Source organism: Bos indicus, chromosome 6, assembly GCF_029378745.1.
Source record: "Bos indicus isolate NIAB-ARS_2022 breed Sahiwal x Tharparkar chromosome 6, NIAB-ARS_B.indTharparkar_mat_pri_1.0, whole genome shotgun sequence".
NCBI classification, from domain to species: Eukaryota; Metazoa; Chordata; class Mammalia; order Artiodactyla; family Bovidae; genus Bos; species Bos indicus.
In genome coordinates this window covers 19,944,521-20,485,254 of record NC_091765.1, presented here as the reverse complement: position 1 = coordinate 20,485,254, position 540,734 = coordinate 19,944,521, and the positions used below count along the sequence as shown (strand labels likewise).

Below are 540,734 nucleotides of genomic sequence, written 5' to 3'. Positions count from 1 at the left end.
TTATTAATGTATACATGCATTCACTCGTTACTCACTCATCCAGACAGCATTTACTATCGTATTTATCATGCGTGTGTGCTAAGTCACTTCAGTCGTGTCCAACTCTTTGCGACCCCATGGACTGTAGCCTGCCAGGCTACACTGTCCATGGGATTTTCCAGGCAAGGATATTGGAGTGGGTTCCCGTTTCCTTCTCCAGGGGATCTTCCCGACAAGGATCGAACCTGTGTCTCTTATATCTCCTCCATTGGCAGGCAGGTTCTTTACCACTAGTGGCCACCCAGCCATAGTGACTAAATATTGACTGATTGCTCTGTCCCAAGCACCCTCTATATCCTGTCCAATGTAGGAGACAAGCATGCACACACATGAAAACATCACTGTGAGACATAATCAGGCCTCCTTATGAAGACTTGACATAACTTACAGACCCCCAAACGGTAACTTCCTCAAATGCCTTCTCCATGAAGCCCTTCCTACTTAATCCAAGTAGAGGTGATTCATCGTTCCTTTTTCTTACATTTTCTTTCCTACAGTGGCACCTGGTACTGTGCCTCCAATGTTTGTAAACTTACCATCTTCCCCATTTCATCGTGATATGCGCACTGAATTGTCTACATGCCAAGCACTTAAGATTTGAGATTTAGTACTTTTGAAGAATGGAGCATCCAACATGCCTTGCATAGATAATGGCTCCTTTGTTGTTGAGTTAAATTGTTCTTGGAACTCCTTCTCTACCAAACCTCTGCCATGAGCATATGAAATTCTAAGCTTAAGAGCATATGAAATTATCAGCTTTCCAGAAAAATTTATGGAAATATCATCTACAGGTACCATCTCTTTTTCATATTCTTCCCTCATCTCAGTCCAGATGGGTTCCTTCCTCCACCTTCACCAGGTTATCAGTGACTCATTGAATATAAAGGTCAATTCCCATAATAAATCAGAATGAGAGAATCCAGAAGAGAACATTAAATAAGGTACTTTTCCATTAGAAATTAAAACTTTAAAAGAAAATTAAATACTTCAGTTATTTAGTCTATAAAAGTGTAACAAGAAGACTAGTAATTTTATGTTCAACATAAACATAATATTGAAACAATATTGTATATCAGCTATACCTCAATACATTTTTAGTTAAAAATAAAAAGAGAAGAGTAACAATTTTACAAGAGGCAAAAAAGTTCACTTACAATCTTTGCAAAAACTAAGTGAAATAGTTTTAATTAAAAGAGAAGCCATTTTAAAATAATAGTCTCTTAAACTACTATAATAAAAATTAGCTAATAAATGGAATGTTAAGTACAATGAATACATAAATTTATGAAAAATATAATTCTAACTTAAAATCCTGGCTCTCGCAAGATAAGACAAACATTTTTATGTATATTATGTTAATTACTAGTAATTAACTCAAAAGTACAGATCTGATTCAATTCAAACTAGTTAACCACTCTCTGTTCCATGGCTACAAACTACATCTTCTGGCTCTTAATGTTAGCAAGATAAAATAAGATGTTTAAAAACTGGTGCGAACAAGCTTTTACTCACAAAAATCTGAATGCAGAAATCCTACTAAGGTGACTCTATAGTCAGCATGTAGCTTAAATAGAGGGGATAATACTTACATGTCTAGCCAGTAGCCAGGATTTTGATCAACATCAGTATCTGGAGGTAAGTGATACAGGGCTCTCCTATATGAGGGAGCCACATTACTTCTATCCTGTTACACTGATGTGTTCCATCTCCAGTCCTAAGTTAACCCTTGTAGTTCAAAATGACTGCCACAGCTCCAAGCATCCCATCTTCATTCTACCTAGCAAGAAAGAAGAAAAAAAAAAGTAGGATGTGCTCTTTCCTTAACAACACATCCCAGATATTGCATATACCACATATATTTGCATCCCATTGAGCAGCACCTAGTTGACTGCCCATCAGTTCAGTTCAGTTCAGTTCAGTCGCTCAGTCGTGTCCGACTCTTTGCCACCCCATGAATCACAGCACGCCAGGCCTCCTTGTCCATCACCATCTCCCGGAGTTCACTCAAACTCACGTCCATTGAGTCGGTGATGCACTGACTATAAACTAGAAGTCCTTTTTCTGGATGATCAAAAGCCCAGCTAAAAATTAGGAACCATACTACTATGGAAAAAAAGGAAATTGGAGAACAACCAGCAGCCTGCCATAAATGTCATTTTCTTTTCCTATAGTTCAATTTTCCTTAGGTCTATGAGAAGTTTTACATATTTCTACTCCAGCTGTGAACAAGGTTCACATTCTTGGGTACCTGAGTTCTTTTAGCATCTCCAATTACTATTTCATGACAGTTAAAATTAGGAGACTGATCTACCCAAGTTCCCAAAAAGATCTCTAGGAGATACTGTCAGTAGACAGACTCCCTACTTAGGTAGTAGATCCTAAAGTGTTTCTGTCAACAGTAGTTGCTTTGTAATGTGTCATCTTGATCAGGTGAAAAACTGTATGGTGGACTCTCCCCTTAAAAAAGAGGGAAATTTCTTTTATATCAGAGTGGTAGTATGATTTGATTGTTTCCTCATATAGAAAAAAAAAGTGTAATTGTTCCATCAATCTTTGAAGTTCAGATGTTTCAACGAGACAAAATCCTATTGAGATAAAGTTGTGAGCTATTTTCCAATGATCCAGATACTCTTAGAAGAAGATCAGACATTCCAGATGTGTGATTCTTAGACATTATTGTTCTGTGGCATTCAAAACAGTGACCTTTTTTTTTTAAATTGAGGTATAGTTGCCATACAGTGTTATATAACTTTCCGGTACAGCATAACGAGTCACAATGTTTAAAGGTTATGTTCCATTTGTAGTCATTATAAATTATTGGCTAGATACGCTGTGTTGTGCAATATATCCTTGAACCTTATTTTACAGTAGTAGTTTGTACCTCTAAACTCCCTGCCCCTTTGCTGCCATTCCTTCCTTCCCCCTCCCCATTGGTAACCACGTATTTGTTCTCTGTATCTGTGGGTCTGTTTCTTTTATGCTACATTCACTAGTTCGTTGTATTCTTTTAGGTTCTAAATATCATACAGTATTTGTCTTTGTCTGATTCATTTCACTTAGCATAATACCCTCAAGTCTACTCATGATGTTACAAATGACAAAATTTCATTCTTTTTTTACGACTGAATAGAATCAAACAATGGCTTTCTTTTGAAAATGGCAAAAAGAATTTTCCCCAGAGAATTCTTCCTTAAATTAACACCATAAAGTTTCCTAATACCAAAAACACCAAAAAGTCTCCTAGAAGCCCTACCCAAGAAAGTATTATCCTACCTCCTTCATTGCTCTCAAATTTCCCTTCAGATATTCATTTAGCTACAGAATCTGTTTTTTCCCCCAAATTATCTCAGTTTAAAAACTAATGTCATTTTGTATATGACACAAAGTATTTTTGCATTTTTAATATGCTCATGATATTTGAGTCTCTAATACTGTATCAGTCTGTGCCTACAACTCAATTCATTGTGATTCTCTGCAGGGGTCTCTACATACAGCTACCTCACAGATCACAAGCACTGGTGCCTGAGTATTTGAATATTGAAATATGTGTGATTTTATTACAAACTATTTTCCTTTACATCTTTTTTATATGAAAGTTGGGCATTACATTGACTTTTTAAAAAATTATCAGCATAGTAGGTTTTATTATCTATCAATTCCATTTCAAGAAAGTAAAGATGTTGCTACAAAAAGATTTCTTATTTAAAAGGAAGTTTAGTTTATCCATTCACCCATTAATAGTCATTTGGATTATTTCCATCTTTTGGCTGTTATATTACTGCTATAAATATTCATATGTAAGTTTCTGTGAAGACATGTTTTCATTTCTCCTGGGTCACAAGACAATTCTATTTTTAACTTTGAGAAACCACCAAACTGTTTTCCAAAGCAACTCTATCATTTTACATTCCCACAGCAATGTACAATTTTTCTACATCCTTGTCATAATTATTTCCTTCTTTAAAAATTATTATAGCCATCTTATTGGGCGTGTAGTGGTATCTCATTCTGGTTTTTATTTGTATTTCTTTAATGACCAATGAACATCTTTTCCTGTGTGGTTCTTTTTTGGGCTATTTGTATATCTTCTTTGGAAAAATGTCTGTTCAAGTTCATTACCCATTGTTTAATTAGATCATTTGTCTTTTTGTTGTTGAGTTGGATAAACAAGTTGAGGTATACCCATACAATGGATATTATTCAGCCATAAAAAGGAATGAAGTTCTGAATCATTCTACAACTTGGATAGGCATCAAAATCATCAAGGTTAAGTGAAAGACATCAGGTACAAAAGGTCATGTGTTGTATGATTCCTTCCATATGATATACCCAGAATAGGCAAATCCTTAGAGATATTTTGAAAAAAAGATTAGTAGTTTTCAGGAGATGGGGAGAGGGAAGAACAAGGAGTGAATACTTAAAGGGTAAGTGGTGTTCTTCTGGGGTATTAAAAACATTTGAAGCTAGAGAGATGGTTGGTTGCACAATATTTTGAGTGCAGGAGATGCCACTGAATTGTATGCTTTAAAAAGGTTTACTATATAGTATGTGAATTTCACCTAATTTTTTAAAAAGGGAAAAAGTTAGGTCTAGGAAGTTTGAAATAAATGTTTTATAGATGCCTAATCATTATTGTTTTATATACCCCATTAGCTGCCTGTAAGGCCTGTAAAACTCCTCAAAACAGTGTTTCTAAATGTATAAAATAAAACACATAGCTAAAAAGTAGACCAGTTACACTGAAATGTATTTACAAAAATACTGAAAAAACATTGTGAACTAACAATAGACATGCTTCTTCACTGAAGCATTAAGTGAAATGGAATTAATAACTATCATAATTTTGAAGTAATGATGGGTATAAATGATCTTCAGAGATGTCTGCAATATCAGGAAAATAATTTAATAATTATGTACCATTTCTATTGGGAAAAAAAATCATAGATAGTACTAACACTACTATAGGGCTTGTTGCCTACATTAATAAAGGCTAAATTTTAATCAAAGTAAGAGAAAATGAAAGCATAATCCTTATTTTTAATCCAAGCTCACTGACCCCCAAAATTCTACCTCAGAATCCCCAAAGGCAAACATCTAGTTAGGGGAAGGGACATCTATTATTTCCCCTTTGATCTTAGGAGTAATTTGGTAGAAGTGATTAAGAAGAGCTGAATAGAAGAATACAGGACAAAGGAAAAAAGTATGTTGGTGAATTGGATTCCTCTTTAAGATCGCTAAAACTGAAGAGCAGATAAGACATCTGTGTGTCCTCTATTTTTTTTCTATCCTATTTTATAAAAGATGTTGATCCAAGATTTGATGAAACAAATGGACCAAGAAGCAAACTCACCCAGCAAGTAGAGACGTAATTGGTTGAAAGATAAGAAATTAGTTTTATTCCCCTTTGTCTGGAAAAAAAAAAAAAATGTTGTTAGCATGTGGAAATCCTTTTCTGAATGATTGTATATATGTGAAAATAAGTCCGTGTCCTGAGGCCATTATACCTCTTAAAAATAGAAGATAATCAAGTTGTTTTTAACTAAGTCCCAGTGATATGCAGAATATATTTGGTATTAAGCTTTTGGTTTTTCTGGCTATCTACTAAATTGGATGTAATAAAATTTATCCATCATACAAGAATCATATGTGATTTAACTACACATTGTTAAATGGCATGAAAAAAATAGAAAGTTTTGCTTGATTAAGTATTGTTATTGCTTCTAGGCTAAAATAATCATGAGAAATTTCAGCCTCAAATGACACATTATAAGTCCCTCATAATATTATAAATCTAGTAATCATAGTAATACTCTAATCCAATTCAGGAGTGAGCTGCTATATTGGTAATAATAGGTCCTGAACAAAATCTAATGAGACAACCCATTTTCTCTGTCCCTTTTCTAGCTTTTCCCTTTAGGCCTTGAGCTGTGGGAATTAATTCTGTTTTTAAATGGCTTAACCATAGAACTTGCTTTTTTCCCTCTTTTATACTGTTCTAATTACATGGAATAAAGATTTTCCAATTGAATTCAGAAGAACCCTGGGTTCTAAAGGCAGTTCTTTGAAATAAATTTAAAATAACCCATTGCAAAAAAATATGGACAGGATTAGTTTATATCAAACCTAATGCTCATACCACAAAAGAATCTCAGGGTCCAATAAAAGAATGCAGAATGGTTTCACAATTTCAGCTGGTGAAGCTTATATTAGAAACTCAGTACCTGGAAAGTTTTCCATATTTGAGAAAGTTTTTAGAAAGAGAACTCATCCTTTCCCTCCCTCCTTTTTTCATCCCTTCTTTCATTGAACTAATATTTAACTAAAGATGTTTCATGTGTCAGGAACTATGATAGTAACTGGATATAGAATGATGAAAAATAGACTTATTATCCATATGGTGTTTAGAATCTGATGAAGAATTTGGGCATAAACAAATAATCACATAAACTTCTTGATAGGATTAAAAGCTGAGGTAAGTGCTATGAAAGAAAAGATAGGAAGCTGTGACAGAAAATAAGAGGGAAACTTGAATGAGGTTGAAGAACAGAGAAGACCTCAGTAAGGATATGACATTGTAGTTGATACCTAAAGGAGAGGTAGGAGATAGTCAGGGTAAAATGATATAGGAAGAGAACGTGCAAAGGTCCTGAGGCAATATGTGCCTGAGAAATATTTTCTGAGAAAGCATTTGCCACGACATATGAAATATATATATTTTTGGCAGGCCAGATTCTCCAGGAAGCAGAACCTGAAGACAGAATATTTGTTAGGAAGTACTTTTGGATTAATCCCTGTGAATGCAGGGGAAGGATTTAGGATTTGGCCAAGGGATAAGTTCACTGCATCACAGAGCCAAAGAACAACTCTGGTTGACCACACAGGGAGTTCTAGAGGTAAAATGGCCTGTCAGGATCATATCCTATTGGGCCAGAATGGCTGGACCTTTAAACCTTTCTTTCATCATGTCAGTCTTTGGCTATCAGTCACTGTGGTGAGGATGTGACTTTGGGCTATGTGGCTTTTCACTTCTGACACCATCCCAGAAGAAGCTGATAGCTGAAGGCTCTCTGCTAATAGTACTCCCTGCAGCTGAGACAACAAGCTCCTCCTTGAAAGGGGGATCTGGGCGACACATGTCCGTATCCATCCCAATATTCAATATTATGACGAGCTTTTACAAATCAATACAAGACAAATAACCCAATAACCAACAGAAGACAAAAGTAGGCAATTCACAGAAAAATCACATTATCAACAAATGTATAAAACAAGCTCAACCCCATTGTTAGCAACAAGAAAAATGCAAAATAGGATAAGAAGCCTTTGTGTTTTGTTGTGCGTTGCATTGGAAAGAGTTTAATGATGATGAAACCAATAATAGATGAAGGTGTAGTTAGTTCCACTGCTGCTCATCCTGGGATTTCTAAACAAAGGTCTCTCTCAATGTGATACAGTTTCCTCCATGAAGGAGCAAGCAACTCTGTTAGATAGTATACCGGAGTTTTCAGGGACCAAGCTGAATTTCCACACTGGGTTAGGGGGTGGGCAGAAATTAAACTGTTAAATGGACTGATACATGTAACTGTCCCCACAGTCCACAGGAAAAGCAAGCAGAAAATTTTATAGGAGTTCATCGTAAAAGCATCTCTATTTCTAGCCTTATATTCTGAGGTTCAGCTATTTTGGGGTGAGATATTCTAATTTGTGCTTGCCTAAAAAAGAACTTACCTGTGTTTTTGTTGTTCAGTCGCTCAGTTGTGTCCAATTCTTTGAGACCTCATCGACTGCAGCATACCTAGCTTCCCTGTCTTTCACCATCTGCCTGTATTTCAGTTCAGTTCAGTTCAGTTGCTCAGTCGTGTCCGACTCTTTGCAACCCCATGAATCGCAGCACACCAGGCCTCCCTGTCCATCACCAACTCCCAGAGTTCACCCAAACTCATGTCCATCGAGTCAATGATGCCATCCAGCCATCTCATCCTCTGTCGTTCCCTTCTCCTCCTTCCCCCAATCTTTCCCAGCATCAGGATGTTTTCCAATGAGTCAACTCTTCGCATGAGGTGGCCGAAGTATTGGAGTTTCAGCTTCAACATCAGTCCTTCCAATGAACACCCAGGACTGATTTAGGACGGACTGGTTGGATCTCCTTGCAGTCCAAAGGACTCTCAAGAGTCTTCTCCAACAGCACAGTTCAAAAGCATCAATTCTTCGACACTCAGCTTTCTTTACAGTCCAACTCTAACATCCAAGGGGTCTGATTAAGAGGCTACTGAAAGACTCCAAGAAAGATCCAATGGGAGCAGCGGGAGTGGCAACAAAAATGGCAGGACATGGGGGGCTTTCCTGTGGTCATGGAGTTAATAGGAAAGGTAGAAAAGCTGATATAGGAAAAAAATTCCAGGGTGGAGGAGAGAGAATAAATTCAGCACACAGAAAGAACAGTCTGAGAGAAAGGAGGACAAAGATGACCGGAAGTGGAGGGGGAAAAAGGAACTAAGAACCATGGCACTGAGGAAGAATGAGTTAAGGGTAAAATGGAAAAAAAAAGTTAGGAAAGTGAGTGGAGCTATAATTTGGAGGGCAAAAAATAGGAGTAGTGGTGGTTTAGTCTCTAAGTCGTGTCCGACTCTTGTGACCCCTTGTAGCCTGCCAGGCTCCTCTGTCCGTGGGATTCTCCATGCAAGAATACTGGAATGGGTTGCCATTTCCTTCTACAGGGAATCTTCCCAACCCAGGAATCTAACCCAGGTCTCCTGCATTGCAGGCGGATTCTTTACCGACTGAGCTACAAGTAGTGACCTGTATCTTTGAGCATCAGTTAAGAAAAGATAAAATGACTGTGCACTTTTTAAAAAACTAAATGTTATATCTTAAAAAATTTTTTTTGGATTTTTTAAAATAATTTTATTTTATTTTTAAACTTTACATCATTGTATTAGTTTTGCCAAATATCAAAATGAATCCGCCAAAGGTATACATGTGTTCCCCATCCTGAACCCTCCTCCCTCCTCCCTCCCCATACCATCCCTCTGGGTCGTCCCAGTGCACTAGCCCCAAGCATCCAGTATCGTGCATCGAACCTGGACTGGCAACTCGTTTCATACATGATATTTTACATGTTTCAATGCCATTCTCCCAGATCTTCCCACCCTCTCCCTCTCCCACAGAGTCCATAAGACTGTTCTATACATCAGTGTCTCTTTTGCTGTCTCGTACACAGGGTTATTGTTACCATCTTTCTAAATTCCATATATATGTGTTAGTATACTGTATTGGTGTTTTTCCTTCTGGCTTACTTCACTCTGTATAATAGGCTCCAGTTTCATCCACCTCATTAGGAAAACCAATATCTTCTATTATGTCTAAGCAGGTTTCAGTTTTTTCCTATTACTGAAAAATATCTCTTCTGTTACAAAATATATATCTGCTCAGTGGTACCTGGTGTAATACAGCACATTTGAACAGACATTTAGTTGAGGAAGATACTTCTGAAGCTAGTTTTTGTATATTTCTTACCTTCTAAGCTAGGTTCTAAAATATATTTTCTTCTCATAAAGACACTTAATATTGTATTCTTTAAGATAAAGAACTTTCCCACTGCAATCAAGATAAATAGTAATACCTCTAACACAAAGTAGAATTACTTAATTAACACAATTTTAATCAATAGGAGCTATAAATTTTGTGTTATAAGTTACCCTCAGCCCCATCTGGGTCTCAGGTTAGAAGCCCCTCAAGGAGAGATGGTCCTTGAGTTTAGGATCTGAACTCTCTAAGGATGTGGAGCAAGGCAGCAGCAATTATACATCCTATTCATGCTATGGAAATGAGCATCATTTATCAGAGCCATTCATGAATTCTACATTCCCCGGCCCTTTTCATATAAGACCAATCAGGGCTCATAACTTCCTCTCAGGCTAATGTAAAAATTATCCTCTTTCTCGGCTAGACCAGCCAGTGGTTCAATCAGCAATGGCCCGTGGGCTGTCTGAACTGTCTAGGACTGAGTTTGACCTTATCGAAGGAGAGGAAAGGGAAGTGGGGAAGTGAAGTTAAGTGGAGGCCTTTTCCATAAAGTCAAGCAGACCATAAGCCACCAAAAAAATCTCTGACTGCTGCTCACTACTTTCATGTTTGAGAAGAAATGAGTATGCAATGGTTTTTGGAGAACTTTTTAGGAGAGTATGCTATTAGCTAGACTGTTAGTCTGGTGCATGATTCTAGCATATTTACCTTTTAAAAGCTCTTACCCAATTTTACTATGTATACTTATAAAATATATCCATCCTATTATAACATATGTATAAATTATGTGGAATAAAATTTAATTATACAAAATTTTATTTTAAAATCCTTTTCTTAAAAAAACTTTGTATGTGCAAATAATATCAAAATTACCTAAGTAGTCTCATGGGACTCTTCTTGGCTGAATTTGGTATCTTGGCTGAATTTGGTATCAGAGTGCTGTCCACTTTATCACAGATACATGAGGTTTCCCTAGAGAAAACTATTACCATATGTCTTTAAGAAAGAAAATACCAGTAACTGATTAGCCCCATTTGCTGAAATCATTTTCCTTTTTATTCATTTTTACTTCAGTGACTAAGAAATAATTTATTTTTTGTAAGTAGAAAAGAAAAACCCATATAAGTAGTACTTAAAAATAAATTCCCATTCACCATCTTTAAGACCACAAAAAGGAAATAAACATATATAAATAAAAAATGACAAGGTAATTTAACCTTAAAGTGATGAATATGACTAAACTAAGATGCCTTTTGAATAACTTTTGGAAATCTATAGCTGGTTCTTACCTGTAAATTCAGTTATTTTACTTAATTCCTATTAGCTTTCATTTTCAACTCATCTTCAATAAAAGAGAAATTTCTCCATCTTAAAAATGATGCTTGAGTCTTTCTCCAGATACTAGACAAGAGAGATGATGAGGAAGCATTTAATCCTACTTTTAAGCAAATATTCAAATTAACATTTTCCCTTATTTGCAGCCATCATACAGTTATTTCAATTTCCCTGCCTTTGCTTGAAATATTCTCTGTAATCTTTTCTTAGAAATATCATCCAGAACAGGTTACCAGCCAATTTAAAAATATTAGTCTCATCATATCATAATGGTATCTCATTTTAGACCCCAAAATGTTATTACTCAGTGAAATCATAAGTCCTTTCCCTGCTTCAAATAACTCTCAGCTCTTACAAAAGTCAAATTATTTAGGACAAAATAATTGTCTTTGTTGAGAATATTCCCAAGACAATGTTTTAGGCACTGACGAAAAAGGACAAGAATATCCATAGATAATTGTCCTTTCAAATTTTCAAAACATCTTCAAGTCTTTCATCTCATTAATTCTTTATGACTTTCTTTAGGCATTATTAATCCCATGTAGAGGAAGAAACTGAATTCTGAAGAAGCCACTCAGTCACTCATTTGATAAATATTACGTGATGTCTATTACGGACCAACACTGGTAGATGAGAGAATATGTCTAAAGTTACAGATTCATTGTTGTGGTTGTCGTTCAGTTGCCCAGTCATATCCATTGTAACCCCATGGACTGCAGCATGCCAGACCTCCCTGTCCCTCACCATCTCCCAGAGTTTTCCCAAGTTCATGTCCATTGCATCGATGATGCCTTCCAGCCGTCTCCTCTGACGTTCTCTTCTTCTGCCGTCCTCTTCTTCTGCCCTCAATCTTTCCCAGCGTCAGGGACTTTTCCAGTGAGTCAGCTGTTTGCATCAGATGACCAAAATACTGGAGCTTCAGCTTCAGCATCAGTCCTTCCAGTGAATATTCAGGGTTGATTTCCCTTAAGATTGACAGGTTTGATCTCCTTGCTGTTCAAGGGACTTTCAGGAGTCTTCTCCAGCATCACAGTTTGAAGGCATCAATTCTTTGGTATTCTGCCTTCTTTATGGTGCAGCTCTCACAACCATATGTGACCACTGGGAAGACCATAGCCTTGACTACACAGACCTTTGTTGGCAGAGTAATGTCTCTGCTTTTCAACACTCTGTCTAGGTTTGTCATTGCTTTCCTGCCAGAAAGCCATTGTCTTCTGATTTCATGGCTGCAGTCACCATCCACAGTGATTTTGGAGCCCAGGAAGAGGAAATCTGTTTCTACTTACACCCTTTCCCCTTCTATTTGCCATGCAGTAATAGGGCCACATGCCATGATCTTAGTTTTTTTAAGTTAGTCTTCAGGTGGCTCTTTCACTCTCCCCCTTCACCCTTATCAAGAGGCTTTTTAGTTCCTCTTCGCTTTCTGCCCTTAGAGTGGTGGTATCTGCATATCTGAGGCTGTTGTTTCTCCCGCCTGTCTTGATTCCAGCTTGTGACTCATCCAGCCCAGACTTTCTCATGATATGCTCAGCCTACAGGTTAAACAAACATGGTGACAACAGACAGGCCTGTCGTGCTCCTTTCTCAATTTTGAACCAATCATTTGTTCCATACAGGGTTCTAACTGTTGCTTCTTGACCCAAAAACAGGTAAAACGGTCAGGCAGTCCCATCTCTCTAAGAGCTTTCCACAGTTTGTCATGATCCACACAGTCAAAGGCTTTAGAGTGAAACAGAGATAGATGCTTTTCTGAAATTCCCTTGCTTTCTCTATAATCCAGCAAATGTTGGCAATTTGATCTCTAGTTTCTCTTTCTTTGGGCTTTCCTTGTGGCTCAGCTGGTAAAGAATCCACTTGCAATGCAGGAGACCTGGGTTCGATCTCTGGGTTGGAAAGATCCCCTGGAGAAGGGAAACGCTACCCACTCCAGTATTTTGGCCTAGAGAATTCCATGGACTGTATAGTCCATGGGGTTGCAAAGAGTCGGACACGAATGAGCGACTTTCACTTCACTTCACTTCCTCTTCCTTTTCTAAACCCAGCTTGGACATCTGGAAGTTCTTAGTTCCCATAATGCTGAAGCCTAGAATGCAAGATTTTAAGCATGACCTCACTAGCATGGGAGATGAGTGCAGTTGTCCAATGGTTAGCACATTCTTTGGTACTACCCTTCTTGGGAATTGGGATGAGGATTGACCTTTTCCAGTTTTGTGGCCACTGCTGGGTCTTCCAGATTTGCTGACATAATGATGCAAAACCTTGATGGCATCTTCCTTTAGGGATTCAAATAGTTCTGCTGGATTTCATTGTATTCACTACCTTTATTAACAGCAGTGCTTCTTAAGGTCCACTTGACTTCCCACTCCAGAATGTCTGGCTCTAGGTGACTAACCACACCATTGTAGTAATCCAGTTCATTAAGATCTTTTTTTATACAGTTCTTCCATGTTTTCTTTCCATCTCATCTTGATCCCTTCAGCGTCTGCTAAGTCTCTACGATTTTATTCCTCTATTGTGCCCATCTTTGGGTGGAATGCTCCTTTGATGTTTGCTAAGAGCAAATATTCTAGCTCATGAAGTTAGACTTGGAAGGCAGTGTAACTTCCCTTTTGCCACTGTATTTTATTAGTTACAATTACACCACGGCTGGTCCATATTCAAAAGAAGGATAATGCTCTATTTCAACTTCATTTCTTGACAGGGAAGTAGGAAGCTTCTAGAGCATGTGGGGTAAGAGATGTTGGTGATTTTTATATTTTGGAATATGTTATCTGCCACAGGCATTATGATAAAGCAGAAAATTGGACTTCTGTTGTAGTTCTTGCTTGTCACTTGCTATGAATGTGTATCCACTTCTGCAATGGATACACATTCATAGTAATGTGTATCGTAGCTTGGTACCCGCCTGTCAAGAAGTGAAGTTGAAATAGAGGATTATCTTTCCTTTGAATGTGGACCAGCCGTGATGTAGTTGTAACTACTAGAAAACAGTGGCAAAACTGAAATTATTTTGCCTTTCAGTGGTAACTTCATGAGCTAGAATATTTGTTCTTCAAGGCTTTTATTTAAAGTAAGCAGTCCACGATGCCTGAGACTATGCTATAAGGAACCCAAACTAACTCTTGTAAAAAGACTCCATGGTCAGGCCATGAGGGCAAGATATCCAGCTAGCTGCCATCAGCTTCATCACTCCCTCTGTCCAACCCTAGTCATCATATGACTGCAACTGCACAGGACTCCTTGAGCCGGAATCATTCAGGTGAGCCTTTTCTGAGTTCCTGATCCAGAGTAATAGTTAACCAGAATACTATCACTTGAAAATCCAAAATAGTTGTGTTAACTGTCTGCATGGTAGATTGCATGAAATCTTCCAAACTCTTTACCCTCCTCTGTGTCCATGCCATCTCCCATGTGTCTTTGCAGTTTTCTCGAGGCAGACTATATTTGACCACTCCTTGATGGTGGGTTCAGCTACATCAGCATCTCCAACCTTTTTGGCACCGAGGACCAGTTTCATGGAAGACAATTTTTCCATGAACTGGTTGGGGACGGGGTGGTTTCAGGATTATTGAAGCACATCACATTTATTGTGCATTTTATTTCTATTTTTATTACTTCAGCTCCACCTCAGATCATCAGGCATTAGATCTTGAAGGTCAGAAATCCCTGAGTCACATGACTTCTTTTGGTTGAAAGGATATTAACAGATGTAACACAAATAGAGGCATACAATGAGATTTTGTGTCTTGTTTGCTTATTGTGTCTCTTTCGTGTCCATGAGAAGACTATCCTTTGGTTACAACCAGTCCACTGGTCCAAGGAAAATGAGTGAATGTGGACTGAAGCTAACCCAACTGAGCTGAGCCTAGATCAGCTGGCCCTCTGCCTACCTGCAAAAGCATGAAAAATAAGGTACTGTTGTTTTAAGTCATGGAGTTTTGGGGTGATTTGTTTTGCAGTGATGGTTAACTGATACACCAACCTTCTTTGGAAAATGTATATCCTTTTAAGACAAGCAAAAAAGAAAGATGCATATTAATATGTGCCTATTTTAATTTGTTCTTTAAAAAAACCAACCTTCTGAGACCCACTTCTAAAACAGTCTTGTGTTTTAGGAGACGATAAACATGGGCTCATGACTCAAGCAGGCCAGTCAGAGTCCTTCCCTGAGATTGTTAAAACGGGAGCAGTAAATTGAGTTAGACAAGATAGGAGAAGACAGTGGCACCCCACTCCAGTACTCTTGCCTGGCAAATCCCATGGACGGAGGAGCCTGGTAGGCTGCAATCCATGGGGTCGCTAGGAGTCGGACACAACTGAGCGACTTTACTTTCACTTTTCACTTTCATACATTGGAGAAGGAAATGGCAACTCACTCCAGTGTTCTTGCCTAGAGAATCCCAGGGATGGGGGAGCCTGGTGGGCTTCCATCTCTGGGGTCGCACAGAGTCAGACACGACTGAAGTGACTCAGCAGCAGCAGCAGCAACAGACAAGGCTGTGGTCCGTGTGATCAGATTGGCTAGTTTTCTGTGATTATGGTTTCAGTGTGTCTGCCCTCTGATGCCCTCTTGCAACACCTACTGTCTTACTTAGGTTTCTCTTACCTTGAACGTGGGGTATCTCTTCATGTCTGCTCCAGCAAAGCGCAGCTGCTGCTTCTTACCTTGGACGAAGGGTATCTCCTCATGGCCGCCCCTTCTGACCTTGAAGATGGAGTAGCTCCTCTCGGCCCTCCTGTGCCCGTGTAGCCACCACTCCTTGGACGTGGGTTGCTCCTCTTGGCCGCTGCCCCTGACCTCAGGCATGGGGTAGCTCCTCTCGGCTGCTGCCCCTGACCTTGGATGTGGGGTAGCTCCTCTCCACCACCCCTGTGTGGAGGCAGCCTGGCACTCTCAGTCGCTGCCCCTGACCTTGGATGAGGAGTAGCTCCTCTTGGCCACACTTCTGCGTGGTCCATCGCAGCTGGTGCGTAATGCTCAAAATTCTCCAAGCCAGGCTTCAGCAGTACGTGAACCGTGAACTTCCAGATGTTCAAGCTTTGGTTTTAGAAAAGGCAGAGGAACCAGAGATCAAATTGCCAACATCCGCTGGATCATGGAAAAAGCAAGAGAGTTCCAGAAAAACATCTACTTCTGCTTTATTGACTATGCAAAAGCCTTTGACTGTGTGGATCACAATCAACTGTGGAAAATTCTTCAAGAGATGGGAATACCAGACCACCTGGCCTGCCTCTTGAGAAACCTATATGCAGGTCAGGAAGCAACAGTTAGAACTGGACATGGAACAACAAACTGGTTACAAATAGAAAAAGGAGTTCGTCAAGGCTGTATATTGTCACTCTGCTTATTTAACTTATACGCAGAGTACATCATGAGAAATGCTGGGCTGGAAGAAGCACAAGCTGGAATCAAGATTGCCGGGAGAAATATCATTAACCTCAAATATGCAGATGACACCACCCTTATGGCAGAAAGTGAAGAGGAACTAAAAAGCCTCTTGATGCAAGTGAAAGAGGAGAGTAAAAAAGTTGGCTTAAAGCTCAACATTCAGAAAACGAAGATCATGGCATCCGGTCCCATCACTTCATGGGAAATAGATGGGGAAACAGTGGAAACAGTGTCAGACTTTATTTTTCTGGGCTCCAAGATCACTGCAGATGGTGATTGCAGCCATGAAATTAAAAGATGCTTACTCCTTGGAAGGAAAGTTATGACCAACCTAGATAGCACATTGAAAAGCAGAGATATACTTTGCCAACAAAGGTCTGTCTAGTCAAGGCTATGGCTTTCCCAGTGGTAATGTATGGATGTGAGAGTTGGACTGTGAAGAAAGCTGAGTGCCGAAGAATTGATGCTTTTGAACTGTGGTGTTGGAGAAGACTCTTGAGAGTCCCTTGGACTGCAACGAGATCCAACCAGTCCATCCTAAAGGAGATCAGTCCTGATGTTCACTGGAAGGACTGATGCTGAAGCTGAAACTCCCGTACTTTGGCCATCTCATGCAAAGAGTTGACATTGGAAAATACTCTGATGCTGGGAGGGATTGGGGGCAGGAGGAGAAGGATGGGATGCCTGGATGGCATCACCGACTCGATGGACGTGAGTTTGAGTGAACTGTGGGAGTTGGTGATGGACAGGGAGGCCTGGTGTGCTGTGATTCATGGGGTCGCAAAGAGTTGGATACAACTGAGCAACTGAACTGAACTGAACTGAAGTAATAAATATATGAGTACACAGCCATATCCCTTCATATGGCACAATATGAAGAAACATGTCTGCAACAGTGAATAAAAGAAACATCAAGAGGCAGAAATCAGTCTTTATGGCATTTGAATCCTTCATTCTAGTTATTGAAATTCCTAGAGTTGGTCTAATCCCTGCCTTTCTAAAAGGTTCAATCTTGTATTGGGCCTGGGAGTTTCATTGGTACCTTGCCATCACATCCTCTTTATTACTCTAGTTTTAGTTACATTTCTGTCGCTTGCAATAAGTAGCTGTCATTGATTCAAACAAGCAGTATGAGGGTTCAGAGTGTTCACAAGCCCAAACTCTGTCCCCTGTCACACTTCTATTAGCCTCAGTGAAATCAGGAATCATGCCCACATATCTAACCACCTGCACTGTCTAATCTAACATGAATCCTAAGGCCTCTTGTCTATAATCAGCTCCTTATCTCAGAAATGGGAATGATTTGCCTTCTGAGTTGCTTTTCCCTGGATAGTGCTGAACTCATTCTTCATTTCAACCCTTTCACCACTTCGTTGTTTCGGGACTTTAATTATTTCAAAGAGTTCTCAAGATGATGTGTAGTTTTCCAAAAGCTTATGTTCACTGTGGTCCAAATTTTTGTGTCTCCGCTAAATTCATATGTTGAAAACCTAATGCCTGGTATCATCATATTAGGAAATGGGGCCTTTGGGAGGTGATTAGGTCATGAGTGTGAAGCCCTCATAAATGGGGCTAATAAAATGACTCTGGAGAGCTCCCTGTCCCCTCCCACCACGTGAAGACACAGTAAGAAGCCGCTGGCTATGAACCAGGAAGAGGACCCTCACTTGCTGTGCCTTGATCTTGGACTTCCCCACCTCCAGAACTATGAGAGACAAATGTCTGTTGTTTATCAGCCACCCAGGCTGCGGTATTTTGCTACACAACCCAAGCAGACTAAGACACCAATCATCACCAAAAACACAACTAATAGATAAGCATTTATCTCCTCAAAAATCTGAGCAATTGTTTGATTTTTGTTTCTCAGCCAGGAGTGCCTTGGGAAGAAAATAAATGTTTATATTTTCTTTCCAGAGCCCCAAGCCTGTCTGAGGAACCCACTGACCAAGGATAAAGGAAATCATTTGTCCTCAGTCTCTGCAACTCTACTTGTAGGGTATTTGACTTATTTTGTAGAAAGGGGTGGAGGATGAAGGAGGTAGAGACAGAGAATTACATCTGTATCAGATTTAATTCCCCAAATAGGAACTGGTTGGTGCCTTCCAACAACTCTTTTTTTTTTTTTTTCCAATCTGAAAGATGGGGATGTTATCTTCCTTATTGATTTCTACTAATCAGGAAAATTCTGGAGGCAGGGAGAGGAAGTTACCAATATTTATTAACATTAGGTCTTTTCATTCTGGCTACTTATGGCTGAGTAAGTAGCCATAATTCATGAGTGATTAATAACATTGCTCCAAAGGAGACTGATTTTTCAAACTATGTTCCATAAAGCCTTGTTTTATATTTCCCTGCAGGAGTCTCTCAACTTTTTGCACATTTATAATGATCTTTTCTCCTTTCTGTTGATGTGCGATCAAGAACCTGATGTGCATCTTTCAGCATCACATTACTGAAAATCAGCCTCTTTGTTGTAGGGCTTACTATCCCCAGAGGAGACATTTAGGGACCAGATTCTTGGTGCTTCAAACAGTGTCTGACACATGGTAGACTAAAAAAAAAAAAAAGCAATGATTGAATTTAATGTTTTAAAACCATATATGGTTCTTAATATCAAAAGAAGCCCAAAGGAGAGAAAGCAGGGGTGTCTATGGCTTGTTTCGGAGTCAATAGTAAGAGCTTACAGTGAACGGTGTCGGATTTGTGATCTCCAAAGAAGAAGATTTAATTTCGGGACCAGGGATCAGGATTGATCACTCAAGAGCTTTTGTAGAGCAGAGTTTTATTAAAGTATAAAAAGGACAGAGAAAGGTTCTGACATATACATCAGAAGCAGGATGGAGAGTGTCCCCCTGCTTGTCTTTTGCAAGCTGTTTAATGTCTGTTAGAAAGTATTAATCAGATAAGAGAGACACCTCAAGGCTGATGGAGTTTCACCAGGCCCCTCTCCCACAACATTCATTTTTGAGAGAGGATGGCACGAGGTGTGTCTTCCCCCATCCATAAAACAATTGATATGAATACTGGTTTATTGACCTATTATCAGCCCAAGGTTTGAGAAAAGAAAAAAAGTTAGTCTTAGGTGGAACCATTTTGAAGAAAGGCAAATTCCAAAGCAAATAAATAGTTTCATTAACATAGCTTAAGAAAAACATTTCCATAGAAAAACCTCCTTTTAATTTTGTACAGAAAAGAAGAAAAAAAAACCTGACACTTGTAGTTTGTTTCCTCCTGCTGCTTAAGGGAGAGGTAAAACATGTCTGGCAGAAAGTGAAGAACTAAAGAGCCTCTTGATGAAAGTGAAAGAGGAGAGTGAAAAAGTTGGCTTAAAACTCAACATTCAGAAAACTAAGATCATGGCATCTGGTCCCATCACTTCATGGCAAATAGATGGGGAAACAGTGGAAACAGTGACAGGCTTTATTTTCTTGGGCTCCAAAAACACTGCAGATGGTGACTGCAGCCGTGAAATTGAAAGATGCTTGCTCCTTGGAAGAAAAGGTATGACCAACCTAGTGAAGTGAAGTGAAGTTGCTCAGTCCTGTCCGACTCTTTGCGACCCCATGGACCATAGCCTACCAGGCTGCTCAGTCCATGGAATTTTCCAGGCAAGAGTACTGGAGTGCGTTGTCATTTAACAGAGACATTACTTTGCCAACAAATGTCCGTCTAGTCAAGGCTATGGTTTTTCCAGTGGTCATGTATGGATGTGAGAGTTGGACTCTAAAGAAAGCTGAGCGCCGAAGAATTGATGCTTTTGAACTGTGGTGTTGGAGAAGACTCTTGAGAGTCCCTTGGACTGCAAGGAGATCCAACCAGTCCATCCTAAAGGAAATCAGTCCTGAATATTCACTGGAAGGACTGATGCTGAAGCTGAAACTCCGATAATTTGGCCACCTGATGCGAAAAACTGACTCACTTGAAAATCTTTCCCGGATGCTGGGAAAGATTGAGGGCAGGAGGAGAAGGGGACAACAGAGGATGAGATGGCTGGATGGCATCACCAACTCAATGGACATGAGTTTGAGCAAACTCCGGGAGTTGGTGATGGACAGGGAGGCCTGGCGTGCTGCAGTCCATGGTGTCACAGAGAGTCAGACATGACTGAGTGACTGACCTGAACTGCACTGAAAAAATGTCTGACACTTGCAGCCTATATTCTCCATTTGGAGACTGCTGGCCTTCCTGCCTGTTACTCTCTCAATAGGATTCAGTTTCTTGAGTCACAGACCCATTTCAGAATCTGGTGAAAGCTATAGGCCCTTTCCCCCACCAAGCACATCATATAAAGTTTGCTTAAAATTTTGGGTTGTCCACTGACCTAAGTGTGTGTGGCCTTTGTGTTAAGACTTTCTGTTAAAGCAGAATACTACATATTATGGGAAAATATTCATAATCATTGGGGAATGACTTTGTGGCTAATTTGTGCTCAGATAACATCATCAAGGAGAATGCAATGGCACCCCACTCCAGTACTCTTGCCTGGGAAATCCCATGGGCGGAGGAGCCTGGTAGGCTACAGTCCATGGGGTCGCTAAGAGTTGGACACGACTGAGCAACTTCACTTTCACTTTTCACTTTCATGCATTGGAGAAGGAAATGGCAACCCACTCCAGTGTTCTTGCCTGGAGAATCCCAGGGATGGGGGAGCCTGGTGGGCTGCTGTCTATGGGGTTGCACAGAGTTGGACATGAGTGAAGCGACGTAGCAGCAGCAGCAGCAGCAGCAGCAACATCATCAATTCTTCAGAGCTTATTGTTATGATTTAATTGAACTAAGTACTCTTTGCACAGTCATTTAAAAAAGAAAAAGAGTCTTCTGTATTGGGCATTGAGCAAAAAAGAGGATTATAGAAAGGTTATAATACCTCCTCCCTATGTATTTTCATTCTCTGTTCCAATTTAGACGATTTTTAGCATATCCACATCCTCAGGGCAGATATGGTCATCAACATATATGATGTTAATGACCTTCCAGTAACACAACTTTACCATCTGAATCTGAACATTTATATGGACTGTGCCCCTTATTATTTTAAGGGTAGGATGAGATGAAGAGAACAAGATATTTCATAGAGGAAAATCCCTAATATACCCACTGACATCTGCTTTGTCCTTCTTTATTTAAAGTTCAATAAGCCTAATCAATACATACACACTTTTAGGGCTTCCCTGGTGGCTCAGTGGTAAATAATCTGCCTGCCATTGCAGGAGACACAGGTTCAATCCCTGATTCAGGAAGATCCCACATACCACAGAGCAACTAAACCAGTGCATCACAACTATTGACCCTCTGCTCTAGAGCCTGCAAAATGCAACTCCTGAGCCCACACCACATCTCCTGAAGCCTGTGCATCCTAGAGCTGTGCTCCGCAAAAAGAGAAGCCACCACGATGAGAAGCCCGTGCTCATCAACTTCAGAGTAGCCCCTGCTCTCTGCAAATAGAGAAAGCCTGCACAGCAAGGAAGACCCAACACAGCCAAAAATAACAAATAAAATTATATTTAAAAAATAGTCTTTAGTTTCATGCTTTGGAATGTCTCTGTCTCCTGAGAACCAGGAAGGAAATAAGATGATCTAGAATTACATTCACAGAAGTTTAAAACTCAAGAGTATAAGTCATCTAACCTGATATTTTGGCTTCACAAGTGAAAAAATGTAAGACACAGAGAGGTTAAAGTAACCTTTCCAAGATCTCTACAACTTTTCCAAGTTCTCCATAACAGATTCTTCACTCTCCCCTTGTTAGAAAATTATTCATTCACATAACATTATCAGGTGTCATTGTAACTCCTCCCAATAGAGTGGGTGAGAGTATATTTTTTCCACCTCATTGATGTTGGCCTTGGCTGCGTGACTTGCCAATAAAATATTAGTATTAGCTTAAACTTTAAATATGTTTGTCTAATTTGGTTTGTCTTCTTGCACTCTTGGCATTTCATCATTAGAAGTTGATAGGCAGCTGCTGAACCCAGATGATGACAACATGTGGTACACAGATGGAGTGCAGAGTCCAATCAAGCTGAACCAAAAGCATCATCATGTCTAAGATCAGATGAACGGCAGCCAGCCAGAGAGTGTGAGTGTGTGCATGCTCAGTCATGTCCAACTCTTTACAGCCCCCAAGAACTGTAGCTCACCAGGCTCCGCTGTCTAAGGCATCTTCCAGGCAAGACTGTTGCAGTGGGTTGCCATTTCCTACTCCATGGGACCTTCCCGGCACAGGGATCGAACCTGCATTTCTCACATTGGTAAGCAGATTCTTTACCACTGCGCCACCTGGGAAGCCAGACCCCAACATGCAGATTCATAAACAAGAACTGTCTTTGTTATTTTAAGCCCCTGAGAAGTGGAGGACTATATGTTATACAGTACTATCATAGTGAAAAAGCAGGTTGCTGCTGCTGCTGCTAAGTCGCTTCAGTCATGTCGGACTCTGTGCGACCCCAGAGACGGCAGCCCACCAGACTCCCCCGTCCCTGGGATTCTCCAGGCAAGAACACTGGAGTGGGTGAAAAAGCAAGTTAATAGTCTCCTAAAAGATTAGCCAAGGTACAATATTCAAATTTTTTTTTTCAAATTGTTAATTGTAATTCAATTTGCATGCATATAATAGAAAAACTCATATAACAATGGCTTAATCAAAATTGAATTTTACTTCTCTCAGTTAATGCAGTCTAGAGTCAGGCAATTCACACTAATAACTTAGTGATTCTCTGAGGTCATTAGGCTTTTCCTGTGCATGGCTCTGCCATCCTTAGGATATGGCCCTTGTCTTAATGCCCCAAATTGCTAGGACAGCTTCTGTATCAAAGACTCAGGAAGAAGAATGGGAATAAAAGGGACAATACATGTTTACTCTTTCAAGGAGAATTCCTACAATTTCCACAAAAATCTCTGCTAAGATTTTATTGGCCAGAACTAAATCAAATGACCATACCTGGATGCAAAGGAGATTGAAATATAGACTTTCCCTAAACAACAATGTACCAAGCAAAAATTACAGGATTCTATTACCAAAAGGGAAGGGAGAATAGATACTTTGAGGCAACGAACAGTATCTGTCATAGTGGACAAATATTTATTGCCCTATAAGAAGTGTCCAATAAATGTTTGGTGAATGACTGACTAAAATGTTAATTAATTTTCATGACCTAAATCACCAAAAGGGGAAAAAAATAATTCAGATTTGATTATATACTTCATTTAAAATTTGTTTTCTTGTAAACATGATGTTTTTCTATGCATTATAAAAGTTTGCAATTCCATTCAGCCAATAGTACTGGGGATTACAATGTGAAAAATCATTGTGCTTGGACTGTTAGAATCCAGACAAGAAGAAGACACAATCCCAAGCTGCATGAAAGTCTGACTTTAGAGGAAGGTATTGTGGGAGAGCCATTGAGTTTACAAGCAGTATGGGACCCTTTCCTACCATAAAACTGTTTTCTATCTCAGGGGTCTCCTTTTGGTCTCACTTTCTGAGGATTTTCTCTAGTGTCACTGAAGCCTATTCAGCTCATTAGTGGGATAACCCAGAATGTCCTGGAATTTAATTCTTTGTGTTTGTAAAGGGGTTGTTTTATTGCAATTGCATTGCAGGATTATTCTGTTTATCACTATGTTTAACCAAAGAGATTGAGTTATTCAAAAGCCTTCATTTTATAATAGATATTCTAAAGTTAAAAATTAAAAATTAATGGAAGTACAGGCACATGAAAAGATGCTCAACATTGCTAACTATTAGAGAAATGAAAATCAAAACCACAATGAAATATCACCTCACACCCATCAGAATGGCTACCACCAAAAAGTCTACACATAACAAATGTTGATGAAGATATGCAGAAAAGTGAACACTTGTATAGTATTGGTGGGAATGCAAACTGGTACAACCGCTATGGGAAACAGTATAGCGGTTCCTTGAAAAACTAAAAACAGAACTATCATACGATCCAGCAATTTCACTCCTGGATATATATCCGAAAAAAAAACATGAATGCAAAAAGATACATGCACCCCCAATGTTCATAGCAGCATAATTTACATAGCTAAGATATGGAAACAACCCAAGTATCCATCAACAGATAAATGGATAAAGAAGATGTGCTGAGTAATGGACTATTACTCAGCCATTTAAAAAGATGAAATTCAGCCATCTACAACAGCATGGATGGATCTAGAGAGTATTATATCAATACTTAGTAAAATAAGTCAGAGAACGATAAACACTGTATGTTATCACTTGTACATGGAATCTAAAAAATAAAACAAATGAATGTATACAACAAAATAGAAGCAGACTCACAGGTTTAGAAAACAAACTAGTGGATACCCGTGGGGAGAAAGGAAAGGGGAAGGGCAAGAGAGGAGTAGGGGACTAAGAGATACAAACTACTATGTTTAAAATTGAAGAAGGAAGTGGCTAACCACTCCAGTATTCTTGCCTGGAGAATCCCATGGACAGAGGAGCCTGGCAGACTACAGTCCATGGATCACAAAGAGTCGGACACGACTGAAGTGACTTACGACTGAAGCAACTTAGGATGCATGCATGCTAAGTCGCTTCAGTGTAGTCCGACTCTGCGTGACCCCATAGATGGCAGCCCACCAGGCTCCTCTGTCCATAGGATTCTCCAGGCAAGAATACTGGAGTGGGTTGCCATTTCCTTATCCAGATTCCTAATAACCAGTGCATAAAAGGAAATAAGATGGATAACCTAAGTCACCATAGGCCAGACCAAAAAATTAAAGGAAAAAGTTTTAATCTTATATCTGATTAAAGATCAGTTCAGTTCAGTCACTCAGTCATGTCCGACTCTTTGCAACTCCATGAACCGCAGCACACCAGGCCTCCCTGTCCATCACCAGCTCCCGGAGTTCATGTATGCTTGCATATTGTATAAAATGGATAAGCACCAAGGATATACTTATACTATACAGCACAGGGAAATATAGCCATTATTTTATATCTTTAAATGCATATAACCTTTAAAACTATTGACTCACTATGCTCTACACTCAAAACTAATATATTATAAATCAACTATACTTCAAGAAACTATTTAAACATAAAAAAAAATTAACTGAAGTATATGATAAAAGTTATAAAAATCTTGAATATACAGAGCTATTTTTAATTTTGTTGATTTATTTAGAGGATGTTAATATATGGATGTTTATCTCCCCTGAATGTAGGGCCATAACATAGTAACTTGGACCAGATTTACCAGCCACAACAAATATTAATAACTAGAAAAGTGTAAAAAATATAAGAAAAAGTGTTTTCAGGCTTGGGATAACAGGAAATGTAGAACTACTATCTCTGATATAGATGAGAAACAAATGAGATGAGGGCTACATAACCCTGGCTTTTTGCCTAAAGACATTCTACTTTTTGGTACTGATAGGGGGACCCCAAGCAAAGCACAGTGATCTCACTGAGCTAAGAAAACTTTCTCAACCTGATAAAGGGCATCCATGAAGATTCATCACTTTCTCTTGAAGATCAAGAACATGGCAAGAACGTCCCTGCTTTCTCTACTCCTTTTCAATATTTACTGGAGATGCTAGTCAGTCCACAAAGCAAGAAAAGAAAGAAAAACCACAGAGATTGCAAAGAGAGAAATTTGCAAGCAAACTGATCATATATATACAAAATCTTAAAGAACCTAAAAAAAAATTACTTGCTAATGAGTGACTTTAGCAAGGTCCCCAAATCTGAGCTAACATGCAAAAATCAACTGCATTGCTATATACTGACAACAAATAGTTGGAAAATATATTATAAAACATTTCTATTACAATAGTATCAAAACCATGACATTTTAAGGGGTAAATATAATAAAATATGTGCTTGCATATATGTTTATTGAAAACCCCATAACACTGCAGAAACAAATTTTAAAAGACCTGAATCAGTGGAGGAATATATGATTTCATGGATTAAAATGGCAATTCTCCCAGTATCTAGATTCATTTACAAAGTAATCCAAATCAAATCCCAACATATTTTTGGCAGCAACTGACATGCTGGTTATATAATATATAAGGAAATGTGAAGGACCTAGAATAATCAAGTAATTTTAGGAAGGAAGAACAAAGTAAGAAGATATATACCACTGGACTCTAAGATCTATTACAAAAAAATTAACTAAGAATGAGCTATTGGTGAAAGAATAGACATACAGATCAATGGAACAGAATGTAGAGTTCAGAAAAAGATCCACATATAAATGGCCATTTGGTTTTTAACAAAGATATTAAGGGTAATACCTTTAATTAATTCAATACCTTTAATTACAAAGGTAATTCAATGGGGGAAAGGACAGTCTTTAAAAAATGATGCTCAAACAATTAGATACACATATGAAAAGAAACAAGCCTGGATCCTTACTTCATACCAAGTAACAAAATCAGAATTAAATGTAGACTTATACTTAAGAAATAAAACTTAAAATTTCAGTAGAAAACATAGGAACAAATGTTTTATACTCTGGGATGGCACGAGTCACAAAAAATTGATTAAGGTGTTCACTAAAGAAAGATGTGGGCTCTTTAATAAACATTGTCAGGAAGATGAAAAGGTAAGCCGCACAGTGAAGAATATATTCATATTACATGTATTTGACAAAAGAAGTGAATTTGAAATAAAGAACTTTTGCAATTTGTTAATAATAATATGAACAGCAGCCCATAAACATGGGTGAATATTTTATAAAAGAAAACATACAAATAACTAATGAGCACATGAAAAGACACTTAATATCTTTAGTCATCAGGAAAATGCAAATGAAACTGCAATTAAATACCATTACAATGATCAGTAAATGGTCTGACAACCTTAAGTATTGAAGAACATTGAGTAAAAATTCTCATACATGGCTGCAGGAAACGTAAAATGCTACAATCAGTTTAGCAAATAATTTGTTAATTTTTACATTGTCCATAAAAAGTACTGTATCCATAACAAGGAGAACTAATTAGCCCTCATAGCCACATGTAGTATCAAGTAGAAAATGGTTCTAATAGTATTGAGTACATTTTAAAGTATTTGAATTAGCAAAATGTCTTAAAGAGAAATGTGTAGTCTTGTTTTTACATCTATTGGGAGATGACATTGTTAGGTGGCTTTACAAATGTTAGTGAAAGTCACTCAGTTGTGTCCAGCTCTTTGCGATCCCATGGACTATACAGTCCATGGATATCTCCAGGACAGAATACTGGAGTGGGTAGCCTTTCCCTTCTCCAGGGGATCTTCCCAACCCAGGGATTGAACCCAGGTCTCCTGCTTTGCAGGCAGATTCTTTACCAGGTGAGCCACAAGGGAAGCCGTAAGATACTAGTTAAGGAATAAAAAATGTTGTAATAATGCTAACAGACCAGGTCAATATACTATGATGACAAGACATAGAAGAAACTATTAATTTTCAAAATACATCACTTTAAGGGAGACAAGTGGTTGCAAAATTTAACCATAAAAAGAAATAGCCTAATAATAATTATCATGATTTTTAATCTACAGCTAAATTCTATACCCACTTCTTCATCCAATAATCAACTGTTTGATAACAGAGGTCCTGTGACCTTGTCTAGTTTGAAAAAGTCTGTTTTCTTTTTTTAAATCTCCCCTGGAAATACTATTAAAACAGTATTACCAAAACCTTAGGAACATATCAAATTAAGTATAGTAAAAATATTATACAGCAATACAAGGAATATTGATGATATTAACCTAATTTACTACATTAATATTTTAGAATACATGTAAAGTGAGTCCCTTGGGCTGCAAGGAGATCCAACCAGTCCATTCTAAAGGAGATCAGTCCTGGGGTTCTTTGGAAGGAATGATGCTAAAGCTGAAACTCCAGTACTTTGGCCACCTCATGCGAAGAGTTGACTCAGTGGAAAAGACTCTGATGCTGGGAGGGGTTGGGGGTGGGAGGAGAAGGGGACGACAGAGGATGAGATGGCTGGATGGCATCACCGACTTGATGCACATGAGTTTGGATGAACTCTGGGAGTTGGTAATGGACAGGGAGGCCTGGTGTGCTGCGACCCCATGGACTGTAGCCCACCAGGCTCCTCCATCCATGGAATTTTCTAGGCAAGTGTACCAGAGTGGTTTGCCATTTCCTTCTCCAAGAGATCTTCCCAGCCCAGGGAACCCGGGACTCCCGCATTGTGGGCAGATGCTTTACATCTGAGCCACCAGGGAATCCCTACATGTAAAGATATATGTGATTTAAAAGTTGTATAGTTCTTGTATTTGTTTTATCTACTGTTTCAGGTGTTCAGTCATGCTAAATGTGGAATTGCTGCTTATCTTTTTAAAGTAAATTTAGTTAAGCAACCCATCAATGTAAATATATGACTTTAGTAAGTAAAATTATGAATTCAGTAAACTTTCCAGGTGTCTCAGTGGTAAGGAATCCTTCTGCCAATGCAGGAGCCACAGGAGATGCGGGTTTGATCCCTGGATCGAGAAGATCACCTGGAGAAGGAAATGGCAACCCACTCCAGTACTTTCGCCTGGGAAATCCCATGGACAGAGGAGCCTGGCAGGCTATAGTCCATGGGGTCACAAAGAGTGGGACACGACTGAGTGACTAAACAACAACAACAAAGCTGAAAATCAAACGAAGTGCAAACACTTTTAGTTGTTCCTCTCCGTACACAAAATTCAAGGGCATCACAAGACATATAATCAACTAGAAATATATGGGGAGCTTACCAATACATAAAGCTCAAGGTTAAATACTGTGCTCCTAGCACACAGCCTGACACAGGAAGAATCTGGTAAATATTTGTTAAATAAATTAACACAAGGTAAACTGTGAAGAGGGAATTGAATTACAAACAGACTTCTAGGTTTACAAGCCGTGACATGTTTCATAAATGTATATTTTCTAATGGCTCCACAGAGCATGATGGATTGCAAAGGGAAGCCATGCTAGAATGTTAACTTTTTTTTAATAAATGAAGCACAATGTGACTAGCTCATATTTAGCAAATTACAAATTAATTGTGATAAAAATTGAGAGACAGTGAGTTTCCTTGAAGAACAGATGTAAGATTCCCAGTTCCAAATCTAACCCTTGCTGGACTAAATTAGAATATATATTTATCACTTCTTTCAAAAAGATAGTCACCATGATGGTATTAACATATATATTTCAATGAACAATTCGATTTACACTTTTCACATGGTTCCAAATTTGTTTCTTAGTTTGGAAATCAAGAACAACTGCATAAATTACAATGCATTTAAAGGTGGGAGTTTTTTTTCTTATACAATGACTTTCAGAGCAATGTTCTGTTAGTAACTAACTCAGCCAGGAAGGTTTTGGAAAGAAAAATATGTTGCAAATATGTATAAGTATATTGTCCATAAAATGCACACAGCTTTCAGAAATATAGTTTTATATCTTAAGGAATATAAAACCTCATAGAGAGAAGAATTTCTGTACTTTCTATAAACGAATAAAAAACATAAGATCCTGGAAAATGTTTTGTGTCAAAGTTGGAGAGACAAAATTGTTACTTTTCCTAAGATTTGGCTTATCAAGGAAGCTTATATCCCACAGGTTTAGACCTTTGAAACATCAACAGTTTTAATGTTTATCAGTAACACTGAACTTTGCCTCCCATTGAATGGCATGCTTTGCTAAAAAGGGTGTGTGTGGTGATCATAATTCAACAGTTCTAAGTATTGTTGTCGTTCAGTTGCTCAGTTGTGTCCGACTCTTTGCAACTCCATGGACTGCAGCACGCCAGGATTCCCTGTCCTTCACCATCTCTGAGTTGGCTCAAATTCATGTCCACTGAGTTGGTGATGCCATCCAACCATCTCATCCTCTGTCACCCTCTTCTCCTCTTGCCCTCAATCATTCTTAGCATCAGGGTCTTTTCCAGTGAGTTGGCTCTTTACATCTGGTGGCCAAAGTATTGAAGCTTTAGCTTAAGCAACAGTTCTTCCAATGAATATTCAGGGTTGATTTCCTTTAGGATTGACTGGTTTGATCTCCTTGCTGTCCAAGGGATTCTCAAGAGTCTTCTCCAGTTTGAAAACATCAGTTCTTCGGTGCTCAGCCTTCTTTATGGTCCAACTCTAAAATCCATGTGTGGTTATTGGAAAAACCATAGCTTGGACTATATGGACCTTTTTCAGGAAAATAATGTCTAAGTATGTGAAAGTGAAAGTGAAGTTGCTTAGTCATGTCCGACTCTGCGCGACCCTGTGGACTGTAGCCTACCAGGCTTCTCTGTCCGTGGGATTCTCCAGGCAAGAATACTGGAGTGCGTTACCATTTCCTTCTCAAGGGTATCTTTACGACCCAGGAACCGAACCCGGGTCTCCCGCATTGCGGGCAGATGCTTTAACTTCTGAGCCATCAGGGAAGCCTAAGTATGCTGCTGCTGCTAAGTCACTTCAGTCGTGTCCGACTCTGTGCGACCCCAGAGAGGGCAGCCCACCAGGCTCCCCCGTCACTGGGATTCTCCAGGCAAGAACACTGGAGTGGGTTGCCATTTCGTTCTCCAATGCATGAAAGTGAAAAGTGAAAATGAAGTCGTTCAGTCGTGTCCAACCCTCAGCGACCCCATGGACTGCAGCTTTCCAGGCTCCTCCACCCATGGGATTTTCCAAGCAAGAGTACTGGAGTGGGGTGCCATTGCCTTCTCCAGCCTAAGTATAGTGACCACTTTATTTTCAGGAAGCTATTTAGATCAGTGGAAACTCTGCAGCTATGTCATTTAATCTGGCCCCAGAATCATTCAACATTACCAAAGTTGCAGAAGTGGAAATTGCCAATATTCTTTTGTTTTCTAGCTTCTTTTCAGACTTAAGTACATTTCCTTTTTTGCTTATATTCTATAAAAGCCCTCAAAAAGTAGCTGTTAGAGAGTTGTGTACTCAGATAAATAATATTTTATTAGATCAAAGGAGCATAAATATAATATTGTCAAATAAAGAGAATTTTAAGGAGGGACTTCCCTGGCTACCCAAGGTTAAGACTCCAAGCTTCCACTTAGCGGGCACAAGTTTGGTTCCTGGTAGGAGAACTGAGATCCCATATGCCTTGTGGAGCAATGGGGGCGTAGGGGAGAGGGTGTTAAGGAGGCTCATCCCATCGTTAGCATCTCATCTCATTCATTTCTCACAGTATGCATTGCCACTTCCCTCTTCCCTCAATCCCTTCTCAGGTCCTTATTCCCTGTTAACTATTCTACTTTTCTGGATTATTTTACCAGAGCATAGGCTTGTAGATGCTTGTACTTACCTATACAATACTATTTTCTATTTCTTCTTTAGGACAAAACCCTCAGAGCTACAATACACCCAGCTAGGAAAATCATTTCCCAGCCTTGCTTGTAGCTAGGCAGAGCCACATGATGAAGTTTGGCCAAAGAGATGGAAACAAAAGTGGTGGAGGAGACTGCCTAGAAGGCTTCTTGAAGATGCTGAGAAGTGGACCCTTTTTGCCCTCCTTCCTGCTGGCTTCCCTAGTGGCTCAGATGGTAAAGAATCTGCCTGCAGTGTGGGAGACATGGGTTCAATCTGGGTCGGGAAGATCCCCTGGAGGAGGGAATGGCAACTCATTCCCGTATTCTTGCCTGGAGAAGCCCACGGACAGAGGAGCCTGGGGGGCTACAGTGCATGGGGTCACAGAGAATCAGACATGACCGAGTGATTAACACTTTCCTCTGCACTGCTGACTGTAGGGTAGAAGTAACAGGCAGTGTTTCCACAGGCATATGGGAGCAGCGCTAGTGTGTGAAGGATTATGGAGCCAAGACAAGATGACCACAAAACCACCACACTAGCCCTGGAATGCCCACTTCTGTGACTTCTTTTGGAAGAAAAGTGAAATACCAAATTTTAAACACCACGATTGGACTGTTTTTTGCGGCACACAGTTGCACTTTTTGTGGCAAATGGATAGCAGGCTTGAATATGGTAACTGTGCACAGTTTGGGCTTACCCAGCGGCTCAGAGGTGAAGAATCCACCAGCAGTATAGGACATGTGGGTTCAATCCTTGGGTCAAGAAGATCCCCTGGAGGAGGTAATGGTAACGCATTCCAGTATTCCTGTCTGAAGAATCCCATGTACAGAGCAGCCTGGTGGGCTACAGTCCACAGGGTTGAAAAATGCTGGACACGACTGAAAGAGCCGAGCACACACACAGGGGACAGTTCAGTGAGGGGACTGTTTACAAGCGTGTGAGCAGGACTAAAAAAAATGAACACATTTACCAACTTCAGGGAAGCCTGTTTGGCCTCTAGGCCTAAGGAATCAAGGAAGCAGACACGCCCAGCAGGCAGTGAGTGACTCAGGATAACAGTCACCCTGGTCTCACCTTCCACCTGCTCTTTTCTTCTGCTGTGTCTCCTATTGGCCGAATTAACCGTAAATGAGAGGGCAAAGGTAGTCTGTTGAAATAGTCTATACAAGTCCGCCTCCAAAGGCCCAAGGCAGGTCGGAGAAGGACAGAGAATGAACCTGGAGGAGCAAATAGGAACCGTTCAGCACAATGGCTTCATTACTTTGCTGCTTTCAACTCCATTCCCTCACTTGCCCCCAGTTCATCCCACATTCCATTGTGGGGCTAATATTATCAGTAATATTATCTCTTTGCTTAAAATTCTGCAGAGTATCCTAGTTTCCTAGCAAGTCAAGTCCAAACTCCACTGTGCACACAAGGCCATCACCCTCTGGCTCCACCCCGCTTTCCCAAACCTATTTTTCTGCAAGTTCCTGCATGTGTTGCAACCAAACCACAATGATCACCATTCCAAGTAATAGCCCATGCTTTCATATTTCGTGTGCCTTTTCTCTCTGTGCTAAAGACACAGAGTCTGCTTCTTTCTACTCTATGAAAGCCTTACTCATATATTAAGGCATAGCTTGAGAGTATGTACCCTATGGCCCCTTCCTGAACCTTTGGGCAGAGTCTCTACCTCCTTGTAAATATTAGCACTTTGTTTCTCTCCCCTGTATGGACTGCCAACTACTGACTCCCTCCTTTACTCCCTGTGTGTTCTTTCTCAGTGAATGGCCTGCTGGTTGCCTAAGACAATACTTTGGAATCACCTTTGACACCTCTTTTCCCTCTCATTTCTCATATTCAATCCTCCAGCAAATCTTAGTGCTTGTATCTCCAACACATATACGTAATTCAACCCCTTGTCACTACCTACCCGGGTCCACCACCCAGTTCCTGCTGTATTGGTATAATAGTCTCCTTTACATCAGTCCTTATCTACCACTGCTCCCTTAACAGCAGAGCAGCGAGAGTCATCCTTCTAAAATCTAAACGAGATAAATCACTCTTCTGTTCAACATTGTCCACTGGCTTCTCATCTCACGCAGAGGAAAAGCCAAAGGTCTTGCAATGAACTACAAAGTCCTAAGTGATATAATCCCCACTCCCTGACACATACACACACGCACACCACCTCTTACTTCATTAGCTCTTTTTCTTCATAATTCCTGTCTCACTTACTTCATTCCAGTGATGTTTGTGTCTTGCTGTTACTAGAGTCATCAAGCCTGTGTCCTCAACCTTTTGCACCACTCTGACTTAAATGTTATCATCCTCCCTACTCCCCATCCCACATGGTTTATTGTGAATTCTTGAAGTTTTCTGTCCAATTATCTTCTTTCCAGTGAGGCCATTCCTAACAACACTATGGAAAATAGAAACGCCTCTGCTCCCCTCACCGCTGGCATGTCTTCTTCTCTTTACCACAGCTCTTATCTACATCCCACTGAGTGGCTAGAAAAACAAGAATGGGGGGATGAATTCAGGAAGAAGTGCAGAGAGGCCTGTCTCTGCAGTGGTGACATCAGGTCAGAGAGATGAGAAGCACTATAGGGTTTCTTGGAGAAGGAAGTGGCACCCCACTCCAGTATTCTAGAATCCTGTGGACAGAGGAGCCTGGTGGACTGCTGTCCATAGGGTCGCACAGAGTCGGACACGACTGAAGCAACTTAGCATGCATGCATGCATTGGAGAAGGAAATGGCAACCCACTGCAGTATTCTTGCCTGGAGAATCCCAGGGATGGGGAAGCCTGCTGGGCTGCCATCTATGGGACTGCACAGAGTCAGACACGACTGAAGCGACTTAGCAGCAGCAGCAGCAGTAGGGTTTCCTGGTCTAAAGTTCCCAGTGGAACACCAGTGAAGTGTTTTCTTCTCTTCTGGTATCAGTAGAGGCTAATGGTACTCATCAGTGGCCTGATGAGCAGACACAGAGCTTTGTGCAAAATTGCAAGTTAATTTGTGGTCTCCTCAAAGCAAATTCAGTTTGTCACTCAATTGAATTAGAATGACAACACAATGGGAGAAAGCAGACTGGTCAAATTTATCTCTAATATCAAGCTTTTAGTATTTCATAGACAGCTTTTTACTCACTGTTTAACCAAGAAGAGTGTCATGGCCATAGCAGAGGAGATGCAGGATAGTTTTCCCTGTAATTATTTCAGAAGACTTGGCAAAGAAATCAATGTTGGCAAAATAAATGATATCCCAATAATAATACTATTTGAAATAATAAAATTTTAAGGGATAAGAAAATTTTACCATTTCTCCTATTCACTATGCTACCCATGGATTTTCTAAATATGGTATGGTGGGAGGGAAAAGGAACAAAGACAGGCACACTGTTACTTAGCTAGTATAGTTTTTGCCACTTGGTCCATCAAAAAGTTGATGATTTCTCTCACTGGGGCTTCTGTTGGGGTCAACTCACCTTCCCAGGAAGTCATCTTTGGGTTCCCTTTCAAGATAGCCCAAGGGATCCACACTTGGTCCACGTGACATCTGCAAGCATCCTGTCCTACCAAATTGTCCCATCAGAGCCATGCCTTTTTCTTCAGCCATCAAAGCTACCTTCAACCTGCCTCTCCTTTAGACATTTGTGGGAATTGGATAGCATGTCAGCCCCTGAGCCTTTGACTATAGGTAAGAAGGAAGCACCCCATCGTGTTCCCTAGGTAGAGAGGAGGAGACATGTCATAGCACTCTGAAAATAAATAAAGACCACCTTGATGAAAATAGATTCTATTTGTTCACAGCCTATTATAGTAAGGAAGTCAGCAGCATCACTTGAGTTTGGCAGAGAATCAAAGGCAGGAAGAGGAACAGGAAAGCTCCAGAGTATGGGAAGATGAGTGGCTTTAGGTATGCTCTGATTGGAGATGGTTGGTGTGGGGAAGAGCCAGAGGAGACCTAACTAGAAGCAGGGTATCTTTTTTTAAAAAATTAATTTATTTTTAATTGAAGGATAACTGCTTTACAGTATTATATTGGTTTCTGCCAAACATAAACATGAATCAGCCATAGGTATACCTATCTCCCGTCTCCTGAACATCCCTCCCACCTCCCTCCCCACAGAGCTGAAGCAGAGCATCTTTATGTGATGGGTTTGAGGCGCATATTTGGATTTTTCGGACTAGTTCTGAATTGAAAGTGAGGTTAAAAAAATAGGAAGCTGGCAGTCATGGACCAAGTCCTAACCATTCTGGCTGATTGTTACAGACGTTGGGCTTTGGCTTTCCCAGCTGGTTGCTGGAGAGGATGTGGGTGAGTGTTCACTTTATATATACGATCTAGTCGTTGTTCTGGAGAAGGCAATGGCATCCCACTCCAGTGTTCTTGCCTGGAGAATCCCATGGACAGAGGAGCCTGGTGGGCTAGAGTCCATGGGGTCGCTAAGAGTCGGACACGACTGAGCAACTTCACTTTCACTTTTCACTTTCATGCATTGCAGAAGGAAATGGCAACCCACTCCAGTGTTCTTGCCTGGAGAATCCCAGGGATGGCGGAGCCTGGTGGGCTGCCGCCTATGGGGTTGCACAGAGTCAGACACGACTGATGTGACTTAGCAGTAGCAGTCATTGTTCATTTGTATATTTAGTCTCTTATAATTCTCCCCCTAGGGAAGTAACTTACTCATTTCCAAGCTTCTCCTTAAAGTGTCTTTAACGTAGTCTAAGAATGCATCACCTCATTAATTTTCAAACTGTCTCTTTTTCAGTGATTTTGTCACTAAGCATGTCCAACTCTTGAGATCCCCTGGTGTAGCCCGCCAGGCTCCTCTGCCCATGGGATTTCCTAGGCAAGAATACTGGAGTGGATTGCCATTTCCTTCTCTAGGAAGGAAGGGCTGCCATTTCCTTCTCCAGGAAGGACTCTTTTTTAGTTATCTCTTTTTATAATTTGTCAGTAATTCAACATTCTGTTCTCAAGTTTAGAGCCTCACCTAAAGCTGAAAAAATAGTAACCACCTTACTTTCATATCCTGTTACAGAGGCCTCAGTACAGAGGACTCATCTGAGAAGTTTGGCAGCAAAAAAAGGAAGAGAAATTAAGTGGAACTTAGAATGCACAATCAGGCAAATGAGTCCTTTTTCCTTCTCTTCTTCTCCTTTTCTTTTCTAAACTGTAAGCCCTCACAATAAAGTTCAAACTCCTCAGCATGGCTAGATCCTTTGGCCTCAAGACTGGGTCCAGGCTTGCTCCTCTGGTCTCATTTCCTACCACTTCCAAACACCACCTTGTGTGGCCACTGCCAGAAGTGAAGCTGAGCAGGACCCTGAGGGGCCTTCCCAGGGACAGACCCCTCCCCGCTGTCCCCTGCCTCTTGTTTGCAAAAAATCTGCAGGCTCCTAGGCCTTCCCTGAGTTATAAAGAGAAAATTTAATCAGAAAAGTGAGAAAATGGAGAAATAAAGGAAAATAGTCAACTGAGACAAGATAATACTAGTTTAGGCATAAAACAAAGTGAAGGATTTTTAGTTCCCCATCAAGGGCTATAGAGAATATTCTGAGCCCTATCCTTGAGTTGTTTTGCAGAGATTAAAACCCTCACCAGGTGGAAGAAGTTAACTGGATGCTAAACACCCTCACATAGACCCCAGGCCAGTTGGAACACATAAGACTGATGATGTTGACCCCTGAACTACTGGCTGGGTTACCTCCCATCAACCAAGAATGTGAATGAACTGATCACTCACCCTGCAACTATTTCTTTTACCTTGGGGCCTTTAAAATTGCTTCTCTGAAAGCCATTTGGGAGTTCATGTTTTCTGAGTGTAAGCTACCATTCTCCTTCCTTCACCCCACAATGGGTGCCTTACAATAAATGCTGTACTTTCATTCACCACAGTCTGGTATCAGTATATTGCTTTGCTGTGCATTGGGTAGGCAGATTCAAGTTTGCAGAGTTCCAAAGAATATCAAGGAGAGATAAGAAAGTCCTCCTCAGTGATGAATGCAAAGAAATAGAGGAAAACAATAGAATGGGAAGGACTAGAGATCTCTTCAAGAAAATTAGAGATACCAAGGGAACATTTCATGCAAAGATGGGCACAATAAAGGACAGAAATGGTATGGACCTAACAGAAACAGAAGATATCAAGAAGAGGTGTCAAGAATACACAGAAGAACTACACAAGAAAGATCTTCATGACCCAGATAATCAGGATGGTGTGATCACTCACCTAGAGCCAGACATCCTGGAATGCAAAGTCAAATGGGCCATAGGGAGCATCACTATGAACAAAGCTAGTGGAGGTGATGGAATTCCAGTTGAGCTATTTCAAATCCTGGAAGATGATGCTGTGAAAGTGATGCACTCAATATGTCAGCGAATTTGGAAAACTCAGCAGTGGCCACAGGACTGGAAAAGGTCAGTTTTCATTCCAAACCCAAAGAAGAGCAATGCCAAAAAATGTTCAAATTACCACACAATTGCACTCATCTCACACATGTCCAAAGTAATGCTCAAAATTCTCCAAGCCAGGCTTCAATAGTATGTGAACTGAGAAAGTACAGATGTTCAAGCTGGATTTAGAAAAGGCAGAAGAACCAGAGATCAAATTGCCAACATACGTTGGATCATGGAAAAAGCAAGAGAGTTCCAGAAAAACATCTATTTCTGCTTTATTGATTATGCCAAAGCCTTTGACTGTGTGGGTCACAACAAACTGTGGAAAATTCTTAAAGAGATGAGAATATGAGACCACTTTACCTGCCTCCTGAGAAAGCTGTATGCAGGTCAAGAAGCAACAGTTAGAGCTGGACACAGAACAAAAGACTGGTTCCAAATAGGAAAAGGAGTATGTCAGGGCTGTATATTGTCACCCTGTTTATTTAACTTATATGCAGAGTACATCATCATGCGAAATGCCAGGCTGGATAAAGGACAAGTGATTGCTGGGAGAAATATCAATAACCTCAGATATGCAGATGACACCACCCTTGTGGCAGAAAACAAAGAAGAACTAAAGAGCCTCTTGATGAAAGTGAAAGAGGAGAGTGAAAAAGCTGGCTTAAAACTCAACATTCAAAAAAAGAAGATCATGGCATCCTGTCCCATCACTCCATGGCAAATAGATGGGGAAACAATGGAAACAGTGACAGACTTTATTTTCCTGGGCTCCAAAATCACTGCAGATGATGACTTCAGCCATGAAATTAAAAGATGCTTGCTCCTTGGAAGAAAAATTATGACTAACCTAGACAGCATATTAAAAACCAGAGACATTACTTTGCCAACAAAGGTCCATATAGTCAAGGCTATGGTTTTTCCAGTAGCCATGTATGGATGTGAGAGTTGGACTATAAAGAAAGCTGAGCACCATAGAATTGATGCTTTTGAACTGGTGTTGGAGTTGGTGCTGGCAGTGAGGTGGTGTTAGAGAGGATTCTTGAGAGTCCCTTGGACTACAAGGAGATCCAATCAGTCAATCCTAAAGGAAATCAGTCTTGAATATTCATTGGAAGGACTGATGCTGAAGCTGAAACTCCAATACTTTGGCCACCTGATGTGCAGAACTGACTCATTGGAAAAGATTCTGATGTTGGGAAAGATTGAAGGCAGGAGGAGAAGGGGACAACAGAGGATGAGATGGCTGGATGACATCACTGACTCGATGGACATAAGTTTGAGCAAGCTCCGGAAGTTGATGATGGACAGGGAGGCCTGGTGTGCTGCAGTCCATGGGGTTGTAAAGAGTAGGACACAGAACACTACATAAACTTACTCGATAAAGTGGCATCAAGGATTCCCAAGGACTGACTCCAGTTTTGAAAGAAATTCTACTGTAGACAAAGTGTTATCAAACAGCATTGCACACTACAGAGAAATCATTCATGAAAAGAAGTCCATCAGTGTGGCAACCTTCATCACTGCTTTATTTTGAGAAATTTCCACAGCCACCCAACCTTTAGCAACAGTACTCTGATAAGCCAGCAGCCATCAACAATGAAAAAAGACTCTCCTCTGGCAAAAAATTATGACTTACTGAAGTTTCAAATGATGGTTAGCATATTTTAGCCATAAAGTAGTTTTAAATTAAGATATGCACATTGTTTATTTAGACATAATGCTATTTCTCATTTAATAGGCTACAATATATTGTAACCATAACTTTTATGTGCACTAGGAAACCAAAAGATTCATGTGACTCCCTTTATTATGATATTTGGTTTATAGCAGCGGTCTGGAACCAAACTTGCAATATGTCCTCATGCCTGTGTTTAGAAAAAGAATGTTCTATAGTTTCCCTAATTTGTAGATCTTTTCTGAAAGGCTACCTTAAGATGCAAATAGTCCATTAATTCAGTCAACCAACCAACAACCAAAATACCAAATATACACAGGACCATTCTAGGTTTGAAATACTAAAGTGTGTAAAACATAGTCTGTCTTCAGTGAGGTTTTAATTACTTGGCATTTCAAGGTGTGATAGCACTAAGAAGATAAAATGTGGGAAAGCCATTCACACTGAGTGAGGGGGTTGCTTTAACTAAGGTAGTCACTTCTTTGCGGTTACATTTTGATTGATACTTGAATGATGAGTAGGAGGCAGACACGTGGTTAAAGAAAAACAGATGTCAAAATCCTGAGATGGAAAGGAGCCGACTGTTTAAGAGGCAGAAAAAGCAACGTGGCTGGGGAGTAGGGAACAAAGGGGAGGCAAGGCAGCAGGGGAATGAGCACGCAGGCATCGCAAGGATGGTGGATTCTTTTTTCTGGTTATAAAGAGAAGACACTGGGTGATTTTAAACCAAAGTATGGCAGGGTTTGCATCACCCTGTAGAAAGCTCACTTTGGCTTCTGTGTGCAGGATTAAGGAGGCAAGAGTTCTCAGAAACACATGATTTCCCTACTTAAGATTTGTTCTGCTAGAAGACCAATTTAGAGGCTGTTGCCATAGTCTGAACAATAACAACAACAAAAAAATGGTAATTTTGCATTATTAATGGCAGAATATATTTGAGGGATAGAATTTGTAGATTCTACAAGTTCTGCATGTGTGTGTGTGTTAGTCACTCAGTCATGTCTGATTCTTTGCAACCCCAGGGACTGTAGCCCACCAGTCTCCTATGTCCATGGGATTCTCCAGGCAAGAATACTGGAGTGGGTAGCCATTCCCTTCTCCAGGGGATCTTCCCAACCCAGAGATCAAACCTGGATCTCCTGCACTGCAGGTGGACTCTGCAATCTGAGCCACCAGGGAAGCCCAGATCTTACTGATGAATTAGAAGAAATCAAATATTTGATTTCTTGGTTCTCCTAATTGTTGTACTAAGTGTAGTAGTATCTTTCTGAGCCCCCTATAAAAAAAAAAAAAAAACCCAAACTCCAGTTTTCCTGAATATTCATCCTAATTTGATAACCAAAGGAGAATCATATTAGGTGTTTTGTCACTGAATATTTATCTAAAAGTGACATGTAATCTCCACCCTTAAATACAGGGAGGCCAGTTTTATTTTTAAGAACTCCCAACCCACAGAATCGTATTTACAGTTTTAACCAACACTTATTTCAATATACTAGGACATTTTTCCCATTTCTTTTTCATTTGTTTGGCTTCTCATTTGGAGTTCAAGTTCCTATGAGAGCACATACACATATTATTTATCCCTGGATTCTCAGACCCAGTTCAGTTCAGTCGCTCAGTCATGCCCAATTCTTTGTGACCTCATGGACCCCAGGATGCCAGGCTTCCCTGTCCACTACCAACTCCCAGAGTTTACTCAAACTCAAGTCCATAGAGTTGGTGATGCCATCCAACCATCTCATCTGTTGTCTACTTCTCCTCCCACCTTCAATCTTTACCAGCATCAGGAACTTTCCAAAGGAGTCAGCTTTTTGCATCAGGTGGCCGAAGTATTGGAGTGTCAGCTTCAGCATCACTCCTTTCAATGAATATTCAAGATTGGTTTCCTTTAGGATGGACTGGTTGGATCTCCTTGCAGTCCAAGGGACTGTCAAGAGTCTTCACCAACACCACACTTCAAAAGCATAAATTCTTTGGTGCTCAGCTTTATTTATAGTCCAACTTTGACATCCATACATGACTACTGGAAAAAACCATAGCCTTGACTAGATAGACCTTTGTCGGCAAAGTAAAGTCTCTGCAGTTTAATATGCTGTCTAGGTTGGTCATAATTTTTCTTCCAAGGAGTAAGCATCTTTTAGTTTCATGGCTGAAGTCACCATCTGCAGTGATTTTGGAGCCCCCAAAAATAAAGTCTGTCACTGTTTCTACTGTTTCCCCCATCTATTTGCCATGAAGTGATGGAATGGATGCCATGATCTTCATTTTCTGAATGTTGAGCTTTAAGCCAACTTTTTCACTCTCTTCTTTCACTTTCACCAAGAGGCTCTTTAATTCTTCAGTTTCTGCCATAAGGGTGGTGTCATCTGCATCTCTAAGGTTATTGATATTTCTCCTGGCAATCTTGATTCCAGCTTGTGCTTCTTCCAGCCCAGCGTTTCTCATGATGTACTCTGCATATAAGTTAAATAATCAGAGTGACAATATACAGTCTTGACGTACTCCTTTTTCTATTTGGAACCAGTCTGTTGTTCCATGTCCAGTTCTAACTGTTGCTTCCTGACCTGCATACAGATTTCTCAAGAGGCAAGTCAGGTGCTCTGGTATTCCCATCTCTTTCAGAATTTTCCAGTTTTTTTCTGATCTACACAGTCAAAGGCTTTGGCATAGTCAATAAAGCAGAAATAGATGCTTTTCTGGAACTCTCTTTCTTTTTTGATGATCCAGAAGATGTTGGCAATTTGATTTCTGGTTCCTCTGTCTTTTCTAAAACCAGCTTGAACATCTGGAAGTTCGTGGTTCACATATTGTTGAAGCCTGGCTTGGAGAATTTTGAGCATTACTTTACTAGCGTGTGAGATGAGTGCAATTGTGTGGTAGTTTGAGCATTCTTTGGCATTGCCTTTCTTTGGGATTGGAATGAAAACTGACCTTTTCCGTCCTGTGGCCACTGCTTTCCAAATTCGCTGACATATTGAGTGCAGCACTTTCACAGCATCATCTTTCAGGATTTGGAATAGCTCAACTGGAATTCCATCACCTCCAGTAGCTTTGTTCATAGTGATGCTTTCTAAGGCCCACTTGACTTCACATTCCAGGATGTCTGGCTCTAGATGGGTGATTACACATGATTATCTGGGTCGTGAAGATCATTTTTGTAGTTCTGTGTATTCTTGCCACCTCTTCTTAATATCTTCTGCTTCTGTTAGGTCCCTACCATTTCTGTCCTTTATTGAGCCCTTCTTTGCATGAAATGTTCCTTTTGTATCTCTAATTTTCTTGAAGAGATCTCTAGTCTTTCCCATTCTATTATTTTCCTCGATTTCTTTGCACTGATCACTGAGGAAGGCTTTCTTATCTCTCCTTGCTATTCTTTGGAACTCTGCATTCAGATGCTTATATCTTTCCTCTTCTCTGTTGCTTTTTCTCCTCTTTTCACAGCTATTTGTAAGGCCTCCTCACACAGCCATTTTGCTTTTTTGCATTTCTTTTTCTTGGGGATGGTCTTTATCCCTGTCTCCTGTATAATGTCATGAACCTCTGTCCATAGTTCTTCAGTGCTCTGTCTATCAGATCCTAGTCCCTTAGTTCTATTTCTCACTTCCACTGTATAATTGTAAGGGATTTGGTTTAGGTCATATCTGAATGGTCTCGTGGTTTTCCCTACTTTCTTCAACTTAAGTCTGAATTTGGCAATAAGGAGTTTATCATCTGAGCCACAGTCAGCTCCTGGTCTTGTTTTTGCTGACTATATAGAGCTTCATCTTGGCTGCAAGGAATATAATCAATCTGATTTCAGTGTTGACCATCCAGTGATGTCTATGTGTAGAGTCTTCTCTTGTGTTTTTGGAAGAAGGTGTTTGCTATGACCAGTGCATTCTCTTGGCAAAACTCTATTAGCCTTTGCCCTGCTTCATTCTGTACTCCAAGGCCAAATTTGCCTGTTACTCCAGGTGTTTCTTGACTTCCTACTTTTGCATTCCAGTCCCCTATAATGAAAAGGACTTCTTTTTGGGGTGTTAGTACTAGAAGGTCTTGTAGGTCTTCATAGAACCGTTCAACTTCAGCTTCTTCAGCATTACTGGTCAGGGCATAGACTTGGATTACCATGATATTGAATGGTTTGCCTTGGAAACGAACAGAGATCATTCTGTCGTTTTTGAGATTGCATCCAAGTACTGCATTTCGAACTCTTTTGTTGACTATGATGGCTACTCCATTTCTTCTAAGTGATTCTTGCCCACGGTAGTAGACATAATGGTCATCTGAGTTAAATTCACCCATTCCAGTCCATTTTAGTTCCCTGATTCCTAGTTCCTATGCAATATTGCTCTTTACAGCATTGGACTTTGCTTCTATCACCAGTCACATCCACATCTGGGTGTTATTTTTGCTTTGTCTGCACTGAGTTTTCAGTGGAGAAATAACTCAGCCCCAGACAGAATATCAAAAATTGGTAAAAGAGAGAAGAAGAATGGTGCTTTTTGAGGGGAATTACCTAGCTAGTTTTGATTTATGGCTATATCCATTACTAAATGGAACATCTTTTCTTATTTGAGACAAGAAATATAGGTCACTTGATCAGAGAGAAACATAGAACTCAATTGGTGCTAATTTTTAAAATACATTTTTGGGGAATCATCAGTAAACAAAACTGGGTCTACTGAGTACTGATGTTACAAAGTATCTTGAATGTCACATTCTCCACGTTCTCTAGCCATTCAACTCTCCCAAATAATCACCGTCTTCAATATTCTATTTTTATTGCCTTCATTCCCCCCATTTAGAAGTTTCTACTCTTGTCTACTAATATTTCCTGTATTGTCTACTAATATCTTGAAATGAATATTTAAAAAACTTTGAGTTACTCTGCTAGCTGTCACTGAAGTGTCAGGTAAATACAGTAATAAAAGTATTAACTATTAATTTCTTTCTTAAAAATTTTGTGTTATATATATTTTAAACAAATAAAATGATAACTTTTAAATATGTAAAATTATATATATAATATTTAGGTACAAAAGTGTTACATGCCCACTGTAAAATATCTAAGCAATATTGAATGTATAAGGTTAAGAATTTACTTTTCCACAATTCCACCCTCAAGAGACAATCACAAGTTTTCCTTTGAGACACATTCTTCTGGATTTCTTAAATACATCTTTAAACCACTGTATCATGGATTTCATAAAAATGTGATCAAATTATACATAATCTGTCAGTTTATAAAATCATCTATGTAGTTGTCTTTATCTTTTCTCGTCACTAAGTATAGATACAACATTATTTTAGGAATTGTGTTATATTCCATAGATGACTAGTATATGTTTTTTAACTTGATCTCAACTGATAGCCAATTAAGTGGTTTCTATTTTTTTGTTTTTTTTTTTTGAAAACAAAGTTGCAATGAATACCTTTGTACATACATCTTTCTACATTTGTACAATTATTTCTTCAGGAAGAATTCTTGCAATTTCTGAATCTAAAATTATCAATATCTAAATTTTGAATTTGATTTTACTTTAAATGCTGCTAAGTTGCTTCAGTCGTATCCGACTCTGTGCGACCCCATAGACGGCAGCCCACCAGGCTCCCCCGTCCCTGAGATTCTCCAGGCAAGAACACTGGAGTGGGTTGCCATTTCCTTCTCCAGTGCAGGAAAGTGAAAAGTGAAAGTGAAGCCACTCAGTCGTATCTGACTCTTAGCGACCCCATGGACTGCAGCCTACCAGGCTCCTGCATCCGTGGGATTTTCCAGGCAAGAGTACTGGAGTGGGGTGCCATTGCCTTCTCCGGAATTTTTTTTTTTTTTTTTGTACTTTAAGTAGATTGTTCCAAATTGCTTTTTATAAAGTTGATTAAGTACTAATTTACATTCCCATCTCCTAAAATGGTCTGTTTTCACCACTAAGATATCATTTATTTTGAATCTTTTCCAAGAAAAATTATCTTATTGTTTGAATTCACTTTTCTTTCATTAGTAGTCAGATGGAGCATCTTTCATATGTTGAGTGGTTATTTGCACTCTTTCTTTGTATTGTTTTTTTCTGAATTTTGCCTTTTCCTTATTTTATTTGGTTATTTGATATTGATTTGTAGTAGTTCTTGTAATTTATGGTGATTAGCCTGTCAATCATATATGTTAAAATATTAATTCTGAGTTCATTGTATCTACCTCCTTCGTTAGGTATTTTTATATGCTGTTATTTTAATTTTAGGTAGTCAATTTATCTCTTTTATATGTTATATTGATTTGTATGTTACATCTAGGTAGAATTTTGTCAACTAAGTTATAAAATTATTTAATTGTATTTCTCCCTAGCATCTTATTCTTTCATTTTTCATTTAATTATGAGTTTACACTTAAAAATAATCTTGTTTATATACTTATTTGCTAGTAAATCACTATAAATTTCCAAGTAACATAATAGCAGAATATATAATTTGTGATTATAACTTTCAAAATAAATACTTAAAAAGCATCATTTGAGAACTAATGAAAATACTTCTAGTAAAAAAGTTTCAAATTTAGAAAACAAGTGAATAAATTATTTGTTAAAATTTATAAAACTAAAAGTATTTTGCTCCTACCATTATAAAACTAAAAGTATTTTGCTCCTACCAAATATTGAGCTTCTGATACCCTGCTGAGTGTTTTGTGAATTTATTATTTGTAGAGATTCAGGTCAGTTGAACAGTTTTAACTGAGGTCCTCCACTTTACCTGGTGCTGGGGATACAGCAGTACAAAGGCCCTGTGATAAAGAGATTTCTGGAGGCTAATGAAGAAAGAAGATTTCTCATTTCTTACAGAAGGGCTTTTGTGTCTCTCCCTGGTCATGAACCAGAGAAACACTGAGCTTGGAGATTTGGTAGCCATGTGGCACCACAAGGGGGCGCCAACAGTGGGGTGAAGCTGAACTGACCGGGGAAGACTGCAGAAGTGAGCGAGAGAACCTTGAGGTTTAATGCTTTTTAGTTGCTGAATCAAACCTATCCTGATCCATCTTTAAACTTGCCAGCTATTTAAACGAATACATCCCTGTAATTGTGTAAGCTATTTTCTGTTCCTTTCATCTAAGACATCGTAACTAACACAAAGGTCGGCCCTCTCATAGCTTCATTAGTACTGTGTACTTCTCTATGTCCGCACATTTCTCATGGTGTTATATCAATTTACTTGTCTGAATATTGTATACTAATCCATACACATGGAATCTAGAAAAATGGTACTGACGAACCTATTTGTAGGGCAAGAATGGAGTCACAGGTGTAGAGAATGGGCTTCTGGACATAGTGTGGGGAGGAGTAGAGGGACGAATCTAGAGAGCAGCGCTGACATATATACACTGCCACGTGTGAAACACCTAGTGGGAAGCAGCTGTACAGCACAAGGAGCTCAGCCTGGTGCTCTGTGACAACCTAGAGGGGTAGGATAGGGGTGTGGGGAGGAGGCTCTAGAGGGAGGGGATATGTGTATACTTTTATAGCTGATTCACATTGTTGTACAGCAGAAGCCAACACATTGTAAAGCAATTATCCTCCAATTAAAATTTTTTTTTAATTTTATTTTATTTTTAAACTTTACAATATTGTATTAGTTTTGCCCAACATCGAAATGAATCCGCCACAGGTATACCCGTGCTCCCCATCCTGAACCCTCCTCCCTCCTCCCTCCCCATACCCTCCCTCTGGGCCGTCCCAGTGCACCAGCCCCAAGCATCCAGCATCGTGCATCGAACCTGGACTGGCGACTCGTCTCATACATGATATTACATTTGTCTGTATCCTTTTAACATTTTAAGCAGCAGTTGTATCTATCCTGTATACTGATTTCTACTCACTCAGTAAAGAGCTCACCAGGTCTAGACATCTCAGGTATTTATCAAATGTGTAAGAAGAAATTGTACTATCAAGGGATCTTATATTATTTGATTTCTTAACTTCCACTTATTATGCACTGTTTTTCTTTATTTTTTTTTTAGTCAAAAATACAGAAAATCACACAAATCCATGTATATTTGTGCTGCATGTATTGCATAATCCCTAATTTTCTTTTTATCCAGAAAAAAAAAATTATCATTATCTGCCAGTTTAGGTAGGTCAAGCTTTTAGGATAGTATTCTTTTGCATATCTTAAAAATGCATACAAAAAGAATTATACTATGTATAATATTAGGCAACCTATTTTCGGTAGCTTATTCATTTTAACTGCTGCATTAGTTTCTTCAGCACGGGAAGATATCATGTCTTATTTATGCTGCCATCTATTAGTGGAGATTTGCATTGGTTTCAGTTTTCACTATTAAATGATACTTCAATGAATGACTCTGTTTATGTCTTCTGTGAGAGCTTTTCCATAATAGGCCTAAACAAGAAACTGATGGTCAAAGGGTACCACATTTGAAAGTGTACTGGATACTGGATATTGCCAAACTTCTTTCTTTCCAAAATGGCTGAAAACTTTCAGATTTTTATGTGTGTTAAAATTGCTTTCCAAAGTAGTTGTACCGATGTATACTTTAATCAATAACCTGAAAGGGTAATCATTTATCCACATCACTGCTAAAACTTGGAATTGTTAGAAGTTTTACATTTTTGCTAATCTGATGGATGTGAAATCACTATTATTGTTTTAATATTTTTGCCCAAATTACTAGTAACAATGCAATCTTTTTATGTATTTAATCATCAGTATGCTTTCTACTATTTCAAGGACTAACCTGCTCAAATTCATTGCCTATTGCCAACTCTGGATTGGAAGGGGCTGGATTTTTTACTCTTTTTTCTACTTTATATGTAATAATTTATTAAATATGTTTGATACGAGTCCTTTATTTTTTTAATGTTGTGAACATATTCTCCTTGTCTGATAATTATCTTTTCAGTCAGTCAGTCAGTTCAGTTGCTCAGTCGTGTCCAACTCTTTGCGACCCCATGGACTGCAGCACGCCAGGCCTCCCTGTCCATCACCAGCTCCCGGGGTTTACTCAGACTCATGTCAATTGAGTCAGTGATGCCATCCAACCATCTCAACCAAAGTTGTTCAACATGTGGCTTATAAATACAAAACTTACTAACAGAAACAACTGCCACCATGCATACGCCTGGGAAATGATTAGATGAAAACCAGCATATAGGATAAGAACAGCCAAAGTGTTGTTCATGAAATATTTGGTAACATGGGAAACTGGATATGCTTTAACACTAATTATTTTACATATATATACATATATAGAACAAGCTCCGGGAGTTGGTGATGGACAGGGAAGCTGGCGTGCTGCAGTCCATGGAATCACAAAGAGTTGGGCATGACTGAGCAACTAAAATGACTGACTTGATACATATACAGAAAATATGTAGGAAATAGCATATCAATGAAAATGTATATAATGATAGTAGATGTACAATGATAACCATGATTTTTAAAATGATGCAAAAATTAAGAAATAGCTTCTGGGCAAATATCAAATCCAACCACTCTTAGTAAAACATGTTCTAAAGATAAAATTGAAAGTGTGACTTTGAAGTCTTTTGGTAAAACCTCAGAAAACTCTAAGGGGAATATTTTTGTTGAACATAGGCTTTTAAGAAGCACATAGTATTATTCTTAGGCCATCTTAGCAGAAGTCTAAGGTAGAGAAGGATTTATCTTAAAAAGATTTGTGTGTGTGACTTTTGTTTAATGAGCTAAATTTCAATGAGATTCATGAAAGACTAAAAAAAAATTTTAAGAGACTTACATTGCAGAAATACCACCTGTTTGGATGACAAAGGTTAGAAACAGCACAAAATTAAAACAGGCCTTACATTATCTCAGATTTATAGAGAAATGTAATATCTCATGCGTTGTTGTTCACTAACAAAGTTATGTCTGACTCTTCGCGACTCCATGGGCTACAGCCCACCAGGCTTCCCTGTCCCTCACAATATCTCATACATATTAAAATGTAAAGGGATTCTATAAAAGGTGTTGAAATGAATTCTCTAAAATATCACTACTATTTCTGGATGGTGGGACCTTGGGATGATGTCTTCTATCTCCTTCTGTACTAATCTGTACTTCTCAAATCTTCCATGAGTGCGAGTTACATTGCTTATCCTTCTAAAAACGCATAGAAACAAATTAACAGGAATTTAGGAAGCCAGAACAAGATCAATACTCAGTGTCTGCTAGACACATGGGGAGGTTAATAACCATTTCCCCTCCTAGTTATTGGGCTTCCCTAGTGATTTAGACTGATGGCATCACTGACTCGATGGACATGAGTGAACGAGTCTGAGTGAACTCCGGGAGTTGGTGACGGACAGGGAGGCCTGGTGTGCTGCGATTCATGGGGTTGCAAAGAGTCGGACACAACTGAGCAACTGAACTGAAGTGAGTGACTTAGATGGTGAAGAATCTACCTGCAGTGAGGGAGACCCAGGTTCTATCCCTGGGTCAGGAAGATCTCCTGGAGTTGGAAATGGCAACCCACTCTAGTATGCTTGTCTGGAGAATTCTGTGGACAGAGGATCCTGGCAGGCTATATCTATGGGGTCACAAAGAGTTGAACAACAGAGCGACTAGCACACAGTCTTAGCCATTGTTGTGTTCTACTCCCTTTCTTTGACAAGCTTCTCATATGTGTGGATTATATTTATCCTGAAGTTGTTTCTCACAATTATTTCTTTAAACCTATGAAATCTAGCTCGTGTCACTATACTTTTCTGAAAATGATCTTCAATCGTCAGCAATCACAGACTGCTGTCTAATGAACACAGATTCTGTCAATCTGTGATACTGTAACTCCCTTCTTACAAAAGTTGAAAAGCACTTAGAATATGGAGAAAAAACTGCATCAGGGGAGTAAATATGATCTTGTTTTAGAAAAATAACTCTGTTGTCCTTTGTAAGGTAGAAAAGAGAGCGCAGTTGTAAAAGAATTACCATTTGCACTTCCTTTTTTGGGAGATGTCTATTCATGATTTTGCCCACATTTTATTATTGAGGGGTTGTCGTTAAATCACTAAGTCATGTGGGACTCTTCGGTGATGTTCTTTTTATCAATTCGCTTGAATTCTTGCCATTAAGATATTATTAATGATCTTAACTGTTTTTCATATTTGTGATTTTCTCATTTGCCTTATGATTTTATTTTTGCGTTTTTGAGTCTTTGTTTTTGTTATAAATATATGTTCCATATAACAAACTCAAACAACACAGACATGCATAAAACACAAAGCAGACGACAGGATAACATGGCATGAAAAAATCATCCTAAACTAATCCTTCCCCCTTTTCATGCCTCCTCAGTTTGTTTACAGCATTGTTTAAGATCGTGTGTGTATCTACGTGCTTTCAGTAGAGATTTTCATTTCTCCAGCATGGCCTGGTGTTTTGGATTTGAAGGAGAACAGAAGGGAAAGCTTGGTGCCTCTACTGAACCCCTTGTGTCCTTTCTGCCTGAAATCTGAGTGGAAATAGTACTGATCTAGAACTTCCATAGAAAGTATGGCAAAATATTTTGGTGACTGAAGGAACAATATGAAATGACCCTTTGTTTCAGACTGGATTTGTCAAGTCATCTATAAAAACAAATTGCAAAACCATTAAAAAGCATTAGGGAAAGCTATATTAACATAGCTTTATTAATACGAGTTCCTCTGCAAACACAAACCCACCAGACAGCTGTTTCCACAAGAAAGCACTAATGGGTCTTCTAGCACTGGTCTCTAAGTTCTGTATAACGCATTGTTAGCTACAATCAAGGGAATACTCTAAAGCTTAGCAGGCACACCAAGACAGATATAGGGAAGCTTTTGGCTGCCAGTATTTGCTGATCTTTGTTTCCTTTGAGAGAGGGAAGAAAGGGAAACAAATTTGTCCAAAGGACCCAGATATACAATTTTTATTTTACCTAGGTTTAAAACCTCCATGAATTTGCTACTATGATGAATTGTGTTTGTATTGCTGAGGTTTGTATTTTATCTACTTAACTGAGCAGATTGTTTATCAGGTCCCTGAACACAGACAAGGAGAGTCATTGCAGTCTGCTTTTAAGACTGCAGGTATAGAACTCTCTCCCTCCCTTTCTTTCTTCCCCTTCAGGGAAAAAAAAATCCAGGAGCCCAGGCAATAAATTCTCCTAACCTTCTCCCCTTATCCCAGAACAGTAAATATAGCTTCTTTGTGGAGATGGTAGACTTTGCCATTCACTTATTCATTTATTCTTTAAACATTTATAAAACAACATTTATATAAGCTCTCCTTTAGTCACCAGAGATGCAGAGATGAATAGAATACAGGCCTTTCCTTGAGTCCCTGCCAGACGACAAGTCAGAGCTACAAAATATTATTGCCAGTGATGTCAAATTACAATACACAAAGAAAAGAGCCAGGATTTGTAGAAAGTGGCTAAGAGAACTCACACATAGCATCACCACACAGACATGGGAGATGATGGTACAGCTGCATGTAGATTTAGGAGGCTGAAAAGGGTTGCTCAGGTAGACAAGGCAGGGACAAGTACTCTAGAAAAGAATGAATGAAGCACCAAAGATTATTTCCCCTTTTTCGCTTTCTCTATCCTCTCACTCAGTAAACTCTTTCTTGCCACTTTCTTTCATTCCCTTCATTTAAAACAAGCTGACCCATCAGACAACAGGAATTAAGTTTAATGTATATGAAACTTCTCAAAATGCTCAAAGGAAGGATGCCCTGGAACTATAAATATATTCAAATAATTTACAAAATATCATTATGTTAATGAATTAGTGTTTCTGGAATCATATTTTAATTTTATGCAAAATATTTCTAGTCTATGGAAAGGAAAAAGAAGAGTGTGTACACAAAGATTTATGTGCAGGGATGTTCAATGTCACATCACTTATAATAAAAATTGGAATACCCAAGTTCTAACTTGAGAAACTAGTTATATAAATTATACATATTAATATGACACAGAGAGATGCTCATTACATTTTCTTAATTGAAATAATTACAAAAATCTGCAAAGTATGGTCTCATATTTGTATCAGTTCAGTTCAGTTCAGTTGCTTAGTCATGTCCAACCCTTTACAAACCCGTGGACTCCAGCATGCCAGGCTTCCCTGTCCATCACCAGCTCCCGCAGCTTACTCAAACTCATGTCCATCGAGTCAGTGATGCCATCCAACCATCTCATCCTCTGTCTTCCCCTTCTCCTGCCTTCAATCTTTCCCAGCATCAGGGGCTTTTCCAATGAGTCAGTTCTTCACATCAGGTGGCCAAAGTATTGGAGTTTCAACTTCAGCATCAGTCCTTCCAAAGAATATTCAGGACTGATTTCCTTTAGGATGGTTTGATCTTCTTGTAGTCTAAGGGACTTTCAAGAGTCATATTTGTACAGAAATGCATAAAAGAGAAATTGCACAAAGGATATACTGTCTGTGAAAGAAATACTATTACTTCCAGGTCCTGGAGTTGCAGTTAATTTTTATTATCTCTAACTGCAACTCCAGGACCTGGAAAAAAATAGTATTTCTGTTTTTTCAACTTCCCTGGTGACTCAGACGGTAAAGCGTCTGTCTACAATGCTGGAGACCCGGGTTCAATCCCTGGGTCAGGAAGATCCCGTGGAGAAGGAAATGGCAATCCACTCCAGTACTATTGCCTGGAAAATCCCATGGACAGAGGACCCTGGTAGGTTACAGTCCATGGGGTCACAAAGAGTTGGACACGACTGAGCAACTTCACTCACTCTGTGTTTTCAGTACTGTCTATAATAAACATGTCTCATGTTATAATCATAAGAAAAATCATAATAAATTTCAGCAGCAGGGGTTGGGTCAAATAATAGTTTAATGGACTTATAGAATTTCAACTTTAATCTTTGCTTTCTAAATGAAAGATCAAAGGGAAATAAATACAAGGAATGTCTGCTTGTCTCGTAAAGGAGAACTGTGACGTTGGGTTTTAATCGATTGGATAAACATTTGAAAAAACTAAGTGGAAACTACTATTCAGATTCAAACACTTCTTCTTGCAATCAAAATTTCAAATATTTTTCTGTCTTCAAATTTAAGTAAAAACCTTTTAAAAGCATAGCACATATTGTGAATTAAGCATGTTCACCTTCAGATGAACTTCAAGACATAATTTTAAAACATATCTTTTAAAAGATAATTGAGATTGAATTATTACTGGCTTAAAGAGTATTCTTTTTGTATACCACAGTTTAGCAGCCAGATGCAGATTAGTATTTATCAATCCAAGGTGACCTTTGCTCTGTCAATAACGTTGCTTAGAAATGAACTCTCAAAATTTGTCTTTCTTAGCACCTGTTCTGATTTTAAAAGTTAAGTTCTAGCATTGTAAAAGCTATTCTCTTCTGATGACAAATATGTCATCAGTGAGGTTGTGATGTATTGATTTGTTGAAAATCATAGTAATAACTATATTTCCTTGTCATTAACTATATGCCAGTGTCACAGAGGTGGTGAGGGAGGTATAATTATGAGAATGTAACTAGGCCAAAACAATTAGAATGTAATTTCTTTAAAAGAAATATTTTTTCAATAATGTTACAGGTATATGGCATAATAGTTAGAAATTTATACTTGAGTTTGGATTCTGACTCCATAACTTACCATTTATAATGTTGGGAAATTACTTAAACTCTCTAACCTTAATTTTACTCTTTGTACATCAAGAGTCGTTGTACCTATCTCATGAGGTTCTTGTGAGAATTAAGTGCCATGATCTATGAGAAGTACCTTGCTTATAGCTTGCACATACTGAGCACTCAATAAATCCTAGCTAGTGATATGTTTCCCTAGCATCCTTGACATATAACACAGAAAGAAGCATAAAGCACCTCTGTTTATGTTTTGAATCTCTTTTATTCAATGACATGCTTACAGGATACCTTTTCTCATTCTTTGGTATGCAATGTACTAAACAGAACATTAACTTTCTCTGGCAAGTGTTGAAAGCTCTTGTGATTTTCCTCAAGCAGTTGTTCTTCGATCTAGGCTAAAAGATTTTACATCGTCAAACTGTCCAAACTGACCTAACTCAATATGGGACAGTTCTGAATATGATATACAGGGTTCTGAGAATGTGCTCGTGGATTCTGCAACAATGGAATGTTTTCCACTTATTAAAAAACAAAACTGTTGTCTGCCTTACAGATTCATTCTATTCTTCTATTTGTTTAACATGTTGGGTGCACAGGAATTTTTATTTGGGGGAAAAAATCTTGCCCTAACCACCACCCCACCACACCATAAATAAATCCATTCTATACTCTGGTCTAAGAAACAGTAATTTAGGTGCCAACTTGAAGCCATTGTTTTCTAGGGGGTCCTGAAGCCACAGTGAAGACACTTTTCCTTTCTTTTATCTGGAATGCTTACACTGACAAAAAAAAAAAAAAAAGGAGAGCATTGAAAGTCATTCTTTACTGATAGGAGTTTTTTGTTTTTTGGTTTTTTTCAATCACAGTGCTTTGATGTAGTAAGGTAACTGAGATACCAACCTTCAGGAATGAGAAACTTTCATTTCTATCTCTCCATCTCAAGTTTTCATAATTGTCCTAACACTTATGGCTTTTGTCCAAGACTCAAATCAGATGGTATTTGAGAAAATATTTATTTTTCCTTTGAGTTTATATGCAAGTTTATTTATTGTCACTTTTGTGGATAAATACGTAGAGTATCTCTCTTCAAATCACAAGATGAAGAGATAGAGAAGCTACCATTCTGATCACTCTTTTCTTCTCTGTTCTGTTTACAGTTAAACCAGTATCACCTTCTTCATTATTAAAGGGAGGAAATAAGACCTCGGTGATTTACTCTGAGAAATAAATCATCCCAAAGACAGAAATTCCCAAAATTAAAGTCTGTATTTTAATATGAAATGAAACTTGGTAACTCAGCATTTATATTTAATAGTAGCTTTTCATTGACTAAAAGAAAGGTACTGATTTGGATTTAATATAACAATATACTTCTAGAAATGTTTTCTATGAGCGTTATACACATATTCACTGGTAAAGTTAGAGGTATCCCATTTTGTCTGTTTTGTTTAACATTTTAAGTAACTTTAAAGATACACCTTAAAGGAAATTTAATCATCTTAAATTATTAGGTTCTTTCTAAGCTTCTATAGTTACCAGTAACTAAAAGTAGAAAGGTCCATAACAAAAATAAATCTTATACCAAATTCCCATTCTCTCTCTCTCTCTCTCATACACACACACATACACTCACATTTACTAAACAATATTTGCTAGCAAACAGGTAAAAATCAGTTAATACAATGTGTATTAAATTGGGTGATGCAGCCTATCACCACTGTGGGTGGAGACAAATAGGAGACAGTTTTCAATGACTGACTCTGTGACTTCACCTCTCACCCTAATTTCCCTTCAGAACAAACTATACAGTGACATAAATAATTTCTTGAAACTAAAATCAAAATGAGTCTTAGTTAAAGCGATAAGATAAAGTACACAGATACATGTTGGTCAATTGACCTTGTTGCTAGTTTATAATTACTATCTACTTCTGACTTTCTTGTGACTTTTTCTAAATATTTACATGAATTGTCACACTCATCTTTCTATCTACCCTTGAGCATTCTCACTTTCCCCTTCTACCTCCTGATACATATACAGCCCTGCACCTTGCCATAGTTATATACTCAAGGTTTCTCTTATAACCTGTCAGAGAAGTCAAGCTTCCTTCCATTTCCTCGGTAATAGGTTAAAGCAGTTATCCCAGTCTGCCCAAGTTGGATTAAATATCACCCTGTTGAATAGTCTGCTTACTGAATTTCCCTGTACAAACTTCTCTCTTGAGGTGTACACAGTCCTAGTTCAGAATCTCTGCGCTGTTTCTTCCTCTTGCTTTTGATGGTCTCACTAAATCTCTGATTATTGCCTTCTAAAAGATCCTTCTATTTTCTCAACTTACTTGCATTCTAAAAACTTTTGGCTTTCTTAATGATTCTTATTTCCAGCCTTTATTGCTGCTGCTGCTACTGCTAAGTCGCTTCAGTCGTGTCTGACTCTGTGCGACCCCAGAGACAGCAGCCCACCAGGCTCCCGCATCACTGGGATTCTCCAGGCAAGATCACTGGAGTGGGTTGCCATTTCCTTCTCCAATGCATGAAAGTGAAAAAGTGAAAGTGAAGTCGCTCAGTCGTGTCTGACTCTTAGCGACCCCATGGACTGCAGCCTACCAGGCTCGTCCACCCATGGGATTTTCCAGGCAAGAGTACTGGAGTGGGTTGCCATTGCCTTCTCCTTCCAGCCTTTATAATCCCACCCAAAATGGTCTGCACACTTCGTTTATACATTATTCATACTAATATTAGGACAACATTTAGCAAATTTAAAATCAAGTAGCGTATTTGTTTTTAAGTTTGTCTCTGGTTGCTCTGGATTACTCGTAATCTACATATATATTGTCACAAGGAAAGGAGGAGGGAGACATCTATGCAAAGAATGCCTACAAAATGAAATTTTTGTCTTTGAGAATCTGGGCCAGTTATATCACAGTTTGCAACCATGGGGGCTTCCCTGATAGCTCAGCTGGTAAAGAATACGCCTACAATGTTGTAGACCTGAGTTCAATCCCTGGGTTTGGGAGGATCCCCTGGAGAAGGGAAAGGCTACCCACTCCACTATTCTGGCCTGGAGAATTCCATGGACTGTATAGTCCATGGGGTCGCAAAGAGTTGGATGCAACTTTCACTTTCATTTTGCAAACATGAAATAGAGGAGAAATTGTGTCTGGATTACTAACATGTTGTTGAAAGAGGGGGAAAACAGCTTTGGCATCAGAGACTCCATTTAGTTCTGGGTTTGCAACTAGTCAATTGGATGAACTTTCACAATCACTCAAGTTTTTTGGACGCCTGTTTCCTAAGATGTGAGATAGTGAAATATGTAGCTTAAGGTTGAAAATCTAATTCAATATTCATTCACTCTGACAATCAGGCATTGCTTTCTTTTGAAAACACCTGATCAGAGACTACAGAAAAGGCAGGGACTTCTCTTTTTATGAGGAAAAATGCTGTTCAATGGGAAAAGCACAGGTTTGAGAGCCTGACGCACTTGGGCTAGAATCTCATGACTGCTTCAACCAGATGTTCTAGAGAGGGGTCTGGAACTTCCTTCAGTCTCAGTTCTGCATCCGAGCAACAAGAATGGCAGTATTTGCCTCCTAGAATTGTTTTGAGGATTGCCTGAGTTATAGTTTGCAAATAGCATGAACATGGTCGGTGCTCTATAAATTGTCGCTGGTCTTGACACTCTTGTTGGCTTTTTGATTTGAAAAGGAGACTATTTTGACTGGGTTAGTGACCCAAAGAATTCAGTGCTACAGAGAACTTGGTAACTTGTAGGGTGTTTAAGAACGTCTAATACAACCCTGAAAACAAATGAAATAATGCCATTTGTAGCAACATGGAAGGACCAAGAGATTATCATACAAAGTAAAGTCAAGTCAGAAAGAGAAAGACAGATACCACATGGTATCACACGTGTGGAATCTAAAATACTGCACAAATAAACCTGTCTACAAAACAGAAACGGACTCATGGATGTAGAGAATAGGCTTGTGGTTGCCAAGGGGGACGAGCAGTGGGGAAGGGAAAGGTTGGGGGTTTGGTATTCGCAGATGCAACCTATTATAAATAAGATGGATAAACAAGGTCCTACTGTATAGCACAGGGAACGATATTCAATATCTTGTGATGAACCATAATGGAAAGAATATGAGAAAGAATGTATAAATATGTGTGTGTGTGTGTGCATAACTGAATCACTTTGCTGTCCGGCAGAAACAAACAACGTTGTAAATCAACTATACTTCAAAAACATTTTAAAAATGTCAAGCACAGAGATATGTAAATGTTTTAATAAAAAAGAGAAAATTCCCGTCTTCTCCCCTCCAGGTCCTCTGTTCATAAATGTATCTGTCCAAACTTTTCCCAAATGTGCAATTTTATGTACATAAATGTAATTGCTTCTTTTCCTTAGAAATATATCACATTATGTATCCTGTTAAATAAAAATACTTAAATGATGAGTGGAAAGGTACAATGATTATTTCTTGGTTTAGTAGGAAAATAGTATCTTTGGGATAAAATATTAGCTGTGACCAAAGTGGAAAGAAGAGATCCCCATGTCACAGAATTCTTTTACAAGAATTCTGCAGGTGTTATTTTCATTAGACATTAGTCACAATATTTTAAAAGAAATATAACTTCACAATAAAAATCTCATTTTTCAAATAATCATGGTGGTTGGGGGATTTATATATAAAATTATATACACATTGTCTAATTTGCATGAAGTTTTCTGAGCATGTGGATCACAAATAAGAAAATAACTCTCCCAGATGCTACTAGGCCCTTTTCCTGTAAAGCCACTTACTTTCAGCAGCCTAACAGAGTTTTGAAAACAGAGGCTGGTTGGGAAAGGATATAGATGTTCTGCTGTTATTTGTTACTTCAAGTGCAGACTGACCTAGTTATGGTTGCCATGGATACTGTAATTTTGAATTTAATAATATCCTCTGAAGGAATAGTAATACAGATCCTGAAAATGCAGAGCCTGTCCTGAATCTCAGCCTTGAAAGGTCAAGAAACTGAGTCAGAGAGGCTGAATGATTTATTCCATGGCAAGACAGAAAGTGAAAGAGTCACAGAAAAATCTCAGAAATAGTGAGACTAATGCTTCTGGTTAGTTCAGTAGCCAATGTGCTTTTAAAAGTCATTCAATCCATAAAAAATTCTTCTTAGCTTAACTGATATATAAGACCTTGCTGTACTTATTAAAAATACACTCCTTCTTCTAGTCATCTACAAATACTGGTTTTCAACTCCAAACTAAGAAAGCACAAGCATCTGCTTGGAGTCAATATACTGAGCTCTTACAACAAACAGGTTTCTGCACAAGTGAAAACCAAGTGAAATAAAAAAGAAAATGCCTTGGAGGTGGGAGAACAAAAGGTCTTTCCTTTTGATTTGCATCTCCAAGATCCTTTAATGGTCATATATTATGAGTCTGCAGCGTATAGTCCTGCCTATAAAACATGGTACTATGTCATATAAAACTAAATATTCAACCAAAATATTAAGACTTTATTTTTCAATAAATTGCTTCTGAATTATTCACATTTACAATAAAAGAAACAAAGTTGACTGCTTACAACTAAAATTCTTTACAGTTCTATCTCCTACTATAAAGCTGCTGCTGCTGCTGCTAAGTCGCTTCAGTCGTGTCCGACTCTGTGCGACCCCAGAGACAGCAGCCCACCAGGCTCCCCCTTCCCTGGGATTCTCCAGGCAAGAACACTGGAGTGGGTTGCCATTTCCTTCTCCAATGCATGAAAGTGAAAAGTGAAAGTTAAGTCACTCAGTCGTGTCCGACTCCTAGCAACTCTATGGACGGCTGCCTACTGGGCTCCTCTGTCCGTGGGATTTTCCAGGCAAGGGTACTGGAGTGGGGTGCCATTGCCTTCTCCAACTTAAAAGCTAGTTAACATCAATTAAGCCTAGATTTTAGGGAATAAAGATGGGAGAAATCAGAGAGGGAGTCAAAAAAAAAAAAAAAAATCTTCTGGATTCTCCCTGGGAAATGATAATACCTCATTGGAGAAGGAAATGGCAACCCACTCCAGTATTCTTGCCTGGAGAATCTCAGGGACGGGGGAGCCTGGTGGGCTGCCGTCTATGGGGTTGCACAGAGTCGGACACGACTGAAGTGACTTAGCAGCAGCAGCAGCATCTCCTGTATTGATCATACTGACCAAAGTTGCTGGTCTGCTGGAATAACTGTTAGATAAAGTCTGAAGAGCATTGGAAATTGAACCAATGCTCCTAGATACTGGTATCATTAAATAGAGGGTTTCAAAGATTCCATGGACACTCTTTCTTGCTTACACAGCTGGTTTTGATCATGGACAGGCTATCCCAGGCACTTGCAAAGATTCTTCCCCTTCCCAAGATAGATTTCCCCCTGGACAACCTTGAAAATCTTGTAATGGATGATTCATGACAGCTGAGACAAAGCCCCAGCTGTGATCATATGTCATTGCTAAAATTTCTTCCGTCAAGAGGATCAAAACATCAGAAGGTTTCCCTCCCTCCAGACCTCAGCTCCCATTCATTGTTTGCTGACAAGATCATTATGTGGCTGCGTGGTCAGTGCATTAACAGAAATTGTTGCTTTCAGAAAGCACAACAGTGAGTATAAAAACCCAGCTACAAGATAATAGGGTCACTGTGAACAATTTACAGTTGAATAGGGAGCTCTCAGAACTGGCTTTATGGTCATATCACAGATGCACTAATGACCTCATCTCTGAGGAAGTAATGTTCCCTGATTTTCTCCTTTGTTTTCAGACCCATATCTTTCTTTTCTGGGAAAGAAAATACTAATCAGAGAGAGAGAGAAAAATTACAGCAGTTTATATTGATCTCATATTGCTCGTCATAAGATTTCAAAGGCAAATAGCTCGAAGGGTGCATAACCTAACAAGTCACAGAATATACAAAGCTCCCTCTGCTATGATGATAGAGATATGCCGCTACGTAGTTCCAGAGGAGGGTGTGAGTGATTGTTCTTTAGGGGACAGGAAATCTATGTCACAGAAGAGGAGACATTTAAGATGGGCCTTGAAGAATGAGTAGGACTTCACAGGATGGGGAGAGTGATTCCAAGTAAAAGAAGCAGCTTGAACAAAATCAAACCTAAAAGAGAATAGAAATTGGTGTATGTGATGGGTATATATGAGTCCAGCTGCGTTTTCTAAAGATAGCTACAGCAATTTCTCCCCTTTGGTAAGCTCTTCTCATAACGGGACTTTGATATTCCTCCCATTGAGAAGGTGGGGGTCTGTGTTCCTTCCCCCTGAATCTCGTCAGGCTCTCAGACTCTGGTGGAAGTGATGCTAGGTGACTTCACAGGATAGGTCATCAGAGTGCATATAATTTCTGCTTGGATTTCTTGAAGCCCTGAACCACAGTATAAGCATTCTGATTTCCCAAAGACTGCCATGCTGTGAAGGAAGCTCAAACCAGCCACATGGAGAGATCAAAGAGGCCCTGAAACCACGTGAGGAGAGAAGGCTGCTGGTCCACCCATGGCTATTCTGACTGCCTGCTATTTCACCTCCTGCCAACATCTGTCTACTAGGACATGAGAGAGCTGAGTCAGTACTGCTTGGCTGAGCCTTCCCTGAATTCCTGACCCACAGAAACTGTGAGCACGAATGCAATAATAGGCATTGTTTTAAGCAACTGTTTTGAGGTGATTTGTTACTCAGCAATCGATATCTGGAACAGTAAGTAATGGACACAAATCTGGACAGTCTGATTGAAGCCTAGAGAATGTTTGCATTTCCTTCTATGTGCAGTGGTGAACCATCCATCAAGCTTTTTAATCTGAAGAATGACATGACCTGATTTATGGTTTAGGAATGAAATTCAAGAGGCACTGGACATGATGAATTGGAGTAGAGACCAGGAGACAAAGAGAATGCTTGCAGGAATTGTCCAAGTTTAACTGCATGGAGAGGAAGTGAGATGTTGATAAGATTTCAGATCCCTCAGATTCATCCCAAGGAATAAAGGATAGGTAAGGGAGAATTGTTCCTAGATTCTCTGAATGCTGAAAAGTGCATTTGTGAGTACTTGTTCTATATCAGACAATTTGCTGGCACTTTATATCAAGCAGAGTGGCTAAGATATCAGGCTCTGCCATAAAAGAGAGGTCTGAATTTGAGTATTCCATTATTTATGAGTTGTGTCATTCTGGGAAAATTACTCAACTTCTCTGAATCTGTTTCCAATTTTGAAAATACAGATACGATCCTTCCTCTCTCACTATTCTACCTGGATATAATCCTTATGTATACTAGCTGTCTAATAATAAATTATTGAAAACTTCTTCAGAAGTGTTATTCTCTTGGGTTTCAACTTCCTTATCTCCTTTCATGGAATTCCATCCATTCTGGCTTATACTTCTACCCCATTACTGAAGCTACTTTTGAAAAGCTTGTCAAACAACTGTGCCAAATTAAAACAATCATTTCTTGTGTGTGTGTGAAATGGCTTAGCTTTATCTGGAAAATATAAATGTTCAGACCGTAAAACTCTAAAAATAGATACATTATAATTTTCTCATGTGCCTTAAACCTAAAATTAAACAAAACTAAAATGATAAAATTGTATAAGAACTACCTATGATAAAAGTAATATATGTACTTGGTTAAAAAATTCAAAAGGTATAGAATGGTATTTGGTGGAAATATTAGAAAAAAATAAAAGTTTCCTGCTTCATTCCTTAAACCGCTCCCCAAGCTCCATGTCTCACCACCCAAAAGTAACCACCTTTAAGAAAGTTTTTAATTTTTTTGATGGTTAGCACTATAAATATAAATATATATATATAAGCACTATGCTTATGTCACTGTTTCTTAATTTACATATTTTATCCAAGGTCTGTTAACCCCAAGCTATGAATGATAGTAAATCTAGTTCATTGAAAGTATCTCTCTATTAAAGAATCATTTTCTATTTTCATTTTGTTTAGCCTCTCAGCAGACTGACTACTGCTTCATTTTGGAAAAACATGCTTCCAACTTCTATGATGCAATATTCTTCTGCTTTTTTCCCACCTCAATGGCAGTTCTGCCTCTTTTGCTGGGTTTCCTTCTTCAAGGTCTGATTTTGATCCTTCTCCTCTGGGTACATTTTCTTCCTAAATGGTCTCATCAATGCATGGTTTTAAATATTCTTTATATTATGATGACTTCCAAATTTTAATCTGAAATCTAAATCAGTCGTGTTCGACTCTTTGCAACCCCATGAATCGCAGCACACCAGGCCTCCTTGTCCATCACCAACTCCCGGAGTCCACCAAAACTCATGTCCATCGAGTCGGTGATGCCATCCAGCCATCTCATCCTCCGTTGTCCCCTTCTCCTCCTGCCCACAATCCCTCCCAGCATCAGAGTCTTTTCCAATGAGTCTACTCTTCACATGAGGTGGCCAAAGTATTGGAGTTTCAGCTTTAGCATCATTCCTTCCAAAGAACACCCAGGACTGATCTCCTTTAGAATGGACTGGTTGGATCTCCTTGCAGTCCAAGGGACTCTAAAGAGTCTTCTCCAACACTAGAGTTCAAAAGCATCAATTCTTCGGTGCTTAGCTTTCTTCACAGTCCAAGTTTCATATCCATACATGACCACTGGAAAAACCATAGCCTTGACTACATGGACCTTTGTTGGCAAAGTAATGTCTCTGCTTTTTAATATGCTATCTAGGTTGGTCATAACTTTCCTTCCAAGGAGTAAGCGTCTTTTAATTTCATGGCTGCAATCACCATCTACAGTGATCTTGGAGCCCAGAAAAATAAAGTCTGACACTGTTTCCACTGTTTTCCCATCTATTTCCCATGAAGTGATGGGACCGGATGCCATGATCTTCATTTTCTGAATGTTGAGCTTTAAGCCAACTTTTTCACTCTCCTCTTTCACTTTCATCAAGAGGCTTTTTAGTTCCTCTTCACTTTCTGCCATAAGGGTGGTGTCATCTGCATACCTGAGGTTATTGATATTTCTCCCGGCAATCTTGATTCCAGCTTGTGCTTCTTCCAGCCCAGCGTTTCTCATGATGTACTCTGCATGTAAGTTAAATAAGCAGGGTGACAATATACAGCCTTGACGTATTCCTTTTCCTATTTGGAACCAGTCTGTTGTTCCATGTCCAGTTCTAACTGTTGCATCCTGACCTGCATATAGGTTTCTCAAGAGGCAGATCAGGTGGTCTGGTATTCCCATCTCTTGAAGAATTTTCCACAGTTTATTGTGATCCACACAGCCAAAGGCTTTGGCATAATCAATAAAGCAGAAATAGATGTTTTTCTGGAACTCTCTTGCTTTTTCCATGATCCAGCGGACATTGGCAATTTGGTCTTTGGTTCCTCTGCCTTTTCTAAAACCAGCTTGAACATCTGGAAGTTCACGGTTTATGTATTGCTGAAGCCTGGCTTGGAGAATTTTGAGCATTACTTTACTAGCGTGTGAGATGAGTGCAACTGTGCGGTAGTTTGAGCATTCTTTGGCATTGCCTTTCTTTGGGATTGGAATGAAAACTGACCTTTTCCAGTCCTGTGGCCACTGCTGAGTTTTCCAAATTTTCTGGCATATTGAGTGCAGCACTTTCACAGCATCATCTTTCAGGATTTGAAATAGCTGAACTGGAATTCCATCACCTTCACTAATTTTGTTTGTAGTGATGCTTTCTAAGGCCCACTTGACTTCACATTCCAGGATGTCTGGCTCTAGGTCAGTGATCACACCATCGTGATTATCTTGGTTGTGAAGATTTTTTTTGTTCAGTTCTTCTGTGTATTCTTGCCACCTCTTCTTAATATCTTCTGCTTCTGTTAGGTCCATACTATTTCTGTCCTTTATTGAGCCCATCTTCCAAATTTATAAATCCAATGTCTACCTGACAGTTCCCCTGAATATCTTACAACCATCTTAACCTTAGTCTATTCCTAAATGGAATTCTTGACAACCCCATCAAAATTCCTCTTCCTCTTGTCCTTCTGTTTGAGCATATAGCATCAATTTCCTCCCAATTAGTCACTCAAAACCTGGAATTCACCCCTCATTTGTCTTCTTACTTATTCACTGCAATCACACCACATACAAGTTCTGTCAGTTCAACTTTTAAAACATATTTGAGTCCATCTCTACCATGACTACCGTAGTCCACGCATTTCTTGCCTGAACTCTTGTAATACATTTCTAACTTACACTGATAAGTTCTTTTCCTTTGTCCAATCCAAGGTATTTATGATTTTATTCAGAGATGTGATTTTTGTTTTGGAATTAGGAGTTTTACAAACTAAAAGCACTGGGTCTTATAAAGATTTATATATCATTTAATCTATCAGTTCAGTTCAGTTCAGTTGCTCAGTCATGTCCAACTCTGTGTGGCCCCATGGACTGCAGCATGCCATGCTTCCCTGTCCATCACCAACTCCTGGACCTTACTGAAACTCATGTCCTTTGAGTCGGTGATGCCATCCAACCATCTCATCCTCTGTAGTCCCTTTCTCCTCCCTCCTTCAATCTTTCCCATCATCTTTTCTAGTGAGTCAGTTTTTTGCATTAGGTGGCCAAAGTACTGGAGCTTCAGCTTCAGCATCAGTCCTTCCAGTGAATATTCAGGACTGTCACTGGTAATGTCACACAGAAGAAATGGAGTAGCCTTTATGATCAACAAAAGAGCCCAAAATGTAGTACTTGATCTCAGTTCGTTTCAAAGGTAAGCCATTCAACATCACAGTCATCCAAGTTTATGCTCCTACCAGAGATGCTGAAGAATCTGAAGTTGATCAGATCTATGAAGAGCTAGAAGACCTCATAAGACTAACACCAAAAAAAGATGGTCTATTCATCATTGGGGATTGGAATGCAAAAGTAGGAAGTCAAGAGATACCTGGAGTAACAGATAAGTGTGGCCTTGGAGAACACAATGAAGGAGGGCAAAGGCTAACTGAATTCTGCCAAGAAAATGCACCAGTCATAGCAAATACCTTTATTCAACAACACAAGAGATGACTTTACACATGGACATCACCAAATTGTCAATACCAAAATCAGATTGATATTCTTTGTAGTCAAAGATGGAGAAGCTGTATATAGTCAGCAAAAACAAGACCTGGAGCTGACTGTGGCTCAGATCATCAACTTCTCATAGTAAAAATTTAGGTTTGTACTAAAGAAAGTGGGGAAAACCACTAGGCCAGCCAGGTATGACTTAAATTAAATCACCTATGAATATGCAGTGGAGGCAATTAATAGATTCAAGGGACTGGAACTTGTAAACAATATGCCTGAAGAACTATGGATGAAAGTCTGTAATACTGTAAAGGAGGCAGTGAACAAAGCCATCCCAAAGAAAAAGAAAAGCAAGAAGGCAAGGGTTATCTGAGGAGGTCTTACAAATAGCTGAAGAAAGAAGAGAAGCTAAAAGCAAGGGAGAAAGGGAAAGGAATATACAAATACATGCAGATTTTCAAAGAACAGTACAGGGAGACAAGGACTTCTTCAATGAACAGTGTATAAAACTAGAAGGAAACAACAGAAGGAGAAAGACTACAGATCTCATCAGGAAAATTGGAGATATCAAGGAGACATTTCACCCAAAGATGGGCTAAATAAAGATTAGAATTGGTAAAGGTCTAGTAGATGTTGAAGAGATCAAGAAGAGTAAGAAAGAATACACAGAAGAATCATACAAGAAAGATCTAAATGAACCAGATTACTATGAGATGGTGTGGTCAGCCACCCAGAGCAAGGCATTCCAGAGAGCGAAGTCAAGTGGGTCTTAGGAAGCACTTCTGTTAATAAAGCTAGTGGATGCAATGGAATTCTAGTAGAACTATTCAAAACCCTCAAAGATGATGCCATCAAAGTGTTGCATTCAAAATGTCCGCAAATCTGGAAGACCGAGCAATGGCCACAGGACTGGAAAAGGTCAGTTCTCATCCTAATTCCCCAGAAGGGTAGTACTAAAGAATATGCTAACCATCGGACAATTGCACACATCTCTCATGCCAGTAAGGTCATGCTTAAAATCTTGCATGCCAGGCTTCCCAGGTGGTGCTAATGATAAAAAACCTCCCTGCCAATGCAGGAGATGTAAGAGACATGGAATAATTTCCTGGGTTGGTAAGATCCCCTGGAGTAGGAAATGGCAACCCACTCCAGTATTCTTGTCTGGAGAATCCCATGGACAGAGAAACCTGTTGGGCTATAGTTCATAGGGTCACAAAGCGTCAGACACTACTGAAGCGACCTTGCAAACATGCAGGCTTCAGCATTATGTGAACAAAGAACTTTCAGATGTCCAAGCTGGGTTTAGAAAAGGAAGAGGAACCAGAGATCAAATTGCCAACATTCGCTGGATCATAGAGAAAGCTAGGGAACTCCAGAAAAACATCTACCTCTGTTTCAGCTACTATGCCAAAGCTTTCAACTGTGAGGATCATAATAAAAACTGTGGAAAGTTCTTAAAGAGATGGGAATACCATCTGCAGATGGTGACTGCCACCATGAAATCAAATGTTTACTTCTTGGCAGGAAAACTGTGACAAACATAGACAGTGCATTGAAAAGCGGAGACATTACTCTGCTGACAAAGGTCCATGTAGTCAAGGCTATGGTCTTCCCAGTGATCATATATGGTAGTGAGAAATGGACCATAAAGAAGGCAAAATGCCAAAGAATTGATGCTTTTGAACTGTGGTGCTGGAGATGATTCCTGAGAGTCCCTTGGACAGAAAGGAGATCAAACCAGTCAATCTTAACGGAAGTCAACCCTGAATACTCATTGGAAGGACTGACACTGAAGCTGAAGCTCCAGTATTTTGGTTATCTGATGCAAACAGCTGACTCATTGGAAGAGTCCCTGATGCTGGGAAAGATTGAGGGTAGAAGGAGTAGAGGGAGTCAGAGGAAATGGCTGGAGGGCATCACTGATGCAATGAACATGAACTTGGGCAAACTTAGGGAGACGGTGAGGGACAGGGAGGTCTGGTATGCTGCAGTTAATGGGGTTTCAGAGAGTCAGACACAGCTGGGCAACTGAACAACAACAATGTCACAAAGTTGATCTATGTCATGAAGCTGTTTTAGCTGAAACTAGAACTGGGTCCTGGATTCACTGTAGAGTGCTTTTTTAAAATAATGAGCCATGAACTGCATGTTCTTTACTCCTAATAAAATTAAGAGAATTAATATCAATATCTGATTAAGTAGTATAAAAACCTTGTATGGAAACATTTTGTACCTCTTTCGTAAAATATAAAGCAGACAAATTAGAAGCCTTGTTCCTTCAGTCTCATTCATTTTCTAGTAAAACATTCCAGTGGCAAAACACTCAAAATCTCTTTAATCTAGCCATTCTTACAGGTAGAAAAACTAAACCATGTTTTTTACATTGGTGATTCTAAACACACTGGCTTAAACCATGTCAAAAAGATAAGCAAGAGAACAGTGATTCATTTTATTTCAAGGACTCTCTGTTGAATCCCTTAGAAATGTATTGAAAAGAACTCCAACTAACAATATCTTTAGGATGGAGGTTCCTTTTTATTCTCATAACAAGAAGTGTAAAGGTGGATGGCCACTCATATTCATTCAGTAGCTCAATGTAACCAGAGCTCATGGTTCTCTGGTCTTTCCTTATGGACACAGGGTGGCTGTAACCTCATGCATTGCACCCGAAATCAAGTTTGGATGAAGGGGGAAGGTTGAAGCCAGCTGTAGAGAAGAAATGCTTTCCCAGAATCAACTCCTTGTCCCCACATCCTACCAGAGGTCTCATTTGCCAGGACTAAGATTACACAGCCACCTGTAAAGGACTAGGATTACATGGCCACCTGTACATGGCCAAGGAGTACATCAAGGCTGTATATTGTCACCCTGTTTATTTAACTTCTATGCAGAGTACATCATGCAAAATGCCAGGCTGGAAGAAGCACAAGCTGGAATCAAGATTGCCAGGAGAAATATCAGTAACCTCAGATATGCAGATGACACCACCCTTACGGCAGAAAGTGAAGAGGAGCTAAAAAGCCTCTTGATGAAAGTGAAAGAGGAGACTGAAAAAGTTGGCTTAAAGCTCAACATTCAAAAAACTAAGATCATGGCATCCAGTCCCATTACTTCATGGCATATAGATGGGGAAACAATAGAAACAATGACAGACTTTATTTTCTTGGGCTCCAAAATCACTGCAGATGGTGACTGCAGCCATAAAATTAAAAGACACTTGCTTCTTGGAAGAAAAGGTATGACCAACCTAGACAGCAACTAGAAAATGGACACAACATTATCATTATAATTGGCCAAGCCTAATGTCACCTGGAACAAAGTAAGGGTCTGTTGACAAGGAATAGCATGCAGTGGGAGGTGGTAGGAATGAACATCAAGAAAGCTATTAACAAGGTCTGCCCCATTCGTTGATTGATTAAAAGATGGTTTTGAAAGAATTTATCTATTATTTTTAAAGTTGACATAGAAACTGTTGTGAATAAATTGCAAAATATATTTACTACTGAATTCATAGTGTATGTGTTAGTCACTCAGTTGTGTGTGACTCTTTGTGACTCCATGGACTGTAGCCCGCCAGGCTCCTCTGTCCATAGAATCCTCCAGGCAAGAATACTAGAGTGGGTTGCCATTTCCTCCTCCAGGGGATCTTTCTGACCCAGGGATCAAATCCAGGTCTCCTGAATTGCAGGAAGATTTTTTTTACTGTCTGAGTCACCAGGCAATTCATGGTAACTATTCAATTCGTTCAGTTCAGTCCCTCAGTCGTGTCCGACTCTTCTCAACCCCATGAATTCCAGCACGCCAGGCCTCCCTGTCCATCACCAACTCCCGGAGTTCACCCAAACTCATGTGCATCGAGTCAGTGATGCCATCCAACCATCTCATCCTCTGTCATCCCCTTCTCCTCTTGCCCTCAATCCCTCCCAGGATCAGGATCTTTTCCAATGAGTCAACTCTTTGCATGAGGTGACCAAAGTATTGGAGTTTCAGCTTCAGCATCAGTCCTTCCAATGAACACCCAGGACTGGTTTCCTTTAGGATGGACTGGTTGGATCTCCTTGCAATCCAAGGGACTCTCAAGAGTCTTCTCCAACACCACAGTTCAAAAGCATCAATTCTTCGGCGCTCAGCTTTCTTCACAGTCCAACTCTCACATCCATACATGACCACTAGAAAAACCATAGCCTTGACTTGACGGACCTTTGTTGGCTAAGTAATGTCTTTGCTTTTCAATATGCTATCTAGGTTGGTCATAACTTTCCTTTCAAGGAGTAAGCGTCTTTTAACTTCATGGCTGCAATCACCATCTGCTGTGATTTTGGAGCCCCCCAAAAATATATTATGTATCTTCTCAACTGGTGAAATTTTAAAATATAATAAAGTTACCACAGCCAGTTCTGCTGTTCTTGCTTTGAAAACATAAATTTGTTCCAACAAAAGTGATATATTAGGGAACTCTTTGAGTGTAACACAATTTCACATTTGCTTATGCGTGATTTTATCTACTTGAAACATTAGGTGAGTGCAGAAAACCATATCCAGATGCCCTGAGCCATGGGGATGTACACAAAACTCATGCATGAACACCCCTCAAGATTACCAGGCCCTTCAGTTCAGGGCCTGCGGTACTAGCCACACCCATCCACATGTGGTGATGTACATTTCCATCTGACTTTAAATACCACCGCTTTCATCATTTCCTCATGACTTACAGCTGTAACCCTTCTACTACTCACTTCCACAAGCAATGTTTAGTGCTGTTTCAATACAAAGAGCCACGTTTATTGTAGTATTTATCTATTTCTTAGCCATTTATCACAAGTAAAACCATGCTACCATTTTTTTTTTCAGGTTTTTTTTTATCTTTTTTTAGTTGGTCTCTGACAAAGTTTCTGAGTGTTTTAACCCTAACCACGTATTTCCCGTAAGTCCTGCGGTTCCAATTGCACAATTTTGCACTAGCACTATATCTAACAGCATATGTCTGTCAGTAACCAGGTAAATAAACACAACATACATTACACATATATGTATATATAATAGTAGAATACAACTGAGGCATTTTTAATGTGAATTAAAAAAAAAAAAAAAAGCTTATTTCACCTCTTAGCAGTGAATGTGCCTTGAGAAGCATTTATTAAATGTATTTGGGACGGCTTGTTAAAAAGACTATCAATTATATTAAATACAAGCCATTCAATATGCCAAGCTATATATAGATGTCTCTATAGTGGGTGAAGATTTGTCATTTATCTTTTAAGGTAATTATGCAAATTGTATTCAGCCCACACACTCGGAGTTGGAAATATTTTTTTTTTCTCTTTTTCTTCATTTTAAAATCTTGTCTAACAAGAGTTAACCACGATTCAAAATGGGCAGCACAAAGCTAGATTTTGGCCGTCCCTTTACAGCAAAAAAGGAACCTATTTTTCTCCTTCGGGTCTCTTTTCTTTAATGAGGGCATACAAAACACTCTGCACATTCCCGAGCTTCTGAGAACTTCCCCCTTGAGAAATCTCAGAAAATACAAGGAAAAACAACTTCAAAAAAATTAATGAAAGGCCCATCACTATTTGCCTCTCTACCCTCCCTCTTCCCCAGGCCTTTCCAATTTCTAAGTAACTTTTCTCACTTTCAAACCCTTCCCCTCCTCTCATTTCCCCAAGGTCAGCTGCTTTTCTCCAGCACTCCATCTGCGAAAGAGAGGGAAAAGATCCTTCGGACATCACACATAGGCACAGTGCTGATTTTCCCCAGGACCAGGGCGTAGAAGGATGGGCCTGGGCTGTGAAAGGACTTATTTCAACCTAGGGCAGCAAGTGGAGAGCAAGATATTGAAAAGGCTCCAGGTCTTTCCCACAATGCTAAGTGCCTGACCCCTGGCCAGTGTAAACACTTGTTTTCTCAGGATTGTGGATCAGGGTTTGGCATGTATGTTTTTAGCAAACAATCTGTGAGTGCTCAGTGTTCAAAGGCAGAAGCATGACTTTGAGTGAGCACAGTAATCCTTTCAAAAAAGAAAAAAATCTGTCTCCAATGTTGTGATGTAAACGCAAATTCTCACGGCCCCACACAAGCTCCGCAGTCACATGTGGGTGACTCTAGCTGAAAGTCACATAGGAGCTCAATCTGCCTCCAGGCGGCAGAAACAGCTCCGTGTCCCAGGGCACCTGTCCACACCCAGAGGCGCACACTAAACCCATAAGCCGCAGGTTACACAGGCGTGCTTCCCCTCCTCCCGCCTCACCTTGTTGCCTTTCCCCACCCCCCGCACCCCCAGCCCTCGCCCCACACAATGGGATTTTTGTTTGCTTCAGCAGCATGTGACGGCGGAGTCCCTGCTTTGCCTAGCTTGGTGTGGCAGGTCTCTCAGGTAACAGGTGGCAGCTTCCCCTGTTGGATTCTAGGTATAAAAAAGAATGACCTCATAGGGGTGGAGCCCCGGGACTCCGTGGAGGTGGCAGTCACAGACAGGTCACCCTGGAGAGAAGCCGGTTGGTTGGAAGGAGGCAGTTAAACTCCTCAGGCTGGGGTTGTAACCTTCACCCGGGAGGCCCTTTAGCAGCCAGCGATTGCCCGCCGGCCTCTCAAAGTGGTCTCAGCCTCCGATGGAGCCCAAAGAAGCTCCCGGGAAAGAAAACATGGGCACCAAGAAAAAGAATCTGCCCTTCCTGAGGCCCAGGCTCTATATGCTGGAGAGAAGGAAGACTGACACTGTGGTTGAGAGCAGTGTTCCTGGGGACCACTCTGGTACCTTGAGGAGGAGCCAGTCTGACAGGAGCGAGTACAACCAGAAATTACAAGGTAACCTACAAGAAACCAGTGGGCCGGGGGTTACCGCACTCCCAACTCTTTCCTTCCTACTCTTCCATTTACAAAGAAAACATTCAAGGTAGAGGAGAAGAGCAAACATCACCTTCCTCTGTAAGAAGGAAAGTAAGAAAATAAGAAAAATGAAGGAAGTGTAATTCATAAATTATAGTACAAATTTATTATGTCCTTCCAGAGTTAAAGAGCCAATTCTAAATTATTCTTAATAGTACCATGTCTTTTTTTGTCTGCCACCTTCCCTTACCTTGCTTCTCCCTCCTCCACCCGATTTAAGAATCGGGAAGCACTAAAAAGCAAATGATTTAGAACCCTACACAAGATAGTTTATCTCAACAGATAGGTGTGAGATGTCACACCAGGAGATCTATCCAGGTAATTGTAGTGAACTGTGATTGTGGTTATCTTAAATAGGGGCATGAAAGTACAACCACATCTGTGAAAAATAAGGAATGTTATAGTCACTGGATAGTATAATAGGATTTCTTGAAAAATCACATAGATGTTCATTCCTTTAGAGTGAATCAAGTAACATCCAAATATGGTAAGAGATGCTTAGCATGCTTAGACTGAATTGAGGAAATAACTTCAGTGTATTTTGTGATGGTCATAAGATAATCTGGCACAGTTATTATAACACGTCCTGTTTTAGGTCCTGAATTGCTCTTCCTTCCCATGCACCCTCTCTTTTTCTTCTTCTTTTCTCTTGAAGGTCATTTGTTCTAGTCAACTTCATTTTGATGTGGATATCATGCAACATTTTAATCAGATACCTGTTATGTGATCCCTGGAACTGGTCTCTCCCTCTTTGAGGCACACTGTGGTTGAGGGCTCATTATCCCACCATGAGCTGTCATTCTGGACTGAAAAACTACCATGAAACTAGAAAGACCAATGGGACAAGCTTGTATTTAGAAGGTCCCTTTCATAAAAAAAAAATGTGCTTGGATTTAGTGATGCAAATTAAATTAAATAAGTTAAATGTATGTAAATTAAATATTTAAGATTCCTGCTATGAGTTCATACTTTAAAAAAAATATAGCTCAGGATTAAAATGCAAAGTTGAGTCTTATAATTAAAGAATTTTTTTTAATAGGGAAGGGGTATTGTTTGAACTTTGAAATAATTTATTCTCAAGGATATGGATAAATTGGAAAGCATGCAAAATTTTTTTTTCATAAACAAAATTTTATTTATTTATTTTTGGGGGGGACATTTTTGCACTCACATAATTTTGAAGCTAATCCAAGATATGATAATATCAAATATATCAATATCTGTATCGGCAATATCTTTAGATATTTCTGCATGTACTTGTAAGTATAAGAAGGTTAAGACAAAAACCATAACCACAATGATAATCGTACCCTAAACTCTCCAATAATTCCTTAGTATCATCAAAGATGCAGTCAGATTAAAAAACAAAGACATCTCATAAACGTAATAAAATTTTAAAATTGTATTTGTTTAAATTAGGATCGCAGTAAGTTCTGCACAGTGAGATGGGTTACTTTTAACTCTCTTTTATCATATAGGGTTCCTTTTCTTCTCTCTCCTTGCAATTCGTTTGTTGAAGAAATCTGGTGGTTTACCTCAAACTGCTTTACAGTCAGGACTTTGCTAGTTGCATCCATTCCCCCAGGGCTGCAGACAAGCTCCACCGTGGTCTGCTCTTCTGTCAGTTGGTGGTCAGATCTAGTGTTGATCAGATTCAGGTTTGATTTTCCTGGCAAGACTACTTCATGGGAGCACCATGCTTTTTCACCTGGAGGCTTATGATATCTAGTTCTCTTCTCCTCCTCTGATCTTAGCAACTGATATCTAGATCTGTTCAGGCGTGGCTGATTCTAGCCAGGAACCAGGAAACATAGCATCTTGAGGAGGCTCCCAAGAACCAGACTGCCATTTCTCCAAGGAGACTGTTTCCTTTCAATGAAAGTCACTCAGTCGTGTCCAACTCTTTGCGACCCCATGAACTGTACAGTCCATGGAATTCTCCAGGCCAGAATACTGGAGTAGGTAACCTTTCCCTTCTCCAGGGGATCTTCCCAACTCAGGGATCGAACCCAGGTCTCCCACATTGCAGGTGGATTCTTTACCAACTGAGCTATCAGGGAAGCCCAAAATATCCATTGATTTCAATGGGGAATGGTATTTGGAGAACATGATCTGGGTGCTAGGAGTGTTCCTTACACAAGACGTTGTTTTTGCCAAAGGTGAACAACAAGTTAAAACCTATGCTTTAGGTACACACTCAGCCTTTGGAGCCCAAGAAATCACTGGCCACGAGCACTTACTTCTGCTTGAACAGATCTGGATGTGACAGGAGCTGTTTGCCTGAGGGAAAAGAAAGTTACCCTCCCCAGTGGAGCAGGGCAAAACTGTGGGCAGTTGCCTCAGGGGTCTTGGTTCTCCACAAGGGAACATCAAAAGGCCCTGGGAAGGGGGTGATCCCACACTCCCATTCCAGCCTGGGAAAGGCTTGTTGTACATGGCCACAGGGAGGAGCCTGGGAAGCACAGAAATGAAGCCCAAGGAGGGAATCTGGGGATGGATTCTCTCCCCTTCTTTGCTGGAGCAGTGTGCGTGCATGCATGCTCAGTCATGTTCGACTGTTTGTGACCCCATGAACTGTAGCCCACATCTGTCTGTGGGATTCTTCAGGCAATAATAGTGGAGTGGGTTGTCATTTCCTTCTCCAGGGGACCTTCCCATCCCAGGGATCAAACCCGCATCTCTTGTGTCTCCTGTATGAACTTTCATAAGCTACCTGAGCCACACTGAGCCACTGGGGAAGTCTTACTGGGGCAGACAGGGCTGCTTTTCTTCCCCAGTAAAGAATGAGAGTGCTAAAGTCATACACATTCTGTTTCCAATCCTGGCACTTCAGTTTACTACCTATAAGACTGAGTAAATCACTGAAAATTTCTGAGCTTCAATTTCTTTGTCTATGAAAGTAAGAAAATTACACCTACCACATAGTGTTATTGGCAGAATGAAATTAGATAATTACATGAAACATCTAGAATATTGGTTGACACACCGTGCTTCATAAACAGCAGTTATTTTCAATTTTAGAAATGATGGGTACCACAATGATAGAACAAGACTTGCCCTTTATTAACCCACATTTTTTAATCTACTAGTCTATTTCAGGCTTCCTTTGTGGCTCAGCTGGTAAAGAATCCGCCTGCAATGTGGGAGACCTGGGTTCGATCCCTGGGTTGTGAAGATCCCCTGGAGAAGGGAACAACTATCCACTCCAGTACTCTAGCCTAGAGAATTCCATGGACTGTATAGTCCATGGGGTCACAAAGAGTCGGACACGACTGAGTGACTTTCACTTTCAATCTGTTTCAACTCTTTTCTGTCTTTTGAGAAAGAGACAAATAAGAAATTCAGGAAAAACCCACTGCTTTGTCTCTAATAATGTTTCTTCTTTGTGAGATTCACTAATTCAGTATTTTTTTGATCCATTAGCAGAATAAAAACAGAAAATATTTTTTGCTTTCACTTCCTAAACTTAGCTAAAAGAAAGAAAAGTCTGTGGCCACAAAGTACAGTAGATGTTTATTGGTTATTCTGCAGAAGACTTCAGGCTTCTCATGTTTGCCACTGGAGTTGTGGTTTTTCTATGCTCTGTTGGATCCTGTCTTGGAAGGAAAGACTCAGGAGTTAATCCATGGTCCTAGACCTGTCAGAGTACAGAGGAGCACATTAGAGCTGGTAAAGATGGGCTGGCCTCCTGATAAGTAAGATTTTAAAGATGCAATTCAATAAAATCCATGGCTGATCTCTAAAACCCAATAGCACTTTTAGTATGATTCTTCTATAGTTGCTTTGGCAACAATAGAGGGCATCTCTCATTGTTGTCGGAAGCAGTCAGTTCTGTGGTTTGCACTCTGGTCTGTCCTCTTCCCACTGTCACACAGATGAGTCCTAAGTCACCTTTGTTTGCATGCCCAGTTGTGTCTGACTCTTGCAACCCCAGGGACTGTAGCCCTCCAGGCTCCTCTGTCCATGGGCTTTCCCAGGCAAGAATACTGGAGTGAGTTGCCATTTCCTGTTCCAGGGGATCTTCCCAACCCAGGGATCGAACCAGCATCTTGTGCCCCCTGCCTTGGTGGGCAGACTGTTTTCCACTAGCGCTACCTGTGAAGCCCTAAGTCACCCTAAGAAACTCTTATTGCAATGCCAAGAGTTTTTCTTCTGCCTACCTTGGAACATCATTGAACAAAGACCTGAGCTGGTTAGAGCCCACAGACAGATGGCCAGAGCCATCATGAGGTCACAGTGGTTTTCCAGTAGTGGAAAGCAGCCTCAAATTATTGGTTGAGCACTGCTTGTCCTTCAGGACTGTGTCACTATCTGAGTAATACAATTCATTGCTCTGTCCCTGTAAGCAAGTTCTCTAGGGTTCTGGAAGATGTTAGATCTGTCTTCAGCATCTCTGGGCTCACCTCTCAACTATACAGTTTATCTGTTCTATTCAATTTCTGACCAACATCACTTTAGTAGTGTGAATCTTAAGTTGTAATATTTTAAAAATGGTAAGGGAGGGATGAGAGCTACTAAGTTAAACGATAGACCATGATTCCTATGAGAACATCATAAAATCTTTGTAAGAGATTATAATCACATCATTCTTACTAAGCCTTAAGTTGTACAATAATAGTTCGATGCTAAGCCTACTGTTAGTGGCTTATTTTTTCAACAGATTCATTTCAGTTAATTAGCATTTATTGAATATGTTATATGGTAAGCAAAAAACAATATGTGCCAGGAATTACAACTACAAAATCAATAAGAAAAAGCATCTGACCTTTACTCCAAAGGCGCCTGGATCAGGGTTGGGCAGAGAGGTTGTTAGAAAACACTGCACTCAGAGATGATAAGGTAGGAATGGGGTGAAGGTGCGGAATTGGGAGAGAAAGGCATTTTAAAGTCTTTGTTGAGCTTATCTCTGTCTGAAATAATGGTGTTTGTTTCCTTGTTTATTGCTTATTATTGACCCATTTCCTCTCCCATCTCTTGCCACTCCCACCCCTGCCAGTTGGTACAAGAGGCCATATCTGTCTCATTAACTTTCTGTCTTTGTACTTAGAATCATGCCCAACACATGGGAAGCCCTCAGTAATGTTCAAATAGAATGAATGCCTTGAACCATCCAGTCTAGGCAGGGAATCAGTAGGAGGAAAGATATGAAGGCCTGAATTAAGAGCCCTGTGTCTTCATATGTGAGGATATATGTCTCTGTTCATAAACAAGATTCTTCAATAAAAATAAACAAATATATTCGAGGTAACAGTGCTCAGAATTGCCTTTTTGACAAATAATTCTGCCTTTCAGAGCACACCAGGCCATACCTCAGCTCACTGCTCTTCTTCCAATCATAACAACAAAAGTTACATCATTTTAGTGTCCCAGCTTGCTCAGCCCCTCACTGGGAGCTGAGAGTTTTTTACTGGGAGCCATGGAGAATGATGGAAGCAAGGGAAATTTACTGGCTAGTTGTTAAAAGTTTTTTCTTTGGGAAATGATTTTGTATATGACTGTATGTGTGAACTCTATATTTGAAACGCACCTCATTTAAACAGTTATGCACAAGTGTCTGTGAATATACAGATCATTCATCTGTCTGATGTGTCTACTGTATGTAGCTACAGATTAAGTTGTATGTGTGTGTGTGTGTACTTGAGACATACTTCTTTAATGATTGAAACTTTTAATAAAAAGTTTATTGATTAACATTCAACAGCCTTTTCTACAAACCCTATATGATTGATATAGCTGACATTATTGGTTTCCTTTCAGTGTGCATGCTATGGGATGAATGTTTATGTTTCCCCAAAATGCATTTATTGAAGCTTAACCCCCAACGTGATGGTATTTGGAGAGGGACTTTTGGGAGGTAATTAGCTCAGGAGGGTGGGGCTTTCATAAATAGGTTTAGTGCTATTATAAGATATGAGAGATTTGCTCCCTCTCTCTCTGCCCTTTGCCATGTGAGGATGTGAAATGACAGACATCTGTCCACGAGGAAGGGGGCCTTACCAGCACCTTGAACCTTGACCTTGGACTTCCCAACTGTGATAAACAAATGTTCGTGGTTTAAACCACCCTATTTATGGTATATTTGTTACAACAGCCCAAAATGACCAAGGTAGTTGCGCAGTTACTTTCATCCTCTATGGCCTCAGTAAGCCTCTGGTTAATTTTTTGGCCAATGCGTATTTTTGCTTATCAAGTGTCAGGTGAAAGAGAGAATGGTGGGTTAAATGTCCTCACACTGGCAGATAACAACACAAAAGGCACATCTCCAGTTCATGTTAGTTCTGTGATGCTTTCTTTTTTGCAAAGTCTATCATATCATTTTCATCATAAAAGGATTGATGGCTTGTTTTTATGAAAGCCTGAGATGTTCTTACTATGGATGTTAATGAACAAACCACTCTTCTGCATGGACTTTATACAGAATAATATATTTTGCAGTATGAGGTAAAAGACTAGATTAGACTTGGTCAGATTATGGGAACATTTAATTTGTAATGACTTTTGAGAATACAAGCAAGAGGAGTCGTCAATACTGGCAGATTTGCTGATTTTTGTTCAGGGAGTAATGAAGGGTGGAATAAAAGTAGTTGTCCAGCTGTTTGTCCCAGTTTCTATCCTGGGGCCATGGGTCTTTTTTTGTTGCTGCCTTTGTTCTTTGAGTGTAAAGTAACTCATTCCCCTTTACTTGCTTTTAGTGAAATGGGAAGTACTTGGATCAGTAATGTGACACCAACAAAAATAAGGTGTGTTTCACAGTTTGAATGGCAAATATTTATAAAAGGCAGCCGCTGTATAGCACAGGGAGCTCAGCTTGGTGCTCTGTGATGACTTAGAGGGATGGAATGGGGGAGTGGGAGGGAGGCTCAAGAGGAAGGGGACATAGGGCTGATTCATGTTGTGCAGCAGACGCTAACACAACCTTATATTCCAATAAAAATAAGATAAAATAAATAAGCTACAGGAAAAAAAAAAAAAAGGCAAGGTACTTTTGAAACTAAGTGATTTCTCTTTCATCATGTGCGAAGACATTTTAAAAAGCTTATTTTACTCTCTTTTCCAGTAAAGGCGTTTTGCAGTTTTTAGAGGACACATATGCATCAAATAAACAGAGTCCTAGAAATCAAGGAAGTTTGAGCTATTCCATTGAGATGGGAAAATTTATTTCTTCCACGTTTAACTGATGTACCTCTAGATATTTCTCCAGGCAAGAATACTTCCCAACTCAGAGATCCAACCTGGGTCTCCCACATTGCAGGCAGATTTCTTTACCACCTGAGCCATCAGGGAAGCCTTATAACTTTCTTAAAACTAGCAAATTCAGCCTCTCATTGTTTTTTTTGTCCATCAACATGATGGGTTTATCAAAACACAAAATGAGAAATCAAGAGGGCAGAAGGAGTGAATGGAAGGAAGGAAGAAGAGAGGGAGGGTGGGAGGGAATTCCCATAGATAAGCATGAGTAGAAATAGAAGTCACTTTAAAATAGTGATAGAGCTGGGAAAAGACGAGTGAGCACTCAAGCTATATTCATCTTTGTTTCTGTTGATACAGGAAAAGTAGAAAATCGTTTTTTGTAGAATTACTTTTTCTTGATACCATAATCATATTAAGTTCAGTATTTTTGTGGGCATTGGTTTCCTGGTGATGATGGAATTATGGCAGGAATTTCTAAACTTTTCAACAGTGTCACCCTGAGAACGAGGCAAGACTTGGCTTCAGGCGAGGCTTTAGAGTGCCCCCCATCACCCCCTTTCTACCAAGCAGATGAGGAGTCCTTGGGGCCCAAGGTTCCTGCCTGCCTGGGATCCTTATTCTCATTTCTAGACTGAGTTCAGGGTATCTAGAACCATGGGATTTTCTGTTCAACAGGCCCAAATACTGGCTCCAAGACCTGCTGGAACCTCTTCCATTCAGTTTCTCCTTAGGACAGACTGTAGTTGCAGGGGTGCACACCCTTTGACTCCAGGGTCCATTGCTTATGCAGATGTGTCTGGAGCTTGATCATGCTGGGGTGTTCACACCAGGCCTAGCAGACCCCTTGTGGGTGGGGAAGTGGGTAGAAGGAAGGGTAGGGATACAAGCCTCATGACTGGGGAGAAGGATTGTACCCCCAGGGCCTCCTGCCAGATTTTGGCATGAAACTCTGAGGGACCTGAGAAATCTAAACTTGAACTTGGCCTTCTGGATTGTTATGAAAGTGTATTTATCAAGATAGAAGGATATAACATATTTAACAATTTGCCAGCTTGATTTACAACTTTTTATTTTGTAGATAAGGGATGTTGGCCTCCGTTTGTACACTTGCTCCAGGCCCCAAAGGAGGCTGCTTAGTACTGTTGTCTATGTTCAGCACATAGCCTTTCTTCTATACTAAGCTGTGGAAAGAGAAAAGGAAGGGAAGGAAGACAGCATGACTGCCATCCTCCAACAGCCATGTCGTGCATGCTGTCACTGCTGCTGCTGCTGCTGCTGCCAAGTCACTTCAGTCATGTCCAACTCTGTGCGACCCCATGGACTGCAGCCTACCAGGCTTCTCCATCCATGGGATTCTCCAGGCAAGAACACTGGAGTGGGTTGCCATTTCCTTCTCCAATGCACTGCAGTTGTGTCCAACTCTTTGCGACCCCATGGACTGTAGCACACCAGGCTCCTCTGTCCATGGAATTCTCCAGGCAAGAGTACTGGAGTGGGTTGTCATGCCCTTGTCCAGAGGATCTTCCAGATCCAGGGATCAAAGCTACAACTCTTGCGTCTCCTATATCGGCAGGCAGGTTCTTTACCACTGGTGCCACGTGGGAAGCCCTCGGCCAGGGCATTCACACATTGTCATTTGATCCCAACACTTTCTCAGTTCTGGCTTTATAGTTGGAAAATAGATATATAAAGGAGAAATGACTTTCTCTCTACCCTCCTACATTCAAAAGCTGGATCTATGAAATAACAGGCAGATTAACAGGAGAAAAAGTACACAAGTATATTCATTTTAAATATTATGTACTGGGGCGGGGGAGGGGGGTGGCTTCACATGAAAAAAGAAGTAAATACCTCAAAAAAGGTTAGAATCAGAGAGCTTATAAACTATCTTGCTAGAGGAAGGGGAGGAGAGTAAATAAGTAAATAGGGGAGAGTAAATAAGGAAAGATGGACTTAGAATTGCAGAGAGAGGTTGGTGACAAAGTCTGTCCACCTGTGGTATTACTTCTAGTTTCCTGTCCTGTGAGAGGAGTCAACCTCCCCTGGTTGACAGCTGAGCTCCTTTTGGAGGATCTATCTCCAGGCAGATAAGGGGGTACACAGAAAGCCTCTCCCTGCATTTGCTGCTTTTCAAGTGCTCTCAACTCAAATGACCAAGGTAGCAAATTTGGGAGTGGCATGTCTTGAACTCCTTCAGGTGGTAGATTAGATTTGATTACAAGTGCTATAAATATATGCAAAAATCGAATGTATCACATTCATTGTCTTACTAGATATTTTGTCTGTGTGGCTTATTAGTAATAAGAAGTCAAAGCACTTTGAGGATTGTGATACATGCTGTGTGACGTGCTGACAACCCTCTACTACTATGATAAAACTAGATCTGCTAACATTTTCACTTTGGAATTCACATTCTTTCTCTGGCATTATTGTGACATTCCTCTGCTGGAGTATTGTTGCTATTTAATAAGTGCTATCTCTTGGTTTAATTATTAGGAAACAAAATTACAAAGGTAGGTTAAGCAAATCTGCCCTATTGTAATAGCTTAATCATCTCCTCTCCATTTCCCACTTCCTTGGGTATCTTGACACCATTTCCTTAATTTTATGCCTGTTATCATTTTATTTGCATCTCATTAAAATTTAAACACATCTAAAAAATTAAAACCCCTATTTTATAGCAATGGGTGGTGGTGGTGCGTGCATTTGCAAATGAAAAAAATGGAATTATATGCTGAAAACAAGTAGTTCTTTATCTGGGTAGGTGATATTTCCGTAGAATTCTATGTAGCTAGTCTAAATTGCCAGTCTTAAATGCAGCAGGAAATAGAATGTTATGATTAAAAGCCTTTGTCCCAGGTTGTTCCAAACAATTTTTTCCTTGATTAATGAGTCAGAGAAGAAATGGAGACTTAGTAATACCTGCACTGAGGCCCTTGAGAGTAGATACGATCTTGACGGTCTGACACCTAGCTCTTAAAGAAGAAAACCTAAAGGTCATGTCGTCTAGCTGTTGCTTTAAGTACGCTGAGACACTGTGCCCCTCACAGAAATTGTCTTTTCTGAATGCTTCTTAATGTTAGGTCTCCAATGTCACTGCAAAGGCTGTTGCAGATTTCTGCTTTGGTCTTTGTTGTGGAATAGTTGATGAAGACATTGTTCATCTCTTTCAGTGCCATCCAGGTTTATTCAAGGAAAAACTTTGGCTCCTCCTAAAAATTAGAATATGTTGTTCTTGCTAAGTCATTTCAGTCGTGTCCGACTCTGTGCAACCCCATAGACGACAGCCTACCAGGCTCCCCCGTCCCTGGGATTCTCCAGGCAAGAGTACTGGAGTGGGCTGCCATTGCCTTCTCCTAGAATATGTTACCTTTCCAGATAAAAACAAGCGATTTATCATGTTTAGCCACCTGAAACTCAGACTCGCTTTTGTACCCAATTCCTGGCCTTTGTATCAGCTGCATCTCCCTGCCCCTACTAAAATTTCCTTCCTCCAAATATCTGAAAGAATGGATTCTCCTCACTGAGATCTTTGCTCACCTTCTGGGAGAGTCATTCCAGACCATACTACCTGCAGTGAAAGAGGGGAGGATAGCCTTTCCCTTTATTCTCTGAGGTTCTGTGGCTGGGGGCCACAAGAGACAGAATAAAAGGATAAAGTGCGTGTATATTTTATTTGATGTTAATATTTTTACTTGGCACAGAAGACTTCATAGAAAGAAGTGAGAATCCCAAAGCAGTTAGACCCAGGGGCTTATATATCATTTTAACAAAGAGTGATAAATTCTGGAAATGTGCCAAGACAAAGGAAAAGGGGTTTTGAGCTGGGGGTATTAAATTGTGAAGAAGTAAAAAGGAAACATATGAGGGAAACTAACAGAATATAAAGGTTATTTTAGTAATGTTTGTTTGTACAGACTCATCATGATGTCAACTCCTCATCTCTGGTGATAAGAATTCTCTCCTCTTCCTGATACAGGAAGGGCAGAGAGCCCTGCCTGAATCTGGTGCTTCCCAACTGCCTTCAGCTCAAAGTAATGAACACGCCAGTAAGACATATTTGGGGGATGGTATTTACTGATCCCCTGCAGTGTCCTTCACACCAGCTCTCTAGAATTATGCTGTTTTATTCTATTGTTGCCTTTCTCTTTCACTTGAACATAATTTTCCTTGGGGGAAGAGAGTTAGTCTCATTTTAACACTTAAGCAGTGCTTGGTATATGGTAGATGCTCAGCTCAAAGACTACTTACTCAATGATTCAAAACTATTCAATGACTCACTACAACTATGTTAATCCTTAGCATTGGTATATTGGCTTTCACAATTCTGGCATTCAATTTCCCTACTACTTAATTGGAATCAGTTTTTGAGTTAACTCCTCTCATTTCCCTTTTTGCAAAAAGAGAGGCTATAAATAAATTTAATTAAACAAGAAAATAGAAAAAATTTCTTGGCCAGAGATTATGAAATCTCAGTTTTATTGAATTTATCCAACAAGCTGATACCTAGTTCACACCAACCAGATACTAGATCCTGAGAATATAAAGATAAACCAAATTAAACCCAGACTATACAGTGAGACAGGCCATGAACCAGTAATTGTAGCAATAAGTGCATGAAGTAAGGCTGCAGTTTGGGTTCCTGGGTTGCAGATTCTGAGATAGAAATTTGAGTGCAGGGGGTTTATTAGGGAATGTCCTTATGACAACCTGGAGAAGAGAAAAGACAGGCAGAGGACTGGGAGAGAAAGAGAAAAGTTTAGCTGTGACTTGGTCTCAGTGGAAGCCTTAGCCTACTCTAAGGCAAGTTCTGAAGATGAGATGATCTTTTGGAGTTGTCTCAGTGATCTGGAGGTCCTAGACCATTATATCACTCTTCAATTTTTGGATGGGGACACCCTGGGGAGAGAGATGACCTGAGAGGTACTCTCATCTGAGATGATTCCTAAAAAGGAGCTGTTGGCTGGTGACACTCCCAGAATAGGGGTAAAAAGTCCTTTTTTTCCTGAAGGGGAATTGGTCAGCTCATCACAGCACTGACCCCAAATTAGTGGTTGTTATTATATTAGAGACATAAGTAAATCAGTATAGGAATTGTGATGAGAAACAGCTTAATTGGACCTTTAAAAATGTCAAAATAAGAGACACTGAAATCTGAATCTTGAAATCCAGTTTGGATTTTTTTCTGGGGAGAGGGGATAGAAGAGGGCATTCCAGAAAAAGGGATTAAATATGTCCTAGTACATGGAACAAGGTAATAAAACTGGTTTTTCTGTTTGGGCTTCAAAGATGGAAAAGACAATACTAATACCAACTAGCATCTGTAGAAGGCACACAGGAACATTACATCATTTCATACTCTTAACAACTTTGCTAAGAAGTTATTGTCAAATATTTATAGATAATAAAATGAAGGTTAACAAAAGTATAGGCACCTGCCAAGTGTTTCACAGCTAGTAAGTGGTGATGTCAGAGTTATACTGAGGTCTACTTGGCTCCAAGATCCATACTTTTTCAACCAATATGAACTCTATTGTTCTAACCGGTTTTTAGTAGGCTTCCCTGGTGGCTCAGACAGTAAAGCACCTGCCTGCAATATGGGAGACCAGGGTTCGATCCCTGGGTCAGGAAGATCCCTGGAGGAGGAAATGGCAACCCACTGCAATATTCTTGCCTGGAAAATTCGTGGATTGAGGAGCCTGGTGGGCTACAGTCCACGGGGTCGCAAAGAGTCGGACACGACAGCGGCTTCGGTTTTGTAGTTTTTAGTAGTACCTCTTTTGCAGTTTTTTTTTTTTTAAGGAATAGACTGATTTTGATACAATTTTGAACAATACTCAAAAATATTAAGAGACCCTTAAGTTCTACCAGCATATTCACCTGCAATCTTAAAATCAACAGTGACCAGTCGGTACTTTCCAGGAGCTGTATTTTATGCTTTCAATAAAATGTTTTATGTGGACTGAAGTTGGAAAGATATGCAATTGCAATGAATGAGGGATACACTTGATAAATTCATTAGAACCTTCTATTCTAAAAATATAAACCAAATGATTTGAATTATCTAGTCTTTGAAAACTACCCCTCCTCACTAACTATAGAGCACAGAGCAAGAGGAGAATGTTTGATGGAAAACTCGGTCAGAATGTTAAACTATATCACTCCTCTGCCTCATATTCCCCTCAATGCCTTTTCATGTTCTCTAGCAGTGGTATCCAAAGAAAGGTATGGGAAGTCCCAGAGATTTTGAGACAATTCATTATAAAAGGAAAAATGAGTTTAGTTTTTAGTCTTATCTTTTGAAAATATCTATTTTTGTCTATTCCTTATAATTATGCAATACATTAATACAGTCTATGTATTGGAGGTACAGTTAATCCAAACAATTTAACTGACACGTGAACAAAAAAGTTTGGGATGAAATTTTGACACGGGCTACAACAGGGATGAATCTTGAAGACATGATGCTAAGTGAAATAAGCCAGACACAAAAATACAAGTATTATATGATTCTGGGCTTCTCTGGTAGCCCAGTGGCAAAGAATCTGCCTACTAATCCAGGAAATGAGGCTTCCATACCAGGGTCCAGAATATCTCCTGGAAAAGGAAAGGCAACCCACTCCAGTATTCCTGCCTAGAGAATTCCATGGACAGAGGAGCCTGGCTGGCTACAGTCCATGGGGTCACAAAAGAGCTGAACATGACTGAGCAACTAAATAAAAACAAAATTATATGATTCCAAGTAAAAGAGGTACCTGAAATAGTCAAATACATACAGACAAAAAGTGGTTGCCAGAAACTGGGGAAAGGAGAGTAGGGAGTTAGTGTTTCATGGGTCCAAGAGTTTCAGTTTGGGAAGATGAAAAAATTCTGGAAATGGATGGCGGTTATTTCAAATCCTGAAAGATGATGCTGTGAAAGTGCTGCACTCAATATGCCAGCAAATTTGGAAAACTCAGCAGTGGCCACAGGACTGGAAAAGGTCAGTTTTCATTCCAATCCCAAAGAAAGGCAATGCCAAAGAATGCTCAAACTACTGCACAGTTGCACTCGTCTCACACACTAGTAAAGTAATGCTCAAAATTCTCCAAGCCAGGCTTCAGCAATATGTGAACCATGAACTTCCTAATGTTCAAGCTGGTTTTAGAAAAGGCAGAGGAACCAGAGATCAAATTGCAAACATCCACTGGATCATGGAAAAAGCAAAAGAGTTCCAGAAAAACATCTATTTCTGCTTTATTGACTATGCCAAAGCCTTTGACTGTGTGGATCACAATAAACTGTGGAAAATTCTGAAAGAGATGGGAATACCAGACCACTTGACCTGCCTCTTGAGAAATCTGTATGCAGGTCAGGAAGCAATAGTTAGAACTGGACATGGAACAACAGACTGGTTCCAAATAGGAAAAGGAGTACGTCAAGGCTGTATATTGTCACCCTGCTTATTTAACTTATATGCAGAGTACATCATGAGAAATGCTGAACTGGAAGAAGCACAAGCTGGAATCAAGATTGCCAGGAGAAATATCAATAACCTCAGATATGCAGATGACACCACCCTTATGGCAGAAAGTGAAGAGGAACTCAAAAGCCTCTTGATGAAGGTGAAAGAGGAGAGTGAAAAAGTTGGCTTAAAGCTCAACATTCAGAAAACGAAAATCATGGCATCCGGTCCCATCACTTCATGGGAAATAGATGGGAAAACAGTGGAAACTGCATCAGACTTTCTTTTTTTGGGCTCCAAAATCACTGCAGATGGTGACTCTAGCCATGAAATTAAAAGACACTTACTCCTTGGAAGGAAAGTTATGACCAACCTAGATAGCATATTCAAAAGCAGAGACATTACTTTGCCAACAAAGGTTTGTCTAGTCAAGGCTATGGTTTTTCCTGTGGTCATGTATGGATGTGAGAGTTGGACTGTGAAGAAGGCTGAACGCTGAAGAATTGATGCTTTTGAACTGTGGTGTTGGAGAAGACTCTTGAGAGTCCCTTGGACTGCAAGGAGATACAACCAGTCCATTCTGAAGGAGATCAGCCCTGGGATTTCTTTGGAAGGAATGCTGCTAAAGCTGAAACTCCAGTACTTTGGCCACCTCATGCTAAGAGTTGACTCATTGGAAAAGACTCTGATCCTGGGAGGGATTGGGGGCAAGAGGAGAAGGGGACGACAGAGGATGAGATGGCTGGATGGCATCACTCACTCGATGGACGTGAGTCTGAGCGAACTCCGGGAGTTAGTGATGGACAGGGAGGCCTGGAATGCTGCGATTCATGGGGTCGCAAAGAGTTGGACACGACTGAGCGACTGAACTGACTGAACTGAATGGTTGCACAACAGTGTGAATGTACTTATTGAAGCTTAAAAATGGTTAACATGGTAAATTCTATGTTATGTATATTTTACCATGATAAAAAATTAATGAAGCTTGGAGACACCAAGTTATAACAGTAAAATAGACATAAGGCCACTCAACCATGACTATATCTTTCCATCTCTGGCCTGAGGGTCAGTTTTACTTCAGATTGTCTTGCCTTTATCCTTGCTGTTTCCTCAGCCTGGAGTGTTTTCCCTTGCCTTGGTTGTTTGATAAACCCCTATTCACCTTTTCAAGTCTACCTTTCTGTTATTACACCCCAAATATCTTTGAGTGTCCCCTGCTGTATACATTTCTCATATTCATTATTCACAGGTCAGGGTTTCTTACTTTTGACTGAACTTCTCTAGGACAGGAGCATTGGTATCACCAGCCAGCACCTAGGGAAGGCTGGCCTGTACTCAATAATCCTGTTGTTAAGTAAGTGAGTGAGTAAATGAATGAATGAATGAACAGTGAATGGGTGGTGTGGCCATGAAACCCAGAATGTGTGGTGAAATCCAAAATGGTTACAGGAGGACCTTCCCCTGGGTGGGCTTCCTTGAAGCCAGATCCGAATCACTTCTGCACTGACTTCCGGGTCACAGCCCCTGGGTAGGGATATAACTCACATGAGGGAATAATTTTTAATTTTTATCATACTGCATATTTCCCTCCTTCGTAGTGTGTTTTCTTGGTCACCATTCACAATTCTGTTCTCATTAGCAAGGGCATGCAAACATCACATGTACCTCATCCTGGGGAACCTATAGATTATCCCTTGAAATTAATCTTATACTTTTGTAACCAAATTTAGATAAAGAAATTAAATTATTTTTGTTCTGGGCTAAGTGAAGATTCTGAGTGATTTCCTTTTTTTTGATGAACAAAATCTATACATCAAAAAATATAAATAATGTATTGAAAATAAATACTCTCCTAGAGTTTGACTTGCTTGTTAATGTCACACCAATCAGACATTTAAGATGGGTATTCTGTTATAATGGTGCTACCATTTTTTAAATATTCAAAACAAAAAAATATTTTTAAAATAATACAATTATAATCTCATAGGTGTATTTTCTTCTTGGTTCTGAGCATTTCTGTGTAGAAGGAAAATATTAAATTAAGATATGAAATTAGATTTCTGTTAATTATTAAATTCTTGGGAAGCAAAGTCAATACTTCTCTGACAAAATTGAAGCTTCATTATATTGCAGTTGCAAATGAAAATTTTTTATGCCTTTGACATTTCATACAGAGAGTATAATTAACATAAAACTGTAGTTAAATTTTTTAAAATGAATTATAAATCAAACAAGATTTTGGACTGGGATAAACCTACCAGAGAAGATAAGGTCCTGTATCTTTTTTTCCATACATTCTTATCTATACGTACAAACTACCAACAACAAAAATAATCATACCAAACAAAAAACTCAAACCACAATTTGCTCTTATTTCCAAAATATTCTTCTCTATATTTATGTTTGTGTTCAAACTCTGATAACTTTTCCTATTCTCAGATTATATCATATATAGGAAGAGCCTTTTCATATACTCATTGTGTATACCATGTGCATATATACTATATAATTATATACACTAACAATACAGACACACTACATTTTCTTGTGCTTCACTTTATTGTTCTTTATAGATATTCCTTTTGTTTTTTACAAATTGGAGTTTTGTAGAAATCTTGCGTCAAGCAAGTCTATTGGTACCATTTTTCCAACAGCATTTACTCACCTTTTGTCTCTGTATCCCATTTTGGTAATTGTCACAGTATTATTTTAGTTTTTCATTATTATTACATTTGCTATGGTGGTCTCTGATCTTTGATGTTACTATTGTAATTGTTTAGAATGCTAGAAACTGCACTTATACAGCACGGCAAACTCAACCCATAAATGTTGTGTGTGTTCTCACCACCCCACCAACAGGCTGTTCCCCTGTCTCCCTCTTCTCAAGCCTCCCTACTTCCTGACACAAGGGTGTTGAAAATTAGACCAGTTAATAAACCTACAACGGCCTCTAAATGTTCACCGGAAGGGAAGAGTCACACAAAACTAGATACGATGGCATTTAGTGGGAAGGCATGTCAAAAACAAGCTAGCCCTTTTGCACCATGCAGTTAGCCAAGTTTTGAATGGAAGGGAAAAGGTTTTGAAAGAAATTAAAAATGGAATTCCAGTGAACACATAAATGATAAGCAAGTGAAACAGCCTTAATGCTGAGATGGAAAAGGTCACAGTGGTCTGGATAGATGATCAAACCAGCCACAACATTCCCTTAAGCCAAAGCTGAATTCAGAGCAAAGCCCTAACTCTTCAATTCCATGAAGGCTGATGGAGGTGAGGAAGCTAAAGAAGAAAAGTTAGAAGCCAGCTGCGCTTGGTTAATGAGGTTTAAGGAAAGAAGTAGAAGCTGCTTAGCAAGCTATCCAGAAGATCTAGCTAAGATAACTACTGAAGGTGGCTACACTAAACAACAGATTTTCAATGCAGATGAGATGGCCTTCTGTTGGAAGAAGATACCAACTAGGACTTCCATAGCTAGAGGGCAGAAGTCAATGCCTGGCTTTAAAACTTCAAAAGACAGGAGGACTTTCTTATTAGGGGTTAATGTACCTGGTAGCTTTAAGTTGAAACCAGTGCTCACTTACCATTCTAAAAATGCTAGGATCTTGGGCTTCCCTTGTGGCTCGGTGGTAAGGAATCTACCTGCCAATACAGGAGACATGGATTCAATCCCTGTTCAGGGAGGATCTCACATGCCTCGGGGCAACTAAGCCTATGCTCTGAAATGATTGAGCCTGTGCTCTAGAGGAGCCCAGGAGCCGCAACTACTGAGCTCACATGTCACAACTACAGAAGCCCGTGTGCCCTAGAGCCTGTGCCCCACAGAAAGAGAAGCCACTGCAATGAAAAGCCTGCTCACTGCAACTAGAGAGGATCCCTTGCTCGCCACAACTAGAGAAAAGCCAGTGCAGCAATGAAGGCTCAACACAACCAAATAAATAAAAATAAAATTACTTGTAAAAATCCTAGGATCTTTAAAAATGATTCCCAATCTTCTCTTTCTGTGCTCTATAAATGGAACAGCAAAACCTGGATGACAGCACCTCCATTTACAACATGATTTATTGAATATTTTAAGCTCACTGTTGAGAATTATTGCTCAGAAAAAAACATTTATTTCAAAATATGATTGGTCATTGACAGTGCACCTGGTCACCCAAGAGCTCTGATGGAGATATACAATGAGATTAATGGTTGTTTTCATGCCTGCTAACATAACGTTCATTCTGCAGCACGTGGATCAAAGTATATTTCAACTTTCAAGTCTTATTATTTAAGAAATACATTTCATAAGGCTATAGTTGCCATCAGTAGCAATTTCTCTGATGGATCTGGGCAAAGTAAATGGAAAACCTTCTGGAAAGGATTTACCATTTTAGATGCCAGTAAGAACATGTGTGATTCATAGAAAGCAGTCAAATATCAACACGAACAAGAGTATGGAAGGAGTTAATTCCATTCCTCATGGATGACTTTGAGGGGTTTAAGATTTTAGCAGAGGAAGGAAGTGCAGATGTGGTAGAAAGAGTAAGAGAACTAGAATTAGAAGTGGAGGCTGAAAATGTGACTAAAGTGCTTCAATCTCATGATAAAGCTTGAACAGTTGAGATGTAGTTTCTTGAGATGGAATCTACTTTTGGTGAAGACGCTATGAAGATTGTTGAAATTACAGTAAAAGATTTAGAACATCACATACACTTAGCTGCTAAAGCAGCAGCATGGTTTCAGAGATTAACTCCAATTTTGAAAGAAATTCTACTGTGGGTAAAATACTATCAAACAGTTTTGCATGCTACAGAGAAATTCTTTCATGAAAGGAAGAGTCAATTGATGAGGTAGCCTTCATTATTGTCTTATTTTAAAGATTTGCCAGGCTCAGTAGCAGTTTCCTTAAGAGCAGGTAGTGATTGCTTTTGGGGGAGCAAGAAGGAGGCCCAAGTTGCAAGGCCATGCTTGTGCATACACCACCCAAAATTCTTTGTTTAGAGTCAGTGATATTTTGAGACTGTGAGGGAGACCCACAGAAATTAAATCACTGACTCAGGGCCAGAGGAAAAGTGAACAGGAAGCCTAAACTCAGCCCCAAGTCTTCAAATAGAGTATATAAGCCATTGTATCATACTGACTCTCAGGCTTCTGGAGCAGTAAGATGGTGGAGTAGAAAGACTTGAACTCACCTCCTCTCGAAAAAACACCAAAATTACAACTCACTGCTGAACAACTATCAATAAAAAAGACTCAAACCTTCCAAAAAAGCTATTCTACAGACAAAGACAAAGAAGAAGCCACAATTAGATGGTAGGAGGGATGCTTTCACAATATAATTCAAATCCCATACATGCTGGGTGGGTGACCCACTAACTGGAAAATTATATCACATAGCTTTTCCCACAATAGTGAGAGTTCTGAGCCCCACATCAGACTCACCAATGTGGGAGTGTGGCCTTGGAAGGAGGAGCCCCCAAAGCACTTGGCTTTGAAGGTCAGCAGGGCTTGAGGGCAGGAGCCCCACAGGACTGAGGGAAGCAGAAACTCCACTCTCCAAGTCAAGTCTTCACATGTGCTGGGACCCAGGGCAGAGCAGTGACTCCATAGGAGCCTGGATCAGACCTACCTGTGGGTCTTGGAGGGTCTCCTGGGAAGGCAGGAGTTGGCTATGGCTCACTGTGAGGGCAAGGACTGGTGGCGGACACCCTGAGAATAAACATTGGCATGAACGCTCCTGGTGGTTGCCGTTTTGGCACTGAGACCCACACAGTAGTCTGCAGGTTCCAGTAATGGGTCACCTCGGGACAAACAACCAACAGGGTGGGAACACAGCCCCACCCATCAGGTCGCCTAAAGTCATCCTGAGCTAACAGCAGCGTGTAAACACACCGTTTGACAAGGTCCTGCCTACCAGAGCCACAAGACCCAGCTCCATCCACCGGTGGGCAGATACCAGTTCCTCCCACCAGGATCCTGCATAAGCCCCTGGACCAGCCTCACCCATCAGGGCACAGACACCAGAACCAAGAAGAATTACAGTCCTGCATCCTGAGGAATGGAGACGACAAACACAGAAAGTCAGACAAAATGAGACAGCAGAGAAATATGGAATAAAATAAAATTGCAGAACAACAAGTAAGTGAAGCGAGAGAGGCAATCTCCTGAAAAAGAATTCAGAGTAGTGACAGCAAAAATGATCCAAGATCTTGGAAAAAGTATAGAAGCACTGACCAAGAGAATGCAAGAAATGTTTAATAAAGAGTTGGAACCTTTAAAGAGTAAGTAAACAGAGATGAACAATATAATAACTGAAACAAAAAATGTGCTAGAAGGAATCGGCAGAATAAATGAGGCAGAAGAATGAATAAGTGAACTGGAAGACAGATTGGTGGAAATCACTGCTGTGGAATAGAACTTAAAAAAAAGAATGAAAAGAAATGAAGACAGTCAGAGACCTAAGGAACAACATTAAATGCATCAACATTTACATTATAGGAGTCCCAGAAGAAGAAGAGAGTGGGAAAAGGGCCTGAGAAAATATTTGAAAAGGTAATAGCTGAAAACTTCCCTAACATGGGGAAGGAAACACTCACTCAATCCAGGAAGCACAGAGAGTCCCAGGCAGGATAAATCCAAGGAGGACCACACCAAGCCACATAGAAATCAAGCTGGCAAAAATTAAAGGGAAAAGCAACAAATAACATACAAAGGATTTCCCATAAGTTTATCAGCTGACTTTTCAGCAGAAACTCTGCAGGCCACAGGAAGTGGCATGATATATTTTAAGTGATGAAAAGGGAAAACTTACAACCAAGAATACCAGCAAGGGTCTTGTTCAGATTTGATGAAAAAATTTAAAGCTTTACAGACAAGCAAAATCTAAAAGAATTCAGCAGCACCAAACCAGCTTTGTAACAAACACTAAAGAAATTTCTCTGGATGGAAAAGAATTGGTCACAATAGAAATGATAAAATTACAAATGGGAAAGCTCACCAGTAAAGACAAGCATACAGTAAAGGCAGGGAATCATCCACTGACAGATGATCAAAACCAGCAATTGTGAGAAGAGTACAAATGAAGGATATGAGAAATGCATTTGAAATTAAGAAACCAGCAAATTAAAACAATCTTGTATATATAGAGAGAGAGATTGCTATATCAAAACCATATGATAACCACAAACCAATAATTTACAATAGACACATATACACAAAAGAAAAACCACCCAAACACAACACTAAAGATAGTCATCAGATAATAAGAGAAGACAGCAAAAGAGGAAGGGAAGGAAAAAAATCTACATAATCAAATCCAAAGCAATTAACAAAATGGAAAAAGGAATACATATATTGAAAAATATCTTAAACATAAAAGGATTAAATGTTCCAACCAAGACACAGACTGGGAGAATGGATACAAAAATAAGACCTGCATATATGCTGTCTCGGAGAAGGCAATGGCACCCCACTCCAGTACTCTTGCCTGGAAACCCCATGGGTGGAGGAGACTGGTAGGCTGCAGTCCATGGGGTCATGAAGAGTTGGACACAACTGAGCGACTTCACTTTCACTTTTCACTTTCATGCATTGGAGAAGGAAATGGCAACCCACTCCAGTGTTCTTACCTGGAGAATCCCAGGGACGGTGGGGCCTGGTGGGCTGCCGTCTATTGGGTCGCACACAGTCGGACACGACTGAAGCGACTTAGCAGCCGCAGCAGCATGTGCTGTCTATAAGAGACTTACTTCAGACACAGGACACATACAGACTGAAAGTGAGGAGATGGAAAAAAGCGTTCCATGCAAATGAAAATCAAAAGAATGTTGGAGTAGCAATACTGAGACAAAATAGACTCTAAAACAAAGGCTGTTATAAGAGATAAAGAAGGGCACTACATAATGATCAGAGATCAACCTTCTTCAAGAAGAAGATATAATAATTCTAAATATTTATGCACCCAACATAGGAGCATCTTAGTATATAAGGCAAATGCTAACAGTCATAAAAGGAGAAATCGACAGTAACACAAAAATAGTGAGAGACTTTAACACCCCACTTACATCAATGGACGGATCATTCAGACAGAAAATTAATAAGGAAATACAAGCCTTAAATGAAACATTAGACCAAATAGTCTTAATTAATATTTATAGAGCATTCCATCTAAAAGCAGCAGAATACACATTCTTCTTAAGTGTACACAGAATATTCTCCAGGATGGATCACATGCTGGTCTATAAAGCAACCCTCGATAAATCTAAGAAAACTGAAATCATATCAAGCAACTTTTTCAGCCCCTACACTACGAGATTAGAAATCAACTACAAGAAAAAAAAAAAACTGTAAAAAACACAAACATGTGAAGGCTAAAACAATGCACTACTGAACAATCAATGACTCACTGAAGATGACACAGACAGACGGAAAGTTATACCATGTTCTTGGTTTGGAAGAATCAATATTGTCAAAAGAACTATACTGCCCAAGGCGATCGACAGATTCAGTGCAATCCCTAGTAAATTACCAGTGGCGTTTTACACAGACCTAGAACAAAAAATTTTTACATTTGTATGGAAAAACAAAAGACCCTGAATAGTCAAAGCAATCCTGAGAAATAAAAACGGAACTGGAGGAATCAGGCTGACTTCAGACTATTTCACAAACCTACAGCCATCAAAAGAGTTTAGTACTGACACAAAAACAGAAATACAAAGGACAAGATAGGAAGCCCAGAAGTAAACCCATGCACGTACGGTCAATTAATCTATGATAGAAAAGGCAAGAATATACAATGAAGAAAAGACAGTCTCTTCAGTAAGAAGTGTTGGGAAAACTGGACAGCTACATGTAAAAGACTGAAATTTAAATATTCTCTTATGCCAAATTCAGACTTAAATTGAAGACAGTAGGGAAAACCACTAACATTCAGGTATGACCTAAATCAAATCCCTTATGATTATACAGTGGAAGTGAGAAATAGATTTAAGGGCCTAGAACTGATAGAGTGCCTGATGAACTATGGAATGAGGTTCATGACATTGTACAGGAGACAGGGATCAAGACCATCCCCATGGAAAAGAAATGCAAAAAAGCAAAATGGCTGTCTGGGGCGGCCTTACAAATAGCTGTGAAAAGAAGAGACGTGAAAAGCAAAGGGGAAAAGGAAAGATATAAGCATCTGAATGCAGAGTTCCAAAAAATAGCAAGAAGAGATAAGAAAGCCTTCCTCAGCGATCAATGCAAAGAAATAGAGGAAAACAACAGAATGGGAAAGACTAGAGATCTCTTCAAGAAAATTAGAGATACCAAGGGAACATTTCATGCAAAGATGGGCTCGATAAAGGACAAAAATGGTATGGACCTAACAGAAGCAGAAGATATTAAGAAGAGATGGCAAGGATACACAGAAGAACTGTACAAAAAAGATCTTCACGACCTAGATAATCACGATGGTGTGATCACTCATCTAGAGCCAGACATCCTGGAATGTGAAGTCAAGTGGGCCTTAGAAAGCATCACTATGAACAAAGCTAGTGGAGGTGATGGAATTACAGTTGAGCTATTTCAAATCCTGAAAGATGATGCTGTGAAAGTGCTACACTCAATATGGCAGCAAATTTGGAAAACTCAGCAGTGGCCACAGGACAGGAAAAGGTCAGTTTTCATTCCAATCCCAAAGAAAGGCAATGCCAAAGAATGCTCAAACTATCACACAATTGCACTCATCTCACACGCTAGTAAAGTAATGCTCAAAATTCTCTAAGCCAGGCTTCAGCAATATGTGAACTGTGAACTTCCTGATGTTCAAGCTGGTTTTAGAAAAGGCAGAGGAACCAGAGATCAAATTGCCAACATCTGCTGGATCATGGAAAAAGCAAGAGAGTTCCAGAAAAACATCTATTTCTGCTTTATTGACTATGCCAAAGGCTTTGACTGTGTGGATCACAATAAACTGTGGAAAATTCTGAAAGAGATGGGAATACCAGACCACTTGATCTGCCTCTTGAGAAATTTGTATGCAGGTCAGGAAGCAACAGTTAGAACTGGACATGGAACAACAGACTTGTTCCAAATAAGAAAAGGAGTACATCAAGGCTGTATATTGTCACCTTGCTTATTTAACTTATACGCAGAGTACATCATGAGAAATGCTGGACTGGAAGAAGCACAAGCTGGAATCAAAATTGCCGGGAGAAATATCAGTAACCTCAGATATGCAGATGACACCACCCTTATGGCAGAAAGTGAAGAGGAACTCAAAAGCCTCTTGATGAAGGTGAAAGTGGAGAGTGAAAAAGTTGGCTTAAAGCTCAACATTCAGAAAACGAAAATCATGGCATCCGGTCCCATCACTTCATGGGAAATAGATGGGAAAACAGTGGAAACTGCATCAGACTTTCTTTTTTTGGGCTCCAAAATCACTGCAGATGGTGACTCTAGCCATGAAATTAAAAGACACTTACTCCTTGGAAGGAAAGTTATGACCAACCTAGATAGCATATTCAAAAGCAGAGACATTACTTTGCCAACAAAGGTTTGTCTAGTCAAGGCTATGGTTTTTCCTGTGGTCATGTATGGATGTGAGAGTTGGACTGTGAAGAAGGCTGAACGCTGAAGAATTGATGCTTTTGAACTGTGGTGTTGGAGAAGACTCTTGAGAGTCCCTTGGACTGCACGGAGATCCAACCAGTCCATTCTGAAGGAGATCAGACCTGGGATTTCTTTGGAAGGAATGATGCTAAAGCTGAAACTCCAGTACTTTGGCCACATGCGAAGAGTTGACTCATTGGAAAAGACTCTGATGCTGGGAGGGATTGGGGGCAAGAGGAGAAGGGGACAACAGAGAATGATATGGCTGGATGGCATCACTGACTCGATGGACTTGAGTCTGGGTGAACTCCAGGAGTTGGTGATGGACAGGGAGGCCTGGCATGCTGCGATTCATGGGGTCGCAAAGAGTTGGACACGACTGAGAGACTAAACTGAACTAAACTGAACATCATTCACAAAAATTAACTCAAAATGGATTAGAAACTTAAATGTAAGACCAGATTCTATAAAACTCTTAGCAGAAAACATAGTCAGGACACTCTGACATATTTAGCAGCACAAACTTTTTGGATCCACCTTCTAACATAATGAAAATAAAAACAAAAATAAACAAATAGGACCTAATTTAACTAAGAGCTTTTACACTGCAAAGGAAATCATAAACAATATGAAAAGACAATCCTCAGAATGGGAGAAAATGTTTGCAAATGAAGCAACTGACAAGAATTTAATCTCCAAAATACGCAAACAGCTCCTATAGCTCAATAGTAAAACAACCACAACAAAAACAAACAAAAAACTCAATTAAAAAAATCAGTAAAAGATCTAAATAGACATTTTTCCAAAGAAGACAAGTAGATGACCAAAAAGTATATGAAAAGATGTTCAACATCACTCATTATTAGAGAAGTGCAGATCAAAACTACAAAGAGGTATCATCTCACACCAGTCAGAATGGCCATCATCAAAAAGTCTACAAACAATAAATGCTGGAGAGGGTGTGGAGAAAAGGGAACCCTCCCACATTGTTGATAGGAATGTAAATTGTGCAGCCACTATGGAGAACAGTATGGAGATTCCTTTAAAAACTAAATATATAGCTACCGTATGTTCCAGCAATTCGACTCCTGGGCATATATCTGGACAAAACTCTAATCCAAAAAGGTACCTGTCTCCCTGTTTGTAGCAGCACTGTTTACAATAGGCAAGACATGGAAGCACCTAAATGTCCACTGATAGATGAATAGATAAAGAAAATGTCTTGTTTACATATATAGTGGAATATTACTCAGACAGAAAAAGGATGAAATGTCACTTGCAGCAACATTGATGGACTTTGAGATTATTATGCTAAGTGAAGTAAACCAGACAGAGAAAGGCAAATATCATATGCTATCATGAATATATGGAATATAATATCATATGCTATCATGAATATGTGGAATATAATATCATATGCTATCATGAATATGTGGAATATAATATCATATGCTCTCATGAATATGTGGAATATAATATCATATGCTCTCATGAATATGTGGAATATAAAAAATGATTTGAGAACTTATTTATGAAGCAGAAATAGACTCACAGACTTAGAAAGCAAACACAATTACTGAAAGGGAAAGGTAGGGGGAAGGGATAAATTGGGAGTTTGGGATCAACATATATATATATATATATATATATATACATACAGTTATATTTAACATAGATAAACAAAGACCTATTGTATACCATACCATACTTCATACTTTGTAATAACCAATAAGGGAAAAGAATCTGAAAAATATATTTATCTATGTATTTATAGAATTTTTTCAGATTCTTTTCCCTTATTGGTTATTACAAAGTATGAAGTATACTGTGGTACAGAGTAGGTCTTTGTTTGTCTGTGTTAAATATAGTTATGTATATATGTGACAGACTTTATTTTCTTGGGCTCCAAAATCACTGCAGATGGTGCCTGCAGCCATGAAATTAAAAGACACTTGCTTCTTGAAAGAAAAGTTATGACCAACCGAGACAGCATATTAAAAAGCAGAGACATTACTCTGCCAACAAAGGTCTGTCTAGTCAAGGCTACGGTTTTTCCAGGAATCATGTATGGATGTGAGAGTTAGACCACAAAGAAAGCTGAGCACGAAGAATTGATGCTTTTGAACTGTGGTGTTGGAGAAGACTCTTAAGAGTCCCTCAGACTGCAAGGAGGTCCAACCAGTCCATGCTAAAGGAAATCAGTCCTGAATATTCATTGGAAGGACTGATGCTGAAGCTAAAGCTCCAAAACTTTGGCCACCTGATGCAAAGAACTGACTCACTGAAAAAGACCCTGATGCTGGGAAAGATTGAAGGAAGGAGGAGAAGGGGATGACAGAGGATGAGATGGTTGGATGGCATCACCAACTCAATGGACATGAATTTGAGCAGGCTCTAGGAGTTGGTGATAGACAGGGAAGCCTGGTGTGCTGCAGTCCATGGGGTTGCAAAGAATTGGACACAACTGAGTGAGTGAACTGAATTGATATATGTATAACTTATCGGTTTGCTGTATACCTGAAACTAACACAACACTGTAAATGAACTAAACTTCAATAAAAAGTAAATTAAAACAAAAAAGGAATTGTCAGTTACCCTGTGCATGTGTGCTCAGTCATTCAGTCAACCCCAAGGACTGTAGCCTGTCAGGCTCCTCTGTCCATGGGATTCTCCAATCAAGAATACTGGAGTGGGTTGTCATTTCCTCCTCCAGGAGATCTTTCTGATCCAGAGATGAAAGCTGCATTTTCTGCATCTCCTGCATTGGCAGGACGATTCTTTACCACTGAGCTACCGGGGAAGCCCATCAGTTGCTCCAGCCTTCATCAACCACCACCTTGATGAGTCAGCAGCTACCAACATCAAGGCAAGACCATCCACAGCAAAAGGACTATGACCTACTGTAAATTCAGATGATGATCAGCTTTCTTTTTGCATAAAGTATTTTAAAATTATGGTATGTACATTGTTTTTTAGGCACAATGTTATTCCACACATTAAAAGATATAGCATAGTGTAGATGTAACTTTTATATACACTGGGAAATGAAGAAATTCATGGCTTGCTCTATTGCAGTGGCCTATAAATGAATGTGCAATATTTCTGAGGTATGCCTATACACATATGCAATGTTACATGGATCACTGTTTTGTATACACTCTTTAGAACCTGTGGCCTGCAATAATTAAGCTGAATTAAAAGAGTCTGTTTCAATTGATTGTAAAGAAAGGCAACTTTCTCACTTGTATAAAATATATACAAGTTGAAGAATGATATTTTCTACATCTAAACCAGCATAACGTTTTTGTCAGTAAAAAAGAGGAGAAAAGCAATGACACTCGGCTAATTTGCCCACCTTAAATTTGTCTTTATCCCCAATTCATGCATGATTAGCACACATATATATATATATATTTAAAGATAAGAATGGAATTAATCCCCACTCCCGGACCTTATTTCCTTCTTTCCTGGGTTCTGCTCTAAAGTCCTCTTATTAATGAGGTTTTCTTTGACTTCTTTCTATGCAGGAGTAACCACTACCCACCACTTGGTTTATTTTCTTTCATAATGCCTCATCACTTCCCAGTATGCTATATATTTCTTTATTAACTATTTGTTTGTTTCTCTTCTATCATTAAAATGTTTCATAAGTACTGATGTTTTTCTCGCTTTTTTTCATTGTTGTATTGTCTGCATCTACAAACGGATTTCTCAGGGTTTGGACTATTTGGGATAGATAATTCTATGTTGTGGGGTGTCATCCTGTGCATGGTGGAATATCAGCAGTATCTCTCACCTCTACCTTCTAAATGCTAACAGCACCCTCATCCCCCAATTGTGACAACCATATATTACTCCAGACATTGTCAAACATCCCAGGCAGGTTGTGTGAGGAGGCAAAATTTGAGATTGAAAATCGCTGATCTAAAACAATGCTTGGCACAATGAGCACTCAATAAATATTTGTTGCATTAAAAAAAATGGATAAAATCAGTATTTCTCAACAAGCCTTCTCAACAGTAGAACAATTACAACAGAAAAATTAAATGCAAAGAGAACTTTCTCAAATAGAAAAGTTCTGTTCCCATTCGGGGCTTTGAATTTGTCCTCTTTTATTCATCTTTTCCTGCTGAATACTTGAAGTAAAAACAGTTCTCATTTGTTCAGTTTCTAATTGTTTTTGCTCCCTATGCTGATCACCATGAAAAGCGAAAGTGATCACCAAAGGACTCTGTAAATTCGAACCAATGCCACTTAAGCATTTTTCAAGCCAGGTAAGCTTTGTTGAATTCCCTTTTGAAATCTACTTCTCTACTTTCTGCAGCAATTAGCAGTCAGAGGAAATAAATCACATGCCCTTTGAATGAGGATAAAATATTTCCCTGCCCCAGTGTTTGAGCTTTCAAATTCAGAGCAGTGGAGGGTCTGCTCCACCATATTTTCACTTAATACTTCACTGGCTTCTCTCCAAAACCTGCCTGACATGCAATTATTTGCAACCTATTTCACAGAAGGCCTGCTCCATTCATCTTTCTGTGGATCAGCTTTCCGCTGAAACTGATAAAAAGATTTTACTGTGTGAAGCTTAAGTCTGTAGGGTTCAATGCAATGCTAAGCCAAGGGATTTGGATTTTATTTTACTTTTTAAGCCAAGGGTTGTTTTGAGGTTTATGGGGGCAGATATGACATGCAGCAGAGAGGGGGACAAAATTAATCATATTGGTGGTTTGGTAATGACCTACTTGCAACAAAACCCTAGGTAGCATTATGGGTGAGTGTTCACACTATATGGGTAGAAAGGAGACTATGGGTAATGGTCAGAAGATTTGAACCCAATTTCTGACCCTGTTATTTAAGGTAAAAGACTTACTTTCTCTAGAAATTAGATTCCTTCTTTGTATAATGTGATTGAACTTGATAGACTCTATCACCTTAAGTCCCTTACTGATTCTTTCTCCAATATTCCATATTTCTTTAAATGACACCAGTATCCCATTAATAGCCATAAATCCAAGAGTCAGCTTTGACTTCTCTTCTCCTTTACACCTACCCGGATTGCTCACCAGTGCCGGGGTCCAGCTCCGGCTGATCCAGGGTATTCGAAGCGAGGACGGCATCGGCGAGGATCAGGATACAATAGCTTCAATTAGATATTAATTAAAGATATAAAGAGTAATAGAATGAGGATAGCTCAGCAGGAAAATTCAGTGGAGAAAAGAGGCTGAGTAGCTTGGTTTACTCGGGAGACCAATAAAACTTCAAGACAAGAAGTTTGCACCACTTACAAAGGCCGCAGGTGTCCTTCCGTTCTCCCGAAGGAGAGGAGACACTGAGGCCTCCCCGGTCAGATCTTAGAAGCCCAGGCAAAATTAGTAAGCTTGGTGGGTTCCACGCTCCAGATGGAGACTCAGCCAGAGTGAGAGAGCGAGCGACATGGGGAGACCAGTATTTCAAGAAACTGATCCCAATTCTTTGTTTTCCATTGTCTACTTTTATACACTGAGATGTTATGCAAAAGTCACGCGGGGTCAGCAGTCCTGACTTTTATCAAAGTCAGGTGCTTCATACAAATGTATACAGAGGTCTTAGGGGTGTTACATCATCTTCTGGCCAGGGGGCCTGCTGACAATTTATGACCCTCTCCTTGTGACAGCGGTCAGTCAACCAGGACACTTATTTCTCAGAGGGGTGATTATTCTTAAAACAGACGCCACCCAAATAAAGTTACATTCCTATAGGGTGAGGGTGTAGTGGGTTTTAGTTAAGGAAAGAATTTACTTAGCCTAAGGTTTAATGGGATTATTATCAAAGGTTAATACTTATTTTTTCTATATATTCATTAACGTGTTAAGGGCAGGGGATGTGGAGACTTAGCAACAAACATTGGCTCAACAAATGAAAAACCCTTCACCAATACAATTTCTAATCAGCCCATTATACTTATACTAATAGTTTTCTAACTTTTCTAAGGAACCTGTTTTTAGAGGGTTTAAAGCATCTCGTGCCTCTCATGGTTGGGAGGCTGTGAGCAATCACATGTGGCCGGACAAGCCTGTCAGGCAGACTAGGGAACCTTCAGAGGAGTTTGTAGGTTAAAACACTCTTGTCACGCCCAGGAGTTTTTATTAACTGGAGCTCTAAGTTAACTCCTTCTCTGAAAGAGGTGGTGGGGGACAGCCCCCGTAAAGTCAGAGGTGTAGGTGAGAGCACAAAGTAGTAAAGTAGGCAGGCTCTGGTTATGGGGGTAGATGCTCGAGGATTTCCAGGGGGACTTCTGAGGCTCGATCCCGCCTTTGCCTATGTCGAGCCTCCTTCCTCATGACCTTTGCCATGGGCGGAGTGCCTCACTCTGGCCCCCAACACACCAGTTCATGTTAATTTCATCTCCTAAATTTATCTTGATCTGTTCATTTCTCTCTATCCTCTTGACAACTAGACAAAGCTTAATTTCCTCCAGCTCTCCCCTAGCTTCCCTGATGGCTCAGTTGGTAAAGAATCTGCCTGCTGTGCAGGAGACCCCAGTTCAGTTCCTGGGTTGGGAAGATCCCCTGGAGGACAGGACTGAGTAACTAAGCACACACAGATCCAGGTTCATGGCCACTTGCCTGTCTCCTCGCCTTCATCTTTGTTTTCTGCCTTCTTCCCCAAAATCTGGTTCTACTGAGGTCGAAGTGATCTTGTGAAGACAATTTGATGTCACTCACATGTTTAAAATTTCCTCCTTCATTTCCTATTATTCTTAAAAATTCCGTATTCCACAGGACTTCCCTGGTGGCACACTGGATAGGAGCCTGCCTGCCAATGCAGGAGAAATGGGTTTGATTCCTGTTTGGGTGGAGGGGGGATTCCACATGCTGTGAACAAACTAAGCCCACGAGCTGCAAGTACTGAAGCCCGTGCACCCAGAGCCTGTGCTCTACAACAAAAGAAGCTACTGCAGTGAGCAGCCTGCCCACCATGATAGAGAGTAGCTCCTGCTCACTGCACCTAGAGAGAGCCTGCAAGCAGCAACAAAGGCCTGTGTGTGTGCGCTCAGTGGCTCAGTCATGTCCGAATCTTTGTGACCCCATGGACCATAGCCCACCAGGCTCCTGGGTCCATGGGATTCTCCAGGCAAGAATACTGGAGTCTGTTGCTATTTCCTCCTCCAGGGGATCTTCCTAACCCAGGGTTTGAACCCGGGCCTCCTGTATCGCAGGAGGATTCTTTACTGTCTGAGCCACCTAGCACAACCAAAAATAAATATATAAAAATTTTTAAAAATTTTATATTCCCTAATAAGGCCTTCAGGATCTGTCTCCTGATCATTTCTCTAGACTCATCTCCATAGCACATTCTTTAACATTTATACTTTCATCACACTAAGCTTTTTGCAAGCCTTTGTTTGTCACCAAGCATTTGGACATGCTGCTGCTTCTGCTCAGGATCCCTGACCTTATCTCCTCACCAGTACTACTCTCGGATTTCACTCGTGCATCTCTTTTTCAACATGCCTGACCATTAGGCTATGTTCTGCTTAGCATATGGGTCATAGTTTGCTGTAATTATACTTGTACAGCAGTTTTTAAATACTGACTGATATTTTAAATTGCAAAGTGGTTTGTTTGTAGAATCTTTCTCAATAATTTTCTCCTCTTTTACAGTTGTCTCATTCAACTCCTGGTAGAGCAGCAGTGTTTTGGCAACTTAAAATTTCCAAATCATTTCGAAGCATTAAAGCAGTTTTCATGGAAACACACATACTCTTTTAACACTAGTTAAGTTTGAATTAATGCAATTATAAGAAGTACAACTGACATAATCAGGTTTGCTGTTGAACACAACTAATTATTGGAAAAAGTGCAATTTGATCATTAAGTGGATAAGCACACAGGCATCAGTGGCTACCTCTTAGGGAAGGAATGGAAGGTATTGATTTATCCTGCTACTTTAATAACCTATCTTTACTTCTAGATTATACATTTCTTGACAGAAAGGACTGCTGTTTTATTCACTATAATATAACCAACATGAAGCATAGTCCCAGCTCAAACCTACTATGTAATTTAAGAAATCAATATTAAATTAGATACAAGATTTCTTTAAAAATATGAAATTCATAAAATTGCTAAATTATCTTCAAATTCTGCTATTTTTATTTAATTATAAACATATGTGTTGTTGTGATTAAATTATGGATTAGGGTCAGGTTCTTACCTTATGTTATCCTTGTATTGTCCACAGTCAAATGACTCTGTGAATTACATAATAAGTAAGAGTTGCATGGTGTATGTATACTTGCCTGGTCTGGTCTTGGGGGCATGAAATGGGTGTGAGGGCAGATGTTGGTAAGCAAGACTTTAAGTAAAACTTTAAGCTTTGTGTATTAAAATATTAGCTCCAAACTTCCTTAAGAGATAAATGAGATTTCCACATCATAATGGAAATAAAAATCCATGATCATTTATTGGTAGCCATTGATAAATAATAGCAGCTAGGGTCCTTAATTGGAGAAGGCAATGGCACCCCACTCCAGTACTCTTGCCTGGAAAATCCCATGGACGGAGGAGCCTGGTAGGCTGCAGCGCATGGGGTCGAGAAGAGTCGGACACGACTGAGCAGCTTCACTTTCACTTTTCACTTTTGTGCATTGGAGAAGGAAATGGCAATCCACTCCAGTGTTCTTGCCTAGAGAACAGGGATGGGGGAGCCTGGTGGGCTGGCGTCTATGGGGTCGCACAGAGTCGGACACGACTGAAGCAACTTAGCAGCAGCAGCAACAGTAGCAGCAGGGTCCTTAATCCAAATAAATAAAGACCTAGAATATTAAAAACTGTGTATGTTAGCAGGACATATTTTAGTCATCTTGCTTTTCAACTTTCTTGAGAAGCACATTTTCAGTGAATTTCTGAGAAACTTATTTGCACTGGTGATTTAGCTCTAGGACAAATGAGAGAGAATCAGATTTTTTTAAATTCAAGGGTTTATACTACACTAAACAAGAAAGAAGAACTATTATCCCTACCTCATTTGAATTCAGCCTGAATAGGAAGAGGGCACATTAAATGGCCTGGTATTGAACAGACTTTGCAAAAGATCTTGCTGTTTTGTGCTTTTTTTTTCTAGAGCAGGTCCAGAGCCAAGAAGACTAGTTTCCTGATGGTTGCTCCATGACCCCTCCCACACTTGGAACATTTCTGAGGGGAGAAAAAAGGGAGGAAAAGCAGGTGCAGCCATTCTGAACCAGATATAGAAATATGACAAGTAAATCGTGGTCATGAAAATAACGGCCAACATTCTTTGAGAGGTTTCTGTGTGTTAGACACTGAGTTAAGCAATTGACCTGCTTTATCTGGATTCTCACAATCTCCTAGCAGTGGGCAGTGGTCAAAATGCAGCTTTAGAAACCAGGCTGACTAGGTTTCCAGTCTGAATCTACTTACTATGGTGTGAACTTGGGCCTTAACCTTAACCTGTGTTTCACTTCTTTGTGTGTGCTCAGCTGTGTCTGACTCTTTGCAACCCTATGGACTATAGCCTACCAGGCTCCTATGTCCATTGAATTTTCCAGGCATGAATACTGGAGTGGGTTGTAACTTCCTCCTCCAAGGGATCCTCTCCCGACCCAGGGATCAAACCCACATATCCTGCATTGGCAGGCAGATACTTTACCACTGAGCCACCTAGGAAGTACTTCACATGGAAATAAAAGGAAGGGAATTAAAATGTTTCCAGTGTATTATCTTTAGAAAGATTGGATGGATGCAGTTTGCACTAACTCCCCTGCATTATCTGAACACATGAAAAAAAAATAGGCATTTTTATTTTGCTTTTAGGAAATATTAACTATGAAGGAGTTCACTTTGTCTTAGCCTAACATAGGTGGTCTAAAACCTTCATGATTTACTAATAAACCTTCATGATATACTAATAAATAAGATGAGACATTGTATAGAATAGTTGAAATAGAAAGCAACTTCCATAGTAAACACCAGCTTTTCCCCCTTCTCCTCCTCTTTTCTGTTTACCAATGTGAGACCCCCATCCCCTGGAAAAATGTCTGGTTAATAAAGACTCAGTAAATATTCATGGAACTTAAAAAAATCCATTATGTAGTATTTTTGTAAGGATTGAAGAGCTAATTCAGGACAGGCTCAGTATTTAGCACAAAGTAAGTAACCATCCCTTGGAATCCATGGGAAATTGATTCCAGGACCCACACAGATACCAAACTCCACAGACGTGCAAGCCCCTCATATAAAATGGCATAATATTTACACATCCTCCAGTATTTGTTAAATCATTTTTAGGTTACTCATAATACCTAATACATTGTTAGTGGCATGTAAATAGTTGCTGGGCACTCAGCAAGTTCAAGTTTTGCTTTTTGAAACTTTCTGGAATTAAAAAAATTTTTTTTCTCAATCCTTGGTTGGTTGAATCCATGGGTTCAGAACCCACAGATACAGAGAACTGACTGTACTCAGAAATGTTAGGTTTTATTATCATTACTGGGGGCTTCCTGGTGGCTTCCTGGTAAAGAATCTGCCTGCAATACAGGAGCTGCACGAGACACAGGTTGGATCCCTGGCTTGGGAAGATCCTCTGGAGTAGGAAATGGCAACCCACTCCAGTATTCTTGCCTGGAGGATCCCATGGACAGAGGATCCTGGCGGGCTGAGTCCATGGTGTTGCAAAGAGTTGGACACAACTGAGTGACTCAGCACGCATGTCCATTATCACCGCTATCACGATTGTTCTTATTCTTCCTCTACAGAGGAAGCAATTTAGTGAGTCCAAATGACTTGGCCAAGGTCACACAGCTAGTGGGTGGCAGAGTCAGAATTGAACTGTGTGTGTGCCTGTCCAGCACAATTTTATTGCACACAACACAGCATACCCTGATCACAGCATAAGCAGACTGGTTAAGGAGGGAAGAGAGCCTGGGCTTCAGAGTTAAGCGTGCCTGGTTTGAATCCCATCACTTCTGCATACTCTGTGAGCCACTGCATTCACTTTCCTCATTTGAAAAATTAGTGTGATACTCCATTTGCAGCATTGTGAGGAAGATTATAGACACAGATATAGATATCTATATATCTATATATAGATAAAATATAGTATATATTTTTCATTGGTATATAACAGGTACTTGATAACTGTTACTCTTATAGGTGATCACAATACAATTAGTATAATTGCAGTCACAGTGTATAATGCTCTACTATCAAAAATATTTTTTAAGAAAATACACTGATGCTGGGAAAGACTGAGGGCAAGAGGAGAAGGGAGCAACAGGATGAGACGGTTGGATAGCATCATCAATATAATAGACATGAATCTGAGTAAACTCAAGGAGATAGTGAAGGATAGTGTCCGTGGGGTCACAAAGAGTCAGACACAACTGAGTGACTGAACAACAACGTCTATTATATGAACAAAATATGCTCTATACTTATAGTGGAATATTATTTGACCTTAAAACGAAAGACAATTATTTTTTAAATTGAAATATATTTGGTTTACAATGTTATGCCAGTCTCTGAAGTATATCAAAGTGACTCAATTATACACATGTATGTTCTTTTTTTATATTCTTTTCCATTACAGTTTATCATAGTATAGTTTCCTGTGCTGTACATAAATGTAACAGTTTGCATCTACCACCTCCAAACTCCCAGTCCCTCCATCTCCTCCACTCCCTCTTGGCAACTGCAAATCTGTTGTCTACATCTATGAGTCTATTTCTGCTTTGTAGATATGTTCATTCATGACATATTTTAGATACCACATATAAGTGATATCACATGGTATTTGTCTTTGTCTTTCTGACATACTTCACTTAGTATGATAATTTCTAGTTGCATTCATGTTGCTGCAAATGGCATTATTTCATTTTTTATGGCTGAGTAGTGCTCCATTCGGAGAAGGCAATGGCCACCCACCCAGTACTCTTGCCTGGAGAATCCCATGGATGGAGGAGCATGGTAGGCTGCAGTCCATGGGGTCGCTAGGAGTCAGACACAACTGAGCGACTTCATTTTCACTTTTCACTTTCATGCATTGGAGAAGGAAATGGCCACCCACTCCAGTATTCTTGCCAGGAGAATCCCAGGGACGGGGGAGCCTGGTGGGCTGCCGTCTATGGGGTCGCACAGAGTCGGACACGACTGAAGTGACTTAGCAGCAGCAGCAGTGCTCCATTGTATATATGTACCACATTTTCTGTATCCATCCATCTGTCAGTGGACATTTAGTTTGTTTCCATGTGTTGGCTATTGTGAATAGTGCTGCTATGAACATAGGGGTGTGTGTATCTTTTTGGTTTATAGATCCGTCCAGGTATATTCACAGGAGTGGGATTGCTGGATCATATGGAAATTCTATTTTTAGTTTTCTGAGGCATCTCCATACTGTTTTCCATAGTGGCTGTACCAGCTTACATTTCCACCAACAGCGCAGGAGAGTTTCTTTTTCTCCACACCTTCTTCAGCATTTGTTATTTGTAGACTTTTTAATGATGGTCATTGTGACTGGTGAGAGGTGATAGTCAGTGTAGCTTTGATTTGCATTTCTCTAATAATTAGCAAAGTTGAGCAATTTTTCCATATGCCTACTGGCCATCTGTATGTCTTCTTTGAAGAAATGTCTATTAAGGTTTTCTGACCATTTTCTGATTTTTTTTTTTTTTTTTTGAGTTGTATGAGCTGATTGTATATTTTGGAGCTGATCATATACTAAGCCCTTGTCTGTCTCGTTTGCAAATATTTTCTCCCATTCTGTAGGTTATCTTTCAAAATTTTTTTAATGGTTTTCCTTTGCTATGCAAAAGCTTATAGGTTTGGTTAGCTCTCATTTATCTTTTGTTTTTGTTTCTATTGCCTTGGGAGACTACCCTAAGAAAACATTGGTGTGATTTGTCAGAGAATGTTTTGCCTGTGTTCTCTCTTGGAGTTTTAGAGTGTCTTGTCTTATATTTAAGTCTTTAAGCCATCTTGAGTTTATTTTGGGGCATGGTGTGAGGGTGTGTTCTAACTTCATTGATTTACGTGTGACTGTGGAACTTTCCCAGCACTACTTGCTGAAGAGAGTGACTTTCTCCCATTTGATATTCTTGCCTAAAGAAAGGAAGACCATTCTGACATCTACTATACACAGATGAACTTGAAGACATTATGCTAAGTGAAATAAACCATTCATTAAAAAAAGTTCTATGAGTCTGCTTATATGAGGGACCTACAGTAGCCAAATTCATTGGACAAAAAGTAGAATGGTGGCTGGGGGAGGAGGAAACAGGGAGTTACTGTTTAATGGATGTGGGTTTCCCTTTGAGAAGATGACAAACTTCTGGAGAAGGATGGTGGTGATGGTTATACAACAATCTGAATGCACTTAATGTTGCTGAACTATGCCCTTGAAAAAACTAGTTGACATGGTGAATTTTATGTTATCTATATTTGCTGCAATGATAGGGGGAAGAAGAATATATTTTTGTATAAGAGGAAAATATTATTATTGAAATTATTTAAATAAGAAATGAGTCTTAAGATTATCCCCTGCTTCTTCAGTAATATTTTTGATGTTTTATATTGAGTTTCACCGAGAAGTCACTTTAGTCTTTATATTTTATGAGGGAGAAAGTGTGTGTGACTATTTTTATCCACAACATATGTTTCTATTTGAATTGGCAGGTGAGTATCAATCAATGTGGGCATTATTCTAATGATATTGTCAAAGGAGAAATAATATTGTTATGAAACCAAGAGAACATTTTATTATACACATTACCTTGAAATAACATTTTTGCCAGGAAATTTGATGCAGCACACATACGGAACATGATAGAAAGAAGCCAAGCTAAAGTGCATTAGTTATGTGTGCGGTACATGATGTACAGTCCAAGTTCCTGCGAGATACAAGGATATAGTAACTCTGAAGGTCATTCCATCACCAGTATAATATTTGAAACAGTTATGCTGTTTATACATCAGGTTCTCGTTTTTATAAGCTTTCCTTTCTATGTGATTTTTTTAAACTCCTGTAAAGTTTTTTTCTCTTTTTTGAAGAGGAGAAGGTCCCTTTTGTTTAAATTGTCTTGTGCTCCAAATCCAAACCATTTTGTCTTTGAAACATGACTTGCTTCTGACATTGAAACTCTTTTTCTTTTTTTTGAAGTTACTATAATAAACGTTAAATTTTGAGAAAAAAATTAATATACTCATAAGGTCATTTGTGTGTCTGTTCTATTTGCATCTGTTTCAGTCTCATTACCCTCATACTTATTGATGTTCTCTTTTATCTCTTGCATTAGTTCTGCTTTGATAAAATACTAGCTCTATTTGCTCACCTTAGGTTGCCTTTCTGGACTTATATCAGACCCTTTTGGGCAGCAGCAGGAGCTGTAGACCTCCGGTCTTTGATCCAAACTCCTCCAAGGCCTTGTTTTCTCTCTAGACACAAGAGTGAGCATTTTTGCCCATCTCTTCTCTCTCCAAAGAGCTCCTAGCCTCAAAGTACTGATACTGCTAAACTTTCTGCTGCTGCTGCTGCTGCTAAGTCACTTCAGTCGTGTCTGACTCTGTGCGACCCCATAGACGGTAGCCCACTAGCAATATCCTATTACTTGTTGAATGTTTTTGTTGGGAGTTTGGAGAGAATGAGTCTCTACAAGAAGTCTCTCTTGTTTCGTCTCCTGCTCCACTGAGATGTTTGGGTCCTATCTCCACTTAACTGGTACTCTTACTAAAGTAATGTTTTCAGAGAGATTACAAGGGTAGCTATTTGCCAGATTCTCCTGTACTTGAAAGTAGTGGTCTTTTCACATAAATAATACATAACAAGGGGGAAAAAATCAAAATCTTTTCTTCTCAGAATCCTTTATACCTGATTCCAGTGAATTCTAGCATCCACCATTACACATATGAAATTTAATTCAAGTCCTACTCTCACCTGAATTTTTTTCTCTCAGGAATCTTATAAGAGTTTCTCTTAATACTTAGAGTTTAAAAGTTTCTCTATAATATGTTTAGGTGTGCTCCTTTTTACAATGTGTAAAACATAAAAGGCGATTAAATATTTCAGAACTAGAAAGATAAGACAATTTTATCACTTTCATTGGTTACTGTTCTAACATAACCTCTCCACCTATTCAGATTCCTTCTTTCTAGATTAATATTCCATATGATTTATCTTTCCCTGTTTATTTATATCCCATTCCTTTTTGCATTTCCTTCTCCCCTTTGGGACCATCTGCCCTCTCAGTGGGCTTCTCTGGTGGCTCAGCACTCTGTGCATGCATGCATGCTAAGTCACTTTACTATCATGTCCGACTCTTTGCAACCCCATGGACTGTAGCCCACCAGGCTCCTCGGTCCATGGGATTCTCCAGGCAATACTGGAGTGGGTTTCCATGCCCTCCTCCAGGGGATCTTCCTGACCCAGGGATCCAACCCACATCTCTTATGTCTCCTGCATTGGCAGGCAAGTTCTGTAACACGAAGGCCACCTGGGAAGCTCCCAGCCTTCTGGGCAAGGTACATCTAGAATTACTTTTAATGAGGCTCTTTTGGTGGTAAACTAAGATCTTATGTTTCTAAAATGTGCTTATTTTACCGTCATTTTTGAGAAGGTTTTGCTAGGCAGCTCAACAGTTATTTCAGTTATTTTTCTCTCAGCTCTCTAAAGGCATTACTCTACTATGTCACGGCTTGTGGCAATGCTGATGTAAAGGCAGCTACAAGTCTAATTGTTATCCCTTTGTGGGTAATATGTCTTTACATAGTATTTTTATTATTTTAATAGTTGGCCTCGAAATTTTGACATGTATTCTTAATTGAAAGATATCTAAATTACATTTTCTGCAACACTACGAAGATGTTTAAAAGTTTAAAATACTTATAAAATTGCCCTCTTCTCTGGTATCTCCTACTCGCTCTCAGCCACCTACCACTTCAGTCATTCATGTATCTAGGGTACACAGTTTTTAGCAGAGGACCCAACCAGTGGAAAGTTTTAAGGTGAGAGTGTGTATGCCCTGTTCAAGGACCAGGAAGGAGTCAGATATATGCATTACTCTTTGTCCCCTTTCAAGTCTTTGCTTAATTTGAGAACTTCCCTGCTGTCTTTTTTAAAATTTCATACCTTTTGAGTACTTCCCTTATGGCTGTATTTTCCTCCATACCACTTACTACCTTTTGTATACTAAATAACTTACTTATATTCTTCTTCCTCCACTAAAATTTATCTCCATGAGAAAACAGATTTTTAAAAACATATTTTTAAAATTACTGTATCCTCAACTGCTGGAACACTTTCAGGCTTATAATAGGCCCTTAATCATTTGTTAAACAGTCATTGAATCCAGGCCCCAAACCCACATAAGAGGCAATTACTGTTCTGGAGTTATTAGGGAACATTCCTTCCTGCCCCCGCTTTTTTTTTTTTTTTTCTTCTATCATTACTCAAAGCCATGGATAAGACAATTTTTACTGCTGTCTCTCCCACTGGAGCATTATTTGTATTGAACCAGTTCACCTTTCCTTGGGTGTATTTCCTTTCTGTTCCTGGCTTTATGCTGTTTGTCTAAACAGGCTCCCCCTCTGCCCAGAGATCTCGCCCAGATCCCATCTCTAACATGCCCTGTCTCCTCATCGTGAACACGCAGAGTTCCCATCTTCCCAGGACACCAGTGTCTGTAGATGTCTCCAGGGTAATTGGTAGTTGCAGCCTCCAAACTTAATTCCCTGGTCTGAGCTTCAAGTTTACTCCAGACCTCAGAGGACTTCTTAACCATTTTTGAAGGCTTATTCATTCATTTAAATAGTTTTAAATGTTTTATCTGTTGTTTTGTAAACTCTCTGAGTCTCTACCAGGAAGTCGGGATTCACTTTTCACGATCTGTGTGGCTCAGAGGTTAAAGCGTCTGCCTGGAATGCGGGAGACCCGGGTTCGATCCCTGGGTTGGGAAGATCCCCTGGAGAAGGGAATGGCAACCGACTCCAGTACCCTTGCCTGAAGAATCCCATGGAGGGAGGAGCCTGGTAGACTACAGTCCATGGGGTCGCAAAGAGTCGGACACGACTGAGGGACTTCACTCACTCACTCACTCACTCACTTTCAGGATCTGTGGAATATACCTGAAGCAGCGTGCCTTTCCTCTATAGTTGTTCATTTCTTCTCTTTGCTGTTGTCATCGCTGTAACCTTCAAAGCCACTGCGCCACTGGGGCCGTTGTGTGGTTGTTCTGGGAAACTATTACAATGAATTCAATACAGTAATTCATCAGATCACAGGGACTCTCTGCTTTATTGTTGATGTCTCTCAAATGGAAAATTTCTGTCCAATTCTGTACCTATGGTCCAAGGGTGGTTTTTATGGCCTATACTGGAAACCAAGACATTGAGGAAAAGTGAAAAACTGTATTGACAGAAAACATCTAACTGACAATCTCATGTCTATTTCATTATCAAAGCTCAAGCTACTGGGATGCAGGCAATCTTGGACAAGTAGCTCAGGAAGACTCAGTGATAAACATGGAAAATTGGAAGGAATCTTATAACGTGTAGTTCAATGTTCTTAAAAGGGTAGTCTAAACAGAGACTGATCTCTCAGGGGTCAGATTATTTAGGGATTCTGGTTTCCTATCACCTCTGTAACAAATCACCACAAATACAGTAGTTTATCACAAACGTATTGTCTCAGCTTCTGCAGGTTAGAAGTCCAGAGTCTCTGCTTACTAGTCTCACAGCTGAAAGCAAGGTGTCAATAGAGCCATGCTCCTTTCTGGAGGTTTGAGAGGGAAAGCCATTCCTCACTCTTCAGATTGTTGGTTCCTATTTCCTGGTGGCCTGTTCTCACCTTCTGAAGGCCACTCACGTTCCTTGGCCCTTAGGCCCTCTTCCTCTCTCTTCAAAAACCAGCAATGGTGAGTTAAGTCCCTCACAGTCTTCACCTATCCTCTGCTCTCTTCTTCTTTGAATGGTGAATGTGATTAGATTGGGTCCACCAGGAGAATCCAGGATAACTTCCCCATCTCAAAGTCTGTAACCTTAGTCACATCAGCAAAGCCTCCTTTGCCGGGTGAGGTAACATACTCACAAGTTACGAGGACAAAGATGTGGACATCCTTGAAAGACCATTTTCTGCCTATTACAGTGAGCAAGAATCCAGATTATAGAAACCAGGAGAAAGTATATCAATAATTAAGAGGTAAGTCAGGACCACTAATGCCCAGAGATACTTTCCAAAACCCAGAAGTCTCTCCATTCAGAAGTACAGCAGGGTATTAGCAGAGAACCATGAGTCAGACTCAGGGATGAGGCCCAAGAAGGTGGGATCTGGCATTAATAGAATTTCCCTAGCCTGATGGCCTCTGGCCGTCTCTCAGACACCATTAAAATTTATCCAGGCTGGTATGCTTTCCCTCTCTGTAATGGCAGAGTACTCCATGGAAGCAGCAGCCCTGAGACATCACTCTCATCTTCTCCTAAAGCTATTTCCTGGGCTTTCCTTTAAGAATGGCAGTGGTTGGCATTTTCAATCAATTTTGGGACTCTCAGGCTATTTAAATTATAGGCCACCAGCAGAATATCTTTTTTGGGTGTTTTCATCCATTTGTTTTTGTAGATTGGCTAGCTGTGGTCTGAGCTCATATCTCATTGGTAAGCTTTTGTTGAAAGTGACAAGGAAGAATCAAAACATGCTAACATTTTGATTTTCTACCAATTCCCTAATTATGTGTCTTGGTATGCAGAAATATACATTTACCAAATACTTTGCCACTAGATTTTAATGGTAACCAACTCTCCAGACTACAAATGTCCTCCTGATAACCTTCCTCCCCTGCTAGATCAGTTTCACATAGGTTGCATTATTTGCAGCACTCGAATTTCTAGATATCAAAATATCTATCTCATAGGAATAAAAAGAACAGAAAAAAATGTGACCTAACACATGGATATTTATATGTCTCATACAAGAAGTCTAGGAGTAAAGAGATACTTCACATCTTTCCACACACTGCTGTCCATTGTGTATAGATTTAATCTTTGTGACTAGTACTTCATGTTCCATCATGGCTGCCGCCCCTCCAGGATTCACATTCACATTCCAGACAATAAAAAGAAGGCAAGAACCATAAGGGGTGGAGGATGGAAGAAGCAGAATCCCAGCCAAATTTGCTTTTTAAAAACTCCCGAAACCACTCTCAGAGATTTCTGCTGAACATCTTATTTGCCATAAATGAGACATAGTTTGAAAAAGAATCTAAGAAGTAAACATTTTTATCTATTCAGAGTTCAATTTATTTTTAAAAAGTGGGAGACTAAATATTGCTCAGGCAAATAAATGGCAGTGTCTGATGATCATACTGTTATTATAAAGAATAAAGATAAATGTATATACATGTATGTATGTGTGTATATATACATATATACACACATATAATATGCTCACCAAAAAATATCTATTATAACTTCTGTATGTACATTTACATGTGCATGAAAATATTTTGAGAAGGTTACACACTAAATTAGAATACAGCTAAAAATACAGGGGAAACTATATTATAGCTAATAAACAGGAATTGCCTCTAATAATAATAGCAAACATTTACAGAGTATCTACTATTTTAAAGACACTTTGTATTTAACAAATAAAATGTTTGTATTTAACAAACATTAACTCATTTCATCTTCTACAATCACTTAACTTACAGATGAGGAGACTGGTGCACAGAGAGTTCAATAACTTGTTCAAGGTCACATATCTAATGTTAGAGGTGGAATTTGAACTCAGGAAGTCTGACACAAAGTCTAGGCACTTAACCTCAAAAATATAATTTTATAGCTTGAAAAAACTACTTACCTCTCCTTCAAATCACCCCGATAACAGCAGCAGCAATAGCAACAGCAACAATGGCAAAACAGAAAGAGCGCACACAAACTCTAAGCAAAACATGGGCTATCAGTGAAGACTGTCATCAACCTCCTCAACCACGCCCCACACAAGCAACCTTTGGGGGCTTTTTCACCCCTCAAAAAGATGAGGGTTCTCCCCACGCACACAGCTAGCCCAGGAAAGCTACGCAGGATTCCAAACGTCAGCTCTAGTCTCAATTTCCTCTGCGAGCTATGCCCCTATTTCTCCTTCTCTCCCATCTGAACATAGCTGTCCACCCACTTCAAGTCATACATTTTTCTTGCCAAGTTGATAACTATAAAATAATGAGATCGTTATTTGCCCTAGGTGGTGGAAAAGGTCAAGAGTAGAGAAAAAGGAAGCCTATTATTCCCGTGTCTGGAAATAACTAACATTTATATGGTTTTAAAGACCCTATGGAACTTCCATATACCGTTGCTCATTTAATGTGATGGTTTTCGCTCCTAGTTTACAGATGAAGAAACTGAGGCTGTGTAAGGTTAACTATTTTTTTTATCCACCAAGTTTTCTCTGTGAAGAGTGGCAAAGCTGATCTTAAGTCTGATTATCCTTTCCCCAAACTGCTGCAAAATCCTTTTACATAAACTTCCTTGGCCAAAAATTTCCATATATGTTCCTCATGAAATTTGTGGCTAGAAGAGTGAAAATTCATCATCACTGCTGGAAAAATAAAACTTGAGGGTGAAAGAAAGAGGCTGGAGTTGAGGATCATTTACATGTTACAGTTTTCATGCATGGTAGCAGTATTCTGGTTAAAACAAACTAAATGGGTTTTTTGGTTTTTTTTTTTTTTTTTGCTGTTGGCCATTTTTAAAGTCTTTATTGAATTTGCTACAATATTGCTTCTATTGTTTTATGTTTGAGTCTTTCATCACGAAACACGAAGGATCCCAACTCCCTAAGCAGGGATTGAACCCGTACTCCCTGTGCTGGAAGGCAAAAAGTCTTAACCACTGGTCTGCCGCTGAAGTTTCAAGACTATCTAAATGTTCTTTTAGCTTCCATTTCCCTTTATTTTTGGCACAATCTTTTAGTTTATGCTGCTGCTGCTGCCAAGTCGCTTCAGTCGTCTCCGACTGTGCGACCCCATAGACGGCAGCCCACCAGGCTTCCCCATCCCTGGGATTCTCCAGGCAAGAACACTGGAGTGGGTTGCCGTTTCCATCTCCAATGCATGAAAGTGAAAAGTGAAAGTGAAGTCGCTCAGTCGTGTCCGACTCTAGCGACCCCATGGACTGCAGCCGACCAGGCTCCTCCGTCCATGGGACTTTCCAGGCAAAAGTACTGGAGTGGAGTGCCATTGCCTTCTCCGTTAGTTTATGCTAGCTCCTGGAAAATAGTCATTTTGGAAGTTTTATTTTTCCTTCTTTCCTAAACATTCAGCTCCTCTGTGGCTTTATCTAGAAATAAAAGATGATCATAGCTGACTGCTGACTTGGTAATCTATGTTGGTTGTATTCATGTGCTACAAATAGTTTTATATAAAAACACAGTATATGTAAAAACACTGTATAACTAAAAGATAAAAGTTTTAAAGGTCAAGAAGGACCTTATAACAACAAAGCTTGTGCTCACAGTGTATCATGAAGAGTTTGTTGGTTTAAGAAATGCAGACGTAGAACGTGTTTAGAGACTGGATGGGAAAATGATGTAAGTCTTTGTTCCCACAATAAACTTGAGTCAAAAGAGCAAACAAGATAGCTCACAAGATCACGCCACTCTGAATTCTCTCAGAAGGTTTTTATACCTGAACAGAAAAGTTTCTGAAGTTAAATATCTTGACTAACACTATTTCCACCACTGTGACCTCCTAACTTGGTTCTGAACAAGATACTGTGCAGGATTAGAACATATAATTTTTCATTAATAAATCTAGGATTGTACATTTAAAGTGCAGCAACTGGAGAAATTGGTAAAGTAAATTAAATTGAAGTAGTAATTGAGTAGTAATTGATGTAGTAATTGAGTTCCAGAATTGAGAACTAACAAAAACCTGAGAATGTATTTTTAGAATATTTCTTGGCCAAAAATCAGAAAAGACTCCCTTCTCTTTGCTAGTCCCCCAAAACTGACAGATTATTTGAACCCCCATTATTCCCCGTTGCCCTTTGACTTCCAACCCCCCAGCTTTTAAAAGGATCAGTCAAAAGGAGGCTCACACAGGTCACAAGATCAGGTTACAAATACAATCTGCTCACTGCATATCTCCTCACCTCCTGCCCTGCCCTCCTCTTTTATATCCAAAATAGTTTACAATACTGACATCTCACTATAACTTTTCCTTCGAATCTGGGGTGCTGAAAGACAAGATTTTTATACCTTCCAATAAGAGTACTATAAATTATCAAGCACCCCCAAATTCTCAAAATTTGCTTCAAGATATGAAAGCTCCTTCCACGATTCTCTCCTTCAATAACTGATATAGATTATTTCTCTAGCACTGAATGGCCCAAGCTTTGTAAAACCATGTGCTCTTAGATGGTATTTGTCAAATCCTTCTTTCCTGAGGAAGGAAGAATAGTTTCCAGGCAAATGACCCAGAAGCATATTCACCTTCAAGTCAGGATTGTCCAAAAACCAAACTAGTACACACCTTTCAAACTAATGATGGAATTACCTTCACAGCATCATTCCAGCCTCTGCCTGGACTCCTGAAATTACTGAGCAAGAGAGAAAGGAGTGCTCAATACTTCTTGTGTCTCTTCACATTCTTGGGGCAGTCTCTCTTTACATGGAATCATTAGCTCTGCTATTATGTTTCTTCAGTTGTCTTGGCTCTTTCTGGAGTCAGCCAAGAGAAGATCCTGCAACTCTATGGGCCATAGCCCACTAGGCTCCTCTGTCCATGAGATTCTCCAGGCAAAGAACACTGAAGTGGGTTGCCATGCAGGGAATCTTCCCCACCCAAGGATCAAACCCATATCTCTTTAAGTTTCCTGCATTGGGAGGCAGGTTCTTTACCACTAATGCCACCTGGGAAGCCCTAAAAAGGTCTTACTTTTCAGTTACTAGAATCATATTGGTTTTAAAGGAAATAAAGTTACTTCTGCAACTACAGAGACTATGATGAAAATTAAGTTTGTAATGACTTCAAGTCTGAAGTGAATTCATTTACAGACACACATACTCGCTGCCCCACTATCTATCACTGCTCTGATTTCATCTGTGACCTAGTTTGTGGCTTCCAAAACTTTACATCACTGTGGGAAACTCATCCTTGAAGATATTTAGCTTGCTCACATTATACCTTCTATAAAACCCTGGCTACATGTGAGCCTTCCCACTTATTTCAACATCTCCTGAGCACTGTGATTTTTTTATCAAATATTTCCATTTGGCAGTTCAAAAATTTTGCAATAACAAGATATACATAGTATTGAAGATGAGGCATAAGAAATCTTGGTTGAAATGTATTTAACCTACCACTGCCTCACTCCTCATGGATTCTGATTGTGAACTGAAAGACAAATCTCAATCACATGTAATTGTTTTCCATATTATGGAGATATGCATACCACCTACTTAGAATGAGGGACAATTATTTTTAATAGATACAAAATTGGAAAGTGTTCCATTCGCAAATTAAAAAATCTTCCCTTGATTTAAAAGGAAATATGTCGAGAAGTTCCGTACTAGGATTTTATACATTTTTACCTCTAGCTGAAGATCAGGTTTATAATCTATTATAATAGCAATGGGGTATTTTAAAGGCGAGACATGTCAAGTATTTTTTAACTGACTGTTAGAAATATTCTTTCTGAAACCCCACTCCTGCTCACAGTTTCACAGCATTCCAGCCTGAAGGAGAACATCTACACATCACTTTCCAAGAACACAGGTGAAGACACCTAAGCCTTCTTCCTTGCTAACAATAATTCTGCAGTGATGGATGTTTGTAACAAATGAACAAGAAATCCTAACAGAATGTCTCCGGTGTATTAATACACATTTTCATTTAACAGAAAAGATGACGCCACAGGCTGGGTGTTCCACAGCTGAGACCCTAACTCAGGAGGATGAGCATCAGATTCAGAGAATGATGGCAAAGCGTGCAAAAATCATCAAGGAGCTGATACAGACGGAAAAGGACTATCTCAATGATCTAGAGCTGTGCGTTCAAGAAGTGGTTCAGCCCTTGAGAAATAAACAGGTAAATGCAACTTTGAGGGTCCCTCCAGCCCCATCCTAAATAGGATCACCAGAACCGGGAAATCACAGAACCCAAGTGTATCCGAGGATCCTTATCCTCTACCGCTGCGATGGCAGGAGCAATGGGCCCTTCCCCTGAAGCCCTGGGTTCAAGACAGCAGAAGTCATCACCAGACTCAGACTTCTGTCAGCACAGGGACACCCAGCATCAGGGAAACTGTATTCTAAGATATGCGGAAATGGAAATTCAGTTTTTGCCACTTTGAAATTTCTATGTGTTCTTTCTTGAATGCCCATGGAACTGCCAACAAACTCTGAGTGGTTGAGTTTTTAAGCAGTTTAAGAACAAAGCACTTAATTTGATCTAAAGATGGTCAAGTTTTCAGAAGAGAAAACTATGTGGGTTTTTTTTCCTCCCCTACGTTGAAAGCTCAATTGAATTATGCCTATTAGCTAAGTAAAATGAAGCATAGAAATGAACTTGAATGTAACAATTTTCTCTTAGGCAGAACTGGCCTAAGACAAAACTAGAGGTGTTTATAAGTTAATGTTTCTCCTCCTCTTTATTCAAGATCTTTTCAGGGAATTAGAATAAAGGTACAAGAATTTTCTCTTACATATATGTTAAATCACTAAGGTGGTAAGTGGTCCTCACATGCAATTCAAACAATATGCAAAAACATAAACCAGAATGTAAAAATGATCAGGAATTCCATGACTCAATGATAATCACTATTTACATGGTTGGAAACATCCTTTCAGACATCAGTTTGGACACTTGCATATCAAAACACTCACATATATTTTATAGATAAACATAATCAGAACCACACATGCTATTTTGTAATATGCTTGTTACATTCAGCAGTCTGTTGGACCTATTTTCATGACCACTAACACTTCTCAATGTTTTTCTACTATTACTGATGCTGAAACACACATGTTTTGGGTATTGTCACCTTATCTGCTTGGAATAAATTCTTAGGAGTGGAATTGCTAAGTCAAAGGATATGCATGCTTAGGATTTTGATAAAAATTGCCAACTTAAAACCAAAAACTTGACAGTGTTCTAATTTTCATTGCCACACACATTGCTTGAGCTGGTATACAGCTGCATCATCTTTACAGCTGAGCATTATTGGTTTATAAACAACAGTGAAGACCAGGTACCTTTGGTTTCTTCTGACAAGTATATATTCATCAGCTGCTTCTTTTTAATCCTTATTCATATCCAGATCTTTTGCCCTTTTGAAAAACATTATGGCTTGTCTTTTTCTTATTGTTTTATAAAACCTCCTTTTATCTATATGTGGCAGCTGATTTTCTCAGTTTGTCTTTTGCCTTCTAACATTGACCAAGGTTAAAAAGTCAAAACCTTCTTTAAGGCTTATTCATTTGTTTTTGCCATATTTAAGTGGCCAGATATGTCCAACTTTGTGGATTCTGGGTTTGGCATCTTAACATGTACCCCAGATTATAAAAAGATGGCAAGTCAGTTGTTCTAACATCAGTTATTAAGCCTCTTCCCCGGTAGTTTACATTTCTTAGCAAAAGACTCTTCTCAGAAATAACAGATAAAGTGGTCTAAAAATCAGGGAAAACCAGTGTAGATCAAGGTGACCTTTGATGTAAAATGTTTTGTTTTGTTTTGTTTTTTAATTTAGGCCAATGTATAAAGCAAAGAGGCCAAATAGGCAAAACATTTTCCCTTCACCTGGAGTCATCTTTCATTTTCCTCCTTCATGACTTTTTATTAGGTATTGCTATTTGTCAGGTCCTGATCTAAACACTTCATTAGTATTCTGATTTAATCCTCTTGCAGTTCTCATGTTAGAAGACAGTTTTATGAATCTGGACCCTTATGGTCCAGTCCTTGCTCCTATTCTTCAGAAAATTTTATACCTAACACACTGTCTCCATAATTTCTCTATATATATACCTAATTTTGCCATCCATTTTCAGTAATTTCAACATTCAGGCAAATGATCCACATAGCCTCTCACTCAATTCTTTTGAGTTGTTCGTTGTATTCAATGAGCTTTCCTCAACCCCATCTCAGCTGCTCTCTCCAGGGGCCCATCCTACAACCATCACTACCAGTAACTTCATGCCTTCTGAACCAGAATTCCAAGCTTACCTTTCTCTAACCCCCATGTCCTGTCTTTCAGCTCACTCCCATTGGTCCTGTCTCCAGCAATTTCCAGAGCAATTTCTCCAGCAGTGCTGCCAGGGCTCCTCAGCTACTGAGCCCACCACTGCCTATTCACATGTTCATCAAGCCCACACCTGGTGTAGTTTCCAGGCTCCTTCACTGTAAAATCACTCCTTGCAGATGAATTCAATTCCCTTTTCTTGCACTCTTTCATTTACTTGCCTGAAAAAAAGCTGCCTTTAATGAAGTTCAATTGTCTGTGTACTTTCTACCTTTACCGTATGCAGCTGAACCAATCTCTCTTAAAATTCATAACCATTTTTTTCAAGTGGGGCCCCCATAATGTCTCTGAAAGGACTCTTTCATATCTTCTTCTTGCTCCTCACACCTCAAACACTCTCTTTTTTCTTCTAACTCTCAGTTAGCATCATCTTCCATCATTTCATGGAGAAAATAGTCACAATAAGAAGATTCACACACTCTTCAAAAAATCTAAACCTACTTGCATCTCCACTCATATAACCTGGCTGGTGGATCCTGCTTCTCATTAAGGAGAACCTCTCCACTACACAGGATTTTATCCTCTCAAGCTTACTCCTCAATTTTGGTCCTGCCAGTGTCCTTTTTCTGTCCTGTGTAATCGGTTTTACTCTGCCTATTGGATGGATTTTTCTCACCATCACCGGCTATCTTAAAAAACACAAACAAAAACTCTCTCTTGACCCTAAAAGAATTGTCTATATTCTCTGTCTTTACTTCTTTCTCTTTTTTAAGTTGACTCTGAAGTATTTAATATGTATAAAAGCATGTGTGACTGAAACATGTTTTAAAATAAACACAATTTGCCAAAGCTCTGTCCCTTGATGAGTTAATGATCAATACCAAAAAAAGAGACTACATATACAAGAAAATGCCTTCCTTTGAATTAATAATCTTTTTTTGAATCAAATGGAATAAGACATTTATTTAGAATGTCTTCACTTTTAGAGCATCAGCTACACTGGTGAATTAAACTGGTGCCACCAGTGTACATTCCATTCCTGAGCTGTACACCTGGGTATGCGCTTTAATTTTTGCTTGCTTTTTCACTTCTGTTGTCTTATTTTTTTGCTTCCTATGTAACTCTTAGGAGGAATGCTAAGACTTGGTGCTTCAGACCGTATAAAATAAAATGTTTCTGTTATGTAACATGTTTATTTACTTGGCTTGTTTAACTTTGACTCTTAATACTTTGAATTACCATTCTCATAATTCTAACTACCATTTCCTTTGTCATTCTATCTGGATTGTTTAGAGCTTGTTGATTTTTCACATCCGGCACTTCCCAACGCGTAGTTATCTTTCAGTGCTCTCTGCCTTCCTCTTTGTGGAATTTAGCTTCAGTCCAGCAGCCTATGTCCTTTCCACTAATGTTATAATAGCAATCAGTTGGAGGTTTCTCAGAATTCTCATGTCAGATCCACCTTTCCCCCACTTCATTATGTTTTTAAGCTTTGGTTAAGTAAAATACCGGAGAAGGCAATGGCACCCCACTCCAGTACTCTTGCCTGGAAAATCCCATGGATGGAGGAGCCTGGTAGGCTGTAGTCCATGGGGTCGCTAAGAGTCAGACACGACTGAGCGACTTCCCTTTCACTTTTCCCTTTCATGCATTGGAGAAGGAAATGGCAACCCACTCCAGTGTTCTTGCCTGGAGAATCCCAGAGACAGGGGAGCCTGGTGGGCTTCCGTCTATGGGGTTGCACAGAGTCGGACACGACTGAAGCAACTTAGCAGCAGCAGCAACAAGTAAAATACATGTTTAGGAATTCAGAGGGTTCAGAGGATTCTGAATCTAAATCTAAATCATTCTAAATCTATCTGCATACTGAGGTAGTTAATTTACACCACCAGTTCATTAACTTTACCACCTTTTCCTTGGACATTCACTCTCTGTCCTGTTTCAATACCATGGACTTTCCACATAGGCCACCTGTCATTAGTTGGTGTCAAAATTTAGAAACTAATACATAGTTTTCATGTTACTATGGAAATGATCTGCAACCATGCTTAGCTAAACCATAAATAAATATTTATTTATGGCAACATAAATAAATATTTCACATGTACAGGTTAGGCTGGAAGGGACTTTGGGAAGTCATCTGATGGATGTCTTTTCTCTTGCTGAGAAGACTCTTCACCACATTGTACTCCCTCCATGTCTTCTTTCTAGGCAGCTGATTCATGTCTTTTCAGCCCCAGAAGAAGCAAGTCAGTTTATAAGAGTGAAAATTGGAAGAAGGAGGTTGAAAACTGAGAAAAGCCCTGTGCTTATCTGAGTGAACTTGCTTGAATGAATCAGGGTACAGATGACTGTCTGGAATAACCTAACAGTGGAAACAGTTTTATGTATAAGGAAAGGACCAAGAAGTGATTGAAAAGCATAGTCAGATAAATTTAAATACATGTTTTTAGTTTTTTTTTTTAATTTGTGAAATTCAGATAATACAAAAATACCAAAGATCTCAAGGACACAGTAACATCTTACAGCTATTCAGTTTCATTTTCTAGAGACAAACATCATTAGCAGCTTCTTTTTATCCTTCCAAGGATATTCTATTTATGTGTATATATTTGAATACACATTTAGTCTGTTTTCATTTATGTAACAAGAAAGTTATGTGTAATTATTCTGGATTTGTTTATATCTGCTCTAATTGTGTGAACTTATACTTGACTTTTTTTATTTTATGAAAAAAGGACAAATCGTTTTGTAGTGACAAGAGCTCAGTTGCAATTTCCTGTTAGAATTGGGATACTCTTTCTGGCAGCAATTTTGTAAATAATTTTCATTTGAAAAAATATATAGAAGAAAATAGACATGTATAGCTTTACCACTTAGAAATAAGCACCATAAATATTTTGGTTTATTGTCTAGACATATATCAGTTCAGTTCAGTCACTCAGTCGTGTCCGACTCTTTGCAGCCCCATGAATCGCAGCACGCCAGGCCTCCCTGTCCATCACCAACTCCCAGAGTTCACTCAGACTCACATCCATCAAGTCAGTGATGCCATCCAGCTGTCTCATCCTCTGTCGTCCCCTTCTCCTCCTGCCCCCAATCCCTCTCAGCATCAGAATCTTTTCCAATGAGTCAATTCTTCGTATGAGGTGGCCAAAGTCCTAGAGTTTCAGCTTCAGCATCAGTACTTCCAAAGAACACCCAGGACCAATCTCCTTGCAGTCCAAAGGACTCTCAAGAGTCTTCTCCAACAACACAGTTCAAAAGCATCATGGACATACCCAAATATTTCGTGATACTGTAATCATACCACATATGTGTGTGCATATATATATATATACCCTTATGGAAACTTTTCCCCCAAAAAAGTTTATTTACATGTTGTATTTTAAACCACAAATAACAAGTACTAATTTAAATGGAGAAATATTTTATTTTCTTTATTGAAGGACCATACATTTGAGAACAATATCAAGCTCTCTCTGGATGGAGAGCCCTCAAGTGGAAAATGGTGCCGACCAGCATTATCATGGAAGTCTAGATGTTGTGAGGGCCGTTGTACTGTGCGACATATGTGGCCTATGACACACTGTACTGACATCCTACAAAAACCCTCTCCTCCAGGGTCCAAAGTGGGTAAGGGAAGGCCTGGAATAGGAGAACACAAAAGGCAAGGAATTAAGACAAATCCTTAACTTGCCCTTTGTTTTCAAAGTGCAAGAGAGGGAAGGGACCACGGGGCCCAGGGAATTCAGCGTCCTGCGCCTGTCCTCCACCTGAGTGAAGCTGCTATAGCTTAAATTATGGCATCAACCCTGATAGAGAAGCTTATGCATAAGGAGAGAACATAGAGTAGATCAAATCATCTCTGAAAGGAGCCAGGGAGGAGGAGGATGTAAATGCATGATGGTAATAAAAATACTGTTCAAATATGGCAACGCCATGGAAATCTGTATGTGGGCCTCCCAGGTGGCGCTAGTGGTAAAGAACCTGCATGCCAATGTAGGAGGTGTAAAAGATGTGCATTCTATCCCTGGGTCAGGAAGATGCCCCTGACCCAGGGATAGAATGCCCACCTGAAGAGGTGGGCATGGCAACCCACTCCAGTATTCTTGCCTGGCGAATCTCATGGACAGAGGAGACTGGCAGGCTATGGTCTGTAGGGTCACAAAGAGTCGGACATGACTGAGTGACTAAGCATGCACACAGCAAAAAGATAGTCACGGCTCAGTTGCTGTCCTGTGAATTTTAAGTTGTAGTTACTACATTTTAGTTTGATGAATGATTTTTATTTTCCTTTGGAGTTTGCTGTATTTTTTAAAAGTATCTGTTTATTTATTTTGGCCATGCTATGTGGCATGCGGGATCCTAGTTCCTCAACTAGGGATCAAACCGATCTCTGGAGTGGAACCACGGAGTCTTAACCACTGGACCTCCAGGGAAGTCCCAAGTGGCCATATTTGTAAGGACTCCCTCCTCACCAGAATGAGTCCATTGTTGGCCTACATGAAAGGGACTGCAGCTTCAGCACATGTTCTGGGAATTTCTGAAGATTGCCCTCTCATCTGAGGTTTCTGATTTGACATAACTGGTGTCTGCCTTGACCCCTCAAAGCTGGGCTCTACCTCAATATGCAGCCCTTGGATGGCTCTTTAGATGAAAGGTGCTCCCAGGAGTTATACAGAGCACAGAGGCTGTGTAGCAAACCCGCTGGACAGCCTGCCTGTCTCTCAATTTTAGCTTTGCTCCTTGGATGCACTCTCTGAGATTACCCTTCCAAAACCACCACCATACTCTTCATTCAGTCATGTCTGACCTTTGTGACCCCATGGATTGCAGCGTGCAAGGCTGCTATATGGAATTCTCCAGGTAAGAATACTGGAGTGGGTAGCTATTTTCTTCTGCAGGTATCGATCCCAGGTCTCCTGCATTGCAGGCAGATTCTTTAGCAACTTAGCCACCAAGGAAGCCCTGAGATTACCTTAGTTCTGTCTGAACCTCCTCCCTAATCCCCACCCAGCTCAGCTCTTAGACACCCACTTCTCCTTAAGAGGATTTTAGACAATCACGTGTAATGAAATTTTACCAATCTAACTGAACAAAGAACAGAATTATGATCATGATAATTCACTGAAAAACAAGATGAAAGAACCAAGACAGAAATATTTTATCTAATAATTATTAAAATAGACCCAGTTTTCACTTATAGATTGATACATATATCATTTATATATATCTTATTTATATATTTCATTTATAGATCGATATATAGCCACTAGGGAAGCCCTTACAGATCAATAGGTAGATAAATTAGACTTCTCAAAGCTATTTGTTAAAACTTTGCTTACATAACAAATAGAGGAAATCATAGGTGAGCAAATTTTTTTTGTCATGAGTTTTGAAATGTCATAGAAGGGTCTTGTCAAAATTGTCCTCTCTAGCTGTCACCTCCACTAAAAGACTTTAACTGTTGCCAAAAACAAGTCATTCATTTTTAACAGGCAACTATGCAATTTTTTCCCCTCCTTTTTTTTTTTTTGTTTTTTTTTATCATCCAGCTACTCTTTTTTTAAAGACATTTTTTTGGAGCACTTTTGGTTCATAGCAAAGTTGAGGGAAGATTTCCTGTATTGGCCTGACACCATGTATAATTCTCCCCATCATCAATATCCGCCACTAGAGTGTTGGTTTTGTTACAACTGATGAATATTAGCACACTGATATATCGTTACCACCCAAAATCCATAGTCCATATGATGGTTGCCTTTTAGCGTTGTCCCATCGGCAGAGGAGCCTGACTGGCTATGGTCCATAGTGTTGCAGATTCTGACACAACTGAAGATACTTAGCACGTGTACACACACATGGAATTTTACAAATGTACAATGCCGTGTCATTGAGGTATTGTGGAGAGTACTTTTACTGCCCTAAAAATCCCCTCTTATTCCCAGAATGTCCTACAGTTGTAATCACACAGTATGTAGTCTTTTCAGATCGACTTCTTTCACTTAGTAATATGTCTTTAGGATTCCTTCTCGTCTTTCCATGGCTTGATAGCTCACTTTCTTTTAGGACTGAACAGTATTCCATTGTTTGGATGCACCACAGTCTGTTTATCCATTCACCGAAGGGCATCACGGTTGCTCCAAGCTTTGACAATTATGGATAAAGCTGCTACAACAACATTGTGCAGTTTTGTGTGCACATGAGTTTTGAGTCCACTTGGGTGAAAACCAAGACATGTGACTGCTCGATCATATGGTAACGAGATGTTGAGTTTTGTAAGAAACCACCAAATTGTCTTCCAAAGTGAATGTACAATTTTGCATTTCTGCCAGCAATGACTGAGAGTTGCTGTTGCTTCATATTCTCACAAGCATTTAGTAATATCAGTATTCTGGATTTTGGCCATTCTAATGGTGTCTCATTGCTTTAATTTGCATTTCCCCAGTAACATAGGATGTGAAGCAATTTTTCATATGCTTATTTGTCATCCAGAGATCTTCTTTGGTGAGGTGTCCATTAATATTTTGGTTCATTTTTTAAATGGGTTGTTTGTTTTTCTGTTACTGAGTTTTAACAGTTCTTTGATATTTGATTAATATTCCTTTTCCAGATGTGTCTTTGAGAACATTTTTCCTAGTCTATGGCTTGTATTCTCATTCTCCTGCTCTTTCATGGTTTTTTAATTTTAATAAAGTACAACTTATCAACTATTTCTTTCATGGATCACACCTTTGTTGATGTACCTAAAAAGTCATTGCTGTACTCAATCATCTGGTTTTCTCCTATGTGAGGTGTTTTTCTTAGGTTTGCATTTTACTTTTAGTTCTGTGATCCATTTTGTTAAATTTATGAAGAGAGTAAACTCTGTGTCTAGATTCATTTCTTTACACATGGACATCCAGTTGTTTCTGCACCACTTGTTGAGAAGACTATCTTTGCTCCATTGTATTTCCTTTATTCCATTCTCCAAGATAAGTTAACTATCTTTGTGTGACTCTACTTCTGGGCTCTTCTATTAATCTATTTGTCTGCTCTTTTACCAATACCATACTATCTTGATTTACTGTAGGTTAATGGTAAGTCTTGAAGTCAGATGGTGTCAGTATTCCAACTTTGATCTTTTTTAATATTGTGTTGGCTATTCTGGGTCTTTTGTTTCTTCATATAAACTATATAAACTTTGAAATCAGTTTATCAATATCCACAAAAGAACTGTTGGGATTTTGATTAGGATTGCATTGAATCTATTGATCAAGTTGGGAGGAACTGACATCTTGATAATATCAAGTCTTCCAATCCGTGAGCATGGACTGTCTTTCCATTTATTTAGTTCTTTGACTTTGCTCATTAGAATTTTTAGTTTTCCTTGTACAGGTCTTGTATATATATTGTTAGATTTATATCTAAATATTTCATTTGCAGAATGCTAATGTAAATGGTATTGTGTTTCTAATTTCAAATTCCACTTGTTCATTGCTGGTATGTAGAAAAGCAATTAACTTTTGTCTGTTAACTGTGTAACCTGCAATCTTGTTGTAATCACTTATTAGTTCCAAGAGGATTTTTGGTTGATTATTTTGTATTTCTACATAGACAGTAGTGTAATCTATGAGCAAAGACAGTTTTATGTCTTCCTTCCCAATCTGTATGCCCTTCATTTCCTTTGTCTTAGTGCACTAGCTACAATTTCCAGTACAACATGGAAAATGTGAGATAAGAGGGAACATCTTTTGCCTTGTACCTGATCTTAGTAAATATGCTTCAAGCTTCTCACCATTAAGTTAGCTGTAGGTTTTTTGTAGATATTCTTTATCAAGTTGAAGAAATACCTCTCTATTCCTAGTTTATTGAGAGGTTTTTTTTAAAATCATGAATGGACATTCAGTTCAGTTCAGTTCATTTCAGTCGCTCAGTCGTGTCTGACTCTTTGCAACCCCATGGATTGCAGCACGCCAGGCTTCCCTGTCCATCACCAACTCCCAGAGTTTACTCAAACTCAAGTCCATTAAGTTGGTGATGCTTTCCAACCATCTCATCATCTGTCATCCCCTTCTCTTCCTGCCTTCAATTTTTCCCAGCATCCAGGTTTTTTTCAATGATCAGTTCTTCACATCAGGTGGCCAAAGTATTGGAGTTTCAGCTGTAGCATCAGTCCTTCCAATGAATATTCAGGACTGATTTCCTTTAGGATGGACTGGTTGGATCTCCTTGCTGTCCAAGGGACTCTCAAGAGAGAGTCTTGACTACAAGACTCTCAAGGGACTCTCAAGACCACAATTCAAAACATCAATTCCTCAACATTGGATTTTGACAAATGCCTTTTCTGTATCTATCATATGATCATATGATTTTTTTTCCTTTTTTAATCTGCTGATGTGATAATGAAAGTCACCCAGTCATGTCCAACTCTCTGCGACCCCATGGACTATACAGTCCATGAAATTCTCTAGGCCAGAATACTGGAGTAGGTAACCTTTCCCTTCTCCAGGGGATCTTCCCATCCCAGGGATTGAACCCAGGTCCCCCACATTGCAGGAGGATTCTTTACCAGCTGAGCCACAAGGGAAGCCCACTGGTGTGTTGGATTATATTAACTGATTTTTGAATATTGAACTGTTACTGCATACCTTGGATAAATCCCACTCAGTTATAATGTATCATCCTTTTTATACATTTTAAAATTTGATTTGCTAATATTTTGTTGGTGATTTTTGCTTCCCTCTTCATGAGAGATACTGGACCATAGTTTTCTTTTCTTGTTTGGTTTTGGCATTAGGATAATTCTGGTCTCATAGAAACTCCCAGCTACTGTTCGTGTATCTGTTAACTTCCAAATTTTTCAGATTGTATTCTAGGCCTCAAACATATTCCACCTTAGTTCACTAACCATAACTTTCTTAAAAATCAACCTCATCTCTTCCATGAAATTTCCCTGAACTAAGTAGAATCAAGATATTAATTTTTCATAGACATGTCTTATTTATGCAAGCAATCACCATACTCCATTCATATGTTCTATCAGTTCAGTTCAGTTCCAGTTCAGTCACTCAGTCGTGTCTGACTCTTTGCAACCCAATGGACTGCAGCACGCCAGGCCTCCCTGTCCATCACCAACTCCCGGAGTTTACTCAAACTCAAGTCCATTGAGTCAGTGATGCCATCCAACCATCTCATCCTCTGTCATCCCCTTCTCCTCCTGCCTTCAATCTTTCCCAGCATCAGGGTCTTTTCCAGTGAGTCAGTTTGTTGCATCAGGTGGCCAAAGTATTGGAGCTTCAGCTTCAGCATCAGTCCTCCCAATGAATATTCAGGACTAATTTCCTTTAGGATGGATTCATTGGATCTCCTTTCTGTCCAAGGGACTCTCAAGAGTCTTCTCCAACACCACAGTTCAAAAGCATCAATTCTTCAGCACTCAGCTTTCTTTATGGTCCAACTCTCACATCCATACAGGACTACTGGAAAAACTATAGCTTTGACTGCTGCTGCTGCTGCTGCTAAGTCACTTCAGTCGTGTCCAACTCTGTAAGACCCCGTAGATGGCAGCCCACCAGGCTCCCCTGTCCCTGGGATTCTCCAGGCAAGAACACTGGAGTGGGTTGCCATTTCCTTTTCCAATGCATGAAAGTGAAAAGTGAAAGTGAAGTCTCTCGGTCGTGTCCGACTCTTCATGACTCCATGGACTGCAGCCTACCAGGCTCCTCTGTCCATGGGATTTTCCAGGCAACAGTACTGAAGTGGGTTGCCATTGCCTTCTCTGATAGCTTTGACTAGACGGACCTTTATCAGCAAAGTAATGTCTCTGCTTTTGAATATGCTGTCTAGGTTGGTCATACCTTTTCTTCCAAGGAGCAGGTGACTTTTAATTTCATGGCTGCAATCACCATCTGCAGTGATTGTGGAGCCCAGAAAAGTAAAGTTTCTCAATGTTTCCACTGTTTCCCCATCTACTTGCCATGAAGTGATGGGACTGAATGCCATGATCTTAGTTTTCTGAATGTTGAGCTTTTTCACTCTCCTCTTTCACTTTCATCAAGAGGCTCTTTAGTTCTTCTTCACTTTCTGCCACAAGGGTGATGTCATCTGCGTATCTGCATATTGATGTTTCTCCCGGCAACCTTGATTCCAGCTTGTGCTTCATCCAGTCCAGCATTTCTCATGATGTACTCTGCATGTAAGTTAAATAAGCAGGGTGACAATATACAGGCTTGTTGTACACCTTTCCCTATTTGGAACCAGTCTGTTGTTCTACATCTAGCTCTAACTGTTGCTTCTTGACCTGCATACAGATTTCTCAGGAGGCAGGTCAGGTGGTCTGGTATTCCCATCTCTTTCAGAATTTTCCACAGTTTGTTGTGATCCACACAGTAAAGGCTTTGGCATAGTCAATAAAGCAGAAGTAGATGTTTTTCTGGAACTCTCTTGCTTTTTTTGATGATCCAACAGATGTATTCTATAATATATCAAAATTCAATGCACACAGAGTCTTGCAAGATATTATAATTGGAGGAATTTGTAAAGGGCATCCCTCTATTTTTTTTTAACAGCTGCATGTGAATTTATAATTATTTCAAAATAAAAAGTTAAATTTAAAATTATAATGCCCTTATTTTTTCTTTTTTCCTTTCTCTTTTAAAACTACATTATCCTTTTAAATATACATGTAAAATTTTATGTGCAAGAATAAAAACCTTTTCTATGACTCTACCTTATTTACTTTGCCAAACTTTCCAATTAATTCTCTTTTTATTGTGATTTCAGGGAGGAAAAGACTACATTTTTAGAATAAGGATATACATTAAGTTGTTTATAAGAAAATTTGTACTATTTAATAATCTCCTACATATGTCGGCTCTTTCTTGTGCTATGCATAGAATAGTAGAAATCCTTCTATATTTTAAACCAAAGGGAGGGAAAAGCCAACTAAAGTCCCTCTCTCCACTTCTTCCTCCTTCTCAATCTAGTCCTTTCCCCTGTACAGTCCATCACCTCCTATGATCAAACTTCTCAGTAACAAGACTTCACAGAGTGAGTGCAGAGATAAAAGGCAGGTTGATAATATAAAAACAAAAGCTGCCCAGAAAGTCAGAAAACACAGCACTTTAATTGCTATATTAAATAAAAATTTGAATATATCAAAGTAATTCCTACTAACCATAATTCAGATGCTGGGAGCAATGACTCAGAAATGCATTTGAATTTCTGATTCTGCTTTATACTGGCTTTTCTGAGCTAATGTGCTGACTTTAAAATATTATACTTTTGCTGGAAATCTGCTTGAGGCATTGATACATATATTCTTAAATCCTCTGAAAATACTGATTTTCGTACTTCACTAGTGGTCCAGTATTTAAGAATCTGCCTGCCAATGAAGGGGACATGGGTTTGATCCTGGTTCAGGAAGATTCAAATGCTGAGGGGCAACTAAGCCCGTGTGCCACAGCTGCCTACCTCGTCCAGGCTCTAGAGTCCATGAACAGCAACTGCTGAGCCAAATGCCCAGAGCCTGTGATCACAACAGGAGAAGCCAGGACGATGAGAAGCCCGGGTACCGCAACTAGACGGTAACCGTCACTCACCGCACCAGAGCAAGCTTGTGCGCAGCAGTGAAGACCCAGCACAGCCAAAATACATACATATATTCAAACCTTAAAAGAATACTGATTTTCATGGTTACTGAGATCTCACCACAATGAAGAATCTCATGATCGATATGGCCAGGTTAGAACTCCCTGTTTTTTAAGATCAAAGACTTCATTTTTACACTCATTGTGGAATCTCAACATTTATTACATTATCTGGCCTTTGTTCCTCCATTATAAGGTCAAATAATTGATGTCACATTAGAAAAGGGGGGAAGAAAGTCAATGAAGTTTTCCTCACTTTTTAAAAAGTTTGTCGATCAGTTTGGAAAAGGCTATAGTTGTGGAACACTAAATTTAAAAATAAGAATCACATAAGTAAACAGTGCGGCCAAACACAAGGTCACTGTGTTAACATATAATACGTAACTGACATTGAGTCATCACTGTTCAGATTTTCCCTGGGAGGAAGCTTTCTGTTTCGTCATCTTGGAAGACAGTTTGCTGTCAGATTGGATTCAGATTTACTTGTGTATGGAAGTGATACATCAATATTCCAGTATGTGAAACTTATTTTCCTAGCCAAGAAAAGCTCTTATCTTTGCTTGTTCAGAAGTCCTCAGCTCAAAAAAATATGGGATTTTAAAAAATCCCTGAATTACAGTTTTGTGATGGAAACTCTCCCCCAGTTCGTTACATTTATAATCACCTCATAAGCTTCATTTTAAGGCAACTACAGTTTTCTCTAAGTTTTATAATCTATTGTCCAGATTGAAACCTGATAGGCCAAGTGAGGAGATAAATGAATGCATTTTCCATTTCAGTGCAGGATCTGGAAAGCTCAAAATTGAAAAAAAGGAGAGATGTGATAGGCAAAATCTATTTTAATATCTAGGAGAGTCATCCCTTCAGCCTGAGTAACAAGATCGTGCTCATCATCTCACTGCTCAGAACTAAGATGCATAAACCACTATTTTAATTTGCTTTTATCTGTAAACGTAAGCAACAAAATTTCAGTGGCTGTAATTATTATAATGATGCTATAAACCTCTCTAACAGGACACCAGAGATGTGGAGCACCTTTCCACATAGGTGAACTAAGCATAGATGAGCACTGCTGTGCCTAGGGCTATGAATCCTGGATTCCAAAGAAAAATACTAAGTCAGAAAGGAAGCATATATTGGGGATACATGTATTTATTAATAACACTTATTTAGGGTACTTTAGATTCAGACAAGATCATTGATTACACGAGTCAATAATTTGAGGTTATTTGGAATACACAAAGACATGTGAGACTCATCGTTCATCATCGAAAGACTAGTTAGAGGTGTTAAGAATCCCTAGTTAGAGGTGACAAGATTCACAGCTATGAAAAGATAACTTGGAATGCAAAGCAACAATTGATAAGTGCAGACAATAAATCCAGTTGGAGTTCACAGAAGGGACAGATCACTTCCAGATAGATTAAGCAGGCAATATTTCATGGAGAATGGAACATTTTAGTTGAATATGCAAATTAAAACATTAAATGTTTGTAAAGTGTCTAGGCCCTTTGTTGAATTCTGCATGGAAATTTATGTCATGATCCTGCCCTAAAAGAGTTTATAATATGGTCAAGAAAATGACTCATAAATGCATAAAAGGCCAAGTAACAATCAAAGATACGTTTCAAGGCAGTGCTAGAAATGATCACAACAGAAGGCAGTTTGTTATTAGTTATGCTAATTACTTATGCGGTAAACAGTTGCTTTAGACATTAGCAGAAAAATGATACCAGCATTTGAAAGGAAAGCTATCTCTTTTTGTGTCCCAGGACTCCACATACCCATGTTTTTCTCCCTACTATTCCAAAGACTCCTCCTCAATCTTTTTTGTCTTTTTTGCAGGTTGATCCTTACCTGTAAATGCTGACGTAGCTCAGGGCTCAGTCTGTGGCCCTCTTCTCTCTTTTGTCTCCATTCACTCTGTTGAGGATCTGATCTGGTTTCGTGCCTTTAAATTCTATCTACATGCTGAAGGTTGATAAATTGTATCTCCAGCCTGGACATTTTCCCTGAAGGCTTGCTTTGCTTATTTTCATCTCCCCATTCGAACCTCTACATGATCGTCTACAAGACAATGCAGACTTAATGTTAAACCGGAGTCCCTAATTTTCTCTTTACAATTTGCTCCCCTTACAGTCTTTCTCTCCTCAGTAGAGAGGGGAGTTGCTTGGGTAAAAACTCTGGAGTCATTCTTGACTTTTTCTTTCAAACTGTCTATCGAATCTATCAGCAAATGCTATTAGCTCTGCCTTCAAAATGTACCCCAAATCAGACCACTTCTCACCTCCTCCTTTACTTCCATTCTGATTCCAGAACCTATAAATAATCACCTAGATTATTACATCTGCCTCCTGATGCAACTCTTCTCCATCCTTGTTTCAACAAAACAGTAATTAAAAAAATATATTAGTCAGAGCCCATTCCTCTTCTACTCAAAGCCATCCAAAATGACTTTTCAGCTTACTAACAAAATCTAACATTTTTATGTGACCTACATGGTCCTAAAATGAGATAGTCCTTCATTCTCTCTGACCTCACCTATTTCCACACTCTTGCCTTCTTGGTGTTCCTTAAACAAGCCAGAGGCACCACTGTTTCAAGCCCTTTGCTCTTGCTGTTTTGTTTGCCTTGAACATTCTTCCCCAAGATAACTTCAAAGCTTACTCCTTCACCTCCTTAAAGCCTTTACTCAATAAAATATTCCATGGCCACCTCACTCTGTCTTACACTGGGTTCCCTCTAAGAACTCCAATAGAAAGATTTTACAGCAAGTTGTTTATTGGGGAGACAACCTCTGGAAGGGCGGGAAAGGAATGAGAAATGAGCCAGGGAAAGGAGGACAAGATAGGGAAAATTTGTAAGCAGATTACTTCTGTGGCCACTTGGGGCCCATATCCTACTGGGAGCTCGAGGACACTGTATGGAACCTGCCTGAGGGCTGGCCTGCATGCAGGGTATCATCCACCGTTTCCTGTTAGAAATGGCTGGACGGATGCTCCTGGGCATTGGTTCGGTTCTTGAAAATTAAAACTCTGCAATTGTGTTATTAAAGGGGGGGAAATTGGCCAATGTTGAGTCAGTCCTTTCTAACATCAGTAATTTCTTTCAGATATTAGATCTGAAGGAAATAGATGTTCTGTTGAAAAGATTATACTTTTGTTTCTTTGGTTGGTTGTTTCTGACTGGTTGGTTTTTATACCTAATAAGCTCTGAGTCTGAGTATGCAGGGAGAAGAAAGGATAAACATATGAGTATACATACACATAATGAATACTCAAGTGATCAAAACACAAAAATGTTTACCCCATTAATTGTGCTCAGCAAGAAGCCCTTAAATATAATTTGGCGCATAAAAATTTTACATATTTTTAAAATAATGTCAGTGATTCAAACAGTTTTCAAATTATTTTCTCTTGTATTTTCACAATGTAATTCGGTGTTTATACTTTTAAAAAGATTTTCTAAAGGGCCACAAAGTTTACTGAACCTTCAACTCAGAAGGGCTATTCCTAGCAGGATTATTTGTCCTCTGCACATTTTATGTAAAACCCTGAGCAGGAAAAGACAGAAAGCCCAAAAAGCACCTCCAACCCTTATCAAGTAACTCTTTCCTACCTGTCCCTGAGTTAAGGCAGATTGGAGAAACAAAGCAGAAACCCTGGGTCGACTTTCTACCTTTTATCCAAGATATCAAATTGGGTATCTTCCTTTTATGCCATTAGTCAAAATAAAGTTTGGGATGAACTTCTCGATCCTCTTCCTTTGTCAGTTGAGTTCAATTCAGTCGCTCAGTCGTTTCTGACTCTTTGAGACCCCATGAATCGCAGCATGCCATGCCTCCCTGTCCATCACCAACTCCTGGAATTCACTCAAACTCGTGTTCATTGAGTCCGTGATGCCATCCAGCCATCTCATCCTCTGTCGTCCCCTTCTCCTCCTGCCCCCAATCTCTCCCAGCATCAGGGTATTTTCCAATGAGTCAACTCTTCGCATGAGGTGGCCAAAGTATTGGAGTTTCAGCTTTAGCATCATTCCCTCCAATGAACACCCAGGACTGATCTCCTTTAGGATGGACTCATTGAATCTCCTTGCAGCGCAAGGGACTCTCAAGAGTCTTCTCCAACACCACAGTTCAAAAGCATCAATTCTTTGGTGCTCAGCTTTCTTCACAGTCCAACTCTCACATCCATGTATGACTACTGGAAAAACCATAGCTTTGGCTAGACGGACCTTCATTGGCAAAGTAATATTTCTGCTTTTTAATATGCTGTCTAGATTGGTCATAACTTTCCTTCCAAGGAGTAAGCGTCTTTTAATTTCATGGCTGCAATCACCATCTGCAGTGGTTTTGCAGCCCCCAAAAAAACAAAGTCTGGCACTATTTCCACTGTTTCCCCATCTATTTCCCATGAAGTGATGGGACCAGATGCTATGATCTTAGTTTTCTGAATATTGAGATTTAAGCCAATTTTTTCACTCTCCTTTTTCACTTTCATCAAGAGGTTTTTTAGTTCCTCTTCACTTTCTGCCATAAGGGTGGTGTCATCTGCATATCTGAGGTTATTAATATTTCTCCCAGCAATCTTGATTCCAGCTTGTGCTTCCTCCAGCCCAGCGTTTCTCATGATGTACTCTGCATAGAAGTTAAATAAGCAGGGTGGCAATATACAGCCTTGATGTACTCCTATTCCTATTTGGAACCAGTCTGTTGTTCCATGTCCAGTTCTAACTGTTGCTTCTTAACCTGCATATAGGTTTCTCAAGAGGCAGGCCAGGTGGTCTGGTATTCCCATCTCTTTCAAAATTTTCCACAGTTTATTGTGATCCACACAGTTGAAGGCTTTGTCATAGTCAATAAAGCAGAAATAGATGTTTTTCTGGAACTCTTTTGCTTTTTCCATGATCCAGCAGATGTTGGCCATTTGATCTTTGGTTCCTCTGCCTTTTCTAAAACCAGCTTGAACATCTGGAAGGTCACAGTTCATGTACTGCTGAAGCCTGGCTTGGAGAATTTTGAGCATTACTTTACTAGCGTGTGAGATGAGTGCAATGTGCAGTAGTTTGAGCATTCTTTGGCATTGCCTTTCTTTGGGATTGGAATGAAAACTGACCTTTTCCAGTCCTGTGGCCACTGCTGAGTTTTCCAAATTTGCTGGCATATTGAGTGCAGCACTTTCACAGCATCATCTTCCAGGATTTGAAATCGCTTAGCTGGAATTCCATCACCTCCACTAGCTTTGTTCGTAGTGATGCTTTCTAAGGCCTACTTGACTTCACATTCCAGGATGTCTGGTTCTAGGTGAGTGATCACACCATCGTGATTATCTGGGTCGTGAAGCTTTTTTTTGTACAGTTCTTCTGTGTATTCCTGCCACCTCTTCTTAATATCTTCTGTTTCTGTTAGGTCCATACCATTTCTGTCCTTTATCGAGCCCATCTTTGCATGAAATGTTCCCTTGGTATCTCTAATTTTCTTGAAAAGATCTGTAGTCTTTCCCATTCTGTTGTTTTCCTCTATTTCTTTGCATTGATAGCTGAGGAAGGCTTTCTTATCTCTTCTTGCTATTCTTTGGAACTCTGCATTCAGATACTTATATCTTTCCTTTTCTCCTTTGCTTTTTGCTTCTCTTTTCACAGCTATTTGTAAGGCCTCCTCAGACAGCCATTTTGCTTTTTTGCATTTCTTTTCCATGGGGATGGTCTTGATCCCTGTCTCCTGTACAATGTCATAAACCTCCATCGATAGTTCATCAGGCACTCTATCTATCAGATCTAGTCCCTTAAATCTATTTCTCACTTCCACTGTATAATCATAAGGATTTGATTTAGGTCATACCTGAATGGTCTAGTAGTTTTATCCACTTTCTTCAATTTAAGTGTGAATTTGGCAATAAAGAGTTCATGATCTGAGCCACAGTCAGCTCCTGGTCTTATTTTTGCTGACTGTATAGAGCTTCTCCATCTTTGGCGGCAAAGAATATAATCAATCTGATTTCAGTGTTGACCATCTGGTGATGTCCATGTGTAGAGTCTTCTCTTGTGTTGTTGGAAGAGGGTGCTTTCTATGACCAGTGCGTTCTCTTGACAAAACTCTATTAGCCTTTGCCCTGCTTCATTCCGTATTCCAAGGCCAAATTTGCCTGTTACACCATGTGTTTCTTGACTTCCTACTTTTGCGTTCCAGTCCCCTATAATGAAAAGAACATCTTTTGGGGGTGTTAGTTCTAGAAGGTCTTGTAGGTCTTCATAAAACCATTCAACTTCAGCTTCTTCAGTGTTACTCGTTGGGGCATAGACTTGGATTACTGTGATATTGAATTGTTTGCCTTGGAAACGAACAGAGATCATTCTGTCATTTTTGAGATTGCATCCAAGTACTGCATTTCAGACTCTTGTTGACCATGATGGCCACTCCATTTCTTCTGAGGGATTCCTGCCCTCAGTAGTGGATATAATGGTCATCTGAGTTAAATTCACCCATTCCAGTCCATTTTAGTTCGGTGATTCCTAGAATGTCGACATTCACTCTTGCCATCTCCTGTTTGACCACTTCCAATTTGCATTTATTCATGGACCTGACATTCCAGGTTCCTAAGCAATATAGCTCTTTACAGCATCGGACCTAGCTTCTATCACCAGTCACATCCACAGTGGGTATTGTTTTTGCTTTGGCTCCATCCCTTCATTCTTTCTGGAGTCATTTCTCCCCTGATCTCTAGTAGCATATTGGGCACCTACTGACCTGGGGAGTTTCTCTTTCAGTATCCTATCATTTTGCCTTTTCATACCGTTCATTGGGTTCTCAAGGCAAGAATACTGAAGTGGTTTGCCATTCCCTTCTCCAGTGGACCACATTCTGTCAGATCTCTCCACCATGACCTTCCCGTCTTTGGTGGCCCCACACGGCATGGCTTAGTTTCATTGAGTTAGACAAGGCTGTGGTCCATGTGATCAGATTGGCTAGTTTTCTGTGATTATGGTTTCAATGTGTCTGCCCTCTTATGCCCTCTTGCAACACCTATCGTCTTACTTGGATTTCTCTTACCTTGGACATGGAGTGTCTCTTCATGGCTGCTCCAGCAAAGCACAGCCGCTGCTCCTTACCTTGGATGAGGGTATCTCCTCACGGCCGCCCCTCCTGATCTTGAACATGGAGTAGCTCCTCTCAGAGGCTCTGACATTTGACCACAGTCTCTGGTCTAATGAAGACTCTCCTCACTCACCTCTCTTGGCTGTGCTCCTTCTCATGCTCATCCTGAGGGGTCTGTCCCAGGGTCCCAGCCTTACTTTCTGCACTGATCAGGCCTTTCCACGTGAATGTCTCCCAGCCTGGGACTGTTTCCGGGCAGGTATCAAGTAACTGGGGCATTTAACTGCGAGATTAGTGAAAAGGCTTGCTGTCTAGCTGTGATAGTGACTTAACTTGCAGTTTAACTCAATTAGCCAGTTTAGAGTCTAGTTTCACAGCAGGAAAGTTCACACATACAAATCAATAGTTTTGAGAAACCTGATGAAATAATGGCTAGTTTACCCTGAAAAGCTTTGCAATCTAAAAGCCAACCATCTGAGTAAATGCCATCGTAATTAGATAATTATTCCAGCCCTGCGGTTGCCAGGGCCTTCTGCCAACATCCTTCTTCCCCACTTGCTGCAGTTTCTGTCTCACAAGGCTTCCTCTTCTCAGTTGCCTCACCAAAAAATAAAACTAGACCTGGTTCTTCCCTTTCAGAACATCCCTCCTGGGTCCCCACTTCCTAGAGTTGTTTTTAATACATTTTCACTGTTCTTCCACTCTCACCTTGTTACAGTTAAAATCTTAATATCATTGGGCTTTTAGCTTTCAACATTAATAATGGAGCAAACTAATTTAGTGACCATGCCCAGGCTTCACCATAATGCTGTGTGCATGGTACTGGCTTGTAGAAAGGACAGATAGGACCCAGGTTTTCTGAGACTGAGTCAGATGATATCCAAGATGGATTTCCTCTATATGAACTCTAATACAGGGTTCAGAGTTGGACCTTATATTGAACCTACTTTGTGTGTGTGTGTGTTTGTGTTTGTATGTGTGCGCACTCAGTTGTGTCTGACTCTTTGCGACCCCATGGACTATAGCCCACCAGGCGCCTCTGTCCATGGAATTTTCCAGGCAAGAATACTGGATCAAGTTGCCATTTCCTACTGCAGGGGGTCTTCCCAACCCACATCCAGGGATTGAACCCCCATTTCTTGCATCTCCTGCATTGGCAGGTGGATTCTTTACCACCTGGGAAGCCCATATTGAAGCTAGACTTATTGTCAAACCACATCAAATAGAAATATTGAAGTCTTCTCTAGAAACAATTTCCAGAGAAGCATTTGGATGGTGGCAATCACAATAGTCCTCAAAAGCAATGTTGTTTATTTTCTTCCTTATTCTAGAACTGTTGTATGTATATATATTGAACATTAAAGTTGTGTGATTTTGATCATCAATTTAGAAGCTTAAAATACATTTCCACATTGAGGTCAGGGCAGTAATATCCAACTGTGGGTTTTTAATTCATTGGGTTTTAGAGGAAAACAATGTAATTACTGCTATAATTTGCCAAGACTAGTTAGAAAGCCTTAAGAAATATTAATAACATTAGCTCAATAATTACACTTAAGAAATTTATCATAAGGAAATAATCATGGATGTGTGAATATGGTTTTAGTCAGAAGAGCTGCTTATCATAGTGAATACAGCAATCTATCTAGATTTCAAAGATTTAATGACTGATTAAGTAGACTACAGTGTTTCCATATAATATTGACATTTAAAATAGTGCAACTGTGAAAAATTAATGACATGAAAAGATGTTCATATTATACTAAGTTGAAAAAACACAACTTATAACAGGGTTGAAAGTATATAAATCTTTTGTACAGTTGTACACACACACAGAGAAAAACAATATGGCAGGACATACCTCGCAATGTCAGTGGTCATTTCTGTGTGGTAGATTATACACAATGGCATTTTCTTTCTTTTAGTTATCTGTGTGTGCGAGGTTGCTTCAGTCGTATCTGTCTCTTTGTAACCCCATGGACTGTAGCCTGCCAGTCTCCTCTGGCCATGGGGTTCTCCAGGTAAGAATCAGTATGTTTCTCATCAGTATGAAATGAGTGGGTTGCCATTTCTTCTCCAGGGGATCAAGCCTATGCCTCTGATGTCTCCCTACTTTGGCAGGCGGGTTCTTTGCCACTAGAGCAACCATTTTCTACAGTGTACATGAACTACTTTTCTGGAAAAAAAAAATTTTTTTTAACTTTGTTCCTCAACTTCTTTTCAATGGTCACTTTTAAAGGCGTTTGTGGTTGGGGTTTGCGCAACACCTGAAAAGGTTTGGTTATTCCTGTCTTTGACTGTGTGTAGGTTGACCGTCCCAAAGCTCATTAAACAGAAGACAACAAACAGGGATTTCCCAGCTGTAAATGAAGGAGGAAGTGTAGCCTTTGTTAGCAAATCTTCCAGGTTTAGTAATGGCCAAACTGAGCACAACAGTTTTCTTTGCAGATAAAATTTAGCAGAAAATTATAAAATAGCCACTAAATGTGATATTTTGAACAACCAAATGAGATGATTTTGATTTTTTTTTCTTTAAACCACTTTGATCTCCTCATACTTGTGACTCAAGGCCCAGTAGAGTAGAGAAAAAGGATATTTATTGATGGTTCCCACAGAGAAAATCAATCATTTCAATTGTAGTGATTCAATTCAATTCAAATTGTCAAACTTTTATTGAGTAACTAGGTGGGAGTCTAGCACTGTATTAGAAACAGTGGGGCATTCAAATAACTCATGAAGACAAATGTCCTGGAGGAACTCACAGTTTTTACATAAAGACAGACAAATTAATAAATATCTCCTAAATATAAAATGGGCTTCAATATAAGCACTGGGTCATCAGAGCAAGAGTCATGGCAGCTCAGGACAGGGAGAGGTTAATTCCAACCAAGGGAGCAGGAAAGATTTCTTAGAGGAAGTGAGATTCTGGCTCACTTCTGAATAAAGAGAAGTGTGTTAGTCCCCTGTTAGTTACTGAAACAAAATTCCAACTAACTTGAATTTTAAAAATCAGCTCATCAGCTTCTATAATAAGGATGTCTTGCTTTAGGCAAGGTAGATACAGGAGCTAACATGATGATGTCAGATTCAGTTTCCCTCTCTGTGTTGGCTTTGCAGCAGTCAAGTTCTCCACAAAGATGACTGCTAAAGACAGAAACTTATATTCTTAGGGCTGGCAATCTAGGCTCTTCTATTTCCCAACAACTATTGATTAAAAATCAATGAAGATTCTCATTGGCTCTGCTTAGCAACCTGCCATCCTAGGCCAATTGCTATGGCAGTGGGTCACATGCTCACCACTGGAGGGAGTTGGGCAGGGGCAGGCACCATGACTGATAATTCCACCAGATCAGGTAGAACTGGGCAACCGTGGCTTCTCCCAGAAGCAACAGAAAGTACAGGGAGCTGAGCAAAACTACTGGGCAAATGCTACCATTACCATATTTCATTTCAGATGGGTAGAGTGTTGTAAGGTATATGAGGGTAAAGCCTTTGTGAGCAAAGGAAAGAGCTTGGGGCTGGGATGTGATCATGGGAAAATGCAAAATACATTTTGAAAAGAGTGAGTACAAGATGCTGGTGGTGACAGAGGAATTCTATACTGATGATTACAGTCTCTGAACAGAGAAAATTTTAATGATGTGTTTTCTTTTACTTAGACACTTATGGCTGGGCAGATTTGCATATACATGCAACCATACATACAGCAATTATTTAAATGTAATGGGAACTTACTATTTGAAGTATATCCTGTGAATACTTTTGTGAAGCAAAAAATTAAACTGTCACCAAAACACTGACCTTTAATATTTCTGTCTTGTATTTTCAAAAGATTATATATTGACTTTGCTTAGAATAATGTATACACTTAAACTAAATCTCTTTATCAAAAAGTGAATTTTATTTCATTTAAAATACAACTCAGCCTAGGCTGAGTACTGCCCATTTCTAGTAAATAATAAATGTATACAAATGCTTCCTTGAACTTACATCAGTAATTATAAAATCATCTACCAGTTTTAAAAGCCTATTTGGATGAGACATTTATTTGTTCCTTGGCATAGTAGAAACTAAATGTGAATTCATCTCATGATTCACAATATCCCCATGGGCTATGGTGATATTGGTGATTGAAACTGTACCAATTGATGTTTTAATACTTTCTGTCCTTCAGAAATAAAAGAAATCAAAACCTATGTTTTTTTAATTTAGAATTCATTGCATCAAGCTCTGATTGTAGATAGAATACAGAATTAGATCCTTACTAAATGAATTTAAAATATAAATTAGATACGTGGGATTCTGACCTTGAGAAATAAATTGTAGAGGTGACAAATTTGTGAAAACTTCAAGCTAAAAAATCCAAACAGAGATGATGAAGTATTCTATTATTATGTATTATTATGGACTGTAGCATAGAAATAAAAGGTCAATTTCCAGCTCAAACTCTGTCTTGAACTTCATAATTTTGGGCATGCAGAAATTCATTCTGCATGAATTTCCCTGTTTTCACACTGATTCATATTTTACAGAGAAGTTGGAACAATATAGGAAATAATAAATATTAAGCACTTTATGTCCTTCTGAATGAAGACCCCAAATAAATGAAATAATAGTAAGGTTGTTGTTATTGTTCAGTCGCTCAGTGTCCAACTCTTTGTGACCCTCATGGACTGCAGCACGCCAGGCCACTCTGTCCATCACCAACTCCTGGAGCTTGCTCAAACTCATGTCCGTTGAGTCGGTGATGCCATCCAACCATCTCATCCTCTGTCACCCTCTTCTCCTCTTGCCTTCAATCTTTCCTAGCATCAGGGTCTTTTCCAGTGAGTCAGCTCTTCACATCAGGAAGCCAAACAATTAGAACTTCAGTTTTAGCATCAGACCTTCCAATAAATATTCAAGGTTGATTTCCTTTAGGATTGACTGGTTTGATCTCCTTGCTGTCCAAGGGATTCTCAAGAGTCTTCTCCAGCACCACAGTTTGAAAGCATCAATTCTTTAGCATCAGCCTTTTTTATGGTCAAATAATAGGGTACACTATATGAAATATTTCCTTATAAAACAAGTAAATTAGGGATGAAATTTGATACTTTAGAAGGATTTATTTCAAAATATGATTTTACAAAATGTTAAACTAGCACATCTAGAATCAATCTAGAAAAAATTGACTCATACAGAACTTTTGTTAAACGTATTTTGCACTACGCAGTTATACCTTTGTGATTTAATTAATGCTCAATACATTACTCAATTGATATGTGTACTCAAGAGATATGTGTCATTTAAAATTATAATTAACAAAAAGTCATATGATTGTTATCTGCCTTTTAGATATTTTTGTATAATACTAAACATACTTACTAATATAAAATAAAGTCTTGAAAACCCATAGATATTAGGCAGAAGAGCCACGTGTGCCCTGTCCTATAGTTTTCTTGAGGACCAGACTAATGATAATAAGGTGAGGAATTTCCCAAGATGGTTGAAATCCATATATCCAGCCAGAATATATTCCACAGGAGGCAACTGACATAGTCACAAAATTTTAAGCAAGGTGCAATATGTAGTATTGCTTTCATGTTTAATAACAGAACATCCTGATCAACTTGGGCTTCCCTAGTAGCTCAGCTGGTAAAGAATCCACCTGCAACCTGGATTGGGAAGATCCCCTGGAGAAGGGAAAGGCTACTACTCACTCCAGTATTTCATGGACTCCGTGAAAGTCCATGGAGAATTTCATGGACTGTATAGTCCATGGGGTCACGAAGAGTCATACAGGACTGAATGGCTTTCACTTTCATCCTGATCAAACTAATATCCATGTCCAGTTGTGGAACAAGGTTTCAAGAATGAGATCAATGTCCAAAAAAAAATGGGATAAAAAATGAGCAGCGCGCTTCCTCCCTGCCTCCTAAATAGACGCAGCACTCCTGAAGAAACTGTTGTTGTTCAGTCGCTAAGTCACGTCCTACTCTTTGCAACTCCATGGACTGCAGCATGCCAGGCTTTGCTGTCCTCCACTATCTCCTAGAGTTTGCCCAAATTCACATCCACTGAGTTGGTGATGCCATCTAGCCATCTCATCTTCTGTCGCCCCCTCCTCCTCCTGCCCTCAATCTTTCCCAGCATCAGAGTCTTTTCCAGTGAGTCGGCTCTTTGCATCAGGTGGCCAAAGTATTGGAGCTTCAGCATCAGTCCTTACAATGAATATTCAGAGTTTATTTCCTTTAGGATTGACTGGTTTGATCTCTTTATTGTCCAAAGGACTCTCAAGAGTCTTCTCCAACACCACAGCTTAAAAGTATCAATTCTTTGGCACTCAGCCTTCTTTATGGTCGAGCACTCACATCCGTACAAGACTACTGTAAAAACCATAGCTTTGACAATATGGACCTCTGTTGGCAAAGTGATATTTCTGCTTTTGATTATGCTGTGTAGGTTTGTCATAGCTTTCCTTCCAAGGAGCATGCGTCTTTTAATTTCATGGCTGAAGTCACTGTCTGCAATAATTTTGGAGCCCAAGAAAATAAAATTTGTCACTATTTCCACTTTTAATATTTGCCATGAAGTGATATGACCAGATACCATGATGTTCATTTTTTTTTTTTAATGTTAAGTTTTCAGCCAGGGTTTTCACTCTCCTCTTTCACCCTCATCCAGAGGCTCTTTTGTTCCTCTTCACTTTCTGCCATTAGAGTGGTATCATCTGCATATCTGAGGTTACTGATATTTCTACCAGCGATCTTGATTCCAGTTTGTGATTCATCCACCCTGGCATTTTGCACGATGTACTCTGCATGTAAGTTAATAAGCGGGGTGGCAATATACAGCTTTGTTGTAATCCTTTCCCAATTTTGAAACAGTCAGTTGTTCCATGTCAAGTTCTAACTGTTGCTTCTTAACTCACAGAAGAAACTGATGTTGAAAGCATAAAAAAGAAGCGGCAATTGTTGGCCTTCATTTCCCGGAATTCTTCCAGGTCTGTCTCTTATTCTATATCCTGTTCCCAATTTCCCTTCATTTCTTGACTCCTTTTCTTCTGATCCTTAGATGAACTTGCTGTCTCTCTCTCACCCTTAATTTTGCCAGCCTTGTTTTGGACAAGTAATTCTGTTTTTCGTCTTTTAAGCTTCTCCATGACTTGACTATTGATGACTTAGTTATCCACCTATTCCTCATGTACAAAAAAAACCATAAATAAAAGACATCTGCTCCTTTTCCCTGTGGCAGCCGAGTGGAGCCTGAACCAAGATGCTGTTTGATTATGAAATGAGATCTGGTTTAAAATCATCAAAAAGATTTTGAGTAGGATCCAGCAAAATCTGGCACATAGCTCATCATGCTCTTCCTGGATAGGTTAGGATCATGGGCCATCCCTTACTAATCACACAATGCCTTTGACAGAGATTGGCCTCCATTGCAATTCTTAGTACATAAAAGGACTTCAGAAATTATTTAGTAAAAGAATGAATAAATTATTATAAGCACCAGCTATAACATCTAGAACCCATTACACTGGTTTTTGAGGGTGTGTGTGCGTGTGTGTGTGCTTAGTCACTCAGTTGTGTCCCACTCTTTGCAACCCCAAGGACCGTAGCCTGCCGGGCTCCTCTGTCTATAGAAATTTCCAGGCGAGAATACTGGAGTGTGTTGTCATTTCTTTCTCCAAGGGGATCTTCTGAATTCAGGGATCAAACCTGCATCTCCTGCATTGGCAGGCAGATTCTTTACCACAAGCGCCACCTGGGAAGCACTTTTGAAGGTGTGCATGAATTTATAAAATATGATGAATCTTTAATTAGTAGAACATATTTGGTGGAGATTTCCATTTACATTTCTTTTAAGGAAAGAAAGCAGGAAACAACTCAGCACATCTACTTGTCATCACTTTCAGAACATCTGTGGTTTTAAAACAACTTTGAAAATAGTCACTTGCCTAGAGTATAAGGTCTGACTTCTGCTGTATAAGCAGTAAAATGTTCTAAATTCATATGTACTCATACATACCCTCATAGAGGGCAATTAATAAAATACCAATTATGGACCCCATATCTTCTTCACACTCTGATTCTTACAGGGGGTTATGTAGATGTATACTCAACTCATTAAAATTAAGTCAAAATAAAGAAAAAGAGGAAGGTAACAACAGATGCACCATCCCAATATCTTGCATGAAGAACTGCACATTCCCTCTAGGAACCCCAAATAAGAATGTTTACAGAAGCAGCTGATGAAAGCAGTATGGGCTGGCATATAAAATGCTTACTGTTTAGCAAGAGGAAACGTCTTAAATAGCGTGCATCTCTCTCTCCATCAGCTGGTGCTCAGTGTTTGTGTTTCTTCAGGTTGATCGGCTGGATGTGGATAGCTTGTTTAGTAACATCGAATCGGTGCATCAGATATCAGCCAAGCTGCTGTCATTGCTGGAAGAGGCCACGACAGACGTAGAACCAGCCATGCAAGTAATCGGTATGTTTATTCTCTTCTCAAGTTCTCCAATACAACAGGAAATAATATTTTAATAGCCTCCCGTTGCTTTGGTTTTATGTTTCTGACTCACCAAGCTTCCCAGGAGATATATAAATGCTTAACGCATCTTAGGGCTCATTGTAATTACACACACTCTGTATTTATTTTCACATGGGTTTATATCCATTTGCCGAAGTCCCTCAGTAGCACTAAGCACACCATTTGCTTTTTAATTTCCAATCTTTCAACCTCTTTGCCTTCCAGATGTTCTCTTATTTAGTTTTATGGCCAACAGTTACTTGATTCTTAAAGAATTAAACATTTAAATACTTTAATAGCTTTACTGATTTTAGTCACAATGTCTCTTATTCATCTTATGACTAGGAATCCACTGATTTTGGGATTGTAACATTTGCAAGGAGAGTTTATATGATTATTAAAACAACTTAACAACTACTTTTCCATGCTTTTCCTTTTTCTCTATATTGTTTGCTTTTCAAATATGTTTCTACTCTCACACAGTTATAGATAATTTTCTTATTCTGATAAGATTTTGAAAAAAAATACAGAGAAATCACTGAAAAAGTGTTGGGTCAAATTTTTGTTCCCTCTATATTCTCCATTCATTGGGCATTTATGTATCAAATCACCTAATGAGTATCTATTAAACAGTAGCATATGCCAGGATTCTTAGGAGCTTCAAGGGAATATGGTGTTGTGAACTACTTGAAGGCGATTGCCACAACCAAGATACCACAGACACAGTGCCATGTAGGCCAAACATTTTTTAATGTGCTGTAATCATTTTTTCTGTTTCACAAAAAATATTTAATATATGCTCATTACAAAATATTAAAACAATTTGGGAGTATACAGTGTAATTCAACCCACCAACGCAACGAGCATCCCCCTAAATAACCATTATTGTCAGTTTGATATGCGTCCTTCCTTTGAGACACACACACACTCACACCTTGTGTTTTTATTCCCCCTCATTATGTGTTTGTTAATGGGGCTTCCCAGGTAGCTCAGCCGTAAAAACCTGCCTGCAATGCCGGAGCTGCAGGAGATGCAGGTTTGATCCCTGGGTCCGGAAAATCCCCCAGAGGAGGAAATGGCAATCCATTCCAATATTCTTGCCTGGAGAATCCCATGGACAGAGGAGTCTGGCAGGCTACAGTCCATAGCATCTCAAAGAGTTGGGCACAACTGAAGAGACTTAGCATGCACACACACAACGGAAAAATGGCATGAAATTGATTTTGTTTCATATTTAAGGAAGATCCAAAATTTAATAAGCAAGATTGATCTTACACAAAGGTGAAACAACCTGGGCCATTTGTAGTGTTTTACATGTCAAAAGGCCACCCCACTTAAAAATATTCCCCCACAGTTTTTAATTGTCGTTTCTTGTGATTAAATGTCCCCCTTATATACTGCAGAACTTCAGGTCATAAAGAGAATACATTTATATGGGGAATCAGAGAATTCTTGAAAATGTTACTTGGGCTTAAAGTATTAAGTCAGATTTCAGCAAGTGAGGTCCATGTTGAGAAGACTAAGTGGAAATAATAGCGTGAACAAAACCATGGACAGAAAATGACAAGTGTGTTTAGGAAACGGTGAGTGACCAAGCTGAGCTGGAGTGAAGAAATCACATAGGGAGGAGTGAGAAATGAATCTGTTAAGTGTAGAACAGGGACGAGCTGTACTTGGAATCAAAGTTTGGAATTTACTCTGCAGATAATGAGGAGCCATTAAAAGATTTTTCAGCAAGGATGTGATGAGACACAAAAGTTTCTGGAGAAAAGAAACTATGGCAGGTATGAAAAGAATGGATAGAAAGAGAAAATGAGTCCTCGACCAGTAAACAAGTCATAGATAATTTAGCCATGTGGTAAGAAGCAGCTAGGCTAAGGTGGATACACTGAGAATAGAAAATAGGTGTCAGATTCAAGAGAAATGTAGAAAAAGCACAAACAAAATGTAGGGGTTGGTTGTATTTGCTGGAATCAAAAACAGTTCCAGGTGTAAAAAGTCTTGTATTCTGATTTGTCTAGAACATCTTGGTTTTAGCCTGTTCAAGCATCCAGTCCAGTTTAGTATTTGTCCCAGACTTCCTCATTTGTTAAGGACGATCGTTATTTATAGTTGCACCACAGAGATTTGGTAAGACCTCTTCATCATGCTTTAATTTCTGACATGGCTTCTCTTAGCAGAATGTTAAGAGTCAGGTGCATTTTAAAGAGTTCTTATGTGGTAAACTCTAAAAGAGAGCCCGTCTCTCTTTTCCCAACTTTTTCTAGTCTCAAGGATACTTATATCTTCCTTTGAAGTACAGCACACAGGGAAACGACTGATAAAATAAAGACTTTTGGAAATGAATAGCTAGCAAGACCTAACTGCTTCCTGTTCTGGTGAGGGTGGGAGATGTACTTGATGCTGTAAGTCCTGCAGCCACTGGGTAGAGCAGCAAGTGGGGTCATGACCCACACTGGGTGGCTTATGCCCTATGCCATGACTAGTGGGAGGCATCAAGCCCCTAGAATGACAGTCAGTGGGTTTAGAGGGATACGTAGAGAATTAAAGATTAGATGCAAATGAAATACGTGTAGGAAGTGGAGGCCATTTGTGTCAAAGGTGAATTTTCTGACCATATTGTAAATGCTACTGTTAACTTTACTTCGGAAAATGCGTTAATGTAGATTATCATATGAATACATATTTTGGTGGAGCATCACAGTAAAATAATGCTTTTTACTAAAGTAAGAAATCTCTGAAACAAAAGTATTGTGGTGTGTATGTAATAGACCTGTGATATTTTATTAATTGAAATGGTAACTGTAGTTAAAGCTCACATGCAGTTTTACGTATATAAAATTGAAGTGAACTATATATAATATTCAGAGAATATGCACACTTTTTTTGGTGTTGGTCACTAGCTTTTAGAAATTGCATTTTGTTCAAAATCAGTAGAAGTCTTTAGTTAAGATATTCAACAAACAGATGGAAAAAGTAACTTCAGTTTGTTAGTCTTCATGATTGCAATTACTGAAAACAAAATTTACCCTTATGGAAACAAGGAATTAACTGAAAGATAATTAAACAATGAGAGATTATACTGTATAACAGATTTAATTGTGAAACTTTGTAATTGTATTTTGGAAAACTTGAATTATGAAAAGAAGCTGTTGGCAGAACTTCTATTTAGTAGGATAAAGTAATATACTTTGTACCAGATTTTACAACATCTAGAAAAATATCTAAAAATCACAAATAGAAACAACTTGTTTGATGAGTTTTACTTTGCAAAAAGAGAGAAAAGAAAATGGAAGCAAGAAGACAGAACTTTGAAAATATTTAAACTCAAATATTTACATATTTTAATATAGAGCAATATATAATCTGAATTTTAATATCTTACATTTAGTAGAATTTTCTCCTAGCTTATGAGGTACCTTTGTGTTAGGAGGAAAGTATTTCCACAATTAAAAATATTATGGTTTATATATTTGAGCAGCCAAATAAATAATACTAGCATTAGATTTTAACCATAGAATAAAACAGAGTCCACACTGATATGAATAAATGAGGAGAAAGGAAAGCTCTTCCTTACTTAAATATCAGCAAGTAAATATAAAGGAAAGAGGAAAAATTTAAATCTCCATTAGGTAAAAACTGTAGTCATAATTATTATCGAAGACTCCACTGAGTGATGCCAGATTTATTGAGTGAAAGTTTGAGGAGAAATATATTTTCATAGTTTCAAACTGTCTCCAACAAAAGTGTTAACTTCAAAGGGAAAGATGGTAACTTTTCACTGAGAAACCAGGCAAAGAGTATCTTAACCAAGCAAGTGATCAAGGTCAGCAGTACCAGGAAATAACACACATTCATATCACGAACCTTGTGACACAGGGCACAACATCATATCTGTGGTACTTTTGTCCAAAAAGATGTGCAATCACGTCCAATCATTAGAAAACATTAGACAATAGCAAATTCAGTGAAAGACGCTGAAAATAACTGATTAATATGGTTCTAAAATGCCAAAGTCATTAAAGACATTGTAAGACTGAGGAGGAACTCTTGAAGACTGCAGAAGACGAAGGAGGAGTAACAAATAAATGCAAGTGGGAGCCTATATAGACTAGAATGGGAAAAGACCATTAGTGTCACAATTCCAAGTAAAGTTTTTAGTGGATAGTATTAGAGCAAATGTCATTTCCTTTTACTGAAAATTGTACTATGTCGATGGAATATTGGGGAAAATGAGTGAGGGATATTTGAAAACTACTGGTACTATTTTTGCAACTTTCCTATAAAACATAAAATTAATTCAAAATGCTTAATATATAATGGTTTGCAGATAAAACCCAATTGAAGTTGTTTGCAATTTCAAGTTCACTAATGATAAATTGCAATACTGAGGAAAATTATAGAAAATTTATGAAAATAAAAAGTAAACCAGTAGGACCATAATTTAAAAGAAAGAGTTGGAGGCATAATTTTAATTTCCCTACCCTTTATATCTGGCCTGGCTTCATGACTTTCTTTGACCAATAAAATGCAGCAAAGTGATCTTCTACAATGGCCTTGTGACAGTCACTGTCTGCTCAGGGAGAGAGAAGGTTCAAACAACCCAGTCAGGCCAGTCAACACGGTCAAGGCCTTGAACATGTGAGTCAGGCCCTCCTTGGCCAGCTGACTTCATGCTACAGACTGCAAACCTATCAGTAAATCCCATTAACACCACAAGGAAACAGGCCATCCCAGCTGCTGCTGCTGCTGCTAAGTCACTTCAGTCGTGTCCGATTCTGTGCGACCCCATAGATGGCAGCCCACCAGGCTCCCCCGTCCCTGGGATTCTCCAGGCAAGAACACTGGAGTGGGTTGCCATTTCCTTCTCCAATGCACAAAAGTGAAAAGTGAAAGTGAAGTTGCTCAGTTGTGTCCAACTCTTAGCGACCCCATGGACTGCAGCCCACCAGGCTCCGCCACCCATGGGATTCTCCAGGCAAGAGTACTGGAGTGGGGTGCCATTGCCTTCTCCCCATCCCAGCTGAGCTCTACTCATATCATCAACCTGGAGAATCATGAGCAGATAAATAGCGTTGTTTTAGGCCTTTAAAATTTTCTTGGGGCAGGGAAGGAGGGTGATTTCCTGCATCAACAGCTAACTAATACAGATACAGAGAAGAAATGAACTAATTCAGCTCAGATAATAAAGAGAAACTTGATTTAGAAGGTGGCTTTTAAGCGAGGACTTGAATTTACAAAGATGGAGATTGGAGCAAAAGACTTCTCAAATGACATAGAGGCAGAAGGCAGAAGAGTACGGGAAGTTCTTATAGAGGACAGCAGTTCAATGTGACTGGAGCACAGTGACAAGGAGTACAAGTAGCCATATCAATGGAGTTCACTGGCACTTGCCATCACTAAATCTTTCATCTTGCTTTCCAAAAGGTAAACCAATTTGGGGTGAGATTTCCAAAGTCATGCTGCCACAAAATGAAAAGCACAGCTGTTCCATTTCTTTGTCCTTAGATCGCATGAAAGAGTTTGTGATTCATAGTTCTAATGCCAAAGGAGAAACTTTCCTGATACATAGATAAGCCAGGAGAGCTTTACTCAATTAGAAAAAAAAAAAAGAACTTGGGATTTGGATGAGGTTCAAGTTTAAGCACAGCGGAGCACATGTTTGTAGATCCAAGAACTCTGGGAAATTGTCTGGACTATCATACCAAGATAGAAACTGGATTTTAAAATCTTGACTGAGGCAAGCTGCCTAGACAGGAAATGGGTTTGAAATTTTTAGGGATGGGAGTATGAGAAGTGACTCTTGTTTCCACTTAAAGATCATTTTGTAACAAATGAATAGTGAACAAGGACCAAACAAGTGAAGTGGTAGTGCAGAGTTGAAGAACACACAGGCTGCAATCTCAGGCTGATTTAGTTTGTATCCAGGCTCAGCGGTTGCTAGATGTGGGCTTGTAGGCGAGTCACAAAGCCCCACTGAACTAAATTTGAGGCAATAATACCTACCCTACAGAACATTTATGAAGATTAAATAAAATAATGTATATAATGATAACCAGTGCCCATCCTTCATCAATAGCCAATGCATGATGTTACTAACTTGTTAGGACCCTGAGAATATTAAACATACCCACTTATTCACAAAGCTTGATTTCTTATATGCAAAATGTGAACTTTTTAGAGATCCTGATCATGTTTTTCAAAGATTCACGGGCCTGTGTGGTTTCCAGGTGTTCCCCATATGTGTGCATCTTGCTCATTTATCTATCTATTGGTACTTTGGCAACATGTTTCCTCCTATGCAGGATGATTTGAGATACCAAGTATCGTTTCCACATTTCATAAAGTGAACAGCAATTGCAGTAGTGGTCCTCAAGGAAATGAGCCTTCTGGTGTTCACACTGCCATGCAGTCTGGTCCCATAATGCCTCTAGATGGCCCTGAGAGTCATCAACTAATACAATGCATAGGAGGAGACCCTGTGCCGAAGTCTGGCATGGCCTTAAGAAAGCTGGATGTTTCTACATTTTGTTGATTTGGGGAGCCTGCCATTTAAGAAATCCAGCTACGCCAGTGGAATATCACATGGAGAAAGATTAGAGCTGAGACTATCTAGTGAGAAAGTGGTCCCACTGTCCCAGCCTCCCTGCCAAGGCACCCAGACTTGGGAATGAGCCATCTCAGACCATCCAGCCAGTTAACCCTCTGAATGAGTGCAGCCCCAGCAAATCTCAAGTAAAGCAGAACCACTGAGCTGATACCTGCCAACCCACAGAATCAGGCTGCTACTGCTGCTGCTGCTAAGTCGCTTCAGTTGTGTCCGACTCTGTGCAACCCCAGAGACGGCAGCCCACCAGGCTCCCCCATCCCTGGGATTCTCCAGGCAAGAACAATGGAGTGGGTTGCCATTTCCTTCTCCAATGCATGAAAGTGAAAAGTGAAAGTGAATTCGCTCAGTCGTGTCCGGCTCCCAGTGACCCCATGGACTGCAGCCCACCAGGCCCCTCTGTCCATGGGATTTTCCAGGCAAGAGTACTGGAGTGGGGTGCCATTGCCTTCTCCACAGAATCAGGAGAGAAGATCAAATGGTCTCTGGTCTTAAGGCACTAAATTTCAGGGTGGTTTGTTACATAATGACAGAGAACCAAAACAGGGCTGTGTCCTCTTCTATAAATTTTCAACAATGTTGTAATGTTTCAAAGTATTTTTAAAAGACTGAGTTATGAACACATGTGAGGTTACTTTCTCTGCTTACTTCACACACAGGGTAAAGAGAACCAGAGCTGACAGAAGCTTGTGGTATAGGAATTACAGTTTCTCACATGCTTTTTCCTCAGGGTGAGTTTATCCTCGGAGACAAAGACGGTATAGAGCTTTCTGTTCTTTGAAGATGGAGTGGGTGAAGCACTGTTACTCTGTGGCAGTCCTTTGTTCTCCTGAAGCTGTGTCTCTTGTATGTCCCTGAAGCAGGAATCTGTGCCCTTAGCAGTGATTCTGTGAAAAGAGATTAGTCATTGACAGTGATGCTGTGTGGGAGATGCCACAAAGTAGTTCACCTGAATCACTGTTCTCGTACTATTATATCATGTGCACACGTGTGTGTGTGGGTGTGTGTGTGTTACTCAGAACATGGAAAGGCCTGGCTTGTTCATCCTGACCAGTGAGGGCAGGTTTGGGAGCTTCCCCCCTGCTCAGTGGGATATGTGAGGCCAGCAGGTGGAGAGAGATCCAGACACAGCAGCGAAAGGTCAGGGCGTTTTATTCCAAAAACTGTCAGTAACAAGAAAGCTGTCAGCTTCAGAAAACAGGACAGAAAAAAAGGTGGAGGGGGTGGTTCAAGGTCAAGTACACACAAATCCACAGAGAAAAGGAAAAATCAGCAGGAGGCAGTCACCAGGATACAAGGCAGAAGCTGGACCTCCGGTCTCCTGAGTGAGGTCAGGGTGGGCCCCAGGCCTACCAGGACTTATTTCTCATAATAAAAAGAAAACCGGGAGGGCTTAGTAACACGTTCTATAGTTCTGTTCTCTGAGGAGAAAGTGAAGTTCTACAATGTGGAGCTGGCTCCTGGGGGTCAGTGGCTGAGTTGTGCTGTTAGACTTGAAAGGAGTTGTGGAAAGTCAGATATTGTACAGAATACACACAGAAGTCCTAAACTTCTGTGAGTGTAAGAGTGCTGCGAGTCCCTGAACACTTTCCCAACTGTTAGGAAGTCAGAGGAGAAGCTGTTAGCAGGGATGCCACACTTGAGGGGTACAAGAGCCTGGCAGGAATGTAGCCTTAGGAGGGAGCCAGATCGGTGCCCTGACACTGGCTCCATCACTTCTACCCCCGTGTTGGGGCAAGTCGCTTGATCAGTGGGGACTGCCCTCGCCTGCCTGGAATAGAAACTTCACCAAAAGGACTTAGCTTTTTCCCTCACATAACAAGAAATCCATAACTCAATAGCCTAGAACAGAGACAGCTACTTGCTGGCTACTTCCAGCTTTTTCCTTCCCAGTACTTAACTTGTGGTATTTGGCTTCATGGCCTCAAGATGGTTACTCCACTGCCAAGCATGCTTCCTGCAGGTAATAAGAGCAAAACCATCTCCTGCTCTGGCTTTTTTCATTTGGGGGAAATAGAAAGCTTTCCCAGTGACTTCTTCTATACCTCATGATCTCATTTTACACACACATTATTCCTGCTCGCTCTCTCTCTCCCTCCCTCCCTTTCTCTCTCTCTCTCTCTCTCACACACACAGAGAGACTTAACCACCTGAACTACCAGAGACTGGGGAAAAGGTTAGTATTTTTAACTGGGTGCATGTGTGGTCCAAACAATAAAAGTTTGGGAGATGAGAGAATAGATAAGCAACTGGCAACAGAAAGCAGGTTCACTGGTTCATTTTTTCCAATGGGGATGGCCAGACCTTGGTGGTAGAGGGGACAGACAGAGAGTGCACCTGTCTAGGACTCAAGCCCCAGGTGGGGGAGTTTCTTGTCTGTTTTGTTATTGTTGTATTACCAGCGCCTAGAACAGTGTCCTCAATAAGTACTTGGTGAATGAATGAAATGAATGGCGGAGACAATGCGCAGTATCCAGGATGCCAGTTGGTACACTGAGGGAATACAGTCATTGTCATTGCTCTTGTTGTTACCAAGTCCTCCTGTGGTTTTTCCTGTGTCATTTTCCAAGGCTGGTAGGTGGTGAAGAGCAACTAGCAGAGGCAAGCATTCTCAAGAGAGGTATTTACCAAGGTGGGCTGAGAATGGGGTCTTTAGCATTATCAATCCTGAGGAGGGAAAAGTTATTGTACCTTTTCCCAACCTAGGCAGCAGAAGCGTTTTAACTTTCAACTCTCAGAGAACCAATGTTTCCTTAATGTGTGAGTTGTTATAAAAAGCCCATCATGGAGTTAAGGTATCCAGGAAGTCAAAAAGGTTCAGGAAGAGACCTTGAGTTATTATCAAAATCAACAGTTTTATCCTTGAGTGTTGCTGCTGCTGCTGCTAAGTCGCTTCAGTCATGTCCAACTCTGTGTGACCCCATAGACAGCGGCCCACCAGGCTCCCCCATCCCTGGGATTCTCCAGGCAAGAACACTGGAGTGGGTTGCCGTTTCCTTCTCCAATGCATGAAAGGGAAAAGTGAAAGTGATGTCGCTCAGTGGTGTCCGACTCTTAGAGACCCCATGGTCTGCAGCCCACCAAGCTCCTCCGTCCGTGGGATTTTCCAGGCAAGAGTATTGGAGTGGGGTGCCACTGCCTTCTCCTCCTTGAGTGTTAGTGTTAGTTCTAGACTAATACTTAGAAAGAAAAGAAAGTGTAGTCGTTCAGTCTTATCCAACTCTGTGTGACCCCATGGACTGTAGCCCACCAGGCTCCTCTGTCCCTAGAATTCTCCAGGCAAGAATACTAGCATGGGTTGCCATTCCCTTCATGGAGTCTTCCCAACCCAGAGATCGAAACCACATGTCCTGCATTCCAGGCAGATTCTTTACCATCTGAGTTACCAGGGAAGCCCAATTCCAATCCAACCATCTCACTGTTCAGATGAAAAAGCTAAGAGCCTGAGTTTCTCCAAATAGCATCACTAATTCCAGATACAGTTATAAGGGAGCCCTAGCTCTTCCTGACATAGGTCTTATTACATATTACATACTGCCCATCACTACTGCCTACTATTGCTCCCCAGTTTATCCTGCCCATCTGTTACACTGTCAGTGATGGAATAGCCTTTCCTTTGAGAGACCCCAGCACAATTATGACATTGTCTTCTGTGGCACTGGATGCAACTGTGGTCATGGGACAGGACCCCACAGTCTGCTCTGGCTCCCTTCCTTTCTCTTTTTTTCCTTTTATGGTCTATCAGTCTCTTACTGGTCTTACCCTGCTGCTGCTAAGTCGCTTCAGTCATGTCCAACTCTGTGCTACCCCATAGATGGCAGCCCACCAGGCTCCACTATCCCTGGGATTCTCCAGGCAAGAACACTGGAGTGGGTTGCCATTTCCTTCTCCAATGCATGAAAGTGAAAAGTGAACGTGATGTCGCTCAGTGGTGTCCGACTCTTAGCGACCCCATGGACTGCAGCCCACCAGGCTTCTCCATCCATGGGATTTTCCAGGCAAGAGTACTAGAGTGGGGTGCCATTGCCCTGTTCCTTCCTAAAACCACTACTCTAAAATTGCTATTACCACATCACCAGAGACCTCAGAATTGTCAAATCCAATGAACACATTTTTCTGAATTTATCATATGGTAGCACTCTTGCCTGGAAAATCCCATGGATGGAGGAGCCTGGTGGGCTGCAGTCCATGGGGTCACTAAGAGTCGGACACCACTGAGCGACTTCACGTTCACTTTTCACTTTCCTGCATTGGAGAAGGAAATGGCAACCCACTCCAGTGTTCTTGCCTGGAGAATCCCAGGGACGGGGAAGCCTACTGGGCTGCCGTCTATGGGGTCGCACAGAGCCAGACACAACTGAAGCGACTTAGCAGCAGCAGCACTTCTGAAAATTTTTAACCGAATAATTCCTAACATCAGAAGAGAAATTTCATGAGCCCCAGGGAATGTGGAGTTCCGACCTGAAGCCACAGCCACAGGCATGAAATAATTTGAAATCTCATTTTATCTTAAGAATTCAAGTAAATTTTCCATGCTATCCTTTCACATGAAAATAATGTTTTTTTCTTCAAATATCTTTATAAAATTCATACTCAAGGGACATGCTTGTTTGAATCCTGTGGCTGCACATTCCACCTGGCACTTGGGTTTGAATTTCATAACCCTAACCAGCGTCCCTGGAGTATCTCTCAGTACTCAGTGTTATCCCCAGGCGAGGCAGGAACTGAACGAGACCAAAGGCAAAGGATAGTGGCTTCTGTAAGCAGCGTTTACTCTTTAACCTCTTCCTTCTCACCTCCCTCCTCATTTTGCCTTCCCCTGGAGAACAGAGGAGGCTCAGAATAAAAGGAGTGAAATGTATGCACCTGGCATTTGGGCTGGCTGAGCTGCTGCCTTGCTTCGTCCCAGTGGCTGGGCTCCCGTCCAGGGAGGACAGCAGACCACGAGAAACTCTCCCAGTCAGTCTGCTGCAAGCTGCCAGGAGAGCTTTTTCATCTCATGATGGCATATTTACTCACCCAGGAAGTGTCATTCAGAGGCTTGTATTATCTTACTCAGATCTCAGAACTTCTTTTCTGGAAGGGGGTCATACCTACGCTCTGTCCTCAGAGAGGTCCCACTCCTGTCTCTGTATTCTGAATGCTCTGTCCTGACAATCAGGTTTTACTCAGAACTGCAAAACTGCCTTTTGGGATAGATCTTAGATCACAGTTTATGCTTGAGAATTTTTCCTTCCAGTTTCATTGAGATGTAATTGATATATTACACTGTATAGGTTTAAGGTGTATTGCATAATTATGTCATTTACATACATCATGAAGTGATTATCACAATGAGTTTACAGAACACCCATCCTCTTATCTAAACATAAAATTAAAGAACAAAACCTTACCAGCTCAAATAAGATGTATGCGTGCTAAGTTGCTTCAGTAGTGTCCCACTCTTTGCAACCCCATGGACTGTAGCCTGCCAGGCTCCTCTGTCCATGGATTCTCCAGGCAAGAATACTGGAGTGGGTTGCCATGCCCTCCTCCAGGGGATCTTCCCAACCCAGGGATTGAACCCATGTCTCCCACATTGTAGACAGATTCTTTGCCAACTGAGCCACAAGGGAAGCCCAAGAATACTGAAGTAGATAGCCTATCCCTTCTCCAGGGGATCTGCCCAACCCAGGAATAACACCGGGGTCTCCTGCATTGCAGGAGGATTATCGGCCGAGTTACCAGGGAAGCCCTAATCTCTTTTCTAGATCTTCTATTTCCTGAATCCCAGACTCATATTGCAATTCCATAAAGGGCTCTTCACTTTAATATACTATGGGTGACTCAAATTCAATACTTCTAAAATTAAACTTGTTGTCTTCCCATAAAAACACCCTCTTTATCTTCTCATCATTGTCTATCCACATGTTTACTGAAACCGGCTTCCTGAGATATGCCTGGAGTTATCCTCTTCATCTTTTACATGTTCAATGTCCTTTTTTTGTTCTCTCTTCTTCATCCTCCCTGATTTTGCTCTCATGGTTATAACTAACATCTAATAAACATTTGCACATGCCCATATAGACACATTACATATTTTAACTCATTTAATCATTAAACAACTCTTCCATTATGATGATTTCTTACTACAGATGAGGAAATTAAGAAACAGAGAAATCAGGTAATTTTCCCAAATGTCACATGAGTAAATGGTAAAACCAAAATCTGATACCAGGCAGTTGATTTGAGAGCATTCTCTCAACTGCTATAACATTCTACTTTAGCCCTTATTATTTATTTCTTGAATATTTATAGAAGTCTTTCAATTGGTTTCTCTTTTCTAATCTCCCTAACTCCTCCCCCAAATTCCATTGTTCAGATGACTAACTCCCACAGACAACTTTCTAAAATACAGTCTCATCGTGTTAATCTGCTGCCTAAAATCCATCAGTGCTTCTCCGTCACCTTCAGGTTAAAGTTCCAGCTTCTTAATGATGCACAAAGTCTTCCATGGTCTGGCCCCTGCCTACCTATACAGCTTCTTCTGAAACCTCCCCCCAGGTGTGGCACCAGCCAGCCAACTGAGATCACTTGCAGTTTCTGAGCAGAACTTGCTTCCTCCATGCATCTCTGTGCTTTTGTACTCTCTCATAGCTCCTACTTCAAGGGTAGACTCTTATGGAAAGAGCTCAAAGTTTCTCAAGAGCAGAATGGCTCACCCTCTGTATTTATAGTTACTATCATACTTTTCCCATAGCATGCTAAATGCAGTTTACTCTTCTCTATCCTTTACTGACCTTGAGGGAAGTGTTGATTCTTTTTCTCTGCAGACCTACCAAAGTACTTAGGGCATGCTAGTCACTCATTGGCTTTCCCAGGTAGCACAGTGATAAAGAATCCACCTGCCAAAGAGCAGGAGATGCAAGAGACCCTGCTTCCATCCCTGAGTTGGGAAGATCCCCTGGAAGAAGAAATGGCAACCCACTCCAGTATTCTTGCCTGGAAAATTCCATGGACAGAGAAGCTTGGTGGGCTACAATGGGGTTGCAAAGAGTCAGACATGACTGAGCATGCACCATCATAGTCACTCATTAAATGGCTATCAAATCAGTTCAGTTCAGTCACTCAGTCATGTCTGACTCTGCAATCCCATGAATCGAAGCACGCCAGGCCTCCCTGTCCATCACCAACTCCTGGAGTTCACTCAGACTCACATCCATCGAATCAGTGATGCCATCCAGCCATCTCATCCTCTGTCATCCCCTTCTCCTCCTGCCCCCAATCCCTCCCAGCATCAGAGTCTTTTCTAATGAGTCACCTCTTCGCATGAGGTGGCCGAAGTACTGGAGTTTCAGCTTTAGTATCATTCCTTCCAAAGAAATCTCAGGGCTGATCTCCTTCAGAATGGACTGGTTGGATCTCCTTGCAGTCCAAGGGACTCTCAAGAGTCTTCTCCAACACCACAGTTCAAAAGCATCAATTCTTCGGCGCTCAGCCTTCTTCACAGTCCAACTCTCACATCCATACATGACCACAGGAAAAACCATAGCCTTGACTAGACAAACCTTTGTTGGCAAAGTAATGTCTCTGCTTTTGAATATGCTATCTAGGTTGGTCATAACTTTCCTTCCAAGGAGTAAGCGTCTTTTAATTTCATGGCTGTAGTCACCATCTGCAGTAATTTTAGGATGAACTAAATAAAGACTATAATTGCTTCATTTCCTTTTATGCCATTTTCCTAAACAAGGCCTCTGATAGGCTTCTTGGGCATCATTGGTTTCACCCCGGATCACTAACCTGCAAGGGAAGTTCATCTAGATGTGGGGTCAGAATAATATAGACGCCTATCACTTGGTTTGGTACATCTTAGGGATGGACATGAGAGTCTGAAGGTAAAGAGGTGGGCCAAGAAGAACATGAATATGTTTACATTAGTGAAGGGAGCAATGTGCCCCACAGGATAGTGATGCCAGGACATAAAATGTGTTCAATAATCCTGAGAGTTGTTCTTAAAGGAGATAAGTAAGTGCATTTTTAAAAGTGCATTTTCTTCCTCCTTTTGCATGGCAGTTATTCTGAGGGGAAGCCAATGTAGAAAGTCTTGGGATGCAGAATTTTTTAAAGAGAAGCACACGATAGTTATATTTATTACATAGGATTCTGGTGCTTTTGTGACAGATATCCAGGAGGGAAATTACCTTCGCCAATCTTGGCTCAGTCCCTTCTCCACTCTTAATCATCCCTTCAAACTCACATACAGTAGACAGAGCAGTTGTCCTTCACCACTGAAGAAATGCAGCCCAGAGTTACGTTACCGTGGAAACAGAATCTTTTTTTTTTTTTTTTTGCTTCAAGACACATCGCTTCATCTGCACTATTATGAAGCATAATACATTGGTAGGGCTGGGAGGGGAATCAAATATTCTGCCCGCCAGTATTGTGCTTGGCCTCTGGGTGAATAGATGACTTTCAATTAGAGTGCTTAAATATCTTTTAACTTTAATCATTGTTATTAGAGGCCCAACAGAATTTTACTTGGAAAAGAGTAAAAAATTCAACTCTGCTGTTCAGGAGAGAGCTATAAATTTTTTCAAGCTAGAACATTTCTCTTAAAGAAAATACAAGAGAATTTACAATTAATGGTTTCATTGCGTGTAAAATAAATGCCTTTGTCCTTTGTGTTTTGACTTTCTGACTTGATCCCATTGTGGATTTATGAGATTGTCCAGACCTCTTTCTTCCTTTGTCTGTACTCTAAGCTGCTTTGTAGTGAACATACGTATTTACAATTTCCTCTGGCATTGGGCTGCAGGTATTCAGGTTCACCCTTCCTGACTTCCTGCCAAGCCCATCTGAGCGTTGACTCCCTAGGCCAGCCAAAGCCCTCGCTCCTATTTGCTGCCTGCTGCAGTGACTGCAAGGCTTGCCTTTTTTTATGCCCAACACTAAATTTAGCCACTGTCCTATTTTATTCTCTCCTCCTTTAACTACTCTCTTTTCTTACTATTTGTGTTGCTAACTGTCGTGAAGGGTGAATCTACAAGACCTCCACTGGCAAGAGGATCAATTCAGTAAAATCCCAGAAATCTAGTAAGAAGCCCTCATCCCTTCAGTTCCCAAAATGCTTACAGTCACTGCATTTTCTTACAAGTCCAAAAAAACATAAAAAAAAAAAAGTAGAACATATACACACATGCAGAGTCTAATTTTAATCATAGGGAAATCCCATAAGTGAAAAGAAAGAAACATCTTTTATTAGTTGTATGTAAATTAGGAAAATGGGCTTCCCAGGTGGCTCAGTAGTAAAGAACCTGCCTGCCAATGTAGAAGATGTAAGAGATGTGGGTTCGATCCCTGGTTCCAGAAGATGCCCTGGAGGAGGGCACAGCAACCCACTCCAGTATGCTTGCCTGGAGAATCCCATGGACAGAGGAGCCTGGTGGGCTACAGTCCATGGGGTTGCAAATCGTTGCCCATGACTGAAACGAGTTAGCATGCACAAATTAGAAAATAATATAACACTTTATAATACTTTAAAATTATTAGTATCTTAGTAAAAATAAAAACAAAACAAACAAATGGAACATAATTAAACTTAAAAGTTTTTGCACAGCAAAGGAAATCATAAACAAAATGGAAAGACAACCCTCAGAATTGGAGAAAATATTTGCAAATAAAGCAACCAACAAGGGGTAAATCTCCAGAATATACTAACAGCTCATGCAATTCAATATAAAAAAACTAATCAAAAAATGGGCAGAAGATCTAAATAGACTTTTCTCCAAAAAAAAAAAAAAATACAAATGACCAAAAAGCACCTGAAAAGATGCTCAATATCACTAATTATTAGAGAAATACAAATCAAGACTACAATGAGGTATTATCTCACACTGGTCAGAATGTGCTTAGTTGCTTAGTCATGTCTGACTCTTTGAAACTCCATGGACTGTAGCCCGCCAGACTCCTCTGTCCATGGAAATTTTGAGGTAAGAATACTGGAGTGGGTTGCCATGCCCCTCCCCCAGGGGATCTTCCCAACCCAAAGATTGAACCCAAGTCTCCCTCATTGCAGGAGGATTCTTTACCATCTGAGCCATCAGGGAAGCCCTGCCATCATCAAAAATCTACAAACAATAATCCTGGAGAAGGTGTAGAGAAAAGTGTACCCTCCCACGCTGTTGGTGGCAATGTAAATTGGTACAGACACTATGGAGAACAGTATAGAGGTTTCTTAAAAAATGAAAAATAGACCCATCGTATGATCCATCAATCCCATTCCTGGGCATATATCCAGAGAAAACCATAACTCGAAAAGATGCATGTATGCCAATATTCATTGTAGCACTATTTACAATAGCCAAGACATGAAATTTACCTAAATGTCCATCCACAGAAGAACAGATAAAGAAGATTTGGTACATATATACAATGGAATATTACTCAACCATAAATGTAAGGCCGTTTGCAGCAACATGGATGGACCTAGAGATTATTATACTAAGCGAAATAAGTCAGACGGAGAAAGACAAATCCCACCTGATATCACTTATATGTGAAATCTAATTTTAAAATGATACAAATGAACTTATTCACAAACAGAAACAGAGTCACAGATCTGGAAATTATACTTATGGCTACCAAAGGGAGAATATGATGGGAAGTGATAAATTAGAAGATTGGAATTAACATATTAACACACTACTATATATAAAATAGATAACTAACCTACTGTATAGCACAGGGAACTCTACTCAATATTCTGTAATAAGCTATATGGGAAAAGAATGTGAAAAAGAATGGATATATATATATACACCAGTCATATATGTATATAACTGATTCACTTTGCTGTACACCTGAAACTAACACAGCATTATAAATCAACTACACTTCCATAAAATTTTTTAAAAGTTGAAGACCTAGTGTTTTAATTCTCGAGACAGTAGAGTAGCATTAGAAAGCAAGTGACATATATGGAGGAACTAGTCAGTGCCAGCTGATTTAACATCCGCATCTCATTTAATTCTCAAATTCATCTCAAGTGTAACTATTATCTCCATTTTACAAATGAAAGAATTAAGGCTCAAAGAATTTTTTTTAAGGCATTCCTGTAGTCACCACACAATGGTAGACAATGATTTCTGATTCTGACTCCAGTGTTTCTGCCAACTCGTCACTGTATCCCGCATACAGCAAAACTCTCCTATGGGGAGACAAACTCAGGAAATGTTAGTAAAATAAACAGAAAAATAATTGACCTAGACCCTGAAATTTCACTCTCCATACCTCTAACTAGGGGTAAAGAATCCACCTGCCATTTCAGGAGACATAAGAAATGCAGGTTTGATCGCTGGATTGGGAAGATCCCCTGGAGGAGGGCATGGCCACTTGCTCCAGTATTCTTGCCTGGGAAATCCCATGGACAGAGGAGCCTGGCAGGCTTCAGTCCTTAGGGTCACAAAGAGTTGGACACAACTGAAGCGACTGAGCATACACGCACTCACTCTAACAGACTGACAATATCTGCTCCATTTTGGGCATTTGCTATCTATGTATTGTAATCTGAATGTTGCATACACTATCTCTTTAATTTTGTAATGACCCTATGAAACTGGATCTATTAACGTCTTTGCTTTATACGTGAGGAAACAGGTTCAAAGAGTAAAAAATAACCTGTCCAAGTCTGTTGCACGGCCTGGCCTGTACCATACAGACTGAGTCTAAGTGTAGGCTTTAACTCATGTCAAAGAAAAACCCACGATGTAAGAAAAACCCACAAAGTAAGAGTCATGAGTTTAAGTTTTATTCAGGAACTTACCGTGGACTCTAGCCCAGGAGATGGGCTCTCAGTGGCTCTGAGGAAGCTATGCCAAAGAGGGGGAAGAGAAGCCAATTCATACATGATTTTGGGAGCTAGGAAATACATGCAATCAAGCATGCGTCTTGGTAAAAGATTGCTGCCAGTCACAAAGAACAGATATTCCAAGTTAATAATTTTAGTGCTTTTCTATGAACGGCAAGATGCAAGAGTCTGGGGTCATTGAAATGCTTCCTGAGACATACACCCAACTATCAAAGGGCCTGTTTATCCAAAGAACCAAGTGCCTCTGTGGTTTTTCATCCTGAATTCCTCTCAGGGTGGGCAGTTACAGTGCGTGGGGACAGCCCTCATAGAAGCAGGTGGGGAGGGATGCCCTTTTTCTCTGTTTACACCAGAACTCTCTACACCAGCCAAGTGCATAATCTGAGAAAACCAGCTTTCTTTTGCTGCCCATCTTCATTAAGCTCATTATCCTTTATTTTATAAAAGAAAAGAGGAAAGGGATGAAAAGAGAAGAGAAGGAGGAGGGTGCAAAGAAAAAGAAAAAAAAGGGAGAAAAGAAGGTGACTCAGTGTTGTCTATTGCTCCCCCCGCCACCCCGACATAACATGGGCATAAAATGCAGCCTGCCCAACTTTTTAATGCTAATCAACATTGTTGCAAAACAAATACGTGAAGTGCCAGTTTGGTCTGACTTGATGTCATCTTGCCTTTGTTTTGGATTTATCAGGAGAAGTATTCTTGCAGATTAAAGGGCCACTGGAAGATATTTATAAAATCTACTGCTATCACCACGATGAAGCGCATAGTGTACTGGAGTCCTATGAAAAGGAAGAGGAGCTGAAGCAACATTTGAGCCTCTGTATCCAGTCCTTAAAGTAAGGCCTTTTCAAATGATGGTTTCCATGCACTCTCAGTCGCCTAGCAGGGAACATTTTAACTGGATGTAGATGAAAGGTCTGCCATAAATCTTATGTTTTATGAGGCTTGCTGGGAGCACTACTTTGTGTTCTCTTCATGAAAAGCTGACATGCCAGAAACCCTGATTGACTTTTTTTTTTCCCTGCAAGGATGACTAAAAATAACACAGGAAAGATACAGGGCTCTGTAGAGATAGAAAAAACGCAATATCAAAAAATGAAACGTAGAAGAAAAGCCTTTCTTCAGGCTGTGGTTACTTGTCTGCTCCCACCTAGGTCAAGAAATAAGTGGAAGCCCGTGTGGCACCACGGTCACGGGAGCGCATCAAATAATAGAGCTAGGGGATGTCCCAGGGCCCTCTGAATGCCCCCGGCTGCTCTGAGACGGGGGCCCGAGGGGAGACTGGCAAAGACAGGTCAGGCCCTTTTAGAGGTAGTTTCAGGAAAATTAGTTATGCCTTCCTCTTCTCTAAATTGTTCATGGGAAGTGCTATGTAATGTACAGTGTTGTTGTTTTTTTTTTAATCTGGTAGAAATATTTGTTTGCTATAAAAACCTGAAAAAGGAAGTTCCCTGGTGGCCTGCTGGTTAGGATTCCAGGCTGTGGCCCAGCTTCAATGTCTGGTAAGAGAACTGAGATGCTGCAAGCCACATATATGCCGCCCCCTCCAAAAAAAAAAAATCTGAAAAAAATACACTAAAAAGCATGAATAAGATTAAAAAAAAAAAACCTTACTATTCCATCTATTAATTCTTTACTAACCATGGATTAAAAACCACAGTTTGCACTTTTTCTGATCCTATTTGTATGCATAAATATGAAGATGTATTGGGTTGATTCTTATAAATGGAACTGGTATCTGGCTTTATCTACAGTTTTCTACCAAATGAAATTTAAAGCCAAAATGTCTGCCCTACTCTACATCCTACCACATGGTTCTATTGTGGTTTTTCACTTCTAAGGTTTATCCATTGTCAAATGGTTTTGATTAGGCTAAGAATGAACCAAGCAGAGTGCTATGGTATTTAAATCAATGCACCCCAACCCGTCTGATTCTCCCCTTTCATGTACTCTCTTATGGGGGCAGAGGGTGGTCCTGATATAGTACAACTGAACTAGAGTGAAATCAGGAAGCTAAATGAGACTGTTCTGGATAATGCCTTTCCAGACTGGAACTGGGACTGAAAATGGGTTTAAATTGGACCTGACAAATTTCTTAAAATTAACTTTATTGCCCTCTACTGGCCATTAAGTAACTGCAGTTCTTTAACCATTTTTCATGCTGTGGAAAAATAACAATTTTGAGTCACTAAATTGCAAGCATTTACATAGTACTTGTTATAGCAAGCGTTGATCTGGTTCCTGAAAATACAAAAATAAATCAGTCTTTGACCCTGCCCACAAGCAGCTCCATATGATTAGGTAATTCTTAAAGATAATATGCAATGAGTGATTTCAGTTCACCATTTCTCCATTAATTACTGTTTAGTTCAGTGTTAGCAAATCAGTTTAGGTAAGCTTTAAAGTTGAAGTTGTATCCATCTTAATAAATTCATATATTAGAAGCAACATCTAAATTTACAGGTACTTTTTCCAAAGAGGAAATAATAGTTTTATCCTCAGTGTGAAGGACGACGTTTCTTATCTTAAACTAGTGACAAGATCCAATAAATGTGTATCTTGAGTCATTTTCCTTCTTCAGTTTCCAGAAATAAAAGAGAGAGATCTTAAGAGCAAGTGAAAAGTAGCACCTCGAATCCTCACTCCAATCCCAACCCCAGGACTGGAAGTCGATATGGGGAGAGGATGTAGTTTATTTTGGCACGTGCTTCTGACAACTGACCAGAAGTGAAGCAGTCTGTTCAGAGTGGGGTGCACAATAGCTTTTGAGTCCTAAGAGGAAGAAATTAACTCTGTCAAAATAGTCCATCAGTCAGTACAGGTCAGGATCATATCCCCTAAAAAGTAAGCTAAAGCAGAGGTGGTTTGGAAACTTCCTCATTACTGAAAATTACTTTCAGATCCAGCAGCTTATTTGACGTTTTTTTCTAAAAGCCTCAAGTTCTTGCCCTGGTGATATCCCAAATCTTGTATATTCTGCCCCATTCTGATTTTAGGGAATTATTTCAGGTGTTGGAAGGTGCTAAGGTTTACAAAGCACAAAATCCAAAGGAAGTAATATTGGCAGGACTATTTCTTCAGGGAAAGAAAATCAAAATAAAATAGTTTAAGTTAGATCTATTTTCTCCAAAGTTGCCTTGCCATGAAAATAAAGTTAATGATGAATTGTACTAGTCTGCCTGAAAGCTAAGAGCAGGAGAATTATTAACATTAGTATAATACTGACCTCAAACGAGCTAAGCTTTAAATTCTGAGAAACAGGTTTTCAAACAGGTTTATAGGCCAAAGAGAGTCTGGAACACCCCAAGGGCTTGACTTCCCTTGCCAGGTAATCAGTCAAAGCTATTACTGGGGCTCTGCCTTTTTCTTGTGGCTAAATAACAGAGCCCAAGTACACAGTTGCCAATTTCTAATGGATATTAGGTATGGCCTCCATTTTCTACCAGGCCGGAGGGTATTGGAACAAGTGTGTTTGAAGCAGTATCCACGGAGAAGGTGGCTTTATGCCTCAGAAGTTAAAGCCACAGAGGTTGCATTTTAACCAAAATTAAAATGTTTATTGAGGGCCTAATTAATATTTATTATAAATACTAAATAATGTTGAAAATATTTTTTTTCAAATATGTAAGCATAATTCTTGCCTCCTGGGAACATACCTTCCAGTTGGTAGATAAACAAAACTATGTGGAAAGCTTAACAATAATACAAAAGTTAATTTAAATAACATACTAGAAGCTGTCACGGTGAGGTTCAAGACTAATTTCCAAAAGGAGAGTAGAAAGATTTCCTGGTCCGGTAACTGGGAGACTTGCGCTCATAACCTTGGGCTATCCTTTGAAGCCCAGTATCTTTCAAATGAACACATAATATTTGTATCCAGAAAATAATTTTGATTCCCCTTGAAAGGTCAGGGCAGTGTTTCTTGCTGTGTGAGTCCTCCTGCATCAGACCTGAAAGGGATGCGTATTAAAGGAGCAGGTGCCTATGCTCTGCTCCAGACCAGAAAAATTAGGATTGCTGGGCATCCAGGCCATGAACCTGCACTTTAACAAGCTCCCTTGGGTAATCGTGCATACACACTCAAATTAAGACCTACTTAAAAAAAAAAAAGACCTACTTTAGGAGGAGAAAGCATGCCCACGGTACCCATTTCCTGCTTTCCCTGAAGCTGTTTCCATGACTGTAGATACAATCTAAGCAGTAATTTCAGGATTTGGAGATGTTAAGAAAGAAAAGGCTAAAACAATCCAGAAGCACAATCCCACATCTTTGTCTATAGCCTATAAATTGGAAATCTGCAAGTTTTTAATTTATTCAACAATAAGTATTTACGGAGTCATATTAGTGACCTCTAAGATTACATGAAATATTGATTTAATACAGTTTCTAAATTTATGCAAGTTATTTGCTAAGGATCTAGTTCCTTAGCCTCTTTGGAGTTATTTAAGGTTTCTGATCTGTGTGAGGAAAATGAAAAATAGAACAGCTATGAATGCAAGTGTAGCTATAATTAGAATAGGCTGTCTGTAGCCTCCTTTGTCTGTTTTTCTAGTTATAAATACCACCAAGTCTCTGATGCCTTTCAGAGGCCCTAAAGACTTATTTGTAATAGGATAAGAATGAAGGAACTTTTCCAAGTTTTTTGGGAGGTAGCAGGAAGATGCATTTCTAGTTTCATGTCTAGTTATGGCAAGTTTATCTACATTTTTCTTCTTCCTAACCAAGGTCACCATCCTCAGGAGGAAAACTTCCAACCTGTAGTCATCTAGACACTTTGACTGATCAGATCGCTGCTGTAGTTTCTCCATACAGGGAGTAGGAAGGAAGCTAAAAGCTCATGCAATGCAGCATCAAAGGAATAGATTTAAATTTGTTCACCATGTTTTATGTATCTTAATATTATTCTAATAGAGTGTTCCAAATGAAAATTAAAATCTCTTTTGGAAACTCATTCATTTCCTGGTTATGTGGTATCATGTTTGAACAAAGACGATAATCCTTAAGAAATAGCCACATAAAAACTTTTGTTAATGGTAAGTCAAATTATAATGAGCCCATGAAGGTGTAAGGTGGGGTGGTGAATATATTAAGTTACTTTACCCGCCCCAAAAGTGTCAATGGACCCAACTTCACTTCCTCTTTCCTGAAGTGTCCTTGGCTGGGGTTAACTCCTGGAAACTTTTAGCCTAAAAAGGAGATTTTTTTTTTTTTTTTAATGATAAACAAGTAAAAAGGAGTTGTTATAATAAAGTACCACTATTCCACAACTCCAGCTAGATTTCCCTGTTGGAAAATCTCAGGTTCGTTTTCATATACTGTTGTATTTACATTGTAGCAGTGAAAATCGCTCAGCTGTGTCTGATTCTTTGTGACCCCATGGACTCTGCTGCTGCTACTGCTAAGTCGCTTCAGTCATGTCCGACTCTGTGCGACCCCATAGACGGCAGCCCACCAGGCTCCGCCGTCCCTGGGATTCTCCAGGCAAGAACACTGGAGTGGGTCGCCACTGCCTTCTCCATTGTGTGAAAGTGAAAAGTGAAAGTGAAGTCGCTCAGTCGCATCCGACTGTTAGCGACCCCATGGACTGCAGCCCACCAGGCTCCTCCATCCATGGGATTTTCTAGGCAAGAGTACTGGAGTGGGGTGCCATTGCCTTCTCCCCCATGGACTCTACAGTCCATGAAATTCTCCAGGCCAGAATACTGGAGTGGGTAGCCTTTCCCTTCTCCAGGTTCTGATCTTTTCAACCCAGGGATCGAAGCCAGGTTTCCCACGTTATGCAGACTGTCAGCTGAGCCACCAGGGAAGCCTGCATTTATATTAAATACAGTATTTAATATATGTTCTAATATGTAGGCTTTATTTCATTGAAATAAATGAAATAGAGAAAAAAAATTGTCCATGTCTTCTCTAGGAGTTAAAAAGAACAATCTTTTCTTTCAACTTCAAAGTATGTGTTTTGGTTCCAAAATGATCACATTTTCACTTGTTTGTTTTCATAGAAAACTGCATTTTTATTTTTACTCAACTTCTGTCCCAAATTTTCTCATTTATGACTCACAGAGCAAAATGAGAAAGGAAATTCCTTAATAGAAGGAGATAGAAATCAGGGAAAGAATGTGAGTTTAAACGAAAGGAATCGAAAGAAATACTGGGTAGGGGGTAGTGGTGGAGTATTTTCTTTCATTGAGATAGAAGAGTTCTTCAAACAGCAGTTAATAATTGTCTGAAATTGTAGCACCTGCTGATTTTTAAAAGTTTATAATCCTCTGTTGGATTCCCAGCTGGGAGGTTTGGGATTCAATAAAACCTAGTTATTTCAAGATGTCTAGGAATCCATTCATACACTATGTCAGGAGAGTGAAGAGTAATTGCCTTACATATATGTACACCATTGTTTTACACATATATAAAGTACTAGGATTAATTTTTTTTAATTTATTAAGTCCATTAAAATTTATGAAATTCAGCACAGCTGTTGAATTTTTTCTCAATCATTGAATATGAAAAGACCATCTAGTAGAATGTGATGGTACCATAATTTTTTTTAATTTATTATTTTTAAAATGTTTATTATTATTATTCTAATTTTATTTATTTATTTGGCTGCATTGGAGTGGGATCTATAGTCACAGCATGTGGGATCTAATTCCCTGAATAGGGATCAAACCTGGGCCCCCTGCACTGAGAGCACCAGGTCTCAGCCACTGGACCACCAGGGAAGTCCCCATAAAATGTTTTTGTGCTGGAAACAATCATTGTATTCCAAAAGACTGAAAAGCAGAGGTCAAGGTGATCAGTTTTAAATACAGGTTATTACTGTATTTCTCTATATCCACATGAGGCTTGTATCTCCTTTATCCTTGAAATTTAACTTGAAAGATTCCCATTTTCTAATTGTTTAATTAATTTGACAAGTATGTTTTGTGATCCTACCATATGCCAGTCAGTTTTTCAGGAACTGGGGCTACAACATAGAACAAGACGAACATAAATCCTTGCCCTTGCTGGCATCTGGGAGTGGAGAGATAAACACAATAAACCAAATAAATACATTATTTTAGAAAGTGACAAAGCATTATGGGGATAAATAAACATAAGGAATGGGGATAAAGATTACAATGAGAAGCAGGTACAATGTTTAAAATGCCAGGCAGGGAAGGCTTCACTGGGAAGGGGCATTTGAACAAAGACCTGAAGGAGATAAGGAGTCCTACAGGTAACTGGAGGAAGGGCAGTTAGGCAAGTGCACGGACCTCAGGGCAGGAACCTGCCTGCCTTCTTTGAAAAGAGCAGGGAAGCCTGCAATTGCCACAGATGGGGAGTAGCTGAATGGCAGGGAACAAGGGAGAGAAGGGGAGGAGAGGCAGACTGCATTGCCTTGGGAGGACTTTAGTTTTGCTTGAGTGAAATGGAAGCCACAAAAGCTAGCGATGCCGAGTGAAATTTTCTATGGAAATTATCTCACTGAATAGATGAATTGTCTATAATCAATCTACATAAAACTTTATAGACAGAGATCATAGTTTTCTGCATGCCAGTTACACTTTCCTTTGTAATCTTGTAATCTATTTCTCCTATTACTATTAATATGTTTAATAGATTCTTATTTCATAATAGAAACAAATGTTGACATTTAAATCCATTTTCAAAAGACTAAAATTTACTAACTATAGTTTAAATCAAGAGTTGCTAAGTTTATATAAAGTGTGAAACAAATATGGTAGATGCATACTAAAATAAAATTTTAGGGACATGATTATACGACTAATTCTACAAAAACATTCATGAAAATGACTTGCTATTTTACATAAGATTTTAAAATTTTTATAATCTTTGCTCATTACCTCAGATAACTGGATTTATATTAATTTACTTTTTTTTTCTTCTCTTGTAGGAACATATACATGCAACAGTAAGTACTTTTGTTTAAATAATAGCAAATATAAAAATCAGGGAAAAAGCTAATGAATATTTCTGTGCAAATTAGGATTTTTAGTTTTTATAATGATGTTCATTGCTTTTAATAAGTAAGTCAAGATTTCAAAGACATTTACCCTAGACATTCTTGATGCATTTATTTCCAATTTGTCTCAGCTGATTTTACATATTAGATTATTATCTTAACCTTATTAAACTTTTTGGAAGAATCTTGGGGAATAATTTACTTAAATCACAAGTTTGCTGGTAACAGGAACTCTTTGGGAATTGTTCATCACACATTTATTAAAGAATCTTAATGTGTCCAAAAACACTTCTTCCTAAGGAAACATTAGTCTAAAAAATTTTAGATTAATACCATAATGTTTTTTAAGGTTATATAGATTAATGTATAAGAGATTACTTATTCATTATAGTAAAATATTGAGTTTCTTCTGACTTAGACTCTGATTTGCAGAGAAAAAAATTGTGCACACACATGTGTATGTGTGAAGATGAAATAATTGGATGACATCTCTACACACAGACATCACCAGATGGTCAACACCAAAAAAAAAAAAAAAGATTATATTCTTTGAAGCAGAAGATGGAGAAGATCTATACAATCAGTGAAAACAAGACCAGGAGCTGGCTGTGGCTCAGATCATGAACTCCTTATTGCCAAATTCAGACTTAAATTGAAGAAAGTAGGGAAAACCACTAGGACATTCAGGTATTACTTAAATCAAATCTATTACAATTATACAGTGGAATTGACAAACAGATTCAAGGGATTAGATCTGATAGAGTGCCTGAAGAGCTCCAGACAGAGGTTTGTGACATTGTACAGGAGGCAGTAGTGATCAAGATCGTCCCCAAGGAAAAGAAATGCAAAAAGGCAAAATGATTGCCTGAGGAGGCCTTACAAATAGCTGAGAAAAGACGAGAAGTGAAAGGCAAAGGAAAAAGGAAAGATAAGCCCATCTGAATGCAGAGTTCCAGAGAATATCAAGGAGAGATAAGAAAGCCTTCCTCAGTGATCAATGCAAAGAAATATAGGAAAACAATAGAATGGGAAAGACTAGAGATCTCTTGAAGGAAATTAGAGATACCAAGGGAAACTTTCATGCAAAGATGGGCACAATAAAGGATGGTATGGACCTAACAGAAGCAGAAGATATTAAGAAGAGGTGGTAAGAATACACAGAAGAACTACACACAAAAAGATCTTAATGACCCATAAAACCATAATGATGTGATCACTCACCTAGAGTCAGACAGCCTGGAGTGCGAAGTCAAGTGGGCCTTAGAAAACATCACTGTGAACAAAGCTAGTGGAGGTGATGGAATTCCAGTTGAGCTATTTCAAATCCTAAAAGATGATGCTGTGGAAGTGCTGCACTCAATATGCCAGCAAATTTGGAAAACTCAGCAGTGGCCACAGGACTGGAAAAGGTCAGTTTTCATTCCAATCCCAAAGAAAGGCAATGCCAAAGAATGCTCAAACTACTGCACAATTGCACTCATCTCACACGCTAGCAAAGTAATGCTCAACATTCTCCAAGCGAGGCTTCAATAGTATGTGAACCAAGAAGTTCCAGATATTCAAGCTGGATTTAGAAAAGACAGAGGAACCAGAGATCACATTGCCAACATCCATTGCAAAAGTTCCAGAAAAAATCTACTTCTGCTTTATTGATTATGACAAACCCTTTGACTGTGTGGATCACAACAAACTGTGAAACATTCTTAAAGAGATGGGAATACCAGACCACTTTACCTGCCTCCTGAGAAATCTGTATGCAAGTCAAGAAGCAACAGCTAGAACTGGACATGGAACAACAGACTGGTTCCAAATAGGGAAAGGAGTACATCAAGGCTGTATATTGTCACCCTGCTTATTTAACTTACATGCAAAGTATATCATGCAAAATGCCAGGCTGGATGAAGCACAAGCTGGAATCAAGATTGCCAGGAGAAACATCAATAACGTCAGATGACATCACCCTTAGGGCTGAAAGTGAAGAACAACTGAAGAGCCTCTTGATGAAAGTGAAAGAGAGTGAAAAAGCTGGCTTAAAACTCAACATTCAAAAACTAAGATCATGGCATCCAGTCCCATTACTTCATGGAAAATAAATGGGGAAACAATGGAAACAGTGACAGACTTTATTTTCTTGGGCTCCAAAATCACTGAGGACAGTGGTTGCAGCCATGAAATTAAAAGACACTTTTTTCTTGGAAAGAAAGGTATCACAAATTTAGACAGTATATTAAAAAGCAGAGACATTACTTTGTCAACAAAGGTCCGACTAGTCAAAGCTATGGTTTTTTTTCAGTAGTCATTTATGGATGTGAGAGTTGGACCATAAAGAAAGCTGAGTGCCAAAGAATTGATGCTTTTGAACTGTGGTGTTGGAGAACACTCTTGAGAGTCCCTTGGACTGCAAGGAGATCCAACCAGTCAATCCTAAAGGAAATCAGTCATGAATATTCATTGGAAGGACTGAGGCCGAAGCTTCAGCTTGAATACTTTGGCCACCTGATGTGAAGAACTACTCAATGGGAAAAACCCTGATGCTGGGAAAGATTGAAGGCAGGAGGAGAAGGGGTCACATAGGATGAGATGGTTGGATGGCATCATTGACTCAAAGGACATGAGTTTGAGCAAACTCTGGGAGTTTGTGAAGGACAGGGAGTCCTGGCGTGCTCCTTCCATGGGGTCGCAAAAAGTCGGATGATGATTGAGCGAGTGAACTGAACTGAGGGCAATATAGAAATTATAAAAGCAACACACACATACACCTACTTTGAAAGATGTCCATTTCATAGAAAGAAAGCATATCTAGCCTAATACTGAAAGGATGATATTGACTTAAATATGAACTCATATTTACCAGGACTTAATACAGCACATCTGCCTTCGCATGCTCAGGAACAATCTAAAGTCCTGAGCTCCTAGTGTGTTTGTGTGTTTGCTTTGTGTGTGTGTGTGTGTGTGTGTGTGTGTGTGTAGGTGTATCTGTATGTATTCTAAACTGATGAAAATTTACATCAACAGGATAGATTGAGAGGAGGAAAGTGAGCAATTCTTTTATTTTAATTTTCCTTTAGCCACAGACTTTATTATTTGAATATTTGCAACTACTATTCTATACACAAATTTCAATTTCTTACAAAACTATATATCCCCTATTGTTAGATCCCATCACTCTCCATTTTATGCTACACTTCCATCAAAAAGTATTTCCCCAAATCACCATGTACCTGATTGTGTGTTTTTGTTATTCAGTTGCTAAGTTTTGTCCAACTCTTTGAGATGCTATGGACCGTAGCCTGCCAGGCTCCTTTGTCCACGAGATTTTCCAGGCAAGAATACTGGAGCGGGTTGCCATTTCCTTCTCCAGAGCAATTCTTTTAATACGTTAGCATGCACAGGCTCCTACATACAGACTACTTAAAACAAATAGTACCTTGTATTGAAATGCTGCTTGAAAATTGCATTAGCTTTTGCCGCAGTCCTGCTGTGTGGAACTAGCCAACTGAATGTGCCCTTCTAGCCTGTTCTATACCTTAAGAACTCGAAAAGAGGAAGAAGAATCACAGTGTGTAACTGGACAAACATCAAAGCCACATTTGCCTTGAGTTATTTTCCTTCCTGATTCTTTCATTCAGGTCAGGCAACACACACGCTACTACATAAAGGGGTAAAAGGCAATGTCAAATGTTATGTAATTGTTGAGCTCCTCAGTAGCCAAGGCCAAAATGTTGCAGCTTAGAGTGGCATTTATGGGATGTGGGTTTTTTATGACTTTTTTGAAAAAAAGATCTCTTACTTACTGAAACTGAAAACGGTCTTTTTGTTTTTTTGCAATCTACACTTTTAAAAATACAGAAAGGCAATGATATTATAACTTCTGAAATGTTTACTCTGAATTATAATCCTATGCAAACATCAAAGACAGTATTAAAGTGACAAGAATCATAGATTCTTCTACCAGAGTCTCCCTCAAAGCATCTGATCCAAGTACCATGTTCTAAAGCGAGAAAAATATCCCTATTATAAATTTACCTCCAGATATAAACTTCTTTATCTTAATTATTTAGACTCTTCTATATGCTTAGAAGTAGTCTGACCAGCTATTTCTACCTTTGCATTGCAGGATTTTAATCAATCTCAAAAGTTTTATAAATTATTTTGTTTGTTAAGGTTTTTATTTTTTAAATTATTGAAGAAACACTGCAAAACATAGAAAATCAAAATGAGGACATTAAGAACAATTGGTTCTTACATTCCAGAGTGAACTACTTTAACATGACATGAGTCCCTCACTTTCCTGCCATTTTTTCCTCTATACAGATACATGTTGACTGAAATAGGACAGCTATATATTTCCTGTATGTCAACTTGCTACCTCTTCATCAATACATCATGGACATCTCTCTATGTCAGTAAATATAAATCCATCTTGCTGTATGACTACATAATATTCTATTTGATGTATGTACCATAATTTAGTTTACCAAACTCTTACAGATACTTGAATTATGTCTGTCTTGCAGATGACTTTATGTGTTTATTCTTACATTAACTTTTGAACAACAGTTTATTTTCTTTTGATGAATTTCTAAAACTGGAATTTCCAGATCAAAGTGTTTTTGATACTTATTGCCAGATAATTTAAGAGAAGTTGAACTAAGTTTTAGTCCTACTACTATGTATGAGTTGCCCATTTATCTACTACTGGCTAGCACTAGATAAAATATTTGGATCCTTACAATTTATGGCAATATCATAGGCCAAAAATAGCATTGTAATGTTTTCATTACCATTAAAAATGATCTTGAGCATTTTTATGTGTTTAACCATTTGTATTTCACCACTAATGAATTATCATTTTAATTGATTATTCACTTTTTTGGAGATGTTTGTCTTTTTCTAAAATATTGATAATGGCTCTTTAGTGAGTGTATTATCCATTTTTCTATCTTATGTACTGTAAATAATTTTCCTTCTTATTACTTGACTTTTAACATAGTATATAGTTGCTTCCGGGAGAAGGCAATGGCACCCCACTCCAGTACTGTTGCCTGGAAAATCCCATGGATGGAGGAGCCTGGTAGGCTGCAGCCCATGGGGTCGCGAAGAGTCAGACATGACTGAGCAACTTCACTTTCACTTTCCACTTTCATGCATTGGAGAAGGAAACGGCAACCCACTCCAGTGTTCTTGCCTGGAGAATCCCAGGGACGGGGGAGCCTGGTGGGCTGCCGTCTATGGGGTTGCACAGAGTCGGACACAACTGAAGCGATGCAGCAACAGCAACAACAATAGTTGCTTCTGCTTATGTTTTTATCTGTTCAGTTTTACAGAGCTAAATTTTAAAATACATTGATCACCTTTTTGTACTGTAGCTTTTGGATTTTGTATCTCACTTAGAAACTTCAAGTTTGTTTTTAAACTGTAATCCCATGTTTTCACCAAAGGTCTTGTATAGTTTCATTTTTAACATTTAAATTTTTGATCTGGAAATTATTTTGCTGTAATGAATTAATTTTTATTTTTCTATATGGTTAGCTAATTATCACAATACCTGATATTGAATAGTTCCTCTTTTCTACTGAGGAGCAATGTCACATTTACCATGTACTTAATTTCCATACATACCTGTATTTATTCCTTGATTTTCTATTTTGTGCTTGATTTTCATATGTCCATACCAAATTGCCTTCATTTTTGTAGTTTTATATTTTGATATCAGGTATAACTAATCTCTGGGCTTCCCTGGTAGTACAGTAGTAAATAATCCACCTGCCAATGCAGGAAATGTGAGTTTGATCCCTGGGTCAAGAAAATCTGCTGGAGAAGGAAAAAGCAATCCATTCCAGTTTTCTTGCCTGGAGAACCCCACGGACAGAAGAGCCTGGTGGGCTACAATCTATGGGGCCTCTAAGAGTTGGACATGACTTACCGACTAAACACACAAACACACACGCATACAACTAATCTCAGCTTAGTATTCTTCCTTTTCAAAATTTTCTTGAATATTCTTGCATGTTTCCTTCTTTAAAAACATTCTCTTTTGTTAAAATTATATCTACTCATGGTTTATAAGGGCTTCCCTGGTGGCTCAGATGGTAAAGAATCTGCCTACAATCCAGGAGACCTGGTCCGATCCCTGGGTCAGGAAGGTCCCCTGGAGAAGGCAATGGCAACCCACTCCAGTATTCTTGCCTAAATTCCATTGACAGAGGAGCCTGGTGGGCTACAGTCCATGAGGTTGCAGAGTCAGACATGACTGAGTGACTAACACACACATGGTTTGAAAAGCCCAATAGTTCTAAAAGTTTTAAGAAAAATAGTAGTCTACTGTATAGCACAGGGAACTATATTTAATCCCCTTGGATAAGCCATAATGGGAAATAATATAAAAAGAATGTATATATGTATATAATTGAGTCACTTTTCTGTACAGCAGAAATTAACACAATGGTGTAAATTAACTATACTTCAATCAAAAAGTTAGTTAATTTAAAAAAGAAAAGGAAAAGACTAATCCCTTTCACTAATCCTTTTCCCCTTCCCCTAAATGCTCCTCACCAGAACTCAAGTATATTCATTTAGTTGACAATTTTGGTATTTATTTTCATGACTCTAAAAACACATTTGACTCTTCCTTCTTATGTATTCACTTCTCTCTATGGAAGACAAGAATTTATCTTTCTTCCCTAGCTGATCTCCACCACACACACACACACACACACATATCCTTCTCACCTCTCCATTCTCCCTATGGAGTTACATTATAATTTGGATAAGAGCAATAATTAGTGTTTGAATTGTTATACCTGAGTAAATTTCTTTTCAGAGATAAACCTTGGAATAAACAAATACTTATTTTGCTGGGAATTAACTATTATCTTTTTCCCCTTTACTTTTCTTTTCTTTGTAATCATTAATGCCAAACTCACAGCTAATCATCTTAAAGGCAGCCTGATGAAATTTGTAGGCTATCCATTTCATCTCTCTGTAAAACCCTTTCCTAGAGACTTCTGACCTATTGAGTTTGGACAAATTACACTGGACATCACTAACTCCCCTTGCCTGGAAAACTCCAAGGACAGAGGAACCTGGTGGGCTACAGTCCATGAGATCACAAAGAGTCAGACACAACTGAGCAACTCAGCGCATACATACAAACTGCCATACCTAGTTTCTCTTTGCCTCTTGCCTGTTTTTAGTAGAGGACATCCTTCAATAATTTCCTCTATTCATCAAAGAATACATGGGAAGGAAATTTTAAGAACCTTTACATCCAAAAGGTCATTATTTTACCCTCACACTTGACTTATATATAGTGTGGTTTGGAATAGAATTCTAAATTGAAAATCATTCATCTTCAGAATATATAGGTAATTCTTCATCATTTCTAACTTTCAGTGTTGCTACAAGAAATTCAACGGTTTTTCTGACTCCTAATTGTTTGTAACTGCTTAGTTTACACGTTTCTCTGAAGGACTGTAGGCTTTTCTCTTTGTCCCTGATAATTTGAAGTTTTAATAATTCCGAGGTGTGAGGCAGTTTCATTCACTGTGCTGTGACCTCAGCAAGTTCTTTCAAAGCGCTAACTCATTTGCATTGAATTATCTTACAGATGAATTCCTTCCCATATGTGCCCTATTCTTTCTCTCTGGGACTTATTATTTTGATATTGCACCTTTTAGGCTGATCCTCTAATTTTCTTATATTTTCTTCCATTTTTGCATTTTTGCTCTTCCCTCTAGAAAGTTCTTGAACATTTTCTCCAACATTTACGAGTTTTTATTTCTGCTGTTATCCTTTTAGTTTCCAAGAGCTCTTCCTTAATCCTCCAAATGATCTCCCTTATTTGTATAGCACCTTAAGAATTACACTGTTTCTTAAAGAGGTTTTCAACTGGTTCTTTTTATTATAAAACCCACACCCTTCTCCCTTTACTTCCATATATTTTCAAGGACTCTAGTTAATGAAACTTTGGAGGAGTGATGAAATAACTACTTCATATTACTGGTTCTTTCTGGTCTGCTATGTCAATTACCGTTTGCTCATCTCCTTTAAATCTTCTAAGATTTGCTAGTGGTTCTGTATTTATTTTCAAAGCTATTTTAAAATTATGACAAGTGCTATTTGTTTATTATTTGTGCAGCAATATATAGTTTCCTCTCAAGTTGACTTATGATGTTTTTAAAGAAGAGTAAATGGAAAAAAATTCGATAGCAGTATGGATGGTTTGTAGCTTCTGTTGATTAAATATTAAATTTAGGATTCTTGTGGCCATAAAATAGAGGAAATTCAAAGTAGTTTGATCAATAGCTACATGATTAGTTTTCTTTTCATTTTCTCCTTCATATTAAGAAGTATAGATATATCTCAGTGTTGAATCTGATTTTTTCTTTTCATCATAGTTTTTACATTGCTAAATATCACTTTAATTTTCATTGTGCAACTGTTTTCTTATACTTGATGCAAAATCTTTATAGCAAAACTGGATGCTTCTAAAACAAAGCCAGCTGTGTTTACTTGACTTCGTAATTTTTTGATAATAATTTGTAATGAGATTAGTGTAGCTACTTTTGGTACTAAATATTTGCCAAAGTGTTCATGATAATGTAGAAGAATATGAAACATAATTACAATTTAATAACTACCTTAGTTTTCAGCACAACATAAATGGGGAATTGTGATGCATTTGATTACTTTCTAGGGGGTAGGCTAGTGATAATTGGCTGCTTGGCTAAGAAAGTTATATCACATATAAGACTCATCTACCTTGCACAGCTGTCAGACTCAGTCTTACTGGGAGGAATTAGACTGGGTAAGAATTGTGGCACTGAATGCCTGGAGCGTCATTATCTAGTAATACATTCTATCTTTTCTACCACGCTGCTTGTCTGTGTAATGCAGGTATCAGAGCATCATTGCTCATCACTTGGGCAACTGTCCAAAGTGCTTATCTTAAGACAAAGGTGTCTGGGAGATTTCTCACTTTTGAGAAAAATTTTTTTTAGTATTCACATTTGTGATGCTTTTAAGAGAAACAGTTATTATTTATAATTGTTATTGCTTTCATTTGAAGCCTGAAAGGGAGAGGATAGAACTTTTATGCCAAAGAGTGATACAAAAAAGTAATGATTAGACTTGGACAGAACTAAAGGGCCTAGGTTGGGTTTTTGATGGATCCTGATAAGGGAAGAAGGAGAGCAGCTCAAAGATACAAGTACATTCTTTAATATATCTGGGGATTTACTTTTTGTAATTAAAAGTTTTAAAATATGTGTATAACAATAGACCACACTGATAAACTATCTTAATAAAATTGACTTTATTTGATCAAATTGTTTGATTACATCTACCTTTTGATAGTACTTTCAGTGATTTGAGAAGATTAAATAAACTAATCCTGTGCCGTGCTGTGTTGCTCAGTTGTGTCTGACCCTTTGTGGCCCCATAGACTGTAGCCCAGGCAAGGATACTGGAGTGGGTTGCCATGCCCTCCTCCAGAGGATCGTCCCAACCCAGAGATCAAACCCAGGTCTCCCACATGGCAGGTGGATTCTCTACCATCTGAGCCACCAGGGAAGCTCAAATTAATATCTGTGATAGTAAAAAGAAAAACTCAGAAGAAATCTGATCATATTCATAAGGATAATATGATTTTTTCTACTCAAGTTAGTACCTTCCGTATTCCTGACTTGTTCTTATTTAAGGAAATTATTTCTATTTAAGTGTCTAAATTGTTGTATTATTGACGAACTTACAGTTAAGATATATAAGGCTGCTATAGTTCAGATTCAAAAGTTCTGCTATTGATATAGCAGTTAGAAAATATGTTTTTAGTTATTATTTTTTAGTATTCATAAAAGATTACATATTTTCCCATCCATTTTACCCAGTCCTCTTGGAAACCAATAACATCTCTTTCTCCTTCTCCTTCTTTCCCTCATTTCCTCTTTCCACCCTGTCTCCTTACCTCCCTTCCTTAGTAGATTTGGTGCATATGAGTAGAAAGTGCAAGATAAATCATACTAAAGCAACAGTTTCTCAATAAAGTGGGCAAGAATGTATTGATACAACAGAGAAAAGACAGTGTCTTCAGCAAGTGGTGCTGGAAAAGTTGGATAGCCATATGTAAATCAATGAAGTTAAAACACACCCTCAGACCAGATGGGCTTCCCTGGTCGCTCAGTGGGTAGAGCATCTGCCTGCAATGTGGAAGACCTGGGTTTGATCCCCAGGTTGGGAAGATCCCCTGGAGAAAGAAATGGCAACCTACTCCAGTACTCTAGCCTAGAAAATTCCATGGATGGAGGAGCCTGGTAGGCTACAGTCCGTGGGGTCGCGAAAAGTCAGATATGACTGAGCAACTTCACATCTCATACCATACACAGAAATAAACTCAAAATGGTTTAAAGACTTAAGTATAAGACAAGACACCATAAAAGTCCCAGAAAAGAACATAGGCAAAACATTCTCTGATGTACATAGTACCAATGTTTTCTTAGGTCAATCTCCCAAGGCAGTAGAAATAAAAGTAAAAATAAACAAATGGGATCTTATCAAACTTATAATCTTTGAAAACTGTAACCAGCAAAAGAAACCATAAACAAAATGAAAAGACAACCTATGGAATGGAAGAAAATATTCACAAATGATGGGACTGACAAGGGCTTAATTTCAAGGTATACTAATAGCTCACACAACTCAACAACAACAACAAAAAAAAAACACAAACAAACCAATTTTTAAATATGGACAGAAGATTTAAATAGACATTTCTCTAAAGAAGACATATAGATGGCCAATAGACACAGGAAAAAATGCTCAATGTTACTAATTACTAGAGAAATACATATCAAAATCAATGAGGTACTCTTTCACACCAGTCAGAATGGCCATCATTAAAAAGTCTACAAATAATAAGTGGTGTAGAGAGTGTGGAGAAAAGGAAATCCTCTTACACTGTTGGTGGGAATGTAAATTGGTACAGCCACTGTGGAAACAGTATGGAGATTCCTCAAAAAACTAAAGATAGAGTTGCCATTGGATCTAGCAATCCCATTCCTGGGTAGATATCCAGACAAAACTATAATTTGAAAAGATACATTCTCTCCCATGTTTATAACAGCACTGTTTACAATAGGCAAAACATGGAAACAACCTAAATGTCCATCAACATATGAATGAAGAAGACACTATAAATACACACTGAGTAATGGAATATCAGTCAGCCATAAAAATGAAATAATGCCATTTGCAGCTACATGGATGAATCTAGAGATTATCATGCTAAGTGGAGTAAGTGAGAAAGACAAAGACAAATACCACATGATATCCTTATATGTGTCTAAAACATGACCCAAGTGAACTCGACTATGAAACAGAAACAGGCTCACAGACTCACAGAGAACAGACTTGTTGTCAACGAGGAGGAGAGTATAGGGAAGGGAAAGACTGAGAGTTTGGGGTTAGCAGAGGCAAACTATTATATACAGGATGGATAAACAACAAGGTCCTACTGTGTAACACCAGAACTCTATTCAATGTCCTCTGATAAACTACAATGGAAAAGAATATGAAAAAGAATATATAGGTATAACTGAGTCACTTTGTTGTACAGTAAAAATTAACACAACACTGTCAATCAACTATGCTTCAAGAAATTTTAAGCTAATAAAAAGCAATTCTTTACTCCCTTGCAAACCTTTAACATTTATTTTGGTTTTCCTTTAAAAAATGTTGTCTTTTGGGTTGATTCAGTGTTTGTCTCTATGGATACCAATTATTTTCTCAACACGTAAATAAAACTCAGTCATTTATTCAGAACTATTGTGCAAGTTTTGGGGGGAAAAAGTTCAATGTAAAATAACAGCACATTACAGAAAATGTAAGTAATCTATTATTTCAAGCTACAAATATTCATTGAGAGAATATTATATGTCATGTTGGACATATAATGGTGACAGACAAATTGAATATAAACTGATCAATAGAGAAAAAAAGACAATTCCAGATAGTGCTAAGTGCTATAGTGAAAATAAAATGAGCACATGTGACAGAGTGATTGGTGTGTGTGTGTGTGCACCATATTTGCACTTACGTGTGATAAATTTCCTTAGTTTCTGATTTATCAAATGAAGAGTTCAAATAGATGATCTCTGGGTTATCTTCATTTCTAGTGATGTAACTTTGCTAACTTTGTTCCAAGTTTTTAGATCCATTTCACCATTTCAATTATGTAGTCTGTTGTCCACCCATAAAGTACTGGAAAAATAATTGAAGAATGAAACATTCACCCATCAGAATTTGAAAGCCATGTCTGTCTGTATTCTCTGTCTTCTAAATAAAAATCTAAAGGAAAACCAATGAGTATATCTTTCCATCAGAAGGGGCTCAAAACACAATTTTCATCCATGTTCCTCTTACAGTGTCTCTTTTTTTGCCTCTTTGCATAAAGAGGCTTTTAGAAACCACTGATTTCTGGCTGAAAAAAAATGAATCCAGTGGGTTGGACAATGGATGTCCAGTGGACAATGGCATGATCAAGTTTGTAGCTTTTTCTTTTCCTGTAGACTTCTCGGCTAGTGGGATTGACTCTAGGCTCATCTCAGAAGCTCTGAAGGGGATAGCCAGGGGTGAGTGCTCACTTTTGTGTAGCCATTTGAAGACCTGTGGGCTAAGAGGAAGTCCACATGGAAAGGCATTGTGTACTAGTAATGATCAGTGATAGTTATGGCATTAATAACATCTAGAGAAGTATTGCATTTATTTGGAGAAGGAAATGGCAACCCACTCCAATATTCTTGCCTGGAGAATCCTAGGGATGGAGGAGCCTGGTGGGCTGCCGTCTGTAGGGTCACATGCATGTATTGGAGGAGGAAATGGCAACCCACTCCAGTATTCTTGCCTGGAGAATCCCAGGGACAGAGGAGCCTGGTGGGCTGCCGTCTATGGGGTCGCACAGAGTCGGACACGACTGAAGCGACTTAGCAGCAGCAGCATTGCATTTATTATAAATCTCTTTTGGGGACTGTGGTGGAACCTCTGGAACACTGTAAGTTCAACTTCTCAATTTGGTAGAAGAAAGAAAACAAACTTTGTGTTTAGATTTTTAAATGATGACTGTATTCTCCTCACTTAATATCAAAAATAACATCAAGAAAATACATTTTTCTTCGTTGTCATGGAAAAGTACAGTCTAAAATTGTTTCCCACTATTATTATAAAGCCTGTTATTTAAAAAAACCTGTAAGTGGAACATAGTTGGAAATCATGCTTTCAGTCCTTTTAGGTAGACAAATATACTTGTTTTCTTTTAAATTTTGTTTAGAAGTAGACTCTTTCAGCCTTGCTTCTTTCTGTCACCTATTGCCCTTGCTTCATTTAGAAATTGAACATAGCCAAATCAGAGAAGAAAAGGGTGAAAATCATCTTCAAGATTAATCATAAAAAAATCACAAAAATAAAAAGGAGTTAAGAAGACAAATGTTTGTGAAACTGATATGATGTATCTTTATTGCAGAGGCAAACCAAACTTACTGGACATGGGCTCTTTGATGATCAAGCCAATTCAGCGAGTGATGAAGTACCCTCTATTACTGTGTGAACTCCGGAATTCCACCCCTTCCTCTCACCCAGACTTCCAAGCACTGGAAGATGCCTATGCCGCCGTGAAACACATTAATGTAAACATTAATGAACTCAAAAGACGAAAAGATTTAGGTAAGAGGAGATATGATGAAGTGGGAGTTTTGGGTTGGAATCTTCTGTTTATCTTTTGGAGGATCAGAATGTGTCAGAAGTTACAGAAGGTGCTGTGATAATGATCATTTTATATCTAGAGATACAGGCCAGGGAGGAGAGGATGGTTTTGCCTTTCTAGCTAGGTTCTGAAGAAGATCACGAGACACAAACTTTGACAACTTTTCATCAAACAGCCCTACACTCAACCTCTTTTGACCACCACATGCCTGGTGACATATTATGGGCTGAAGAAACCTACAGCATATGATCCTCCTGTTCTTGGTGTTATATATATATGGCAGAAGGAATGGCCAGGTAGTTGGGAGCAGTGAATAGCTAGAGCTGAAAAGTGGTGGTGAGAAAGGTGGATACAGGGAGGATGACCTGGCTAAACAACAGGCTTATTTGGTTCTGGAACACAGAGAATGGGTATTTTGGGCAATAATTGCTCCATGAAGGAGCAATTGTATTTCTTTCTCAGATTAACAAATTATTCTTAACTGTTCATTAACTAAGAGGTCAAGTGTTAGTCACTCAGTTGTATCCAACGTTTTGCAACAACATGAGCTATAGCCCGCCAGGCTCCTCTGTCCATGGGATTTCCCAGGCAAAAATACTGGAGCAGGTTGCCATTTCCTACTCCAGGGGATCTTCCCAACCCAGGGATCGAACATGGGTTTCCCACACTGCTGGCAGATTCTTGACCATCTGAGCCACCAGGGAAGCCCAGCTAAGAGGTAAGATTCACCTCTCAAGGAGAATGTAGATTTTAAAACAGGAAGCACAATTAGATGGTTTCTATCTTCTCAGAGTTAGCAGTGCATTGGGGTAGACCGTGGGTCCTCTCTCAGTGTGATTTGCGTCCATAAATTCTTAATTGGCTTTGTAGTTCTAACTTTAAATCTCAGTTCAACATTTAGAGCAATGGTAGAACTGTGGAGCTAATTGATCCAACCACTGTGTTTATTTTTATTGCCTTTATTTTCTAATTTTTATTTTAAAAATTGTATGTATTTGTATTAATAAATTGTAACTATAAAGAAGAGCATAGAGTGAAAAGGGAAAGTTGCAGAACAAAAGATGCCATAAAAAAATAGCCCATAAACAAAGGATTACTATCTAGAATATATAATTATTGATACTAAATAAATAAAAATATTCTAATACAAAAAATGTTAATAATAAAAATGAGCAACTCACAGAAAAAAACCAATACATTTTTAAATGCTAATATCCACTAGTAATCAGGGAAATGCAAATTAAAAACATAATGACAAGTGTTTTCAGCCCATAAGATTGGCAATGAGATTTTTAGTGAATAATGTTAAGTGCTGAGTATTAGTTTGCAGGTAAGAATGTAAATCCTAAAGGAAATCAGTCCTGAATATTCATTGGAAGGACTGATACTGAAGCTGAAACTCTAATACTTTGGCCACCTGATGCAAAAAGCTGACTCCTTTGAAAAGACCCTGATGCTGGGAAAGATTGAAGGAAGGAGAAGATGGGGAAGACAGAGGATGAGATGGTTGGATGGCATCACTGACTCAATGGACATATGTTTGAGTAAGCTCCAGGAGTTGGTGATGGACAGAGAGGCCTGGTGTGCTGCAGTCCATGGGGTTGCAAAGAGTCAGACATGACCGAGTGACTGAACTGAACTGAACAGAAGGATGTAAATTGGAATCACCACTTTGGAGAACAATTTGACAATATTTATTAAGTTGAAAATGCATACACCCAAGACACAGAAAATCAGTTTCTAGATATTTGAGAAACTGGCTCATATGCTGGTGGAGAGGTATACAAGTAACTAGCAGTGTTCATAATAGCAAAAGGAAAAAAAAGAAAGAAACAAGCACACAAAGAAAATGGAGAGTGGCTTCCATATTAATTCAGATAGATAAACTGTGTATTATAAACTACGATACCATAAGAGCATAAAATTAAAGTACATGTATCAGTTGGATAAATCTTGAAAACACAATGTTGACTTTTTTAAAAAAGTAAACTAGCAAGTGACAGAAGAATGAATGCAATATGGTACCATTTTTAAAAAAGACTGAAAATATTCAAAATAATACTATATGGTATATGACTACATACCTACAAAGTAAAGGCATGAAAATAGATACAGATATAATAAAGCTCATAATTGAGTATCACCATTTAGGGATCAAAGATGGGGATCAGAGAAGCTTCAACTATTATGTGATTTTTTTAAAATAAAAAGATTAGAAACAAGGCAAAATGTGAGTGTTTGATAAAGCTGGGATATGGACAATAGCTGTTGTATTAAATTAACTTTGCTGTTTGCTTAATCTTCAAATTTCAAAGTTTTAATGAGGAAAATTTTTCTACTCCATGGTTCCAGTTTGCATACTAACATTTTAGTAAGTTTTCTTTAGAATTTTCATATCCTTTTTTTTTCTATTTTCTTTCATCTCTCTCCTCCTTGTTCCCTTCCTTCTGCAACATGTATGACACTACTGTTTTCTGGGTCTTTCAAAAAACTTAATTGTATATCATGAACATTTTTCAAGTTAATGTGGTCTTCTTTTAAATGGCTCCATAGTAGTCCATTTAAAAATGTGTCATAATTTATTAAACTATACCTCTATGGATAAACTTTTAGATTGTTTCCAACATTCTGCCATTAGGAAAAATGCTCTAGCAAATAAAACTTTGTAGGCTTGATTATGGGAAGTATATTTCTCTACATGGACTTCCTGGTCATAGACTATACTATTGTTATATTTAAGGTTCTGCCAAATTATTCTGTACAAAAACTATATTGATTTACTCTTCATCAACGGTGTATTAGTATGCCACTCTCACCACATCCTTACCAAAGCTGAAGGTTGGGGATAGTTAACATTTTGAACAATATGAGAGGGAAAATAATTTTAAAGATAAAAAAGTATAGCTCAGAGGGATGGCTCAACTTACCTTAAATCTCTCAGCTAGTGGAGACAATTTTAGGATGGATATGAGGTCTCATGTTGGCTGCAGTTGTCTTTCCATTAGGTCTTGATGCTTCATTCTGGAGATCCCAAATAACAAGAGTATTGTCTAAGAAGAGAGAAAAGAGCTTAGTTTTTCCCCCAGTATCAGGAATTTCTCTAATGTGGGAGGTAAATGCAGTTGGGCTTTGAGGAGCTCAAGTCCTAGGATGGTTTCTGAAGGTTAGTGGTGGGGAAGAGCAACAAGCATGAGCCAAAACTCAGAGTTTTATCTCAAATATAAATATTATTCTTAAATACTTTGGATGAAACACACACTTTCTGTACCGCATGTGTTCAAATATGTTATTGCCTTCTTCCATTTCAGTTCTGAAATACAAGAAGAATGATGAGGAAGAATCACTTAAAGATAAATTGTCTAAACTAAATATTCATTCAATTAGCAAGAAATCAAAAAGAGTGACAAATCATCTAAAAATTCTGACCAGAGGAGAATCACAGGTAATTTTTCTTCTTAGGCCACAAACATTTTCCTGGGGAACACAAACACTGATACTTTTGTGAGATTTCGTTTCATTGTTATCAGAGCTGTTTCTGGAACACACTGACAATCAAGGTAACTGCCCAGAGCTGTTCCTTTCTTTCTCTCTCTCCCCGCCCCCTCCCTCCCTCCTGTGGGATAATGCATTGGGTGGTGGTGGTTTAGAGGGTAGTTTTGACTCTATTTTAGCTGTGGTGCTTCCATTCATGGAGAGGACAAAGGAGAGATAAGGACAGGACAGGGATCAACAAAGGATGCCCCAGGAGTCCTGACACCATCAATTAGCACATGAAAGAAAGTTGTGTCCAACTCTTTGCAACCCCGTGGACTGTAGCCTCTTAGGCTCCTTCATCCGTGGGATTTTACAGACAAGATTACAAGAGTGGATTGCCATTTCCTTCTCCAGGGGACCCAGGGATCGAACCCAGGTCTCCCGCATTGTAGGCAGACTCTTCATCATCTGAGCCACCGGGGAATCCAAATTAGCACATAATCTCACCCAAGGCAATGCCCTCCTTTCATCTGTCTCCTTTCTGCTTTTTAAAATCTCATTTCTTTTAGTACCCTTCGTGTTCATCTTATATTTATTTCACCTATAGTGTTTGGAGGCCTATCTTAGTGTGATTTTTCCTACCTGTTATCCCTTTCCTCTTCCCCTACTCTCAGGTGCATTATATTCCTGGGTAACTCTTTGGTGTCATCCTGAACACTTTCATCTGAATCCCTAATAAACAATTAATGGATTAGCAAAGCCTCTCAAGCTTTAATGTGCATGAGAATGACCTGAGGAACTTGCCAAAATATAAATTCCTGGGTTCCACTTGGTTCAAACGTGTAACCTCAAAGTTTGTATTTTTATAAAGACTCCAGATACTTTTAAGCTGATTGATCTGGAAATTGAAAATCACAAGATAGAAAGGTCAAGGCCCAGAAGTGGTAATACAGTGGGCCTCTAACCAAAAGTAGGCAGAACAGTTCTTAAGATACTAGATAGTACTTCCCGACCCCCCTTTTCCTGTGCCTGATTTCATTCTTCATTATGTTAGCATCTCTAACAAAAGTTTTTACTTTGAACTAGAGGCAACTGGTTCAGCTCTGACTCTTCTTATCTACCTCACTGTTTGGCTGCTGTGTTTTTTTTTCGTTTCATTAAGTCTTTGCAGCTTTCAGACCACTAAGCTAGAAGTGGTCTCTTCTCTTCTGAACACCTGACACACTTACTCAATGTATCTCAGCCTTGGCCCTGTTAGTATTCGCAGGAGTCAGCACAGAAATTAAGAGCAAAGTTTCTGAAGTCATTCAGACCTGGGTTTGAACCTCAATTTTACCACTTAATAAATATTTTTCTTTAGGTGCATAAATTCAATATTCAGTTCAGTTCAGTTCAGTCGCTCAGTTGGGTCTGACTCTTTGCGACCCCATGAATCGCAGCACGCCAGGCCTCCCTGTCCATGACCAACTCCTGGAGTTCACTCAAACTCACGTCCATTGAGTCGGTGATGCCATCCAGCCATCTCATCCTCTGTTGTCCCCTTCTCCTCCTGCCCCCAATCCCTCCCAGCATCAGAGTCTTTTCCAGTGAGTCAACTCTTCGCATGAGGTGGCCGAAGTACTGGAGTTTCAGCTTTAGCATCATTCCTTCCAAAGAACACCCAGGGCTGATCTCCTTTAGAATGGACTGGTTGGATCTCCTTGTAACCATCTGTAAATTATAGTAGTGGATTATAGTAGGACCTAATACAGGAAGTGGTTGTGAGGATTCAATTGTTGGGGGAGTGTGTAATGGCCTTGGTTCTGTCTTGCCGAAGCAAAGATTTGAAATGGCAGACGAGTGTTATAGCTCAGAGTTTTATTTGGCAAAGGATAGTACACCCTCAAGGCATGAGGGCAGGCTGACCCCAAAGGATAGACGCCCTAAGGAGAGGCATCTATCCGTCTTGGATTCCTCTTTTTTATGTTTGTCTATTCCACCCCTTGAGCCTGCCCTATGCAAATTGGGCTGGCTGAGAAGGGGGCCTGTTTGTTTCACCTGAGGTTCTCATTCCTGTCCTCGGATTTTCTTTTGTTCCATATTTGCAGGTTTTTTTCCTCTCTTTGTCTTTTAGCCACTGCCATTTTGGACTCCTTTTTCCTATTCTAACTACCTAACACAATGAAATGATACATATTTTAAAAAGTGCTTAACATAATGTGTAAGTATTCAATATATTGGCTATCATTATCACTATCTTATTTTGCATATAAAATACTGTTATTTATCTTTTAACCTGCAGACTTCTTACTCCCTTGCAGATAAAACTTCTTTATGCTTAATGTATTAATCATATCTTATACTTCCTGTGTTTTATGATGTTTTGCCATCTTAAAAAAGCTTGCAGGCCAAAGAAAATGCCACTGGTAGGGCTAACCCACTCTTACAGAGGGCAAAGAACTCAGCTGGAATTGCTTCTTTCATTTGCAGACCAACCAATCCTGGGTCTAGAGCCACAACCATCTCCTTATCTAAATCTCACAGGTGAAACCAATATTTCTCTGCCCTCGATCATTCCAAGGCCAGGTACCAGGCAACCAGAACCACTTCTATAGCCCAAAGCCTGCTGGAATTATTCAAACTGGCTAGTTCTAAACATTTTACCCTGCCCCAGCTCCTTCTCTGTGATTTCTCACAGAAACTCCAATAAAGACTCTAGCCTTGACTTTTCCCTTGCTCCTTCCTGCCAAATGACGCAGTCTCACTGATTCCCCTGTGATCCTGCATGACATACGGTGACCACTTCTCTAGGACCTGTGAGTATAATCAACCTCCAAGCTTCATTCTCTTTTCCTCCTGTGGCTGCATTGTCCGTTCCCTACCATACCCAATATGGATATTCTTACAACATATGGCTTATATCATCCTGTACTTACTTCTTGCTTTTCTTCCATTGAATAGAGGAGATAATTCCAGGCCTCCCTCTCTTCAATGTGGAACTATAACATGGGAAGCTTGGGACATTTATGGCGTGTGGTCATAGTAACAGAATTGAATTGGGAATTCATTTGAAGAAGAGACCGTAGCCTCCATGAACATGTGTAAATGCAATGTAAACAATTCTCCTCTACTCTTTAGAATGTTGCTTCTGATCCAAGACAATACTATTGAGGAACAATATCCAGGTCTTAATCCTGGGCAGGCTCCTGTAGAAGCTGTTCCAGTCTTTAATGCATTTGCCATCAACTTCTGATATTTTCCAATTGCAAACTTAAAGTGAATTGTAGTTAAAGTAGCCTGAAGGGATATTAATTAGATTTTTTCCCATTAATCTTTTGAGAGGATGTCCTGTCAGCAATGAAGCATTTCACTGTTAATCAGAAAATCAGCTGCATATGCTGGACTGTAGAAAAGATAAATCTCAAATCAGTCAATTTTGCACTTGTCAGCAGCTCAAGTGAAATATTTGGTGGAGTTAGGGTATAAAACTGTTACCCAAGAGGAAGATTCTATTCCATTCATCACACATATATTGAACTCCTTTGTACCCAACACTGTTAGAGATTGCAAATGCAAAGAGTTCTAAATTCAGACAGTTTGGGCTGGAATCCTAGTCCTATTAACATGGGTAAGTTTCTTTAACTTTTTATATTAGGTCACAGAGAGATTCTCTCTCTTATAATCATCCAGATGTGCTGTGCTGCACAAGATCCTCCAGGATCCCAGTTCCCAGTTTTATGCTGTGCTGTTCCCTAAACATATTGTCTTCATCTGCCTCATTAAAGCTGGGTCACTGCCATGTCTTCAGTCAAAGTCCCAAGGACAATGTTGTAAGCCAAGATTCAGAAATGAAATGCATCACTTCCGCTCACATCCTATTTGCCCAAATTTGCCGTGTAACCCAGTTACCAGGGCAGAACCAGCTGCAAGGGAGTCTGGGAAGGGCTGTCTACCAGGGCAGCTGTGTGTCCATCTTAAACTAAAAGGGCAGGTTCTATCGGTAGAAGGTCGACATGGGGAATGTTCAAAATGTCTGCCACACCTCCTGGAACTTCTGTTTCTTTATCTCTAAAATGGGGGTAATCATAGTATCTACTTCATAGGGTTGTGTAAGACTTAAATGAGAAAACGGAAGACAGGTTTTAGCATAAGTGTCTAAAACACATTTGAACGTGAAGTGAAAGTGTCAGTCACTCAGTCATGTTCGACTCTTTCCAACCCTATGGTATAGCCCACCAGGCTCCTCAGTCCATGGATTCTCCATGCAAGAATACCAGAATGGGTTGCCATTTCCTTCTCCAAGGGATCTTCCCAACGCAGGGATTGAACCCAGGTCTCCCACACTGCAGGCAGGCTCTTTACTGTCTGAAAACATAGTTAGTGTTTAGTAAATGTTACAGATTATTATTATTATTAATAAAAAATACTTCCTTTCCAATGCTTGCAATCCATCAATGGAGAGAATTGCTTAAATCATTAACTAGTGAGAGCACATAGGATGGCGCAATTAATTTTCTGGAGTGGAAAGAACAGGAATTAGAGGAAGGAGTTGTAGCAGGGGTGACAGTTGAGCAAGTCTTTAAAAAAAATAAACAGGACTTTGCAGAGAAGAAAAGGGACAGCAGCATAATCCAGCAAAATAGCACAATATGAGAAGGCTCGGAAATAGGGAAGTGGAACTGGGAAATATTTTTCATGTCATGATCCTTGAAACTCTTATTTTAGCATCATCTGGGTCCCAGCCAGGACACACAGAGTAAAGTAGTTGGTCCTTGAAAACTACATTTCAAAGATTTCTTTCCAAGCATTATGCTTCACACTGGCTCAGAGCATAGAGCTCCTAGGGTAGAGGGTGATGAATTTTGTGCAGATTACAAAGAATGAGGCTAAGGGAGGTGGGATGGGGGTTCAGGATGGGGAACACGTGTACACCCGTGGCGGATGCATGTTGATGTATGGCAAAACCAATACAATATTGTAAAGTAAAAAAAAATAATAATAATTAAAAAAAGAAAAGCTTTGCAGATAAGCAATTTTAAAGGACTTAAAAATATTAAAATAAAATGTCACCATTTTCTATGCATTCAGTTCTAAGGTCAACCATGTAAACTAATGGATGTAAGAACTGAGAACAACTTCAGTTATTAGCCAGTACCAAACTGATTAGACATACCATATTCCATAAAACAGGCGTGTGTTCACACAGATTTTGACGATACAAAGCTGGTTCTGATCTTTTTTTGTATAATTTTGAATGTCAAGAGATATTTCTCGTCATTAACAGCATAATGTCTTCTTAGAAATTGCCACAAGCACATAAAAAGCATATTTTTCTGAATGCTAACAGGTATACATGTAAGATACCAATGACAACAAAAAACTGAACACATGTGAGCACCATCTTAACTCTGCAGGGTTTTACTACTAGAACTGTTTTTGTTAAGATTATTCATCATCTTTCAAATTTGAGCTGGTAACGAATTATGATATTTCTTTAGCCAAGACCCTAAGAATATTTTCTCAGTAACCACTGGGAAATAAATAGGGATGAATCATATCAGCAAAATGATAAATTCTACTCAATAGATCAAATTTTTAATTTCATTTTACATTTTATTAATTATCTGATAGACCTACAAATGCAGTGTAATTTAGGAGAACACATATAATACATGCCATTAAAAACTCTAGAGGGAAGTTTAGCATCCCACATCTACTGTGACTGGGTGAAGCACACAGCTCTGCTGCACTATTGAACATCAGTTGTGTCAATTGCTGGACAAAGAAAGGACTGTGTTAAGACAGTCAGCATAGTATGAAAAGTTTTCATCTAAACAAGGAGTTTTTTCGTAACATGCTGGGCCAACATGGTTTGTGGTTTTCTTAAAAAAAAAATACCAGATTCCTCTGAATTATAAAAATAATTTCATCTATATTTTAGGTGAAAGACAATACCTTTAACAGAGAAGAAAAGCTATTTCGATCTTTAGAAAAGACTGTGAGGCACTGTGTGAAGAACATTTCATCCTGTCTCCAACACATACAGGTGGGTGCGACACCACTGTCTTTTTCAGTGTTTCTCTACAAGAAGGTCTTGATGTCTCTGGTTTTAATAAGGAGTAGATGTGACTGTTCATTCATTTATATGATGACACCTATTGGACCAAATTTGGGAGGCTCCAAGGTGCTGGTGAAGGAAGCAAATACGAAGACTTGGATTTTGCTCTCTGTCCCCTTCCTTTTCCATCCTTCCCCTAATCTAAGTCATCATACAGTGGGACAAGCATGGTTCACATGCTTGCCACATGGGGCCGGACCATTAGCATAGTTTCTTTATAATATGCTAAATGGCAGACGAGGTAGAAACATTATTTGTTTGATTATACCAACATATGTTTTTCCTGGCCTGAAAACACATATTTGCAAATTTAAGATTAGGACTGAGGGAAAAAAGAAAACCAAAAGAGGGGAAAAAATAAAACTAGAGAAATTAAAAAGTAAAAAGTGCATAATATAAAGGCCATAAGTTCAGTTCAGCTCAGTCTCTCAGTCGTGTCTGACTCTGAGACCCCATGGACTGCAACACACCAGGCCTCCTTGTTAATTGTCAACTCCTGGAACCTGCCCAAACCCACATCCATCAAGCTGGTGATGCCATCCAACCATCTCATCCTCTGTTGTCCCCTTCTCCTCCTGCCTTCAATCATTCCCAGCATCAGGGTCTCTTCTAACGAGTCAGTTCTTCTCATCAGGCGGCCAAAGTATTAGAACTTTAGCATCAGTCCTTCTAATGAATATTCAGGGTTGATTTCCTTTAGGATTGACTGGTTTGATCTCCTTGCTGTCCAAGGGACTCTCAAGAGTCTTCTCCAAAACCACAGTTCAGAAGCATCAATTCTTTGGCACTCAGCTTTCTTTATGGTCCAGCTCTCACGTGCATTTGTGACTACTGGAAAAACCACAGCTTTGACTAGAGGACCTTTGTCAGCAAAGTAATGTCTCTGCTTTTTAATATGCTGTCTAGGTTGGTCATAGCTTTTCTTTCAAGGAGCAAGTGTCTTTTAATTTCATGGCTGCAGTCACCATCTTCAGTGATTTTGGAGCTCAAGAAAAGAAAGTCTCACTGTTTCCATTGTTTCCCCATCTATTTGCCATGAAGTGATGGGACCAGATGCCATGATCATAAAAAACCACAAAAACCCACATGTGCATCTCAAATTTAGCTGTAGGCTACCTCCCAGTCAACCCCAAAATGGAGATATGATCATGCAATTTTAAGACAAACCAAATATCTCTATTTATTTTATAACTGGTAATTTGTAACACCCCCTTTACAGTTCTGATCCTTCTCCAGGGGATTTTTCCCACCCAGGGATCAAACTCACATCTCTTGCCCTGGCAGGTGGATTCTTTACCACTGAGCCACTTAGGAAGTCCTAGTTAATAAATGGTCCCTTCCTATTTTCTAGTTTTTCTCTTGGATATGTTTTGGAAGATGTTTGCATGCTTTAAAAGACGATCATACAGAAGATTAAGCTGACAGGCATAGTGATTTGGAGACAAGTTTCTATGTTACATAACCAACAAGCCATATTCTTTTTATTAACTGATGCAAAACCTGATTTTGCAGTCAGATTTGCTAATCTCTTCCTAAAGCCCTGATTTCTGTGAAAGGAAAATCAAACCATAGTTATAACATCCAGAGAGCAGTGGAAACCCTGTGCCTGATACACTTTTCAAGAAGTCAGTGCCTCCTGGGAACATCTACAGAAAAGTCTTCTATTTCCACTAACTGATTCAACAAAAGTGTGATCATCTTCTCTCAAAGAGAAGATTAAATTCATCAAGGAAAACTGATGACATAAATCAAAAAGGAGTGATTTTTTAAATAAGAGATCTATAAGAATTGAATGATTAAAAATAGCCAACAAGGGGGTTTAAGATGGATTCTACTTAATAAAAAAGGGCATCGTACCAACGGAGCAATACGAGAAAGCGACAAAGGGAAAAGTAAGGATATAGGTCATTACAAGTAACCTGACTGTGCAAAGTGTTTACAGAATTTTTCCTTCCCTTTGTCTTTTTCTCTCGGTGGTACCAGTTATATTGATGAAGTGCAGATTTAGGATGCACTTCCTTGTACTCACTTCAGAACTTTGCACTTTTGGTAACTTTGCTCTTGGCTTCCAGGATGCCATGCCTTTAGCTCTGCAGAACATGATGGAGCTCCAGGAGATTTCACACAACGAAGATGAGGAGGAGAGCAGCTATTCAGAGTCTCCAAGTAATGCCCCAAATCCCTCTGAAGACTTTGTAAGTTATTTATATTCACAGATGAATGCAAATGGAAATAGTAGGGTGAGAAGAAAAGCTGCTTTTCATTTACTTCTTTGGAACTAAAAATAAAACGTGCACTAAAGCAAATACTAATGTGAAAATTAGTAGATTTAAACAGGAGTTTTTTTAATCATTAAATATTTTGAAGTGGATTTGTGAGGCTTTTATTATAATTAAAATTTAAGAGGGCTCCAGACTGTGTTTGTAGGATATCCAGTGTCTGTGCAGCTTTTAAAATCAACATTTAGTTTAAGTCTGAAAATGGTATATTAGGGATTTATTAAGTTAGGAAGCTGTGATTTTCTTAGAGGAATCTCTGGAAATGCCTAGAGTTTTTACAGGAGGAGTGAAGATATTCTTTGAGGATGACTTTTATTAACATACTATACACTGGAATGTAAGAGAGTAATAGTCGCTCAGTTGTATCCAACTCTTTATGAGCCCATGGACTGTAGCCTGCCCGGCTGCTCTGTCCATGGAATTCTCCAGACCCAAACACTGGAGTGGGTAGCTGTTCTCTTCTCCAGGGGATCTTCCCAACCCAGGGATTGAACCCAGGTCTCCCACATTGCAGGCAGATTCTTTACCATCTGAGTCACCAGGGAAGCCCAAGAATACTGGAGTGGGTAGCCTATTCCTTCTCCAGGAGATCTTCCTGACTGGGAATCAACTAGGCATCTCCTGCATTGTAGGAGGATTCTGTACCAACTGAGCTACCAGTGAAGCCAAGTAAGACCTTTCTGTTCACAAGGGGCTTTTATTTAAGAGTCATAGATCTTCTGTTCTGTGGTAAAATATTTGTTTCCTAAGAATTATATAAAATATACAGAATTATAAAGCAAAAATTGGGAATCATTAGAAACATGCTTGAGGCAAGAAAGTATTTGGGCAGCAAACTAGTCTGAGTAATATTTATTTTAATTTAGTATCTTGGGCTAGATAGGTATTATTATTTCATAATAATATTTCAAGTATTATATAAAAGATATAATAGACTCCTCCATCATCCTGAAGGTCCTTGAAAATGACATTGTTTTTGTATTGGTATTATTGGCATTTGGGGTCAGATGAATCTTCACTGAGTGGCCTTTGTATTGGAGGATATTTAGCTTTCCTACCAGGCTCTGAACCCCAGTAAATGTCTGCCATCTCATATTTTCGAATCCTGGGAAGTGATACAGCACCCACTCCAGTAGAAAAACACCCAGAGACATCTAGCTTTCCTGGCACTGGGTAATGGAAAGTCATGATTACATCTGAAACTAACATGGTAGATTAGATGGATGGGAGGGAGGAAGGGGCTGGGAGAGGCAAGGAGAAAGGAGAGGGTTTTTATAACATGTTAAATGGAAAAAATGTGCCTAGTTCTTTATATGTTTTCTGGACTTAATTACAGTGAGCACATTTTAGAAAAGTCCTCATGGGTTTGCTCTCTGGTTTAATTCTGACTCATTAAGGTGATAAATATTTATTGAACACCCTGTAAGACCATAGTATATAGCTTCCCCATCATCAAGCATGCTCCAGAACCTGACAGAATGAAGAGATAAGGTATCCTTCCCTACCTTGCATAAAACCACAGGATGATAAATTAGGCTAAATTAGAAAGCTCAATATAAAAGTACCTTTGTATGAACAAAGTGTATTGAACTCTCTTTAAAAAAATCAAATATTAAGCACTCAAATCTATCTAAAGGCAGAGCAATTATTTTTATCTAACCATGAGAATATCTATCTACACATTTTGTATAGCACAAAATATGAGAATAAAATCTGATTCTTATCTGTTCCAATCATAATTCCTATGTACAGATGAACTGGTTCATGTCTGTGGGTCACAGAACATATATATTGTAACTATATTCTATTATTGTAATTAGTGGAGTAGGAAATGACAACCCATTCCAGTATTCTTGCCTGGAAAATTCCATGGACAGAGGGGCCTGGCAGGATATAGTCCATGGGGTCACAAAGAGTCGCACATGGCTGAGTGACTGAGCATTGTAATTAGATTATTCATTCAACTATGTCACAAACACAGTAATTCATCCCAGAACAGTAAACAGATTCTTTGCTTAGTTGACAGACTCATTAAATAATCTGAAGGTGTATATTGATTATTTTATAAGCTAGATATCAAATTTAATCTGTGCTGGCTATTGCTGGCACCAATATGAGATTGGTTTCCCTCCTCTTCTCCAGTTCCCATGAGTTCAGACAAAGTTACCAGAGTTCATGAGTGTGTGCTAAGTCGTTCAGTCATGTCCAACTCTCCTCTGTGCATGGGATTCTCCAAGCAAGGATACTGGAGTGGGTTGCCATGTCCTTCTCCAGGGTATCTTCCCAACCCAGGGATCTAACCCAAGTCTCCTGCACTGGCAGGCAGGCTCTTTACCACTAGCATCACCTGGGAAGCCCTACCAGGGATCACATAAGTTATTTAATACAAACTGCTGCTCAGACGGAGAAGGTGATGGCACCCCACTCCAGTATTCTTGCCTGGAAAATCCCATGGACGGAGGAGCCTGGTAGGCTGCAGTCCATGGGGTCGTGAAGAGTCGGACACGACTGAGCGACTTCACTTTCACTTTTCACTTTATGCATTGGAGAAGGAAATGGCAACCCACTCCAGTGTTCTTGCCTGGAGAATCTCAGGGACGGCAGAGCCTGGTAGGCTGCCGTCTCTGGGGTCGCACAGAGTCGGACACAACTGAAGCGACTTAGCAGCAGCAGCAGCAGCTACTCAGATGTTGATTCACTAGAACATCTTTCAGGGTACAAAAGAGAAATCTTTTTCCAAATTGCTATAGCCTAATCATGACACCCAAGCCTATATAATAAAGGGAAATATTGGGTAGTTAGCAAACATAGGAGACTTAGAACAGAGGGGAGGCAAGAGGAAACAAAAGAAATTAAATCTAGACTGCTCGGGTGCTGGCATGGAGCTAAACAGTGATTCAGTGTTCATTTTCAATGCCTCAGACCCACAAATAGAACAATTTAGGACACAGGATCAGCATCAGCTTAATCTTGCAAGGTATTTAAAGAGGAAGCAATAACTATCTAGCCATTTCCGTAACAGGAACAAAATACCTGTAATAAGGGGGTACTCTCTGTATAGAGGATACAATTGCACTACCAAATTTAACCAGCAGGGTAGACAGGGAAGGGGTGGGCGTTGCAGGTGTGGGAGGAACAGACACAGCCTCTCCTAAGACCAACTGTCCTCCTTTTATTGCTAGCAAAGGAGGCGAATGATATGTGCATTATTAATAATACAGGTTTGGTAGTCCAAGATGGAGATTACCTGCAATGCTATATTCGGGAGGAGCTCCACTTGGCTCTGAGATTAGAACGAAGGGGAAGGGGAAAGTGTGGAGGGAGATGACCCCACTGACAAAGCCAATGGTTGTGGAGAGAAGACTGGAGCGTAGTTTGGGTGTGCAAGTTTCAACTTTTGTATTCTTCTTCCTGTTCACTCTTCAGTTCCAACGTTAGAGTCTAGAGTTGCTATTTTAGGTCCTTGCACAGGTTTAGCTAGACAAAAAAAAAAAAAGAAAGAAACACAACATGATCCCTTGCTCTTCGAACTTGGCTGGGTACTTTTCTGCCTTCCTTTGTGCTCCAGCAAAGAGGAAGTAAGCCTGTTGCTAACAGCTCCGGGCTTGGTATCGGGTGTTCACTCCGTGATGGCGTTGTTCTGCTCTTTTGGCAGGCAGCTCATTTGCAGAAGCTCGTCCTGACGCCCCTGTCAGCCCTGCTGTCCCTGTTCCCAGGGCCTCAGAAGCTAATCCAGAAACGCTATGACAAACTGCTGGACTATAACAGCTACTTGCAGCGGGCGGCGGCGGATGAGTCAGACTTGGCCAAAAGGGAATATGAGGCCCTCAATGCCCAACTGGTGGAAGAGCTCCAGGTGTTCAATCTGGCCGCGCGGAAGATCCTCCTCAATTGTCTGTGCAGTTTCGTCACCCTGCTCAGGGACCTGATGATCGTGGCCCAGCGGGTTCACACCACCACGGTGCCGGTAAGCACAGCAGCACGATCTGTTAGAAACCACGCCGTGCAAAACAGCCTGCTCATAGCGTGCTTGAGTGTGGTGTGCATGTGTGTGGTGTCCGTTTTAACTGAAGCCAGGCAGAGAGTGTTCTGCTCCTTATCCCTCTTCCCCACAGGAAGCTAAAAGCAAGTTTCCTAGTGCAGGTTTACTGTGACTTACACACACGGAGTTCTTTTTGGAGATTCCTTTTCAAACACCGAACATCTTTCAGCTTGGCTCTCTTTGTTGGCAGAGCCGAAGTAGCTCCATCTGCCTGATGCGATCTTGAAGCTTATCAATTTATATTTTGTATTATCTTCCTATTCAACAGTTTCTAAATGTTAACCACGACTAAGACATGGATCCAAAAATAAGGCCATCTCAGTGTAGTGACAGAAATAGGATATCCGTCAAACCAGTCTTTGTTTTGCTTTTGTGTTTCTCTGAGGAATAGAAGCCTGATGTGTGTGTGTGTATGTGTGTGTGTGTGTGTGTGAGAGAGAAATATGTGCATATATATGTGCATATATCTAAAACAGGGCTTCTTGGTGGCTCAGCAGTAAAGAAGCCGCCTGCAGTGCAGATGTGGGTTCCACCCCTGGGTCAGGAAGATCTCCTGGAGGAGTAAATGGTGATCAATCCACTCCCATATTCTTGTGGGGAAAATCCCATGGTCAGGGGACCCTGGTGGGTTACAGTCCATGGGATCACAAAGCCTCGGACATGACGGAAGCGACTGAGCATGCATGTGTATATAAAACATAGATATAGTAGTACGAAAAATATATATCTATACCTATATATCTTAACTTTCCATTAGGGTATAATTTTATAATCATTTTCTGAAGAAGAAGAAAGATATTTACACCCTAATATCAACTTAAAAAAAATTAGCTTTGTTACCTGGCCTTTCAAGTGTATTACTTATCTTTCAGCTGGTTAGATATCTAATGGACATTTGGAGAAAAATATATTGTATAATTAACTTTTAACTTATCCTCTGAATTAAGTTGGATAAATAGGTGCTACATTTACTTGGCTCAAGAGAAAAAGCTATATAAAAATGTATAAGCAGCCTCACACCCATTCTGACTCCAAACCACCTCATCTCCTGCTCTCACCCCCATTGATATTAGTTTATTTTTATTGTGCCATTAAAAGTCTAATAAATGCAAATATGTGTTTTATTTCTTACACAAACTAGCAAACTGTAGTACCCTTCTGCAACTTGTGTTTAACATCCATGTCAGTACTTAGCCTCATCATTTCTTCTACATCTTTATATGTCTACTGCATACTTGTACAATATTTTTTGGTAACGACTTTATTGAGATATAATTCACATACTATATACTCCACCTGTTTAAAATATAACGATTCAATGATTTTTGTAGATTCACAAGAATCATGCAGCCATCACCACAATTTTAGAAAATGGTCATCACCCCCCAAAGAAACTGTGCCATTAGCAGTGACTCCACTTTTCCCCTAGCCTCCCCAGTCCCAGACAACCACAAATCTCCTTTCTGTCTCAACAGATATACTTATTCTGGACATTTGGTATAAGGAGAATTTTACAACATGTGGTTCTTTGTGACTGGCTTCTTTCACTTAGTATAATGTTTTCAAGTTTTGTCCATGTTGCAGATGTGTTTTACAACTTAATTCTTTTTATTGCCAAATATTACATTCTATGGGTATATCACATTTTATGTATCCATTCATCAGTTGGTGAACAATTGGGTTATTTGTACCTTTTGGCTATCATGAATAATGCTGCTATGAACATTCAAGTTCTTAACAGATATATGTTTCCACTTCTCTTGGGTGCATACCTAGGAGTGGAATTTCTGGATCATAAGCTAACTCTATGCTAACCTTTTGAAGAACTGCCAGTCTGTTTTCTGAAGTGGTTGCACTATTTTACATTCTCATTAATTATGACTGAGGGCTCCAATTTCCTCAATCTGTCTTTTTATTATGGCTGTCCTAATGGATATGAAGTGATAACTCATTGTGGTTTTGATTTGCATTTCTCTGATCAGTCCCCTATTTTAATTTTTTAATCCCCCCCATTTTTAAACTTTTAAAATTGAAGTGTAGCTTATAAGATTATATGCAGTAAAATGCATCTATCTGAAGTGTATATCTCAATGAATATTTGCACATATATGCATCTGAGTTACCACCACCCAGATCTAGATATAAGCCTTTTGTGGTTCCCTGTTAGGGAACTATAATTTCCAGATTACAGTCCTCCAAAGGTAACCACTCTTCTGACTTATATTACCATGCACTGTTTGGCCGGTTTGTATTTTATATAAATGAAATCACACAGCATGTATTCTTGTGTATATTAATCTGTCCCTATTGCAAATTTGGAAAACTCAGCAGTGGCCACAGGACTGGAAAAGGTCAGTTTTCATTCCAATCCCAAAGAAAGGCAATGCCAAAGAATGCTCAAACTACCACACAATTGCACTCATCTCACACGCTAGTAAAGTAATGCTCAAAATTCTTCAAGCCAGGCTTCAGCAATACGTGAACCGTGAACTTCCAGGTGTTCAAGCTGGTTTTAGAAAAGGCAGAGGAACCAGAGATCAAATTGCCAATATCTGCTGGATCATGGAAAAATCAAGAGAGTTCCAGAAAAATATCTATTTCTGCTTCATTGACTATGCCAAAGCCTTGACTGTGTGGATCATAATAAACTGTGGGAAATTCTTCAAGAGATGGGAATACCAGACCCCCTTACCTGCCTCTTGAGAAACCTATATGCAGGTCAGGAAGCAACAGTTAGAACTGGACATGGAACAACAGACTGGTTCCAAATAGGTAAAGGAGTACGTCAAGGTTGTATATTGTCACCCTGCTTATTTAACTTATATGCAGAGTACATCATGAAAATGCTGGGGTGGAATAAGCTGGAATCATGATTGCTGGGAGAAATATCAATAACCTCAGACATGCAGATGACACCACCCTTATGGCAGAAAGTGAAGAGGAACTAAAAAGCCTCTTGATGAAAGTGAAAGGGGAGAGTGAAAAAGTTGGCTTAAAGCTCAACATTCAGAAAACTAAGATCATGGCATCTGGTCCCATCACTTCATGGGAAATAGATGGGGAAACAGTGGAAACAGTGTCAGACTTTTTTTGGGGGGGCTCCAAAATCACTGCAGATGGTGACTTCAGCCATGAAATTAAAAGACGCTTACTCCTTGGAAGGAAAATTAAGAGCAACCTAGATAGCATATTCAAATGCAGAGACATTACTTTGCCAACAAAGGTCCATCTAGTCAAGGCTATGGTTTTTCCAGTGGTCATGTATGGATGTGAGAGTTGGACTGTGAAGAAAGCTGAGCACTGAAGAATTGATGCTTTTGAACTGTGGTGTTGGAGAAGACTCTTGAGAGTCCCTTGGACTGCAAGGAGATCCAACCAGTCCATTCTAAAGGAGATCCTGGGTGTTCTTTGGAAGGAATGATGCTAAAGCTGAAACTCCAGTATTTTGGCCACCTCATGCGAAGAGTTGACTCATTGGAAAAGACTCTGATGCTGAGAGGGATTGGGGGCAGGAGGAAAAGGGGACGACAGAGGATGAGATGGCTGGATGGCATCACCGACTTGATGGACGTGAGTTTGGGTGACCTCCGGGAGTTGGTGATGGACAGGGAGGCCTGGCATGCTGCAGTTCATGGGGTCGCAAAGAGTTGGACACGACTGAGCGACTGAACTGAACTGAACTGATTGATAGATATTTGGGTTATTTCCAATCTTTTTCTATTACAAATAGTGCAAGAGTGATTTTATATGTGAGCAAATGTATTAATATCTTTAGGAGAGATTTCTGAGTGTCCACTAGTGTGTGGAGCGATCTGATTGCAATTTCATTTGGGAACTCCTGGTGATAGCCATCAACAGGTCTTTCCTCTTGTGTTGTTCAGAATCTTCAGAGATGTCCTTTCAAGTTTTCTGTCCAAAGGGAAATGGTTGACTGTGAAGCCCGGTTGGCAGGGTCTCTGGATCCAGTCTATATCCACTCACTTAATCACCCTCTTTCTAACTTGGGTCCCCACTGTCATTTGTGCCTAGTGTCCCAGTCTAGAGACTCTCCATTTTACCATTTGCAGAGAAGAAAACTTCCATCTTCTGCTCAAGTATTGAAAGTCACCAAGATTCACTGAGATGGAGAAGGAATCTTGGGATCCAAATGCTTCAGAACAGTTCCAGTTGTCTATATCTGCATAACAGTTTACACCAAACATGGTGGTGTGAAACAACCAATGGTCACTTATTATTATGGTCTCTCATGGTTCTGGGGTTCACTGGGGTCAGGTAATCACTCTCAGTGTCTCAGTCAGATAATAACTGGGGCTGAAGTGTCACAAAGATTTTCTCAGGCCATTGTCTAAGGTTGGTGGTTGGACGATGATAGAAGACTCAAGCAGTTGGAGATTGGAATAGCTGGGGTTGCAGATACCCTACTCCTTCCACCCCACTCCCACTGGATCTTTCAAGATGGTCTTTTAATATGGTGACGCCAGTGCAACTGGACTTCTTCTATAGTGACTAGAGTCTCCCTAAAGTGTCCCAAGAGAAATGTTGTATCATTTCTACCTTTAGGTACCACAGTTGGCTTCAAGCATCTCTGAAATTCAGAATCGAGTACTAGAAGAGGTTCAAAACCTGAATTTTGTAAAGGATAACAGTGCTACCTTTATTGAGAGGAAACTTAGTTTTGAAAAGAAGAAGCCTGTGCAAACTCTGGTGAGTTTGGTAGCATTCAGTAACAATGATGACTATCACTTGCTTTCCTTGTTCAAATCATAGTATGTTATTTTTCATATCACTTATTTCATTCTAGTATCTTATAATTACCTACTTATTACACATAGAATTTCTCATTTATTTCTACCTTCTGCACTATGATCTCCATAAGGTCATAGGTTTTTATCTGTTTTGTACAAGATGTATACAGAACAAGTGCCTAAGTGTACTTGACGCAGGTAGGCACTGTATAAATATCTGGTAGGTGAATGAACAGAATTTTACAGAGCAAAATCATTACAGTTTAAACCTTACATTTTTCTAGATAAGGAATCTTATTCTGCAGAGATGAAGTGGCTTTTTCAATGTCACTTAGTAGTAGAGCTGGGACAGGGGCCAAGCCTCTTGACTCCTGCCTAATTTACTATTTCCCAGAAAAATACATGCACATATACAATGTAATTAATTAAATATTGTTTATCAAGTGCTTAATACATAAGTGCCTACAACATCGCAAAAAATTTAAAAATGTTCAACAACCAAGAAGGATTAGAACCTCTGCCTTTTTATTCTCAGCCGAATTTTCTTTCTTCTCGACAACACTGCCCTCATGTGCTAACTAGAAAATTTTTCACTGCGTAAGTCAGCTAAATACTTTCACAATAATACCTGATCTATGCCTCAACATTGAAATAATCCCAAATTAATGTTTGGGTTCCACATTTTAAAAAACCTCCAGAGAAGAAATACTTACCAGTATTTATTTGTGAGGATTTTATTATACATCTGTCTAAATAAACATCTCTCCTAACTTTCCAGCCAGAAGTGCCACGCCAGACGGACACTCACCGCTCCAAACTTCTATCCACATACAGCACAGAGGAACTCTACCAAGCTAAGCGCAAGTGCAATGCCACCCAAGAATATGACATCAATCTTCTGGAAGGGGAGTTGGTGGCTGTGATCAAACAAAAAGATCCACTGGGGAGTACCAGCAGGTGGCTTGTTGACACAGGAAGTGAGTTTTTTGCATAAGATGCAAAGAACTTCCACCTCTCTACTGCTTGAAATCTTCCCAGGGGCCTCTGTGTGCTTCTCCAAGTGCAACTGTTTGGAAAGAGTATATAAATAACCTTGTTTCTTCTTTTTATTTCCTACCCAGTTATAAAAGGATATGTGTATTCCTCCTTCCTAAAACCCTACAATCCAGCAAGAGTGCAGAAGGTGGATGCTGAGAACAGGTTCTGCGATGATGATTTTGATAACATCAGCCTCTTTGTGTCTTCACGGCCAGCCAGGGACAGTGTCGCAGGCACCCCAGAAGGTAGCATAAGTGGTAGCAGCTCATCTCTTAGTGGAACATGTGGGAAGTCTGAAACAAATGGTACCGACGCTGACAGTCTTCAAGAGGCAGATGAACAGGTAAGAATTTGAACCTTGATGTGAAGAGGCTTGGCTGTTCAAATCATGAAATATGTTCTCTCTTACCATGAGACTCGGGAAGTGTCAGCTTCCGTTTTGTGTACCTTTTTTCAAGGGATTTAATTCTCTGAGCCTGTTTCCTCAAATGAGGAAAAGAAGACAGTAATTCCCACTTGGCCAAGTTGATGCGAGGATTAGAAATAATGTGTAAGTGAGCTATCTATGAATTGGTTGTTTTTAATCTCTAGCATAACACCACCACATAATGACATATACTATATACTGAAACTTTGAAAAGCTACCATTCCCCCATTTAACCAGTGCAAAGTCTATTGGCATAATCCTTTCCCAAAATGGTAAGTTAACTATTATATAGGGCTCCTTTTGCTACCTCAGAAAGTTTCGGTATATTTGTTAATCCCCAGTGGTGACCAATTAACTGGTTCCTTTTTTTAAACTTGCTTTTTTCTTTACTGGCTTTATTAATTAATATTAACTTCTTTAAAAAAATAAGGTTAATACATGTTATTTGTGAAAAGTCAAAATAGTAGAAAAATATACGTAAATTAAAAGTAAAGATCTTTATTCTCTCCTCAGTCCTACTTTGCAGAGATAACATGCAGGTATATCTTTTCAAATACTGTATTTATCTGAGTATGTTTATACTTACATGAGTGGGAACATATATGTTGTACATAATTTTTTTTCACTTAACAATATATCTTAGATACAACCATACTTAAATATCTACCTTCTTCCTTAACAAATTCTGCATAACACTTCATTATTCAGATATATCACAGTTTATGTAACTATTACCATAATAATAGACATTCAGAATATTTTGAGCTTTTTAAAAATTTCAAACAATATTTCAGGCAAGATCCTTATTCATCTATTTTTATACACTTAAATGAGTATATCTATAAGGCAAGTTCCTAAAAATATTGGAGCGTCAAAGGAGATATAAAGTCTTGATAGACAGTGCCATACTGCTCTTCAAAAATATTTTATCTATTCAATTTCTTTCAACAATACACTGAATGCTGTCCAATTCATGTCTGAAACTTTAAAAATGGTTTTATTAAGTACTTACTTACATATCATAAAATTTATGCAATTTAAATATACAATTCACTGACATTTAGTATATTAACAGTTACCTGAATCCAACTTTAGAACATTTGCTTTACCCTAAAAGATTCTTTGCACTCATTTGGAGCCCTTCCTGTTTCCCACTTTTAGCCCCAAGAAATCTTTAATCTACTTTTTTCCTCCATAGATTTGCCTTCTTTGTATTTTTTGTATTAATGAAACCACACAGTATGTGGTGTCTTACAGACAGCTGCTTTCACTTAGCATAATGTTTTTTGAGATTCACCCATGTAGTAGTATGGATATGTAGTTTGTTGCTTTTTATTGCCTAATAGTATTTTATTCTTCGAATATAGCTTATTTTGTTTATCCATTCACCAAATGATGGACATCTGGGATAACTTCTATTATGAATAATCCTGCTATGAACATTTTTGTGCAAGTCTTTGTGTGAATTTCATTTTTCTTGAGTGGAGTTGCTTATTGGTACCATTAAATTTTTAGAAAACTGTCAAGCTGTTTTTCAAAGTGATTGCACCATTTTATGTATCCAACAACAATCCGTAAGGATTGTGAACTGCAGTTGCTTCACATTCTTGCCTTATTGCTTTTTTTTTTTTTTTTTATCACAGCCGTCTTAATGGAAGTGAAGTGGTATCTCATTGTAGTTTTGATTTACATTTCCCTAATGACTAATGCTGTTGAATATATTTCATGTTCTTATTGACCATTCCTGGTTGTTTTTTTTTAATGAAATGTCTTTTCGGGTATTTGCCCATTTAAAAATTGGGTTCACTTCTGTTCTTATTATCCAGTTTTAAGAATTCTTTATTTTTCTGGATACAGTTCTTTATCAGATATGTAATTTGCAAGTATTTTCTCCCAGCCATGGCTGATTCTAAACTCATCTCTACATTCCTGTGTGTTTTTACCACTTTCCTGTCTTGAAGTTTCAAAACCCTTTTTTCACTTATTCACTCTCAGCTTATTCAGAGTTTTTATAAGACTATATAATGTTACAATACCAACTGATTAATGAACTTTTTTTAGTGAAATCGATATACTTGATTAAATGTCCTGGCTGACTTTGCCTTACCTCAATAACCTGGAAGGACAGACAATGGAGGACGAAATTTGTGAAGACACCCTAAAGCTGGTTAGATGTTGAGTTCTAGTTTTTACTTGGCTTTATAGGAACTTTTAGATGAAGTGCCTCACTTAGGCTCAGCATGGATTTTGTAGTTTAACACTGCATCTAGTGCCAGTAGCTACTGCCACTGCAGAGTAATTAATTGCTTTGAGTAATCCTATCAATATGCATCATGGGAATTAGGTCCATTAGAAGTTTCCATTACTGAGGGGGAAAATAAGAATCTTCTTTTGCTCAAAACAAAGTATATTAATGACATCTTCCCAAAGTGCTGTTTGTTCTCCTTTTCCTCTGAGATTCAAACCAATTCAAAATAGACTATGGTGTCATGGATATAAATACAAATATTATTACTGGTACAACTGAATTAGAAAAGGCAGCTTGGATCTGTGAACACATAGGATCCCCTGCACCCTTCCTTTGACTTGAAATAACCCAACTCAAATTTCAGATTTCTTCCATTAAATAATAATGGCATGGTCTGTATTAGTTTTCTATGCTGCATAACAAATTATCACAAACTAAGTAGCTTAAAACAACATAAATTTATTATCTTATCATTTTCTTGGTCAGCAGTCCAGACCACAGCTTAGCTGGGTGCTTTGCTTGGAATCTCATAGTGCTGCAGTCTAGATGTTTGCTTGGCTGTGCTTCTTTCCGAAATTCAAGATCCTCTTCCAAGCTCGTGGTGATGGCAGAATTTAGTTCCTTGTTCCAGTAAGACCAAGGCTTCCATTTTCTTGCTGGCACAATCTTTGGTACTTCTCAAAGAAGACCAAGTTTAATAATGGCCAAAATCCAGCTCTAGAGGGAAGTAATGTCTTGAGAATCAGTGCTCTTTTCTTTTTCCATGTGAATAATACTGAGAACATAATTTTTGACTTCTGAAAAGTTGGTTGTTTTGTAATAATTCTAGATTCACTATCTGATCTCCCCTCTTAACGTTTTTCAACTGCTTATAATAATGCTATATGTCTAGCATGTAATCATTTAAAAAGTGCTTCAAAAGTTAGAAGGCTGTAACATAATGTATCTAACTAGTCATTAAAATGATGCTTTAGAGAGCTATTTATTGAGATGAAAAGATTTTAAAATATATCTTGAAGTGAAAAAGCAGGTTGCAAAAATTATGTGTACTATAATTACATACTTAATACCACTTTAGGTAGGTAGAAAGAAAAGAAGAGGACAAGGAATAAAGGATAAAAGAACAAGGTATTCACAGAAATTGGGTAAATTTTTGTGTGCTTACCTTTATTTGAAACTTTTTTCTTTTACAAAAATTACTTGCATGATAACAATTTATATTTTTTAACTAAAGAACATGAAGGCTTGCTTTTGTGGGTGAGAGAGAATGAGCATTTTTCACGCAATATGACTATCTTGGCTTCCTGAGCTAATATGATGTAATATTGTAAATGCTCATTTTGCAGATTTTTTAGTTTTGGAAAGGAAGATTAAGATATATTATGATTTTAGTTGCTGCCAATTAGAGAACTGGGATGAAATCAGTAAAATGAGTGAAGATAAGTAGAGTGGCTCACTAAGCGAGGAATAATTAAATGCACAGTTACAGAATTAGGAAATGGCGAATTGGCAGTGGCACTGCAAGGGAAGAGCTGGTGGTTGTAAACAGCAAGTAATACATTGGGTATCAGTCAATAATACAATAATACAGGGTGTTATTAAAAAAGGAAATATGGAGAACTGGATTGTAGTCACAGAATATTGTACATAAAGTGAACCAGAGCTTTATATATTGCAAAGAAGTAATTAATAAAATATATTTTACTGAATGCCAAGGAAAGGATCAGATGATTATGGCTTAAATTTCTAAAACTGTAATAAATGTGTCTGGACCAAAACATAGTAACATTGAAAGTTGAAGGATATGGCTTAGAACAATGAAAACATTTTTTAAAAAGAGAGAAAACCTTTAGCTCTTAAATCCATAACAAACTGAAAATTTCTAACTTGTAGTCTAATGTTATCAACTACTGTCTCTTTAAAAGCAGATTTACTTCCATTTTGAATATTTATCTTGTGTTAAATGGAGGCACAAACATATCTAAAAATTGAAAAATTCTCATCCTAAGGTAACTATGGACTATGATCATCTAAAGTATTCAAAGTGTATAATTTTGTAATTTAACTTTAAAATTTTATGAGTGTTTATATTGAATGTTTAAAATATAAGCTTTGCTAGGTAGATTTTTTATTCCCCCTGAGAGTATATCTCCCAAATTGAAAGACCACCACAAATATTTAGGAATCATATTATTAGTAGGTAATTTGACTTGATAAAAAATCTATAGCTGCACTGATAAAGTATGTATATTATGTACGCACGTATGCATGCTAAGTTGCTTCAGTCGTGTCCAACTCTGTGTGACTCTATGGACTACAGCCTGCCAGGCTCCTCTGTCCATGGGATTCTCCAGGCAAAGATACTGGAGTGAGTTACCATGCCCTCCTCCAGGGGATCTTCCTGACCCAGGGATCAAACTCATGTCTCTTATGTCTACCTGCATTGGCAGGCAGGTTCTTAACAAATAGCGCAACCTAGGAAGCCCCATAATATGTATAAACATTGCAAAAGATGGCTAGCAACTACTAATGTGGGCTCTTAAAGATTATTTCAGAAGCTGTATTATAATATATCATATTCCTGAAAGCTTTTGCAAACCATATCTTCCACTCTGTTCTTATGGGTATATTCAATGCCTTCACTTTCTAAACAACAAAAACAGCAGCAACAGTATATTAGAGATTCCAGTCCCTTTCTACAAGAATACACTCTGCACATCCTTGCTAGAAGAAGAGTTTGGTTCCTAAAGTACTATGAGATATGAATGAAGCACACGATTTGGAGTTGGAAGATACAGTCCAAGTAGTACCAACTAGCTCTATGATTAGGAGCATGTTACTTCTCCAAGTTTCATCTCACAGGGTTGTTAAGGAGACAGCACATTTGACATGTAAACTGTTGTGAGAGCTATAAAAGGTGGTCATTATTGCTACCATCTCTCATCTGAGATGGGAATGCCAGACAACCCTACCTGCCTCCTGAGAAATCTGTATGCAGGTCAAGAAGCAACAGAACTGGACATGGAACAACAGACTGGTTCCAAATAGGGAAAGGAGTACGTCAAGACTGTATATTGTCACCCTGCTTATTTAACTTATATGCAGAGTACATCATGAGAAACGCTGGGCTGGATGAAGCATAAGCTTGAATCAAGATTGCCAGGAGAAATATCAATAACCTCAGATATGCAGATGACACCACCCTTAGGGCAGAAAGTGACGAACTAAAGAGCCTCTTGATGAAAGTGAAAGAGGAAAGTGAAAAAGTTGGCTTCAACCTCAACTTTCAGAAAAGTAAGATCATGGCATCCGGTCCCATCACTTCATGGCAAATAGATGGGGAAACAATGAAACATTGAGAGATTTTTTGGGGCTCCAAAATTACTGCAGATGGTGATTGCAGCCATGAAATTAAAAGATGCTTGCTCCTTGGAAGAAAAGCTATGACCAACCTAGACAGCATATTAAAAAGCAGAGACATTACTTTACCAACAAAAGTCTGTCTAGTCAAAGCTATGGTTTTTCTAGTAGTCATGTATGGATATGGATGTGAGAGTTCAACTATAAAGAAAGCTGAGCACTGAAGAATTGATGCTTTTGAACTGTGGTGTTGGAGAAGACTCTTGAGAGTCCCTTGGACTGCAAGGAGATCCAACCAGTCAATCCTAAAGGAAATCAGTCCTAAATATTCATAGGAAGGACTGATGCTGAAGGTGAAACTCCAATACTTTGGCCACCTGCTGTGAAGAACCATGTCACTGGAAAAGACCCTGATGCTGGGAAAGATTGAAGGAGGGAGGAGAAGGGGATGACAGAAGGTGAGATGGTTGGATGGCATCACTGACACGATGGACTTGAGTTTGAGTAGGTTCCGGGAGTTGGTGATGGACAGTGAAGCCTGGTGTGCTGCAGTCCATGGGGTCACAAAGAGTCAGACACAACTGAGTGACTGAACTGAACTGAACTGATTGTTACCATTCCATTGCTCAAGAATTTATGGCATCTCCTTTTTGGTTTTCTCTTTACTTCTTTAATTTGCAAAATGATACATACCCACCAGTCTGTCTTGTATGTATCTTGTATGACTCAAGATAATCTCATGTGTTCTCATATGATATTCAAGCCTTTCAGCCTTACTTTCAAAACAAACCAACATATATTTGAATTCCTACTATATATCATTGATATGGTCAATGGAGAAAAATTAAAATGTGGTTCGTCTCCTCTAGCTCATGCTAGAGCTGTTGAAATGATACATGTCAGTGGTGTCAGAATACCATCAAAAGCTAAATAGTTCAAGTTCTAAAGAACAGCTTACGCTGTATCTGTACCATTGACCCTTGAACAACTCTGGGGTGAGGGAGCTGACCCCTGGGCAGCTGAAAATCCACAAAAAATTTTGATTCCCCCCAAACCTAACTCCTAATAGTCTACTTTGAGTAGAAGCCTTGATGATGATATAAACACTTGATTAACATTTATTTTATGTTTATGTATTTTATATATATACATACAATAAAGCTAGAAAAAATATTAAGAAAATCATAAGGAAAAGAATACATTTAAAATACTTTACTGTATTTACCAATATGTAAGTTTATGTCATTTATTTACAAAATGAATCATTTCTTAATACATCAACATTATATGATATAAAGCAAATGTAATTGTATTTGCATTACTAATGCTAGACAACAGAAATGAAAAAATTATATAAAAAAGAAAATCATATTTATTTACAGGTATAACAATTTATGCATTGAAAACAAAGCAGCACTCGGATTGTTTTATGGTAGCTTAGTATAATCAGTATGATTGCTTCACAGTAGCCTAACCTATGCACTAATGACTAAATCATAAAATTTTTTTGGCATACAGTATTACAGTCATAGTCATAGTATTGGGTGGGCCAGAAAGTTTTTTTGGGTTTTTTTGAACAATCCAAACAAACCCAAACAAATTTTTTGCCCACTAATACAAACTGGAAATGTTACACTTTTTAAAAAAATCACTTACCTATGATGATAGGCTGATATGCAGTCTCTTCAGTTATGAGAGGCATACTGAATGGTAATATAATTCTTTGAAAGCAAAGTTATCAAACAGTAAGAAAACATTATAACATTATTAATTTTATGTTAAATATCACTCATCTGCTTTAGTAATTTAGTATTTTATACATTCATGACATCTTATTTTTTATCTTTTCAATATTTCTTAACTATGTGGTTCATCTGTGAGTTTTTTCAAATAGTCACAAATCTCCCCATTTTTTTTACAATATACTTACTGAAAAAAAGTGTGTAAGTGGATCCACTCAGTTGGGTATTGCCCAAGGATTAACTGTAGTCCCCGCTCCACAACCCAGTCTCCTGCTCAATGGATTTATCTTATTTCTCGTTTCCTTTTTATCCTGACCCTCAGTTTTGAGAAAGTGAATCTGCCTGCCTTTTCCAGGTACTGTTTCCGTGTATTCATCTCTGTACCTTTGAATAGGAAATATCTACCCTCTTTATTAACTTTGTGACCTATAAAAGGTTACTTCTTCCAAAACCCAGCTCACAAACTAGCTTATATACACACACACACACACACACATATATATATGTGTGTATTTATGTGTGTATGTATCACCTGCATTTGCATGGTTTTTTTTTTGTTTTGTTTTGCTTTGTTGTTTTTGCATGTACTCCCATTTTTTTGGCATTTTTTTCCCTAGTGGGGTTATAAGTGCTCTGACAATATAATATCTGGCAACTAATAGATACATAGTAATTTTTAATTAAATAAATGAATGAATAAATATTGTTAGCTGACTGCTTAATTTTATAACATAACTAAACATTTTTATTAACAGTCTTAGTGGAAGAGGGACTAAACACTTAGAGGCTTCTTCTGCATCTAATAATTATGAAGTTTTCTTTTAAGGTTAAAGAAAAATTATGGTCACTCAAAGAATTTAAAATTATAAATTTAATACACTGTCATTATAAAAGTTTATAAAATAAGAAAATAAAAACAAGAAAAATTTAGTAATACTTCTAAATCTTGGAAATCTTTATTATGTTCATCTATAATAATTGTACTATTCAAAGAAAACCACCTAACAGTATTAGACTTATATTGTACATCTGGTTTCTTTTTGACTGAGTATTTTATCATAAGCATTTTCCTGTGTTGTCTCAGAAAACAGTATTTTTATGACTACAAATTTCCTTAGTGTAAGCATCTAGAATTTAACTATTGTTTACTGAACCTTTAATGTTATTCCACCTCCCTCCCACTTTTCACCTTATAAGTGGGTATTACATTAACATTATTATGCAATAATCTCTTCCAGTGTTTCCATTTCTGTAGAAGAGACTCTTGAGCTATTACTGAATCAAAAAAAGCTAACATTAAAAAGATTTAATAAAAAGTTCCAAATTGCCTTCAAGAATGAATAATTTAGACTCCTTCCAACAGAACAGTAAGAATGGCAATTTCACTGTTTTCATCTTGGACCATACTTTGGCAAAATAAATCCAACAAAGGAGTTGGGGAAATGGAACTTTACGAAATTCTAAATCTTGGAAATCTTTATTCTGTTTGTCTAAATTTTTAGGTTCTGCTTCTAATAATATCATTTGCTTCTTTGTCTAGATTTTCTATGCGGTTCATGCCTTTCAAGCACGGAGTGACCATGAACTTAGCCTTCAGGAATACCAAAGAGTTCATATACTTAGATTTTGTGACCTAAGTGGTAATAAAGAGTGGTGGTTAGCTGAAGTTCAAGGACAGAAAGGCTATGTTCCAGCTAACTACCTTGGGAAGATGACTTATGCTTAAGAAAATAAGCCTTTGACTTTCATTTTCTGGCAAGTTGTTGATTGACTACCTCATAAAACTGCCATTACAACATGTTGGCCTAGAAATCAAGAAACCTCCAAACTATTAATTTAAGAGCTGACACCATTTCAGATTTTAAGGAAGACTATGCTTCCAAACAAGATTATTTCAAAATGTACAATTAGGAATGCATGTTGAAGGAAACACCAAACACACAGAACGGCGAAACAAACAGCCAAAGCTCCAACTATCAACTCCTTAAAAGTGATCTTCCGAAAGGGTAAATGTATTCTTTATCATCATGAAAGGCTGGGTCTAAGGATAAAGGTTTTTCAATTTACTGTATTTTATTTTTCTGTATTATATATTTTGCCTTAAATGTTTTTGTTTTTATATTTTTCTCTTTTGAACACGCATGCATGTATATACCTACACACACATATATACCATAACATTACATGGTTTTACACACATGTATGTGTACTATGTGGTACAGATTATACATATATATGCATGAACAAGGGAGTGTACTAAAAAGACATAAGAACAGAAATCGATTACTTAATTATGTGACTCTCTCTTTAGTGGAAGTTTTGAATTTAAAAGAACCCTGACTAACATAATGGTAATATCTAACATTTACTGAATGCATATCAAGTGCCAGACATTATTATAAATGCTTTATATGTGGTAAATTATTTGATACTCAAAACATTATGAGGAAACTATGGCCTAAATAGATGAAATAATTTATTTAGCCCAAGTTACATTGCTAGTAAGTGGCAGGGCTGAAATTCAAACCTAGATCTAGTTATAGAGGTCCATACCCATAAACATTACATGGTATATATTTACTATCAGCAAAGAACATAGTGATAAAAATAATCAATGCTGATGAGGACCATGTTCCTCTTAGGTCCATATTTAAGTATTGAGAAATTTTTCAAAATCAAGGGCTATTGGAACTTCCATGATTAGCTTAGAGAATAGGAAGTACCTAAGTTTATTATTTTTATTTTTTGCTTAAACATTGTTGAAAGTGAAATTGTTTAAAAACTATCCAATATGATCACTAACGATACTTTAATGAGAAAATATTTTTGGATCATTCAATCATGTAGATGATGAATGAGGAATATGTGTTCCGTGTTCTGAGCCAAGATGTAAATATTCTTAGTTGCTGATTTGTACTTAGACAAGGCAGGCATTGAGGATAGCACTTGCTGTAACACAATGTCCCGGGACACTGAACTTTCATTTAGGAATAGCTCAGAACTGTCCTCTAAGATTTCAGGCATGTTTTGTCTCAAGACATTTTATTGAACGAAAGATGTTGCTTTGGAATAGAAATAAAGATTGAATTTGACTAAGTGGTTTCTTTTAAAAACCAAACTAAGGTAGATTTTCATTGTCCATATAAAATGTGTTAATATATTAAATTTTAAAATTTTAAAGTTAAAATTACTCTCAAAGATTTGATCTCAATAATACATATTATTACATCTATTACTGAGGAATACAAAAAAATGAAGAATGCCGTTTTTCAGAGAGCTGTTGACCTTTAACATACACAGGGCATGTACAACCATAGAAATTCATGAGAAGACATTACATGACAGAAAAATTTATATTTTATGATATTGTTTCTAAAATTCTTAAACAAGGTTTATCAGGTTCTATTTATAAGTTGTTTCTGCATAAAACTTTGAGTCGGGTACCAAAAGATTGGATGTACAGCAACTTTTTGTCTTTTAAAGGGTCCTTTGTATTCAATAGTGAAACATAAGTAAATTCCAGTTTGCTTAGGATAAAGCAAAAGGAAATCCAAACTTGTAACTTGTGGCATATCATGAATCTACCAACAACTAGTGAGGAATTTTTATATAAATTAGCTGTGACCTAAATACTCCTCCCTGAAATGAAGAATTATATAAACAACACATATCTGGTTTTCTGGCTGAAATAAGTGACTAGATGTAGATGTATAGGAGAAGTTCTGTCTACCTGTGTAGTCCTAAGATTGATGCTTCCTGTCTGACCTTAGAAGAAACCACACCACTGAAATCACAGCTGCAGTTAGTAACTGAGCAAGACTTCCAGTGAAGCCACCTTCTGCAGTTCCCCACTATTGTGGCAAATATGCATTACTATAAAGCAATGCTGTTGCTATTTTAAAAATACGACCTACATTTCATATGCTATTTAGGCTTTTTAAAAAAAATTATACAATATATACATTTTAAAAGTATATTATTTAAAATCAAGTAATTGTAATTTTTTAGTCAGGCATTATTTTGTTGGGTCTAAGGGAAATAAAATCCCATATGTGTGTAAGTCTTCAAGAAGTTTAAAAAGATAGGCCTGTTGGTGACATCCCTGCATATAAGGAAAGGAATGCTAATGTAATTCTGTTCTTTCTTTATGTCTTTAAAATCAAATGTTATTATATAGTAGACAATTCTCTGAAATAGGTATTTTTACTAAGAATGAAGGGGAAATTTTTGTGGCTGTTTTTCTTTATGAAACAAATAAACAGGTGTATGTATACACTTTATTTAGTATTTATTTTTAAATACAGATGCCTTAAGCAATATACATAATAAAGTTTAGAAATTATATTTTAAACTCTAGTAATACAAAGTTGCCATGGGTGCTTAAATCATGTGAAAGAGTCACAAAGCCACTATGTGAACATTTCTTGTATTTTAGAAAAATATCTGGTCTTAGTATTTATTAATAAAACATTTCTATGAAGGAAGAATTGTGCAGAAGAAATGTCATGCACATTGTTAGTCATATAAATGCAGCATTGCATGAACAGTTTTAAGTACTGGTATATTGCATATCTTCCCTAAAATATAACTTGGACTTTTAGAAATAATGGCTATTAAGTGCCTGTCACTATTTGTGATGAATATTTAGATAATTTACAAACATTTAGTAAACATGGAATTAAAAACTCTCCATTTTTCCATCAACTTCTTTGACTTCTGTCAATGGCAAAAACCTCTCAAAGTTATTGTGAATTAAAGAGAGGAAATCTTTATATCCTAAGATGGCAAAACCACTTTATTTAGATCCTATTTGTCAAAACTATATGGCTTCTTAAGGTACTCAGTACACGGTTCAATACTTGAATACATTGAGAAACCTCACAACATTTAAGCTAAATTAAGACATGTGCATTTACATTATAGTGATGAGGAAGGAATTAAATTTCACTGACTGGAAGGACACTAGATATTATATGCTTTATAGAGATATCCTACTATTTATAGAATGCTATTATTTTTAAAGTCTATTTTTTTCAATTACCTCTCTCATATATATACTAGATAGTATATATAAAAAGTCACTAAATTCTCTGTGACCTACAAAATCATTCCAATATAAAAATATTTACTGCAGGAATTCAAGCTGAATCTCTGTGAGCCAATAACTGTGCTCACAATATTACACTCTACATACAGACAAAACTTGCTTTAATTTCTCAGGAAAATAAGTCACATTTTAGTATATGCCAGAACAAGATGTTCTTGTTCAAAAATCTTGTGAATGTATTCTTAGTAAATTAAAAACAGCTTCTCTTAAAGAAATATTACAGTATGTAAACATGGCTTTCTCTACTTGCTTATAATTTTTATAATTATTGCGCCAAATGTATTTCCGTAAAATGATGTATTTCCTATACAACCTATGGTTACCATAGTTTATAATCTGTTACTAATAAACAGTACTACCACATCCTTGTTAAGAGTCAGAATCACCTAACCTTTGAATATTAGAGGCCTTCCATTTTATCTCATTCATTACCATTTATGTTTTAAAGAGGAGGAAACTAAGATCACATAGCTAACACATGGAGAGACTGGGATTCAAAAACAGGTCTTCTGACTTTAAGCCAGTGTCCTTTTAGAGTTTTAAGTCACTAAAATCTCCGATTAAATAATCTTAACAGAAAAGCACAATATGCAAAACAGAAAAGTGAGACTGGCTAAATTTCTACTAAAATGGGATCTGAACTTACAATCCTAAAAGCTTGCTTTTTGGCTCACCTATGTATCTGTCTATTCTTTCACTGAGCCAAGAGCTGCAGTGGGAACACCATGATGTGCAAGACACACAAAATCCCTGCCCTCACACAACTTAAAATTCTGTGCCAAAAACAAACAACATAACAAAATAAAACAAATGATAAATACTCTTAATATAAAGCTGGCTACATTCATCACATGCTCAGTTATAAAGTTCACTTAATGATATGGAAAAATCAAGGTCTAAGAGCTACTTGGGGTAAACTCTAATACCAAATATACCTCTATGAAATACCAAACTTAGTTATACACTACTCGATGTATGTATCCTACACATATGTCCAGATTCTAAATATATATTTATACACGCATGCAATCTATAATCACTGCAGATGGTAACTGCAGCCATGAAATTAAAAGACGCTTACTCCTTGGAAGGAAAGTTATGTCCAACCTAGATAGCATATTCAAAAGCAAAGACATTACTTTGCCAACAAAGGTCTGGCTAGTCAAGGCTATGGTTTTTCCTGTGGTCATGTATGGATGTGAGAGTTGGACTGTGAAGAAGGCTGAGCGCCGAAGAATTGATGCTTTTGAACTGTGGTGTTGGAGAAGACTCTTGAGAGTCCCTTAGACTGCAAGGAGATCCAACCAGTCCATTCTAAAGGAGATCAGCCCTGGGAGTTCTTTGGAAGGAATGATGCTAAAGCTGAAACTCCAGTACTTTGGCCACCTCATGCGAAGAGTTGAGTCACTGGAAATGACTCTGATGCTGGGAGGGATTGGGGGCAGGAGGAGAAGGGGATGACAGCCGGTGAGATGGCTGGATGGCATCACCGACTTGATGGACACGAGTCTGAGCGAACTCTGGGAGTTGGTGATGGACAGGGAGGCCTGGCGTGCTGCGATTCATGGGGTCGCAGAGAGTCGGACACGACTGAGCGACTGAACTAAACTGACAATCTATAAAAGAACCATGCTCAATAAAAGTTAAATTACTTCCTAAACAAGTTAAGTCCTCTCTGAAATACTATAGAAAGTAAAATGCTTTTTTTCAACTCTATCCAGCAGATGTCATTGGTAATTAAATATTAACTACGTGCAACTGTTTGCATTATTGCTTTAATTTCTTGTAGGTACTGAGGTTATATTAGTTATTACAGTTGTTGAACTGAGCTTGTATCATATCATTTTATCTAGTTTAGTTCAAAATGATCCTGAACTATATAAACAAATGATAATGAATATACATATATTTTTTGGTCTTTTGACACTAAAGGGGACTTGGAGTTGATGCCAAATTGATATTTAATCAACAGAAACCTGAGTTTCAAAACAAAGACATATGCAGGCAGATTTTAAGCATGTAAATAGATGTTTACTGCACATTGTAAGTATTATTTCAAATTTGAGTTGTAACTTACCATGAATTCAGTGCCATTATTTAACAAAGCACTTTAAAATGTCTTTCCTTAAAAAAGGCCAAGCTTACTTTAAAATGTTTTAACATCACAGAAAGCATTTACTAATATATTTTAGAACAATAATGTGAGAAAAATATAGGAATTATGCGCAAGGGTTTGAGTTCAGAAGTTTATAGTTTTAGTAGCATACCTCAAAGCTGAAGGAACAGGCTGCTCAAGTTTAGTGAATGTAAGAATTTGCTGGACGTGTAGTTTCTGAATGAAATGAGGTATTCATGAAGTATAAAATGACTACTACATTTTGCGGTGAACAATGAACTATTCCTCTGATCCAGAAAGCCTTATGTCTTCTGTCAGAATAAGGTAACAACTCAGATCCTTCACAATTTCTGAGAGAAATGTGAGAAAAGTATTGCACTTAAAGGGCATGGGGGCTCACAATCTATTGGAAGAGATAAATGCCTAAATAATTGATATGAGGGGATAAAAAGATAAAAGCATAACACAAGAACATTAAAAATTACTTTTGAAAAGAAGAAGTTGAAATATTTGGTGGGAGAGGGAGAATCAGTTGAAATGAGCCTGGGACTGATAATGAACATTTAGCTATGGTGGGCGAGGAATAGAAAACTTTATTATCGGGCCATCCTTGTCTTCTTGTAAGGCACCTATTCGGCAGGATCAATTATTGGGACTGTGTTAAAAGACAGAAATATAGATCAATGGAACAAAATAGAAAGCCCAGAGATAAATCCACACACATATGGATACCTTATCTTTGACAAAGGAGGCAAGAATATACAATGGATTAAAGACAATCTCTTTAACAAATGGTGCTGGGAAAACTGGTCAACCACTTGTAAAAGAATGAAACTAGAACACTTTCTAATACCATACACAAAAATAAACTCAAAATGGATTAAAGATCTCAACGTAAGACCAGAAACTATAAAACTCCTAGAGGAGAACATAGGCAAAACACTCTCTGACATACATCACAGCAGGATCCTCTATGACCCACCTCCCAGAATATTGGAAATAAAAGCAAAAATAAACAAATGGGACCTAATTAAACTTAAAAGCTTCTGCACAACAAAGGAAACTATTAGCAAGGTGAAAAGACAGCCTTCAGAATGGGAGAAAATAATAGCAAATGAAGCAACTGACAAACAACTAATCTCAAAAATATACAAGCAACTCCTATAGCTCAACTCCAGAAAAATCAATGACCCAATCAAAAAATGGGCCAAAGAACTAAACAGACATTTCTCTAAAGAAGACATACAGATGGCTAACAAACACATGAAAAGATGCTCAACATCACTCATTATCAGAGAAATGCAAATCAAAACCACTATGAGGTACCATTTCACGCCAGTCAGAATGGCTGCGATCCAAAAGTCTACAAGCAATAAATGCTGGAGAGGGTGTGGAGAAAAGGGAACCCTCTTACACTGTTGGTGGGAATGCAAACTAGTATAGCCACTATGGAGAACAGTGTGGAGATTCCTTAAAAAACTGGAAATAGAACTGCCTTATGACCCAGCAATCCCACTGCTGGGCATACACACTGAGGAAACCAGAAGGGAAAGAGACATGTGTACCCCAATGTTCATCACAGCACTGTTTATAATAGCCAGGACATGGAAGCAACCTAGATGTCCATCAGCAGATGAATGGATAAGAAAGCTGTGGTACATATACACAATGGAGTATTACTCAGCCATTAAGAAGAATACATTTGAATCAGTTCTAATGAGGTGGATGAAACTGGAGCCTATTATACAGAGTGAAGTAAGCCAGAAGGAAAAACACCAATACAGTATACTAACGCATATATATGGAATTTAGAAAGATGGTAACAATAACCCTGTATACGAGACAGCAAAAGAGACACTGATGTATAGAACAGTCTTTTGGACTCTGTGGGAGAGGGAGAGGGTGGGATGATTTGGGAGAATGGCATTGAAATACGTATAATATCATATATGAAATGAGTCGCCAGTCCAGGTTCGATGCATGATACTGGATGCTTAGGGCTGGTGCGCTGGGATGACCCAGAGGGATGGTATGGGGAGGGAGGAGGGTTCAGGATGGGGAACACGTGTATACCTGTGGCGGATTCATTTCGATATTTGGCAAAACCAATACAATATTGTAAAGTTTAAAAACAAAATAAAATTAAAAAAAATAATTATTGGGACTGTGTTAGAAGATGCATTTTTCTTTTTTTTTAATCTGCAGATGCACCAGTCTTCTGGGATTTCAGAAGTTTTTATTAAGAATTAGTCATTCTAATGATTGTTTTCACACACTATGAAAACTGTCAAAATAAAAATGTTAAAACAGATTTAAGATAAACATTTCCAAGTTTCACTAAATACTATTTAGCATTTTAAGGTAAGAAATAATAGAAATTTCATTATGAAGATTTTTATTAAATTATAGTATATTACAATTTATATCTTAATAAGATTTTAATCTTTAGGATAATATGATATAAAAACCTACTTGGCCACATTACTTCTTGAGTTTCTTTTGGGCAGCCTTCTTCTTGACCATCTGTAATCGCTTCATGGCATTGAGTTGTGATTCTTGTGAAGTTGGACCTTTAAGGGATGCCGACGGAGAGGTGCTCGGTTCGGAAGCGGTTTTGTTAGTGGTACTTCCACTAGGCCCTGATGTCCCACTATTTCCATTCCCACTGAGTTGGCTGCTGCTTCCTGGAACCAAACTACTTGGACTGGGAAGACCTACTTTGCTAACATTGTCACAACTAACTGAGCGACTAAGGCCAGTTTTGCCTAGAGTGAGAGGTGGAGGTGGTTTCAACGGTACAGTGGGGGAAGTGCTGTTACTGGAACCTATTTTGGAACCTATTCCCCCTTTGGATGTTGTTGCCAGACCAGTCAAACCCACGGGCTTCTGGTTAGCAGAAGAGGTAGCAGGTTTCCCGCTATTGTTTTGGGCTGCTGAACTCAATTTTGCTGTTGATGGACCAGCAGAAGTAGTTTTGGCTGCAAAAGCTGCCCATCCAATCAGGCCACTAGTTGCTGAAGAGGAAACATTGGTGCTAGAAGAATTTCCTGAAACGACTGTGGATGCCTAAAAAATATAAGATAAATATTAGAGGCAAGTATAATTAATACCTAATATTCTTAAATACATAAGAAGATTAATGGTTAAGACTTTTTATACAAAAATAGTGATCTTGGAAATTTAAATCATCAAAATTAAGTTCTGATAAACTGAAATGACAAAACACATAGAAGAAACCTATCCATAGCTAACGGTGCTACCATTTCCAAAGCAGGAGTTATGCTATGTCATATTCTTATTCTAATCATTTCAGAAAAAAATTTCCTTTTTGAGGACTGCTTCTAGATTCAGTCACAAGCCACATCAGAAAATCAGATTTAATGCTGTAAGTTGTTTTTCATGTAAAAAGGTTATTATTTAGCTTAGTAAAACATCTAATTCTTTAGACCTTGCTCCAGATGACTTGTGGATCAATTCAAAAAACAGAATCCACTCTTAATGGACAAAAATGCTTATGCCCAGGATACTCAGTAGATGTCTGAGATGAGATTTTGAACCTATTAAAAAAAAATTCCCCCTAAATTTTGAGCAAATACTTGCATATATACAGGTATACTGCATTAACTACATGAAATTATACAACTGGTGATAATACTAAAAACATTTCATAACTTTATTTTCCCAATTTATCCATGTTTCCACTGAAACTATCACAAAGAGATCCCTGTTTCAATATAAAGGATTTTTTATAAACTGCCTCAATAAGCTGCATAGTGACATTTTGGGCATGCCTGACTCACTCCCAGATTTATTCCTTAAAGGTGTAACACATATTAAATTTCTCTAATTAACTTCCTTGGACAGTCAAAAGCTAATAGAATACCAATGTCACTATATAAATACTGTTCTTCTTCATACAAAAACAATTTTTTTTCATATTAACATTTAGGGGAAAATGCACTTTGTTCAAATTGATTGTGAATTGAATTTTTCTATCTTATTTTCATGGGTCACAAAAGTGTTAAATATGTAAAAGATAAAAATCTTACAAATAGTATCTTACTTAATATGCTAATTATCATGCTTAAAATACACCCAATTATATTTTAGAACTGAATTCCGAATGAGTTGATAAAAATGCTTTTAGTTCTTACAAAGTAGTCTTCAGTGTTGTCTGCATTAAACATTATAAACCAATGAGAAAAATACTGAAAATAGAGGGCTCTGAGGTCTTTAGAAGAGGAAGGTCCAGATTATTGTTCACATACTGTGAAAAATGATAGGATTTTTTTAGTTACATCATATAATGACTATCTCATAAGGTTATGCAAAGAAGATAAACTTTACATAAATTGCAAATTCCTAGAGAAATGCATATATTTAATGAGAAAAAGATAGCCAAGGTAGCAAAGGACACAGGCGTAGTAAACTTAATTTTCAATTATAAAAGATGTTATTTTTTCCTTTTCTTTCTAATAAATATAAAACTGCCTGCCATTTGACTAAATGATCTTTCAATAAACTTTACAAAAGAAAACCCATCTAAAGTAATCAAAAAGACCAAAACTTATGAAGTACAAAGCAAGTTCTGTGTATATGACATTTTATTTTAATGGTTTGGTGTTACTGGTATTGCTTTTCAATTTATTAAATTTCATAGTAAACATTTATTCTATTTTATCAGAAAAATATCAAAACCTCTTAATCAGAACAAACATGACAGCCAAGGCCTTAATTTATTTGCTGCAAAATAATTTCATATTGAGTTTCCTAAAAATAAGCCTTGGTAGTAATAGGTTGGAGAAGGAGATGGCACCCCACTGCAGTACTCCTGCCTGGAAAATCCCATGGACGGAGGAGCCTGGTAGGCTGCAGTCCATGGGGTCGCAAAGAGTTGGACATGACTGAGTGACTTCACTTTCACTTTTCACTTTCATGCATTGGAGAAGGAATTGGTAACCCACTCCAGTGTCCTTGCCTGGAGAATCCCAGGGACGGGGGAGCCTGGTAGGCTGCCGTCTATGGGGTTGCACAGAGTCGGACACGACTGAAGCGACTTAGCAGCAGCAGTAATAGGTTAGTATAAAAATCTATCTGAAAGTAATTTAAGTATGAAATGAAATGAAAGTTGCTCAGTCGTGTCTGACTCTTTGCAACGCCATGGACTATAGAGTCCATGGAATTCTCTGGGCCAGAATACTGGAGTGGGTAGCCTTTCCCTTCTCCAGGGGATCTTCCCAAACCAGGGATTGAACCCAGGTCTCCCACATTGCAGGCAGATTCTTTACCAGCTGAGCCACAAGGAATATAGCAACTCTAATTATTTTCAATAAATTATTCTTACTTCTACTCTAGCTCACCAAGTCTCTATGTGATAAACCAATAAGGGCTATCCCTTGGATATCAACTCTTCCTTGGTGGTGGTAAAGTTGCTCAGTCGTGTCCGACTCTTTGCAACCCCACGGACTGTAGCCTACCAGGCTTCTCCATCCATGGAATTTTCTAGGCAAGAGTACTGGAGTGGGTTTCCATTTCCTTCTCCAGGGATCTTCCCTACCTAGGGACTGAACCCAGGTCTCCTGCATTGCAGGCAGACGCTTTACCCTCTAAGCCACCAGCTAAATTAAATTAAAAATGCTCTGCAAATAAAATTATCAGTACCTTTCTCAAGAGTACTTTATATTTATATTCTTGATTTTCACTACCTATAGCCAATTGGACAAGGCAATATCTTTAGAATTTTCTGGGAGTAACCTTTGAGAATCTGGAGCTAACATTTTTTCTTCCATCTTTAATATTCTGCTTAAAATTAGAATGTGTAACTCAATAAAAGCATTCCTTTTGTTATAAAATTAGATTAGAAAAATATTTTATCCTATGATATCAAAACGCCAGGATAATAATAATAATGTAGCATGATGTCAAGGAATGAGAAAGGTAATACTCTCACTAGATAATCTGGCCCTTTAGTATAGGAAAGAGCCACTTCATGGGAAAATTCATAATAATAGAAAGAAATAAGAGAAAGCAAGAAAACTTCAAATAGTCAATGAGTAGGGCGAAGAAAGCTCACAAATGATGTGAGGAGCAAAACTACTGCTACTGAGAACAAAGGCATTTGGAATTGAAACCAAATTCCTGAGGGCAGAATATTGGCTGACTACACAGGAATGATAACGAATGTTATCTTAGAATGCTCACAGATAGTTCCTAATCACGATAAAAAAAGAAACAGCAGAGTTCAAGATAATTACATAAATGTTCTCTTTCTACTTAATGTTGACAGTTTGCTGTTGTTTAGTCACTAAGTCATGTCCAACTCTTTTGCGACCCTATGGCCACAGCCCACAAGGCTCCTCTGTCCATGGGATTTCCCAGGTAAGAATACTGGAATGGGTTGCCATTTCCTTCTTCAGGGGATCTTCTGGACCCAGGGACGGAACCCTTGTCTCTTCATTGGCAGGCGGATTTTTTACCACTGAGCCACCAGGGAAGCCAACGTTAATAGTAATACAGTCTTAATTTCCAACATATGGCCATTTAGTCTACAAAGTTCCTGATTAATGTTTTCAAGTAACTAAGTCAACTAAATTTAAATCCAATCTTAGATAAAAATAGAATGTACTATACCTTGACTTCTGATCTCTTAAATGCTAGAAAAGTTGTCTCTGGTTTGAGTTTAGTTTCTGGTTTCTTAACCAATGGATCTTTAACAGCTGGAGCTACAGAAACAACTGTGGGGGCTGGTTTCTGTGGTGGTTTCTGAGTTTTCTGAGCCTGCAAAAATCAGTGTTAAAATTAAATTAGCTACAAAGTCTTAGTTAAATGTACAAAAAGACAATAAAATCTACCACAGGACTCCTCAATGAACTGTAATATAGATAAACATTTAACATTAAAAAAATACAACATTGTGATGACATGGAAAATATAAACTCTTGGACAAATTATTTTATCATATCAATTAATGACTTTATAGATTTTATTAGTTTCTAAACTGTAAAGATAACATGAGGTTTTAAAAATTATGCAGACTGGAGTTAATTAAATATTTTAACAAAACAGTCCAAAATCATTAAAAAGAAAACGAAAAAAACCATATAAACATTTTCAGTTTTATTTTGACCAACAATTGATCTTTTTCCTTTATATTAGGTACTTTACTAAATTCTCTTGTACATGAATCATTTTTTAGTTTATTCTTTAGTGTTTTCCAGCTAGATAATATTAACTATACAAACGGAATAGTGTAGTGTTCGAGAGGACAGCTTTTGGAATCAAACAGAACTAAAATTAAAGCCCAGCTCAACTACTTCCCTATCTATGTTACCTCAGGTAAAATATGTAAATTTCCAGAAGTCTCATTTTTCATCTGCAAAATGTGGATAAAATCTTCTGTTCTAAAGGAGGGTTATGAGAATGCAGTGATTATGTAAGAGTTTACACAGTGTCTGGTACATGTTAAGTGCAGATAATAACAGTTACTATTCATTCATCATCATTATTTACAAATGGTAAGAAAACAAACTTTTCTTACTGATTCCAGAAGAACACTTCTCTATTAGGTGAGTAATGGTGCTCCCAGCCATTCCACTGTTTTTGACAATCCTAATAAACGTCACGCAAGACTATACCAAAAACTTTATTAATGATGTGCTCCCATTTCTGGAAATTTGAATGTTTTATCTTTGTTTAGACTTTCTTGTGCTATGATTTGCCATATAATATATTTTCACCCTTAAGTCTCAGTTCATCCCATTTTTTATATTACATATTTTCCACATGAAAGTATACCTACTTTCAGACATCAGTTATAAAGCAACACTTAGATCAAGAATATTATAAAGAATGCTGGAAGATATCTATGGTAAAATATCTACTACCAAGAAAGATTATCATACCTTGTACTGCAAACCATGTTATGAAAATGTAGCCTTCAGAGTATCAGGAGTACATGGTATTCTAATCTTACACTTTCCCCCACCCACATCAGTAGATGAGGTTAGACTCTGAAGACCGACCTAACTTGTATGGTTTAGTAGATGAAGATTCATTACTATGAAGCTCAGAAAGAACCTCTGCCTAGGAGATCATGTTTGGATCTTCTTCTGCTTCCTGGCTATTTCACCTACCCATCTTAGAACCTAAGAGATACCCAAAACCCTCTGCTCTTTGCTGGTATACTAGTTTAGGGAACTAGGATATTATCACTGATTCAGTATTGCTCAACAAAGGCACTCTAATTTTTTTATTGGGAGACTGACTCACATAGTGTAGAATGTATGAAATTTACCACTCAAGGCAATATGGCCAGTACAGTAACAATCAAAAATACCACCTACTTCTGTTACTGCTGAGTAGGAGTGTGTTGCCACCTTAGACTGAGAACCACTGCAATTAGTCATGAGTGCTGGGGCAAATCCCATTGCCTGGTAGAAAGAAAATTGCAGAACTAAAGAATAACTCTGGACCCTGCCACCCACTATCACACCATTCTTATCTCTGTCTTCCCATCTTTCTGTACTGTAGAACCTGCCATAGTTGAATAAATTAGTGCAAGGGGAAAGAGGATATAAGATGCTTTTTAAGGTATCTTTGAGATACCTTGGAGCAATAACCAATGCACATATGAGAACCGCACTGAAAGCAATTCAGTTTAGCATCCCTTCCATTTCCAAACCCCTTTCTCTCACTAAAGCTTGTGTTTCCTGGATCCCGATCTTCAGGTTCACTTCAGATCACGCAGTTGGTATTTCCCCAGGTCCATTCTTGGTGTATTTAATCATGCTCTGACGTTGGTCATTCAGCACTTGACTCTTGGACATACAGACTGAACTTCTTGACTGCTGATTTCTGGCCCAAATCTGTATTTCCTCTATTTTTATGTATCTTAAAATGAAACAACAGAATGTGGGATGTGTCCAGTCCTGAGCTCTGCTCTGGTGCTCTGTCAGTGAATGAGACTTGCTCTTAATACAAATTAATTAGGCATTTAATTTGCAAAGTTGATAAAGAATAAAATGTATCAGGATGAGGAGAAGCTGAGAAACAGGACATATGGGAACATGAAAGTTCACCACATACTCAGGAAATGAACCATTTGGTTTTATGTGGCCACAGTATGTGGTATATATGGTGAAGTGGTGGGAAGAGAAGGATACAAAGGTAGAACTGGGTCAAAAAGAGAAGGTCCATAATCCACCCTAACAAGGATAACTTCATTACATAGGTAACTGAGAGCCACTGGGCACACTTAAACAGATAAAGTTAGGTAATTATTGTAGAAGAATATTCTATTTGTAGTGTATAAAGTGGACTAAAGCGAATCAAGGAGCTAACACAACAGCAAGAAATGAGCGATTTGTGGAACAGGGTAATAAAAGTGAAATGAGCAGATCTGTGAAATACATATGGGGTAGAATTAACAAGTTTGGTAAACAAAGGGATGTGGATTTAAGAGAGGCATCAAGGATAATATTATCAGTTCAGGCAAATGAGGAAAAACTGAGTGGAGAAGAAAACAATTTTAATTTAAAAAATATTGCACTTGAAGTAACTGTAGGATATCTGGTCATCTGCCAAAATTCACTTCAGAAAGAGGGTAAGAACTATAAATATAGATTTGGTATGAGTTAACTCACAAAATATAAGGGAGAAAAACGTAGGAGAGAACAGCACTTACTTTATTGAGAGACTTATAATAAAATAATAATAAACCTTGAAGCTATGTTAAAGAAAGATCACTATCACAAGTTATTTATTTTGACTAGCAATACTTAGTGACTACTTGTGCCAAAGTGCTGGAACGTACTATTCTGCTCACCCGTAATTACTTGGGTTGAAGTCCTGGAGGGTAGTTTAAGTAATAAACTAAATAAAAATCAGACAGAGCAGAAAAAATACTGTACCATGTCACAGAACTTTCTTGTTACAAACAAAGTATAAATACTACTGAAATTTTATTACTTTTCATAGGAATAAAAACATAACCTATTTCTGATTTAGTGATTAAAATTTCTTTTTATTTAACTAAGTACTTCTGACTTTAAAAAGATATATTTGGTCACAAAAATTTATGTAGAAATTGACTTGGTTAACAATATGAGAACTCTTCTATAAAAAGTCCTTAATCTTCTGGAGAAAGCTATAATTCAAAAAAATACAGGCACTCCTATATTCACAGCAGCACCATTTACAATAACCAAGACATGGAACCAACCTACATGTCCATCAGCAAAGGAGTGGATCAGCCCATGGAATTCTCCATGCCAGAATACTTGAGTGGGTAGCAGTTCCCTTCCGTGGTAGCTACCAGGGAAGCCCCAAAGATATAGTATAGACATATACAACGGACTATTAGTCAGCCATAAAAAAGAACAAAAGAATGCCATTTGCAGCAGTGTGGATGGACCTAGAGATTATCATATAGGAGAAGCAAGTCAGACACAGAAAGACAAATGTCGTATGATAATCACTTCTACGTGGGATCTAAAATATGACACAAATGAACTTATTCATAAAACAGAAACAGACTCATAGAGAATAGACTTGTGATTGCCAAAGGGGTGGGAGCGTGAGGTAAGGATGGACTGGAAAGTCGAAATTAGCAGACAAAAATTATTATGTATAGGATGGATAAACAACAAGGCCCTACTGTATAGCACAGGGGACTATATTCAATATACAGGATCACTTTGCTGTACATCAGAAACCAACATGATAAATCAACTGTACTTCAGTAAAAAATGGAGTAGCCATCATGGTCAACAAAAGAGTCTGAAATGCAGTACTTGGATGCAATCTCAAAAACGACAGAATGATCTCTGTTCGTTTCCAAGGCAAACCATTCAATATCACAGTAATCCAAGTCTATGCCCCAACCAGTAACACTGAAGAAGCTGAAGTTGAACGGTTCTATGAAGACCTACAAGACCTTTTAGAACTAACACCCAAAAAATATGTCCTTTTCATTATAGGGGACTGGAATGCAAAAGTAGGAAGTCAAGAAACACCTGGAGTAACAGGCAAATTTGGCCTTGGAATACGGAATGAAGCAGGGCAAAGACTAATAGAGTTTTGCCAATAAAATGCACTGGTCATAACAAACACCCTCTTCCAACAACACAAGAGAAGACTCTATACATGGACATCACCAGATGGTCAACACCGAAATCAGATTGATTATATTCTTTGCAGCCAAAGATGGAGAAGCTCTATACAGTCAGCAAAAACAAGACCAGGAGCTGACTGTGGCTCAGACCATGAACTCCTTATTGCCAAATTCAGACTTAAATTGAAGAAAGTAGGGAAAACCACTAGACCATTCAGGTATGACCTAAATCAAATCCCTTATGATTATACCACACATTTATACTATATAAACAAGCATTAAAATAATCAGCTTATAAGATTTTTTTCAATAGCATAAATGTTCAGATTTTTATCTTAACAACCACATATTAACAAAGAAAAGGACAGAGATTGTTTAAAACAGAGAAAAGTAATTCCTACCATTCTTTTCATTTGTCTGGTACATCGGGCACAATACCACACAAGGCGAGGGTCAGTCACTTCCTTGTCTGTCACCTGGGGCTTATGGCAATCTTGGTGGTAGAGATTATGGCATTCCTGACATTCTACTAATTGGTTACCGGATGCCACTGTCATTTGCCTACGAAAATATATCATTAGATATGACACTTATTTGAATGCAACAATTTAAAGCCACTCTAGGGTTCTTCTGGTGAAGTTTGATATCTTAAAGATATATCAGAGAAGCCAAACAGCAAAATAACAAATCCCAATGTGTAGCCTGCACAAACAATTCATTTCTTTTAAAGGTTATGTTTAACCAGTAAGAAATATATAAGGCGACTTAGACTAAACTTGGCTATATTCTTCTTCTTAGCATTTTCCATTGTAATTTTTTTCCTTTTCCCAGAAGGCAGTAGACCTTGGCTCATCCTCCAACAGTCTCATAACATCTTCTTTGTACCTCTATTAAATTCCTTTATATTTGTTGCCTACATATTGTTCTATTTTCTTCATTAATACACGAGTGGCCTAAAGGTAGAAAATGAACCTAATTATCTACAGTGCCTAGCACATTACTACACAGACATGGGGTGCTCCATAAATAAATGTCTTAATTAACAAAATAGAATGTATTAATAAGTGTATCAAAAAGGTAAAAATTGCAACAGCAACAGCCTCAGACCATCATAACAAATCCTCTTATGGAGGATTACAATTACTAGTTCTTTCCCCCTTATTACTTTACCATTTATTTCTTTACATGAAAATGGCAACCCTTACAGTAGATAAAGGTTGAAATAAACAAATATATGTTAAAGCAATGAAGCTCTAACAAAATAATCCTATTAAGAAGTACATTAACTGATGCTGTATAATGTTCACAAAATTTTAGAGCTATGTGTTCAGTCCCATGCACCAGAATTTAATATTTTCATGAAGCGAATAACAGGAAAGGTGACAATCTCTTCTACTGTGCCAGGCAATGAAAGTTATTAACAACTAAAGACGGAGACCCTGGTATCAAGGAATTTAAAATCTAATTATTCTTATTTTTAAGATGAATCTTCTACTAAGCAGAATTATCTATTTTTATAATTATGCATCCATGTTTCACAACAATTCTCAGAATAACCTACATGATCCATTAATTTCATTTTCCTTATCCTTAGGAAAAGATTTAATGCTATTTTAGAAAATGGTATAACCGTTTACTTTATAAATTCTATGAACACTTCAGGAAAAAAAAAAGCAACATAGTCTTCTTAAAAAGAAAGGTGGAAATAATTTAGTCTGCTAAACAGTGTCTCACTAAAAATTAAAGAAATAAGTGCTTTTACTCTAGAAGCCAAGAATGCAGAAAATGTTATTATAACATAACTGATTATAAAGATACCTGTTAGTAATATAAATTTTTGACAAATTTATTAGACATTAAATTGCCACATGGGCAGTTTATCTCCTATCCACCTCCAAATAATGTAAACGGAATTTAAAAAACACCCAACGATTGGTCTATTTTTTTTCTTTTTAAAATTGTTTGTTCTTTACAAAGAAACAAAAGAATCTATGTGGCAAGGTACAACTTACCTACAAACAACACAGGCCAATCCCATCTCCATGGCAAAATCATCAGCACTGGTCTCCTCAAAGCTGGAAAGGTCAGCCATGGCTAAATCCTTGCTGGTTTGGACAGTGATGGGAGAGGACCGTGTCTCTGGTTTCTCCAGTCTAGGTTTCTTTGGGACATCAGCTCCTTCAGTGATGTCTGATTTCATCTATAAAAGGCACCCAATCAAAAAGTAACACATTAAAATGAACTTTAAATCACTGAGAGATGTACAAGACAGACAGTGTGCAATGACCAAGTCCACTCCGCAGACACTTTCACATAGTTAGGGACAAAAGCACGCACTAAAGACCCGTAGAAGATGTATAAGAAATTCGTACTCAGTATGTTAGAAGAATCCAACAAGGTAAAAAGAAACAAATCAGAACAGTTCAGCATACATCTGTATCTCTCTTTGTACTCTTTTATTCATTAAAGAATCATGGAAGTTCAATGGATTTACTTACACTGCCCTCCTACCCACCACTGGATGCTTTGAATTGAGAAGCCACAGCACTAATAAGGATATTTTTAAGGCTATTTTAAAATATTTTAAATTATGAACTAATAATATTTTATATTGAAAAGAAATGAATAATGAACTTCCACTAGTAACTCAGGCTTAACACATTGCCATATTTGTTTCAAAGCAAATTCTGGCTCCTTTCTTTAAAATATAAAGAGAACAATATAATATAGGTAATAAAGAGCCAGTACTTAGAAAAAGTATGGAAACACAACCCCTTGAGGGCAGGTATTACTAAAGTTTTTTTAAATGTTTTTTTTACTAAGTTCTAAAATCCTAATAATTAACCATGTGCAGAAATCATTCACAGTAGACAATCCAAGAGTTTTCTGTAACCCTGTTAAAGTACATGCTTTTCTGCAAATTTCATGTCTAGTGATTTACATCTTTATTCTTTCCTTGCCATCTTTTCTTTTCAACAACTGTTCAATATAAAATATTTGAGTTATAGATTAAAGTTTACACATGAAATTAGTATATCTTCTAGGGCTCAAATATTTGTTGACAATGATTTCAATAAACGGTTCTAAAATGTTTCTAAATTTTAATTAAAAAAATCCATAATAACCAAAATATATTTCCTGAGTGATTATTTTTTTTACACTTTTTTTACACACTTTTACCAATTATTATATACAAAAAGTAAGCAAAAAACAACTGATTGATTGATTTACTAGAGTAAAGCAAAATCTTACTTTATCAGCAGGTCTCTTTTCACCTTCCTTTTTTACCTTCTCAGTTGTGAGAACCTTGCCATTATTATTGCCAGAAGGAAGACTAGATGATGTTTTGGGCTCCTGCTTAACAGAAACAGTTTTTGTGCTTGAAATTTTGGGTGGCTCCACATCCTGTATATGAAATTAAAAGATACCTATAAAGAAATATTCAGACTAGTATATTATTAAAAACAAAACCAGATCACAAATCTAAATTATCAGTTAAAAATTAAGACATCAAATGTGCCAACATATTGTGTCTTTTTCTTCAATAAGTTTCACTATATGGTTTCACATTTGTGAGCCATCACTACAATTAATATAATGAACATATTCATCATCTTGCCAAGTTTCCTTGTTGCCGTCTATAATCACTCTTAGAGGCAGACATTCTAGAAAACTAAGACACCCATTCTCAGGAAACTACTGATCCATCTTCTGTAACTATATAGGTTGCATTTCCTAGAAATTTTCATAAGTGGAATCATGCAGGATATACTTTTTCTGGCTTTTTCACTCAGTATATTTACTCTGAGATTCATGAATGTCACTGAGTGTAACAAAAGTTCCCTCCTTTTGTCGCTGAATAGTACTCCATTGAACAAATATACCATGATTTGTTTATTCATTTACCTACTGCCGGACTACTGGGTTGTTTCCAGTTTGGGGCTATTACAAATAAAGATGTTACGAACATTCACGTACAAACCCTTACATGGACACATACTTTAATTTCTTTAGAATAAATGTCTAGGAGTAGGATGTCTGGATTGTATGGTAGGTTTATGAATAACTTTTTAAGAAACTATCAAACCATGTTCCAAAGTGGTATACCATTTTATATTTTCATCAGGAGTACCTGAGAGTCCCAGTTCCTATCTTCAAATCCTCACCAATACCTGGTATGGCTAATCTTTTTAATTTTAGACATTTAATAGATATGTATGGCATATCATTGTAGATTTAATTTACATTTCTCTAATGGCTAAAAATGTAAGGGCAGGAGACGTTTTAGTTGCAACCAACTTCTCATGTACTTTAACAAATGCGCTTCCTTCTGTTTTAGAATCAAAATACTGCTTCTTGGGGCTTCCCTGGTGGTCCAGTGATTATGAATCCACCTGCCAATTCAGGGTACATGGGTTCAGTCCCTGGTCTGGAAGATCCCATATGCCATGGAGCAACTAAGCCCTGGCGTCACAACTACTGAGCCCACACACTAGGGCCCATGAGCTGCACCTACTGAAGCCCTGCGCCCTGGAGGCTGCACTCCGCAACGAGAGAAGATACTGCAGTGAGAAGCTGATGCACAGCAATGCAGAGTAGCCCCTACCTGCCACACTTAGAGAAAGCCTGAGTGCAGCAGTGAAGACCCAGTGTGGCCAAAAGTAAAATAAGTAAATAAATTTTTAGAAAAATACTGCTTCTTTAGTAATAATAGGAATTTCCTATTTGGACAATATCAATACTCGGAGCAGAACAAATTTGTTAGTGCATTTTGTTGAATTTTATTAATTTGGTTGGTTTGAGCTCGCCGAACCTTCAGAATGAGAATGGTAAAATAAATGATGGCTCCACTATTCAAAGGACAATAAAAAGGTCTGAGAATACGAGAGCTTATTTTGAAAGAAGGCCTGGAGGAAAACATCACTGCTTACTTGGGCACTGAGTCTGGGACTCGGCCCTGTCTTGAGTTTGAGATTCTGGATTAGACTGAGCTAGTCAGGTAGCTTGGTCTTCTCCTTATCAGTTTGGTATCCAGGTGTTCATAGACCTGGGTGACTCGAAGTTTCAAGGCTAGAGTTTTAGACAGGTTTGAAAGAATGTCTTAGGTAGGTATAAAGAATATAGTAAGAGCTGTCATTCACTAAGAGCTTATTATATACCAGGCAGACACTACACTAGGTGTAGTGTACCAATGTTCTTTATTTCTTTTAATGTTCATTACTTTGCAAGGTAGTTCTCATTATCCTCATTTTACTAATAGAGAAACAGATGCTGGGTGAAATGAAGTTACTATGTACCTCAGTTTCCTTATTGTAAAATAAAAATAAATAATACCTATCTCAAAGGATCATTATCACAATTAAAATTAATTATACACCTATATCACTGAGAAAAGTACCTAGGACACAGTAAATGTTCAAGATATGTTACCTGTCATCACACTAGTAAGACGTAAGCTGGGATTTAAAACAGATCTGTCTGGTTCCAAAATGTATATTCTTTTCATAGAAAGCTGCTTGGCCACTTTGTTTGCAATGGGAGTTACATAGTTCTCACAGTTTATCCATACCTCCTTTTTCCCTTAAATTATCCTATCTATATGTAATTCACTTCATTGTAGAATTCTTGCCCTTTTATTTTTTTGCCCCTAAAACATTAGAGAATAATTACAAGCTATGGTTTCATTCAGCAGATTAAAAAAATCCTAATCATAAAGAATTAAAATTATAATACATAAGTGGGTTTCTATACACAGAAAATAGTAGAACAAAATATTGTCCACTCTCAGCTAACTTTTCTATACAGTGGAATAGTTCTCTGAAAGCTTGAGAAAGAAAAGAACACTGTAAAGTTCTTCATGCCACAAGGGAAGATTATCTGGCAGACTGTTTTGAGATGGTCTAAACATTAAAGACTTTACAGAACTCCCTCCAAGCCTCTAATTCAGTTATATACCTTTTGAGATGGACGGTAACTTGAATCAATGCCCCGAGCCAAAGATTCATCAAGTAGTGTTTTTAGCTTTTCAGCAGAATCTTTACTCTTTGAATGTAAGAAGCCTAATGCTTTCAAAAATATGGGATCAAGTTCCAAGTTCACTGCAGCAGCCATCCCAAACACCTGAAGGAAAAAAAAAAGAAGGTAATTTACAGACAATGGGCAATTACCTGTCGAAATTTATCTGTCTTGTTCTGTTTAAATGTATTACTGTGCACCTGATACAAAATTCAAACTGTCTAAAAGGTTATTACAGATACATTTCCTTCTTATCCCTAATTGGAATTATCTAGTTCTCTTCTCCTAAAGTGAGAGTATTATCAGCTTTCAGACAAGCTCCTGCTCTTCACAGAGCCTCTTCCTAATATAGTTTTCAAATAATACACTTATAATTTAGTACAGAGAAACTTGATGTGTTTAGGTCAAGTTTACAGTATATCAAAATTTCTTCTCTCAAACCTTATTTATACACCCCTCACCCCCCACACACAGACTGGGGGAAGGGTGTCACGGGAGACAACAGTTAGAGCATACATTAAGCAATAAGCTATAAAAGTTAGTGCTGAAATTTTAACCTCAGTTATCTTTTTTTGCCTCCTTAGTCCTCAGTCCCAATCTTGAATGCCTCAGAAAATACACTTATGATAATTTTATTGCATCACATTTAGCTTGTGGTATCTCATGCATTAACCTATTTTTAAAAAGCAAAGTCTGTGACAAATGGTGCCAAAAGATATATATATATATATGGCCTATGATATTCTCTGTGCCCTAAGGAGCTTAAAAAATAGTGAAGATATACATCAAAGGCTTATGAAATTCTAAAACATTAAAAAGTTTTCTTTTCAGTTAATACCAATGCTATTATGTTGTTTTATTTTTGGTGTCACTTTTTAAAATACTTCTCCAGGCAAGGAATTATTAAAATAAAAATGTATACTTTGTATTCAATCCTTTGATCAACATTCTAGAGCTTGAAACTGTCTTCTGTCCTTGAGGTTAATACTGTAATAATGCAACACACTTGTACTTGCTAGAGTTAGGGATCTGTCAGCAATTCCACAGTAATCTCTCATTTTCAGGGATTTATAAAGCCATTAAAACTTGCTGTAGGTTTAATCTTGGTATATGAAAGACCACCCTGAAAATGGATTTTGTTTGTTCCTTCCCTATCTACCTTCCTCCTAATACTTCTTCAGTTTTTATAGGAAACACACATACACACACTCCGAATGGTTTTTTTTTTTTAAAGAAGGTATAAGATACCCCTCTGATGGCCACAAAATTATTGTCAAATTCTGTGCTCTACTCAATCACCCAAGAGCAGGGGTCCAAAGCTCAATATTAAAAGAAAAATAATCTACCTCAAACAGTTGTATGGGTAATAATTTAATAAAAATTGAGAAGCAACCTCTGTTACTTCTTAAGACTGTATTATTACATACATTACCCATATATAATGATAGGTACAGAAAGGTGTACTTTTTTTTAATTATTCATGAGGAGAAAAGTGTTCCTCATTAAAATGTCCACAATGAAAAGGAGTGAAGTTGCCACTCCTCCTGAGTGCACAAGGAAACACAGCCTAGACTTTCTACTGACTTAAGTTTTTATAGCTCAGGAACACAGTAGTTTACTTATCCAGAGAAGTCTGTATTTTGAGGTGCTGAAAGGACTGAAACTTAGAAGAATCCTTTTAATATACTAGAAAAACCATTACTTCAAACTTCTATGTTGAAAATTAGAAGCAAAGTATTTCTATAATCACAGATAGAAAAAGGTTTATATTACAGATTAGGTAACAAGAGCCAGCACCTCGTCTTTTACATCTCCCCCACTGGCAGGTAAATTCTTGACTACCAGCACCACTTGGGAAGCCCGTATAATTGGTAGCTAAATACATACATAAAGAAGTGTACTTACTTTTTTACTCATGGAATAAATGGTGAGAAAAGTTTGGAGACCAATGGGTTAGCCTTTCTAGCAATTTCCAGTTTCCCTTTTCCTATTATATATACATAATGGTTACTTTAAGGTACAAACTTACTTCCCCCTTGAAAATCCCTCCAGTACTTATTTAGCTCAGGGCTTCCCAGGTGGCGCCAGTGGTAAAGAAATTGCCTGCCAATTCAGGAGACATAAGAGTGATGGGTTTGATCGCTGGGTTGAGAAGATCAACCATGGGGGAGGGCATGGCAACCCACTCCAATATTCTTGCCTGGAGAATCGCACGGACAGAGGAGCCTAGCAGGATGTGGTCCGTGGGGTTGCAAACAGTTGGACAACGAAGTCAGACAATGAAGCACGCAAGCATGCACTCATTCAGCTCAGTCCTTCCCCCCTCCACGTTAATTTCATTGCTAGCTCCCCAGCATCTTCTAGCCCCTACTTATTACCAACATATTCCCCTAGCTTTTTCCATAGTTTTCTCAAGCACTCCTTTTATTGCTTTACCTTGACTATCCGCTCTCCCCGCCTCCCATACACACAGACTTCACCTGTTTTACAGCCTTCCCAAGTAGTGAGTTGTTCCTATTCAAAGACCAAACAGAAGTCTACAGAGACCTTACTCCGTATTGCTGTTTGAGGGAGAATACTCCGACCATCATTGATCAACATCGTCTCTTGAAACCACACCTGCATGTTCACTGTTGCTAATGGACAGAACATTTGTACCAGGTTCATCTTCTTCCTCTCCCCCTTGCCATTATCTCTGGTAATTTTAGCGTCTATACTGGTGTTCTTCTCCAAATTCCTGTGCTAGGTTTATTTAGATCTTCAACCTCAAAGAGCTTCATCTTTAGCTACTGAAACCTGGAACTCACAACTCTTCTCTTTGACTACAGTCAATTCTCCTTTTTAACTACAATCTTCCACCACTCTACTAATCTCTTCTACTGCTTTGACCCAGGAACCTCTTCAGGGTACCAAGTAAATTTTTCTTTCTTTTAAAAATTTCTTTACTCCCATCCACCTGTACTTTGAATTTATAGAGGCCTCCACTTTTTTGTTTCCTCTGCTTCCTCTTTATTAGCACTTTCTCGACCCAACTTCTGTTCCCCATCCAACAGAAAAAAACAGGAGTTGGGCCTAAAATAAAACACTCATCATTATATGTTTTATCCTTTATTCTTTTGCTTACTACCTTACTTTCCCTCTCCAGTTTCTATTGCCTTCTCCGGTTTCTATTACTTCTCCTTTCTTACTGGCAAATACACATTAGTAATCCTCTGTATGTAGACTCTGAATAGCGTGATGAAGTCACACGCCAGCTTGGCCCATCCCATGTGGGATGTGAATTATCCCTTTGTCCAGTGAATCCCATCTGTTAGTCACTAGCCAGCTCGGTTATCAGACTGGCTGCCAGGGTACTGCAGTGCTTGTGTTCATGTTACCTTATTATTATTTATTTAATGGCCCCAAAGAGCCAGAGTAGTAAGGCATACAATTCAGATATGCCAGAGAAGCTGCAAAGTGCATCCTCTAAGTGAAAAGGTGGATGTTTTCAACTTAATAAGAAAAAAGTTATATGCTCATATAATGAGGTTGCTAAAATCTATGTAAGAACAAGTCTTCTATTTGTGAAATTGTGAAGAAGGAAAAAGAAATTTGAGCTAGTTTTGCTATTGTACCTCAAGCTGTAAGAGTTATAGCCATGGCACATTAAGTGCTTAGTTAGATTGGAAAAGCCATTAAATTTGTGGGTGGACATGAACAGAGTATGTGTTCAAACCGACAGAAATGCGTTGGGCCAGAAAGCATTGAGCATCTACAAAAACTTCAGCAAGGGATCCCCTGAAATGAGTGACACCAGCCATTTACTGAAAGTAAGAGATGGTTACATAGATTTGGGTTTAGACTGAAAAATATATAAATTACTGGAGAGGCTATGTCTGCCAATGAAGAACCCACTGTCACATTTCAGGCAGAGTTAAAGAAGCTGAAGGGAGAGACTATGTTCACATAACTTTTATTATGGTATGTTGTTATAATCATTCTATTTTATTATCAGTTGTTGTTAATCTCTTACTGTGCCTAATTTATTAATAAAACTTTATCACAGGTATGTATGCAGGAAAAAAAATGGTATATATAGGGTGTGGTACTATTTATGGTTTCAGGCATCCACTGGAGATCTTGGAACATATCCTACATGGATAAGAAGGGACTACTGAATAGTGAAAGAAATTTCTTTTTCTTCTATGGTCCTAAAGAGGTCAGCAACTGTGGTGTAAATCTATCACTCAGTAATGCTGGCCAAGAGAATTCACTGTCTCTTTCAAAAACCTTTCTTTTCCATGAGAAACACTCAGCTTTTCTGGTTTTCCTTTTCTATCTCAGGCTCTTCTTTCTGTGGGTCATCTTTTCAACTCCATTGATCTTGGTATTGCCGAAGTAATTGTGTCCTCGTCTAGTTTCTTTAGTTCTGCTACCAGTTTCCTATTTGGTAATCTTTATATATCAGGTTTTCAACTAGCAACTGTAGACAGATGATTTCATACGTTTACTCCCAGTCCATCTCTCTTAAGCTTAAACCCCATATTTCCAACTGCTTAGTAGACATATCTAACTGGTTGCCCTAATGTATCTCAAGTTCAGCTATGATTGAATTTGAAATTATGAATATCTTCCCCCCAAATTTCCCTGTCCTGCACTTTCAATAAATGACACACTCTCCATTAATCAGGTCTGAGGCCTAAACCTTTGCTCACTGAGTCCTTCCCCATTCCTTATTCTGAACAATCAGCAGGCCTTTCCTGTGAATTCTGAGTCTGCAACATTTCTCACATCTGTTCCTGCTTTTCATTTCCAAGGCTATTACTCAGATTCAGGTTTTCACTTGCTTTTTGTACTACAGTAATACTCTGGTTATTCTCCTTGACATCAAGACAGTTGCCATATTAATGTTCCTGCAACACATTTTCTTTCTTTCTTCTTTGAAAATTAAGGCAACCCACTGCCTTAAGCCTAACTTCTTGGCCTACCATTAAGAAAGATTCAGTAACTGGCACAAAAACTTTAAGTCTTCATTCCTAGATTTTCAGTAGGGCAGAGTCATTAGCTGGGCTTGCTGCTGCTGCTGCTAAGTCGCTTCAGTTGTGTCCAACTCTGTGCGACCCTATAGATGGCAGCCCATCAGGCTGCCCTGTCCCTGGGATTCTCCAGGCAAGAACACTGGAGTGGGTTGCCATTTCCTTCTCCAATGCATGAAAGTGAAAAGTGAAAGTGAAGTCGCTCAGTCGTGTCCGACTCTTTGCGACCCCATGGACTGCAGCCTTCCAGGCTCCTCTGTCCATGGGATTTTCCAGGCAAGAGTACTGGAGTGGGATGCCATCGCCCTCTCCGGCACCATCTTCTTCTTCTCTTCTTCTCAATTTGTCTGTCTGAGAAGCATTTTACCTTTTTTTATATTTCCAAATCCTATCAAGACCTGGTTCAAATACTACTTCTCATAAGGACTTTACTCATAGCTAGTGTTCTGCTCTATTCCCTGGACTACGAATCCTGCTCTCCAAGGATATCTAGCAGTGCATTCTCATGGTATGGGAGTTTTCTACCTTGAACCACACTTTTTAATTTTTTTGGACATTTGTTATATTCTCTATAAAACTCTCAGTACTGTAAGGGGAGAAGCTATCCTTTTTGCCTGTGTGTGTTTGTGTGCTAGATGGCTTCACTGGTGGCCAACTCTACGTGAACCTATGGACTGTAGCCTGTCAGGCTCCTCTGTCCATGGGATTCTCCAAGCAAGAATACTGGAGTTGATTGCTATGCTCCCTTCCTATCTTTGTTGCCTACCATTTTGCTATTTTGCAAAGTACCACAATATAATGGCCACAGAATTATTAGAGGTCAAAGTATAATGATCTTTTCTCTGCTTCTACACAGTTCTAAACATTTCCAAAGTCCCTTAACAAAAAGCGACAAAAAAGAAACTCAGAGCCATCCCCACTGCCTCGCCCTGGCCCAAATCCTAAAACATCAAAAAGGGAAAGGCAGTACAAAACAAAAACACCTCTTTCAAGACTGGGGACTTGTACAGTGTTCCTATCTGCAATACTCTCTTGCCAATCCTTTGTCTGGTTTAAATTTTTTAATCTCACTAGGCTGTAAACTCCATGCAAGCAGGGACTTGTTTTAGTCACTGTTATATACCTAGTGCTTGGAACTTAACAGACGCTCACAACTATTTGTTGAGTCATTGAACTAGGTTTCGTTTAAATGTCACTTTTGAGGGCTTCTGTGATTTCTCCAAACTAAGTTGGGTATTCATATATTAATATATGCTTTCCTCTAGATTCCATTTCCCACTCAACACGCCAATCTTTTTTTTTTTTTTTTTTTAACACGCCGATCTTAAAAGAAGTGCAAAGTTGGTCTTCATGTGAACGAGATGCAGGAAACTGACCCTATTCACACAAAGTGCAATATTAGGGTTGTCATCACAGAACGGCTCTAGATAGCTTTGCCTCTTCATCTTTGCAAGCTCTTGTAACCCATCCCTTCAAAGATGCTACCCTTTTTATTCCTTCACCGAGTTCTTGGCCCTAGGTTATACTGATATCTTAGGCACACGTCCGGAAACACAGGTGAGGCGGAAAGACCTTGATTCCAAACCAATCAAGTGACAGAGAATCTAAACAGTGACCAGAGAGGCGCAGAACAAGAATGCCAATATTTTGACCAAAGTCGTGACACACCCAAGGCCTATGACAAGTGATCCGGAGAGGTGAGAGGCAGACAGAAGAAGCTGTACAGAGAAGTCGCCAAAACCTGCCAAGGAAGGTCCGAGAAAGGGTTCCAAGGACCTAGTCCCTGGGGCTTACTCTCCGAGGAAGCACGACCCTCGTTGTAAGGAGAAAGCGGTCAGCCTGGGCACTCGACCGCCTGTAGACGGCGAAGTGAGAGGGAGCGAGAAAACTCTTAAGACCCCACGGAACTACTCTCCCACCTCGCCCCTCGCGGAGGTCTGAAGCCCCTGAGAGTCGGCTGAGAGCCGGCAGCAGGTCACTACTCACTATTCACCGCTCCGCCCAGCTGCTCCGTCCGTTGCCGGTGGCCTGGCGAACCGGTGCCAACACCACCAGTCCGCTCCGAGAGCGGAAAAACAAAGGTTCCCGCAGGAGGCTCGGCTGGGGAACGTTTTGACTGTGCGACGGTAGGAAGTGACGTGACCCTCTCTTTCCGGTCCGCCGGATTATGAATGACGGTCGCCGCCACCGCTTCCTTGAAGCGCTCTGCGTTCTTTCTCTCGTGGCCTCGTTGGCAGCGAGTGGTCAGCAGACGAAGACTCCCTGAAGTGGCCTCGGGAAACTCGGCTCGGGCGGGGCTGGAATGCGCTGGCGGCCCCTGTCGCCTACCCACTCACGCACCCTCCCTGCCTGGCCGCGCCTCTGCGACCAGGTAAGGAGGGCGCAGTCCCCGTGACCCCGAAAAACCGCCTCTTAGCATAGGGGGAAACAGGATGCACCATGCGGGCAAGGGTGGGAAGGCTCCCGTCCCCTTCCCAGTTTTTCCAAGATCAGTGGCCGTGGCTTTCTCTGACAGTGGAATGGAGCAGCTTCCAGCTGCAGCAATCTAAGGGGTCGTTTGCCATGTGCTGCTAGGTTTGTGTGTGGACTTCGCTGATGGCTCAGACGGTAAAGCGTCTGCCTACAATGAGGGAGATCTGGGTTCAACTCCTGGGTCGGGAAGATCTCCTAGAGAAGGAAATGGCAACCCACTCCATTATTCTTGCCTGGAAAATCCCATGGATGAAGGAGCCTGGTGGGCTACAGTGCATGGGGTCACACAGAGTCGGACACGATTGAGTGACTTAACGTACTCAATCAAGTTTGTGTAGATTTCTTGGATCGTCTTGAACTTTTTTTTTTTTTTTTTTTGAAACTTAGTTTTCTCTCCCAGCCCTACCTCGTTGGAGAAAGCAGTTGTCTGTGAATATTAGCAAACTGTTGCTCCAATGAACTTGCTTCATTTGGGGCCATTTGCTTCTATTCCATCATCAAAGCTGTGTTTCACTTTGGTTTAGGATTAGGTGACTTGGTTTTTTTTCTTCATTCTTAATGTCATGATCCTATCTTGGATATCAAGAAAATGCCAACACTTAATAATACATCTTGGCAAAAGTATTGCTAGAGGAGATCGAGTACTTTTTTCCTAAGCTTATCTAGAAACAGTGTTTAAAAGGGAACATGCAAAAGCAGGCAACAACTAGTAGTATGACAATTTAAACTTTAACCATGGTCATTTAAATAATGTGGAATAAAATCTTTGTTATAAATACCACCGAGTAATTTGCTGTCATATTGAGTAAATCAAACATCAAGCTATGTGACTTTTTTTTAACTCCCTGGTGAGTACTATTTGTAGTTGTTCAGTTTCTAAGTCGTGTTACACTCTTTGCAACTCCCACGGACTGCAGCACACCAGGCTTCCCTGTCCTTCACTATCTCCTGGAGTTTGCTCAGATTTACGTCCTTTGAGACAGTGATGCTATCTAACCATGTCATGCTCTGCCACCCCCTTCTCCGTTGCCTTCAGTGTTTCCCAGCATCAGAGTCTTTTCCAGTGAGTCAGCTCTTCACATCAGGTGGCCTAAGTATTGGAGTTTCAACTTTAGCCTCAGTCCTTTCAATGAATATTCAGGGTTGATTTTCCTTAGGATTGACTGGTTTGATCTCCTTGCAGTCCAAGCGACTCTCAAGAGTCTTTTCAAGCACCACAGTTCAAAAGTATCAATTCTTCAGCTCTCAGTCTTTGTTATGGGTCCAACTCTCAAATTCATACATGACAACTGGAAAAAATGCTAGCTTTGACTATATGGACCTTTGTCAGCCAAGTTATGTCTCTGCTTTTTAATATGCTGTTTAGGTTTGTCACAGCTTTCTGTCCAAGTGTCTTTTAATTTCATGGCCGCAGTCACCATCTGCAGTGACTTTGGAACCCACAAAAATAAAATCTGTCATTGCTTTCTCTTTTTCCCCTTCTATTTACTATGAAGGGATGGGACCCAATGCCACGATCTTTTTTTTTGAATGTTGAGCTTTAAGCCAGCTTTGTCACTGTCCTCTTTCACCCTCAAGAGGCTCTTTAGTTCCTCTTTGCTTTCTGCCATTAGAGCTTTTTGAATGTTGAGCTTTAAGCCAGCTTTGTCACTGTCCTCTTTCACCCTCAAGAGGCTCTTTAGTTCCTCTTTGCTTTCTGCCATTAGAGCGATATCATCTGCATATCTGAGGTTGTTGATATTTCTCTTGGCAATCTTGATTCCAGCTTGTGAGTCATCCAGCCTGGCACTATATGCAGAGTACTCTGCATATAAGTTAAATAAGCAGGGTGACAATATACAGCCTTGATATACTTCTTTCCCAATTTTGAATCAGTCTGTTGTTTCCATGTCTGGTTCTAACTGTTGCTTCTTGACCTGCATAGAGGTTCCTCGGGAGGCAGATAAGGTGATTTGGTATTCCCATCTCTTTAAGAATTTTCCAGTTTATTGTGGTTCACACAGTCAAAGGCTTTAACATAGTCAGTGAAGCTGAAGTAGGTATTTTTCTGGAATTCCCTTTCTTTCTCTATGATCCAGTGAATGTTGGCAATTTGATCTCTGGTTCTTCTGCCTTTTTAAAATCCAGCTTGAATATCTGTAAGTTCTCAGATCACATACTGCTAAAGCTTAACTTGAAGGATTTTAGGCATAACTTACTAGCATGTGAAATGAGCACAATTGTATGGCAGTGTGAACATTCTTTGTCATTGCCCTTCTTGGGGATTGGAATGAAAATGGACCTTTTCCAGTCCTATGACCACTTCTGAGTTTTCCAAATTTGCTAACATGTTGAGTGCAGCAGTTTAACAGCATCATCTTTTAGGATTTGAAATAGCTCACCTATTCCATGACCTCCACTAGCTTTGTTGGTAGTATTGCATCCTAAGGTCCACTTGACTTCATATTCCAGGATGTCTGGTTCTAGATGAGTGACCACACCATTGTGGTTATCTGGGTCATTAAAACCTCTTTTTGTATAGTTCTGTGTATTCTTGCCACCTCTTCTTAATCTCTTCTGCTTTTGTTAGGTCCTTACTGCTGAAAGGATTGCCTTAAGCATATCTCATTATTCCACATTGTGTTTTCTTTAAGATTTTTTTAATGTGGACCAATTTCATAGTGTTTATTGAATTTGTTATAATATTACTTCTGCTTTATGTTTTGGTTTTTTGGCCATGAGGCATGTGAGCTCTTTGCTCCCTGATCAGGGATAGAACCTGTACCCTCTGCATTGGAAGGTGAAGTTTTAACTGCTGGACTGCCAGAGAAGTCCTGGAAATTATGTTTGAGTTATACCTGAAGGCAATATTTTAAGAGGTCTAACTTCAGAAATAAATCTGGAAAAATCAATGAGATTTGAAAATTATTTTATCAATTCCTTTATTGTTTTACACTTCTGTTATATGTTTGTCTGCTTTAAACAAAGCTCAAACTTGAACTTTTGTAGTAGAGGCTCCATCAGGGGTTTTGGAGGGGTTGTTTTTGTTTGTTTGTTTATCTGAACATGTGTTTGTAACTTTTCTATCACCTGTGATTTGAAATAAGAATAAATGCTGACTATCCAATTGATCTTTCTAACCAACAATTTAGCAGACTTTGAAACTGAACAAATTCTGAAGCTAGTCAACTAAAACATCTCTAGTATACACAATTCCTTAGCACATGTTGTTTTTATCTTCAAGTTTTTTAGCTAGCCTACTGAATTCTGTTATGACTAGTGCTTGCAAAGCAAGGATTTATACCATTCAGTTCATGATGAGCACAGATATTAGTTACTGTGGGGATTCAGTAATTTTATTTCAGGTTTGCTGATGTTTCTAACAGGTTAGCATTTCATGCTGTGGCTCGTTAATTGTGAGGTCAAGCTTATCTGCAAGCATTATGATTCTATGGCAACAGATGATTCCCTGATTCTATGGAGAGAAGATGCCACAGTTCCCTTATGGCTAAGGTTGTAGTAGGCTTTCTTATTTTTAAATAGTTTTTCCCCACTTCTTGCCTGGATAAGAAAACAGCTAATTTTAATCATAGGATTTTGTCCTCTAGGATTTAGTGATATGTGTCTCGATGTTTCACAACGTAGTGAGCACTGAATAGCTCGGTTTTTTCTTTCTTTTTTGACCTTTAATATCTAAGGTAATAAGCTGCTATTTAACTCTGTAGAGGCAGGCTTTTCTTTCCTTTTTTTTTTTTTTAAATCTATATTATTGAAAGAAAACAATGAGCTATTTGCAACCAAATACTGTTATTTTGGGGATTTCCCTGGTTGTCCAGTAGTAAAGACTCCCTGCTTCCAGTGCAGGGGGTGTGGGTTCAGTGCCTGGTTGGGGAACAAAGATCACACCTGCCACATGGCATGAAAAAAAAAAAAAAAACACCTTGTTATTTTTATGTATAAAATACAAGCTAGGTTCTAATACTCATAATGTTGAACGTTTTGATGTAGTGGGGAATTCAAATGAGCTTAAATTTAAACTTGAATCTTTAAGAAGAGTAAGTTTGTCATTTTTTTATGCTTATAAATTGCTTTAAACTATTCGATATAAGCAGTTAATATTCTAGTGAACTTAAGATATCCCATTTATACTCTGGAATTTTGTGACTCCCTGGTTTTCAGCCTTAAATAACAAACAGATTTTTTTTTTCAATGTTTGGTTTCAATCTTTTCTGTTTTTAAAAAATCTTTTTATTTTATATTGGAGTATAGTTGGTTAATAGAGAAAATATTTTCAACTCAACACAAAATCTCTTATTTTTATTGAGAAGTTTGGAAATATAAAGCGTACTTGAAGACTTGCCCATCAAACTTGGTGTTTTTTGACAGTATCAATGCATAAGGAATTTGGGGATAAATTACAAGTAGATAACAATAGTATTTATTTAGAGGATTACTAATGTGATAGATGATGTTAGTTCTCACAACATCCTATATGGTAAATATTGTCATTATTATTATCTCTTTTTATGAATGAGAAAACTAAGGCACAGAAAAAATTTATATTACTAGATACTAAGTATCAGAACCAAGATTTAAACCCAATCAGTCTGTACCAGAGTCTAGACTCTTATTCATTACTCAGTGTATGAATATTCTACTTGTTAAGTAAATATATAGAATCTCATTAGGTTCCTAATTCTCTTGCCTAAATATCAGTAGACATAAAAATGTTTATGCTATATTTACAAGTTTGAGTGGATTCTAGTTATACTTTTTCCGACTCAGCTCATGGTGGTGTGTTTCTTCATTTTAATTTATACCTGCTGCTGCTACTGCTAAGTCGCTTCAGTCGTGTCCGACTCTGTGCGACCCCATAGACAGCAGCCTACCAGGCTTCCCGTCCCTGGGATTCTCCAGGCAAGAACACTGGAGTGGGTTGCCATTGCCTTCTCCAATGCATGAAAGTGAAAAGTGAAAGTGAAGTCGCTCAGTCGTGTCCGACTCTTAGCGACCCCATGGACTGCAGCCTACCAGGCTCCTGCGTCCATGGGATTTTCCAGGCAAGAGTACTGGAGTGGGGTGCCATTGCCGTCTCCAAATTTATACCTAGTTTGCTCTTAAAATAGATTTATTTGGAAGAGAAAGAATGGTGTCAAGAAGAATGAAGCTTATGTGTACCAAGACTAATGTTCTCAAAAATACTGTCTTTACAGGGATTAGTGACAATCATTTATGTACATTTATTCATTTATTCATTTGAACTAAAATTTGAGTACTGTTTACCATTGGAGACGTGCAGTAATAAGTGCTGTAAAGAAAAAGAAAGCAGGATAAGGGGCTAAGAAGTGTTAGGAGTGCTTTTTCAATTCAGGTAGTCAGGAGAGACTGCTCTGAGTTAATATTCAGAGACCACAGTGAAATAAAGGAGCAAGCCATGTGAATATCTTGAAGAAGAATATTCTAGGCAGAAGGAATCGCAAGCACCCAAATTCTCAAGTGTGGGAGCACTGCTGGCATTGCACCAGAACAGCAAGGAGAATTGGCTTGAGGGAAGTGAACAAGAGGGAGATCAGGTCAGAAAAGAAGGACAGCCAGGGTCACATCAGACCCAGAGACCATGATAGGAAATTTGAATTTTATCAAGTGTGCTGGGGAGCCATTGAATGGTTGTGAGCAGAGACATGGTCTGATTTATGTTTTTAAAGGATCACCTTGACTCGAGTTGGACAATTGACTGTTGTGTAGGAAACAGTTAATGGGCTTTTGCAATAGTCCTTGTAAGAGCTAGTGATGACTTAGATTAAGGTGATATAACCTACCCTACCAATATCACCTTAATCTAAGTCATCACTAGCTCTTTCAAGGACTACTGCAAAAGCCCATTAACTGTTTCCTACACAACAGTCAATTCTCCAGCTCGAGTCAAGGTGATCTATTCGGAGAAGGCCCATAATTAATGCACCTCTAGACTTTATTTGAAGAAGGCAATGGCACCCCACTCCAGTACTCTTGCCTGGAAAATCCCATGGACAGAGGAGCCTGGTGGGCTGCAGTCCATGGGTTGCTGAGGGTTGGACACGACTGAGCGACTTCACTTTCACTTTTCACTTTCATGCATTGGAGAAGGCAATGGCAACCCACTCCAGTGTTCTTGCCTGGAGAATCCCAGGGATGGTGGATGGAGCCTGGTGGGCTGCTGTCTATGGGGTCACACAGAGTCGGACACGACTGAAGCGACTTAGCAGCAACAGCAAAAAGTTAGTATTACCATGTATTTCAAAGGCATAAATAGTAAAGTAAGAGAAAAAAAGGAATTGAGTGACACTTCAGAATTATGGGCCCAAGTATCTGGGTAAATGGTGTTGCTATTTTATCAAGAAGATTACTTGAGGAAAGAGGAACAGGTTTGGAAAAGTGTCCTAGTGAAGATATCAAGTAGGCTACAGGAGTCTAAAGTTCAGGGGAAAGGTTGCGGCAGAGATAAATATCAGAGTCATCAGTACTATTTAAACCTGTAGCACTGTGAATCACCTTGGACAGTGTTGTCATAGTATAAGTTGTAGCTCATGGATCTTGGAATCAATTTAGTGAGCACTAACCAACATTAAAAACAAACAAACAAAAAACAACCCTGGAAAAAAAAGAAGAAAAGATAAACTGTTTGTTATATCTCCTATGGTAGAATAGTTTTTTGTGAGTCTTTTGTTTCAGTTTTATTCTGTGTATAATGACCTTCATTATAACGTTTATTTCTTATTGTATGGCATGATCAAAAGTGTGAAAGCCGGTAATCAAAGGTGTGAGTTTAAGTTGAGAATAGGGCAAGGTGCTAAGCTACAGGTCACTAAGAGGTCTGAGGAGGATCCAATAAAACTTAAGAAGGAATGATCAAAAAACTTAATCCAGTGCTGAGAATTGTCAGATACTCTGTCTTTAGCATGGAGGTTTTTATCAAGAGTGTACATGCTCAGTCACTCAGTGTCTCTGACTCTTTGTGACCCCATGGACTGTAGCCCGCCAGGCTCCACTGTCCATGACTCGTCCCAGGCAAGAATACTGAAGTAGCTTACCATTTCCTTCTCTAGGGGTTCTTCCAGACCCAGAGATGGAACCCGCATTTCCTGCGGCACCTGGACGGGCAGGTGGATTCTTTACTTCTGAGCCACCTGAGAAATTTGCTAAGAATAACATAGTTTCTGATGATTTTCACTGTGGTGAAATTGTGGCTGTGATAAAATTGCAATATGGTTCTACTTATGAAGTTTATAAAGTAGTGCTATTTATGTTAGAAAAATACTCATTCCTTAATGTTTTCCCATAAGATCCCTTTATAGATTCAAATAATGCTTTTGGATTGAAGTACAGTTCTTATTCATGTAGTGGAAGTAAAATGTACTTTAAGGATTATGAGGGCTGAAGTAATGCATAAAATTCCAGGTGCTTATTAAGCACATATTTGGTAGGCAATAAAATGTACATAATATTATTTAGAATTGCGTTCTTTGTTCCTTTAACATTTATTAAGCTCTTATCAAAAACCAGCCACAGTAATAATTTCTTACTTAAAAAATACAGTCAATTGGTTAATATTTTTGTTGCAGTTATGTACTTTTGGACTTTATTATGTAATAAATAGGGCTTTCCAGGACATTAGTGGTAAAGAACCACCTGCCAATGCAAGAGACATAAGATAGGCAGGTTCGATCCCTAGGTTGGGAAGATCCCCAGAGGAGGGTATGGCAGCCCACTCTAATATCCTTGCCTGGAGAATCCCATGAACAAGGGAACCTGGTGGGCTATAATCCATAGGGTGGCAAAGAGTTGGACATGACTGAAGCAACTTAGCATGCACACACACATGGGATATGTAACTTATCTATTTATCTGTTATGTGTAGTTGCCATAGATCCAGACTTGAATTTCGAGCACAGAAATTTTAAACTTTTTTTCTAGCTTCCAGAGAAGTATGCTTATGTTCAATATTTACAGTGTTTTTTTCTTTCTTTATATACATATGCACCGAGTAAACTATTGATAATAAAATGGCTTCAAATAAGAAAATCACTATAAAACGCATTTCCCCTTTCATGTATGAAATGTTTCACTTTATCAGCACCATGATACATTGATTATGATAAATGAATAAAAATGTTAAATTCCTGAAATATTAAACCTATGACTACATTTGTTTAAAAATATCTTTGAAAATTGCCAATTAATGAAACCAAGGCTTAAATATTTACTTTTTACCTGTTTTTGTGCTTCCCAGGTGACTCAGTGGTAAAGATTGCTCCTGTCAATGCAGGAGGCCTGGGTTCAGTCCCTGGGTTGGGACGATCCCCGGGAGAAGGGAATGGCAACCCACTCCAGTATTGCCTGGGAAATTTTGTGGACAGAGGAGCCCAACGGGCTACTGTCCATGCGTTCGCAAAAGAGTTGGACATGACTTAGTGACTAAACCACAACCTGTTTTTATTCCCTCTGCAACATTCCCAAGCAAGGGAGGAGATGCACACTCCCTCAGCTCTGTTCAGGCATCTCAAGCCTGTGGTTTTATCTTCCGCTTTCTCGCTCCCTCTAAGTGCAGTGTGGCACCTGTCAAAGCTGAGAAAGAGCAGATGACAGCACTTCCGTGCTAGGCAGAAATGTAATCTGGAGTAACAAGATCTGTACCCCAGCTCCATGCCTTGGAGACCCCAAGGATGATTCTACAGTACCTACCTTTTAAAAGCTCATGACATAAAACTGATAAGATGAGGAATTCTCTGGGTAGAAATGAAGAAGAAAATAGGTTTATTTTACTGTATTGCAAACTTTAAACAAAAAATGTGTTCTACTTTCTTGAAAAATTAGACATGGTACATGCCAAAAACAGATATCAAAATTTTACAGGTTTGCTAATACTTATTTTAGAAATTATAGTAAAATTTAATGTGGAGAAATTGCCCAGGGAGAGTGATTGGTTTTTTAAACCCCAAGATCATTAAGTAATATTTTTAGTCATCAAGGGGGGGGAAATACCAATATTTATATTTTAAAAAGTTAATTATGTTGAGTCAACAGTACTTTGCATTTTCTCTTAGGCATCTCATTAATTATTAGTTATCTCCAGGGACAGATTATTGCTATTCTCTTTTGTTGACATTTAGCATTTATTAAGTGCTCACAGCAAAAAAAAAAGTTTATGAAATGTGTAAAAGTTAATTCTGGGACTTACGTGCCTCAGTTCAGTTCAGTTGCTCAGTCATGTGCGACTCTTTGCAACCCCATGGACTGCAACACACTAGGCCTCCCTGTCCATCACCAACTCCCGGAGTTTACCCCAAACTCATGTCCATTGAGTCAATGATGCCATCCAACCATCTCATCCTCTGTTGTCCACTTCTCCTCCCGTCTTCACTCTTTCCCAGCATCAGGGTCTTTTCAAATGACTCAGCTCTTCCAATCAGCTGGCCAAAGTATTGGAGTTTGAGCTTCAATAGTCCTTCCAATGAACACCCAGGACTGATCTCCTTTAGGATGGACTAGTTGGATCCCCTAGCAGCCCAAAGGACTCTCAAGAGTCTTCTCCAAGCTCACAGTTCAAAAGCACCAATCCTTCGGTGCTCAACTTTCTTTATAATCCAACTCTCACATCCGTACATGACTACTGGAAAAACCATATCCTTGACTAGACGGACCTTTGTTGACAAACTAATGTCTCTGCTTTTTAATATGCTGTCTAGGTTGGTCATCCCACTCCAGTACTCAACCCACTCCAGTGTTCTTGCCTGGAGAATCCCAGGGACAGGGGAGCCTTGTGGGCTTCCATCTGTGGGGTCGCACAGAGTCGGGCATGACTGAAGCGACTTAGCAGCAGCAGCAGCAGGTTGGCCATAACTTTCCTTCCAAGGAGTAAGCGTCTTTTAATTTCATGGCTGCAGTCGCCATCTGCAGCGATTTTGGAGCCCAAAAAAATAAAGTCTGTCACTGTTTCCATTGTTTCCCCATCTACTTGCCATGAAGTGATGGAACCGGATACCATGATCTTAGTTTTCTGAATGTTGAGCTTTAAGCCAACTTTTTCACTCTCCTCTTTCACTTTCATCAAGAGGCTCTTTAGTTCTTCTTCACTTTCTGCCATAAGGGTGGTGTCATCTGCATATCTGAGGTTATTGGTATTTCTCCCAGTAATCTTGATTCCAGTTTATGCTTCCTCCAGCCCAGCGTTTCTGATGATGTATTCTGTATATAAGTTAAATAAGCAGGGTGAAAATATACAGCCTTGATGTACTCCTTTTCCTATTTGGAACCAGTCTGTTGTTCCATGTCCAGTTCTAACTGTTGCTTCCTGACCTGCATATAGGTTTCTCAAGAGGCAGGTCAGGTGGTCTGGTATTCCCATCTCTTTCAGAATTTTCCACAGTTCATTGTGAGCCATACAGTCAGAGGCTTTGGCATAGTCAGTAAAGCAGAAATAGACGTTTTTCTGGAACTCTCTTGCTTTTTCGATGATCCAACGGATGTTGGCAATTTGATCTGTGGTTCCTCTGCCTTTTCTAAAATCAGGTTGAACATCTGGAAGTTCACAGCCTCAGGAAGTGGCAATATATATGTACTCTAATTTTTTAATATTAATATTTCAGCATATCCTGAATCAAAAGCTGTAAAATAGCATGATGTTGTTTTTAGTCTTCCGTTTTGTGTGTCTTTTTTAAGTGTTGACAGGACTGGTTTCTGCTAATTCCATGAGGGAATTGATTATGTTTTCTTTCCAATCTGCTCCTTAGGAAGGCACTTAGGGACCTTCTTTATAGTATGGCTGAGTCCCTTCACTGTTCCCCTGAAACTCTTTGTCACAATTTTGTTGATCAGCTATACCTCAAAACAAAACAAAAAGTTTAAAAAAAATTTTAAAAAGGAAGGTAGGATATGACAAACGGTACATATATGCACAATAAAACTGTTATTTGCTATTTAAAAAAGTAATCTTCTTTATAGTGTCAACAAAAGGAGTTAAGAAGATTGGTAAATTAATCAGCAAAATATATAGAGGGGCAAACTATATCTATGTAGTTTAGGTATAGAAATAGCAACCCACTATCTCCAAAGAGACTATCAATTTTCTACAAAAGGTTGGTTTCTTTTGCCTGTGAGCTTTAACAAATGCCCTTTAATGCTTTCTTTTAAAATCAGCTCTAGATGAAGAGAAAAGAAAAAAATCCAAAAGGTAATTAAGTTAGCTCAGGAAGAAAATAGTTTCCTTCGGCTAAAAAGTTGTTGCTTTTAAATTACATGAAATAATTTTCTCCTAGATAATCTTAAGTAACAAGCCATGGTGCAGGTCTGTTACGTTTTAATAAAAGAAATATAAACACTAGTGATTGTTTGCATTACCAAGAAGTTTTCCAAGACAGTAATGTTACTGTGTATATCTTTACTAACTATATCTTTGTTATAATGAATTATTAGCTCTTTAATAAAGTTGAGGACCAAGATTAATGAGTACTTGATTGTTTTGCTTTTAATTACAAAAAAAAAACTAAGGAACTTACAATGTAAAGAAAATTTAGTTGATTTTAATACCCTAAAATTTGGGGTACACTAATATTTCAAATATACTTAAAGAGTTGCATGTATACTTTTTAAAGGCTTTTAAAATAATTTTTTTTAATTTAAAATATTTTTTCTTTAATATACCAGTTAGTATGTGGCTAATGCTTTTAAAGGGTGCCATCTAGTGTCAGTTTGGGAATTTTGATTTATGGATTTGAACACGGGGAATTTTAGACCCAGAAATTGTAGAATTCAAGCAAAAAGTCATAACTGACCAAAGTCTTAAGGATTATGACTTGAAAACACCCGTCAATAATTTGACCACAAGATTGTGTATGTTTTCATCTTTAAAATAATGAACATGTCTATTCATCTATGCATTCACTCAGTGCTTTTTGATTATACATATATATATATATATATATAATGTCAGACCTTGTTTTAGATATTACAGTGAATACAATGAAATTTATAATCTCGTGGAACATGCTATTGGAGGAAGACAAGAATAGATATATAATATGTTGCAATAGTGATAAATGCTAGGTATTCTTGATTATTTCTTGTGTCCTATTCTGTTCATCTTTTATTCTCACCTGTAGTGAGACCGACAAGTACTTGACTGGGAGGGCTATATTGCAAAGCACCTGAGGTATGCTCATTTTAAAGGAGCTGTGTATAAAATCCCCTTGCGTGCATGCATGCTAGGTTACTTCAGTCATGTTCAACTCTGTGCAACCCCAAGGACTCTGGCCCACCAGGCTCCTCTGTCCATGGGATTTCCCAGACAAGAATATTGGAGCGGGTAGCCATTTCCTCCTCCAGGGCATCTTCCCAACTCAGGGAGCGAACACGCAACTTTTACGTCTCCTGCATTGTCAGGTGGGTTCTTTACCACTAGCAGCACTTGGGAAGTTCTAAAATCCTCTTAAGACTAGTTAATTGCACAATGTGGGCCTCATTCTTTTGGAAGCCATTTATTCATGCCAGGAACAAATTTTTGTAGAATCATATCAATCGCAAATCCTTGCTGATTTCTAGAAAAAGTTTTAAAGTGTTCATCTTTTATGTTAGCTTTGCAACGACTATATCCTAAGACCTAAAACCACTTCAATTTATGCTTCAGGTAACCCAATGAAAGAAGAAAATGAAAGGCATTAAGAAAAGCCTTACAGAAGAATATCTGTACTTGGACTTTTCTCACCAAAAAGAAGGGTGCATCTTTCCTCTTCATACATCTGTAACTTTATTTTTGTTATCATACTGTGACTGCACAGTCTTTAAAGTTTTCTTAGTCCTCCCTGGAGAAAGCACAGGTATTTCACTACTTAAAAATGTACCATCTGAGGGTGTTGAAATACAGATTATTTCAAGGCAAGAGCTTCCACCAATAGTCCAGAGTTGCTGTTTACCTGCAGTAGTAGAAAGACCAGACAATTTCTGTAGAGCAGGACTTGCTGTTGTTCTGAGACACATAATCCAGAAGTCATATGAAGCAGACCCCTCAAAGAAGGAAATTTTGGAACTTCTGGGTTTTAAGAAGACTTGCTTGAAAGCTTGTGCTGAAGTAAGTAGAATGCCTCTTTTCTGTTATTTAAAGCCATAAGTAATCATTGCAGGCAGACTCTTTGTCTTCTGAACCACAGGGGAAGGCCATAAGTGATAACACATTCACTTGAATATTCATTTAACTCTCTGTTGGAAAATAAAGTTTAATTTACTGAAAAAAAAAAAAAAACAAACAGTAACCAATAAAAGAGTTACAGTAGCCTTTCATGTGTACCAGTATTTCAGTGCAGTATTAGAAAATAAGAAGTAAAGCTTTAATTTATGAGATTTAGAGACATTATTTTTAGGAAAAGATTTTTTTTAACCTTTTATTTTAATTATGTTGAGGATTAAAGGAGCTCAAATAGCAATGTTTCAGAAACCCAGCTTTTTTAGGGAGAGTATACTTTAGAGGCTTTGGGACGTGAGGATTTACTCAGTAAGAGGATATAAGAGAATAGCATATATTTCCAGATACAGGAGTGCTAAACCTACATTGTTTAATGTTATCACTTCTGAAGTGCTATGATAATGTCTCTTGGTAGAGCATAAAGTCTAGCCCAGGAATGGTTTAGCTCAAGACTTTAATTCTCTAAACCAGTCTTGTTTTCCAATATGAAGTTATTTTTCTTCAAGTTCAGTTGAAAGTAAAGAATCGTTTCATTTCTTGTTTTGTTTTGTAGGTTAGTCAATGGACCAGGCTATGTGAACTTACTGTCCCTTTAGCTGTTGAGAATTTTCTCAAAGAATCTTTTGATCAACCTCCGACCATTCCTGCTGCAATACTAGAGCTTGAGAAAAAGCTTAGTGAACCCGTTAGAGTGCATAATGATGACAAACTCCGGCGGCAGAAGCTAAAGCAACAGAAGGCTGCTGGGGTTGGACCTTCCCTTGCTAAGGAAAAAACGAAGAGCAAGGGTCATAGGCAGGAAACATCTGAAGAGGGGGACTCTTCATCTGCAAGCCTGGAACTGAAAGTGGCATTCTCAAAGCTCACAATACACAAGGAACCTGCTTCTGCCAACAGAGAGCCTTCTTACGTCAGAAAAGCAAAAGCCTCTGACCTGCCACCTCTGGATCACGTGTTTGCAGAAGGCCTATACTTCACTTTGGCAGATATTGTGCTCTTGCCCTGTATCCATCATTTTTTGGTAAGGTTTATCAGGAGTCGATACACTGTTGTAGGTTTCAGTCTATAAAGCTTCCCAGGTTTGAATTCCTATTCCATTTCTTATTATGCTTCTGGGTGAGTTATTAATATCTGTCTGCATTTCCTTATCTGTAAAACAGCGATGATAGTAGCGCCCATCTATTTGGATCAGTGTGAGGAACAAATGACAATTTGTGCAAAGTAGGAACAACGCTTAGACATAGTTGCTATCAATAAATGTTAGTAATTAGTATGACTTTTAGCTTTGAGTTGCTAAAATATTAGCATTTGTTATGATTATTAGGGACTTCCCTGGTGGCTCAGCTGGTCAAGAATCTGCCTGAAGTGCAGGAGACCCCAGTTCCATTCCTGCTCGGAGAAGATCCCCTGGCGAAGGATAGGCTACCCATTCCAGTGTTCTTGGGCTTCCTTGGTGGCTCAGATGGTAGAGAATCCACCTGCAATGCAGGAGACTTGGGTTGGATCCCTGGGTCGGGAAGATCTCCTGGAGAAGGGAATGGCAACCCACTCCAGTATTCCTGCCTGGAGAATCCCATGGACAGAGGAGCCTGGCGGGCTACAGTGCACAGGGTCGAAAAGAGTCGGATACAACTGAACAACTAAGCACAGCACACAGTACATGGTTATTAAGCTTAAATTCTCTTGTGATTACCTTCTAATACTAGAGGTTCCACTATTAAAATACTGAAGTCTCTGGTCAACTATATTTTATAATTGAGTAGTCACTTCAAATGGCTTGCTTCCCAGGTGGCTCAGTGATAAAGAATTCCTTGCAATGCCAGAGATGTGGGTTTGATTCCTGGGTCAGGAAGATGCCCTGGAGAAGGAAATGGCAACCCACTCCAGTATTCTTACCTGGGAGATCTCATGGACTGAAGAGCCTGGCAGGCTACAGTTCATGGGGTTGCAGAGTTGGACGTGACTTACAACTAAACAGGTCACTTCAAATTCCTTACCACTAGCGCCACCTGGGAAACCACTGATTTCATTATGGTAGACATTGTTAAATCAGAAATGTTGTGCCCACATCTCTCTGTTATGGAACAGAACAGTCAGTCCTATTCAGTACTGTGGAAGATTATAAATGGAAAGTTTCCATGTTTAGTTCAGGTGTGTATATATATATATATATATATATATATATGCATGCATGCTAAGTCTCCTCAGTTGTGTCTAACTGTTTGCAACCCCATGGATTGTAGCCCTCCTGGTTCCTCTGTCCTTGGGATTCTCCAGGCAAGAATACTGCAGTGGGTTGCCATGCCCTCCTCCAGGGAATCTCCCAAACCGGGGATTGAACGTATGTCTCTTAAGTCTTCTGCATAGGCAGGCAGGTTCTTTACCACTAACTCGGATATTTTTTTTTTTCCTCCCCTGTCTGTGGGAGGCACAAAGAACAAGGTATAAACAGTATCAAGTGAACCTGAAAAGCTAGAGCTCTTTGTAGCTTTCTTATTGGTTTTCCAGAACTGCATTTTCCCCACTTTGAAGCATTTCACCCTTTCCTTTACTAAGGAATCAGATAATCAGATTTTATTTATTATATATCACCAATACTTCAGGTACGTTTACTGACAATGGAGAAAATATTTCTAATGAACAGCTATGTATTTGAACATCTATGTATTTGGAGACCAGTGCTTCACTAATAAGTTAGGTGGCATCAATCAGTTGGTGTTTTATTAAAGAACATTTCTCTCGTCTTTAAAATGGGAGCAAAACAAGATTAGAAACCAAAATAACTTCAGAATTAAAGGATGTAAAAACAAGAGATTTAGGAATTGTTTGGATGTTGATTAGTATTGTAAATGTCACGTGTATTCCTACTGTCCTTGGAGCTGGAGCTGGATGGGGAGACAAACATAGATTTTTTTTTTTTTCCCTAGTCAAATCATTTCTAAATTCTCTTGTCACCATTATTACCAACTTTAGTCATTAAAGCAGTCATTTGGTACATATTATAAAATACTGTTGATATTCATGGCTTCTTGGTCTTCTTGGAGAACTCTTTGTTTCTAATTTCTTAAAAATTGATTCTTAAGTGGTACAACCATTAATTCATTCACTTGAGAAATTTACTTGAAAGCCTACTGTGTATGTCATGCTCTGTTGTACATGCTAGGAATACAGTGATGAACAAGACAGAAAGAGTCCCAGCCCTTATGGAGTTAATATTCTAGTAGAAATAGCAGAATAGGAAAGATAGAAACGAACACATAGACAAACAAATAATATACATTTAAATAATGGTGAGTACTACAAAGGAAATAAAACAGGTTTGTAGAGAAGACTTGAGTATTTGCTTTCAAATGTAACAAGACATAAAAAATTGGATTCACCTGCATAAAGATGATTTTTAGATCATTATCCAGACATCCATCTTTTACATTTCAGTTCAGTCAGTTCAGTCGCTGAGTAGTGTCCGACTCTTTGCGACCCCATGAATCGCAGCATGCCAGGCCTCCCTGTCCATCACCAACTCCTGGAGTTCACTCAGACTCACGTCCATCGAGTCAGTGATGCCATCCAGCCATTTGATTTTAGCTTAATTTAATACTGTTTACCTGATTAGGATCAACTGAGGTGAAGGTGTTCATAATTGAGAGGATTTTTTTCCCCCTTCAATCAGGTTGGACATCAGCCTGACCACTGCTGTGTAAATCTACCTAATACAACTAAAGAACTCTGTCTCAGTTTAAAATAGTGGAAAACTTGTACACTCAGCCTTTTCTATTACATGTATTCTGTGATTAAATTCTTCTCTTTTGACATTTATATGTAAACTAATTCTCTAAATATTTTCCTTTGTTTGTTTGTATTTTTCCTGGATCATCACATTTTCTTTCAGGAATTAATCTTTCTTTGCCAAAGCTTTGATGTTATTTTTGTTATATTTATTTTCCTCTTATAAGTCATCTTGGGTTATGAAGCAGCCGTTTTAGTTCAGATGGCGGCGATGATGCCAAGCCTTTATACTTGTAGTAACTCACATCGAGGTGATGAAGTAGCAGTCCAAACGATCAGAATCAGGATCAAGATCATGATCAGGAATGAAGGTCAAGTTACTAGGTTTGGATCAGAATCAGAGAACTGCATCTAGGGCCAAAATATTTAGCCATAGAAATGAGATCAAGAATACAAAAGAGCAGTCAATTTTGCTGATTCAAGGTTTGGTATACCAGAGGTCAAAATTAGAAAAGTTAGGGAAAATACCCAGTTTTGCTAAACAAAATGATGGCTTCCTGGTAGCTCAGACAGTAAGGAATCTGCCTGCAATGCAGGAGACCGGGATTTGATCCCTGGGTTGAGAAGATTCCCTGGAGAAGAGAATGGCAACCCACTCCAGTATTCTTGCCTGGAAAATTCCATGGACAGAGGAATCTGGTGGGCTACAACCCATGGGACAGCAAAGAGTTGGACACAACTGAGCAAGCAAGCAAGGGAAAATACCCAATTTTGCTAAACAGAATAAAGCCAAATATGCAAAACAATAGCTAGGAGAGGCTGCAGTGTTACATCTAAACCTCAGCTCCAAGCTCCTTTTCCTCTTCATAGGATATTAGCTGGCAAAGGTAACCCCTGATAGCCCAACACTGCTTCCTGGAAGGTGCTTGATAAAATCCTCTCATCTGGAAAGTTTCAGGAATGGATTTAAAAAGAATAAATTAAAATGCATACTACTTATGATTTCCCCTTCCCTTTAATTGTTAGAATCTTCTGGTATACAGAAGAGCAAGCAGATGGGAAAATTGACAATGAATAGCCATACTTAAGGTAAAATCTTGCTGATACCAGATAATCTTCAGATACCAGAAAATTTTATAGTTATTTTTAAGTTACTGTTGCTAAACAGGGACACTTTGATCGAACTGTTTAAAAGATTGTTCTACTCCTGGAATATAAACAAATTGCCACTTTATGAAATATTTTTGTAACCTGTATATGTATGATTTAACATACTACATTTTAACTTCTAATGCTTTGAATTTAGCTTTTAGAAGTATGACATTTGTTACAAAAGTAAAAACATTGTATAAATTGATTTTTCAGCAAAAATGCCTATGTTAAATACCTCTTTCATTGTTCTCATTGGCATAAAATTGAGAATAAAATGGGAATCTGGCTATTGGCTGACATATTGCAAAAATCATGAATGCTCTAGTTAATTTATATTTTCTATATCCTATCCTATGTCTTAGGTCCTTAAGAATTTTCAGTTTTAACTCACCAGTTCTAGACTGTTAGAAAAGCACTAAACTGGGATTTTATTTCCACTTAGTTTACTATTTTTTACACTGCTTACGCTGCTCACCTAAACATTTGTTAGTTATGACATGCTTTTGAAAGAGTAGACGTGACTAAGGGAATGACATGAAAGAATTACAACATACTCTAATAAGTTATGGAAAGTAATACAGAGATCTTTTGGATAGGTATAATATCTTCTCTTTTTATTCATGCAAGTTTTTTCTGCCCCTAATTGTAATTAACTGCAAAGCCACTCCTGGTGGCTTAGATGGTAAAGAGTCTGCCTGCAATATAGGAGACCCAGGTTCAATCCCTGGGTTGGGAAGATTCCCTGGAGAAGGGAATGGCTACCCATTCCAGTATTCTTGCCTGGAGAATTCTATGGACAGAGGAGCTTGGTGGGCTACAGTCCATGGGTTGGCAGAGAGTTGGATACGACTGAGCAACTAACTCTTTCATAAAGCCACTAGGATTTGATTTTGTGCTCTTCGTAGCAGTTGTTGTGTTTTTTTTTTTTTTTAACCATTATTTAAAAAATGAATTCTCTAGTTTTCTTGTCCTTAAATAACTTGATTAAAATTTATAATGATTTTGATCTTATCAGCCAGGTAACATTTTCAAAAAATCATTTCTTGGGGACAAATTTAATTCTTGTTTCACACATTTTTCATTAGCTTCTTCCTTAAATACATTTTCTCAAGTGTAATTAACAAATGTGGTGCAGTACCTCCTGAGCTGTCTGGATAATAGCAGAGCAGCCTGGCATGTTGATTAACTGGAATGACCTGTCATGTAGAGTAAAAGTCCTCAGTTTTTTTAAACATGAATTATTGGTGCTTAATTACAATTTATTTCAAAAAGAGGGAAAGATGTCATATGCCTCTAACAAATAAGAATAAATCACTATGAAGGGAAGTAAAGGAAAGTGAGGAAATGAGAACATTTCTTATTTGATTAATTTATCATAGTTTAAAGCTCAATTCCCTTAGCTCATAATCTGTTTTCAGGCAACTAAGTATTTTGTTGAGAGTTAGAAAGTTTTTTACTCCCAGAGTACCATTTAGACAGTATTTTTCACACTTTTTTAGTTTCCATAGTAAATGATGCATTTTACAAGATGATTGAGCATACAAGTATACATCTTTACATTATACATATAAATACAAAATAATCTGCCTTACTACTTGCTATTTACCCTGTTATTTTCTATTTTATTTCATTTTTTAAAAAAAAACCAGCTATATTGATTTTATTTTTTAATATAAATTTATTTATTTTAATTGAAGGCTAGTTACTTTTACAATATTGTATTGGTTTTGCCATACATCAACATGAATCCACCACAGATGTACATGTGTTCCCCATTCTGAACCCCCCTCCCACCTCCCTCCCTGTACCGTCCCTCTGGGTCGTCCCAGTGCACCAGCCCCAAGCAACCTGTATCATGCATCGAACCTGGACTGGTGATCAGTTTCATATATGATATTATATATGTTTCAATGCCATGCTCCCAAATCATCCCACCCTCTCCCTCTCCCACAGAGTCCAAAAGACTGTTCTATACATCTGTGTCTCTTTTGCTGTCTTGCATACAGGGTTATCGTTACCATCTTTCTGAATTCCATATATATGTTAGTATACTGTATTGGTGTTTTTCTTTCTGGCTTACTTCACTCTGTATAATCCGCTCCAGTTTCATCCACCTCATTAGAACTGATTCAAATGTATTCTTTTTAATGGCTGAGTAATACTCCATTATGTATATGTACCACAGCTTTCTTATCCATTCATCTGCTGATGGACATCTAGGTTGTTTCCATGTCCTGGCTATTATAAACAGTGCTGCGATGAACACTGGGGTACACGTGTCTCTTTCAGTTCTGGTTTCCTTGGTGTGTATGCCCAGCAGTGGGATTGCTGGATCATAAGGCAGTTCTAATTTCCAGTTTTTTAAGGAATCTCCACACTGTTCTCCATAGTGGCTATACTAGTTTGCATTCCCACCAACAGTGTAACACGGTTCCCTTTTCTCCACACCCTCTCGAGCATTTATTGCTTGTAGACTTTTGGATCGCAGCCGTTCTGACTGGCATGAAATGGTACCTCATTGTGGTTTTGATTTGCATTTCTCTGATAATGAGTGATGTTGAGCATCTTTTCATGTGTTTGTTAGCCATCTGTATGTCTTCTTTGGAGAAATGTCTATTTAATTCTTTGGCCCATTTTTTGATTGGGGCATTTAGTTTTCTGAAATTGAGCTGTAGGAGTTGCTTGTATATTTTTGAGATTAGTTGTTTGTCAGTTGCTTCATTTGCTATTATTTTCTCCCATTCTGAAGGCTGTCTTTTCACTTGCTTATAGTTTCCTTTGTTGTGCAAAAGCTTTTAAGTTTAATTAGGTCCCATTTGTTTATTTTTGCTTTTATTTCCAATATTCTGGGAGGTGGGTCATAGAGGATCCTGCTGTGATGTATGTCAGAGAGTGTTTTGCCTATGTTCTCCTCTAGGAGTTTTATAGTTTCTGGTCTTACATTTAGATCTTTAATCCATTCTGAGTTTATTTTTGTGCATGGTGTTAGAAAATGTTGTAGTTTCATTCTTTTACAAGTGGTTGACCAGTTTTCCCAGCAAGCACCACTTGTTAAAGAGATTGTCTTTAATCCATTGTATATTCTTGCCTCCTTTGTCAAAGATAAGGTATCCATTGGTGCATGGATTTATCTCTGGGCTTTCTATTTTGTTCCATTGATCTATAGTTCTGTCTTTGTGCCAGTACCATACTGTCTTGATGGCTGTGCCTTTGTAGTAGAGCCTGAAGTCAGGTAGGTTGATTCCTCCAGTTCCATTCTTCTTTCTCAAGATTGCTTTGGCTATTCGAGGTTTTTTGTATTTCCATACAAATTGTGAAATTATTTGTTCTAGCTCTGTGAAAAATACTGTTGATAGCTTGATAGGGATTGCATTGAATCCATAGATTGCTTTGGGTAGTATACTCATTTTCACTGTATTGATTCTTCCGATCCATGAACATGGTATATTTCATCTGTTAGTGTCCTCTTTGATTTCTTTCACCAGTGTTTTATAGTTTTCTATATATAGGTCTTTAGTTTCTTTAGGTAGATATATTCCTAAGTATTTTATTCTTTTCATTGCAATGGTGAATGGAATTGTTTCCTTAATTTCTCTTTCTATTTTCTCATTATTAGTGTATAGGAATGCAAGGATTTCTGTGTGTTGATTTTATGTCCTGCAACTTTACTATATTCATTGATTAGCTCTAGTAATTTTCTGGTGGAGTCTTTAGGGTTTTCTATGTAAAGGATCATGTCATCTGCAAACAGTGAGAGTTTTACTTCTTCTTTTCCAATTTGGATTCCTTTTATTTCTTTTTCTGCTCTGATTGCTGTGGCCAAAACTTCCAAAACGATGTTGAATACTAATGGTGAAAGTGGGCACCCTTGTCTTGTTCCTGACTTTAGGGGAAATGCTTTCAATTTTTCACCATTGAGGATAATGTTTGCTGTGGGTTTGTCATATATAGCTTTTATTATGTTGAGGTATGTTCCTTCTATTCCTGCTTTCTGGAGAGTTTTTATCATAAATGGATGTTGAATTTTGTCAAAGGCTTTCTCTGCATCTATTGAGATAATCATATGGTTTTTATTTTTCAATTTGTTAATGTGGTGTATTACATTGATTGATTTGCGGATTTTGAAGAATCCTTGCATCCCTGGGATAAAGCCCACTTGGTCATGGTGTATGATCTTTTTAATGTGTTGTTGGATTCTGATTGCTAGAATTTTGTTAAGGATTTTTGCATCTATGTTCATCAGTGATATTGGCCTGTAGTTTTGTTTTTTTTGTGTGGGATCTTTGTCAGGTTTTGGTGTTAGGATGATGGTGGCCTCATAGAATGAGTTTGGAAGTTTCCCTTCCTCTGCAATTTTCTGGAAGAGTTTGAGTAGGATAGGTGTTAGCTCTTCTCTAAATTTTTGGTAGAATTCAGTTGTGAAGCCGTCTGGACCTGGGCTTTTGTTTGCTGGAAGATTTCTGATTACAGTTTCAATTTCCGTGCTTGTGATGGGTCTGTTAAGATTTTCTATTTCTTCCTGGTTCCGGTTTGGAAAAGTTGTACTTTTCTTAGAATTTGTCCATTTCTTCCACGTTGTCCATTTTATTGGCATATAATTGCTGATAGTAGTCTCTTATGATCCTTTGTATTTGTGTGTTGTCTGTTGTGATCTCTCCATTTTCATTTCTAATTTTATTGATTTGATTTTTCTCCCTTTGTTTCTTGATGAGTCTGGCTAATGGTTTGTCAATTTTATTTATCCTTTCAAAGAACCAGCTTTTGGCTTTGTTGATTTTTGCTATGGTCTCTTTTGTTTCTTTTGCATTTATTTCTGTCCTAATTTTTAAGATTTCTTTCCTTCTACTAACCGGGGGGTTCTTCATTTCTTCCTTTTCTAGTTGCTTTAGGTGTAGAGTTAGGTTATTTATTTGTCTTTTTCTTGTGTCTTGAGGTATGCCTGTATTGCTATGAACTTTCCCCTTAGGACTGCTTTTACAGTATCCCACAGGTTTGGGGTTGTCGTGTTTTCATTTTCATTCATTTCTATGCATATTTTGATTTCTTTTTTGATTTCTTCTGTGATTTGTTGGTTATTCAGCAGCGTGTTGTTCAGCCTCCATATGTTGGAATTTTTAATAGTTTTTCTCCTGTAATTGAGATCTAATCTTATTGCACTGTGGTCAGAAAAGATGCTTGGAATGATTTCAGTTTTTTTGAATTGACCAAGGCTAGATTTATGGCCCAGGATGTGATCTACCCTGGAGAAGGTTCCGTGTGCGCTTGAGAAAAAGGTGAAATTCATTGTTTTCGGGTGAAATGTCCTATAGATATCAATTAGGTCTAACTGGTCTATTGTATCGTTTAAAGTTTGTGTTTTCTTGTTAATTTTCTGTTTAGTTGATCTATCCATAGGTGTGAGTGGGGTATTAAAGTCTCCCACTATTATTGTGTTATTGTTAATTTCCCCTTTCATACTTGTTAGCAAAATCTCTTAATGGGCCATAAGCAGCAGTTTGAAGAAGAGGTGGCAAGAATACACAGAAGAACTGTACAAAAAAGAGCTTCACAACCAAGATAATCACAATGGTGTGATCACTCACCTAGAGCCAGACATCCTGGAATGTGAAGTCAAGTGGGCCTTAGAAAGCATCACTACGAACAAAGCTAGTGGAGGTGAAGGAATTTCAGTTGAGCTATTTCAAATCCTGAAAGGTGATTCTGTGAAAGTGCTGCACTCAATATGCCAGCAATTTTGGAAAACTCAGCAGTGGCCACAGGACTGGAAAAGGTCAGTTTTCATTCCAATCCCAAAGAAAGGCAATGCCAAAGAATGCTCAAACTACTGCACAATTGCACTCATCTCACACCCTAGTAAAGTAATGCTCAAAATTCTCCAAGCCAGGCTTCAGCAATACGTGAACCGTGAACTTCCAGATGTTTAAGCTGGTTTTAGAAAAGGAGAGGAACCAGAGATCAAATTCCCAACATCTGCTGGATCATCAAAAAAGCAAGAGTTCCAGAAAAACATCAACTTTTGCTTTATTGACTATGCCAAAGCCTTTGACTGTGTGGATCACAACAAACTGTGGAAAATTCTGAAAGAGATGGGAATACCAGACCCCCTGACCTGCCTCTTGAGAAACCTATATGCATGTCAGGAAGCAACAGTTAGAACTGGACATGAAACAACAGACTGGTTCCAAATAGGAAAAGGAGTACGCCAAGGCTGTATATTGTCAACCTGCTTATTTAACTTCTATGCAGAGTATATCATGAGAAACGCTGTGCTGAAAGAAGCACAAGCTGGAATCAAGATTGCTGGGAGAAATATCAATAACCTCAGATATGCAGATGACACCACCCTTATCGCAGAAAGTGAAGAGGAACTAAAAAGCCTCTTGATGAAGGTGAAAGAGGAGAGTGAAAAAGTTGGCTTAAAGCTCAACATTCAGGAAATAAAGATCATGGCATCCGGTCCCATCACTTCATGGGAAATAGATGGGGAAACAGTGGAAACAGTGTCAGACTTTATTTTTTGGGGGGCTGCAAAATCACTGCAGATGGTGATTGCAGCCATGAAATTAAAAGACGCTTACTCCTTTGAAGGAAAGTTATGACCAACCTAGATAGCATATTGAAAAGCAGAGGCATTACTGTGCCAAAAAAGGTCCATCTAGTCAAGGCTATGGTTTTTCCAGTGGTCATGTATAGATGTGAGAGTTGGACTGTGAAGAAAGCTGAGCGCCGAAGAATTGATGCTTTTGTACTGTGGTGTTGGAGAAGACTCTTGAGAGTCCCTTGGACTGCAAGGAGTTCCAACCAGTCCATTCTAAAGGATATCAGTCCTGGGTGTTCTTTGGAAGGACTGATGCTAAAGCTGAAACTCCTGTACTTTGGCCTCATGTGAAGAGTTGACTCATTGGAAAAGACTCTGATGCTGGGAGGGATCGAGGGCAGGAGGAGAAGGGTATGACAGAGGATGAGATGGCTGGATGGCATCACTGACTCAATGGACGTGTGTCTGGGTGACCTCCGGGAGGTGGTGATGGACAGGGAGGCCTGGCTTGCTGTAGTTCATGGGGTCTCAAAGAGTCGGACACAACTGATTGACTGAACTGAACTGATAACTAGATATATCTGTAGAGATTTTCTGTGATTTGTCCTTTTCACTTTTTCTGTTCATAATTATAAGTCATAATCTATTTGTAACATTATAACTTTCTATGGAAACAGCATTCAGTGTCTTACAAAGAAGAAGAACATTCTAATTTTTAAAGAAATTGAAGTTTGGTGGTGGTGCTAGGGAGAAAGCATCTGACCAAGGCAAAATAAACGTTAATTTACATCAGGGGTAATGGTTTCCAATGTTTTTAATTTGAAAAGTCTTTCTTTAAATGCTGCATCATCATAAAAAGCAACAAACTGCTGATAAATGCAACTACATGGATGAGTCTCAGAATCATACTGCTAAATGAAACAAACCACATTTTGTGATCCCATTTTCATGCAGTTCTAGAAAAGGCAGAATTATACACATGAGAAGCAGATCAGTGATTGCCTGCAACTGACTGGGGAGCAGAGACTGATTGCCAGCAGTCACAAGGGAACTTTCCTCTGTGACATTGAACATTCCAGTAGGAAGTTATCATAGTTGCACAACTGCTTAAATTTACTGAAACTCATTCTGTGAACTGTACACTTAAAATGTGTGAATTTTATGGTATGTACGGTTACTTCAATCAGCTCTTATAACAAACAAAAATTATGTATAATAATATGTTTTGTTCTTTTTCTGCCTAGGTAATTATCTGCAGGAAACTTTCTGGAAAGCTGGTAGAATTTCCACTGGTGGCTGCCTGGTACCAGAGGATTCAGGAAGTGCCAAGAGTACAAACAGCAGCTTCTCAATGTGGGATCCAATTTATCAGTTTACCAGAATTACAGACCACCTCAAGTCAACAGCCCCCAAACTTGGATGAGGCCCCAAGTGCAGAGGAGCAAAATGATCCTTCGTTTATTGGAGGACCAAGACCCACTATGACTAAATTAATGGTAATTCAGTTGTTTTTATTAAAATTTTGTTTGAAAGATTCCATGTGATAAAAGTTGCTTAGTATACTACCCCAACTTGTAATTATCTATTGACATTTTTGTTATAAATTTTATTTACATCACTCTTAACCAATCACACTTTCCACTAGTCTTTTCATTTAAGTGAAGTAATTCATTTAATTACAGTAAATTGAAGATGTTTACTATAATGTGTCTTTGGAGATAAGTCAGAATATATATTTTTAAGAGTATTTTTCTCAAAACATTTTGTTTTACATTTGATACACCAAAGTCATATCTCATATGGTCAAGTTTACTGTTTTAACCTGATGTTTTTCTGTTGCAAGGAACTAGTCTTGTTTTTTTTTAATTTTGAGGTGATTTGAATTAAAGATATGAGAATGATTATCTCAATTTATTTGCCAAAGTTTTGTCTAAATTTAAGATTTTTGAATTCTGTTTTTAATTTATTCCTTGATTTTATTACCTTATATAGAATAAGAATGCATATCATTTATTTTTCTCTGTTTGTAGCATAATTTGTTTCTAATGGTACTAAGTGTATATGTTTTCACCAATAGGCTTTCTTTTCACTATCGTTCAAATCAATTTGCAAAGGAACTTCTCTGGTGGTCCAGTGGCTAAGACTGCATTACTAATGCAGAGGGCCCAGGTTCAACCCCTGGTCAGAGAACTAGATACCACATGCTACAATTAAGACCTGGTGCAGCCACATAAATAAATACTTTAAAATATTTACAAAAATGGCTTGCTTTTAACTGAGACTACTTGAAGATTTATTTGAATAGGGAATTCATGAAGTAATTTGAGCTAGTCATCTGAGTTGTATTGGCAAAAAAATTAGTATATTTTTCTTATTTGGGTTAGGAAGTATCTGAGTTCTAGTGTTAAAAAAGTTCTTTGATTTAGAAAGCACAAGAAGATGTTAGTAGTAGCACCAGCTCCTCATCTCTTCAGCTAAGTTTTGTTAGCCTAGTGATGAAACAATGAAACAGGAGTTGATTTTAGAAGATATAGTAGTTTGATGTGTCTTGATCAGATGGTTATATTGTTCAGCAATCTTTCGTTTACCTCCTGATTGTTTTTGTTTGTAAAACTAATTGTCAGGAGAGTAATCTTTGTATTAAAATACTAATTTCTAAAATTTTAGCAAACCAATAATCCGTGCTTTTATTTGAATTCATACTTTTACAGAGTCTTGAAAAAAGATTGGTAATTCAGATTTTTCTGCCTGTGCTTTTCCAGCAACAAAATGATATTAGGAAAGACATTTGCCTTTGTTCCACTTTAAAATATTTATATAAAAGAGATAAATATATTCAGAGAAAAGTTAAACAATCATAAAAATTAGCCCTTTGTAATAATATTAAAAATATAAAGGAATCCTGAAATTTTAAATTACAGGGGATGAGTTAGTTCAGGTCCTCCAAGAAGCAAATTCCAAGATAGGGTTAGATGTGCTGCAGGAACACTGAGGGGAACATCTGTGAGGGGATGGGGAGGGCACCAGAGGAGGGTGCATGAGCCTTCAAAGCTGGTGCAGGTTTGACCACTGTGCATGAAAACAGGAAAGGAAGGAAGGTGGCATCAGGAAAGTCAGACTTCCGTGCAATTCTGCGAAGGTTTGGTCAAGGTAGTGAGGAATCCTCGAGCTTCAATCCTCTGTCACAGAGTTCCATGTTTCTCAAAAGTGGCCTGCACTCTCAGTCTCTGTGCCTGAGACTTAGTCACTGACTTGGCCATAGTCCCTGGGAAGGCTATATTAGAGACCAGGTGACTTGGGTTCTACCCAGCTTTGTAGTCAAGCTAACATTAGTATTATACCTTTAGTAAGGCATTTAACCAAATGGTCTCAATTTCTCCTTTTATAGAGTGAGGTATACATTTGTATTCTTTGGAACTCTGCATTCAGATGTTTATATCTTTCCTTTTCTCCTTTGCTTATCACTTCTTTTCTTTTCACAGCTATTTGTAAGGCCTCCCCAGACAGCCATTTTGCTTTTTTGCATTTCTTTTCCATGGGGATGGTCTTGATCCCTGTCTCCTGTACAACGTCACAAACCTCATTCCATAGTTCATCAGGCACTCTATCTATCAGATCTAGGCCCTTAAATCTATTTCTCACTTCCACTGTATAATCATAAGGAATTTGATTTAGGTCATACCTGAATGGTCTAGTGGTTTTCCCTACTTTCTTCAATTTAAGTCTGAATTTGGCAATAAGGAGTTCATGGTCTGAGCCACAGTCAGCTCCTGGTCTTGTTTTTGCTGACTGTATAGAGCTTCTCCATCTTTGGCTGCAGAGAATATAATCAATCTGATTTCAGTGTTGACCATCTGGTGATGTCCATGTATAGAGTCTTCTCTTGTGTTGTTGGAAGAGGGTGTTTGTTATGACCAGTGCATTTTATTGGCAAAACTCTATTAGTCTTTGCCCTGCTTCATTTCGTATTCCAAGGCCAAATTTGCCTGTTACTCCACGTGTTTCTTGACTTCCTACTTTTGCATTCCAGTCTCCTATAATGAATACGACATCTTTTTTGGGTGTTAGTTCTAAAAGGTCTTGTAGTCTTCATAGAACCATTCAACTTCAGCTTCTTCAGCGTTACTGGTTGGGGCATAGACTTGGATTACTATGATATTGAATGGTTTGATCTGATCTGATACATTTGTATATGAGTCATTTTTAATTTTAAATCTTTATGATTGTATGAAAGTTGACTGGGACATCACATCAGCAATTTTAAAAGAACAAAGTTTTCAAATCTAAAAATAAACTAAAATTTCAATTTTCTTTTAATTCTACCTTGATTGTGTGTATTGGATACGTTTTTTCTTTTTATCACTTTCCCAGCTTTTTTAAAGTTCACCTAAGTAACATTTTCCTTTTTAATAGGGCATTGTTTTTGCTAAGTTTCTCATTGTCATATATTTGAAAGACAATATTATATCAAATTAACATATTCTGTGAATGTATTTATTTATACTGTAGTTTTTCATTTCTGTATAGTCAGAGTGTGTGTGTGTGTGTGTGTGTGTGTGTTTTTGCCAATTGCATGATGACACATGAAATTGGTCCTAAGTGGATGTGTAAAATCGGAGAAGGCAATGGCACCCCACTCCAGTACTCTTGCCTGGAAAATCCCATGGACGGGGGAGCCTGGTAGGCTGCAGTCCATGGGGTAGCGAAGAGTTGGACATGACTGAAGTGACTTAGCAGCAGCAGCAGCAGCAGATGTGTAAAATACAAAAAATTTTCTTGGTAATGCTCACATCTCACCCTTTTTTCCTTCTATTTTCTCTGGCACAGTCTTGCCTCCAAAATCTCCCGTATTCTTGAGAGGTTTTAAATTTATTTATTCATCCAGTCAGTCAAAAAATGTACATGTATTTACTAAACACCAGACATTGTTCTGAATGTTGAATATATGAAGAACAAATTGGACTGCCCTCATAGAGGTTACATTCTGGTGGGGATAGGTAAATAAAAACCACAAGTAAATATGTAACACATTAGCTAATGATAAGTGTTATAAAAATAATGTGGGATGAGGGGAGTGGAGATGATGGAGGTCATGATCGTATTTTAGATAAGGTGGTCAAGAAGTCTTAACTGATGAGGTGAAGACATTGATCAGATGACCAGAATGAACATTTGAAGATTTGGAGGATATGTTCTAGGCATATAGTCCAGCTAGTAGAAGACCCTGAACAAATTTACAGAGACAGAAAATGGATCAGTAGTTGCCCAGGCCAGGGAGCTATGGGCAGAGAACAGAGAATATCTGCTAATGGATATGGGATGTCTTTTTTTGAGATGATGAAAATGTTCTCAAGGTAGATAGTAGTGATGGTTACACAACCGTGAATATTTTAAAAACCATTGTATTGTACTCTTTAAAGGAACAGATTTTATGGCATGGAAATTATATTTCAAAATAGTTGTATTTTATAAAAGACCCTCAGTTAAGAATGAGTATGGTAAAATGAGGAATATCAAGAAGTTCAGTATGGCTAGATTGGACTAAGGGAGTTTTAGGAAAGAGGTGATGATGTCAAAGAGATGTGTTTATCTTTCTGGAGGCAGGTGAGTACTCTGGCCTCTATACCTGTAGCTATATACATACCCCAACAAAAGAATCTTTTTTACCATTTCCTTTTGGACTGGAATTCAGCTAGTTTTCATGATGGAAAGTAATCTCCTAAACTAACTGATTACAAAGGGGTTAATGATTGATTTTCAGGGATTTTTCTTTTGAATAAGATATTCCTGGAGATTAAAAAAAAAACCAATTCCAGAATCATGGATATCTATCTTGTGGGCTGTGGACACCAAATATTATTACAAAGGGTCTGAAAATCCATGAGTAAGCCATGCCACTGTCTGTAGATCAAATAAATAAATATACAATATTCAACATGAGGAAGGAACCTGAGAATTTTTTTATATATGGAAGAGGGACGATCATTTTTTTAAATGTTGGGAACTAGTTGGTTAAACAAAAGGGATCCTTTTCTAGAGATTTTGTAGGTCCTCGTAAGAGACTAGTATGATGATATTTGGGTTGCATGTTAAAGTGCGGACTTTTTGATCCTTTAAATATAGCTGCTAGGCTGTAGCAACTTTTGAATAATACATGACAGACCTTGATGGATGTATGCAGAGTTAGTTTTGATTATGTGGATTGTTTTTGATAAAAGTTTTATTCTCAGGTGACTTTTCTCTTTGACACCTAATATTTCTAGGTGGCTTATTACTTCTATGTCACTTCAGGTAATAATTTTAGTAGGAAGTTTAATAGGAAAGTAACCATACTGTTAAGAAACTCAACATTTATTTCTTGTTTTGGGGGGAAGAATACTTTTCAAAAACATCTTGATCATTATTTCTTCTGCTTTTACTTGTTTCTGACTTCTGTTTGCAGAAGTCAGGGTAAGTGTTTAAAGAGTTTTAACAGTAAGCAGAGAACAAGGTCAAATACAAATTTTCGTGATAGTCTCAGATCCCATAGTGTGAATCTAAAGAAGAGAATCTATTAGGGTTGTATTTAAGATCATAAACAAGCAAGCAAACAAACAAACAAAAAAATAGAATACACTGTGATAACAATTAGAGAAAGAGAATAAACCACCTGTTCATTCATTCACCAAGCATTTATTCAGTGTTACACCAGGCAGTGCATCAGACTCAACTATGTATTAGTATGGCCTATGGAACTCAATTATATCTCTTCACAGATATTTTACTTTTCTCTCTGGGTGGCTATATATGAAATATTTTTCTGATGATTATTACAAGTTCCTACTTCTTTGAAATACCTTGTGATATTCTGCAGTCATGGAATAGCTAGAGATATTTGGAAGAGTATATATATTTCAACATATATCTCTTATGTAACAATATTTTGAGGAATGCTTGATGTTTATTAGAATCTGTATTTCACCTTGCCAGTGTAGAAAATAGAATTTGGTGTTCTAGAATATAACAGGATTATATTAATTCATTAATTTGGAAAGGGCCTGTCTCCTTTTCCAGGAAAAAGGCATTGAAGTGATGTTTTCTCCCCACCCTTGCCCTACTTGGACCCTTGATTGGGATACACTTCCTGCAGCAGTGAGCCCAAAGGAAGGTAAATTGTTTTTTGTTTTGTCTCTTTAAATTTCATTCATACTCTGGATACCCTCCTCTGACCCATCTTCCAGTTCTCTAGTTCTCTCTTTGGCTATCTCTAACATTCTGATCATACTATCCACTGAGTTTTCATTTTATTTTTATTACAAAAATTTTACATATACACATTGCTTTAGTTTAGTATTTCCCACGTTTGCCAAATCTGTTCTTTGTTTTTTCTTTGCTGAAGTATTTTGAAACCTATCCCAGATAATATGTCACCCATAATACACATCTAAACAATATTGACATCTTAAATAATCACCATGTCATTATCATGCTTAATAAAAATCAACAAAAATTCCTTCATCATCTAATAACCACTTCATAATAATTTCCCCCAATTATTTAAAATATTATTTGAAAAAATATTTTGATAGATTTTTTAGTTAAATATATTTTTTATCGCTAAAAACTACATTTGGTTTGTTTATTTTGATGATATATTTTCCTTGGTCTTGTTTCAATTTTCTCTTTTTATAATTGTTTAAACATAGTGATTTTGTATACTGCATATATTATTTCTAATAGCTGATATTCATTGAGGTCTAATACTTCTGTTCATTGTTTCTGTTGACTTCACTCCTGGTGTCTCACATCCCTGTCAATTTTGTAATTTTAGATGCTGAATTCATTTTTGGGGTTCCCTAAATTTTGGAATCTTGTGAGACCTGGTTAGAAATGAATTCCCATAGTTAGAATTTATGTTTGTGTATGCCAGACATCTTAAACTATTGCACTTAATGCACTGGAACTTATTTTTTCAGGTTGCGATTCCTTCGGCCTTTTCTATCTAGAACTGAGGCTTACACAGAAAATTAACTTTTTCACCTTTCTTTGTTGTTGAATAGAGCTTTAAAAAAAAACATCTTTTCACAATGAATATAGCTTTTCAAGGTTTCTGCTTCCATGTAGTGATACTAGTTTCAGCTCTCCACCATGCTAGGGATCAAGGACTAGCCTCTCTTCTTTCTCTTGCTGTTAAAGCCTAGAGCCCTATTATCAGTAGATACCCTCCAGGCAGCTGTGGTGTCAGTGAGATCATTACACTGCTTTTTAGTCCCTTTCCCCCTTTATCAGGTCCTATGGATTTTCCTTACTCTCAGAAGTCCGATTAAACAGGTAAAGGATAATAGTTGAAGTTTAAATGCCATTTTAGGTATTTTTAGAGGAGGAACATTTTCATAGCTCAGCATTCTATTTCTTTAATTGTTTATGTGTTCTTTAGTTTTATACTAATCTAAATATCAGAGAAGGCAATGGCACCCCACTCCAGTACTCTTGCCTGGAAAATCCCATGGACGGAGGAGCCTGGTGGGCTGCCGTCTATGGGGTTGCACAGAGTCGGACACGACTGAGCGACTTCACTTTCACTTTTCACTTTCATGCATTGGAGAAGGAAATGGCAACCCACTCCAGCGTTCTTGCCTGGAGAATCCCAGGGATGAGGGAGCCTGGTGGGCTGCCATCTATGGGGTCGCACAGAGTCCGACACGACTGAAACGACTTAGCAGCAGCAGCAGCAATCTAAATATAAGTTTTGATTTTTAAAGCACTCTAAAATCATTTGCCTTCCTTTTTCATGTTCTTCTCTTCTCTGATACATCCTGACATTCCTGTATCTCACTAATCACTTCTGTTCTATTAATCAAGGAAACATTTTAGAATTCTTCCAAAATGGAAGAAGATTATATTGGATAGTTAAGAATGCTGCTGCAAAGATATTTTATAAAAATGAAAGTCATTTTTTGTTTTTATTAACTATATGAAAAATAGTCACTAGTGAATTTGTTAATGTTTTAATTTTGATTTTTTTTGGCATTTTACAAAGCTTAGATGTTTTCATTGTACATGCAATTAAATTTTCTATACTCTTCAGTTATAGATTTTGAATGGGTTAAACCTATAGTTTACTAAATAAAAGTCAAATTTTTATTAATACTTATATTAAAATGAAAACAGCCTTTTAAGTGTGGCATGTTTTTCTTTAACTATAATTAATTTACTATGAAGGCAAAATGGTATTTTCACTTATTAATATGAACACTCAATTATATCTGCTAACAACTCAGGAATTTGACATTAAGCATTCATGTCTGGTTGTTTTACTGGTTAGAAGTGCATATCTAATGGAGCTCATGGAATATATTACTCATTTTATTCCTTTAATTGGATCACTTTGTTTTAATAAATATTATGACAAAGATGGAGCTAGAACAGTGGATCTCATGGTATACTCACATTTCATTTACTGTAAAAGGTTTGTAGTCTTGTTTAACTAAGGTAGAGTTGTGGTATTTTTCAAGGTTCTGTTTTGAGTTCTGGTGATTTCAATATTGCACAGTTAATAGGATCTTTGTGAAATGAAATTATTGTACATCATGGTGCAGATGTCACTATGAATGTGTTCTCATGATTTGTGCTCTGGTACTATCTTTTAGGAGAAATTAAATTCTACTAAGGTATTATTGGTACTTGGTTCATTTTAATGTGTCAGAAATCAACTCTATTTACATCAAGATTATGGTGCATGAGAATCAGCTTCTTTACCATCAGAGACTGTATTAATTCTCATAAAAGAGTCTAACATAGTTCATAAACCTATCTAATTTCATTCACTCTGCTCACCCATTTCTCCCCCTCCATCTTATGTACCATTGTCTAAATTTCTTGTTTTCCTTCTAAGATCTGTATTTTCTCTCTCCATGCCTTCACCTTTATTTTTCTTGCAGCCTTAAATATTCCTCTATTTCCCATTTCTTGAAATTATATTCATCTTTTAAGAATTAACAAAGCTTCTTCATCAGTTATGGAATCAGATTGCCTGGGTTTGAAACCTGGCCTAATAGCTAGCTAGATAACCTGTGGCCCGATCCCTTTCTGAGAATGTCTGAATTCTCTGTATTCTCAACAGACAGTTCTCTGTACCTCAATGGCCTTATCTGTAAATAGTGATAATAATACTACTTACCTTATGAGACTGTTGGTATATTCAGTGAACTAATATAAAAAAAGTAGAGTGCCAAACTATAAGTAATAACTGTTAAAAAGTACTAACACAGTAGTCAGAATTAATCACTTCCTTTCAATATTCCTTTAGTATTTCTTATACTTCATTTTTGATACTTACAGAATACTTCTCTTATACTACGTTTACATACATATTTTCCTTCTCCAATAAACTGTGAACTCTTTAAATATAGGACTTCTGTGAATAGGTCCTCAATACTTTTTTTTAAAAAGTTGAACTGGATTGAAACTGTAGATCTTTTTTTATCCCCCCTTGTCTGAGTGTGTCAGACACTCAGTCATGTCCAACTCTTTGCGACTCCATGGACTATAGCCTGCCAGGCTCCTCTGTCCAGGGAATTCTCCAGGCAAGAATAATGGAGTGGGTTGCTATTCCCTTCTCCGTTTTTTCCCCCTTGGTGTTCAGTAAATATTTACTGAGAAAAATGAACAGCTTTGGGGTCTGCAGAGGAGTGTTCTGCCTCCAACACCACTTTCCATCCACGTGAGAGTGAGTTTTTTGCTTGGCCCCAGACGTTCCTGGAGAGGAGGAAGTTTTTGACTGGGGAGTTTGGGGACTTCTGAGTCAGGACAAAACTTGTGTCAATCCAGATGACAAAGGCACTGTGACACCTAGAATGGAGTTACATCCAAAAGATATGTCTGGGGGCCTGTCTTTACTATTTAATTTCTGGTCCTGATGAAAATTAACCCAACTAAAGTCCTGGACCTGTAGAGGTTCCCAGAATTGTGGTAACCATGCAGATCCTTTTCTTTTTTTCAAACTTCCAGGCAACTTTTTTGTCTCATTGAGATTTAAAAGGCTAAAATAGTTGGGATTATTTAGTTTTAAGAAAAGACAACTGGATATTTAATTTACATTATTATTTTTATTGTTGTTGTTACTATTATTAGTGTGTGTTTTTAAACGGACTGTTGGGGAGTACGTTGCAGACATCATGACTTCACTTCTCTGTACTTACCTTTGAGAACAAGACCATTTTCTTATATAGCTGTAGTACAATGATCAAAACAGGATATTTACTTTAGTACATACTTTTATCTAATATAGAGTTCAGAAGATTCTAGTACATTTAGTTGTCATGTCTCCTTAGTTTCCTTTAATGTTGAATAGTTTCTCAGACCTCAGATGTTTTTTGTCTTTCATAACATGAACTTTTTTGAAGGGTGCTGGCCAAGTTTTTGGTAGACTGTCTCTCAATTTGGATTTGTTTAATGTTTCCTCATAATCAGATTCACTTTACGCATTTTTGGTGGGAATGCTACAAAAATAATGTTGCGTCCTTCTCAGTGCTTCATTATCAGAAGGCATATTATATCTGTTTGGGCCCAGTTATGTTAACTTTAATCATTTGGTTAAGCTGGGGTCTGCCAGGGGTCTCTGTCATATTACTATTTTGCTATACTGACTTAGGTAGTTTGTAGGGAGATATAAGACTACATAATAACTTGTTTCTTTTCAATCTTTCACTTACTAGTTTATATTCATTTGATGCTTCTTGCCTGTGATAGTTGCAAAATAGTGATTTTTCAACTCCATCATATTTCTATATTTATTAGTTGTCACTGCACTGTGAGGAAGTCTTCTTTCTCCTTTCTTCTATCTTTCCTTTTTTTCTTTCTTCCTTTCTACTCATAAAATTTTTAAGTTAAGTTTCAGTGCTCAAGTTGTTGTAGCTGCCTTCAGGCTAGCTCCTGATCCTTTGGAAATGCCCCAATTGTTCTATGACGATGTCCTTAATTTTGGGTATAACAAAATATTACAGGCTCATTTTGTCATTTCCCTGCCCCAGCCCTAGAATCAACTGTTTCTCCAAGGAACCCAGGTTCCTTTTAGTAGAGAATGGTATTTAGAAACTAAGATTTGGGCACTAGGTATGCTCATTGTCAGCAGTGTTGCTTCTAGGTTCTCTTGGCAGAGAGATGTGGGCTTCCCAGGTGGCGCTAGTGGTGAAGAACCCACCTGCCAATGCAGGTTAGACATAACAGACACAGGTTCAATCCCTGAGTCGGGAAGATCCCCTGGAGGAGGCCACAGCAACCTACTCCAGTATTCTTGCCTGGAGAATCCTATGAACAGATGAGACTGGCAGGCTGCAGTCCATAAAGCCGCAGAGTCAGACACTACTGAAACCACTTAGCACACACACAGCAGAGAGATATAGATTGATCCCTTAGGAAATAGATGTATGTGTCTACACATCTATGTACACACACACATCATAATCATACACATCAGCATCTACTGCTATATATATATATCATAGATTATATGTCTATAATCTATATATATTGAAAATCATGATTTTATACTGATACTTCTAATCCCAATCCAGTACCATAAGATTCTTCCTAGTTTTTCTGAATTCAGTATCTGTATCTACCTTTCACAACAGTAAAAATTATAGCACCCAATATCACCTGTGTTTTTGCTCATTTGTTCAGTCCCTCAGTGTTTAGACAGTAATTTCGGAATTATTTTACCCATATCTATGTGAAACATATACCTGCTAAGTTGAGTTCCAGTTTGTTTGCGGTTATTCTCACTTCTGAATTGAGTGTGTATGCTCACAGTTCTCATGCAGGTAGTTGTGATCACATGGTTCTACAGAAGATGAATTGTGAAAAGTGAAATGTTTGAGTCAGTGTTAATCATTGTCCCCTGATAGAAAATCTTCAACCAACAGTCTGCACTGAGAAGACCCGGGCAATAGCATAGTCCCTATTCCCGTTTGTCCTCAAATACCTGTGATTTCCTGCTTTAATGAACTAGTATCATTCTGTGAGCCTGAAGACTACTTTTGTTAAGTCCAGAGACAAAACTCCAGTTTTGTTTTGTCAAAACAAAAAAAGTACAGTCCAAGACTCTGTGCTTGCCTTTGGAATTTTTTCCCTCTGAGTATGAAAGGGAGAACAGATATAGTCTTCTGCCTGAAGACCTAGAATAGAGCTGCTTTAAGACACTTACTCCATCGAGATTTCCCTGCATCCTTTCTGTTCTCTGATAGTTTTAGGTGGATGGTTCCTGTATTAGGAGTGGCTCCTCGTCCCTAATAACCATATCAGTCATATAGAAGGGAGGAGTCAGAAGCATGACCTTATAGGAAATAAAAGCAATAGAAGAAGATAGTTACTTAGGTATTGTTCCGTTTATAATCCCTTTTTTTTCCTTATATTCAGAGTTCTACTATCTTAGAAATATGGTCCACTTAGGTATTCATGTGGCCTTGGTTTTGCTTTTGAGCTGCATGAGAGCACTAACTCCTAGGGAGACGGATATGAGGGTGACATCTAAAACCTTAAACGTCTCCACTCATTTACCCCCTGCCACCCAGTTTAGAGTATATACTTATCAGTTGAGAAAAAAGACCAAAAAATTGATGTTAGAGTTTTACTAGAAGGAGATAGTAAGATCTCATCTATCTAGAGGTATTGTATTATATAATATATATAATATAATAATGTTATAGATTTCATTTGCTTGGGACAGATATTTATGAATTCTTAGAACAAGAATTACAAACTTGTGTATTCTAGTTCCTGCTATGTAACTCACTGATTAAATTTATGGTTCTAAGGGAATGTATAATTTTTCAGTCCTAGTGGCAGATTATTCAATTACTGGTAAGGCATACTTTTTTATCAACTTCTGTTTACAGTAGATGACTAAGGTTTTTAAATTGGAAAGCTTATTCTGATGAGGATCATTTATGTAAATACCAATTTTTATTTCCCCAATTGTTTTCCAGAGAGTATTTGGGGTGTAAAAGAATAATTGATCTTAACATTAGGAAAAAATGTAAAATAAGATGGTGATACATGATAAAGCTAGTAAAAGTGGGCCTCAATGCAAAGTCTCTGCTTTTCCCTGACCCTTGTGTTATATGCTTCTAGAAACCAAAGGGATCACTCTTTCTTTTTCCAGCAGAAGTGACTGGGAAGGGAAGGATGTGGTCAAGGTCTTTGGATAGAGTTGTAGCCAAGATGGAGAATGGAAGGACCCAAATAGAGCCTTTTCCTCTATCAGTGATTCTTAAGGTTCTTACCAAACTCTTAAGGGGTATGGTAAACAGCATTATTTATTGCTCTTGGTGCCGGAAGGTCAGGGATGCTAAAAGTTCACCATAATGAAGAACTGTCTCATCTGTAATACAAACATCATCCTCCTTTGGGGAAAATGAAACATAAAAGTTTGTTTTAGCATCTTTAGTCAGAATGTAAGAATGCTATATTGTTCTAAACCATTGCTTTTCAAACTAGGACATCCATCAGAATCATTTGTATGGCATGTTATAACAGAATGCTGGGCCCTACCCCAGAGTCTGAGGCCAGGCCCTAGAGTTTTCGTTTCTCGGAAGTATCACCACGTGCTGCTTCTTATTCTTTAGGGACCACAGGTGGGAAGTTATACCCCAGGTAGCTGGTACAGTGAGCACATGGGCTGCTTTGATTCCAAAGTAAGATGAGCAAGATCAAAGTTTTCTGGTTTTTTTTTTTTCTTAACAACCCAAAAATTTATTTTTTGCCTGTAAGCACAAAGTCCATCAAATATAAGCCTTTGTGCATACCGTTGAACCATTTGGTAACCATGAAAACTTCTACTTTAAGTGAAATATGCTAGCAAATATAAGTGGAAGTAGAAATATCTTGATAATATAAATAAAAGTAACTGTCTCTTTCAGGAAATTTTTTTTCTTGAAATGCTGGTCTTAGATTCTTAAGGTGAGATTCAAAATTAGCACACTGTTTTCCTACTTTTAAAAATTATTCTCCAGTGAGACAGTGTAAAGATATAGTCTCCTTAACACTTTTTTGTTTATATTGAGTAACTTTATATTATAAGGCAGTTACATTTTGAACTTTTTGGCATTTAACATACTAAAAGTGCACCAAGAGAATGAGATCAAAGGCTTTTTTTTTTCTTCCGACTTTTATGGGAAAAAAATTCTCTAACATAAATGTTTTTCATTTCTCTAAGTTATACTTAGCTGTGAAACTCAAAACTTGACCATATTTGACTCAGAATGCTACAAATTTATAACTGTTTTCTCTTTCAAGAGTGAGGTTCTCAAGCATTTTGGTGCTTTACCAAAAGTAATAACAATCTTGTATTTGAACTGCATTTTAATCCAAAGCTAAAAGCCTCTAAAGCATAGTGTGTGTATATATATATATAGAGAGAGAGAGAGAGAGAGAGAGAGAGAGAGAGGGAGAGGGGATTTATATTAAATGGTTTAAAATATAACAAAGTTGCCAAGAACAAGTTTGCTATTTGCTTAGTGGTGCTCTTGGTTTAGTGCCAAACACGAATACAAATAGGTGCAGAGTCTGAGACAGAGAGGTATATCACATATGTATTATATTATTATATATTGTATATATGAATGATGTAAAGCAAACCATGTGTTAAATCATCTCTTTTTCTAGTAGAAAGTGAGAGAAGTCAGCTAACGTAATAGCAGAAAGAACTGAAACTGACAGAGATGTGTAAATTTTTACTTGGCAAATTCTTCCAATTATAGCATTAAACACTCATATAAAAATGTTGGTCTTTTATAAACTACTAGTTAACTGTACTTTGTAATCAAAAGAGGTAGGGCTGGTAGTAGGAATATTTTTATATAAACTTGAATGAGTAACCATGAGGTGAATATTTTAATTAAAATGAATTAATACATCGTGTTGTAATCTTTATTTGAAATGAAGGTGACATAAAGAGGTAGAGAACTAGTGGAAAGCTATCTATTTTTTCAGTGTTATTTTCTTCATGTGGGATTTTAAAAGGTTAAAGTTTCTTTGTGTGAAATGTCAAAAGTTTAAATAAGAAAAAGAGAACCATGTAAAATACACACTCTTATTACACAGTTGACCTTTAAAAAATGCAGGGATTTGGGTGCCAGTTCTTCTTGCTGTTGAGAATCCCCGTATAGCTCACAGTCCGCCTTGGGAATCCAAGGGGTCCTCTCATACCTGCAGTTCTGCATCCACACATTCAACCAACTACAGATTAAGTTAGAACCACAGTACTTACCATGAAAAGAATCCACATGTAAGCATACCTGCGCAGTTCAAACCCAAGTTGTTAACAAGTCCACAGTACTTGTATAGTAATAACACATTCATTTATATTTATTTAAGCCTTTTTAATTTAAACCTTTTAAAAATGCTATACCTGTTCAAGGGCTTCCCTGGTGGCTCAGTGGTAGAGAATCCTTCTGCCACTTCAGGAGACATGGATTTGATCCCTGGGTCAGGAAGATCTTTTGGAGAAGGAAATGACAACCCACTCTAATATGCTTGCCTGCAGAATCCCATGGACAGAAGAGCCTGGTGGGCTACAGTCCATGGGGTGGCAAAAGAGTCAGACATGAGTTAGCAACTAAACAAGAACAACGGCAACCAATACCTGTTAAAGTTTCACGTGAAGAACACTTTAAATAATTTAATCAGATTCTCCTCAAATTTACCTATATGTTTAGCATAACTTTTATCAAAATCCCAAGATTTTTAGTAGATATAGACAAGTTTATTCTAACTTTTATGTGAAAAAAGAATTTGGAAAAGAATGGTAGAGAGAATCGTTCTACTCAATGTTGACTTCCTGTGTAGCCACAGTAATTGGAGAGATATCATATAGATCAATAGAATAGAATAGAGAACCTACAAAAAGGCATAAAAGCAACTCATTTGGAGAAGAGGAGGCAAGAATATATAATGGATTAAAGACAATCTCTTTAACAAGTGGTGCTGGGAAAACTGGTCAACCACTTGTAAAAGAATGAAACTAGAACACTTTCTAACACCATACACAAAAATAAACTCAAAATGGATTAAAGATCTAAACATAAGACCAGAAACTATAAAACTCCTAGAGGAGAACATAGGCAAAACACTCTCTGACATACATCACAGCAGGATCCTCTATGACCCACCTCCCAGAATATCGGAAATAAAAGCAAAAATAAACAAATGGGACCTAATTAACTTTAAAAGCTTCTGCACATCAAAGGAAACTATCAGCAAGGTGAAAAGACAGCCTTCAGAATGGGAGAAAATAATAGCAAATGAAGCAACTGACAAACAACTAATCTCAAAAATATACAAGCAACTCCTATAGCTCAACTCCAGAAAAATCAATGACCCAATCGAAAAATAGGCCAAAGAACTAAACAGACATTTCTCCAAAGAAGACATACAGATGGCTAACAAACACATGAAAAGATGCTCAACATCACTCATTATCAGAGAAATGCAAATCAAGACCACTATGAGGTACCATTTCACACCAGTCAGAATGGCTGCGATCCAAAAGTCTACAAATAATAAATGTTGGAGAGGGTGTGGAGAAAAGGGAACCCTCTTACACTGTTGGTGGGAATGCAAACTAGTACAGCCACTATGGAGAACAGTGTGGAGATTCCTTAAAAAACTGGAAATAGAACTGCCTTATGATCCAGCAATCCCACTGCTGGGCATACACACTGAGGAAACCAGAAGGGAAAGAGCCACGTGTACCCCAATGTTCATCGCAGCACTGTTTATAATAGCCAGGACATGGAAGCAACCTAGATGTCCATCAGCAGATGAATGGATAAGAAAGCTGTGGTACATATACACAATGGAGTATTACTCAGCCATTAAAAAGAATTCATTTGAATCAGTTCTAATGAGGTGGATGAAACTGGAGCCTATTATACAGAGTGAAGTAAGCCAGAAGGAAAAACACCAATACAGTATACTAACACATATATATGGAATTTAGAAAGATGATAACAATAACCCTGTATATGAGACAGCAAAAGAGACACTGATGTATGGAACAGTCTTATGGACTCTGTGGGAGAGGGAGAGGGTGGGAAGATTTGGGAGAATGGCATTGAAACGTGTAAAATATCATGTATGAAACGAAATGCCAGTCCAGGTTCGATGCACGATACTGGATGCTTGGGGCTAGTGCACTGGGACGACCCAGAGGGATGCTATGGGGAGGGAGGAGGGAGGAAGGTTCAGGATGGGGAGCACATGTATACCTGTGATGGATTCATTTTGATATTTGGCAAAACTAATACAATTTTGTAAAGTTTAAAAATAAAATAAAATTTAAAAAAAAATTAAAAAAAAAAAGGATAGTCTTTTTAGCAAATGTTGCTAGATCAATTGAATAGCCATAGACAAAGAAAATGAATATCTAAATTGCATCCCTTATATAAAAGTTAACTCAGAAAGAATCATGGTTTTAAATGTAAATTTTTAAATTATAAAACATTAGAAGAAAAATATGAAAAAGCTTTGGGATCTGGGGATGAAAAAGAGTTCTTACACATGACACCAAAAGCACAGTGCATTAAAACTTTTTTGGTAAGTTGGGCTTCATCAAAATTTCAAATGTTTACTCTGCCAAAAACTATTATGAGGGTGATAAAAACAAGCTAAAGATTAGAAGAAAATATTTGCAAACCAGAAATATTTGCAAATCTGACACAGGTCTTGGATCTGGAGTGTATAAAGAACTCTCAAAATTTGAAAGTAAAAAACAAACAAAAAGGAGTCCAGTTAGAAAATGGGCAAAAGACATAAACGGTCGTTTTACCAGTGAGGATATACAGTTGGTACACATGCGCGTGAAAAAGCTTTCTGCTTTTTAACCATCAGGGAAATGTAAATCAAAACTACAATGAGCTATCTGATAGCTAACATCTATCAGAATGACTAAAATAAATAAAGTAACATGACCACGCATTGACAAGGATGTGGAGAAACTGAATCACTCATACATTGCTGGTTGGAATGTAAAATGGTACAACCACTCTGAAAAATAATGTGTTACTTTCTTATAAAACTACAGATACAGTTACCACAAGACAGTGGCACTTATCCCAGAGAAAGGAAAACATATTCATTCAAAACCTGCACGTGCTTGTCATAGCAACTTTATTCATAATAGCCCCAAACTGTAAATAACCCTAATGTCCTTCAATGCATACATCATTAAACAAATTCTGATGTGTCTTTGCTACAGAATCCTACTCAGCAATGAAAAGGAACGGACTGGTTATACTTGTAACAACTTGGATGGATCCCAAGGGCATCATGATTAATGAGAAAAGGGCCATCTCAAAAGATTACCTATACTATGTGTTAGTCGCTCCATTGTGTCCGACTCTTTGTGATCTCATGGACTGTGGCCCGCCAGGCTTCTCTGTCCATGGAATTCTCCAGGCAAAAATCCCCTCTCCAGGGTATCTTCTGACTCAGGGGTCGAACCCAGGTCTCTTGCATTGAGGGTGGATTCTTTACCATCTGAGCCACCAGGGAAGCCCATATGAACCTATACGTGGGATCAAGTTCCATAAAACTATACATATGCTCATGAATACAGACATGTTAAATCTGACGAAAACTAAGCAAGGTCTGTGGTTAACAGTGTTGTAATAAAAATGATTTTCTAGCTTTGATATTGTACTGTAATTATATAAGATGCCACCATTGGGGAAGCTATTAATAGTTGGGTTCACAGAAGTCTATGTACTATTTTTAAAACTTTTATGTGAATCTATAACTATTTTAAAATAAAAAGTTAAAAGTAAAATTTAAGTAGAAGTTGGAAATGATCTAGAAAATAAAGAATATTGCAATGTTTCTCAGTTCATCTTTTTTGAAAAATAACAGAAGACTTCTGGAGTCTGTAAGTCAAATGATAATTTGATACAAGACCCTACCTATAAAATACTCAAATTGCAATGCAATTCTATAATATGTAGTTAAACATTGATTTTCACTGTTGAAAGTCCATTTCATAAGTTGCTATTCTCAAGCTCCTAGAGGAATGGAAGAGACAGCAATGGCACCCCACTCCAGTACTCTTGCCTGGAAAATCCCATGGATGGAGGAGCCTGGTCGGCTGTAGTCCATGGGGTCGCAAAGAGTCAGACACGACTGAGCGACTTCACTTTCACTTTTCCCTTTCATGCATTGGAGAAGGAAATGACAACCCACTCCAGTGTTCTTGCCTGGAGAATCCCAGGAACAGGGGAGCCTGCTGGGCTTCCATCAATGGGGTCGCACAGAGTCTGACACGACTGAAGCGACTTAGCAGCAGCAGCAGCAGAGGAATGGAGAAAGTCAAACGTAACATAATTTGAAGTTTTTATATCAAGATTGCTTCAGGAGAGTGATTGGTTTGATCTTGAAATAGCCCTAGTATAAATCCTGGCTGATAGTTTGCACTAAGGCTCACGCTCAGTCACCAGAAAATTTCAAGTTTCCTTGAAGATGTCATGGTGTTACATATGTTATGGTTGATAGAGAGGGATGTTGCAGAGAAAGTTCTTTCATACTGAAAGCTTAGTTATGTGCAATTTCAATTTTATACTTGCAATACAAAGTACTGAAAAGTAGGACTGAGGGTTTTGTTTTGGCTGTCAAAATGGTTGTGTGAATAAGTTTATTTTATACTTTAGATCAGCTCAGGTGTGGAAATGATCCAGTTGTACAACATTGTACCACTAATTAAATTGTCTGGAACCACTTTGCGGTAAGCAAGTCCTGACAAAGAGTAGCAAGATTAAGTTCAAGTTTTATTGCTTCCATGTCCTCAACAAAAATCAGTGCAGAGCCAGTATCTACACAGAGGCACAGTTCTTTAACTAGGGGAGCACTGGTGCAGTGGGCTCACAGCTTCGGGACCTTATGTCTGCACAGCGCTGGGCTCACTGGGTCTCTCTCTTTATTTCTTTTGCTGTTTTCAAGCCATGAAACCAGATTGTCTTAGAAAAATGCAATCCTTTCTTTATTTCATAGTACTCTGAACTATGGCATGTGATTAAAGAAAAAGTTAAAAGTCTTTTTTTCTCCTGGAGTTACATTTGCTATAATTCTTCCCACTGTTATGCTATGCTTTGTTCTATCCTTTAGAATTAGATTTCAAGCACCCTATTTATAGACCATGTTTTTAGTACTTTGCAAGCAGAGCCCATGACTGGTTACCAAGAAAGGTTTTAATGGCCAGTTTACTTAAGGTGGATTACATAGACTATTTTGATAGTGTTGCTTGATAAGACAAATAAAACTATTTGACATGAAGAAGTATATATATATATATGAGTAAGTGATTTTATCAGAATTTAATTAGGTCACATATGGAGTATAAAATTATTTGGAAAAGTTTTTGTGTACAAATGAGCAAATTGAGAAGTTATTGAACAGTCAAGGATATTAAAATCTATTCCTGACTCCACTAGGTCATAATGGCACCCCACTCCAGTACTCTTGCCTGGAGAATCCCATGGACAGAGGAGCCTGGTGGGCTGCGGTCCATGGGGTCGCTAAGAGTCAGACACGACTGAGTGACTTCACTTTCACTTTTCACTTTCATGCATTGGAGAAGGAAATGGCAACCCACTCCAGTGTTCTTGCCTTGAGAATCCTAGGGACAGGGGAGCCTGGTGGGCTGCTGTCTATGGGGTCGCACAGAGTCGGACACGACTGAAGTGACTTAGCAGCAAGCAAGTTTGAAAGTTACCATGGTTTGTTTTAAGAATATGAATTCACTGATGAGAAACCTCAAATTACCTATTCAAATGAATATTGCTTATTAGTATGTTTCAGAGATCGAATTGCTTTATCAAATAGCTTTGTGTAAGTAATAAAATACTTATTTCTGAAAACCAGTACCAGGCAGAGGTTCAGATCTCAAAGGGTGTTGAAATGTAGTTAGGATGGTACCATTTTAATTCAACAGGACCTTTCTGGTGAACAGATCTGGAGCACCCCTTCCACTCTTGCTTTGCTTTCAGCAGCACTAGCTCAGTTGGTTAAAGAAGCTGCCGCAAGGCAGGAGACCCTGGTTTGATTCCTGGGTCGGGAAGATCTGCTGAAGAAGGGATAGGCTACCCACTCCAATATTCTTAGGCTTCACTGGTGGCTCAGCTGGTAAAGAATCTGCCTACAATAAAAGCAAAAATAAACAAATGGGACCTAATTAAACTTAAAAGCTTTTGCACAACGAAGAAAACTATAAGCAAAGTGAAAAGACAGCCTTCAGAATGGGAGAAAATAATAGCAAACGAAGCAACTGACAAAGAATTAATCTCAAAAATATACAAGCAACTCCTGCAGCTCAATTCTAGAAAAATAAATGACAAAATCAAAAAATGGGCCAAATAACTAAATAGACATTTCTCCAAGCAAGACATACAGATGGCTGACAAATACATAAAAAAATGCTCAACATCACTTATTATCAGAGAAATGCAAATCAAAACCACAATGAGGTACCATCTGACGCAGGTCAGAATGCTGCTATCCAAAAATATACAAACAATAGATGATGGAGAGGGTGTAGAGAAAAGGGAACCCTCTTAAACTGTTGGTGGGAATGCAAACTAGTACAGCCACTATGGAGAACAGTATGGAGATTCCTTAAAAAACTGGAAATAGAACTGCTATACAACCCAGCAATCCCACTGCTGGGCCTACACACCAAGGAAACCAGAATTGAAAGAGACACGTGTACCCCAATGTTCTTCGCAGCACTGTTTATAATAGCCAGGACATGGAAGCAACCTAGATGTCCATCAGCAGATGAATGGATAAGAAAGCTGTGGTACATACACACAATGGAATATTACTCAGCTATTAAAAAGAATACATTTGAATCAGTTCTAATGAGGTGCGTGAAACTGGAGCCTATTATACAGAGTAAATTAAGCCAGAAAGAAAAACACCAATACAGTATACTAATGCATATATATGGAATTTAGAAAGATGGTAACGATAACCCTATATGCGAGACAACAAAAGAGACACAGATGTAAAGAACAGTCTTTTGGACTCTGTGGGAGAAGGCAAGGGTGGGATGATCTGAGAGAATAGCACTGAAACATGTATATTATCATATGTGAAACAGATCGCCAGTTCAGGTTCGATGCATGAGACAGGGTGCTCAGGGCTGGTACACTGGGATGACCCAGAGGGATGGGATGGGGAGGGAAGTGGGAGCGGGGTTCAGGATGGGGAACACATGTACACCCATGGGTGATTCATGTCAATGTATGGCAAAACCACAATATTGTAAAGTAATTAGCCTTCAATTAAAATAAATAAATTTTTAAAATTTTTATTAAAAAAAAAAAAAAGAATCTGCCTGCAATGCAGAAGACCTGGGTTCGATCCCTGGGTTGGGAAGATCCCCTGGAGAAGGGAATGGCTACTCACTGCAGTATTCTGGCCTGGAGAATTCCATAGACTATCCATGGGGTCGCAAAGAGTCAGATGCGACTGAGCCACTTTAACTTTCAAGTTCTCTTAGGGATGGAGATGTGTACCCATTTCAAGATAAGACTTTTCCTAAGCATTTCTTTATGTTTTGTCTGTTTTTGTCAAGGCTTTGATGCTTTAGAATGAGGCAGCTTTTTCTATAAAAAAATTTATAGAAATTTTACATTAATAATTAACAGTAATAATTAAAATTACATTAATAATTAAATTTTCAATAATTTAAGTAGAGCAAGACTTACTATTGGTGTCATTCAGAAGCAATGAAGAATAGAGAAGAAGCAAAGATATGTGTAATAAAAGGTTTAGTTCAGCCTTTAACATCATTTCTAATGAAGACAAATTAACAAGTAACCCAAAGCACTTGTCACGTTTATTTTCAGAGTTATAGATAAGCTATGTATAACTACTCTGAAAGCTCTGAAAAACAACTTCTGTTTATAATTAATGCAAAACCAGCTCTACACTAATTCCATTTTGTGCATTTGCCAAGAGGTATTTCTTCATATAATTTACCTCCTGGATTGACTTTCCAGACTACTTTTGAATATTTCACACCAAGTAACTTAGTTTTTTTAAGCTTAAAAAACTTGACTTGCTTTTCTTGACATTGCTTAACTTTCAAGAATTATTTCTTTAAATGATAAATGTTTATAATCACATTTAGGAGAGAGAGGGAAGACTAATGATGTAGATCCTTATTTTTCTGCTAATGTAAACTAATTAGTGTTATTTATTTCCATTTAAATTAGCATTCTATGTACTATTCCAGATATTTATGATTAAAATCAGCTTGGCTGTACAATGAACTGTTTTATTCTGTGCTTTGCACAGGTTCCTCTCAGCACCCAAATCCTTTCATTATTTTTATTTAATTAAGCCTGACTCACATTGGAGAGATATCTGAAGCAAGGAAATTTCCCTAATAGTTATGCAATCACAGTAGCTCACAGACTGTAAGAATACGAAATTAATGAAAGAAGAAATTCAATAAAAACTGAATCATTGGGAGAATTTTTTAAGATTACCCTTACCTATAAGACAAAAGGGGAGAAGGAAATGGCAACCCACTCCAGTACTCTTGCCTGGAAAATCCCATGGACGGAGGAGTGTGGTAGGCTGCTGTCTATGGGATCACACAGAGTCGGACACAACTGAAGTGACTTAGCAGCAGCATAAGACAAAAGTGTAGTCATTAATATAAAACTGTCATTTAAAGAGCATAAATATATAGTATTGGTAATCAATAGCATAATGTTTGTATATATGAATATATTTATTTGTGGAAAATTATTAAAGTAGTTTTATGCTGAAACCAGTGATTAGGAAATTGGCTATATTCTATATTGGCTATATTAGAAGTGTGAACTTATATGCTTCCTAGGGGAAAAAAATAGGAATTTTGCATATAATCCCATAGCAGATATTTTATAATACTAGGGAAAGCCGAATTTCCAGGACAATTCCTTATTTTAAAAGAGTTATTTATTTTTTTGAGTTTTTTAAAAAATATTTCACATGTAATTGAGATCGTACAGCATTTGCCTTTGACTTGTATCACTTAGCATAATGAACTCTAAAACCAGTTATTTCACATGATGGTTTTATTCTGACATGTCTTCTGTAGTGAGGAAACAGAAGAATTTTGGTGGCAGTGTTCAATCTAACAAACTACACATGAAAAACTGCAGGGTTGTTTTTTTTTTTTGCAAAGGAGAGAGATTAGATGGGGCTAAGCCCTCTTTTTAAAAAAAGAAAAAGATAACAAACTTCGTTGACTAAACACTTTCATGCCCTTGGGGACATATTCATACTTAATTTTTTTTTTTTCAGCAAAACAAGGAAAGGAAAGAAAATCAAGCTGCCAAAAGCAGTGTTAGAGAAAATGACAGAAAATTGCTTTCCAGTCATGCTTATCTGCTTTCATCTAATCTAAATGGTTTACTGTAAAATTGAGTAATTTTTGGATTACAATAATCTAACTAAAAAAAGTTTTAAAATAATATTTTTTTGTAAAATAGTGTTTTCAGTGTTTCTTTCAAGTGACTTTAAATCTCATCAATAAGCAATAAATATTAGATTCTGACTTACATCTTTGATCAAATTCTTAAAAGTGATTGTATGAATCAAATTCCAAATGGGAAAAGATGGCACATTCAAATTGGAAATATTCTAGGAGGATTTATATATAAAGACATTAACTATAAAGTCATAGTCAGGATGTCTTAAACTGAAGGGATAGATCAGTAAGTAGCCACAAAGCTGTTTCTACCCCTAATCCTGATTGGAGAGGAAAAAGAAAAGAGAGAAAGTCCCATAGAGCAAGCTGCTTTGAGAGGGGCAGTAACCTTCAGGCAAGAGACAGAGGCAGCCTCAAGTGTCTGTAGGGGTGAGAGCAGAAGAAAATTACCCTGCCCTCATTCTTCTTTATCGTTTGCCTTCTATCTCATCTCCTGCTGCGGCTTCTCGCTGACTAAACCCTTCTAGATGCCAGTGGGCAAGGAAGTCTGTAGATGTAGCCAATGCAGGTCACTGTCTGGGCCGAGAGCTAGTTGAATTTGGAGGAGGCAAGCCTAAGACATTTGGCAGAGTAATTCAGAGCTGAGAGAGACATTAGAGGTCATCTTGATGGTGGGAAAGATTGACGGCGGGAGGAAAAGGGGACAACAGAGGATGAGATGGTTGGATGGCATCACCAACTCAATGGACATGAGTCTGAGTAAGCTCTGGGAGGTGGTGATGGACAGGGAAGCTTGGCGTGCTGCAGTCCATGGGGTCGCAAGGAGTCGGACACGACTGAGTAACTGAACTGAACTGAGAATGAGGAAATCTGAAGCTTGTGGAGAGGTTAAGCAGCATGCATTGGGTAACATACAACCAAGACACATTGTCTATCAGTCTGCTGTGTCCAGAACAGGAGCTCTGCAACCACTATGCTTTGTAATTATGCCAGTGTGCTCTTAAGCATCTATGCAGATCTCTTGTGCAAAGTTAAACTGACTTGTATTGCTGCCATCTTAACAAAATTAATAAAATTTGAAATTTATTTACCTGGCAGGTAGGATTTGCACTTATTAGAGGAAATGTTTTGGAATAATAGTTTGCCCCATAAAGCTTATATCAGCACCTACTCTAATTGCCTGAAAATTACTTTAAGTGACCATACCTGTTATAGAAAACTGTTCCTTAATGTGACTTTCTTAAATCCTAGAACTGTGGTGGTAAGATAGAGAAAATAGAATAACCCTCTAACTACTGGAATTTTGCATTAGAGGTTTAAAATTTGAAACTCGTTTGATTAAAATTAAAAGCAGTCTGTAAAACTCTTATCATATTAAGAATTTCCGTTCCTAAAACGAATTCTGTCTTTCACTGTTGGAAAATGTTTCAGTTCAGTTCAGTCGCTCAGTCGTGTCCAACTCTTTGCGACCCCATGAACCGCAGCATGCCAGGCCTCCCTGTCCATCACCAACTCCCGGAGTTCACTCAGACTCACGTCCATAGAGTCAGTGATGCCATCCAGCCATCTCATCCTCTGTCGTCCCCTTCTCCTCCTGCCCCGAATCCCTCCCAGCATCAGTCTTTTCCAGTGAGTCAACTCTTCGCATGAGGTAGCCAAAGTACTGGAGTTTCAGCTTCAGCATCAGTTCTTCCAAAGAACACCCAGGGCTGATATCCTTTAGAATGGACTGGTTGGATCTCCTTGCAGTCCAAAGGAGTCTCAAGAGTCTTCCCCAACCCCACAGTTCAAAAGCATCAATTCTTTGGCACTCAGCTTTCTTCACAGTCCAACTCTCACATCCATACATGACCACTGGAAACACCATAGCCTTGACTTTTGTCATGGACCTTTGTTGGCAAAGTAATGTCTCTGCTTTTGAATATGCTATCTAGGTTGGTCATGACTTTCCTTCCAAGGAGTAAGCATCTTTTAATTTCATGGCTACAATCACCATCTGCAGTGATTTTGGAGCCCCCAAAAATGAAGTCTGATACTGTTTCCACTGTTTCCCCATCTATTTCCCATGAAGTGATGGGACCAGATGCCATGATCTTCGTTTTCTGAATGTTGAGCTTTAAGCCAACTTTTTCACTCTCCTCTTTCACTTTCATCAAGAGGCTTTTGAGTTCCTCTTCACTTTCTGCCATAAGGGTGGTGTCATCTGCATATCTGAGGTTGTTGATATTGCTCCTGGCAATCTTGATTCCAGCTTGCGTTTCTTCCAGTCCAGCGTTTCTCATGATGTACTCTGCATAGACGTTAAATAAGCAGGGTGACAATATACAGCCTTGCCGTACTCCTTGTCCTATTTGGAACCAGTCTGTTGTTCCATGTCCAGTTCTAACTGTTGCTTCCTGACCTGCGTATAGGTTTCTCAACAGGCAGGTCAGGTGGTCTGGTATTCCCATCTCTTTCAGAATTTTCCACAGTTGATTGTGATCCACACAGTCAAAGGCTTTGGCATAGTCAATAAAGCAGAAATAGATGTTTTTCTGGAACTCTCTTGCTTTTTCCATGATCCAGCAGATGTTGGCCATTTGATCTCTGATTCCTCAGCCTTTTCTAAAACCAGCTTGAATATCTGGAAGGTCACGGTTCATGTATTGCTGAAGCCTGGCTTGGAGAATTTTGAGCATTACTTTACTAGCGTGTGAAATGAGTGCAATTGTGCGGTAGTTTGAGCATTCTTTGGCATTGCCTTTCTTTGGGATTGGAATGAAAACTGACCTTTTCCAGTCCTGTGGCCACTGCTGAGTTTTCCAAATTTGCTGGCATATTGAGTGCAGCACTTTCACAGAATCACCTTTCAGGATTTGAAATAGCTCAACTGGAATTCCATCACCTCCACTAGCTTTGTTCATATTGATGCTTTCTAAGGCCCACTTGACTTCACATTCCAGGATGTCTGGCTCTAAGTCAGTGATCACACCATTGTGATTATCTTGGTCGTGAAGATCTTTTTTGTACAGGTCTCCTGTGTATTCTTTACTTGTAACATTTTCAGCTGCTTTTTACCTTATTCTTTTCACTATTCTGTTAATACATCTGGCCATATTATCTCAAGTAATTTTCCACTTGTTAAATGCATTTGTATTTTATTAGAAGTAAAAGTGGTAGATTATGGATCATTGTTTCAAATTTTCCCTACGTTCTGAAACTCTTGATTGAAATGTACTTTTCATTAGAAATTATTTTTGTGAACAGAAATTTTTATGTTTTCTTCACATAAATGATCTTGTATTCCAAGTCTCTTCATCCTTTCTCATATAGCTTATGTGAGTATAATGTGTAAACTGTTAAACCAAAACACTAGATTATCGCTAAGGTCTTTTATATCTCTGTATCTAAGATTAGAAGTCATCAGTGTCATCTGGACTTTGCTGCTGTGTCTATGGTTGTAATATTTAATTGTAAATGCTGCATTGTACCCTACCTACTTTATAAGAGATACATTCTGTTGCTTTTCTACTAGTAAGGTTTAAATATCTATAAAATATAAAAGTTTCTGATTAAAAAAAAAAAACTGAGTATAAATGCAGAATATTCTCCTTTTTAGAATGCAATAAACTATACTTAGCTAAAATGTACTCTAGCTTCATAAATACTTTCCCTGGATCTTTAAACATTTTCCTTTCATATTTTTCCTTTTATCAGGCAGTGTGATAGATCTTGTCATTGAATGTCAAACCATATTAAACATTTCAGCTACTTTAATATATTTATAATGTTTGCCTTTGAAAAAATTTCAGAATTTTGAAAATTAACACAACAGTCCTCTCATAACAGCTTGTTTTTTTAACGATTCCATAATATTTCATTGAGTAGATGTAATGTATTTTGCTTAATTATCTGTAGTTGAATTTAAAATTACTCTCAATCCTCACACTACAGATAACACTGCAGTGGATATGTGCTGCATATAACTTTTTCTACACTTTGAATTATTTCTCAGAAGTGAGATTTATGGGATCAAAGGAAATGTGAACATTTTTGTCACTGATGATGTATATTAATAGATACCCCAAAAGGGTTTTAACTTGTTTATTTACCATGGCAGTGCTTAAGAGCCCCTGCATCACTCCCACTTTCATTGGCATTGTTTCACCAAATAATTTTTGTAATTTTCCCAGACTAATAGACATACCTTGTTTCATTTTGTGTTATCATAGCAAGGTTAAATGTTTTCATTTAATCAGTATTTTGCTTTAGTATCTGTTTCTTGCCAGTTTGAAAGAGTTCCTCAATAAAAATATCAATCTTCTGTTTATTTGCTAAAGATATGTTTTTCTCAGGTTATTGCTTGCCTTTTTTATTTTAATTATCAACATGTTTTTCTTAAACCTGAGTAATTGCACAGGTTTTAGTTCTATTTTGTAAACAGAAAACTACTGCAAAAGTGGACAGTTTCTGTAGGTCCTTAAGAGAACAACAGTCTCAGATAGTCTTAACACTAGCACAGGGTCTGTAAGCTCTAGAAGCCAGCTAGCAATGGTAAAAGCAGAAATCTGAGATTGTTTTCTACCCTGCATATTTTTAATTAATTTCCTATTTGTTCTACCTGGAGTATTTCGCAAAGTCTTTTAAAAATGGCAGCCTGTCTCCATTGTGCTAATAGGAGCCAAAGAAAAATTTTTCTGTTATTATTATTGTTTTAATTGAGAAAGAATGGCACCCCACTCCAGTACTCTTGCCTGGAAAATCCCATGGATGGAGGAGCCTGGTAGGCTGTAGTCCATGGGGTCGCTAAGAGTCGGACACGACTGAGCAACTTCACTTTGACTTTTCACTTTCGTGCATTGGAGAAGGAAATGGCAACCCACTCCAGTGTTCTTGCCTGGAGAATCCCAGGGATGGGGGAGCCTGGTGGGCTGCTGTCTGTGGGTTCGCACAGAGTCGGACACGACTGAAGCTACTTAGCAGCAGCGGAAAACATACCCTGAGAAGGGAGCATGAAGGTGGAGGTGATAATTCAAGTGAAACCCACGTGAAAGGTGAAGCTGAAGGGGACACAGGGAAGCCACTTTGTCCAGCTGTCCTACACCTGGAGTGTTAAATGTTACTAGTTGGTTTTAGTTCAACAAAGAAGGTGATTACTTACCTTCCCAGATACTATCCTGCCCCCAACCAGACAGCTCTTTGAGGGAGGAAAAGGTATTCCTGTTTGGAACTCATCCCTGGCTGAGTGACCAGCATAAAGAGAGCAGAGATTTAATGAATTCCTGAATGAAATAATAAATGAATCAAATGAGGAGAACTAGAAATAGGAATCAATTGGAGTTGCAAATATAATATTGATTCTGACTACTGCAGGTCCCCAGAGGAAGAAAATAAAAATTACTTTCTTCTTAAAATGGCTATACTACCCAAAGAAATCTATAAATTTAGTACTGTCCCATGACATTTTTCACAGAACTGGCATAAATAATCCTAAAATTTATATGGAACCACAAAATCCCATATTCAGAATTTACCAAAGCAATCCTGAGGAAAAAGAACAAAATGGGAGGCAAAACCCTTTCAGACTTTGGACAATACTACAAAGCTACAGTAGTCAAAACATCAGAAGGATGCAAGAGTCAGGTTGAAGGGTGCCTACTGGCCAAATCTGGGACAATTTGGATATTAAAATCAATAGTAATGGAATGTAACCGATTGAAAAAGTTGGAATCCAGAAATCCAAACTGATACAGAGAATGATAATAAATGAATGAGGGAGAAAGGAAAACTTTTCCTTAATTGCCAATTAATAAATATAGAAGGAATTGTGAAGGGCAGAAAATCACCATTTTTAAACATTATAGTAGTTAATAGTAATTGATTCAGGCAAGAATCATTCATGGATGGTAAATGAAATGTGATGAAGAAAAAGGTACAGCTTCAAAGTACTTCCCCACAAATTACTTGTTAATTACAAAGGGGAAAATAGTAACTTTATACTGGGTAAACCTGCACATGCCATCTTAATTCAGGTAACCAACATCACCATTACCAACGAAGGGATTCTGTGCACATTACTTCTGTGGTACTTCTGCCCCAAATCTACTACAGCCTGAATCTAATTATGAAGAAATGTCAAACAAATTGACATTTGATGGAAATATTCTTCAAAATAACTTGTCTATACTCTTCAAAAATGTCTCATCCAAAAAAAAAAATCAAGATCATAGGTAATACACAAAAGTCTAGTAATCATTTCAGCTTAAAGGTAACTAAAGACACATAAAAACTGAATACAGTATGATCCTAGAGTGTGTTCTGAACCAGATAAAAAATAAATATAAAAGATATTATTGGGACAGTTGATGTAATTTGAATATAGAATATTGAAATAATAATATTGTATCAGTATATGAATTCCTGATTTTGATCATTGTACTGTGGTTACATAAGAAAATGGGTAGAGGAATTAAAAAGGGGCAAAACATCTTCAACTTCTCACTGGTTGAAAAAATATGCATATATATATATGTATATACACATGCGTATATAGAGAGAGAGAAAGAAAAGAGTATAAATGATAAAGCAAATGGGGCCAATAATTGGTGAATCTGGATATCTCTTGCACTATTTTGGCAATTTCCTTTAAGCTTGAATTATATTAAAATAAAAAGTTTTAAAGCCCACATGCCAACAACTCCCCAAAAACATTGAATTTAATCAAGAACATGCCAAGGAATTAAATTTCAGAAAATGCATATATCACTTTGCTAAAGCAAAAGGAAACCACTTTATTGTAAGACCAAAGATTCTATGTAGCATAGTGAAGTTAAAAAAAAAAAAAGCTAACACTGTACCCAGCATATTTATTTCAGAAAGCTGTTTGTTCTAAAGAGTAAAAAGAAAAAGTTCAATTTCCTGAAGATGTAATCTAGTCTTATCCACACCAGGTGCAATATCCCATCTTATCCAAATAAATCAGTCCAAACATATGCTTCTAAGAGCAAGAAAGGTCAAAATTCGTACAAATTGTCCATTTCAAACAAAAAGAAAGAAAGAATGTGAAAAGTGCTCTGTACAAATAAGGTGCACTTGTGTTCTGGCACGGTTGCTATTAGCAATGAGATGACTTTGACATTAAAGAAAAAAATTACTTGAGGTTCCGCTAAATTGGCACTTGGTTTTTTTTTTTTTAATAGACAACATTCAAACAAAAACACAGTAATTCTTTTTATATAGATTAAAGTGAAAAACCCAAAGTGAATTCTTTGTATATTTATTAAGGCAACAGATCAGAGGTGATTATTAAGAATTCTGAAGCAATCATAATTCCTATGTGTTGTGAAGCCATAAAAGATTGGTCTGGCTCCTTTTTATTTGTTTTTCTCTTCTCCTGTTCCTCATATTCTCTTCCTTGCTTTTTCTCTCAACTACCCTGCCCGTGCAGGCTAACCTGCATGGCTTACCATGGCCAGGGACAATCAGCTACAGAGGTTGCTGACCTTGTACAAGGCAGGCACAGAAGTGGCACATTTATTCTGACAGGGCATTTACATGAAGCAAACCATCTTTCCGAGCATCTTAATGAAAAACAGTTCCTGCTGGGAAGTCTGTGGGCTTCAGACTGTGAACTGCCTCCTGCTGAGCTTAAACGAAGTACCTTTCGGATCAGCAGCACCATGTCAGTCTCTGACAGCTGTGTAAGGTGGACTTTGATTTACATTTGCTTTCCCCAAACCTGTATTGTCCTTGTCAAAGAAAAATTTAAATAGGTTAAGAGACTGTGAGGCAAAGTCATAAATGACCAAAAAAAAGAAAAAAAACAAAACCCCTGAAAATTTAGATTTCCTGTTGGTGAGATTGTTAATCTTCCCAAAAAGACATTTGTGTTATAGGTCTCTCTTCCCTTAGTAACAAATATTTTCACCTTTCCCTGCTTGTTCTACTTCCTAGGAATGCTAATAGAATACTTTCTAGGAATGCTAATAGATTCACAAAGTTATTTTTGTTTCAAAGAAAGGAAAATCAAATTTTAAAAGTTCAAAGAAAAATCTTTAGCATAAAACAAAATACCGGGTAAATTAACATTCCTTTTCCATTTTCTGTGTCTCAACAAAAATACCACAGTACTGGGTGAGAGGACAAAGTAAGAGCTAGGCACTGAATAAGGTACTTTACGTATTATTTTACTTAATGATGTGAGGTAAATATTATGGTTTTCTGAGCACTGAGACTTGGAAAAATTAGATAATTTACTTGAGATTATACAGCTAGGAAATGGCTCTAAAATTAGGCCTACATGAAATCTAAGTTTACACTTGTATGCCTCTCTCCTACCTCCCTGGAATTTCTCTAAATATCTCAGTAATATAAGAATATCTTGACTTTTCAAATAAACCAGGAGGAAAATAACTCTAGAAGTAAAAAGTTTGAAATGAATTTTCAGAATTTAGTATATACTGGCCTTTCAGACTCTCTGACAGACTAATCTGTATGTAATTTGACTAATTGACCAACTTGATAAGTCACTAAAAATTAATACTTCTTATTGAAAAAGAATGTCCAGACTCATGTTAACTGTATGAATCAGTAACAGACTTATCTGTAAATGTTTTTTTAAAAAGGGTAGGAGGTGATAACAGTGCATTTCCTCTGATGTTACAATATCTTCCTTGGTGAAAAGTATGCTCTACATTATGACTCACTCAAATATTTCATTCTCTGTCCAATCAGCTTTTGTACGGCTCAGACTTCTTGTTACCAGCTGGGGAACAGGACATAGTAAAATTTCCTAGAAGCTTTATCCTAGCAGTCTGGTTGATAGCCAGATTCAGTAGCACATATGTTAACTTAGCCAGGAAAAATTTTCCAGAGCATCATGAAGAGAGGCCTTAGGGGAGAGCAGTGAGCCAATGAACACAGCGGTTGAATATTGTAAGACAGCTCTTCCCTAGTCTGAAAGGCTCAGTTTGAATTCCCTGCAGGGCCATCAATTTCACAGTTCATCATCTAGAGCAGGTTGCTGTTAATAAGCCATGGGCCACCAATATGGTGAGGGCACCATTTCTGAAGAAACCCTGAGTCTGTCCATCATGGGAAATGGCAGATACATATTTTGTGCTGCCCTTGTTAAGCAAGGTTGATTATTCATTATTATTAACATGTATTTGTTGGCAAGGAACAATATGGAACATGTAATTAGATACAACATCTGTGCAGCAGGTTTTCTATTCAAGCAGGACTCTATTCTCTGTAGAAGGGAAAATAAGGAAAAAAAAGAAAGATCCAGTTTTAAAGTCTGAGTATTACATATTTATATAAAGAGCACCACTGATTTAAAATTCATTCAGACCTAACATAAAACAGCTTTTCTGGAACGTCTCTGGAAAGCTAACCAGTACTAACTGAACATTAGGGAGATACCTCAATTCTTTCCCTGTCAGTGGCCCTAGAATTTGGTGGCAAATTTTGGTAAAAATAAATTCCCTCAAACTACTTACTTCCTTCAACATTTTGGTTGATTTCGGACAAAAAGAAAAGAAAAACTTGCCATAATATTCTGTTTCATCTCAAATTCATGTCATTACTTATTGCCATAGATACTAAGTTTCTTTCTAAAGAGTCTCTACCTTTACCTTCATTTAACAATAAATATAGGGCTTCTCCGATGACCCAGTGGTAAAGAATCTGCCTGCAACACTGGGGACTTGCAGGAGATGCAGGAAGATCTCCTGGAGAAGGAAATGGCAACCCACTCCAGTATTCTTGCCTGGGAAATTCTATAAACATAGGAGTCTGGTGGGTTATAGTCCATGAGGTCACAAGAGTCAGACATGACTGAGCAATTAAACAACAACACAATAGCAATAAATATACTTGACAAACTGCAACAATCTGACAGAGAATATTGCAGGGAAAGTGTTATACAATACTGCTGCTGCTGCTGCTAAGTCGCTTCAGTCGTGTCCGACTCAGTGTGACCCCATGGACTGCAGCCTACCAGGCTCCCCCGTCCCTGGGATTCTCCAGGCAAGAACACTGGAGCGGGTTGCCATTTCCTTCTCCAATGCATGAAAGTGGAAAGTGAAAGTGAAGTCGCTCAGTCGTGTCTGACTCTTTTCGACCCCATGGACTGCAGCCTACCAGGCTCCTCCATCCATGGGCTTTTCCGGGCAACAGTACTGGAGTGGGGTGCCATTGCCTTCTCCGTATACAATACTAATACTTTACTAATAGGCTAAAAAATGAGAAACATGAAATAAAAATAAAAGAATTGAGAACTATAAATTTGCAAATATACTAAAAATTATAATGGTCTTTCTTTTCCAAACTAAAATTCATCTTTAAGACTTCTGGTGTCCTCTTGATATGACGCACTAGGAAGAAAATAATATCAGTTCTGTAGTATTCCTGCTCAAAGTACATCACCTGAATCTAATCATAAAAAACAGACATCCAAATTGAGGTGCATTCTTCACAGAAATTGGCCTGCGTTCCTTAAAAATGTCAAGCAAAGACTGAGAAAGTGTTGCAGATGAAAGGATAAAGATGTGACAAGTAAATGCAATTGGTAATATGGGATTTTTCTGTTACTCTAAAGAACATTATTGGAGCAAATGGTGAAATTCAAACAGGGCCTGTAGTTCTGTATCAATGTTAATTTTCTAATTTCGATGATTATTTTTTGGTTGTTTAAGAAAATGTAATTGTTTTTTTCTTATTTTCAGAAGACAGTCTGAAGTATTCAGGAGTAAATAAGGGGCATCATGCCTTCAAGAATCTTAAATAGTTCAGAGAGAATGAGAGAGAGAAGGGAAAGAGAAAGAGAATAAGGCAAAATGTTAATATTGGGTAAAGGGTATCTGAGAGCTTCTTAGTACTCTTCTTGCAATTTTTGTAAGTCTGGAAAGTATATCAAAATAAAAAGTTTAAAGAGACTATAACCAAAAACTTAGTTACATTGTTATGGAAAATACTATAATTCACAGCAATTTTAATTAAAATAAAGTGACTGTAAGGTTCACATAATATATATCCCTTGATTGTTTTCACATATCATGCAGTTGCAGCTGTCATAGCTGTCACTTAAATAGTTTTTTCTCAAATTTAGCTAAACCAACGGGAAACAATGGCATGATAATCCCAAACAGCTGATAATTTAAAAACCATTTGCAAAGTATTATCTCACTAACTCAAATAAACAGGAAGAATAGTGTATAGCTGGAATAAATGCTATCTTGTTACTTTCTAACAGGTATTGCAAACAAAAATATTAAACAAATGTTGCCATACAGAGGTCCTTCAAGCTTATATAAAGGAATGTGTGTTTCATGCACACACACACATATACATATATGTGTTTTTGTTGTCATTTAACACATAGTCTATAAATGGCTTATTAAAACAGCAGCTAATACTGCATTCTTACTAAGCCAGTACTTTTAGATAATTTTATTCTCCAAAAATAATCCTATGAAGTAGTCTCTATTATTACTGTTAAGCTATGACTACACTACTCTCTGAAGTTACATGCTATTGTCTTGGCTTCAGATGCCCTTTTTTGCTCATTTCTTCTCATCAAAATCATGCCTCAGATACAAAGTTCAAATGCCAACTGCAATCAAGTGTTCCTCAATCCCACAATCAAAATTAATCACTCCCTCTTCTTAGTTTCTATAAGCCTTTCTTTATTCATTAGCATTAATTAAAAGTTTTCTAAAAATATGCATTAGACACTAAGCTATTTGCACGGGGTCATGGGGAAGAAGGCGGAATTATTAACATAATTTTAGTTATATAATAAAACATTGGTGTTATTAAGAAGTCCTTGAATTTACTGGACACTTATCAATATGCCCAGCAGGGTACTAATCACCCTATAAAGAAGTCATTATTAACATCTTCCTTTTGCAGATGAAGAAACTAAATCTTAGAGAAAACAATGAACTTTAGGCATAACTGATAAATGAAAGAGCCTGGTCTGTGTCTAAAGGCTGTGCTCTTAAACTATTTACTGCCCTCAGGCTGATGGTTCAGTGGAGAAGAAAACACGCATCTAACTATATTATAGCGTGCAATGAAAAAGTAATGTTTTATTTTAAAAAAAGAGGTTAAGGAAAAGCTTATAGGTAACATGAGTATTGAAAGATAAATAGATAAATGAGAAAGAGAAGAAAGCCATTCTGAACTGGCAGTGATGGAGAGGTGTTGGGAATTCTAGGAATGTTTGGAGGGTCCATAGTCTGCATAAGGGATATTAACACTAGAAAGACAAGCACATTTATCCCTTATGAAAGTTAAATACAAAATTATAGGATTTGAACTTTCCCAGTAGTGTGAGATGCATAAACTTGAAATCAATTCAATATCCCTAGCTCTAAAAACGTACCAGACAAAATATATTATGTACCAAAAACATATTTTTGTTTAACAGGTATTTCAGTTCAGTTCAGTCACTCAGCCGTGTCTCACTCTTTGAGACCCCATGAACCGCAGCATGCCAGGCCTCCCTGTCCACCACCAACTCCCAGAGCCCACCCAAACCCATGTCCATCAAGTCGGTGATGCCATCCAGCCATCTCATCCTCTGTCGTCCCCTTCTCCTCCTGCCCCCAATCCCTCCCAGCATCAGGGTCTTTTCCAATGAGTCAGCTCTTCGCATCAGGTGCCCAAAGTACTGGAATTTCAGCTTCAACATCAGTCCTTCCGATGAACACCCAGGACTGATCTGCTTTAGGAAGGACTGGCTGGATCTCCTTGCAATCCAAGGGACTCTCAAGAGTCTTCACCAACACCACAGTTCAAAAGCATCAATTCTTTGGTGCTCAGCTTTCTTTAGAGTCCAACTCTCATATCCATACATGACCACTGGAAAAACCGTAGCCTTGACCAGACAGACCTTTGTTGACAAAGTAATGTCTCTGCTTTTCAACAGGCTTTTAATAAGTTGTACTCAATAAGAATCCCAATACATGAAGAAAGCTACTACCATTTTAGTTTTTTTCCATTCCAGAACAGCCATTAGATTTGATCAGAGTTATATACACTGTGAAAATAAATCTGACAGCAGTCTTACAGTGAGTTGGAGGAAAGCAGAAAATGAAGGTTGTGGGAACAATTATAAAGTAATATGACTCCCTAAATCGTGCTGTAACATATTAGAGATAGATGGCCCCATAAAGATCATCCAACGAAATTTTCTTGTCCCAGAGATGAGGAAACCAAGATAAACAGAATCCTTAAGATTATAAATAGCAGATATTAATAGTTAACTTTTGTCAAACAAGTAATTCTCAGGTGGGGAAATGCTGAAATAGAATCTACTGAGCACAAAAGACTAAATGGAAGGCAAATATAAGACACAGAACACAGAAAGAACTTTTAAGATCTGCCTGCATTGAACTTTTAAGAGATGCCTGAGCTTCATGTTCAATACAATTTGCCACTCTAAAGTTAAGTTAAATGGAATTTTACACCAGTCCCCCCTCTTTCCCAGCAGTCTCTGTCATGCCTGTAAAAATGATATGGATAAACAAATCTGTTTTCCAGTTGTAAAAGTTACATATACATACCAATGGCAGAAAATTTGAAAAACCAATTCACCAAAAATAAACCAAACAAATGAGAGAATCAACTATAAAATTTGCCAGCCAAAGCAGCTACTCTTAACAATTTGGCTTGAAGAACTAGTAACAATTCTGTGGATTCTGGGAGGAAAAAACAGCAGTTGTAAAGGTACAGAGCCAAGGAATCATATGGGGCCTTTCAAAGATCTGAAAATAGCAAGTTGGAATACGAATCTGGGGAAGACATGGAGATAGTGGAAGATGACACAACAGATAATAAACTGCAACTTCCAATTATGGATTCATAATGTGGTCACCAATGATATGTTAGTTTTACCCACGCATTACTGTCTACTTCCTTCCCCAATAGGCAGTCCACAAAGACTGATCCTCTGTGGCTCTCTGTCCTCATGTCAGGGAGTGACACAGTTGGCCATGTATAGTGTAGATATCGGAGAAGGCAATGGCACCCCATTCCAGTACTCTTGCCTGGAAAATCCCATGGATGGAGGGGCCTGGTAGGCTGCAGTCCATGGGGTTGCTAGGAGTCAGACACAACTGAGCGACTTCACTTTCACTTTTCACTTTCACGCGTTGGAGAAGGAAATGGCAACCCACTCCATTGTTCTTGCCTGGAGAATCCCAGGGACGGGGGAGTCTGGTGGGCTGCCGTCTATGGGGTCGCACAGAGTCAGATACGACTGAAGCGACTTAGCAGCAGCAGTGTAGATACACATTTTTATTGAGATAGAATTGACACATTAGCATTATATTAGTTTTGGGTGTATAAACTAATGATTCCATATTTGTGTATATTGCAAAATGATCATTCCGCTAAGTCTAGTTACCATCTTTCACCATACATAGTCATAGAAAATAGTATTTTCTTGTGATGAGAACTTTTAATACACACTTTCCTAGCACCTTTCAAAAATACAATACCATGTTATTAACTATAGTCACCATGCTGTCCATTTTACATCCCCTGACATTTATAACTGAAAGTTTGTACCTAGAATATATTTTTTTTAATGAGGTAGAATGTGTTTTCTGAGATGAATTAAGACTGTTCATTACTGAAAACAGCTGAATTGACTAATTGACCTTTCAAAATATAAAATTTCTTTTTACTTAGAAATATGCAGGAAAGAGTAAAATGGAAGACATCAGTTATTACTCTCAAGAATAGAAATGTTCAGACAAATTCAGATAACCTTATCTGAAATAAAGGCATAAATCAGTTGAAAATCGAGAATCAATTTTTAAAAGTTTATGTGGGTCTGAAAGTAAAAAGAAAAAGCAAAAAGTTCATGAATAGAAACCGATCACTGTAAATGGCAACATGGAACTCTGAAATGTCAATTTCACACTGCACTAAGCATATCCTTCCAAACACTACCAAACTGCTGTTTGGAAAAATATCAACACCTGACGCTACATTCCTTGGAGTAATAGGTCAGACATATTAGCCAGGTCAGGTACAAAACTGCCTCCACTAGGACCTACCACTCAGGAATCATTTTCCATCTGTTTCAGTGTTTTATCACTTTTAAATCAGATGTGTTAATTGACCTAGAAAAGCAGCCAACTCCAAACAACTCCATGGTTTGGCTCAGTACAAGTAAATGCTAAGAATATCCTAAAAAAAGCAGGTGGGGGAACTTACAGTGAGTTAGAACATATTCATCTAGGATTTCAGGCTGACGGCCGAAATATATAACCTATTGCTGCAATCTGCCACTCATATACCCTCTGCAGTCAGGTGCCCACCAAGTGCTGACAGCCCCAGTCTGAATCACTTATTAGGTGATAACAATTATTCAGGGGAGAGCTGACTATTTTCCATATGAGAAGTTCTTTGGGGAAAACACTTGCAATCTGGCCTCAGGAAGTGAAGGCAAAGATACTTCCAGTCTGACAACAAAGCAAAAGAATGTGTTGCTGTCTTACTCAGAACCTCTGGGGAATTTTCTCCCTCAGGGAAACTGGGGCTGTGGGGTGCCCAGCACTACCCAGACCCTCCCTGACATGAGTAAATGAGGTCTGTCAGTGATATGCAAGTAAAGAGCAACTCCAGAAATAGAATTTTCAAACTTAAGGAGATATAATTGAGGGTGATAAAGCACATAGACACAGAAAAAGGTGACTTAGACTTCAGGCACACAAAAAGGCCCAGAGCCCTTAGCAAAAGTAACAGGGTGGAATTCTCTCCATGTGCTTTTGGTCAAGTTTCTTTCCCTGGTGTGTGCGCACATTGCTACACCCCAGAAACAAACGGCAAACAAGCCAGCTAGCTGTCCATTGCACTGAAATACCAGGTTTTTATTATATCATCAACAAATGGCGGCCAAGGAGGAGTCCATAAAAATGCTTTAGCCCTTAAGTGAAAGACAGCTGGCAGAGTCAAAGATTTGCAGAATCAAGAAGCCAGATAAACATGGCTTCATATTCAATAAATATAGCAAATTTACTGTAGTCTTCTCACAGAGAAAGATTATTTACTCTGCCCTTTTAATAGATAAGTTATTGGTCTCCAGTACTCATACTCTAGAATGTCACTTATTAATGTCCAGAGGACCAGAAAACTAGTAGATTGTATCAGTACTGCCTCTGTTTTTCTCTGGAAAACTCGTTTTTAGGAATTAACAAGTAAACCTACAAAAGAGATACATAAAATTATTGTTATTTGCCCTTAAGAGTTCTGAAATGATAAGATTTTGAAATCAAAAGAATTCAAATTCAGCCACCCCGCTTCACCCCCCCCCCCAAAAAAAGCTCCACAAAATTGGCTTTTATTACAAGAGAGAAAAGGCATAAAGTATGACATTAAAGGCTGTCAATGAGCTGATTCGCCTTAACCAATCATCCACAGTTGGCATTACTTCATAAAACTAGTTTTCTGACATTCACTTGAAATTCCCTTTCCATACCCATTCTCTCTAGTCTTGTTAATGCTATTCCCTCTCAGTAAAATACTTCACATTCTTCTTTCTTTTAATCTAAAGTTTATTCTGTTTCAAGGCCAAATTCAAGAACTGCTTGACCAGCTTGACACCTTTCCCAACCGAAAATCAGCATCCTTCTTCTCTGGCCTTTTCCAACACCTACTGTTCAGTCTTTCCAATTCAGTAATCTTTCACTGCAGAAATTGTGTTCCTAAAATGTAATACAGTTGGCAAGACAGACCCAGCTGGTAAGATCAAAGTCTCATAGAAACAGGGTATTAAGAAAAAAAAAAAATCTTTTAGATCTGTTTTCCTTGAAAAGAAAGTTCTGAAAGTCGTCTGTTCCAAAGCATGTAGATTTACTGGAGCTATCTCCTCTTATGGGCTTCCAAATAGGAAATCCTGCTACTGAAGTTGACTCTCCAAGTTCAATGTCAGGAGGCTGTTATCTCTTGAGACAGCCCTTACTGACTTAGAACACTGTTTTCTACATGAATTGTCCCTTGTTTTGTCTTTGTTTCTTTCTTGCTCTCTCTCTCTCTTTCTTTCTTCCATTCTTCTTTGCAAATCTTAGCAAAATGCTTGTTCTATTAACTGACCAAATTACTAGGCTGCATAACAGTTTTCTGGACTGGTTTTCTTCATAGAGTGAAGGCTGAGAACACACAGGCTTCACAGAGGGGGTTGTACTAAATTGATCATGCTCTGTTGTTTAGGGACACATAATTATAAGAATGAGTTATCTCAAAACACTGGTTTTTGAGAATTAATGTAGTATTGACTTTTAATAGTAAAATAAATGTATTTCTCATGTCAGTCCCAATTTTTTCTAATACAAAGGCTCACAAACCTGCTTTGTTCCCTCATCCAATTCCTAAAGTGGACAAATGTGAGTTTTGGAATATTTAATTAGCCTTTATAGACATACCCATTAATAATACATACTTTATAAGGAAAATTTTTTCAAGATTTTCTTCTTAATTGCAGTATTGCTAAGCAGACTTGGGGCTGTAGTATATCCAAAGACAGATGAGCAAATCTTGAATCTTTCTTCAAAGCTATTGTGCATTTTGAACTACGAATTTTACTGTAAGAACATGAAATTGGAATTTGTGATTATATGTGATTTCTCTATGTGTTTGCTATCAACATATAGTCATTGAAACAGAGCTATAAAGGGGCTTAAAAAAAATCACTAAACTTTTTTTTTTAATAGAGGAGCAAACAGGATGTATTAGTTATGTATTGCTGCACCCCCAAATTTAGTGGCTGAAAACCGTGAACATTTATTACATCACAGTTTCTGTGGTTTAGGAACCTGATGGAACTTGGTTGGGTCTTCTGGCCTAGAACTTCTCACAGGCTGCTTTGAGCTGTGGTTTCACTTTAAGCTCAACTTAGAGATGTTTTACTTCCACACCTGTATGTATGCCAGTTGGCAGGATTCAGTTCTCGAGCACTGTTGGAGTGGAGGCCCAGGCGCTCACTGACTTCTGAGCTTTGTTCTCATAGCCTTCTCCATAGGACAGCTCACAGCATGGCAGCTGGTTTCTCTCAGAATGAGCCAGAAAGACAGCAAGCTAAAGAGAGAAACCACAGTCGTCTTATGACTTAAGCACTGAAGTAACATTGTGTCACCTTTACTGTATTCTGTTTATTAGAAGTAAGTCACTAGTTTCAGCCCACAGTCAAGGGGAGGGGATTGCACAAAGGTGTGAATACTGGGAGGGGTGATTGTAGAGCACCATTTGGAAGTGCCTCCCATAGAGATCCAGAGAAGTGAAGCATCCCAAGTTATACAGTTTCTCAGTAGAAGCATAGGGTCAGCTCTCTGATTTCTCAATTCCCAGTCCACCATGCTTTTGCATTTTAGTCATTAAAAAGGAGTTGATGACATAACTCTTTCTCTTTGAGAAGAGAAATGACTTTTAATTTCCTCCAGCTCATGAGATTACATATAATATTGCAGTAGGGGAAAGATGCAGAGAGGGAAGCATAAATAATATTACTGAATTTGCTTTCCTACTCAGTGGAAATCATGCCAAGTTTAAAGGCCATAAGGGAGAGCTTAGAGATCTCCCAGCTAAGCCTTTCAAATATGCAACTAGACCCAGATTTGTTAGTTGGGCACTTCTATAATAAGCTCACATTTTAAAAGAAAATGATTGATGAGCACATTAGTATGCTCCACAAGTCCTTACATAAATTAAATTACAGCACCAATAAAATATAGGCAAGTAGGAGTGTTAATATAATTTAAAAATATGAAAGGCATCAGTAACACTGTGCTTGAATCCAGTGGCGCTGTTGCCGTCAAATGCTGGGGAATAAACCTTAAAGCGTGCTGGGAGTTGGAATACAGAGGAGGATGCATCCATTTGCAACTTGTAGAATAGATGCATAAAAAAAATAAGCAACACAAATTATCACCATTGTTCTTAGAGCAGTTGTTAGTTCAAGAAGAAGTGGTAAGAGTCAACATCCAGTCGAACTTATTGTTTAATCACTGTAATAAAGCACGGCTTGCTAATATACTGGTTTCCCAGGTGGCTCAGTGGTCAAGAATCTGCCTGCCAAAGCAGGTTACACAGATTTGATCCCTGGGTTGGGAAGATCCCCTGGAGAAGGAAATGGCAACCTAGTATCCTTGCCTGGAGAATCTGATGGACAGAGGAGCCTGGCAGGCTACAGTCCTTGGGGTCACAAAGAGTCGGACACAACATGGAGACTAAACAACAACAGCAAGCTAATATACACAGCAAACAATGTTATGTCTCTCACAAGAACTTGAGTTTTTTTTGTGGTCTGAAAAATAGGCCATGACAAAAAGAGAAGACAGACATTCCTCTGTTATAGATTGTGGAGACTGCTAAGAAAAAAGAGTAACAAATGCTAAGATATAGAACTTACTTGGTTGATGAGTTAAACATGTTTAAAAAAAAAAATGTTTTGAGTAACTCCCTCTTGTCACTGATATGTCTCCATGCAAAAATTACTTCTTTGGAGAAATATCCCTTGACCACTCTGTCTAAACTTATTCCTTCCCCTTTTACTGTCTTTATCAGGTTATCCTGTGTGATTTTTCTTAGCAGTTATCTAGTTTTTAAAATCGTCTGAGACCAGATAGCTTTTCTATCTCATTCACTACTGGATTCCCGGAATTTAAAATAATAACTGGAAAGGACTTCCCTGGTGGTCCAGTGTTAAGACTCTGCGCTTCTACCACAGGGGGCACGGATTCAGTCCCTGGTGGGGGCACTAAGATCCCACATGCCCTATGGTGTGGCCAAAAAGTTAATTAATTTATGAAAAAAATAGTACCTGGAATATAGATAGTAGGCATTTTATGCTTATTTGTTGAATGAATAAATACAGTATTCCAAACACACTGCAGTAAAAGAATCTATATGTCAGAGCTTTCCAGACTTTCACCCTCAGCATGCCTATAGTTTTTTAGACAGCACCTCTAAACCAGTGAAATTAATGTGGTGTGATTTACTGTTGAAATTGTGAATTATTTCATCTAGTAATTTGTGTGGTAACCAACAGATGTTCAGTATAGCTATGTTTCCTTAAAAAATGTAACATATTCCACAATACTACTGTAGTAAGTTCACTATAGCTCCCTGGGGAACCATAATCTAACATGGTTTATCTCATTTGTTAATGCCATAAGTTAAAAGCTTGGATGTCCAGGAAGGAGGCTCAGTCTCTTCCTATGAAGCCATGCGATCCAGTAAGCATCACAGTCAGTATCAGATCAGGGCCCAATGTATTGACCTAGAAAGAATCAATCTTAGTAAATGCCTAACTATATAAAATCAGGACATGTCAAATAATTCTAGAGCAGAGTCAGGCTCCCAAACAACTCAAGAACCTCTAAGTCTAGAAGTGAGTTGTTGTTGTATAATCTCCTAAGTTATGTCCAACTCTTTGCGACCCTGTGGACTACAGCACGCTAGGGTTCCCTGTCCCTCACACTCTCCCAGAAATTGCTCAAACTCATGTTCATTAAGTCTGTGATACTATCCAATCATCCCATCCTCTGTTGCCCCTTTCTCCTGCCTTGAATCTTTCCCAGCATCAAGGTCTTTTCCAGCTAGTTGACTTTCACATCTGGTGGCCAAAGTATTGGAGCTTCAGCATCAGACCTTCTAATGAATATTCAGGACTGATTTCCTTTAGGATTGACTGCTTTGATCTCTTTGCTGTCCAAGGGACTCTGAAGAGTCTTCTCCGGCACCACAACTCAAAAGCATCAATTCTTCAGCACTCAGCCTTATTTACAGTCCAACTCTCAACTCTCATATCCATACATGACTACTGGAAAAACCATAGCTTTGACTGGATGGACCTCTGTCGGCAAAGTAATGTCTCTGCTTTTTAATATGCTGTCTAGGTTTCTCGTAGCTTTTCTTCCCAGGAACAAGCATCTTTTAATTTCATGGTTGCAGTCACCTTCCACAGTGATTTTGGAGCCAAGAAAATAGAATCTGCCACTCTTTCCACATTTTCCCCTTCTGTTTGCCATGAAATGATGGGATCGGATGCCATGATCTTCGTTTTTTGAATGTTGAATTTTAAGCCAGCTTTTTCACTCTCCTCTTTCACGTTCATCAAGAGGCTCTTTAGTTTGCTTTGCTTTCTGCCATTAGAGTGGTATCATCTGCATATCTGAGGTTTTTGATATTTCTCCTGACGGTCTTGATTCCAGCTTGAGAGTCATCCAGCTCCACATCTCACATGCTGTACTCTGCATATAAGTCAAATACGCAGGGTGACAATATACAGCCTTGAAGTACTCCTTTCCCAATTTGGAACCAGTCAGTTCCATGTCTGGTTCTAACTGGTTCTAACTAATCCTGACCTGCATACAGGTTTCTCAGGAGATAGATAAAGTAGTCTGGTATTCCCAACTCTTTAAGAATTTTCCACAGTTTGTTATGATCCACATAGTCAAAGACTTAGCATAGTCAACAAAGCAGAAGTAGATGTTTTTCTGGAATTCCCTTGCTTTCTCTATGATCCAATGAATGTTGGCAATTTAATCTCTGGTTTCTCTGCCTTTTCTGAATCCAGCTTGTACATCTGAAAGTTCTTGGTTCACATACTGCTGAGGCCTCGATTGAAGGATTTTGAGCCTTATCTTCTAGCATGTGAAATGAGTGCAGTTATACAGTAGTTTGAACATTCTTTAGCATTGTCCTTCCTTGTGATTGGAATGAAAACTGACCTTTTCCAGTCCTATAGCCACTGCTGAGTTTTCCAAATTTGCTGGCATATTGAGTGCAGCATGATATTAAAAGACGCTTGCTCCTTGGAAGAAAAGCTATGACCAACCTAGACAACATATTAAAAAGCAGAGACATTACTTTGCCAATAAAGGTCCGTCTAAGTCAAGCTATGGTTTTTCCAGTCGTCATGTGTGGATGTGAGAGTTGGACTATAAAGAAAGCTTGAGTGCCAAAGAATTGATGCTTTTGAACTGTGGTATTGGAGAAGACTCTCGAGAGTCCCTTGGACTGAAAGGAGATGAAAACAGTCAATCCTAAAAGAAATCAATCCTGAATATTCACTGGAAGGACTGATGCTGAAGCTGAAGCTCCAATACTTTGGCCACCTGATGCAAAGAACTGACTCATTGGAAAAGACCCTGATGCCGGGAAAGATTGAAGGCGGGAGGAGAAGGGGACAACAGAGCATGAAATGGTTGGATGACATCACCAGCTCAATGGACATGAGTTTGAGTAAGCTCCAGGGGTTGTTGATGGACAGGAAAGCCTGGCATGCTGCAGTCCATGGGGTCACAAAGCCTGGCATGCTGCAGTGCATGGGGTCACAAAGAGTCGGACATGACTGAATGACTGAGCTGAACTGAACTGAGTGCAGCACTTTAACAGCATCATCTTTTAGAACTTTAAATAGCTCAGCTGGAATTCAGACACCTCCACTTGCTTTGTTTGTAGTAATGCTTCCTAAGAAGTGAGTAAAATACCAAAATTTAAGATGTTGATAGGTAGATGTGTAAACTTGCTGGTCTTTGTATAATAAAGAGACTTCTGGGCTTATTTTCAACCAGCATCTGAGAGGAGGGCCTGGCACCTTGCCTCCTAACGGATCTTTCTTCCCTGGCTCTTTTTTGAGTATTTTCCCTCAGTGTTCTGCCCCACCTCCTCACCCCCATCCTCCCCTGCCTTCTGCACAGGATCATGCTTTGTAATGAGGATTAAGATAGATACAGATTAAAATTCTTTATGAAACATAGAATTAAATAGCTTGTATTTCCAAACATGCTGCAACACCAAGTGCATGGTTTTCCTCTCTTTGATTTTGTTTTAATAAAATGTCAAATTAATATTCAACTCTGTACTCAAAGCACTTTAATCGATTTATAATTTCATTTATTTCCCTTCTAACAGTTTAATTGCAAAGAGTCTTCAATGGTTATATTAATATATATCTTAATAATTATATTAACTTTTCTGTATTAACTTAAAGTTGATGTATATCTTAGCTTTTCTAAGAATAAAGTATAACTCATAGATGTGTACTACTTTAAAGATTAAACTGCATTGAATCAAGGAGAGTGAAATAATCTTAACTGTTTCCCAAAGAGTCAAGTGATAAATATATTTCTGCTAGAAAAAAGAGAACTTCCTAAATTATAATTTTCAGCCAGATGCACACTGCTGTGGTAGAAAGAACATTTTAGAAGACAAAATCCATGCCCTACCCCAGCTCTGTGCTCATAAGTGCCTTAACTTTGGACATGGCTATGAGTGCGTGTGAAGTTGCTTTCAGTTCATTTTAGTTCAGTCATTCAGTCATGTCCAACCCTTTGCAACTCCATGGACTGCAGCACACCAGGCTTCCCTGTCCATTACCAACTCCCAGAGCTTACTCAAACTCATGTCCATCAAGTTGGTGATGCCATCCAACCATCTCATCCTCTCTCGTCCCCTTCTCCTCCTGCCTTCAATCTTTCCCAGCATCAGGGTCTCTTCCAATGAGTCATTTCTTCGCATAAGGTGACCAAAGTTGCAGCTGCAGCATCAGTCCGTCCAATGAATATTCAGGATTAATTTCCTTTAGGATTGACTGTTTTCATCTCCTTTCAGTCCAAAGGACTCTCAAGAGTCTTCTCCAACACCACAGTTCAAAAGCATCAATTCTTCAGTGCTCAGCTTTCTTTGTGGTCCAACTCTTACATCCATACATGATGACTAGAAAAAGCATAGCTTTGACTAGATGACCTTTTTTAGCAAAGTAATGTCTCTGTTTTTTTAATATGCTATCTAGGTTGGTTATAGCTTTTCTTCGAAGGAGCAAGCATCTTTTCATTTCACGGCTGAAGTCACTATCTGCAGTGATATTGGAGCCCAAAAAAATAAAGTTTCTCACTGTTTCCGTTGTTTCCCCATCTATTTGCCATAAAGTTATGGGACCAGATGCCATGACCTTAGTTTTCTGAATGTTGAGCTTTTAGTCCTTTTTTTCACTCTCCTTTTCACTTTCATCAAGAGGCTCTTTAGTTCCTCTTCACTTTCTGCCATAAGGGTGGTGTCATCTGCATATCTGAGATTATTGATATTTCTCCCAACAATCTTGATTCCAACTTGTGCTTCATCCAGCCCATCATTTTGCATGCTGTACTCTGCATATAAGTTAAATAAACAGGGTGACAATATACAGCCTTGATGTACTCCTTTCCCTATTTGGAACCAGTCTGTTGTTCCATGTCCAGTTCTAACTGTTGCTTCCTGACCTGCATATAGGTTTCTCAACAGGCAGGTCAGGTGGTCTGGTATTCCCATCTCTTTCAGAATTTTCCACAGTTTGTTGTGATCCACACAGTCAAATGGTTTGGCATAGTCAATAAAGCAGAAATAGATGTTTTTCTGGAACTCTCTTGCTTTTTCTATGATCCAACAGATGTTGGCAATTTGATCTCTGGTTCCTCTGCCTTTTCTAAATCCAGCTTGAACATCTGGAAGTTCACGGTTCATGTACTTTTGAAAGGCTTGGAGAATTTTGAGCATTACTTTGCTAGCATGTGAGATGAGTGCAATTGTTTGACCATTCTTTGTCACTTTAGCCATATCCGATTCTTTGCAACTCTATGGACTGTAGCCCGCCAAGCTCTTCTGTCCATGGAATTCTCCTGGCAAGGATACTTAACTGGGTTGCAATGCCCTCCTCCAGGGGATCTTCCCAACACAGGGATCAAACCTATGTCTCATGTCTCCTGCATTGGCAGGCAGTTTCTTTACCAGTAGCGCCACCTGGGAATCCCAGCATGGCTATAATCTTGCATAATTTTTCTCATTTGTAAAAGTCAGCAGTTTTCCTACCTTGGTTACCTCACAGTATTGTGGTAATAATTTCTAAAAGTTGTACCTATGTTGCACAAAGGACGTAGAATATGAACTCAGAAGAATTTGATACATTGCATTCTTTTCTGTTTATTGGCTATGTGGTTCAGGCTAGCCACTTTCTCAGTCTGTTTCATATCTGTGAAATGGACATGCTAATACTATCTCATAGAAATATTAGGAATATGAAACAAGAAAATTCCTTGTAAGTTGTAACAGAGTAGGCTAGGATGAGTTTCTGTAAGTGTCAAAATTGACATCTGAGTATAAAGTGTTGTTATCATATTGAGCAGGATATCCCTGCATTGAAAATGAGATTGGCCCAGATGACCCGTAAGATCCTTTGTAAATCTCTTTTACATCAATGATCTATATAATATGGCAATATTATGATCTACATAATATGGCAATATTTTTTATACGTTTGAGTCTTTTCTAATAGAAGGAAACTTAGGAATCATCTCCTTAAATTTCTTCCTTAAATTTCCTCTGTGTGTGTGTGTGTGTGTGTGTGTGTGTGTTGCTCAGTCATGTCTGACTCTTTGCAATCCCATGAACTATAGCCCACCAGGCTCCCCCGTCTATGGGGTTCTCTGGGCAAGAATACTGGGGTGAGTTGCCATTTCCTTCTCCAGGGGATCTTCCCAACACAGGGATCGAATCCAGGTCTCCCTCATTGTGAGCAAATTATTGTGTGTGTGTATGTGTGATGAGAGCTCTTAGGATTTGTTCTCTTAAAAATTTCATATATAAACTACAGCAGTGTTTTTGTATTTTTAGCATATTATTTAATATGTCAGTACTGTATTTCATAAGACATGTGATATGGGTGTATTTTTATCTTCTCCCAGACAACCAGCTGTGTTAACCTTTATTAAATGATTCAGATTCTTTACCATCTGAGCCACCAGGGAATCCCACATTTCCTCTACATTATTCTAATTGTCATGATGCTTAGCCCAGCAGTCAGCATCACACTGAAACTCAAAAAGCTTGCTTTTATGAACAAGAAAAGCCTACAGTTTTCATGATATAAGACTTTTAAATATTGTAATTGTTGATGTAATTAAATGTGTAATCTCAATGTACATAAATTTAGATTAGAATTGGTTAAAATAACCAAGCTTATAGTGAATATTTTTTATAAAAGCATAAAAATAATACTAACTGATGTGCATTAAATTCTTACTATATGCTAGGCTTCACAATTGTCGTCTAATTTTTAACCCTTTTTTTAATGGGCCAATACCAATTAATTCGAATTGAAGCACCCTAACTTGTAACAATCTTTTACAATAAGATGCCTGCTAGTGTGTTCAGTATTCACTAACACTAGACTTGTATCATTTGCTGCTGCTGAGTCACATCAGTCGTGTCCGACTCTGTGTGACCCCATAGATGGCAGCCCACCAAGCTCCCCCTCTCTGGGATTCTCCAGGCAAGAACACTGGAGTGGGTTGCCATTTCCTTCTCCAATGCATGAAAGTGAAAAGTGAAAGTGAAGTCGCCCAGTCATGTCCGACACTCAGTGACCCCATGGACTGCAGCCTACCAGGCTCCTCCGTCCATGGGATTCTCCAGGCAAGAGTACTGGAGTGGGGTGCCATTGCCTTCTCCACTTGAATCATTTAACAAGATCTTAATAAAGGTTCTTTTATTCTGTTAGCTTATTTCCAAATTCTATCTGTAATCAAAATGTGTTCAAGCAAACACATTTTAAATGTTTGTTTTTTTTTAACATGGGTGGATCCTGGCCATTTCTCTTACCACCTGCCTTGTAACTTGGTTAAATAGGGCAAGAAAAGAGGTGGAGAGTTGAAAAGCAGCAGCTTTCTTCCACGTCTCTCTTTATGCTTGGAAATTCAATGCCCTTGTCCCCAGCCCCACTGTTTTTTGAGAAACTTTCTGAATGGGACCTCTATTGTCATCCTCCGGAAAACAAAGAATTTAATACCACTTTGTTTAAAAATTTGTCTTGATTTCTACTTCAAATGATAAATTAGTTGGATGAGAACTGATTAATAGACTAAAACTGGGAGAATAAATAACCAAAAAGCTTGAGTGGCAATAGCAAGAGATGTTATTGTCAGTTGGTTCCTCTTAGCTGTATAATCTACTTTTGTTTAAAACCAGTCAAAAGTGTCCAGAAGGAAAATGAATAGGTAAAGCCAGCCACTTTTGTGAGGAGTAAGAGATATGTTGACTCAATCAATAAAGAACTCATTTCAATCTTGATTCAAGTAATAAATACATTGCAAAAATGCGATTTTGAGATAGCTGAGGAATTTGCACACAAATTAGATATTAGGTGATATTAAGAAATTATTGATATTAATTTATTGGATATTATGAATTTGTTAGAAGAAAGAAGGGTCTTATCAACTAGAGATACATACTAAAATATTTTACAGATAAAGTAATATGATTGTCTGGAATTTTCTTTATGATTACATTGGTGGAAAATTCAGGTTGGAGGTAGATGAAATAAGATTTGCAAAATAGTGCTATTTATTGCAGCTGGGTTAAAGTAATGTAGAATTTCATTATACTATGCTGTCTACTTTTGTATGTTTTTAAATTCTCATTTTTATCTTTTCTAAATTGAGAAACAATGTTAGCCACTTTCAGCAAAAAATTTATCATGGTTGTTGGTGGTTATCAGTTGCAAAGTTAATTATACCACAGGATGGTTTCAGAGTTAGATATTCTGCAGCCTTGTTGGAGAAAATGTCTAGTTTTTCTTTGAAAAGCCCATATTTCTTGGTAGAGAACAGAACCAAAATCTTTACTATTAACTTTATATGAAGATGTCCTCCTATCTATTTAGTTTCCAAAACTGATCTCTGTTTGTAATCTTTTAATCTTCAAGTTTAATTTTAAATAAAATCAAACAAAATAGAGAATAGGCAAAATCATGGTTAATGTGGAGAGGGAAAAGCAGGAACAGATGGGAGTGCGTGATGAAACAGAACTAAATTGCAGAGACCATCACTGACTGGGACCAGATGTGACTGTATTCAGGTGAGAAAATTCTCATGGGACAGCTAATTTCATATATAGTAAAGCTGTAGACACATGATAAAAACATCATGGAAGATGTTACCCGAGACCTTCTTCGGTCAACTCAAAAATTATGCTTAGCAGCTATTTTATATCCGTTCTAAAAGAAATGTTTTCTTTTTTTAAAAAACTGTATCTTAGGTTTAGTTTTAATATTGCTCAAATGGCATAATAGTATAACTGATAGCTTTTTGAAAAGAGAAAATAATATGTAAACCAAATATACTAAGTCACTTCAGTGGTGTCTGACTCTCTGTGACCTTATGGACTGTAGCCCACCAGGCTGCTCTTCGCCATGCCCTCCTCCAGGGGATCTTCCCTACCCAGAGACTGAACCTACATCTCTTGCGTTGGCAGGTGGGTTCTTTCTCAGTAGCGCCGCCTGGGAAGCCCAAACAACTGGTACCATTTATGTATCATTCTTTCCAGTCTTTCTATTTGCATATGATGCATTCATACGGACAAAACACATCTGTGATTTTTTTCACTTATAGTTATTTCATTTGCATCTTCCAAATTTATCTTAAATCCCTTGCAACCTCACAGGTTTTTTGAAAAGTACATTTATTCATGAGTACATTGACAAAGGGATATCAGACATATTCTCAAAAGTCCTAATTATTATTTGGACTTTAAAGAATAGTTAACCATTAGTTTTTAGTTCACTCAAATATATATTTGATTCATATAAAATGTATTTCCTTAACTGGGTATGTAGGGCTTCCCTGGTGACTCAGTGGCAAAGAACCCGCCTGCAATGCAGGAGACATGGGTCCGATCCCTGGGTCAGAAAGATTCCCTCAAGAAGGAAATGGCAACCCACTCCAGTATTCTTGCCTGGAGAATCCCATGGACAGAGGAGCCTGGTGGGCTACAGTCCATGGGGTCACAAAAGTTGGACACGACTTACCAATAACATCAGCAGCTGGGTATGTGAGAGAGTGGTATTGAGAGAAGATTAAAGAATGTGAAAATCTATGGAATTGCTCTATTTTGTGCACCAAGACTTGTGCTTTGCTTGACATGTCTGCTTCTTAGACTGAACTATACACTTTGAAAGGTTTCACTCCAGTACTCTTAGTTGAGATAAAACCCCTCTTGAATATATTATATGGTTCAAATGCCTTGCTTTTCACTGGATGCTTATCTACTGGAAAAGCAAGGCACAGTGATATCTGGAGCATAACCACATATCCTTGCTTATGCCCCAGGATATCACTGAAATCAGTGGTGTGATACACAGTTCCATGATCCTCAATTGAGATTTGCCTTGGTAAACTCTGAGTAAGAAGAAGGTAAATTCTCCACAGAAGCAGCCACTTTACTTTTTATGTTGAAGACCGACAACTGTGCACCTCATCTTTGGAGCATTACTTATTCACGGTTGTAAGATGAACCCTGCTGAGGCACTATAAATATTTAACTAGTGATCACTAACAGAGAAGATACAAAAGAGGAAGTAAGAATTATAATGGGAATTAAAGGCAAAATTATTCGTCTTTTGATTCTGTTCAGTAAGTTGGTAATGACATGGGAGAGCTTCAGCCCCCTTCCCAAGTCATGGGAGAGGCTCACAATGGGCCTGGTCATAAGATTGCTGTGAGGATGACATGAGAGAATGTACATAAAACACAGCTCTTGGCACACAGTGAAGGCTAGTAACAATGGTAGGCATTATCCTTGATTCCCCTCTTCCTCTCATTCACACTTCCCCTATCCAGTTAATCACTGTGCTATATGGTTGGGTTGTTTTTTGAATTATATGTGTCAAATTCTTTCACACCCTGTGTCTCTGCCATTCCTCTGTTAAAGGCCATCATTGTCTCTCAGATGGTTTGTTGCAACAGGCTATTAGTAGCTCTCACTGCCCATCATCCATTCTCTACTTCACATCTAGGCTGATCCTTAAAAACACAAATCTGAATATTGTCATTTCTATGTTTTAAAAGTCTTCAGTGCCTTTAGATAAAGTCCTGCTTCCTTAACATGACTTCTGTGTGTTGCTCCTGCCTAATTCTTTGCATTCTCTCTGACTCTCTCTACCTTTGCTGCACTATTTTCAGCTCCACAGCCTGAAACACTCATTCGCAACCCCCTTCACCCTATCTTTAAGTGTTGACTCTCCTACGAGCTCTCCCTGTTCTAGGTATTTCTGTTATCATAGTTCTAAGTACCATGTGTTTTAATTATGTGTTTTCTTGTCAGTGCTTTACACTCACCAAGACCATAATCTTCTTGATCAGGGATAATGCCTGTCTTATTTGTTAGGAGCTTTATAAATATTGGAAGAGAAAAATAACAGAGAGGAAGGAAGAGAGAGAAGTGAAAAACAACAAAGTTTACTGTAATGTACTTACTATTTTGGTGTTGAATTGAGTTGCAAATAAACTTTGCCTTTATTTTAAATTCATATTCTATTTCACATTTGCCTTTCCTAACAACATACCTATATTTCTACTTGCATAACTAAGGGGAAGTGTTTTACAACATGTATATTCGTTCTCAAATCTCAGCAAACAAATAATCTTGCTTCTTGCCCCTCCACCCCTACCCACACTAGTAAAAGTCTGTCCTTTTTCTCTTAACCAGTAAAAGGGATTGATTGGTTGCTAGATATTTTTATCTGTATGAATTATGTGAGTGTAGCACAAAGCCCTCCCTGCCAGAGCTATGCTGTGCTCTTTGATAAGTTAGATGAAGGGTTCAGTAAGCTGGGTGTGCCCATTAAATTATAATGTCAAAAAACTTGAATCCTAGAAGCATATGCTGCTGATATTCAGGGTTTTAATAGGATTAGCTCTACTATGAAAGAATTTGAGAACTTATGTTCCTGTGAAACTGTGTTTGTGGGTTAATTTGATATGAAAAGAAATGAGCTGCTTTGTTTGCTATGTCAAAAAAAGATTTGTTTGTACTCTGGGAATTTGAGAACTATATAGGAAATTATCATTTCATAAAGTATTTTAATCCTTATTAATCTATGTAAGAATATTTTCTTATTCACGTTCTTGAAATATAACACTAAAAACACTTCTTAACTGCATGACATTTTGGGAAAGGCAAAATTACAGTGACAGTAAAGAGATCAGTGGTTGCTCTGGGGTTAGGAGGGAGGGATGAATAGGTGGGACACAGAGGATTTTTAAAGCAGTGAAACTGTTGTGTATGATGCTGCAGTTGTGGGTACATGTCATTATACATTTGTCAAGACCCATAGAATACACCACATTAGAGTGAACACTTCGGACTTTGGGGCTATACTGACGTAATTCAGTTCAGTTCAGTCGCTAAGTCGTGTCCGACTCTTTGCGACCCCACGAATCACAGTATGCCAGACCTCCCTGTCCATCACCAACTCCCGGAGTTCACTCAGACTCATGTCCATTCGTCCCCTTCTCCTCCTGCCCCCAATCCCTCCCAGCATCAGAGTCTTTTCCAATGAGTCAACTCTTCGCATGAGGTGGCCAAAGTACTGGAGTTTCAGCTTTAGCATCATTCCTTCCAAAGAAATCCCAGGGCCGATATCCTTCAGAATGGACTGGTTGGATCTCCTTGCAGTCCAAGGGACTCTCAAGAGTCTTCTCCAACACCACAGTTGGGGCATAGACTTGGATTACTGTGATATTGAATGGTTTGCCTTGGAAACAACATAGGTTCATAACAAATGTACCACTGTAACAAATGTACCACTCTGGTATGGAATGTTGGTAGTGGGGGGGATGCATGTGGAGGGGATGAGAGACTATGGGAACTCTGCAGTTTCTGCTCAATTTTGCTGTTATCCTAAAATTGTTCATAAAGCATAAATATAATACTATATTTAGTGTATTTTTTTCCTGAATTGCCCCAGAACTTTAAACTACTCTAATCTATAGAATGTCTTTGTTGTAAGTTATATTCGTGCCAACAAAGTATATTCATATGTGGAGAAAATTACTGCAATCTTTTGCATTTCTAAAATTTGAGTTGGATTTTTCTTTTCCTTTCCACCATGTTTTTAGATTATTTCTGTTTTTCTCATAGTATTTTCTTCTTTATGTATTGTGATTATTATTTGCTTGATTTCATGGATCAAATGCTTTAGTCATGTACAGATCCATGCTTCTTGTTTTATAGTAGATTTATTTCTAATAAAAGCGCTAGACTTTTTTTTCTGAGACCTGCTTTGGCTATATCTCATAAATCTTTATATACTGTTCTCATTGTTATCCATTTGTTAATAGTATGTAGTTCATTTTTATTACTATTTTAATCCTAGAGATTTTTCAGTTTTATATATATATATATATATATATTCTTTTTCAGATTCTTTTTCATTATAGATTATTGCAATATATTGAATGTAGTTACCTGTGCTATACAGAAGTTCTTTGTTGTATATCTGTTTTATATAGTAATCCCAAACTCCTAATTTATCTCTCCTCTACTTCTCCACCCCCTCACCCCCCATCCTTTTTGGTAAGCTTGAGTTTGTTTTCTTTGTCTGTGTCTATTTCTGTTTTGTAAATACATTCATTTGTATCATTTTTTTTTTTTTTTAGATTTCACATTTAAGGGATATCATATATGTTTTGTCTTTCTCTTACTTCACTTAATATGATAATCTCTAGGTCCATGCACATTGGACTGCAGTTGGCATTATTTCATTCATTTTTATGGCTGAGGGTAGTGTCCCATTGTTTATATAGGGCACATCTTTATCCATTCATCTGTTGATGAACATTTAGGTTGCTTGGCTGTTTTAAATAGTGCTGCTATGAACATTGGGGTGCATGTATCTTTTTGAATTAGAGTTTTCATCTTTTGTGGTTATGTGCCCAGGAGTAGGATTGCTGGATCATATGGTAACTCTATTTTTAGCTTTTTAGGGAACTTCCATACTTTTCTCCATAGTGACAGCACCAATTTACATTCCCACCAACAATGTAGGAGGTTTCCTTTTTCTCTATACCCTATCCATCATTTGTTATTTGTAGAGTTTTTAATGATGGCCACTTTGACTGGTACAAGGTGGTATCTCATTGTGGTTTTAATTTGAATTTCTCTAATAGTTAATGATACTGAGCATCTTTTTGTGTACCTTTTGGCCATTTATATGTCATCTATGTAGAAATGTCTATTTAGGTCTTCTGCCCAGTTTTCAATTGGGTTGTTTGTGTGTTTTTTTTGTTTTTTTGGTAAGTTGTATGAGCTGTTCATATATTTTGGACATGGATGTCTTGTTGGTAGCATTGTTTGCAAATAGTTTTTCCCAGTCTGTAGGATGTTTTTTCATTTTGTTTTTGGTTTCCTTTGCTCTGGAGAAGGAAATGGCAACCCACTCCAGTACTCTTGCCTGGAAAATCTCATGGATGGGGAAACCTGGTAGGCTACAGTCCATGGGGTCACAAAGAGTCAGACATGACTGAGCAACTTCACTTCACTTGCTATGCAAAAGCTTTTAAATCTAATCAAGTCCTATTTGTTTATTTTTGTATTTTTTATATTTGGTCATTTTTATTTTCACTACTCTAGGAGACAGGTCCAAAAAATATTGCTGGCAATATATGTCAGAGATTGTCATCCCTATGCTCTCCTCTAGGAATTTTATAGTATCCAGTCTTATGTTTAGGTCGTTAATCCATTTTGAGCTTATTTTTGTTTTATGGTGTGTGAGAATGTTCTAGTTTCATTCTTTTACAGGTAGCTGTACAGGTTTCCCAACATTACTTGTAGAAGAAGCTATCATTTGTCCATAGTACATTCTTCCCTCCTTTGTAATAGATTACCTGACTATAAGTGTGTGAGTTTGTTTCTAGGCTTTCTATCCTATTCCATTGATCCATATATCTGTTTTTGTGCCAGTGCCATACTGTTTTGATATCTGTGGCTTTGTAGTATAATCTGAAGTCAGGGAGCCTGATTCCTCCACCTCTACTTTTCTTCCTCAAGATTGTTTTGACTATTCAGGGTCTTTTGTATTTCTGTACACATTAAAAATTTTTTGTTCTGGTTCTATGAAAAATGCCATTTATAATTTGATAGTGATTGCATTGAATCTGTAGACTGTCTTGAGTAGTATGTTTATTTTGACAATATTGATTCTTGCAATCCAAGAACAGAGTATATCTTTCCACCTGCTGTGTTGTCTTCCGTTTCTTTTATCAGCATCATATAATTTTCATACAGGTCTTTTACCTGCTTAAGTAGGTTTATTCCTAGGTATTTTATTCTTTTGGATGTGATGCTAAATGGGATTGCTTCCTTAATTCCCCTTTCTGATCTTTCGTTGTTAAGTATATAGAAATGCAAGAGATTTATATGTATTAATTTTGTATCCAGCAACTTTATTTAATTCATCAATGAGCTCTAGTAGTTTTCTGGTAGTGTCTTCAGGATTTTCTGTATATAGCATCATGTCATCTGCAAACAAGTGACAGTTTTACTTCTTCTTCTCATTTCTTTTTCTTCTCTGATTGCTGTGGCTAGGACTTCCAAAACTCTGTTGAATAAAAGTGGTGAGAGTGAGCATCCTTGTCTTATTCCTGACCTTGGAGGAAACGTTTTCAGCTTTTCACCCACTGAGTATAATGTAAACTGTGGGTTTGTCATATATGCCTTTTATTATGTTGAGGTATGTTCCCTCTTTGCTCACTTTTTGCAGCTTTTATCATTAATTAATGTTGAATATTATCAAAAGCTTTCTCTGCATATACTGAGATGATTGTATGGTTTTTAAGTCTTCAGTTTGTTAGTGTGGTGTATCATATTGATTGATTTGCAAATATTGAAAAATTATTGTATCCCTGGGATAAAGCCCACTTGATCATGGTCTGTTTCTTTGAAGTTGTCCATTTTGTTGGCGTAAGTTGCTCATAGTATTCTCTTATGATCCTTTGTATTTCTATGATGTTGGTTGTAACTTCTTCTCAGCTAAGTGCTGTCCAACTCTTTTGTGACCTCATGGATCTCAGCCTGCCAGGCTCCTCCATCCATGGGATTTCCCAGGCAGGAATGCTGGAGTGGGTTGCCATTTCCTACTCCAGGGGATCTTCCTGACCCAGGGATCGAGCCCATGTCTCCTGCATTAGCAGGCAGATTCTTTACCACTGAACCACCAGGGAACCCCATTTAAAAACAAAAAAAATTTTTTTTTTTTAATTTATTTGACTGCACCAGGTTTTAGTCTTGGCATGTGGAATCTAGTTCCCTGACCAGGAATTGAGCCTGGGCCCCCTGCATTGGGAGCTTGGAGTCTTATCCACTGGACCACCAGTGAAATCCCTAACTTCTTTTTATTTTCTGATTTTATTGATTGGGACCCTCTTCCTATTTTGCTTGAAAAGTCTAGCTAAAGATTTGTCAATGTTGTTTATCATTTCAAAGAACCAGATTTTAGTTTCATTGATTTTTAAATATTTTTTTAGCCTCTGTTTCATTTATTTCTGCTCTGATCATTATTATTTTTCCTTCTACTAACTAACTTTCAGCTTTTTTGTTCTTCTTTTGTTTCTGTACACATAAGATTAGGTTGTTTGAGATTTTTCTTGCTTACTGAGATAAGCTTATATCACTGTAAATTTCCTTCTTAGGACTGCTTTTTCTGTGTCCCATAGGTTTTGGATCATTCTGTTTTCATTTTCATTGTCTCTAGGTATTTTTTTATTTCATATTTGATTTTTTCAGTGATCCATTGGTTGTTTAGTAACATACTATTTAGCCTCCAAGTGTTTGTGTTTGTAACAGTTTTTTTCTTGTAGTTTTCTAATCATGTAGCATCATGGTCAGAAAAGGTGTTTGATGTGATTTCAGTTTTCTTGAATTTATCAGGTCTCACTTTGTGGCCCTGCATGTGATTCATTCTGGAGAATGTTCCATGTGCCTTTGAAAATAATGCATACTCTGCTGCTTTTGATTGGAACGCTTTGCAAACATTAAAGTTCATCTGGTCTAATATGTCATTTAAGGCTTCCTTACTGATTTTCCTTCTGGATGATCTGTCCATTGATATAAGTGGGATATTAAAGTCTCCCATTATTATTGTGTTACTGTCAATTTCTCCTTTTATGTCTGTTAATATTTGTCTTGTATATTGAGGTGCTCCTATGTTGGTTGCATATTTATAGTTATTATATCTTCTTGGGTTGATCTTTTGATTATTATGTAGTGTCCTTTGTCTTTTCTAACAGTCTTTATTTTTAAGTCCAGCTTTCATTTGATTTCCATTTACGTGGAATGCCTTTTTCCATCTCCTCACTGTGAGTCTCTAGGACTTATCACAGTGCATCATAATGGTCTGTTTACCTACCTGTCTTGTATATAGCCTTCCCCACCCTTTGAGATCCCAAAGGGTAATGACATATCATATTTATCTTTGCAGTCTCTTGGATACATCACAGTGCATGATTCATGGCAGAAATAAATGCTTATGAATAAATTTAAATTAGTACCAAGTGATATCAACCATTGAAGTAGGTTTCACAGAAGGTTGTAAAATTCTTTTTGACCTTATATAAAAATTTGTAGGAACTCCACTGGTGGTCCAGTGGTTGAGACTCTGTGCTTTCTCTGTAGCAGGCCCAGGTTCAATCCTTGGTCAGGAAACTAAGATCTCACAAGCCACACAACCAAAAAAAAAAAAATTATGGATACTACATAGGCAGTTTTCCCTGATATCACTGTGATTTCTTGGGGACTTTACTAGGTCCTAAGAATCTTGAGTTCAAAATATCTTTCAGATATGGACATGAAGAAAAAATGAGAAATATACATTTTATTCTTACAAGGTAAAATAATGATTTTTATAAATTCACATGACACAAAATGGTAAGTTCAGTTCAGTTGCTCAGTCGTGTCCAGCTCTTTGCAACCCCAAGGACTGCAGCACCCGAGGCTTCCCTGTCCATCACCAACTCTGGAGCTTACTCAGACTCATGTCCGTTGAGTCAGTGATGCCATCCAACCATCTCATCCTCCGTCATCCCCTTCTCCTGCCTTCAATCTTTCACAGCATCAGGGTCTTTTTCAATAAGTCAGTTCTTTCCAATTTCCAATGAGTCAAAATGGTAAAGTATTTTAAATTATTTCCCAGAGAGGCAAAGTGTAAAAGGGAATATTAAAAAATAATACCAGTTACTATTGATGCATAATATTTGCCCAATAGATACAATAAATTTTGTTATTCATAGTAGTCATGTTCTATAAAATCATTGCAAACACTCAATTACTAGGTACTAAACCACTGCTCTAGGAAAAATATTGGATTAAGTTCCTCCAAGCCTCTGATCACATTTTTGTCAAGCAAGCATATATAACTTTATGTGTGTTTCTGTTTAAAGACACTTTATTTAATATGTACTCTTGTCTAACATTGAACTCAAAGCCAATGGTAGTGTAATATGTGCCTGAGTAAGCTTATCTAATGCACACACTTTCTCCATAAGGCACATCACAAGCTTCTTGCACTTAGAACACTAGACAGTGCTTCAGCACTATGCTCCGGAGCCACTTTAAGCTGCAAAATCACCAACAAAATAAAAGCACGAAAATATGAGAAAATGTGGGGCCAAATTGACCATGAATAGGAGACTTGTTTATGGAGAAGGCAATGGCACCCCACTCCAGCACTCTTGCCTGGAAAATCCCAGGGACAGGGGAGCGTGGTAGGCTGCAGTCCATGGGGTCGCTAAGAGTCAGACACGACTGAGCAACTTCACTTTCACTTCTCACTTTCATGCATTGGAGGAGGAAATGGCAACCCACTCCAGTGTTCTTGCCTGGAGAATCCCAGGGACGGGGGAGCCTGGTGGGCTGCCGTCTATGGGATCGCACAGAGTCAGACACGGCTGAAGCAACTTAGCAGCAGCAGTAGCAGCAGGAGACTTGTTTATAGTATGTCTCAGCTATCATACTATAAACAAGTCTCCTTTTCATGGTCTATTTGGTCCCATATTTTCAGATCATCACCTCATTCAACCTCAACTGGACGATGTGTGTTATACAACTCTGCTACTCTGTGCATGTCCACAAATGACTACAAAAGCACCACAAGTGTCAGTCTTGAGGTTACAAATTTAATAAAAAATAATTCACAAATACAGAATCTGTGAACAATGCAGTTGACACCATTTGATTTTTTCATTCAATGCTAGGCCATGAGGGCAGATAAATGTCAAGATGAATGAGGGCAGACCTTTGTGAAATGAATTGTGTTAAGGTTTTTGTGTTAAGATGGTCTTCCCTCTCTTCCCCTCCTCCTCCTCTTCTTGTTTTCACCTTCTTCTTCAAAATTTCTTTAATAAAATGACAATTAAACTCTGATCTAATTTTATAACATTGAATTACAAAGTCTACCATACACCCTTATAGCTCAGTTGGTAACCCGGGTTCAGTCCCGGGTCAGACAGATCCCCTAGGGGAGGAAATAGTAACCCACTTCAGTCTTCTTGCCTGGAGAATCCCTTGGACAAAGGAGTCTGGTGGGCTATAGACCGTGGGCTCACAAGAGTTGGACACAACTTAGCAACTAACGTGAACGTGAAAGTCACTCAGTCTTGTGTGACCCTTTGAGATGGCTAGAATACTGGAGTGGGTAAACTTTCCCTTCTCCAGGGGATTTTCCCAACCCAGGGATCGAACCCAGGTCTCACACATTGCAGGCAGATTCTTTACCAGCGGAGCCACCAGGGCAGCCCTTCTGTATGAAGTTCATCAATATATTATTTGATTTACCCTTCTGCCATAGTAAACCTGAAATAGTCTCTGAACAACAAAATAGTTTTTTTAACAACAACAAAAAAATGGATAATACGTCAGGACAAAAATTTAAATAACTAAAATTAGAAACAAGCTTTTGATGCCCTATTTAGGAAGGCTACCCACACCAAGATTACATAAAACCACCTGTCATTATCTTGTCATGATTTATGTTTACTTTTCTATCTTCTCTTTTTATAATTTTTCTTCCAAGAGACATTCAGTGGATGCTTATGATTTGATGGAGTCTAACAGACATGGTTTGTGCTGCTGCTGCTGCTGCTAAGTCACTTCAGTAGTGTCCGATTCTGTGCGACTCCATAGACGGCAGCCCACCAGGCTCCCCCGTCCCTGGGATTCTTCAGGCAAGAACACTGGAATGGGCTGCCATTTCCTTCTCCAATGCATGAACGTGAAAAGTGAAAGTGAAGTCAGTCGTGTCCGACTCTTAGCGACCCCACGGACTGCAGCCCACCAGGCTCCTCCATCCATGGGATTTTCCAGGCAAGAGTACTGGAGTGAGGTGCCATTGCCTTGCCCTCTTTTTTTGAACTTATTATTAATAGCTATGTGACTGGCCAAGTTGATAACTTTCCTGAGCATCCTATTTCTTCAATTGCAAGATAAAGATAATGAAGGATTTCCCCAGTAAAATGAGAATAATATTAATGAGAATATCTTCACTTATAAAATGAAGATAATAGTATGAGGATGAAATGAGATACTATATAAAAACTATGTAGGCTAACTGGAGCCTGACATTGCCCTGTTTTTTCATTTCCCAAAGAGGGTGAGTAGACTCTTTAGACACTTGTATATTAGAGAAGATGGTTCTGTTTCTGTCTGGGAAAATTTCCGTCCCTCAAGACAATATTTCTTCAAATAAAATCTTCGTTCCGTTTATTCTGGTCTTCTTTTTAGGATGACTGGTTGTCCGCAATGGACTTTTCATTGTCCTTTACCATGTTCCTCAGCTCTTTCTTTAACTTTTTTTCTCTGTGTTTCTTTTTTGCATTTGAGAAGTGTTTAAGTCACAAACCAATTTTTCTGTAGTAGCAGTTCTGCTAACATTTATAATGAAGTGCTTGCTGTGATTTTTAAAGCTGTAATAATACCCTGCTCCCATGGAGATCGTATGTCTGGAATTAGATAGAACACATCTGTGGGCCGGGGGTGAGCCAAAAATACTCTGGTCTCTTGAAGTAGCTGGGCAAATACCATGCTCTAATGTAAAGTAGATATGAAGGAGAAGCAACCTACATTTACTGAAGGCCAGTGACTTAGCTGGGACTATGTATGCTATGGTGCTATTTATTTCTTGCAATAGTTCTATCAGATAGGATTGTTACGTGCATTTTAAAGATGAGAAAGCAGATACTCTCAGAAAGATTTGGTAACAACAAAGTCAGACAACTAATAAATGCCTGAGCCAGACTTGAAATACCAAAATCTTTGTTCTTCCCATAATACCATTTTATCTCATGATTGTACACATTCCCTCTAGAAAAGCTCCCATTTGGCCTTTCAGTCATAACCTATTTTTTCTTCCTGTTGGCACTGCACTCACATTTCATTGGCTAGGCTCCAGGTCTATGGAGAGGAAATTGAAAATAGAGAATGTTAGAATAAACATTGTAGCAATGAGAAGTTTCTTGCCAATAGCTGAAGATTAAGAGAGAAGAACTATAAAAAGCAGACTAAATATACTAATTCTAGTAAAAATTAGAAAATACATCTCTATAACCTCTGAAGGCATTGTTATAATGCTGTATTGTGTAAAATTGATAGTCATAGTCTTGGCCTCAGTAAAGAAAGTTTAAATTATATTCAAGTTTTTAAAAGGTTAACAAATATGCAGCCAGCTTAAAAAATTCCAAAATTGTAGATGTTTTCAGTTGTTTGTAATTGAAAAAAGAAAAAGCAAAAATGAAACATTTCAAATGACTAGCAACAAGAAAATAGATAAATTATATTAAAACTCTACAATGGAAAAACAAAGTACAGTTATATATATATACATGGATGAATGTTAGAAAACAGCAAGAAATGAAATTTGCATAAATTATGTATAAAATACAATTCCATTTACCTACAGTTTAGAAGTATTCAAAACTAAATAATATAGCATTAGGGTTATACATGCATGTAGCAAAAAAAGAAAGCCAGTGCAATGATAAACACAAAATTCAGAATAGTGACAGTCTCAGGGCAGGGAAAGATGAGGGAGATACAACTGGGTAGGGAAATATATATAGGATTTAAGAGTATTAGTAATGTTTTATTTCTTAGGCTGGACATTGGATATCCAGTAATCATTTTATTACCAATAGTGTTATTTATAATATATGCATATAAAATACATTTTTATGTAGGGGATATTTAATAACACAAATTTTACTTTTTAAGAAGGTTATGTTTTAGTTATCTAGAAAATTTTGGTTTATGAGAAATATTTCCAAAGGTTTCAGATATGTGATTCATTATTATTATTATTATTATTACAAAAGAAATATAAAAATAACCAGATGGCTATATCAGGGAGCTCATTTAAAAAACAAAATATATTGGTTTACTTACCTACAGATACCTCCTTTATATTAGACCATTGAGTACTAATGTACAGAAGGTGGTTTCTATAGGGGGAAATTTTTGAAATAGAAGTCAAATCCCATAAATTATTATGATATGTTCTGAGAAAATCTGCTTTCTATAACTTATGGTACTTTGGGTGAATAAGGAACAAAATTCCAGTAACAAAATACCCCTTAAATTATAGAGAAAAGTTCACCCAATACAAAGAATTTACATGTTATGATATTTAATATTGAGCCCTGAGGATGTTTTAGAAATCTGAGTGGCCATTTTGGTCCCTAGAAGTGCCTGAGCATGTTACAATACTGTCCTATATTTATATGTCTTTATATGTGTCTTTCGGAGAAGGCAATGGCAACCCACTCCAGTACTCTTGCCTGGACAATCCATGGGTGGAGGAGCCTGGTAGGCTGCAGTCCATGGGGCCGCTGAGAGTTGAATATGACTGAGCAACTTCACTTTCACTTTTCACTTGCCTGCATTGGAGAAGGAAATGGCAACCTACTCCAGTGTTCTTGCCTGAAGAATCCCAGGGATGGGGGAACCTGGTGGGCTGCTGTCTCGGGTTGCACAGAGTCGGACATGACTGAAGTGACTTAGCAGCAGCAGCAGCATATATGTCTTTATATTATAGTCAAGTGATTATTTTTATTTAGATTATATAGATCTTCCCTGGTGGCTCAGACAGTAAAGCGTTTGCCTGCACTGTGGGAGACCCAGGTTCTATCCCTGGGTTTGGAAGATCCTCTGGAGAAGGAAATGGCAACCCGCTCCAGTACTCTTGCCTGGAAAATTCCATGGACTAAGGAGCCTGGTGGGCTACAGTCCATGGGGTTGCAAAGAGTTGGACATGACTGAGCGACTTCACTTTCAAGCTATATTATCTTTGCATTTTACTTTGGAATAGTTAAGGAGTATATTATAAAATATTTGTTATAAAAGGGGTATTAAAACTATTAGGGCTGAGAAAAAAGTAATCTGTACCCACTTAGATATATGGACAAATTATTCTGAAGGGTTAAGATCAAGCCAGAAGTCTCTAAGAAAAATTAAATTATGTGAATATTTAGGAAGCTTTATGTATTTCCCCATTGTTTGAATTTTAATTGCATTTTAATCCATAATTAATAATTAATGCAGATTGACATCCATGATTAAAAGGATAGATCTATTAATTTTCATTTCCTGCTTATGCATGAACAAATTCATCTTTCTGGTTAAAATGCTAAAAAGCACATATGTATTTTGCAAGATTTTCAGATATTTTTCACTGAGAAATATTTTCTCATACAAAATAATTTTAATTTCATCTCTAATTTTGGGAGGGAATAAATATTGAATACTGTTTTGTTTTTATTTGTTTTTAACAGGTGATTTGGGAAAAGAGTGCACTCTGATGCCTTGTATGAGGTTCTCTCTTTATATGCAAAATGCTTTACTTTCCCTGGAAACTAATCTCCTTAAAAGCTAATACCCAAATCAAACAATGTACCCTTTTCAGCACTGAATGAAAATAGGTCAGGAAGGGATTAAAAGACTGGCACTGCACTAAAGTGAAGCAATGAAAGTTTCACTCTTTAAGCTCTCCCTTGTTACGTGAGAATTTATAAATTACCAGTTAGTTCAGACCCCTTCCTTCTGCCTACTCTAGCTTGCCTCTGAGCATGTAAGCCTTTATTGTCCATATATGTATGAAACACTGTTTTCTTAGAAATGTTCTCATTACTGTTAGATATTTTTTAATATCAACATAGAGTCCACTTTACTTCATCTGTGTATTTAATCAGTGGAGAAACTTAGGTTGATTCTGTATAATATTCATTTCTTCAGTTTTTGCTACTGTTTCTTCTTCTTTCACTTCTCCTTTCCTCTTAAGTACCTGGTGATCAGCACCATGTCCTGAATAGTCGTAGATTTCTTAAGAGATTTAAGTTTGCTGAAGTGTTTAATTCAATAGGCATACTTGAAAATCCACTAGGTACAAGGGAATATGAAATCAGTATCCAGTTGGAAAAGATTAAAGTTTGAAGTCTTACTGAGAAGTCCTTAAAATAAGATTGCAATAACTACAGCACACATGTAAATTCCATCAACTGATGCAAATCGCTATATGACTCTGGGGATAGTATCCAAACTTTTTGAACCTCCTTTATTTACATGGAAAATCGAAGGTAAAATGTATTCCTTTTTTAAAAACTTTATTTTTTTGAATTGAAGGATAATTGCTGTATAGAATTGTGTTGGTTCCTGCCGAACATCAATATGAATCAGCCACTGGGTATACATATGTCCCCAATACCTTTTATATAAGTAGTTTTCAACACAGGAGATGGTGTAGACAAAGTACTTATCATGGCACTGTCATGTCAGAGGATTCCAGTGGATGGTTTATATTCCTCTCTGTGCTTGTGTGCTCCGCTCATTTGCTCAGTCGTGTCCAACTCTTTGTGACCCCATGGACTGTGGCCTGCCAGGATCCTCTGTCCACAGGATTTTTTCAGGTAAGAATACTGGAGTGGGTTGCTGTTTCCTCCTCCAGGGGATCTTCCCAATCAGGGATCTAGCCTGCATCTCTTATGTCTCCTTCATGGCAGGCATATTCTCTACCCAGTGAGCCATCTGGGAAGCCAGCTATTTAACTTTGGGTGCACTTGATTCTAGTTTCATAAGTGGCTTTATTTTTTTTTTTTTTTAGAACCAATGTGAATTTTTATTTTGAACAAAATCATAATACACTTAAAAAATTTAAAGCTAACAAATACCAAAAACATTCCAATTTTCAGAAAGATAACTATATATATATATATATATATATATATTTTTTTTTTTTTTAGGTGTTATTATCCCTATTTATTTTATTTTATTTTTAAACTTTACAATATTGTATTGGTTTTGCCAAACATCGAAACGAATCTGCCACAGGTATACACGTGTTTCCCATCCTGAATCCCCCTCCCTCCTCCTTCCCCATACCATCCCTCTGGGTCGTCCCAGTGGACCAGCCCCAAGCATCCAGCATCGTGCATCGAACCTGGACTGGGAACTCGTTTCATACATGATAGTATACATGTTTCAATGCCATTCTCCCAAATCTTCCCACCCTCTCCCTCTCCCACAGAGTCCATAAAACTGTTCTATACATCAGTGTCTCTTTTGCTGTCTCATATACAGGGTTATTGTTACCATCTTTCTAAATTCCTTATATATGTGTTAGTATACTGTATTGGTGTTTTTCTTTCTGGCTTACTTCACTCTGTATAATAGGCTCCAGTTTCATCCACCTCATTAGAACTGATTTCAAATGTATTCTTTTTAATGGCTGAGTAATACTCCATTGTGTATATGTACCATAGCTTTCTTATCCATTCATCTGCTGATGGACATCTAGGTTGCTTCCATGTCCTGGCTATTATGAACAGTGCTGTGATGAACATTGGGGTACACGTGGCTCTTTCCCTTCTGGTTTCCTCAGTGTGTATGCCCAGCAGTGGGATTGCTGGATCATAAGGCAGTTCTATTTCCAGTTTTTTAAGGAATCTCCACACTGTTCTCCATAGTGGCTGTACTAGTTTGCATTCCCACCAACAGTGTAAGAGGGTTCCCTTTTCTCCACACCCTCTCCAGCATTTATTATTTGTAGACTTTTGGATCACAGCCATTCTAACTGGCGTGAAATGGTACCTCATTAGTGGTTTTGATTTGCATTTCTCTGATAATGAGTGATGTTGAGCATCTTTTCATGTGTTTGTTAGCCATCTGTATGTCTTCTTTGGAGAAATGTCTATTTAGATCTTTGGCCCATTTTTTGATTGGGTCATTTATTTTTCTGGAATTGAGCTGTAGGAGTTGCTTGTATATTTTTGAGATTAGTTGTTTGTCAGTTGCTTCATTTGCTATTATTTTCTCCCATTCTGAAGGCTGTCTTTTCACCTTGCTAATAGTTTCCTTTGTTGTGCAGAAGCTTTTAAGTTTAATTAGGTCCCATTTGTTTATTTTTGCTTTTATTTCCAATATTCTGGGAGTAGGTCCTAGAGGATCCTGCTGTGATATATGTTGGAGAGTGTTTTGCCTATGTTCTCCTCTAGGAGTTTTATAGTTTCTGATCTTACGTTTAGATCTTTAATCCATTTTGAGTTTATTTTTGTGTATGGTGTTAGAAAGTGTTCTAGTTTCATTCTTTTACAAGTGGTTGGCCAGTTTTCCCAGCACCACTTGTTAAAGAGATTGTCTTTAATCCATTGTATAGTTTTGCCTCCTTTGTCAAAGATAAGGTGTCCATATGTGTGTGGATTTATCTCTGGGCTTTCTATTTTGTTCCTTTGATCTATATTTCTGTCTTTGTGCCAGTATCATACTGTCTTGATGACTATGGCTTTGTAGTAGAGCCTGAAGTCAGGTAGGTTGATTCCTCCAGTTCCATTCTTCTTTCTCAAGACAGCCATGGCTATTCGAGGTTTTTTGTATTTCCATACAAATGGTGAAATTATTTGTTCTAGCTCTGTGAAGAATACAATTGGTAGCTTGATTGGGATTGCATTGAATCTATCAATTGCTTTGGGTAGTATACTCATTTTCACTATACTGATTCTTCCAATCCATGAACATGGTATATTTCTCCATCTATAACTGTCCTCTTTGATTTCATTCACCAGTGTTTTATAGTTTTCTATATATAGGTCTTTAGTTACTTTAGGTAGATATATTCCTAAGTATTTTATTCTTTCCATTGCAATGGTGAATGGAATTGTTTCCTTAATTTCTCTTTCTGTTTTCTCATTATTAGTGTATAGGAATGCAAGAGATTTCTGAGTGTTGTTTTTATATCCTGCAACTTTACTATAATCATTGATTAGTTCTAGTAATTTTCTGGTGGAGTCTTTAGAGTTTTCTATGTAGAGGATCATGTCATCTGCAAACAGTGAGAGTTTTACTTCTTCTTTTCCAATTTGGATTCCTTTTATTTCATTTTCTGCTCTGATTGCTGTGGCCAAAACTTCCAATACTATGTTGAATAGTAATGGTGAAAGTGGGCACCCTTGTCTTGTTCCTGACTTTAGAGGAAATGCTTTCAATTTTTCACCATTGAGGATAATGTTTGCTGTGGGCTTGTCATATATAGCTTTTATTATGTTGAGGTATGTTCCTTCTATTCCTGCTGTCTGGAGAGTTTTTATCATAAATGGATGTTGAATTTTGTCAAAGGCTTTCTCTGCATCTATTGAGATAATCATATGGTTTTTATTTTTCAATTTGTTAATGTGGTATATTACATTGATTGATTTGCGGATTTTGAAGAATCCTTGCATCCCTGGGATAAAACCCACTTGGTCATGGTGTATGATCTTTTTAATATGTTGTTGGATTCTGATTGCTAGAATTTTGTTAAGGATTTTTGCATCTATGTTCATCAGTGATATTGGCCTGTAGTTTTCTTTTTTTGTGGGATCTTTGTAAGGTTTTGGTATTAGGGTGATGGTGGCCTCATAGAATGAGTTTAGAAGTTTCCCTTCCTCTGCAATTTTCTGGAAGAGTTTGAGTAGGATAGGTGTTAGCTCTTCTCTAAATTTTTGGTAGGATTCAGCTGTGAAGCCATCTGGACCTGGGCTTTTGTTTGCTGGAAGATTTTTGATTACAGTTTCAATTTCTGTGCTTGTGATGGGTCTGTTAAGATTTTCTATTTCTTTCTGGTCCAGTTTTGGAAAGTTGTACTTTTCTAAGAATTTGTCCATTTCTTCCACGTTGTCCATTTTATTGGCATATAATTGCTGATAGTAGTCTCTTATGATCCTTTGTGTGTTGTCTGTTGTGATCTCTCCATTTTCATTTCTAATTTTATTGATTTGATTTTTCTCCCTTTGTTTCTTGATGAGTCTGGCTAATGGTTTGTCAATTTTATTTATCCTTTCAAAGAACCAGCTTTTGGCTTTGTTGATTTTTGCCATGGTCTCTTTTGTTTCTTTTGCATTTATTTCTGCCCTAATTTTAAAGATTTCTTTCCTTCTACTAACCCTGGGGTTCTTCATTTCTTCCTTTTCTAGTTGCTTTAGGTGTAGAGTTAGGTTATTTATTTGACTTTTTCTTGTGTCTTGAGGTATGCCTGTATTGCTATGAACTTTTCCCTTAGGACTGCTTTTACAGTGTCCCACAGGTTTTGGGTTGTTGTGTTTTCATTCGTTTCTATGCAAATTTTGATTTCTTTTTTAATTTCTTCTGTGATTTGTTGGTTATTCAGCAGCGTGTTGTTCAGCCTCCATATGTTGGAATTTTTAACAGTTTTGCTCCTGTAATTGAGATCTAATCTTACTGCATTGTGGTCAGAAAAGATGCTTGGAATGATTTCTATTTTTTTGAATTTACTAAGGCTAGATTTATGGCCCAGGATGTGATCTATCCTGGAGGAGGTTCCATGTGCGCTTGAGAAAAAGGTGAAATTCATTGTTTTGGGATGAAATGTCCTATAGATATCAATTAGGTCTAACTGGTCTATTGTATCATTTAAAGTTTGTGTTTCCTTGTTAATTTTCTGTTTAGTTGATCTATCCATAGGTGTGAGTGGGGTATTAAAGTCTCCCACTATTATTGTGTTATTGTTAATTTCTCCTTTCATACTTGTTAGCATTTGTCTTACATATTGCAGTGCTCCCGTGTTGGGTGCATATGTATTTATAATTGTTATATCTTCTTCTTGGATTGATCCTTTGATCATTATGTAGTGACCGTCTTTGTCTCTTTTCACAGCCTTTGTTTTAAAGTCTATTTTATCTGATGAGTATTGCTACTCCTGCTTTCTTTTGGTCCCTATTTGCATGGAAAATCTTTTTCCAGCCCTTCACTTTCAGTCTGTTTGTGTCCCCTGTTTTGAGGTGGGTCTCTTGTAGACAACATATGTAGGGGTCTTGTTTTTGTATCCATTCAGCCAGTCTTTGTCTTTTGGTTGGGGCATTCAACCCATTTATGTTTAAGGTAATTACTGATAAGTATGATCCCGTTGCCATTTACTTTATTGTTTTGGGTTTGAATTTATACACCATTTTTGTGTTTCCTGTCTAGATAATATCCTTTAGTATTTGTTGGAGAGCTGGTTTGGTGGTGCTGAATTCTCTCAGCTTTTGCTTGTCTGTAAAGCTTTTGATTTCTCCTTCATATTTGAATGAGATCCTTGCTGGGTACAATAATTTGGGCTGTAGGTTATTTTCTTTCATTGCTTTAAGTATGTCTTGCCATTCCCTCCTGGCTTGATGAGTTTCTATTGAAAGATCAGCTGTTATCCTTATGGGAATCCCCTTGTGTGTTAGTTGTTGTTTTTCCCTTGCTGCTTTTAATATTTGTTCTTTGTGTCTGATCTTTGTTAACTTGATTAATATGTGTCCTGGGGTGTTTCGCCTTGGGTTTATCCTGTTTGGGACTCTCTGGGTTTCTTGGACTTGAGTGATTATTTCCTTCCCCATTTTAGGGAAGTTTTCAACTATTATCTCCTCAAGTATTTTCTCATGGTCTTTCTTTTTGTCTTCTTCTTCTGGGACCCCTATGATTCAAATGTTGTAGTGTTTAATATTGTCCTGGAGGTCTCTGAGATTGTTCTCATTTCTTTTAATTTGTTTTTCTTTTTTCTTCTCTGATTCATTTATTTCTACCATTCTATCTTCTAATTCACTAATCCTATCTTCTGCCTCTGTTATTCTACTATTTGTTGCCTCCAGAGTGTTTTTAATTTCATTTATTGCATTATTCATTATATATTGACTCTCTTTTATTTCTTCTAGGTCCTTGTTAAACCTTTCTTGCATCTTCTCAATCCTTGTCTCCAGGCTATTTATCTGTGATTCCATTTTGATTTCAAGATTTTGGATCAATTTCCCTATCATTATTTGGAATTCTTTATCAGGTAGATTCCCTATCTCTTCCTCTTTTGTTTGGTTTGGTGGGCATTTATCCTGTTCCTTTATCTGCTGGGTATTCCTCTGTCTCTTCATCTTGTTTAAATTGCTGAGTTTGGGGTGTCCTTTCTGTATTCTGGCAGTTTGTGGAGTTCTCTTTATTGTGGCGTTTCCTCGCCCTGTGTGGGTTTGTACAGGTGACTTGTCAAGGTTTCTTGGTTAAGGAAGCTTGTGTCAGTGTTCTGGTGGGTGAAGCTGGATTTCTTCTCTCTGGAGTGCAATGAAGTGTCCAGTAATGAGTTTTGAGATGTCGATGGTTTTGGGGTGACTTTGGGCAGCCTGTATCTTGGAGCTCAGGGCTGTGTTCCTTTGTTGCTGGAGAATTTGTTTGGTTTGTCTTGTCCTGGAACTTGTTGGCCCTTGTGTGGTGCTTGGTTTCAGTGTAGGTATGAAGGCGTTTGATGAGCTCCTGTCAATTAATGTTCCCTGGAGTCAGGAGTTCCCTGGAGTCAGGGTTTGGACTTAAGCCTCCTGCTTCCAGTTATTGGTCTTATTTTTACAGTAGTTTCAAAACTTTTCCTTCTATACAGCACCATTGATAAAACATCTGCATTAAAGATGAAAAGTTTCTCCACCGTGAGTGTCACCCAGAGAGGTTCACAGCATTACATGGAGAAGAGGGAGGAGGGAGTTAGAGGTGACCCGAATGAGATGAGGTGGAATCAAAAGAGGAGAGAGTGGGCTAGCCAGTAATCACTTCCTTATGTGCACTCCACAACTCAGAGATGCTCAGAGATGTTCATGGAGTTATACAGAGAAGAGAAGAAGGAGGAAGGAGGCAGAGGTGGCCAGTAGGATAAAAGGGGGGAATGAAAAGGACGGAGACAGATCCAGCCAGTAATCAGTTCCCTAAGTGTTCTCCACCGTCTGGAACACACAGAAATTCACAGAGTTGGGTAGAGTAGAGAGGGGTTAGGGAGGAGACACAGGCGACCTGGTGGAGAAAAAGGAGAGTCCAAAGGGAGAGAGAGCAGTCAAGCCAGTAATCTCGCTCCCTAGTGAAAAATGGGTACTGAAGATTGGGTTCTTAAAGGTACAAAATTGGTAACAAATACATAGAAGCAAAAATTAAAAATCTAGAGTAGAGTTTGGAATTTAAAAAATACAATGTTAAAGAAAAGAAGAAGGAAAAGAAAGAAAGAAAAAAAACAAAGTCGCAAAAATTATAAAGAAAATATAGGTATAAAATTAATAACAAATACCAAAAAGCAAAAGTTAAAAATCTCCTTTCGAAGACTTGGGTTGCTTTTCTGGGTGCCTGATGTCCTCTGCCGGCGTTCAGAAGTTGTTTTGTGGAATTTACTCAGCGTTTAAACGTTCTTTTGATGAATTTGTGGGGGAGAAAGTGTTCTCCCTGTCCTACTCCTCCGCCATCTTCAATATATTTTTTTCCATAAGTGACTTTAATATCAGGCAGTGAATTATCATCAACTGTATCCTGAAGAAACTATAGAGACAGAGATTGGTTTTAGTAACAGCGTTAGAGGTGTGGTTGGATTAAATTATCTTTAGTTGTCTTTCCAAATCTGAGATTCTGTGATTCTTTTTGACCTTGTATCAGATTTGTCCTGAATTGCTGAGGCCTGGAGCACCTGTTGTCTTCACATTTTTAAAGAGAATGAATTTTACACACTTGCCCTGCATTATAATACATGGGTGCATGCGTGCTTAGTCATGTCTCATTCTTTGCAACCCCAGGAACTGTAGCCCTCCAGGCTCCTCTGTCCATCAGGGTCCTCCAGGCAAGAATACTGGAGTGGGTTGCCATTTCCTCTTCGAGAGGATCTTCCCAACCCAGGGATTAAACCCCCATCTCTAGCATCTCCTGCCTTGGCAAGTGGATTCTTTACCACTGCGCCACTTGGGAGATTTTTTTCTAAAATGTCAAATAATGTCACAAAATGCATCTAACTCAAAACCCAAAGTTCTTACATAGATTTTACAGTCCTGCGTACTCTGACCCCTGGCTATTTCTTTGATCTTCTGTCCATCTCCTATTTACTAACTCTATCTGTTATCCCCTTTGCCTGGAAAACTCTTCCCCAAACAATCCATATGGCTGACTCGGTCACTTCATTCAGATCTCACATGTCACCTTATCAGAAAGTGCCTTTCAGATCATCCATCCTGTCTAAAATAAGTCTCCTCTCCTTTACTCTTTGACCCCTTTCTCTGTTTATGTTTCTTTTTAGCCCTGATGCAATATGTTTGTTTTGTGTGTATCATCTGTTTACCTTCACTGGAGTACGTCTTCTGTGGCAGCCCGAACTGCTATATTCCCAACCCTGAGAGCAGTGCTTCAGTTGAGTTCAGTTCAGTCACTCAGTCGTATCCGACTCTTTGTGACCCCATGGACTGCAGCACGCCAGGCTTCCGCTCCATCACCAACTCCCAGACCCTACCCAAACTTATGTCCACTGAGTCGGTGATACCATCCAACCATCTCATCCTCTGTCATCCCCTTCTCCTCCCGCCTTCAATCTTTCCCAGCATCAGGGTCTTTTCCAGTGAGTCAGTGCTTAGCACCCTACAAATATTTGTCAGTTGGCTGTTGAAATGGCTCTCTTACTTGTCTGTTAGTGATAGAAAGAAAATGTGTTGGTTTTTTTTTTCCTACTTCTAGTGACAGTTTTAGTTTTATAACTGCTGTTCTTTTCCTCTTGAAATGTTTGCAATGTTTCAAAATATACTTTAGCAAAGAAATTACTTTTTTTGGGTTGTATAAATTAATGGATTATTTTTAGTTTTGCTGCTTCTTATTCCTAATCCCAGTATGTTTTTTCTTGATGTTTGGGTATAATTCCTTAAAAGGCAACTAAAATTCTCAAATGTTAACATTGTGTTGTTTCTTTTATTATAAATGGAAGTACAAAGTCTTTTGCTAAATCATCCATATGTGAATTTTAAAGCCCATCAGTACAATTGTTTATTTTAATGTCCCATTCTTTAGGAGATCTACCTGTTTCTTACTAACTTATGAAGAGAGCAGTTCTCACTTCTTTTATTAACTTGAAAGTAGAAACTAATTGCAGGCTTGTAAGATTTGAGTAAACTAATGGAAATTGATGGAAATTTTGACTAACTACCATCTCCAGATGTTTTTTGTTCTGTATGTTTGGTGCCTCTGAGTATCGTATATGTGTGTTCTAAATAATAGGTGGAAATACATGAGTTCAAACCTGACTTTAACAATTCTTGAAAGTGACCCAGATATGTCTCCCTGTTTTAAAGAATGAGGAGATTCACTTGCCTGTTTTGTGGGTATGGAAATGTGTAGGTGTTACTCATAAATGCCCTATGCCACCATGTCCATATCACAAACGTCAGATGATATATTTGGGGGCTGTTTGTTAGGGAAGATATTTTGATGTTTATATTACATATATGTTTCATTGGGTATCTAGAAAAGTTAAGTTTTAAACATTATCTTCAAGGGTTCTCATAAGGAATTTGTTGTTTCTGTATATAACTAAACAAAGCATCTGTTTTAACTGTGGTGACCACTACTTATGACTCTGTGTTCTCAGAATATTTCAGAAGTTTACATTAAATATGCCATGTTCTTTTTCTAAATTAATATTTAGGAAGAAATATTGTAATAACTATTGTCTTCATGCTTCTAAATATATTTTTCATAACTCACTTTCAAGGAATATGTTTTAGGTGCTTTTTGTTGCTTTTTGTTGCTGACTTAGTGAATTGAGCCTAACTAGTATGTGACTAAGTTTTGTATACTAATAATTTCTGGATGTCCCTGGGAAGAGATACACTTGTCCTGAGGTAGACGGTTTGTAGTCTGAAGAATCTGGTCTGTGTCTTCATTTTCTCACTGCATTCATTGGAAGTGAATTCGAAGGATGAATAGGCATTTCTAAGTGAAGAAGTAGATAAAGCAATGTTTTCTGAAGTGGGTTCTTAAAATAGTGCCTAAGGAGAATCAGATAGTAAAGGTATTCAGTTGTCAAATAATTTGCGAGAACACTGTATTTCTACTCCGAGACTCTGTAGAGCCTTCACTATGCTAATGAGCATTGTGATTCTCCAAAAAATTAAATAATATATGAATTGCCTAAGGCTACCTGATTGTGGATGTGACCTTGTTTCCCTCCCAGTAGCTCTTAATATCTTGAGGAGCTAATGTTCCAGAAACAGTTAGTGATTTCTGAGACAGTAGTATGCATGACAAAACAATACATTTAAAAACTCAGAAAGGTGAAATAGCATGATACGTTCAGACAATATCTAAGTGTTCCATCGGACCAAAGAATGGTGAGAGTGCAGGAGCAAAGAGGCAGCAGGAAGTAAACTGCGTCAGACAATGAGGTCTCGATCTTTAACATCTATTCTGCCAGGCCATTGAAGACTTGCAAGAAGGGAAGCAGCACGAATACACTGGCATTTTTCAAGGATAGGTGTGAAAGGTTGAGAATATAGGACAGTGTTTAATTCTGAGTCAGTGGCAGTAGTAAAAGTGAGAAATAAAAAGACTGTGAAATGAGGATATGGCTTTGGGTGATGAATAAAATGGTGGTATCATTAACAAATAGGATTCCAGAAAAGAAACAGGTTTCATAATGGAAGCCAAATGAGTTTGATTCATGGATATGTTTGGTTTGAGGTCCCTGAATGGCATAAACAGAGATAGGTAGGATGTAATTAGAAAACTTGATCTAGATCTGATACACAGTTTCAGAGGACAGCGTTAGCTGAATTATAGATTTGAATGTCTTTGCTAGAGATGTGGAATTTTAAACTACCGGAGGAAGGAGAGAAAAGAAACATCTTTGTAATAAGAGAAGTCTACCCATTCTGAGTTACTTCAAATTTACTTCCAAGTTCTTCTGTTCTGAATTTCTGAAAATTCTTTTTAATGATTATGTGAATCCAGGAAGTGTTCCTTTAACAAGTAAATGTCAAGCATGCTGTGATTATTTTGGTTCTTTGGTTGGTTGGTTGGTTTTGTGTATGCACATTTGTACATACTAACACACTGTAGTTTTTAATTCACTATTGACCATGACTTTTGCACTTGAAAGTCTAAGCAATGTACAGCTAGAAGTATTCCATTCAGTTCAGTTCAGTCACTCAGTCGTATCTGACTCTTTGCGACCCCATGGACTGCAGCATGCCAGGCTTCCCTGTGCATCACCAACTCCCGGAGCTTGCTCAAACTCATGTCCATCGAGTCAATGATGCCATCCAACCATCTCATCCTCTGTCGTCACCTTCTTCTCCTGCCTTCAGTCTTTCCCAGCATCAGGGTCTTTTCCAGTGAGTCAGTTCTTTGCATCAGGTGGCCAAAGTATTGGAGTTTCAGCTTCAGCATCAGTCCTTCCAATGAATATTGAGGACTGATTTCCTTTAGGATTGACTGATTGAATCTCCTTACAGTCCAAGGGACTCTCAAGAATCTTCTCCAACACCACAGTTCAAAAGCATCAATTCTTCAGCACTCAGCTTTCTTCATGGTCCAACTCTCACATCCATACGTGACTACTGGAAAAACCAAAGCTTTGATTAGATGGACCTTTGTCGGCAAAGTAATGTCTCTGCTTTTTAATATGCTGTCTAGGATGGTTATAGCTTTTCTTCCAAAGAGCAAGCATCTTTTAATTTCGTGGCTGAGGTCACCATCTGCAGTGATTTTGGAGCCCAAGAAAATAAAGTCTGTTACTGTTTCCATTGTTTGCCCATCTATTTGCTATGAAGTGATGGGACTGGATGCCATGATCTTAGTTTTCTGAATGTTGAGTTTTAAGCCAACTTTTTCACTGTCCTCTTTCATCTTCACCAAGAGGCTCTTTAGTTCCTCTTCACTCTCTGCCATGAGGGTGGTGTCATCTGCCTGTATGAGGTTATTGATATTTCTCCCAGCAATTTTGATTCCAGCTTGTGCTTCATCCAGCCTAGCATTTCGTATGATGTATTCTGAATAAAAGTTAAATAAACAGGGTGACAATATACAGCTTTGATATACTCTTTTTCCTATTTGGAACCAGTCTGTTGTTCCATGTCCACTTCTAACTGTTGCTTCTTGACCTGCATACAGGTTTCTCAGGAGGCAGGTAAGGTGGTCTGGTATTCCCATCTCTTTAAGAATTTTTCACAGTTTGTTGTGATCCACACAATCAAATGATTTGGCATGGTCAATAAAGCAGAAATAAATTTTTTCTGGAACTCTCTTGCTTTTTCGATGATCCAACAGATGTTGGCAATTTGGTATCTGGTTCCTCTGCCTTTTCTAAATCCACCTTGTACATCTGGAATTTCTCAGTTCACGTACTGTTGAAGCTTCTCTTGAAGAATTTTGAGGATTACTTTGCCAACGATGAGTACAATTGTGCAGTAGTTTGAACATTCTTTGGCATTGCCTTTCTTAGGGATTTGAATGAAAACCTACAAATAATATTTATCAAACTTTGGTTATGACCAAAAGAAACACTTTCCCTGAATATACAGTAACCACCCAGTCAAGTTTTGAATAAGTTATTTTACTATGTTAAAGACATTTATGTACATATGATTCAACTCCAGCACTCTCATTGCATGACACTCTTCTTAAAAGTTGACTTTAGCATGCATTTCACGCTGACTTTGAGATTGGAATGCTGTATATTACCAAAATACAAAAGACTGATATTCAATAATGATGAGTAGAAATCTTGTGTTGAAATACAGGTGAAATATATATTTATACCACACAAAGAAAGCAGCAGTGTATACTAAACTAGAAAAAAAAAAAGTTGTATTTGTTTTTTCTAAAAAAGACAGTAACTTTAACAAAACAGTGTTTAACAGATAGATAGCCCTGTATATATTTGTGTCCTGTTCAAAAAATCTTATAAAGATTTGTCATTCCTGGGGTAGTGGGTAGGAGCCTAGGCCCTGCAGTGAGACTGGCAGAATTTAACCTTGGCTGTACCGTGGTATAACTATATGACCGAGGCAAGTTACTCTTTTTTTTGTAAGATTTATTCATCTCACAATGAAGTAACAGCACCAACCTCCTGACAAAGGACTGAAACAATAAATAAAACATTTTTAGCACATAATAATCATTCAGTTGTGCTAATACCAACAAATAAGAATATCTCATCAGTGACTTTATTTATATATTAGTGATGAAGAAATATATATTTGTATAATTATAATTATCTTCCTCAAACATTCTTTCCCTGATGACCACATCAGTAGTTCTTTCTCTATGAAGTGTTTTTTCCTCTTGTTTCACATGGCTAGATTCTTGTCGTTCAGATCTCAGTTTTGTTTGTTGCTCAATAGGACTTTTCTTAGCCACCTAATCTAAAATTCCACCAGGTCAATTTCAACCATATCATTCTATTTTCATTTCCTTCATATCATTTATCACTTGATTTAACTGTTTGTTGTCAAACTCTCTTCCTTGAAATATCAGAATCTCTCTTGCTTTCCATTGAGTTCTAGCTCCTTGATCAGGACTAGATATATAATGAGTGCTTAAATTTTTTTGCTAAATTAATAACTACTCTGCAGAGGTTATAATGAAAGAACCAGAGAGAGGGAGGAAGATAACGAAATTCCAGTTTAGGGAAAAATGTCAGTACCTGCCTTCACTGAGAGTTGGACATGACTGAGCACTTCTCACTTTCACTTCACTTTTCACTTTCATACATTGGAGAAGGAAATGGCAACCTGCTCCAGTGTTCTTGCCAGGAGAATCCCAGGGCTGGGGGAGCCTGGTGGGCTGCCGTCTATGGGGTCGCACAGCGTCGGACACAGCTGAAGCGACTTAGCAGCTGCAGCCTGCAGCCCTTCGCCTGCTCTACCCAGGCCCTGAACTAGTGTATCCATATATTAGTAAACTCCAACCTCCCAAATGGAACAGTTTCAGTGCAGCCTTTTTAGATCTTTCATCTCTTGTGACTTAGTATAAGTTCTGCCACCCACAAGTGCCCGTTGATAAACCTACTTTTCCCTCAACGCTGCTGTCTGGAGACCCCCGTTGGTCTGCTAGCGACCACTCTCTCTAGACCTGTGTGAATATCGATACCACATTTGGTATCTCTTGAATATGTATTTGGATCATTGTCCCCATCTCTACGCATGCCTATACCTGGGTTCCTTACCATTATCTTTTTCTTTCCACCATCCCTTGCTGCTTAGATCCCAACATTCTTTACATTTAGGCTCATAAGGTTTAGGACTATCAGAAAGAGAAAAGAAATAGTAGGACTGGAATTCAAGACTACCTCTGAGGTTTATAGAGGAGTCCCTCTCTAACTTGTAATGAATACCATTGCCTTGGGCTATTAATTCTTATGTATAATAACAGTCCTCTATTTTGGTTACTGTCATCGTATCCAGCACCATTTCTTGTATAGGTTGTTGTTATTCAGTCACTCAATCATGTCTGACTCTTTGCAACCCCATGGACTGCAGCATGCCAGACTTTCCTGTCCTTCACCATCTCCTGGAACTTGCTCAAAATCATGTCCATTGAGTCAGTGATGCCATCCAACCATCTCGTCCTCTGTTGTCCCCTTCTCCTCCTGCTTTCAATCTTTCCCAGTATCAGGGTCTTTGCCAATGAATCAGCTCTTTGCATAAGGTGGCCAAAGTATTGGAGCTTCAGCCTCAGCATCAGTCCCTCCAATGAATATTCAGGATTGATTTCCTTTAGGATTGACTGGTTTGATCTCCTTGCAGTCCAAGGGACTCTCAAGAGTCTTCTCCAACTTCACAGTTCATGTATAGGTAGATGCCTGAATAAATACTGTTCAATTATGATAATCCTCACAAATCCAGTGTTAGGATGTCATTCGTATGATCTATAGCTGCATAAATGTACCAACAAGCTTAGTGAGTTGAAAACAACACTTATGTATTTTATTCACAAATCCTCAACTCAGAAGGTCATCTCAGTTGGTACTAGCGGTGAAGAATCCTCCTGCAAACAGAGGAGACGTAGGTTTGATCCCTGGGTCAGGAAGATCCCCTGGAGTAGGAAATGGCACCCCACTCCAGTATTCTTGCTTGGAAAATTCTATGAGCAGAGGAGTCTTGTGGGCTTCAGTTTATGGGGCCACCAAGAGTCAGACACAATTGAGCAGGTGAACACATACACACAACTCAGGTAGGACATGGTAGAACTTGTTTGTTCATACATCATCAGCTGGAGAGAGTTGGCTTCCTAAAGCATGGTTTGTGTTCCGAGAGCAAGTGTCTCAAAAGATAGGATGTGGAACCGACCAGAAGCGTGCACAGTGTTTCTTCTCGGTTACGCCAGTCAAATCTGCACAGAGCTCAATTCAAGGGAGCAGACATAGATGCCACCTCTTGAGGGAAATACTGTATATTAATATAGTATTAATATTATAAAAGAATTGGGGACCATACCACCTTAGATATACACCATTTTCATTTTTTTAATCAAAATGAAATATTTGAAAAAAATCAAACAAGAAAACCTATGGGTCGTATCATAGTAGAAGTTGGAATACTATGCACATGAGAAGCTATTTTTAAAAATAGGAAAGTTTAACTTCAGGAAAGTTAACACTCACTATTCAGGTTACTAGTGTATCATTTGACCTAAATACAGTGAAACATCAAATGAAAAGTCAAATTGAGGATTACTTGAATGATCTCAAAAGTTAATGGAAGTATTAAAAGCTCTTACTTTTGTTAATTTAATCCCCTGGAAAAGAAATAAATACTTATATTCTAGAGTTAACTTTTGTTGTTTTAAAGCATTTCAATTTGGTCTTGTGGGCAACTTGGAAGATATTGTGAATTTTTTTTTTTCACTAAATTCCAGGGCAAAGAAATGTTTATTTTGTGTGGTGTAAATAACATTTGAATGAAATGAAAATATATGTGTTCAATTAACTGTGGTATTCTGAAGTCAAAAGTTTTATTCATCTTAGAGAAGAAAATAGCAGCAATAAGAAGTTTTTTTAAAAATGTCCACTATTCAATGTATCTAAGCTCCTTTATAAACAAAACCGAAGTTTTGATTTGGCAAACAATGTGGCTATACTTTCTTCGATTTTCATCCCTCAATTCTGTATCTTGCTTGAATACTTTTAGTAGTTATTTTTTAAAAAGATGCTCTGGAATTAGATATAGAAGGGTGAAGGTGCATGCTATATTTGTCAGCATCTATAGTACTATAACATGAAAGATCATCCCATCTATTTTCTTTTTTTTCTCCTGGATAATCCAGTTTCGCAACAAATTGATTGCTCAGCCTCCGCATGTCACTTTTCTATAAAATTTAAAATTTTGCTACAGTACAAGGTGAGGAAATGGTCTTTTTCTGGAAAGGGTGACAACCAAAGGTCAACTCATTAAACAGAGTGACTTATGAGACCTTCAGATAATACCTTAGTGATATATTCTGCAATATTGAAGTTCAGAACTTAAATTGATCCTTTTTACTGGTAAGCCTGCTTTTGGGAAATTTTATTTAGAGGAAAACTGAAATAAAATACATTTTATGACTGATTCTGAAGAATTAACCTTTTTTCCCTAAGATATGATAGAGGCTTCCCTCATTTCTCTGCTAGAAAATAACCTTGTTTCCTTGAACACATAAGAAAGGGAACCAGGCCTGGGATTCTGAAATCACAAAGTCATCTGTGTAAGAAATAGAACCCTATTGGAAAGAAGACTGAACCTAAAGTTAGAATCATGGAAATAGCAAGAGAGTTCCAGAAAAACATCTATTTCTGCTTTATTGACTATGCCAAAGCCTTTGACTGTGTGGATCACAAGAAACTGGAAAATTCTGGAAGAGATGGGAATACCAGACCACCTGACCTGCCTCTTGAGAAACCTGTATGCAGGTCAGGAAGCAACAGTTAGAAGTGGACATGGAACAACAGACTGGTTTCAAATAGGAAAAGAAGTATGTCAAGGCTGCATATTGTCACCCTGCTTATTTAACTTATATGCAGAGTACATCATGAGAAACGCTGGGCTGGAAGAAGCACAAGCTGGAATCAAGATTGCCGGGAGGAATCTCAATAACCTCAGATATGCAGATGACACCGCCCTTATGGCAGAAAGTGAAGAGGAACTAAAAAAAGCCCCTTAATGAAAGTGAAAGAGGAGAGTGAAAAAGTTGGCTTAAAGCTCAACATTCAGAAAATGAAGATCATGGCATCTGGTCCCATCACTTCATGGGAAATAGATGGGGAAACAGTGGAAACAGTGTCAGACTTTATTTTGGGGGGCTCCAAAATCACTGCAGATGGTGATTGCAGCCATGAAATTAAAAGACGCTTACTCCTTGGAAGGAAAGTTATGACCAACCTAGATAGCATATTGAAAAGCAGAGACATTACTTTGCCAACAAAGGTCTGTCTAGTCAAGGCTATGGTTTTTCCAGTAGTCATGTATGGATGTGAGAGTTGGACTGTGAAGAAAGCTGAGCACTAAAGAATTGATGCTTTTAAACTGTAGTGTTGGAGAAGACTCTTGAGAGTCCCTTGGACTGCAAGGAGATCCAACCAGTCCATTCTAAAGAGATCAGTCCTGGGTGTTCTTTGGAAGGAATGATGCTGAAGCTGAAACTCCAGTACTTTGGCCACTTCATGTGAAGAGTTGACTCATTGGAAAAGACTCAGATGCTGGGAGGGATTGGGGGCAGGAGGAGCAGGGGACGACAGAGGATGAGATGGCTAGATGGCATCACCGACTCGATGGACATGAGTTTGAGTGAACTCCGAGAGTTGGTGATGGACAGGGAGGCCCAGCGTGCTACAATTCATGGGATCACAAGGAGTCGGACATGACTGAGCAACTGAAATGAACTGAACTGAACTGAAAGTTAGAAATCCTTGGTTAAAAACCCAGCTTCTCTGCCTATCAGCTGTGTGTCTTTAGCAAGTGCTAAGTCTGAGCAGTCTCTTCAGTGCTGTGTCCTCATTTGTGAAAAACAGGTTATCCACCTGACAGCCTAACAGTCTTGAAGTTAGATGCTCTATCAAATGTGCAGGTGCTTAATAAACTGCAAAGCATCATATAAACAGAAACTGTTATCAATCATCTTAGAAACTTTAATGAAAGAACTATGAATTTTTAAGTTAGGGCTGTTAAAATGTCATAAAATTATTGTACAATGTGGTTAATAATATTCATCTCCTAAGGCCAAGTGTAATGGTTTTTGTACTATTTTAAATAAGGTGTAAGTTCATGAAGGACAGAAATCAAGTGATAGGCATCTTTGTGTCCCTAACGTTGTCTAGAACAAGTCTGTGTAGGTCAGTTTAGTTGGTTGATTTGTTGGTTAAATGATTGATTGAGGTAGTTTATGAGGTCAATATTCCTCAATTTAGAGAAGAATAAATTGGCTTCTTTTAGCATTTTGAATTTCTAACTAATAATTATTGCTCTAATAATATCTGTAACAAAACTATCAGAGTGAAAATGCCTTCGCACTGATACACTATTGTTGATTTCATAGACTGCACTGTGAGATGTGTGGATGGGCTGGGGGTGGGAGACAGAGGGCAAAGGTAATAGATGATTAGTGTCTATTGTTAGAAGAATACTGCCACTCTGAGGTTAGTATGGCCAAGAGGATTAGTGAAACCTGCAACTGGCTTTAAAAATTGCAAATTCAGACAATTCTAATTTTCAGTATTTCCAATAAGTAATTTCCAAAATTTAAACAAGTTTCCCCTAACCTAAAGTATAAGCTTCACATTGCTGCTTAGTTTCATGCATCTTCTCAGGCATTTCTTTAGGAATTGTATTCATGCTTTTCTAGTTTTTGGTATAGCTTTAAATGGCAGCTTTCTTATTTCCTCTTAAAAGTTTTCAGAAACGTTTCCATCCCCACTTAAAACAGTTTCATAGTTGACTCCTTTTTCTATTTCAGTACAGTATACTTTCAAATATGATTGAATTTGTTTTCATACTTAGTACCTTCAAAAGTTAACTGCCTTAAAATGCTGTTTAAGTCATAATTATAGAGAAAATTCATTCATTAAACTTTTATTGAGCACGTGTTATGTGCCTGTCAGTCTCCTAATAGTCTTTCCATTTAACTGGGCCCAAATTTATGTAATTCCAGAAAAAATCATCTGTATCTATTTCATGTAAACAGAAGCAATTTCAGCTAACAGTCCTTTTTGGGATAGTTGGTATAATGAATAATGCCTTAGTAATCATTTTAAAATAAGAAAACTTTTTTCAGTAGTTAATAATAACAGCCTTTACAATGTAAAAAAACAGCCTTTATAGTATAAAAGTGTTTTGGATAGTGACAAGGAGTTTAAAAAAGTAACTTTTTTGTTTTTGTCTTTAAAAAAAAAAACCTATTATAATAGGAATTCATGTCAGTGTAGCCAGGAGTGAAGAATAGGTTTCAAGCAAAGAGAACAAAATTTATAAAGCAGCTGACTCACCGGCAGTGATATATTCAAGGAACTATAGCCATTGTTCAGAGAGGCTGGAACATAGAGGGTATAGTATGAACGTAGCAGAAAGAGGGTCGGCAAATTAACAGGGCCCAGATCATTAAATGCCTTGCTTTCTTTCCAAGAAGTTAGGCCTTTTTTCATAAGGCAGAGGGGAGCCTTTAAAAGTATTTTAAGTAAGGACAGGTATTTTCATGGGTAGTTTTGGAAGGGACTTTTTAGTAATATACTCCAGAAAATCACCCATAGTGATGAGCTATGAAAGAGAGAGAGAACCTGGTGTGCACAGCATTTCAGGGACCGCCATGGGGAGAGAAGCCTGGGAAGGAGAGTGAGAAGAATCCAGTAAGGATCCAAAGGCATTCTTGGTCTAGAACAGCAGAGCTTGAAATGATTCAGTGAGTTCAATTTATTTAATTTTATTTTCTTAATTACATCATTTAATGACATTAGTATCAGTTGAGGTTGAATGCTCCACATGAATTTATGAATAATTCTATCTGATTTGTGGATATACTCTATCCAGAATTTAAAATGTTGCAGGATAGCAGTATAAAAGAACATCTTAATATGGAATAATGTAAAAATAAGAAAGCTGTCTATTCAAAGAGAACTTGTCTGTAAGGAGCTCTAAGCATACATGTTAAGTATAAAGTAAGACTGTTTTCTCTGCAGCACAAAGAGACAAGATAACAAGCATGCCCTTTCCCATCTGGCCCTGCCAAATTCTCAGGTCTATCCCATGCTCTACCACTTTTTCATGGATCCTCATTTTCAAGCACAAGTGAGCTAATTGCAGTTTCTCCCCTAAATATACCATATCACACTTAAAAAAAATTTTTTTTTCATTTTATTATTTTTTTGGTTGTGCTAGGTCTTTGTGGCTTTGCACAATCTTTCTCTAGTTGCGCAAGTCAGAGCTACTCTTTGTTGCTGCGTGTGAACTTCTCATTGCAGTGGCTTCTCTTGTTGCAGAGCACAGGCTCCAGGGCACATGGGCTCAGAACTCGTGGCCCACGGGCGTAGTTGCTCAGTGACGTGTGGGATCTTCCTGGACCAGGGATCGAACCTGTGTCACCTGCATTGGCAGTCAGATTCTTTATCACTGAACCACCAGGGAAGTCCCTGCCGTGTCATTTTTAGCATGCTTTCCCCACCCATTCTACCTGGCAGGTTTCTGTTCTTCCTCAGAGACTCAGCTGAGATACCCCACATCTCAGTAAAATCCCGAGTGATGTTTCAAACAGGTAGTTCTGTATCTGCAGTGCACATACTTTGCACATAATGAATACTCATAGCTGCATACCGTCTTCTTAGGCACCCTTCTTAGGCACTTCTTAGACACAGGGACTGTCTTACTTTGCATTGTGTCCTCAGCCTGTAGACAACTCCTGGGCATATACTTGGAGCCTAGTGACTCTTCGCAGCATGAAAACCACGGCTACCCTGAAGGTGGAATTTGGGCATCGCTGGCCATTACCCTTTGAAACATGATATTTGTCTTAATGTTTTGGGCTTCTTGAAAACATGAACATGTGTGGTTATTACGTTCCTTCTCACCTGCCAAAGGCCCTATTGGTGCACCCTGTGTATTCATCTGTCTCGTACCTTCTCTGCAACCTATTACAGGCGTCTCTGCTGGGGAAATTTACTCTTGCCCTCTTGATTTGATAACTTTCCAAACAAAAATGTATTTTAAAAAAATCCCTGCACCATTAGTTTTAGCCATCTCCTTTATCTCCATATTTAATGACTAAAAAAAATTTCACAGAATGAGAGTGGTGTGCTACATCTCAAAGAAATACTTAGAAAACAAAACAGCAAATGAATCTTTTTAAGGCTAAAATGTATCCAAGCACCCATCCATTTTCCTTTTTACCAGTAATTTATAACATTCAAGGTACTTTGTTGCTTCCGACCAAGAAGGAATAAATTAAGAGCTGCCTACGTTGGTGTATGGCAGAAACCAGCACAATATTGTAAAGCAAATATCTTGCAATAAAAAATTTATTTTAAAAAAGCTGCCTGATCTTGAGCACTATTTATTGATGCTAGACTGAGCAGGTGTCCTGACTGCACACGTGCACATTTTCCATCCATGGCTTTTTTTTTTTTGGTCCTGCTTTATTTGATGCTTTGAACTGACCAAAAATACCAGTATCCTAATATGGTGCTTCCTTAGTTTAAAAATTGGCTCCTTTACCCTGTACTTTATTTTTGTGTAATGCGAACAATGAAGTTGTCTAAATAATCAGGTTCCTCCTAACTTGATTTAGACAACAGACTCTACTGTAGAAAAATTTACATTGCAGGATAAATAGGACCATTTATATTAAAACACTTGCTTCTTGGGTTTTGTTTTTTCATGATGACACCTAAAGAACCATCATTTTTAGTCAAGTTAAAAAAAAATACTTTTATACATGTAAATGGCATCAGGCACAAGAATATTGGGTTTAAATAAAAAGTACAATTTGGTTTTTAAATGAATACCATATCTCAAAATATGTCTTTCTTTTTTTTCTGATTTAGTTTCTTTATTAGAGTTATAACAGCCCTTAAAACACCAAATTTATTAATGTATTGTCATCTGACAAAGCATAATCAAAATACCACTTTCTTACCTGGTTTAACATATTAAAGATCCTATTCATGTTTCCAGGAGCTTCATAATATTTATAAAACTAGAATGGTGAGGAGGAATTCTTTATTAGATGCAGTTTTTCCATGAAACACCTAGGCCTCATGCTACTGTATTTTTAGTTCAACCTGTGAATGTTATGGGCAATTTAATAGTCTCTGTATTTAAACAGAACCCTGAAAGGTCCCTTTTTGCCTTTATTTAAGCACAGATTCTTCATATGCAAAGAGGCAGGTTTAGCAAGTAAAACAGATCTTCATCAACATTTGCTTTTGAAACAAACCTGAGAAAGTTAGGCCATTCTAAATATCTGATAGAAGTACAGTACAGAACTTACTGTTAGATATTCCATTAAGTAAGTTTTATTTTCTTATCTCCTTATTCTTAACAAAAGATAATTCCTTTTCACTTTCTTTTTTGAAAATCCTTTGGCTAAGAATTGTTAAGAAATCCGCAAACACACCAAAGACTCAAATGCCAGTGCTAGTTTCTTTGCCACTTGATGGCTCCATTTAATAGCAGCATTTGTGACTCTCACTCTCCCAAGGGCCTCAAAAGTACTTTTCCTTTTTGCCTTCTGATTCCTGCCCCTTCTTCCCCTTCCTTGTTCTTATTCTTCTTCTGCCAAATAAAAACTACACTGCCATAATAAAAATAGACAATTAGGGGGATTTATGACTGGATGCATAGAGGGATGGAAAGATAGAAGTGTGATGAACCAACTCTGCTGCTACTGCTGCTGAGTCACTTCAGTCGTGTCCAACTCTGTGCGACCCCATAGACAGCAGCCCACCAGGCTCCCCCATCCCTGGGATTCTCCAGGCAAGATCACTGGAGTGGGTTGCCATTTCCTTCTCCAATGCATGAAAGTGAAAAGTGAAAGTGAAGTCACTCAGTCGTATCCGACCCTCAGCGACCCCATGGACTGCAGCCTACCAGGCTCCTCTGTCCATGGGATTCTCCAGGCAAGAGTACTGGAGTAGGGTGCCATTGCCAACTCTAGTAGGCTGTGAATGGTAGAATCTAGGTAGAGGGTACAAAGTCATTCACTGAATGTTGATTCTTTCAACTTTGCCTTGTGTTTAAAAATTGTCATAATAAAACCTCTTAGGAATGGCTGTCCACAAAATCACAGGGGCTTTTACTAACTGTTTAAATAGTTTGCTATTAGATAAAAATTAAAATAAGTACATGAAACAGTCTTCACAAATGAAGTCACCAAACTATTGATTTCAATGCTTTTCATGTTTGAAATTCACATTAGGCCATGCTAAATAATTAAGAATGAACACAATGAGTCAGGTGTATGATAATGACCATGTTGTTACAGTAGGAAATTGGTTAAATAAATTGGGTATAGGTAGTTAATAAAATTTTCACTGCCATTAAAACTTACAGTGTAAAAACAAATTCATAGACACAGAAAGATTTATAATGTTTTCTATGCTGTCTAGAAAATTATGAACTTACGGGTATAGTTGGAAGTACATATACTAAAAATAGAAAAGTACATAGAAAAATGACTTTTTATCTCATATAGATCTTTTTAAATTCACATTTTCTGTTTTTTCCTAAAAGTTTCCCAATGTTTTAATTTTAGTAATGGAAAAAAGAAGGAAAATACAAAAGAAAAAAGCATAATATTTTTCTGTGAAAATGGAGTGGGGAAACTTGTTATCTGTAAATAATTTTTGATCACGCCCAAAAGATTATCTGCATTTTTCCTTTTATATTTATCACTGAACTTCCCTGTAGCTCAAACAGTAAAGAATCTGTCTGTGATGCAGGAGACCAGGATTCGATCCCTGGGTTAGGAAGATCCTCCAGAGAAGGGAATGGCAATCCACTCCAGTATTCTTGCCTGGAGAATTCCATGAACAGAGAAGCCTAGCAGGCTACAGTTTGTGGGGTCGCAAAGAGTCGGACAAGACTGAGCAACTAACACACACACACTTCACTGAAAGCTACCCTTATATTTTTTAAATCTTGCTCTGATGAACAGTGCATTAGAAATATGTTAAAACGAATACTTGTATTCATTTTTCTGAAGATATTTTAGTGGACTTGACCGATGGCTTTTGAAAGGAAAGTTAAGATGTTTTCATATTGCTAGGCCCAAGGCATTTCGTGCTTGGAAATGCCCTATCTTCTATCTCTAATTACATTAAATTTCTGTGTCTGACTCATGAGGAAAGGAAGCTTCAAAGCAGAAATAAGAAAATCTAATTTATTTCTAAATGCAATAACAATTGATGTATTTTAGACAATGTGACACCTGTGTTCCAAGTGTCTTAACCAGAAGAATTAAGAGTTCACAGATGTGCCAGTTAGAGAATAAAAATGTTTTTATTATTATAGGTCTCTCTTCTCCAAGGAGATTTAAATATGTGCTGAAATTAGATAATCTTTATACTATGTCTCTAAGAGGGATAGAGGGAAGAGACTATTACTGTTAATTTTTATTCCTCCAGTAACAGACACCACCCTTATGGCAGAAAGTGAAGAGGAACTCAAAAGCCTCTTGATGAAAGTGAAAGAGGAGAGTGAAAAAGTTGGCTTAAAGCTCCGTTTTCCGAAAACTAAGATCATGGCATCTGGTCCCATCACTTCATGGGAAATAAATGGGGGAACAGTGGAAACAGTGTCAGACTTTATTTTGGGGGGCTCCAAAATCACTACAGATGGTGACTGCAGCCATGAAATTAAAAGACGCTTACTCCTTGGAAGGAAAGTTGTGACCAACCTAGATAGCATATTCAAAAGCAGAGACATTACTTTGCCAACAAAGGTCTGTCTAGTCAAGGCTATGGTTTTTCCAGTAGTCATGTATGGATGTGAGAGTTGGACTGTGAAGAAAGCTGAGCACTAAAGAATTGATGCTTTTAAACTGTAGTGTTGGAGAAAACTCTTGAGAGTCCCTTGGACTGCAAGGAGATCCAACCAGTCCATTCTGAAGGAGATCAGCCCCGGGATTTCTTTGGAAGGAATGATGCTAAAGCTGAAACTCCAGTACTTTGGCCACCTCATGTGAAGAGTTGACTCATTGGAAAAGACTCAGATGCTGGGAGGGATTGGGGGCAGGAGGAGCAGGGGACGACAGAGGATGAGATGGCTGGATGGCATCACCAACTTGATGTACATGAGTTTGGGTGAACTCTGGGAGTTGGTGATGGACAGGGAGGCCTGGCGTGTTGCGATTCATGGGGTCGCAAAGAGGTGGACATGACTGAGTGACTGAACTGAACTGAACTGAACATTTATTAAACTATTTATGACTCTGAAGTTAGTTTACACTTATTCTTTCCTCTCTTTCAAAGACATTTTTTCATAGATTTTTCTGTCAATGACAATTAAAAGAATAGTTGTGTTAGTCACTCAGTCGCGTCTGACCCATTGGTACCCCACGGACTGCAGCCCAACCAGACTTCTCTGTTCATGGAATTCTCCAGGCAAGAATACTGGAGTGGGTTGCCATTTCCTCCTCGAAAAGAATAGTTAGGTAAGAATAAAAGTAAAATTAAGCAAAAAGAGATTTCACCTCTGGGTTCCAGTTCTCTAATCCTCTCATGGTGGGTCACATGGAATGGTACTCACTTACGTCTGTGCCAGTCTTCCTATATGCTGCTGGTCTAGTGCACTGGTGCCTTTCCAGTCCCTGCAATACCTAATGTGTCACTGTCTTCATCCCTTTCCCAGGTAAAATGTCCAGTGATCGAGCTTTGAGGAAGCAGCAACAGTTGAACAACCTTGTTTATATGGTGACAAATCAAGCCAAACCTGGAGACAGAATTGTGGATTTCTGCAGTGGTGGGGTATCGTATCTCTTCTTTATTCTCTTTAGCCTTTCCAAGACGAAGTGACTTTACTACCTTACACTCAAGGACATGTTTTTATATGACAAGATTGTTGTCTCAGAATAAACAAAAGCCTGAGAGACCAAAGTTAACTTGTTCCTTTTCTTGCCTTTTTCAGGGCCATGTTGGGATTGTCCTAGCTCACGTGCTGCCATCATGCCAGGTAAAGTCTGAATGATAGATGATAAGAAACTGCACAGTTCAATTAGCTGAGTCTGGCTTATCCCTCTTTGAGTTGATAATCATTCACTGAGGTCAGATATGAGGCACAGGCATTTTATTTTTCGTTGAACTACACTTCTGAGATTCAGAATCTTAGGGGGAAAGAGTTAGGGCCACGTACAGTTTTTATTTTTTATAAAAGAAATAATTATTTAACTATTAAATTATTAATGATGAAACCAGTTTAATTGTCAACATTATTTTGTACTTGAAATACTAGCTTCTGGAACTTGTTGAGCATATTCTTTGGTGCCTTGGTTTTTAGTCATTGTATCAGAATTGTAAAAATATTTTTTAAAGAAAAAGATAAACCCCAGTTCTATCACTCTGATCCACCAAATGCATTTCCCCCCATGTGCTCATTAAACCATTGTTCAGAAGGATGCTTGTGGCTGCAAATTCTAAGACCGCAAATACAATTTCAACCACCTGCTTTCACTCAATCTTATGTCATAAATGTTTTTTTTCCTATTGCAAGTAGTTTTAAATATCATCACTGAAATGTGACTTCATAATATGTTTTTGAGTAAATGTACTGTAATTTATACAATCACCATCACCATTTGTTAGAAGTTTGTGCCATTTTTAGTCTTTTGTCATAGTAAATCATTTCCTCCCAGCTTTTAGCATAAAAGCTAGAACTTAATGTCATTTTTTCAAATTACAATTCTTTGCTTGTGAGCTCTCTGGAAATTACAAAATAATTAAAGTGATTATTCTCAGAAGGAAAAATGTGGAAGAACTCATAAACTGGCCAGAATGATAGAGAGTGGAAGACATTATTCTTTATCTTTCTTAGTAAATAAATGAGGACTATGAGGAGAAAGAGGCAGGCATCTGTTTCATCACCAAGGAAAACAACAATTTCGTGGTTGGAGTAAGAGGAAGAGAGCTCACAGAGCAGAATCCTGGAGATGCAGAGTCAGGGTCTGGTGTCTTTTTTTCCCTTCCTAAAAGGTCTGGAAACTTAGAGAGGTTGAAATTGGAGAAGGAAAATCTTGGCTAGAATAAAGGCTGGAAACCTTTGACACCAAATATCCTCTGACAAGCTTTTTATACAAAAAGGTCCAGAATTTTTCCATAAAGACAAAAGTAAGGACAAAATAAGGACCAAACTAAGAATGAGAATGATGAAAGTGACCTAAGTCTGCCCACTTTTCTTCATCCAAATCAGTGATGTCTCCTGTCTTCCTTGGCCTGGCTTACTATCAGAAATTTGTAACTTGCTGCCCTGCCTTTTGCCTTGGCCCCACCAATCCATACTATGCATTGCAAGCAACTGGTTGTCCTTTTATCCCGTGTGATCTTGACTCCCATTACCTCTCCAGTCTGATTTCTACTCTCCACACCCTGTCTCCCCACTCCAAGCTCCAGCATCGCTCACTGTACCCCAACTATACCAGTCTTCTCAGTTCTTCAAACCCACTGTATCTTTCTCACATGTCCCTCTCTCCACCAGAAACACTGCTTCATTCCTCCAGCTAATTTCTATTCATTTTTCAGGCCTCAATTAATATGTTATTCTTTAATATTAAATGACTAAAACCGCTCTTAGTCATCAAGTTTACATGCTTTGATAACACATTATATGTCTTTGATTAAGCACTCACCGCTCGCTGTATTATAATTACCTGTCTCACTTGTATCACCATATCTATAAGCTCCAAGTGTTCAAGGACCTTGTTTGCTTTTGTACTGTACTATCTGGCATATGTCCTAGCACAGGATAGTGAAAATGAAGTGAAAGTGAAAATCACTCAGTCGTGTCTGACTCTGCGACCCCATGGACAGTATAGCCTGCCAGACTCCTCTGCCCGTGAAATTCTCCAGGCCAGAATACTGGAGTGGGTAGCTGTTCCCTTCTCCAAGGGATCTTTCCAGCCCAGAGATCCAACCCAGGTCTCCCACAGCACAACAATAAGGATCAACATAATATGATCAACATTATTAAAGCTAGTAAATACAGTAATAATAGTTGGCTTTAATGTCTAAACTAGTTTACTGAATATACTATTGTTTCCTGTGTGAAATCTAGGTTATACTAATAGAAAACAAGGAATTATCATTAATTCGTGCTAAGAAGAGAAGTGATGAACTAGGTTTAAGCAACATTTGGTTCATTCAAGCAAATATGGAGTATTTTACGGGGATGTTTAATATTGGGGTAAGTAATCACGCAATTTCAGTTTCTTTAACTAAATAAGAGAAATGAAATGTCCTAGAGTAAATAAAGGAGATACATTTATTTTCTTTGCTAAACAAGAAATTTATAACTTTTGTTTTCTACTGTCTATAAAGTAGTATACCTTATTAATGAATATTACTTCATTCACAGCATTTTATTATTATATGGTAAAGATAATATTTGTTCCTCTACCAGACAGGAACTTTATTTTCTTCACTGCAAGATCCCCAGTGCCTGAAAAAATGTTTGACACATGGCAAGTACTTTAAAAATAGTCACTAATTGAATGAATTCTAATGAAGATGACTTCCCTTGGTTTATTCTACATTTTTAGAAGGTAGTGAAAGAAAAACAGAGAATATAATAGAGTTTGTTTATATGTGTAACTAATTCATTTTGCTGAACACCTGAAACTAACAGATTTAAATCAACTATACTCCAATTGAAAAAAAATAAGCTGCAAATACTTGAGTTGCTTTCAGATAATTCTTTCTTTAGCAAGGATTTGATATTTTCATGTATTCTGAGCTTCTAGTATAAAATGTATCGGTGATGTTTTTGAAACCTTCAAATCAGATTGTTGTTGTTTGATACCACTAGAAGACCAAAGATAATGTGATTGTGTCAGTTCATTTAAATCCAGGGTTGTACACTCTGGTGGAATTTGAGTTTCAATAAGATGTTAGCATTGCTGCTGTTCTTGTATCTGTTTTGAATGTTTTTCCTTATTTTTAGAGTACTAAATGCTTGATGTAGAAAGCTACATAATAATATAAGGAAGAATCACCAGTATTTCTGCTAGTGAGAGATAATACTATCAAAACCCTTTGGTCTTTGTGTATTTATACACGCAAACAAATGCATATTTACATACACCTTGAGATCCTGCTTTACCCGAAATTGTCATAAATACTTTCCCTACTCATTAATCATGTTCCTTTTCTATTGTTATTATACTTGTTATTTATTATATGTGTCTAATGATGTATCAATTAAGACTTTTGATTCCTTTGCCTAATCACTTTACAGGAAGGTTGTGCTAACTTGCATTCCCAACTGGATATGGTCACATAGCATATACAATGGGCTTGTCTAGTTGAAATTCTTGTCCAATCTTAGAAGTCCAGACCTTTCATAGTACTTTTGATTTTTGTTCAGTCAGTGAAATTCATTTCTTAAATACCAACTTCTGTAAAATTGTGAGACTTATTGTTATATAGCCTGAAAAGAATGCACTGTGTTTCCTTTGTGGATATAATATAGATTGGTTATCTCAAGCAAAGTTTATGGAAAGAGAAGTAAACTTTTAAGAAACCTGTTAGGAAGGATATTCAGGAAAATATAGATATCTGATACAGCAAGTTCAAATTAAATATATATTTATGTACCACCTAAATTTTACATAAATGTTGAGGTGGAAGATAAAGCTTCTCCCTAAAACAGGCCATTAAACCAATGCCCATGTTACCAGTACACCAGGAAGAGTGTATAAGGTAGCATTTACTCACCTCTCAAATCACAAAATTCCCAGCCGATCAACCATGTATCTCTTTACCCTTCCATGGCTTGTAGGTGATAAATCATTCTGGCACATTCTTATACCTTTCAAGGTCGTGTAATTCACTAACACCAACTAGCAAAGTATATGTCTTTTGGGAAGTGACATTTTTCTCTATATCTCATAATAATATACCCATAATGGTTTTTTTTTTTCTTTCATAATTACCTTTGTCAAGATATATGGAAAATAAATTAAAATTACTTGGAGGATTAAACCAAAATTAGATTTAAGAATATAATTTGCCTAGGAGGATTAATTGAAGTATTGTCAGTAGATAAATCAAACCAAATGCATCAGTGGCTCTTTTATATGAAATAGACTCTAGTGAAAACACTGTAGCTAGAGAGGAAATCAGAATAACCAGGTATTGGGAATGTAGTAAAGCTCTATTAATTCAGTTTTGTGGTATTTCAAATAAGGGTTTGCTGCTGCTGCTGCTAAGTCGCTTCAGTCGTGTCTAACTCTGTGCAACCCCAGAGACAGCAGCCCACCAGGCTCCTCTGTCCCTGGGATTCTCCAGACAAGAACACTGGAGTGGGTTGCCATTTCCTTCTTAATGCATGCATGCATGCTAAGTTGCTTCAGTCATGTCCGACTCTGTGCGACCCTATGGACAGCAGCCCACCAGGCTCCTCTGTCCACAGGATTCTCTAGGCAAGAATAATGGAGTGGGTTGCCATTTCCTTCTCCAAAATAAGGGCTTAGTTAGTGTTTATCTTTGCTTAGTAAATGCCTTTTCTTTTGCTATTTTTCTCTGGACATAAAAATCAATGCTGTAAACAAGATTTTAAAGGGAGATTTTTAAAGTCCTCAAACCAACTATCTTTAGAAACGTCAAACAAATCAATTATATGTAAGAACTGAAATACTTATTATTTGTCTTATCTCCATTAATACAATGACCTGTATCAGGCAAAAATGAATAGATTTACTAACTTTGTAAAACTAGTGTGACTTGAAATAATGGAAGAAAACAAATCTAAATACTTTTAGGTCTTTCAACAAGGTCTTCCATCACCCCAAGGGCTGTGCTTCCCCCTTGTAACCAGAATCAGTGAGGTAACACCATATTCCAAAGAGCATTTGTAGTTTCTGACTTTCCCTTGTGTTTATTTGAGAAATGTATTTGCTTAGAAATACAAATATCTAATAAGCTTATTAGAAACATTCAAAGTCTCTAGTAACCAAATGCATTTCAACTTGAACAACAATGATATTCTGTCCTTGTTCTTAGTATTTGCAAGGATTTTAAAAATATTACTCATTGACTGTAAGACTTCTGTGAGGAGCCCACATCATATAGGAGCTTTGAAACTTTTCATTAACAGGATATTTGTAATGATTTGTTAATGACATGAAATGTTAGTTATAATGGTAAACAGAGAAATTTTTATTAACATAATTGTTCTGTGCATCCATGCTCACTCATCGTGCCCAACTCTTTGCAGCCCCATGGACTGTAGCCCACCAGGCTTCTCTGTCCAGGCAAGAATTTTCCAGGCAAGAATACTGGAGTGGGTTGCCATTTCCTACTCCGAGGAAACATATTGGTTAAGAGAATGCATTTTAAAATTGAATTTAACTTGTGCTAAAGTCTCAGAGTGGCCACTTACTCGTTGTAATTCCAGGATTCCTTCAGAAGCTAGAATCATCTCCTTAATCAAAGAGGTTAAAAGAGCCTCCTCTACAGAATCAGAACAATCCCCAGAGAAAATACTATAGCTATAATTAAAAAAAAAAAAGAAAAAAACAGCTGACCACCTGATTACACAGTCACTAAGGAAGTTTACCTTCAAGCCTTTCACTCAAACCTCCATCAACTTTTTAGAGATTCACTCTTGTATGAACAGGCAACTGAGGAATATCAAGTGTGGAAAACTTCCAAAATAGAGGAGATCAAAGCAAAAACCATGACAAAGCATCTCCTTTTTATTCAAGGAGAGCTCAGAGAAGATACTGCATGAATGAAACAAAGGTAAAATGAAAAAGAAGTGAACCATCAGAGAACAAGAAAGAATAAAACATGCTAGCTCAAATAAAAAGCAAGTGGAAAATCTAAAACATGAAGTATAGGACATCATTTGAAAAAACAGGACAAAAAAATGATAGGGACTGTGAAAGAAGCATTTTTTTCCAATAGAGGTTTAGTCTATGAATCCAATACGTCAATAATAGGAGAAACAGATATAGAAAACAGATAAAATGATGGAGAGAAAAATATCAAAGAATTAACATAAGAAAATGTGTAAGTAATGAAAAATATGTTTCTCTTATCTGACAAAGCCCACTTAAATAAATGACCAAAAGCAAGGCACATTGTTGGGGGGCGGGGGAAGGGGAAGACTGTTGTGATAAAAAGAAGTTCCTGACAGTTTCCAAAGAGAAAAAACAAATAGGTCACAAACAGAAAATTTGAAATCAAAATGCCATCACACTTCTTAATAGCCACATGGAAAGCTAGAAGACAGTGAAGCAATGCCTTCAAAATTCTAAAAGACACTTTCCAACCTAAAATGTTATGCCCAACCAATCAACAATCATGTATGCAAGTAATAAAGAAAATGTCAAGATCTCAAGAAAATGTACATCAGGAAACTATGTAGAAGATGTGTTTCACCAAAATAAGACAACACAGAAATACAAAGGATCATAAGAGACTACTATCAGCAATTATATGCCAATAAAATGGACAACATGGAAGAAATGGACAAATTCTTAGAAAAGTACAACTTTCCAAAACTGGACCAGGAAGAAATAGAAAATCTTAACAGACCCATCACAAGCACAGAAATTGAAACTGTAATCAAAAATCTTCCAGCAAACAAAAGCCCAGGTCCAGACAGCTTCACAGCTGAATTCTACCAAAAATTTAGAGAATAGCTAACACCTATCCTACTCAAACTCTTCCAGAAAATTGCAGAGGAAAGTAAACTTCCAAACTCATTCTATGAGGCCACCATCACCCTAATACCAAAACCTGACAAAGATCCCACAAAAAAAGAAAACTACAGGCCAATATCACTGATGAACATAGATGCAAAAATCCTTAACAAAATTCTAGCAATCAGAATCCAACAACACATTAAAAAAATCATACACCATGACCAAGTTGGGCTTTATCCCAGGGATGCAAGGATTCTTCAATATCCACAAATCAATCAATGTAATACACCACATTAACAAATTGAGAAATAAAAGCCATATGATTATCTCAATAGATGCAGAGAAAGCATTTGACAAAATTCAACATCCATTTATGATAAAAACTCTCCAGAAAGCAGGAATAGAAGGAACATACCTCAACATAATAAAAGCTATATATGATAAACCCACAGCAAATATTATCCTCAATGGTGAAAAATTGAAAGCATTTCCCCTAAAGTCAGGAACAAGACAAGGGTGCCCACTTTCACCATTACTATTCAACATAGTATTGGAAGTTTTGGCCACAGCAATCAGAGCAGAAAAAGAAATAAAAGGAATCCAAATTGGAAAAGAAGAAGTAAAACTCTCCCTGTTTGCAGATGACATGATCCTCTACATAGAAAACTCTAAAGACTCCACCAGAAAATTACTAGAACTAATCAATGATTATAGTAAAGTTGCAGGATATAAAATCAACACACAGAAATCCCTTGCATTCCTATACACTAATAATGAGAAAATAGAGAAATTAAGGAAACAATTCCATTCACCATTGCAATGGAAAGAATAAAATATTTAGGAATATATCTACCTAAAGAAACTAAAGACCTATATATAGAAAACTATAAAACACTGGTGAAAGAAATCAAAGAGGACACTAATAGATGGAGAAATATACCATGTTCATGGATTGGAAGAATCAATATAGTGAAAATCAGTATACTACTCAAAGCAATTTATAGATTCAATGCAATCCCTATCAAGCTACCAATGGTATTCTTCACAGAGCTAGAACAAATAATTTCACAATTTCTATGGAATTACAAATAACCTCAAATAGCCAAAGCTATCTTGAGAAAGAAGAATGGAACTAGAGGAATCAACCTACCTGACTTCAGGCTCTACTACAAAGCCACAGTCATCAAGACAGTATGGTACTGGCACAAAGACAAATATAGATCAATGGAACAAAATACACATATGGACACCTTATCTTTGACAAAGGAGGCAAGAATGTACAATGGATTAAAGACAATCTCTTTAACAAGTGGTGCTGGGAAAACTGGTCAACCACTTGTAAAAGAATGAAACTAGAGCACTTTCTAACACCATACACAAAAATAAACTCAAAATGGATTAAAGATCTAAACGTAAGACCAGAAACTATAAAACTCCTAGAGGAGAACATAGGCAAAACACTCTCCGACATACATCACAGCAGGATCCTCTATGACCCACCTCCCAGAATATTGGAAATAAAAGCAAAAATAAACAAATGGGACCTAATTAAACTTAAAAGCTTCTGCACATCAAAGGAAACTATAAGCAAGGTGAAAAGACAGCCTTCAGAATGGGAGAAAATAATAGCAAATGAAGCAACTGACAAACAACTCATCTCAAAAATATACAAGCAACTCCTACAGCTCAACTCCAGAAAAATAAATGACCCAATCAAAAAATGGGCCAAAGAACTAAATAGACATTTCTCCAAAGAAGACATACAGATGGCTAACAAACACATGAAAAGATGCTCAACATCACTCATTATCAGAGAAATGCAAATCAAAACCACTATGAGGTACCATTTCACGCCAGTCAGAATGGCTGCGATCCAAAAGTCTACAAGCAATAAATGCTAGAGAGGGTGTGGAGAAAAGGGAACCCTCTTACACTGTTGGTGGGAATGCAAACTAGTACAGCCACTATGGAGAACAGTGTGGAGATTCCTTAAAAAACTGGAAATAGAACTGCCTTATGATCCAGCAATCCCACTGCTGGGCATACACACTGAGGAAACCAGAATTGAAAGAGCCACGTGTACCCCAATGTTCATCACAGCACTGTTTATAGTAGCCAGGACATGGAAGCAACCTAGATGTCCATCAGCAGATGAATGATTAAGAAAGCTATGGTACATATACACAATGGAGTATTACTCAGCCATTAAAAAGAATACATTTGAATCAGTTCTAATGAGGTGGATGAAACTGGAGCCTATTATACAGAGTGAAGTAAGCCAGAAAGAAAAACACCAATACAGTATACTAACGCATATATAAGGAATTTAGAAAGATGGTAACAATAACCATGTATACGAGACAGCAAAAGAGACACTTATGTATAGAACAGTCTTTTGGACTCTGTGGGAGAGGGAAAGGGTGGGATGATTTGGGAGAATGGCATTGAAATATGTATAATATCATATATGAAATGAGTCACCAGTCCAGGTTTGATGCACGATGCTGGATGCTTGGGGCTGGTGCACTGGGACGACCCAGAGGGATGGTATGGGGAGGGAGGAGGGAGGAGTGTTCAGGATGGGGAACACATGTATACCTGTGGCAGATTGATTTCGATATATGGCAAAACCAATACAATATTGTAAAGTTAAAAAATAAAATTAAAAAAAAATAAAAGTTGGACTTATCATATCCTAAAAAAATAAATAAATAAATAAATAATAATAAAAAGGAATCAGTTCAGTCACTTACTTGTGTCTGACTCTTTGTGACCCCATGGACTACAGCATGCCAGGCCTCCCTGTCCATCACCAACTCCCAGAGTTTACTCAAACTCATGTACATTGAGTCGGTGATACCATCCAACCATCTCATCCTCTGTCGTCCCCTTCTCCTCCTGCCTTCAATCTTTGCCAGCATCAGGGTCTTTTCCAATGAGTCAGTTCTCTGCATCTTGTGGTCAAAGTATTGGAGGTTCAGCTTCAGCAAAAGTACTTCCAATGAATATTCAGAACTGATTTCCTTTAGGATGGACTGGTTGGATCTCTTTGGTGTCCAAAAGACTCTCAAGAGTCTTCTCCAACACTACAGTTCAAAAGCATCAATTCTTCGGCACTCAGCTTTTTTATAGTCCAATTCTCACACCCATACATGACTACAGGAAAAACTATAGCTTAGACTAGACGGACCTTTGTCAGCAAAGTAATGTCTCTGCTTTTTAATATGCTGTCTAGGTTGGTTATAACTTTTCTTCCAAGGAGTAAGTGTCTTTCAATTTCATGGCTGCAGTCACCATCTGCAGTGATTTTGGAGCCCCCCCCCCCCCCAACTCAAAAAGTCTGTCAGTGTTTCCACTGTTTCCCCATCTGTTTGCCAAGAAGTCATGGGACCAGATGCCATGATCTTAGTTTTCTGAATGTTGAGTTTTAAGCCAAATTAAACTGCTGATTAAACTTAAACTCTCTTCTTTCACTTTCACCAAGAGATTCTTTAGTTCTTCTTCGCTTTCTGCCATAAGGGTGGTGTCATCTGCATATCTGAGGTTATTGCTATTTCTCCTGGCAATCTTGATTCCAAATTGTGCTTCATGCTGTCTGGCATTTCTCATAATGTACTCTGCATATAAGTTAAATAAGCAGGGTAACAATATACAGCCTTGACGTACTCCTTTTCTTATTTGGAACCAATCCATTGTTCCATGTCTGGTTCTAACTGTTGCTTCTTGACCTGCATACAGGTTTCTCAGGAGGCAGGTAAGGTGGTCTGGTATTCCCATCTCTTTAAGACTTTTCCACAGTTTGTTGTGATCCATACAGTCAAAGGCTTTGGCATAGTCAATAAAGCAGAAGTAGATGTTTTTCTGGAACTCTCTTGCTTTTTCCATGATCCAGAGGATGTTGGCAATTTGATCTCTGATTCCTCTGCCTTTTCTAAATCCAGCTTGAACATCTGGAAGTTCATGGTTCATGTACTGTTGAAGCCTGGCTTGGAGAATTTTGAGCATTACTTTACTAGTGTGTGAGATGAGTGCAGGTGTATGGTAGTTTGAGCATTCTTTGGCATTGTCTTTCTTGGGATTAGAATGAAAACTCACCTTTTCCAGTCCTGTGGCCACTGCTAAGTTTTCCAAATTTGCTGGCATATTGAGTGCAGCACTTTCACAGCATCATCTTTTAGGATTTGAAATAGCTCAACTGGAATTCCATTACCTCCACTAGCTTTGTTCATGGTGATGCTTCCTAAGGCCTACTTGACTTCACATGCCAGGATGTCTGGCTCTAGGTGAGTGATCACACCATCATGATTCTCTGGGTCATGAAGATCTTTTTTGTACAGTTCTTCTGTGTATTCTTCCCACCTCTTCTTAATACCTTCTGCTTCTGTTAGGTCCATACCACTTCTGTCCTTTATTGAGCCCATCTTTACATGAAATGTTCCCTTGGTATCTCTAATTTTCTTGAAGAGATCTCTAGTCCCATTCTATTGTTTCCTCTATTTTTTCCATTGATCACTGAGGAAGGCTTTCTTATCTCTCCTTGCTATTCTTTAGAAGTCTGCATTCAAATGTTTATATCTTTCCTTTTCTCCTTTGCCTTTCACCTCTTTTCTTTTTACAGCTCTTTGTAAGCCTTCCTGAGACAACCATTTTGCCTTTTTGCATTTCTTTTTCTTGGGGATGGCCTTGATCACTGCCTCCTGTACATTGTCATAAACCTCAGTCCATAGTTCTTCAGGCACTCTGTCTATCAAATCTAATCCCTTGAATCTATTTTTCACTTCCACTGTATAATTGTAAGGGATTTGATTTAGGTCATACCTGAATGGTCTAGAACTAACATCCAAAAAAGATGTCCTTTTCATTATAGGGGACTGGAATGCAAAAGTAGGAAGTCAAGAAACACCTGGAGTAACAGGCAAATTTGGCATTGGAGTACAGAATGAAGCGGAGCAAAGGCTAATAGAGTTTTGCCAAGAGAACACACTGGTCATAGCAAAGCCGTTTTCCAACAACACAAGAGAAGAGTCTACACATGGACATCACCAGATGGTCAATACTAAAATCAGATTGATTATATTCTTTGCAGCCAAAGATGGAGAAGCTCTATACAGTCAGCAAAAACAAGACCAGGACCTGACTGTGGCTCAGAGCATGAACTCCTTATTGCCAAATTCAGACTTAAATTGAAGAAATAGGGAAAACCACTAGACTACTCAATGGACATGAGTTTGAGTAAACTCTAGGAATTGGTGATGGACAGGGAGGCCCGGCGTACTGTAGTCCATGGGGTCGCAAAGAGTCAGACATGACTGAGTGACTGAACTGAACTGAACTGAATGGTCTAGTGCTTTTCCCTACTTTCTTCAATTTAAATATGAATTTGGCCATAAGGAATTCATGATCTGAGCCACAGTCAGCTCCCTGTCTTGTTTTTGGTGACTGTACAGGGTTTCTCCGTCTTTGGCTGGATGAAAGATGTACTAAAAGGGAATGCTGCTGCTGCTGCTAAGTCACTTCAGTCGTGTCTGACTCTGTGTGACCCCATAGACGGCAGCCACCAGGCTCCGCTAACCCTGGGATTCTCCAGACAAGAACACTGGAGTGGGTTGCCATTTCCTTCTCCAGTGCATGAAAGTGAAAAGGAATAAGTGGTATCTAATACAAGAGTGGGTGAAGGGACTGCTTAGTCTGATGGCAAAGGAAAATCACAGGACCAGACAGAGCTAGGTGTTAGGCCTAGAAAGCTGTGAATCCAGGTTTTAGTAAAAGGTCAGAAGGCCCAGGAAAGATGTCTTCAGGAAAGAAAAATGGAACAGGCCAATTATTTGACAATTTTCACATAGTGGAAAATTGTACCATAGAACATTTTACAGAACTTTTGTGCAGGGAAAGTCTTGGATGTTAAGAAGAAAAAATTTTACAGCATAGTTAGCTCAGCAGTGAACTATACATATGGTTAATATACAAAGAAATATTAATAAAAGACACTGCATGAACACTTAACTAAAATTTAGAGGTAATATTAAGAGGATGACCAAAGGGAAAGGGCATATAAATTATGCCAAAAAAAACACCCCACTTTATCTCCTGAAACAGAAAATCAATAGATGGTGTCTAATATTTACAAATCGAAAGAGCAGTGTACGTTTTTTAATTGCAGTATAGTTGATTTACAATGTCATGTTAGTTTCAGGCATATAGCACAGTGATTCAGATATACATATATTTATGTAAATATATATATATACACACATATTCTTTTTCAGATTCTTTTCCCTTATAGATTATTACAAAATGTTGGGTAAAGATCCCTGTGCTATACAGTAGGTCTTTGTTGGTTACCTATTTTATATATAGTAGTGTGTATCTGTTAATCTCAGTCTTCTAATTTATCCCTCCTTTTCCCTTCATAACTGTAAGTTTGTTTTCTGTTTGTGGGTATTTTTGTTTTGTAAATAATTCATTTATATATATATTTTTTAGATTCCACGTATAAGCAATATCATGTATTTGTCTTTCTCTGCCTGACTTTCTCCACTTAGCATGATAATCTGTAGGTCCATCCATGTTGCTGCAAATGCTATCTCATTTTTAAAGGCTGAGCAATGTATATACTCCACTGTATATATTATATATAACATTGTCGTTGTTCAGTCACTAAGTGTGTCCAACTCTTTGCAACCCCATGGACTGTAGCACATCAGGGGTCATATATATATAACATATATAATTATATATTATATGTATATGTTATATGTATGTGTGAAAGTTGCTCAATCTGTCCAACTCTTTGCAACCCCTTGGATTATACAGTCCATGGAATTCTCCAAGCCAGAATACTGAAGTGGGTAGCCTTTGCCTTCTGCAAGAGATCTTCCCAACCCAGGGATCAAACCAAGGTCTCCCACATTGCAGGTGGATTCTTTACCAGCTGAGCTACCGGGAAAGCCCATATGTTTTATATATATATTTATATATATATATACACACACACACACACATACATACATATTAATATATAATGTATAATTAGTATATAATATTTTATTATATTAATCACATATCATATAATACATTAAATCTATATAATAAATTATAACATATCTATGTTATATGTTATATGTATATGTTATATATATGTATAATGTGTGTGTATATATATATTATATCTATGTTACATCTTCTTTTTTTGTTTTTCAGAATTGCCCTCAGGTGTCAGAACCTCTGCAGAAAGAGCTGTGAGGGCAGACAGCTCTTTCTTTTTTAACATGTTTATTTTTTTGGCTGTGCTGGGTCTTTGTTTAGTTTCAGCCCTTGAAATCTCTGATCTTCGTTGCAGCATCTGGGATCTTTCAGTTGCAGCATGTGAACTTAGTAGCAGCGTGTGGGATCTAGTTCCCTGACCAGGGATTGAATCTGGCCCTCTACATTGGGAACTGGGGTCTTAGCCACGGGACCACCAGGGAAGTCCCTATCTCACATCTTTGTTGTCCATCCCACTCCAGTGTTCTTGCCTGGAGAATCCCAGGGACGGCGGAGCCTGGGGGGCTGCCATCTATGGGGTCACACAGAGTCGGACACGGCTGAAGCGACTTAGCAGCAGCAGCATCTGTTGATGGACACTTAAGTTGCTTCCATGTCTTGGCTATTATAAATAGTACTGCAGTGGAAATTGAGCTGCAAGTATCTTTTCAAATTATGGTTTTCTGTGGATATATTCCCAGGAGTGGGAGTGCTGGATCATATGGTAACTCTATTTTAAGTTTTATAAGGAACCCCCATACTGTTCTCCATAGTGTCTGCACCAATTTATTTTCCTACTAACTGTGTAGGAGGGTTCCTTTTTATCCACACCCTCTCCAGCATTTATTATTTGTAGACTTTTTGACAATGGCTATTCTGACTGGAGTAAGGTGATACCTCACTATAGTTTTGATTTGAAAGAAGCAATATACATTTATTGTATAGAAAAACAGAGATGGATTTCAGGAAAGAAAACCAATGAGTTGAAAAGCATTATCTGTTCACCAGATTTTCTCTTTGAGTGAAGTGTGTACAGAACAAGGAACTGTTTTTGTCATTCCCTCCTTAGCGTTATTTAAATTTTAAAGCCAATTGCCTATAATATATTACGTGAAAGTTTTTAAAGAGGGAAAACAGGAGATCAGTTGAGACCAAGCTTGCTTCTGTCTAAGATATCTGGTTAAGAATCCTTCTTTGAGAAGCAGTGGCTCAGAGCATGACTGGGTTGAGGCAAATTTAGAGATGATTCAGTTTAGCTTTCTCCTTTTGTAGATACAAAAGTTGAGGCTGCACTTGGGGAAGAGGAACGTAGCAAGTTAATGTGAGAGCTGGGATTGGAGTGACTTCCTGTTTGCTCCTCACATCTAAAGAAAGAAGTAGACAAGGAACATAGAGAATTAGAATAATGGTGTCAGAGAGATTGAGATTAAATCTTGTCTTCGTCATTTATGACCTTGGATTAGCCACTTGGTCTTTTTGTAAAATGGGGAATACAACATCTATATCTGTGGTTTGGACTAAGAAAAGACTATTAAATGTTAAATTAATCTTAAAAAAAAAAAAAACCCAAAGCAAAGAAAAACAACCCCAAGGATAGGATGCCTAGTAAAATCATAAATCTAGCACAAGCTTAGTTTTGGGGGTATGAATAAGGCATAGGCTTACTGTCTTTACCAACATATATTCTTTTAGAATATATGTGTCTTTATCAACATATATTTTCTTAGAGAAGAATCAATCAGCTTTGCCTAGAATCTTGCCTTGTTTTTTAGAAGCTGCCAGTTGAAAGACATTCTGAGAGTGAGTGATGATTAATTTCTTTTATTTACTACCACATATAGCAAAGATACGTGGTTTGAAGTTTCTTGGCTGTTCAGTTATATTTCACTGGCTAACATCATAGGATGTGTTATACTTAGAATTTTTAGGACATGTATTAAATAGATTGATTGAAGTAAGGAAAAGTAAGGGAAAAGCCCTTAATTTATAGTCTCTGAATTCTTCAGCATTTATTTGGATCAATAATATTTACATATACTTTGGAATGTGCATTACCTAGGCCAATAGATACTTTTACAATTCAACTTTTATCTTTTGTTAGAATTCAGTGTATTTACAGGGAACCACAGTACTGAATTTTGGGAATCAGTGAAGCACTTGTTTGCTGTGTTCTCCACTAGTTGTTGATTAAGTATGGTGTTTTCCCCCAGCACAGTAACCTTTATTAGATACTCATAGTTTATGTTTTATGCTCTTTCTACAATTGTCAGATCTATCCAGTGTATATACTAATAAATCTATTCATCCTTTATATATTATATTACAAACTCTCTGGTCATATGTTTAAAATGTACTTAGAAATTAGATTTCATACCAGTTTCTGTAAATAGTAATGGTTTAAGAAAAAAAAAATTAGATGTATTTCTCTTTGTCTCTTCCTTCCCTTGTCACTCCTTTATGTGTAACTAGAACATGTTCCATTCCTTCTTCTCTTAAATCAGTGGTGAACCTAAGCGTGACACCCAGAAATTCTTCATTGAAACAGATGGTCTCTAAGGGTTCCTTCCAGCTCCAAATAAGTTGGTCAGGGAAGGCATAGCATGATGTAGTGGAAAGCCTGTGAGCTTCAGACCTGGATTCAGAGTTCATCTGGAATGCTTGCTGTCTAGGTGACCTTGTCATGATGTTGCAAGAGACATAGTAAGAGCTATTTAAAGTATTAGTTTTAAAAAGAAAAGAATCAAGCAATTAAAACAAGAAAAAATATCTATGTAAAGATTTTTACATCTTGCAGACACTGAATACATGCTAGTTCCCTATGGTGGTGTAATTCCAGAGGACAGTAGGACCAGTGAGATAAAGAAAATGAGAAGGAATGTACAGTATTCCCCCAACCCCCATCTTTGTAATTTTGCTTTCCTTGGTTTCAGTTACCTGTGGTCAGTTATGGTCTGAAATATTAAATGGAAAATTCAAAAAAAAAAAAAAAAAACCCAATTCCTAAATTTGAAATTATACACTGTCCTCCAACCAGCCCAGGACATGAATAATTCCTTTGTCCAGGGTATTCACGCGATATACATTCTCCCCCAACCAATATAGGAATAAACATAGTACAGTTGACCCTTGAACTACATGGGTCAGGCTGGGGGTCAGGATCCTGCCCTTCAGGAGCTGCTTTGTTGAGAGTATATACTGAATTGCCCCAAGCTTGAGTTTCCTCACTTCTCGGATGGAGATAATAAAATCTTTCAGGGCTGTTGTGAGCATAGGAGGATGTGTGTGCCATCACCCAGCATAGTTGCCAACACATAAAGGGCACGGGGTGAGTATTGGTCTCTTCTCTCTCCCTCCAGGAGAAGGTGCATCTATAATTTTTACTATGAGGTTTTCTCCAGCCACCCAATGCGAATAAGAACTAGCCTGAATTTCACCCTGCAAAACTGATTTTTAAAAAAAGTGGGCAGATGAAAAAATCCAGGTTCTTTTCGATCCATTAGTTGATGCTCCCTTCACTGGACAGCAGCCTGCCTGGGTGATACTCGCAAGTGAGGCGGGAACAGTGGTTGACAGCAACCACGGAGATAGTTGACCTCTGTGGATTTGAGGGAAGCCTGCAAGGAGGGGAGATTTCAGAAGCAGGGCTGAGAGCAGAGAGCCTGCTTTACTCTTCTCAATACAGCTTTGTCTTTGGTCTGCCAGTTCAAAAGGGGAATCTGACTTACACTACTTAATATCCAGGAATTTCCAGAAAACCTCCTTGTCTTCACCCTAAAAGCCCTTCAGCCCTCTCCCTACCCTGAAGTTGAAAGATTTGTGTCTAGAAAGGACAATTATAATCCAGTACAACTTGCCTCTGTTCAGAATGAGATCTGAGCATTTTTCTGACAAAATGCTTCATCTTTCAGGATCCCTACATCTGATTTCCTTTTGGAGTCCTAATCTTCCTTATTTAGCCTAATAATTTTCAAAATGGTCTACTTTAGATAATGGTACAGTATAGATATATTTAAGGCATTTATTCTAAAAACATTTTAAAATCATTTTATTTTTCTTTTCATGAATTATTCATGCACTAATCATGACTTCAGTCCACAATGTTTTTCCTTTTTAAATAAACTCTTTAAGAATATTTCACACAAATCATCATTCAGTGTTAAGAATTGTAATTCTATGAATATAAAAAGGAGCTCCATAAATATGATTTGATCAGTTTTATACAACACTGATAAGAATATATTCAGACGGCATTTGAAAAAGTATTTTCAAATACACTTCTGTTTAATGTTGCAACAGCATTGTGATGTGTCAGTATTATTAACCATAGTTTGTGGTGGAGGAAACTGAAGCCCAAAGGTTTTAAATTTCAATCAGCCCAAGATCACCGAGCCCTTTAGAGTTCTGAACTAGAAATTCTGATTTCCAAGTAGAGTTCTTGCCAGGATGCCACAGCTGAACTAAAGTTTCAATCAGTAAGAGCATTAGTTTAGACTTGCATACATATTGAATCTTCCATGTTTAACATGACATCAACTTTTCCATTGGATGAATCTTATGCTCCGTTATAAATGTTCCATTTGTAATCTTTCAACCTCTTGCTTAATTTTCTTAATTAATACAAATACCTAATTAGTCCTTTGGCATGTCTAAATGAGAACTATTTAAACTACTCTGAAATAACTTTCTGGTAACGGGAAACCTCTTCAGGAACAATCCTTACAGTTTTGTTGTTTTTTTTCTAATGGCACAAAGTAGCACTGTTAGTTAAAAAGAACGTAGTGCTGAGGTCTGGTCTTACTTTCCAGGTGGCGTTGCACGCGTGTGGAGTGGCGACAGACATGGTGATCGAACACTGCCTCAAAACACGGGCCTCCTTTGTCACGTGCCCTTGCTGTTACGGTTTCATTCAGAACACCTCCAAGGTCAATTTTCCCAAAAGGTGAAATCTTGTGTTCTGCCACAAGGTATCAATATGGGTGTTAATACACAAAACTCTTTTGATATAAAGTTGCAATGAGATCTCAGGCTCCAGCTCATTTCCTTTTTCCACAATGGCAAGCATTGTTTATAAGCTGCATAAGGAAGAGAGGCTCTCCTCCATGTCTGCCCCTCCATATCTACTCCTGGATCCAGCTCTTGCCAAAGTTTAGAACACATCTGTCGAGGAAGAGCAGATGTGACTGGCAGTCAGCACTCCTCTGTACTCGGAGAAAATCATCACCCATGAGAGGCAGTAGAGGGCAGTGGTCAAGTGCTGAAAGTTTTCTGTCCTGGTACTGATATTGGCTCCTCCTTCTTTTGTAAATTGTCCCACCTCAGGCAATTCACTTAAATTCACTCTTTTTGCCTACATTTCCTCATCTACAAAAGGAAGATTATAATAATATCTACCTCAGGGTTTTTATGAGAATTGAATGATATACACGTAAATCACTTAGAAGTGGCACAGAGTAAGTACTCAGTAAACACGAGCTGTTGCTAACTACAGCAATAGTTTAAATTCTTCCCGAGGCTAGTGATGATTAACCTGCAAGCTCAATGGCCATATTTACTGTCCTCCTTACCTCACACAGAAATGGGAGACATTTGCATTGTCATCACTTTAAGTCAACCTGCGCGCACGCTCAGTTACATCCGACTCTTTGTGACCCCATGGACTGTAGCCTGCGAGGCTCCCCTGTCCATGGAATTTTCCAGGCAAGATTACTGGAGCGGGTTGCCATTTCCTCCTCTAGGGAATTTTCCCCACCCAGGCATCAAACCCATGTCTCCTGCATTGTAGGCGGGTTCTTAACCACTGAGCCACCTGGAAAGCCCTGCACTCCCCCTAGTGGAGGGCCATTCTTGGTGTTTATGACATTTCATTTGATTTATGGTTATTGAGAATCCAGCTGATCATATTAGGCCTGTTAAATATCAGATCAGATCAGTCGCTCAGTCGTGTCCGACTCTTTGCGACCCCATGAATCGCAGCATGCCAGGCCTCCCTGTCCATCACCAACTCCCGGAGTTCACTCAAATTCATGTCCATCAAGTTGGTGATATTATCTAGCCATCTTATCCTCTGTCGTCCCCTTCTCCTCCTGCCCCCGATCCCTCCCAGCATCAGAGTCTTTTCCAGTGAGTCAACTCTTCACATGAGGTGGCCAAAGTACTGGAGTTTCAGCTTCAGCATCATTCCTTCCAAAGAAATCCCAAGGCTGATCTCCTTCAGAATGGACTGGTTGGATCTACTTGCAGTCCAGGGGACTCTCAAGAGTCTTCTCCAACACCACAGTTCAAAAGCATCAATTCTTTGGCACTCAGCTTTCTTCATAGTCCAACTCTCACATCCATACATGACCACAGGAAAAACCATAGCCTTGACTAGACGAACCTTTGTTGGCAAAGTAATGTCTCTGCTTTTGAACATGCTATCTAGGTCGGTCATAACTTTTCTTCCAAGGAGTAAGCGTCTTTTAATTTCATGGCTGCAGTCACCATCTGTAGTGATTTTGGAGCCCAGAAAAATAAAGTCTGATACTGTTTCCCCATCTATTTCCCATGAAGTGGTGGGACCGGATGCCATGATCTTCATTTTCTGAATGTTGGTATAGGATAATAAATATCCTGTTAAATATAGGATAGATTAAATATGTTCCTTTGAGTTGTTCAGTCTACAATCTCACTTAACTGATTTTAAAGTCTCAGTTTAGTGTCTGTCAACTTTTCCACTTCTCTGTGGACTTACTGACACTTGCCCCCTTTGTCATTAGGGGAACCACTTCCAGGCCCCACTGTCCCCTTGCCCTAATCACCCTAGGGCCAGGTACCAGACAACTTGGGACAGCCCCTATGCTGAATAACAATAAAACCTACATTTTTAACATGCCTGAATCTGTGTGCACCCATGCAAGGAAGAGAAAATAGTGATTGTGCTTCTCTATCTTTGAAAGAAATTCTTTAAAATGAATCACATACAGATAATGTGCTTTTGTCATTTTATGAAGATACTTCAAACTGGCATTGTTTTTAGTTCAGGATAGCATGATACCCTTCAGATAAAATACATATTTTTGTTTATAGTTTAATTTCTCCAAGACTATTTCCACTCTTTAATCTTTGGTATTTAAGTAATTCATTTTTCTTTTCTATTTCAGTGAACTATTCAAGAAAACATTATCATACAAGGTAACTTTTTTTTTATTTATTTTAATTGGAGGCTAATTACAGTATTGTGTATTTGCCATACATTCACATGACTCAGCCATGGGTGTACATGTGTTCCCCATCCTGATCCTCCCTCCCACCTCCCTCCCCAGCCCATCCCTCAGGGTCATCCCAGTGCACCAGCCCTGAGCACCCTGTCTCATGCATTGAACCTGGACTGGCAATCTATTTCACATATAATAATATATATGTTTCAATGCTATTCTCTCAAATCATCCCACCCTCGCCTTCTCCCACAGAGTCCAAAAGTCTGTTCTTTACATCTGTGTCCCTTTTGTTGTCTCGCATACAGGGTCATCATTACCATCTTCCTAAATTCCATATATATACATTAATATACTATATTGGTGTTTTTCTTTCTGACTTACTTCATTCTGTATAATAGGCTCCAGTTTCATCCACCTTATTAGAACTGATTCAAACGCATTCTTTTTAATAGCTGAGTAATATTCCATTGTGTATATGTACCACAGCTTTCTTATCCATTGGTCTGCTGATGGACATCTAGGTTGCTTCCATATCCTGGCTATTGTAAACAGTACTGCGATGAACATTGGGATACACGTGTCTCTTTCGATTCTGGTTTCCTCAGTGTGTCAGCCAAGCAGTGGGATTGCTGGGTCGTACACACTATCATACATGGGGTCGCAAAGAGTTGGGACACGACTGAGCGACTGAACTGAACTAAACTGAACACTATCATACAAGGAAACTTTTAAAAGATCTAGATGTTTTGCTCATATACTTTTTATCCCTTCTTTATATTTTCTCTCTCAAATTTCTGATGGAGTATATAATCTACTTACACTTGAATCACTCATGAGCATCTAACACAGATTTTTTTTTCTTTTTGGCCAGTCAAGATTAATCTTCAAGTAGCTGACAAGATTTGCAAAAAGTCTGAGAGTTGACCCTACTCACAGGCTAACAAGTTGGCCTGGCACAGTTTTCATGGATGCTAGCAGAAGATAGGAAACCCCTGAGTCAGAGGCAAAGGGCAGTATTGCTCAGAGCAGTAGGAGTAGCTGGACTGTCATCAGTTTCACAGTGACTCCCTGAGCCCCCGTTCCCACAGGGCGGCACAGAAAGGGCCAGGTGACACCTACATGTACAGTGAATTGCATTATAAGGAGGAAACCTGAGCTAGGAAACCCGAATGTTTTAAGATGTAATCTTTAAGTAAGCATGCCTCCCCTTTTCTGCAGAGGGAGAGAGGGGAATTTCCAAGTCTGTATAGTTTCCAGGACTGTTCACTTTGAAAGGATTATCTGGAACAGAGGCACATTTTTTCTGTAAAAGGTAGTAAATACTTTAGGCTTTGCTGGGCACTTGCAAATCTCCCACATATTCTACATCCTCCTTGTCATTGTTGTTACTGGTATACAACTCTTTGAAAGTGTAAAAACCCTTCTTAATTTGCAAGCCATACAAAAACAGTTCATAGACTGAGTTTGGCCAATGGGCCAGACATAGTTTGCCAATTCCTGGTCTGGAACAAAGACAGTGCCTCTTCTCATAAGATGTAAAGAAACACAAGAGACCCACAGAGAACTGTCTTCCAGCAAGAGTCAGAACATTGCACAGTTTTGAGTCACCAGTCTGAGCAAAACAGTTTGCAGCTTTCTGACCATCACTATGAACTAATTAATTGATCAGTGATGTTGATGTAATACAATCTAAGAAATGGTGATTTTGAGAGAAATATACAAATAATCCCATTAAAAGCTAATAAATTAGTCTGTATTCTTAGTTTGGTTAATTCCACTTCTTGCACAGACTCACTAAAAATATGCAATCTCAGTCTCATTTTATATACCAGCCCCTGCTTTCTAGGAATTTTACCTTCTTCCCCTTCCAACAGAGAAACTGTGAGATAAAGTAACCTAAAAATGCTCATTTCTTCCACCTTGGCCTCTTTCTTCCACCTTGGCCTCTATGTCTCCCTCACCTCTACTTTGCAACTCTTAAACACCCGTCTCTAGTTCTGTCTCCTGCCTGCCTTCACCTCTCCCCCTTCCCCAGCTCTCCCACCCCCACCCGTCCAAGTACGGAACTTGAGTGTTCACGCATTCATCCAGAACCAGAATTATTTCATCTTTGCTTACTGGGTTTAAAATCTTCATATTCTAGAGAACTATAGGTTTTTTGGGAAACATCAGGACCTCTTTTGGGAAACATCAGGACCTCAGGGACTTTATTTTCATAATATTTAAAACACCTCATCTTTTTTGCCAAAGGCCTTAAAATAAAAAATGAACTGAAAAATAAACAAAGAACAAACACTAGAGCCTTGCTTGAATCCCTCCTCTAGGATGCTAAGTGAAAAACCTAGGGTGCCACAGCCTCATTGTCTGGGAAAAGAAATCTAACATTTCTGGGGTCAGAAGGCACAGGGCACCCAGGCACTTCAGAGAACATAAAACTCCCTGGTACCCCAGTTCTGTTTATTTCCTCTTCCTCCCACACCCCAAATCTGCTTGGCCACCCCACCTGCCCTTTGAGTATCTTTTAAGTGTGAATGCACTATGAAGTTTTAAACCTCTTGCATGCTGCTGCAAGATGATATCTCAGTATTTCTTAACCATGGCAGGTGGGTGGCAGGCAGAACCAAATGGACTTAGTGCCCTATTATCTTGAGAGTCACTTTGGAAGTGTTTTTCTCCACAGTCCAATTTAACCAGCAAACCCTTACTGAGTACCTCCTATGTGCCTTCCCCTTTCAGAATTTTACTTCTACTGGGAAGAACACATACACAGGTAATTCCAATAAAATATGGTGAGGCTTATCAGGACAAGGGAAACGAACCTCATATGAGGTTCTGATTGTTGCAACATCATCTTTACTTAAAGTGAATCTTAATTTATAAACATGTGGACAAAGGGCAGGCTTTGCATTGACTTTTCTTCCAATTATAGAGTTATAAGCTTTTCTTCTTCCCCTTTGTTTATGCCAGTTCGCAGGACCTTAATAAAAGTTATTCATTTGAATCATTTTATTAGTATCGGGCTTCCCTCATGGTTCAGTTGGTAAAGAATCTGCCTGCAATGCAGGAGACCCGGGTTCAATTCCTGGGTCGGGAAGATCCCCTGTAGAAGGAAATGGCAACCCACTCCAGTATTCTTGCCTGGAAAATCCCATGGACAGAGAAGCCTGATGGGTTACACTCCATGGGGTCACAAGAGTCAGACACGACTTAGCGACTAAACCACCACCCATTACCACTAAATTTTATAGTGAGCATTAAAGTGTTTTTGTTTTTTAATGTGTAAAAGTTGAGACAAAAGTAACCCTTCAAAAAGAAACAGCATCTCACAAAAACGTATTTAATAAGTTAATCAGAATAACCCTTTAGGAAAAAATGAGTCCTCAAATTGAATGTCCAAAAACCCAAGGAGACAAATGATAGATCTGAGTGTAGTGAGTTTGCTAAACTGTCAGGTAAGATCATTTACACACTTGGAAACCACAGCTGCTCGGAATGAACAGTTGTCATGGGAACACTGCAGTTATCTTAGCTCCTAATCACTCACCTTTGTGTAGTTGCAGATTTAAGAGTGCAGGGCAGACCCTTCCCCTCTCTGTCCCTTTAAAGCCTTGTTCTTCAGTAAGGTAATCTTTCCTAAAATTGTGAAGCAGAAGCAATAATGTCCCTTCCGTTCTTTCCAGTCCCCTTTACAGTCTATGTACAGTGCATCTGCGTGCCTGAGTGGGTCGCCACGCCTTCCTCCAGGGGATCTATCCTCCTCCAGGGATCAAACCAGCATCTCATGTCTTCCGCGTTGGCAGGCGGGTTCTTTACCACTAGTGCCGCCTGGGAGGTGCTAAGCACATCTATGTGCATCTAAATAGATGCACTTCCTGCAGCCTCTGGAGTGAGTGAGAGGAGGGTGAGCCAGCCTCCTTTCCTCTGAAGGGACTGACTGGACAGAAGGGTACAGCACTGTGCCGGGACGTGGGAGAACTGCAGAGGCCACAGCCATGATCTTCTCGAGTACTTCCTTTCCTTCTTGTAGTGGAGGAAAAGCCACTTAGAATGTCTTCCTGGAGTGACTTTTAGGTCTTTGAGTTTAACACACTATAACCACAAATTGTAACCATATTTTGGCTAAAAGCAGCAGGTTAAAGAGCCCTGAGGACCTTCCATGCATCTGTTCTTAAGAACTACATCTGAAGACCACTCTACTTAAAGGGAGAAAAATTATTGAGTGCTGTTTTCTGAAAATGCGATCTGTGCAGCACTTTATTTAATTAAGCGATGTAGAGTTCCAGAAAAATAAGTGAATTTTTTTTTAACTTTAAAGAAGATTTTTTTAAAAGCCACATTCTATTGCTTTTTCTTTCAGGAACACATGATTCTATGCAGATTTGCAGACCAGACAGCTGTCCAGCTTCCACCCCAGCGAAGGCTCATAGGTATGGGTTTTCCCAGAGCAGCTGTTGCATAGATTATGTCCACGATGCCTAGGAATGAATGAACCAACGCTATACGGGAAAGTGGGAAGCCACTGCATGGTCCATTTATCAGTGAGACACTCAAGTTGTTTTTCCCAGAAAAAAAATCCATCTTGAAAAGAGCTCTAACTATAAGAATATTTTATCCCATTTTTTGTTAACATTAATACTTCCAAATGTATTTTCAGTGTTCATATGTTGAGTAGATTTATGTTAAATATTTTTCTTACTGTTACAAACAAACTGAAGAATCTCTCAAAAGCCATAGAAGAAAATACTAAAGATGGAAAAATCAACTATGCATACCAAAATTGATGTATTACAAAATGTATAAACAAGGATGATAATGTTTTCTTTCACAGAAAATATATACTCGTATAATATTAATCATAGACCAATTTATTTGACATTTATAATATTAAACATTACCTAACTTGGAAGAAAAATAGTATTTCAAGTTTAAGTAATGAATTTATCCAAGACTTTGCTTTAGAAAGAGAAATCATGTTTAGAAAGATAATAGCAGCTAACAGGAGAAGGTAATGGCACCCCAGTCCAGTCCTCTTGCCTGGAAAATCCCATGGATGGAGGAGCCTTGTAGGCTGCAGTCCATGGGGTCGCTAGGAGTCGGACACGACTGAAGATGCAGCAGCAGCAGCAGCTAATAGCTATTGCACATTTTAGCTTAGCTAAATGTCCTCCACCCACTATCTCAGTAAATTCTTATAAAAATACATGTGGAATATGTGCTGTTTTTTCACATTTTACAGGTAGGAGAATGGGGCAAAATCTTGCCCAGGACTGGTAGATGGTGAAGCCACACTGTAAACCCAATTTATTTGATTCTAGACATAAAGCTCCATTTCTGCAGTGACCATCAGTGACAGAGTGACATTACTGGAAGGTTAGGTTCCAAAATTAGGGCTTAACATGATCGAATGGAGTCAAAACTAATCTTAAAAATGATTCAAAAGGCCGCCCATTGAAGACTGTCATGATGGAGCAGAAAACGGATTGCTGATTCTTTGGCCCAGCGCTGGGTGTAGTAATTAGCTTGCATTCAGAGACCACATTGTACGTGAAATAGTTATCTGTAAACTCTAAAGTCCAAGTCAGCATAGCTGTATCATCATGGTTGGAGAGGCATTTGAGACCTGAGCCTGAAGGGACAAGAGATTTCATTCTTTGTCTCACACTCTAGGGCGTGAACATACAGAAGAAGCTTGTAATCTCCCTCTTTGATTATTTTTCCTTCTTCCTCTTTTTCCCATCCTCACATTTTGAGTAGCTGAATGCATATTTAAATGCAGTCAAATATATGTATATATATATCTGCTAAGTCACTTCAGTTGTGTCCGACTCTGTGCGACCCCATAGACGGCAGCCCACCAGGCTCCCCCACCCCTGGGACTCTCCAGGCAAGAACACTGGAGTGGGTTGCCATTTCCTTCTGCAATGCATGAAAGTGAAAAGTGAAAAGTGAAAGTGAAGTCGCTCAGTCGTGTCCTACTCTTGGCGACCCCATGGACTGCAGCCTACCAGGCTTTTCCATCCATGGGATTTTCCAGGCCAGAGTACTGGAGTGGGGTGCCATTGCCCTCTCCATATATATATATATATATATACACACACACACACACATATATATATGTGTATATATATAGAGAGAGAGATACCATTTATACATATATATCAAGTTACATTTGCTACAACTCCACTAGACTCAATGAAAGAATAATTGGTGTGGTGGGTGGGGGTGTACCTGTTGATGTTTTAGGCATCAAATGAGAAGGGAGTGGCTGGAAGGGAAATTGCTAGAGTTGAGGAAGAGCCTTTGGCAAGATTGCTGGCATGAAGGCAGGGAAAGTCAGGTTCAAAGTCACTGACTCCATCAATTCTACATCTCTTCTTGGCACAAGCCATAGTTTTGTTCCGTAAACATTTGAGGAAGCTCCCCAGACCCTAAAAGGTAGACTACCAACATCTGAATTTCAGTTGTGAAGACACTTCTTCAACATGTAAAAACAAGAGACTCTTCCATGTAATGCAAAAGGAAAAATTATCCAGACTGGGATCAAAGCCAAGGGTAAATGAGCTGCAGTGTAAACCTAGGGTGGGTACTGAAGGAATGCAGAGCATCCCTTTCTGACAGAGAATGTTTCATTTTAAATTGAAGGGTAGGTGGGGTGGAGGGGGACACATTTACAGATGTCTTAAAGGAGGAACAATATTTTAAGGAAAAAAAAGAATTGACAGCCATGCAGCTGTTGATGAAGGGGCCATTTAGCCTAAATGGAATTCTAGACATCTCTTTTTATAACATTTCCATCACAGTCCATCCTTTATGGCATGGGGCCTTTTAAGAGAAATATACAAAATATTTTGAATCTTTCGTTGTCAGTTTCTTAGCTACTGATTTTGTTGCAGGAAGGGGGACCCCTTCCAGGGCCCGAAACTGGGCTCTTGTCTAGCACTCAGAAATGAATTGTCCGAGGAGACACATGTGCTGACAAAGCAAGAGATCCTATTGGGAAACAGCACCCGGGTGGAGAGCAGCAGGGTAAAGGAACCCAGGAGAACTGCTCTGCCACGTGGCTCGCAGTCTCTGGTTTTTTGGTGATGGGATTAGTTTCCGGGTTGTCTTTGGCCAATCATTCTAATTCAGAGTCTTTCCTGGTGGCGCACGCATCACTCAGCCAAGATGGATGCTAGCAAGAGGGATTCTGGGAAGTGGATGGACACACGCGGTGTCTGCTTTCGACCTTTCCCGAACTTTTCCGGGTGGTGGTGGCTTATTAGTTCCGTATTCCTTACCAGGATCTCCCGTCATAAAACAACTCATGCAAATGGTTACTATGGTGCCTGGCCAGGGCGGGCGGTTTCAATCAGTGTGCTTCCCCTAACAATTTCACCTTCCTCTGTTTTTCTGGGCGGATTTATGTCTTCCACAGAAGAACTTTTCTATTTCAGTTATGCCTTCACTTCTAAGGCTGTTTTAGCTTAGCAATTTCTACGGTCATTCAAACAAATCATTTTAAAATGATGCATAGGCCTTATTATAATTGTTGAGGAAAAAATGGAGTGAAGTTCTGCATAGTCAATAACCTTTTTTTCCAAGATAATGAAAAGTTTATATATTGAATTTAAAGAAATGGAAAGTGTAAAAGCAAACCTTAGCTTTGAATGTATTCAACCTCAAATCAGTCCGTTGTTTTTTTTTTTCCCCTAGCTACTTTGAAATAGAAGTTTGCATTTGCCAAAGGACACAAAATAACTGCTTTACTTGCCAGTCAGGTTTCCTTTTTTGTTTTCCAAGATTAGAAAGAAAATTGAATACCACTGTTTCATAGGGGTCTGGGCACTCCATTAAATTAAGATAATATTACACTCAGCATTACACATCCACCTGAAATAATCAACACACAATTGAGAATTTTCTCAAATATATTCTATTTCTCATTTCTTCATTGTATCCTGAAAACTCCAACTGCAAAATATAATATGTCTTTGAAGTGTCCCTTTGTCTGGATGTTATTTTGGACATTCTTAAAGACAGATTTTTCTTTTTCTACAATATGGCAGATAATGTCTTTTCATAGAGGGTGAAGAGAAAAGGTCTTAACATGGATTTTTACCAAAGTGGGGAATTTGTAGTTTTTTTATTTGAGATTTATTTATAAATACATCTTAAAAGATTAATGTTGTTTAAATTACTAGCAGCAATATATCTGTGAAATTGTCTTATATTTGTTATTGTCTTCTCTCCATACTGATCAAGAATTAAATTGAAAGAGACCAAACAGGATGTGGGGGCAAACATCATTGTACATAATAGATTTTGTCATTGTGTAGAGCCCCTTAAACAGACTGACTCTGCACTGTTAGCTGAAGGGCATCTCATGATACCATTTTTACATATTTCAGGAAAACAGTGCATGTGCCTGGTGGACCTGGATCGAGCAAGAGCTGCAGAAGAACATGGCTTCTCTGTTCAAGTGATATCCATGGAGCCAGAGAGCTGCTCTCCCAAAAATAACATGATCGTGGGAGTCCCCATTTAGAGCAAGATATTCACATTTGATGTTTTGCCATCCCTCTCCGTGATAAAAGCCCGGTGGCATTCAGGAGAGTCTTAGCATAACTAGGAAACAGCAGTAGCCATCTTGATCCTATTGTGCTCAGGAAAGAACCCAGCAGGAAAGTCTTAGAAGAGGGCTGCCTGCGAAGCATCACAAATGCTCTTGTAATGTGTGATTAAAGGACTGCTGATTTTCATAGTGAGAATCCTCTGAAGTCTCAGCTGCTGGCAGAGTGATACTCAGGAGAGGAGGTTCCATCACTGGAATAACAATTTCCTTCTCATCTCACAGCTTTTCTGATCTTGCCAGTGTGGTATTCAGTGCAAAATAGTGTACTCACACTCTTATAATCATTTAGAGATTCAAATGGAGACCAAAACTTGACTCGGTGGGTTTTTTTGTTTTTTATATTTTTAGCAATTGTACTTTTTAAATAATTTTTTTCAAAAACCCAGGCAGATAGTTACAGTATGCTTGTATTTTTAAGCTGGGGTGAGTTGGACTTCTATATCATTTCATGTACTCCTTTTAAATATACTTCTCATAAATTACCAAACGAGATCATTGCTGGTTCAAACAATTTACATGAAGATATTATAAAATAATTTTGGTAAATTTCCCATTACAAGAACATGTAATTGGGACTTAAATTCTAACTAATTAGTCAGTACATTGATTTATTAATTCAAGTCAATAAATAATTATTGCAGATCCATTAATTTCAAGATGCTGGCCTAGGTTCTTCTAAGGATATAAAGATGAGTTGCAGGAGACACAGTGCCTTGCCTGTAGAAGTAAATCATGATTCAAAAGAAAGGTTCATGAATGAAGTTCTTTATATCGTAATGTAATGGTGGTCCCAGGATTTGTTTTTCAGATACCAATCATTTTTTATTAATTTTTTTTGGGGGGGTAAAACTTACTGAGTATAACTTGGAGGTAGAAGTAATAGAGTACAGAGGCTTATTTGAGTAATTCTCCCCACTCAAATTGTTCTTATTCCACCAGCCAGAGTTTTTAAAACCAGCTGCCATGTCCTTTCTCACATGCTGCTGATTATTTTTTTTACATGTCCTGAGTATTCCACTTGAGATAAAATTTATTTCATCGATTTTGATGTTTTCAACCCCTGTCCCCTATATGACACATATCATGATAAGAAAGGGCTTTAATAAATAACTATTTCATTACTGTGGATTAAACACAGGAATAATTTATCACAGGGACAGGGGTTTGAACTCTTGCTTTCCAGGCTAAAATTAAATAAAAGAAGCAACCATCAGCCCTAAGTATCTTAGTCATTTGCACCTGTAAACATACCATGCTCTTTTATCCTAGAATGTCTTTTTTTAAATTGAGGTATAATTACAGACAATAAAATAACAGATTTTAAGTATTTTTACTTAAGTATAGTTAATACAGTTTGTGCAACCACCACCAGAAATAAGATATAATGGATTTCTATCAGCCCAAAAATTCTCTCATCTGCTTTCTGTCCGATTTCCCCCACCCCAAAGGCAACCACTCTCTGATTTCTATCATCCTACATTTGTTTTGCCTATGTTTGTCCTTCATGTAAATGAAATCATTTAGTATACTGTCTTTTGTGTCTGGCTTCTTTTGCTCAACATGGTATTTTTTGAGAAATATCCACTTTGTTGTTTGTATCAATGCTTTCTTTTTATTCCTAAGTGTTATTTCATTGTATAAATGTATCAGAATGTGTTTATGCATTCTCCTATTTGTATTTATATGGATTGTTTTCACTTTGAGGATGTTATGAATAAGGTCTATGAATATGCTTCTACAAGCCTTTATGTAGACATATATTTTCCTCTCTCTTGGATAAATACCCCATAGTAGAATGGCTGGGTTGCTGAGGAAGTGAATGTCAATTGCCAAACAATTTTCCAAAGTGGTTGTACCATTTTAAATATGTTCCCACCAGCAATGTATAAAGGCTCTAGTTCTCCACATCCTCACCAACTTTTGATGTTGTCAGTTTTTTAAATTTTTACCACTCTGCTGCTGCTGCTGCTAAGTCGCTTCAGTCGTGTCCAACTCTGTGCGACCCCATAGACGGCAGCCCACCAGGCTCCCCCGTCCCTGGGATTCTCCAGGCAAGAACACTGGAGTGGGTTGCCATTTCCTTCTCCAATGCATGAAAGTAAAAAAGTGAAAGTGAAGTCTCTCTGTCGTGTCCGACTCTTAGCGACCCCATGGACTGCAGCCTACCAGGCTCCTCCGTCCATGGGAATTTCCAGGCAAGAGTACTGGAGTGGGGTGCCATTGCTTTCTCTGCTCTAGTGGATGTGAAATGATATCTCATTGTGGTTTTAATTTTCATTTCTCTGATAACTGGCATGTGAAGTATCATTTCTAAAGAGTCTCCTCAAATCTTTTGCTCATTTTTTAAACAGGTAATTTGGGGTTTTTTAATTATCATGTATTCTGAATTTGAGTCTTTTTGTCATATATTGAGACTATTTTTCCCAGTCTGTGGCTTACTTACTCATTTTCATAATGAATGTTTCAATTTTTAATAAGCCTAATTTATCTGTATTTTCCTTTTATAGTTAATATTTTCTGTGTCCTCTCTAATAAATCTTTACTTATCCTAAGATTATAAAAATTATTCCTGTGTTTTCTTATAGAAACTTTATGGTTCTAGCTTTTTATATTTAGGTCTGTGATTCATCTCAAATCAATATTCACTTACACAGGTAGGCTTTGAGGAACATACAGTTGTTTCAGTGGCATTTGTTTAAAAACCTTTCCTTATTGACTTTACTTGACACTTCAGTTGAAAATCAGCTGATGTATATGTATGCATCTGTTTCTAAATTCTCTAGTCTGTTCCATTAATCTGTTCGATTACTGGAGCTTTATAGTAAGTCTTGACATTAGATAGCTTGTCTTCCAATTTTTTTTACTTTCCAGATTATTTTGTCTGTTCTAAATCCATTGTTTTTCCATATAAATTTTTAATTGGCTTATCAGTTTATTTTAAAAGCAAAAGGCCTGCTGAGATTTTTGGTGTTGCCTAGAATCTTTAGATCAATTTAGGGAAAATGAACATATTAACAATACTGAATCTTACAATCCATGAATATAACGTGCCTTTCCATGCATTTTGATCTTCTTTAATAACTCCCAGCAGTATTTTGTAATTTTCAGTGTAGATGCTTTGTTTATTACTATTTGATATCAATAGTTTTGATGCTGTCACCTTGAGGTTTTCCAGCTGGGATGGCTGAGGCCAGTCCTAGACATGGGTATTAACAATTGCCCTTGGATCATGATTTTTCTGTGTAAATTCTTGCCAGGATTTCTTCTCAGCCAGAGCAAATAAAAAGAGTTGGATGCAGGCAACAGGAAGGCTGTTGCAGTGACAGCAATCTGAGTAAGTGACCTGGTCTCACCCCTACCTCCGTCCATCAAAAATAATGCTACTCCTCACTAATTTATCTCCTGCCATGGTGGTAATATTAGAAGCCAGAGCTTAATGTTTATTGACTTTTGAGCCTGGCCCAGAGAAGCAGGGATATAATTATTAATGACTAAACAACCTTATCTTATTTAAGGAGACAAATTTCAGTTCTATTAGAAAACAGTATTTTCAGTCCATGCATGCAAAATGAAATGCATGTGATGATAATTATTTCACCTCCTTCTCAAGATTTTGGCTTCAAGTGCTGCCTACTCCATGGTTCCAGAAATTTGGCATTAATAGAACTTCCATATAGTGACACCTGTTTTCCTGTTGATTTTCACAATTAGAGATACAGTCCTGTGGAAGTAATGAAATCGTAATAAAACATACATTTTTTTAGGTACAATTTTAAAAAAAAGTAGTTTTTGAATAGATTTTTGAAATTATACCAGAAATACATGTGTGTTGGGCAGAAACTAAAAGATGTGGTAAACAAAAAGAGGAAACACTTTAAGGTAACTGTTAATCCTGTATTATATTCCTTCCTAGACTTTGTTCTGCACACACACACACACAGATTTATTTAACACAATAAACTGTGGAAAATTCTTCAAGAGATGGGAATATCAGACCACCTGACCTGCCTCTTGAGAAATCTATATGGCAGGTCAGGAAGCAACAGTTAGAACTGAACATGGAACAACAGACTGGTTCCAAATAGGAAAAGGAGTACGTCAAAGCTGTATATTGTCACCCTGCTTATTTAACTTATATGCAGAGTACATCATGAGAAACGCTGGACTGGTAGAAGCACAAGCTGGAATCAAGATTGCCGGGAGAAATATCAATAACCTCAGATATGCAGATGACACCACCCTTATAGCAGAAAGTGAAGAGGAACTCAAAAGCCTCTTGATGAAAGTGAAAGTGGAGAGTGAAAGAGTTGGCTTAAAGCTCAACATTCAGAAAACTAAGATCATGACATCTGGTCCCATCACTTCATGGGAAATAGATGGGGAAACAGTGGAAACAGTGTCAGACTTCATTTTTGGGGGCTCCAAAATCACTACAGATGGTGACTGCACCATGAAATTAAAAGACGCTTACTCCTTGGAAGGAAAGTTGTGACCAACCTAGATAGCATATTGAAAAGCAGAGACATTATTTGCCAACAAAAGTCCGTCTAGTCAAGGCTATGGTTTTTCCAGTGGTCGTGTATGGATGTGAGAGTTGGACTGTGAAGAAAGCTGAGTGCCGAAGAATTGATGCTTTTGAACTGTGGTGTTGGAGAAGACTCTTGAGAGTCCCTTGGACTGCAAGGAGATCCAACCAGTCCATTCTGAAGGAGATCAGCCTTGGGATTTCTTTGGAAGGAATGATGCTGAAGCTGAAACTCCAGTACTTTGGCCACCTCATGCGAAGAGTTGACTCATTGGAAAAGACTCTGATGCTGGGAGGGATTGGGGGCAGGAGGAGAAGGGGACGACAGAGGATGAGATGGCTAGATAATATCACCAACTTGATGGACATGAGTTTGAGTGAACTCCGGGAGTTGGTGATGGACAGGGAGGCCTGGCATGCTGTGATTCATGGGGTCGCAAAGAGTCAGACACGACTGAGGGACTGAACTGAACTGAACTGAATACTGTATTTTGGAGAAGAAAATGGCAACCCACTCCAGCATTCTTTCCTGGGAAATCCCATGGACAGAGGAGCTAGGTGAGCTATCTCTTCATGGGGTCACAAAAGAATCAGACACAGCTTAGCAACTAAAAAACAACAATACTGTATTTGCTAGGTACTATTCTAAGCCCTTTACAAATACCTTAGTCTCTTTTTAAAGTCATTCAATCCTCATAATGACCCTCAAAGGTAGCCACCATTAGTAATCCCATCTTACAGAACTAAGACCAATGTTTCATAGTAAGAACAGACCTAGGTTTGAATTTAACCAGTAATTGGCAGAGATACTATTCAAATTCAGGCTCCTCAACAATCCTCTTAGGATTGGCTGAAACAACCTATGGTAACTAAATCCTTGTACCTTTTGAAGTTCTACACAAGAAAGATGTATTTTTTGCTTATACTACATATCCATCCAAGTTAGCACTGACTACACTATCATGCCTGACCAAGCAGCCTCTACCAGGAACATGGCTAGTCTGGTGGCAAAGAAGAAAAGACATGGCCCACTATCAGCCCCCTACTAAAGATTCTGCTCAAGTCTCTTGTACTTCCCTTCCCTCAGTTTGTTGACTAATGCAAATTACATAGCCCCTCCTGAGTTTAAGGTGGGGAGATACATATATAAACCCTTTGGGGTGGAGGTTGCAGGTAATTTCAAACAATAATGTACCGTCAGCAATGTATTTGAAGGAGAAAGAGAAGAAAAGGAAAAGAAGGAAGGAAGGAAGAAGTAAACAAAGAAAAGGCCATTGCATCTTCCAGTTGAGAAAGTGTCTAAATCTGGTTGCAGCAAATTCGGGCTGCAACCCGAATTACTCTTTGTTGTGGTGTGTGGGCTTCTCGTTGCAGTAGCTGTCCTGTTGCAGAGCTTGGACTCTAGGCACAAGGGCTTCAGTAGTTGCAGCCCATGGGCTCAGTACTTGTAGTATTCAGGCTTAGTTGCTCCATGGCCTGTGGTATCTTCGGGGACCAGGGATTAAACCTGTATCCCCTGCATTGACAGGTGGATTCTCAACACTGGACGACCAGGGAAGTCCCTGGACTTTTCATACTTACTTTCAGAAAGGAATTTTCCAGAAAGAAACACTCAAAGGAGTTGTTTTTATTGTTGCCAGAGGTTGGAGAAATTTCTATTAAAAGGAGTTTCAGATTTGCAAATTCTGCCTCCTTTGTTAAAGTGCTTGATCTATATAATGCCAGGTATTCCTTCAGTAAGGTATGAGTTTACACACCTAGGAATGTAAGATTATATCCCTGTACCCTTAACTGGGGCTTCCCTTGTGGCTCAGTGGTAAAGAACCCACCTTCCAAGCAGGTTCAGTCTCTGGTTTGGAGAAGTTCCCCTAGAGAAGGAAATGGCAACCTGCTCCCATATTTCTGCCTGGTAAGTCCCATGGACTGAGGAGCTTGGCAGGCTACGGTCCATGGGGTCACAAACAGTCAGACACAACTTAGCCATTAAACCACCACCACCACCCTTAACCAACATAGGTGTTATCAGAATTTTGTTTTAATCTTGGCCAATTTGATGGTCAAAATCCTATTTTCTTTTGATATTCATTCTTGACATTATTCACATAATTGCATACTCTTCATATGTTTACTGGCCATTTAAATTCTGCCTATTCATCAACTTATTCATTTAATCAACACATATGTTGACCTCTTGCATTAAGACCAAGTACTGTGTACATATTTCTGGCTCATTTTTTATCTAGTACCTTCATCTTTTACATAAAGATTAGTAAAGATTTATTCTTTGTATATATTTATATATGTATTTATTTATGAGGTTTTTTTAATTTAAATTTATTTGTTTTAATTGGAGGCTAATTACTTTACAATATTGTATTGGTTTTTCCATACATCAACATGAATCTGCCACAGGTGTACACGTGTTTCCCATCCTGAACCCCCTCCCTCCTCCCTCCCTGTACCATCCCTCTGGGTCATCCCAGTGCACCAGCCCCAAGCATCCTGTATCCTGCATGGAACCTGGACTGGCCATTCGTTTCTTATATGATATTATACATGTTTCAATGCCATTCTCCCAAATCATCCCACCCTCTCCCTCTCCCACAGAGTCCAAAAGACTGTTCTATACATCTGTGTCTCTTTTGCTGTCTCACATACAGGGTTATTGATACCATCTTTCTAAATTCCATATATATGTGTTAGTATATAGTATGAGTTTTATTTTTTAATTTTTATTGGAGTATAATTGATTAACAGTACAACAGACTGGTTCCAAATAGGAAAAGGAGTATGTCAAGGCTGTATATTGTCACCCTGCTTATTTAACTTATATGCAGAGTACATCATGAGAAATGCTGGACTGGAAGAAGCACAAGCTGGAATCAAGATTGCTGGGAGAAATATCAGTAACCTCAGATATGCAGATGACACCACCCTTATGGCAGAAAGTGAAGACAAGCTAAAGAGCCTCTTGATGAAAGTGAAAGTGGAGAGTAAAAAAGTTGGCTTAAAGCTCAACATTCAGAAAATGAAGATCATGGCATCTGGTCCCATCACTTCCTGGGAAATAGATGGGGAAACAGTGGAAACAGTGTCAGGCTTTATTTTTGGGGGCTCCAAAATCACTGCAGATGTAATTGCAGCCATGAAATTAAAAGACACTTACTCCTTGGAAGGAAAGTTATGACCAACCTAGATAATATATTAAAAAGCAGAGACATTACTTTGCCAACAAAGGTCTGTCTAGTCAAGGCTATGGTTTTTCCTGTGGTCATGTATGGATGTGAGAGTTGGACTGTAAAGAAGGCTGAGCGCCGAAGAATTGATGCTTTTGAACTGTGGTGTTGGAGAAGACTCTTGAGAGTCCCTTGGACTGCAAGGGGATCCAACCAGTCCATTCTAAAGGAGATCAGTCCTGGGTGTTCTTTGGAAGGACTGATGCTGAAGCTGAAACTCCAGTACTTTGGCCACTTCATGTGAAGAGTTGACTCATTGGAAAAGACTCTGATGCTGGGAGGGATTGGGGGCAGGAGGAGAAGGGGACGAGAGCGGATGAGATGGCTGGATGGCATCACTGACTCGGTGGACATGAGTTTGAGTGAACTCTGGGAGTTGGTGATGGACAGGGAGGCCTGGCGTGCTGCAATTCATGGGGTCGCAAAGAGTCGGAAACGACTGAGCGACTGAACTGAACTGAACTGAACTGAAAGGTTTATTTATGGATTAAGGACTTTTGTTAATTACATTGCAGTTTAAGTTGGCCTTTCCAGAGGAAGGTGTTGTGTCTGTTTTTGTTTAGTTATAAATTTTAAAATACACATTTGTTCATATATTGTCACTCTTGTGATTTCTGCTTAGAAAGATTTTTCACACACAGTGATTAAAAAAAAATACCTATATTTTTGATGTTCTAATTCTTAGTTTTTACATTTAAACTTTTACTCAGCAAGAATTTCTTTTGTGGGGGTAGTTTGAGGTAGAAATTCAATATTTCTTTTCATGTTATTAGTTACATTTCCCCATACTATTATAAAAATCTAACTTTTTCCATTTATTCCAGATGCCTTTAGAATATTAAGTATGTGTTAGGCTTTCTTCATTTTTATTCTTTCCATTTGAATTCTAGTACCAACCAGAATCACACTCGGTTTGACATCTAGCAAGGTAAGTTTTATCTTTGGTAGTAATTTAAAGGGTTTGTGACCTGAGACAGATAATGTGTGAACCTCTCCTGAAATTGCACCCCATGTTTCAAATGGACATGTGTTTTCCTAGTCTTTATTAGACTCTTAATTGGATTCTCTAAAGAATCCATGACCCCAAATAACATTATCACTGATCGAAAGGAAGAAAAAATGTAACAGAACTCAATGTTCTACCAGAAAGAATTAGCCAAATACTAAAATCTTTCTTCAGTATTTACGATAAAAGAATCATTATTTGCTTTTCCTGACTTCTTTTTCATAGCTCTCTCAAGAAACCAGGTTTTGTTCATTTGTGTTTGTTTGTTTGCTTTTAGATCTAGTTAATCTGACCTAAACAACAACAGTTTATAATTAAGCAAGAAAACAAAATTCAGCAGCAAACAGAGGAGAATATTTACTGGATGACTAATCTACAGTGTCCTGAACATTTCTATAATGTGAGTCAGATACTGTGTTAGCTGCTGTCACTTTCTAGAAGGAGGCTCTCTGCCCAGCTAATCCACAGTGGCCTCTCCTGGTTACTCGCTTTCTCCATGGAATACGTTTGTGTATGTTTATCATGTGTCTCTCCGTAGAATTTAAGCTCCAAGCAGTCTGTTTTATCCACCATTACACTTTCAGTACTTAGTCCAATGTCAGGCACATAGTAGGAACTCAGTAAATGTTCACAGAATGAATAATATATTTTAATACCTTCCACGTGGCGTAAAAATACATATAAGGTTTTCCTTTACCATCTGTAGACATATCCAGGCATCAGGCCTGCGGACTTTTCTTATTGTTTGGGCTTAATGTTGTTTTTATTTTGTTTTTTTTTCTTAAAACTCATTTAGCAAATCCAGTTCTAAAGAAGAGTAAGCAGTGACTGTTACTGCCTATGTCATCTGAATAGTTTTTATGCAGAAGTTACTGGTAAATTATTTTCCCTGCCTAAGGAGGAAAGGAAAAAGTGAATATGCTTAAGCTAAAGTGAGAAGAGAAAGTGTGTTAGTTGCTCAGTCATGTCTGATTCTTTGTGATCTTGCTCCTCTGTCCATGGAATTCTCCAGGCAAGAATGCTGGACCCAGGTTTCCTGCATTGCAGGCAGATTCTTTACCATCTGAGCCACCAGGGAAGCCCCTCAGAAAGGTTTCCCTGAACCGGAATCGAACCCAGGCCACGGCAGTGAGAGCACTGAATCCTAACCACTAGACCACCAGGGAGTGAGAAGAGAAGGTTCTCATAAATGTCAGTGGATGTTGACCATTATAAACCTGTCCCAGCCTAGAGCAAGATTCACACGAGGTGATGAGTAAATAGATGTTAAATCAGTGTTACTGAATGACCATTAAAAAAATAAAACCAGGGACCATGCAGTCTGTAGGAAGATAGTATTTCTGTGTCACCAGGGCTGCTTCAATGAGAAAAGAGATGCTTACTTTTCACATGTCTGATGACTGGGCTCAAATCACAGATCAGTTCTCACCATCTGCCTGCATTTCAGTCAGAAGAGAAGAATATGCACAGCCTGGGAGTCCCACAGACTATTTTCCTTGTATGACGGCTCCTCCTTTGCATAAAATATAGCTTGCTCAATTATCTGAGAATAACAGATAGCCCAGTATAAGTTTGGAAAGCAGCACATACTTTATTGAGAACAGCAAAGTTCTCAGAATTAGGGAAAGTAAGCCAACTAGGGGCTTCCCTGGTGGCTTGCTGCTAAGTCACTTCAGTCGTGTCCGACTCTGTGCGACCCCATAGACGGCAGCCCACCAGGCTCCCCCATCCCTGGGATTCTCCAGGCAAGAACACTGGAGTGGGTTGCCATTTCCTTCTCCAATGCATGAAAGTGAAAAGTAAAAGTGAAGTCGCTCAGTCGTGTCTGACCCTTAGAATGGACTGCAGCCTACCAGGCTCCTCCATCCATGGGATTTTCCAGGCAAGAGTACTGGAGTGGGGTGCCGTTGCCTTCTCCATCCCTGGTGGCTTAGATGATAAATAATCCACCTGCAAAGTGGTTGACCCAGTTCAATCCCTGGGTCAGGAAGATACCCTGGAGAAGGGAATGGCAACCCACTCCAGTATTCTTGCCTGGAAAATTCTGAGGACAGAGGAACCTGGTGGGCTATACTCCATGACATCACAGTGTCAGACACGACTGAGCGAGTAACTCACACAAAAGCTAGCTAGAACTTCTTGGATAGGCAAAGAAATCCAGTATGGGGTAAAAATTTACCATAGATAGTTAAAACCATGGTTTATATACATAACCAACTAGATGTTGATTATATATAATAGTAACAAAGGTGACTTCTATATAACCAAATTTACTTTCACTGCAAATTTTAAATAATCATCTGACTTCTTTGTTTCAAACCTACTATTTATCCTTCATAAATCATCCCACAGTTTGCTTTGAATTTAATGAGACTAAAAATACATAAGTACATGCCTGGGTAAATGGTGTCTGTCCTTCCCTTATTATATTTTGAGTTTAGAGCTTCCACAATGTAGGGATGACAATGATACTCCTTGAGTAGATTTTTAACTGAGTACCTGGAGACATGTTTGCTGCTGAATGAGAGCAGTTACTTTGGAAAAGCATGTGTGTGTCTGTATTTGGGGAAGTGAAAGAAGGTCATGGGGAGAGATAAAACAATGTATATAAATTAGTGCAATTCAATTTTCCCCTCAGTCTCAACAAAAGAGAGCATCTTCACATTATACCTAGAATTCATGACTAGAAACAGTTGACGTAGCCAAACATGACTTTCAACACCTTTAGTAAATTTAACACCGACGTTTCCTGACAGACTAAAAGTCAGTCTGATTTTTGAAGACATCCAAAGCAAGACATTTTAGCTCCTTTCTCAGTAAATCTTTATTATATTTTCCATATCTCACTTCACAGAAATTCTATTTTGGCCAAATTTCTTGGTACTACATTTAAAAGGCATCTCAGGTGTTTATGTCAGTGGAAAGGAACATCAGCTATGAACTAACTTTCGTTGCTTTAAATTTGGATATATCTCTAAAGTATTACTTTTAACATGTTTATCATTGTTTGTACAGTATTGTTAGAATCATCAGACTAAAGATTCCTAATTTTACCCTTTGAGTCCTAAGTCTTTCATTATTTCTAAGGCTCGCTTCCAAACCTAGCCCAATTTCCACCTCCTCCTTGGCCATAAATGTTGGATGCTTTACAGAAACAATCTGAACAGAATCATTAATGCTAATTACTCTCTTAATTACACACAGCTTTCTTAGTCTTGATGTCTGGCAGAAAGAAGCCCTGCCTTATTCTCCCTCAAAATAATCTGGCTCTTCCTGCCCTTTTGCTCTTTCCCATCTAAAATTTAACATTGATTTGTCAAGTTCCATGAAAAAGCCTTTATTGGACTTAGTGATTGCGTGCAGAAGAATTAACATCTTAACAATGTCCAGTCTTATTTCTGAGCATAGTGTATATGAACAAGGTACGTGCATGCATGCTGCATCGTTTCAGTCGTGCCCGACTGTTTGCGACCCCATGGATGCCAGGCTCCTCTGACCATGGGATTCTCCAGGCAAGAATACTGGAGTGGGTTGCCGTGCCCTCCTCCAGGGGATCTTCCCAACTCAGGGATCAAACCAAGTCTCCTGGGTATCCTGCATTGGCAGGTGGATTCTTTACCATTAGTGCCACCTCAATTCAGTTCAGTCACTTGGTCATAACTCTTTGCAACCCTGTGGACTGCAGCACACCAGGCCTCCCTGTCCATCACCAACTCCCGGAGCCTATTCAAACTCATGTCCATCGCATCAGTGATGCCATCCAACCATCTCATCGTCTGTCATCCCCTTCTCCCGCCTTCAATCTTTCCCAGCATCAGGGTCGTTTCCAATGAGTTGGTTCTTCACATCAGGTGGCCAAAGTATTGGAGTTTCAGCTTCAGCATCAGTCCTTCCAATGAATATTCAGGACTGATTTCTTAAGGATTGGTTGGATCTCCTTGCAGTCCAAGGGACTCTCAAGAGTCTTCAACACCACAGTTCCAAAGCATCAATTCTTTGATACTCAGCTTTCTTTATAGTCCAACTCTCACATCCATACATGACTACTGGAAAAACTATAGCTTTGACTAGATGGACCTTTGTCAGCAAAGTAATATCTCTGCTTTTTAATATCTAGGTTGGTCATAACTTTCCTTCCAAGGAGTAAGCATCTTTTAATTTCATGGCTGCAGTCACCATCTACAGTGATTTTGGAGCCCCCCAAAATAAAGTCTCTCACTCTTTCCATTGTTTCCCCTTCTGTTTGCCATGAAGTGATGGGACTGGATGCCATGATCTTAGTTGTCTGAATGTTGAGTTTTAAGCCAACCTTTTCACTCTCCTCTTTCACTTTCATCAAGAGGCTCTTTAGTTCCTCTTCACTTTCTGCCATAAGGGTGGTGTCATCTGCATATCTGAGGTTATTGATATTTTTCCCAGCAATCTTGATTCCAGCTTGTGCTTCTTCCAGCCCAGCGTTTCTCATGATGTACTCTGCACAGAAGTTAAATTAGCAGGGTGACAATATACAGCCTTGACGTACTCCTTTTCCTATTTGGAACCAGTCTGTTGTTCCAAGGAGCAAGTATCTTTTAATGTCATGGCTATAGTCACCATCTGCAGCGATTTTGGAGCCCAAAAAAAATAAAGTCTCTCACACTTTTCATTGCTTACCCACCTATTTGCCATGAAGTGATGGGACCTGATGCCATGAGTTTTCTGAATGTTGAGTTTTAAGCCAACTTTTTCACTCTCCTCTTTCATTTTCATCAAGAAGCTCTTTAGTTCTTTGCTTTCTGCCATAAGGGTGGTAGAATCTGCAGATCTGCATATCTGAGGTTATTGATATTTCTCCCAGCAATCTTGATTCCAGCTTGTGCTTCATTCAGCCTGGCATTTCACATGATGTACTCTGCATAGAAGTTAAATAAGCAGGGTAACAATATACAGCCTTGATGTGCTCCTTTGCCAGTTTGGAGCCAGTCTGTTGTTCATGTCCAGTTCTAACTGTTGCTTCTTGACCTGCATACAGATTTCTCAGGAGGCAGATCAGGTGGTCTGGTATTCCCATCTCTTTCAGAATTTCCCACAGTTTGTTGTGATCCATGCAGTCAAAGGCTTTGGCATAGTCAATAAAGCAAAAGTAGATGTTTTTCTGAAATTCTCTTGCCAGAGGATGTTGGCAATTGGATCTCTGGTTCCTCTGCCTTTTCTAAATCCAGCTTGAACATCTGGAAGTTCATGGTGCCACCTGGAAAGCACATAAAGAAGGTAGTTCCCTTCAATTCCACCTTGATCTTGTATAGATTGCTGATTTAGTAAATGCCTTTTCTGTATCCACTGAGATCATCATCTAGTTTTCCTCCTTTTACTGTTTTTTTTTTTTTTAATTCTTATTAATTTTGATTGCACCCCGTCTCAGTTGCAGCACTTGGAATCTTTACTTGCGGCATGCAGGATCTTTCAGCTGAGACATGTGAACTCTTAGCTGTGGCACATGGGATCTAATTCCCTGACCAGGGATCAAACCTGGGGCCCCGGCATTGGGAGCTCAAAGTCTTAGCCAGGGGACCACAAAGAAAGTCCCACCTTTTACTATTTTAATGAGGCTAATTCCATTAACATATTTTCTAATGTTGAGCTGTCCTTATACTCTTGGGAAAAAACTTAAATTGCTCAAAATGAGTTTTTTTTTCCCCAGTTACTAATGTTTTATTTTTAATTTATCACCTTTGTTCATAAGTCTTATTATCATGTGATAATCATCTTGTGATGTTATCCTGATCTGATTTAGGTATCAAGATAAAGGCTACTCTAGCACCATTAACTGATATGGAAAATATATCATTTTCTATTCTCTAGAACTGTTTTTATAAGCTAGAGGTTGTCTTTTTCAAATGCTTGGTTCCCTGGCCTCTAAAACCATGTACTATATCTGGGGACAGGTTAATAGGAATTAGATTTTAACCTGTTTACTAATGTCTTTGGTGATTATGGCATATTTAGATTTTTTCATTTCTTCTTAAATCTCTTTCCTAAGGTGTATTTTTCTAAGACATTGTCTGGGTTGACTTTCTTATTTCTTTATCTATGCTGGTGATGAAAACTTAAAAAAAAGGCAAAAAAAAAAAAAAAAAAAAACTTAGGCTCCTAACTGACTTTGAAAAACACCTTATATTATTTTTTTGACCCTCTAGCAATTTGTATTCTCACCTAATAGTTATGCTGTCTGGACCATGTTTTCTAAATTTATTGCCTCATACAACTAAATCACCTAACCTTCCTAGAGCCATGATAAATTAGAACTATCTCTTTTTCTTGATCTACTTGGGAATTTTATCCTAATATATCAGATTAGTCTGACAGTGTTTATTCTTCATGAGGACTTGCTGGCAGCTATCAGCAAGATGCTTGAAAGTTTTTCTTTCAATGATGTTTAAATGTACAGACATTTATTGTATAGAATTTATACTCACATTGCTAAAGTTTTTGGAGGATTTTACTGTGAATGTCATAAAAAGTGCTTTTCAAGAACAAATTTCAGGAACAGTAATAGAAAGTAGAGAATAGAATGGAACCCTGAACAGACTCCTTAAAGAAGGCATATTGTCCTTAGCAAGACATGGTAGGATGTAGTTGTAGACAAATGTGCATTAAATCCTATCTCTCCAGTCAGAAATTAAAGTGCTCAGCAGTAAAGAATCTGCCTGCAATGCAGGAGACCCAAGTTCAATTCCTGGGTCAGGAAGATCCCCTGGAGGAGTAAATGGCAACCTGCTCCAGTAATCTTTCCAGGAAAACCCCATGACAGAGGAGCCTGGAGAGCTACAGTCCATGGAGTTGGAAAGAATCAAACATGACTGAACGACTAAGCACATGACTTTATGTCACTGACAGCAAGCACTAACAGATGGCTCTCGTGATGTTCCAAGACATTTGAAAGAAGATACCAGTTGCCATCGGATGCAAATGAAAAAGATTCTTATCAAATACAACAGGAGAGGAAGATCATCCCTGTGGTTTCTTATCCCATCCTAGGCATTCCAGAGGAAAGGAAATATAGTAGCTTCTACCCTTATGGTGGGTTTGTATGGCCTTCATATTGTGTGTGTGTGTGTGTGTGTGTGTGTGTGTGTATTCAATTTCCCAGTTTCTAACTAGTGCAATCCATTCAATCTTTTTGAAATAATTAAGTCATAGATTGCCAGACTGAAGCCCAAAGGCCAAACCCAGCCCACAGCCTATTTTTACAAATAAAATTTTGTTGGAAATTTTATTTCCAGTCATGTTCATTTGTTTATATATGTTCTATAGCAATTTTTGTGCTACAAATGCAGAGCAGTTGGATAGAGGCTGGCTCCCAAAGGTGGAAAATATGTAGCCTCCTACTTTTTAAAGAATATGCTTGCCAATCCCAGAGTTTGATTATTAGGTGTCAAAAAAGCTGGAGAATCAGTTAATCTAGGCAAGTGACCTTAAACTGGGGTTCATAAGTATGTATCTAGGATCTGTCATTCCAAGAAATGATTTGTATTTTTTATTTTATGTGCGCATTTTACTGGTAAAAGAGTCCTGTGTCTATCAGATTTTCCAAGAGGTCTTGTGATCCAAAATGTGTTAAGAACTAATAATTTAGGTGAATATTGTTTATTTGTTCTTTTGAATGCTTGCAGGAAACCAGAACTGAAAGAGACACGTGTACCCCAATGTTCATCGCAGCACTGTTTATAATAGCCAGGACATGGAAGCAACCTAGATGTCCATCAGCAGATGAATGGATAAGAAAGCTGTGGTACATATACACAATGGAGTATTACTCAGCCATTAAAAAGAATACATTTGAATCAGTTCTAATGAGGTGGATGAAACTGGAGCCTATTATACAGAGTGAAGTAAGCCAGAAAGAAAAACACCAATACAGTATACTAACGCATATATATATGGAATTTAGAAAGATGGTAATGATAACTCTGTATGCGAGACAGCAAAAGAGACACAGATGTATAGAACAGTCTTTTAGACTCTGTGGGAGAGGGAGAGGGTGGGATGATTTGGAAGAATGGCATTGAAACGTGTATAATATCATCTAAGAAACGAATCGCCAGTCCAGGTTCGATGCATGATACAGGATGCTTGGGGCTGGTGCACTGGGATGATCCAGAGGGATGGTGTGGGGAAGGATGTGGGAGGGGGATTCAGGATGGGGAACACGTGTATATCCATGGCGGATTCATGTTGATGTATGGAAAAAAGCAATACAATATTGTAATTAGCCTCCAATTAAAATAGATTTATATTTTAAAAAATGAATGGTCTAAAAGAAATAGCAGTTCACAGAACTGACTCAACACAATGAAATGTCATGCTAGACGTGTTAGGATGGCTATTATCCAAAAAGAAGAAAAAGCTAAGTATTGGCAAGTGCGGAGAAATTGGAACCATTGTACAGCATTGGTGGCCTTAACAGAATCAGTACAGTTTCCTCAAAAAATTACAATAGGACTACCATATGATCAAGAAATCCCACTTCTGAGTGTAGAAAGAAATGAAATCAGTTGTTCAAAGAGATAGCTGCACTCCCATGTTCATTGCAGTGTTTATTTACAATAGCCAAACTATTGGATTGGAAGAAACTTAAATGCCCATCAATAGATGAACGGATAAAGAAAATGTGATATTGATAACATTCAGCCTTAAAAAAGAAGGAAAGTCTGTGATCTGTGACTACATGGATGAACCTGCGGACATTGTACCAAGTGGCGATAGGGCCAGGCACACAAGGACAAATGCTGAATGACGATGTCAGATATACATGCTATCCAAACTAGTCAAGCTCACAGAAACAGAGAACAGGGTCATGGTTGCCAGGGGCTGGGGAGGAGGGAAAACAAGGGCTGCTGGTCCTGGGTACAAAGTTTCTGTTATCCAAGATGAATAAGGTCTAAAAATCTGATGAATAATATTGTGCCTATGGTTAACAATGCTGCATGGTGCACTTAACATTTTGCTAAAAGGGTAGATCTCACATTAGTTCCTGCCACAATAATAATAAATGAAAAACTGACCCAAAGGTTTTTTTGAAAGGATGGGGAAGTTAGTAAATACTGTTGTCTAAGAGAATTTAGTGTGTGAGAGAAACAGTTTCCTAACACTCCAGAGTTAAGTCATTTGTTTCTATTGATTCTGTGCCGTATATTGTTCATGATGTCTTATTTTCACAACGTTGCCTGATGGATTTTAATACCTCATTTTACAGAAGAGTGAACTAAGGCTCACTGAGAATACAAAATTTATTATTAACAATAGCGAGTAATAGTAAGATTTGAAATAGCGTATGATTCCTCGGACTGTGTACCACACACCCTCCTCACCAAAGATTCTTACATTATCATACATTGTCAATGACATGTTGCTAAGGAGTTTAATGCTACTTTTAAAATTGAGGAAAATCTTCCCTTGTGGCTCCACTAGGCATCACAAGGCTTGAGGTCCATCCCCATGAGGACAGGTACACAACTCTTCCTTCTGAACTCAGATCACTTCTAGAGAGTGGAGTAGAGGGTTCTGCTCTTCAAAGAACTCACTGACTGCAAAGTGAGTCTGGAGAAAATTCTCTCACCAGTGCCTTCCTCAGAGTTTTTCCTCTCCTCCCCTCCTTGGCTTTGATAAATAGTTCTGCATTAACAATGAATTCAGGCTTTCAAAAAAGAAAGAAAGAGGGTTATTTTCAAGTTGTATCTGTTTTAGGCCCTGAACAAACCCTTATGCCAAAAAGAAAAAATACAAACGGGGTCATTTGTGTGTGTATGTGGAGTCGGAGGGTAATACATGGGTTTGGGTTGTTGTTGTTCAATCACTCAGTCGTGTCCAGCTCGTTGCAACCCCATGGGCTGCAGCACGCCAGGCTTACCTGTCCTTTACCAACTCCTGGAGCTTGCCCAACTCACGTCCATTGAGTCGGTGATGCCATCTAGCCATCTTGTCCTCCGTTGTCCTCTTCTCCTCCTGCCCTCAATCTTTCCCAGCATCAGGGTCTTTCCTAAGTGAATCAGCTCTCCACATCAGGTGGCCAAAGTATTGGAGCTTCAGCTTCAGCATCAGTCCTTCTAATGAATATTCAGGATTGATTTCCTTTAGGATTGATTTGTTTGATCTCCTTGCAGTCCAAGGGACTCTCAAGAGTCTTCTCCAACACCACAACTCAAAAGCATCAATTCTTTCACATTCAACCTTCTTTAGAGAGAAGGCAATGGCACCCCCCTTCAGTACTCTTGCCTGGAAAATCCCATGGACGGAGGAGCCTGGTAGGCTGCAGTCCATGGGGTCACTAAGAGTCGGACACAACTGAGCGACTTCACTTTCACTTTTCACTTTCATGCATTGGAGGAGGAAATGGCAACCCACTCCAGTGTTCTTGCCTGGAGAATCCCAGGGACGGCGGGGCCTGGTGGGCTGCCATCTATGGGGTCGCACAGAGTCGGACACGACTGAAGCGACTTAGCAGCAGCAGCAGCAGCAACCTTCTTTATGGTCCAACTCTCACATCCATACATGACTACTGGAAAAACCATACCTTTGACTAGATGGTCGACAAAGTAATGTCTCTGCTTTTTAATATGCTGTCATATTTAATATGCTGTCATATCCAGGTTTGTCATAGCTTTTCTTCCAAGGAGCAAGCAACTTTTAATTTCGTGACTGTAGTTACCATCTGCAGTGATTTTGGAGCCTAAGAAAATTAAATCTGTCACTGTTTCCCTTGTTTCCCCACCTATTTGCCATGAAATGATGGGACCTGATGCCATGACCTTAGTTTTTTGAATGTTGAATTGTAAGCCACCTTTTTCACTCTCTTTCACCTTCATCAAGAGGCTCTTTAATTCCTCTTTGCTTTCTGCCATAAGGGTGGTGTCATCTGCATATCTGAGGTTATTGATATTTCTCCCAGCAATCTTGATTACAGCTTGTGCTTCATCCAGTCCAGCATTTCTCATGATGTACTCTGCATATAATAAGTTGATAAGCAGGGTGACAATATACAGCCTTGATATACTCCTTTCCCAATTTGGAATCAGTCCATTGTTCCATGTCTGGTCCTAACTGTTGCTTCTTGACCTGCATATAGATTTCTCAGGAGGCAGGTCAGGTGGTCTGCTATTCCCATCTCTTAAAGAGTTTTCCACAGTTTCTTGTGATCTGTACAGTCAAAGGCTTTAGCACAGTCAATAAAGCAGAAATAGATATTTTTATTGAATTCTCTTGCTTTTGCTATGATCCAACAGATGCTGGCAATTTGATCTCTGGTTCCTCTGCCTTTTCTAAATCCAGCTTATACATCTGGAAGTTCTCGGTTCACGTACTATTGAAGCCTGACTTAGAAAATGTTGAGCATTACTTTGCTAGAATGTGAGATGAATGAAATTGTGGTAGTTTTAACATTCTTTGGCATTGCCCTTCTTTGGGATTGGAATGAAAACTGACCTTCTCCAGTCCTGTGGCCACTGCTGAGTTTTCAGATTTGCTGGCATATTGAGTGCAGCACTTTCACAGCATCATCTTTTAGGATTTGAAGTAGCTCAACTGGAATTCCATCACCTCCACTCGCTTTATTCACAGTGATGCTTCCTAAGGCCCACTTGACTTCACATTCCAGGATGTCTGGCTGTAGATGAGAGCCATCGTGGTTATCTAGGTCACGATGATCTTTTTTGTATAGTTCTTCTGTGTATTCTTGCCACCTCTTCTTAATATCTTCTACTTCTGTTAGGTCCATACCATTTCTGTCCTTTATTGAGCCCATCTTTGCATGAAATGTTCCCTTGGTGTCTCTAATTTTCTTAAGGAGATCTCTAGTCCTTCCCATTCTGTTGTTTTCCTGTATTTCTTTGCATTGTTCACTTAGGAAAACTTTCTTCTCTCTCTTTGCTATTCTTTGGAACTCTGCATTCAGATGGGTATATCTTTCCTTTTCTCTTTTGCCTTTCGCTTCTCTTTTCTCTGCTATTTGTGAGGCCTCCTCAGTCAACTATTTTGCCTTTTTGTATTTCTTTTCCTTGGGGATGGTTTTGATCACCACCTCCTGTATAATGTCATGAACCTCCATCCATAGTTCTTCAGGCACTCTATCTATCAGATCTAAACCCTTGAATCTAATTGTAGTAAAGAGAACCTATTGAATCTATTTGGGTAAAGAGAACCAAATCATTAACTAATTCCTAAATACATTATCATGTGACAGTCTTATTGGCAGTGAGAAGCCATTGAGTTCTTGGAAGGGAGTGAAGGATGGAAGTATTTGTTTTAAAAAATGGGAAACATTTGCTGCAAACAGAATCAAGCCTTAAACTTTTCACAATGTAATTATTTCACAATGAAATAATTGTGAAATAAAGTCTGCTAAGGTTACTTGAAAATAATTGTAAATATACATATGGCCAAAATCTACCTTAAATTTTAAACTTGCAAATAGAATAGAATTGAATGGGCTTTCCTACAGCCCACCCTCTGCCTTTTACCTGTGGTGACTTTCACACATGAGAAAAAGAATTTGGAAATTTTGCCTTTAAAACTAGTAACTAGCATCTTTCTTTTTGATATTAGTGTTCCCGTGCTCTTGTTCACGTGTTTTCTTGGGAAAGGTATTCTTGCTTTCCGGATGTATAGATCAGTTTATATGGTGCACAATCTATCAAATTCTGGATCAAATTGCCTTTGGTTTTTTATATCCTGCACTCCAAGAACGTCAGGTCCTGACAATGACATTTCTGCTTCCTGCAGTGGGTGCCATCCCTTCTGGGTAACCTTTCGTGAAGCCACATGAGTGGCAGCTAGCCTAACTCTGGTTGTCCTCCTCTAGGCAATGACATTTGAGCTGCTGTCATTTCATCTTGCAGCCTATCAAAGCCAATTTTTCCTCCAGGTTTTCAGCAACATTAACGATGATTACTCTTTTCCTTGTTGAATTTATAAAATGTGTCTTGGCATTTTCAATTACCCAGGCATTCAAGGAGACAAGCTTTTGTGTGAGTGTTGACTCAGGCCCACACCCACGCAAGTGACGGAGGTTCTGTAACCACGCGGCCAACTCCCCATAATAAGAGAGAATGTACGTATAAGCTGAATTATGATTTAATCCTATTATTTTAATCACCAAAATAATATTCTGGATTATCTTTACTTAATTAAAGGAGCAATTTACAGTTAATCCAAAATAATTTTTTGTATTAGATTTGGCTGTTACAATTTACTCCTAATAATATAATAACTAATGTGAAGAGGAGGCAGCACAAAAACATGTAATTCTTGCAGGTAGAGTTTAGTGAAAACAGAAAATAAAAAGTTGTTTGAAACCAAAAACAGAATTTAGATTTGAAAACAGTCCTGGATCCACAAAGTAAATAGTCTATGCATGAAGCATGCCGCAGAGTTGTAAACACCCACTATAAACTGTCTTCTTAAAGAGTCTGGGGATTTTCCTTATTTCCTCCACATTAACCACCTCCTTGGATGTGAAAGTTGGACCATAAAGAAAGCTAAGCACTGAAGAATTGATGCTTTTGAACTGTGGTGTTGGAGAAGACGCTTGAGAGTCCCTTGGACAGCAAGGAGATCCAACCAGTCAATCCTAAAGGAAATCAATCCTGAGTATTCATTGGAAGGGCTGATGCTGAAGCTGAAACTCCAGTACTTTGGCCACCTGATGCAAAGAACTGACTCTTTGGAAAAGACCTTGATGCTAGGAAAGATTGAAGGCAGGAGGAGAAGGGCATGACAGACAATGAGATGGTTGGATGGCATCACTGACTCTATGGACATGAGTTTATGTAAGCTCCGGGAGTTAGTGATGAACAAGAAAGCCTGGTGTGCTGCAGTCTTTGGGGTCACAAAGAGTCGGGCACGACTGAGCAACTGAACTGAACTGTCTTCTCACATCCCTTCCTTATTCCCTTCCCCCAGCCTTCAGCTGCTTGTGATCCCTCTTCATTTGAACCACCTGCTGGAACCCTGATTGATACGAAAAACTTCAATAAGTAGACATGGACTGCTTCAAATGGTATCTTTTTCTTTTTTAATGGCCATATTGGAATGTAGATGTTGATGGGGGAAAAAACTTGTGATAAAGAGTCTGACTAACTTAAAAATGAAACAATTAAAAGTTGACTATTCATTGCTCCTTTGTTAACATTTATCCTTATGGCGTCCTAGAATTACCTAACTTCCTGGAGTTAGGTCAAATTGTTTTATAATCTAGTGGCACACAAACAGGGATTCTTTCATTAATTTCATTTTTGGTAAATTCTAAGTCTGGCATTATTTAAAGAAAAATAGAGTCATATGATCAGAGCAAGCATAAATTGTATATTTGTATATCTCAACATTCATTGGTCATTAAGTCAAAGTTAAGCAAATATCAAACTGTTGGACATTAAAGTAGGTAAGGCTTTAAAGTTCTTCAAAGATCAAATCAAAGTCAGTAATAGAATTCAAAATGAATAATTCATTTATTTGCATAAGCATCTGAGCTTTAACTCTCAGTATTTCAAATCAAATATTATTTTTTTAACTTGTGCAGGTGTCTGTAGTTAGTGTATGAATTAGCAATGTTAATTTGCTAAAATCTCACCCATACTAGCATTCTGTAACTACAACTGGTGTGTGTTTTCTTCTTGTTAACATTTATGTTTCAATCTAAGATACACACACACTTTGGAGAAGCTAAAGATTTTTTCATATAGAAGTCTTTCGAGAGTGTAAATCTGAGTTCATCCCAAACAGAATTAGAACAATCCCCCAGAAATGTCTCTTTTTGCACTTGGTCTGAAACATTGCTCTTCTAAACTGTCCAGTTGTCAGAATTGCCTGGAGAGCATTTTTAAAACACAGATTACTGGCCTCAGTCTCAGTTCTCCTGTAGAGGCTGGATGGGGCAAGGCGGGACTCTATCTGTTACATTCATCACTGTGTACCCAGGATGTAATGCATTACACACATTATGGCCTGCCATAATCATTTGATGAACGAATAAATCAGAATGTCCGAAGGTTGAATCCAGGAACCTGTATTTTTATAAGGGCTCCAGTTGATTCTGATGACCAATAACTTCTCGAATCACTGATTTTCATTTGGAATTTTAGACCTGGAGGAGATTTTAGCTGTTATTTAATTCAACCCACTTGCTTTGTAAGTAAAAAAACATGAAGTCTTAGCCATTAAATAACTTATGTATAATCATATTTTCATAGTTAGCAATCTATTTTGGACAAATGATGAGAAACAAGGAGAAAGGGAGACAAAAAGATACAGTTTTTCTGTGTGTGTGGCGTGTTAAAATGCCAACATGGCTAAAGATTTTTTAAAATTATAGTTGATTTACTATATTATATTAATTTTAGGTGTACAGTATAGTGATTTAGTGTTTTTAGTGATTATACTCCATTAAAAGTTATTACAATAGCTATAATTCCTTGTTCTATTCAATATAGCCTTGTTGCTTATCTATTTTGTACAGAGTAGTTTGTATCTTTTAATTCTATACCCCTAAATTACTCCTCTCCCCAGTGGTAACTACTCGCTTGTTTTCCATGTCTGTGAGTCCATGCACATTCCATATACATTCATTTGTAGTATTTTTTTGATTCTACATATTAGTGATATCATACAGTATTTGTCTTCTTCTAACTTACTTCACTAAGCATAATATCAGAGTCTGTCTATGTTGCTGCAAATGGCAGAGTTTCATTCTTTTTAATGACTGAGCAATATTCCACTGTGTATATGTATCTACCACATCTTCTTTATCAGTTCATCTGTCGGTGGGCAATTAAGTGGTTTGCTTCTCTAGCTTGGCTATGGTAAACAGTGCTGCTGTGAACACTGGGGTACATGTATCTTTTTGAATTAGTGTTTTCATTTTTTTCGGCATACATACTCAGAAGTGGAATTGTGGGTCACATGGTAGTTTGATTTTTGGTTTTTTAAGGAAACTCCCTACTGTTTTTCCATGGTGGATATACCAATTTATATGCGCCCCCCCCCCCCCCCCACCAACAGGGTACAATAGTTCCTTTTCCTCCATATCCTCTTCAACATTTGTTATTTGTGGTTTTGGGGGTTTTTTCCTTAATAGCTCACTCTGAGTGGTACGAGGTGGTACCTCATTGTAGTTTTAATGTTCATTTCTCTAATAATTATTGGTGTTGAGCATCTTTTCATGTACCTGTTAGCTATCTGTAAGTCTTCTTTGGAAAAAATATCTACTTAGGTCTTCTGCCTATTTTTTGATTGAGTTTTATATATATATATATATATATATATATATATATATATATATATATTGAGTTGCATGAGCTATTTATATATTTTGGATTGAAAGATATAGTTTTTACCTTAAATACAAGCCATTTTACAACTTGGCCTTACGGACTATAAGAGGTCAACGGAAAGACAACTTGAAGCCAGACTCTTTACAGTACTCACCTACCTGAGACTCCTGGTCAGGACACTAGTTCAGAGATAACTAAGGAGACCACCCTCCTTTGCTCTCTTTTCTCCCACAGATTTGCATCCAATTATGTCAAATACTTGAAGAAAATGTTTTGCTTTTACTTAAAGTATCTATGGTAGCGCTAGTGGTAAAGAACCCACCTACCAATGCAGGAGACCTAGGAGACATGAGTTCAAGCACTGGGTTGGACAGGAATGGCAGCCCACTCCAGTATTCTCGCCTGGAGATCTCATGGACAGAGGAGCCTAGCGGGCTACAGTCCATGGGGTCTCAAAGAGTAGACATGACTGAAGTGACTTACACACACACAAATTATCTATAATGGCTTTCTCTTCCAATAAGATTTTCTCAGACAACTCTCATATTCTCTGTGCAGCATAAATTAGGCAAATAGTAGAGAAGTTATTTTTTCTTGCAAAAAGCGTATCAGTTAAGTTCAGTTGTTCAGTCATGTCCGACTCTTTGCGACCCCATGGACTGCAGCACACCAGGCTTCCCTCTCCATCACCAATTCCTGGAGCTAACTCTAACTCATGTCCATAGAGTCGGTGATGCCATCCAACCATCTCATCCTCTGTCGTCCCTTTCTCCTCCTGCCTTCAATCTTTCCCAGCATCAGGGTCTTTTCCAATGAGTCAGTTCTTTGTATCAGGTAGCCAAAGTATTGAAGTTTCAGCTTCAGCATCAGCATGAACAGTATGAAAAGGCAAAAAAAGCCTGTCAATAATGCAAAATTCATTTGCTAACACAATATTTTATGCAAATACACCAAAAAATGTTTAATATCTAACTTCTTACTTCTGCCTGCATATTAACATGATTAGAAAATATTTGTGGCTAGATAGTCATCAGAAAGTAAACATTCAGTCACCTAGCAGTTATTCACAAAATTATTTCACTATGTTTAAATGGAATTTATTGCTGACCACAGTAATTCTTATCTCTCTTAAAAGGAGCTATGCAGCTAATATCCTCAAGAATATTCAACAGTCCAAAATAAAGGTGCTGGCATAATTTTTTAAAGTACTAGTAAAATAAAATTTAGTGTTTGCTAGAAAATGATCCACATTCTCTTTTAAAAGTGTGTGTGTGCGTGCTAAGCCGCTTCAATCATGTTTGACTCTTTGCAACCCTATGGACTGTGACCCACCAGACTCTCCTGTCCACGGGATTCTCCAGGCAAGAATACTGAAGTGGGTTGCCATTTCCTTCTTCAGGATATCTTCCCGACCCAAGGATCAAACCTGTGTCTCCTGCATTGAGGCAGATTCTTTACTATCTGAGCCACCAGGAAAGCCAACTATGTGCTAGTTGTATGCAAAGCACTATGCATAGAGTACTTCATTTATCTAAAAATGTAAGATACTAAGCAAGTATCATGTGTGGATATTTTTGTGTATACACATACAAACATGTATGTGACCATGTATATGGCATACTCATATAATGATACATGACATAGTACTTATATTTACTTAACTACATAATATACAAAATTTCTGGGCAGATAGTAAAACCCAGTTGATCATTTTTATTGTGGTCATCACCAGTGGCCTGCCAAATAACCATTGCCTTTCTGTTTTGCCAACAGAACACTGGTTATGTTGAGGCAGCCATGTGCCAACCCAGGGGAGGAGTTACAATGGACCTAAATCAGTCATGGGTCTCATTCTCTTCTGCCCATAGTGGGTCTAGGGCTAGGAGCCAGTTCTTGTTTGGGAATGAGAGATGAGAGGAAGTCTGCTTACGGCTTCTGGAAGGATGTCCCTCCTCATAAAATGAAGGCGTGCATGAGAAGAAAGCTCTTTTTGCTTCTACCCCATTGCTTCCTGCATGGCAATCTTTCAGTTGAGAATGCACTGCCTAGGGCTGTATTAGCCTCCTTGTGGCAATAGGATGCGACATTTCTGGTACACTGTGACGCAAGCGTGGCTTCTTGATTATGTCGCAAACTACAGAGACAAACCCAATACCACCTACCCCTGAATTTCATGTAAATCAGCAACAGCCACCATTGTTAGGGGTTCCTGTTGCTTTCTGAGAAGGCATTCATGACTGATACAGTTAGTTTCGGGGAGTAGGACTAAGGGGGCAGGAAAGGAGAACAGTGTCTTATTTTAATTGCGTATTGTATTGTGCTGCTTTAATTACTTATTTTACCATGTATGGACAATACTTTCAAAACTACAGTGCAACTCATCTAATCTTTTTAAAATTGCATTCTGAATATCTGCTGTATTAATTTGGAGAAAACTGAGAGCCATAATGTTTTAAATAGTACCCTAACTCATTAGCTCACAATTTATATCTAGGCGTTGTTTCACCAATATACATATAAGCCATCCCTTGGAGTATTTGAGCAGTTAGCTAATTTTGAATTTTAACATCAAATTCTCCTTCTCTCCAAAGTATCTGTGAGTGTCTCCCAAACAATATAAGTATAAATATGAGTCTTCCTAGCATGACTTTGGAGGGGAGTCGTTTAGTGTGTCTACTGGGATTTACTTCCTGCCCACAGTTTTTTCCTAACAGAGTGAGAATGAAGAATTGTTCCCAGTAGCTTGGGCTAAGTCAGGAGATATTTATACCAGGTAGATATATCTGGTCTAGACATACCAGATAGACCAGGATGAGGAAAAAGGGCTGAAGGCAACATGAGCTTAAGGGCTCAGTGGAGTTTCTGCAAGAAAAGACCTTTATCTTTGTATAATCTAATTGACCTTAATATCAAATTTAACAACTGTCAGCCTATGAGAAGGGTTATAACCTTTGGCATGTGCTTGTGCAGGATTCCTGGGGACAAGGCTTGCCAGGGAATCCATAGTTTTCTTCCCATTTCTCCTCAGAGCTCTCACATCTTAGGCTTCTTCTCTCCCTTAAGTGAAGGTGTAGGAATTGAACAGAAGTTGGTTTTGCCACCTGGAGAAAATGACAAACTACTGCATCATGAAAGCTGACTTCCCTGTCCTTATCTGCAATCTTTAATTAGATGGATTCAGGGGGAAGAATCAGGATCAAGACAATTAGATCCAGGCCTGTCTTAACATTGCCACTACTGTGATCCTACCCAAAGAACAGTCCTCAAATTCAGGATCACATTCACTTCATTATTTATAATACCATGCTCTATGCCTGGTCCATCATTAAGACTTGTTGAGGTTTTCTTAGTTAAAGTTCTTGAAAACCTCACTTCTTTTTCAACTCTCTGTACTCTTTTGTAACTACAGTATCTGCCTTTTCAGATCTTCATTCTCCAACTTATTTACATATAGCTGTCATAATAATTATTATTTGTCATCACATTATTCCTTACCTAAGATTTACTGAGAGATAGAAGCAAACATTTGAACAGACGGAGATATTCAAAAAGCAATCATTTAATAACAAATGATGGAATCCACATTTTTCCATGAGATATTCCTTTTCCCATTTTTTTTTTTGGTCCCACTTGTGCATATAAGGGCTTCCCTGGTAGCTCAGCTGGTAAAGAATCCATCTGCAATGCCGGAGACACCCATTCAATTCCTGGGTCAGGAAGAATCACTGGAGAAGGGATAGGCTACCCACTCCTTTCAATTCCTGGGTCAGGAAGAATCGCTGGAGAAGGGATAGGCTACCCACTCCAGTATTCTTGGGCTTCCCTGGTGGCTCAGATGGTAAAGAATCTGCCTGCAATGTGGGAGACCTGGGTTTGATCCCTGCGTTGGGAAGATCCCTTGGAGGGAACAGCTACCCACTCCAGTAACCATGGACAGAAGAGCCTGGCAGGCTACAGTCCATGGGGTGGGAAAGAGTTGACACAACCCAGTGACCTTCGCTTTCACTTTTGCGCATATAAACTTGTAGGGATATAGATGAAATAACCATAAATCTATTATTTATTTATACTAATTTAGCTATCCTCACTACTTAAAATCACAAATATAAAATTTTAGATTATTACCTTAAAATATTTCTTTTTCTCATCACTGAAGGAAAATAATTAAAGTGTTTCCATTGCAGCTTCTACATCATGTCTTTGTCACAGTTACAGCTACTTTTTATCATCCAACAAAAGCAGACATGCATGGCTCTTTCTCTTAAAAGGAAGCCTGTAGCAGAACCTAAAGGAGGTTCTGAGGGGAGATTAGGAGGAAAAACCTGAGTCTACAGCTCAGACTGCTTCACAGGTGGTGCTTGGATAAGGCATTTCCTGGCAGCAGCCTCCTGGGTCTGATACACCACTTCAGTGGTCACTTAGATGCTACATTTTGGTTGAGAGGCCAAAGGAATGGCCTGATTTTAACTAGTCCCATCCATGACTCTTTACCTCAATTTATAGAAGATGCTGTGACATCTTCTGAGTTCTCAGTCTTTACCCAGTCAAGTAGAGTATAAATGGCATTGAGACGTTTCCCTAGTAAGATCTCCAGAATCCCCCAATAAAAAACAATGTTCCTTTTACAAACTGTAATAACCATTAATCTTGGAACACTGAGAATAGAATAGCCTAGGATGTGCAAACCAGAGGCAGAGGTCTAGGACATCAGGTCCAAAGGAGCCTGGGCCTGCTGGGTGGGGGTAAGGAGACTGGGATGTGAGAGGTGCCGCTGGGTCCCCAATGCAGCTCCCAGATGAACCTTCAGTATTTGCCATATTGCCAGGTAGCTTCTGAGGCTTATGAAAATGTGTCTGGAGAAGTGGGGCCAGAGGACCAGGGTGGGGGGTTAGGAACAGCAGGTTAAGCTAGAGATGAAGGAGGGTAGGAGGCCTCTGCTCCTGTAACTGTGAGTCCTGGGTTGGCAATGATGTGATCACTGTGCAGTCTGAGTCCTGGGAACCAGGTGTCGGGGTATGTTCTGAGAGTGAATTGAGAGTGGGGGGAAAAAAAGAAATAGCCTTTATGGTGCTCCTTTCATGTAATTACAGTACAACGTCTGTGGGTCTACCTCTGGCTATAATAATTCAAACCTAATGAGAGTTTACTGCACAGGGCTCTGTTGTCATGATACTATCAGCTATTTTCTCCTCTTTTGCAAGAGAGAGTGCATTGTCACAAGGCTACAGTGTGTGCAATTTTGTAATGATGGACTGAAATAATCACCTTCCTATGGCCCCAGCCTGCTTCTACATACACATAACACTTAACATGGAGCTTTTACACTGAAGTGGGCTGTAACTAACTCAAACATACATGTTCTCTGACCTGGGAATACCTGCAGATCTACAATTGTGGAATCATGAGGCCAGAGGTGCTACAGAGCATGGATTTCAGAATCAGATATACTTGAATTAGCAAGCAGACTCTGTCACTTACTAGCTATGTGACCCTGAGTGAGAGCTACTTAACCTCTCAAAGTCTCAAGTTCTTCATCTGAGAACCAGGAATAGTACTGACTAACCAGTGTTGTTGTTTTTTTTCTAGAAAAGAAACTGAAAAATTCTACTTAGTTGTCCAACTTCACTTCCCTCTCTGCAAATAAAGGCCAAGGAATAAATAGTGTATGCCAAGTGCCAATGGCCAATCAATTACAGACATATTTTCTTTCCCCTCTGGAAAAATGCTGTTTGTCTTTCATTTAAAACTGAAGTTGGATTTAAAATAAGATAGCCTCAAGTGTTAGAATACTATGAAACTTTTTTTTTTTTTAATTTTGGCTGAAAATGACAACCACTCAATACACAAAAGTTTAATGTAAAAGGATTCAAACAAAATAACACTACAGTGACAAAGTGACACGGAAACTGGATAGCAAAAAAAAAAATCATACATGCTTCAAACAGAATGTAAAATCAAAGTAATGGACAAAAATGGATTTTATTTTAATTATACCTGAGAAACTAAAATTAAAAAGCCAAGTTTCAAAATCTTCTAAAGAATATTGACAACTGTATAATCAAATGATTTTTTTGCTTGAATAGGATTTACCACTATTTTTTTAAACAATGAATATAAACATTTTCATATTTACTATTGCATGTTAAATTAATATTTAAATGTTTAGTTGAAAATAGACTATTAAATTCAGTATTCAAAAATGAGAATATTTCAGTATTAAACTATTCCACTACCAGAGATAAATTCTAATCCTGAAACAATGGCCCTGGGAATTTGAAGTCAAGCCAGTTGGTTACATTCCATGAAGTCCCCTCTGTCTGGCCCCCAAATCTGGGTGGGGCTAGTATTTGGCTCTGGCTTTGATCCTATTGGGGATGATGGTGGCAACAGAAGCTGTCTCTCTAGGAACTTCTTGATCCAGGCCCTGCTCTGGTTTAAAAGTGAACTCCAATGGGGTTAGGTGAAGGTATCAGAGAGAAAATGAAAAATGTTACTCTCTGATGACGCTTCTGAAATGTTTATATTGTTTCACTCAAGTTATAGCACAATAAAGCATTTTGCTTTCAAATCATGTATTGATCAATATTTATTGCATATACCTGGATAATGGATATTGTATGCCTAATGTATCACATTATGTTGATCTTAGGTACTCAACTCCATTGGTATTTGTCCTAAAAATCTTCAGTTAATGATCAAATGTGTCACTAAAAGTTTTTATTTCGGTTTTGGAATTTCGCTTCATTCAGTTCAGTTCAGTTGCTCAGTCATGTCTGACTCCTTGTGACCCCATGGACTGCGCACGCCGGGCTTTCCTGTCCCTTACCGACTCCCAAAGCTTACTCAAACTCATGTCCATCGAGTCCGTGATACCATCCAACCATCTCATTCGTTTCATTGATGGAGAGTAATTCATGAGCTTAAATCTCATTTGGTGGGGAATAATTTACATATATTTATATACTATTTTTTCCATTTTAATTGCTTTTTTCCCCCCCAAAGCTTGTCCCAGTATTTGAACTTGTCCTTGGTAATTGTTTAAGATACTGAGAGGGTTCCAGGACACGGAAACCCTAGGTCCAGATTATAATGACTAGGGACACATTTTGAGATTTCCTCCCGGTTCTCTTGAAGAACCCCTCTATCCCTTGGCCGACTAGAGCTCTGAGCCTATCTTCCCTATGTTTATACCAAATAAACCCAACCCTTCTTAATTAGGTGATCCATGAACCAGACCAGTCAGATTATTTTTCTCTTGAGAATTTGAACTGAGAGACACAGGCTGGGAGGTCATGTGCTGGTGGTGATGAGGGCTTCGGGGTCCTGTGGAATGAGACACTGTGACAGCTATTAACAGCCGTGTGTGTGTGGCGCTCACACAGAGAGCTGGTCTGCAGGGAGGGGATGGACAAGGCAGGGGAAACAGAAAAATGCGCACGAGAACGTGCAGCCCCAGAACAGCTGCATAGCCCCAAAGCCTCTTCAGTTTCCAAGTCTAATTCCCGACGGGGCTCGACTGTCCTTCCTGTCTTGAATTCTGTGAGGAGCTTCTGTATAATAAATCTTCTTAACGTGAAGTAGCCAGAGTGAGGTTGTGTTCCTTGCAACCAAATGAGCCCCAAGACCTCGAGTGAAGCCTTCCTATTTTAGAAATTCCACGTCTGACTCCATTGACAGCAAGGGAGTATTTGATAATGACATCCTCTCTGAAATACTTCCACCCAAGACTTGTGGATTCACTCTTCTGAGACTAGCGACATTTAAAACTCAATGTTAATTACAGTATTGGATTAGATATATATGGCCTTGGAGGAAATCATACCATCATAATTTGTAATTTAATTCCTTTATAGAGAGTGCGTTGTAAAATTTATGCCTCACTTTACATTTGCCCTACTCTTTTCAATGTGAACATGTTTCATTTTCCTTGAAGGAGAAGAACAGCAGCTATTGACTGGCTTTGTCTCCTCCTGGCATCTGTTAACATTTACCATCTTCCCTGAGCAGTAGGCCTGTTCTTGTCATGGTGATTTTCTCCTTCTAAAGTTTGCTAAACAAGAGCTGGGGGTCTTAGCATTCTTGTCCAGCTTCAACTTGTTTGGGATCCAGCAAAGGACTATTTCTGGTATGAAGTCAGTTCATTTATCTTTTACCTAAGGGATGTGTCAGAGAAGGCGATGGCACCCACTCCAGTCCTCTTGCCTGGAAAATCCCATGGATGGAGGAGCCTGGTGGGCTGCAGTCCATGGGGTCGCGAAGAGTCGGACACAACTGAGCGACTTCACTTTCCCTTTTCACTTTCATGCATTGGAGAAGGACATGGCAACCCACTCCAGTGTTCTTGCCTGGAGAATCCCAGGGACAGCGGAGCCTGGTGGGCTGCCGTCTATGGGGTCGCATTGAGTCGGACACGACTGAAGCAACTTAGCAAGGGATGTGTGCACTCAGTCGCTCAGTTATGTCCAACTCTTTGTGACCCCATGGACTGTACTCTGTCAGGGTCCTCTATCCATAGGATTTCCAGGCAAGAATACTGAAATGGGTTGCCATTTCCTACCCCAGGGGATCTTCCCAACCCAGGGATCGAACCCATGTCTCTTGCATTTCCTGCATTAACAGGCAGGTTCTTTACTATTGTGCCACCTGGGAAGCCCCAACCTAAGGGATAGGTAAAAGTAAAATGAACTTGGAGAGATACACAAATAAGAGAATGAAATATATGTGATAAAAATAATTGTGGTAAAGACATGAGTTAAACATTCACCTTGTGGGGAAAATACACATGACCGCATAGGCTCTGAAGAAGGCCCCAAAGCCTAATGGATTAGCTTGAAGTTTCCTGTGAGATCATTTGCCTTTTCTTGATGTCTCTACAAATAAGGTCATTCATAGCCAAATTGTGTGCTGTTTTAACAGCCACAATTACGATGCTTCCAACCTTGTCCTGGTGGACACAGTTCACTCTCTTTCCCTTTACTTCTGTTAATGAATAACAGTAAGGCTTTCCAGGTGACCCAGTGGCAAAGAATTCACCTGCCAAGCAGGAGACGCAAGAGACTCAGTTTTGATCCCTGGGTCAGGAAGATCCCCTGGAGGAGGAAATGCCAACTCACTCCAGTATTCTTGCTTGGGAAATCCCAAACAGAAGAATTTGGTGGGCTACAGTCTGTGGGGTCACAAAGAGTCAGACATGACTGAGCTGCTGCTGCTGCTGCTAAGTCGCTTCAGTCGTGTCCAACTTTGTGCGACCCCATAGACAGCAGCCCACCAGGCTCCGCCGTCCCTGGGATTCTCCAGGCAAGAATACTGGAGTGGGTTGCCATTTCCTTCTCCACATGACTGAGCACGCATGCACAAAGAGCAGAGAAACATGATGGTCAGAAACAGGCTCTGAAGCCAAACTGCCCAATTGTTTTGTTGTTTTTTTAATTCTTTCCTTATTCACTTATTTATTTTGGTTGTGCTGGATCTTCGTTGCTTTGCATGGACTTCCTCTAGGTGCAGTGAGTGGGTCTACTCTTCACTGTGGTGCACAGGCTTCTTATCACAGTGGCTTCTCCTGTTGCAGAACACAGACTCTAGGCACATGGGCTTCTGTAGTTGCAGCACTCGGGCTCAGTAGTGGTGGCACACAGACTTGGCTGCTCCATGGCATGTGTGATCTTCGTGGACCAGGAATCGAACTGGTGGCACCTGCTTTGGCAGGCAGATTCTTAACTTCTGTACCACCAGGGAAGTCCCAAACTGCCTAGTTTTGGATTCCAGCTTCACCACTGAACAGCTGTGGACCTTGCAAGTTACTTAACCTCTTTGTGCCTCAGTGTTTTAATATGTAAAATGGGAGAATACCACTACCTACTTCACAAAAAGGATGTGAGAAGTAAATGAGTGCTGGTATATTGTATGTGCTCAAGAAAGTCAGTCATCATTGGGAGGGTTGTTAGTATTATTTGAGCAAGTCGAGGATAGGTGGTATGAGAGAGAATGAAAAGTTGGGTTGTAATGTCCCATCAGAAGTTTACACTTTCCACTGGATAACATAGGTGAGGGGAGCAAGAGTCATGAAGTCAGGCTTTACTTCTTACTAGCCCTCTGACCTGAGCCACATGACAACTTTTCCAAGCCCTGGTTTGCTTGCCTAAAATTGGGCATCATAATGGGGTCTACCTCATCATGCCACTGCTGCTGCTGCTGCTAAGTCGCTTCAGTCGTGTCAGACTCTGTGCGACCCCATAGATGGCAGCCTATGAGGCTGCCCTGTCCCTAGGATTCTCCAGGCAAAAACACCAGAGTAGTTTGCCATTTCCTTCTCCAATGCATGAAAGTGAAAAGTGAAAGTGAAGATGCTCAGTTGTGTCCAACTCTTAGCGACCCCATGGACTACAGCCTACCAGGCTCCTCCATCCATGGGATTTTCCAGGCAAGAGTACTGGAGTGGGGTGCCATTGCCTTCTTCGTACCTCATCATATGGAGAAGGAAATGTTAACCTACTCCAGTATTCTTGCCTGGAAAAGCCCATGGTCAGAGGAGCCTGACAGGCTACAGTCCTTGGGGTCACAAAGAGTTGACTATGACTTAGCAACTGAGCATGCACTCACCCACTCCATCACAAGCGCTCAAACCTACTTATATATACAGTGCAGAGCAGAATTTAAGTCCAAGTGAATATCCACTGTCATAAGAAAATGCTGTAAAGATTCTGAAACAGGAATGCTGCTTCGGTGTCCCCTAAGTATACCTGACAATGAATGGACAGATCACAGAGTAAAGCAAAGCCAAGTTCAATGCCCATGTTCTGTACAGACCCCCACACAAAACTCTCCTCTTCACCCCACCCTAGGAAAGGAAGTAAGAATAGCCAGTAAAGTTTGTGTATCTTTAACTGCTTTAAGATTTTTATCTCTGATCTTACCAGTATCATCTAGATATGGTTTTCTTTATAACATCCTACTTGGGGTTCGTGATGCTTTTTAAATCTGGCTTGATATTTTTCAGAAATTTTGGAAAATTCTCAGTCATTATCTCTGCATACCTTTATTCTGTCCCATTCTCTCTGTCCTGCCATCTCTCTCTCTCATTCTGGGTTTACAGTTCATATATTTTAGACTTTTTCACCTGTTCCCTGATGTCACTCATACTCTTGTGTGTATTTTCCATCCTTTTGTCTCTCCATGATTCAACCTCGATGCTTTCTTCTCACTTACCCGATTCTTGTTCAACTGTATCTAATCGTTATTTAAACCTATTCACTGTAATCTTAATATCAATTATTGTATTTTGAATTCTAGAATTGTCTTTTTTAACTTTTATCTTCATTTCCTATTCTCTCCCAGTTTTATCATTCTGGCCTTCTAATTTCTTAAACGCGTTAACCCTAATTTTCAAAAATTCTTACTGAATAACTCTGAAGTCCATATTCCCTATAAGCCCATTTCCATCGTTTTCTCTTTTCCTTTGAGTCTCATCTTTTTATGTGCTTGATACTTTTTAACTGATTGCTAGATTTTGCAATAAAACATTCAGAGATAATCTGTGGTCATAGGTGATGTTATCTCCCTCCAGAAAGGGTTCAGTTTGCCTCTGGCAAGCAGCTGTGCTAGAGTACTAGCAGACACAGATCACCTAGGCAATCAGGCTCTGGTCTTTGTGAGGCTAGTCTCTAGTCTCTACCCATCCAGCATACTCTTGTTCTTGGAATATACCCCTTTGAGATTCCAAAACAGCCCCTGGAGGGGAGGGGGTTGCTGGTTTACCAAGTCCCATCCTCCTTGGCAAGCTCTGACTGCTAATATTTCTTCCCATGACCCACACATCTGCAGAAAGCTCTACTCAGGGTCCAGTCTCTCAGGTCCCACTTTTAGAATTGGCATTTGCCTGAAGAAGAAAAGGGGCTTCCTGGGTGGCACAGTGGTAAAGGCTCCGCCTGCCAATGCAGGAGACACTAGAGACGTGGGTTCAATCCCTGGATTGGGAAGATCCCCTGGAGTCGGAAATGGTAACCCTCTTCCGTATTCTTGCCTGGGGAATCCCATGGACAGAGGAGCCTGTCAGGCTACAATCCATGGGGTCACAAAGAGTTGGATATGACTGAGCGCGCGTGCACACACACACACACACACACACACACTCACTCACACACACACACACACACACACTGAAAAGAAAAGCAATGAATTTCACACTCATTTGTTTGGGCCTCCCTCTGTCCCCATATCCAGACCCTACTAACCCAGTTCCTTACCACCTAGGTGACATTTCTAATTCTCAAAGAGAGGGTTGGTTCAAAACATCCTTGTCCACCACTGTTAGAACTGGAACTCTTGTCTTTGATTTTGTTGCATATCTGATGTTCTTACCTTTCATATTTCAAGCAGCATGACTATTTCCAAAAAATTAATAATAAATGTGATAATGTTCCAAACAACTTGTCAAACTTTTAGTGGAGAAAATAAATGTTAAAGACACAGGTAGGTCAGTGGGAAAGGAGAGAAACATCCCTAAGGAGCCCCACACCTTTCCCACAGATGGTAAGGCCAACATATTCCTTCATTCCTTCATAAATCCCATTATCAGTAACTTGAGGAATCTTTAGTTGTATGACCCCTTTAGTTTCCAGGATGTTACTAAAGTCCTTGGGAGCCTTTACTCCTTATCTGTAATTTTTTTTTTATTTTTACATTTAAAAGAATTTATTTGATGTATAGATGGTTTACAATGTTGTATTAATTTTTGCTGTATAGCAAAGTGATTCAGTTTTATATATATACATTCTTTTTTAAATATGCTTTTCTGTTATGGTTTATAGGATATTGAATACAGTTCTCTGTCCTATACAGTAGGACCTTGTTGTTATCCATTCTATATATAATAGCATATGTCTAACCTATTAGATTTTAATCTCCTTTCTCCTAGCTCATCCTGGGGTTACTTTTGATGAGTAAAAATGATGGACTCACTACCATACAAAAGGCAACAGCATGGTGACCATAATCTTTTTTATAGGTTTTGTAGGGGTTTGTTTTGTTTGTTTTTAGAAAACAAAACCAAATTAAATGACTCCGAGGGATGAGGCCCGCCTGAAAGGCTGGATAGGACATAGCTATGACACAGTACGACACACACAAGAGTTAGGCAGTAGATACCTGTTCAAAATAAAATCTCTCTCTGAGACTATAAAGAAACGAGCTGCTTGCGCCAAGGGTTGACACGAGCCGAGAAAACATCTCCCGCCTGATGGGGAGCATTTGGTGCTGCTCTTAGAAACCAAACCTGGGTATCAAACCCAGTCAGTGTTTTCGTTGCCTTCTTTTGAGTTGGTATGTTCCACTTTCATCTTTAATTCATTAAAATAATAAACTCTTTATGTCTCTAGTCCAGGTGAATCCCTCCTTATCTGGAAGCATTAGTTGGCTAGACTGTTGGCAGAATTCATACCTGTTGTTGAAAGATAGGAGCCTCTGCTTCCAGCCTCTATGAGAGTAAGAGACAGGAAATCCCTGTGGCAAAAAAAAAAAAAAAAAGACGTGTTCATAAGAATGCAGAAATGGTCCAGCATTCCTTTCTATCTCAGATGCTGTGTCAAGAGACAGAGGTGCAGGCCCTCCAAAGCTTTATATTCAGATAAAGTATGAGCATGGATGGTGGTCCAGATCATTAATAATGGAATTATATTAATACTTCCTAGGTTAGGCTTACTTTTCCTAACAGCAACTCTTCACTGAAGGTTTTCTCCGTACTAGCGATGGTAATGATGGCATTGTGTTTTCACAGTAACTCTGCAAGACACATGTTGGTTGTTTTATATTCTTTAATGAGATAGTCAGGAAGAAACAAGGTTTATTATACTCACAGGTCCTAGAGGCAGGAGGCACACCAAGCAAGGCCAATGGGAAAAAACAGGGTGGTTAGAAGGCAGAAGACAGGAGTTGGGGTGGGGGAAGCACTTAGGCTATTTTATTGAGGTGATCATGCAAAAGGCAAGGCAGGGCAGGGTAAACAGTTTAGGACTGGCAAGTTGGAATATTGTGTGTTGGCTCTGACCTGTAGAGTGATCCCTAGTTCCTGGCACCTGGCCCTGGGATAATTAAAGCAGAGGAATATTGCCTCTGGGGTGGATTGAATATGCACCAGATAGAAGAGATAGGGCTCTGGAAAGGTTAGTTTGCATATCAAAGTCATGCTCCAGGCTGGGCCATTTGCCATCTGTAAGAATCAGCTCGACCAGGGAGGGGCAGTCTCTCTGCAGCCAGAATGGTTTCTTATGATGTCAAAACATCATAATATACAGGAAATTATGTATACACAATACAGTATTCCTTTATAATAGAAGAGGAAACTGAGGTTCAGAGAGGTCCAGTTAGAGCTCAACTGGTATTTATCAGAGTAAAATTAAACTTGAAGCCTGAACAACCATCAAGTGCTATCCTGCATTAATTTTTCCTTAAGTAAAGTTCTTCCAAGCCACAGTATTTCCAGATATGTATTTAAACAAACAAGACAATACTGCTAGAGTGATTTGATTTTTTTGATGGATTATTTTGTAAATTAGTACATTGTAGTTAATATGCACATTTACCAGAGTTGAAGACACGGTAATTAAAAACATTCATCAAGCAATACTTTCAGTTGTTCAATTTTCACAAATTTATATTTCATCTTATTTGCACTGGGGAGTAGGGCTTTCTCATTCAGTAGACCATATAGCTTGTCGGTGTATTGTATGGTGTTTTGTTTTCTCCAGCCGGGACATGCGTGAGTCACTTCAGTCGTGTCCAGCTCTTTGTGACCCCATGGAGTGTAGCCCACCAGGCTCCTCTGTCCATGGGATTCTCCAGGCAAGAATACTGGAGTGGGATGCCCTGCCCACCTCCAAGGGATCTTCCCAACCCAGGGATCGAACCCACATCCCTTACATGTCCTGCATTAGCAGGTGGGTTCTTTATCATCTGGGACAGACAAGTAAACATGGTCTTCGCTCATTTACGTTTCACATAAGGAACTTCCCAACAAAGAGCTGTGAGGTCTTGGAGTTGTATTCACACCTTCATTTAGAAAAACTTATTCTATGGGAGACAGATTTTATTGTTTGAATGGGGGGGGTGCAAAAGTGAACTGTTACAAAGAATGTGAACTATATATATTACAAGTAAGCTAAAACAATTCAAAATTTAAAGAATTTCTGGAGAACATAACTTAGTGTTAGAAGCAGGGAAAAAGCAATTTTTGATGGGAAATCCTAAAACAACAATTAAGCTACAGCTTTTAGATCAAACCTAAATCTTAATAGTTGGGAGACTATATTTTTATCTTTTTACTTATTGAACTTATTTTGGCCTTGTTTCTTTCCAAAATGAACTTGGAGAAAACCCTCAAGAAATGATAATATAAAATAAGGGTAATAAAAGAAAACTCTATTTCTTCCTACTCACAATACTTCTGACACCAAATGTATGGGCTTTCCATGCCAAGCAGTTCTCCAATTCTCTGTGACACCAGCTGGGTGCCCTGCAATTTACTTCATTATGACACTAACTACCCAGAGTTAGCAAAAACTCCACAAGTTAAGGGCTCAGTCCCATAAGACTGTCCCCACTTCAGACGCTTGTCACTTGTCCTAGCTTGTCACTGGAACTTCTGACTGGCTATAAACCAGAGGTTCCCATGACTCTCTCCTTGAGTTTAATACTTTGCTAGAATGGCTCATAGAACTCAAAGAAATACTTTACTTACCATCACCAGTTTATTATAAGGGATATAGCTCAGGAACAGCCAAGTGGAGATACAAGGGCAACATACGTATCAAAAGCGGGGTAGCTTCATGCCCTCTCCAGATCACTACCCTCCTGGTAATATGGATGCCTTCAACAATCTGGAATCATTCTGAACCCCACTCCTTTTAAGCCTTTATGGAGACTTCCTTATGTAGCCATGGCTGATTAAATCTTTAGCCATTAACTCAGTCTCCAGCCATTCTCCCCTCCTCAGAGATCTCAGGATGGGGCTGAAAGTTCCAACCATCTAATCACATGGTTGGTTTCTCTAGCAACCAGCCCCCATCCTAAGGTATCTAGAGTTCCATAGAGAATCACCTCACTAACTTAAACACAAGTATGATCAAAATGGGGTTTCCTTGGTGGCTTAGCGATGAAGAAAACGCCTGCCATCGCAGGAGACACAGGTTCAATCCCTGGGTTGGGAAGATCCCCTGGAAAAGGAAATGGCAACCTACTCCAGTATTCTTGCCTGGAAAATCCCATGGACAGAGGGGCCTGGCGGGCTACAGTCCATGAGTTTGTAAGAGTTGGACACAACTTAGGGTCTAAACAACAACGTGGTCAAAAGGGACTTATCGTGAATAACAAAAGACACTCCACTCACCCTTAATTATTCAGGTGATTACAAAGGTTTTAGAAGCTCTGTGCCAGGAACCAGAACAAAGACTAAATATACATTTATTACATTGAACCCAGGTCTCCCACATTGCAGGCGGATTCTTTACCATCTGAGCCACCAGGGAAGCCCATCATATCACAGCATGTTAGGAAATAAAACAGAAAGAGAAAACTGGGACTAGTGAATGAAAGAAATGAGCACACACGCTAATCCACTCCAAGAGTTTAAATAACTCAAGGCAGAATTTAACTCTGAGCTTTGTAGTAGACACTTTAAAATTGTATTTATATAATTTATATAAAAAACATATAATTTTATAATAATTACATATTACATATCATATATATCATATAATATATTGTATAATAATAAATACATATATAATTTATTTATATTCCATGTTTACATGAAAATTTTAATCATCCATAATTTAAAGTAAATACATTAAACACAACTGCCACATAAAATTTAAATTATTGAGGAAAATTAATGGTAAAATTATAAACCCTCTCTTTTAAAAAATTTTAATGGATTTATTTTTTAGAGCAGTTTTAGATTCACAGCGAAACTGAAAGGAGGGTTCAGAGATTTTCCATACACCCCCTTCCCCTCCTCATTATCAATGTCCCCCATCAAAGTGGTACATTTGTCACAGTGAGTGCACCTACATTAGTACATAATCGCCCAAAGTCCATAGTTTACACTAAGGTTCACTCTTGGTGTTGTACATTCTGTGGGTTTCAAAAAATGTATAATGGCATTTTCCCACAATCATCATATGATACAGAATAGTCCCACTGCCCTAAACATTCTCTGTGCTCTGTTCATCATCCCCTTCTCCTTGTCAACACTGATCTTTTTACTGTCTCCATAGTTTTCTGGAACCCACTTTTAAAAAGGAAACTTGATACAGTAAGTATTCATCAGAAAATAGAAGACAAAATTTTCTCCAAAGAAACATGTTTATTGGCCTGAAATTCTGTAAGAAATTAACTACTTTAAGGGATGGAGACAGATATATCAGATAACATCCACGACAATCTTCCAGAAAGTACAGGTGGAGATCTTATTTAGCTATATCCTATAATAAACTCATTAAAGCTGTAAACCCAATTTAGTAAGAGTCTTCCAGGTTCCAGGTTAAATTCCAAGAGACTAACTTGATTGAGTTAATGTTTGGGTAAACCACAGGGGTTGTTAGATAGCACACCCCCTACCTAGACTGGCTTCTATAAATATCATTTAAGAAGGATTTCTATAAGCACCAAAGTTTTGCCTAAAGAATGGTCTTCCATGTTGTTTGAGAACAGAGCCATGCTTTAGAGACCAGAAGAGTAGGTTGATATTTTAGTAGCAAAGGTGAAAAGCTTAACTAGTACTTCCCCCATGTGGCAGTGAGATGCAAGAGGATTTTAGGCAACTGAATTTGCTCAAATACTTTGATAAAAGCTAAACTGAGATTAGAGATTCACAACATAGCATTATCAGAGCTGGTTTAGGCATAGAAAATGTTAAGGCAAGTGTTTGAAGATGCCTGTCTTGGTCATAAAAGAAAATCTTAGAGAAGCATTTAATTCCCAGTAGTAAAACCTTCCCTTGAGTTGAGTCAGTGTTTGTTGAGTACTTACTACATGTACCAGCTGCTTGATTAGGTATTATATACAGTTTACCTAATTTAATTGGGTGAGTTATATATTAAGAATTCCCAAGTAGATATATTGGCCCGCTGTATGATGAAAATCATTGACTAAGTGAATTTTGGAGAATGATTTCCAAGTATAATGATTTTTCAGTGATGTCATAGTTAAATGTTAGGCTTCCTTTCTGGCAGTAGTTAAATACAAAGTTCACTGATTTCTTGAGGCAAAGGCAATGCTAGGTGTTAGATGAAAAGTTTTCATTTTCCTCCTTGGCACACTGGAAAAATATTCATTCCAAATTCTCTCGCAGTTAAGTTGGAGCCATGTAACTGGGTAGTAGCCAGTGGAGTGCCACAACCCCCAGAAATGACTGCCTGGGCTCTCTCTCTCCCTTGGCCTTATGGCTACAGGAGGAGAACTCCGGAAAGACAGAACCACAGGACAGAAGGAGCCCAGATCCCTGAAGAGCCACTTGTAAAGGACCACTTAGGAAAACTGTCCAACCTTCATTAAATCTGTGCACAAATGAAAGGAATTTAATTCTGTTAAGCCAAAGAGATTGTGAGTAACGTGTTAAAGGAGCTGGCTAGTGTTACCCCTCCTGGTTTTGTGATACTAAAAATGTATTGACAGCACAGAAGAATCTTTCTATTTTATACACAAAAACATGAATAAAATTTTTTGAAATTTGCATCAGATCATGCCCAGGTGGTGCAGTGGTAAAGAATCCACCTGCCAATGCAGAAAACATAAGAGATGTGGGTCCAGTCCCTGGGTCATGAAGATCCCCTGGAGTAGGAAATGGCAACTCACTCCAGTATTACGATACAAATTTAAAAGAGTTGAAAGTTAGGAAACTTAACATGACTATTTCATAACTCTTGAAACTTCTTTCTAATTTGTTGGTGAGCCATTCATGCCTATTTCAGTTCTTCTGGTGATGTTTAAAATAGAACCGAAGGCCCATCAAATAGTCTTCCATTGTCACTGCAGAATTATTTGAAGATGGATGAGAATTATTGGCACTAAAGACAGTGGTCCCTCTATATCGACAGGGGACTGGTTTCAGGACCCCCATGGAGACCGAACTCCACAGATGCTCAAGACCCTCAAATAAAAGATTGTGGTCCAGTATATGGCCCACATCTGCAGATTCAACCAATGGTGATCCATCTTTGGTTCCATCTCTCGTGACAATTCCATTGGCCTAATGTCCAAGGCCTCTGCAAGGGACATGCCCAGTTAGAAGAGGCACTGAACTCAGGTCGGTCCAATGCTATGCATCAGGCATAGGTGGTTCTCCTTGTCTAAATGCAGTTTACCAATCAGGGGTCCATTTTTACCAGCAACATGGTTCACAAATCACTTTATCAGGTTGCCAGGGGAACAGTGCTAAAAAGTTAGCATAAGGTCAAATTCTCATGCAGAAGGGGAAAGGATTTTGTTAGCCCTTTACCCACATAAAGGTTTCTGTCAACTTGATTGCAATGGATTCTTTCAGTATATTCCTGGACTGTACTTGCTAATCATTTATTTAGGGCTTTTGCATTGATAGTCATATCTGTATATGTGTGTATATTTGTGCACATATGAAAACACTTTTTCTGGGTGTAGATATCAATGACTTCTCGGGAATAATTTGTAAGTGTTTCTTTTTTGATGCTTTAAAAGAATTTACATAGTATTGGAATTCTCTCTTCTTTGAAGAGGTGGTATGCTACAGTTATGGTATTAACTATACAGCTGCTGTTTGTAGGCTGGAAAGCTTATGACACATGTCATTTTGTAAAATCATTACTTATGCTCACTTGGAAGGTACAGTATATATCCAGATAAAGGGGATATCATTTTAAAAAATGAAAATCTTTGTATATGTGCTGCTCCTTGTTGCTTTTATAAGGTATCTTAAGAAAGAGGTGGGCTCAGGCAAGGACTAGCTGTTTTTGCAAGCAGAAATGGCAGGAAATGAGAATGTCCAGAAATTTCAGGCCTCCCAGGGTTGAAAAAGACAACTGCTTTTATGTCCTGAACATTAATATAAATATAGGGATCCACGCCTTGTGGTGAGGATCAGGGTAAGGGTGTCACCTTCCCAAACAACCCTATTATTTAAGCTAGCCTCAAGGTGGCCTCCATTAAGATGAAAGAGTTAAGTATGGACACAAGGAAGCAAAGAAATAAAGCAGGCTTAAGAACTAGGACTAGAAAAGACTTTGGTTATGGTTATCTGCACAAGGAACTGACTGGAAACAATTAGAAGCCTATTAGGGTTTTAAGGAAATCTTAAAGCCACAGAAACCTTAATTCTGGCCTGAAAATGTGCTATCTCTATTTAGCTCCTTTAAAGAAACAGTCAGGCCTTCAAATCTGTATCAGTAGAAAAAGAACTGACAATGATGTACAGCCCCAAGGAAAGTATCTGCTCCAACAGTCATTTCTGACATGGTTCATGGATCAGGTAGTAGAAGCAGGGGTGACCTGACTGTCTGACCAAGGCCCTCTCTCCATGGCCAGAGCAGTGCATCGCCATAATTCTTGCTCAGCTGGGAGTCAAGACTGCTGTGAATGAGCAGCTGTGTGCTCCTCATCCTTCTCTTTTCCTAAAAAGAGAACTGCTCTATAGGAGTTTTTGAAGCAGTAATCCTGTCCCTAAGCACCGCTGCATATGGGACAGGAGGAGCAATAAACTGCTGAATGTCTTGCATGACACTGACAATGAGAAGCTGATAGATAAAACACATTTTCTCTTTCCTGTGACCCACAATCCCTTTATCCCAATGCTGCTCAAATGTCATCTTCCAGAGGTGCTGGTAGCTCAGCTGGTAAAGAATCCGCCTGCAATGCAGGAGACCCCGGTTTGATTCCTGGCTCAGGAAGATCCGCTGGAGAAGGGATAGGCTACCCACTCCAGTATTCTTGGGCTTCCCTGGTGGCTCAGCTGGTAAAGAATGCAGGAGACAAGAGTTCGATCCCTGGTTGGGAAGATCCCCTGGAGAATGGCGACCCCCACCAGTATTCTGGCCTGGAGAATTCCATGGACTGTATGGTCCATGGGGTCACAAAGAGTCGGACACTGAGTGATTTTCACTTCACTTCACTTGAGAGGCGACCTAAAATCACAGCCCATCTCTTTCTACTACCTACCCTTCCTTGAGTCTCTACACCTTTACCCTCTCCATAGCACCTATTGTCTTGCTCCCCAACTGCAATGTAAACTCTTTCTGGGCATAACTTTGTCTTGTTGCTGAAGTCCTAGCACATAGACATGGTTAATACATGGTAGGGTCTCAGTAAATATTTACTGGGGGAGAAAAAGACTCAATAATTAAGAGCTTCTGATTTCCGGATGGGGGAAGCTGTGTTCACTTGGTTCTATTTTGCTGTTGATCTGTGTCACATTGTGACCAGTAAAGATTATGATTTTTGTGCAAGGATATTGAGATTACTCCTTCCAAGGTGGCATTATCCCGTGTGAAACCTAACCAAAATGTCATCCTACTGGAAAAATACATGCAAAAAGCATGCTGTTCAGTATGTTTTGTAATACACCACATTAACAAATTGAAAAATAAAAACCATATGATTATCTCAATAGATGCAGAGAAAGCCTTTGACAAAATTCAACACCCATTTATGATAAAAAACTCTCCAGAAAGCAGGAATAGAAGGAACATACCTCAACATAATAAAAGCTATATATGACAAACCCACAGCAAACATTATCCTCAATGGTGAAAAATTGAAAGCATTTCCTCTAAAGTCAGGAACAAGACAAAGGTGCCCACTTTCACCATTACTATTCAACATAGTTTTGGAAGTTTTGGCCACAGCAATCAGAGCAGAAAAAGAAATAAAAGGAATCCAAATTGGAAAAGAAGAAGTAAAACTCTCACTGTTTCTTGTTTGTTTTTAAGACTGAGATAGCAATATGTCACTCCCATGGGAACCCCGCTTCTTTTTTGGAATGGGCACTGGTGGTCCTAACTGCATCAGGCTACCCGATTAGACCTTGCAATTCTTTTAGAACCCCCTCTGCTCCATGATTCAACAAAGAATGATATAATTAACTACAGCTGACTTGAGGGAGAGGCTAACGATCACCAAGCAGAAGTCAGTCCAGCCCGTGCCAGGTACCGTGCTGGGCACAAGGGATATAGTGACACTGCTCTTGCCCTCCTGCTGGTTAGTGTCTTGGGTGAACCTCAACGTGGTAGAGAGGCAGTTCCACCAGTGCTTTAAGAGTTACTCTAGGGGACGCGAAGGGCTGTAGAAACACAAGCTACAGGAGTCTCAGCCAAGTGAAAAAGTACACGGGCTTCCTTCCTGGGTAAGTGTCAGCTAAGCTTGAACCCAAAGGGTAAGTGGAAAGTGTGTCTGTATGAAGGAGGGAGATGCTGAGTCACTTTGCTGTACACCTGAAACAATGTCAATCAACTATATTCCAATTTTAAAAATAAAAAAAAAGAAGGATGATGAATGGAGTGTTTTCTAGGTCAAAGAAAAGATACAAAAAAAAAAAAAAAAGGAGGCAAACAGAGGGGGTATTACAATCTTACTCCAGATATCCATCCTATTTTCACCTACTACTTATCCTCCTTTCCTTCCAACTCCAGTTTCTAGCCTGTCGGTAGCCCCTTTCTCTCTAATCATCCATTGCTCAACCCAGGAACCTATAAAACAAAGAAAATGACTAAGGAGCAGCCACTGAAACCTGGAACCAAGCCTACATTACACTTAAAAATTTTTATTTTCTGCAGAAAAAATATTTTGACTACTACATTTTTGGAGTTCATTAGAAAGATCTGAAATGGATGACACCAAGCTGTTTGCCTAAAATAATTTCCCAAGCCCAAAATGGCATGGATGTTTCCTGAGATTAAAATAGAAACTTGTTTTGCTAACAGAAAACAACTTGGAAATCAAAGAGTCATTTAAGTTGAAACCATTATTTTTCCTTTTCTTGCAGAAAATGCCTGCGTTTATACACACTAAGAGATCAGGATAGTGAGGTCACTCTGCCACAAAATTTTCCATTAAAAAATTTAAAGTTGGAGAAATCTCAAAAAGAAAATAAAGATCGGGGTAAAGTTTGTAACGTAGCAAACTCAGTCAATAAACATTTATGAGCATGAATGAAACATACCGTTTCACTACATGAAACACACCGAACAAAGAAACTTGCCCTTGTAGAGTCTGCATTCTAGCAGGAAGACGGGCAAAATAAGAAATAAGCAAATTATATAGGAAACAGATGGCACAGTGGTAAAGAATCTGCCTGCCAACGCAGGAGACCCAAGAGAGGCAGGGTCGATCCCTGGGTCGGGAAGAGCCCCTGGAGGAGGAAATGGCAACCCACTCCTGTCTTCTTCCCTGGGAAATTCCATGGACAGAGGAGCCTGGGAAGCTACAGTCCATGGCATCGCACAGTCGGACAGGATTGAGCACACAGGCACAGGAAACTAGAGGATGAGTGGTTTGCAGAAAAGACAAAGGAGAACTGGCAGGGGACATCAGGAGGGGACAGGTTGCATTTTTAAATAGGGTGGTCAAGACTGGTCACCTAGAAGAGGTGACATAGAGTAAAGACAAGGGAGGGTGAGAACCACACAGAGAAGAACTCTCTGTGTTCAGGTGGAAGTGACCGTCAATGGCCTGAGGCAGGAACGCCTGAGTGTGGAAGAAAGGCATGGGCAACCACGGATTAGAGGAAGGGAGGGCATAGGCTGTTAGTTAGGTCGGAGAGGTATGGGATGCCAGATCAGTGCCCCGGGAAGTCATTCCGGGTTGGGTGTGGGATGAGAGGTGACTTGATCCTACTGATGCTTTAACATGAATTTTAGTATAATCATTGCGTGTTTATATTTGAACACAGCCCTTCTACAATACATTTCACTCAGCAGTAACAGAGCAATAATTGCTCAAAATGGTTCTCTAAATGATCTCCGAGGATCAGGCACCACAAGACTTAAGAAGTAACTGCTCTCCCTCTCTGGCGGGCATGTGCCCCTGAAGGGGTAGCCGCTGCTATCCTCCTACTGTGCTCAGTTGAGCTGGCGGAGACGGAAACAGTCTGCACCTCTCTTCAAAACTCGAAGACGCCAAGCATTTCGTTCGGTTGGTTACAAATTTTTTTAAAAACCCTGCCTCTGCCAGCTCTGCGGGAGAAGCAAACTCCCAGAGTTTGCCTTCGCTAATTTGTCCAAGTCGTGCTGCGGTTTCGCTTAAATGCAGACACAGCTCAGCTCTGGCCCCACAAACCTCTCATCTTGGACTTCGCCCTCCGGTGAAAGCTACGGCTCGCCCCTGCGGTCCCCACCTGTTCGGAAGGAACCCGCGGAGCGCGCACCTACGCCCGGGGCCCCTTTCCTCCCCGGCTCAGACTTTCCTGCTGAGCACCCTGCTCTCCCTGGTCCAGGCCGGGCTGGCAACTTTTCTCCCAGCCTGGCGATCGCCCGGCTTGGCTGGTCCCCAAGAGACTCTGCCTTCCTGCAGTGCCCCCGCCCCCGAGCTTCCCGCCGAAGGGCCGGGCGCCCTCCACCCCTCACCCGGGGACCCGAGGGCGGCGAGCCGAGCGCACGCGCGCCCCCCGCCCCTGCGCCCCTCCCCGCAGGCGGCGCGGCTTCCCGGGCAGCGCCTCCCCTCGCGGGGAGGGAGCCGGAGGGGCTCGGGACGCCGCAAGCAGACCTGCTCCGGCTGCGTGCCGCGCGGCTCTCCTCCGAGAGGGGCAGCAGTAACCTCGGCGCCCGCAGCTCCTCGGGGGAGCCGAGCACGCCTCTTCTGCGCCCCCAGCACCCGCCACCTGCTCCACGCTTGCAGCTGAGCCTCCGCCCGGGACTCGCCGCCCGAGATGGATTTCCTTCTGGCGCTGTTGCTCGGGTCCTCGCTCTACCTGCAGGCGGCCGCGGAGTTCGACGGGAGGTAAGTCGCCCCCCCGGGGACCCTCTCTTGCTCTATCCAGCGCTAATTTCACACCGCCCTGGAGTCCCATCTCTCTGCTCTCGGGCCAGAAACGGGGCCACCGCACGGCCTCGGCGGGAGGAGAGCCGTCGAGCAGCCGTCTCCACCCGTGGCTGCCCAAGGCCTAGAGGGCGCGCCCCCTGCGCGTCCGGGAACCCGGGGAGGCTGCGCTGCGGGGTGGGCCGCCGAGCCCTAGTCGGGGCTGCGGGAGAAGGGAGGTGGAACCCGGCATCTGGGCTTTGAGGGCGCGGGTTAGCTGCCCCACAGGCGGTGACGTGCGGGACATCCCTTGGGTGGGAAATTCTTGCTTTAGACAGCTCTGCAGTGGGGAAACTTCCAGGTGGTCCGGGCCACATCCCGCCTGGGGGCTGTCACGATGACTCACACAAAGGGTAGGGAGAGGAAGCCACTGTGTTTCCAGAGGGAGACCCGTTTGCTTCCCGACTTGGTTTCCTTGGTGGGAGGGAGGACTCAAAATAAGGACCGAGGGGCCGGGGGGAGGACGCTGCGTGCGCGTGTGTGGGTGCCTGTACGCACACACAGCTCCCGAGACCTCGGGCGAGCCTGACTGCTGCGTGCTCTGACAGGTCCCAACAACCCCAGGCTCTGCTCCGCTCCCCTGTCACTCAGCCGCTCCTCCTACCGCAGAGCGAGGAGCCCTCGCCCCGGCTGCCAGATCGGCTCCCGAGTGTGTGCGTGCATGCGTGTGTGTGTGTGTGTGTGTGTCGCGAGGGCGTGCTTGGTTACTCCACCTCGGTGCTATTACAGACCAGACTTGCCCCGAGTGCCCATCGCTGCTGCTTAAGCAGAAAACAGGCAGCAGGAGCCAGGAGAGATTTTTAACTTGGGTCCCACCGCCACCCAGTCAGCCCTCATGCAATGACCCTCACCCCCGCCCCCGCGCAGCCCGAGAGACTGCCGCACCTGTTTTACCTGCAGTCTTGGAACGAATCAATTCCACGATTGATTGGCTTTCTTGTGCCTGGAAGGAACGGAGGGGAGCCAGTGGAGCGCTGGAGAGAAAAAGCGCAGCCGCTTGTTTATCACCTGGTCTCAGGAAATGTAAAGTTCGGGGTTATTTGTCCTTTGGGCTCGGGGGCAGAAGCGGGAGATGAAGGCAAGGGGAATGAAAAGATTAGTAAAGTTAAAAAAAAAAAAAAAAAAGTGGGTAGCGACCAGAGGCTGTTTTATTTTATTAAAGCAATGATTTCCTCACATTCGGATATCCTGTGCGTTTCTTGCACACATATTTGCAGCAAGAAATAATCAGATGACTATGCATAGATTTTCATGTAGTCTTAAAAATATCTAAAACAGACGATTAAAATATTGATCCTCTGGTGGAGGGGGTGGCGAGGAGAGTCGTCGAGGTAGGTGTGAATCTAAACAAGGAACCGATGTACCAAATAAGGTGTCAAAGTGGAATCTGGTTGGTAAATCGGATCCTGAAATCCAGTGTTTGCTTTAGTCCTTATTTATGTTAGAGAGGACGGTAACACGAATTGTTGATGCAGGAAGGAAAGTTTCAAACTACAAGGACACTTGAGATGTTAGCTACACTTTAAACTCTCCTTGGTTTAATTTAGTCTTCTTTCTCCAGTACGTTTTTTTTTTCTGAAACCTTTTTTTGCAGAAGAGTCATATCCCAAAAAGAGTTTTGTTCCATTTGATTTTGAGAAACCTCCCCTCTTTCTGCCCCTTCCCACAGGTACCCCCTTATACAAGGCAGACTTTTTTTTTTTTTTCTGCTTTGACATGTCTGATTTAATACTTTTCAGTTTACCATGAATCAGCCAAAACTGGCCTTCCCCTCAGTAACAGGTGTGGGCCTTTGAGGAATCTGTTTTATTTCAAACTTCAGAAACCATCCTGTGAGTGGCAGACTTGAGAATTCTTCATTTTAGCTGGTGCTATTTCCCTATAAGAAAGGATCTTCCCCTCCTTTTTCCCCTCAATTCTTGCGCTGTTGTATATATGTCTGTCTGATGTTTGAAATTAGATCATAGCAGAACCATTTCTCTGAAGGTGTTCTGTTGTTTAATTTCTTCAGGCATGAAAAGGATTCCTAGAAAATTGTTGGGTGCTATTAAAAAGTTTTTCTAAAGTACTGAGAAAATTATTTTTGATTTCAAGAGTGTCTTTATTTAATTTGCATCTTTTTGTTTGGTAGGTGGCCCAGGCAAATAGTGTCATCCATTGGCCTGTGTCGTTACGGTGGGAGGATTGACTGCTGCTGGGGCTGGGCCCGCCGGCCCTGGGGACAGTGTCAGCGTGAGTATCAGCCGGGGACGCCAGCATCTGTGGGGGGCGGGCTGTCCACTGTCAGTCATGGCTTCACTGTGCACATCGGAGGGCTCCTTACTGAGCAAGGCTTCCTGGTGTGGTTCTGACGTGGGAGTTGCCCCTGACCTCTTACTCTGCCCCCTTCCAACCGGAATCCCCCCTACTAAAGTAAGGTGCCAGTTTTGTTATTCCCAGAGGTACCTAAGACGCCCATTTTAGCATTTGTCCTAGGGATCTCCAGCTCTTGTTTTCCCATCAGGCTTACTCTTTGCTGTGGGCTGTGAGATGGGGGTAAGATAATGAGTCTAGACTGTATTTACACTAAATAAACTCTGAACCTTACAGCACTTGTAAATTCCTTGCCATAGCTGTTGTATAAAGTGGCCTATTTGTAAATCTTTTTTTTTTTTTTGAAGTGAGATTGTATTGACTGGATTCTAAATGGACCACCCAGTATAATCAAATAGCACTTAAAAAAAATCATTTTGAAGTTCTATGAGTAGTCAACATCATGTAATAAGTGCCAAATCAGAACACTGATTTTTTTTACCTTTTCCATAATCACAAATGGATATTTTACTGGTAGAAATCAGAGCCACACCCCAGAAGTTTGAGAAATTCATTCCCCCTTTTTTATCTACATCTTAAAATTTTATCTTTCCCAATTGCCCTAACAAAAAAATTCACAAAACATTCAAGTAAATTTCTGCCATATCTTTGGATCCCTAGATTGGTATGTCTGGTTAGATGGTGGAACTGAGTTGATTTCGATGTATTCCATTGTTTTTAACAGTAATTAAAAAGGGGCTTAGAGAAATATGGAAGGGTGGTTAAAAAGGCTGGAGTTGCAAAGGGAGGAGCCTGCCTTAGAGAAGTGTTGGCAAGGTGAGGAATCAGGTAAATTTCAGTTTGGAAAGCTAGGCATTTCTTAGTTATTTCAGTCTTTGGGGATGTCTGCCCCTAACTTTGTGAAAGAGGGAGAGTAACAGCCCTGGGTTGACGTCTCTGGTTAGGGAGGAAAAGGGAAAGGGGACTCATGGTTGTTTGCCCGTTCCTTGCAAGCCACTGGGTCAGACTTGTTGCACAGCTGGGTCACTGCTGCGTTTATTAAAGGCAGATGGTGGTAACTCCAGTTTTTGGTAAACAAAAGAACCAGGTAAAGCTTCTGTGCCCCTACTGGTTGGTCTGTTTCACGTTGTTTTTAAGGGAAGATGGTCAGAGAGAAGAGTGGTACCTGATGGACTGTAGTCTATGGTGCCATTTATGCCACTGGGGCAGAGGTGTTTGCACAGCTGGAGGCCACAGGTGTGGAATGTGAAGCTCAGTCAGGTGTTGTTAAGCGAAAGGTGAAGAGAGGACTCTTCCCTTGACCCAGTCAATATACACACCTCTCCTGAATAAAAGATAAGTAGCTTCTTGGCAGGAAGGAAGGTAGTTTCCACCTCCTTCATTGCCTTTGTTTTCTGAACACCGCCAAAGCGAGTGTTGCAGCACTGTGGGGTGTGCACAGGCCCCCAGCCCCACCCAGGACAAGGCTGCCTGGCAGAGCGCACTGGAGTGCACCTCCCATGAAGGCAGCGTGCCAGGGCAGTCGGCAGAGGCAAGTGGGAGGATATTTGCACTCTGCCAGCTGTGCTTAAAGAATTTTGAGGAGAAAACTCTCTTAGAGGTTCATCAGCTGTGGAATTCCCCCAGAAAGAGCTGTTTTATGTCTCTTTATCTTGGAATTAAATTTGCTCTGATACACACTGCCTTGGCAGTTCTGAATTTGAATGAGTCTAAAGACCTTTGAAGAGTCCGGTGGTATGACAAAATCTAAACATCCAAGTGATTGCCTGGCATTTCATTTTCTGTGCAGTAGTTTTCCCAGCAGATACGGGACACTCTAATTTTCTGTACCTTCATTTTGTTTCTGAAAGACCGCACAAGCAGTCAAATATAGTATTTGATAGTATTTATCTTTTCTTTCTTGCATTGGATCCGAGGAAGCTGCAACGTGGCATGAGTTACTTATTGAAATGGTGATAAATGCTTTAAGGTGATCCTTCACAAATCCCAGTGTATCTTAGATTTGACGAAAATTTGAGAGGCAGCATAATGGAGGAAATGTGGACTCTGGAGCTAGACTCCCTGGGTTTAAACTAGTTCCACCACCTATTAGCTGTGTGACCTTTAACAGATCATTCAGTCCCTCTCTGCTCTGTTTTGCTCATCTCTAAAATGGATCTAAAATAGTACAATACCTCCTAGGACCGTAACAGAGTTGAAGTAAATTATCATTTGTAAAGCATAGAAAACTACTCCAGGTATACCCTATTATGTGTGTCTGGTGAAATTAAATATAAAGGAATGCTGGTGTTGACACAGTGTTGTGGGATGGGTCCTTATGTGCCATTAGACTCTTTGTTCTTTATACCGCCTATGTTTTTTAAAAAATGGTTCTGAGATTCTCTTTGTTGCAGTAAAATACAATGCCTTCAGAAAGGGCCAGATGGATCTTTACCGATGGATGCTTCCTTGCCTGTGTTTTATTTTTGCAGAATCTCAGATGGTCCCAGCATCTTTTACCAGTTCAGAGATCCCTCTGTCTTTGTTTTGCTATAAACAGGTAGAGGAATGTGCATGTTGGGGGTGAGTCTGCTCAAAGTGGGAGTGAACAGCACCAAAAAGAGGCTTGTCGGGGACAGAAGGAAAACTCCTGATGGGTTTTAAAGAAAGCTTTTGTGAAATTTAAACCCTTGTCACTATATTTATTCGAGGAAAAGAGACTTGCTATTCTTTAACAGTTACATCTGGTAATGGATTACCTATAAAAATTCCGAACAGCTGCTGGGAAATTTAATGTGAAAAATGTTTTTGCCTTTCTGACCCTTGTATAATCTCAGAGTCCCTTTCCCATGAGGAGCGTTCTCCCTTCCTCAACAAGGTGCCCTGGGTCTCGTTTTTCTGAATGATTCACTTTGAAATTTTCCTTCACATCAGCCCAGCAAAGCAAAAGGGAGAAATTCCCTCCTGCGTACAGTACCTCCCAATTTATCCCTTAGGAAAGGTGTAAGTTGGGGGAGATCTCACAGGCTAGAGCACTGACCCTGTGATGTCTGTTCCATTTGGTTGAGCACATGTGAGATGTTTTGACTCAATATTTATGTGAGTCGAGTATATGTATTTACCCAAAAGATTTTTGTATTTCACTGAAATACAATGAAGTGAAGTGTATACAATGAAGTGAAAATGTATTTCATTTTCACTTGTTGCCCACCTTTTCATGGACGATTCACCTGGCATGGGGCTTGCATTGCTCAGCCTGCAAGTCCAGCCACAGTTCCGCCAGACCTCCCGTCCTTTCCTCTGGGACTAAGAAAGGAGGGACCAGAGATGCTCCCCAGCAGGCACAGGAACCATCCTGCATCCTGCCCATGCCACCCAACACTTCCACCTGGCCGGGGAAAGCACGCCCTGTTCCAGATATGGTTACGTTTTCACTGCGCTTTCAGAGGTCATACCTGTATCTTCCTTCTATCCTTTGACTCTTTGTTTCGTATTCTTGACTCAAACGGATCTCTACATGTTGAGGATTCAGAATTGGAGTTTCTAATTACCTGTCTTGGACTTTACCTTTATTGACTATTGATATAACTCTGGACTGGAAAAGGGAGGTTTCCTAGTATGTTTGCAGCACACCGGATGGGTCTATGTTTACAGAACGCAGCACGTTAATCACTCAGAGGATCACAAACTACTTGTTACTTGCTTTGTAGTTATTCTGCTTCACTTCCTTAACTTCCCCATCGTGTTAATGAGACATTTCAATTACTTTAACAATTTCTCTGCTCCTAACAAGTGGAGATCTCAGTAATAAAGATTTCTTGGTGTTTCTCTGATTTTAAAAAGCCATGCATGCCATGGAAACAGTTCTTAACTAAAAGCACAAGACAATTTGAGACGACTGAGTGGAGTTCTGACGTTTGCACCTGATTGGTGATTTAACATTTCTCAGCGGCACTTTCCCAGTTTACCAGTGGATTCTAAGGTGCCCTGCAGCTCTAAATCCCACCTGAGAACTTCCTTTTTTTTTTTAAAGTATACAGGACCTAGACATTGCATTTCTGTATGGTTGTTTCTCTGTTTCCTGGGAGGTTTGGCTCTCTCTGTGGCTGTAACAATAGTGTTTCTGTCGAAAGCACTTTGTAAAGGTGTGAAGAAAAATTCAAAATGCAACTAGTTCTAGTTTTCAACAAAGCTATTAAGTTTCTGAGTTCTTTGGCTGTCCTTGAGCAATTATTCTTAAGACCAGGAAAAACTGTAGGAATTTTGTTATGTTTCTTTGGAGATTTTGGTGAGAAATAAAACCCACACCTAAAGTTTGATTTTACTTTACTAGTTCTAAACCTCATTTCCTCCTACCGTCCCCCGCCCCGAAGTTAGTAAAGGCTGCTGCTGCTGCTGCTAAGTCGCTTCAGTCGTGTCTGACTCTGTGCGACCCCATAGATGGCAGCCCACCAGGCTCCCCCATCCCTGGGATTCTCCAGGTAAGAACACCGGAGTGGGTTGCCATTTCCTTCTCCAATGCATGAAAGTGAAAAGTGAAAGTGTAGTCACTCAGTCATGTCCAACTCTTAGCGACCCCATAGACTGCAGCCTACCAGGCTCCTCCATCCATGGGATTTTCCAGGCAAGAATACTGGAGTGGGGTGCCATTGCCTTCTCCTAGTAAAGGCTACAACTGTACAATTGCCATGTAAAGTGAAAATTCTGGATTCTTAAAAGTGCTTGATAAACTTACAGGTTAGTTCAAGGACTAACTCAAGGACTGAGAAACAGTAATTCATTCTGAAACTGTTTTGGAGTTGTACCTCCAATAATTTCATTTGGATAATATGCGTTATGGCTAATGATCGTGGATCACTAGAAAGAATGATGAGGAAATTATTGAATGTATTATTGCTGTATGTCAAATGAAATGGTTATTAGTTGAAGCAGAAAATTTTAATACAGTAAATGAAACACTTAAAATTCATATTTTATTCCTCATTCACATCTGGTTTCAGAAATCCAGCCTCATAAAAGGAACATGATTTGTTCATTTTCGCTCCCTATGTTAGTCATTGATTTCATGTCCCTAGTCACAAAATACATAGATTACACCCTTCTTGGATTATTTGGATTTTGAATCCTTTTTTAAAATAAGAGTAAACGAGAAATACCGGAAGTGATTTTGAAGGCCACCTCTAGTGTTCCCACACTGTTCCTAGTGAGTGCCTTTCCCTTAGTAGTGAACAGCTATGGCAGCCTGCACTGGACATGAATCAGCGTTTTATGGATGAAGCAGTTTTCTATACCCATACAACTGTATGCATCCCACCAGGAGTGGCTGGGAATCTCAAGGCGGGCTGTGCTGCTCAGAGCCGTGTTGAAGACTGCCAGCAGGTCCTGGGCCAGCTTAATGGAGTTGAGCATGCTTCACTGTCTTAATGTTTATCAGCTTCCTCCTCTAATCTTGGGGTGAGAATGCAAAATGTCATGGTTTATTTTTGGAGGTAGGAATAAATGCTAGACTGTGGACCATCTTATAACTACTTTCAGCACTCAATCTGAATTTCCACATCCTTAGGAAGTAGTCTTCAAGATAAACCAAACCACCCACTTTCCATGAAAAGGTTATTTAAGAATGGCATGTACTTTGGGTAACTTCAGGTGGTCCTGGAATGTAGATTCCACACCAAAATCAACGCTGAAGAAGTTTGACTCTTTCACATAGGTAGTTTTGGAGGATGAGTCTTCTTGCAAGTCAAGGTTCAGAGAAATTACCTTGTTCGTTCATTCTTTCCCTTGATTAGAACTGATCTTTATATCTTACTATTACTAATTTCCTTAGAGGGCCCAGTATTCATGCCTGGAGAATCCCCTGGACACAGCCTGCAGGCTGCAGTCCGAAGGGTTGCACAAAGTTGGACCCGACTGAAGCAACTTAGCGTGCTCCTAAGATCCCCATTTCAGTTAATCTGGGCGGGTCTTAACGTTTATAGACCAAAAATGTTAGCACTTCTCAGCCTGGGATATCAGGTCAAGTGAAAGGAAGCACTTTAGTGGCTGGAATTTCAGCTGCTTCGTCTGCCCTCAAATACCTGCCACATGGAGATGCTGCCTGAAAGCATATGCACCTCTGGTCCCAAGGAGCCGCTTCGGGCCCAGAAACGACACTGTTTCCTCCTTCGAAATTTTTTGATAAGCTTTGAAAAATGTAGGTGTACTCCTCACCCTCCCCTCCTGTGGCAATTGTAATGGTGGTTTTCAGATGTAGAGTTCATGTTATCTGCGTTTTCAGTCAATTGAACCAACCGCATGCATTTAAAATGACAATCCAGTGATGCTGAGTGATTCTGCAGTTTCCTTCGGTGAATAATGGAAGATATCCACAGGGGAGATGAAAGGGAAGAGGAGGAGCATTCTTAGCCTTAGTTCTCATTACTTCCCACTCCCCTAACTATAGTGGATATTTTTGTCTCTCTCCCAGCAATTTTGTGCAGGTTTAAAATTTTTTCCCACTAATTTTTTAAAAAAATATATTTTATTTTATAAGAGTGTGTTCAGGTCCTTAAATACCCCTTGTTAGACAATATTACCAGGTTTTTGTATACTTTTCAGAAATATCTTACATATTTGTGGGCAAACTCCTGTATATCTCCACACCTACCTCTTTGATGCAAATGAAAGCATGCTATATACCCCATTTACCTTCTTAAAAATGCATCTTGAGGGTCTTTCTTTATCATCAGTACATGAAGCAATTGATCATTTTTTAATGAATGTGTAGTATTCCACCATTGGAGAAGGCAATGGCACCCCACTCCAGTACTCTTGCCTGGAAAATCCCATGGACGGAGGAGCCTGGTGGGCTGCAGTCCATGGGGTTGTGAAGAGTCGGACACGACTGAGCGACTTCACTTTCACTTTTCACCTTCATGCATTGGAAAAGGAAATGGCAACCCACTCCAGTGTTCTTGCCTGGAGAATCCCAGGGACGGGGGAGCCTGGTGGGCTGCCGTCTGTGGGGTCGCACAGAGTTGGACACGACTGAAGTGATTTAGCATTAATATTCCACCATATGACTATGTTATAATTGATTAATCAAAATTCTTCCTGTTCATAAAGTAATGGCATGAAGTAAACCTAGTCTGTACCTTCTTTTTTCATATAATACTACATTTTGGAGGCTAGTTTTTATCAATTCATGTAAGCCTGACCCATTCTTCTAAATATGGATTGCCATATTATTGTTCAGTTGCTGAGTCGTGTCCAACTCTTTGCAATCCTATGAACAGCAGCGCTTCAGGCTTCCCTGTCCTTCACTATCTTCTGGAGTTTGCTCAGACTCATGTCCATTGAGTCAGTGATGCTATCTAACCATCTCATCCTCTGCCATCCCCTTTTCCTCCTGCCCTTAATCTGTCCTAGCATCCGATCTTTTCCAGTGAATCAGCTCTTTGCATTAGATGGCCAAAGTATTTGGAGCTTCATCTTCAGCATCAGTCCTTGCAATGAATATCCAGGGTTTATTTCCTTTAGGATTGACTGGTTTGATCTCCTTGCTATCCAAGGGACTCTCCAGAGTTTTCTCCAACACCACAGTTCAGAAGCATCAATTCTTCAGCCTTCTTCATGGGCCAACTCTCACATCCATACATGACTACTGGAAAAACAACAGCTTTGACTAGATGGACCTTTGTTGGCAAAGTAATCTCAGCTTTTGGACACACTGTCTAGGTTGGTCATGTTTTTCTTCCAAGAAGCAAGCATCTTTTAATTTCATGGCTGCAGTCACCATCTACAGTGATTTTGGAGCCCAAGAAAATAAAGTCTGTCACTGTTTCCACTTTTTCCCCATCTATTTGCTATGAAGTGATGGAATCAGATGCCATGATCTTAGTTTTTGGAATGTTGAGTTTTAAGCCAACTTTTTCACTCTTTTCTTTCACCCTCATCAAGAGACTCTTTAGTTCCTCTTTGCTTTCTGCCATTAGAGTGATACATTTTCATATCTGAGGTTGTTGATATTTCTCCCAGGAATTCCAACTTGTGATTCATTCAACCCAGCATTTTACATGATGTACTCTGCATATAAGTTATATAAGCAGAATGACAATATACAGCCTTGATGTAATCCTTTCCCAGTTTGGGGCCAGTCTGTTGTTCCATGTCTGGTTCTAACTGTTGCTTCTAGTCCTACATATACGTTTCTCAAGAGACAGGTAAGGTGGTCTGGTATTCCATCTCTTTAAGAATTCCCAAGGTTTGTTGTAATCGACATCAAAGGCTTTAGCATAGTCAATGAAGCAGAAGTAGGTTTTTTTAATTCTCTTGCTCTTTCTATGATCCAGTGAATGTTGGCAATTTGACCTCTGGTTCCTCTGCCTCTTCTAAATTCAGCTTATACATCTGGAAGTTCTCAGTTCACATACTGTTGAAGCCTCGCTGGAAAGATTTTGAGCATGACCTTGCTAGCATGTGAAATGAGCGCAATTGTACATTCTTTGGCATTGCTTTTCTTTGGGACTGGAAGGAAAACTGACCCTTTCCAGTCCTGTGGCCACTGGTGAGTTTTCCAAATTTGATGTATTGAGTGCAGCATTTTAACGGCACCACCTTTTAGGATTTGAAATAGCTCAGCTGGAATTCCATCACCTCTACTAGCTTTGTTCATAGTGATGCTTCCTAAGGCCCACTTGACTTCACACGCCAGGATGTCTGGCTCTAAGTGAGTGATCACACCATCATGGTTATCTGGGTCATAAAGATATTTTTTCTACAGTTCTTCTGTGTATTCTTGCCACCTCTTCTTAATATCTTCTGCTTCTGTTAGGTCCTCGCCATTTCTGTCCTTTATTGTGCCCATCTTTGCATGAAATGTTCCCTTAGCATCTCTAATTTTCCTGAAGAGATCTCTAGTCTTTCCCATTCTATTGTTTTCCTCTATTTCTTTGTATTGTTCACTTAAGAAGGCTTTCTTATCTCTCTTTGCTATTCCCTGAAATTCTGCATTCAGTTGGGGATATCTTTTCCTTTCTCCTTTACCTTTTGCTTCTCTTCTTTTCTCAGCTATTTCTAAGGCCTCTACAGACAGCCACATTGCCTTCTTGCATTGCTTTTTCTTGGGGATAGTTTTGGTCACCACCTCCTGTACAATATTGCAAACCTTGGTCCATAGTTATTCAGGCACTCTATCAGATCTAATCCCTTGAATCAATTTGTCATTTATACTGTATAATCATAAGGGATTTGATTTAGGCCATACCTGAATGGTCTAATGGTTTTCCCTACTTTCTTGAATTTAAGCCTGAATTTTGCAATAAGGAACTGATGATCTGAGCCACAGTCAGCTCCAGATCTTGTTTTTTGCTGACTGTGTAGAGCTTCTCTATCTTTGGCTGCAAAGAATATAATCAGTCTGATTTTGGTATTAACCATCTGGTGGTGTTTTCCTATGACTAGTGCGTTCTCTTGACAAAACTCTGTTAGCCTTTGCCCTTCTTCATTTTGTACTCCAAGGGCAAACTTGCCTTTTATTCTAGGTATCTCTTGACTTCTCACTTTGGCATTCCAGTCCCCTGTGATGAAAAGGACATCTTCTTTTTTGGTGTTAGTTCTAGAAGGTCTTATAGGTTTTCATAGAACGGATCAACTTCAGCTTCTTTGAAATAAGAAGGCATAGACTTTTTCTATGAAGAAGTGGGTGGTAGGGGCATAGACTTGGATTACTGTGATGTTGCATGGTTTGCCTTGGAAACAAACCAATATCATTCTGTTGTTTTCCAAGATTGCACCCAAGTACTGCATTTCAGACTCTCTTGTTGACTATGAGGGCTACTCCATTTCTTCTAAGGGATTTTTGCCCACAGTAGTAGGTATAATGGTCATCTAATTTAAATTCCTCCATTCCACTGGAGAAAGGAATGGAAAACCATTTCAGTATTCTTGCCTTGAGAACCCCATGAACAGTATGAAAAGGCATATGACACCAGAAGATGAGCCCCTCAGGTTGGTAGGTGTCCAGTATGCTACTGAGGAAGAGTGGAGAAATAGCTCCCGAAAGAAGGAAGAGTCTGGGCTAAAGCTGAAATGCTGCTCAGCTGTGGACATGCCTGGTGGTGAAAGTCAAGTTTGATGCTGTAAAGAACAATATTGCATAGGAACCTGGAATTTTAGGTCTATGAACCAAGGTAAATTGGATGTGGATGCACCATAATTAATTTTAAATTAATTAATTAAAAAACCCCCTGTTTATGTATATTTAGATGGTCTTCAGTGCTTTGTTTTTACAAAATAAGCCGTAGTGAATATCTTTACATATTCATCATCACTATTGTATACATACAGATGTGGGGGAATTGGAGAGTCATTCTGTTTTTATGTAAGTACAGTTACTAAATAGCTCTCATTTTATTTTTTTATAAAATTTCTTGTATAAAACATGTAACTTAAAGGAGATTAAGTCATGGATAATATTACTGAGCGTAAACCTTCCATTCAGTCACTTTCTATTTTGGGCTCCTTAGAAGATACCTTAAAAGACAAGCAGAATGGATTTATTTCTATGGTTTTATGTCCTACCTTGTTTGGAAGAGGATGTGGTTTCCAGGAACGAGTGCCTTAAAATAGGAAAATAGAATTAACAAAGTCTAGAGGAAGAAAAAAGGGTAGAACAAAATGTAAGATGGGAGGAGAGTTAATAAATGCAGACACGTAAGCCATAGGAGTCAAATTCTGTTGTACAATTTGGCTCTTAGTTTTTCCTAGCCAAAGAGAAAAGGGAATTTTCATTGCTCATATAATTCTTCTTGTTTGTTAGGGAAGAAGCAAGCCCGTTATTTGGGGGAAATTATGGCTTTTACCACATACAGTTCTGAAAGACTTTCATGTGGTATTTAGAGAAGAGGGGTGAATGATGGAGTGGAAGGGGCCACAGCAACATTTTTACCATGAAATAGTGGTGGTTTTGTGAAGCTGTTCCAAAAAAGAAGGCCAGCCTAAGATGAGGCCTTTACTCGAGAAGTGCAGTTCGTAGAAAACTGTTCTATATGCAGCTTAAGAAACATACACACTGAGCTGTCCATTTTTTTTCTTTCTTTCTTTTTAAATAAAACAAAGATGAATATTTTTAATGATAAAAGGTACAATGTATGAAGAAGATAGACATCATAAACCATTAGACACCTAACAACAAAGGAACAAAAGATACATACAGCAAAAGTCAGAAGAAATTAGGGGAAAAGAAGAGTATATGATCAGAGTAAGACACATTAACATTTCTCCGAATATTTTATCAGGTACAGAAAAAATAAGAATAGGAGCATCTTGAATGATGTCATTAATAATTTAAACATAATAGATTTCTATTTATATTAATTTATATTAATCTTATATCTTACACAAATATATTTAAAATTTTGTTTCTCATATGTTGTTATTAGATGTCCATGGGACATTTAGAAAAACTGGCAAAAAGATACACATTACTAAATTTTAAAAAGTAGAATTCTTTCCTTTTTTTGTGTGTTTGTTTGCCTTAGCATGAATAGAATGCTAGATTTCTAATTTAAAAAATAAGTATGCAACAGGCAACAAAGTTTTACTGCATAGCGCAGGGAATATAGTCAATACCTTGTAATAACCTATAATGGAAAATAATTTAAAAAAAAAATATATATGGTATAATTTGAGTCACACACTGAGCTTTCTGATGGCTCAGCTTGATTCATTTCAGAACATCTGGCAGCAATGGGTTAACTATGGGATTTTGGATGGACTAATTGGATGAACCAATTAGATTTTGGTTAGACCAGACAGTTTCAAGTTAGGATCTCTAACAATGTCAGGTTTTCTGTAATATTAATTAAAAGCTAACCATATATCTTTACTTTTTTAGCCCATGTATTTTAAGATCAGTCAGCAGTTGATGGAGTTGGTACCTAGAGGCACTGGGAATGGAATACAGATAGATGTCTCCTAGGATCCAGTATCGGAGAAGGCAATGGCACCCCACTCCAGTATTCTTGCCTGGAAAATCCCATGGACGGAGGAGCCTGGTAGGCTGCAGTCCATGGGGTCGCTAAGAGTCGGATACAACTGAGCGGCTTCACTTTCACTTTTCACTTTCATGCATTGGAGAAGGAAATGGCAACCCACTCCAGTGTTCTTGCATGGAGAATCCCAGGGACGGGGGAGCCTGGTGGGCTGCCGTCTATGGGGTCGCACAGAGTCGGACACAACTGAAGCGACAGCACCAGCAGCAGCAGCAGCAGGATCCAGTATAAAGAGGCTCTGCAAAGAAATCAGTGGGAGAATTTTTTTGTATCAATTTTAATGAGTTATTATTTTTGTATTCATTGAACATCAGTGTGAAAGTCATTATCATTTTGTATGTACTTTCTCCTTTTTGTGCAAATTATGACTTGGCATAAGTGGTGAGGCATGAACGCATCATTTATCCTACTTATGCTGTAACATGGAATAAGGGCCAGTGAGCCAAGAAACAACAAAATCTTTGACCAGTGTTCATTTCCCCAAAGCTCCTGATTGTTATACATGTGCAGAGGAGCCAAGATGACTCTTAGTTTTTATTTTAGTTCACCTGGATCTCATGGAAGGCTGCTTTAAATAAGCTACTTAGACCTGAATAGACTCAAAGCAGGGTCTCAGGTCACCATCCAGACATAAACTTAACTTCACTGGGGCCTGAGGAAAGCCTGCCTGGCCTTCCCAGGTGGGGCTAGTGGTAAAGAACCTGCCTGCCAGTGCAGGAGACATAAGAGATGTGGGTTTGATCCCTGGGTCAAGAAGATCCTGTGGAGGAGGAAATGGCAACCCACTCCAGTATTCTTGCCTGGGAAATCCCATGGACAGAGGAGCCTGGCGGGCTACAGTCCATGGGGTCACAAAGAGTCAGACACAACTGAAGTGACTTAGCACACACACACATGAGGAAAGGCTAATTCTCAGGCACTCCTGAAGCTCCAGTGGCACTGGAACCTGAAACTCTGGGACACATGTGCCCAGGAGAATCACTCTGTCTCTCTCTCAAAAAAGAAGAGGACTCACCATGAATCCTGAGAGGGCACCAATCCAGTAAGTCCCCCATCTCTTTAGGAGAAACACAGAAAGGGGTTTTGAATGCCTCTCCTCAAAGATCAGCACCAACCGAGAATCTAACCTGTCCAAAAATTGCCACCTTGTATCAACCTGGAGGGGAGCCAAGGCGTTTACATTGCCAGGGCCAAGATCTTACACTTCTTTGTGGGGATTAATAAATGATCAGTTCTCAAAGAATTAAGCAAAGATAATTTGGCTTGAAAAAATTTAAAAGTGGTATCAATCACTGCCCGTAGCAAAATACTGTTCAGTTCAGTTCAGTTCAGTCGCTCAATCGTTTCCGACTCTTTGCGACCCCATGAATTGCAGCAGGCCAGGCCTCCCTGTCCATCACCAACTCATTAGCATAGGCTTAATGGGATTGACAGTGTATCCCTGGAAATTGACCAGAGCAAACTGGTTGCAAAATATGAATCTAGTTACTTAAAAACTGGTGCATTGCAAGGTACAGAGTTCAGTTAAGTAATGTCAAATATAAAGAAGCTTGTGCATTTTAAATTATATTTAGTGCATTTTAATGCACTAAAGCTTCATTTAAAATTTTCCAGTTTTACCACTCAAGTTACTGCTAGTGCCTAATTCAGATAATTATGGTCATAATATAATTACTAATAAAATTCCTAACAAAGCCAGCATAAAGGAATACATTATAGCCTAGATGTGATAAAGTATTATTATATGTTAAAATAATGTCAGATACCCATGTGTTATTACATATTCTTTCATAAATATTCTCAAGAATTGTAGTTTTACCTTAGCCTATGAAGCACAAGTCAATTTGTTATTTTTATCTGATTGAAGCAAAAAGAGCTATGAATAATTAAGTTGGCTTCTTAGCTTTATTGTAGTTGATTTTGTAGAAGAAACAGTTTTATTTTTAATTATATTTAGCTAGAAGCCCTCATTTTTTTTTTTGCCATATTTAACCAAAGGCTGGAGACAGTCTTCATAGGTACTAGATGCCAGGGAAATACAAGTTAAGACTAAAGATTTGCTGTAGATGATTCAAATGAGGGTATTCTAGAGTCAAATAAAATTTAAAACTGAACATTTAATTTGGTCAATATGTCTTTAACTGTCCTGTAGATTAACGATATAAATTCTCCAAATCTGACATTGTTTTCCTATTATGACATCATTAAATCACAAGGTTAAAGTTGTCTTTTGTAAATATTACTGACTTATTCTCAAGTTTTAGGAACTATGTCATCACAGTTAAAATTTGCACTGATGTACACAAATGAAGAAACTAATATTTTTGGATTTATGCTTAACTTTGCTGAAAACAATGCTGTTTTATAAAACTTTAGCCTTGTTTTCATAGATCAGAGTTTTCAAACTCAGTTTCTATGAAAAATCCTTAAACGGTCAGAGAAACTAACTAGCACAGAAACTAACTCCTAGGATAGACTTTCTGAATATAGCTTCATGCCACCCAAAATATTTTTCTAAAGCCTTTGTGACCTCCTGTTTTCTTTCACTGTTAAGGTTTTGTAGGTACTTGAAATCTACTGTCCAAATGCTTTCATGCCAACAAATAGCAAGTAATAGAAAAACACAAATTGCAGCTTACATGTATTTTTTTAATATACATGGGTTAGGGTACATGATTTTATATAATTTACTATGGCGATAGTTTCTACTAGATAAATTGTCCTAAGTTCATCTGATTACATAAATATTTCATGGTGTTTCATATTGATAAGGTTAGTTTCAAGTTCTTTTGTCCCTTAGATTGTTTTTAAATCACTGATGAATTAAAAAGTTCATTACATCTTTGTGTATGGTCCAAAATTAAGATATCCCCCTGCATAGCTTATTTCCTAATTAAGGCAGAATTGTGGGGTTTTTTTGTTTTGTTTTTTAAGCAATTAAAAGGGGGGAGAAAAGGGGTGGGGCGGGGATAAAAAAAAATAAATAAAATAAAAGGGGGGAGAAAATACAAAATTATGAAGAGATAATTTGTAGATTTGTTAAATGTTCTGTTCTCTAATCTTGTGTTGAGGTTTGATGAATTTTGTAACTTAAATACTTATAAAAGAGTGGAAAGATTCCAGATTGTTACTCAAAATTCTATTCATGGGATCTGTTGTCTTGGATGTTGCTTTAATAAACATGCAGAGTTGGAGAGTTGTCTATAAATAGTGTTTCCTGGGCCAATATTAACTTTTTTGACAATGAGAGATACATGAAATTTTGGGTTGGGACATAGAGAACATCTTAGAGTTACTGCTTTTTTCAGCTGGAGATTAGGGTTGGAAGATAGAGGTGCAAAGTCTGGGAGGACCAGTCCCTTTCATCTGGGAGCCTGGATTTATCGCCTTGAAGGAAGTGCGTGTATCATGCTTCAGAGGCTGTGTGATGATACACCATAAGATAGGGATCCCTTTGGATAATACAGAGGCTCAATTCCTTTGGGTTTCTTATCCCTTATTTTCCCTAACTCTGTCCAGGGCCCAGAATGGACTCCAAATCTGTGACCTGTGTTTAGCAGGCAAGAAAAGACATCCCCAAATTGTTTAGCTTCTCTGGTTTATGTTAGTTACAATTTTATAAAGTCATCAGAGTGCTTACGATGTTTAAGGATGCCTAATAATCACGGAGACCTGTCTGTAAAGTCACAGTGTCACTGGGAACCCTCAGGTGAACTGAAGCAGTGGTCTGGGGCAAGTCTCAGGAGAGATTTCTGCAGTTGAGAATTCTCACTGGGTGGCTTGGAGCTGGCAAAATTGCATGTGTTAAACACTATGGCTTTTTATAGTGGCTGTTGGAAAACTGATCATCAGGAGAAAATGGACAGGCGTTTCTATATTATGTGCTACGAATGAATCCTATTTTAGTGCTTTTCACTGTGGGGTTTATACCACACAAAAAATACATGTAGGGCATTTTTATTTTGGCAGCTTTCACAAAAATTGTGGTGATGGTTGCCTATGAACATTTCCTTACACATCATTAGAGAATAGATTACAGAAACTTCCTGGAAATAATTACTCCAAGTTTAACATTGCTTTGATTTAAAATGCAGTTTTGTATAGTTTTAAAATGCAAATTTTAGAATATGGGACCTCGGCTAAAATTTCATTCTGGAAGTCTTATTTAATGGGTGTAGATACCAATACCATAAAACTTGCTAAATCTATGCGTGTCAACACTGATTTAAGTGAAGTAGGAGAAATGTGACCCAACTAAGATATTATGAGACAAAAATAAACTATACAGAACTGTTTGGCTGCTTGATACTAACATAACTAGTTAGAAAATAATGATGTTTGCTATTCTTTATTAGCTTATTTCACCTTTATTTTAAATCATTTAAGATTTTTTCTTGATAGATTATTCAAAATTGACATTTAAAGAGTATTAAAGAAACAGTATCCTTTTATATTTTTCCTTCTCATACATAACCATAGTCCTGGTTTTCCTTAATATGTGATCCAGAATATAATTTGCAATTTATGCTTCGATATATTTTCAGCTTTTTGCTTAGATTGTGCCTGATATATTTCATTATTTTAAGAAATGTATCAAGATCAGGAGTTCTTTTAAACTTAGGAACAATAACAAAAACAACATGCTAACTTGTAAACCCAATGAACATGAAAATGATACTCTAAAAAGCAAATGTTATGTGTGCCTTTAAAAGTATAAAACAATCATTCTGGATCGATAAACTGCTACTTTGAGTCAAATTGGACTTACAGTTTTTTTCTTCTGATACTACCCCAAAGAAGGCTCTATTCACCTTGCTTTAAATTATACAAACAAATAACACAAATGGACAGTTAAAGTGAATATTTTATGCTTTAAAGAAGACTAATATTTTATGCTATAAAGGCATGATCCAAAAGAGAAGTAATAAAATCATCTCTTCCCTTACCTCTAGGATTTCTAGGCTGGTCGAACCCTGACCATTACTAGTAGTGTTTCAAGTTTCTTCCATTTACTTTCATTATACTGGGTTATTTGTATCTTCGAGTGAAATGGCTGAGCTTTCCCTCTAATTCCTGTTGCTATTGACAACCAAAGCAGCCATGCAAGAAGAAAATGCTGTGGAAGGAAAAGAAAAAAAAACCTTAATATTCCCTTCTCAAAGTTGGAGAGAAAAGGGAAACACAGTATGTAAGAAACAGGTAAGTAAAAAAAATATCAATTTAAAAAACTACCAGCCTTGGTTACTAATTGATCAAAAGTTTTAATTTTTTTTCAGATATTTTGTCCAATACTCATTTAAATAAAAGGATACTGTCTCTTGGAACCAAACATTAATATTCTGAAGATTAAAAATTGGACTGGAAGGTACAATGTCGTTGAGGTCTGAAATATTTTAATTTAGAATTTGAACTATGAAAGAATAGCACAACTTCAATTATTGGTTAATATTTTTGTTACAGAATGTTTTTTAATGACAAAATGGTGACTAAAATATTACTATTTTGAACATGTCCTAGATTTTTTTTGTTTGTTTCAGAAAAGCACTGAAAGTTGCAAATATGTAAGTCTCCGGGAATGTAACAAGTTGATAAATACCCAAGTCCAGCCTCCTTACAGAGAAAAGATCTGGAATTTCTTTTTTTGGACATTTGTTTTGCAGCTTTCTACGTCTTAAGGCAGAGAATAGCCAGGATAAGGTGCCAGCTCAAAGGTTAGATGAACATTTTTTTTGAAATAATTTCAGCTAATCTATGTCTTGAAAGGCATACTTCTAAATAATAACTTTGTAAAGTTATTAATAAAACTTAACACTAGTTGTGTTCTTGAGTTGCTTTTTGGGGGGAAGCTGTATTCCTTAGAGATGTGTTTATTCTGTTCATAATTTTGTTTTCAGTTCTTACATTAAACTTTTCCATTTCAGTTTATAATTCCTTTCTTCTGTTTTACGAATCTAATAAATTGACCTCCATTCTAACCTAAAGGACAGTTTATATTTTTAATACTTAAAGAAGCAAAAAAAAAAAAAAAATCCACCAAATGAAATTACTAACACCATCCTATCATTAACCTGAGGGAATTGTGTCTCGTATTCATTAATTCTCCATGGAAAAATCAGGTAAGAAATATTTTTATTGTATAGCATATGTAAGATGTTGTACTAGCACCTAGGAGTGTTCATGCTATGATTTTGGTGCATAAGGAATTTCTTGTTTTAAATATTTTTGAAAATGAACAATGTCACCTGACAAATCATCCTTATGATACTTAACTGGAAATTTTTGGTGAAATATGTGTAATTCTGTTTTATGGATTTGGTACCAAAAAGACAATGTACTTTATATTTTTACATGTCAGAGAAAGTGTCTTTAAGGGGAGATTTTAATAAAACCATTTGGGAACAAGCTTGATAGTTATAGAAATAAATGTTAAGACTTTTTCTGTTCAGAGAGACTTAAAAAATCAAAGCATGTGTATCTTTTATTTACTGTCAGCTATAGGATTAACTATCAGAGCTATGGCTGAAGTTAAGGAGTCAGTGCCAAAGAATATAATTTGGGTTTTGTCCCCAACACATGTGGGTTCAGGACTCTTTCCTGTGACTCACCAACTATGACATACTGCTGCTGCTAAGTCGCTTCAGTCGTGTCCGACTCTGTGCGACCCCATGGACTGCAGCCTACCAGCCTTCTCTGTCCATGGGATTCTTCAGGCAAGAACACTGGAGTGGGTTGCCATTTCCTTCTCCAGTGCATGGAAGTGAAAAGTGAAAGTGAAGTCGCTCAGTCGTGTCTGACTCTAAGCGACCCCATGGACTGCAGCCTACCAGGCTCCTCCATCCACGGGATTTTCCAGGCAAGAGTACTGGAGTGGGGTGCCATTGCCTTCTCCCATGACATACTAGATATTTTATTTAAGTTTTCTGAGCCACGGTTTCCTAATCTTTAAACCTACTGGCAGGATTGTTGCTGGCCATAAGGAGAAAGCCTCCTTCTCATGAAGAACAGTTCTTGATAAGTGTTTGAACTTTGAAATGGTGTTTTACCAGGGTCCATGATAGCATCCTTGGTATATAGCATGTTTTAAATTACATTTTGTTTACCATGCCCATCATTTGGAAATAATCCATTGGAAATAGTAGAAAATTTCTCAAATTATTCATGTCTAAAGTAAAAATTGTCATTGGATAACTGCCTGTGCTTCTGAACCATTTCTTTTCCACTTCTTTAATAACATCCATTTGCAGATGTCAGAATGAGGTACGGTTTTGGTTACCTAGCCCAGGAAAAAGGAACTGGAAGAATTGAATTGTAGAATTACATGTAGAATTACTTAGAGATTTATTTGACACACATTTGAGAACTTACTAAAGGTAAGGAGCTAAGTTAAGGGCTGGGAGAGAGACCTTTAGTAAAAGTTTAATCCAAGTTTAGTAAAACATGGACTCTTGCTTAGGAGGAGCTGATTTGATAAGTGAAGTGAAGCCGCTCAGTCCTGTCTGACTCTTTGCATCCCCATGGACTGTAACCTATCAAGCTCCTCAGTCCATGGGATTTTCCAGGCAAGAGTGCTGGAGTGGATTGCCATTTCCTCCTCCAGGGGATCTTCCCAACCCAGGAATCGAACCCAGGTCTCCCCCATTGCAGGCAGATGCTTTACCGTCTGAGCCACCAGGGAAGCCCTTCGATAAGATGGTTGTCTCTTATTCCTTCCTGGATTCTAAAGTAGGCAAGAGTTAGGGATTAAAGAGCTGAGGCTGTTTAGAGGAAGAACTACTTCTGCCAGAGTGGAGCAGGGAAGATTTCACAGACTCAGTGGGCTTCAGGTGATTCATTCATTCAGTAGCTACATACTGAGGGCTATCCCCTGTCTCATTCTGGGCCAACCACTGCAGACATCAGTAAGATGAAGCTACAGGCATTGATGTCATTCCCTGTCCATGTGGAAGGCCTGCAGATGAAGACAGTATTGGATGAGAGGTGTGTTTTGATGCAGGTGTGCTTTGAGATAAGCACTGTGAAAGCCCATCACAGTGGGCAGTGTCCCAGCCAAGAGTGATGGGCTGGTGGCCCAGCTGTATCCTCAGGGTTAAGTCAAGTGAAGGACACCGGGCCAGATAAAAAAATACACTGAAGCCTCAGAAGCCAGAGTTAGGGGCACATCCCAGGAAATGTAAGAACCTTCATCTGGGCATTGGGGTGTGTGTTTGAAGGGTTTGTGATGACAGATGCTGTGGGAGAGGGAGAAATGAGCTGACTTGCAGAAGGCCTTTGATGGCATCTTAGAGTAGTGTTTAACCCAGGGCTGTAGAGGAGCATTGTGTATATTTTAAGCAGGGGAATTACCCAATCAGATTTATATTTCAGAAGTTATAAGCTCGTTCTAATGGGTCAGCATTCTTGCCTGAAAAATCCCATGGAGAGAAGGAGCCTGATGGGCTACAGTCCATGGAGTTGCAAAGAGTCGGACACGGCTAAGCATACACGCATGCAGCGGGTCCAATCTAGCATACAGGTGAATGTAGTTTTGCTCACAGAGAGCTTGAACGTTTTTTAAAATAGGTTCCAGTGTTTCCAAGGAAAAGTTATCAGGCTTTGTTAATAAATCAGTCGCTCCTCTTGCTACAAGGAATTGGTGGGCTGGAGTTGCCTGGTGCTGCCCTGTTGGATGAAGCAGGCACTCCCATAGGACTCACTGCTTCAGGACAGACGCCAGGATCTGTAGGCACTTGGGTTCTGGGGCCACTCGCTGAACATTTTGCTGGTTGGCAATTAAGAGAGAGCCTTTTGAGGCTCAGGGCTAGAGGCTGTTACAGTAAACCTGGCGAGACATCCGAGTTTTATCTTAAGCGACACTGGTGGGAGCAGAGAAAAATAGGGATTGACGGATAATAAAAAGAAAGGATGGAGGGGTGAATATTAGGACAGGGGCGGGGAGTTCAGTCTTCCTGGTCAGACCCGGCTGTTACCAGACCTGTGTTTTTGAGAAACTTACCTGACCTTTCTGGGAAATAGCTTCTTTTTTGGTAAAATATAGATAAGAACTCAACCTTATAGGGTTTTTTTTTTTTTTTTTTATGAAGATCAAATGAAAAAATGTGAAGCACTTGGTTTAGTAATTATTTTTTCACATTCGGTGAAATGATAGCAGATGGTGTGAGAATGGTGTGAGGAAGATAGAATCAAGGACGATGCCCGGGTTTCTGATGTGTGATTTGGTGGAGAAAGTTCAGGGGATGACCTCAGCGTTGGATGTGACATTGATGAAGTTCTTGTGAGACTCAGAAGTGGAGAGATGTGATACGTGGGTGGATTCCAGGCCTAGAGCTCCAGGGCGGGTCTGAGTGGGGCACCAGCTGGGGTTGATTGAATGATCTCTTCACCTCTGTCCTGCTCGCACCTTCTTTCCCCACCATCACCTTCAGTCAACATTAATAATCCTCACAACTTCCTCCATAGAAGAATAACATTAAACATATCCGAGGAATGTGGGAGAGGGAAAATACTGTATTGCATGTGGGCTGAAATGTTCTCTTGACAGTTTTCGGTTCTTGACAAAGTTTCTTTCCAGTTTACCATTTTGGCCTTTAGCCAAAAGAAATGAGTAATTCAACATTTGTTTATATCAAGGGCTGAAAAAGAGAACCACTCTCTTAAAACATTCTATCTTTCTTCCCCTTTTGGTTAACTTTTTCTGTATCCCATCACTATCGCTTTTAATTCTAAGCAGATACTCAAAGTGAATTGTTGTTAGGAACGAACAGCCACACTTGTGTGCGTGTGTGTGCATGTGTGTGTGTGCATACGTGCTTAGTCTCTCAGTCATGTCTGACTCTTTGTGACCCTTTGGACTGTAGCCTGCCAGGCTCTTCGGCCCATAGGATTTTCCAGGCAAGAATGTTGGAGTGGGCTGCCATTTCCTACTGCAGGCGATTTTCCTGACCTGGGGATCGAACCCACAATCTCCTGTGGCTTCTGTATTGCAGATAGATTCTTCACCAGCTGATCCATTGGGGAAGCCCACACGCATGTTAGAAGTGTATGTTCTTTCTTATTAGAACATACTGTGACTCAGCCCTGCCTCGGGTCCTGGCTCAGATGCTGCCTTCACTCTGCATTCCTGACTTTAGTGACAGGAAGTCTTCTCTTTCTCTACACTGAGTTATAATGCTGGCGTGGCACCTGTCTCATCCTGCTCTACGTTGGGATTATTTGTGGTTCTATATCATTTGTTCTGCTAGACTGTTAGTTCTATGAATCTGGGGACTGTGTCTTATACCTCTTTAGCTCAGTCAGTACTTTGAAGGTATAAGGACCAGGCACTTCTATATAAAAGAAATAAAAAATGTGAACATGATGTAATATTGCTAAGCAGATTGTAGTTTTAGGAAAGACAGTTTACTGAGGAAATAACTGTATTTAATTTGTCTGCCTTTCTTATGACCTTACCACATATTGTATAAAAGATCTTAACACTTGAGGAAGGTTCTTAAATCAATGTACACGCTTGAAAACACATAAAGCATTGTCTGATTGTGACATCTACTTCTTACAATCGACTGATTGTTTGCCATTATGGATGGAATACTGTTTCTTTGAGTATGAGAGTCTTTAAGCTGGTGATTGCCTTATCTTAGAAGGACTCTCTTTTGCCTTGTGGACACAATCACAGTGGGCTACCCTTGTGCTGCCAGACCCTCTGCTGCTTCTTGCGCCTCTGGCTTTGCTTATGCTGGTTGTTCTGAAAAGACCCTTCACCCATCCACATGGTGAATTCCTATTCATCTTTTAAGATTCAGTTCACATTTCCTCTTGCAAGCCTTTCCTGACATTTTCCCTACTCCTGCCTGCCTGCTGAGAAATTCTTTCTTCTATATTCTTTTAACACCTTGTACACCTGTCATGCCTGTCTTTGTTAGGAGACTGTGTGAAATTTCAGAGCAGATACTGTGTATTTAAAGAGCTCAAAGTCTAGAGAAGGAGCTAGGTAAGAATAATACTTGTGATACTATAGGATGGTGTGTGTGTGTGTGAATCACACATACATATATATATATAATTTATGGCAGAGTTATGCACAGAGGTTTATGAAGGTGCTGAGGAGGGCCCCAAAATCAGAATTAAGGGCTAAAGCAAATATTATTTAAGCTGAGTATTGAAACTGTCTAGATGTTAGTCCAGCAAACAAAGGGAAGAACAGCAGTCTGTGTAAAAGCGTGGGAGTATTGGAGTATGTGATTTCCTGGGAACTACCATTAGTTGGTCTGTTTGTGGATATGACCGGAGAGGAGACTGGTGGGATAGGCAGGAGTCAGATTGTGAAATGTGGTGTTGAATGCCGTACAAAAAGTTAGAACCAGCGTGATGAGCTCCAAGTAAACATGAAGGGGAGTCAGTGAGTGTGTGGGGAGAATGGCATGGTGAAATCATGGTGAAGCCTGTTTTTAGTGAGGTCCCTCTAACAGCAGATGATACCTGACTTGAAGTCCACAATCCTGGAGGCAGCAAGACCCTTGTGCCACCACTTATTTAAGCAATCCCTTTTTGATGGACATTTGTTTCCAAGTTTCTGTGTAAGGTCCTCCATCAGATAAATTTGGAACAATTAGTGAAGTAATGCTTTCCTTTAAAAAAAAAAGTGAGCCGCACTGACAAAATGCTTCACATCCTGCATTTCTGTGTACAGTCACAAAGTTGGTTCCATCTTAAAATGGTTAATAAATGGCTCAACTCATTCTCCTTTAAACGTAAGGATTTTGGTCACTGAAGGAAGTGGTGATGGTTAGTTTAACACTTTCTGGCCTTTTTTTGATGATTGCTCAGTACCCCTATTCAAAATTAGAGCATCATCTCCTTAGCCAAAACAAATATAATTTTCACCTAATATGTCTCTCATCATTGCTTGCTTGCTTGTGTGCTCAGTCATGTCCGACTCCTTGCAATTCCACAGACTGTAGCCCGACCACACTCCTGTGTCCATGGAATTTTTCAGGCAAGAATACTGGAGTGGGTTGCCATTTCCTACTCCAGGGGATCTTCCCAATCCAGGGATTGAACCTGAATCTCTTATATCTCCTACATTAAGGGGTGGATTCTTTACCACTGCGCCACCTGGAAGTCTGTGTTTCATCATAATCTCAACGAATTCTTACATTATGCTATCGGTGTTTTATAAGTTTCTTTTTTTGAAAGAAATCTGTTAGCACTATTTCCTTTCCAAAACCTTTTCTGACTCCCTTAAACCTATGTAATTGACCGCTTCCTCTCCTGTATCCTCTACATATATCTGTTATTAAGATATCTTTGCTTACTTCTCTCTCTCCTTACTAGACTTCCTAGTTGAGGGTGAGGACTTGACCTCTTACTGATTTTATTATCCCTAGTCCTTAATACAGTTTCTTAGACACTGTAGCAATTCGTCTTTGTTGTTCTTATAATTCTGTTTATAGATATTTTTTTTTGAGCTCTTACTGTGAAGTGGGTACTGTTCTAAGTACTTTATTTGGATTTTCTCATTCAATCATCCCCATAAACCTATGGGTAAACTCTATATGCACCCTGTTGGCTTACTACTTTTTAAGTAAAAAATGGCAGTGCTGACATTTTCCTCTGGTTCAACCTGTAGTCTTCATTTCAGAGCAGAGAGAGCTGTATACTCTGCATAGGTGAACCTGGGACCCAGGGCTCTGACTCCAGCACGTGTTCCTTACCCCTTCTCTAGAGTGCACTAAGTACACTGAAGCCCACAAGTTAAGAAATATTTGTCAGAGTAATTCAGTAATATTTGTCAAGGTATGCATATCATACTACATTTGTTTATACATTTTTCCCCATTTTTGTACTTGAAAAATTTCAAGTCTACACAGGAGTTGAAAGTATAGCAACAGTAAATAGCCATGTACTTTTCATGTACAATTGTTAACATATTACAGATTTGCAGGTATGCTACATACACTCTTTCCCCTCCCTTTCTCTCTCCCCACCCCTATCTGCGCGCACACACACAATTAGTGAGCCATTGGAAAGTAACCTAGATATAATGGCTCTTTGTACTTACATACTTTAGCATGCATGCCATGTCACACTTAAATTTAACATAGGTACAATAATAGTATGTAGCAAACAGTCCATGATTAGATTTCCCAAATTATCTCCAAATGATTTTTATGGATTTTTTGGATCCAGAGCCAATCATAGATGTTTCATTTAGATGACATTCCTTAGAACAGTTCTAGACCTACTTTTTTTTGTAGACCTGAATTTGAAGTTTCCTCATTATTAGATGCTGGTTAAACCTTTTTGGCAAAAATATTACATAGGTGATCATGTATTATGACATTCCTATTGCACATGTTAGTTTATTCTGTAATTGGTGGTGCCAAGTTTGATCACTTGATTAAGGAGTCTACCCGATTTCTCCACTGAACGGCACCTTCTCTTTGTAATGAGTAAGTACCCCATGGGGTGACACATTGAGGCTCTCTGAATATTCTGTTCCTAACAAATTTACACCCAGTGAAAGTTTTAACATCTATGGATAATTTTTACTCTAATTATTTCAGTCGTGGTTGTAAAAGTATCCTTTCAGATTCTGTCATTCCTTCTGCATGTTTGCTGGCATTCTGTAAAGAGGAGCTCTGTTCTCTTTTTTTAGAATCATTCTGGACCCATGAATTTTTTCATTATTCAGTTCAGTTCGGTTCAGTTCAGTCGCTCAGTCATGTCTGACTCTTTGTGACCCCATAAATCGCAGCATGCCAGGCCTCCCTGTCCTTCACCAAATCCCGGATTCACTCAGACTCACGTCCATGGAGTCGGTGATGCCGTCCAGCCATCTCACCCTCTGTCGTCCCCTTCTCCTCCTGCCCCCAATCCCTCCCAGCATCAGAGTCTTTCCCGATGAGTCAGCTCTTTGCATGAGGTGGCCAAAGTACTGGAGTTTCAGCTTCAGCATCATTCCTTCCAAAGAAATCCCAGGGCTGATCTCCTTCAGAATGGACTGGCTGGATCTCCTTGCAGTCCAAGGGACTCTCAAGAGTCTTCTCCAACACCACAGTTCAAAAGCATCAATTCTTCAGTGCTCAGCCTTCTTCACAGTCCAACTCTCACATCCATACATGACCACTGGAAAAACCAGAGCCTTGACTATTCAGTTGTTATCAATTACTATCCTTATTCTTCTTGGTGCTCAAATTATGTCAAATATGGCTAGTGGGAACACTTGCAAGTAGCTCCTGTGTCATTTTCATTTCTTTCCATAATTTTTTGAATATGCCTTTGCTTTTTGTCACAGCAAAATATTCCAGCCTCTCTACTTCAGCCCTGGTTTTATTGTGGAATGGTATTTGGAAACTAAGATATGGGTGTTATGTGTGCTCATTGCTACTGTTCAGTTCAGTTCAGTCGCTCAGTCATGTCCAACTCTTTGCGACCCTATGAATCGCAGCACGCCAGGCCTCCCTGTCCATCACCAACTCCCGGAGTTCACTCAGACTCACGTCCATCGAGTCACTGATGCCATCTAGCCATCTCATCCTCTGTCGTCCCCTTCTCCTCCTGCCCCCAATCCCTCCCAGCATCAGAGTCTTTTCTAATGAGTCAACTCTTCACATGAGGTGGCTAAAGTACTGGAGTTTCAGCCTCAGCATCAGTCCTTCCAATGAACACCCAGGACTGGTCTGCTTTAGGATGGACTGGTTGGATCTCCTTGCAGTCCAAGGGACTCTCAAGAGTCTTCTCCAACACCACAGTTCAAAAGCATCAATTCTTCACTGCTCAGCTTTCTTCATAGTCCAACTCTCGCATCCATACATGACCACTGGAAAAACCATAGCCTTGACTAGATGGACCTTTGTTGGCAAAACAATGTCTCTGCTTTTGAATATGCTATCTAGGTTGGTCATAACTTTCCTTCCAAGGAGTAAGCGTCTTTTAATTTCATGGCTGCAATCACCATCTGCAGCAATCTTGGAGCCCAGAAAAAATAAAGTCTGACACTGTTTCCACCGTTTCCCCATCTATTTCCCATGAAGTGATGGGACTGGATGCCATGATCTTAGTTTTCTGAGTGTTGAGCTTTAAGCCAACTTTTTCACTCTCCTCTTTCACTTTCATCAAGAGGCTTTTTAGTTCCTCTTCACTTTCTGCCATAAGGGTGGTGTCATCTGCATATCTGAGGTTATTGATACTTCTTCTGGCAATCTTGATTCCAGCTTGTGCTTCTTCTAGCCCAGCATTTCTCATGATGTACTCTGTATATAAGTTAAATAAGCGGGGTGAAAATATACAGCCTTGACGTACTCCTTTCCTATTTGGAACCAGTCTGTTGTTCCATGTCCAGTTCTAACTGTTGCTTCCTGACCTGCATACAAATTTCTCAAGAGGCAGATCAGGTGGTCTGGTATTCCCATCTCTTGAAGAATTTCCCACAGTTTATTGTGATCCACACAGTCAAAGGCTTTGGCATAGTCAATAAAGCAGAAATAGATGTTTTTCTGGAACTCTCTTGCTTTTTCCATGGTCCAGCGGATGTTAGCAATTTGATCTCTGGTTCCTCTGCCTTTTCTAAAACCAGCTTGAACATCTGGAAGTTCACAGTTCACGTATTGCTGAAGCCTGGCTTGGAGAATGTTGAGCATTACTTTACTAGCGTGTGAGATGAGTGCAATTGGGCGGTAGTTTGAGCATTCTTTTGGCACTGCCTTTCTTGGGGATTGGAATGAAAACTGACCTTTTCCAGTCCTGTGGCCACTGCTGAGTTTTCCAATTTTGCTGGCATATTGAGTGCAGCACTTTCACAGCATCATCTTTCAGGATTTGGAATAGCTCAACTGGAATTCCATCACCTCCACTAGCTTTGTTCGTAGTGATGCTTTCTAAGGCCCACTTGACTTCACATTCCAGGATGTCTGGCTCTAGGTCAATGATCACACCATCGTGATCATCTGGGTCATGAAGATCTTTTTTGTACAGTTCTTCTGTGTATTCTTGCCATCTCTTCTTAATATCTTCTGCTTCTGTTAGGTCCATGCCATTTCTGTCCTTTATCGAGCCCATCTTTGCATGAAATGTTCCCTTGGTATCTCTGATTTTCTTGAAGAGATCTCTAGTCTTTCCCATTCTGTTGTTTTCCTCTATTTCTTTGCATTGAACGCTGAAGAAGACTTTCTTATCTCTCTTTGTTATTCTTTGGAACTCTGCATTCAAATGGGAATATCTTTCCTTTTCTCCTTTGCTTTTCTCTTCTCTTCTCTGCACAGCTATTTGAAAGACCTCCTCAGACAGTCATTTTGCTTTTTTGAATTTCTTTTCCATGGGGATGGTCTTGATGCCTGTCTCCTGTACAATGTTACGAACCTCCGTCTATAGTTCATCAGGCACTCTATCAGATCTAGTCCCTTAAATCTATTTCTCACTTCCACTGTATAATCATAAGGGATTTGATTTAGGTCATACCTGAATAGTCTAGTCGTTTTCCCTGTTTTCTTCAATTTAAGTCTGAATTTGTCAATAAGGAGTTCATGATTTGAGCCACAGTCAGCTCCCACTTTTGTTTTTGCTGACTGTATAGAGCTTCTCCATCTTTGGCTGCAAGGAATATAATCAATCTGGTTTCAGTGTTGACCATCTGTGATGTCCATGTGTAGAGTCTTCTCTTGTGTTGTTGCAAGAGCATGTTTGCTATGACCAGTGCGTTCCTTTGCCCTGTTTCATTCTGTATTCCAAGGCCAAATTTGCCTGTTACTCCAGGTGTTTCTTGACTTCCTACTTTTGCATTCCAGTCCCCTATAATGAAAAGGACATCTTTTTTGGGTGTTAGTTCTAAAAGGTCTTGTATGTCTTCATAGAACCATTCAACTTCAGCTTCTTCAGCGTTACTGGTTGGGGCATAGGCTTGGATCACCATGATATTGAATTGTTTGCCTTGGAAACAAACAGAGATCATTCTGTTGTTTTTGAGATTGCATCCAAGTACTGCATTTTGGACTCTCTTGTTGACCATGATGGCTACTCCATTTCTTCTAAGGGATTCCTGCCCACAGTAGTAGATATAATGGTCATCTGAGTTAAATTCACCCATTCCGGTCCATTTTAGTTCGCTGATTCCTAGAATGTCGACGTTCACTCTTGCCATCTCTTGTTTGACCACTTCCAATTTGCCTTGATTCATGGACCTAACATTCCAGGTTCCTATGCAATATTGCTCTTTATAGCATCGGACCTTGCTTCTATCACCAGTCACATCCACAACTGGGTATTTTTTTTGCTTTGGCTCCATCCCTTCATTCTTTCTGGAGTTATTTCTCCACTAATCTCCAGTAGCATAATGGGCACCTACCGACTTGGGGAGTTCCTCTTTCAGTGTCCTATCATTTTGCCTTTTCATACTGTTCATGGGGTTCTCAAGGCAAGAATACTGAAGTGGTTTGCCATTCCCTTCTCCAGTGAACCACATTCTGTCAGACCTCTGTACCATGCCCGCCCATCTTGGGTTGCCCCACGGGCATGGCTTAGTTTCATTGAGTTAGACAAGGCTGTGGTCCTAGTGTGATTAGATTGACTAGTTTTCTGTGATTATGGTTTCAGTGTGTCTGCCCTCTGATGCCCTCTCGCAACACCTACTGTCTCACTTGGGTTTCTCTTACCTTGGACGTGGGGTTCTCTTCATGGCTGCTCCAGCAAAGCACAGCCGCTGCTCCTTACCTTGGACGAGGCCACCCCTCCTGACCTTGAACGTGGAGTAGCTCTATTAACCCTCCTTAAAGAAAACCTCCCCCAAATCTACTTCACACTTCCAGATAAGTAATAACACTTTATGAAATGTTCTTAAAGTCTCATTTAGCATTAATCTAAGTTTTAGTATTCTGCTACAATGAAAACAGAAAAAAAGTTAAAATTGCAAGTAAACCAAAAATGACAATACTTTCAGAAGAAGATTCCTTAAGTGAAAATGGATAGTGCTTAATTATAGTAAATAAAAGTTGGCTTGAGATTCAAAGATGCAGGTACTTATTTTCTTTGGTCTACTTCAGGAATTAAAGGTTAAATAGAGATTAAATAGACACTTGAGAAACTTCAGTTGGATGTTTCCAAAAAGACAAAAATGAAATAAATTAACCAGACATCTCTTGGAAAATAACATTATATAGAACAGAAATCCTTATTTATTTTAACTTCATACTCTAAATTACCAACTTAGAGTTGATTGACTTAATATTTGACTGTAGTTTATGATTAGTTTAAGTTCTTAATGATAATATTTCTTAAAATGTGAGAGTGAAAAAATCATAGATGTAATAATACATCAGAAGAGATAACAATTCTATATACTTCATTAATGATTCAGAATCTAGCTTCTGTACCTAACAAGCAGTGAATTAAGAAGATCATTTTATGTTGAAATATTCTGGCAGTGTTAACTTAAATTTTCTCAAATTATAGGTTGTATTTTTTTTTAATTTAATTTTATTTTTAAACTTTACAATATTTTATTGGTTCTGCCATATATCGAAATGAATCTGCCACAGGCATACACGTGTTCCCCATCCTGAACCCTCCTCCCTCCCCATATAGGTTGTATTCTTAACTGTGACTTCTTCCTAGAAGTTTTATGCCTTTCTAAATACTTTTATGCCTTTAATTACCTTTGATATTCTCTATCCCTCTCATCCTTTCCTGGTTAGTGTTTTCACTATAACCTCACTCTCCTCTCTTCCAAATCCACTCAAAAACCTAGGTTTCTGGAGTTTTTCTGAATACCAAAAGAATTAGAAGATTATATGAAATTTTTTCTGAAATCGGGCAAATCACTTAACTTTCTGTGCTTTTGCTTGTCTGCTGGCAAAATAAGGATAATGTCTGTCTCTCTCTTGCCTTATATGGATATTGTGAGGGTAAATCTAATCAGTCATATAAAGTGGTTTTGCGTTCTGTATTCGTGAGATCGTTTAACAGATAGTTTTTTTATAATGATAACAATCAGAGGCACTTTTCCTCCAGTTTTTACGACAGAAGGGATTTAGATTTGAAAATAGGATATGCAGCACTAGAATACAGGATATTAGGAGGCTGGAGAGTTGTTTTCCTCTGGACATCTTGGGATCTGTAGGATTCTTCTCTCTGGGTTTGTGGTACCTATGATAAAGGAAACTCAAGGCCCTTTTCGGTGGAGCCCTCTACCATTCTGCCTCCGTTCCTTCCAGCTCCCATTAATACAGCAATGGCTTGCTTAATGCCTCTTTTAGCAACTCTCTCTTTCCCAAGGCCAGTTGCTCTTTGAAAAAGATACTCCTTATTCTGTGTTCCTCTTTTCTTAAAATGAGTGTATCCATATCTGAGTTCTGTGAAGCTTGTTAGGTGTCATGAGCACTCTAGGAAATGTCCCAGTTTTGTATCCATCATCCTTCTGCCCTGCTCTGGAATACTTTATGTCATTGTTGTTTCCAAATCACTCACCCTGGAGAGCAGTTTCTTTGTTCTGCCTTTAATGGTGCCATGTCTGAATAGCAACATAATGGAGACTGCAAAAATTACAAGTGATTCTTAGGATTTGAAAGACAATCTTATCTACATTAAGAAAATACTTCCCAAGTTACAACATGATATAGGATAGGAGGATTACAAGTGATTTTTTAAAATTTTATTTTATTTTTAAACTTTACAATATTGTATTAGTTTTGCCAAATATCGAAATGAATCCGCCACGGGTATACCTGTGTTCCCCATCCTGAACCCTCCTCCCTCCTCCCTCCCCATACCATCCCTCTGGGTCATCCCAGTGCACCAGCCCCAAGCATCCAGTATCGTGCATCGAACCTGGACTGGCAACTCGTTTCATACATGATATTATACATGTTTCAATGCCATTCTCCCAAATCTTCCCTCCCTCTCCCTCTCCCACAGAGTCCATAAGACTGTTCTATACATCAGTGTCTCTTTTGCTGTCTCGTACACAGGGTTATTGTTACCATCTTTCTAAATTCCATATATATGCGTTAGTATACTGTATTGGTGTTTTTCTTTCTGGCTTACTTCACTCTGTATAATAGGTTCCAGTTTCATCCATCTCAGGTTCAGAAGACGATCTTATTTACGTTAAGAAAGTACTTCTCAAGTTACAACAACACCTGAGGTTGAGTTGGCTTTTCCCTTGCCCCTCTCCAGAGCCAACATCTGCTTGGGCAACTCAGGGTCTTCATTTTTTTTTTTTAACAAATGTTGGCACTTGACTCCCAACTGTGATTAGATTACATAAGATATTATATAGAACTGATGTGGGAGTTTAATTTCCCCCATCTTATTTGATAACATTGTCTAACTTAGTGTCAGAAAACATTGTCCAACTCTCAAAACTCCAGTTACATCAGTTAGGATGAATTTTTAAGAGGAAAATCTTAGATTGTAGTCAAACAGGAACATGTGCCATTAAAGAACTCTGTTTGCTTTGCCAGTTGAGACTTGTTTCTTTAGTTCAAGTAATGGTTTAGGGGTTATTTTAAGGGCACTTTGGAGATTGTGTTGTAGGAATGTTACAGAGTAAATTTTGAGTGTGATATGCCCATTTGACCTTAATTCCAACATCTGATTTTGCGGGGAAGAGAATCTGTCATTCACTGACTACCTGTGATCCTCACCTGAATTTGGTTTCTTGAGCTGCTAAATCATATGTGGATGCCAGTGGTCCTCCATGGACCACATGTGGCCCAGACTTCTTGTCCCTGATCCACAGGAAGCTCAGCGAAACAGTGCTGACTTCTGCTTAACCTTTAGCGACAGCAGACACATTGTTTCCTACCAGTCAGGGTCTCATCTATTTTTGTTGTTTTGAGAAGATCATTCTGAAATAGACGGCTAAAAAAAAAAAATAGTCTGCTTATTTTTTTTTCCTTGACCTACTATTCACAGCAAGTTGTGAAGGTTGGTGTGTGCTGACCACTGAGAACTCACATTATAGTGAAATGGTTGTCAAAGTGAGGGTCTGTTTACACGGAAGTTGGGAATCATTTTTCCCTAATGTCAAGGTAGATCTGTGTTTTCTCATCTAATTTTTAGATGTAGCAGTGAAGTTCTTTAGATACTTCTGAAGTATATGATAGTGGAAGTTTAAGATAACTTGACAAGTTGTGTTTCTTTACGAAGATTCAGTCATAACAGTTCTGTCCTTAGTTTGTATCCAGCATCTGCTGGCTTGATGGTAAACACAGAGTAAGTCCAGATTCCACAGCCTTGTGCTCCAGGATAGTCAGGTATTACTTGTAATTATACTATATTGTAATTGTACTTGGCTGCAAGGAACACTGACACAAAGACCAGTGTCCTAAAAGGCTAGAATGGCCATTTAGGGTTAGTATTATGACTTCTAGTTCAGCCTCTTTCCCATTCTCAAGATTCATCCCATAATCACAAAGTAGCCATTGTAGTTCAGCCATGACTTCTATATTCCAGGCAAAAAGACAGAGGATATATATACTAATCAGTCACCTTTTTAAGTAGCTTTCAAGTTCCAAAAGCTGCACCCAATACTTTATGCTGACCAGAATTTAGTCACTTGACTACCCAAATATGTCAGGGAGGACAGGGAATATAATTGTCTATTGCTAACTCATTACTTGTTATGGGTTACTCATTACAATGTGGGAAACCCAGGTTTGATCCCTGGGTCGGGAAGATCCCCTGGAGAAGGAAATGGCAACCCACTCCAGTACTGTTGCCTGGAAAATCACATGGACAGAGGAGCCTTGTAGGCTACAGTCCATGGGGTTGCAAAGAGTTGGACACGACTGAGCAATTTCACTTTCAACTCATTACTTGGGACTTCCCTGGTGGCTCAGTGGTAAAGAATCTGCTTGCCAGAGCTGGAGAGCAAGAGACGCAGATTTGATCCCTGCCTGGGTCAGGAAGATCCCCTGGAGAAGGAAATGGCAACCCACTCCAGTACTCTTGCCTGGAGAATCCCATAGACAGAGGAGCCTGGTGGGCTACAGTTCATGGGGTTGTGAAAGAGTCAGACATGACATCGACTAAACAATAAACCCTTCACCTACTCAGAAAAAAAAAAGCCACTCTATTTTAAAGAAGGGAAAAACAAATATTAGTAACAACCTATCACTTTCTGCCACCAGTGCCTTTTATGACTTACACCAACCTATCTTTTGCTCCCATCTGCTGTTCTAAGCACTGTATGGCTTTACCCTGTATGGCTCCACAGAGCCTTGGTGGCCCCTGAGAACGCCCTTTATTGTCCTTCCCTCATCCTTTGCTTGATTCTGAAAGGCTTTGTCTCCCATCTCAACTGCCTCTGCTGCTTACCTCTCAGGCGTTGCTCAGATTGCATTTCTGGCAGGAAGCCTTTCTAGGACCACAGTCACAGTTACTCTCTGCCCCTCTCTGCTTCTTTCATCTCATCTGTCACAGCTCTTGTTAACTTTCAGCCAACATAGTAAAATTTCAAAGTTAGTTTTCATATCCTATGTAAGCCCTCTTCCCCCTCACTTGCCTAGTAGAATAACTGCATCTACTCGATATTTAGTACATGTGTATTGAATTCCATTGCAGACCTAATGCTAGCAGGATAATAGGAGAAAGTCTTTTTGTGCAATAAGGGTGTTCTTTTTGTAAGGCTATATATATACACACACACACACACCCACACACACACACACATCAGCATTGTAAGTATCTTAGTCTATTTAATAGCTGGTGACTAATATACAGGTTGTTGGTTACTTCAGTGAATAGTCTGTTAGGTAGAAGTGTAAATAGCAGTCTGTTTGAAAATACTGGCTCCCTAAACATGTAGGAAACATTAACAGTCTGGGCCTCTTGGAACAAGGGCATTTGATGTGCCCAAGATTAGGGCACTTCACTCCGAACAAACAAGGAAAAAGGAAGGCGGACAATAAAACCTTTTATTTCTGAAAAGTACCTGAAAGCACCATAAATGGATGGACTTCAGGCTGGTCAGTGGGGCAAAAGGCAGCCCAGCCTGGGTGCCTCATATGTAATTGTTTGACAAACTTTTTCATGTGCTACTTTCTAAATTTCTTTTTCATGTTTTAGAGATATTTTCAAAATCCAGTTATTTGGGGAGGTTTTTACCTTGACTTGCATTTAATTATTTTGAGGTGTTTACTTTTTTCCCCCTTCTTCTTTTTTAAAAATTTATTTTATTCCAATCTAGTTGATTTACTAATTTTTTTTTTTCAAATATGGCACTTGGGATGCGTCTGTGATAACAATTCAGGTTGTATTAATATATAATTGTTAAGATTTATGGAACATCTTTCCTTTAAAATTAAAATGTTTTAACTTGCATTTCTTGATTGGGCCTGGAACTTACATAAAGGATGGCTTATTTCTGGGACTTCTTTTTAAAACTGCATATAAACCATCTACCAGGTATACAGTTGACTGAAGCATAATGTTGGAAGGACCTCCTAGATAGTTCATTTCTTCTCACTGCTTTCTGTTGAATGTCATGCCATGTCTAAAATCGGATTTTTAAGAATTTCCCCAGTGCATTTCTCTACCACTTATACTTGACTCTCTGCTCATCATTTCTTTGTGCAAGATTTTACATTAAATACCTATAGAGCAGCAGTAAGGATTAGTCATGGTACAGGGTTCACTTGGGGTGAGTAACACAGGCGGGAAAGGGCTAAAAGTAAGATTGGCAAACAAACCTGTGTGTGGAGTGCTCAGCAAGGGGAGGGTTGGTGAGTCAAATGAGGAAATGAGGAAAACACCAAAGATAAAATGCACAACAGTTTCATAGGAGTGTTAGTGCTTTGAAGGAGATGATGTTTGAGAATTGTCCAAAAATGGGAGCATCTGCCAGGATGGAGAAGAGTGTGGGCTGATATGGCAGGGAGCAGGTGTCAGGTACTGGAGACACAGAATCACTGTTGACCCCTCTCCCCTTGGTCTTCAAGACCTATTTGCTCGTCCCTCAGGGGTTAGTGAAGCCCACCTCTTCCTGTCACCAAACATAGATCATTTTATCTGCATGTCAGACTCCAGTCCATCCTGTGTATCATCACCATGCTAATATTCCCAGGTTATTTTTATCGGGTAATTCTCCTAAAGATAATGATGAAGTGTTCAGTTCTTGTAGACAAAGTGCATATTCCTCAGTCTGGAATTTAGGGAGCATCATTCTCTGGTACCACTCACCTATGATGTCTACCTCTTATTCTTCCCCTAGTGTTTGCCTATCTCTTTGGCTTGATAAGCCTCCTCTAAATCAATGAGACCCGTTTTGCTGTATAAATCTGCACACCTTGGATGGTCCACTGTCTTCTCTGTCTACCAGGCTTCAAGATCCACCTCAAGACCTCCTCTTCGAGGCTTTCTGTACAACTCTATGTGGATATGTGATGATTTCTTCACAAATCCCACGTGTGCCACCATTTTTGCTCATAAATGTTGCCTTGAATAAAAACATGATTGCTTTGTCTTTGTGTCTAGAGTATAGGCTCTTTGAGACCAGGGACCACACTATCCAATGATTTTGCATCTATTTTAATATCTGGTGTAGCACCATATACAGATTTGGTATAGAGCAAGATTTCTCAGTCTGGCACCATCACATTTTGAGCTGGATAATTTTTGTTATGGGGAGTTACCTGAGCATTGAAGGATGTTTAGCAGCATCACTATATACTCGATAGATACTAGTGGTACCCTGTTCCCAGTGTGACTATAGAAAATGTCTTCATTTGTGCTAAGTGCCCCATAGACAGCAAAATATCCCCAGCTGAGAATTACTGTATAAACAGAATAAATTCTTATCAGTATCTTAGCAGGAATTGAAGACTATGAAAAGATTTGATTGATGGTTTACAGCATTTTAGGGTCTTGAACGATGACAAACTCAGCTGATAGAAGATTGGCAGTGTAAAATGGAACTTTCTCTTTTCTGTGATAAGCTATAGGAAGCCTATTATAGATTGATGAGTGATTATGATGTAACTTAAGGTGAAGGAAGGACAAAATGCCAGAAGTATACTGAAGTTGAAGTTTCCAAAATACTGAGTTTTAGTTTCTAATTCATTTTGAACCATTGTATACTTGGAAATATCCTTTCCAAGAAAATATTTGTTATTTAATTGGAAATTTATCTAGGGGTTCATTTTTAACTAATATCTTTGGATTGAGAACTATGTTTTGAAGCATATTTGAGAAAATCATTCTGAAATTATGGGTGCAGGTTATTGTAAAGTGATAACCATTGACAAAAATCAGTTGTATTTGTATATAGCTTTCCAATGTTTCTTCTTTTTTGGCTATTTGAGTACTGTCCTCAAGTTTAGCAAAATTCCAGCCCCAAGCAATACACACATAAGCAATATACACACACACAAAATACATGTGTGTGATTGTGTAGTCTAGACAGTGCTTACTGCTCACTCTGTTGCAAGTTCTTAGTTTTTTCTTTGATTATCAAACTGGTACATGACACAGATTCTACATTGTTGATGTGCTGCTGAACTAGGAATAATGTGTGATACCCTCTTTCCACAGCTGTGTGCCAGCCACAGTGCAAACATGGTGAATGTGTCGGGCCAAACAAGTGCAAGTGTCACCCTGGATTTGCCGGGAAGACCTGCAATCAAGGTAGGGAAACCCTGTGCAAAGTAGACAGTCATAAACCCTCTCTACTCCTCCCTGATATAGAAACTTAAGTTCTCATGCAGACCACTTTTCCATGACCATTGTCCCCAAACATGTGAGATGTCATTTTGCTGAAAGATAAAAATCGAATAATGATAAGTCTTGTTAAATCTACTTAATTGTGGGGCAGTTAAAGAATTTCATCCTTTCATTCACTATTAATAATGAAAATGCATTTTGAAAAAGAAAATGACAGTGTCAGTAGAAGCCTTACGTCTGCTCCTCCTTGGTCTTCCACTAACTATTTGGAAAACTTTAGCAAACTCTTCGCCTCCTTGGATCTCTGTGAGGTGAAAACACTTTAATACGCAAAGTCAGGTAGGAGGTTTGGCTTGAAATTTTGAGGTCCCTTCCAACTCTGAGCTCTTTGATCTTTGTGATTCAATTCCCTTCAACTTTTGACCAGTTTGTGAGGTTCCTCTGAGAAATCAAGATTTTGATTAACCTAACAAATTATTTTTAATTTGGTGTCAGTTGCTTTTAAAAGTAGATCTTTATTTAGTCCTCATGGTGCTAAGGTATTTTGCATATATTACCTGTTTATATCACTACAACAGCATTAGGAGGTAGAATGTTATTTATTATAATTAAGCTATAAATAGTATTTTCCTCTTGATGAGACATCGTATATAATCAGTGTTTTGTCCAGGTTCACAAAATCAATTGGTAAAAGATCTATGTCAACTTAGAGCTGTTGTCTATATAACTCATGTTCTCTCTACCAGTGTAGTTTTGGATGGCAAAAACATTGGAAATGTGATCCTCTGACTTGCTGCATCACAAGGCTGACAAGGCTTGTCTGTTTAATTTCAACCAAAATCTTTCTACCGTTCAGAGCTAAAGACAGATGTAAAGAAAAGATAGGGTTAGATTTCACTAGAAAGATTCAAGGATAAAAGGAGTAAAATTTTTCATTTATTCCTTAAAGTAATATTTCCTAGCATTTTAAATGTCAAATGAAACAGTTTGTATAGGGTCTAACTGTCCCATAGATACTTAGTTGACCTCATCTGATACAGAAATGATCTTGTTGAAATATTCTTGTTCTTCGGTATCTGATGTTCCTTGAAGTGTGTCATGTAAACTTGTGATTTATAGACATAGTTTTCACAAGAATCAGGCACACTGAAATTTAAAAGTATGGGTAATTGTTCCTGAACTACCAGGTGAAATCCATGTTAGTGAAATGTGACATGTTTTTAAACCCATTTGATTTTAAAAACCCATTTAATTTCCTCTCCAGTGTGAGTTCTCAAGTAGCAGCATGTTCAGTTCTGATTATTGAGTTGTCAGTGTTCATCTTAGAGTGCCAGCATGCTTCTTTTTTTTAAAAGTGCTGAACATAAAGCATCGCAGGTTTCATTAATATGTCAGCACCATGAAATGCTGTCCTCATGCCAGGAATGTATACAAAGAAGATTATTAAAAGAAGCCACTGTTGAGGTTGCGGAGAAATTCATTTAAATTTATTTGCAGGAGCTACATCAACTTTAATATGATTCGTAGACACTAAAACTATCATTGGAACACGGATCCATCTCTGGGTATCTCTGATTTTCAGAAAACTAGTTGACTGTGTACCTTTCCCTGCAATAATATCTGTTTCTCTTAAGAAAAATGGAAATATACTGAGTTGAAATCTTGCCTTCCCAAACTAAATATAATTGGGGGAAAGAGGATTTTATCAGTGGCAAAATGGGATTTTACACCTGCAAAAATAGTGAGCCTTACTGAAAATGTAATTTCAAGTTAAATCCTGAATATGAAACTTGCTGCTGCTGCTAAGTCGCTTCAGTCGTGTCTGACTCTGTGCGACCCCATAGATGGCAGCCCACCAGGCTCCCCCGTCCCTGGGATTCTCCAGGCAAGAACACTGGAGTGGGCCTCCATTCCCTTCTCCAATGCATGAAAGTGAAAAGTGAAAGTGAAGTCGCTCAGTCATGTCCGACTCTTAGTGACCCCATGGACTGCAGCCCACCAGGCTCCCCCGTCCCTGGGATTCTCCAGGCCAGAGTACTGGAGTGGTGTGCCATTGCCTTCTCCATATAAAACTTGAGTCTACAGTAAACCTACATATTTTGATCATCTCTCTTTTCCTTTTTTACCATATAAGCAATTGTGGCAAGTTACATTCGTTGAGAGCAGGAACCATTTGTGGGGTCCCTCTGACTTCTTGGTTCCTGAAAATTTTTATCAAAATGATTTGCACATGATAAGTGCACATGAAATATTTGCTTAGTGACTGTTTAATGTCATGGTTCTTGGTCCTAACACCATAGGAACTGAGAGAGTTCCCTGGAGCTGTTTGGTATAGCTCTTTATTCTTTGTATCCATGGACTATTTGTCAGGGTCAGAGAGGCTGCCGCAGTGATCCAGGTAGAGGCCAGAGAGCCCCAGAAATGTTGTTAAGTATTAGAACTAAGTGTTTATATCTGCTACATGACAAATTAACTTAGACTGATTTTATCCAGACATTTTATCCATACATTTTAATAAAATGGAAAACATGCCTCAGAGATATGAGAAATCAAGCAGGTTTTGTTTTTTTTTTTTAAGCCCAGGGTGTTTTTGTTTATTTTTTGGCCACACCACAGGGCATGTAGGATCTTAGTTCCCTGACCAGGGATCAAACCCATGCCTCCTGCAATGGAAACACAGAGTCCTAACTAGGAGACCACCAGGGAATTCCCTGGTTTCTTTTTTCTTGAGGAGAGAAATGTTAAGAAGAGTTAGAATTGAAATAAATCTCCACAGAACTGGAAATTAGCATTTGATTAAAAGTAGGTTTGGGTATAAGGCAAAAATTATACCCACTAAAAATTGTGTTACGAGCTGTGTACTTTAAGAACTCACCCCTGGAGACTTGCTTGAACAGCTGAGTGAAGAGCTCGAATGGATGACAAGCACTTAATGAGTGCTTTTGGAGCTGCCAGAGAGCAGAAGAGCAGGGCAGGCCCACTTTGGAAGTGGCTTAATTTAGAAGCCTTGGTACAAGATTAGTGTGAATCTGCTGGTCATGGCTTGTGCTTCCCTCTGGGTCACACTCTGGATTTGCCATAGCCAGATCACATAGAAAATCGTAGGCATGGACTGACCATATTCATTCTAATCTGAACTCTGGCGAAGTTTTTTTTTTCCAGCTTACTTTCTCTGGTAATTTTATTCATGAAGATTACTGCCCCCACCCCCCGCCAACCTTGGGCCTCTACCCATACAAATCCCCTTTCTCCTCAGCCAAAAAAGGATACTATTATAGATAATAGTGTTTTTCATAACTTTCCCATTAGAGAATTATTTGGGGCATGTAATGTATCATATCATTGCATATTTTCAGGAATGAAAGATATCCTGCTGAATTTACAGCATGCTTTACAGTATAATAATTTCAGAAGAAACTTCATAAATATCAGTTATTAATCTCTTCGCATGGTTTTTGTTTCAAATGTTGAATTCCTTATCCTAAGAAAAGAATCGGTATCTTGTGCCAGGGAACCAGACAGTCAACTGTGGTAAGCTAATTAGGTCTAAATTGATTGCCTTCCTTAGCACAATAGTTGGAGTGTTTTAACTAAGATTAAGGTAGTTTCTTAAGGCTTTATTTTTTGAATGATATGCGGTTTCAACCCCAGAAACCAATATTCATTTAAATTGGAAATTTAACTGGCTGTTAATAATGTGATAGTCTTGAAACAGGATGTGATTGCCTACTTTGGGACCTACTCATAATATTTTGGTAAGCTAATAATGGCAATACCACTTTTTTTGCAGAAAGCTTCTAATGTATATTCTTTTTTTCCCCCAACCCCTGATATCTCAATCCTATCTGTGTCTGGGCAGGGTCTCTTAGGTATATTCTAATTAAAAGTGACCTAAATGTGACATTAGTTCTTACACCTGAATGAATACATAAATGATCTATCATGTTACTTATTTAAATGAGATCTTTATGCAGATCATAAGTTTATGCATGATTATGTAAGGTTTTAAACTGTTGTACAACATACTAATATAGGAAAAGATATTAAGTTGGTCATTTAAAACCTAGATGTACCTAAACAGAGCAGGTTGATTATAGTCAATTTTTGTATAATCTTTGAATTTTCTCTTTGTTGATGACTAAAATCATTTTTAAAATGACCATCTCTTTTTTGTGTGTGCTTAAAAAAGTTGATATGAAGATGTGGATTGTTAACTTATAATGTTTGTGTGTTCTTCGGAAGCAAGATAGCAGTGATAAATTTTAAGAAACACAGAAATTAAAACTGAAAAAGAGAAGCCAGAAGAACTAGAAACTTATTTTTGTAAAGTATCTAAAGCGTTCTTTTTGAACTCCACCAACTTTATGTAATTGTTTAATATATACTTACAAAGATTTTTAGGGCTAAAATGACATCAGTTCAAAGTTGACTCTTATTACCTTCTTCCTGGTGTGAAGACGAGCACCTCTACCCAACTCCTCTTGACCAAGGCAGTGAACAGCCTCTTTTGCAACCCCCGGATCATCCAGCCACCAGTTTGCCTTCAAGGGGTGAGCGTGCGTCGTCTCAGGTGGCCTGACCCCCACCTGCACGGCTTCCTGCAGTGTTGTCACTTCTTGCCGGTGTCCTGAAGGCTCCCCCAGGAGCGCCCAGTCCTCCGTGTCCTGAGCATGTGAAGCAAGTGGCAGGAATTGTCAGCTGGTGCCGATTCTCTGCGCTCCTAAAAGCCTGGCGCCTCTGCTGTCCTTTCCCTGCCTCAAGTACCTGTGGCCTTTCTTCTTCTCTTCTGAGTTTCAAACTTTTTCTCAGAGAATCAGATAACAAAGTAGCTTCTGTTTTCTTACGTAGGCGAAGTCAGGAATTCCACAGCACCTGAGACTGGGGTTTTGATGACTTCTGCTGAATAGATTTTAGAAGTGTGCAAGTTCTCTTCCCCACCACCACATTTGGTGTATAGAGTTTTAGGTCACCTGGAAATCAAACCATATGTGAGCTTCCCTCTTTTGGTGAACCAGCTTGCCTGGTGGCTCAGATGGTAAAGCATCTGCCTGCAATGTGGGAGACCTGGGTTCAATCACTGGGTTGGGAAGATCCCCTGGAGAAGGAAATGGCAACCCACTCCAGTACTCTTGCCTAGAAAATTCCATGGACTGAGGAGCCTGGTAGGTTACAGTCCATGGGGTCGAAAAGAGTCGGACACAACCGAGCAACTTCACTTTCACTTTCTTGTGATATTAGAAAGTCTGAGTTCTGGTTCCAGCACAGGCCTTAAGAGGCTCTGTCATCGTGCTCAGTAGTGTCTGACTCTTTGCAATCCCATGGACTGTAGCCCTCCAGCCTCCTCTGTCCATGAAATTTCCCAGGCAAGAATATTGGAGGGGGCTGCCATCTCCTACTCCAGAGGATCTTCTTGACCCAGTGTTTGAACCCATGTCTCTTGCATCTCCTTTCTTGGCAGGCAGATTCTTTACCACTAGCACCACCTTGGAAGGCCCAAGTGGCTCTATAATTGTGAGCAAATCTTGGCATACCAATTAATAATAGGAGAGTAATTCCTGTTCTGGTCATCTGCAGGGCTGGCGTGAGAATAGAAACACCCAAAATATTAACGTCTTCATTAGGCTGGAAAGTTTTGTAGAAAAATTAAATGGCAGTATAACTTTACAGTATTTCTGAAAGACTTTTTTTCCTCACTCATAAATTTAGGAACTTAGAATGACTGAGTTAAATTCATTTAAATTATTATTGCCTGTGCTCATAGGGAACTTGATTTGGATCAAGAAATTCGGGCAATAGGATGAGTTTCAGAATCATTGAAAATTTAAGGGGTAAGAGTTATGACGGTTGACATACTGAGATCTGTTTGCCTGTGGCCTCCACTTGAGTCAGACAAAATGCAAAAGCTTATTAGACTTCTGAGGCATTGCATAGTTTAAGTCTCAAAGGAAGAAAAAAATGTCCAAATTACATTAAATGAATGAAAGGTGATATTCCTTAAAAATCCATGGCATTATTTCACTCAATGAATCTCTTCCAGATTTTCAAGTTAATTTTCATTGTCTGCATGCTAATAAAATTTCTGATTCTTTTTTCTTCCTGAAGTGTAATTATAATGCTATGCAGCTTGCATTTTTGTCCTGGACCAGCTCCTTCCCACTTCCCCTCCCCCCACCCCAATCCAAGCTCCTGAATTCACCCACTTGCTTAAATATACTCCTGACTGTAATAGACACTCCTTAAGGATTGTATATATAACAATATGAGTATTTGAATGTAAGTGGTTTAATTGTAAACTTCTGTCATTGATGTGATAAGATAGGTACATGATAAAGTCATTCATTTTTTTATAATAGATTTTCCTTATGAAGTATATTACATTACAAACTTCTAGAGAAAGACCAAAATTTAAGTAAATTTAAAACAAAGACACAAGTTTTCTTTCCTGCATTCTTTCGTCAACTTCTAAGAGTGATCTGAGAAAGTGCGATCAAGGGGAATTTACTTGTTCTTTATAATCTGCTCGTTATTGTAGGAGCCTTTCCTATAAATTGGAAGTGTCATTTTCGAATTTCTGACTTAATTTGATAGTAATAAAAATGTTACAAGGGCTATTACGCTAGAGATTTTGGGAGCAGGAAACATCAACTCAATTTTATAAGGTCAATAAGGAAATAAGGTATTAGTCCCTCAGTCGTATCCTACTCTTTGTGACCCTGTGGACTCTAGCCCGTCAGGCTCCTCTGTCCATGGAATTACCCGGGCAAGAATACTAGAAGGGGTAGCCATTTCCTTCTCCAGGGAATCTTCCCAACCCAGGGATTGAACCTGAGTCTCCTGCATTGCAGGCAGAAATAAAGTACAAGATAGTAATCATAGACTAGAAACTCTAAAGAATATTGAGGAAAAGGAAGTTCATCACAGGACACCAGATGCTTTTAATCTGTTGAAGCGCCCTGCCTTAGAGTTCTAATATTTGGTAAATACTGAAAATCATGGATAATTGTGGAATTCTATTTCATCATTTCTGCAGTGGTTTTATAAGGGTCAGTGGGAAGTTTTTAGGAGACTTGCGTATGGCAGATGGGGCAATGGTGGCAGTCACTCAGGACGTGGACAGTGGCCAGCTGTCGGGGGGTGTCACCCAGCCTGTCACCAGCTGTTAGAGTACAGCTTTCTCAAATTGCTTTCAGCCTATTTGGATGCTTATGTGTCAATTTAATAATAGTAAAATAGCCAACACGTGTCTCCATATTTGCCCCCCTAAATACTGCATGTTTATTTAATTTTCCATATCATTTCATAGGTGATTCTCAGGTTTGTTTGGGTCTTTTTTATTGGAATTATGATATCTTAGTGATTTTTCGTTTCCTTTCAGTTTTATGCTTCTTAACCCCTAAGTGTTTTTTTCTTATGGGAAGGGAAAGGTAAATTTGATTGAAGACCACCACCAACCCCAGTCTGAGTTGCAAAGACTCCCCTGGGCATCCTCAGGGCCACTTTATCCACCAAGACTGGAGCGGCCTCAGCTGGGCTTCAGCTTTAGTTCATGACCGTAGTGTCTGCAGACATTTCCATTGGCATAAATACGCCTTGTATACGAGCTGCCTGGTGCTATAAACATCTAACCAATCCCATCCGGAAACCACAGAAGTTTCTGATGCTTTTTAAGGGTTCTTAATTGACATGTTTTATATCCATCAGTATGCTTCCCTTGGGGTATAGAATTCAGTCTTACTCTATTCTTTGTTGTTCTATTCTAAACCACAAAGCCTTTCTCTTAATGTATTCAGATTTAAATACTATTTACTATAATATCAGTCAGTTCAGTCGCTCAGTCGTGTCCGGCTCTGCGACCCCATGAATCGCAGCACGCCAGGCCTCCCTGTCCATCACTAACTCCCAGAGTTCACTCAAACTCATGTCCATCAAGTCGGTGATGCCATCCAGCCGTCTCATCCTCTGTTGTCCCCTTCTCCTAATATCATTCAGGGATTTATCAAAGCCAGATGTGAATCTGCAGGGACACATTAAGCATTGTAATTAACTCTTAGAACATGAGAAATGACTGCTTGACTCTAATTTTTAATAAATACTGAAAAACAAGGTAGAAGAATATAAGAAGTGGGATGGATTTCTTTCTCTGTCTTTTCTCTTTGATTTAAAAATTTTACTCATTTTAACAGAGGGGGGAAAATCAAATTTTTGTTGATATTATAATTTGCAAAGCAGTTTCTTTGAGGAAATTTTTTGAAATAAAAAATTTTAATTATGATTCTGTTTTGAATATCCTTGACTGGGGAAGAGTGTATGAAGTTTAAAAATAAAGAAAGCATAGGAGATGATGAAGGTATCTGGTTTATTTATGTAACCTCCCCAGGCTTCACCCAGCTGGGGATCTGCTCACAGTTGTGTTAAGGTTAGAAAATAGACTAAATCGGCAAGTTGGTAAAACAGTTTTAAAATTTTTATATGAAGTAACTACTTGATGGTTTTAAAAAACAGTGTACTTGGTTTACATTAAGTATATAAAAATGTATACATTAAGTATATAAAAAAGTATAGACTTTTAATAAATGAGCAGGTCAGATTTAAATTTAGTTAGATTTGAAAACAACTTGTAACTAGATATATTTCCAATTTGATGACATGGATTAATAGATAATTAAATTAGGTTAATCAGGTGCCTTTGCTGGCAGTCCTGACAAAATAAACACGTCATATTTCTTTTTAATGAAATCTGTATTTTGGGCATTAGTGTTTCAGTGTATATTTGTCATGAGATTTATTTTCACTTGAGGCAATGTTCAACTTGGGTTGGAAAAGTCTCACGTGAAGTTCATTAGCTCCCTTCGTATTGATATTTAAACCAGTAAACCTAAAATACAGGATGATAGTCTATTATGTATTGTCCATTTGTATTTCTATATGCCCTTCCTAACTGCAGAATGAATGAAAATAATGTTGGAGGGTCTTTTTTTAAGTTTATTTTGTGACTCGAATGGTTTACTATAGTAGGAGACTGAAGCTTCTTTAATCTGAGATTAGTTTATAGACTATGAATAAGAGGAACCTCAACAGTGATCACTCTAATTCATTGAGCTTCTATCCTCTTAAAAAAAAATAGCCTTTCTTTGGGAAGGTCAAAGCAGTCTAATATTAAAAATCCGTATACTTTCTACAAACTAAGATAGGTTCACACAGTATCTTCTTTAAACAGAGACAAGAAGTTGAAGTAGGAAGATCACATGGACCAGAGTGAATCTAGCAGTATAACCCCAGATATTTTGAGGATGTTGAAGTCAGATAGATGGTGTGTACACTGCTCTTTCTAGGGATGATAAGCCATGTATGTGTCGGTGAGGAGAATCTCCCCACCTGTCCTCTGTAAAGAGAGATCACACATGTTAGATTAAGTCCCAGAAATTCACACAGCCTTCCATTGTTATAAGGCTTCTGGTCACCTTTGCTAGCAGACTCTTCACAGCTCTAGTGTAACCAGCATTAAAATGAAGACACCGTGAGCAAACGATCTCTTATGTTTATGGCTGGTTACGATAGCTTGATTGACTTTTTCCCTTTATTCTTCGGCATAGAGAAGCATTTGCAGTGGTTCGCAGTGGTGTCGAGGTTTTGTCATCTCTCTGCTTCCTCCCCGTTCTCTGCAGACCTAAACGAGTGTGGCCTGAAGCCGCGGCCCTGCAAGCACAGGTGCATGAACACTTTCGGCAGCTACAAGTGCTACTGTCTCAGTGGATACATGCTTCTGCCGGATGGGTCCTGCTCAAGTATGTCAAGAATCTTAACTGCTTTATAAGTGCTCTGGGCTTGACTGCACGCCATGCCCGGCAAGTGTGTGAGAGTGGCCTCCTAACCTCCTCCCAAGCAGGATGTGAGCGTGTGTTTGTATGTGTGCCTGAGGAATGGAAAACCAGAAGAGCTGCCCACTGTAGATGTCTAGCATTCTTTTACTGTGGGTGCCAATGTCAAATTAATTTGGAAATGGTCTTCTGATGTTATTCCTAGCACATTTTCCCTGTCTTCCATCTGGTTTAAGAACTGTTCCATGTAGAAAAAGAACTTTGGTGACCATTTGAGGACTGTTGTGCTCTCCATAAGGCTGGGCAGTAAACTGTTGGCTGGTAGGGAATCCACCCAGCCTGGCTATTGAGTATAAACCACCCACAAGTGGTTTATACTCAATAAACCACTCACTTCAGTTTTACATTTCTTTATAATAGTCTGAAGGCTAAGTTACAGCTTTTTTCTTGAAAAAAGCATAGTTCAAATGAAAAAAAAATGCTTATAATAACTTAAAAGTAGATTTCACATGTGTCTTTGTAAGAAAGAAATGGATGGTGTTTCCTACTGTCATTTGGATGTGTTTTATAAATGGACAATGGCCTAAAATTCTCTGCAGGCTGAATGTTGAATTGAGGTTGTGGTTATAGGATATCTAATAGTTAATGACTTGAATTTTATTTTTACTGAAATAGATCAGCTAGATCAGTTAATTATCAATAGGTATCAGCTATCTCTAATTGGATTGCATTTTATAAAATAAAAGGTTAGCTAATTTTATTATTTCATATTTAGCGTGGAACTTTTTGCAGTGCGGCGAGTTCATGCTTATGAACAAGTGGGAGGGATGCTAGACTCCTCTATCTTTGTACAGCTCACTGGGAAATGTGCTATACCTGGAGACATTTAAGGGATGGTTGAGGCAATTACTTGGATGTTTTAGCTAAGACCAACACTTAATATGAGTAATCAGGGAAAAATAACCTCCATTTTCTATTTGGCTTGGCCACTGGAAAAAGTTCCATATGATTTTTCCAAGTTTTACATTTGTCTTTTAGTTCTTCAGATGCATTAAGGATCTTCCCCAGATACTAACAGAACTGGTTCACTTCTTAATCATCTCTGAGGGAAGAGATCTCCTTCCTATTTTTGACTTTTTTTTTAGATTGTTGGAGAATTAAGCCCGTTTTGTCTTCATTGTTGGTTCCGTGTCACTGATTTCAGGATAAGTAGAAAACATAGCTGTTTTGGGGACCAGGCATGCTCCCCGTCTCTGAGGCAGACAGTCCCTGTCTTTCCAGGTGCCCTGACGTGCTCCATGGCAAACTGTCAGTATGGCTGTGATGTTGTCAAAGGTCAAATTCGGTGCAAGTGCCCCTCTCCTGGGCTCCAGCTGGCTCCTGACGGGAGGACCTGTGTGGGTGAGTTGTAAGTCCAAGCATCTCTGTCAGCAGCCTCTTGAGGGTAAGGAAGAAAATGAAATATGATGGAGGGAAAGGAAAAGGGCAGTTAAATAACATCAGGAAATTAGTTGCCCTTGAGAGGCTGTCACATGTCTCACAGGGGGACCCACTCTCTCTGTGAAGACCTTGTGAGGGGCAGGAGGAAGGTGCAGCCAGAGGAAACCGCATGTGCCAAGGCACTGACGTTGAGAGGGAGCGCAGTGTTCAGGGAACAAGAAAAGCTCAGTATTTCTAGGACATAAGGGCAGTGAGCGTTGAAGCTGAGCAGGTAGACAGGGCTAGACTGCATGTCCTGCACTTAAGGATTTGATTTTTTTCTCCTGTAAATTAGGAAGGCAGTAAAGATAAGAGTGTGGGCTTTGATTTCAAAGCTGGCTCTGCCATAGACTTGATATGTAACCTTAGGTAAGAGACTTCCTTTCTTTGAGCTTGAGTCTTCTCATTTTTAAAATGGGAGTAATGCCATATGGAACCCTTGTGAGGATTGAATGAGATCATGGATGCAAAGAGCTTAGCATCTAGTAAGCTAAGCTTGTAGTACCTTACATGGAGTAAGCACTGAGTGAATGGAGGTGTTTGGGGACTTGAGAGATATTTATTGAGTACTTTCTATATTCCAGACACTGTTAAGTGCTAGGATGTAGAGTAATGGACAAAGCAGACCAGATTTTAATCCTTACAAAACTGATATTTTAATGGGAGGGACAGAAAAGAAAGAAATATCCAGTGAAATTACAAACAATATCAACTGTTAATATGAGGTACTAACAGAGTGAAAAACAGAAAGGATCTGTTTTAGAAAATAATGGTCAAGATAGCCATAAAGTAAGACCTGGACTGCTGGCCATGTGAAGAATCAGCCAAGCAGGTGAACATGTTCTAGAGCACTGCAGTGAAAGAGAGGCTGACTTCTTTGAGGTTTGGAAAGAAAGAAGACCATACCCTTAAGTACACAGTATGAGGGGTGGTGGCTTAAGATACAGCCGGTGAGGGAGGTGAGGACTGTTTATTACAGGGTCACCAAAGACATGGTGAGGAACGAGGAATGAATTCAGAAAGCAAGTAGAAACAGTTGAGAGTTTTGAGCTTGGTAACAATCCCTTCTTAGGTCTCGAGAGTGAAAGTCGCTCAGTCATGTCTGATTCTTTGCGACCTCATGGACTGTAGCCTGCCAGGCTCCTCTGTCCATGGAATTCTTCAGGCAAGAATACTAGAGTGTGTAGACATTCCCTTCTGCAGGAGATCAAACCCAGGTCTCCCTCATTGCAGGCGGATTCTTTACCATCTGAGCTCCCAGGGAAGCCCTCTTATGTCTTAATAAAATCGTTTGTTGGCAATTGAGTGGGAATGCTTTGGAGGGGATAAGATTGGCAGAGGACAGGCCAGTTTGGAGGCTCCTATAATAGTCTATCCTGGGAGAGCTTGGACTATAGTCATGGCAGTAGGTGAAGAGCAGAGTAAATGAGTTCACAGAATTTTCCAGAGAAACAAACAGCTGGGATCAATGATGTAGAGATTAAGGGAAATGGGGTTGTCAAGGATGACTCATGTTTCTAGTTCAGGCTAGCAGGGGGATATAGGTGTAGTGCATCCTGTGATGTGGTGCAAGAGGAGGACAGCTTGGGTTGTAAGGATGAATTGAAATTTGGAGATACAGAATTTATGTTGCCTGCCAGGGCCACCAGCCGGATAACATTTATGATGAGCCACTACGTCAGGCAACCGTTTGCAGATAATTGTTTATTTTAAAATCTACTCCACCTGAACATGCTGTTGCTCTTCCTAAAATGCAATTGGCTTCTGTTTCTAGACATTGATGAATGTGCTACTGGAAGAGCCTCCTGCCCCAGACACAGGCAGTGTGTGAACACTTTTGGGAGTTACATCTGCAAATGTCATAAAGGCTTCGACCTCATGTACATAGGAGGCAAATACCAATGTCACGGTAATAAACCCCAGCCATTGCATTGTGTTGTGTTTTTCCTGTGGAGCGGAAAGATCTCTTAATTATGATGATGACTGGGATGTCAAGGGCACAGGAGGTTACTGGCAATTAAATTAAGCAGATGTGAAATTCAAACCTAGTAGTCATGGATGCAAATGTACTTTATTTCTTCCCTTTATCTGCGATTTTACGTGAACATTCACATTGCAAAAAAGAGGCCTTTTTTTTTTTGAAACTATGTATTTTTTGTGACTCATTATTTATCTCCCAAATAAACCTCTTCTTTTCCTACTTCCTGATGCAGATATAGATGAATGCTCCCTTGGGCAGTATCAGTGCAGCAGCTTTGCGCGATGTTACAACATACACGGGTCCTACAAGTGTAAATGTAAAGACGGATACCAGGGCGATGGACTGAATTGTGTGTGTGAGTCATGCTTCTCTCCCAGCTCTGAATTCCAGCAGGAAGTACAGGGTCACACAAAGGCCATTGCTAGAGAAGATAAGGAACAAGATTAAGTATCAAAGAAATATCGTTTTTCATAGCTAGTAAAACTAGTCTTTGATTTCCACAAATAAAAATCACTTGCTCAGGTGTTTTAAAAAATTAAAGACTCAATGATAGACTCTAATCTTAAAAGCATTGAGTTCCTTGACTGAACTCTCTCAACAGCTTCTCTTTAGCAGGTAAGGCATTTTAGAGCCCTTCCTGAGAATTTGATTTTGTTACAATCAGAAATAAATCTATGTTTGTCATTATCATTAGACTAAAATGCTGGGATAATCTGAATATTTTGTACATTTGTGTTCCTCTGGTTTATGCCTCCAATTCTGCTATTAAAAAAGCATTTCTTTATTTATTTTCTCTATGTTCAGAACTGTTTTGCTTTTTAAAACTTTATACATTCTATTTGTAGTATGGCTATGTTAGTAGATAAACATGGAAAAAAATACCCTCCAAGGTGAAAGTTTCACAAACCAAAGGCCACAATTTAGCATACATTTCATGCAGCAATAGATAAATTAAAAATTTCTGTAGTAAAATATTTACTGAAGATCATGGAGCATAAAATCAGGATTAAAGGATTTTTGAAGGGTCATGTGGTTATATGCCCAGTCTGGAGTAGATCATTCCAGAAAGATTAAATATTAATTCCTTTTGGTGAATACAATCAAGGACAAAGTTTCCACAGATGATCTTCATGATCTCTGGACATTTTTCTAAAAAGCAATTGTATAAATTAATAAAGGGGAAGGAAAGCCAAATATTAAACAATAAATAGAGCATTTAGTGAGAATGTGTTTGTGTGAATTGAATTTATATGAAGTGTGGAAAAGAAAAGTATTAGTCTTTAGACAATTCTAAACACGATTTTATATTGCTAATATACACGTACCATGGGGACATTTAACATTGACTCTAAATATACATTTCTCATACTTTAAAATTTTAGAATATCTCTGCATTAAAAAAAAATCTCATCGATTCTTGTTTCTTTCTACTTTACAAATACTTAAAACTGTGTTTTGATACATTTCACTTTAGAAACACAATATAATTCTTTGTACATCCACCAGATATGTTTATGCGATGTGTGTTTGAGTATATATATGTATATATTATATATACACACTAGTACTTGCTTTTTTCTTCTTAAACAGCATGACTTACATTAGGGGAATATTCTAAATGTAAAAAGTAAGCCTCATTGGCATGAGGTATTTTGATGTGTTTGTTTCTTACAAGTCGATATCTTTGTTTTTAAGGAGAGATGGTTATGCACTAATTAAAATATATTTACTCTTCTAGATATTCCAAGAGTAATGATTGAACCTTCAGGTCCTATTCATGTTCCAAAGGGAAATGGTACCATCTCAAAGGGCGATGGAGGACACGGTAATTGGATTCCTGATGTCAGAAGTACTAGGTGGCCTCTGAAGACACCATACATGCCTCCCGTCATGACCGACAGGCCCACTTCTAAGCCAACAGCTAGGCCTACACCAAAGCCAATACCAGAGCCTACACCCCCTCCACCCCCACCCACAGAACTCAGAACACCTCCACCAGCAACAGCCCCGGAAAGACCAACCACCAGACTGACAACCGTAGCACCAGTTGCCACCACGTCTCCAAGAGAGATCACAGTTGACAACAAGATACAGACGGATACTCAGAAACCTCGAGGAGATGTGTTCAGTAAGTCACAAATGCTGCCACATTTGGGGGGACTTTTCCTCCAGTTCTTTTGAGATGTAATTGACATTCAGCATTGTAGAAGTTTAAGGACGTACAGCATATAATGGTTTGACTTATACTGTGCTGTGCTGAGTCACTCAGTTGTGTCCCGTTCTTTGCGACTCCATGGACTGTAGCCCACCAGGTTCCTCTGTCTATGGGGATTCTCCAGGCAAGAATACTGGAGTGGCTTGTCATGCCCTCCTCCAGGGGGTCTTCCCAATCCAGAGATCAAACCCAGGTCTTTTGCCCATTTTTTAATTGAATTATTGGTGGTGGTTTTTTTTTTTTTTTTTTTGCTATAAAGTTATATGAGTTTCCTGCATATTTTAGATACTAACTCCTTGCCAGATATATGATTTGCAAATATTTTTCCTCATTCTGTAGGCTGTCTCTTCACTCTGTTGTTGCTTTCTTTTGCTGTGCAGCAGCTTTCTAGTTTGATGTCATCCTGCTTATTATTTTCTTGCTTGTGCTTTAGGTCCCATCAAAGGAAATCATTGCCAAGATCCGTGTTGAGGAACTTTCTTCCTGTTTTCTTCTAGGAGTTTTGTGGTTTCAGGTCTTTTGTTCAAGTCTTAAATTCATTTCAAGCTAATTTTTGTGAGTAGTATAAGGGTCTGGATTCATTCTTTTTTACCTGTTATTATCCAGTTTTCCCAGCACCATTTATAGAGAGACTGAATTTTCTCCTTTAAGTATTCTTGGGTCCCTTGTCAAATGTTATTTGACCTTATGTGCTTGGGTTTATTTTTGAGCTCCTGATTTTGTTCCATTGGTCTAAATGTCCGTTTTTATGCCAGTACCATACTGATTGATGACTGTATCTTTCTAGTATACCTTAAGGTCAGGAAGTGTGTGCCGACCACCTTGTTCTTCTTTCTCAGGATTGCTTTGGCTGTTTGTGGTCTTTTGTATTAGCCACAGGCCATCTCTTGAATAAGAACCAGTTATACATAGTATAAGTCATGTATCCCTATTGTGACATATTATAAAGAGCTATATAAAAGTCTGTCAATTGGGCAACTAAGAATGTGAGTGGAAAAGGAAAGAATAAGTAGATCATAGCTTCTATTCAGTATGAGAATTCTCCTAACCTATTCAGATTTAGTTGAAAACTTTCAGAGATGGGGAGCTTAACATAGCACATTCCATTTAACTTTTAATCTAAGTGTTCATTCATTCAACCAGTAAACATTTTAGAATGCCAGGCCCTGTATTAGGCACTGGCCTTACGAAGGTAAAACAGAAAAGCATACACGCTGATGGAAAAGACAGTTGCCCCAAAGATAACTGTAGTACTTAGTTAGTGGGAGAGAAGTGGAGGTAGGGAAGAGGGGTACCTAACTGGCCAGGGACAGTTTGGGGAATGGGGAGGCTTCTTGAGTGAAATGGGGCAAAGGGGATTAAAAAAAGGGAGGCGTGGTTCACGGGCACAGCAGAGGCGCAAGGGTAGGAAGCAGCAAAGCATATGCAATAAAGTCCCAGCAAACCGGCAGGCTGAGCCAAGGACTGAGAAGAAAAACTGGCCAACTACCCCTTGTCTTTACTGTAAACTGGTGGTTAGATCTATACGGGAACCAGGTTGGATTCAAGATTCCAGATTTTTAATGGGTGTCAATGGAGATAGAGGCTGTAGGTAAAGAAGTTTTGAAAGTGGGGAAGAGGTTGTCCCCTTATTACTAGAATAAAATTTGCTTTGTTCAACCTCTTTTTGAGCCTTTTAATGTGTTTTTTTTTTTAATAGTCTCTTTCTTCCCATTATTCCTCTCTATACCAACACACATGAATTTAAAAATAACATTGACGTTCACCCCTAGCATTTAGCAGGATAAAACTGGGGAGATGCAGGGCTCCAATGATGTTTGAGAGTACTCGTTTTAAGAGACTGTGATCTTAAAGACTTGCCCTCAGAAAGAATTACCTTGATCCCATGCCAAGACTGTTGGATGCGGCAGATAGCGTGGCTGCTTTGGGATACTCCTGCCAAAAATTAAATTCCACTCTCAGTTCATCTTCAGTCATAGCTGCTGGTTAAATTAGCATGGATGAGGATATTTTGGAAGCTTCTTAATTTGCTGTCTGGAGTCTATAGCATATATTCCAAGTAAGGGAGTGGTTCTAAGATTTTAATTCATAATATAAAGAAAAGTTCTATTTAACAACCTCTTCCACTAAACATATATATCTTTCAATGTAAAGAAAAATACAATCAAAGTAAGGGGCTATTTGGAGACTGCCCAACAGTGGCTGTAACTAACATCAACTGAAAATTCATGAAATGAGGAGAGCCAAAGCCTATTCTCAGACCAGTGGAGAGTAAGGATGGCTTAAGAAATTACGAACTTGGGTAAACTCCAGGAGATAGTGAGGGACAGGGAGGCCTGATGTGCTGCGGTCTATGAGGCTGCAGAGTCAGACACAACTTAGTGATTGAACAACAACAACAGCAAGAAATAATTATGCCAGAAATGAAGAAAGTATCCAATGAATAAATGGTGTTGAACTGAAATAGTGTTAAGGTTCCTCTGCCAGGTATGTTATAGTGCAGATTCATGGGCAGGTATCTAATCAGCAAGTGTTTTCCCCTGCGGCGGGTCATACAATGCCTGGGACGGAGTAGGCGCTCAGAAATATTTGTTGAATGAAGTGAAATGGATTTTTATATTGGATTCAGCTATTTCTCAACTATTCAATAGACTATTGATTCTTACAGGCTATCCCCAAATAATCTAATTTATTTCAGACTTATGATCTTTCTCTTAGGCTGATGAAGCTTAATGTAGCTATTAAAATAAAACATTCTCTGGAAAACTAAATCTAACATACTTCTAAATTTTTAAGCATGATTCTGAGAAACAGTCAAAAGACATTGGAAAAGAATATAAGACAGAGGCATATGAAAATGAGAAGTTTTTAGCTACTGTTGAGGATAGAATACATTGAATCAGAAGATATGGTTTTGATTCTCACCTCTATTACATGTGAGTTCAGTGACTTTGGACTGATTACTGTGTTTTCTACCTGCATGTTTTCATCTGTTAAATGGCAGTGGTATTTAACATTCTCATAGAGTGCTTCAGGGATCAAACATAATACAAGTAAAAATGTTTGCGAATTTTTAAATACTGTGAAATGTAAAAGATTGTTGTATTTTATAGGAATGGCTGTGATGGGGAGCATTTAAATAATATGTGATTAAGACAATAACTTTTATATATGATATGGAATATTAAGCATATGTTTTTTAAATAATTTCAACGTGAGGAACCCTAGGTTTTTCAGATTGTGTGAACAGAGTTATAATCAGATATATTTGCAGGACTAGCCCTAGCTTGTTTTAAGCAACACTGAAGTTACCTGATGGGCTTCCCTAGTGGTTCAGATGGTAAAAGAATCTGCTTGCAATGCAGGAGACCTGAGTTCAATCCCTGGGTTGGGAAGATCCCCTGGAGAAGGAAATGGCAACCCACTCCAGTATTCTTGCCTGGAGAATCCCATGGACAGAGGGGCCTGGTGAGCTATAGTCTGTGGGGTTGCAAAGAGTTGGACATGACTGAGGGACTAACACTTTTGCTTTCAAAGTTACCTGATACAGCATTAAATTCTTGTTCCTCCACTAATGGGACAGACCAATGCTTTTCAAAGTGTTTCATAGAACATTAGTTTTCTGGGATATTAGGCAAGTGTATACCTAAAAAAGTTCTGAAGTCGAATAAATTTGAGAGATCCTATGCTTAGTCAGGGCTTCCCAGGTGACACAGTGGTGAAGAATCTGCCTGCCAACGCAGGAGACACAAGAGATTCAGGTTTGATCCCTGGGTTGGGAAGATCCCCTGGAGGGGAGGGCATGACAACCCACTCCAGTATTCTTGCCTGGGAAAGCCCACGGACAGAGGAGCCTGGTGGGCTACAGTCCATGGGGTCACAAAGAGTCAGACATGACTGAGCAACTGAGTAAGCCTGCAGGTTTAGTCAACTTAAATAGGTTTGTTAAGTATAGGACTTTTCAATATGCTAGCGGTCATTATGAATCTCTTGAAGAGGCATATAAGGTGCATCAATTCCCAAATGGATTTAACCATGGGATTATTTAACTGTTGGGCTCAGAGTTCATTATAGCCCACTTCAGACCAGGCTGGGCTGAACTAAGACTTCTAGAGACCACAAACCCAATAGCCTTATCCCATTAGCTGTCATTTATGTGGTTTCTGAAACTACTGGGTTGATCTTGGACTCAAAGAGCCTGGTGGGGATGTAGTAAGGGGGTGTAGGGAGGACAGAAAATTACCGGGCAGACTTAGAGCAAGAAAGGCAGATTTAACTGGTGGGCTGCCTGCCTGGATATCAGAGGTATGCTGCAGGGGATTGCTAAAAGGTTGAAGACCAAGTGAACACCAAAGACAAAAATCTGGTATCAGAGCAAGTAGGAGGGATCCCAAAGCAGAGAAAAAAGGAAAAACGCTATATAGAACCCAAAGTAAAGGATGTTAGGGAAAAATGCAATTCCAGTCTAGCAATACAGTGAAATATTATGCATTGATTTCTTTTTCTAAAAAATGTTCACTGACTTGGAAAAGTACTTAATTTATAAAAATGTTAAGTGAAAGAGAATATACAGAACTGGATATACCATTTGATCCCAATTAGGTATAAAATACACATCTTCCTATGTCTGTATGAATACAAAAGTCTGGAAGAAAAAAGACCAAAATAGTAACCATGGATCTATCCAGTTGTTGATGTTTGGGGTGATTTTCACTGTCTTTTTGTTATCCTCATGCAGTGATTTTTAATCTTCCCATTCCCCGTAGTAAATTACTGGTCACAGTAATTTATTACAACAGTCATTCCTTAGGAGAGGGTGGTTGTTGTTCAGTCCCTAAGTCATGTGCAACTCTTTGCAACCGACCCCAAGCATGCCAGGCTTCTCTGTCCTTCATTGTCTTCTGTAGAATCCCACCCTCCTAGCAAGAGAGTTTTGTGTTTTGAAAAAGTACCCCAGGGAATGTTGATGGTGAATCATGTTAACTTTATTAGAACTTTCTGGTTTTTAAAAACACAAAGTTTTGTTAACTTCTATTTTTAACCTTTCAAAATTTGTTTATAATTGAGCGTGTCAGATTTGTCCAGTTTTAGCTAGAAAGCTCTGCAAGGAATATAATAGCACTGGGATCAGGAAGTAGATTTTTCTCAGAGTGTTATCAGAAGCCCAGTTGAACCAGAGTAATTTAGGGTACTTATTTAAGATGTAGAGTCCTAATCCACACATTAACTAGTTTGGACTTTCTGGGGAGGCATGTCTCAGTTTTCAGTGTGTGTATAAATCAGACAGAGACTATGTTAAAAATGTCCAACTCTTAGAATTCCATGGACTGTAGCCACCAGGCTCCTCTGTCCATGGGATTCTCCAGGCAAGAATACTGGAGGAGGTTGCCATTTGCTTCTCCAGAGGATCTTCTTGACCCAGGAATCAAACCTGGGTCTCCTGCATTGTAGGCAAGTTCTTTACTGAAGAGTAGGGTTCCCTAAAACACAGTGACAACTCAGTACAGCAAAACCATGCCATGAATGGAGACAAAGCCAGCTGTGGGTTGTTCCACCTGCAGTGCAGGAGATGCAGGAGATTCGGGTTTTATCCCTGGGTCTGGAACAGCTCCTGGAGAAGGGCATGGCAACCTACTCCAGTCTACTTGCCTGGAGAATTCCATGGATAGAGGAGCCTCATGGGCTACAGTCCATGGAGTCACAAAGATTTGGACATGACTGGGCAATGGAGCGTGCACACATGGTTGTTTAAAATTTAACACTTGTGCCTAAAACATAGTGTATAGCATCTGGGCCATATCAAGAAGGAAAGTGTTGCAGAATAAAGATTATGGAATATAATGTAATATGTATCAGGGGCTTTTAAGAGTGGCCATATCAGAAAAACAGACTCATTGTTGCTGTAATACTCTAGATCATGACTGTGTGCTGAAATTCCAATTGAGCACCATCAGTAAGACAGAGTTGTTTGCACTTTAATGATTGCTGCTTGGCTGCCTCCTGTCCACAAGTTCTTTCTCTTTTCCCTTTTACGGATTTTGCAGTCTGTGGCTGGTGTGATCACATTGTTCCATAGTCATGGAAATATGATCTCTTTTCTGATTCTGTGTGGTGATGAGTAAAAAGATTGTTTCTGCTGAGGGGTGAAAAGGTCTTCAAACTAGTTTGCTTTCTAGTAGACCGTAAGGCCTAGAGAGACCCTGGAGAAGATGCCTGGCATCTTCCTGAAGATGAAATTTCAACAAATGTTTTGAAGGACTGCTTGAAGGTCAGGTTCGAGTGCTGTGAATTCTGAAAGTTTTCAAGGCATTTTATTTATATTTTAATTGGATCCTGTGATGGCTGTTTAAAAAAAAAATAGCTCTCTCCGGAAGGTATAAATTGAGTTCTTGGTGAACATGAGCAAAGTCAGAGATCAGATTTTTTTGTTGAGTTGCTGTGCACATTTAGAGTTGTAATGAAAAATACTATGCTCATAGCCACTCTGTGACTTGCAGCATGTTATCAAATCTTCCTGTGCCTTTGTTTCCTTATCTGTAGGTGGGGGTAATAACAGTATCTGCTTCATTGGGCTGTTGTGAAAATCAGGTGAGAGAGTGCTTGTAAAACTCTTACCATAGTGTTTGGCATACAATAAGAACTCAATACCCAAAAGCTGTACTACTTCTATTGATAATGTTGAATTCATTTACATGGTGAAGAAAACATGTCCCACTTAACTCATAAAAACACAGCCTTATTTTGTCTTCTAGTTTTGAGTTTATATTTTTCTGATGCTTTTTATCATGTTTCATTACTTATGACCAAGTAATTGGAATATCCTGTTTTATTTTTTTAGGTATTTATGGTACCTAATTGAACAGTGGTAATGTTAAAACAGAGACAGTATCACCTCAACTTCTTTACTGAGCAAATAGTGACGACAGCCTTTTCAGAGATGAATCTATGTAGATGGGAAACTTACATGATGGGTCTTCTAAATACCAGAAATAAAAGCTTTCCCTTTTCCTTTGAAGTGATTCATTAGCCCCAAGGGCATGAGGCCTGTCCCTCACAGTGGTGGGCTTCTGTGTCACCCAGGGTATTGGTGCTGTGCTCATCCAGGCAGCAATAGTCAGAGAGTCGGCTATGGTACCACCTGTGCTCTGTTCTAGGGCTCAGACTCAGGCCTCACCTTCTAACTTCCTTTGGCTTATAGGAAAGCAAAGGGACAAAATGTTTCTGGTGGTAAAACCTAGGAATCTTCAGAGATTACAGAGTGGGGATGAAAGGCAAGGAGTCTGAGATGCTGTCTTTTGCCTCCCACCACTCCTCTCTTCCTTGTTCTTTGCCTCCACATTCCTTGTCCAGTGATCTGTGATCTAGAAAAGATGAGTCATCACTCTTAGGTCATACTTAGAGAAAAGCCATCTCTTAGACATTCTCTTCTCCTGGTGTGGCTCTAGGCAAGTGCTTCAAGTCATCCTGCAACCTTACTAGAAGAGAAAGAGAAGTTACAAAAATGGGGCTGATTATTGTTAGCTGTGTCTATGTTCCTACCTTTCACTAGAGATTTAATTTTTTCCAGTTCTACTCTTTACTCTCAGCCCAAAGGTGTCTTTTGAACTTTGGGGATTTTTCCCACAGTGAAAGCTTTGGCACACTGGGGCTTATTTCTGTGGAGCTCAGCAACCTTTTGCATTTTGTTAGTGATCGGTAGATGACTGAGAATTTTCTCTAAGGTAGTTAAGGAAATTTCAGATCTCTTTTCTAATCTTTTTATTTGCTTCCCTCTGGTGATTTAAAGCTGTACTGTGTATGTTCTTCATCTGGAGAAGGAAGAAAAGGGCAGGGGAGAGAGGGAAGTGGGGCAGGGGGAGAGGAGGGGAGGGGAGAAAGGAGGAGGGGAGCAGAGAGAGGTGAGAGATAGCCTCTTAAAACCCTTGTCATTCATGCCCACTTCTGCCACAAGAAAGAGCCTTCAGAATATTAGGGAAGTTACGTATGTACCATTTTCTCCAGATGAACTAAACCGCTAAGTATAGAAAGAATTTAAGACAGTGTTATCTTTAATCTTCTAGTCCTGCAACAAATGCCAAAACTGGCCTGGGTAATGTCATGGGAGCCACCCTGGAACAGAAACAGAATTTGTAAACCTACCTTTAATAAATTGTGCTTACATTCTGCTATAGTAGTTACTCTTTGAAAGAAGTCTGGTAGTAGGTGTGCGGGATAATATTTACATTTCCTTCACTGGGCTTACCTTTTTTTCAATTGGAGTTGACTTGCTTTACAGTGTTGCATTAGTTTCTGCTACAGCACAGTGAATCAGTTATCTGTGTACATGAATCTCTTTCCTGGGTTTCTTTCCCGTTTAGGTAACCACGGGAAATTGAGCAGAGTTCCCTGTGCTGTGTAGCGGGTTCTCAGTAGTTATCTATTTTATACATAGGCTTTAGGGGCTTCCCTGGTGGCTCAGTTGGTAAAGCGTCTGCCTGCAATGCGGGAGACCCAGGTTCAGTCCCTGGGTTGGGAAGATCCCCTGGAGGAGGAAGTGGCAATCCACTCCAGTATTCTTGCCTGGAGAATTCCAAGGACAGAGGAGCCGGATGGGTCGCAAAGAGTGAGACACGACTAGGCAACTAACACTTATACAAAGTAGAGTATATATGTCACTGTGCTTACTTTTAATGTTTTTTGGTAAAAATACTCAGTTGACTCTTGGGGAAACCTCATTTATGAAAACAGGTTATATATTAATATCATTATCCCTGAGGAAAATATACTTAATAGAACATCCCAGGGCAGAGTTCCTTTTAAGAGGTTTTTTGCTTGTCTGTGTGGCCAGTTCTTCTCCCAGGCTTCAGGGCTCCTGTGTCCCCCAGCCATCGGGAACATCCTGGGCCCCTGAGCCCCATCCAACCACATTTTATCCGTCTGTCTGCTTGCTTCAGTACCTGTTCCTTCTCTTTATTTTAGTTCATAAGATTATAAGAAGTAGGTTTCGGTGGATGAAACATTGGCTAATGGAAGAGAAGGTTTTAGGAAATTATCTAAAGAGTATATGAAAACATTCTTTGGTTGGTGTTAATTGTGGTCCTAACTGCCCTTTGGCAGCCAATCCCCCCTGTTCATCCTCTACGCTCCAGCCAGAATGCTGTACCTGATCTTGGCGCTCCTCTGTTACAGTCTTAGAGACTTCAGTTTCAACCAGAATGAAGTCCACAGTCTTCACAGTGCTGTAAAAGGCCCTGCAGAATCTGCCTGCACCTCTAGCTTTATTTGGAGCCCTCCCTACTTCCCCTCTCCACCACCGCCTCCAGCACCCTCGTGAGCTCTGCCCCTGGAATGATGTTCACATTCATACCTGATCAGTCTCTAGGGCGCCAGCTCACAGTAACTCATCCTGCAGGTCATAGTGTAAGCAGCTCCTCTCAGAGATGTTCATGCATCTGTCTTCTGGTCAGCCCCCTGTTCCCCGGGGAGTCTTTAACCCATTCTGTCATTTTGTGTGTGTGATAATGATCCAGTTTCACTTTTTTTTTTTTTGCATGTGGCCATCCAGTTTTCCCAACATTTTTTATTGAGGAAACTGTTCTTTCCACACTGTAGACTCTTGGTTCCTTGGTCATATATTAATTGACCATGTAAGTGTGAAGCATGGGAGTGTATATCTCATCACTTTTTTCTAGTCTGTTTTTTTCTTTGTTCATTTGTTTTTCTTGTACATAGTGGAAATCATTTCATTTAAAGTTTTATATAAACTGTAAAATATACCAGGGGGTAGGTAGTGAACCTTCTCTTGACACTTCAGTGGGACACTTCAGTCCATACTGGTGTGTGTAAGGAAGGAGGACTCGTTGAATAATTTAGCAGAGCCACAGACTGCAGCACACACAATTGTAAGAACTAATAGCTGCTGAGCATCTTAGGTCTAAATTCCTTGGAATACTTCCCGGTGAACTGCAATGAAGGTGGGCATGACCATCCACTGCTAAATTAAATGGTTCTTGGAAACGAAGTGCCTAAAATACTAATGAACCATCTGGCACTTGACAAGTTGTTAGATGACTAATTCTCTGAGTGGCTGTTTTCCAAACGTGTGGTCTCATCCCTTACTTTTAACCTCCATCCCTCCCACTTTCTTCATTTCTGAGCATCCTCCAGACACTGTGAATACCTTTCTCTCATATTTCCAAGCACCTTCTTTGTACTCACTGCCTTAAATACTCGCTCTTCCCCGTCTCCAGCACTTGGCTTTTAGCTTGGAAGGTTCCATCTTCTTTCCGTCTCAGACTGATCAGTGGTTGCTCAGAGAGGACCTCCTTGGTAAAACAGGCCCTTGTGCCAGGAAACCTTTGTCCTGTCCTCCCCTCTGCACCAAGACTCTCCTTACCATTTGACGTCCTTCATTTAGAGAAATGGGGGCTGATAAACCTTCATCAGTTCAGTTCAATTCAGTTGCTCGGTCATGTCTGACTCTTTGCAACCCCATGAATCACAGCACACCAGGCCTCCCTGTCCATCACCAACTCCCGGAGTTCACTCAGACTCACGTCCATCGAGTCAGTGATGCCATCCAGCCATCTCATCCTCTGTCATCCCCTCCTCCTCCTGCCCCCAATCCCTCCCAGCATAATGCCCTTAAAATATGGTAGTGTCAAATTTGAGCTATTCCAGTCCAGAGATGATTTGTATATTCTATAACAAGAGAAGGGAACAAAAAAGTAATTGTTCTATGGATTTGGTTTTTTTAAAAAAACTCTATGTCATGAGAAATGAAACATGTGTGCCTACAACCCTGTAATATTTCTAGTCATAAGAGGCGGACTGCCTCTCAGAACTCCAGATGAGGAAAGGAAAGCTGAAATTGGACGACTTTGCTGTCAGTCATTTGGGTGTAAAAGTGGCCTCCCCAAGGGCGCTTGTGATCAGTTTGTCCCGAGATCTTGTCCATTAACTATCCTCTCTTCTTCCACCCATCTGATGCTGTATTTCAGATGGGTATATATGAGTGGGGGGCAGGGGGTGGAGATGAGGAAGGGGCTTCAGTGTTTAGATTTCCACAAAAAAAAAAATAGAAAAGAAAAACTTCAAAAGTAGTAAGCTAAAAAAATCAGGGCAAGTATTATGGGTTTGTTACTTAATTTTAAAAATTATTGCTAAAAATCATTGGAACATTATTGAAAAAGAACTTTTTTGACTGATGTCTGTTCCTTGGTGTTCTACATCTTTCCTCCCTGCCTTATAAAAATAGAGCTAATTAATTTAAGTTCTGGCAAAGAAAAGGGAGGATTCCCTGGTCTTGGGCCAAGAATCCCCTCCACTACCACCAGCATTCTCTCACACTCTCCACTCCCAGCCCAGCTACTCTCCCTGACATCATCTGGCGCTTTTCCATGCTAGTTTTCATTAGAATTTGGAGTTGTAGTGTCCTAAATTCTACATTTAAAATTTGCCTCTCCCATTAGAATGCAGGCTCCGAGGGGGCCGGGTCCTTCTTGCTCTTGTGCAGTCTGTTTCCTCGGGACCTCCCCCAGGGCTTGACATATGTGTGGCAGTTAGATGTACATTGAAGAAGTAAATAAATGGATATGAATCCATTTTTAAAGTGTACATGGGCTTCTGACAAGGTCGTCCCATTCACTCAATAAACACTTACTGAATGCCTGTCACTTGGTTCAACCCTGGAAATGCCACATGAATAAGACGTGATTGATGCCCTCCAGGACTTCAGAAGCCAGCAGAGGGAGAGACGCACATGTGTGTAAATGACTGCAGTTCTTTAGGAAAGGGTGGAATGGCAGCATGTAAATATGAGCTTTCCGAGTACAGTGGGGAAGAGTTGAATTCACTCAGAACATTAGAGTTTTCACCCAGCCAGTGGTATTTATGCTGAGCTTTGAACAGAGATCTTGCCTGGAGAATCCCATGGACAGAGGAGCCAGGCAGGCTACAGTCCATGGGATCGCAAAGAGTCAGACATGCCTGAGCGACTAAAAAAAACATTTTTTTTTTTTTGTAACAGAGAGGGGAGGTTAGATTGGTTAATTAGCAGGAAGAAGAGCATCCCGGGCTGGGCAGGGGGTCAGAGAGGTGAACAGGACAGCATGTTCGGGCAGTACTGTGTGTTTTAGGGGGTGGATTGTGAACTCTGTGCTAAGGGGTTTGGATTTGATCTAAAAGGAGCCCGGGATCCTGCTTAAGCCCTGAAGCCTATCGCAGATGCGGAGTACACTGGAGACGAGTTCATGCTTTGGTTAGAAAGTTAAACCGTTCGCTGCAATTACAGGCATCCCCCCCGCCCATTAAAACAGCCCATAATGTATCTTTCATAGACAAATTTTAGAATTTCATAGAGATATTTTGCTAGAAATTGGTAGCTGTTTTAAAATGTATTTTCCAGATACTTTTTAATGTATGTTGAATTTTAGAAGCTTTTGAAACCCATTTATTAAAATTGTACCCAGAAAAATGTTATCTCTCCAGAACAAACTTCATGAATCCTCATATGAACTGTGATGAAATATTTTGGAGTTTCCAGATGAGTGTAATACCTATGTCTTTCCCCCATTGTTAAAGGTAATGCCTGTTTGTCAATGCCTCATTAAAACTGAACAAAATGCATCTCTCTTGCAGTTCCACGGCAGCCTTCAAATGACTTGTTTGAAATATTTGAAATTGAAAGAGGAGTCAGTGCAGATGATGAAGCAAAGGATGATCCAGGTAGATCCCTATATTCTTAGTACTGTTATAATGACACTATTCCCCTCTATTTCATTAGAATAACATTTTTTAATTGGAGGATAATTGCTTTACAATGTTGTGTTAGTTTCTGCTTTACATCAACATGAATCAGCTTTAAGTAAAACAGCTTTTAAATTGTAGATTGTTTGGTCACATCTGAGAAAATGGTACTTTTTTCTTCTTTTTTTACCACTTGGTTTCCCCTGTAGTTAGATCAGTTGAGCAAAACAGTGAATCGTCATTATCTTCTTTTAAAAAATATTTAAGCAGCATTAAGCTGAGGAGGAAGTCATATTTTATACGTGATGATGTAACAAGGTCATAATTTGGCAGCAATGGTGTGTTCTATTTTTACAGCTGAGCACTGATGCACCATTGTGCTGAGAAAGGATTCATGTGATTTCCTTTTGATCTCATGGACAGACCTTCTGGTGGGATATTTAAATGTGGACAGGAGAGAACACTTGAACAGATACTCCTAGTTCTCAAGACTTTGTTGTTAGCCCTTGGGTTTGTGGTCTACTCATCTTTCTGGTAATTTCCTTGCAGGTGTTCTGATACACAGTTGTAATTTTGACCATGGGCTTTGTGGATGGATCCGGGAAAAAGACAGTGACGTGCACTGGGAACCAGTGAGGGATCCAGCAGGTAAAACCATTCGTCTAACTCTAGTACACATTTCAGCTGGGTCCTATCTGAGGACCCAGTTCCGCTACCCAAGGATGCTGCGACACAGCTCTCTGTTTACTCAGTAGAAAAGAACGTGTGTCCAGCATTCATCTTCCATTTTTTTAGGTGAACTGAATTTGTTAGCTAGCAATTAGAATTATAAGTAGACAAGCAATTTATTAAAAGGCCAGCTAATTTCTCTCAAAACAGCTTGGTGTAAATATAAAACATGTAGACTCATTCTAACATATAAAGTTATGTGTAGTGCCCCCTGCCCAAGGATAAAAATAATATGGTACAGCAGCCATCATATGGTCCCTGGTTGTTTTCTTGATTATGTCTTTCTTTAAGAAATAGTAGAAGGAAACAGTGGAAATTTCTGTGAAGTTGTGGATCTCTCACAATCTAATTTTCAGTCTAATTTGGATGTTGGACAAATTCGTTATAAATTACCACCACTTTTTCTACAAGTGAATGTTATTGGAAAGGTAGATGTAAATATAGACACTCGGAAAATTAAGACTTTTAAATTACACATGTCCTACAAATCTAAAGTTTCAGAAATTACAACATGTTTTGTCATCTTGCTTCAGGAAACAAAGCTACATATTATTGTTGGTTTTCCCCTCCTCCCTTTAGTAGTTAATCTTTTATGGGTGAGTCAAACTTAATGGAAGGGTGAGAAGTTTGGGTTCTTTTTTTTCCTTTTTACACTCCCGATTCTAGACTAGGGAATGAAAGATGAAAATCATGAAAAAAAGAATAAAAAAAAGTTACTTGCTTTAAAAGCCTAGTTCCTCAATACTATCCCAGCTATAGAGATAGAGCACAGAACATGTAAAGGTTAGCTTGAGGATATGCTCTATTAAAATCAGCTCTTCTTAGTGGTCAGTATGCACCAAATCAGCCGGAGACCTTGTTAAAATGTAGGTTTTCATGCATTTCTCATACTTCCTGGGGATACTTTTCAAGTTCATCCCTCATGTACATTTTGAGTAGCAAGTTATTAAAGATTGGGGGCCAAAATATATTCATTAGATCCCCTAAGACTGAAATGTTAGAGATATTTAAAAAATGAAATTTGAGGTAAGCTTTTAAAAAATTCCCTGGTGGTTCAGATGGTAAAGAATCTGCCTGCAATGTTAGACACCTGGATTCAGTCCCTGGATTGGGAAGATTGCCTGGAGAGGGGAATGGCAACCCACTTCAGTATTCCTGCCTGGGGAATTCCATGGACAGAGGCGCCTAGCAGGCTATAATTCATGGGGTCACAAAGAGTCAGACATGACTGAACGACTAACTGTTTCTCTTAAAAAATAAGTATGCAATAAATTCAGAGGGATTTTTAGATTTAACTATAAAATAATTTTTAATCTCACATACACACATACCAGTACATTCTCTCTCATTCTCACTTAAGGTTAGCTCTGAGACAGATGACATTATTATTAATGTCATAGATAACTGTGAATAAGGGAGAAATCAACATTTATTTGATATGTACTATAGTCCTGACTCATTCATCATCTCAGTTTTATTTAATCCTCTTATCTACCCTGTGGAAGTAATGTTTTTATTTCACAAAGGCCCAGGGGTTACATCAGTTTCCTAAGGCTACAGAGCTACAGAACAGACTTCCCATCCAGGCCTCTCTATCCTGCCTATGCAGCCACCTCAGCAGTTCAGTGCCCACAACCCTTGCAGCATTACTGAGGTTGGCCCCATCCAGCCTGGACTCCCTGTCCTGGGATTGTGTACATGATCTGATTAGCAAGTCTCAGGCCTGGAGATTTGAGTGACCACTGACCCGGAGTAGTGTGCTATAGAAGGAAGGATCTTTAGCAACCTGATGTGAAAAATGGTGAATAATGCTCATAAGCATAATGAATAACTGTTCTAAGTAAGGTACACTGGGGAGAGTAATTCACACTCAACTCAGAATTCATTGCACTTGTCTGTAAACAGCCCATGTGAAATGTTTGACTTTTTAGAATTTAAATACTGTCTTTTAGAACCAATTTAGTACTTTTCAATAGTTTTTATTATTCATCACATATGTAAATATTTAAATTTGCTGTGACCAACCCCCCCCTCCCCGCCCCCCCCCCGACCCCTGCACCCCCACCAAATCCACTTGCCCTCCAAGAGGAAAATGAAAAGAGGATTGGCAGTTAGAATGGTAGACAGAAAAAGGTCTGAAACGGTCCTTTGGCTGTGATAATACAGAACAAGTGGAAAGGAATGGTGGCTGCCTGGGTAATTAGACAGCTCCTGCTCATTGGCTCTGGCCCCCTTTCTGGGGTTGCTCCAGGTTTCTGCCAACAGCTTGGATGAACTGGATGTTGAAGGCGTACTAACCAATCTGTGGATAACTTAAAGCCATGGGAGAAAGCAACTGTGTGTGCTGACACAAACACCCTCCAAAGATTAGACCAGTGGGCCACACTTAAGAGGCGGCATCTCCTGGGGATGAATACATAGTGTAGCTCTTGAACCACCCACACAACTGTGGGAGTGCAAGGATGTGACTTAGCAGTAAGTGTGAAAGACTTAGAGTTTTTATGGATAAAATCAATGTGAGTGAACCCTGTGTCACTGCTGCCAGAAAGTTGGGTCATTTGCATAGAAATAGGTATTTTTTTCTAGAATGCAAAATACACTTTGGTTCTTACCAGTCAGAGAAAAGAGGTAATTGTCGGTGACTCAGAAGAGTATGACCTTGATAGAAAGATATCTCAAAGCTTATAGAAAAACAGGTAAGAAAGCCAGGAACCCAGAATGTTTAGTCTGGAGTAGAAATAATGGAACAGGGCAGCTTTTCAAATACATGACCGGCAACATCTATCTCCGTTGTTCTGTGACCGCAAGGGGATAAGAAATTGGATCAGTAGGTAGAAACTTACAGGGGGGCTGACCTTTGCTCACTATCAGAACTTTCCCATAGTCAGAGCTGTCTAAAGAGAGATCAGGGGGCTGTCAGTGGGGACCTTGGACTGGGCGACACATGACAAGGTGTTGTTTTGAGAATTGGACAAGGGGTGGATTTGAGCCCTGGGAGCCTCTGAACCAGAATGGAACATCCCAGGTCATCCACGGAAATCAGAGAGCAGAGTTCTATCTTGGAAAATGGATGGGAAGACCAAAGATGACAGAGTTAGAAGAGGTGGTTAGAAGACCAAAGATGATACAGCTTATATGTCAGGGCATAATTGCAGGTGGGTTTTTTTGTTTTGTTTTGTTTTGTTTTTTAGCACATATCGGGAAATTCTGACCATATACAGATTCTAACACACTCAGATGATAAATACTACTGAAGCTTACTTTCTGAGCCTACTTTTCTTCTAGGAAGTCCAGGTGAGGTTGTGTGTATATCACATGCTTAAGGCCAGAAAAAGACTATAAGCAATTTAATCAATCACTTTTGTGTGATTATTCTAATTACCAAACTGTTTGCTTTTTGCTTCTTTCTATCTAGATTATACCATTTGTAAGGGAACATATGTTTGGATTTCTGCAGTTATGACTGATTTTTATGTTGTGTATTTCTTATGCAAGATCCAGATTTGCAAATATTCTTAGATACTAATATCTCTAAGACAAACCTTAATTAAACAAACTTACAATTTTGAGAAATAGCTGAAAAATAAGTGCATTTATTAGCTGCTTTCCTCGTGCTGATTAGATTTTGTTATCACATTCAGTCTTGAACTTAATTGTGACTTAGTGAAATTAATCCATCCTCTAGGGAGTGTGTGCTCCTGACAGATGTGATGTTGTGCTATAGACTTGTTGCTGTGACCCTGAATACATGTCCTTTTCCTGTAGCGTCAAGACTAAACTTGGGACCCTTTTCCTGGAACCCTAATCTCTGGGAATCAAGAGTTAAGGGCAACTGACTCAGCCTGCTACTGAGAGCTACAGGGAATTCATTTAAATATAAAATTATATGCTAGCATGTATGTACAAGTATGTCTACTGTAGCATTAAGAAACATTATTTTGAAATACATTATTTTGAAAACAGGAAAAGAAAAGCTCCCTCCTAACCCTGGCTGCCAGATGCAGCCAGTTTCTTGGTTACCTTTCCAGAGAGAGATTTTTCCACACAACAGCCCCCTCTTCGGTACCTTGCTTCTTCCACTTAACGGTGTTATCTTAAGAGTTAACATGAGTGTGGACTTTGAAGCCAGGAAGCCTGGGCTGTAACCTGGCACCACCACTTACTAGCTTTGATCTTGAGCAAGTTAAGTTACTTCAGTAGTGTCTGCTAAACATATGTAAAGCATTTAAGGCAGTCCCCGGCCCAGAGTTACCATTAAAATAGTATTAGCTGTTGCTGCTGAAGATTGTTCTGTATCAGCACATACAGGGCACCCTCACTCTTGTTAATGGTGGTTACTCCATTACTCCTTAAACGTATTTAAACAGCCATCCACTGAGGGACGTTTCAGTTGTTTCCAGCCTTTGGATAGTTCAGACAATGCTGTAGTAAGTAACCTTGTCCAGATATCATTTCCTATCTGTTTGAAATTAAAATTTTATCACCTGTATATCTGGCATCTATTATTGACCAAAACCAACTTTAGATACTGTGATGCTTTAAATTGAATCCATGAAAATAAATGTAATTTTATATTTAAACCAGTATTTTGTAATCAGAAGTGAAAATATTTAATAGGGTAGTTTGTTTGGAATGCTCAATCACTTTTCCCTTACCATTCTAAAGTTGTAATAGCTCCATTTATTAAAAAGGGAAAAAATTCTTTGTGGTTAAAAAACAAAACAAAATAAAAAATTCCTAGTGGCCACAAAGTAGCCCTATACGGGGAGAGCAATTGTAACCTCATTTATAGAATTTGAAGTATCTATATAAAAGGATTATTTGACTCTTCATAGGATTCCTTGGTTTTTGTTAGCTTGTCTTGTTTGCAGGCAGTATCTGGTATGGTGATAGTATCCATCCCACAGGGACTTAAGATAATCCTTGTTTTCTTAAATATTACAGATTAACTGTAATAACCTTATATCTTTGTCTTGACCAAAATACCTGTGATGATTCAAAAAGCTGACTAACAGGGAGACATTCTAAATCCATCTAAATATTTTGGCTCAAAATATTGTTTGGATTCATTTGAGGAAGAGAGAGGTGGAAGGAGTACAAAAAATTGTGTTTGTTTTGGTGAGTCAAGTACATGACTCAGGGACTTATTTCTCTGTTGTTTTTTGCTGTATTCTTGGAACATCATTAATTCAACAAATGGCATTAAACACCTACCATGTATTAGGAATGCAACGGGGTTTAGGGGAGAAGTTGGTTACAACAAAGAGTTCATAGTCTCCTGGAGGAGGGAATTGTGGAGATACGTGATTCCCATGCTGAACAGGTATTCAAGCAGTTTTGAACTCAAACTGTTACTCAGCTACACAGTGGCTGGATGACACCTTGGGTGACTTCACCTCTCAAAACCTCAGGCTTGTCTGCAGATGCAGAAGCTAAAAGGTGTTCACCTCAAGGCTTGTTAGCAGGCTGAATGAGATGCTCCTCATGGAGCACTTGCACAGGTACACCCAGGTCACCTCTTTGGGTCTTTAAAGGCCCAGAGGGGACTTGGTAGAGGAGAAGTCACTTGCAGAATAACATCCCAAACCTTGTCATGTCTTGTGCAGTTTGTGTTAAGAAATCATCTCCAATGAAATGTAAGTGGTGTTTCTACCAAAACAGATACACATGTTTAGCATTGCAACCACATTCTTCCTATGGACAAGTCAGTGTTGAGACATCAGTGTGTTTTTCAGTTGGTTGCAATAAAACAGCCTGAGGGGAATGTCATTTGTACACGGACTGAGTTTCAAAATATGACTTGCAGCTTTCCCTATCCTGAGAAGCAGCACCCCCTTCCACATCACTGCTGCTCAAATCTTTCCCCCTTAATTGCAGTTCCTCTAACAATAGGGGGAAGCAAAAGCTGTAGCCCTGAGGATCCAAGATCATCAAAGTGACCTTTCCAAAGGGAAAGATTTTATTAACATTTTGTATTCATGTATACATAATAGAAATTATATATATTAATTGCATTGTTATGGATTTGTTTTCATATAAACATGTTTTAAACTATTTGCCTCCAAGTAATACTGATGCTCTGGGAAGGGTGGCAGGTTCCCAGAACATTTCTGCTGCTTCTTGAGGTCAGGTATGAGAACCACAGTGAACTCATTTGTAAATGATCCTTCTCCCTTGAGAGATTTTTTTTTTTTAAGTGGGGAGAAGCGAGAATAATCAGATCTAGTGTCCCTTTAAATCACCATCGGCTCTACTGCCGGGAAGTAGAAAATCCACCTAGAAAATTCTCCCTGGCAACTTAAGGCAACCACCACACCAGGCAGGCAGTAGATGTATGCGGATCAAGAGGTGGTGAGTGTGTGTTTGCCTGTGTGTGTCTGATCATATTCAACTGGAAATATTTATAGCATTAAGATTACTATTGCAGGCATTCTTGGCATAATCTGTGCCCCTTATGAGCAAAGGTTCTCTGTTAATAGAAAACCACAGAATTTAAGACAGTCATAGAGATAAGTCCTGTCTTCCTCCTTCAAAAGTCTGCAATTATTTACAAATGACTGGCACAGCCTGAGGCTTACCAGGACAGAAGTGAAGCGCCAGTCCCCGCCCTGGTGCCAGCAGACACCTGAGCGCATGCGCACACACGGCCCTGCTCTTCCCCTGCAGGTGGACAGTATCTGACAGTCTCAGCAGCCAAAGGCCCGCTGGGAAGGGCCGCCCGCCTGCTGCTCCCTCTCGGCCACCTCCTGCATGCAGGGGACCTGTGCCTGTCATTCAGGCACAAGGTGACGGGGCTGCACTCCGGCACGCTCCAGGTGTTAGTGAGAAAACACGGTGCCCACGGAGCAGCCCTGTGGGGAAGAAATGGTGGCCATGGCTGGAGGCAAACGCACATCACCCTGCGAGGGGCCGACATCAAGAGCGTAAGTAGACCCACCAGGGACGCAGAACCGGGGAGGTTTTCCTTTCAGAGGAGAACTCGGGGGTCTGCAGTGGAAGCCTCCTCCTCTCTTCCTGAATTCAGGCCGGAGGCTGTTGCATTTTCCAGGCGCGGTGACCCTGCCTCTTGCTTCTTTCTTTAACCCCGTGCTCCTTCATACATGTTCTTCACGGCCACCTCTGATCACCACCTCTCCCCTGACCCTGGTGAACAGCCCCTACTTTTAATGGAAAAAAAAAAAAAAATTAGGAGTTGCAAAAGTTAAAAAAAGTTAACAAAAACTTCAAAAGGTGGGGGTTGTGGTGGACTTAACCTGCTTTTCCTTTTACTCAAACTCCTTATACTTCAAACTATGAGCACCATGAGCTACCCTAAAGTGGGTTATTTTTTAAATGTTTCTTTAAAGTCTTTTTTTCCCCCTCTTTGGCTCAGAGATCATAGTTAAGCAGCCTTGGGTGGGAACCAGAACAATATGTTTGGAAAGTATTATTCTATTCAGGACAGGATGTGGGGAAAGCTTCGATGGAATATATAAATTTTATCTGAAGTAATCAAGTTATAGGTGGCAATAAAAGATCTATAACACCCCACTGAAATAGTGAATGCATTTGGGAAATGTGTCGTCTTTATGGCGATACTTATAAAAATTATTAGGGGATTTTGCATCTATAACTAGATGTATAGTTTCTAGAAACTGCTTTAAAAAGAAAGGATGGAGTCCTTGAAGACAGCTTTTATCAGAGAATTGGATTTTGTTTTACTATTTTTCTGAAATTTTCTCTCAATATTTACATTGTTTGGAGATAAAAAACAGTAAGTTGTTTCACACCCTAACATAGATTTCTGTTTTAAAAGGAGCAAGGATACTCTACAGAAGATAAAATGCAGGAAAGACTTTGGTCTTTACATAAGTGACCAAGGCTGTGATTGCATCAGGGTGTTTGGTTCTGCTCCATTTTAAGCAACAAAACTTGGAAAACATCTAAGATAGGCTGCATGATTGTGATCTTTCAGATCTTTGGCTCCTAATTTCTACACCATTATATTCCATCCCACTCTTTTCTTCTGACCTTGGTAATCTTTGACAAAGTCTCCACTTCATAATCATTCCTAAATGTAACTAGTCTATTGTTTAGAATGACTTTTCAAAGAAGAACTGATTCTGGGTAAGGTGATCTGGTGAACAGTCGACTGATGACTTAAATTCCTACCAAAAGGCAAGCATCGGTGACACTGGCAACTCTGTTCTAGTCTTTCCTTCTGTTAAGCTTACTATTTAGTTTTGGGGAAAGGTTGCCTTTATTTTGGTAAATGAGCAGACATTGGACAGGAGCAGAGGAGGCTTGACCCGTGTGTGCGTTCTCTCTCTAGGTCATCTTCAAAGGTGAAAAAAGGCATGGTCACACTGGGGAGATTGGATTGGATGATGTGAGCTTGAAAAAAGGCCACTGCTCTGAAGAACGTGAGCAACTCCAGAACTAGCAAAGAACCCCTGTGTTGCTCCCTCCTCTTTTTCCAGCCTTCACCTCCTGTCCTCTCCTCCGTCTTATCAGGCCTAGGAAAAGAGTGGGTCAGGAAAGTCTGGTTGGTGACCCACATCCCGCTGGCCTGCTTTTGTTGTGCAATCCCAACGAACAGTGACACCCTCCTTGAAATACAGGAGGGCATCTGTAGATGTGTCCAAAGTCATTTTTGGGTGTTAACCTTTCATGCTGAGTCTCTTAAGAAGGCCTTCGGCGTGTGTGACCTATACCATCCTTCATCCTGGTTGCAAGGTGTTTCTTGTAGCAAATTATGGGAGAAGGTTTCAGAAGAAATCTGTGCAAATGGCCATTCTGTTATCTGTTCAGTGTTGTACCACAAGTAGTAGTGACTTCCCCTAAGATGTGTTGTACAGTGTGCTTGTGAAATTTGGTTTCTGCTCTCCACTCGGTATGGATAGTTCCTGAACTCTTTCACTGCCATTCTCTTTGTAAAAGAAGGGTGTATAACATATCAAGATGCATTTATTCTTGTTAACTGTATTTTTCTTCTAAAGACAATTATGTAAAGTGGGCACATAATCCCTCGTTAGTAGTATTGTGTTTTGTGTAAATGTGTTATTGGTAATAAGTAGTTACGTGTTCCTAATTGTTACAGACTCTAGTTGCAAGGGAAAGGCAGCTTGTGATCTCTTGAGTTAAAAAATACGCGGTGGAATGGCATCCAGTTCCATGACTTTATATTGGCAGCAAGAGAAAATTGGAAGAGGTGTCAGGCTGTGGTCATAGGAGGTGAATTTAATGGCATCGAGTTTGATCACTACAAAGGACAGTAGACCATTCAGTAATAGACAGGAAACTGAGGTTAACATATAAAACCCTCACTGTCTCAGGTTACGCTTGAAAACCAACAGCTTTTACCGTAACATCAAGGCTCTTTCTGGTAATCTGTAAGAAGCTTTATGAAAGTTCAGGTTGTTTTGAAGAAAAGGTTCTGTTTGTGGAAGCAGGGTGTTTGGAAGCATGGGGGAAGCTCCGTTGAATAGATTTTCATACTAATTTTAAACCAGTATAAATTTAGGCAGATCTAGATCATGACCTATGTGCTGTTGTGTCAGGAAAGGATAGGAGGCAAATCTCATGCTTTGAGGCGCTGGATGTGCTGGAATGGGTTTCAAACACACACTAGGGCCACAGGACAAGATTGGAATTCTAAGATCAATGAGCCCCGACTACATTTCCTCCCTGCAAAGTTTACTTGTAGGTTTAAAAATATACATACCGAACTTTTAAAAGGCAACTTATTCCTGAGGCTTTCGTTTCTGATTAAGTAATCAAAATATTTTCTGCTGTTTTTGCCAGGAATCACAAAGATGATTAAAGGGTTGGAAAAAAAGATCTATGATGAAAAGTTAAAGGAACTGGGATTATTCAGCATGGAGAAGAGAAGACTGAGGGGCAAACCATTGCTGGTTTTCAAGTATATAAAGGGTTGGTACAGAGAGGATGGTGACCAGCTGTTCTCCACATGCACTAAGAATAGAACAAGAGGAAACAGGCTTAGACTGGAGTGTGAGGGAGCGTTTCCTGGCAGGGACAATTGTTAAATTAGAATCTTTTGTTTTTAAAAAAAGTGTGAATTTTTTTAAGACTTTACAAAAATTTGATAACATTCTTTTCTATTAATTTAAGATGGTTAAAAGTGTTCTTACCTCAAGGTAGAGTAACAGATTACAGAATCTCTCCAAAGATACCTTGATTGTATTACTATGTAATGAAAATTTCCAGGCCTAAGTAACATGGACTTAAGCTAAGGTCTAACTGAGGTATTTCCCTCTTGGCCTCCGAATAGAGAGGAATCAAAAGGGGGAAAGCCACAGTACTGAGCTCATGAAAAGGTCTCTCTGTTTATGGCAAGCCTAGAAGTGTTACAAAAACAACCCCCCCCCCCCAAAAAAAAATAGGAAAAAATGTAAAATCTATTTATTCCAAAAGAGTATGATGGGCAGATATTTTAGTATCTCAGTGACAGCCTAATGTGGTGGTGTGTATTTTTTTTCTTAGTAAAGTTATAACCCTTTCACTTGCTTAATGGATGATATTTCAAATTTTTAGAGAGACTATAGCTAAGAACATAGCTTGAGAGAGATTTTTATCTGGTGCAATCTCCCTGCAGTGTGTGTGACAACTTAACCTGGCTACTGAAAAAGAGTGCCATGCCCAACACCACTGCCAGGACCTTTCCTTCACCTAATAGCAGGAGTTTCTCTCATCAACTGGAATCTCCAGGCCCCACAAAATGGTATTGTTTTTGGAACAATAGGACTGTAGAATCTTTCATCATTTAACTTGGTGGAGGCAGGGCTGGAGGGGGAATATAAATCAGCAAGCCTTTGAGTTAGGGGCCAGGAAATACAGCTTTAGATCCATTTTTAATGATTCATTTCCTTTTTGGTCATATAACTGCACAACGGGAGATGAAAGGGGAAAATAGAAAATTTGACTTTTAGGTGCCAATAGTACATTGCACTACACTGATCGAAGAAGTTATCCAAAGTACTGTATAACATCTTGTTTATTATTTAATGTTTTCTAAAAGTGAAAAATGTTAGTGGTTTTCCAAACAGCCAAATAAAAATAATTCTTTGTAAATAAAAACACTGTTAATAATACCAATCGTCTCTTTGAGTTTCTTTTTTTTTTTTACCTGGAAGAATTATCAAGGTAATTTGAGTTTTCACAGAAGCCATCTATAGTAGAACCACTTTAATACCAGGAATATTGGGAACAAAGATGATAAAATATTGCCATTATCAGTAAACAGAGGATGTCGCAGTCATCAGCAATTGCAGCCCTCCAACCTGAGCTGGTGAGCCCTGAGAAACAGAGCTGAGAAAGGAAAGAATACCTACCATCTAGCAGCCATTAGCCTGCAGCCACTCCCTATGGTGAGCCCTGAGGAAACTCAGGATGTGAAAACACAGGATACTAGCCCCAGGGAAGTGAAGTGAAGTGGAAAGTTGCTCAGTCGTGTCTGACTCTTTGCGATCACATGGACCATACAGTTCATGGAATTCTCCAGGCCAGAATACTGGAGTGGGTATCCTTTCCCTTCTCCAGGGGATCTTCCCAACCCAGGGATCGAAACCCCAGGGAGCTGAGTTGCATATCAAAGAAATGATTTCACTGAGCCCAGACTCTTGCATCTTCCCATACCAAAAAAAGTGAGAAATTCCTTGAGATATCTAGTTTTCTTTAACAATAATCTTGATGTTCAGACTACCTGCCCTTTAATGCAAGACTTCTATATAACCTGGCTCCTTCCCTTGCTTTCTTGGAGCAGTTCTCTCAGGATTACTTGAGATGCTGCCTCCCAGGCTTGAAGTCCTAAAAATTGCCATTGAATGAAATATAACTCTCAACTTTCAGGTTGTGAATAATTTTCTAGTTGAAAGATATTACCACATTATTATGCTTTCTGAGAAAGATCGGAAAATCACTATAACATGTCATACCTCAGCAAATTGCTTTAGTTATGTTTTCTCATGTCTCATTTACTTCTAAACATTTGTCTTAAATCTTTTTATGTAAAGGAGTATAAAGATATAAATAAGTATATATATATGAATTATGAGCCTTTTTAAAAAAAGTGTTGATTTGGTTAGTGACATTTTACTCCTAATCTTTCCTGATAGACAAATCTAAAGATTGACAATTAGTCCTACAGAATTATTATAGAGAATATGTTACTAGCTTCTTCCTTTCCAGGACTCAGAGAACCCTTAGTGGCTAGGAAGCTCAAATTTTGTATAAATATATACTTTAAGCAAAAGATAATAAAAAACTTCAGCTTCCTTATCTCAGTTTTTTCCTTATCTCAGAGATCCTTCCTAATCATTTCTAGGAGATCTGAGAAAACTGAAGTTTTCCAAATATTTTAGAAATAAAACCTCTTCCTAAAGTGTTTGAAGTTAGAAGAAGCAAATGAGTTATAAGATCTCAGAGTCACTGATTTATTTGACAGATTTTACAGCACTCACTATGTGCCTGGCTCTGAGGTACAACCCCCTTTGTGGAGTTTGAAACTAGAGAGGAAGATGGACATTTATCAGAGTCATACAGATAAATGCAAAGTTGCTGTTGTAAATACTGGTATACCTTGAAGGCTCTGAAAATGTGATGGGTTCTAGGACCTTTGGCTCACTGCTTTTCAAGCTCTAATGCACGTGTGTGTGGGAGGTGAAAGTGAAAGTCGCTCAGTCATGTCCACTCTTTGCAACCCCATGGATTATACAGTCCATGGAATTCTCCAGGCCAGAATACAAGAGTGGGTAACCTTTCCCTTCTCCAGGGGTCAAACCCAGGTCTCCCACATTGCAGGCAGATTCTTTAGCAGCTGAGCTACCAGGGAAGCCCAATCTTGTTAAAAATTCAGCTTGATTTGGGAATCTGGAGCAGGGCTTGAGATTTTACATCTCTAACCAGCTCCCAGGTGATGCTCATGTTCCTGGTGTTGGAATCAAATTTGGATTACAAGCCCTTACTGATAATACACTGGGTGGGGGGGTGGGGTGGCTAGGGCCTTCATCTCTGTTAATATTCATTGTTGGATGGTATAAAGGACCATGATAGCAAGATGTATATTTACAAATATTCACTTAGTTCCAGTGTATTCTTTCCTTCAAGAAACTTCTGAGCCTCAACAAATAGAGAATATCAATTAAGTAGAGAAATATTGGGGCAGGAGGAGAAGGGGACGACAGAGGATGAGATGGCTGAATGGCATCACCAACTCGATGGACATGAGTTTGGGTAAACTGCGGGAGTTGGTGATGGACAGGGAGGCCTGGCATGTGTGATTCATAGGGTCACAAAGAGTAGGACATGACTGAGCGACTGAAGTGAGGTAAATATTATTTTAAAAACGTGGATATCATAGCACAATCACTAAAATGAAAAAAAATGATCAAAATACTCAACAGCAGAATTGAGCTGGTAGAATAAATAATCAGTCAATTTGAAGATTGGTCAATTGAGATTTTCCAATTTAAGGAAAAGAAAGATAAAGCTTAAGTAAGGATAAACAACTAGACTTGAGATCAAAAGGATATAGAAATGTTGAAAAGTTCTATAAACCAACCAGCATGCACGCATGCACTTCAGTTGTGTCTGACTTCTGTGCAACACTATGGACTGTAGCCCTCCCACTTCCTCTGTCCATGGAATTCTCCAGACAAGAATACTGGAGTGGGTTGCCATCCATTCCTTCAGGGGATCTTCCCAAACCAGGGATCGAATCCATATCTCTTACTCTCCTTCACTGGCAGGTGGGTTCTTCACCACTAGCACCATGTGGGAAGCCCAAATATCTATAGAACACTCCACTAAACACAAGAGTATATGTTTATTTCAAATGCATAGAGATGTCGACAGACATGAATTAGGCCATAAGACACTATCTTAAATGTAAAAGGCTTGAAATTATACAAAATAGGTCCTTCTACCACAGTGGATGAAATCAGAAATCAGTAACAAAGGAAAATATGACAAATTCAAAATATGTGGAAACTAAGCAATATGCTTCTAAACAATGGCTAAAAGAAGAAATCACAAGGAAATTAAGAAATATTTTGAGATTAATGAAAATATTCCAAAATTTATGGGATAAACTAAACCCTTGTTTAGAGGGAAGTTTATATTCATAAATGCCTATATTAAAAAAGAACCTTGTAAAACTAGGAAGAACAAATTAAATCACAGTAAGCAAGAAGGAAAATAAAAATTAGAGCAGAAAAAAAAGAAAAACAATATAGAAAATCAATGAAACTAAAAGTTGGTTCTTTGAAAAGGTGAATTAAAATTTATGCACATTTAGATAGAGTGAAAAAGAAAAAAAAAGACTTAAATGAACAAAATCAGGAATAAAAGAGGGGACATCATCACTGACCTTATAGAAATACAAAGGATTTTAAGGAATAAAAGAGGGGACATCATCACTGACCTTATAGAAATACAAAGGATTTTAAAGGAATACTATGAACAACTTATGTCAATGAACCCAGATGACATAGAGTCTTAGACAAAAACTATTGAAACTGCGTCAAGAACAAATAGAAACTTGAACAGACATTTCAAGTAAATGGAATGAGCTAATAATCAAAAACTTCACAACTGAAAGAAAATGCCCAAAGAGCTTCACCAAAGCAATGAAGTAAATGGAGTATTTAAGAATTAGTACTAACCAACAACAAAACTAAGTATTCGTAAATTCTATATGGAGGAGGATACACTTTCCATATATAGAATACCCACCCTATCTATCCATATAGAATATCCATATATAGAATATTTCAGAGATTGCTAAGTCATTTCAGTCGTGTCCGACTCTGTGTGACCCCATAGACGGCAGCCCACCAGGCTCCCCTGTCCCTGGGATTCTCCAGGCAAGAACACTGGAGTGGGTTGCCATTTCCTTCTCCAGTGCATGAAAGTGAAAAATGAAAGGGAAGTCGCTCAGTCGTGTCTGACCCTCAGCGACCCCATGGACTGCAGCCCACCAGGCTCCTCCGTCCATGGGATTTTCCAGGCAAGAGTACTGGAGTGGGGTGCCATTGCCTTCTCCAATTTCAGAGATTACCACCATCTTAACAATATTAAGTCTTCTATGAACAAGGGATGCAACGAAGGCAGTGCTCAGGTACTGCAGTGAACGCAGTAAATGGTGAAAAGATCTAAAATCCATGTTGATGTTGTTTAGTTGCTAAGTCATGTCCAACTCTTTTGCGACCCCATGGACTGTAGCCTGCCATGCTTCTCTGTCCAAGGGATTTCCCAGACAAGAATACCAGAGTGGGTTGCCATTTCTTTCTCCAAGGAATCTTCCTTACCTAGGGATTGGACCCATGTCTCCTGTATTGACAAGCAGATTCTTTACTGCTGAGCCAGCCAAAAAAGATGCAAATTAAACTTAAAAACAGCAGGAGGAAGAAAATATATATGAATGAAAATGAAAGAGAGAAAACCCAGAGAATCAATAAAAGTAAAAATTTGTTCTTTGAAAGGATCAACAAAAATTAGAAACCGTTAACTAGACTAACAACCAAAAAAAGCTCTAAATAACTAAAATCAGGAATGAAACTGGAGTTGTTACTACTAACCTGACAAAAATAAAAATGATTATAAGAGACTGTTACGAACAATTATATGCCAGTTAGTTAACGAGTTAGTTAACAGTTAATGAGTTAGATATTCTAAATGAAAAGAACAAATTCCTACAAATTGGAAACAAACAAAAGAACCCTCAAGAAAACAAAATCTCAATAGGCTTATTACAAGTAATGAAAGTGAAAGTGAAGTCGCTCAGTCTTTTCTGTTTCTTTGCAACTCCATGGACTGTAGCCTACCAGGCTTCTCTGTCCATGGGATTTTCCAGGCAAGAATACTGGAGTGGTGTGCCATTTCCTTCTCCAGGGGATCTTCCCGACCCAGGGATTGAACCTGGGTCTCCTGCATTGTAGTCAGACGTTTTACCGTCTGAGCCACCAAGGAAGTCCAAAGAGACTGGAGCAGTAATCAAAACCACCCAACAAAGAAAACTCCAGGACCACCTAAATGTCTTCACTAGTAAATTCTACCAAAATCTAAAGAATTAACATCAATTCTTTTCAAACTCTACCAAGAAATAGAGGATGAGGGACAGTTCCTAACTCATTCTATGAAGCCAGCATTACTGATACAAAACTAGATAAAGATATAACAAGAAAAGAAAATACAGTTGACTCAAACAACTTGGGTTTGAACTATTGGGGTCTACTTATACGTGGATTTTTTTTCCCAATAAATACCACGGTACTACATGCCCTCAGTTTGGTTAAATCCATGGATACAGAACCACTTTATAGTGGGAGGGTCAACTATGAAGTGATGCTCAGATTTTCAATCTCCCCAGGGGGTGAGTGCCATTAATCCCTACATTGTTCAAGTGTCAACTGTATAGATCAGTATCCTTTATAAGTACAAATATCTTCAACAAAATACTAGCAAGCTGAATCCAAAAGCACATTCCAAAGATTCTATATCATGACGGGATTTATGCCAGAAAGTCAAAGATTTATGCAAAGAAGGGAAAAGTGGTTCAAAATAAGACAATCATTTATTCAAAATTTTACTGGATGATCTAGTTAATGCAATTAGACGACAACAAGAAATAAAATGTATTGGAAAGGAAGAAGTAAAACTGGCGCCGAAAACTAGGAATTCAGAAAATCACGGTAAACTGCAGGCTTCACATGGCTGCGGCTTGAGGCCCCTAACTTACTTCTTGCTTTCTTTCTCTTGCTCTCCCCTTTGCTTTCTTTTCAAGATGATGCTAGGTGTAATCTGTCTGCTCACAGCATTATGGCCCCGCCAGCAACACTGTGGCTGGCAAGGGAATCCCCAGGCCTTGCAGATTCAAATAATGGTTGATGGACAGCTAACGCTGTCCTGTGGAACATGGTGGAAACATGATTTCTGAACCCAAGCGGTCTCACTCTCATTCTTTCACTGTCCCATCTGGAACCCTCCATTATTCTTTTCTTTCCCACTTGACTCATACAAGCAGGTCTCTCTCCACATTTTATCTCCTAGCCCTTTTAGGGAAGGAGTTTAGGATGTCATTCCTAAACTGCAGCCCCACTGTCATACCCGGTACTGTCTGTGTCAAACAGATTCCATTCTATCTTAGCTGCCAGGCAGATAGGGCAAAGGATTTGGGGTCTTCCTGCTGTTTAGTCTCTCGTTTCACTCAATCCTCAGAAATTTACTATGACAATTTCTCTCTCAGCCCTCAAGCCGTAGACCCTGTGCCATCTTCCACACTGCTGGGTGCTGCACTTAGTCACTCAGTCATGTCTGACTCTTTGTAACCTCATGGACTGTAGCCCGCCAGGCTCCTCTGTCCATGGGGATTCTCCAGGCAAGAATAGTGCAGTGGGTTGCCATGCCCTCCTCCAGGGGATCTTCGCAACCCAGGGATCAAACCCAGGTCTCCCACATTGCAGGCAGACTCTTTAACATCTGAGCCACTAGGGAAGCCCATCTTCCATAGTGCCCAGCTCCAATTTCTCCAAGGGTTCCTCTTTGCATCCACTGGACTCCCTTCACCCCAGGCCTTGGCAGCCAACACACTGCTATGGTTTATCAGGCTGACCACTACCCAGAAGCCTAAATTACAAACTCTGTGGATGCTCAGTCACAAGGAGTACACCCCAGTGGGCATGCATGAGTGGGTACTAAGTTGCTCAGTTGTGTCCAATTCTATAGACTCCATGGACCAAAATCTGCCAGGCTCCTCTGTCCATGGGATTCTCTAGGCAAAAATACTGGAGTGGGTTACCATGCTCTTCTCCAGGGGATCTTCCTGACCCAGGGATCAAAGCCATGTCTTTTATATCTTCTGCATTGGCAGGCAGGTTCTTTACCCTACCTGGGAAGCCCACATCCCAGTGTAGGAAGACTTATAGGACATAAGCTCTCTAGACAAGGAATACCTCCTAAGGAAAGTCCTGACAACCAGTCTGCTCTAATTCCAAAGTCCTCCTCTGGGTATGCTGTGGGAGGCAACTTGCGCAATGTCAAAAGGAGGGCCAGAGATGTCTGGTCAGAAATCACTGGGAGAGTAGAGGATGCTTGAAACCCCATCAGATTTGAAGGGAATTTGGGGGACGCCCTGATATCCAGGTTACAGCTTCCTGGTAAATGTTTCTGAGACACTGGATTCCATTCTAGGAGTGCTCTCTTGTTCTCAGGTGTAGGTTACTCAACATGGGAGGAGCCCCCTCTGAGCCAGAAGAAACGCCTCTGTACATACTTATATACAGCGTGTACTTGAGAATCAGAATTTCTGACCTGACACCAGTGATGAAGAAACGCAATGCACAGTGGGATGGAGCTACCTTAGAGCAGTACTTGGAGGACACGATGAAGAATCCATCCATTGTTGGAGCGCTAGGCACGGATTCACAATGGCTCAATCTGGGCTGCCTCAGAACCCTGTCACATGAGCATGCTGGGGTGATATCTGTTTTAGCCCAGCAAGCAGCTAAGCTAACCTCAGACCCCACTGATATTCCCGTGGTATGTCTAGAATTAGATAATGGGGATGTTAGAAGCACGACAGCATCACACTGGCCGTGCACAAAATGGCCTCTTGATGACTCATAGTGGTTCTCCAGCATCCTGTCACAGGGACTCAGTCATACTTAATTATCTTCTAGAACTATTAGAGTTCCAGTAATTAGACCATTCATGTAATATGCACTGGGTACTTTTCTATTAATTTTAGAGTAAACTGCTTTTTGACATTCTGTGGATTGAATACTATCAATACTTATCAAATACTAGATAAAGAAAGTATCATGTTTTGAAGCAGCAGGTTTAGGTCACCTTGTATACAGAATTTTGTTATGTTTAATAAGCCTGGTTGGAGGGGGGAGAAAAGAATTGGAATTTTTTTTTTAACTGAAGGGCTAAAAAAGGAAAAACTTAAATTCTATTGTAGCTGTGCCTGGCCTTTGTGTAAGTTGGAGGATGGAGAAAAATGGCCTAAAAAACGGGTCTCTAACGTATAATATCACCCTGCAATTGGATCTTTATTGTTGCAGGATGGGAAAGTGGAGTGAGAGTCCCTATATTCAGGCTTTGTGGTCCTTTACCAAAATCCTGCCTGATACAATTCTTATAATTTAAAGCCTGGAGGACCAGAAGACTCTCCTGACATTTTATATGATTCTCTTCTAAGCTCTCCTGTCTCTCAGAGGGAAAACCCAGCTCCTCCTTCTTCTGACAGAACCCTTACTTCTCCAGAGGCACCTACTTCTCCTGATCCCTCTGATTAGTCTGACTCCACCTTCCTAGGCTGGAAGAAGCACAAGCTGGAATCAAGATTGCCGGGAGAAATATCAACAACCTCAGATGTGCAGATGACACCACCCTTACGGCAGAAAGTGAAGAGGAACTAAAAAGCCTCTTGATGAAAGTGAAAGAGGAGAGTGAAAAAGTTGGCTTAAAGCTCAACATTCAGAAAACCAAGATCACGGCATCTGGTCCCATCACTTCATGGGAAATAGATAGGGAAACAGTGGAAACAGTGTCAGACTTTATTTTTTGGGGCTCCAAAATCACTGCAGATGGTGATTGCAGCCATGAAATTGAAAAGACGCTT

General features: G+C 38.9%; 4 protein-coding genes, 1 long non-coding RNA gene, 1 other non-coding gene and 1 pseudogene across 16 annotated transcripts; 6 read left to right on the top strand and 1 right to left on the bottom strand.

The window, feature by feature from the left end:
* The first annotated feature begins 18,855 nt into the window (after positions 1 to 18,855).
* On the top strand, positions 18,856 to 37,458 carry LOC109560280 (uncharacterized). Its single transcript, XR_011567088.1, has 2 exons — positions 18,856 to 22,367; positions 31,602 to 37,458. It is a non-coding gene; the product is annotated as an uncharacterized lncRNA (long non-coding RNA).
* Positions 37,459 to 72,684: 35,226 nt separating this feature from the next.
* ARHGEF38 (Rho guanine nucleotide exchange factor 38) lies at positions 72,685 to 225,705 on the top strand. Its single transcript, XM_019962355.2, has 14 exons — positions 72,685 to 73,059; positions 122,230 to 122,417; positions 151,644 to 151,767; positions 170,947 to 171,094; positions 178,156 to 178,173; positions 191,738 to 191,937; positions 195,286 to 195,419; positions 201,372 to 201,476; positions 203,621 to 203,743; positions 207,483 to 207,794; positions 212,430 to 212,573; positions 213,393 to 213,591; positions 213,736 to 213,995; positions 222,970 to 225,705. Exons 1-14 carry the CDS (start codon positions 72,864 to 72,866, stop codon positions 223,153 to 223,155), a joined length of 2,337 nt encoding a protein of 778 aa, XP_019817914.2. The 5' UTR covers positions 72,685 to 72,863; the 3' UTR covers positions 223,156 to 225,705.
* A 5,325-nt stretch (positions 225,706 to 231,030) lies between these two features.
* On the bottom strand, positions 231,031 to 252,903 carry INTS12 (integrator complex subunit 12). Of its 2 annotated transcripts, none has more exons than XM_070791118.1 (7): positions 252,779 to 252,903; positions 245,718 to 245,882; positions 243,015 to 243,167; positions 241,775 to 241,962; positions 240,164 to 240,323; positions 235,283 to 235,429; positions 231,031 to 231,718 (listed from the first exon to the last, which is right to left on the bottom strand). In XM_070791118.1, the coding sequence occupies exons 2-7, from the start codon at positions 245,871 to 245,873 to the stop codon at positions 231,134 to 231,136; spliced, it is 1,389 nt and encodes a 462-aa protein (XP_070647219.1). In that variant the 5' UTR covers positions 245,874 to 245,882; positions 252,779 to 252,903; the 3' UTR covers positions 231,031 to 231,133. The 2 variants fall into 2 exon arrangements, with proteins under 2 accessions (XP_070647219.1, XP_070647221.1); XM_070791120.1 differs by having other exon boundaries at positions 252,712 to 252,852.
* A 46-nt stretch (positions 252,904 to 252,949) lies between these two features.
* Positions 252,950 to 404,657, top strand: GSTCD (glutathione S-transferase C-terminal domain containing). 4 transcript variants are annotated; one of them, XM_070791114.1, is made up of 12 exons: positions 252,957 to 253,163; positions 265,905 to 266,345; positions 267,010 to 267,477; positions 279,117 to 279,368; positions 284,926 to 285,019; positions 372,253 to 372,368; positions 372,529 to 372,573; positions 374,668 to 374,796; positions 391,090 to 391,223; positions 393,424 to 393,454; positions 397,838 to 397,907; positions 401,871 to 404,657. In XM_070791114.1, the coding sequence occupies exons 2-12, from the start codon at positions 265,926 to 265,928 to the stop codon at positions 402,005 to 402,007; spliced, it is 1,896 nt and encodes a 631-aa protein (XP_070647215.1). In that variant the 5' UTR covers positions 252,957 to 253,163; positions 265,905 to 265,925; the 3' UTR covers positions 402,008 to 404,657. The 4 variants fall into 4 exon arrangements, with proteins under 4 accessions (XP_070647218.1, XP_070647217.1, XP_070647216.1 ...); XM_070791117.1 differs by lacking the exon at positions 265,905 to 266,345 and having other exon boundaries at positions 252,950 to 253,163; XM_070791115.1 differs by lacking the exons at positions 391,090 to 391,223; positions 393,424 to 393,454 and having other exon boundaries at positions 252,956 to 253,163.
* A 27,462-nt stretch (positions 404,658 to 432,119) lies between these two features.
* LOC139183727 (small Cajal body-specific RNA 18) lies at positions 432,120 to 432,202 on the top strand. Its single transcript, XR_011567348.1, has one exon. It is a non-coding gene; the product is annotated as a small Cajal body-specific RNA 18 (non-coding RNA).
* Positions 432,203 to 451,430: 19,228 nt separating this feature from the next.
* On the top strand, positions 451,431 to 532,203 carry NPNT (nephronectin). Of its 7 annotated transcripts, XM_070791106.1 has the most exons (15): positions 451,434 to 452,113; positions 454,323 to 454,423; positions 472,176 to 472,226; positions 492,034 to 492,126; positions 496,620 to 496,712; positions 501,828 to 501,947; positions 503,262 to 503,381; positions 505,234 to 505,368; positions 505,673 to 505,795; positions 507,179 to 507,568; positions 520,274 to 520,360; positions 520,931 to 521,029; positions 527,777 to 528,033; positions 529,422 to 529,512; positions 530,894 to 532,203. In XM_070791106.1, exons 1-15 carry the CDS (start codon positions 452,043 to 452,045, stop codon positions 531,136 to 531,138), a joined length of 2,076 nt encoding a protein of 691 aa, XP_070647207.1. In that variant the 5' UTR covers positions 451,434 to 452,042; the 3' UTR covers positions 531,139 to 532,203. The 7 variants fall into 7 exon arrangements, with proteins under 7 accessions (XP_019817908.2, XP_070647207.1, XP_070647208.1 ...); XM_070791107.1 differs by lacking the exon at positions 472,176 to 472,226 and having other exon boundaries at positions 451,437 to 452,113; XM_070791108.1 differs by lacking the exon at positions 496,620 to 496,712 and having other exon boundaries at positions 451,731 to 452,113.
* A 6,894-nt stretch (positions 532,204 to 539,097) lies between these two features.
* LOC139183529 (ragulator complex protein LAMTOR5 pseudogene) lies at positions 539,098 to 540,065 on the top strand (annotated as a pseudogene).
* The last annotated feature ends 669 nt before the right edge of the window (positions 540,066 to 540,734 follow it).

Bases quoted from the DNA above. Each gene is read 5' to 3' on its own strand.
- NPNT (XM_070791106.1), top strand. From the start codon at position 452,043: ATGGATTTCCTTCTGGCGCTGTTGCTCGGGTCCTCGCTCTACCTGCAG. The intron at 505,369-505,672 runs GTAATAAACCCC...TTCCTGATGCAG, and splicing joins AGGCAAATACCAATGTCACG to ATATAGATGAATGCTCCCTT. The intron at 528,034-529,421 runs GTAAGTAGACCC...TTCTCTCTCTAG, and splicing joins GAGGGGCCGACATCAAGAGC to GTCATCTTCAAAGGTGAAAA.
- GSTCD (XM_070791114.1), top strand. From the start codon at position 265,926: ATGAAAGGCATTAAGAAAAGCCTTACAGAAGAATATCTGTACTTGGAC. The intron at 267,478-279,116 runs GTAAGGTTTATC...TTTTCTGCCTAG, and splicing joins CCTGTATCCATCATTTTTTG to GTAATTATCTGCAGGAAACT. The intron at 372,369-372,528 runs GTATCGTATCTC...TGCCTTTTTCAG, and splicing joins TGGATTTCTGCAGTGGTGGG to GGCCATGTTGGGATTGTCCT.
- INTS12 (XM_070791118.1), bottom strand. From the start codon at position 245,873: ATGGCTGCTGCAGTGAACTTGGAACTTGATCCCATATTTTTGAAAGCA. The intron at 241,963-243,014 runs GTAAGATTTTGC...TGCCTTTTATAG, and splicing joins AAAAGAGACCTGCTGATAAA to ATGAAATCAGACATCACTGA. The intron at 231,719-235,282 runs GTATAGTACATT...TATATTTTTTAG, and splicing joins TTAAGAGATCAGAAGTCAAG to GCATCCACAGTCGTTTCAGG.
- ARHGEF38 (XM_019962355.2), top strand. From the start codon at position 72,864: ATGGAGCCCAAAGAAGCTCCCGGGAAAGAAAACATGGGCACCAAGAAA. The intron at 73,060-122,229 runs GTAACCTACAAG...TTCATTTAACAG, and splicing joins GTACAACCAGAAATTACAAG to AAAAGATGACGCCACAGGCT. The intron at 195,420-201,371 runs GTAATTTTTCTT...TCTATATTTTAG, and splicing joins TGACCAGAGGAGAATCACAG to GTGAAAGACAATACCTTTAA.